Here is a 576,716-nt window from a genome sequence, read left to right on the forward strand (position 1 = left end):
GGGAAATGGAAAAGTATAGGAGCAGGGAAGGGGAAAGATGATGGGTGCATTGGCAGAGGGCGGCACATAGAAAGAGTGTAAAATGAGATTAGGGAGGCGATGATAGGACAGAGGGGCTGGAAACCCTTGGGTGGAGGATGAGGTAACAGTATGCTACCTAAGGTTAATGCCTGGATAATTTCAGGACTGCAAAATGGTTTTAAGGATAACTCCGACCTGTGCAGTTCAGGAAAGGCGGTAGAGGAGGGGAGAATCCAGATGGCTCGAGTAGAGAAACAGGCATTGAAATCAAGCATGCGTGTTGTGCTACAGTGTGGTCTACTTTGCTCTTGGCCATAGTTTTGTGGTGGCTGTTCATCCTGGTGGACTGCTGGTTGGTAGTCATACCAATATAAAAAATCTCTGCAATGATTTCACCAGAGCTGGTATATGACTTGGCTGTTTCCACTTGTGGCCTGGCCTCTGGCGCAGTAGGATAAGCTTGTGACAGGACTGGAATACTAAGTGCTGTGTGGGTTGATTTGGCAGGTCTTGGACCTGGGTCTTCCATAAGGATATGATCCCTGCGGCAAGTGATTGGGATTGGAAGTGGCATAGGGATGGACTAGGATGATGTGGAGGTTGGCTGATGATGGAACACCACTTTAGGAGGCATGGACAGGATATTAGGTAGGATTTCTCTTATTTCAGGGCATGATGATAGATAATCAATGCCCTGATGAATAATGTGGTTCTGTTGTCCCAGTCCAGGGTGGTAATGAGTAATAAAGGAGGTGCTGTTTTGTAGTGCATCTTGTGTGAGGTGGAAAGATTGGGGTTGTGAGGACAAATGGCATGGGAGATCTGTTTGTGGGCTAGGTCTGAAGGATACTGCCTGTCTGTGAAGGCTGTGGTGAGACCTTCAGCATTCTGGGCAAGGGATATCCTCTTGCTACAGACCAGGGACCAGGCTGTATGGGAGAAATTTTTTGGTGTGGGAGGGCTGACAGCTGTCAAAATGCAGGTACTTCATTGGTGGTTGGTGAGTTTAATGTGAACTGAGGTATGGATGAAGCCATCAGGTAGGTGGAGGTCAACATGCAGGGAGGTGGCGTGCTAGGTTGAGGAGGACCAGGTAAAGCAGACAGGAGATAAGGTGTTGAGTTAGTGAAGGAATGAGGATAGCGTGTCTCGGCTCTCAGTTCAGATTGTGAAGATATCATCAGTGAACCTGAGCCATACCACAGGTTTGGGGTTTTGGGAGGCTAGGAAACTTCCTCTAGATGACTCATACACAGTTTGGCTCAGGAGGGTGCCATGTAGGTGCCCATGGCTTTGCCACAGATTTGTTAGTGTACCTTCCCTTCAATGGAGAAGTAGTTGTGAGTTAGGATAAAATCAGTAAGGTGTGTGAGGAATGAGGTAGTGAGTTTGGGGTCTGAAGGACATTGTGAAAGGTCATGTCCAACATCGCCAAGACCATGGGCATGAGACATTTTGGTGTATAGGGAAGTGGTGCCAACAGTGGCAAGTAAGGATCCAGGAGGTAAAGCGATGAGGATGGTGGAGAGGTAGTGAAGGAGGTGGTTGGTGTCTTTGAGATGGAAGGCTAGATTACAGGCAACTTGATGGAGGTGTTGATCAATGAGGGCTGAAATTCTTTCAGTGGAAACACAATAATCAACTACACTGGGGCATCAAGGATTGTTGGGTTTGTGGTTTCTGGGAGCATGTAGAAAGTGGTTGTGCCAGGTGTCATAGGGGTTAGGGGGGAAATGGATTCAGGGGAGAGGTTCTGTGAGGAGTCATATAATTGTCAGAGGGCTTCTGCTAGGTATTCACTGTGATTCATAACAATGATGGTGAAATCTTTGTCTGCAGGTAGGATAATTAGGTCAGGATTTGTTTTGAGGTTGTGTATGGCTGTCCTGTCTTTTGCTGAAAAGTTGGCATTCCAAGAAAGGGACCTAGGGAAACATGATGAGTTTAAGTCACAGCTGTTTCCTCGATGCCCACTTCTGTTTCTTCCTGGGCGCTTCATAACTGTCCGCGCCGCATCGAGTGTTTCGTTCGTGGTCCACACCTACCAGATGCAGCTCCCATGGTGCATTTGGTCACTGGTGTTCCAACCAATGTCCGCAGCTGACTTGGATGCCCTCTAGAGTCATGGTTGTCATCTCAGAAGTTTTAGCGTGAATCTGTAGTGTCTGGTGCTCTGTCTTGTGGCTGTTTTCTTGGTCCAAATCCCTGTTTCTTATGAAATCTCGATGTGTTTTACACTGAGTTTTCAGAAGTTCAATAGCCAGATCCCAGGCCATGCTGAGCTGGTATCCAGTGTCACGGTTGATGAGATTCTCTGTGATATTTATCTCAATGGACTCTTTTATGACACTGTCCCAATATCTAGGGGTCTGGGTGACAATCTTGGTGTCACTGTAGTTCATCGAGTGTCTGAGCTCTAGACAGTGTTCTGCTATGGCTGATTTGGTTGCCTGTCTGAGTCTGGTGTGCCTCTGCTGTTCTTTACACCTGATGTCCACACTCCTGGTGGTCTGGCTGATGTATGACGTCCTACACTCGCACGGTATGTTGTAAATGCCTGACTTCTGTAACCCCAAGTCATCCTTTACATTCTCCAACATTGTCCCAATCTTAGTGGGTGGGCAAAATACTCTCTTGATGTCATGTTTCTTGAGAATTCTGCTGATCTTAGCAGAGTTGCCACCCTCTTCTCATCTTCTTGTTCACAAACACACACACACACACACACACACACACACACACACACACACACGGGAGGCACAGATGAAGAGAGTGCACAGAGAGCAGTGCACTATGTGGGTGAGGGGATGTGAATTGGGAGGAGGTGATAGTACAGAGGTAGCTGAAACTGTTGGGTAGAAGCTGCGGGGACAGTAGGTTACCACAGGCTTAAGCCGGGATAATTTCAAGAGCAGAGAATTTGTTGTAATGATAACTCCCATCTGCACGGTTTGGAAAAGCTTCTGGAGGAGGGGAGATTACAAATGGCCTGGGTTGTGAAGCAGCAATTGGAATCAAGCACGTTATGTTCATCTGCATGTTGTGCTATAGGGTGGTCAACCACGCTCTTGGTCAGAGTTTGGTGGTGGCTGTTCATTCTGGTGGACTGTTTTTTGGTAGTCATACCAACATAAAAACCTATGCAATGATTGCAGCAGGGCTGTATATGGCATGGGTCCTTTCACGGGTGGCCTGACCTCTGATGCAACAGTGTAAACCTGTGGCAGGCCTGGAAGAGGCAGTGCTGGGCCCTGGATTGGGCAGGTTTTGGACCTGGGTCTTCTACAGGGATATGATCCCTGTGGCAAGGAGCTGGGGTTGGCAGTGGCATAGGGATGGATTAGGATGTTGTGGAAGTTGGATGGGCAGTGGAACACCACTTTATGAGTGGAAAGGATATTGATTTCAGGGCATGAAGATAGGAATTAAAGCCCTGACAAAGGATGTGGTTCTGTTGTTCCAGTCTGGGATAGGATAGGGAGACAAAGGGGACATTCGTTTGAAGCTGGTTCTTGGGAATGGTAGAAAGATTGGGGTTGTGTAGGGAAAAGGCATGGGATATCTGTTTGCAGCTTAGGTCTGGAGGCTAGTACCTGCCTGTGAAGGCCTTTGTGAGACCTTTGGAATACTGGGCAAGGGAGTTATTGCCAATGCAGATAAGCCATCCCTGGGTAGCCAGGCTGTATGGGAGGGATTTTTTGGTGTAGAAAGATGGCAACTGTAGAAGTGCAGGCTGTTTGATGCTTGATGGGTGTCCAAAGTGACTATAAAAAGACCAGAACTAACATTTAAACCAAACGATAACATCTTGAACTGCTAACGTGACTGCCAAATATGACAGCAGTGTATTTGCATGATCTCTTTCCCAAGGAAATCTTCCAGTGTTGTGACTGGTTAAGAATCTAACACCATAGAAATTCTAAATCTTTTATTCAATGTTTTCTGGCTGAGTTTGTTTGAAAATAAGAATTTTATTTATTGCTCTGGCATCTAGAACAAGTCTCATACTTCTGTCAGGTTTAGAAACTGTGAGTAACAAACTGCAATATGGGATCAATTATGGTTCCAAAATTTCTGAAGATGGCATCTTCCTGATCTCTGGCTATGGCCCAGGGGACATTATAGGAAGCATACAAGTGCCAGTGACACTCATCACTACGAATGAAATTGGTAATAATGTCATCACAGCATTTTCTCAAATGGTGTTTGTCAGCACAGAGGTTGATCCTAGAATCCCCCTGATCTATTAGATTCATCCCTACCAAATATTTGATTATCAAACTATTGACTACAAAAAATGAGTACTCTAACTTCATTTCCTCTACTTCAGTTCATAACAGGGCCTGCCACTTCATTGGTTTGGACCTGAGACTAACCACTCCCAGATCCAGCATCCATTTACAGGCATTTTGGTACATTTGTATGCCCACAAATCATTCTAAAGATACCCATCAACAAGGCACTTAATTGAGCACCTGTGAACAGGATTAGGTTATTATCAATTTGGCAACCATTGAGCTAACTTCTTTAAACAAGACATCATATACTTGCTACACCGCAACCCAACCCAGTTGATAATTAGTGGTGATTTCAACTGTGTGATCCACAGGAAAGACCAATCGCCAAACTTTAATTACTGTAGGGAACTACATAAAGCCGTATCATCCTTTTGCTACAAATTTTGGATCATATTGTTCACTATCTCACCAATACATCTAACAAAGTCTTCTTGTAAGAGGTGAATTTGCCACCTGTGTCCTCAAGGATTTTAGATTCTTTTTCAGTAGCACACTGCTACACAGTTTTGGTTAAAAAAAAACTGTATGAAAATATTTGTTGAGTGATGAGTTGTGGCTAATCATCTAGTAAAAGTTTAATTAATTCTTTTAGATAGCTCCTTACGAGAAGCTATCTGTGCTTTTGATATTTGATCTAAAGCAATTTTGGTTTCTTCTCTTAATCTTTTGATTGGATCCTGTGTTCCAGACCGTGCTGCTGAATACATTTAACTGTGGGATGCAGTTTGCTGTAACTGGCAGAAGGCTTCTCTTACAGCAGAATGCAGTTTAGTCTGACAGTTAGAAAGGTTTTCTTGATTTGTAGCAACAGTCACATTAGATTCAGCAATTTGTTGTCTAATTGTTTTAGTTTCATTATGAGATTTTTTGACCTCCTTTATAATGAGCATTTGGTTCTTAACAGATTAGCAGATGCAACATTTTCAGAAGAACCTGAAGCAGGCTGTTCTACCAATATTTTGTACTGTTCAGTTTCGCTATCAGAATGCTAATCATTATTTGCATTGATGCCATTTTCAACTTCAGTGAGCTCTGTGTCCACATCCCTAGCATTTCTTTCTGCATGAGATCAAGTACTAACAGATATTTTTGAGATGATAACAGATTGATCATCATACTCATAAAGATATCAGATAGCAATACACAAATTTATATAAAAGTAAGTTAACAAGTTTCAGATCAGGAAGCAGTCTAAAATAATGAGAGCAGAGCTTGTGCACAACAAACTTGCATCTACTTAGGCCATACAAAGTATCAGCAAAGAATGTGATAATGAACCTAGTAATTTTAATAATTTGGAAATTGAATTGCATAAGCTGAACGATGAGATTTTGAATGAAAAAGCATTTCTATTTTTTACTGTTAAAGATAACAGAAAAACAATAAAGCATTAATTTTACATAGAAATACACAAACACAATATCTGTAAATATATAAGAATGAGTTCCTACAACTAGAAAAATGATGTCTATGGTTCGGTTTCCATTGTTGTATGTCATTTTCCTTACTTACTACAATTGATAGTTGCTTTTATGATGTTAAGTATTTTGCCATGTGCACAGAAATTGGCAAGGACATTGTATCAAGTAAAGGATGTTTAATAGATATTATAATAACAATACTTGGGTATTAAATATTACCTTTTCATTTTTTGCTCTCCCTTAATGAAAATAAAATCTTTATACACAAGCTGCTAATCATGGCCATTTTTACAGTGCCATGTATTACAAAGATTAACACATGTAACCAGAAAGGATGATGTAGACATGTCTGTACTCTGTCATGGTTAAAACAGGAGAGAGAGAGATTACATGAACTCACCGTGCACTGCTGACAGGACAAAATTAGATGAGGATTGGAAACAGTTTAAATTGGGCAGTTATAAAAGACAGTTTGTTTCTGTTCACTTGCGGATTATTAATTATTCTCTTTTGCTGCTAATATACATAGTTCATTCATATCACTTTTTGAGGCAAAGTGGATATTACAGTGTCTAAATCACAGTAGATTTATTTATTTGTTTGTCCTTTGAAACAGTCTTGTACAAGACACACACATGGCGATACACAAAAAATACATTTGAAATTTGGGATTCTACCTATCGGTTTTCTGCTGAGTTGTCACATTGTAACCAGTAGTCCCATACAAGCAAATCAGTAATGTCTTCATGTGACGTTCTCATAATGTAGGTGGTTGAGCTGTGCGTGGCTCTGATAAAAAAGAATAGTTTGATGTAGTTTTAGGTTCGAGCTGCACATGTCTGCTTTCAAGCCCTGTAGTCAACTCGCTGCAAATAATAACCTGTAGCTGTGATCCTGCAGTGAAATAGTCTATGCATTGGCTATAACTGTGAATTAATAAACAACACAGGAATATAATAAATAATTTAATAAAAGTGTTCTATTCTAACAGATGACAGAGAATGACTTTGAACAACATTTATTCAAGAAAGTGAAGCTCAGATAAATGGAAAGTGGTCCTATGATAACAAGATAAAATACAGGCAGAAAATAACCTTCTCAAATGCACTAAAGTTGCATTTCAAGCATTACAAGAATGGTAGCAGAATCCCCAAGCTAAATAGTCATCCTGCAGTGAAATAGTCTATGCATTGGCTATAACTGTGAATTAATAAACAACACAGGAATATAATAAATAATTTAATAAAAGTGTTCTATTCTAACAGATGACAGAGAATGACTTTGAACAACATTTATTCAAGAAAGTGAAGCTCAGATAAATGGAAAGTGGTCCTATGATAACAAGATAAAATACAGGCAGAAAATAACCTTCTCAAATGCACTAAAGTTGCATTTCAAGCATTACAAGAATGGTAGCAGAATCCCCAAGCTAAATAGTCATCCAAGATGGGCAAAAGCTAAGTCCATTTCATGAGCACAGTTTAGAAAATATTTACCAGCTCAAAACAGTTCAGAGTTCAACATGATCATTTACAAATTAACACACATGAGGTGACAATTGGAAACTCATACAGTGTCTGTGCTTAATTCTGTAATACAAGTGGAAAAAGTTAGAATAAGGTAGTGGCTGTTCACTGCCCAGAGGCTGTCACTGAATGACCAAATATTGCATGTTACCTTAGGGAGATCCGCCTTCTGTCAAGTCCCAACATAAAGTGTCTTGAAAGTTAAAATCTTGTAGCAGCCATACACCACAAAGAACAAATCACCTATATGGCCAAAAACCTCACAATGCCAAGAGCAGGTCTGCCTCCTTCCACAATGAACATCTAAGTGTCCAGAATCACTCCCTTGACCTCTTCACTTGACAAGTCCCATTCTCCACTTGTTTCCCATAGTGCTCTGCTATTCTTCAATTTTCTATTGGCTGAAGGCTGTCCCCACCTAAATATATTATTTCTATGTTCTACAGACATGATTTGTCTTAACTTGACGTTCCAAGACGAAAATAGTGTATTAGAACAATATTTAAATAAAGAAATGTTATAAGCATTTGGTTACACTCAGACCATGCCCAATATATATAAATAAAGATTTGTTCATAAGTATATAAGCCAGTATTATTATGCAAATACACTTACATTTACTGATAACAGGTTTTTGCTAAATATTGTTTAAACAATTATTTATGCCTGCCTGACAGAAGTGTCTTATGGCACTCTTTACAGTAGTGATGTGTCAGCTAACACAAACGACTGACCATAAATAAATACACAAGTATCACAAAATGTGAGGTATTCTCATTGCATTCATTTGCTGTGATGTTGGGGAGAATACAATGTTCTGACAAACATTTCCGTAATAAGAAAAGGTAAAAAATATGTCATAAATCAATAAATAAAACAGATACAGATATGTTGCTTTCAGGGGTGATAGCTCCTGTGCAATGCTATCATCTGAGATTCTGTTTGTTGAAATCGCATGAAGCAGTTAGAAGTTGAGGTGACCATTTCCAAATGGTTCCTTGTCCACTAATTTGACAATTTGATGTTTTGGTTGCAATGGCTTCATCTGTGTGCTCTGTACAAAATGTTTTATGTCTTAAACTTCCAAAATGCTCCAAAACCCACCTAAATCGCATTGAAATACTGCATGCTGTTCCGAAGTGTCCCTTGTCCAATGTCACGAATCCAATATGGTGATTGTAATAAGGTACAGCAACAAATGGTTCCTTGTCCCATTGCAAGGATAAGCACAATACAATATTGAGTTTCAAAGTGACCCTTGTCCATCAAGGGCAATATCTTTAATCTCACAGGTGAATTCTATACTTTCAAGCCTTTTAGAATATGAATTATTGTACAATTTTTGCAGTTCTGCTATTTTTAAGGTGCTATCCAAATACTGATAATTTGTCTGGGTATTAAGGCAGTAATGGGATTCTATAGGTACCAGTTTCAAAATGCATCTGGCACACTCTTTGAACTCTCTTCTTTGACATGTTCAAAATGCTCAGAAAAATGCCTTCTGACAGATTTGGTATTGTTTTGTTTCACCATGTTTTGTTACAGGAATATAATATTTATGCCAGGTTCTTGTTACTTGTTTATGTTCTCCTCTAACTTGTTGACACTTAGGAGAATTGGTTAATGTATATTTCAAAATGATATTATCCTGCTCTATTTTTATTGAACTATTATCCATTTTTCTCAGATAAAACATGTTGTGGAATTACGAACATCTTGAAGAGTGACCTTCGAACAGCGGAGATCCTTCCGATCCTTGTGCTACCAGTCTGGTAGTTTTGGGAGGCTTTTGGAGGTAAAAAGAGTTTTTTTCTGCGCATTTTTCTTCCAAAACGCTGGATTTCATTGTTTTTTTTCTGGCCTTTCTTTTAACACTTGGTGTCACGGTTCCTTCTTGCCTAACCTCAGTTTCACTGCATGTTGCTTCTTGCATGATGACCTGTAAGTATTAGTGTATATTCTAAATCACAAAAACTAAATGTTAAAGTAAACTAAATCACCATGCAAAACTGCTATGATTACTAACCTGCCTCGAGCCACGGCCCTGCCTGAGCCAATAATTCACATTAAGTATTATGAGCTTCCTGAGTGTTGGAATTCCAATGTTTCGGTTGTAAATGTTTGTGAAAGCAATGCTACCAACAGGACAATATGTATTACTCCATTGCAATAAACCAAAGAGTATAGAATTCACCTGTGAGATTAAAGATATTGCCCTTGATGGACAAGGGTCACTTTGAAACTCAATATTGTATTGTGCTTATCCTTGCAATGGGACAAGGAACCATTTGTTGCTGTACCTTATTACAATCACCATATTAATATTTCAGGAATATTTTCATAAAGGAGTATAAAATAAGTTTTCAGTCACCTGCTGCAGTGTCTGCAATATGAGGAAAGGTGCAAATCTGATGAAAGACCAAAGAACTTGAAATTGAGTTTGAATGTCATAACAGGTGTGCTAATGCATTTTCTGAGTTTTTTGGAAAGAGAGGAAGAGAATACCGTAACGTTTTCCATGCCAAAAGAACTTGGTACTTCCTAAAATACCAGATCAAGCTACTTATTATTCATGACTATTGTCCTTGTACAATTTTACAGTTTGTGAGGGCACATCAAATGCACCCCAGACTTTGGAAAACACATGTTTATCTATATCTGGACAGAAGCAGGTAGCCATAAAGCTTCATGCGAAATAGCCTCAGCTGTTTATCACAAACTAACTAATACAGAATTAGAAGGCATTGAAGTAATATGCCTGTTCGCTGATGGTTGCGGCAGGAAAAATAAAAACACAATTATGATTTGTATGCTGATGAAACTGTTGCACGACACTCCTACCAACATTTGTGAAATACAACTCATTTTCCCTGTTCCTGGACATTTGTTCATTCCACTGGACTGAGTCTCTGGGCACATCGAAAAGGAAATTAAGAAAATGAGTATGATAACCAGCCCAGAACAGTACCACAAAATTTTTGAGAAGTATGGGACTGTCGAATGATAGGTGGGGACTTCCATGTGTGCAATTGGAAAGCAGCAACGAGAGAAATTCTGAGGAAACCTAACAACTGGCACTTTCAGGTCTCCATAAGCAAGAGATTTATTATCACACAAGGAAAAACACCGAGTGCAGACATTCTTGCTCATGGAGAGCCTGGATAGAATACAGATGTGGGCATTACAAGAAAGGTTCTCAAACCAAAGAGGAAGGTAGCAGAGATTAATCCAGAGCAGATGGCAGTTGGTATTCCCGTGAAGCAGACAAAAAGCGATGACATCAAGAAATTACTGCGACTTAATTATGGTGAAGATTGGCAGACCTTACCTGCCTTGCTGTTCTACAAAAATATCATCTTTGCAGATTGTGAAAAAGATAATGAAGATGCATCAGAGGACAAAAACAAGGGTGGTCCAATGTGAGATGTTGATGATTCATGTGTGTAATGGCAGATATATTTGTTCCTAAACATTAATGTAAAACTTTGTTCAGTTTTCTATGAATAAATCAATTGATATGACATCAAAACAGTGGTTTTATTAGGCCTTAAAATTTCCTTTGTACCTTACAGAACCAAAGCCTCCCTTGATCATTTCATTGTGTTCCAAAATGCCCCTAGCCCACAATGCAGTTCTCAACGGCACCTTGTCCAAGTTATTTTGTTTATTTTGCAAATATCCTTTGGGGTCCATGAGCTGTAATTCCACCCAAAGACTTTAAGAGTTAATACTAATCAGTGTACAAAATATTATTTGCACACAACAGATGGATTGTGAGCAGAATGTTTTTTGTGTTTCCCCAAAATTTTCACATCTTGGACAAGGAACCTTTTGGAAATGGATGCCTCAGTTGTTAATTAAGAGGTTCATTGTGCAAATGTTTATTCACTGTGAAATATTAACTTCTGTAGTTTTAAAGATATCAAAATATTGTTCTGTTATTCAATGCACCTAATTTTTCTGAGATTGCCAATGTATTCAGATTTTCTTTGTGGCGTCGATTGTTCATATCGACCATGAAACTTAATATCTGTGAACTCCAAGTGCTCTGTTGAACCTCCATCTTTACTTTAGTCAGTTCTTTGTTATACTTCATTCTGTATGGATGAAGTGTCAAGTGTAAATATATGTGAGCTACGACATATACTGGAATTAAGTTTTCTATATCCTGATTACCGATCCTGTTCCCATAGCGGTGACCCCACAGTTTGTTCATGTTTCGCGTCTTCTGTGCTGGTGTTTATGCAACAGGTTAAATGCACTACGCAATGACCACGCCAAACAATGACTTTTTCAGAGATGTGGAAGCACAATTCCACTCACTGAGTTTCGTCGTTTCTTCGCCAACGGCATATTCATCACTTACACACAGTGATTCGTGTTCTCAACCAACGCCGTGTGCTAACCTCATTAATTTTCAATGGTCGACAACTACACTGTTAGAGCAAACAATGGACTCAGGCTTCACATCACCGGATTATACCCATCCGGCAGTGAAGTGTGAACTGAACAAATTTTGAATTGTGTCTCTTCAAATTGAGTGTTTCAAGAACAAAGTGATCTCATTCGAACATGTGATTAGCCACCCACCGGCATGCTACATCAGTTACTGTCGCGACGTGTGCAATGCCGACATTACTACAAACCGCACCGGATCCGTTCCGCGCTCGTGGTGTTCCAGTTGTGTCTAATTTACATGCACACTTCAGTGTTTCGCGTAACATGGACCCCTTACCTCGCCTCAATGGCCTGCCACATGCACTACAGGCATGTTATGCAGCATATAGTTCCATGTGGGTTGCGTTCTCAACCCCCCCTCCCCGCCTCACTTGCGGGGGTCCCCATTTCCGGTCGATCAACTGCCTGCTGCTCCCACAGCACTGCCTGTCTGCTGCGCCAGTCTCTCGCCCTGTTCCAGAAGTGGGTCGCTTCCATCCAGCACTAGTTACTCATGGTCCGGTTTCCGGGCCCCCCTCGTGTGCTGTCCATCTGCCCATTTTCACAGTACCGTCCATGCCTGCTGTACCGTGTTTTCATGACACAGTCAACTATGCCAGCTGCCGCTATTATGGATTCGCTCACCTGGTTTAAATCCAGGCCTTAACCTCAGTTCAGCCACTACCCCAGGAGACACCAAAGCCGCCGTCATCGCGCTCATCGAGCATCTGTTTGAGTTATGGTACATCATGTGTCTGATGACAACTCAAAGTTTCTCTGCCTCATCACACACCTCCACGACCACCCAGATTTGTTTTGTGACCTTGTAACGCCAGAAATGCATATCCTCCTATTTCCATCTATTGAACTATAAATTTTTTTCCTTATTTTGTTACCTGAAGATATGACATTTCTGTGTCTTTATATCTTGTAATTGTTTTACTATTTGTATATATATATTTATGCATTTATGTTGGTTTGTTTTGTAAATACTATTTGTATTTTTACGCTGGGTCTTGCCTAGGGAAAACTATGCTATCGAACGAATACATCGATAGGTCGTGTGGAGAACCAAAGTGTTTAGGATCTTTGGTAGTGTTAACTCTGCCGCATGGAGTGCGGGCAGGGGGAATCTGGCTGGAGTAGTGCGGTTGAGCAAGTGTGTTGTGTGACGCTCCCGCGAGTTGCCACACTTTCAGGATTTGGCCGGCCGAAGTGGCCGTGTGGTTAAAGGCGCTGCAGTCTGGAACCGCAAAACCGCTACGGTCGCAGGTTCGAATCCTGCTTCGGGCATGGATGTTTGTGATGTCCTTAGGTTAGTTAGGTTTAACTAGTTCTAAGTTCTAGGGGACTGATGACCTCAGCAGTTGAGTCCCATAGTGCTCAGAGCCATTTGAACCATTTCAGGATTTGGCAGCATGTAATTGCGCTCGAGTTCCTATGATAGTTTCTGACACGGTGTCGTGGATGGGAAGCATTAGCTGGCGCACATCAAGAGCCTGTTTCGGCTGAGACCGTGTCGAGAAGAAGGCGCGCCAACATCCAGCTTCTACAACAGTGACGGACGACAATGAGTGACTGTCGCCACCTCCTCGATCGATGACTTCATACCTTCAATTAACCAACAAGGAAGACTGATAGCACGTAAAGTTTTAGAACTGTATGGCAGACCTCAGTTTTTCAAACTGCAATTGCATCCCTTCCTTTTCTGGAATGAACCCGAGTGTCATTGAAATTCAAACGCCAGCATTAAAATAATATCATTCGATTTCACTGCTTTAATTTCAAAGTTCAGTTAAGGTATTCATAGCTGGCTACAATATTTAGATTACACAAGCACAAATTAAGAGTGCAAGTTTTGTTACCGTATTTTAGCTTACCTGTGACTGCAGCTCAGCTTGCTACGTACTAAATTTTACTATTGTTAATTGTTCAGAATCATTTAATTCAATTTCAAAGTTAAATCTCTTATTTCTAAATTGCGTAGATTCAAGTAGCTTTTGAAATGATTGTTGAGGTACCCCAAGACTAACCATATTTTACTGAATTTCGATGTGCTTCAAAAACAAAGCTCACTATTAATTTCAGTCACTAAATTAACTTTCAATTTTCCGGTTTTATTAATTCTTTTGTTAAATTAAGTCAGACTGTAGCGAAATTTATTACTTCTGACAAACATTCAGTTTTCACACTACATGTGTCAATCTTCAGTTGCCACGCTTTTAGTGCTAATTATGTGTGCATTAATCTTTCATTTTCAGTTACTATAGTAATTGTCCATAGGACTGGCGACCGTAATTTTCCCCAAATCTCAAATATCTAATTAAGGCCAATTAATTGTTAATGTAATGGTCGCACATTTACTTTCTTTATTAACTTTACCCCTTTTCAAAATTAATTTCCACCAGTTTCATTTGCATTTTTCCTTTCATTTGGATGTAACCCTTTCCTCCCTCTTTACCGACAGATTAACTTCGGTGATGATTCCTTTTCCCAAATTTCCATTAGATACACATGGTTTAATTTTTCACTGTCATTAAGGTCGATAAGTGAGGGGGAAGTTACAACCTGCTCCTTTCACTGCCGCCTGCACCAAAATACAAGTTTGCAAAGAAGACTATAATGGAACGACTTGCCTGCTCACCACAAAAGTTAATAATCAATCAGAATTCTCTACAAGGAGCATCTGGAGGAATGCACCCCTTCACAACTCTGGCGCTGCCTTTTATTGCTTGTGAACGAGTATACCATGACTGATGCCACGCTATGGGCTGTATGCTCTGCCAAACAACCTACCGATCTACAGATCCATCTGTTACCATACTCATTTTAGTCTATCGGCTCCCGCCTATGCATCGCTGACCAGTTGTACTCGTTGCTGCAGCAACATCAGCCGGTTCATTCCACACTGTTCATTGGCACAGCCACCCCTGCCTACCAACCTTTGGCCAACAGAGGCAGGGCTCGCTCTGCCGTCACCTCGTCTACTTCTCCCGGCAGCGTCAGCTAACTCTCTCCGCTGTCCGAGCACTCCAGGATCGCCCACGCACCTTACGTACTGGTGTATTTACCGGAATAAATCAATGAGGACAAGCAGCCCCTGCTGTCCCATTCTCCACCTCCTCCTCACCCGGCTCTCCCTTTCTGCTGGAACTGCAAAGTGTTCGGCGACGACACTAAGAAGTGCAGGTTGCCATGCCAACAGCCAAATGCCGACCACAGGAACTAAGAGATGCTGAGTCCTGCGGGGAACCTAACAGGCGTCACCTAACATTACACTCCGTTCACTCATCCGCCTGGCCGAGTGGTCGTCTCTACGTGACTGACATTGCGTCAGGTCTAGCTTTTCTGGTCAACACTGGTACTGACGTGTCGATCATACCTACTTCGATGGATCCACCTGCTTCTTCACAGACGAAGTCACTTCTATGAGCTGTCAACGCATTGGCATTACCTACCTCAGGCTCAGTAAAGGTTACTGTGACCCGATCTCCATCTCTACATTTTCCGTGGACGTTCTACATTGCCGACATCGATGAACCGATCCTTGGTATGGACTTTTTGTTCCATTACGAACTATCTCTGAACGTCATACAGGGTTCAGTGCTACATCATCCTACGAACACTCACATACCGTGCACCCACACCTATTTCCAACGCTCTGTTTCCGCCACAACATACGACATCATACACAAGGGCTCCACCCTTGCGGGCAACTTTGTGACCTGTGTTACCGACCTACTGTCAGAATATGACTCGGCTACACAACTCAGCCAGGACAACGAGAAGCTGAAACAATGCATTGCATCCACTTACAGTGAGCTCGTCACAGCTCGTACCTCGCTTCTGCAACTGCAGTCCACAGTGCTGCCACCTAAACAAGATTGCTCGGCCAAGCCTAGCTCGAACTCTCAGCAGGTGAGTCCACAAACTTTATTTATGTGTGACGTTCCAACCCCACATCGGGCACGCCTCATCCAGTGCCGTGTGTTTCAAACAGTGTTGCTAATGACAGTCGTGCATGCATTGCGACCACGCCCACCTCTCAGACAGCTACAGCGCATGTTGATAAACATTCCCTCACTCACCGGCCACATGACCCAGCGGCCATTGTGGCCCCACATGTGATGCCAGCACTGCTCTCGCCCGTGCCGGTTGTCCAGTGCAGGGTTAATAGCAGACAGTCGCCGCCCATTCCCCTTCGCTCGGTGTTATGTGCACACCCACTCTCTCCACACAAGTGCACTCCATGCTGCCGTAAGAGACATGTGACTTTCGTGCTACGTTTCCCCACTCGCACTAATGGCTATGCCTCGTCACGCCCTGCTCATCCGAAGACTTGGCACCAGGACGTTAACCAATCTCGTGCAGTTATCAGTTTCTTCTGTCACTGATGTAACGACACACAAGTTAGTTACCACTACCGGCCCTCCTATTAGGCATAAGGTCCGACACCTCAAACCTATCAAGTTGCGCGCAGCCCGGCAGCAGATAAATCAACTTTCGGCGGCAAGTGTTCTGCAACCTTCAGACAGCAATTGGTCTTCACCAATCCACCTCATCCCCAAACATGACGGATCTTTTCGAATATGTGGTGATTACAGACGCTTAAACGCTCGTACTGTCATGGACAATTACCCAGTGCTGAACATCAATGACTTCACTCATATGTTATTGGGCGCCACAATTTTCAGTGATATTGCTTGTAAATGCGTCTACCACCAGATTCCTGTGGTGCCAGAAGAAATTCCTAAGACGGCTATTATCACGCCACTCGGTTTATTCCAATGCTGTTTGGCCTAAAGAATGTGGCACAAACGTGGCAACGTTTCATTGACTCTATCTTGTGTCAGTTCGAGTTTTGCTTGGCTTATCTGGACGACATTCTCGTTTTCAGCAGCTCAGCGGAGGAACATGAAAACATCTGCCTATGGTCCTGCACACCTTGAACTCCTATGGTGTCGAGGTCAACAAAGACAAGTTTCAATTGCGCCTGGTGTCAGTTTCCTTCCTAGGTTACACCATCTCTGTTGATGGAATACAGCCTCCCAAATCTCGTGTGCATGGTATCACGTATCTGTCGCCATTGGCTACTTACAAAGAGCTACGCCATTTCCTTGGCAGCATCAATTACTATTGTCGCTATCTGTCTTCTGCCGCTGCTGTTCAGGCACCCCTGATGGACGTGCTATCAGGGAAACAAACTTCCGGTAACAAACCTGTCTCTTGGACTGCTCCAATGCTACAGGCCTTCAAAATTCTGAAGACTTCTTTAGCTCACGCTATGACACTCGCCCACCCTGACCCCTCGGCCGAGTTATTGATCACTACTGATGCCAGCGACATTGCGGTGTGGGCAGTGTTGCAGCAACGCAAAGGTGACATGGTTTCTCCGCTTCATTTTTTCTCCAAGAAACTATCTATGGCTCAGAGAAAATATTCTGCATTCGATAGAGAGCTCCTTGCTGTTTAGGAGGCAATCAAACATTTCCGCCCTGACGTTGAGTGACATTCGTTTTCCATCCTCACCAATCACAAACCATTGGCTGCAACCCACCCGAGGACCTACCCCTTCGACGTTACTGCCACTTTGAACTGGTATCTCAATTCACAGTGGACATCGTTACATCAAGGGTGCAGATAACATCGCTGTGGATTTTTCTCGTGGATCAGTACTGTTTCCCGCATCGTTGATCTTTCCGATCTGGCAAGTTCGACATTCCCCCAGGACGATTCCGTCCCCTACCTATTGATCAGATCGGGCATTGATAGTTTGTATCGACCATGAAACTTAATATCTGTGAACTCTTAAGTGTTCTGTCAAGCTTCCATCTTAACTTTATTTTAGTCAGTTCTTTGTTATACTTCATTCGGTACGGACGCAGTGTCAAGTGTAAATATATACGAGCTATGACATATATGGCAATTAAGTTTTCTATACCCGATAACTGATCCCGTTCCCATAGCTTTAATACTGGACTGTGAATTATTATAGATGCTCTAAGAGTTGTAACTTAGTCATCTTTGAGCTTGTGTTGCTCTCCACCATTTATGGTGCATCTCCTGCACAAAGGCTATGTGAGCAACAGCTGTCAGAATTCCCCATACTGGGATTTATCCGCATCCAGTCATGCTACTCATCTTTGTACCCAGCTCTCCTAGGCAGACCGGCCGCGACATGCCTTTGGCCCTCGGACTGCATAGCTAGTCCTCATTCACATAAGCATATTCAGTTCCCCTCATACCAAATACAAGCAGCCTAATTGCTCACCTACAACTGCATAACATTACATCGTGTTGGACAATATGGTGGTACGGGTTGATAAGATGAAGTAATGTGATGAAAAAATATCCCTGAAGCACATTTACAAGGATCTCTCTCTCTCTCTCTCTCTCTCTCTGTCTCTCTCTCTCTCTCTGTCTCTCTCTCTCTCACACACACACACACACATACACACACCTGAGACTATGGATCTAAAATTTAGATACTGTGTAAAAGCAATGGTCAAGCAAGAAGGGTTTTGGATTCTCATTGAACAAAGTCAGAAACTTATTGTCTTTTTTTATTTCTGATGGCAGCCTGTTGTACAGTTGAATGTGTTTGTTAAATGGTGAGTTTTTAATAGCAGAGGTAAGCATTTTTGGAACATGGAGTTTCATTTTCTGTCTTGTATCATGATCATGGACATTCAGATTTTTGCTGAATTTTGCAATATTACTTTTTTGTAAACTTACACATTTCCAATATGTGGAGATCACCAAAAAGTGGAATGAGTGACTTTTGGAAGAGAGGTCTGTAGCTGTCAGTTGGCTTCGCCCTGTTCATTACTCTCACAGCTCTCTTCTGTGTGAGAAAAAATGTCTGAGCTATGTATGGAGTCTCCCTAGAAGATGATACTGTACTGCATTACACTATGAAATTGTGCATAGTAAGCAGTGTGAACAGTCTCTGAGTTTGTGCAGTATGCGAGGAAGCTAAGGAGTAACACACTTTGTTTAGCTTATTATTATTTTTGATGATGTGAGTTTGTCATTTTAAGCTGTCCTAGATCCTCCAGCCCAAAAATCTTGTTTCTAATGTGGGGGATATTTCAGAGCCATGTAATTTCATATCAGACATAAATTTCTTGGTTCTCAGGTGGAAATTCAGGAGGGTCATTTTCTGTTAAATCAGTCAGCAAGTTCATCTGTATTTTCATAGTCATTCCTGATGTAATGAGGATAATAATATAATTTGCAAACAATGTAGTGGTAATGGTACTTCAATGGTAAGCCATTTATGCAGAGAAGGAACAGAATTGGTTGAAGTATTGAACCTTGGGGGCAGTATCACCCTAGTCAGAGTAGTATGTTTGGATATGTCCTTGATCATTGTGTTTTATTGTTATTTTTGTTCCCTGCTAGTCAGACATGAGCTGAACCAGCTGAGAGGGGTGCCTCTGAAGCCATACAACTACTGCAGTGTGTCTAGTAGAATTTTGTGGTCAATGACATCAAATGCCTTTGACAAATCTAGAAAGATCCCAACTGCCTTTTATTTTTTTATTTTATTTTTTTTTATCATAGAGCATCTAGAGTGGAGTGTATGTACTTACATATAGCAGTTGTTGGGGGTTTGTTTTTCCCGAAACCATGCTGAGCATCAAAGAGAATTTGGTTCCTTTCCAGAATATTAACTAGTCTTTGCTTGATTAATCTCACCAGAAGTTTACCAAACACAGGTAACAATGATATGGGCCTAGAATATTCCAATTCTTTTTTTATGTTTCTTAATGATTGGTATAACTTTCGCCACTTTTCAGACAGTTAGGATTTGTACCTATCATCAGTGATGAATGGTACACATTACAGAGTGGGGCAGCTATTTTACTTATGCAGTTCTTAATGATAAAAAGTGGACTGGCATCAATTCCAGATGAGAGTTTTTTTAGGCTCTTTGCACTTAATATAATTTCATCAGCAGTAGTTTCCCAAATGAATGTATTGTCTACAGCAGTTTTTATTTTGTTTTATCTTTTTCATGTTGGTTTGTTGAAGCTTTGTAACATTTTCTTTACAATACTTCCATAATAATTGTTGAATATATTTGCAGCTCTTTGTGGATTAATGACTAGAGTTGCTGTGGAGCAGAGTAGTGTTTTCATAATGTAGTTGATTTGTTTCATTTCTTATGATGCTCCATGCTGCCTTTTCTATGTTCGAGGATGCTGTCATTTGCTGTTCACTTGACTTGTGCTATAACTTTCTTAAGGATTTTGACATATTGCTTAATATCTCTCTCTTGAGAGGGGGTAAGATTGTTATTTTTTAAGTACTCCAATGTATCTCTCTTCCTTTTGCAGGAAATCTTTGACATCCTTTAGGGTTCCTTTGATTTAATGGGTTTCAATTTGAGAGGAAAAGCAATACTGAAGTAATATATGAATGTACTGAAGGAGGTGTCCATTATTTGTCCACATCATCCACTTCATATTCTTCATTCCGTATTTCTGCTGCTAAGGAGTTCATTGAAAGTTTTCATATTTACACTACTGTAATTTCTTAATTTAGTTGTGCATTTTTGTTACAGCCTGAAGGGAGGACATTTGTGATATAGAGAGCTTGGACACAGTGACCACTGTAGCCTTTATGCAAAGGTTTTACAGCCTGGTAGAGACAGTTTATAAATATCTGGCCGAGGGTGGTTTTGGTATGATTTTTGCATCCTGTACGGAACATTACTGTAGCTTTCAGACTGAAAGATCTTGAGAGATTCAATGGAGGTTCTCCCACATCCCCTGGACACTGAAAATCAACACTGAAGTCACAACAGAAAATTAGTACCTTTCTGTTTTTGTGAAGTTTGTTAGCAGTATTTCAAGATTTTTGAGCAAGATATATACTCATACATTGCCTGTTGGGGAATGGTAAAAACATACAATAATATATTTGTTTCTAAAATTTTGATTGCAGCTAGCTCAAAATCCTTACCTTTATTTAAATAACCAAACTGGTCAAAACTTTATATTTTATGTATGCTAATTGAGCAAATTTGGTCTTATGGAAACACTGCTTCATGAAGGAACATCACTGGTGGTCAAATTGGCTCCAGTGCAAGAGACTCTTTGAGATTAGTTGGTCTGAGGACTCCACTATGTTTGGATACTGTATTGTGAATGTTCATTTCATTAATAAAAATAGTATTGCAGAGAATTACTGTTGTGTGTTTAGTCAATGTAACCACCTCCTATAACCCATGCAACTACAGTGGTGACTCCTGATGATCACAATCATGTGCAAACTCAACATTTCAGACTACTGTGCGCCAGAGCTAATGGCTTGCCAACATAGTGCTGTGCAATTTTCTCTTGTTGATAAAGTTTTTTGTGCTATGACATCATACGCAATGGATAACATCATGAATGCACTTTGTGTGAAAAAAGTGACAATGACACTCTTCTGGAGAGTTTTATGCTATTGTATAACACTGCCAGACAGTGGAGTGTAACAAGCAATGTACTCTATGATCAGACACAGGACTCTGCTCCATTTGTAATGCACGCTACACCCAAGCCACAGCAATTCAACCAATTACCTAATCGTTTTTGATGAGACATCAGGCACACCATAATTGAACTCGATTGTTCCAAACCTCACGCAGTGCAGTCTCCCACACATCACACTGTGCCACTTATAGATAATGTGTGGGAGAGATGGCAGTATCCTGAAATGTGCTATGTGTTTTATAAAAAGAATGACTAGGTCTGGCAGATTGGTGGGTGTGACTGTTGAGGCATGAAGTATAAAGTTCACATGATAGGAGTTCACCAAGTAATGCTCCAAGCCAATGTTTGTGCACTGAACAGATTCTGAGAAGAATCCAAGGAAGCGCCTCCAACCAAAGTCCACCATGGCACAAGAGGACCACTTTTAATGTGCAATGCCACCATTTTACTGGTACACTACTTTGTTGATGATATGCAGTGATTCTGAATTGTTTGGTGCCTACCAAATGGCATAGTTCAGAGAAGAGTGCCGACTCAAATGTTTGCCCTGGTCAGTTGGGATTGATGTGGTAGAGAAAATCTTAATATTCATGTTTCAATGAATTCTTTGATGGTGACTTCAGCAGTAATTTCTTTAAGTGGTATTGCCTTGACCCATTGTTCGATAGGCAAGAGTGTGCAGCAGTAGTTGTTGAAAGCTGGCAGTGGGCTGATGAGGTTGATGTGAATGTGTTGGAAGAGTCCTTTAGAAATGTCAAACTGGCCTAATTGTGTGTGTGTGAGATGCGAAACTTTACTTTGTTGATATAGTATGCATGCACGAGCCCAGAGTTTGCAGTCTTTTTTTTAAGACTAGGCTAAAAAATCTGTCCACGACAACACAGATCATAGGACGAATCTTTGGATGTGCCATATTAAGAACTGTTCAGAGATGGCTAACACGAAGTGTTCAGGTACAAGAATGTGTATCCTGTTTTGAGAAGTATCACACAGTATGTGGAGGGTCACATCTGGGATTCAATGAAGTTCAGTTCTAAAATTTGTGTCGGCGAGAGCTTGTAACTGGTGGACATTTTGCTGTGCCTCAGAAAACTGTTCATAATCGATAGTGGAAGATGAGTTGCTGACATGTGGAAAACAATCTGCTATGATGTTCCCTGCATCTATGAGTGGCATACTTCCACTGTAAGTGGAGCTATGTAGGCCAAGTATCGATACCATCAGGGACAAGGATATTTGGGTGGATTCTGGATAGAGTCCATGAGAAGGTTGCGATCAGTGAAAATAATCACGGGGCATTCTTAAACATCCTGCCTGAAATATCATGCAGCCTCGTAGACTGCCATGAGCTTCCTGTCATAAGCCAGCCAGTTGCTTTGGATGGTATGAGTTTATGAGAGAGGAACTGGCATGGCTCTGGTGTGCCTCTTATCTCTTGTTTCAACACTGCACCGAGAGCAGAGTCACTCTCATCTGCTCCTATGACAAGCTGTGCAACTGGGTGCCTGTGTTTGTGACAGTCTTTGATGCACTCTAAAGCTGTCTGCATCTGGTATGTCCATGTGGATTTATGTTTGCCAGTGGTATGTTTGTCGGCCAGGGCTTGTGTTAAGGGCGCTTGCAAATCTGTTGCATGTAGAAGGTGTCTCCTGTAAAAGTTTATCATGCCTATGAATCTGCATACTTCCTGATAGTCTTGTTGTGAAGGTAATTCATGGATGATTTCAATATGTTGTGTTGTGGGTGTGGGCCTGGTTCCCACTGTATTTACAGTGAGAGACAACTTCTTTGCAATTAAGTTGATATCTGTCTTCATTTATTATGAGACCATTGTGAGTGAGGATGTCAAAAACTCGTTTGAGTTGGTTGTCATGTGATTCCTCATCAGAAGAGAAAATTAGAGGTTGAAGAGGAGTCTGTCAGTGAAGCTTTGCCAAATTTGACTTGTGTTTTTAAGTCCATATGGCATGGACATGAATTCGATTATGGCTGCATTTGGAATGTCATCAGAGTGCTTAGGTATTTTACATATGTCATTTTACAATCGATAACAACTAAAAAGGAGGCATTCGCCAAATAGTGGGTGAATTTCTGCATGTGTGGAACACAGTTGGTGTCTACGATGATGCAGGAATTAAGAATTCTATAGTCACCGCATAACCTGACAGAACCATCTTTCTTTGTGACCAATTTTATCGGTGAAACCCAGGAACTGACAGAAGGGAGGACTATAACTCTTTGTAAGAGCTGATGCTTTGGCAACCTTTAGTAGATCAGATGGCAATTGGTATGGTCTGTGACATACCAGGTGGGGGGACCAGTTATTTTTTTTATCTTTTTTTAAGGCTTTTACTGTTTGTAATGGCACACTGTCTTACACACACTTGCAGAGGATCACTCAAAAACTCAGCTGGGAATGAGTGTGTGAGCTGTGCTGCATGAACCTATGAAGTGGTCAGTTGAAGCAATGCTGTGGGCATCTCCATGGGTGGCGATAGGGGTACCGCATCAGCGTGTTTTGTGTGAGGCAAAGAGGAAGAGGCAATGACTGGAGGAAGTTGGCATAGATGGTTGAGGTGTCGCCATGCCACAAGTAATTAATGTTTAAAGTCTTTAATCTTGTCCCTAATGGTGTTGCAGCTGTGACATAATTGAAGATTCACTTCATGCATGGCTGAATAAAGTTGGTGGGTGTGTTGTAGCTGCATGATCCTACTGATGGATGTGTGAAGTGCCTGATCATTGTGAGGAATGTCCTCGGATGGAGAAGGTCTGGATGTGGAGAGGATTTTGCCATTATGTTGAATTGCCAAATGGCTGAGAACACTGTAGATGGAGTGACTACTGTTTGTGTGGATGAGTCTGTCACTGGAGGGGGCTGAAATCAAGTTAAATTGTCATAGAAAATTGGTGCCGATAACAGGTTCTGCTACATCTGTGACAAGAAATATCCAGGTGAATTGTTTGATGTGACTGAGGTCAATCATTTGAACCCATGAGCCATAAACATGGATTGTCGAATTGTTCACTGTGCAGAGATGAACAGGTGTGTGGACAGGTCATGCCCATGGTGGAGACAGCAGCATAGTGCTGACTTCCAAGCCTGCGTTGATGAGGTATAGTCGACAGGTGGTATAATTGCTCACAAGAACCATGAGGGAAACAGCTTGGCAGTCTACTGTTGTAAGTGGTGGCAGCATATGTTGCACAGTACCAGCAGAAGCAGTTCTTCTTGTGTGCAGCATTGTCAACCATGCGTTTCAGCTGTGTGGACTCGACATAGCTGATGGTGTTCTGCGCAGGTTAGGTCAGTGGCATGCAGTGGCTGTGCAAACATGAGGCGGTTGGTAGTGTTCTGTGCAGCTGTGGGCACAGTGTGAAAGGCAGGCAGTGAATAGTTTGTTGGTTTCTGGCCAGGCACAGTGACATCAGAGTTGGTGGGAGTCAAATGGAATTGGCTCAGCTCACGGTTGGCAAGCTGTTGCATGAGATGCCATTGAAACTGCTTTTTATGCCCACTACCATTATTGTGAAGATTATTAATGCAATGTTTAGTCACGATAGACACAATAAACAGATTCACACAATCATAGCTTTTGGTCATTAAAGCCTTTGTCAGCAGTAGACATACACACACACACACACACACACACACACACACACACACACACACACTCACGCAAGCGCAACTTGCACGCACGTCTGTAGTCTTAGAGAGCTCAAACTACACTGCAAGCAGCAGCACCAGTGCATGATGGGAGTCGCAAATAGGTGGGGGTAAGGAGGAGGCTGGGGCAGGGAAGGGATAGTATGGTGGGAGTGGTGGCCAATGAAGTGTTGCAGTTTAGACAGAGAGTAGGAGAGAAGGTGCAGAGGGGGTAGGGGGTAAGTAGCAGAAACGAGAGAAATAAAAATAAAAGAAATTAAAAGACTGGGTATGGTGGTGAAATGACGGCTGTGTAGTGCTGGAATGGGAACAGAGAAAGGGCTGGATGGGTGAGGACAGTGACTAACGAAGGTTGAGGCCAGAAGGGTTGCGGGAACGTAGGATGTATTGCAGGGAAAGCTCCCACCTGCGCAATTCAGAAAAGCTGGAGTTTGTGGGAAGGATCCATATGGCACAGGCTGTGAAACAGTCACTGAGATGAGGGGTATCATGTTTGGCAGTGTGTTCAGCTGCAGGGTGGTCCACTTGTTTTTTGGCCACAGTTTGTCGGTGGCCGTTCATGTGGACAGACAGCTTGTTGGTAGTCATCCCTTCATAGAATACAGCACAGTGGTTGCAGCTTAACTTGTAGATCACATGACTGGTTTCACAGGTAGCCCTGCCTTTGATTGTTTTTGTTGTGGTCTTCAGTCCTGAGACTGGTTTGATGCAGCTCTCCTTGCTACTCTATCCTCTGCAAGCTTCTTCATCCCCCAGTACTTACTGCAACCTATGTCCTTCTGAATCTGCTAAGTGTATTCATCTCTTGGTCTCCCTCTATGATTTTTACCCTCCACACTGCCCTCCAATGCTAAATTTGTGATCCCTTGATGCCTCATAACATGTTCTACTAACTGGTCCCTCCTTCTTGTCAAGTTGTGCCACAAACTCCTCTTCTCCCCAATTCTATTCAGTACCTCCTCATTAGTTATGTGATCTACCCATCTAATCTTCAGCATTCTTCTGTAGCACCACATTTCAAAAGCTTCTATTCTCTTCTTGTCCAAACTATTTATCGTCCATGTTTCACTTCCATACATGGCTACACCCCATACAAATACTTTCAGAAACGACTTCCTGACACTTAAATCTATACTCGATGTTAACAAATTTCTCTTCTTCAGAAACGCTTTCGTTGCCATTGCCAGTCTACATTTTATATCCTCTCTACTTTGACCATCATCAGTTATTTTGCTCCCCAAATAGCAAAACTCCTTTACTACTTTAAGTGTCTCATTTCCTAATCTAATTCTCACAGCATCACCCGATTTAATTCGACTACATTCCATTATCCTCGTTTTGCTTTTGTTGAAGTTCATCTTTTATGCTCCTTTCAAGACACTGGCCATTCTGTTCAGCTCCTCTTCCAGGTCCTTTGCTGTCTCTGACAGAATTACAATGTCATCAGCGAACCTCAAAGTTTTTATTTCTTCTCCATGGATTTTAATTCCTACTCTGAATTTTTCTTTTGTTTCCTTTACTGCTTGCTCAATATACTGATTGAATAACATCGGGGATAGGCTACAACCCTGTCTCACTACCTTCCCAACCGCTGCTTCCCTTTCATGTCCCTCGACTCTTATAACTGCCATCTGGTTTCTGTACAAATTGTAAATAGCCTTTCGCTCCCTGTATTTTACCCCTGCCACCATTAGAATTTGAAAGAGAGTATTCCAGTCAACATTGTCAAAAGCTTTCTCTAAGTCTACAAATGCTAGAAACATAGGTTTGCCTTTCCTTAATCTTTCTTCTAAGATAAGTCATAAGGTCAGTATTGCCTCACATGTTCCAACATTTCTACGGAATCCAAACTGATCTTCCCCAAGGTTGGCTTCTACTAGTTTTTCCATTCGTCTGTAAAGAATTCGCATTAGTATTTTGCAGCTGTGGCTTATTAAACTGATTGTTTGGTAATTTTCACATCTGTCAACACCTGCTTTCTTTGGGATTGGAATTATTATATTCTTCTTGAAGTCTGAGGGTATTTCGCCTGTCTCATACATCTTGCTCACCAGATGGTAGAGTTTTGTCATGACTGGCTCTCCTGAGGCCGTCAGTAGTTCTGATGGAATGTTGTCTACTCCTGGGGCCTTGTTTCAACTCAGATCTTTCAGTGCTCTGTCAAACTCTTCACGCAGTGTTGTATCTCCCATTTCGGCTTCATCTACATTCTCGTCCATTTCCAGAATATTGTCCTCAAGTACGTCACCCTTGTATAGACCCCCTATATACTCCTTCCACCTTTCTGCTTTCCCTTCTTTGCTTAGAACTGGGTTTCCATCTGAGCTCTTGATATTCATACAAGTGGTTCTCTTTTCTCCAAAGGTCTCTTTAATTTTCCTGTAGGCAGTATCTATCTTACCCCTAGTGAGATAAGCCTCCCATCCCTGCTTAGCCATTTTGCCCTTCCTGTCGATCTCATTTTTGAGATGTTTGAATTACTTTTTGCCTGCTTCATTTACTGGATTTTTATATTTTCGCCTTTCACCAATTAAATTCAATATTTCTTCTGTTACCCAAGGATTTCTACTAGCCCTCGTCTCTTTACCTACTTGATCCTCTGCTGCCTTCACTACTTCATCCCTCAGAGCTACCCATTCTTCTTCTACTGTATTTCTTTCCCCCATTTGTGACAATTGTTCCCTTAATCTCTCCCTGAAACTCTGTACAACCTCTGGTTTAATCAGTTTGTCCAGATTCCATCTCCTTAAATCCCCAACTTTTTGCAGTTTCTTCAGTTTTAATCTACAGTTCATAACCAATAGATTGTGGTCAGAGTCCACATCTGCCCCTGGAAATGTCTTACAATTTAATACCTGGTTCCTAAATCTCTGTCTTACCATTATATAATCTATCTGATACCTTCTAGTATTTCCAGGATTCTTCCATGTGTACATTTTCTTTCATGATTCTTGAACCAAGTGTTAGCTATGATTAAGTTATGCTCTGTGCAAAATTCTACCAGATGGCTTCCTCTTTCATTTCTTTCCCCCAATCCATATTCACCTACTATGTTTTCTTCTCTCCATTTTCCTACTCTCGAATTCTGCCTTTGATATGATAGGTAATGTTAGTGACCGGACTGGAGTAGGTGATGGTAGGAGGATGTATGGGACAGGTCTTGCACCTAGGTCTATTACAGGTGTATGAGCCATGAGTTAAGGGATTGGGAGCAGGGGTTGTGTAAGGATGGATGAGTATATTGTGTAGGTTCGGTGGATGGTGGAATACCACGGTAGGAGGGATGGGAAGGATAGTGGGTAAGACATTTCTCAATTCAGGGCACGACAAGAGGGAATCGAAATCCTAGCGGAGAATGTAATTCAGCTGCTCCAGTCCCAGATGTTACTGAGTTAATGGCCTTAATGGCTGAAAGCTATGATTGTGTGAATCTTTTTATTGTGTCTATCGCGACTCAGCATCTCCGCTATGTGGTGAGTGGCAACTTTCCTTCTCTCGTATTGTTACATTCCATCCTGGATTTTCCATTGTTTGATTAATGAAATGTTTGTATTATATGATCTAATGTATTTGATCAACAAGTTTAAGGTGTGGTTCCAAGGGTTCATGTTTGTAGGCCACTATTGCTAATTGCATTTGTGTGGGGAGCTTCACAACTGAGAAAGTTCATAGTGTGAGGTCAGGCATCAGATAAATCTCAGTCTACATGCCACAGTGGTGATGGGTTATCATCACTTAAAACTTCCTTGTAAATGATGTGATGAATTTGCTCCTCTGGGAGTGGGTAAAGTGGTGGAAAAGAGCAGCTTTGTTGCCTGCTGAAGGGGTGAGGATGATGTTATTTATTGTCCATGAGTTATACAAAGTGGATTAATGACGTGACAAATTTGGTGTTGCCGCTGATGATGTCACTCAATATGGCGTACCTCAGCACATGATGGTCTTGACGCTGCAGATGACAATGCACCTGGGAGGCCTACCCACCTCTGCATCATGTCACTGCCTCAGCACCTCTGCAGGCTGCCACGCCTTGCTCTGAACTTGAGGAGGAGAGAAGGGTGGGGTGGGGGGGAAGGGCTCTGTGGAAACACTGCTTCGCAAAGGAACATCGTGTGTGGCTGACTTGGCTCTGGTGCAAGACTCTCTTTGAGATAAATTGTCCACGATGGTAAATGGTCAATGATCTGGTCTGACTCCATTGTGTTTGGATGATGGATTGTGAATGTTTGTTTCGTTAATAAAAACAGTTCTGTGGAGTATCAGGATTGTGTGGTTACTCAACATTGCCATCTCCAATAACCCATGCAACTACAAACTGATTTTAGCCAGTGTTGTGTAATGAATATACATTTACACACACACACACTCATGCAAACACAATTCACAAGCACATGACTACAGTCTCTGGCACCTGAAGCCAGTCTCACTCTGGTTTCATGCCAGAGACTGTGGTCATGTGTGTATGAGTTGCATTTGCGTGTGCGTGTGTGTGTGGGGGGGGGGGGGGGGGGGGTTCAATTTTTGATGAAGGCTGTGTTGGTCAAAAGCTTATTTTGTGACAGACTTTTTGTTGTGCTATCTGAGACTTAGCATCTCTGCCATATGGTGAGTACCAACTATCCTTTTCATAAAATTGTTACATTCCATCCTGGATTTTCCATTGTTTGAATATATATCTACATATTTTAGGTCTCTTGTGAGTAAGAGTTCAATGTCTGCAAGCTTGTTTGTTACTTACTGCATGTTTTCATGGTACACAGAAAAGTTGTTTCTCTTACTGTTGTGGAAGAGGTGGCATACTACATTATTGCCTGTGGTACCTTGGGTATTGGTCGCCTGTTCTGGCTCCACCATGTTTCTTTCTTCTGATGTATGTCTGTAGACACATCGATGTTGATGGCTCTTTACGTTTACTTCTCCTGGGATAAGAGGCTTGGCCATAAAATGTTTTCTAATTTAAATATTCTACACTCATTTTCATTATCCCTATGTTTTACTCCAATTTTTTATTTGGATGCAAGGTTTGCCATATTGATATTCTGTTCTTTAAAACTAAATGTTATTATGTGACTGCTTAGTACTTTTTCTTTCTTCACAGTTTCAAATATGAAGTTAGCAATTTCTCTTCTGTCTAGGCTGTTTAACACATTGACTGCCATGATGAAATTTGGATCATGCGTTGCTATGCCACATTGATATCATGAATATTACTTCTGAAGTGATTTATTTTTTGCTTCAGATGTCTTCTTTTGAATATGTAGAATTAAGTTACTTGATAAAATGTCAATTTATGACTGATCTGGACTGCTAACAGGTGTGAGCTGTTACAGCATGCAGGTACATATGGCTCACGTGGCCCAACAACATTTCAACACAATTATAATCTGTGGCCAAATGAGCCACATGTTGCTCGCGATTTAAAACCACAACAGGTATAAAAATGGATTTTCAAGAAATGATTCAAACACTTAGTTTATTTAATTATATTAGCTACATATAATACCGCATTATTTACAATTTTTTTACTTGTTATGACAATAATGTTCATGAATAAAGATCTTAGAATATTCTACTTCTTCAACACAGCATTGTGAATGTCACTAAAACACTCGTTGCACATAAAACTGTCACATTTGTTGCATTTAGTGCACACCCTCTTTACTTTCTCAGCAACATACTTTCTTTCTTCTGTTCTTTGCAGGCACTTATAACAGCCCAAACATCATCTTTGACTGCTCTTCTTTGGTCCCTCTACTGTCACAATATGATGGTTGTTATCTTTGTGGAATGGTTGTAGTGTTGTTCATGGTTGTGGATCTTTGGCATTCAATACTAGTAGAGTCAAGAGCTCTCTGAAAGGAATTATTTTATGCGAGACTTAGATCCTTTGTTTGCCAAGTTGTACAGCACTTGAGCATTTACAACAGATGTTCGAAAAAGGATTTCAAAAATGATTGTTCTGTACCATTTAACCATATGCCAAAGTGTCATTGAGTACGAGCTCATCTGATCGGATACATCAATAAATGACTTGGTGGCATTGTAGTCCATGATTGCTTTGGGTTTCAAAACTTCCACGCTGTTTTTACATTTTACAGGCACCATATTATCGTTATGTTTATATGTATCTCTGACGGTTGCAGTTAGGAATCACCATGGCTACCAACTGCAAAAATATTGAGTGCTACAAACATGAGAGTGTTCAGTGGAGCCACCACTTTTAAATCCATAGTTGAAATGCATTATCTGTGAGCCCTATGAGGCTCATGAGGCCTCTAAACATAACTCAGGATGTGAGCCAGTTATGGCTCACACATCCCACAGTACAATGTATATGTGAACCAAATATGGAACACATTGCGTGACAACCCATATAACTGTGAGCTAACATTGGCTCACATGGCACTCAGTGTGTTAAGTTAAACTCATTTCATGTGTAATTTTCTGTGCAGAATTTGCTTGCATTAATTGCTGTAACATTTGTTTCTTTGTTTGCACATGACCAGTTTGTAAGTTCATGTCTAAATAGCACATTCACTGAAAGCAGTTTTTTTGATGCAATGCAAGGTGGTTTCTTTCTTAATCTTCTTATTGGCTTTGGGTAAACATTATGTAAACTGTTCAATGTGAGTGCCTTCATTTAGAAATCTAGATACACTGACAAAAAAAGTACAGTAATGAAATTTTTGAAATATGTTTGCCTAGGTAACATATCTGATTAATATTGCTGACTACAGGTTAATGTATGTACAAGAGAAGCCATTGCAAATGTGAACTGCAGGTACCTTATAGTCCAATCCACAAATGATGGTGGTTGGCCCATATCGAAGCACTGTTGACGATTCCAAGCGACAGTAGTGGTACACACATGTGCTTACTTTCCGCTTGAAGAAAGCAAATTCTGTCTCTCACTTGCTTACGCCGAATTTATCACTTATCACCACAATCAATGATTCACTAAACAACTTGCTACAATCATGTTTAATGCTTGCAGCAGCTACAGGATTTGCAGCAGTGCACTTGGAACACTACCAAGTGCTTATTGAACGTTGGAGAATTTGTGACGTAGGTGCGCAGAACAAGCCTAAACTTGACTGCCATCATTTCTGACTCCAACTGAAATAACCCATGTTAACTGCCAGACAGTTGAATGCAAGCATGCATATGTGCGTGCCTTGTGTTGTACAGGTGCTGGATGTCAGATTGTGGGACGGAGTTTCATGCCTATTGTACTTGGTTGGTCAATACAGGGACGGTTAATGCTGTTTGTGGATGCCACTGGAGTTTTTGTCCGATGATGTGCTCTATTGGAGGCAGATCAAGTAATTGAGCTTGCCAAGGCAACATGTCAACACTCAATAGATCATGTTGGGTTACAACAGTGGTATGTGGACAAGTGTTATCCTGTTGGAAAACACACCCTGGAATGCTGTTCTTGAATGGCAGCACAGCAGATCAAATTGCCAGATTGATGTACAAATTGGAAATCATGGTGCATGGGGTAACCACAAGATGCTGTCATACGATATCACACACCAGGTGCAGGTCCAGTGTGTCTAACTTGCAGACAGGCTGGTTGCAGGCCCTCAATTGGTCTCCTCCTAACCAACACACAGCCATCAATGGCACCAAGGCAAAATCAGCTTTCATCAGAAAACACAACAGACCACCACACTGATCACCAGTGAGCCCCTGCTTGACACCACTGAAATCACAAATGGCAGTGGTTTGGGGTCAGTTGAATGCTTACTACACGGCATCTTACTTTGAGCTGTCCTCAAGTAACTGATTTGTAACAGTTTGTTGTGTCACTGCAGTGCGTAATGCTGCCAGACTGCTGCTGCAGATGCAGTACAATGCCCCAGAGCCATATGCCAAACACAGTGGTCTTCCCTCTCGGTAGTGACATGTGACTGTCTGGGTCCTGGGCTTCTTGTGACTGTACATTCTCTTGACCACTGCTGCCAGTACTCATGCTCAGTGGCTACATTCCTGTCAAGTCTTTTTGCAATATCACAGAAGCAACATCAAACTTCTAGTAGCCCTGTTCATTCAAACTCAGTGAGGTGTTGATAATAGCATCTTTGTCAAAAAGGTGTTCTTGACTAACATCAACTTATTGCATCCAAAGGTAACTAACACTGATGACCATTACAACGTGTATTAAAAGCAAACTGGATTTGCATCCTCACACAGCAATACTAGTGCCGCTCTTAAGCAAAAATTGCAAAATTTTAATAGACATAATCTTTCAGATGTAGAAACATGCCTACCAACTTTAGTTTATACCACACAACTCCTTCTTGGTGATGCTATTTTTTTCTGTCAGTGTATACTGAAGCCTTTACTGTAACCCTTGATGATAGCCTGGAACTTTTGTCCACAAGGTTTTTGTTTTCCATGATATTTCATACTTACGTTTGCTTTGTTTTGGAAATTACCGATTGATAATTTTGAGTTTGTATGCTGTGCTAGCACAGTGATCAGGCACATATTCGTTTTAGTTGATGACAGACATGGTTGCACATCACCTGTTGAGCTGCTGGTGCTACGCACATTCTACGTCTATGTCTGCATCTACATCTACATCCACATACATACTCCACAAGCCAACGAATAGTGCATGGTGGAGGGTACACTGTTACCACTACTAGTAATTTCCTTTCCTCTTCCACTGACATATAGAGTGGGAGAAAAATGACTATCTGTGCACTTCCATATAAGCCCTAATTTTTCGTATCTTGTCTTTGTGGTCCTTACGTAAAATGTACATTGGCGGCAGTCAGCTTCAAATGCTTGTTCTATAATTTTTCTCAATAGTGTTCCTCGGAAAGAATATCATCTTTCCTCCAGTGATTCCCATTTGAGTTTCCGAAGCATATTCATAACACTTGTGAGTTGTTCAAACCTACCCGTAACAAATCTAGCAGCCCACTTCTGATTTGCTTCAGTGTCTTCCACTGATCCAGCCTGGTGCAGAGCCCAAACGCTTCAGCAATACTCAAGAATAGGTTGCACCAATGTTCTATATGTGGTCTGCTTTACAGATGAACCACCCTCTTCTAAAATATTCCCAGTGAACTGAAATCATCCATTAAGTTCCCTAGCACAGTTCTCATGTGCTCATTCCATTTCATATCACTTTGCAATGTTAAGCCCAAATATTTAAACGACATAGTTGGGGCAGGCAGGACACTACTAATATTGTGACCAAACATTACCAGTTTGTTTTTCCTACTCATCTGTATTAACTTACATTTTTCTACATTTAGAACTGGCTACCATTCATCACAGCAAGTAGAAATATTGTCTAAGTCATCTTGTATCCTCCTTCAGTCACTCAATGATGACACCTTTCCGTACATCACAGCATTATGAGCAAAGAACCAAAGATTGCTGCCCACCCTGTCTGCCAGACCATTAATGTATATAGAAAATAATAGCGGTTCTATCACACTTCCCTCGGGCACTGCTGATGAGGCCCTTGTCTCTGATGAACACTTGCCATTGAGGACAACATACTGGATTCTATTACTTAAAATGTCTTTGAGCCACTCACATATCTGGGAATCTATTTCATATGCTCATATCTTTGTTAACAGTCTGCAGTGGAGTATGGTGTCATATGCTTTTCAGAAATCTAAAAACATGGAATCTCTCTGTTTTCCTTCATCCATAGTTCACAGTAGTTCATGTGAAAGAAAGAGCAAGCTGAGTTTCACACCAGTGATGCTTTCTAAAACTGTTCTGATTTATAGATGTAATCTTTTTGGTCCCTAGGAAATTAAATGTTAAGGATATTTAGTCTATAATATTGTAGGTCCATTCTTTTACCCATCTTATACAATTAAGCACTCACTTTCTAGACCATTTTGATCAGTCTTTCTGTTTCTTGTTGTGCATCTTTTTTTTTCCAACATGAGCTGTGAACTCAGACAAAAAACAGAATTTCTCCCATTTCTGAATAAATGAAATGAACTATTAGAATATGAGAGAGAAGTCGCACATCACTGAAGTTTCTTTCCTACACTGAGAGATGACGGTTGAGCCATAGATTGGAACTTGTGTCATGTGATCGCACCACATTTGCAGTGATCTATTGCATGCACAGACATTTGTGCAGATATCTGCACAAACAGATCGTTGTGTGTGGATGGGCCTTTACAGTTAAGTACTCAGCAGATAGTTATCGTGTTACTATTTTGTGTTTGTTAAAGAGTTCTTAAAGTTCAGAATGTACTGCAGCTAGATATTCTTTTAATGTATTAGTTTCCTTTTCCTGCAATATATGGGAGTCCTTTAAAGTGTTTTCAACTAAACACTCGACTCATATATGGCATTGCCACTGATCTCCATTGTTTATTAATTTGAGATTAATCATGAGTAATACAATAGGCATGAAATGAAAGTTCCAGAAGCTGGAACCATAGTCTGGTTGTTGTGTCATGTATGGCAAAGGGACAAATTTTCCCCACAGAACAGAAAATGCAATGCAGCTCATTTCTGAATTGTCCACGAGCAGCAAATCACATGAAGTGTTTGGCATTTGTCTGATATTTATTGCTGCTGGTGGAATGGTGGTCACACCCCCCAAATTACCAAATAACTGCCCAGACGAGGTGGTGTGAATAGTAGTTTCCACAAGTTTGATGTGTTTGACATCTGCTGTGGTCTTTATTGGTGTCACTACTTGTGGGAATGTCAATCTACAATAAAGGGAATGCAGTATTAGTTACACACACTTTATTAATTTACTGGAAGAACATATGCAACACACAACAAGGAAACAAGTTACACGGAAACATAAGCCGCATTTGGGGGAAATGACAACACACAGAGTAAATGTGAGTTCAACAACAGAGATATATCACACTTCCATCTTCAGTCTTCATCAGTGACTAATTGTGTTGCCACAAAAACATTAGAAAAATTGCATAAATTCCATGATGTCACATGCAGTATATTTTTGTGGCAGTTTCACATGCAGGCACAAAGTATTTACTGCACAGAAAATGCTGCAAGGTTCTTGTGTCCATCCTGGAACTTCATGAAGGTAGCTGTTTAAAACAAAATGGGCATACTAACAACACCCACACAATATATTTACTTTCTTATGAAGTTTGTTGCAGAGAATTGGGCAGTATGGGAAAACAATAGTATACTATTCATAAATAAAAACAGTATGAATTATCTACAATTTACACTTACTCTTCAACAGAAAGGAGCAAAATACGCAGTCATAAGATATATTTGACCTTCTCCTTTGTGAATTAAAAATTAAATATAAATTTAAATCATCTCTACTTGACAATACCTTCTATTTCGTAGTAGATGAACTCCTGAGTAGATAGTAAGTATGTGGCTGAGTTTACATTCCTCAAATTTTGTTATAGATTAAGATTAAAACAAAAAAAGTTAGTAATGTAAATGACTAGCATATAGCTACATTTTATTTGCAAACCTACGGACACGTTTTACACCATTGCGAGTATTTGTAGGCATGTTAAAAACTAAACAAAACTTAACTCCTCCAAATTTTTATTTATCTTCCATAAACACCATGCTTTGTAGTTGTGCAGCTGCTTCCTTTCAAAATGTATGTTATAACATATCTGTTGCCATAAATTTATCCTACCACGTGGACACCTGAAAGTACACCATTACACAAGCAGCAAGCATTAAATCATTAACACAGCCAACTAAATAGCTGTTACTTTGTTATTCTTTAAAATTGCTATTGCTAAGTACTAAACAGAATGACCCTAGAGCAATTTTTATTTATTTATTTGTCATTGGCCACCATATGTTGAAATAGGCAGTTTTACATCACATTTAATATTCTATCACCTTACTGCTTAGTACAGTCAAATTAATGTGGTGCACCTGGAACTGGTAAGAAACACTGTACACACACTATCCTGTACAAATCTGAGTTTTTTTCACACACTTTAACAGTCTGAGGAATACAAAATATAGAATTTTTACTTCCTTTTTAGCTTAATTATTACAGTAAGTGATGGGTTTGAGCAATACATGGGGGTGAGGAGATTTACTGTGTACATTCAAATTCCTTAACACTGTAAATACACTTTACCAACTAACAATTTATGAAGACGCATCTCAAAAGTATCATTACATGCCATAAATCTCTCATTGATGGTGGTAGCTTGGTATATAGCTTCATTCCTGTGTGTTTAAAAGTACTTTGGGTCTTCCATACTCTTGTAAATTCTCTGTCTAGTTTATTTCTATTTCTAGTTTCATGGGAATGAATTTTTTAATATAGAAGACATGTTTTAATATAAAGGAAAGGTACAGTCAACATGTTTAAGTCTCTAGAATACTTTTGACCTGATTCTCAGCTTGTAATTCCTGTGACTGCTTTTATAGCTTTCTTCTGCCACAGGAGCATTGTGTGAGCAACATGAGAGTTGCCCCATAGTTTTACTGTATATAGCAGATGAGACCGCAAGAAAACACAGTACAAAGATAATAGTTGTTATTTATTAAGTAATGTTTTTAATTTGTTTAACAAAAAGACTGCTCTAGGTTATCTGGCACACAACTGTTCAGTGTGGCTCTTCCAAGTCAGTTTGGGATATAGGTGGTTTCCAAGAAGTCTGGCACCGTCACACTTATTTACTTTTGCATTTAGCTTGTGCAGCAAGACGTACATACTTTCAGTCTTGCTATTGGCTAGGATACACTTGTTATTGTTGAGCACATATGGCAACTTTTAAAGTATTGATTTTTTTTTCAACTCCTCCAATTTCTTACATCCATGGTAATCAGGGTAGTGTCATCATCGGCATATATTATGGGCTTGTCGATCAAGAAAGTAGGCAAGTTATTCATGTACACCAGAAAATGAAAGGGTACAAGCACCGAGCCTTGTGATAAACCTCTAACGACTGGTGGGGCATTTGATTGATGATTATTTACCATAATCACCTGAGTTCTGTTAGTCGAGCATGATCTGATTAGTGCCGGTTTGTTATTCCTAATACTGTAGCGCACTAGCTTATTTATGAGTATTTCATGTGACAAACTGTCAAATGCTGTGCTCAGGTCTAGTAGTAAGGCATAGCTGAAGGAAATTTTCTCAAAACCTTCAAGAATATCAGTAACAAGAGTTCCTACTGCATTTACTGTAGACGAACCTGGTCTAAAACCAAATAGTGAACTGGATTGGGATCCTCAAAATAGTTGCAAATTTATGCTTTAATAAAACAGCAATTACCTCAGATATTATAGGTATGAGCTATATTGGGCAGTAACTTTCAGCTCTGCTTTTAATCCCCTTTCTTACAAATTGGGATAGCAATAGTATCCTTCAGGACATTGGGAAATTTTCCATTCTTAAAAGTATTATTGATCAGAAAGGTAAGAGAGGCAAAATAATGTCAATTGTCTGTTTCAGAATGCTATTTGAGATGCCATACCGATCTGCACTGTAAGAGCTATGTAGGTTTATGACAACTCAGTATACAGTTTGGCAGCTAACCTGCTTCCATTTAAAAGATAATTCATTTGAGTCAAGTATGTTACGGGAAGTACTTCCATAAGTTACATCATCTGGTGTGTAGTTAGTAGGAGTTTTACACCTCGTGCTACTTACAAAGAATTCATTTCCCTGCTATTGTGTTTCTTACCTTCCAGACAGCCTTATATTTGTTGCAGGAATTTACAATGAAAGCATCATTGGTGCTCTGATTTTCTGTCTGTATTTCAGTTCTGTATTTCTTCCTGGCTTCATTGTACCTCTGTTTCAATGCTAGGGTACCAGTTTTAGCATTTTAAGTAGAGCAGTAACGGTGTTTCTCTAGCAGTGAAGTTCAGTTGTAAACCAATTGTTTGCTTATCAAGCTAAAAGCATTCTCATTGTTGTTACAATTATATAGGCCTACTCTATCCAACTCAAGTTCTCATAATTGTTGTCTTAGCGGTGTAATTTTGCCTGTATATCACAGTTTGACCCTCTTAATTGCTGAAGAGGGTAGTTTACACAGGTGACTGTTAGTCATGGTGGTCAGATAACATTTGATCTGTCGCTCCATACTGATATTCATCTTTCATGAAATTGGAGATTCTGTTGTCCAGGCATGCATCTAATCAGGTTGGCTTGTCATTCACATAAGTTGTTGAATCTTACCAGGTTTTTGAAAATGTGTGACAGTGTTTTATGTATGAGGTCCATATTAATATCACCAATGTATGTTATCTTATAGTGACTGTATTTTGACAGCTGATAGATTATATTAGATTAGATTCAGTTTTCGTTCCATAGGCCCAAAAAATGAGATGATTCTCATGGGTGTGGAGCATGTCAAAGTATAACACAAAAACGTTTGAATATAATACTTACTACCCTGATCATTTGCAGGAGATAGTTGAAATAGGTTAAAACAGTGCAGTAAATTGGAACAGCTAATATTTACTGAATTAAAACACTGTCAGAATGAAACACTGTTATGCACTATTAATAAATTTATCTTACACAAAATACATAATCTTGATTGTTGTGACCAACTGTTGTCAAAAACTGAAATCTAACAGATATTTTTACTTAAGCTGACTTAACAGTCTCTGTTAAGATATTCATCTATGGAGTAGAAGGAGTTGCCTATCAAAAAGTCTTTCAAACTCTGTTTAAACCATGCTTTATCTGAAACCAAGTTTTTAATGGTTGCTGGAAATTTATTGAAAGTGTGTGTTCCTGAATAATAGACCACTTTTTGGACCAAGGTAAGTGATTTTAGATCTTAATGTAGATTGTTCTTATTCCAAATATTGATACTATGTACTGAGCTATTGGTTGGAAATAGAGATGTATTACTTGCAACAAATTTCATTAAGGAATAAATATATTGAGAAGCAGTAGTTAGAATACAAAGTTCCTTGAACAAGTTTCTACAAGACGTTCTTGAATGTACACCACAAATGATTCTTATCACATGCTTTTGCACCCTAAAAACATTTGCTCGGTTTGATGAGTTGCCCCAGAATACGATCCCATATGACATAATAGAATGAAAGTATGCAATTTTTTTTACATGTATATCTCCTACATCTGACATCCTTCTCATGGCAAATAGAGACTTATTTATGCACTTAAGCAATTCTGTGGTATGCCCTTCCCAACTGAATTTATTATCGAGTTGAAATCCCAGAAATTTAAAACTGTCAACCTCTTCGATCTGCATGTCTTCATGTGTTATACTCATGCTGGAAGGAAATCTCTTACAGGTTCTGAACTGAATATAGTGTCATCTCAAAGTTTAATGACAGTGAATTAGCTTTAAACCACTTATTAATGTCAGTGAAAATTTGATTAGCAGCTATTTCTAAATCTGTACTTGAGTTGCTATTTATTGCAATGTTTGTATCATCTGCAAACAAAACAAACTTAGTATCTGGCAATGTACCAGATGAGAGGTCATTAATGTACACAAGAAAAAACAATGGACCCAAGATGAAACCTTGAGGAATACCACACATAATTAATTCCCAGTGAGATGAAGGTTGACTGCTTACTGCACAGGTATTTCGCAATGACACCCTTTTTTTCCTGTTAGGTAGATAAGACTCAAACTATTTCACAGCATTGCTGGTGACACCATAATATTCTAATTTACTTAAGAGAATGCTGTGGTTCACACAGTCAAAGGCTTATTTAGAGTCTCCATTTGGTTAATGAAGTGATTTATATTAGAGGTTGTGGTGTGATAAATAGAGATAAGCATTAACTTTGGTTTAGGAAATATTGCTGCAACATTGTTCCTTGCAAAACTGAACAAATTTTTGTGTTACGTATTCAGTGCTGGAGTTTGTGTTTACAAAAATAACAACTCCTCCATGCCACCTTTTGCTTCTACAGTACGAACTTGCTAATTCATATGCTTCTGGGATTTAAATGCAGCACTCTCAGCAGGCATGAGACAGTGTTCATTAACGCAAAAAAGATGGCCTAGCTTTGAGTTCAGGAATACATCTACTTTATTTACTTTGTTTGTGACTGTTTGTACATTGAGATGCATAATTATAATTCTGTTACTAGTAAGGATAGGTAAAGAACTTAATGCATCTGTATTTACAATTTTGGTGGAACCAGCTGGGGCATGATAGTTCAAAAAAATCTTCACTGCAGCTACTTCAATGCTTCTGGTAGATGGACAAGTGGCAGTACTTTCCTTGTTCTCGACTGCTAAAGCATCTGTATCTGCAGTTCTGGCCAGTCCACTGCTATTGCAGTGTGTTGAAGTGGTTGCTGTTGTTGGCTCTGTAGTGGGTTCTACATTTGGTTCATACCACCCCAGTTCTTTGACTGTCCTTTGGAACTTTCTTTTAATTGCATTGGTTTTCAACCTTCCTAACATCCGGTTTCCTTTAGTATTCAAGAGAGATCCATGTCTAGTTAAATATACTCCATCAAGTGAGCTGATGTCTATTAATTTGACGTTACTGAACATCTTAAACATGCTTTTAACTTTTTTTATTTATTCTATGAGTTTCTTTGTTACAGGTGAGCTTTCTGGCAGGTCACACCTGTGGCTGAAGTTTACAAGTATGGCATTTACATTAGCTAGAAGTAATAGGAGTTTCAACAGCTGTGTAAACATGTTCACAGCTCTAAAAAATCATTATGCTATCCTGTTCAGTACAATTGATTTTCAATAACCTGTTTACATCAGAAAACTACAACATAATTAGGATGTCCCATGTTGGAGTCATAGTATCTTAGAAATACACAATCAGAAACTTACCTCTGAAAACATTAGATCCATGTATCTCTTGATTAAACAGGACTTGTTAGAAAACTCTTTAGGCTTTTCGTTTACCGTGGGATCCACAGACTGTGATGCGCATAAGGAAGTTGTATTACTTTATCTGTTATGGCTTCTATGGAAATAAATTCAATAATCTTTACTTTTGTATTTTATGTTAATGCATGACAACAAAGCTTCCCCATTAACATCTGTATTTCTTGTTACAGGAAGGAGACAAATCGGAATCGTTCACAAGTTAATATGTTCAACCATTTCTTTGAAATTCAGTACAATGAATTTGATGCATTATCAGAAGAAATGCTTGGGTTATAAAGAAGATAGGAATGATTAGAAAATGAGTATTCAATTGTCAATTATTACAGTTTCTTTCTGTGTATGGATTCACTTTGAATAAAGTCTATTTACATAAAAGAACAGCATACATGCAGGAAAATCTCCTGATGTGATAGTGGATATTTTTACGTCGATAAACACTCTAAGTGAATTTAATGCTGTTTTCAATGACCTTCTTTGTGCCAAAAGTTGGAATGCCACATGCAAGCGACTTCCTTATGGGGGAGGATTACTGAATTTCCGGAACCATCCGGTGACATGCAACTTCTGAGAAACTGTACTGAGATAATTTAATTTGCGTCACCTTTTTTTATTTCATTTAAGTTAACAGAATGTGAACTGTTATGACTGAACTTCCTGGTGCTTGTTTCACTCAAATGCCAACTTTAAATTCAAATGGTGAAGGCACATTCATAGATGAGACTTGTTAAAGGTGACTTTCAAGTCAATAACTTCCCTAACTGGCCACTTACAGGCTGGAATATTCGTTTAAAGCTATAATAAGAAACAACATTTTGGAGGGAAGAGGTGTTGAGTGGCAGACAGTCACACTTCAAACTAGACTGAGCTGTTGGACAAACACTTTCTTCAGAATTAGAACGAAAACACACACACACACACACACACACACACACACACACACACACACACACACACACAGAGAGAGAGAGAGAGAGAGAGAGAGAGAGAGAGAGAGCCTTTATCATATCTGGACCCTGAGGCCCGACTGTAGTGAGTCGTGAGATCTACTGGAGCAGGTAACATGAGGCAGGGAGGGGGAGGAATAGCTGTAGCAGAGAAGGTTAGGGGACAATGCCGTAGTGCTGTCTGAGGGACTGTGCAGAGATGCAGCAGGGAGAGGATGGTGGGATGGTGGACTGCTAAGGATGCATCAGGAGTCTGTGCTGTGGAGAAAAAGTGGAGTCCTAAAGCAGAGAAGGCAAAGAACAATGTAAGTGCACTGTGAGGATAGAAGAGGGGTGTGTGTGGCTGGAATGAGAGCAGGAAAGGTGACCGAAGGGGGAGGGGGGGGGGGGGACTAAACGTTGAGGCCAGTTTGGTTCTGGATATGCCACAAGGAGAGTTCCCACTCTAATGAAAGTGGTGTTGATGGGGAAAATCAAGACAGCATGGGTTGAGAAGCAGTCATTGAGGACTAGCAAAATCTACATGGCTCATGCCGTGAAGCAGTTGCTGAAGACTAGCAAATCACAATTGCACAGTATGCTCAGCAACTGGGGGATCCCGCTCTCTCCTGCCCACAGTTTGACAGTAGCCTTTCTTGCAGATAGGCAGCTTTTTAGCATTTTTGCCCACTCTGAATGTTACACAGAGGTTGCAGCGAAGTTGGTAGAGCGCATGGCAGTAGCAGGACATATTGAACAGGTCTAGCATCTGGGACTCTTATGGGGATGTGAATCACAGGGTAAGAAGAGGGACAGACAAGGCTTGTTGGGCTGATGAGGACTAATTGAACATGTAATGGCAGTGATCCGATTTTCACAGCCTCTCCTCAGTAGCGCCACTTTTGATCACTGCATAGCTGGAAGTCTAAATGAGTGTAGGATGGTGTTTGCTCAGAGATGAACATGACTCCTTAATTTAGACTGCACACACACACACACACACACACACACACACACACACACACACACACATTTACTCTTCACTGCATTTGGCTATTAAAAACGGTGACTTGTTAATTGCAAAAGATTATTTAACACACTAAACCATTTCAGCATCTACAATTACAGTGGTGAAGTTAACTGTCCTATTGTGGCACAAAACAGTTCAATTTACACGAAAATGTCTCACTTCACACTTACAATCATGTAGGAAGTTAGTATAGTGAATTACACTCCTGTAGTTCAATTAATTCAGTTCCTAATGAGCATCACTGTGTCCAACAATTACTAGTTCCAGTGACAATAACTTCCACATTCTTGCTAATCCCAACACAGTTCAGTTAGAATGTTCCTAAATTTGAGGTACTATTATCATTGGAGAGTCTTTAAATGTTACTGTTAGTGAGTGTCCTGCTAGTTGGAGCATCTCCACGTTAAAAACATGTGATGGGTATAAGAATGAATTGCTGTTTCATAAACTTCATTATGTTTTGAAAATTGACTATGTTGGATTTTAATGTTTTGTATGACATACAAGAACTAATGTGACTTTGACTTATAGAAAATGTTACTAGCCAGAAATTTAGAAAAACATATAGACACTATTATTCTTGGGCAATTTGAAACACCTTGTTTTACATGTATGAGCACTATATTACAGATTATGGCAAATTACATGAAATTATTAATTAGATCAGTAGAGTGCTGTGTATCATTTTGTACAGAAAAATTAAGGAAACAAAAGTATGTAGTCAAAGTTCAAATCTAACAATGGAAACTGGTAGTGGCTCTGAACTTCAAGCTTAATTTTTTTGTAAGATAAATAGGTTTAGGCGATTTAAACTATGTTACTGAAACTTGGAATACTTACCTTTCAGATGATATGTGACATCATATGGAATTCTGCTAATTAGCTCACAGAGTTTTACATGTATCAAACCATAGTGCTAACTTAACTTGCTGTATCTCACATTATCAAGTTTTGCAGCCACACTAATGTTTCTCCTGGAATCATCCTAAGCAAAAGGAATATCTTAACAATAAATTTAAATGAGGGAAAGCTTAATTACACTTTTGGAATATCTACTGATTAATTAATAATTTTAAGAATGATAATTATGATGGAAATTTGCTGGTGCCACACAAGAGGCATTACAATAGTGAATTCGCTCGGGAGTGTGTGCCTAAGCTAATTTACGCACAGGAACACACGCTCCAGACACTTAGGCTTATGATTTTTCATGCATATAAAAAAAATCTGTAATATATAATGTTGGATTATTAGATGATATTTCTTCTAGTCATGAAGTTATTTACCCCCTCTTCTTCTTTGAAGACATTGTTATGGCATTCAGCTTGCTCTGCTTAAATTTCTTGCTTCTCCGAAGTATTACAGATAAATACAGGCATCAAGTGAAGTAAAGAAGTAATACGCGACATTGACTTACTACTATAAGAATTAATGTATTTCACATTATTAGAGAACTAATGAGAAATTTCATGTCCTCTCTATCATGGATGGGAAAACACAGACAGTACAAGATTGATGAAACATTCAGCAGGAGTTTTTACAAAACACAAGAAAATTAATGTTCTGCATTTTTTTCGCTATCTCCACAGGCTTGATTGCTGTGGGCATACCACATTTTAATATTTGCCGCAAACAACTTAGGTGAATTAATGGATAAAAATAAACACAGGAAAATAAAACATATACCCATACAGGTAAAACAGGATAAGTCCCAAACAACTGCCCCCCCCCCCCCCCCCCCCCCAATTGTATACGAGTGTGGTCGATGATTACTGGGGTCCTTTCTACATACAATCATAATATATTATAATATATTTTCAGTCGTAACTTATATTGTGCGTTTGGCCTGACCAGGTTTTAAAAATACCTTTATTGATGCCCAAACTTATTTTAATGTATACCCTAGACATGCCATCTCTCTCTCATTTTATGGTTTTATTTACATTTTCTGGAAGTTTAGTTTTCCAAGTCCATGCCATCACAAAGGGGATGCTTAAAGTTCATGGCTCCATTATTGTGGAGTAACTGCTACACGCCTCTTGCAGGGCTACGCTAACACACATTAAGTAATGTTTGTTGAGTGCGCACATTGTTAAGTCCATTGGTGCAACACAACTAGAGAGTACAGTTTGTTTTCACACGTTTTGGATAATGACTGTGATATGACTTTCAAAATCATGGAGCACAGCAATCAGTCATCCTTTTCTTTCAGGTTCTATTAAGCAAACCTAGATTTCAGCTGGTGTCTAGTGATTATCAATGCACTACTTCATACACGTAAGAGCCAAAGAAACTGGTAGGCATATGAGCATGCAGGAGCGCTGCAACATGACACAGCATGGATGTAGTGCTGGAGGGAATTGCTGACACCACGAATCCCACAGCGCTGTCCATAAATCCATAAGAGCACGAGGGGGGTGGAGATCTCTTCTCAACAGTATGTTGCAAAGCATCACAAATATGCTCAATAATGTTCATGTCTGGGAAGTTTGGTGGCCAGCAGAAGTGTTTAAACTCCAACAAGTATTCTCGGAGCCACTCTGTAACAATTCTGGATGTGTCGGGTGTCACACTGTCCTGCTAGAATTGTTGGAATGCACGATGGACATGAATGGATGCAGTTGATCAGATAGGATGCTTACGTATGTCTCACCTGTCGGAGACATATCAGGGGTACTATATCACTAACTGCACACTCTCCACACCATTACAGAGCCTCCACCAGTTTGAACATTTCCCTGTTGACTTGCAGGATCCATGGATTCATGAGGTTGTCTCCATACCTGTACACGTCCATCTGCTCAATACAATTTGAAACGAGACTCATCTGACCAGACAACATGTTTCCAGTCATCAACAGTCCAATGTCGGTGTTGACGGGCCCAGGCAGGGCGTAAAGCTTTGTGTAGTGAATTCATCAAGGGTATACAAGTGTGCCTTTAGCTTCAAAAGCCTATATCGATGACATTTTGTTGAATGGTTCACACGCTGGCAGTTGTTGTTGGCACAGCATTGAAATCTGCAGCAATCTGTGGAAGGGTTGCACTTCTATTACGTTGAACAATTCTCTTCAGTTGTCGTTAGTACCATACTTGCAGGCTCTTTTTGCAACCACAGCAATGTCGGAGATTTGATTTTTTATTTTATGTATGTGGATTTGTAAATTCATCAACTCCTCTTTAATTCTCAAAACCAATGCTTCTTTTATAAGAGCGCAAATATAATGTTTCAAAATCTTAAACATTGCTGTGAAACATAAGCTGCATAAATCTGAAGAGCTCCAAATAAAGATTTATTAGTCCTTGACCATGGTTTCGATATTTTTACAAACATCAAAACCACAGTCAAGGGCTAATAAACCTTTATTTACAACTGGTTGGCCAATTTTTCACATTTCATACAGAACATGTCCGTTTTTCGACTTACCTTCTTCAGTTCTTCCACATTCATGCTGCGATTATACCTGCAGTTAATAAGTGGTGGTGTACATGGGCACAATTTCATCACCTTGCAATGTGAAATGTGTTTTATTCCTCTCATAACATACAGAATTTCAGAAGAAAAGTCTCATGTACAGGAGACAAGTCAAGGTTACAATTCTCTTATTTGAAATTTAGTCACACTTACAATATTACTTGGTGAAGTATTTACTTACTTAAAATTTGTCAAACTTACAATATTACTTAATGAGAAATTTATATAAGGTTCTTTCTAACGTTGTTTCATAATTTACATCCATTGAAACTAGCATACATTTTTATTCCATAATAGGGATCCAGCTCAGAGAACCACTTCATCCTTCCTGAAATCTTCCACTGAGTAGTGGCATATTTCAATTAGAAAATCATGGAACTTGCTTTTTAAAATATTTAGCTTCATATTTATATGCCACATCCTTTTATTCTGTTGTGAATTTTCATGGTTATGTACTGAAGAGTCTGAGCATACAATTTTAAGTGATGTGAGGTGAGCATAAAGTTTTCTTTATGTCTTCCATTGTACAAGTGTACAAAATGTTTTTCGGTTTTTCTTTAATATATCAGCTCTGCTGTGTAGGAAAAGACTCACTTCTTAATGTGTAAAGAGGGGGCAGTTAATATTTTGAGGTCTTTTGTAGTTTGTTCCAAATGTGACGATACTCCTACAATTATTCTTTGTCTCGTTGTATATAGAAACTTTCCTTACAGTGTATATAACTACCAGATAAATTTGTATATACTGTAAATAGAAGTCTAGTGTGTAGATATGTTTATGTAGTTCATTATTCTTTCTTCTTCTGTAAATTTTCTTTTATTTTAAACCTCCTTATGATATTAGTTTAATCCTTAAACTGTAGACTTCTTCATTTTAGTAGTAATTGACTTATATTACAACTTCCAAAATATAGCTTATTTGGCAGCTAGATGCCAAGTTTGCGTTGCATGCGTGCAAAGCGGCATGATGAGCTGAACTGTGTGTGTTCATGCACTGAGGTTGCTGACCTGCGCGTTAGCTCCTAAAATCTCTGTGCATCCTCTCCCTCTTGTAATGTTACTTCACATGTTCACATCTCAAGTGCATTGCCACAATGTATTTGGGAAATGTACATATTGCAGGACAAATCGGCACCACTGCAATTGTATTTGACTTTCAGGCTTCATAAAGCTTTCTGACATAAAACATAATCTTAAATTACTATAAATTACATTGCTTCCATTTATAAAAATATAGACAAATAAAATGAAAATTTTCTCTTAAAACTAAGAGAACAATTCTTATATACATATTACAAAGAAATATTTCATTTGTTCATGTACCAATATTATGAAAAGGATAGTTGTTACTCACCATATAACAGAAATATTGAGTCGGAGAAAGGCACAAAAAGACTGTCAGAAAGTGAGCTTTCGGCCAATGAGGCCTTCGCTGAAAGTACACACACACACACACACACACACACACACACACACACACACAGTCTCTGGCAGCTGAAGACACGCTGCCTCGTGTTTGTATTGTTAATGTTGTAACACCAAAAATGCACATAAAATACCTTTTGCACAATCCAAAATTTTTCGCCGTTTGATATCTGTTGATAACTTGTACTGTGCTTCTAATTCTGAATCTGTAGGCTTTGTTACACAAACTATACTCAATATGTGATGGATGTGTTAGTGTATTTATTTGTGAATGTATATAATTGATTGTAATTATAATGTAAATTGCTTGGTAATAGCCAAGGGAACTTTATTTTAATATATTGATAGCAATGATGAAATGGCAGTAGCTGTACCATTGTTTATCTTTGTGTATGGGAAGTCTCTGTTGTGGTGCGAGCAGGGAGTGAACAGAGCAGCTTGAGTCATAAAGAGGACGGAAGTGTTTGTTGTGCACTCCTGCAGATGTGGTGTGCAGCTATGGTCAATGATGAGAATTAAGAGCACAGTAGGAGTGGACAGGCAGAGGAAGCTGCAGTTCTAACTATTGCCTGTCCCATAATTATCTGTGGCTCTGGAGACAACTCGTGGTTCTCAACCACCTCCAGCAGCAACAGCGGGAGCTCAGCTCCACATAGCTACAAGATAGTTAGCTACAAGATCGTCACACTGTTAACTAGTGTTGTACAGATTTTACCCAGTGGCATTTCTTTCACAAAGATTAACTTTCTTGAATAATAAACTGCAATAGTTATAACTTGTGGGGTGCCTGTGTTGTCATTCTCCTCAAGACATTATTATCAAGCATGATCCCTTTCCTTTCCAAGCAATCACACACTATCATAAGAATAAGAAAATTGATTAACTATTTACTGCCAGTTTTTGTTTGTTTGCTAATGATCAGTTTCACTGCCTCAGTAACTGTTCATTATTGTATTTCATAACAGAGACTTAACTAATTTTCAATTTTGAATATTAACTTCACTCACTTAAAATAATGTAAAAGTTCACTGACAAAACTGATAATACAGCACAAATTAAAAGTGCAAAATTTCATTTATTGTGTATTCAGCTTAGTGAGTGGCTTCTGCTGGCTTGGTGCGTGTCTCGTTGTTATCATGTTAAAAGAAAATTGCTTGCCTTTTCCAAATTTTGCATTATGTTGCACTTAGGTTACTGAAAGTCAATTTTTTGCATAACAAAGTTTCAGTTACAGTAAATCATTTATTTAACCAGCAACTTCATTTAACTTTGCTTTCAAAATTTAGTATTCAGAATAAATAACTGTAAACTCAGTGGTTTCTGATTCATTTATTTTCTTGTAAACTGTTTTGTTGTGTAAAAACGTGACCACCTTCTGTTGCAACACCAGTGATTATTTGCTTGATTTTCTTTGCCATTACCTTTCTTATGAGTCTGGATATTCGCTGCCCTGATGGTCTGGTGACCTTTTAATTATCCCTTTTTTGCTTAATCAGTATTTTTTTAAATCTAGTTATTATTATTGTTACTAGCCTGTGTGTTTAGTGAGTGATTGCACTATATTCCACCCATTTCAAAATTATTGTCAGTATTTACAGTAGGTTAAGAATAGATTCTTTCTTCAGACAGGTCTGTTGTACACTTTCCCCCTGCTAACAGGTAGTATTTTCCTTCGGTAATGATAGCCCTACTGTAAAAATTGATTAGGCATACACGATCACGGTCAATTATATCGCAATCAAGTAGGCCGATTACGGATGGGGAGGTTAGAATGTACTTTAAGTGAGGTTAGACCGTTGTCCAATTCTTTTAGCGTACAAATTCTTCCAAACCCTTCTGAGGATAGAGTCTCTTGTCCTTTCCACTATTAATGCATAGTCGTGTTCCTCCAGTGTGCATTCCAGAATGATGAGGTAGGAAATGCCACAAAAACATTTCTCAGACCATAACATTCCCTCCTCCAGCCTGGATGCTTCTGATGATCGTTGCTGGGTGTTTGCTTTCACATGTTTCATGCCATACATGCCAATGGCACATGTTTGATAGAGCATAAAATGTGAATGGCCACATGTCACCGCTTAATGGATATCCAGCTACAGTATTGGCATGCAAATTCCAGCCTTCGCTGCCAATGAACAGCAGTCAGCTTGGGTGTATGAACCAGGTCCTGTTGAGGAGGTCCAATGAAGCAACATTCACTAAATTGCATTGAGGGGGCACTGTTAGTAGCCTCTCGGGTCATATGGGCAGTTATCTGCACAAAAGTCGCATGTCTATTCACGCACACATATCTCCGCATCTGTCATTCACCCATTCAGCTATGGTCTGTGTTGTATCACACTTGCCCCAAGGGCAAGATTCTAAGATTCTGTTCTGAGATGTTCGTCTGATCTATTAATTAATAAGAGATCTGTTCACACAATGTTGTAATTGTTACATATGAGCAACAAAATGCACAAGAGTTATTTAAAAAGTGGTTATGTCATTTCACAGCTTGCACAGATTGGAGCTCTCTTAAAGCCCTCAACCCTCTGCAGACAGTGAAAAAGTCAAATATCACAGATCAATGGCACTGTATAGCAGGTCCACTATATCAGGAAACTTCAAGAAAGGTGACAATATGATTATAATTAAGGTTAATACTATCATAGTATCACCAGGGTGACAATTTGTGGAAGTGATACACTGTACATGCTCAGTCCAGCTACAGACAATGGATGTTACATCCCCCTCGTCCCCCTCCACCAACATCAGAGAGAGCTTTTTTTTTTTTATCAGGGGTGAGGAGTAAAGGCACTGCAGGCAGAGGAGGAGGGCAGATGAGAAGGGTAGATGAGGAGGGCACGCACAAAGGAAAACAGAAAGGATGAAAGACAGAAAAAATTAAGCAAATGGAGCTAAAAAAAAAAAGAAAGAAAAAAAAGAAAGAAAGAAAAAAAAGGAAATGAAGAGGCAACGAATTGAAGGAATATGCACTAAAAGGTCAGTTGATCAATATAACAGCACTTTTGTTTAACGTGTGTCTGTATTCTATATTTTATTTCTCCTGTCACTTATGCCTATAGGTGTGTTACTAAGCAACTATCCCCAGCCGCGTTGCCAGTTGCCTACCTAATAGCTTGAAGGCGCAACAAATATTTGACTTCCAATATTCTGTGTGATTATTGACTGAATTAAAAAATTTAATATGCTGTCAAACATACTCAATAAGAGGTACAATGTTATATTAACCGTTTATCACAACAAGACAAGTGCTACAGTTAGAAACTGTGCACATGTCTTGAGGCAGCCTAACTGATGGCACACAAATACCCGGGTTTGGTTTGTCCAGTATTTGAGAGTGAGCGCACTTAGCAACTTCCAACAAACTGTAAACATAATTTCAGACCTTTTCTCACTAACATGCTTAACATCATATATATGACACATTAACTCGTTTATAATCAGCCGTTTGTAGATGTTTTATTCATGGGAGTACAATTCCTTAAAGAATCAAGGGTTTATTGGTTGTTATCTAAAAAGTAATAACTATGTATTTTAACATTTTGTCTTAACTGTTTTACACATGTTTAAATAGGCAGTAGGCACAAAGTCACAGTCAGTCGGTACTCGGTATTCACTGTGTGATGTTCCGTGTCGGTCAGCAGTATCAACTGTTTAATGTCAGAATGTTGCGAGCTGTAGTATGTGAACAAACATCATGTAAAGTTCTCTGTCAGCACTCTATCACTGAATTATGTAGATACAGTCCTCTGTATGGAACAGTCATTGTGTGGAGCAAAAATATTAGTGCCACTTGTATGTTGGTTTAGTGATCTCTTGATCATGATCGTGATTGACAATGTTAGTAAATGTATACAAACTTAAAAATATACTCCAGTGATGTGGTGTAAAATTATTTTAAGGATCACTTAAAGGTCTCTCCAGCTGACAAATGAATTTTAATAAGGAAGCTACAGAGGAACACAATTTTCAGTTCAATAAACTTACAACTTCAGTGCTACTACTTGTCTGAAACACCAAGAAACAAGTTTGGTTTTACAAGGCACTTAATGAGCAATTCAAATTGTCTACCTAAAAGTGAAAATACAAATTTTAAACAGAAATTACAGATTACATACACCATCATCATCTTCACTTTCAGGGATTAGGCATGATGCCTATTCCAGATTACATGTGAGAGGCACTCAATAAGTAATGCAACAAATTTATTTTCAAAGCCAATTTTCGTTTAAAATGAGCAAACTTTGCTGTGGGAAATCACGGAATATTCTTGCTTCAGCACCTATAGTTTCATGAAGTTCTGATAGGTGGCAGTGCTGTACATAGCCTTCAAAATGGCATCTGTAATGAAGGTGCGTTCCAAGCAGAAAGCTGTCATTTAGTTTCAGTGAATAAAGGCATTGTGAGTTGTTGGGTGAGGCATCTGTTATCATAGGAACAAGGTCATGCAAACCTGTCTGACCTACTGGGTGACGGCCAGGCATACACAGCTGTACCTCCTGCAGTGTCGGCCCATGTGAACACACTCATCTGACTGTGATTGACAAATCACAATCAAACACCTCGTCACAGAACTGTACATCTCTTTTGTTAGTGCTGACCGACTCGTCCACCAGTTGGGGTACTCAAAGGTGTGTGCCTGCTTGGTCCCTCACTGCCTAACAGAGGGACAATAAGAGGAACGAAGGACCATCTGTTAAGAGGTTGACTGTGACAATCTTTTGTCAAACATTGTCACAGGTGACAAAACATGGGTTCATCATTATGAACTGGAAACACAATGAAACAACAATCTATCTCCTCCGAAGCAAAAGTTCAAAGCCGCACCCAGTCAGTACAGTCAAGGTAGTGGACTTCTAAGTTATTCTGTTAGATGCCACTCCTCATGGTGCAACAATCGACTCTAAAAGTGTATTGTGCTACCCTCAGGAAATTGAAGAAGTGACTTCAGAGTTTCCATCTCCACAGAAATGCAAAAGAACTCATCATTGGACTGTTCTTCCTCATCCACTCACAGCCTGGATCTCCCAACTTCAGACTTCATATGAAGGATGCACTCCACAGGATGCAGTACAGAAATGATGGGGAGGTTACTGGTGCAGCAAGACGTTGGCTCGGAAGTTGACCAGTAGAGTGGTACCATTCGGGCATACAGGTCCTCCCAGTAAGGTGGCTTAACATTGTCGCATTGAACAGAGATTATGTTGAAAAGTAGGCCTTTCTAGCCAAAAGAGTGGGGAATAATATGGTGTATTGGAATCCTGAATAAAACCAACTTGCTTTCAGAGAAAAAATGTATTGCACTACTTATTGAACGCCCCTCACACATAATATAAAAGTAATTTTATAGTGTTTAATGTCTTGAGAAAGTCTGGATGAAGTGCAAAGATGGGCATAGAAAGAAAATTTCAAATAAAATCAGAAATTGTGCCTAAAGAGCAACACTAATGCTTATAAACTCGTGTTAGGAAGCTGCAGCTGACATCATATCAATTATACATATTGTGAAGTTGTTTATTTCACAGAAATTACACAAAAAATAGAATTTAAAAAATGTTTCCATAAAATACAAAGGAAGAGCAACTGTTAAAACTTCCTGCCTTAATAGCTTTCACAGTTTTTCTTCTACTAGGCAGAACACGGTATGCAACAGAGACACGAAATGGATACTGCCATTAAGCATTAAATCAAATCAGTACAATATCTGTGATTGAAAAGTGAAGCTAAAATATTAATGTAATGAGAAAAACTGTCATGACGATACAAAATATAAAACCTTCACAATTCTCTCTCCAGATAAAAATAACAGTACAAATTATGAATATAGCTGTACTGAGATGTATGGTACAATTATTTACCTTTCTCAGCTCAATTATAAAAGCTATAATCAGGTACAAATATAACAAATATTTGCTGCTCAGAGTATTTTACAAATAACAAATGAATATAACACAGTGAAATATCAAGAGACAACACATTTGATATTAAGAACTTCAACTGCGTGATTAGGAACTCCTATCACTAAAAGACATATGAATGCAATTTTGGAGATATGAAGTGCCTAAAAATATATCACTTGCACCACAACTTTGAAAACTCTAATGAAGCAGGGACCATCAACTCCCATCACATTTACCTTTCTATTAGTTGAGGATTCAATGAAATATTTAAAACTGAATTCTGAGGCAGATGAGGATCTCTAAGGTTATAATACCCTTACTGTTTGTGGGAGACTTCAAGATTATTTAGCACTCCACCTAATAACATATATTTTTTAAATCCTCTCTCAACTGTAACTCCGATATCCACTTCTATCAGGTCTTCAGCCCGTCTGTATTTGCGAAAGCATCCTCGATCTTTCAGCTTTTGTAATGTATTCCACACTTGTTGCCTTAATGGTTCATCTCGAATGTATGTGTAGACAGAACATTCTGAGGAAGAAGAGACAGCACATTGTTAAAAAGGAGCTTTCCTCACAAGGTTATGAATTATAATGCAGAAACCAGCATGCATAGCTGAAGACATTGTTGTGAACTTTGAGGACCTGACCTAATGGCATTTGGTGACACCAACAGGTAAGTAGGACACAGCTCAGTATTCAGTTAACTTTTATGCTTAGCCAACAATCAATACTAACTTGCCAAATTGCCAGATTATTTTCAATGTCCACAACTTCATCTGCACAAGTATCATAAAGGAAAATGTAGTTATTTAAATTTAAGCATACAAAATTATGTTGGACAATAATGAACATAATTAAAAAGCATTTTGGTAAATAATGTTTGATATAGTATCATCACGAACATGAACAAACAGATTGGTCATACAGCTGACAAGGGAGGGAATTGTATTGAGCTGAAAATTAGAGAATTAGTCCTGCATTTTCATAATCAGAGCCCAAAACAGATGATTACTGCTAGCTGTACAAAATTATGATTATACAGGAACTCATTGGGATTTCATACTTGTGCAATATATCCAGTCACTACCTCTGTCTCTACTGAATTTTATTTCTGAGTCGTAAGTTTAATTGGGTTGCCAAACTTCAGTGGGCTTAGAAATTTCAGTGAAGTATATGGTAAAAGCTTTTGAAAATTTATTGTGATATATAAGTCCAAGAATATAAAAATTCAACTGGATAACTGATAAAACTATCTTGGTTTATACCTCTATTAATCCAAACTACAGTCTGTTATCTCATGATGTGTACCAATATGTTTGTGTTAATGGCACCACGGTCATTTTATGCTACTAATAACACTACTCCACAGCACTGAGAGTTATGCTTTTGTTATTTGGAGGATGTCACTGTAGACATTAGACACTATATTTTCACTGACACTGAAGTTGGAGGCATTGCGCCAGTTCATATCAAAGAAATTTTTGTTGCTCATGAGTTGACAATTGAAGCTTTTTGGTTGTTCCATTGTATTTAAGAAATGTCATTGCTTTCCCTTTTAGGAAACTCAGGGCTCCATTGAATGCTTTCAATGCTGAATGTGAATTGAAATATTCTGTTGATCCGCAACTTTTAGACATTCAGGTTTAACAGTGAGCAAGTTGCACTGGTACCCAGAACGAATGTCATTATATTTCTGTAAACAACATTGCAAAGCAGCATGGCACAACCATATTGTTTGAGTGACAACCAGTTTCAGTTAACTAACCATCTGGTTGTCAGTTAATAAATATATCCCTTTCAGCTGTGACCCACATGAATATGCAAGTCAGTTCGTATAATTATTTTCTTGGCTTGTTTTCACTTCTCTGGCTCACACTGGCTCGAGTCAGTATTGTGGGTCTATCCCTGTTGTTACAAATGCATTTCTAGTTCCAATTGTTCATGGCATACTGCTCTACAATGAAAATTCAGTACGCCAGCGACTGTTGTTGCAACAGCAATGTAAGATATTTTCTTAGTCTTCATTATATTGTTTAAATGAATGACAGTATTAAAGTTTTCTTATCAAAAGAAATGTAATAACAACAACTGTACGCTGTTATTTGTGAGTCTCTTCAAATTATGCTTTCTATTGTGGGACACATAATAACTCTCGCTATTATATGGGTTAGTATTGTGTTTAGATTTTATCATTCATCTGCACAGTCATTTGGGTAATAATTCAGAGCCAAGAAATGTTAATTTAAGTTCACTTTTATTTTAAAAGTATTTATTGTAAGAGGGATATTATTGCTTTTGCTTCTGATATCAAATGGTAAATACATTTTACCCGAAAGTGGAATACATAGTATCTTGAATGAAATGACAGACATAAGAGATCTGTCTGAAGTTGACAATGCTCATGCTGATTTCTCATTACAACTTGTAACACTGAAAATGCAGTTAAAATACCTTCTGCACCATCCAAAATTTTTGCCGTTTAATATCCATTGATAACTTGTACTGTACTTCTGATTCTGAATCTGTAAGCTTTCTTACAGAACCTATACTTAATATGTAATCTAATGTAATAGTGTATTTATTTGCTTGATTGTAATTATAATGAAAATACTGTAAATTGCTGGATAATAGCCAAGGGAACTTTATTTAAATGTATCAATAGCAACAATCAAATGGCAGTAGCTGTGCCGCTGTTTATCTTTGCATATGGAGAGTCTCCATCGCGTTGCGAGCAGAGGGGAAGCAGAGCAGCTTGAGTCATGAAAGAGTGAAGAAGTGTTTGTTGAGTGCTCCCACAGACGCAGTGTGCTCTGTGCTCGAGCCAATTTAGACGCGCCTGATTTGTTAACCTGCGAGTATTGAGAATGTGATGTGGTAGGAGTGGACAGGCGGAGGAAGCTGCAATTCCAACTATTGCCTGTCCCATAATTATCCATGGCTCTGGAGACAACTTGAGGTTCTCAACCAGTAGCAGCAGTTCAGCACTGTCGTCGGTTACATTCTTTGTCATCCCCACACCTACAACACCGTAAGACTGTTAAGAAAAAATTATAAATTTATATATGCATTACCCAGACCCAGTTCTTTCACAAGATATGACTAACTTGAATAATAACCTGCAATAGTTGAAACTTGCAGGGCACCTGTGTTGTCACTGTCCTCATACATTGTTACCAAGCAGGGTCTCTTTCCTTTCCAGGCAATCACAGATTGTTGTAAAATTAGGAAAATTGACTAACTATTTATTGACAGATTGGTGTGTTTGCTAATAACCAGTTTTAGACTATATTTTCTGTCTCAGTAACTGTTCATTCTTGTATTGCATAACAGATGCTTAACTAATTTGTATTTTTGAGTATTCACTTCATTCACTTAAAGTAACTAAAAATTTCACTGGCAAAACTAATAACTAAAGATACAGCACAAATTAAGAGTGCACAATTTCATTTACTCTGCATTTAGCTTAGCGAGTGACTTCTACTGGATTCTTATGTATTTTGTTGTTGTTATATTTAAAGTAAAATCAGATGGTCATTTGCTTAAAGGGAATTCAGTTCAATCTTTCAATAATCAAAAGGAAATTTCTTGATTTTTTTTTTCTAAATTTTGCATTATGTTACACTGAGGTTACTGAAAGTTATTATTATTATTTTACACAACAAAGATCAAGTTAAGCCAGTCATTTATTTAACCAGTAATTTCATTTAGCATTAATTTCAAAATTTAGTATTTCTGAATAAGTAACTGCAAACTCAGTGCTTTCTGATTCATTTAAGCAAATAATCACTGGCGTGGCAACAGAACGTTGTCACACCTTTTTAAAATACAACAGTTCATTAAAAAAAAGGTGTGACAACCTTCTGTTGCCATGCCAGTGATTATTTGCTTAAATTTTTTTGCCATTACCTTTTTTAAGATTCTGGAGATTCATTGCCCTAGCAGGCTGGCAATAGTTTAATTGTCTGCGTTTTAGCTAATCACTGTTTTCTTTGTATTATCAGTCAATTCTGTAGAAAATATCATGTGGTACCCTCCCTGCCTCCCCCTCCGTGTGGTTTGAGCGAGACTGCACTATATTCCACCCATTTCGAAATTATGATCAGTATTTAGATTAGGTTTAGAATAGATTCTTCATTCAGAAGAGTCTGTTGTACACTTTCCTCCAACTAACTAGTGTTATTTTCGTTCAGTAACGATAGCATTACCAACTGTAAAATTTCATTAGGCATATGCGATCAGAGTCAGTTACATCACAATCCAGTAGGACGATTAGGAAGGGGAGGTTACAGAATGTCAGTGAGGGACATAAAAGAAACATCTTCAAAAGAAAGCAGTAATCTCACTGCATGTTCACAACACTGCGTGATGTCAAATGAGTCCCATGAAGTGAATCCTCAGCCTTCTAAAGCAAGGATGATGCACCAAATGTGGATATGGAGAGAGATGGATTTTGTTGAGAAGGATTTTCTTTCTCCACATGCTTCCAATACAGAGGTGAAGAACATGTTAGTTTATTTAATGCATTTTTAATATTTAACATTAGCTGAGAAGGAAAGTTGCTACTCACCATATAGCAGAGATGCTGAGTTGCGATAGGCACAACAAAAAGATTCACACAATTAAAGCTTTCGTCCATTAAGGCCTTTGTCAGCAGTAGACACACATCCACATATACACATGCACACACACACATGCACACACACACTTGCAGACATGTCTGCAGTCTCAGAGAGCTGAAATCACACTCTGTGGTGTGAATCTTTTTGTTGTGCCTATCGCGCAGGCAAAAAGGAATACAAATGTCTCAAAAATGAGACCGACAGGAAGTGCAAAATGGCTAAGCAGAGATGACTAGAGGACAAATGTAAGGATGTAGAGGCGCATATCACTAGGGGTAAGATAGATACTGCCTACAGGAAAATTAAAGAGTCCTTTGGAGGTAAGAGAACCACTTGCATGAATATCAAGAGCTCAGATTGAAGCCCAGTTCTAAGCAAAGAAGAGAAAACAGAAAGATGGAAGGAGTATATAGAGGGTCTATACAAGGGTGATGTTCTTGAGGACAATATTATAGAAATGGAAGAGAATGTAGACGAAGATGGTGAGCAAGATGTATGAGACAGGCGAAATACCCTCAGACTTCAAGAAGAATATAATAATCCCAATCCCAAAGAAAGAAGGTGTTGACAGATGTGAAAATTACAGAACTATCAGTTTAATAAGCCACGGCTGCAAAATACTAACTCGAATTCTTTACAGATGAATGGAAAAACTGGTAGAAGCTGACCTCAGGGAATATCAAAAATGTTGGAACACATGAGGCAGTACTGACCCTACAACTTATCTTAGACAACACAGTAAGGAAAGGCAAACCTACATATCTAGCATTTGTAGACTTAGAGAAAGCGTTTGACAACGTTGACTGGAATACTCTCTTTCAAATTCTGAAGGTGCAGGGGTAAAATACATGGAGCGAAAGGCTATTTACAGTTTGTACAGAAACCAGATAGCAGTTATAAGAGTCGAGAGGAATGAAAGGGAAGCAGTGATTGGGAAGGTAGTGAGACAGGGTTGTAGCCTATCCCCGATGTTATTCAGTCAGTATATTGAGCAAGCAGTAAAGGAAACAAAAGAAAAATTCATAGTAGGAATTAAAATCCATGGAGCAGAAATAAAAACTTTGAGGTTCGCTGATGACATTGTAATTCTGTCAGAGACAGCAAAGGACCTGGAAGAGGAGCTGAACAGAATGGACAGTGTCTTGAAAGGAGCATAAAAGATGAACTTCAACAAAAGCAAAACGAGGAAAATGGAATTGGGTGATGCTGCGAGAATTAGATTAGGAAATGAGACCCTTAAAGTAGTAAATGAGTTTTGCTATTTTGGGAGCAAAATAACTGATGATGGTCAAAGGAGAGAGGATATAAAATGTAGACTGGCAATGGCAATGAAAGCGTTTCTGAAGAAGAGTAATTTGTTAACACTGAGTATAGATTTAAGTGTCAGGAAGTCGTTTCTGAAAGTATTTGTATGGAGTGTAGCCATGTATGGAAGTGAAATGTGGACGATAAATAGTTTGGACAAGAAGAGAATAGAAGCTTTCGAAATGTGATACTAAAGAAGAAAGTTGAAGATTAGATGGGTAGATCACATAACTAATGAGGAGGTATTGAATAGAATTGGAGAGAAGAGAAATTTGTGGCACAACTTGAACTAGAAGAGGGGATAGGTTGGTAGGGCATATTCTGAGGCATCAAGGGATCACCAATTTAGTATCGGAGGGCAGCGTGGAGGGTAAAAATCGTAGAGGGAGACCAAGAGATGAATACACTAAAAAGATTCAGAAGGATGTACGTTGCAGTAGGTATGGGGAGATGAAGAAGCTTGCACAGGATAGAGTAACATGGAGAGCTGCATCAATCCAGTCTCTGGACTGAAGACCACAACAACAACATCGCGACTCAGCATCTCTGCTGTATGGTGAGTAGCAACTTTCCTTCTCTGGTATTGTTACATTCCTTCCTAGATTTTCCATTGCTTGATTTTTAATATTTAAGCATACATCCCATATTGGTTACATATATTTTTTAAGGTTCCAGTGGTACTGAAAAACCCTTCACAGTACTGGTCTCGGTATTTCCCTGAAGATTTTTTTTAACTTTTGTACCAGAATTCACAAATAAGTATGTATTATTATTTACAAATCATTTTGATCTTAAGCAGTTTATTGGTTTAAATTTAATAATGGGCATGATTCGATATCCTAGAACTTTAATGTATGGCAGAAAGGATTAAATGTCCCAGTACTATCCACCAAAGAATCTCAAGACAGATTTCTTTCCCTGAGAAATAATTTTCACCTTATAGATGGTAATGCATTGAAGGAAGAAGTAATTAGAAGTGAACAAGGGAAAGTTCAACCATCTATCGATACAGTTGGGAAAGTTTTTATTAATCTACCTAGAAATCGCAAATCATATTACATCAATGAACAGGTTGTAGTGCTTCGAGAATTTCTGCATAAATGCTAGAACCACTCACCCTTCTACCATCTCGAACACATGATGTTTTAAAAATAAGTGTGAGAGAATGTACATACTGCGCGACACATGTTTGTGTGTGCAGGCTAGAAAGGAGTAACGAGCACAAGGTAGATGCAATGGTCGAACAGCATCCACAAGTGTTTACCGCTCGCGCCGTCTTGGAAGAACAAGGAGTGTTTATATATCTTAAGGTGTTTTATATAGTTGACTATTGTAATGAGAAAAAAGAAGAACAGTTGAAACATTGTTAATTATACTTCACGCGTTGGACTTGCTAGAAGCAAGACATGTTCATAAATTATGTGGTTGTAAAAACTACGTTATTGTAAATGTATTTAATCGAGTCTAATGCTAGACGAATCGGTTGACTTGCAAACATTCGAATATTTATGTGAGAAGTGGTGAATTTGTTCTTTGTGGAAGTTGAAATATAATAAGACTAAACTAAAAGTATTCTGCGAGTATCCACTTATTTCATGGGGGGGAGTCTGTTAAATTCCGTTAACCAGCAGTATTCTTTGGAGAAGAAGTTTTTAGGAGATTGACATAGCTGGCTATCCAGAGAAGAAGATCGGCTGTGCATACCATGTAAGTCAGCTGATGTGAGAGAGATGTGAATTTTGGAGGCTATATAACTTCACATCGCTTCTTATTGTCGACATCATTAAACGTGGTGACCAGTGGAAAGGACTTGCAAAAACGGGAATTCTGAGAGTAAATCGAAGCAGAAGATATGATGTGTTGCTGCAGTAACCAGATATAATAAGACAAGAGAACTGTTTCAAGGAAATGGATTCTCTCTAAAAAGTTCAAATGGTGAAAGTTAATAATCACAATAAAAGAGAAGACGTAAGGAAGATATAACATTAAAAGAAGAGAGAGAAGCCTCCGACATATTAGACTAAGAAGAAATATGATGAGAAAAATTCTCACTGGTGATGATTCAACATACGCCCACCAATGCCGATGCTGAAACCAACATTCGATGTCATTGGCACCAGTGCTGTTCACCAGCACTGATTCCGCATCTGCTCACCAATGCAATTAGAACTCTACGCCAGGTGAGCGCAAAACAATAATTATTTGAGTGTAAAGTTAAAAAGAAACTGTTGAATAATTGACTGTTAGTATAGTTATTATACTCAGTGTAGAATTTTTTTTTTTATTTACAATGAGGAGCCAATTCTGGATTATCCAGGCAATTCCCTAAGTTTAAGTCAGATGGGGAAGTACATCTCACCCATTTTTTGAAAAACTTCAACCAAGCCTTGCCCAAGAACTGGGAGGATTCGAAAAAGATTAAGTTTGCTGTGGGGTATCTACTAGGGCAAGCCTCAGAGTGGGGTACAGTAAACATTGAAAACTTTTCCTCTAGGGAAGATTTTCAAAAGAAGTTTAAAGAGAAGTATTGGTCAGCAAGTGCCCAGGAAAATCTGTTATCGGACTTGTGGGACCCGAAGTATTACAGTAATATGTGGGGAACAATGAGTAAGTATTTCGACTGGCATTTAACACAAGCGAAATACTTAGATAAACCAATGGAGGAAGAGAGGTTAGTTCGAATTTTAATAATAAGATTGCCCATTTACGTAAGGAAGGATATATTATGTAGTGGGTGGAAAACGGTTGAAGAATTATTATCCTTTGTGGACACACTGGATGCCTTAAATAAGCAGCGCAATGAGAGCGTACACCAGAACGAAAATCATAATTACAAAAGGATTAGTAATAATAACTTTAAAAGACATGAGGCTAACTTAGCTAGAGTACACCAGTGTAACCAGAATAATAGTAATGATAATTATCAGAAGAAGCATCCACCTTCAAATTTAGGTCCAGTAACTTCACAGGAATTTGTGTCAAGTAATAATAGAGCAAAAAGTGGTAATGTAGTACCCTGGTTTGGTAACCAACCGGTGATTACTAGTAATGAGGAAAACATAGTGTGATCTGGATCCAGGGCTGGGGCGCAGGTCGTAGAGATACACTAGGAGGCCTGGTTTATAAGAAGTATGTTAATTTCATGGACAAAATACTGACAAAAGAATGGTTGTTACTGGAAGAACCAAACTTGACTACCAATAATCCACAAACAATAATAGTAGGAAATGTGGAGACTTTTGAAGTGAACATATTTATAGATTCTGGGAGTGAGGTGTCACTAATTTCTAGTGCGTTCTTTAACTTATTACGAGTTAAACATCACCTACCTCTGTTACTAGTAACTGGAGTTTACATGGTTGTGTAACAGGAACGAAGAGCAAAGTTGTAAAACACGAAACCCAGGTGAATTGCCACATTGGAAATAATTTGTTTCATCATACATTGTTAATAGTAGAAAATATCAATACAGATGTATTATTTGGGTTAGATCGGCTATTAGAATTTAAAGTCATTTTAAATTTTGAGGAAAATCTTCTATGTTTTGCGAAAGGGGACAGTAGATATTGGGTACCGTTTGTGACAAACAGTTACATTGGTAAACAAACAACTTAGAGTCAATGTCTGCGATTAACAGCTACAGCACAACTGTCACCGGAGATCGATAATGTAGACCAATTAGCACATAGAATTGATATACAAAACAAAGTAAAAGAATCCCCAATATTAACCAATGCACAAAAACTAGATTTATATGGAATTCTAATGGAATATGAAGAAGTATTTTCTGATTGTCCTGGTAATATCAGCGATTACATATGCATGATTGAAATCAAAAGATGACACTCCATTTTTCTGTAAGCCATATCCAATACCAGTAAGTTTGAAAGAAGCAATTAAGGAGGAAATTGACAAAATGATTGACAACAATATAATAGAACACAGTTCTAGTGTCATGAATAACCCTTTAGTAGTAGTAAAAAAGGTTACAGGAGGTGTGCGATTAATGCTAGATGTGCATACATTGAAGAAGCATATAGAAACAAAACGAAACAGACCAATTAACATCGAAGAACTGTTATCCAAATTTGAGAAAGCAAAGTTTTTTAGCATGATGGACCTGACTGTGGGATATTGGCAAAATAAGTTACATCCTGAATCAAAGAAATAACCATGTTTCTGTATCATTTCAATGTGTTACCATTTGGACTTAATATCTCAGTCTCAGTATTTATACGTGCACTGGACGAGGCATTAGAGAGAGATTTGTTACAGGATTTAATAATATATGCAGATGATATTCTCATAATCTCAGCTACCTGGGAAGAACATTGCCTAACACTGAGTAAGACCGAGAAAAAATTTAAATAAAAAGGTATTACAATGAAATTGTCTAAGTCGCACTTTGCAAGGCAAGAGCTTAAGTTTTTAGAGCATCTTGTAGGGGTACAGGAGATTAGACTGGATCCTGAGTGCATAAAAGCTATTAAGGAATGTCCACCCTCTAAAAACGTGAGACAATTGAAGGAATTTATCGGAATGGCCGCGTACTATAGACGGTACATTAGGGGACAAGAACTAAAAGACACAAGAATTTTGTGTTTGTTAAGAAAGGGAATACTGTGGGTCTGGGATCAAGAGGCAAATAATGTGTTTGAAAACATAAAAAGAGCACTAGTAGAAGCACCCATATTGCATCATCCTAGTATGGGCGAACCATTTAAAATTGCAACCGACACATCTGATTACGGGATCGCGGCAGAACTATTCCAAGGAGAGTGGGGTATAGATAATGTAAATCACAGATCTATAGCCACAGTTTTAATAAACATGAATTAAACTACACAGCTACTGAAAAAGAACTGTAAGCAATAGTATGGAGTATCCAAAAATTCCAAACAGTAGTATGAGTGTCAGAAATCCATATCTACACAGGTCATCAAGCTCTATCTTTTTTGATGAATAGTCGTTTGTTACATAGTAGATTAATGCAATGGATGTTGTTCCTACAAGAATATGACATTCGAATACAGTATGTAAAAGGTTCTCAGAATTTTGTACCAGACACTTTGTCCAAGTTACCTATAGGCATGGAAGAGTTAAAATGGACAGAAGGACCTGGCTTAATTTTTGCAATTAATTTTCTGACAGGAGAGTATCCACATACCAGGGTACAAGAGATGGCACAAAGAGTAACAGATAACATACATCATGATCCCTATTTTACCAAGATACTTGCTATGTGTATTAGGAATTCCTTGCCTCCTAATCAAGCAGGAAAGTAGAAAATTAAGGGTCATAATTTATTTTGGAGAGATAGTATAACATCATAATGGTGGTGTTTATGCATTCCGGAGTTACAGGAAGACAAAATTGTGTGGTATGTTCATACTGGGTATGGACATTTCGGAATAAAGAAATGTATAGCTCATATGAATGAGTTCTATTACTTTAAAGGCTACGACATACAGTAGCATCTTTAATTAGGACTTGTGAAATCTGTCAGAAGGTGAAAGAGAGTAACACTCATGTTAAATACAAAATGTATGCAATCATTCCTAAGTATATATACACTCTCTTACAGCAGTGGATTTCTTTGGACCAATTCCGAAAGGTAAGGGAGGAGTGTCGTACATTTTAGTCCTCATAGGGTGTTGGTCAAAGTATGTTAAGTTGCACCCTATTAAAAAAGCAAATACACCATCAGTGATACACTGTTTGCAACAATATTTTCTGGAGGTAGGGAAACCGAAACGGTTTCTCTCCAATAATGGACCACAGTCTGTTAGTAACGATTTTAAAGAATTTTTGGCATGGGAAGGTATTCGTCAAGTGTTAATATCCAACTATAACCCATCCTCAAATCTATGTGAACGGGTAATGAACGAGATTGGAAAATTATGCCGCACCTACTGCCATGAAAAACATACTTTATGGGCATTGAAGGTCAAAGACTTTTGAACTTATTTTAAATGAACTTCTATATTTATCAACGGGATTAACATCTTTAGAAGTAATAGGCAAACCCTTTGTAGGAGAACCTCTTATTAAATGTTTCATTTGGCCTGAACAGCCTACTGAAGATTATGAACTTAAACAGGAAATGGTTTATAAAAATTTAGTTGAAAAGGCACCACAACGAGTAAGTAGACATAATGAGAAGGCTATCAAACCTCCTATAATGGGATCAGAGAAAGGAAATTAAAACGTAAAAGACATAAAGTTAATACCCCCAGGGACATTAAGATTCTGAGTTAACAGGCGGAGTGACGACCGCCAGATCCCGATTTGTTTTCAATGTTTCTTCCAAGATAGTTTTCCTGCACCGAATTCTCTTCAAATCTTAAACTTTTCTATAATCTATTCCCAAAATCTTAAACTATTGTATAATGTTAGTACGTAGGGAACCGAATATAATAGTCAAGTAGAAAACTTAAGAGAATCACAAATGAATAGTGATCTCTAGACATGAAATAAAACGAACAGAATGTTATATTAGTGAAAAGTATAATATGACAGTACTATTTAAACAGAGTGATGTTGAGACAACATAAAATGACTAGAGGATTTTATGTGTGTATAAAAGATAATATAAAGTGACTAACTGGACAACTATTTTATAGTAGTGTATAATTTTCTATTTGGTATAGAATATTTTACACTTTTTATGAAATGTGATGTAAATGGGAGGGTTTGTATAATTTTTGGAAGGGGTGGATATTGAAGATCAAAACATGATTTACACCAACATATAAATCATGGGTAACACGGAACACACACCACACCCTTCAAACAACCCTTGCAAACAAGTGTGACTGATTCTTCACTATTTGCTGTTGCTAAGATTTTCTTCGGGGACCTCAAGGGTGACAGAACAGCTTCTGTGAAGTCTAGGGAGTAGGAGAGACATCTTGGCAGAAGTTAATTTATGAGAGCGGATCAGGAACCCCACCCAGATAGCTCCGTCAGTAGGAGTACTGCCTGCAAAAGGCAAAGATTCCCAGTTCGCACACAGTTTTTATCAACACCACGTTCATACTGAAAAATAGCTAATTTATGACAAACAATTCACAGAAGATCAACTGTAGGTATCAAAAATTAATGGACAGGGTATTTCATATACTGACTGGACTCCACATAGTGATCACTAGTTATGGAACAACAGACTAGTTTTAACAACCAACTGATGAAAAAAAAATTTTTTTTTCCTTTTGCATTCAGTTTTTCAGTCAATGAAACAACCAAATGAAACTAGTCTCTGTAGCCATGTGTTAGCTATATGAATGTTTTTTCTATAATGTGAGACGACCGATTGACGTAAGTCTCAGATAGTTACATCTGGTATATGAGTATTCTCTTTCAGTCTTTGGGTTTGAGTGACATGATTTCACTTATATATATGTTTCAGTCTTTTTCCATCCGGGAATGGGCAATGTCTATGGGGCAGGGCACACACCACTGCTGCAGGCAGCCTCCTGTGCCACCAGGGCCACAGCAGCACTTGAGGAGGTGGCCTGCGTGCCAGCTGATGGAGCTGTGTGGGGCCCCATGGAGGCAGGACACCTCTTTGCCACTGCTGGGCCTTGGTGGCACGGGAGACGGATGTGGAGGAGGCGGGCTGCCATCCTCTTTCTGAGAGGGGTAGATTTGAATGGTTTTTGATTAATGAACATCATGACACCTTTTCAGTAAAATGGAATGCAAACATTCACTAAAATTTTGCAATGCTCTTTTCTTCTTCACGTCCCCTGGGGGCACTTTTTTGGTCAACTTTGCACCCCAATGATATATCAGCATTATTAGTTATGGGTTAATTGGACCTGGAACAACTTAATCCACAGCAATGTGTCAAAAAATTTTAAATGATGAAATGAAGAATTAGTCTATTCGGTACATAGTTAAATGAATGTGTATAATGTTTACTTTAGCTGAGATGTCTTCACATGCCCCCGAGTGGGGGGCTACCCTCTGAGGGAGTATGTGTATCCCGGTTGTATACTACTGCTTTAGTTCAACTAATGAAAACACAACAGACTGGGTTCACTCAGAGGACTGAACGGATAGCTCAGTCAACTAAGACACCAAAGAGTGGTTTCAGTTGAAAGAAATACATGGTTCAACTGACAGACTGTTTTCATTTTAAAAGAAAGAATGAATAACTCACTCAATATGCTAAACTACAAAGGAGTGCGTTGACAATTTTCATTCGGTTGCTGCCACACTCGAAAGAAATAAATGAATAATAATCCAAACAATACATAAAACAACAACCAAGTGAACTGATTGTTTTCATTTGGTTGCACCCACAGACTGGTTTTTGTTCAAAAGACTGAATGAATAATTCAACTGGTACATAAAACTACAACCGAATTTGTTGACTGTTTTTCAGTAACCAACTGAATTAGTTGTTTTCATTCAGTGATTCCAACACTATAGTCAAGTTGGCATAAAAAATTCTCTGATAGTTGCAGTGGGCTGGGCATGGCATGATTGTGCACATAACTCAACTGTTCGCATACAGTGATTTTGTAAATGCCTCTATGGCAATGCCTCACTGTCATTGCAGCTACATAAACAACTACTGTTTTCGCCTGTAGCTGTTGGCACTATGCAGCTGATAGCTGGCAACAGTGCTGCTAGCTCTCTGGGATCTTCTTAGACTGCCTGTAGTAATCATGTGGGGACAACAACTGTTCACATCCCTGACATTCCTCCTCAAGCCACACATGTCCTCCAGGTGGTGCTACAGAACAGTCTGTTCAAGGCAAATGTCTAAAACTGAGAAGCAGAGGCAGTCAGATAAACTCAATGACATCCTGGATAAAATGAGTTTGTCACAAGACATGGACTCACACAGTTGTTCTCAGAACCCTCCAGCCACAAACTTTGGACCTGTTATCAAGATCTGTCAAATCAGTATCAAAAGCATATTTAAATCAAAGTGCCAAGTGTTACAAAAGATTTTATCAAAATACAACATCAAAGTTGTCACTGTTCAGGAAACCTGTACTGAAAATGATCATTGAAAAACTCCTGGCTCTGACTTACTACTAGCAATGTATCATTGTGCTTACAGAGTGCCAACATATGTACGACTGTCAACCGAGAATGCACATCTATACTCCATATCTGATCTCAATGACTAACAGTAATTAATCTAGAAAAACTTCCAGCTATTTCTTGGCCTCCACCGGTCATCCTGACATTACAACACCTCATCACAGATCTCGAACAAAGGAAAATCCAGGATGAAATAATGACAAATGACAAATAATGCAAAAGACAGACCACTACTCACCATACAGCGGAGATGCTGAGTCAAAGATAGACACTACAAAAAAAGACTGTCAAACAAATAGGCTTTTGGCCATGAAGACCTTCATCAGAATTTGACAACACACACACACACACACACACACACACACACACACACACACAACCATGGTCTCTGCCTGCTGATGGCAGACTACAAGCAGCAGTGCATGATGGGAGAAGCAGTCTGGGTGGTGGGAGTGAGGAAGAGGCTGGGGCAGGGAGGAGGAGAGGTAGCAGGAAAGCTATCCCCCTCCCCCCCCCCTCTTCCCCAGTCTCCTCCTCACCCCCACCCCCACTATCCAGATTGCTTCCCCCATCATGCAGTCTGGCCTCGGCAGACCATGGTCACGTATTTGTGTGTTTTTTGTCTAATTCCAATAAAGGCCGTTTTGGCTGGAAGCTTATTGGTTTACAGTCTTTTTTGTAGTGCCTGTCTGCGACTCATCAGCGCTAGTATATAGTGAGCAGCAGTCTATCCTTTTACATAGTATTGTCGTCGTGTATCTCAGAGATTTCAAGTCACCAGACTTAATGGAAGTAAAAGGGAAATGATGAAAATGGTGAAGTTGTCATAAACTGGGCACAAGAGAGTAACTTATATTTTGTGTTGTTTGATGCAAACGATAAAGGAACATTTGTATCAGCACCAGGGAGACAGAAGTATAATTCCAATCTATGCTTTGTACCAACTAGTGAGATTAAATTACCTCTCAGTGTTGCTGGTTGGTATTACAAGAATTCCCACAAGGCCAACACCATCCAATCTTTATTGAAATTGGAACAAGTATCCCACTGGTATCATCCTTTGCATGACCTATACAGAAATTTATAAAAACGAAGTGGGACATATTTGCTAAAAATCTGAACAAATGTCTTGGTTCGACTCCCACAAAAGCAAAAAACTATGAGAGGCTGTTGGAGCTATGATAAGTGCAGCAAACAAGGCAGTCCCTAGGGGCTACAGCAAGCACTATATTCCAGGTTGGAATTAAACTACTGAGAAAAAAATTGATGAATTTCTACATTTCATAATCTCGATACAGCCAGACTTACTAGGTGGATAGAGACTGCTGAGTTGCACAATTTTTAAACTTCAAGTACAGAAGCATAGTCATTACTAGGGAAGTTGGGTCAAAACAACATATAAGTAAGGGGCAACAATCATACATCAGCATTATAGGATTGTGTCACATTTACTGTTCACATACAGAGCATCAAGTGATAAAGCTCAGACAAGATGCATAAGAAACAGACCTACATTGCTCAAAAAGAACAATCTGAGTTCCCAAGAACTCTCTCTGTATCTGACATTTCTGCTGCTTGTAAAAGTCTACAACCTGGAAGGGCAATGAGAAGTAATAGAATCGACCCCAATAATGGGAATTATGCAAAAAGATGGCTGGCAGATTTCTTCTCTGACATAATGTTATCTGGTTCAGTCCTATATAAAGTAAAGCAATCAAAGATCATAGCAACACGCAAACACAGCATGGCATCAGACCACACAAAGTACAATCACACAATTGGGTACTATTTTGCAAGTTACTTGAAAGAAACCTACACAATCAGTTTAGCTCAGTGATTTTTCAGAACCTCCCTACTGAGCAAGCTGGATTCCGACCAGGATATGGCTGCACTGATCGAGTCTCATGATTAACAATGTTTATTGAAGCAGTGTACCAAATTAAGCAGAAATCATTATTTGATTTCGTTGATCTAAGTGCAGCATATGACATGGTCTGGAGGAATGGGGTGCTTTATAAATTATTACAACTCATTCCACGCAATCAGGCAGCAAAACTGATTGACAACATGATAGATGGAAGGGTATTTACTAAAACTAAAGAAAAATATACTAGCTGCCCAAAAGCATTGAATAATGACTTACCATCCTCACTTTCCTCTTGTTTAATTTATATTCAGGGTGACACAGAAAAAAGGGAACATTTCCACACTCCAATAAAAAATAGAAGTGATGAAGGAAAGAAGTTGCATTTGTAGTAATTTGCCCTTTACAAAACACTGATGGCATTTATCATTTTTTTAAAAATTACGTCCTTTAGACGGCGTCCTCCTGTACGAACAAAAACTAAAATTAAACTCCTCCTGAACAGGCCATGAAGACCCAATGGTGCCCACCAGCCACTGTGTCATCCTCAGTCCATGGGCAAGACTGAATGCGGATATGGAGGGGCATGTGCTCAGCACACCGCTCTCTCCCAGCCGTACGTCAGGTTCCGAGACTGGAGCTGCTACTTTTCAATCAAGTAGCTCCTTGGTTTGCCTCACAAGGGCTGATTCCATCCCGCTCGCCAACACCGCTCACAGACCAGATGGTCACCCATCCAAATGCTAGTCCAGCCTGACAGCGCTTAACTTCAGTGATCTGACGGGAACTGGTGTTACCACTGCGGCACGGCCATTGGCCCTCCTGTATGAATACATTCCTGAAATCTGCTATTGAGATTCCTCATTGACCGCTGCAACGTCTCAGCTGGGATACTGTGAATTGCATCTCGAATTCTCTGTTTTAACTCACCCAGGGCTCTTGGTCGAGTCATGTAGACTTTGCTCTTGAGGTAGTCCCACAAGAAAAAATCATAAATGGATAAATCTGGCACCACGGAATGTTACCGAATCATGAGATTACATAGTTGCCACACAATTCTCGCTCATATGCCATTCATTGCCGTGCAGTGTGTCACTCCATCCTGGTGAAACCAAGCTTCTTGAACGTTTGGAAAGTTGTTCATTGCAAGTGTAACGAAAGTTCGTACCATCTCCATGTGCCAACTGTAAAAATTGTTAGTTCGCCTAAACAGGTCATTCCAAAGGATTTAAATATGCTTAATCTCATGTTAGTAAATTGTTAAAGTGTCTGTAGCAAGATCCCCAAGTTACTCTCTGAAATAAACAGTAGCAATGCCAATTTTGTATCAGGTACCGAAAGCTGGTTGAAACCAGACATAAAAAGCAGTGAAATTTTGAACTTGGGTTGGACAATGTTTAGGAAGGATAGGACTGATTCTATGGGAGGTGGTGTGTTCATTGCAGTTAAAAGCTGTTTAAACCTAGTTGAATCGATACTGGGTCGGACTATGGAATAGTCTGGATAAAGCTGTCAATCAGACAAGGATTACCATTGTATTATGATGTTTTTATAGACTATCAGCATCCGCAACAAACTTTGCAGAACGTTTCATGGAAAGTTGAGTACATAGGAAGTAAATATCCAAATTATCCATTAGTTATAGGTGGAGACTTTAATCTGGCATCCATTGACTGGGAAAATTACATGTTTGTCACAGGGGGCAGAAGCAAAGATTCGTGTGAAGTTATTCTAGCAGCGCTCTCAACATACAACCTTGAACAATTGGTTAGAAAACCAGTTCGAGATGGGAACATATTAGATATCTTGGGAACAAACCGACCTGATCTTTTTGAGGAAGTTAATCTAGAAGAAGGTGTTAGCGACCATAATGTCATTGTGGCTTCTATGTCGTGGGGGGGGGGGGGGGGGGGGGGGGGGGGGGAGGGGGGGGAGGGGGAGGGGGGGGGGGAACAGCGTAGAGTTTTCTTGTTTGGGAAAGCAAACAAAAGTGTCATTAATGAATATCTTCATAGTCAGCTCCAAGCATTCACCACGGGACAGGAAGATATTGAGCATCTTTGGTTGGAATTTAAAGGTATCGTCAACCATGTTTAGAGAAGTATGTGCCTAGCAAAAATTTAGTGGAGGGAAAGGATCCACTTTGGTACAACAAACATATTAGGAAGTTGCTGAGAAAGCAGAGAATTTTGCACAGGCGTTTTAAATGTAGTCACTGCCCCACTGACAAACAGAAATTATGAGAAATGAAAGCAGCTGTCAGAAGGACAATGAGAGACTCTTTTAACGAATTTGAAAGCAATATTTTATCTGCAGATTGTAAAAATAACCCCCAAAAATTCTGGTCATACGTAAAATCTATGAATGCTACCAATAATTAAATACCATCTCTTGCTGACAGTATGGGTAATGTAACTGATGATGACAAACAGAAGGCCGAAATTCTAAACTTAGCTTTCAAAAATTAGTTGATAGTAGAGGACTGCAGCACCAATCCATCTTTCAATTATTGAACAAATGCAAGGATGGCTGACATAGCGTTTAGTGTACCAGGGATTGTAAAATGATTAAGATCCTTAGATGCCAGGAAGGCATCTGGCCCAGACGGTATCCCCATAAGATTTTATGTGACTATGCTACAAATATAGCACCATTCTTATCCATCATCTATCAGAGATCATTAGAACAGCGGAAAGTTCCATGGGACTGGAATAAGGCCCAGGTCATAGCAATCTATAAAAAGGGTAGAAAATTGGATTCACATAATTACCAGCCAATCTCACTGACATCGATCTGCTGTAGAATCATGGAACATATTTTGTGTTCAGACATAATGACTTTTCTAGACTCTGAGAAGCTCATCTGCAGAAACCAGCATGGTTTTAGGAAACAGCGGGCAAGCCAGACACAGCTGGCCCTCTTTGTGCATGATATACAACAGGCTCTAGATACCGGCTCCCAGGTTGATGCCATATTTCTCGACTTTCGAAGGGATTAGACTCAGTTCCACACTGTCGCTTGCTCCAAAAAGTGCATGCTTACGGTCTATCCAATGACATATGCGGTTGGATAGAAAGTTTTCTAACAGACAGGGAGCAGTACGTCGTCCTGAACGGGGTGACTTCAACAGAGACAAGCATAATTTCAGGTGTGCACCAGGGCACCGTAATAAGTCCGCTGCTTTTTACGCTTTACATAAACAATCTGGTTGATGGTATTGACAGCGGCATTAGACTGTTTGCCGATGATGCTGTAGTGTACAGGAAAGTAGTACCACAGGAAAGTTGAGAACAAATCAATGAGGATTTGCAGAAAATAAATGCATGGTTTGATGACTGGCAGTTATCTCTTAATATTAGTAAGTGTAACTTACTGCGCATAACAAGGCAAAAATCCCCATTAATGTACGAGTACAAAATAAATGCGCAGTCTTTGGAAGCGGTATCATCCTTCAAGTATCTGGGTGTGACTATTTGAAATGATCTCTGATGGAATGATCAGATTACACAAGTAACGGGTAAGGCGGGCTCTGTTCATCTGTATGGGACCCTTACCTGTTGGGTCTGATTCAAGAGATTGAGAAGGTCCAAAGAAGAGCAGCAAGATTCGTGACTGGTACATTTAGCCATCTCGAGAGCATCTCATAGAAAGAGAAAGTTTGAATTGGGACACACTTGCAGATAGACGGTGCACTAAATGGAAGGGGCTGCTCACTAAATTCCGAAATACGGTCTTCACCGATGATTTAGAGCATATATTACCACCAACTTTCAAATCGTGCAATGATCACCATTCAAAGATAAGGGAAATTAGAGCTCGTACTGAGGCATTCAGACAGCTGTTTTTCCCTCGCACGATCCACGAGTGGAACAGAGAGGGGGGGGATATGACTTTGGCGCAAATTGTGCCCTCCACCACACACCGCTTGGTGGCTAGCGGAGTATATACGTGGACGAAGATCAGTATTGACAGTTATTGTGTTTCCCTGTTCATTTGTGAAAAAATACAGTCCGATAATCCCATTTGATGAAACACCACACCATACTGTCACTTTACTAGCATGTAAAGGGCACTCATAAACGTCATTAGGATTTGTGTTTGCCCTGTAACGGTAGTTCTGTTTATTTACATAACCTGTGAGATGAAAATAAGCATCATCTGACATCCACAACTTGTTTAGAAATTCATCGTTATTGTTGATTTTTGTTATCATTTGTTGACAGAGTCCTAATTGTAACCGGTAATCGTTGTCCTTACCGGTAATCGTTATCCTTCAATTGTTGCACCATCAGTAGTTTGTACAGATGAAATTTTAAATCAAGGTGAAGAACCCTGTGAACACTCTCCCGGCACATTCCAACCACTGCTGCTCGCTTACGAATTGAACGCCATGGGCTCCATAAGAAATACAGACTGGTATACAATATCAACATTCACTAGAGAACGCACATTTCTTGGTTGTCCTGTTGGTTTCTTCTTGAGGGCAGATCCAGGCTCTTCAATGTCTTTAATACAACATTTTATGGCACGTTTTGGAGGTACGGCATCATGATATTATAAATTGTAAAAACATCGAAACTCCCTCTGCATTGCTACCAAACTATCATTGTTTTTATTAAACATTTTTATAGCTAATGCACGCTGTTGTCCATTCCACTGATCCATGATTACTGAAATGGATAACCGACATGAACCCACAGTGCTGCCACCTGCCCATGGCGGCTGCTACTCATATCAAACATTCCCGTTATTATGTGTCACCCTGTATATCTGATATTCCTACAACACAGTGGAGGATGTTTGGCTATGCGGACAACTGGGTAATAGTTACTCAGCACAAAACTTTTGAAACAAATCACGAAATCATAAATTCTGATCTAGACATCTTAAGCCAACACGTCCATAAATGGAGGCTACAACCAAACTCAAAATATAACAGAAGTTGCCCATTTTCATCTGCCCAATATATTGCCACACAAACCTCTTGATGCCTGTTCTGATGGAGATGATCTTCATCATAACATGCATCCAAAATACCTTGAGATCCCATTAGATAGGTCATTTTCTTTCAAAATCATCTACTAATCTCAAAAGCAGAAACAACATCCTCCATAAACTCTAACTCTAATTGGGGATTGTCAGCAGACACTCTCCGGGTGTCAGCACTTGGACTACTACATTCAACAGCAGACTACTGTGTGCCTGTCTGGCTCAGCATTGCGTATATAAAAAAGGTAGACATACAAGAAATTGAATTCAGTGCCACTGATGAATGGAAATGCTGCTGACAATAAAACTGTCCTCCACGATGCCTGAAACTGCCCTGTGTCCAAAAGAAACCTCTGGATTACATCAGCCTCAAGCTGTTTGGACTACCACATCCCAATGTGCCATGGTGATGTTTTATCAACACGTCCCTCCTGCGTTTACAAGGGTCCTTTCAACAATTTCCTGACAGCAACAAGTGGTGTAATAAATGATATTTGTCTATAGCTACTGTCATTTGTGTTATATTTTATGATGGAGAGCTGTGCTGAAATGTTGACATGTAGTAGTTTGGTTATATTTATATACGTATAGCTATTCTTGTGACTCAAAACATCATAATGTATGCATATCATATATATAAATAATAAATAAATAAGTAGTGGTAACATCTCTTATCAGAGCTCTAGTACCCTCATTCAGTTTCATTAACAAACTTACCTATTACATCTACACCTACACTCTACAAGCCACCTTGCAGAGTGTTGTGGAGGGTACTTCTGGTACCACTACCTGACAACCCTTTCATGTTTCATTTAGGGATGGTGCATGGGAGGAACAACTGACAGCAAAGCTTCGTACAAGCTCTAATTCCTCCGATTTTCTTGCCACGATCATTTTGCGGAATGTATGGGGGAGGAAGTAATGTTTCCCGACTTCTCAGACCACCAGTTCTCGAAATTTCTACAGTATGTGTCTCCAAGATGCATAATGTGTCTCTCGTAGCATCTGCCACTGGAGTTCGATGAGTGTGTCCATATTGTTCTTGCACCAAGTAAACAATTAATTAAATGTATTGCCTGTTCACAGCTTGTTGATTTAGAATAAAGTGTATGCAGTTTGTAATGCAACTGTATACGGAACACCCACATTTCCAAAGAATACCTTCATGAGCAATTATTTGCGAAGTTGGTGATTTTAAATATTTCATTCTGCTGGTGATTGTCAACTGCTGAAAATTATATAAGTTAAGACTGGTCCATATTCATAAATTTAATAGTGTTGAAGACTTTTTATCATAATTGTTAATTTACAACTTGTTTATTCATTTTTATGTTCTGATGCTATATGATACAACATTTTGTAGCACCAGGCTCAAAGCGAAATCATGTATGAAGACATAGAACCGTGACGTGGCAGCTTCTGAAATGCTCTTTCCGAGGAATACTTCTGCCGAGATGAAAAAACTATGCCGAAAATGTGAGAGAATTTCTCTTTGAAGAACAGGATATCAAAATAGACAGTGCAGGGGTAGGCAAGGAAATAGTGTGTACGTTAAACTACATTTTAAAGCATGTTCCATAAAAAACAACAGTTCTCCCATTATTTTTAAAACAGCTCACCAGAAGCTGTAGCTTTTCAAATGCTGGCTCACCAGAGGTGATGCTCGCCATTCTCTCTAAAGTCATATTGCATGGATGGCATAGGAAGACTCCAGTTCAGACACTGCAAATGTTCTTGCAAATGGTGTCCAAGTGTTTTTACAGGAAAACATCATGATCCCTTTCCTGTTCTATACAGTTCTATCCGTCCAGTCACATTAACGTGATCACTGCCTATGTTATATGGTTATATGTCAACGTGCAATAACCACTCACCGATGGCAGGTGGCAGCACTAGTAGTAGAGGGTACATAAAGTGTCTGGAGATGTGGGAAACAGTGCAGTCATTGTTGGACTACAGAAACAGAGTAATTTATCTGATATGCAAAACGGCATGATCATCAGCTTCTGAGCCTGGGGTGGAAGCATTTCTGAATTGGCTGAGTTTCCAAAATGTTCACTTGCCACCTTCATTAAAGTATACCACACACTACAAAATGTCGCTATCCAAAACTGGTGCTGAGCAACTGTAGTCGACCACGGGTCGTTGATGATAGGGTGAATGACAGCTGCACAGTTGTGTTTGGGTGAATAAATGTGCAACTGTTGAGCAACTAACCACCCACATGAACTAAGGGGCTACAAACACTCTCTCCTCAATGATCATTCAGGGAATGTTGCTGTGTATGGGCCTCTGCAGCAGGAATCTGGTTTATGCACCCATGCTGACAGCTGTTCACTGGCGACGAGGGCTAGAATTTGCATGCCAGTGATGTAACTGGATGTCAACCAAGTGGCGATAGGTGACACTTCCATAGGAATCGCATATTATCCTCTGCTGGACTGATGGCCTTTGCTGTGTACAGCCCTGCAGGAATTGTCGGAAGGGTCCAGGACAGAGGAGTGAGCACTGTAGTCTGGGGAATATTTTAGTGGCATTCCACGGGTGATCTCGTCATTCTGGAAGGCACAATCGATCAACATAAGTTTTTAATCAGCACGATGGCATTCACCAGCAGGACAATGCAACATGTCACACAGCTCACACTGTATGTGTGTGGTTCGATGAGCACCAGGATGAGTTTGCCAAGCTCCCTTGGATACTTAAACCCCCTCCCCCCAATCCCGGATCTAAAACCAATCAAGAATCTGTCAGACTACCTCAAACGGGCTGTTCGCGCCACACAGCCTCAACTGTGAAACCTGGTGCAACCATCTGGCCATGGCACCATAATTGGCATGGCTGACCACGGCCCTGCAGTTGGCATGCCTTCACATACCTGTCAGTACCTTCCAGAATCTCAATGACTCTCTTACCGCACATCTGCATTTCATGAGGTCATTACCTAGTTTTTTAACAGATGATCACATTAATATGACTGGAACGTGCATCTTAAGTTACAAGGGCTTGAGGACATCTATGCACTGACAATTAATCTAACAGACAGGTAAAATGACACAACAATCGACTGATCTTCAAGGCAGAACTACAGGTCAAGGAGAGAGTTTGCATACACTATGTGATCAAAAGTATCCCGACATCTGGCTGAAAATGACTTGCAAGCTCATGGCAACATTCATTGATAATGCTGGAATTCAATATGGTGTTTGCCCACCCTTAGCCTTGATGGCAGTTTCCACTCTCACAGGCATACGTTCAATCAGGTGCTGGAAAGTTTCTTAGGCAATGGCAGCCCATTCTTCATGGAGTGATGCACTGACAAGAGGTACTGATGTCGGTCGGTGAGGCCTGGCACGAAGTCGGCGTTCCAAAACACGTCAAAGGTGTTCTATATGATTCAGGTCAGCACTCTGTGCAGGCCAATCCATTACAGGGATGTTATTGTCATGTAACCACTCTGGCATAGGCCATGCATTATGAACAGGTGCTCGATCGTGCTGAAAGAGGCAATTGCCATCCCCGAATCACCCTTCAATAGTGGGAAGCAAGAAGGTGCTTAAAACATCAATACAGGCCTATGCTCTGATAGTGCCATGTGAAACAACAAGGTATGTAAGCCTCCTAAATGAAAAACACAACCACATTATAACATCACTGTCTCCGAATTTTACTGTTGGCACTACACACGCTGGCAGATGACGTTCACCGAGCATTCGCCATACCCACACTCTGACATCGGATCGCCACACTGTGTACTGTGATTCACCACTCCACAAAAAATTTTTTCACTGTTCAGTCATCCAACTTTTATGCTCCTTACACCAAGGGAGGCATCATTTGGCATTTATCGGCGTGATGTGTGGTTTATGAGCAGCCGCTCGACCATGAAATCCAAGTTTTCGCACCTCCCGCCTAACTGTCATAGTACTTGCAGTGGATCCTGATGCAGTTTGGAATTCCTGTGTGATGGTCTGGATAGATGTCTGCCTGTTACACATTACAACCCTCTTCAACCTTCCGTGGTCTCTGTCAGTCAACAGACGAGGTCGGCCTGCATGCCTTTGTGCTGTACATGTCCCTTCACGTTTCCACTTCACTATCGCCTCAGAAAAAGTGGACCTAGGGATGTTTATGAGTGTAGAAATCTCATGTACAGATGTATAACACAAGTGACACCCAATCACCTGACCACGTTCGAAGTCCACGAGTTCCGCGGAGCGCCCCATTCTGCTCTGTCACGATGTCTAATGACTACTGAGGTCGCTGATATGGAATACCTGGGAGTAGGTAACAGCACAATGCACCTAATATGAAAAACATATGTTTTGGGGGGTGCCCAGATACTTCTGATCACGTAGTGTATGTAAACAGTCATTGTACTCTCCTTCACTGTTAAGTCACAAGCAGGTTAGTTCCCTTCTAGAGGGTGCCAACTGTACCACTATTGTATTTTTAATATTCTTTTTCCTATTCTTTATTATATATTACAAGTGGGACTCCTCATGGATTGATAACAGCCATAATGAAAACCATCTTCTCAAGTTTCCTGGAATAAACAGTGTCTTTTGGAGGAAGAAGATGATACTGATAAAAAAGTAAGGCACACGTGTGGCTGACGCTGTGCTCCACATTGTGTTCCCACATTGTAACTTAGATATAACTTTCCAACTCTCCCTTATTAATACCCCCTAAGAGGATGTCTGAGATACAGCATCTGCTTCTTTTATCTCCAAAAATAATTTCTATTTTTTTTATTGAAATTCATCAGAGTTGTAATGTTCAAGTATGACATGAGAGGAACAAAGAATGATCAGAGTTCATCAATTTGATGATTTGAAGCAGAGAGCAGCTGGCCATAGCACTGGAGTTGTCATGGCTCCACATCCCTCCCTGTACCTTGCAGAACCTCAATGACACTCTTCCAGCATGTCGGCATTTCAAAATGTGGTTACTGAGACTTTGGACAGATGGTCACATTAATGTGACTGTTGGACGCGGAAAGTGAACTGAAATGGTTGTGACCTCACTGAATGAATTGTCTGTTCAATTGTTTTGGGAAGCACTTTCAAATCCTAATCAGAAGATCATACGGGTATTTTGACTCCACCAGTCAAAATGGAAATCCAGTGTCTTAACCAGTGCATCAGCTCATTTGGTTCATGTCGTGTGGATTTCCTTGTAAGCTTAGTTACAAAGCAACTGTACAAGTATAGCGGTCTTATTATTTATTACTTTACACCAGATGGAAATGCAGATTCATTTCGCACAAGCACGATGTGGAACTACATGACAGAGAACACTGATTTTAATAATCAGCATTAATTACATAAAAATAAACAAAATACTCACTCAGAAATTTCTCAGCTTCTTCGCCTGTGACTGAAGCTGAAATCTCCCGTTCACAGGCATCCCATAGGACAAGGGTAAACTTAAACTTCAGCTCCAAGAATTTTGGCATACCTGGGAAAAACATAAAATGGCATCATAAATCTTATGTCCACTACTGTTCTTCATAAAAGTAAACAATCTTCTGCCTAATATACAATAAGCAGAATTAGTTCTTTTTGTAGATGACATTAGTATTGTGATCAATCCAAGCATAAATACAAAAACAGAAGAAATGGTAAACAGTGTTCTTAAAACCATCAATAATTGGTTTTTGGCAAATGATCTCACCCTAAATTTTAAAAAGACACAACATAGTCAGGCCTGTACATCTAGGGGTTTACACCAATGATAAGTTTAACGCATGGTTAGGAAAGAATAAACAAAGTGGATACTTCAAAATTCTTAGGGGTCTATATTGATGATAATCTTAATTGGAAAAAACACATTTTGGAACTCCTGAACTGACTCGTGGAGATAACATCTTGGACCTGCTGATAACAAACAGACCCAAACTTTTCGACTCTGTATGTACAGAACAGGGAATCAGTGATCATAAGGCCGTTGCAGCATCCCTGAATATGGAAGTTAGTAGGAATATAAAAAAAGGGAGGAAGGTTTATCTGTTTAGCAAGAAGGCAGATTTCAGACTACCTAACAGATCAAAATGAAAATTTCTGTTCCGACACTGACAATGTTGAGTGTTTATGGAAAAAGTTCAAGGCAATCGTAAAATGCGTTTTAGACAGGTATGTGCCGAGTAAAACCGTGGTTCAACAACAAAGTTAGGAAACTACTGCGAAAGCAAAGAGAGCTTCACTCTAAGTTTAAACGCAGCCTAAACCTCTCAGACAAACAGAAGCTAAACAATGTCAAAGTTAGCGTAAGGAGGGCTATGCGTGAAGCGTTCAGTGAATTCGATAGTAAAATTCTATGTACCGACTTGACAGAAAATCCTAGGAAGTTCTGGTCTTACGTTAAATCAGTAAGTGGCTCGAAACAGCATATCCAGACACTCCGGGATGATGATGGCATTGAAACAGGATAACACGCGTAAAGTTGAAATACTAAACACCTTTTTCCAAAGCTGTTTCACAGAGGAAGACCGCACTGCAGTTCCTTCTCTAAATCCTCGCACAAACGTAAAAATGGCTGACATCGAAATAAGTGTCCAAGGAATAGAAAAGCAACTGGAATCACTCAACAGAGGAAAGTCCACTGGACCTGACGGGATACCAATTCGATTCTACACAGAGTACGCGAAAGAACTTGCCCCCCTTCTAACAGCCGTGTACCGCAAGTCCCTAGAGGAATGGAAGGTTCCAAATGATTGGAAAAGAGCACAGGTAGTCCCAGTCTTCAAGAAGGGTCGTCGAGCAGATGTGCAAAACTATAGACCTGTATCTCTGACGTCGATCTGTTGTAGAATTTTAGAACATGTTTTTTGCTTGAGTATCATGTCATTTTTGGAAACCCAGAATCTACTATGTAGGAATCAACATGGATTCCGGAAACAGCGATCCTGTGAGACCCAACTCGCTTTATTTGTTCATGAGACCCAGAAAATATTAGATACAGGCTCCCAGGTAGATGCTATTTTTCTTGACTTCTGGAAGGCGTTCGATACAGTTCCGCACTGTCCCCTGATAAACAAAGTAAGAGCCTACGGAATATCAGACCAGCTGTGTGGCTGGATTGAAGAGTTTTTAGCAAACAGAACACAGCATGTTGTTATCAATGGAGAGACGTCTACAGACATTAAAGTAACCTCTGGCGTGCCACAGGGGAGTGTTATGGGACCATTGCTTTTCACAAAATATATAAATGACCTAGTAGATAGTGTCGGAAGTCCCATGCGGCTTATCGCGGATGATGCTGTAGCATACAGAGAAGTTGCAGCATTAGAAAATTGTAGCGAAATGCAGGAAGATCTGCAGCGGATAGGCACTTGGTGCAGGGAGTGGCAACTGACCCTTAACATAGACAAATGTAATGTATTGCAAATACATAGAAAGAAGGATCCTTTATTGTATGATTATATGATAGCGGAACAAACACTGGTAGCAGTTACTTCTGTAAAATATCTGGAAGTATGCGTGCGGAACGATTTGAAGTGGAATGATCATATAAAATTAATTGTTGGTAAGGCGGGTACTAGGTTGAGATTCATTGGGAGAGTCCTTAGAAAATGTAGTCCATCAACAAAGGAGGTGGCTTACAAAACACTCGTTCGACCTATACTTGAGTATTGCTCATCAGTGTGGGATCCGTACCAGATCGGGTTGACGGAGGAGATAGAGAAGATCCAAAGAAGAGCGGCGCGTTTCGACACAGGGTTATTTGGTAACCGTGATAGCGTTATGGAGATGTTTAACAAACTCAAGTGGCAGACTCTGCAAGAGAGGCGCTCTGCATTGCGGTGTAGCTTGATCGCCAGGTTTCGAGAGGGTGCGTTTCTGTATGAGGTATAGAATATATTGCTTTATATTGCTTCCCCCTACTTATACCTCCCGAGGAGATCACGAATGTAAAATTAGAGAGATTATAGCGCGCACGGAGGCTTTCAGACAGTTGTTCTTCCCGCGAACCATACGCGACTGGAACAGGAAAGGGAGGTAATGACAGTGGCACATAGAGTGCCCTCCGCCACACACCGTTGGGTGGCTTGCGGAGTATAAATGTAGATGTAGATGTAGATGAAATGACTTAAGAGTGCCACTTTTGCACTAAGAATCATTTCAAATCAGGGGAAGGAGAAATCAGAAAGTTGACATATTCTGCATATTTTAATTTCATAATATCATATGAAATAACATTCTGGGGTAACTCATTTTTAAAAAAGAAAGTTTTCATTGCTCAAAACTTGCTTTAAGAATAATATGAGGAGCTCATCCATGACCATCTTGTAGACATCTGTTTAAGGAACTGGACATTCTGAGTACTGCTTCACAATATATTTCTTCCCTCATGAAGTTTGTTGTAAATAATCCACTACAGTTCCAAAAGAACAGTTACATACATAATTATAATACCAGAAGGAAAAATGACATTCATTACTCCACAATAAGGCTGTCTTCAGCACAAAAAGGTGTGTGTGTGTGTGTGTGTGTGTGTGTGTGTGTGTGTAACTAAACCTGCTAAAACACAGTTTCATATTTAAATAATATGATATTCAGTAATAAGAAACGTGATGTGACATTTTCTGCTTGTATCATACAAATGTCACTGATATAACTGAATCAGCTGAACAGTGCTGTATTTTGGGTGTTTATGAGAGGAAAACCCGGGATGAAATAATAAAAATATTATGAAAAGAACAGTTGCTATTCACCATACAGTGGAGATGCAGTCGCAGATAGGCACAACAAAAAGACTGTCAAACAAAGCTTTCGGCCAAACAGGCCTTCATCAGAATAGACAACAGACACTCGCACAAACACAACTCACATACACATGACCACAGTATCTGGCTGCCAAGGCCAGCCTGTGAGCAGCAGTGCATGATGGGAGAAGGAACTGGATGTTGGGGATAAGGGGACGGCTCGGGGCGGGAAGGGGGTGGGATGGTAAACTGCTGTTTGTGGGAGCATAAAGGCACACGGTAGGGAGAAGGTAGGGCAGCTAGGTGCACTCAGGAAGTTGGAGGGGGGGGGGGGGGCAGGGGAAAAAATAAAGAAGTAAAAAGATTGTTGTTGTATTGGTGGAATAGAGGCTGTGTAGTGGTGGAATGGGAACACAGAAGTGGATAGGTGGATAATGACAATAACTAATGAAGGTTGAGGCAGGATGGTTACGGGAATGTAGGATATATTTTAGGGAGAATTCCAATCTGCGGAGTTCAGAAGAGCTGGTGTTGGTTGGGAAGGATCCACATGGCACAGGCTGTGAAGCAGTCACTGAAAGTAAGAATGTTGTGTATGCAGTGTGCTCAGCAACTGTGTGGTCCAGCTGTTTCTTGGTCAGCTTGATGGTGGCCATTCATGCAGACAAGACACCTTGTTAGAATGCAGTACACTGGTTTAGCTTAGCTTGTAGATCACATGACTTGTTTCACAAGTATCCCTTCCTCTGATGCGATAGGTGATGCTTCTGACCAGACTGGAGTAGGTGGAGGTGGGTGGATGTATGGGACAGGCCTTGCATCTAGGTATATTACAGGGATATGAGCCACAAGGCAAGGGCTTTGGGGGGGGGGGGGGGGGCGGAGTTATGTGGGGATGGACAAGGATACTCTGTAGGTTCCGTGTGCGTGGGATTACTAGCGAGGGAGGGGTGGGAAGGATAGTGGGTAGGACATTCCTCATCTCAGGGCATGGCAAGGGGCAGTCGCAACTATGGCTCAGAATGTGATTCAGTTGCTCCAGTCCTATGTGGTACTGAGTCTACATCTACATCTACATTGATACTCCGCAAGCCACCCAACGGTGTGTGGCGGAGGGCACCTTACGTGCCACTGTCATTACCTCCCTTTCCTGTTCCAGTCGCGTATGGTTCGCGGGAAGAACGACTGTCTGAAAGCCTCCGTGCGCGCTCTAATCTCTCTAATTTTACATTCGTGATCTCCTCGGGAAGTATAAGTAGGGGGAAGCAATATATTCGATACCTCATCCAGAAACGCATCCTCTCGAAACCTGGCGAGCAAGCTACACCGCGATGCAGAGCGCCTCTCTTGCAGAGTCTGCCACTTGAGTTTATTAAACATCTCCGTAACGCTATCACGGTTACCAAATAACCCAGTGACGAAACGCGCCGCTCTTCTTTGGATCTTCTCTATCTCCTCCGTCAACCCGACCTGGTACGGATCCCACACTGATGAGCAATACTCAAGTATAGGTCGAACGAGTGTTTTGTAAGCCACCTCCTTTGTTGATGGACTACATTTTCTAAGCACTCTCCCAATGAATCTCAACCTGGTACCCGCCTTACCAACAATTAGTTTTATATGATCATTCCACTTCAAATCGTTCCGTACGCATACTCCCAGATATTTTACTGAAGTAACTGCTACCAGTGTTTGTTCCGCTATCATATAATCATACAATAAAGGATCCTTCTTTCTATGTATTCGCAATACATTACATTTGTCTATGTTAAGGGTCAGTTGCCACTCCCTGCACCAAGTGCCTATCCGCTGCAGATCTTCCTGTATTTCGCTACAATTTTCTAATGCAGCAACTTCTCTGTATACTACAGCATCATCCGCGAAAAGCCGCATGGAACTTCCGACACTATCTACTAAGTCATTTATATATATTGTGAAAAGCAATGGTCCCATAACACTCCCCTGTGGCACGCCAGAGGTTACTTTAACGTCTGTAGACGTCTCTCCATTGATAACAACATGCTGTGTTCTGTTTGCCAAAAACTCCTCAATCCAGCCACACAGCTGGTCTGATATTCCGTAGGCTCTTACTTTGCTTATCAGGCGACAGTGCGGAACTGTATCGAACGCCTTCCGGAAGTCAAGAAAAATAGCATCTACCTGGGAGCCTGTATCTAATATTTTCTGGGTCTCATGAACAAATAAGGCGAGTTGGGTCTCACACGATCGCTGTTTCCGGAATCCATGTTGATTCCTACATAGTAGATTCTGGGTTTCCAGAAATGACATGATACGCTCCTCTGTGGCCAGACAGTGGGATTTTTTGAGTTGGCAGGGTACTGCAGAGATATGGCACAGGAGATCTGTCTCTCTACAAATTGGGAGGCAGCCTCAGTGAGACCCTAAGTGTATTTTGAGAGGGCTGCTCATCACTGCAGATGTGTGACTAGGCTGTGTGGAAGGGACTCCCTGTTACGGAATGGGAGGCAGATGTCAAAGTGGAGGTATTGCTGGTCGGTGGTACATATGATATGGATGGAGGTACTGATGTAGCCATCTTTGTAGTGGACAGGTGGGTTGTTGGGCTGAGAAGGACCAGGTGAAGGTAATGGATGAGAAGGTGTTGAGGTTCTGGTGGAATGTGGATAGGATATCCTCACCCTCAATCCAGATCACGAAGATAATATCACTGAATCTGAACCAGGTGAGAGGTTTGGATTCTGAGTGGTTATAAAGGCTTCCTCTAGATGGCCCATGACTAGGTCGGCATAGGATGGTGCAATGTGGGTGCGCACAGCCATAGTCCATATTTGTTTGTAGGTATTGCCTTCAAAGGAGAAGTAAGTGTGGGTGACGTTGCAATTGGTCATGGGGATTAGGTTTGAGGTTATAGCTTTGGAATCCATCGGGCACTGGGAAAAGTAGAGTTCAGTAGTGGCAAGGCTATGGGAATTAGATATGTTAGTGTAAAGAAAGTGGTATCAATAGTGATACGCAGGGCACCATGTGGTAAAGGAACAGGAACTATGGAGAGTTGGTGGATGAAATGGTTGATATCTTTTATATAGGGGGAGGGTAGGTTGCGGGTAATAGGCTGAAGGTGTTGGTCTACTAGAGCAGGCTGGAGATCCTGTTGGATTGGCTTCACTGTGGTAGGTGTTTTTTTTCTGTTTCTTTTTTTTTTTTTTCTTTTTGCAAATCACACTTTAAGTGCCTGCCACTCTCAAACAGTGCATGGACAAAACGAACACCTATATCTTTCTGTGCGAGCTCTGATTGTTCTTATTTTATTGTGATGATCATTTCTCTCTGCGTAGCTTTGTGCCAACAAAATATTTTTGCACTTGGAAGAAAAAATGTGTGATTGAAATTTCTTGGGAAGATCCCACAGCACAGAAAAATGCCTTTGTTTTAATGGTGTCTATCCTACATTCTGTGTCATGCCCCTGACACTCTCTCCCCTATTTCATCATAGTACAAAATTTGTTGCACAACTCTCAACTTTCTCAATGTACAGTGTTAATCCTATCTGCAAATGATTCTACACCATGCAGCAGTACACCAAAAGAGAATGGACAAGCACAGTGTAGGCAAACTCTTTAGTAGATCTGTTACATTTTATGAGTGTTCTGCCAATAAAGTGCAGTCTTTGGTTTGTCTTCCCCACAACATTTTCTGTGTGTTCCTTCCAATTTAAATTGTTCATAATGTAATTCGAGGTATTTAGTTGTAACAACAAAAACAATCAATTTCTGACAATTGCATAGATAAAAAAATCTACTCACCAAGCAGCGGCAGAACACACACATGAGAGAAGGTTATGATTAGGCAAGCTTTTGGAGCCATTTGCTCCTTCTTCAGGCAGAAGGTTTGATGGGGAAGGAAGAGGGGTGAAGGAAAAGGACTGGACAGGTCTACGAAAAGGGATAGAACCACAGGTCTGGGGAGACTTTCCAGACAGGATGAGAAGGAAAGACTGATTGTTGGGGACTGCACCTGACAAGATTTGAAAACCTAAGAGCTTTGATGTGGAAGATAGGATAATATGCAATACATAGATTATAGCTTAACATTGTGCACGAGTTAATAAGAGTAAAAAGCTAAGTGCATTGTACATACAGAGATGGGAGGGGGGCAGCAAAAAATACACAGGTAAGAAAATTAAAACCATAGGAAACTAAAACAGAGTGAAGGAAGGAGTAGTTACTGTGAAGAAATGCTCAGATGGAAGACACTAACGTAAATTAAAACCAGGTGGGTGGCGAAAACCAAGGACATGTTGTAGCGATAGTTCCCACCTGCTGAGTTCTAAGAAACTGGTGTCTGGGGGAAGAAACCAGATGGCGTGTGTGATGAAATAGGCACTGAGGTCACGACTGTCATGTAGAGTATGCTCTGCAACATATTTCATGTTGCCAGAATACACAGTCCGCCTATGCGCAATCAGCCCATTGATAAATTGTTGATATTCATGCTGACGTATAAGGCCGAACAGTGTTTACATAACATCTGGGATATAACATGTCGTTTCACAGGTGGCTCTACCTTCGATAGTATATGTTTTGCCACTTACAGGGGCTGGTATAGCTGGTGTTAGGAGGGGATGCATAGGGCAAATCTTGCAATGGGGATGGTCACAGGGGGAGGAGCCATAGGGAAGGGAGATGGGTGTAGAAGGAGTATAGGATCTGACAAAAATAACCCGGAGATTGGGAGGAGGGCAACGGAAAGCTATTCTAGGTGTGGTGGGCAAAATCTCAGACAGAATGTATGTCATTTCAGAGCATGACTGTAGGAAGTCATGGCCTTGTTGAAGTAATGATTAATACACTACAGACCAGGATAATACTAAGTGACCAGTGGTGTGCTCCGAAGTTGTTTTTGGAGGGGTCAGCACTACAAGGATTGGATGTGACGGCCTGGGAAATCTGCTTTCGAACTAGGCAGGTGGTGTAATTAGGTCCAGTGAAGGCTGAGGTAAGAATGGTGGTGTATTGGTATAAAGAGTCTGCATCTGAACAAATACACTCCTGGATATTGAAATAAGAACACCGTGAATTCATTGTCCCAGGAAGGGGAAACTTTATTGACACATTCCTGGGGTCAGATACATCACATGATCACACTGACAGAACCACAGGCACATAGACACAGGCAACAGAGCATGCACAATGTCGGCACTAGTACAGTGTATATCCACCTTTCGCAGCAATGCAGGCTGCTATTCTCCCATGGAGACGATCGTAGAGATGCTGGATGTAGTCCTGTGCAACGGCTTGCCATGCCATTTCCACCTGGCGCCTCAGTTGGACCAGCGTTCGTGCTGGACGTGCAGACCGCGTGAGACGACGCTTCATCCAGTCCCAAACATGCTCAATGGGGGACAGATCCGGAGATCTTGCTGGCCAGGGTAGTTGACTTACACCTTCTAGAGCACGTTGGGTGGCACGGGATACATGCGGACGTGCATTGTCCTGTTGGAACAGCAAGTTTCCTTGCCGGTCTAGGAATGGTAGAACGATGGGTTCAATGACGGTTTGGATGTACCGTGCACTATTCAGTGTCCCCTCGACGATCACCAGTGGTGTACGGCCAGTGTAGGAGATCGCTTCCCACACCATGATGCCGGGTGTTGGCCCTGTGTGCCTCGGTCGTATGCAGTCCTGATTGTGGCGCTCACCTGCACGGCGCCAAACACGCATACGACCATCATTGGCACCAAGGCAGAAGCGACTCTCATCGCTGAAGACGACACGTCTCCATTCGTCCCTCCATTCACGCCTGTCGCGACACCACTGGAGGCGGGCTGCACGATGTTGGGGCGTGAGCGGAAGACGGCCTAACGGTGTGCGGGACCGTAGCCCAGCTTCATGGAGACGGTTGCGAATGGTCCTCGCCGATACCCCAGGAGCAACAGTGTCCCTAATTTGCTGGGAAGTGGCGGTGCGGTCCCCTACGGCACTGCGTAGGATCCTACGGTCTTGGCGTGCATCCGTGCGTCGCTGCGGTCCGGTCCCAGGTCGACGGGCACGTGCACCTTCTGCCGACCACTGGCGACAACATCGATGTACTGTGGAGACCTCAAGCCCCACGTGTTGAGCAATTCGGCGGTACGTCCACCCGGCCTCCCGCATGCCCACTATACGCCCTCGCTCAAAGTCCGTCAACTGCACATACAGTTCACGTCCACGCTGTCGCGGCATGCTACCAGTGTTAAAGACTGCGATGGAGCTCCGTATGCCACGGCAAACTGGCTGACACTGACGGCGGCAGTGCACAAATGCTGCGCAGCTAGCGCCATTCGACGGCCAACACCGCGGTTCCTGGTGTGTCCGCTGTGCCATGCGTGTGATCATTGCTTGTACAGCCCTCTCGCAGTGTCCGGAGCAAGTATGGTGGGTCTGACACACCTGTGTCAATGTGTTCTTTTTTCCATTTCCAGGAGTGTAGCATTGCCTCAAATGCCTAGGCCATATGGGAGGGAATGTATGATATGGGAAGGATGGCAACTGTCAAGAGTATTTAGTTAAATTTACGGCCTTTAGATTAGACTGAGTTATCGTTTAACTGAAGTTTAACGGATTCCTTTTAGCAGTCACGTGACTGACCACAAACTTTTCATTATTTAGGGTCAATTGCCAATTTCTGCACCATTTAGGTATCTTTTCTAAATTGTTTTGCAATTTGTTTTGATTTTCTGATGAGTTTACTAGATGATAAATGACAGCATCATTTGCAAATGACTTAAGACGGTTGCTCAGATTGCCTCCTAAATTGTTTATATACATAAGGAACAGCAGAGGGCTTATGACACTACCTTGGGGAACCCCAGATATCATTCTGTTTTACTCGATGACTTTCTGTCAATTACTAATTTGTAAGTGGGAGTATTAGTCTTTCCAAACACCTTACCTTTTACCCCACTCCAAAATTCAATCATGCTGGACTTCTTAAAGACCTCTCATTCTCGCGATCCCTACAATGGAAACACTTTTTTGTCACCACCCCTACAAGTCAGACTCAATCAAAGACCAATGTACAATCCTGCCTGACTCAGTTCACTCCTTCGCCCAGCCACAATCCACACCCACTGCCTCCAAAATCACTCCCTGTTATCATCACCATCAGTTTTCTGCTATATTAGCAGGTCCTTTGCCTCTCCATTTTCTGCAATCCATTGCTTCCTTCTTAAGGCTGCTGTATGTTTTAGCATCCATCACGTCATCCAGTATCTGAAACCTCTTCCTTCCTTGCTTCCTTTTCCCTTCTACATAACCTCCTAAAACTTTTTTTATCAGTCCGTCATTCTTTCTTAACATATGCCCAATCCAGCTTCTTTTTCTTCTTTTTATTACATCTAGTAGCTGTCTTTTCTCTCCCACTCCTCTCAGTACCCCTTCATTTTTTACTTTGTCCATCCAACTTATTCTTTCCATCCTCCGCGGTGTCCACATCTCAAAAGCCTCCAGCCTTTCTCTGTCTTTCTTCCTCAAAGTCCATGTTTCAGCGACATACAGGAGAACACCCCATACAAGACATTTTATGAGTCTTTTCCTGAGTTCTCTGCCCAGACTGCTGCAGAAAATTCTCCTTTTCTTATAAAATGCCTCTTTTGTCATTGCTATCCTTGTTTTAATTTCTGTGCTGCTCTTCCAATCAGTGTCTACCCTGCTTCCAAGATACTTAAAATTTTGCAACTGTTCTAATATTTCTCCATTTAGCATAAATTTTATTTCTTTATTTCCTCCTAGTGCAAATACTTTTGTTTTCTTTGTGTTAATTTCTATTCCATAATTTTTTCAGTTAGCTTCAATGGTGTCCACTAAATCCTGTAATTCTTTTTCCCCTGTGGCAAGAAGGACCATGTCATCAGCAAACCTCTAACACCCTACTCTAATTCCTCCAATTTCTACTCCTTTGTCATCTAATAAGCATTGGTCAATCATATTTTCCAAGTAGAGGTTGAAAAGGGTAGGTGATAGACAGCATCCCTGTCTTAGTCCGATCCAGTTTGTACTTTATCCTCTCACTTTAACCGAGGCTTTTTGATTAAGATATAAAGGGTTTACAAGTCTTCTGGTTTTCCAGTCCACTCTCTTTTCCCTCATTATAGTCGCCAGCTTGTCCCAAGCCACATTGTCAAATGCTTTTTCTAGATTGATGAAGCACATGCATAGGTCTCTTCATTTTTCAATAAACCTTTCTCCCAAGATTCGTAGGAGCCCTATTGCATCTCTGGTGACCGTATTCCGTCTAAAGCCAAACTGCTCCTCGCGAAGATTCTCCTTCATTACTTTTTCACGTCTCTTATTAATTATTCTAACATCACTTTGGCTGCATGTGAAATGAGACTGATTGTCCTGTGCTCACTACATTTCTTGGTTCCTTGTTTTTTTGGTAATGGAATCATTACTGTTGTCAGAAAGTCCTCAGGCCATTCACCACTGTCTTATATTTTATCACATAACCTCAATATTTTTCTTATTCCACCCTGGTTCAAGCATTTTAATATTTATTCTGGTATCATATCTGTACCTACCACTTTGCCATTTTTCATTGCAGCTATGGCAGACTTTACTTCTTCCATTATGATGGTTGGTCCTTTATCGTCATCGCTTACACTGTTGAGCGATTCAAGTTCCAGAGTTTCTGGTTTGCAATCCGTGTCATATAGCTCTTTCAGATATTCTTCCCATCTCTGGAGGACATCGTCAAGATCTTTGTACCCTACCTCTTTGCCTTTACTCAAAATTTCCATAGTAGCACTTCCTGCTCTGTTTTGATCCCATGTCATAGTCTTTACTCTGTTGTATAGTAAGTCGTATCTTCCCTTCCTGTCCAGTTCTTCCATTGCATCACATATCTCTTTTAGCCATTTTTTTTCTAGCCTGCTCTGTTTCTCTTTGCAGTTCAGTATCTAACCTTCAGTACATCTTCCTTGCATCTTCAGTGTTCTTGTTTTTAAATGTTCTTTTCTCCTCCATCTTGGAAATCATTTCTTGTGTGACCCATGTTTTTTTCTTTTGCTCTTTTCCCTTTTACATATCCTGTATTTTGCTGTCCTGCTTTAATGATTCCTTCTTTCAGCATATTCCAGTACTCGTTGACATTGCCAGGTGGTTCTTTGTCTCATAATGTGTTTAGAAACTCACATGACAGCATTTCTTTAATTTGTTCTTTGTTGGATCCTATCTTCTCTAGATCCCACTTCTTCACCATTGTCGCCTTCTTCAGTTCTCTCATTCTTATTTCTATTTCTGCCATAAATAAGTTGTGGTCACTATTAATATCTGCACCTGGTAATGTGTGCACCTTCTTGATTCCATTCCTGTATCTTTCTTCTACCAGTATAAAATCAATTTGGTTTCTGTATTTATCTCCTGGTGATTTCCAAGTGCAGAGCCTCCTCTTGTGATTCTTGAACCAAGTATTTGCCAATATCAGCTGCCTTTCCCTGCAGAAGTCAATTAGCCAATCACCTCTATCACTTATATATGATCAGAGGTTTTCCCAATGTATGTGTTGTTTCCAGGGCTTTCGGGTGTTCAGCTGGATCCAATCGTTGAAGTCCCACAATATTTCGGCGAATAACCTTTCCGCCATCATCAAGCAACCGTATGTGGGAGAGTGCGAGCACCATATTCGGAACTCAGTGGACTTCGTTCGTCGTCTTAAGGAGCTGATCCTACAAGAAACAGACATCATGGTTAGCTTTGATGTCGTGTCACTCTTTACACAGGTCCCGCACACTACAAGCGGCCGATCAGAAACCTGTGTTTTTTCCAATATGTGGATGACACGTTTGTCATCTGGCCCCATAAGCCTGATCAGCTGCAGACATTTTTAGAACATCTAAATTCAGTCCACGAGAACATACGGTTCACCACTGAAATTGAGAAGGAAGGGAAATTACCCTTTCTTGATGTACTTGTAGAGCGGAGATCTAATGGCACACTGGGTCATATCGCGTACTGCAAGCCTACACATACGGACTTATATTTACATGCCTTGAGTTCCCACCATTCTGCACGACTCAACGGGATACTCAACACACTGGTTCACAGGGCATACCCGATATCGGATGAACACAATCTACACAAAGAACTTAAACATCTAGAAAATGTGTTCCCCAAGAATGGGTACAGCAGCCGACAGATCCAGACAGCCTTCGAAAGATGGAAATGCAGCAGAAACCCAGATAAAGAACAGTCTAAAGATGATGAACCAGGCCTTGCCTTTCTACCGTATGCAGGAACCTGACGTCAAAAATTGGGAGACTGCTAAAACAACACAAAATTGACACGGTCTACCGACCACCATACAAGATATGCACCTTACTGAGGACGGTGAAAGACGGATTTGGCCTCCAGAAAGAGGACGTATATAATGTTCCATGTGGTTGCGGCAAATCCTACATCGGTCAAACAATCCGAACAGTTGAAGACCGCTGCAAAGAACACCAATGGCACACACACCTAGGCAGAACACTGCTTGGAAACTGGACACAATGTGAAATACGCAGAGACCAAGATTCTGGCCCCTACCAGCTTCTACTAGGACAGCATCTTCAAGGTGGCCATTGAAATTTGCATAACGGACAATCTCATAAACCGAGACACAGGTTTTCAACTGAGCAAGGCATGGAAACCCTTACTTAGATCCATCAAGGAGTCACGCCTCAAGTGAACACAAGATCTTTCCACGATGGCCACCAGGGACACTCCACGGGATTTTGCATCTTCAATCAACCGGCGCGACGCCGGGATGGTGTGGACCTGGCTTGGTGCCTGCAAACAGATTGTCGGCGGCCGCAATAGGAGCATCGGCACTCGGAATTGGAATGTCAGCAGCCGCAATTGGACCATCAGTGCAGGGAACCGAAGCCCAACTGACGGACATAAATAACACCGACAATGAGCAGACAGACCATTCCATCAGAACCACCTGATGATGGCGGAAAGGTTATTCACCGAAATATCGTGGGACTTCAACAATAGCATCCAGCTGGACACCTGAGAGCCCTGGAAACAATCTATCATTTCTCTTTCCAAGACCACGACTGCCTACTATGTTTCCCTCTTTCCCTTTTCCCACAATGGCATTCCCGTCTCCCATTACTATTTTGCAGCATTTTTTTATTTTTGTCCATTATTCTCTCTATTAGATAGTACGTTTCCTCTACAATTTGGTCATCATGTTCTGAAGTTGGTATATACACCTGGACAATCAGTATATCTTTTTGTGCTCCTTTCAGCCGTACATCAATAACCTGGTCATTTGCATAGTCCACATCTTCCACACATTTAGCCATTCCTACTCCATTCATTCCTTTTACTTCTCCTTCTGAGGAGTATAATAAATATTCATCTGACTGTAACTCTCCACTCCATACCATCTTACCTCAGCAACTCCTATGAGATCCGTACGATTCTTTTACATCTCTCTTTTAAGGTTTTTAGTTTTCCTGCTAGCAGAAGAGTTCTAACATTCCAGGTACCAATTTTTGTTTTGATATTTTGCCTCCTTTTGAAGTTGTCCCCCCTGGAGATCCTCCAGATACTGATTTAAAATGAGAGGAAGCCAGGGAATCCTCAGGGACTCACACCTAGTGAGTATGTGGCTGGCGACCATGGGGCCCCGAGCTCCACCACTTCTGTTTTGAAGCGCAAGGATACTCTGCCAGCTGTCACATTTATCCACCAACAAACCATGCCAAAGTGATGTTAATCCAGAAATCCAGCAGTACCTCCAGCCTCTCCTCAAATCCTTAGGCCCATCCCAGAACCTCTCTCCAGAGTCCATCTCTCTCCTAACTCCTACCACTCCCCGCACTCCTACCTTCTACATGTTTCCTAAAATCCATAAACCAAACCACTCAGGACGCCCCATTGTCGCTGGTTCCTGTGCCCCACAGAGAGGATATCTGCTCTCGTAGACCAACACCTTCAGCTTATTACCTGCAACCTACCCTCCTATATAAAAGATACCAACCATTTCCTCCGCCAGCTCTCCACAGTTCCTGTTCTTCTACCACACAGTGCCCTGGTTGTCACTAGTGATGCCACCTCCCTTTACACTAACATCCCTAATTCCCATAGCCTTGCCACTACTGAACACTACCTTTCCCAATGCCCGATGGATTCCAAACATACAACCTCCAACCTAGTCGCCATGACCAACTATATCCTCACCCACCCATATTCTCCTTTGAAGGCAACACCTACAAACAGATGCGGTGTATGGCTATCTGCAGCCATTTGGCATCAACTATGTCAACCCATTCATGAGCCATCTAAAGTAATCCTTTGTAACTACCCAGAATCCCAAACCCCTCACCTGGTTCGGATTCACTGATATTATCATGATCTGGATCGAGGCTGAGGATGTCCTATCCACATTTCACCAGAACCTCAACATCTTCACACCCATTTGCTTTACCTGACTAATCTCAACCCAATAAGCCACCTTCCTTGCTGTTGACCTCTACCACAAAGACAACTACATCAGTACCTTTGTCCTTATCAAACTTATCAACCACCAGCACTGTGACAGCTGCTTCTCATTCCGTACCAGGAAGTCCCATCCATACAGCCTAGCCACCATGGCCATGCATCTGTAGTGACTAGCAGTTCCTCTCAGAATAAACCTAATGTCTCACTGAGGCCTTCACAGATCATAATTACCACGCCAATCTTATACAGAGACAGATCTCGTGTGCCATATCTCTCAAGTCACCAGTCAACCCCCAAAATCCCACTTTCCGGCCACAGAGGACCATTCCCATCATGACTCAGCACCACCCAGGATTGGAGTAACTGAATCACATTCTGGACCAGGGTTGTGACTATCTCTCGCTGTGCCCTGAAATGAGGAATGTCCTACTCACTCTACTTCTCACCCCTCCCACAGTGGTATTCCCACACCCACCGAACCTACACTATATCCTTGTGCAACCCTACACAACCCTTGTTCCCAAGCCTTTGCCTCACATCCCTGTAACAGATCTAGATGCAAGACCTGTCCCATACATCCTCCCACCATCACCTACTCCAGTCTGGTCACAAGCATCACCTACCCCATCGAGGCAGGGATACCTGTGAAACTAGTCATGTGATCTACAAGTTAAGCTGCAACCACTGTTCTGCGTTCTACGTGGGCACGACACCCAACAAGCTGCCTGAAACTTCCTGGCAGATTAAAACTGTGTGCCGGAATGAGACTCGAACACGGGACCTTTGCCTTTCGTGGGCAAGTGCTCTACCGACTTAGCTACCCAAGCATGACTCACGTCCGGCCCTCAAAACTTCAATTCTGCCAGTTCCTAGTCTCCTACCTTCCAAACTTCACAGAAGCTCTTCTGCGAACATTGCAGAACTAGCACTCCTGGAAGAAAGAATATTGTGGAAACATGGCTAAGCCACAGCCTGGGGGAGGTTTCCAGAATGAGATGTTCACTCTGCAGCGGAGTGTGCACTGATATGCTGATAGGAGAAGGTCCCAAGTTCGAGTCTTGGTCCGGTACACAGTTTTAATCTGCCAGTAAGTTTCATATCAGCGCACACTCCACTGCAGAGTGAAAATCTCATCCTGGAAACCTCCCCCAGGCTGTGGTTAAGCCATGTTCCCACAATATCCTTTCTTCCAGGAGTGCTAGTTCTGAAAGGTTCGTAAAAGAGCTTCTGTGAAGTTTGGAAGGTAAGAGATGAGGTACTGGCAGAATTGAAGCTGTGAGGGCCAGACGTGAGTCGTGCTTGAGTAGCTCAATTGGTAGAGCACTTACCCATGAAAGGCAAAGGTCCAGTGTTCGAGTCTCGGTCCGGCACAAAGTTTTAATCTGCCAGGAAGTTTCATATCAGCGCACACTCTGCTGCAGAGTGAAAATCTCATTCTGAACAAGCTGTCTGTCCGCATAAATGGCCACTGACAAAATGTGGCCAAGAAACTGCTGAACCAACCAGCTGCTGAGCACACTGCCCAACACGACATCCTTCATTTCAATGATTGCTTCACAGCCTGTGCCATCTAGATCCTTCCCACCAACACCAGCTATTCTGAAATGCGCAGATGGGAACTGTCCCTCAATGTACGAGGGTCATCCACAAAGTAAGTTCCGTTTTTATTTCTATCCGTGACAGCGCTATGGTCGGAGTTCTGAGCATGCGCGACAGTTACTTTGACTCAAGGAGAAGACACGTACATCATTTTCAGATCACTGCTGCCAACATGTGCTTTGTAGTGCTTCCTTAAAATGTAAGCCATAATTGAAAATGCCGCCACATGTGAAATCAGATCTGTGATTCGTTTTCTAAATGCAAAGAAAGTTAAACCAAAAGAAATTCATCGTCAAATCTATGAGGTTTACGGACAAATGCTATGAGTGATTCAATGGTTAGAAGATGGATCAGACTGCTCAATGAAGGACATGATCATGTGCATGATGAAGAACAAAGTGGACGCCTGTTTATGGTTACTGATGAACTGGTTCACACAATTGAAGAGAAGATTAAGCACAACCATAAGTTTACACTTGGTACCCTTGCTATGAAGTTCTGAAAATCTCACAATCACTAATTCATGAAATTGTTACTGAAAAACTGAAATTTTGAAAACTTTGCTCACATTGGGTACCCAAAATTCTTACTGGAAAAAAAAAAAAAAAAAAAAAAAAAAAAACGGATGGGCAGTGCCTTTCAGTTTTTGACACTAAAATGAAGAAGGCGATGGTTTTCTTTCTTGGATAGTCACAGGGGATGAAACTTGGGTATCGTAACACCCCTGAAACAAAACGGCAATCAATGGAATGGAGGCACACTTCATTCCCAATGAAGGTTAAGCCTAAGCAAATCCTGACCCCTCAAAAAGTCATGTGCACCAGTTTTTGGGACAGAAAAGGCAATTTGCTGATTGATTTCTTACCATGAGGCCAAACAATCAACATACATGGTTACTGCGAGACCATTAAGAAATTGTGCCGCGCAATACAGAACAAGCACCGAGGATTACTGTCAAAAGGTGTTGTTTTTTCCATGATAATGCCCAACCTCACACGGCGAATGTGACCAAACCACTCTTACGGGAATTTCACTGGGACACGTTTGATCATCTTCCGTACAGCCTGGACCTCGCTCCTGGCGACTTTCTTCTCTTCTTACACCTAAAATCTGTCCTTGGTGGTCAACACTTCAATGATGATAATGAGCTGAAAGAACATGTTACCACATAGCTGAATACACGGGCGGCAACCTTCTATGAAGAAGGCATACAAAAACTTGTGTACGCTATGACAAGTGCCTACAAAATTTATGAAGCTATGTAGAAAAGTAGTTTAACAGTAATAGATTTTTGTACAATAAATATTTTTTCTGTATCTGTACTCTTTTGTTTTATATAACCAAATGGAACTTACTTTGTGGATGAACCTTGTATCCTACATTCCCATAACCCTCATACCTCAACTTTTGTTAGTTATTGTCCTTATCCAACTATCCCCTTCCCTGTTCCAATTCCACCACTACACGGCCTCTATTCCACCAATGCACCCACAATCTTTTTACTTCTTTATTTTTCCACTGGCCGCCATTCCCAGCACCCTCTTTCTAACCTCCTAAGAGCACCTAGCTGCCCTACCTTCTCCCCACCTCATGCCAGTTTACGATCCCACCCCATCCCTGTCTGAGCCTTCTCCTTATCCTCAACACCCAGCTGCTTCTCCCATCATGCACTGCTGCTCATGATCTGGCCCTGGCAGCCAGAGATTGTGGACAGGTGTGTGTGTGAGTTGCATTTGCATTAGTGTATGTTATCTATTCTGATGAAGGCCTGTTAGGCCAAAAGTTTTGTTTGACAGTCTTTCTGTTGTGCTTATCTGTGACTAGTATCTCTGCTATGTGGTGAGTAGCAACCATTTTCTTCATAAGAAAATACATTATATCTAACTACTTGCTCACAATTAGACAAAAATAGGACATGGGTCAGGAATCAACGGGGTTTTTGAAGAAAAGTGTTTCACTGCTGTAAGGTAATAGAAATCAGGGAGATTAGAATATCAGGAGGTACCACTGCAGCATTAAAGATCTATGGCCTTCTACATCTACCACATAAAAGAATGCTTGTTATTCCTCGAAAACCATAATCCGTACTCCTCACGACAAGGGGGTCCCTCTTAATCTGGTATCTGAGTGACTTGCACCTCCTAACCAACCTTCTAAAAAATCTGTGTGCTTTTTCCAACCAGAAGAAGTAACTAACATTACTGGAAACTGGGAACAGTTCCCTGCACTTTCAAATGTGTGTATCATCTGCGCTGAAATTCTGACAGTCATTCTGTCTTCTTGTAATTTTACATTTTTCGCAAGGGAATTCCCTCTTTGGTAATATCAGCTTCAAACACACATTGAAATCTTTGCCTGACAACTCCTTCTACTCCAAAGAAAGATTTTTCTGTGTGTAATAATATAATGTGTGTGGGAGGGGAGGGGGTTGGGCACGTGCGCACGCACGTGTGTGTGTGTGTGTGTGTGTGTGTGTGTGTGTGTGTGTGTGTGCGCGTGTGGGAGGGAGACTGAACATATGTAGGCACACATCATGGGGGAAAAATTGGGAGAGATTGCAATTGTGTCCATGGAACAAGTAAATAACTAACTGAACAGCATCACACAATTGAAAGAAAAAAAACAACACTCTAGAGTAAAAGTTGAGCTTTTATGTCAGCATATACGAAAAGTTGTAGAATCCACACCAGGATATTTGCAAGGTTTCATTGATGGTATTTATACGATAAATATACAAATTAGATGCAGACACAAACATAAAGTGCATCTAATAAAAATCATGAGCTGATATTAAATTCACAGAGGCAAATAGCGGAGAACTCAACACTTCTAATGCAAACCATTACAAGCTTTCTTGATTTAGCTAGGAAGTAGACATGTTGCACTGGCGTGTATACAACTGTAATATCAAGGAAGCTTTTGCAAAGAGAAACAAAAGACACGAATGCCAAGCTTGAACATAACAAATTACGAAAACAGAGGATGAGGCAACATGGAGTAATCAGGAAACAGTAGAGTACCATAAAATCTACTTCTTTCTTACACATTAGTATCTAATTGGTCACAGTTCACTGATATCTGACACAACAGGATGAACTCTTATAACAGGGGTGTGATTTGATTCGAACATGACTAATTCAGTATGTTCACTATGATTAATTCAGAACATTTACTTAGCCTACTTACCTTGACTAGAACAGGGTAGACATATCTGCTGCTCAGAATGAGGTTGTTGTTTGCTAATTCTTGTATAACTCTGCTCTTTCCTACAGATGTAACACCGTGCTGTTATTAAGTCCAGTGGACAACCTGTTGATGGACATTTCTCTTCACATAATTTCTCACAAAAAAACATACATACTAAGTCCTTATATTTTTAATGAAAACTTCTAAAAGGATTAGTGCAACAAATCAGTCTAAGAGTTACAACATTGTCTTGGGGGATTACTTCAAGCATGTAGATGTTTATAACATGTAAAATATCGTGGAACATGCCATTGTACCTTTATAATGTATTTTAAGTGAGCAGTATTGATAACCTCTTGAGGATCAACTTGTGTGAGTTTGTTATTATTTCTCATTTACAGTTCCCATTAACCTTCCACTATATTATGCAAGATAGCTTTGTGTAATTCCCTATTTAACAAACATTTATTTGCGTAATTGTGGTTCATTCAACTCATGACATACATTTGCAATCCATTTGGTTTTTGTACAGGAGAAAGAAACCAAATACATATTTCATATTTGACTATTTTAAGTATCACTTTGCCAAGAAATAGCAAACATCAATTCTTTAAGCCTTTTCATTCTGGCAACAAAATATGAAAGCACAGGTCTGTTAATGTGTAAAACTGGTGTAGCACTATCCACCCTATTTTTCAAACTACAAACAATAAACAAAACTGACGGCATCAGGCATTAGTACACAGAAATCAAAGAAGGTTCTACTGACATAAAGTATTAATAACTACAATAATAATAATAATAATAAAAAAAAAGAGTCTCTTCACACTGACTAGTCTTGTAGTTCTAATATGAGAATGCATTATCAAAATTAACACAGAAGTTCAAAAAATGGTTCAAATGGCTCTAAGCACTATGGGACTTAACATCTGAGGTCATCAGTCTCCTAGATTTAGAACTACTTAAACCTAACTAACATAAGGACATCACACACATCCTTGCCCGAGGCAGGATTCGAACCTGCAACCGCAGCAGCCAGGAGGTTCTAGACTGAAGCGCCTAGAACCGCTCAGCCACTGCGGCCGGCTCACTGAAGTTCAACTTTCTGCCACTCACTGCTACCTCAGCATTTAACAAACAAAATGGAAAAGTATAATGTCATAGAACATGACAACGAGAATGTTACTATCATTTATAATATGAGGCTAAAATCCAGACTCACATCTTAGGAGCAAGAAATCTGTATATTAAAAAGGATTACGAAAATCTTACAATATAATTTAATAAGAATTCAATGTGACACAGTTTTTAAAATAAGTCCTTCAGATGATGATGTGTGTGAAATCTTATGGGAATTACCTGCTAAGGTCATCAGTCCCTAAGCTTACACACCTAAATTAGCCAAGGACAAACACACACACCCATGCCTGAAGGAGGACTTGAACCTCCACCGGGACCAGCCGCACAGTCCATGACTGCAGCGCCTTAGACCGCTTGGCTAATCCCATGCGGCAATAAGCCCTTCATTTGCACTGAGCTGAGATAGACAAACTACTCAGTAAGACAATGCCCCGAAACAAAATAGTGGAACTTAGGTGCTTCTTTCAAGGTTCACATTACCTGTACAGTACTAGTGTCTCATTACTTTGCAATAGAGCAATTGTTTCCCCATAATGCTTATTTATCACCAGTCAACTGGATTTTAAAAAATGTTAATAGACAACTTTCATTTACATGTTACTGAAGACAGTTATACGAATTCCATAAATTTACTACGTTCAGTTGTCCGCACATTCCACAGACCACAATTGGAACCTCTCCCTCTGATATAGGATGATTATAGTACATGTTCCAGAATTAAGTTTCATCTTTCAGCGGAGTATACACTGATGTCAATCTTCCTGGCAAATTAAAACTGTGTGCCCAACCAGGAATTGAACCTTATAATACACATCCTCAGTGAAAATATGGCAATCTGTTGACCACTTACACGACTTTTTCGCTACCACATGTACCACCTCACATGACCCCTTGGACCTTGTCACAGTGGGGTGGTTTGTGTGCCTCAATGATACAAACATCCATTCCCATAACTATGACCACATCGGAGGGATATCTGCAGAGAGACCAGACAAACGTGATTCTGGATGAGGGGCAGTAGTACTTCCAGTAGTTGCGTGGACAACAGTCAGAACAACCCACTCATCTTGCCTCGTGACACCAGATAAGGTGGCCTTGCTATGTCACTGTTGAAAATGGCTGAGCCTGAGGGGAAACTACAACTGTTATATTTCTCAAAGACTTGTAGCACTACTGTACAACTTAATAATGGTGACTTCGTCTTTGGTAAAATATTCCAGAGTAATATAATTTCACTTTGTGCTCTCTGAGCAAGAACTACTCAGAAGAATGTCATCATCAGGAAAAACAAAATTGGCATGCTACAGATAGGAACATGGAATGTTAGATCACCTGGGGGCTAGACTAGTAAGCTTAAACAGAGAAATGCATAGACTGAAGTCAGATAAAGGGGGAATTAGTGAAATGTAGTGGCAGGAAGAACGTGCCTTCTGATCAATTGAATACAGGGTTATCAACAAAAAACATATATGGATAATAATAATGAATAAGAAAATAAAAGTGTGCATGAGTGGCTATGAACAGTGTAGTGAACACATTATTGTAGACATGGAGGATTTACAGTAAAACCCCGGGCTTACTGTCCTACATTTTACAATCATTTTTATTGATCCCAACAGATGTCCTATTCACTCAATACACTGCTTTCCCATTCTTCCAATTCCATAGTACAACATTTTCCACGTTTTAAGTCTTCTTTGATGTTATTGCGACCTTCAACATTGATTTTCATGCAGATTTCTGCAACATGTGCATCGTATTCCTGCTTGAAGTCAGCCTTGGAACAATGCAGAAAAATCAGCATTAGCACAGTAAGTAAGGTTTCCAGTGTTGGTGTGTTGGGTCACAGCCACCTGTATTAAAGGTTCACAGTGTTTGGAAGGGTGGGTACATATGCCTTAATAATAATCACAATCTGACGATAGCAACTCTAGTAGCAACTTTCCTATTGTTAATTGAATTGCATTGCATTATAACAGTGTTGATTTAATTGCACAGGCATTTATACAAATAAACAGCAGTTTTGAAGACAGTCCTCACTATAATGGGCCTTCACAAACTGCTGTTACTTCCACGTGAAATATGCTAATTTGTACTAGGCCTGCAGCAGTCTTAGGTTGGTACGACCTGATGTCAGACGTATTTCTGTCCTCTTTCTCGCCCAAGACATCCCTGAACCAAGTGACCTCGTTGTTGGCAACAAGCTGTAGATTTCAAGCCTATTGTTCTCTGTTTTAACCAATACTGTGTTACAAGTTGTGTTTACCGTAATTTTATAATGATTATCAATAATAAGTCTCACATTAGAATATAAATATCTTTTTAATGTGGTTTCACAAAAGACTTTTGCTTTTATGTGTTATTTACACCATTGGACATGATCAGAACAGAGGGAAAACTGCACACACTTTCGTTTGTGTCAGTATTCAGCCACTGTCTTCATGATCATTACAAAGACAGGGACTGAGAGCTGACACAAACAAGTGTACGCTTCCTTCTTCATTCAGATCATGTCCAACGGTGTAAATAACACACAGAAGCAAGTCTTTTGTGAAACCACATTAAAAAGATAGTCACGTTCTAACATAAGACTTATAATTGATGATCATTGTCGAATTACGGTAAACAAAACTTGTAACACAACACTGATTAAAACACTAAGGTTGGCAGTCTTCGTAAAGAAAGAAAAAAAGGCAGAATGAACCAAGATCCAAAATAAGGCATAGAACAGAAATATGAGGCAACTAGTCACATATAAAGACCAACTGTGTAGATGGTTTAGTTTATGCACTGGCTGTGATGAAAGGTATAGATCAACCTTTGCTCTTCAAAAATTAATAACTTTTGAATGCCTTACATGAACAAACCAAAGAAAGTGTACACTTACAATCCTCAACACTATCCAAATCAGTACCAGAATTTTTATTTATTAAATACAATTTGAATAATGAAGTGGTATGTTGATTCCAAAGATTAATAATTGTCTGAAGTCAACAAACATTTTGGTGAGGAAGTATAACAGCAGAATGAAAAGAGAAGTCAGTGTAGCATCAGGAGATATATATTTTTTCTTAGGCTAACTAGCTAATTAAGAGAGCATTACTTTTGATCAATTAATCACAACAGCATGCAACTAAATCCCAAACTCAGTGTAGCAATAAGTGTTAATACAGTTTTTATTCATCAAAATGCTCAAGCAAGATGAGCAATAAATCATACCCAAAAATCTGTAAACACTCTAAATGAATTTGGCAGATTGTAACACAAAAGAGGAATCAGTATGTACGTGCCAGTATTGTGATGTATTTATATGCATATTTCATTAACAATAATAATAATGACTGCACTATTGTGAGGGGACAGATGACCATGGATGTTAAGTCCCATAGTGCTCAGAGCCATTTTCACTATTGTGAGTTTGCCAGAAACAGATTGGTGACTGTATAATGGATGTGGCAGTACCATCCAGTTGTATGCACCCAATGAGGTAGGATCTGTGATAGCCAGCAGAAGCTTGCTTACATGTGGCCTGACCGTTGATACTCAAAGTGATTATTCCACAGAATACAACAAGTGGTCAGGAATTTAAATTATGTTTCAAAGAGAAACAGCGATGAATAACTTACTCAACATGTAAGAGATATGCTGAAACACTAGATCAACAATTTATGGACTTGTGAATGCTGAAGCGTCAATAACAAGGAAGCCTATTATCTGTCATTACACTTCCAGTTTGTACAGACATTAAATTGTAAACACACTAGGTTGAAGACAATTTTTCTCCACAAGCCCTTTCCTGCCTGCATTTTTTTTTTTATTTTCCTGAAAGAACAAAACAGTTTTCACACAGCATGACAGAAGCATGGCCACCCCCTATACACATGTGGAGCCATCGAACTATAAATGCTGTTACACACTTTCTTTAGACCAGATCATCAAACAAGAGGAAAGGATGCACAAATTCTACACACTAAACTAATGTCACCTTGCTTTCAGCTGTTAGAATTTTTTTATGATTGAAATTTTGGCATTACGCCATTTTATAGCATAAGATTTTGAATTTAGGTTTTCATTAGGCAGAGACAAGTTGCATGCGGGACTGGAATTTCATTAAAAGAGGCAGAAAAACAGTAGCAGAACAAGGCCTGGGGGAAATGAATGAAAGGGGAAGCAATCTGGTAGAATTTTGCATTGAGTACACTTTAACCACTGCTAACACTCGATTTAGGAATAATGAAAATGATCTTATTTGTGGAATATACTGTATCCCCACAGCACGAAACAATCAATACTGATAATGTCTGTGAGCTACAGCAATCTAGGGTCCATGCCTGATACTCCGAGGAGACACAAGAAGTGAGTGCATCAGCTATGCCCCCTCCTAGAAGTGGGGTATAAAGCCGACTGCATGCCACACCAACAGTCTGTAAGCTCTGTATGATGTTAATCGTTACATTCCACATCCGACATGTTGAATCATTTTGCCTGTTATTTTTGGTTTTCCTTGTTGTTTACTGTTGGAACTCTGTTCTGAGCCTGATGCAGTTTGCCTGGAGAGGTCAGTGCCTATCCTTCCACCGCTCACACTCAGGAATACCAAATTTTCAGTGTGCATTCTAGTGGACTCTTAAAATGGCGATGAGTAACTTACTCACCATGTAAGAGATATGCTGAAACACTAGATCAACATTTTATGGACTTGCGAAGGCACAGTTAACCTTAAAACAGAACCCAAATGTCAAAGTGCCTCCTTACTGTCTTCAAGCAAACACTTACATTGTGTAGTTCGCACAGAGTGACAATTTGTCGAACCTAGTGGTCTTCTGTTTGAAGAATGGTGTGTTCATCTGACCGACTATTTCTCTCATTAAACCCTCAATGGGGGGTTGCAAGACTCAAATTTAATCAACATGCAAAAATGTGTGGTCAGTCTCCCACGGAGTGAACATCAGATTTGCAACCATTCTCAGGACATTAACTTTTTGCAGATCTTGCAAAACATCATATGGCAAGTCACTAATTAGAGATGTACTTGTCAGACTAGTTCCCAAAAAAGAGTGTAGGGCTAAGGCATTGGGATTGGTAGACCCAATCGTTAACTATATTCTTAAAGTTATTCAGGAATTTGAAATAACGTTCTCAGCATAGCGTGTGTTTGACGATGAGCTAGGAGTAGCATAAATGGCAGTAAGTCAGGGTTGTAACCCGTGTGTATCTGACGATACTTTGCTGTCTTGATTTCATGACTCATCACTGCTTGCCAGCACAGCAATGACGAGCAATAAAACAGATCAGTAATGAGAAAAACTGGCCCCCATCATTGATAGACTCTAAGGAAAGTAAACTTAGAGGACAACGTCAGTCTCATTCAACTTATGTGGCAGCAGATAGAAGCCACCCTCCACATTGTTGCTGTCCACTGAAGCCAGTAGTTTAGAGTCCCAGAAATCATGTCCAGATCACCATTGCAGGCATGCTAGATGTCAGTGCACCTATTGTGATGTGGTATGCTGCAACTGCCAGAAATAAGGGCATATATGCAGTGTCAGTGCACACTATCGAGTCACTCGGCTGCAGCCTGGTCCTAGTACCACACTGATATCCACATAAAGTGACAGAACTGCAGCCTTTCGATGATCACCTCAGTCAACAACACCGCAGTTTCAGGTTGACACTGGTGCTGGTGCATATCAACTGGAGACTTACCACCACTCAGGTTCACCACCCCTACACAAGCAACAGCTGCAAGTAATGAACTATAGCCATCAAAATATACCGTTAAAAGGCTTGCTGTCACTGTCACCTAAGAATGAAAATATTGTTTGACATATAAAATTTTTAATAGTTAATTCATTACTGGCTACTAACATATTAGGATTGGATGCGTTTTCTTTGTTTGGATTTTACATGGACAAGTGGGTCAATCTAAAGTCAACCTCCATACAATTTAAGACCTGGATAAGTTATGGTGAGAAATTTTCTGGTTCCTCATTGAGATGAGCTAAGGCTTCTGTATTGCACTATCTCTTAAATTAGGAATGTAACACTATTTTAGTTGTGCCAGTCAAATACCAGAGATGCAATGTGCAGCACAGTTAAACAGCAGCTTGACTGTTTTGTAGTTATCACAGTCATCTTGCCCATTTTTGCTAGCTGATGAGCGATTCCAATGATTTTCATTAAGAAACCAAATGGTTTTTTTTTAAGTATTTTTGGCAATTTTAAGGTAACTATTAATGCCCAATCTAATATATACATCTAAACCATTTTGAAACCAGAAGAACTATTGGCTACATTAGCAGGAAGTCAATTCCTCACTAAAACTGACTCAGCACCATGCGTGGTGCATTAAAGGAATAAAACTGTCAGCCTATGGAGGTTGAAATGGTTCCATCATTTAGACGATAACAGGTTTTCATTTGGTGTAGCTAGCACCTTCGTTATATTTCATTGATACTTAGAGCATCTCATCTTGAGCATACCTTACTGTGGAAACTAGCTAAACAAATTATCGTAGCAGGACCAATGAGGAGGGAACATCTAGCAAACCTGTGAGCCCCATTAGAGATACTGAAATTAAGTGGTCTGCACTGCTAGCTGCACAAATGCACTTTTTCTTCCTACCCACAGTATTCCAAGCAGAAATGGATTGAAACCTACAGGCAAGCATACTGATGCCATACTTCACCTTCCTACCTCTAGAAATCTGAAGGAGCTACAGTCTTCCAGGGGGGAAAATTAACTATTACGCCAAGCTTTCTTGGACCCATTGCACTAAAGGATGGATGGTGTGCAGTGCACAAAGGCTTTGAAGGGTACTGAGAGAGTCTGAGCAGATGACACAATTGAAAACACTGTGTCCCCAGATGTAACCCATGGCCTGATACAGGGCGAAGAGCTCTGCTGTAAATACTGAGCAGTGTGCTGGAAGCCGATACTGAAAAATTTTGGTGCCAACAACAAAGGCACAACACCACCATGGTCAGTCTGAGAGCCATCAGTGTACACAAAGGTACTATTGCGAAATTACATGTCAAGGTGAAACTGAAGGTGATACAGCAAGGCTGGTGTAGGGTCCTTAGGAAGCGAATGAAGGCCAAGGTGAACATGGTCCACCACACGAAGCCAAGGTGGTGAAGGGTTCAAACCCACCAAGAAAACTGCAGAGAGCGTGAAGTTAATCTGCTGGAGCAAGGGCCGAAAGCGAACTCCAGGAGGTAATAGAGAAGAGGGACGCACCACATACTGGCAATCAAAGTAATTATTGAAGAAGGAGCCATAGGATAGTGGCCACACATGGCAGACAAACAGCGTATGTGTCTGTTGAGGAGAAAGTCACGGCAGTATGACAGCAGCAGTTCAGCAGCTTCTGCATACAGACTCTCAACCGGGCTAGTGTAAAAGGTGCCAGTGGCCGAACAGATGCGACAATGGTGGAAGTATTGAGACGGCATATGAGGGACGGACATGCACATGCATGAACAAAACACCCATAGTCTAGTTCCAAGCAGACAAGAGACCAGTACAAATGAAAGAGAGTGGTTCAATCTGCACCCCAGGAAGCACCATTGAGGACACATAGCACATTGAGAGACTGTGAAAAGTGGGCTGCCAGATACGTCATGTGGGAAGACCAAGAGAGTTTGCTATCTAGCAAGAGCCCAACGAATTTCATAGTTTCAGTGAACAGATGAGCAACAGGCCCAAGACGTAAAGATGGTGGGAGAAACCAACTGCACTGCTAGAAATTCATACAAGCAGTTTTGACAGTGGAAATACGAAAGCCATCATCGCTGAAGATGTGGCTCAATGAGACAGGTCCATGAAGAACTGCAACAGATGGCAAATTCGTCCACAAATAGGGAGCCAGAGATGCCTGGCGGGAGATGAGCCATTATAGGGTTAATGGCAATAGCAAAGAGAATGACACTCAGGCGGAACTGTGAGGCACACCATTTCCCTGGATAAAAGAGTCCGACAAGGCAGAACTCATACGTACCTTAAAAACTTGGTCTTTTAAAAATTCCTCAAAGAAATGGAGCAGGGGGCCACAGAAGCCCCATGTGTAGAGAACATGGAGGATACCAGTCATCCAGCAGGTGTTGTAGGCTTTCTCCAAATTGAGAAACAAGGCCATAGTCTGGGATTTCCACAGAAAACCATTCATGACGTGGGTCAACAAAGTAATGAGATGGTCAACTGCAGAACAGCAGACTCAAAATCCACACTGTGCAGTGCTTAGTAAATTGCGAGAATTGGGCCACTGCACCAGCCGGACATGAATCATACATTCCATCACCTTGCAAAAACAGCTTGTGAGAGAGATGGGGCATTAGCTAAAAGGAAGGTGTTTGTCCTTACCAAGCTTAGGTATGGGTATGAATGTGAACAGCGCCTGGCCCTGGGGCAGACGATTGGGATGAAGTGAGAGCATGACTTAGCTCCATCATAATAAAGGTGGCATTGTAATGCTCACAATTCTGGAAGGGAAGGGTATCGCCCGAGCCTCCTCTGCTTGTTTCCCGTGGGGGAAGGCAGGGCGATAGTGGGAGGAGCTCGAAATTTCCACAAAATGGCAGCCCAAGATGTTGGCGATAGCAATAGCGTCCACGATAACATCGTCTGCTACTGTCAGACCGGAAATTGGTGAGTGGATCTTGGTCCCAGAGAGCTGTCAGAGGTTGGCGCGCATGACCGAAGAGGGGATGGAACTGTTAAAATATTAAAAGAACTAGTGAATGAAATCCAGCTACCTTCTTTATCCCAAGAACACGACAACACTGTGCACGCATCTGTTTACAATGAATGCCATGTAGGACGACAGTTAAAAATACAGAAAGCACGTTTACATGTGCAAATTGCGTTGCGTGATGCCTCAGTCCACCAAGGGCACGGGACACAGTGTAGTAAAGAGGAAGTGCGAGGATGGAACATTCTGCAGTGCTAAGGACCTCCAGTCGGCCTTAGTAAACTTCCATTTGGGTGTGCACGCATGTGGGGTAGGGGTCAGTAAACGGACAGCACATGGGATGTAGTTGCTGGAGTAGGTGTCAGAAAGAGCGGACCACTCGAGACAATGGGCAAGACAGGCAGTGCAGAAAGATGGGTCCAAATGGAAATAGGTGTGCGAGGAGTCTGAAAAGAACAGGGGTCATGGGTCCACCTGTTTTAAGGCAGAAGAGGTTAAGTTGATTAAGGTGGTCAGTTAAGAGGACACCTCTCTGACAGATTCTGGGAGAACCCCAAATGGGATGGTGTGCATTAAAGTCATCGAGCAGCAGAAATGAGTGAGGTAGCTGCCCAATAAGCTGGAGGAAGTAAGCCCTGGTGACACTGAATAATGGAGGGAAGTAAATAGTACAAAGGAAAAAGGTCAAGTGAGGAAGGAATAGGCGACCTGCAACAGCTTGAAGACAGGAAGAGGGAAATGGGCTGACTATGAATGTCATCCAGTACAAGCAGCATGATTCCCCCATGAGATGGAATGTCGATCTCGGGTGGAAGGTTACAATGGACAAGGAAGAAATGAGAAAAGTCAAAGCAGTCGCAATTTTGTTTCCTGAAGGCGGAGTACAAGTGGATGCTGTGATTCTAAAGCCAGCCATAAATCCTCTTTGCTGGACCGAAAGTGGCAAATGTTCCACTGGAGGAGAGTGAAGATGAGGAAAAAATGAAGGGGTGTCACCTCGGCAGATGCCGAGTGCCAGCCTGCGAAGACTCGCTGCCACAGGGCACAGAGGCAGGAGGATCCTGCTCCATGAGGTAAACAGAAGTGTTGGCTTTCTTCTGTTGTCGGACTGTGGAGTCCAATGCAGAAAAATGGTTGGTGGTGCACACCGGTGACAAGGAGGTAGGCCGGGTGAAGGTATTACATGGTAACACCATCGAGGAGGATCTTCAAGTCAGCGAAGGAGATGACCATTTTCCTTTGATGGACTTCTTCAAGCCTTTCTGATTAGCAGCAGAAGACTCAAGTGTTGGTTGGCTGGAGGAAGTAGGAAGTCTACACAGGAGTATTCCTTCTGTCATTTCCGGCATGCCAGTTGTGTAGCTGTTGATTTCACCCTGTGAGAGTTTGATGGCTTTTTGCACAGCTGGATGAGGGGAATGCAATGCTACCATGACAATAGACGATTTCACAACCTCAGAGTTGAAACTGAGGTCACTTGTCTGCATAGTCATGTCCTTCATGGAGTGAGATGTAGCCAGAACAGTACTTTAAGTGCCAGACAGAAGAAAACAGGGTTTGCAACTAGCCAATAACTTGCAAAGGACAAGGAGGGAACTTTTTCCTTTACCCGGATCTCCTGGACAGCCTGCTCATTGGCATCGTCACCATTGCAGTCGATACAGCAGGGAGAAGGAGGCAGACAATTGCCCTCGTGCGTATCCCTACCAAAGGTTACACATTTGGCTGGGTGCCAACAAGACATTTGAGCATGGTTGAAAGAAGGCCATTGGTAGCAGTACTTGGGTTCGGAATGTATGGTCGGACTGTGAGAACCTCATGGTTTGCTTTGATTTTGGACGAAATCACCTTTGTATCAAAGGTGAGAACAAGAGTGCATGTGAGCACTAAGAAGGCATCTACCTTTTTCGTCACCAAATGGACAGCAATGACACCCTGATCAGAGAGGTGTGTTTGGATTTCGGCCTCGATCAGACTGTTGAGCTGCCTAGTGTAAATAACACCACAGGAAGAATTTAGAGTTTTAGGGGCCTCGACACGAACAAGTTGTTGGCTTGAGAATCAGAAGTAGTCTCCAAAAGCAAAGTGCCATTCCATAAACGTAAGCAGGATTTCACAGGGCCGGCAACTGCATCAACACCTTTCTGAATAATAAACGGATTTACCATTGTGAAGGACTGGCTGTCATCACTATGTGAACCCCTGAGGAACTGTGGTGCAGCTGGGAGGGTCTTTGAATAGTTAGCCTCATTCCGTTTACATTTTGTACATGCTGATTGTGCAGATGATTGGCCTCATTGTAAGAAAATCCCCCCCCTCCCCCCAATGATTGTCAGTGTCTCCGACGGCATGCTCCTTCCAACTTCCAACTGGAGGCCCACCTCACAAGGAGGCACACCTGCCTTAGTTGATTGCTCACACCTCCGATACACTTGACAGAGGGACCAATTGGCAATTTGAGGAGGTAACAGCTCAGGCAATCACCCATCCCTGGGCCTGGCCTGTACCAGGGGGTACATGCAAACCCTACCTGTAAACACGGGGCCAGTTATGCACCAGACGCGTGGGCCAGCCTTCAGGCGTGCACGGGGAGGAAAAAGAAAAAAGAGAAGCCTCAAACACCGAAGAAGAAGGAGGAGGATAGGAGAAGGTGAATGAAGAAAGCAAAATAAAATGAAAAACAGTTGTGAGACTGTTCTTATGTCAGCTACAGACCAGGTGGAACATTCCCCTAAACACCATAGAAATGTTCCCCAAGGGAGGAGAAAAAGAGTAGCAAGAGGACAGAATGCAGCACTGAAGGGAAAAGATGCTCCAAAGGCTGGGGTCCACGTTAGATTGCTCCCTCGCATCAGTATCTTTTGTAATGAACTGTTTTTAGATAGAGAAAGTGAGCCAAATAGTATATGTGCTTCATTAAGACCATTGTTGTTATTTTATTTCAGTAAAACAAAATACATTTGTGACAAAAATACGCTTTTCCTTGGAGTTGCAAGAACAACTTAAAATACCTTCACTGATTTCAGAAATAACCTCAGAAAAAAGTAGGCTTCTTGAAAGAAGTGTATAAGGCATGTAAGAGCTGTGTAAACCAACACTACAGGTGACCACCAATAAAATGTTAGTTCTACTGTGTTCTTATTGTCAGTTTATTAGTCACTGTGTTATGTCTATTATTTTACAGGTACTGTGTGACTTTTCTTCCAAGAAATATATGAGTACACAGTGTACAAACCGCCAGCGACTACCACAGTTTTCTTCTTCTTATCGTCCACTCTTTCTAATATGTAAATTATTTTCGAAGTGCCAAAATGTACTACACTAAATAAAATGTATAAAACGCTGAACTGTACAATGTACTTGTGGTGAGACAATCTCAATTCCTGAAATTCATCGACAGTGGTCTCTGGCCTGTCGAGGAGCACTGCAGTCCTGGGTCCTTGGATAAACGATGAAAATCCACCGCATTATGCCACACACAAACACTGTAGTGATTTGAGAAATTCTGTGTAAATTCTAGAACCACGCAGTCTTCTACCGTCTCAAACACACAATATTCTAGTTACGAGTGTGCGATGACAAAATCCTACCTACTGCGTGTCACATGTTTGTGTGTGCAGGTTTAAAATCAGTCGCGGGGAGAAAGTAGACGCAGCAGTCGAACGGCACCGACAAGTACCCGTCGTGCAATACATAGAGGTTTTAGTGTGTCTGTAAGGAAGAACCATGGAGTTTTTATGCCACTCTGTGCTTATTGTGTCATTGTCTATTGTTATGTGAAACAAGAACAGTTGAAAAAGTACTCTTGTAGACTCTTGACTCTGCCTTGGTACAGGCAAGACGTGTTTTCTGATTCATTTTAAGAAGGTCATGGTAGTTAAGCCAACTTTCTTTTAACTGTAACTCATTTTGTTTCTAATGTTTGACAGTACGAGGTACTTACAGAAAATTATATATCTATGTTGAAAGTGTGAATTAACTTGTGCATGAAAGTAAAATACATCATTAACTGATGAAAAGGAAAGTTTGTATGTATACTCAATTCATAAGTAGAAAGAGGCTTAAAAGTTCCTGTACCTAGCGTTATTCGATGGAGCAGAAGTCAAGAGATTTTCCAGCAGCCGACTATCCCGTAAACAAGAGGGGCTGCAAAATTCCAAATAAGTCACCTCGTAAAGAAGTGGAATGTGGTTTGGGGAAATAAATCAGTATAACCCACACCCACACCCACACTCACACTTTAAGTCATCAGAACGTTAGAACACACATGGAGTGCGAGCAGACTGGTGAGACTAGATCTTATGGGCAGGGCCTACACATTAATGGGAAATGATGGGCTTCAGATCAGCAGGCGTGATCCACTAGAGATACCCACAGAAATGGTCTGCAGTTTTGGCCTGTTGTGGAAGTCCACTCGTGTGCTGTTTATGTGTCACAGACATCATATTGATTAAATGAGATTGCATTGATCAATCAATGCAACAGATAACTTGTGCAAATACTCTGAGAATCAATACTAATGAGGACAGATAGCAACTCACTGTAGAGACGATTGCTGAGTCACAGACAGGCACATAGAAAAGACAATTTCACTTTCACAACTAAATTTTTGGCCACAGCCTTTGTCAGAAAATAAGAGCATACACATTTACACAGTCCCTCAGACACAACTCATGCAAACATGACATCCATCTCTGGCCACTGCGTCAACAATCTCTGAGAATCAGATCCAAACAATCCGCTCCTCCCGCCTCCCTACCTCTTGTTGGCAGCTGCTAGGCTAGTGGCAAGAAGTGGTGGCACCACTGACTATAAGCTGAGGAGAGTGGTAGGAAGGGGAGAAGCAGTAGGAATGAGGGAGTGGGAAGGGGTACACATACTCAGCTGCGCACAGCCAGTGACGGTACATGACATCTCAGTAAACAAACCATTTCATCTACTGAGACAAAAACAAAGTTTTCCCAGTGATTTTTTTTTTTTTTTTTTTTTTCAAATTCCCTGATATCCCTTGAAAGTCCCTGATATTCCTTGAAATTCACTGATTTCCAGAACTTGTGGCAACCCTGGCTGTTCATGCTGTATATTAATGATCCTGCACACAATACCCTCGGACCTTTAGCCGATGATGCAGTTATCCTTAATGAAGTATTGTCTGAGAAAAGATGCATAAATATTCAGTCATATCTTGGTAAGATTTCAGACTGGTGCAAAGACTGGCAACTCACTTCAAATGTTCAGAAGTGAACATTGTGCACTTCACAAAATGAAGAAACGTAGCATCCTATGACTATAATATGAAGGAGCCACAGTTGAAATTGGCCAACCGATACAAAGCCCTGGTTGTATCACTTTGTAGGGATATGAAATGAATGATCACATACTCAGTCATTGGTAAAGCAGGTAGAAGACTTTGGTTTATTGGTAGAACAATAGAGAAATGCAAAAGAGACTGCATACAAAACACATCCTAGAATATTGCTCAAGTGTGGAACCTGTGCCAGATAGGACTGACAGATAATATTAAATGTATACAGAGAAGAGTAGCATAAATGGTCACAGGCTTGTTTGACCAATGGGCAGTGACACAAAGATGCTGGAAGTGGCAGACTCTTGAAGATAGATTTTGAAAATCCACTCGTAAAGTTTCTAGAGCCAATAACAGTGATGAATTTATGAATATACAACCACCTCCTATGTACTGCTCTGATAGGAATCACAAAGTCAAATTTAGACTAATTACAGCAGCCACACAGGAATTGTAGCTCTCATTCTTGCCATGATCCGTATGTGGATGGGACAGGAGAAAGCCCAAATTACTGGCACAGTGAGATGTACCCTCTGTCATGCATTTCTGACTGGTCTGCAAAGTGTAAATGTAGATAATCATGTTGTTATTCACTTAAACTGAAAAATGAATGCAACATGCTAGAAGTAAACATGTATTTCATAAAGCCATTGGTAACATAGGCATCACAGTGGGACAACATGAATTCAAAACATGAAACGTTGAAATAACTGCATCGGGAGAGAATAAAGGCACAGGAAAATATTTGGAGTAATAATAAACAATACCATACACTGGATTTATATTAAACTTCTCGTTTCATTGCATGCATCTTAGCCTTACTCTAGCTTATTAAGTTATGTTCATTTGTAATTGTAATACCCAGCTTGTATAAAACTGAATGAGCATACATGTGACTGTAAAACTGTCAATATCCTTGAGGTGGTCTAAATTACACGTCATCACAAACTTCAAACAATATTATTATATCTTACTTTTGAAAAATAAGTAGTTCACAAAATAAGCCAGCAACTTTTCTTCTGAACAAACCACTGAGGGATGCTTCTAGGAAGATTGTAGGTGTACAGTTTTCTCATCAGCTTATTAAATTCAGTTTTGCACACTCCCACAGAATTATGATCAGATGAATAAAGGTGGGACACTTGGAACCTCTAGAGCAGATAACTCTACGGTATGGGAACTGAATGCTGTGTGAAGCAGGCAAGGGTATATTCTCATGCTGCCTTGATTACTTTGGCGATGAAAAACACGGAAAAATGCATAAGCAAACACTGCAGTGAAGAGACTTACACTGGGTAAAGAACAAAATAATAAAGCTAATATCAACCAACAACAACAACAACTGCAGCAATTACTACTCCTGCTGCTGCTGCTGCTGCTGCTGCTACTACTACTACTACTACTACTGCTACTACTAAACAATAAGCTAGAATTTTAGGAATTTTAAAGTACTGTACCTGAGAGGGTTGGCAAAACATCCTTAATCCATACATTTACATGATAAATACCAGGGAGGTATTTTAGCCTCCTCAAACCAATCTGTGTCTCTACCACTAGTGGTTCATCATCTGAAAATGAATAGATATGTTTAACAATTTCACAAGCTACCAACAAATATGTAAAGAGAGCCTTGAAGAGCTGAAAAAATCTTACCAACAATCACTCACCAGCACTTTCTGCATCTGTGTCCGGGTCTTGTACAGCACTCCCATTGTTAATTTCTGGCCTAACTTGTTCTTTACTTTGTGTTATTGCAGAGCTTTCACACTGTGTTCTCTCTGTTATGCTGCAATTCCTAGCACAATGGCCTCTCAGCAGCACTGCACAGCCTTCATCCGCATGTTGGTTTACTGGTGGAGAAATGTCACAGCAGGTTTCTCCCACACTGAGATGCCCAGGTTTGTGCTTCTTTGATGGAGGTGCTCTATCTAATGTACTGCTGTCTCTTTGGTTTTCACTTTCTGAGTCACCATCATTGGAGTCTACATCTGCCTGCTCTTCTCTACTTGTTCCTCTCTTCTTTCTTCCAGAAACTTGATGCTGTTTATGTTTGACATGGAAAGACTGCTGAGTTTCCCCAAAAAACTTAGAGTGAGTGCCTGAGCATCTGAGTTTGGCAGGAGGTGCTCTGAGCCTCAGAATACTTTGTGAATCATCATCCATTTTGCCACCACTGGAATTTGCATTCTGCTGAGGGCCTGATGTCAGGATTGTGAATGATTCATTTGAGGAGGAGGGTACTGACAACTGTGATCCGGATTCATCTGCAATGTTATGAGAAACATCTGCAGTATTATTGTGTTGGTTTCTCTTACGGAGAAGGCTGGAAGAAAATAAATGCGATATAAATGTTTTGTACTGATGCACATACAAGTTCTTGTTTGGACTAGAAGAAAATTAATTAGTAATTGAGGATGCTGAGTGAGGGAGGGGGGGGGGGGGGGGGGGGGGGGGAAGGGGTAGATAAATAGATAGGGAGGGAAGGAGAGAGAGAGAGAGAGAGAGAGAGAGAGAGAGAGAGAGAGAGAGAGAGAGCGGGAGGGGGGAGAGAGGGAGATAGAGTGGGAGGAGTGGATATTTTAAAATAGAAGAAATACTTTAAACAGTTTCTACATTGCAGAGAAGAGGAGATGAAAATAACTACACATGTTGTGACAGTTTCTTCAATCACAGGCTGAAACAAATTTGTTGTTGCACACTTAATTTCTTTCAAAAAGTGTTACCTTATGTTGATACAGTATATGTTTGAATACGGAGATATTAAGGCAAGTGGTGTTAAATAACATCATTTATTTTTCCTGCTGTTTTACAGTTAACTCCAACTGAGAAACATGATAAGAGTACTTTGATACACAGAATAATTAGTTTCCAGCAGACTGTATGTGAAAGAAGTGACAGCGCAAATGTAGAAGTTGTCGAAATGTGCAAGAATGAGTTCACACTGAATGAGTTGTTGATGGTGAGCAAATTATGGAAGAAAGGACATGATGCCAAGCAAAGTGAGATTCTAGTGTCTGCCCTGAAGTAGAAGTGAAGTGCATACAATAAATATTCCATTGACAATATGGATAAATGTATTGTTAGGCAGCACTTGCTGCGATATTATGACCGATACAAGGAAACATTTACTTGGCAAAAATAAAAAGTGCCCAAATAAATTAGTCATCATGTGTAAATGACAGGACATAGAAGCTTTGTATGGAAGTGAAACAAGGAGAATAAGCAATTCAGAGAAGAAGAAATTAGGTTTTGAAATGTGTTGCTATAGAAGAAATGCTGAAGATTTAGTGCATAGCTCAAGACTTACTGTGGAGATACTTAACTGAACTGGTGAAAAAGAATTTTATGGCAGAATTTGACTAAAAGAAGGGGTCAGTTGATTGGACAGGTCCTGTGGCATCTAAGAAAAGCCAATATTGCACTGGAATGAGGTGTGTGTATGGGGTGGGGGGGTCAAAAATGGTAGAGGAGGGCCATGGTTTGAGTACAGTAAGTAGCCTGAAATGGATGTAGGTTGCAGCAGTTATATAGAGATAAAGAGATTTGCACAGAATAGACTAGTGTGGAGGGCTGTATATGAAACCAATCTTCGGACTGAAGACCACAACAACAGCTGTAAAGAAGGTTTCCTACATTAAATTTTTACAAAAGCAATAATAATAATAATAATAATAAATATATAAAAACGTGGGGAGCGTATGATGAGGTATTGAGGTATGACACAGTACAAAATGATGATAATGCTTTATTGTGCAAATATTTATACTGTAAAAGGTATGTGTCTGTTCTGATTGGAAGCTAAGAACACACTAAAGTCTGTGGTCAAGTTACAGATATTCCCCTTATCATATGTCACCAGTGTATATTGCAGTGGATGTTCCCAGAAAAACATACCATCACAATGGTTCATTTAGATGAAATGTGGATCCATACACCCTACACTGTGCCGGTCAGTATTTAATTGATGTGGATGCAGGTGATGACATGTTTTATTCTGGGTTCACATCTCATTTAATTCAGAGAGCAAAACTTTTGACAGTCATTCAGAAATGAACAGTGAAATTAAAAAAGACTCAGAGGCTCAGATTATTGATAGTATAGGAACAGCCGAAAGAAAACAATCAACTCATCTGGTTGTTGGTTTTATGTACCAATTGAATTATTCATGCATTCTTTTGAGTGAAACCAGCCTGTGGGAGCAACCGAATTAAACAATGGGCACAGTCTGTAGCAATCACTTCCCAGCAGAAACATGATTTACTAATAATATTGTCTGTGTTTAGATAGGACACTATTCTGGAGTACATCACCTTCTCAAAATATTGCAAAATAATACCAATAATGAAATGGTTCGGTAGTTACTAACATCCCTCCTATCACGTTTCTTATACAAGGGGTTTTACACTGGCATATTTCAATCTCCCCGAAAAATTTTCTGACTTGGTGATACATTACATAATTTCAGAAAATACATCACTTAAATATCACTGAGTGAGGTGGCACAGCGGTTAGCACATTGGACTCACATTAGGGAGGACTACAGTTCAATCCCACGTCCGGCCATCCTGATTTAGGTCTTCCATGATTTCCATAAATTGCTCCGGGCAAATGCCGGGATGGTTCCTTTGAAAGAGCATGATGACTTCCTTCCCCATCCTTCCCTAATCAGATGAGACCAATGACCTCACTGTCTGGTCTCTTCCCCCAAATCAACCAAACCCAACCTAAATATGGGAACAATTCTTTAGTACTCTATTGGAAACAACATGAAATCCAATTGAGTTTCTATTTTTTGGAAGAATATGTAATTTTTCTGATTTAAGGAAGACAAGTGGGTGAAACATCCATGTGATTCAATACTATGTGAGTTGCTTTATCAACATAATGGTTTGACTTCTCTCTTGAACTGCTGTCCCTATTTTTTTCTAATATGGCTGATCATTTATACCCATTTCATTTAAATCAATAGTGATGTAATTCTGTTTTAAAGCCTATTGTACTATCTTGTTTCACTATATTCTAGAGAGACTTCAACCATTTGTCAAAATTACTGTTTTTGGGTAGACTGCGCAAAAATCAGTTCCAGAGTATTGCTGTCAGTCCAGAGCTGAGCTCTGATTAGGAAGATTATTTTTGCCCATATGGATAATCTAACAGAAGTGGGTTTTTTATTTCATCATTATTGCAAACAAATTAATAAGAAAAGAGAATTTTGTGTTGAGATAATGGTATTGAGAAACTGAAGAATTGAGTTGATTTGTGGAAATTGGACTGGCGGTTTTCAACACAGGGCCAGGGCAATGGACAGGTGAATGTATCACAGGAATTCTTTGATTAAAATTGTTTTGCAACTGACATTTCAGCGAGTCGAGCAGTACGGTCAGCTGCCATCCTGTTGTAGTTCTTTCTCGAGTGCACGTACTCGCTGTCAGCTATTCTGTACGTAAGTGCAGCACTTGTGATGTGTGGTTGGCTGCGCACTGACAACACTGCCCCTGCAACTGCAATCTGTCAATCACAAGGTAATTTTAATCTGAGTATAAGTCCACTTTACCACACAGTGAGGTCAAAATACACTACTGAGTGTGATGAACTGGGAAATGCAGTACAGGACTTTGACAGTTCAGGTAGTAAAGAAAATATGCAACCTCCAAAAGGAGGCTCTGAGATGAACATCGACTTAAGCATCAAACATTACCAGAGGTTAATGTCAATCCTAATTGGTGTAATATTACATCCTGGCAAACTGGTCTTTCTCTCAACCAACATCATCCACTTCATTTATATGACTGTAATCTGCCTGTTTTGAAGCAAATTATATTCTCACATCATCTCTCAGTGGTTTTGAGTCTGTGACGATATGGTGCTAGTTATCTTCCAGGTGAATGCTTCACAGGAATAACGTTCAGCTTGATTATAAATTAAGTTGCGATTGATTATGTATAACTACTATGAGGAAGATTCAAAAAGTTTTAATTTCATCCAAGAAATGTAGTTACAAATTTAAATTTGAAATATTGTGCTTGGTGATTAGTTTTAATGAGAGGAAAATTAGTTATCAATTTTTTTTCAAATTTTCCATTTTAATTGTCTTTCATACGATGTATGGTACTGCCTCTTTGGTAAGACAATGGCTGAGCCTGAGCCAGAAGTGTACCAGGTGTTTTGTATAACACCCACGTTCAGTTCACGTGAACGTCGTCAGGCAAAGTGGGGCAAGCTCACTGTTAGATCTGGCTGACACACTTCCTTTGTGGATTGTTGATGCTTTAATTTGATGGATATGAGTCTGTTTGCTTGGTAGTTATCAAATAACCTGGTCAACGGTAGGAAACTACAACACACTGTTTGTGCCCGGATGTGCATATTGTGTGCTCACCACGTGTCAACACATGTGGAGTGCAAAGTCAATGCATTAGGCTGTAGATGACCCCTTTGATGAGTGATCGCACTCTACTGGACCATACCATGCACCTGCCTCAGTCTTCGCTTTGGTGCCCCCCCCCCCCCCCCCCCCCCCCACCCAGTCTGGCACATGGTGCCGATTGTGCCGTGCTGCCACGGGTCCATCATACTGCCTTGCTGCCATACACAGATGCCACTGCTACACTCATCACCTCGATGCCCAGTGGTGCCCTACTGCGGGTACATTGGCACCGCTGCCATCACTGTTGCCTCTGTCGACTTGGAATGTTAATGATAGTGTTGCTGCATTGCGTCTGATTACACTGTGGTATGATTCTTTCTCAAGAATACAATGGTTAGGAAAGGCCTATAGGTTATGCCTCTAAGGAGATGAATTCAGCTGAGATAAATTATAGCACTACTTAAAAAGAGACTTTTGGCCTTATATTTGGCGTTAATTATTTTAAATGCTACTATATGGACACAAAATCATTCTGGTCACTGACTATTGCCACTCTTGAATGGATGTGAATTTTAAAAAGCCCCAGTAGTCACTGAACTAGACGGGCACTGAAGCTAGCAGAGTACGATTACACGGACAGCATGTTGCAAAGTCAAAATCGTTCAAACAGATGATTTTTCAATAGAAGAACTGAAGGAAGCACAAGAGAGAACGGCAGAATGTCACCAGTACGCATCTCAACCAAAGTTTGTCACTGAAGATCGTTTTCTATAAAGCAAGATTCTCTTGGGTAGCAGAGTGATAATACCTCTACAATTACAGCAATGTTTTATGGCACAAAGTCATGACATTTGACAAGCCTGCCACAAGGGGTGACATGCCACAACTGCTAAGATAGTCTCTCCCTTTTGGTGGATGGGCAGACAAACAGATGTATGGATATCTGTTCAAAACCGTTTGCTGTTTGCCTTGTGCAGAGAGTGCAATACTCCCACACCCAAGAATAAAACCCTTTGCAGACCCTCCCAAAAGCTGTTGTTGTTGTTGTGGTCTTCAGTCCTGAGACTGGTTTGATGCAGCTCTCCGTGCTACTCTATCCTGTGCAAGCTTTTTCATCTCCCAGTACCTACTGCAACCTACATCCTTCTGAATCTGCTTAGTGTATTCATCTCTTGGTCTCCCTCTACGATTTTTACCCTCCACGCTGCCCTCCAATACTAAAGCTATGAAACCATATCAAACCACCACCTTAGACATCATTGGCTCCTTTCCACAAAGTACCTAAAGTAGTAAGTACATCTTGTTTATTCTTGATCACATTTCTCACTACTCAGTTCTAGTACCACTCACTGACATTCAAATGGTCGCTTGCACCTTTCTCAGTCACTAGGTTCTCCCATTCAGAGGTTCCAAAACTATATTAACTGACCAAGTTCCCAATTTCATGTCTGCCCTATTTGTACAAGTAAACTGTTAAGAATCAAGAAATGGTTCACAACACCCTTTCATCTGAAGGCTAAGAAAATCACTTGAGTGCTGTCTTACTACACAGGGAAGCCTCACATAGATTGGAATGAATATGTAATTCCAGCATATACTAGCTCTATGCACGAATTAATCGGGTATATGCCTACGAGGCTGTCTATGGAGGGCCCATGAACCCCCATTTGAACTCGATAAAGTCCCAATTGGAGTAGATATGAACAGAGTAAAAGGACTGGCCCACAGTCTTAAATCAATTTGGTAACAGGTTAAGCAGAACAATTACAAAATTACTCACACACAGTAGCAGTATAGTAAGAAAAGGGCTACACTTCCACAGTATAAGCCTGGTGACTTTGTGCTGCTCCAAAACCAGTAGTAAGAAAGGAACGAACTAAAAACTTCACTCCTCAGGATGAGGGGCCTTACCCTGTTTTATGAGAGATTTAGTTGTCTGATTGTTCTGTGATAGTACATTTTGATCACTTAAGCCATACCATGACCCAGCTGCGCCACCACCAGCTGTACCACCTGATGCAACATCAAGGAGGGCATGTGCAACATAAATGAAAGTTGGTAGGCATGTTTCTACATGTGAAAGATGATGTCGATTTAAATTTTCAAGCTATTCGCACACGGCCAGCACTAGTAGTACCACTATGAGGATACAAATCAGATTTGCTTTAAAAACACACACTAACGGTCATGAGCATTTGTTATCTTTGAGACTACATGTGATGAGTTGAACTTTGTCAAGAATTCCTTTAAGGTGACAAAGACACCATTGTCGACATCTCACCGAGTTTGAATGGGGTAATGTAATAGAGCTACGAAAAACTGAAATTTACTTGTGCAATGCTGTAGAAAGACTTGGCAGGAATGTAGCCGCTCTACATGATTGCTGGCAGTAGTGGTCTAGAGAATGTACAGGCACAAGAAGAACAGGCTCCGATCAGTCATGTGGCGCAAATGAGAGGGAAGACCACTGTATTCAGTGTATGGTATCACACTGCATCTGCAGCAGAAATTTAAGCAGCATTTGGCATGACAGTGACACAACAAACTGTTACAAAACTGTAACTTCCAGAAAAGCTCCGAGCCAGACGCCTTGTGGCGTGCACTGCACCGATCCCAAACCATCACTATTTGCGACTTCAGTGGTGTCGAGCGAGAGCTCACTGGAGAGCAGGATGAAAGTCTGTTGTTTATTCTGATAAAAGCTGGTTCTGCCTCAGTGCCAGTGATGGCCATGTGTTGGTTAGGAGGAGGTCAGTTGAACGCTTGCAACCAAACTGCCTGTGGTACAATTTTGTATGACAACGGGAGCACTCTCATGGTTTCCCATGCACCCCGAATGCAAATTTGTATGTCTATCTGGTGATTCGACCTGTTGTGCTACCATTCATGAACATCATTCCAGGGGGAGCTTTTCCACTGGATAATGCTCACCCACATACTGCTGTTGTAACCCAACATGCTCTACAGAGTGTCAATATGTTGCCTTGGCTTGCTTCACCACCTGATCTGACTTCAATTGAGCACATTTTGGACACCATTGGACAACAACTCCAGTGTCATCCACAACCAGCATTGACCAACCCTGTAATGGCCTATCAAGTGCAACAGGCATGGCATTCCATCCCACAAACTGACATTTGGCACCTCTACAACACAATACATGCACATTTGCATGCATACATTCAACGTTCTTACTGTTACACCATTTATTAATTTACCAGCATTTCGCATTTGCAATAGCTTATCTCATCCTTACATTAACCTGTGATCTTGTAATGTTAATCACTCAAATCCGTTGCCTAGACAAATGTATTCTGAAACTTCATTACTCTACACTACTTATTTTTTGTTGCAATTTTTTTTTCTGTCAGTGCATTATAGAGTGATTTTCGTACGCCTACCAATAATTAATTTCACAAAAACATCTACATTCTATATGACCCTTACTCAAGTGTCCATGTACCCACACCAATTATAACGAGTTCTACGCTATCACTTAATACTGGAGTATTGTTGTTGTGGTCTTCAGTCCACAGACTGGTTTGATGCAGCTCTCCATGCTACTCTATCCTGTGCAAGCTTCTTAATCTCCCAGTACCTACTGCAACCTATATCCTTCTGAATCTGTTTAGTGTATTCATCTTTTGGTCTCTCTTTACAATTTTAACCCTCCACACTGCCCTACCTCCGGAATATTTTACCCAAGAGGACGCCATACAGTAAAGCTGCATGCCCTAGGGCAAAATTACGGCTGTAGTTTCCCCTTGCTTTCAGCCGTTCACAGTGCCAGCACAGCAAGGCCGTTTTGGTTAGTGTTACAAGGCCAGATCAGTCAGAACTATAAAATTGTACTATTCCTAAAAAGATACTAAAACCCCCTTGCCCTCATACTGTTGTTACAATACAAGAAGCTTGGTTGTCCCTGTCAGAAACAGTTTGTTGTACCCTGTGGCACGACCAAAGTCAGTCGTCTCACATCTACACGTACATCCACATCTGTATGGATGCTCTGCAAATCACACTTAAGTGCCTGTCAGAGGGTCCATTGAACCTTTCACAATAATTCCCTATTATTCTACTCTCAAAAAGCACATAGTAAAAACAAACACATATCTTTCTGTGTGAGTTCTATTTCCCTTATTTTATAATGATGACCATTTCTCCCTATGTAGGTCTGTGCCAACAAAATATTTTTCCACTGGGAGAAGAAAGTTGGTGATTGAAGTTCCCACCACACCAAAAAACACGTTCATTTTAATGGTTTCCATCTCAAATACTCTATCACATCTGTGACACTCTCTCCCATATTTCTCAAAATACAAAATGTGCTGCTCTTCTTTGAATTTTCTCAATGTACTGCGTCAATCCTGTCTGGTAAGAATCCCACACCATGCACCAGTACTCCAAAAGAGAACTAACAAGCATAGTGTAGACAGTCTCTTTAGTGGATCTGTTGCATCTTCAAATTGTTCTGCCAATAGAATACAGTCTTTGGTTCAGCTTCCCCCACAACATTTTCTGTGTGTTCTTTCCAATTTAAGTTTTTTGTAATTGTACTTCCTAGTTACTGTATTTAGATGAATTTACAGCCTTTAGATTTGATTGATTTATCGTAAAATAAAGTTTGGCGGATTCTTTTCCGCGGTCATGTATACGACCTCACATTTTTCATTATTTGCAAATTTTCGCACCCTGCAGATATCTTTTCTAAATCTTTTTGAAATTGGTTTTGAACTTCTGATGACTTCACTAGATGATACATGACAACATCATCTGGAAACAACGCAAGATGGCTGCTCAGATTTTCTCTTAAATCATTTATAGAGACAAGGAACAGCAGAGGGCGTATGACACTACCTTGAGGAACGCCAGAAATCATTTGTTTTCCTCGATGACTTTCTGTCAGTTACCTTGAAGTGCGACCTCTCTGACAGGAAATCACAATCCAGTTGCATAACTGAGACAATATTCCTTGAGCACACAATCTGCTTACAAGCCCCTTGTGACATACAGTGTCAAAAACCTTATGGAAATCTAGAAATACAGAATAAATTTGAAATCCCTTGTCAACAGCACTCAACACATCGTGTGAGTATAGAGCTATTTGTGTTTCACAAGAATGATGTTTTCTAAATCCGTGTTGACTGTGTGTCAACAGACTTTTTTCTTCAAGGTAATTCGTAATGGTCAAACACATTATACATTCCAAAATTCTGCTGAATATCAATGTTAATGATATTGGGCCTGTAATTTAGTGGATTACTCCTACAGCCTTTCTTGAATATTGGTCTGACCTGTGCAACTTTCCAGTCTTTAGGTACAGATCTTTCGTCAAGCGAGTGGAAGTGTCTCAGACTTATCGGGTCATATAGCTAACAGTGGACTCTGCCCACTGTTAAGCTTTCTGCTCTTTTAATCTATTCCCACAATGCTAGTCTGAACCCTTTATTTTATATCTGCTTGAAGTACCTAATGTGTTACCACACCTAAACAGCTTGCTGGTATTACCCAATAATTCTAAGACTTGACTTTTAGAGTCTGTTAACAAACTATTAGCTAAAGAACATGGATGAATCACTCTTGATTGTGGAACTGTGCATATCATTGAATGGAATGCCAGAGATTGCAAGCACCAAATATTTATTCCTAGTGCTACGTCTGTCCCACCAACTCCAATGCTGGTTTATCTCATTGTATGGATCTTGTATCCCCATGGCTACTGTACATGTTTTAAGGCATGACCTCTGACAATACCTGAGCAACAGCCATTGGGTGAATATCATGGTTAATACCTGGGCACACTTCAGACATGGCTCTCACTTACTTTAAGATGTAGAGATTAGTGATCTGTGTTATTGCATTCATGTTCCCTTTAAATACTCAAATTTTGTATCATGGTGTGGGGTCATACAGGTCACTGTAGTGAATAATAGTGTATCAAGGATTATTTGTATTTGAACATTGAAAGTCCTGCATATCAGACACAAGGATTATTTTGCAACTTTTATTAAAAAACATAGACAGTTACAGATTTTTTTCACACCACAGTCACAGAGATTGTCTAACAATCTTTATTTGCTTTACAAATCCCATCATGTGACATTCACATTAGTAGTAACTGTGCTACAGTTACTTGTAAGGGCCATACACTGAATTCTTCCCTAGGCACCCCATTGATGTGAAACTTGCACTTGTGTATTACAGTTACCTGCAATCTGTGAGGTCTATTGACCGAGCCTGCTGATCACTGTACAGCAGTACCAGCGCTGTTGGTTTCAACCGCAGACCTAAACCATGGTGCCCGAGCCCTGCCGCGTGCCATTCAGCTGCTGCCTCAACTGCGCCCTCGAGCCATCCACCAGCTCTGACTGCAGTTGTCTTCCTGACACCACACTCACTCCGATGGCATCTCATCAGCATGCCTGCATCAAGACCACTTCTCTACAATTTTTCTTAATTTTGTAACAAGGTCTACACTTGACTTGTAACTCATTATTAGGATCCATTTTAATCGTCTTTCATTTGATATATGGTACTGCCTCTTTTATAAGACAGTGGCTGAGCCTGGGATGGCATAGTACAATATTTTACAAAACACCCCTGCCCAGTCCACATGATCATCATCCCACAGTAGCACAGCTAACCAAGGATGCTATGTTTGAGTACTGCTGGTGGAGAGATAGCTACTGCGCACCAATAGGAGGATTGGGGGGCGGTCAGGTGGTGCGTACCTGATGGGTCAGTGAGACTGCATGAGTATTCAGAATTCTCTCTTGCCTGCTAGCTCGCTCCGTGACAGGCTGTGTCCTCCGGTTCCTCCCTTTGGGAACGCAATGCCTCTTAATTTAACTGTGCCAGCATCCTGTTGTCGTAGCGAGTCTGGGTTTAGTGTATCCCTTAGGCATAGGCTTTTGGATAAATAAAAACCTACACTAGAGACTGGAATCACTCTTTTGTTTTGAAGTCCCCCCAACACGACCAGCTGCCCCACGTTCCACTCATTTCCCATCCTGCCCAAGTGTAGGACATACAATATGAAATACACTAAAGTGCAAAAGAAACTGATATAGACATGCATATTCAAATACAGATATATGTAAACAGGCAGAATACAGTGCTGTGGTCGGCACCGCCTATATAAGACTACAAGTGTCTGGTGCAGTTGTTATATTGTTTACCGCTGCTAAAACGGCAGGTTATCAAGATTTAAGTGAGTTTGAACCTGGTGTTATAGTCGGCGCAGTAGCAATCGGACACAGCATCTCCGAGGTAGTGATAAAGTGGGGATTTTCCTGTATGACAATTTCATGAGTGTACCGTGAATATCAGGAATCCGGTAAAACATGAAATCTCCGACTTCACTTCGGGCGGAAAAAGATCTTGCAAGAACGGAAGCAACGACGACTGAAGAGAATTGTTCAGTGTGACAAAAGTGCAACCATTCCGCAAATTGCTGGAGATTTCAATGCTGGGGCATCAACAAGTGCCAGCAAGGAAACCTTTTCATGAAACATCATCGATATGGGCCTTTGGAGCCGAAGGCCCAGTTGTGTAACCTTGATGACTGCACATCACAAAACTCTATGCCTCGCCTGGGCCCGTCAATACTGACATTGGACTGTTGATGACTGGAAACATGTTGCCTGGTTGGACGAGTCTCATTTCAAATTGCATCGAGCGGATGGATGTGTACGGGTGTGGAGACAACCTCATGAATCCGTGGACACTGCATCTCAGCAGGGGACCGTTCAAGCTGGTGGATGCTCTGTAATGGTGTAGGGACTGTGCAGTTGGATTGGTGTGGGACCCCTGATATGTCTAGATATGACTCCAACAGGTGACACGTACCTGCAACCATTCATGTCCATTGCGCATTTGAGCGACTTGGGCAATTCCAGCAGGACAATGCAACACCCCACACATCCAGAATTGGTACAGAGTGGCTCCACAAACACTTTTCTGAGTTTAAACACTTCTGCTGGCCACCAAACTCCCCAGACATTAACATTATTAAGTGTATCTGGGATGCCTTGCCATGTGCTGTCCAGAAGAGCTCTTCACCCCCTCATACTCTTATACATTTTTGGACAGCCCTGCAGGATTCATGGTGTTAGTTCCCTCCAGCACTACTTCAGACAGTAGTCGAGTCCATGCCACGTCATGTTGCGGCACTTCTGCATGCTCGCAGGGGCCCTACATGATATCAGGCAGGTGCAACCAGTTTCTTTGGCTCTTCAGCATAAGGACAGCAGCTGAGCAGAGTACGAGAATGAGCAGTAGCCTTTTAGAGTACCGTATTTACTCGAATCTAAGCTGCACCTGAAAAATGAGACTCGAAATCAAGGAAAAAAAAATTTCCCGAATCTAAGCCACACCTGAAATTTGAGACTCGAAATTCAAGGGGAGAGAAAAGTTTTAGGCCGCACCTACAAATCGAAACAAAGTTGGTCTATTGTAATATGCGACACAATTTAGGTAGAATAAATGACGATACAGCTACAGTAGTTTGGTTCGAGTCGTAAGCTTAGCAGTTAAGCTTTACCAGGTAGCCATTGCTATGCGTCAGGCGTGCTTCGCCTGGTTTGAATGGGTTGCTTATTTTTCTTTGATCTGATAAGTGCCGTTCTCTTTGTTATACGTGTTTACGTCACTCTAGGCTGAAAATGCATTATTGTACTGTGTCATGTATTGAAACTTCCTGGCAGATTAAAACTGTGTGCCCGACCGAGACTCGAACTCGGGACCTTTGCCTATCGCGGGCAAGTGCTCTACCAACTGAGCTACCGAAGCACGACTCACGCCCGGTACTCACAGCTTTACTTCTGCCAGTACCTCGTCTCCTACCTTCCAAACTTTACAGAAGCTCTCCTGCGAACCTTGCAGAACTAGCACTCCTGAAAGAAAGGATATTGCGGAGACATGGCTTAGCCACAGCCTGGGGGATGTTTCCAGAATGAGATTTTCACTCTGCAGCGGAGTGTGCGCTGATATGAAACTTCCTGGCAGATTAAAACTGTGTGCCCGACCGAGACTCGAACTCAAAGGCAAAGGTCCCGAGTTCGAGTCTCGGTCGGGCACACAGTTTTAATCTGCCAGGAAGTTTCATATCAGCGCACACTCCGCTGCAGAGTGAAAATCTTATTGTGTCATGTATTGTTTGTCGCATTCTGATTGTAAGTGTTAACGACCTGTCGCCGCTCGCGGCATGGCTTGCTTACGTGCGCGCTACCGCCGCTTACAATAAAAAAAAATAAAGGAATTGTCTCATTAGCGAAACAATGGCAAGAGACTGCTATTTGTTGTTAATTATACTGCTGCTTTCTTTGATAATGATCAACAAGAACCAAATAATAGACTGCGTATGACAGATGTTCTGAACGACAGTTTAGCTAAAATTTTTCTCAGTTTGAAAATCTTTGCAGATGCCTCTTTTGTACATTACATTCTGCACAGAAATTAGTCATCTTAGATTTAAAAATCTAGTCAATTGCCGTGCTTCATTTCTGATTGTATCACTATTAGGCATCAGAATAATACGAATATAAACATGACATGATATGTATATTCTTCCGCATTTGCTGCTGTCTCACACTAGTTTCGTAGGTTATTACGTAGACAGGATTTAAATGAGATAGCAGCAAACTAGAATACATGGCAAAATGTTTATACCCGTATTATTCTTATGTTGAAGAAAATACTGCATGTGATTCGCAATTCATAAAAGTTCCTATTAGCAACCATCTCTTCTCACAGGTAGGAAAAAATTCAGAACGTAGAGTTGGCCATATTGACAAACATCCCAAATAGTCTTGCCAGTCGGATTTTCGTACTACATTGAAATGCTGCTACATTCGAACATGAACAACACGGAATTTGTATTTACTTCGTTGGATAATGTATGAAAATGCAGTGGTCGAAACTCGGGGCGGAGAAAAAAGCTCGTCTTACACCTTTTTTTAAAAAAAATTTATTTACTGACGCAGAGGTTTTGGCGCCAGTATTTATCTTTGTGCCTGCGAAGTATGCCAGTGTAGCGCTACATATATTCGACAGCAGAAGTTAGTTCTGGCGGCACCTACCAACATTTTTCAGAACTTCCATTTCCTTTGCACTCGATTCTAAGCCACAGGCAGTTTTTTGGATTACAAAAATCGGAAAAAAAGTGCGGCTTGGATTCGAGTAAATACGGTAGGTGCTCTTCTCCAAATAAAATAATCTACAAGTAATTCTAACAATTATCATTGTATGTAAACTAGCAACAGTTATAATTTTTTTGCTAGTACAGTTTACAGAAGCAGCTTGTAGTGCTTGCTTCTGCATTTTAATGTGTAGATGAAGTTGTCCTATATACCCAACAGTTCTCCTTTGTGACTAGATTTATAGAGTACAATGAGATAGAGTGAACAAATGAATGGGCTGCCAATAGTCTCATTGTTCTGTGATTTTATTGGGTCTCTCAACCTACACCTACATCTATACACCATGAGCCTATATATGGTGTATAGCACAGAGTATTTTGTGTTCCAGTCAGTTCAGTGAAAGAATGATTGACGATTGTCGATAAGTCTCTGTATGAATGTAAATTTCTGCTCTTACCATCATAGCCTTTTCACAAGATATATGTAAGAGGAAGCTATAATTTCATTGACTCTGCCAGGAATGTACACTCTCAGAATTTTAACATTGACCCACAGTGTCTCTCACTCTTAGTGCCTGGCACTAGAGTCCGACGAGCATTCCTGTGATGCTTTTGCACTTACTAAATGAACTTATTCTGAAATGTGCTGCTTTTCTTTTGATCTTTTCTATTTCCCCTATCAATCCTACCTGGTGTGGATCACAGACAAGTAGTGGTCAAATGAGGGTTTTGTAAGTCAACCCCTTCACGGCTGGAGTGCACATGCTGGGAATTCTCTAAAAAAAAATGTCTCCGTCTGTTGCCTGCATTACCTGCAATTAGTTTATGTCGCTATTCCATTTTCAACTGCTCTGTATGTGTAGTCCAACATATTTAATGGATGTGGCTACTTCCAGTGACTGTTGTGCAATGGTGTAATAACAGCTCTTTATGTCCATTTCTGCATAATTCGTTTGTTTATGATGAGGGCCAACTGTCAGTCCCTGCACTAAGCATCTGCAGAACTTCCTGAAATTCGCTATACAATTTTCTACTGTTGCAACTTTTCTGAACATAACACAGCCATCCACAAAGAGCCTGATAAACTTCTTATGTTATCCATGAGGTCACATATATATATAATGTGAAAAGTAATGGTTCTGCAACACACCCTCATGGTATGCCTGAATTACTTTTGCATCTAAAGATATCTCTCCATTAAGTGTGACACGCTGTGTTCTTTTTGCTAGGAACTACCCTCCGGTCATCTCGACTAACTTTCCAGCACACACAGACGAGTTTTTAGAGTCTCTCGTACTCTGACTGTAAAAGTATGACAGCGTACTAACACTGGTAGTTAGTAGGCTGCTGCCATAGTTAAACTGATGCAGTTTGAAATCTGACACATTTTTGTCCATCACCAGACATAATTGGCAAGTTCAGATGGAACACAGCACAGTACTTACCACACAAGGCTGCCATTGCACAATCTCAGTCCAAAAATTAGAATGAATAAAGTTGATGGTTACACAGTCAGAACAATACTTATGAAGGAAACAGTGAACAGATGACAAGCATAGTTAGGCGCCTGGGTTGAAAACATGAAACAAAATCGGGATTTAATGTCCCATCAACAAAGAGGCCATTAAAGGCATAGCACAAACTTGAACCTGGGGAAGAAATTGACATGCCATTTTCAAATAAACCATCCTCGTACTTGCCTTAATAAAATTAATTAAACCACATAAAACCCAAAGCTAGATGGCCAGTTGTAGATTTGTATCAGCACCTGCCTAAATGCCACCTGCAATGGGAGTTGTGGTGGCAGAATGCTTCACAGAGAGCTTGCAGAGTATTGTAAATAAATTTCCTGATCACAGTACTTTAATAAGGGGAAAAATAGAGCCTCATGTGATCAAAACAAGTGGCACAGACATGGATTTGTGTGATGTTATTCTGAATGTCTCATCCAAAAATTACGTTGGGCAGAAATACAGAGAACCAACTTCTGAGGGTAATACCCTACAGCTCCTGGTGGCAATTGGACCAGAACTTTTTGAATCAGCTAATACAGCAGAGGGTATCAGTGATCACAGGGCTGTGTTAGTATCAGGCACCAGAGTTCTCACAACGAATGTCAAGAAATGTAGAAAAAAAATATGCTTAATAAGAGTAACAGGACACAAACTGCAGAGAATCTGAGTGGTCAACATCGAATTTTCACTACTGAGGATGAAGATGTGCAATACAAAGGGGTGAAATTCAAAAGTGTTGTTTAATGTGCCTTAGGTTAAGTACATGCTGAGCAAGATTTTAAAGGATGGGGAAGAGAAACTGTGGTTTAGTAACTGCATTGTAAAGCTGCTACGAAAGCAGAGAGAGGTTCAACATACATTTCAACAGTTATAGGCTATGGGACAAAGAAAAACTGAATGAAATGAAAATGAGTGTAAGGAGAGCAACGAAACAAGCATTGAATAACTCTGAAAGTAAAATTTTGCCATCCAATCTGATCAAAAATCCTAAGTAAATTTAGTCTTATATAAAGTCAGTCAGTTTATTATTGTTCAATCACTCAGTGACCATAAGGGCATTGAAACAGAGATGACAGAGCGAAAGCTGAAATACTGAAATTGCTCTTCCAAAAGTGTTTCACTGTGGAAGATTGTAATACAGTGCCTCCTTACAACCATCATACAAATGCTGACAGATGGTATGGTAAGTGATCACAGAACAGAAAATCAACTACACTCACTTAATAATTGAAAGGCATTTGGAACAGATGAGATTCCTGTAAGATTCCACAGATACCATGCTGAAGAACTTGTCACCTTCTATCAGTAATTTGTTGCAGCACTCTGTTGCCAATGAAGGGTACCTAACAACTGGAACAAAGTGGAGATAATTCCCGGTTTCAAGAAAATTACACACAATTATAGGCCGACACTGTGGACATAAACCTGTTGTAGAATATTTTTGGAGAATGAAAATCTCTGATTCTGCAAACAGATATTTTGTGAAACTCACCTCACTCTTTCCATGTACAAGATCCAGAGCACCACAGATATCAGCATCCAGGCTGATGCTACGTTCCTCAACTTCAGGAAGGTGCTTCATACAGTTCTGCACTGTCATTTTGTGAACAAAATGTACGCTAACCCCAAAGTATCAGACCTAATTTGTGAATCAATTCAGGACTCCCTAGCAGAGAGGAGTCAACTCTTCGTTCTAATGGAACAAAATTGACAGAAGGCAATTTCAGGAGTACTCAAAGAAAATGTGATAGGACTGTTACTTTCATAATGTATATATGCATATATATAAATCATCTACTGGATAATGTTATTCACAAATGATGTCATTCTCTACAAGCAGGTAACAATGCCAGAAGACCCATAGAATACTGATCATTGGACTGTGAACGTAACTAAATGTAATGTATTGAATATGAGCAAGTGAAGAAATCCACTATTCTACTATTGTGCTATTGGCAATCACTAGAAACAGTAATTGCCATACAATACTTATGGGAAACTACCTGGAGCATTCTAAAATGGAAAGACCACATAAAAAGAACTTGTAGGAAAAGCAGATGTCAGGCTGGGATTCATTGGAAGAATCGTGTTGTTGTTTTTGTTGCTGTTATTGTTGTTGTGGTCTTCAGTCCAGAGACTGGTTTGATGCAGCTCTCCATGCTACTCTTTATCTCCCAGTACCTACTGCAACTTATATTCTTCTGAATCTGCTTAAGTGTATTCATCTCTTGGTCTCTAGGATTTTTATCCTCCACCCTGCCCTCCAATACTAAACTAGTGATCCCTTGAAGCCTCAGAACATGTCCTACCAACCAATCCCTTCTTCTAATCAAGTTGTGCCACAAATTACTCTTCTCCCCCATTGTATTAAGTACCTCCTCATCAGTTACTTGTTCTATCCACCAAATCTTCAGCATTCTTCTGCAGCACCAAATTTTGAAAGCCTCTCTTGTCTAAAATATTTATCCTCCATGTTTCACTTCCATATATGGCTACACGCCATATAAGTAATTTCAGAAAAGACTTCCTGACAATTAAATGTATACTCAATGTTAACTAATTTCTCTTCTACAGAAATGCTTTTCTTGCCATTGTCAGTTTACATTTTATACCCTCTCTACTTCAATGATCATCAGTTATTTCGCTCCCCAAATACAAAAACTCATCAACTACTTCAAATGTCTCATTTCCTAATCTAATTCCCTCAGCATCCCCTGATTTAATTCGACTACATTCCATTATCCTGGTTTTGCTTTCACTGATATTCATCCTATATCTTCCTTTCAAGACACTGTCCATTCTGTTCAACTCCTCTTCCAGGTCCTTTACTGTCTCTGACGGAATTACAATGTCATCGGCAAACCTCAAAGTTTTTATTCCTTCTCCATGGATCTTAATGAAATGTAATTCAGCCACTAAAGAAGTGGCTTACAAAACACTTGCTCATCGGTCTGGGACCCTTGCTTATTAGACTGGGTTGACAGAAGAGATAGAGAAGATCCAATGAAGAGCAGCTTGCTTCGTCTCAGGGTTGTTTAGTTGGTGCTAAAGCATTACAGAAATGTTCGAGTCTCTCCAATGCTGAGAGCTATTGTGCATTTACTACTGAAATTCTGGGAAGAGTCAGGCAACATATTACTTCCCTGTACATACATCTTGTGGGATTACTACATTGCGAAAATCTTCGAGCTAATACTGACAACCCCTGTTCCCGTACGCAATTTGTGACTGGAACAAAGAAGGGGGATCAGACAGTGGTACCAGAGGCATACTCCATCACACCAGAGTATAGACGTATGGTGCAGTAAATATGCAAAGATTACAATCTATTTTAATATTATGCAAACATGGTTTATGGAAATGATTTTTTTCCTTACTTACCTAGAGATCTTTGCCTTTTCACTGCCAACTACTGATTCGAAACTGAAGATTCTTCCATCAATTTTGAGGATTACACAGTCCTTATATTCTGATAACGGAAGTGAAAATTTTTTTGCTTGTATACCAAACAGCCTTACATATGATCCTTTCTGAAAGAAATTAGTAATAAAAGAGTTAAAATTTATGAACAGTTGTGTACAATACAGGCCTTGTAACAAATAGAAATTGTTTAAGTGAGACCACTGTCAAACAACTGTGAATTTGCTATAAACTTTCATTTCTTACACTGTACATGTTTTGGACATAAGTGCATTTTTGACAGTCACTATGATAATGGTGAGAGTACCTAAATTACATGCAAAATGCAATCGGTTATTTTTAAAATTTGTGAACTGTTCACATGACACCAAGTATTTTTGTTCTTGTTTACACTTCACCTCAACATTATATCGACAGCTGTCCCTTATTCTGTAAGTGTGCTAGACTGATGAATATGGGGTTTCAACTTCCTTGCAGGATGAAATCAAGAAACTCATGTAAGTTCTCATAATTTTATATTAATATGACAATGATTTTAAATGGTCTTTGCTTAAAACGATGTTCTGTGTGAGGAAGAAAAGTTTATATTAAAGTCTCCGTTATCTTCAGATGGTGTTATTTAAGCAGTAGGTTTGCCTCAACAAGATCATCTGTAACAATATCAATTCTATCCCTATATCACACAAACAAAAAACTGTCAAGTGTTCACAAGGATTTTTAATAACTGTCTGCAAAGAAAGAATCTTAAAAGAAATAATAATAATTACTATTGAGCTATTCAGTACAGAATGTACAATATTGAGCCACTATCTTAAAACACAAGGTTACTAAAAGTCTAAAGCATAGTCAACAAATATTTATAAAGTTGCATAATAACAGCAATGTTAACATAATAACTCTGACTGATGAGTGGAGAAGACATTTTGCTAAATCACAATTGAAGGCTGAAGAAAGAAAATGGAATAATGGAAGACAACAGTACAGGAAATGGAAGATGAAAGCAACAGTGGAGAGGAACTTCTCAAAAACAAATCAGAACTTTACAGCTGAAGTAGGTCTACATAAAAATTATAGGATCATGCCTCAACTTGATTTACGCTTTCAGAGCTTGATTCATTTTAATTTATTTCTTGCTTTAGTCTGAGGACCAAAGTTAACCTACAACCATTATGACACCTGTACTCATTAATTTTTTCTTCTATTTAAACCATATTTTTTGGATGTTTTGGTTTTGTGTCGTCTGCTTGGATGCCTGTTTCCTCTGGATTAGTTTTTTGTTATCACCTACCAGAGTATTTTTGTATTCAGCTTCAGGCCCAAGATGTTGAAGGTGCATTTCATCCATTTGGAGTCACTGATTTTTTGGGTGTGGTCATAAAACAAAATTCTGTGTTTGTGGATTCTATTGATTTTTTTGTGTTTTAGAATATTTTTCTTGTTTGATTTGTTTATGTAGTTTCTAATTTATAATCTGGACCCAAACTCTGCTACGTCAGTGCCAAGCCTGCCGCCTCATTAGGAAAGTGATGAGGAAGGAGGAAGGGTAGGAGGGACAACCCCATTTAAAAAAAGAGAGAGAAGAAGGAGAAGAAGAAGAAGAAGAAGAAGAACAGGGCTCACGTGACCCAGTTACAGTGAAGACTTCCAATAGTAGGGAAGGTGGAAAAAATGGAGCTCGGAACAGTGGAACTAGTGGAAAAAGCAACACAGGAAAAAGTCCACAATGCATCTGACTTGCAACAATCAGCGAAATGGTTGCCATCTGTACACCGGAAGTACACCTGGAAACAGATTCCTCAGAGCTAAGAAACCTTGGGTAGCATGTTTACCCTGAGTAGCATGTTTAGGGGACTTGTTCCCATAAATTAACAAATAATCGACAATGGAGATTTACTTTGTAAGAGATTTTACCTCAAGAAGCACTCAATCTCCCATTTCCAAGGAAACGAAAAGTAGACATTCAGATTCTGGGGGCCTACAACATTGTGCAAAGAATGAATCTGAGCATTCTGAAATATGTCTTAAACAACAAATCAAACACAGAATTGGCAAAGAACGTCAGCACAGATCAATAGTAGGAAAATTCCCTGCACTTCAGAGAACCAATGCAAATGGAGAGAGACTCTTAAAACTATGCAGGTAGCATAACATAGTACTAAGACCTACATTCTTCAAAAAACTTCCTAAAAAACAAACCATATGGGTATCCCTAAATAAAATTTCTGTTGAAAAACAATGATTTGTGGTGGAAAAACAATTGAATCATGTTGCTATAAGTAGACAGTCTGTAGTGGAAGTGCTCAATGTAAAAGTTGCCAAGACCACTAGTTTCGATTCAGACCACTAGCTTATACCATTAAATTCAAGGTTAGACCAATATTTAGAAGAAAGAATCAGTACCAATCCAGAAAGTTCATTATACAGAAGTTATATTAAGAAATAAATTACAAAATGCATTTGGAAAAAAGAATACCTAAATGTTGACAACAACTTCAAAAAGACATTATTGAGACTGCAGGAGAAACTATACCTCTTAAAAAGAAATGGTAACATGCTTGGTGGAATGTTGATTGTGATGAGATAATTATAAAGAGAGAACAATAAGAGATCAACTAATTTCAAGTGAGTCACACTTTAAGCAGAACACAAGAATCTTTTACAAAACATTCAAAATAGTTTAAAGAAGTACTACCAAATTTACAGTTTACAGTTTCAAAACAACAGAAGACTGCATGTAATAAAACTGAAAACTGCAGAATACTTGCAGACTACACAACTGCAATTCAACAAAAGAAGAATTTCATTTTGATAATGAAACCCAAATACAACTAGACTCAAAGCCACAAACAATAGAGGAAAGCAGAGAAATCATAACACAACTTAAAAATAACACAGCATCAGGAGAAGACAATAAAGATGCTGAATTGTGCAGATACTCTAGTGACAACATTATTACATGTCTAACGCACTTGCCTTAAGTGATTTAGGGAAATAACGGAAAATGTACATTAGGATGGCCAGACACTGGCTTGAACAGTCGTCCTCCAGAATGCGAGTCCAGTGTGCTAACCACTGCTCTACCCCACTTGGTAAAAAAAACTTTCTTTGTCCTGGAACACAAAACTACAACACTATGAAACAATGGTATGGCTGAAACACTGTATGCAGCAGAATGACTTAAACTAACAAGATTTGGGGAAAGAAGAATTGTAAGAAAAATAATGGGACCTAGAAGTAGTAGCAATGTTGAATACAATCTATGATCAAACAGAGAGCTCTATTAAAGAAGACTACAGTTTTATGGACATATATACCAAATGAATAATAATGAACCTACCACACAGCTCTTCAACTTACTAAACAGCTACAAATCTGAACCTACATGCTTCACCGCAATTGACAGATGTGGAAAACACAGGAATTAGAATGAACATAAAGATTAACAGAATAATTTTTAAAGAAACAACACAAAAGGTGTGATTTCTGGAGAGAAAGAGGTCCGCAAAAAGAAGAAAATGGACTTAGGAAGAAATGGGACAACACTCACGAAGGATGAAGGAATCCTAGGAGCAAAGGAAATTAATAAATCTGGACCCAGTTGATTATGTAACAAGTTTCTCTTTTAATTGCATTTTTATAGTACACATATTTCAGTGATGATAGTATACTCAGTATTTCTTGTGATTTGATTTCTTGTGATTTGAAGAGCCATTTCCATTTTTCAAATTCATGCTTTCAAAGTTTCTTTATCTATCTCATTGGCTGTACACCTTTTGTCCAGGTATTTAAAGCTGTTCACAGGCGTTACTGTTTCATATCTGGTGTTTAAATAGGTTGTCTTGTTCTTTATATTTGACATTACTTTCTTTACCAAAGGGTATTTCCACACCCGTTTGTTTCATTAAATTTTTCAGTACATTAATGTGTTGTGTTGCTGTTTCAATAATACTCCTAATGATCCAACTCCCCAAGACACTAACCAAATTGAACCCTGCCTGGAACAGTTCCGTCCTCCATCACAGCAGGACCCACCTCCTCTTCCTCAGATTCACCCTCTCCAAACCTTCCAGGAATTTCTCACTTCCAGCCTTGCCTCTCAATCCTTCTTGAAAAACCTTAATCCTACTCCCAACATCACCACTGCTGAAGCCCAGGCTATCCGTGATCTGAAGGCTGACCGATCCATTGTCATTCTTCTGGCGGACAAGGGTTCCACGACCGTGATACTTGATCATTGGGAGTATGTGGCTGAGGGACTGCATCAGCTTTCAGACAACACCACATACAAAGTTTGCAAAGGTAGTCCCATTCCTGATGTCCAGGCGGAGCTTCAAGGAATCCTCAGAACCTTAGGCCCCCTACAAAATCTTTCACCTGACTCCATCAACCTCCTGATCCCACCGACACCCCGCACCCCTACCTTCTACCTGCTTCCTGAAGTTCACAAACCCAAACATCCTGGCTGCCCCATTGTAGCTGGTTACCAAGCCCCCACAGAATGTATCTCTGCCTACGTAGATCAACACCTTCAACCCATTACATGCAGTCTCCCATCCTTCATCAAAGACACCAACCACTTTCTCGAACGCCTGGAATCCTTACCCAATCTGTTACCCCCGGAAACCATCCTTGTAACCATTGATGCCACTTCCTTATACACAAATATTCTGCATGTCCAGGGCCTCGCTGCGATGGAGAACTTCCTTTCACGCCGATCACCTGCCACCCTACCTAAAACCTCTTTCCTCATTACCTTAGCCAGCTTCATCCTGACTCACAACTTCTTCACTTTCGAAGGCCAAACATACCAACAATTAAAGGGAACAGCCATGGGTACCAGGATGGCTCGCTCATACGCCAATCTATTTATGGGTTGCTTAGAGGAAGCCTTCTTGGTTACCCAGGTCTGCCAACCCAAAGTTTGGTACAGATTTATTGATGACATCTTCATGATCTGGACTCACAGTGAAGAAGAACTCCAGAATTTCCTCTCCAAGCTCAACTTCTTTGGTTCCATCAGATTCACCTGGTCCTATTCCAAATCCCATGCCACTTTCCTTGATGTTGATCTCCATCTGTCTAATGGCCAGCTTCACACATCTGTCTGCCAACCCAAAGTTTGGTACAGATTTATTGATGACATCTTCATGATCTGGACTCACAGTGAAGAAGAACTCCAGAATTACCTCTCCAAGCTCAACTTCTTTGGTTCCATCAGATTCACCTGGTCCTATTCCAAATCCCATGCCACTTTCCTTGATGTTGATCTCCATCTGTCTAATGGCCAGCTTCACACATCTGTCCACATCAAACCCACCAACAAGCAACAGTACCTCCATTATGACAGCTGCCACCCATTCCTTATCAAACGGTCCCTTCCCCACAGCCTAGGTCTTCGTGGCAAACGAATCTGCTCCAGTCCGGAATCCCTGAACCATTACACCAACAACCTGAAAACAGCTTTCGCATCCCGCAACTACCCTCCCGACCTGGTACAGAAGGAAATAACCAGAGCCACTTCCTCATCCCCTCAAACCCAGAACCTCCCACAGAAGAACCCCAAAAGTGCCCCACTTGTGACAGGATACTTTCCGGAACTGGATCAGACTCTGAATGTGGCTCTCCAGCAGGGATACGACTTCCTCAAATCCTGCCCTGAAATGAGATCCATCCTTCATGAAATCCTCCCCATCCCACCAAGAGTGTCTTTCCGCCGTCCACCTAACCTTCGTAACCTCTTGGTTCATCCCTATGAAATCCCCAGACCGCCTTCCCTACCCTCTGGCTCCTACCCTTGTAACCACCCCCAGTGTAAAACCTGTCCCATGCACCCTCCCACCACCACCTACTCTAGTCCTGTAACCCGGAAGGTGTACACGATCAAAGGCAGAGCCACGTGTGAAAGCACCCACGTGATTTACCAACTGACCTGCCTACACTGTGAAGCTTTCTATGTGGGAATGACCATCAACAAACTGTCCATTCGCATGAATGGACACAGGCAGACAGTGTTTGTTGGTAATGAGGATCACCCTGTGGCTAAACATGCCTTGGTGCACGGCCAGCACGTCTTGGCACAGTGTTACACCGTCCGGGTTATCTGGATACTTCCCACTAACACCAACCTGTCAGAACTCTGGAGATGGGAACTTGCCCTTCAGTATATCCTCTCCTCCCGTTACCCGCCTGGCCTCAACCTCCGCTAATTTCAAGTTGCCGCCGCTCATACCTCACCTGTCATTCAACAACATTTTTGCCTCTGTACTTCCGCTTCGAGTGACATCTCTGCCCAAACTCTTTGCCTTTACAAATGTCTGCTTGTGTCTGTATATGTGTGGATGGATATATATATATATGTGTGTGTGTGTGTGTGTGTGTGTGTGTGTGTTTGTGTGTGTGTGTGTGTGTGTGTGTGTGTGTGTGTGTACACCCGTCCTTTCTTCCCCCTAAGGTAAGTCTTTCCGCTCCCGGGATTGGAATGACTCCTTACGCTCTCCCTTAAAACCCACATTCTTTCGTCTTCCCCTCTCCTTCCCTCTTTCCTGATGAAGCAACCGTGGGTTGCGAAAGCTTGAATTTTGTGTGTGTGTTTGTGTTTGTTTGTGCGTCTATCAACATACCAACGCCTTCGTTTGGTAAGTTACATCATCTTTGTTTTTAGATATACTGTTATTATAGATATATCACATTAAAAAGTAAAACAATCTGTTTCCATACCATTTTTGTTCATCTCAGACCTTAAACATTTATGTTAAGTCCAAGTTTTACTTCCTCACACCATTCTTGTATTACTATGTCAACCCAAATGTAAGCCAATCCTTAACTGAGAGAGAGTTAGTGGAGAAAAATTCGTCACACTACCCATTTACAAAACCTATTCACGATGTGCTCATTCGTAAACACATTTTTTGTGTCACCATGTAAATATATTACACAGAAATGCCAGACTTCTAATGATAGTCTTCAATGATGATTTCACTGTTCACTTGGCTACTGGTATTTGCCTCATCACAGTCACTACTTTCGTCGCTTTACTCCTAAAGTACATTATTCTCACTATTATCCAGGGCACTGGACACACGGCACTTCTTAAACCCTTTGATCACAGGATATGGTGATATTGTGCACAAAGAATGAGGGATTTACTTACACATAATACTGACTGATGGCTTTTTAATCTTCCCAGATGGAATGAGTGGAAGATCCACTACTAAAAGCCAATTGGAATAGTGTTTCTAGAGATGGTTTTTAAATATCTAGTGCACAATGAATCAAGCACCTGTTGTTCTGAAGTCATATCTACAGGTGCAATGACTAGATCTGTCTTCAACTCAGCAACTCTAGTCTTTAGCTGAGGGGTAAGATGACCTCTGAAGGCACCCGACACCAGCACAGCTCTCTTATTGAGTAGCACATCTGTTCTGCAACTCCAGACAGCAGCTGGCTAGTTTGTAGGTAATTCTATCACCATCCAGCCTTTTTCTTAGCAACAAATCACTAATCACTTAGGGAAATTTTCCCCCCGGCAAAGTTTTACATTTCAGAATAAAATAAAAAGATATTTTTTCTTCCTCTGAAGTAATTGTTATCATAATGGTATGTCTTTGTTTTTCAGTTCCAGCTGTTCTTAATGAGATACTTAATGTCTCTTTACCATTCACTCTCGTAGAATCGGGTACATTTCAAAGGATGTCCATCTCGCTAGCAATGCCAACATGGTATAGAAGTTAAGTATGTCGTCACCACATTTGGATTAGATGCCTCTGGAAGTTGATTAGATTCTTGGTAAACTCTTCCGGCAGTTTGTGCCAGTGAAGTACTTTTTCTGGAAAGAGAGGCCACTTCTATGTATAAGCCTGAGTCATCACAAATACGCCCATGGAATTGTCTGTGGCATGTTTACGGCTTCCACAATTTCCAAGGCCTTAAACTGGATTATTAGTTGAGAGACAGTAGCCCAGCTCTCCTTTTATCTTGTAGAAGTTCAGGGTATTTCTCAGCTTTTGGCTCTCTGCAGGATTTCCTTAAAACATGGGGAGTTCACAGGTTATACTCTGATTTGATCCAAACTGACGCACTGGATTTGTCCAAACCATACTTTCTGCCAGTTTCTCTGCTAGATCTACTCTTTGGGTACCAGATAATGGCAATTTTGAAATTTTCATCGTAACAGGTCCATATTCCAATGCTTGTTGATGATTCTTCTTCGATGTTACCACTTGCAAGTCAAGACTAAATTTTATGCTTCAGTGAGGGAGAAACGGTGCCTCTCCTGTTGAGTAAAATAATGGAACTAACAGCACAGTAATGGTCATTACCTAAAGGAAATGTCAACAATTAAAGGCAACTGCATTGTTACATTGTACATGATGATTCATTTCCAGACACTTAATGATAATATTGTTCCATTTGAAACTAATGAATGAGCACTACTGTTAAATTTTCTATGACGCAAAAATAAGTTGGTATTTGTAAGGTCAAACCAACTAGCTGCACTCTAATTCCTAATGCCTCAATTTTGAGGCAAAAGTTTGCCTTATATCCAGGCCAATAAGGCAGCTTTTTTCAATACACAAATGAACAAGACTTTTTGGAGTCCATCACCTTGTCAAACACCTGTTTTGATTTCAAAGGATAGAGAAACATCCTTGAAATTTTAGTTTGGAAATTTTGTTAGTCTAGCTCTGATAATGTCTAGCAGTTTTTCCTCAACTGTCATTTCTTCAGTATGTTAAACAGCATATCATGTGCTTCTATCAGTGCATAACATATTTCTAATTAGACTGGAATCCATATGATCCTGTTGTGCACAGTGATAGTTGAATATAGACAATGGCAAAAAGAAGAGCAATCGATCATGAAATCAGCAGATCCAGATTTCAGCAATTACGTAGTCTTGAACTAACGTTCAAAGTGTCCATAGTAAACAATATTGGTTGATGTATGACATACAGGAGTCTAACATGAACTGAGCAAAGTTAACATTACATTAGACTCCTGTATGCTCTACATCACCTCATGTTGTTTACTATGTGACACTTTGGACTAATGTCACCTGTTGTTATATGTAATGAAGATGACTACGTAATAGCTGAAACCAAGATCTGCTGTAGTAGAATGATGAATTTTTCTATCATTTTCTTTCCTTTTTCCACAGTCTAGTATCACTAAAGTTTTCATTTTCAGTATTGGTTCTACTTTCAAGAATCATCCATATATTTTTACATTAATTTGAACAATTTTGTCCTGGACTGTTTCAACACATGCATGCATTGGTTTCCTTTGGCAAAAAGTTCTTTCTTGATTTACATTCAAGTCTGTCAATTCTGAGTATTTATATTTTTACATTAATTTGAACAATTTTGTCCTTGACTGTTTCAACATATGCATGCATTGGTTTCCTTTGGCAAAAAGTTCTTTCTTGATTTACATTCAAGTCTGTCAATTCTGAGTTCACCTACTACTTGGAGTAGAACATAATCACAGGCAAGGAGAAAAATACGAGGAGAATTCTCAAGACACAACCACACATTGTGAAATTAAGTATAGCATAATGATTTTAGTGCTTTCAATGAACCTCTAGGACAAAAGTTTCTTCCTAGATATAAAATCCTAACTGATGGTCCATTTGCCCAAAATTATATTTTTTCTGTTAGTTGCAGGATTAATTCCTCGATTATTCATAGAATTAACTCAAGACAACAAAGAAATTCACAACAATAATTTTTTTTTTAGCTAAGAAAGTGAAATGAGGCACTGGTTCTTGATCTGAGTGTTGTTGGCTGCTAGAACACAACAATAGGAAAACAAACAATTTTATAGCAGTTTCCCACAAGATCATTTCGAGTTGGAACACAAACTTCGATAAGAAAAGATGGGGAAGGAAATCAACTATGTGCTTTTCAAGGGAACCATTATGCCATAATGGCATACACACTATCTGGTTAGGTCTTGCACATTCTTCTCCTTGCCCTTCACTAAGTTTTACTTCAAGAAGTATGGGAACTCAGAGCTGACAGATATGAATGAATGTATGAAAAACAAGAGCTTGACCCAAATGAAACCAGTGCACACGTCTTAAGATAGTCCAGGGTGAAATTATTAAAATTAACTTAAAAATATAAAATGGGCAGCGATTCTGGGAAATTACAGGCTTTTGAGCCATGGTTGTCTCATTTAAAAGTGGCTTGACCACTGTGTACTCAAGCGTGCTAGTACACAAAAGCTAATATAAGATGGGAATATCCAAAGGCTTTATGCAGCATTTTTAACATGTTGAACTTTGGGGAGGGGGGGTGGATGGTAATATACTCCTAAATATTATTCTTTACATTTTGTGCCTACTATTGAATGATGTGATTATAAAACATGCTTTCTAAATTTGATTTTAAGCTACTTTTCTCTAAAGAGTTTGGGAACGCAGTTTTTTCGAAATTTTCCCGAATTTCTCCACCTTTAACGTGATTTGGCGGCAACACAACCACCTAACCTTTGTGCACATCGTTGTTTACCAACCCAAGTTCACCACAGGATCAACATAGCTCAGCTTTTACCAACACTTTTTTGCCTTTAGCCCAAACTCTTTGCCTTTACAAATGTCTGCTTGTGTCTGTGTATGTGCGGATGGATATGTGAGTGTATGCGAGTGTATACCTGTCCTTTTTTTCCCCCTAAGGTAAGTCTTTCCGCTCCCGGGATTGGAATGACTCCTTACCCTTTACCCTCTCCCTTAAAACCCACATCCTTTCATCTTTCCCTATCCTTCCCTCTTTCCTGATGAAGCAACTGTTGGTTGCGAAAGCTTGAATTTTGTGTGTATGTTTGTGTTTGTTTGTGTGTCTATCAACCTGCCAGCGCTTTCGTTTGGTAAGTCACATCTTCTTTGTGTGTGTGTGTGTGTGTTTGTGTGTGTGTGTGTCTATATATAATAGAGGGAAACATTCCACGTGGGAAAAATATATCTAAAAACAAAGATGATATGACTTACCAAATGAAAGCACTGGCACATCGATAGACACACAAACAAACACAAATATACACACAAAATTCTAGCTTTCGCAACCAACGGTTGCTTCGTCAGGAAAGAGGGAAGGAGAAGGAAAGACGAAAGGATGTGGGTTTTAAAGGAGAGGGTAAGGAGTCATTCCAATCCCGGGAGCGGAAAGACTTACCTTAGGGGGAAAAAAGGATGAGTATACACTCGCGCACACACACATATACAGACACAAGCAGACATATTAAAAGGCCTTTTAATATGTCTGCTTGTGTCTGTATATGTGTGGATGGATATGTGTGTGTGTGCGAGTGTATACCCATCCGTTTTTCCCCCTAAGGTAAGTCTTTCCGCTCCCGGGATTGGCCTTTGATCGTGTACACCTTCCGGGTTACAGGACTGGAGTAGGTGGTGGTGGGAGGGTGCATGGGACAGATTTTACACCGGGGGCGGTTACAAGGGTAGGAGCCAGAGGGTAGGGAAGGTGGTTTGTGTGTCTATCGACCTGCCAGCGCTTTTGTTTGGTAAGTCTCATCATCTTTGGAAATGCAACCATTCACACAAAGTTGATTGTTGATATATACAGAAAGCAGCTGAGACTTAACGATGATGGCTCTGTGTGTGTGTGTGTGGGGGGGGGGGGGGGGGGGGGGGGCGGGGGGGGGGGGGTGATAATCCACACAAAGTAACAGTTGTTTTGGTCTGCTGCAGTGGTGGGCAGGGCTATAGGCACCATATTGGTGTCATAACATTCCTACATCCAGTACGAATCTAGTGGTGGTAGCACATGGTCTATGCTACTTTGCTGTCTGTGATGTGTTAAAATGTGTGCTTTAATAGAAAATCCTGCTACTTGCCAGGTGCACCCTGTGATTAGGTTTTTATTGGGGGGAAGGGGGGACAAAAATAAAAATAAAATAAAATAAATAAATAAAATGTCACAACCTTTGAGATGTGTGAGAAAAAGGAATAATGAGTGAAATCCAAGTGAGACAATAGTCCACTGACTTAAAAATGGCCGTACCAACATTCACATTAAGGAATGCAGTGGTAGGCATAACCCTATTACTGAAAATCAATGAAAAAATTAATGAAAATCGCCATTTCACAATTATGGACTGAAATAAAACAATCCCTTGTGTTCATTCCTTTTTCGATACCCTAATGAAATACTTTCCAAAGAGTGAAATACCAGGTGCCACGAATAAATGAAAGATGAACTTGTTTATATATGTGGATGCAAGAAAAGTGGCGAAAAGTGGTGCTCAACTGTAAGGACCTGCAACATTGCCGATGGACGAAAGATGAGTACTCTGTTTTTCAATTATATAGGTTTGGAACAAATTCAGCATTAATTTCAGTTGTTCGATGGTTCCAAAGTGCTAAGATAAATCTTTAATAGTTGCAGTACAAGGTTTTATACGTGTGATCATTAGTGGGTAGAGAACATTATTTACTGATTTTGAGCATTGTTGCAAGTCTAATACTCTCATTATGAGTGAGAATAATATTCTTCATGACCCTATGGCCATTAGGTCAGGTAGGCACATTTAGGCTTTGACCCTGAACTTAAATTCTGAAACTCATAATCAAGAAAATTCATCATGCAGTTCGTGCTCCCCCGTACACGGCTTTCAACAATCAGGCCAACCTATAAATTTAATTGAACAGTTATCCCAATTGTTGGATACAAAATTGTTAACCATAGCAAGAAAGTTAATCATAACATAAAGAGTTTTAATCAAAACATAAACAGTAACTTTTAGAAAGTCTATTCAAGTTTAAACTCTTTCAAACTGAATTTAGATACAACCAATACAAAACTGGCCAACACTAACATTCATGTCGACCATACTGAAACAAAAGTCGAATGTTTAGGTCAAGTTACCAACTCAGAAGTAAAGGTAATAAATGATAGAATTGATGTCGTTGAGGAATGGGTCAGATTCTCAGAAACAAATGTTACTGATGAGTTGATCAAGAGCAGAACAGCTGAAATTAAAACTATGCAAGAATATGTTACTTTTGAAAGTCAATATGTAGACGATAAACTGAAAAACTCCATATTAGTTGCAGAAGAGGTTAAATTCGTAAATGAAAAAGTTGAGTCAGTAACCCAAGACCTTCAAACAGTCAACTTAAGAGTAAATAATTTAGAAAATAATGTCGTTGCCAATTGTTACATAACAACAATCTGTTTGCCAACTCATGTGACAATGTACTGTTAAAAACTTTCCCTGGTGTCAAGTAGCATCCTGTAGATTTATTATATCAATGCAAAGACAGTTTCACATCTGGTGTGCCAGAACTATTAAAAGCAAAAGTAGCTAAGCGTTTTCTGGATGGTGAAGCTTTATCCTGGGCAAATCAGAATGTAAGCTCTGAAATGACTTTTGATCAGTTTGAAACATTGTTTTTGAATAAGCTCTGGTCAGAAAGCGGAGAAGCTACGATAAAGTCTGAATTTTTGAACAGCAGCAAGTACAGACATGGGAAATTATGCAAGCATGAGCTTTGTAAAATGCAGCTAAGAAAATTGACGCTCCTAGACAATCCTTTAGACAAGTTAATTCAGAATGACATACTGAAACAACATCTACCAAACCGGGTTCAGTTTGGTCTACTTTAAGGGCCAGAATGACTTGATTGAAGAACTTTTGAAGTATGTGGATAGGTTAGACTATGCATGGCAAAGTCATAACAGATCAAGCAATCAAAATAGGGGAGAGTACCAACACCAGAGTGGTGGGTTCTATCAAAATCAAAATTATCACAACAGTAGCAGACAAACTAACTATGGTAACAGAAACAGAGGTCAAAATAGCGACAATTACAGACAAAACACCAACTCAAATCAGAACAGACCGTATAGACAGGAAAACGAATAAGCACCTCACTGGGGGTTTGTCCGTTTAAGGTGAGGAGAAAAACTCATAACCAGGCTAAGAGCAGGAGAAACAGACAGGTCACACCACCAACATCACACAGATAACAATAGGAACTACCACATTAATAATGTAAACAAGCACTATGAATTTTGGAACTATATGTTAAAAGAAATCAGTAATGATGACACAAAGACACAAAATAGTTATAAGCTTAGTGAAGAGGACCTGACAAATTTATTTGACAACAAGTGTGTATCCAAGGATGGTTATAATGATGATTATAGTATAGCTAGTTTGTTTGTTAATGATGATCAACCAGGTTTGTCTGATGTAGTAGTGAGACAAAATGATAACCTTGTACCCAAAAATATTGATGCTTTAGTAGCTGATTCAGATGATGATGTAGCAATAGAGAGATTTGATGTTGTAGCTGAGGTCCATGCTGAAACATGGTGTAGTGTCCCTTAGGTGATTTTTATGGACAGTGCATGTGCAATTCGTATAAAATGCGAATAAATTAAAACATACAAGACTTAAAAGGCATTTGTGAAGAACTGTACAATTAATATTTACAAAAAACTGTAATGTAAATACTCTGATGAGAAAAAGACCTTATCGCTGATAATTAATCTCGCAGTAAAAAATACACTCCTGGAAATGGAAAAAAGAACACATTGACACTGGTGTGTCAGACCCACCATACCTGCTCCGGACACTGCGAGAGGGCTGTACAAGCAATGATCACACGCACGGCACAGCAGACACACCAGGAACCGCGGTGTTGGTCGTCGAATGGCGCTAGCTGCGCAGCATTTGTGCACCGCCGCCGTCAGTGTCAGTCAGTTTGCCGTGGCATACGGAGCTCCATCGAAGTCTTTAACACTGGTAGCATGCCGCGACAGCGTGGACGTGAACCGTATGTGCAGTTGATGGACTTCGAGCGAGGGTGTATAGTGGGCATGCGGGAGGCCGGGTGGACGTACCGCCGAATTGCTCAACACGTGGGGCATGAGGTCTCCACAGTACATCGATGTTGTCACCAGTGGTCGGCGGAAGGTGCACGTGCCCGTCGACCTGGGACCGGACCGCAGCGACGCACGGATGCACGCCAAGACCGTAGGATCCTACGCAGTGCCGTAGGGGACCGCACCGCCACTTCCCAGCAAATTAGGGACACTGTTGCTCCTGGGGTATCGGCGAGGACCATTCGCAACCGTCTCCATGAAGCTGGGATACGGTCCCGCACACCGTTAGGCCGTCTTCCGCTCACGCCCCAACATCGTGCAGCCCGCCTCCAGTGGTGTCGCGACAGGCGTGAATGGAGGGACGAATGGAGACGTGTCGTCTTCAGCGATGAGAGTCGCTTCTGCCTTGGTGCCAATGATGGTCGTATGCGTGTTTGGCGCCGTGCAGGTGAGTGCCACAATCAGGACTGCATACGACTGAGGCACACAGGGCCAACACCCGGCATCATGGTGTGGGGAGCGATCTCCTACACTGGCCGTACACCACTGGTGATCGTCGAGGGGACACTGAATAGTGCACGGTACATCCAAACCGTCATCGAACCCATCGTTCTACCATTCCTAGACCGGCAAGGGAACTTGCTGTTCCAACAGGACAATGCACGTCCGCATGTATCCCGTGCCACCCAACGTGCTCTAGAAGGTGTAAGTCAACTACCATGGCCAGCAAGCTCTCCGGATCTGTCCCCCATTGAGCATGTTTGGGACTGGATGAAGCGTCGTCTCACGCGGTCTGCACGTCCAGCACGAACGCTGGTCCAACTGAGGCGCCAGGTGGAAATGGCATGGCAAGCCGTTCCACAGGACTACATCCAGCATCTCTACGATCGTCTCCATGGGAGAATAGCAGCCTGCATTGCTGCGAAAGGTGGATATACACTGTACTAGTGCCGACATTGTGCATGCTCTGTTGCCTGTGTCTATGTGCCTGTGGTTCTGTCAGTGTGATCATGTGATGTATCTGACCCCAGGAATGTGTCAATAAAGTTTCCCCTTCCTGGGACAATGAATTCACGGTGTTCTTATTTCAATTTCCAGGAGTGTATGATTGAAATAAAATATTTATATCTTTGTGTAACTATATATAAGATGAACAAAACAAATCGATTTTTTTTTTCTGCTTTCTTTGTTATATGGAGATTATGTGTAGCACTTAATGCATGCAGATGTTATTGTTTTCCCTTCTAGACGATGGTAAGGTGTGTATGTGAATTATTGCTTAAAATACATGTATAAAAATAGCTCATGTTATTATTTCAAGATAACGCAAGCACCTAATCTTAATGTTTCACTTGAAGAGAGAGATTAACTAGTATTTTTCAGCTGCTACGACGCCCACAAGCCGCAATCGCTGACCGGAAACAATTGGTCGCAATTACGTGGTAGATTTAAATATTAAGTTATTTTGCAATTTTCATTCATAGCAGAGGCTACAAAATCATTTCAAATCCTTATTTAATTTGAGTTTGAGTGTTTCAGTAATTCAAATTTGCAAGAGGTCAGATATTTTCAGCAATACCATTTGGGGCATATATGTGTATTCTGGCCTGGACTTTATTTAGTGAAATTGTAAACTTGTAGGGAGCATGGCGCTCATCTAAAATGAAATCAAGCATTTATTTGGCCTCCTAAAAAGTATTCAGCGTATAACAGTCTTACATACCCAATGAAAATAATTAATGTTAAATTCTCATCGTATGTAGTTTAAAGTAAGGAATCGTTATAAATGCACGACAAATTTTTATTTCATGTATAAACATTATGAACGTGTGTACCGGAGAAGAACCTTGACAGACCCTGAGAGGATGGAGAAACATATACAAACAGAAAAGTGAAAAGGTAAGGACCACTAGGTATCAAGTTTTGCTGCATAGGCTTGGTATCATCAAAACAGAGGAGAGCAGATGGTAAATGGTGCGTAATGGAGTAGTAAATAGTTTGTATTTGTGAAAACAATTGTTAAGCAAGTGATAGCAATGTGAGTTTAGAAATACGAACCATTCTTTTTTAGAAAGCATAGTATGCTACTGTAGATCAGAACCAGTATTTGTAGTAAGTAGGTATACTGTAAGGCTGTAGCCAGCGCAAGTGTATACTGTTAAAGCGTGTGAAGCAATTTGTGTGAATTTCTTGTTAATATGGGTAAAGTTGGCCGAGTTATGAAGCCACAACAGAATCAGGGTACAAATATGCAGTATTATGTTCTGTTATTAAGCAATATTGATCGTGATACGGAGATGGTAGACGTTACTAGTAACCATAGGAATGATAAGGGTGATAAGCTATTTTTGGGTGAATCACCAAGATCTAGTCATTAAATAGAAGTACCAGAACAGGTAGCCGCTACTAGGGCAAGTAGAAGTATCACAATGAATAGATTAACGATGATGCCCGTATCCTCACCAATACCTGACACATTCACGGAATTCCTCAGGAAGTTAGAAGAAAGGAACAGGTTACGGGAAGAAAAAACGAAAGAAAGGCATAGGATCATGGAGGAATGAAATAACCAGCTAGTTAAACAAACAATGGAACAAGCTGAAGAAAGAGACAAAGCATTAATAGAGCACATGAATGAACAGTTCAAAAAAGTACAGTCGGAGATAAATTAAATGAAGAGGACATACACCGAATTGCTGAACATAGTCAGCAACATGGCACAAGATGTGCAAACGTTGCATATGACACATGCCATTATAAAAGACGGGGTCGAACAACTTACAAACTGTACGGAAACTGTTGACATAGAGCAAAAGGAAACTACAGACCAACATTTAGCCAAACATGCTAAGAAAGTAGAACAGGAGTTCCAAGATTGGCTAACTGAGAAGGGCACTCAGATCTCGGAACAAACAGAAAATAAAGTAAAGACTGCTATGCAGCAAGTAACCAACGGCGTAGCTGTTTGTAAACAGAACGCAACTGAAGGGCATCAACTCGCAGACAAAAAAATGAATCGAGCTACAAATCTCCAGTGCCACAGTGGCAACAAGAGATCACACATCGTATATCCGAACTAGAACGTGCGCGTTCACAGGCGCAGAAATATGACGACGGAGATACACTAAGCCAAAATACTTATGGCAACACAAACAGCATATATGGGTCATATCAGCCCGTACTGAATTCTGATAGATTAGACATAAATTTACAGAGGAGTATGCCAATGCATAATCAAATGGGGGCAAATTCTTCTACTGTAACTACTACTATTGATGAGAGACTAATAAAACACTGTCACTTTCAAGTTTACAACGCAGAAAAGAAATTGGTGCACGCTGTGATATTTATAAAGGGATTTCAGAATATTTTACCCAGTGTGTGGAACGATCGACAGAAGATTCAGTTTATAATAGCGCATATCCAGGGTGAAGCTGCCCTGTGGGCGAATTAAATTGTTGATAACTGTCAGAGCGTTGCACAATTTGAAAAGGCATTCTTAGACTGATATTGGTCAAAGGCAATACAAGAACACCTTAGGACGGTAGTCTGTAGCCGTCAGGTGTTTAATTCAAAACAAGGTACCCTGCAGAAAAATTTTGAAAAGAACATTAATAAGGTGAGATACTGGGATGAGCCCATATCTGCACGAGATGTAATACGTATTTTAAATCTTCACTTACCAGGTCACATCCCTGATAAATTAATCAACGTTGCAGAAGACGATCAGGAGAGATATTTATCGGTGTTAAACTAGATAGACCCATCACAAGACGAATGCCGAACGAGTCGAGACCGAGAAAACGGGAACTTTTCGTCGAGGAATCATGAAAACCGGAATTCAAATCCGACTTCAGGAACAACAACAACAGTAATGGAGAACTACATAATGAACATAATAGGAGAAAAGGAATGGTCAGATGCCGTATAGCAAAAAAATGTAGATGCGAAGAACGATACCATCCAGGATATAACAACAACAACGGGAATCAGAATCAAAAATAACAGTCCGAATAATCACAACTATGCAGTGCAGTGGATGCACAGTTCAATGCAGCAACCACCTACAGTAAGCAGTAGTAATTATCAAGATGACAACCAGAATACAATGCCAAACACAAATGTGATACCACAGCCTTGTACGGGTAGTAATAGCAGTGTGGGGATCATTGAAATGACAGATGAAGGAAGCAATAACATTTCATGACCGTCAAACGAGAATCGACCGCAATAAGCTCCCCAATGTTGGTCGATGGACGGAGCGGGGGCACATCTCAGGACAATTTCCAAAACAATATCCGCATGCTGAGGTACCAAGAAGACAACAGGGATAACAATAGGAACTACCATGTTAATAATGTAAATAAGCACTACGAATTTTTGAACTATATGTTAAAAGAAATGAGTAATGATGAAACAAAGACACAAAATAGTTATAAGCTTAGTGAAGAGGACCTGACAAATTCATTTGACAACAAGTGTGCATCCAAGGATTGTTATAATGATGATTATAGTATTGCTAGTTTGTTTGTTAATGATGATCAACCAGTTTTGTCTGATGTAGTAGTAAGCCAAAATGATAACCTTGTACCCAAAAATATTGATGCTTTAGTAGCTGATTCAGATGATGATGTAGCAGTAGGGGAGTTCTTGTGTTGTAGCTGAGGTCCATGCTGATGCATGTGACTCAGATGATGATGATGATGATGATGATGATGATGATGATGCCACCGCCGCCGCCGATGTTAATGATATTTTGTTTAACGAGGAGCTTGATGGGATGATTTTGCATAAGTATTGGAAGATGAAGTTAATAATAGTCAATTAGTAGGTATAGAAGATTTGATGAGTGATGATACGGTACATGGAAATCAGTGGTCTTCTATTGATGTCAGGGAGATTTTGGCTAAGAGTAATGATAAGACTGAACAAACTAAGCAGATAGGTTACAATGTTTTAGAGGTTTTAAATAAGCAAGAAGTCAGTGAAGTGAAATGTAGCAGTGATGATATTATTTGGAATTTGAGAATAATTAAATCATGGAACACACACAAAGAAACAATGAGATAAGTAATAATTCAGGCAGGGAGCAAGGTTTGCCCTCTTACACGGAAAGCAGTAGTTTGTCAGATCCAGAATAAATTAAGTCTAATGGTGATATGTCTTTGTGTAATTTACAAACAGTTTCAGTGAATAAGCAATTGTCATGCATTATTTAGATTTCAAAGAAATAGAAGGTGATTTATTAATGGAAGAAGTGAAAATTGATAAACAAGAGTTATCTGGTAGTCCATATTTTGAAATAACAGTTGAGAATAGGAAAGGTATGTGTCTAATGGACATGGGTAGTTCTATTTGTTGCATATCTGATAAAGTAAGAGAAAGGTTGAAAAACAGTGCTTCATACATAGAATTTTCTGTAATAGGTGATAAGATTAAGGGAACTACAGGTATGTGCAGCAAATCACTTTCCAAACAGGCTTTGATTTCATTTTTAATTCGGGATTTATTTTTTGAACAAGGATGTTTTGAGGTGGTAGACCTAAATGAAGATATTCTGTTGGGCATGAATTGAATAATAAAAACAAATGCAATTTTTTATTGGGAAAACTTAAAAATATGTTTCACAGAACCAAAATCTGGTAGTTCTGGTAAGGCCAAATTACATTTAAAGTATACATACAATTGCAGTAATCAAATAAGAGAGATTGAATTTTCTGATGACAAGTGCATTGAAGGTTTAGAGAAGGAACAGGAGGACAATTTTGATAGTAACAGTTTTTCACGGTTAGTCAGTGATAAAGTAAGTACTGCAGATAGCCTATCCAATTATGAGAGAAAAGATTTAGATCAGTTTCTGCGGGAATATTGTGACTTTTTTGTAATCAGCCAGGAAGGGTTAAAAATTATGTCTGCAGATTAAAAATGAAACAGCATGATCCATTTTTTATCAAACCATATGGGGTCTTCATTTGCAAAAGAAAATTAGTGGAGAGAGAATTCCAGAAGATGCAAACATGGGGAATAGTGAAAGGAGCAGCAGCCAGTACAATAATCCAATCGGTGTTGTTTCTAAGAAAGATGGAGATGTTAGGCTTGTTTCGGATTCTCGCTATCTGAACAAATTCCTTGGACGGAAAACTGACTATCCTGAATCCCTGGAGGAATTATTGAATAAATTCAGTGACACAAAATATTTTTCCAGTCTAGATTTAACATCAAGGTTTCACCAAATTGTTTAAGAGCCAAATTCAAGACAGTATGCTACATTTTTATACAATGGAAAAAGCTATCAATATTGTATAGTGCCATTTGGACTTAACATTTCAGTTGCTGAATTTGTATGTGTCTTAGGTAGGAAATTATTGTCCAAATTGGTAATCTATGTGGACGATATTTTAGTAACTAGTAACACATGGGAAGAACATATTGAAACTTTAAGGCAAATTGGAAAAAAAGTTTATACAGGGGGGTATGACTTTGAAATAAGAGAAACGTAAATTTGGAGTGACAGAATTAAAATTTTTATGCCACACTATTAGTGAAAAGGGAATTCTGCCTGACAAAGATAAACTCATGGCTATACAGGAATTTCCATTACCCAAAAATAAAAAGCAACTTACGTCATTTTATGGCTTGGCAAACTTTTACCATAAATATGAATGTACGCAGGCACTTAATGCACCATGTCTCAGAGAACTTCTTAAGAAAAATTCAATTTGGGAATGGACGACTAAATGTCAAGAGGCATTCAATGAAATTAAGAAGCAACTTTGCAACAGTAAAATCCTTCATAGGCCTGATTGGGCATTACCATTCTGTCTTATGACTGATGGAAGTGATTATGGGTTTGGGGTACAACTTTTTCAGCAGAAAGAAATCAATGGGGCTATAGAACACTTTTCAATCAGTTTTGCTAGGAGAGGATTGCAGAAACACGAGAGAAATTATACTGTCACAGAAAAAGAACTCTTAGTTATGTCTGGGGATTTAAAAAGCTTAAGAGCTACCTAGCTGGTCATAAAACAATAGTTTTCTCTGACCACAAAGCTTTGAGCTACATACAGGAATGAAAACCTTTTCATGACAGAATTACTAACTGGGCTATTTTCCTTTTCATGACAGAATTACTAACTGGGCTATTTTCCTATAACAATTTAACTACACAATACATTACATAAAAGGAGACCAAAATGTGATAGCAGATGCTCTGTTTAGATTCCCAGTGTGTGTGTGTGTGTGTGTGTGTGTGTGGGGGGGGGGGGGGGGGGGGGGACAAGAAAATGAAAACTTACAGAACAACAATAATTTTCAGATCATGTACATTCAGAGAATAAAAGAGAAGCAGGAAATTGCTAATATCTGTAACCAATTAATGTGTAACCAAAATCAAGATGAAGGATGGAAATTAGTAAAGAGTTATATGGATGAAAAGGGGATGAAAAGTGAAATTATATTATCAGGTTTTTAAAGGGATTCTATTTTGAAGAAGTAGTCCCGACTCGGACAGTTGGAAAGTATGATGGGCCAAACAACATGTAGATACATTAATTAAATACATACACCAGAGTTATGAACACTGTGGCATAATGAAATGTATACAAAAACTGAAGGAAAATGTATATTTCAAAAATATCTCTAGAAGAAATAGGAATTGTCTGTTAACTTGTGACCAATGCCTGAGAGTTAAAGGCTCCAATCAAAAGATCAGTGTGTTATGGAAAGTATGTGCCCAAAAGGTAAGTCTGAACTATTTGTCATTGATTTATTTGGAAAACTACCTTGCTCCAAAGATAGTTATTGTTATATTTTAGTTGCAGTAGCTCTGTTTTCAAAATTTATAAAATTGGTTCCATTGAGGAAAGCAACCAGCAGGGAAATTATTCAGTGTTTTACTAAAGATAATTTCTTGAAAGATAATGGCAGTCAGTTCACTTCAGTCATATGGAAAGGATTTACTAGCTATGAAAAAATAAAACATATTTTAATATCCATTTATTCACTACTGTGCAATCCAACATAGAGGTACATGTGCAAAATAGGTAGGCTTTGCAGGACATACTGTGCAAAAGATCACAAAACCTGATCTTGGTACCTCAATCAATTTGAAGATGTACTGAATAGTTCACAACACACTATCACAGGTTTCACACCATATGAAATACAGTATGACAAAAACCAGAACATATTTTGAATAAATTAGTTGACTATCCAGCTCATACTGAAATCATTGCAAATGACAGAAACAAAATGACACAAGACAAGGAAACCAAAAACATGATAAGAAACTTAAAGTCATTCAATGTAAGGTAGGGGATCTGGTATTAACCAAAAGTTATGAAAAATGTATGGCCATCAATAACGAGGTAAAGAAATTTTTTGGTATTTACATTGGACCACTTGAAATCCCAGAGATACTTCATCCTAATGCTTACCGTTTGATATATCCTAGGTCAAAGAAGTTGTTTGGATTAAGAAATACATGATGTACATAAAGTTTTGGAACACTTTCAATTATTTATTGCACAAGATCCAAACATTTTACAGATGTCATACGTAGTTCACTTTGAAGAGAAACTCTGAAAATATTTTTTTTTGCGAACCATGAGTGACCCGGCAGACATCAATATGGTAATCGAATTTTTGCCATACCTTTCTCAGCATGGCATCATCGACTGTAGCAGTCGGTTCCAGTATATTCTCCTGGAGCTCTGCTACGTCACGTAGTAGAGGCAGTACATACACCAGAACTTTAATGTCTCCCCACAGAAAAAAGTCACACGGAGTGAGATTTGGTGATCAGGGTGGCCATTTCATGAAACAGCTGTCCCCTTCCGTAGCACAGCCAATCCATCAATGCGGCAGCTCCGTGTTCAGGTACCAACAAACTTCTCGATGAAAATGGGGTGGTGCCCTATCCTCCTGAAAGATGAATGGAGAGTCTGACTGCATTTGAGGCATTAGCCATTGCTGCAACATGTATAGGAATATCCAGTGACAGTGCTTTCAGCAAATAAGAATGGCCCGTACAGCTTTCGACGTGGCAAGGCACAAAAAACATCAACCTTTGCAGAATCACGCTCAAATTCAATGCATTCATGTGGATGCTTTGTACCCCATATTAGACAATTATGCCTGTTCACAGCAGTAGCACACATTTTTGTCGAACTCCAACACAGAGAGAGCTCGCTCCACAGCTGAATTCGCCATGTTTGCAACTAGCACTGACTATCGGCAAATTACCCAACTACGCTGTGGCGGTACACTTGAAAAATAACTTTCAGGGTTTCTCTTCAATATGACATATGTATGATATCTGTACAATGTTTGGTTCTTGTGCAATAAATAATTGAAAGTGTTCCTGGACTTTATGCACACCCTGTACTACTCAGCTGAAACCATATTTTCAATAACTGCAAACCCTCAGGGGGGGTACACAAACATACACTTCATGTACCATGCGTGTGGCATACGCAAGGTGCCCCAGCTAATGTGACATTTGCTCAACAGAAACACACCAGTGTTGCATTCTACATACACAGCTTAATTACACATCTATCAATAATTGAAAATAACTATCAATTTTTTTTTTTAACATGAGTATCACATTCTGAATTCTATGTTACATTATATGAATGAGAGCAGATATTTTTTCTCGTTATTTTAAGACATACCTAAGTAATTATGTGAGCACACAAGCTTATTTTAAAATTTTGCTAGATTATTGAATACTACACTTAATTTTCTGTTCTAAACTTTTGTAGTTTAATTTTCAAACAAGTAGAGGATAACACTGATTGTGAGGTGATGGATTTTACAGAATATGCTTTTTGAATGCACCTTACTATACCGCGATGATGAGAATTTGAGGAAATTAATAGTGAGAAAAATACAATCTATCTGTGTCAAACAAGAGCAAAGTGGATATGAAGATTGAAAATTTTGAAGGATAAGCAAAATACAGTTGCCACATTAACAATATTTCACATGAAAGCTGAAGATTTCTGTCAAGAGATGCTGTGCTCTAGAATCAAGATGAAACAATTGTGATCCTGCTATGTTTAATGTCATGACCAAACACTTAATGATTTTGATATACTCAGAGTAAGAATTTTTAAAGGTACATTTGTGTCACACACAATGTAAGATAAAACAGAAAAGTTAGAGAGACAACACATACAGAATGCATTTATGAGGGAGCTATGTACATATCTGTTTCTAGACTTGGGAGCTATGTACGTATTTCTTTCTAGACTTATACACGAAGGTTAGTAGTTGCTTTGTGGACTGAAATAGTGAGGTGAAATTGATTTGGAAGAAACTGAATGAAACGCTTAAAAATATTAGCATTTTAGAATGGTTTTATTTGTATATTGTTGTTTAAGCATATATGACTTTTACACAAATTTTTCCATTAGATACATAAGATTATGACACTTGATGATGAGAGGTTGTTTAAATGTAGCCACATGCAAAGAGAAAACAGTAATACAGAGTTCACGAAGATTTATTTATGGAAGAGAAAGGAAATAAGTTATGAAATATTAGAATATACTGACATAATTTTGTTTCACCAACATGAAACTGCCAGCATTTGCTTCAAAGTTTTTCTACAAGAATAATAATGAAAAATTTACCTAAAGATGGACTTAAATTTGCCTATGTGGTGTCAGTTTTTATACAGCTGTCCAGTTTGTCATTGCGCTAACTCTGTCAGATGTTGTCAGGTTTTATCTTAGTGTTGTCAAAGAGGAAGGGTCTTGATTGTTGTGTGTTACATTAAAAGAGGGTCTGGCACATGACTTACAGTGAAAGTTGTTGTATTGATAAAATGTGTATTGAGAATTAACTGAGACTGTACAAGGTGAAATACTACTGACACTTACTTGAATTTGTAAACAAATATTTTGTCACCATTTTGTCCAAGACAAATATTACACTATATCCCAATGAATATGACTGAGACTCAGGAGATGAGCAATATATGATAAAGAAAATATTCTTACGAATATTGTAAAATAATTTCTTGAAACATTAATCCAATTCTGTAGGTTCTCATATTTTTACAACATATGATCTTTTCTTATGTATATATCTTTTCTTATGTATATATCTTTTCTTATGTACTTCTTCTTCTTCTTCTCCCTTCGTGGACTGCATTTTCCTCTTCTTCCCCCAGGACCTCTTCATTCTCTCTCTTCTTCTCTCCCGCTCCTCTTCCGAGATCTTCAGTTTCCATTTCTCCTGTCGGCTCCACTGGCGACACTCTAAACTTTTCCCGTATTCTTCTCTGTAGTTGACCTACGGCATATTGGTCGGTGTATATTTGTTCCTCCAATTTTCCTTTCCTTCGACCTTGATCCCCAATTCCAACCAGTCCTTCCGAAGTTCAACAACCCACTTGGTTCCTGTCTTTCCCCTTGTCCTCCCTGTTGTTTCCCACACTCTCTTCGTCATTCTGTCCATACTCATCCTAACTACATATCCAGCAAACCTTGCACTTTTGAGTCTGATTTCCCCGGATATTGTTCTCATGTTCCGGTACAATTCTTCCCTAGGTCTTCGCATCCACCTCTTTTGGGACCTAGTATTTTTCTCAGTATTTTTCTCTCTTCTTTCTCTAGTTGTTCTGCCCCATTTCTTCCCAGTGTCATCGTCTCAGCAGCATATAATACTGCATTCCTCACCGTTGCCTTGTAGTGGCGTAACTTTGCCTCTGTGGATATATTCTTTTTACTATATATGTCTCTCGTCATGCAGAAGGCTGACCTCATCTTCTTTATCCTCTCTGTTATTCCCTCCTTGCTCCTGTTCCTTCCTGTTATAAATTCTCCCAGATATTTAAATTTGTCCACCATTTGCACAGTGCCTTCCGGTGTTTACCAGTCTGCAGTGGTATTTAATGTCTTTGTCTTGTTATAGGCGATCCTCAGTCCCACCTTTCTGGCTACGTTACTTCTTATGTACTTGAATTTATGTATCAATATTTTGTGAGCTGATGCAGATTGGAACTTTCAGGTGACTTGTAAAGCGATGCCTGGAACGTGATTGAAGGACTCTTTTTTTGGAACAAAGAGACAATGAAATGCAAGAACCATAAAATGGGTGACGTGAAAGAACACCTGGAAACCAATTCTATGAAGGCTGTAGACAAGAATTAAAAATATATCACTGTATTCACTGTCTTTAAAGAATTATATTAGTTGTAAGGTTTATTCTTTTTGTAGCACTTATGATTACTCTCCATTTGAGAGCATATCTTTTTCTTTCTAAAGAAGAGCTTTGGCTCTTGCAGATACCCACACCTCTTCTGGGGTTATTGTTTTCATTTCTTTTTCAATGCCCTAATGAAATACTCTCCGAAGAGGTAATTCATTCAAAGTTTTGTAATTCCAATGGTATCTATAAGTGATTTCATGTAGTACATTAAATTTCATAAAATTTATTATTTCATTTGTTCACTTGTATGTCATGTTCATCCAATATATGCTAGCATTATTTTGCATTCACTAATTAAGCCATAATTAACAAAACTAGGTTGGCATTGTTGTTTTTCACTATTTTGTACAATGTAATGTATATCTTATGTAAAAATATTTTATATTGTAAATGTTAGTTTGGGCATAAAATGCGAAAAGTTTTGTGTATAGTTATTCATGATAACTTTGAACTTTTAATTGTTAATTTTATAAATTTGCACTATAGTTGTGTTAACTCCTTTGTTAAGAACATATAAACAGGGGAGCAGAAGGCTTAGAAAAGGCAGTTGGAGACAGTTCACAGACGTGACCACTGTGTCGCACATCAACGTAATAATCTAATTGTTGTACTACGGTTTTGTGACTAAGTAGCCTGTTACGTGGATTGGGCTCCCACCAAGAAGAAGTAGTACTGCTTGTCATTAATAAACCACTATAAAACGACTTGGTACCTGGATTATTTCATGGAATTCACATAACTAGATCCAGTTAGTAGAGGAAATGGGTTGGGACGATGACTTCAGCAGCAGCAGGAAACAGATTACTCTGAGTTACACCGAGCCAAGACATGTATAAGCAATGAACTAAGCTTTATATGTCTGTAATGTTTGGAAATGGTTCTAGCAGTAAACATATGTATTTGTCTCAAAGTTATCTTTGAGTGGCTGAGGCCACAGTGATCCACATTCTTGATGTCACTGGAACACAAAAACAACAACAAACTTTTCCAATTCTCTGTTTAATCAAATAATCTTTCAATGTTGTATATTTGCCACAATTCCAGTCTCTCCCCACCATGCCTAACCAAAATTTCATTACAGGACCTTTCGCAAAATTTTCCCCAAATTTTTCAGAGCCTGGAGCATTAGATTGTGGTGGAGAAGCTTGGTTACCACAAATTTTGTGCTCGGTGGGTTCCCTACATCCAAAGAGAAGACCACAAAAAACAGAGAGCAGCTGCAGCACTGACCTTCCTCTAAGATTACAAGAAAAGAAATTTATCAAGCATATCATAACTGAGGATGAGACATGGGTGAAGCATGTCAATTGTGAAACAAAGATGCAGTCAATGGAGTGAGTACAGAGAAATTCTCCCACAAAACCAAGGAAGTGTTTGTAAACACTGTCAGCATGAAAGATCATGCTACTGTGTTTAGCGACTCTAAGGGAATGATTCTCATTGACTTCTGTGAACATGGCATAACAAATTAACTCAGAGACATATCGTCAAACACTGACAAAGTTAAGGCAGGCAATACAAAACAAGCGTCTGGGAAAAATTAGCACAAAATATTTGTTTTTTCATGGCAACGCATGTCCACACACTTCCAGTAGCAACTAAGAGCTCCTGTGTCATTCTGGATGGGTGGCACCCAGATTTGGCGCCAAGTGACTACCATCCCTTCCTAGCAAAAAAGACATGGTTCACTACACAATGGTTTGATACTGATGCCAAACTGCATGCTGGTATAAACCAGGCTGCAATTGCAGAGGCATCTTTCTACAGAGATGGTATTGAAAAACTTGTGCCAAAGTATGACACGTGCCTCAATTTGAATGGCAATTAAATAGAAAAATAGTTTAAGAATGTATCTTTAAAGTGTATATAATAAAATTTGGTTTTCCCATATTGTTATTTTTTATTTCAAAACATCTGTTGCCTTCTGGATGGCCTTTGTATAAAGTAATTGATCTTGGTTCAGTACAAGTACTGAACACAAATAAAGCTGAATTTTTAAATCTGCATTGTATAAAATTTTAATTTCAAACTGTTTAGCATGAACTAGGATCAACTTTGACTAGCAAAGTTTTGCAGATGAAGTCAAGTTAAATTGCAACCTTCAGTTAAGAATCCAGTGAAACTACATAAGCATGGATTTAGTTTTGGACAAATACAAGTTTAAGTGAGAAATAAATACTAAAGGGGCTTTTGTAAACACTTACACATTGTTGAATTATAAATTTCTTTTTTTCCCCGCTACACGAAACATTAAGTTAAGGAGAATGTTGGTGATGTAATGAGTGCAGATAATAACTGCTTACATAAAAATCCTTGGAGATAACTTGTAATTCATTTGAAAAATTTGAAAGGCAATTCATTGTAACAGGGTAAGAAAGTGAAATTAGTATTATTTGCAATGAACAGTAAGTAAAAGGAGTTCTACAGTTGCCAATAATGTTAAACATCTGGCACAAAAACTCTCTACAGACCCAAACAGCGATAACTATACAAATGGTATAAAGTTCTAGATAAGTCAGTAATCATAAGAGGACGATAATTTGACTACCAAATGCTCAAATGTGCTTAAACTGGTCAGTCAGGAAAGTTATCTCTATCGGCCAGTTATTTAACAACATTATGTGTTGGTATTTAAGTGGTTATATGCCAGACCGCTGATCAAAAGATTTGGGACTCAATCCAAATTCAGCCTTTGGGGCTCGATCCAAATCCAGTCTCATGTTTACTGGCTCTGAGCACTACTATGGGACTTAACATCGGAGGTCATCAGTCCCCTAGAACCGCTCGGCCACACCGGCCGGCAGTCTCATGTTTACTCTAGAAGTTTGTATTTTTCTATTTGAGAGTCCCGGTATTGACTATGAAACCTGGGAGACTTTTCACAAAGAGCAAATGTGATTCAAGCACGATACATTTTAACTGAGTATGAACTATAATACACCACATAGAGCACCCCTTAATTAGTACTACTATTGCACACCACATCTTACTAACCACACTCCTCTCTCTTTCATTAGCATAAAAAAAAATACCAACCTTGAGATTTTTCAGAGCCTCTGTCTTCAGTGTTACAATTATATCTACAGACAAATCAGATTCATCCACAGACACAAATTCCACTTCTTTGTCATTGTTTATTGTGAGAAAAGGGCAGCTGCAGACAGAGCCGTCGGCCACACTCACAATGCCCAGGCAAGGAACTATCTCTCTGACATCCAGAACCTGTGGAAAAATGTACATGCACTCTACACACACATGGATGTGTAAAACATAAACATACCTATTGTTGAAATTTTGAAAGGAGAAAACCGATTAGTATGAAGCAGAGGCATGGATACATCATTTAGGTACTTTTTGTTTTACTTCCTATGCCACAGTCCTAATTCCATTTCAAACTGTAGCTTACCCTGTAACTGGCTAGATGAACCAATTCTAAAGTATGCAAGTCATGGCCACATGACCCTTCTGGCTGGATGTAAAGAAGACTGGGGAGACTATTCAAGGAATGTACACCATACTATCCAAGAATATGGTTTAAGGAGAAACAAAGCTAAAATGAATGTGACAAAGAGTATTAAAAAGGAGAGTAATGACTTGCTTGGTGGCTTGGTTTTCTCTTAGCTAAGCAGTAAGGTTATATATGATGGACAAACTGAAGGAGATATAAGAAACTGACTAGTAAACGCAAAGCAAGCCTTCTTCAACAAAACAGTTCTACTGATATAAGATACTGTTATGGAAATGAAGTAGTTCCTAAAAGTATACCTCTGGAGCACAGCACTGCATAGAAGGGAAATGAGGACGATTAGAAGAAACTTGAAAGGATGTGTAATTGAAAAATGTTAATACAATGGACAGATAAAATAGACAATGAATCAGTGATAGAATGTATCAGGAGGGAAGTCCTAATGAGAAGAAGAAACAGGTTAGTGGGACATCTGCTAGGGCATCCAGAAATGGTTAACACTTCCGCCTCATGCAGACAGTTAACAGTCATTATATCCAGATGCCAAATAATCAGAAACACAATCAAAACTATTCTTATTATTTTATATTTTACTGGTCACAATCTTGGTCAAATATTGAGGTCTATATCCGTGGATTTCATTGAAAAAAAGAAAGAAAGAAAGAAAAAAAGAAAAGAAAATGATGAAGAAGAAGGGAAAAAGTAGTACCATCACTGTGAAACAGAAGGAAATCAATAAGATAAAACTACATGTAGTGTGTTCAAAAGTGCACATCTTTACATATCTCTGAAACCAAAATCTGCAAGCGGAACACCGAGTGTGAAAAAAGACAACAGGTTCGAGGGTCCTGTCAAGGCACTGCACAGTCCCCAAATTACCCTCCATAGAAATGAGAGAATCATGTGACATTCGTACATCATACTGGTTCAGAATGTAACTGCCCCACCTATTTGCTGCACCCCTAGGAATGCATGTCTGAGAGATGCACTGGCCCCTGGCCACCTCCACAATCCTGTTGATGAGGAGCCCCTTACACTACTGATCCAGGTTCTGCTCCACTGCCCACCTATTTCGCACACCACAGTACTTGGAAGGGGGTGGTTTGTACCATAGTTCAAATGGATACCTAGAACCCAAATTAAATGTACGAACAGTGGTTTGAAACAACCCTCCCATTCTAGTTCGAATACTACTCAAGGAAGGGATGCACTAGTCTCCTCTATGCGGTCTCCTTTACAGTTGAACCACACTTCCCTATAGTTTCCCAAAAAACCGAAGTCAACATTTGCCTTCCCAGCTACTATCATTACGTGCTTGTTCTATTTGATACAGCTTAGGAATGTTACACCCAGACATTTAATCAACATGACTGTCAAGCAGCACACTACTAACACTGTATTCAAACATTACAGGGTTGTTTTTCGTACTCAAGTGCATTAACTTACAGTTTTCTACATTTAGAGCAAGCTGCCAATCACCACACCACCTAGAAATTGTGTCTAAGTCATCTTCTATCCTCATACATTCAGTCAACAATGACATTATCCCGTGCACCACAGTCATCAGCAAACATCCATAGACTGCTGCTCACCCTATCTGTCACACAACTTATGCATGTAGAGAATAAGAGTGGCCTGGCCCAATCACGCTTCCCTGGGGCACTCCTGACAATACCTTCATCTCTGACGAACACTCACCATCAAGGACAATTTATTGGGTTCTATTATTTAACTAGTCCTTTAGAAATTCACATATTGGGAACCTATTCCATATGCTAGGATCTTTGTTAATAGTCTGTTTTGGGGCACGATGTCAAACACTATCTGAAAATCTAGGAATATGGACTCTGCCTGATGTCCTTCATCCATGGTTTGCAAGATATCATACCAGAAAAGGGCAACTGAGTTTCGTACAAGGATGCTTTTTAAACCTGTGCTGAATTGTGGACAGGAGTTTTTCCATCTCAAGGAAATTTATCAAATATCAGAAACTCCAGGTTGGAACATCAACAATATAAGGATGTTTAATCCTGCTACTAGTGCATATGAGTATGCCAAGTGTGGTGTTGCCACACATGTACGTTTGAATCAGCCAGCAACTGTATCAGAGCGGGCTGCAGCCAGCAACTGTATCAGTGCTGGTCGGCCTCTGGAGGCCAATTGTGGTAGGTGTGCGCGAGGCGCAGTATATGCCGCACCACCTGCCAGCGACTCGTACATATACATATGTGGAGCAGTGTTGACTGAGCTCCTCTATGTTCATCTAGTTGTACCGTTCACACTATTTGTTGTGAGTCTCACTATGTGTGGATTCACGAGAGGCTATTTCTGTTATAATTCAGAAGTTTATGAATAAAGCCATATTTGTGTTACGTGGATTGGTTTCTTTTATTACTTGGTTACTACACAACTGGCGACGAGGGTGGGATGGTATCTGCATGTGCAGTCTTTAAATGCAGTTTTGTCGGATATGCTATTGGCCCTACCTGAACGGCTTACTTTGGCAGTGACCACTTTCGTCAGCATCCATGAACAGACAGGGTACTATTTCACCAGACCATACACCCCCTTTTCCTCCATATGTTGATTTGGCTGAGGATTGGTAAGCTTATGGAAAAAGACTAAGACAGCGTTCTTTGGCTTTCGATGTGACAGTCTTGAATTTGTGCACAGCCTTCTTGCTCTTGTGAATTCCACCTAAAATGTGTTAATTGTTGTGTCAGCTTGCCCCTTTACAAGAACCAGCAGCTCTTACTTTTGATCACACATTCAGTTTATTGTCCACTTACCACTGCAAATGAACGCATGTCGTAGCAACACGAGTTGAATTCTACGGATGCCACAAGAAACCAAATCAGACATCCAGGAGCTGGGCAGCTGAACTTCATGGCCTTAGCCTTAAGTGTCAATCTGTTACTGACGCCCATAATGACTCGTATGTCAACCACATTGGGCACAACACAATTATCTGTTTAGCTCCGGACAATGAAGTGTGTCAGAAGGCTTTACCCTGTGAAAACCCTCCAATGGGAGTAGTTTTGTAAATAGCACAATCTTTCGAAGTTTCTCAAGCAGTGAGTTACCAAATTGGACCGAGGGGCAATGTGGCATTAGTGCCATAAGATGTATCCACTAGGACAACAGATAGCTTGCACAAGGAAGCGCTGTATAGGCCAAGGCCTGCACAAGGAGCTGTGACTGCCTAGAATGCTGGGCACTCTTCTTGTCTCACTATGATTATGACATCCATTTTTGACCTACATCTAAACAGGGCAATGCAGATGCCTTGCCCACCTTCCTGTGGGTCCTGATTCCAACTTTGATCAAGAAGAATTGTTTTGCTTCCATCTTCATGTTGAAATGCAAGATACAGTGGCGGGTTTCCCAATTACGAGCTCACGCACAACAGCTGCCATTGGCGCCGACCCAGTTCTCAGTCAGGTAACGCAGTCTATTCATCAGAGCTGGGCAGATAAACCACCGGGTTGGGCTTTGGACCCCCTGCACACTATTCATCAGAGCTGGGTAGATAAACCACTGGGTTGGGCTTTGGACCCCCTGCACAATTATTTTTCCTTATGGTATCACCTCTCCGTTCCTGATTGTGTTTTGCAGTTGTTCATGGAAGACCTCTCTCTGAGAGTAGTCATTATGGCGCAAGGTTCTACACACTCTCCACCAGGGACACTGGGGAGCTTCACACTCTAAACTGTTAGCTAGGTGACATGTTTTGTGGCCAGGGATTGATGGTAAAATTGTCTGTTTTGTCGTGGCCTGTGAGCAGTGTGCCCAATAACAGGCAGCTCCCAGGGCCTCCCTGTCCCTCTCGTCCCCTTCCCGCCAGCCATGGGAATGTATTCATGCAGACTTTGGAGGCTCCTTCTTCAATTCCTATTGGCTCCTGGTTGCGAATGCATTTTCTGCGTTTACTTACATTCACAGGTGTGCATCGACAATGGCTGAGGTCACAATTTGTATGCTTTTGAGAGTTTTTTAAATTGTGGGGTTGCCTTGTACTTAGTTTTTCCGATACTGGCCCCCAATTCGTTTCTCACACCTTTCAACTGTTTCGTTCCCGTCACGGCATTTGTCATATTATGGCTCTACCATTCAACCCTCAATAAAATGGCAAGGCAGAATGACTAGTGCATATGTTCAAATCCCAAATGCAAAAGTTTGTTGTGGATTCTTCACTGGACGATGCCCTTCTCCATTTTCTGAGCACCTATCACTTCTTGGCTATGATGGAGCAGAGCCCAGCCAAGTTCCTTCACAGTCGGCAGGTATGAATACTCCTCCAACTTCTGTGGCCTGTGCTGCACCTGCAGCAGGCAAGTTAGGTCGGCCGCTTCTTGCTGGGATCACTGTTGTGGGCATGAGTGTTAGGTCACTGGCCAAGTGGATAACAGCCACTGTTGTTTGCCACTGGGGAAGTCACCTTTGTGCCATCCATACTGCTGATGGACTGGTGGCTCACCACTTTGATCATTTGCGGCCCCAATTGCCACCGGTAGCTACCAGTTCATGGGTGTGGCCCCCGTCCCCACAGTCCACCCCCTGCCTGTCGTCACCTGCTGTGTAGGCAGGCCCATTCCATTGGTTGCCTCTTCCATGTGTAGTGCTCTGGGGTTCTAGCTTCTCAGCAATGGGCTCTGGTCTGCCTCTGGCTCAGTCCACTGTCACAGCCTGCTGTACAGTCAGGCCACCTGCACCGGACCCCTCGCCATCATTGCCTTAGCGATCATCACCTGTGGATCGAGTCCCATCTCCTCTACACTGAGACCTGCCTGCTGATGGTGATCGCACCCCGCTCTCCAGCGCTGTCATCAGGTAACGTGTGGGCCCATCGTCCTTGTGCATGCCCGCATCCTCCCGCTTTCTGGTCCTATGCTCCATTGTCTGCCTGGCACATCATCGCGCTCCCTCCAGTGGCACCGGCTGCTGCCACTCTGGAGCCGATGGATGTGTTTCTAATCAGGCCACTGGTGTCTCCTTCGTCGCCTGGATGTTCACTTCACATGACGGTGACTTGTGCTATATCCTGCTACTAGTGTGTGTGTGTGTGTGTGTGTGTGTGTGTCCACGCGAGTGTGAGTATGCCTAGTGTGGTATCCATGCATACATACATTTGAATTGGCCAGCAACTGTATTAGCTCGGGTCAGCTACTAGAGGCTGCCTGTGGGAGGCATGTGCACGGCGAGGTGTCTGCCACACCATCTGCCTGCAACTTGTGCATATACAGGGGGGAGAAAAATTGTGTTATGAAATGTGAACCCTGGATAGCTGATGCCAGTAGGAACTAAAATTACTAATGTTGTTTAGGTCAACAACGCACAATTTTTAAACTATGGAAAGCTGGCACCACGCGCTCCTACTGGCTGCAGGATTGCCCTGTTGCCAGATGCTCTTGACAATGCATGACCACAAATGCTTTGCCTGCCGGAGATCGCCATGTATTCAAGGCGGCCCGCATGCTTGGTGGTAGCATGCCAGCATTACACTCTGGGGGCAAATCTGCCAGGGTCCCAACACATCCAATGTAGTTTCATGATAAGACGTACCAGGAAAAAACCTGTCAACAGCTGTTAGTTCACATACAGAAATCTTTTACCAATTATGTCGGCCCTGAAAAGGGCCTTTTTTGTAACTAGGGAATTGTTTACTTAAAGCAGGTGCTCAAACTGGTGACCCTCTGATGCCACACAAGCTTTGTAATTTTCAGTTCAATAAACTTTACCAACAGCCTTACACTTTAAGATATTTTATTTTATTTTGAAAGCAACCCATTTCTGCAATTCATTTTACTATCTTCTGGCCCCATATGCTTTTTTCCAACCAACAAACTTATTGTATTGCACCATAAAATGATTGGAATTCACAATACCCAGTTTTATGGTGCTATAAAATAAGTTCGCTGCTTTGAAAAAAGTGTATGGAGCCTGAAAATGGTAAAATGAATTGCCGAAACTGGTTGCTTTAAAGCAAAATAACATATATTAAACTGCATGGCTGTTGGTAAAGTTTATTGAATTAAAAAGTACATACCATCCGATGTCCCCTGGCTGTAATGGACCAACAGAGATCAAGCTTGGTAACATCAAACGGTGTTTTGCCAAACTCTTTCAAAGATTCCTGGCGTTGCCCTGATGTGATTGGCAACATGTTGAATGCGATAAATTAATTCCTCTTCGTTTCTAGGTGGTTCGCGCCCAAGTGGGTGAACTAGAACCCTGAATAATCTCCACAGAAAAAAGTCTGGTGGCATGATGTCTGGTGATTGCAGGGGCCATGTGCTAAGAGCACCTCTGCCAATTACCCGGCCATCGAAGAATTCATTTAAATATTTGCGCACGGCACGATTGTTATAAGCGGGCACCCCATCGTGTTGCAACCACATGCATTGCCGTATGTCCAGGGGAACATCTTCCAGCCAGCTGTGCAGAGTTTCTTGCAAAAAGCAAAGGTAATTTGCCCTGGTAAGTCAAGGAGGTAGACCGGCCCAATCAGATAGTCATCTACAATGCCTGCCCAAATGTTGAGCAGAAATCGGTCCTGGTGTCCGTGGACATATGTGACGTGATGATTTCTTCTTGCCCAGTAATAAATGTTTTGAGTGTTGTAAAGGCCTTCCCAATGGAAGGTGCACTCGTCGGTAAACAACACAACGGCGGGGAAGTCGGGATCTCATGCAGCACATCGCAGAAACCACCGGCAAAACCCTAGCCTGTGTTCATAGTCTGCCACAGGATTTAGGTCTTGGACAGTGTGGAAACTAAATGGATGCTGACCGTCATCCCTCGAAACCTCCCAGACCAACCAATGAGTGACCCCCATGTCGTGCCCCACCGCTCGCGTACTTGTCGTAGGTGCTTCCTCAAAGCACTTGAGAAAAGTCTCTTCAAATGCAGCATCCTGTCATGTTCGAGGTCTTATCCTGCTAACGAGCCTGTTTTTCCAAGTCGCCGGTGAATTGCTGTAAATGTTTGCGAGTGTAGGTGATGTGTTGCTGGGTACCGTTCCTCATACAACTGTTGACCTTCAAGCACACTACAGTTGGCTAGTCCACAAACAAAAACAATATCTCTCTGTTCTTCAAACGAATACTGTGCCACCATGCTTACTGTATGACATAATCGCAGGTGACGTGTGTGCTCCGAAGCGAAGTGAAGCTAACGTGTGAATGCCTCTGACGTGAGGTGGTAACAGACAAGACCTATTCAACACGTGTGCGTATCACACTGGGGCAGTGACGGTGTGAGGGATGTTTGTCTGTGTGAACTGACAAACATAGTGCTGCCCATCAACTGACGAACAGCAACAGGGGAATCCACGATCCATCGGAGTGCATGGCGCAAAGTTTCCGTAGTTTAAAAATGGTGTGTTGTCAACCTACGTAACATTCGTAATTTTGGTTACTACTGGCATCAGATGTCCAGGGTTAAAAATTCATGACACAATTTTTCTCCACCGTTATACGCACAGAGCTGCACTCACTGACTTCCTGTATGTTCATCCAGTTGTACCATTCACACCAGTTGTTCTGTGTCTCACGATGTGTCGATTCATGAGAGGCTATATCTGTTATTTTTTGGAGCTTTACGAATATAAAGTCTATTTGTGTTATGTGGATTGGTTTAGTGTAATACACTCCTGGAAATGGAAAAAAGAACACATTGACACCGGTGTGTCAGACCCACCATACTTGCTCCGGACACTGTGAGAGGGCTGTACAAGCAATGATCACACGCACGGCACAGAGGACACACCAGGAACCGCGGTGTTGGCCGTCGAATGGCGCTAGCTGCGCAGCATTTGTGCACCGCCGCCGTCAGTGTCAGCCAGTTTGCCGTGGCATACGGAGCTCCATCGCAGTCTTTAACACTGGTAGCATGCCGCGACAGCGTGGACGTGAACCGTATGTGCAGTTGACGGACTTTGAGCGAGGGCGTATAGTGGGCATGCGGGAAGCCGGGTGGACGTACCGCCGAATTGCTCAACACGTGGGGTGTGAGGTCTCCACAGTACATCAATGTTGTCGCCAGTGGTCGGCGGAAGGTGCATGTGCCCGTCGACCTGGGACCGGACCGCAGCGATGCACGGATGCACGCCAAGACCGTAGGATCCTAAGCAGTGCCGTAGGGGACCGCACCGGCACTTCCCAGCAAATTAGGGACACTGTTGCTCCTGGGGTATCGGCGAGGACCATTCGCAACCGTCTCCATGAAGCTGGGATACGGTCCCGCACACCGTTAGGCCATCTTCCGCTCACGCCCCAACATCGTGCAGCCCGCCTCCAGTGGTGTCGCGACAGGCATGAATGGAGGGACGAATGGAGACGTGTCGTCTTCAGCGATGAGAGTCGCTTCTGCCTTGGTGCCAATGATGGTCGTATGCGTGTTTGGCGCCGTGCAGGTGAGCGCCACAATCAGGACTGCATACGACCGAGGCACACAGGGCCAACACCCGGCATCATGGTGTGGGGAGCGATCTCCTACACTGGCCATACACCACTGGTGATCGTCGAGGGGACACTGAATAGTGCACGGTACATCCAAACCGTCATCGAACCCATCGTTCTACCATTCCTAGACCGGCAAGGGAACTTGCTGTTCCAACAGGACAATGCACGTCCGCATGTATCCCGTGCCACCCAACGTGCTCTAGAAGTAAGTCAACTACCCTGGCCAGCAAGATCTCCGGATCTGTCCCCCATTGAGCATGTTTGGGACTGGATGAAGCGTCGTCTCACGCGGTCTGCACATCCAGCACGAACGCTGGTCCAACTGAGGCGCCAGGTGGAAATGGCATGGCAAGCCGTTCCACAGGACTACATCCAGCATCTCTACAATCGTCTCCAACGGAGAATAGCAGCCTGCATTGCTGCGAAAGGTGGATATACACTGTACTAGTGCCGACATTGTGCATGCTCTGTTGCCTGTGTCTATGTGCCTGTGGTTCTGTCAGTGTGATCATGTGATGTATCTGACCCCAGGAATGTGTCAATAAAGTTTCCCCTTCCTGGGACAATGAATTCACGGTGTTTTTATTTCAATTTCCAGGAGTGTACTTGGTTACTGCAAGGAAAAGAATAAATTGCTGCTCACCTTAAAGATGACACACTGAGTTGCAGACAAGCACACTGAAAAGACTGTTACACACCCAGCTTTTGGCCAAAGCCTTGTTCAGAAAAAGGAAATACACACATTCATTCACATGTGTAAGCACACCTCATGCACACATGACCACCACCTCCAGCAGCTCGGACCACAATACAACTGCCACATGAACGAAAGCAACAACCTGGAGGGGGCAGGGGAGGAAAAGGGACAGCAGGGCACAGGCGGGGTGAGAGAAGAGCACTGTCTGGCAGAGTGTGCAGGGACTAGATGGAGTGGAAAACGAGTGGAGCAGAGAAGGGTAAAGATGGGCGGGTGCATTGGTAGAGGGAGGCATATAATGAAAGAGAGGGAGGATGTAAATATGGAGGAGGTGCTAGGGCAGAAGGGGTGGAAACTTGCATGGAAGGTTATGGGTACAATAGATTACTGAAGGTTGAGGCAGGAATAATTTTGGTAGTGGAAAATGTGATGTAAGGATAACTTCCATCTGTGCAGCTCAGGAAAGCTGATGATGGAGAGGAGGATCAGATGGCTTGAGCAGTTAAGCAGTCACTGGAATCAAGCATCTTATGTTCAGCTGCATGTTGTGCGATACAGTAGCCTACTTTGCTCTTGGCCACAGTTTGACGGTGACCATTCATTCTGGTGGACAGCTGGTTGTTAGTCATACCACTATAAAAAGCTGTGCAATGATAGCAGCAGAGATGGAATAGCTACTTTCACAGGTGGCCCAGCCTCTGATAGGGTAGGATAAGCCTGTGACAGGACTGGAATAAGAAAAGCTGAGTGGGAGGAATGGGCAGGTCTTGCACTTGAGTCTTCCACAAGCATATGATCCCTGAGGCAATGGTTTGGCTTGGAAGTGGCATAGGGATGGACTAGGATGTTGTGCAGGATGTGTAGGTGAGAGCACCACTATATCAGGGGTGGGAAGGATCTTGGGCAGGATGTTCCATTTCAGGGTATGATGATATGTAGTCAAAGCCCTGACGAAGGATGTGGTTTCTTCATTCCAGTTAGGGGTGATATTGAGTGACAAGGGGGCACTCTATTGTAGCTGGTTCTTGGAGGTGGTGGGAGAATTGGGGATGTGTGAGGAAATGGCACAGTACATCTGTTTCCAAACTAGGTCTGGGGGATAGTGCCCGTTTGTGAAAGCCTTGGTGAGACCTTCAACAATCTGGGCAGGTACACCATCCCTGGGTGACCAGGCTGTATGGGAGGGAGTTTTTGGTGTGGAAGGGGTGACAGCTGTCAAAATGTAGGTAGTGTTGGTAGTTGGCAGGTTTAATGTGAGCCGAGCCTGTAGATGGAGGCATCAGAGAGGAGGATGTCGACATCCAGGAAGGTAGCCTACTGGGTTGAGGAGGACCAGGTGAAGCAGTTAGGAGAGGTGTTGAGATTGTGAAGGAATGAGGATAGGATCTCTGTCCAGATCATGAAGATGTTATTAATGAAACTAAGCCAGAGTATGGGTTTGGTGTTTTGGGAGGTTAGGTCTCCTCTATATGGCCCATAAACAGGTTGGCATAGGAGGGTGCCATGCAGATGACCATGGCTGTGCCACAAATTTGTTTGTATACCTTTCCTTCAAAGGAGAAGTTGCTGTGAGATAGGATAAAGTTAGTAAGTGTATGAGGAATGAGGTAATGCCTTTGGAGTCTGAAGGACATTAGGAAAGGTAGTGTTCTATAGCAGCAAGACAATGGGTATTAGGGCTGTTGGTGTATAGGAAAGTGGTGTCAACAGTAATGAGCAGGGATTTAGGAGGAAAAGGGGTGGGGATAGTGGAGAGTCAGCAAAGAAAGTGGTTGGTGTCTTTAACGTGGGAGACTACATAAGGGGAAATAGGTTGGAGGTGTTGGTCATTGAGGGCCGAAACCCTTTCAGTGGGGACACAAGAAGCAGCTACAATGGGGTGGCCAGCATTGCTGGGTGTTTGTGAAGCATGTAGAAGGTCAGTGTGTGGGGTGTCAAAGGGTAAAGATGTAAGTGAATTCAGGGGTGAGGTTCTGGGCAGGGCCTCAGGCTTTAAGTAGGGACTGAAGGTTATGTTGGACTTCTCGGACGTGATAGCTCTGGCAGAGTGTATAGGTGGAGGAGTCACATAATAGTGGCAGTAGGCTTCCACCAGATAGTCAGTGCGAGTCACCACTACAGTGGTGGAATCTTGGTCTGCAGGTAGAATGATTAAGTCAGGATTAGTTCTGAGGTTGTCTATAGATGTCCTTTCTTCTGCTGAAATTCCTTAAATGCTGCCTAATCCATGGAATTCTTCCCAATGGTTCAACCATAAAAAAATCCTCTCTTTGGATCTCGCTCCTCCTTTCGCAATGACCTTCAAATTTTCTGACTCCATCAGTCCCTGGCCCCCATAAACCTGGTACACATCTCCGTAGCACAGAAATCCCAGAACCAGCCTTCTGCTACCATGCAATATCTATCACATACATCACATCTCTGAAACTGAATCCCTTGCTCTCCTCTCCAGCACATGGAAGACCATTGCAGACATCACCTGCATAAGTTATATAACCTGCTGACAGCCTACTGCTGCTGCCTCGTGGCTCCAAAATCCATTCCCCATCCTGTCCACAATGTTCTTCTCCATCAGCCCCTCATAACATCCTGATCCTGCCTAGCTGACTTTTTCAACTTCCCACATCCCCCAAAGCTCCCTACCAACACCCCACCAAATCCACAGCTGAATCATTCCCAGAACACTGTTGTTAATCTTTTCCCCAAAGCCCTCAGCACTATAGAAATTTCAGTCCTATCTAAGTTCTCCCCTTTAGCCCTACACCCAAATTTAACAACGTTGAACTTGTCAAAGACCTATTCTTCTCACCCGATTCATGCAGTTGAAGCACTTATTTGCCATCAATCCCTCCAACCGAAGCCATCCTAATCCCAACACTAAACCCTGCCTCTCCCAGTTCATACCACCATCCAACCGTGATCCTTCTCCCTCCCACCAAATTACCCGCTGGTCACCTACAAGGTACTGCTTACCTCCAACTTGGCCTCACCATCCTTCCCAGGGTCCCTTCCTAAGAACACCAAACTATGAGGAGAAGATGGGACATTCATGCACAGCCTCAAAACTAATCCTGACCAGACATCCAACCTTTAGACAAAGGTTACACCATTGTCATTATGAATCGTAATGATTATGTGGCAGAAGCCCTCTGCCAATTATCTGACTCCTCTACATATAAATTCTGCCAGAGTGATCCAGTTCCTGTTTAAAGCCTTAGGCCCTTCCCATAACCTCTCCTGTTTACCCATTCCCCTGCTTGCTCTATGACACCTTGCACACTCACCTTCTACTTGCTCCCCAAAATCCACAAATCCAACAATTGTGGACAGCCAACTGTAACTGGTTATTGTACCCTAACTGAAAAACTTTTGGTCCTCACTCACCGTCACCTCCTCCTTGTTCCATTCACGTATGGAGCATGGGAAGAATGACTGTCTAAACACCTCTGTGCATGCAGTAATTATTCTAATCTTATCCTCACAAATCCTATGTGAGTGGTACATAGGGGACTGTAGTACATTCCTAGTCATCATTTAAAGATGGTTTTTGAAATTTTTTAACAGACTTTCTCAGGATAATCTACGTTTATCTTCAACAGTCTTCTAGATCAATTCCTTCAGTATCTTTGGAATCCTCTTCCACAACATCAAACAACCGTGTGACCATTCGCACTGACCTTCTCTGTATAAGTTCAATATTCCCTGTTAGTTCTATTTGGTACGGGTTCCACGCACTTGAGAAATAGTCTAGAGCTGGTCGCACGAGTGATTTGTAAGCAATCTCCTTTGTAGATTGACTGCATTTCCCCAGTATTCTACCACTAAAACAAAGCCTACTATCTGCTTCACCCGCAACTGGGCCTATGTGATCATTCCTACAAAGTATTATTTGTATGAGTTGGCTGATTCCAACAGTGGCTCATTGATATTATAGTTACAGAATATTGTGTTTTTTCGTTCTGAGACGTGCACAATTTTACATTACTGAACATTTAAAGCAAGCTGCCACTCTTTGCTCCACTCTGAAATCTTATCAAGATCTGACTGTATATTTATGCAGCTTGTTTCAGATAGTATTTCACTATAGATAACTGCAAAAAGTCTGAGGTTATTATTAATATTGTCTGTAAGGTCATTAATATATAACATGAACAACAAGGGTCCCAACACACTTCTCTGGGGCACACCTGAAGTCACTTCCACAACTGACGATGAGTCTCTATCCAAGATAACATCCTGTGTTCTCCCTATCAAAATGTCGTCAATCCAGTCAGAAATTCACTTGATATCCCACATGATCGTACTTTTGACAATTAGCATATGTATGGTACTGAGTCAAACACTTTTTGGAAATCAAGAAAAACTGCATCTGTCTGACCGCCTTGATCCACAGTTTTCAATATGTCATGTGAGAAAAGCAAGTTGGGTTTCACACGATAGATGTTTTCAGAATCCCTGCTGGCCAGCATTGAGGTGGTCACTCTTGTTAAAGAAACCTCATTATGTTTGAGCTCAGAATATTGTGTAACATTCGACAACAAACTGCTGTCAAAGATGTTGGACAGTAGTTTTGTGGAGCACTTCTACTACGCTTCTTGTTGGTGGGTGTAACCTGTGCTTTTTTCCAAGAACTGGAAAGGTTATTTATTTGAGGGATCTACGACAGATTATAGTCAGAAGTGGGACTAATTCAGCCAAAAATTCAATATTGAATCTGAAAGGGCAATATTGAATCTGAAAGGGATTCCATGGGCCCTGGAGGTTTATTCAGTTTTAACAATTTCAGCAGTTTCTCAATACCACTGACACTAATACTTCATTCATTCATCTTTTCTGTGATACAAGGATTAAATTGGGGAAATTCTCCCTGCTTTCCTTTTGTAAAGGAACATTTGAAAATGAGTTTAAGCATTTCAGCTTTTGCTTTGCTACACTCAATTTCAGTTCTTGTCATTCGCAAGGGACTGGACACTAACTTTGGTGCCACTAAAAGCCTTTACAAATATCCAGAATTTCTTCAGATTTTGTGAAATATCGTTTGACACTATTCTGCTATGTTAGTCATTGAAGGCATAACCCATTGCTCCCTTGACAACCAAACGTTTCTCATTGAGCATCTCTCTATCTATAGCCCTGCGCGTTGTTTTAAATCTAGTATGCAGTAGTCCCTGTTTCTTTACAGTACACCATGGAGGTTCCCTCCCATTATGAACTGTTCTACTGGGTACACATTTATCCAGTGAATGATGACCTGTTCTTTTAAACTTGAGCCACAGTTCCTCTGCATGCTCCTGCCCTGAGCTGAATGTTTGAATTTATTCATTGAAATATGACACTACTGATTTTTTGTCTAGTTTACTGAACATATATATTTTTCTACTTGTTTTAGTTGAACTTTGTACATTGGCAATCACTGTTGCCACAACCACATCACGGTCACTGATACCAGTTTCGGTGTGGACATCCTCAAAGAGGTCATGTGTATCTGTTGCCATTAGAGCCAACACATTTCCATCATGAGTGGGTTTCCTAAGTATCTGTTCTAGTTAGTTTACAGAGAAGGCAATTAGTAATGTTTCACAGAATATCTTACAAGCCCACAAATAACAAAACTAATTTTCCCAATTAATTGTTGGATGATTAAAGTCTCCTCCAATGATTACAGCATGACTGGAGAACTTATATACAAGTGAACTGACGTTTTCTCTAAAGTTTTCAGTTGCATCATGTAATGAGTGTGGTGGATGACAGAGATCCAATTATCATTTTATGCCCACCCTTGATACCGAGTCTCAACCAAACAATCTCATATGCAGCTTCAATTTCTGTCTCAGTGGATTTGAGTTTCTTGTCTGCTGCAACAAATGTATGACCTCCATTTGCCATTTGCCTATCCTTTCAATATATACTTAAATTTTCTCCAAATATCTCAATGCTATCTATTTCATGTTTCAACCAGGTTTTTGTAACTAGTTTTATGTGAGCTTCACTGCTTTGCACAAGTGCTTCAAATTCTGGATTCTGTTACACATACTTTGGCATTTAACCATCGCTTGTGGGAGACATTTCTTTCAGTCTTACACTGATGATACTTCTGGGTTTCCTACAGCTGTCGTTATCTGTATTGGATGGAAAGTCATCTAATCTGAAAAAAAAGCCCTGTGTGCACCCCACACACAGTCAGCTACCTGAGTAGCAGCCTCTGAGATGTAGTGCACAGCTGACCCATTTAGGGGGACCCTACAGTTCTCAACCCTAAGGCACAAGTCCAGGAAGTCACAGCCTAGGTAGTCACAGAACCTTCGAAGCATCCAGTTTGCAAATTGTGCACTTTGCTGAAACTCCAAGCACAATCTTCTCTGCCAGTCACTGGTATGACCCAAGAATGGCCTCAGAGCCCAAACGATAGACATAGGGCATCATTTGTTCCAATGTGCACCACAATTTGTAGTTGGTTGCATCTGGTTCTCTCAATGGCTGCCAGAACATCCTCTTAAACATGCTGAATGAGGCCCCCACGCATACACATTGAGTGCACCTGGCGTCCTTTTGTGTCCTTTGCTGCCGTTTCCCTAGAGGGTACCATCATTCACCATAAGTTTGAACTGTCGAAGATTATTAGACACCTACCCTTTTGTGTTTGCCCCTCTTGGCGCCAGACAAAACAGGTTTCGCCAAAACAGACGAAGCGAGTCCCACTGGCTCAGTTTCAGTGAAAGACAATGCCTTAAACTTGTTGGCTAGGGGGATCAGGTCAACACCCTGAGCCCTCCCTTGCCCCACGTCTACCCTGTACAGGGTGCCCAGATATACCATTGACACACCACTCATAGTCAAGTGGACAATTAATGACAGATCCTGTACTTTCTGCAGATGATACAGGATCCACAGGAGAGGATAGTAGCTGAGGTACCTCTGGTACCAGTATGACTGATAAACAACACTTGCGAGCTCTTCCAACAAACTGATTTGCAGCACCTGTGTGTTACAAGACAATTAACAAATAACTTTAAATTAAGCCCGCTGATTATCTTTTAATCTATTGAGCTAGAAAGTCGCTAATTCCCAAAAGAATTGAAGTAAAAACACAAAACAAAATTTCTATTAATGGAACACAGAAACTCTGTGATAAAAATTACTAGTTTCCTAAAACGTTTTGAGATTAATTACAGTTGTTAACAAACACAAAATCATAGTTAATTTATTATCAATGCAGATAATATATGAGGCTACTCCTCTTTAAGGGTAAACTAGATGTAACACAATATGTTTGTTAGAATATCTGCTGCAGCACTTAGATCACAAATGCTGATTAACTTAAAATTACGTCTCGATTATGCAAAGGACAATGGTAGCTTCCATAAATACTCAAAAACGCACGTGTATTTGTGCTGGTATACAATGACATATAGGAGTGATGTATTATTTGGTAGAGCAGTGAATCACAAATGCTGATTTGGTTCAAAATAAGTTACGTATTCGAAACTCTCCTTCACTGACTCTCCAACACCCCACTCCTTTACACCCTGGATTTCTCTGCACATCCTCAATCCTCCCACCACTCCCAAGAATCAGCTAGTGCCCCATCATAAACCCAATAACAACATGGACTGGAACAACTCAACCACATCCTTCTCCAGCACTTCATGCCCTGAAATGAGGGAGATTGTACCTGAGAATCTTCTCATCTAAAGTAGTGTTCCGTCGTCCACTCTACCTCCACGACATCCTAGTCCATCCAGATGCTACACCCAATCTGCTCCAAATCCCAAGCCCTTGCCACAGAGAGTCCATATCCCTGAGGAAGACCCAGGTGCAAGACCTCCTGAATCCACCCACCCACCCAACACTTCCTATTCCATTCCTGTCACAAGCTTATCCCACTTCATCAGAGGCTGGGCTATATGAATTCTTGGGAGACATTGCAAGAATTATATCAGTTTACTTTGGTTCATACCTACTAGTTGGTTTGCAATGTATTCACGAGCAGATGTGATAACTTGTAATCAGTGCCTCACTGGTACATGAGAGATGTTAGCTTTCACTGCATCAGATTACTGTTTACAGTTTCTTATACCTGCTGCTTACACTATGTTTGCTCGTCCTCTTATAGAGTATAGCTGTACAGTATGGGATCCTCATCACATGGGATATGGAAAAAATTAAAAGACAGGCAATTTGCTTTGTTACCATGAACTAGAGGAGAGAGTTTCATCGATATAATAAGCATTTTGGAAATGCCAATCATTAAAACAAATATATGTTTTATTCCAGTGAAGTCTTTCCATAAAATTTCAGGCAACTTTCTCATCAAAATGACAAACTTCTTTCATTTTTCCCACATACTATTCTAAAATGGAATAAAGCATATATTATGAAAAATGTTGTCTTGCACCCATTACCAAACACTTAGTGTAAATTGCAGGGTAACTATGTTCATGTAGATCTTTATTTATCCCACTGTTTGCTTCAATATTCCTAATGCACATTATTGCTGAGATATACCTTGCACACCAAATTGCAACGACAAATACTTTTCAAACTAGCTTCATTCAGAGTTAGTTCTTTGGATACTGCTGCAACCAGGCCACATCCAATCCATTTTTTAATTTTTTCAATCATCTTGAGGCTTTCTGGAATTGAAACAAATTACCTTATGTTTTAAGAAAATAAAATTTGAATAAATATTTACATACTATGCAATGTAATGAAATTTAAAATTGTGTTTGAGCAATGCAAAATTGTCTGTGGAATCAGTTGGTTACTGTATTGTCTAATGAACAGATGTACACACAAATAAAGCATTTCTGAAAAAGAGAAATTTGTTTATATCTAATTTAAATTTAAGTATTGGGAAGCCTTTTCTGAAGATATTTGTCTGGAGAGTAGGCTTGTATGGAAGTGAAAGATGGGCAATAACCAGCCAGACAAGAACATCATTATGCTGAAGATTACATGGGTAGATCACTCACGAGGGAGTGCTGAATCAAATTGGGGAGAAAAGAAATTTGTGGTACAGCTTGACTGAAAGAAGGGATCATTTGATAAGGCATATCCCCCCCCAATGAACCATGGACCTTGCCGTTGGTGGGGAGGCTTGCGTGCCTCAACAATACAGATAGCCGTACCGTAGGTGCAACCACAACGGAGGGGTATCTATTGAGAGGCCAGACAAATGTGTGGTTCCTGAAGAGGGGCAGCAGCCTTTTCAGTAGTTGCAGGGGCAACAGTCTGGATGATTGACTGATCTGGCCTTGTAACACTAACCAAAATGGCCTTGCTGTTCTCGTACCGCGAACGGCTGAAAGCAAGGGGAAACTACAGCCGTAATTTTTCCCGAGGGCATGCAGCTCTACTGTATGATTAAATGACGATGGCGTCCTCTTGGGTAAAATATTCCGGAGGTAAAATAGTCCCCCATTCGGATCTCCGGGTGGGGAATACTCAAGAGGATGTCGTTATCAGTTTTATATTTCGAGAAAGAAAACTGGCGTTCTACGGATCGGAGCGTGGAGTGTCAGATCCCTTAATCGGGCAGGTAGGTTAGAAAATTTAAAAAGGGAAATGGATAGGTTAAAGTTAGATATAGTGGGAATTAGTGAAGTTCGGTGGAAGGAGGAACAAGACTTTTGGTCAGGTGAATACAGGGTTATAAATACAAAATCAAATAAGGGTAATGCAGGTGTAGCTTTAATAACGAATAAAAAAATAGGAGTACGGGTAAGCTACTACAAACAGCACAGTGAACGCATTATTGTGGCCAAGATAGATACAAAGCCCATGCCTACTACAGTAGTACAAGTTTGTATTCCAACTAGCTCTGCAGATGACGAAGAAATTGATGTATGTATGATGGGATAACAGAAATTATTCAGGTAGTGAAGGGAGACGAAAATTTAATAGTCATGGGTGACTGGAATTCGTCAGTAGGAAAAGGGAGAGAAGGAAACATAGTAGGTGAATATGGATTGGGGCTAAGAAATGAAAGAGGAAGCCTCCTGGTAGAATTTTGCGCAGAGCACAACCTAATCATAGCTAACACTTGGTTTAAGAATCATGAAAGAAGGTTGTATACATGGAAGAACCCTGGAGATACTAAAAGGTATCAGATAGACTATATAATGGTAACACAGAGATTTAGGAACCAGGTTTTAAATTGTAAGAGATTTCCAGGGGCAGATGTGGACTCTGACCACAATCTATTGGTTATGAACTGTAGATTAAAACTGAAGAAACTGCAAAAAGGTGCGAATTTAAGGAGATGGGACCTGGATAAACTGAAAGAACCACAGGTTGTACAGAGTTTCAGGGCGAGCATAAGGGAACAATTGACAGTAACGGGGGAAAGAAATACAGTAGAAGAAGAATGGGTAGCTTTGAGGGATGAAATAGTGAAGGCAGCAGAGGATCAAATAGGTAAAAAGACGAGGGCTAGTAGAAACCCTTGGATAACAGAAGAAATATTGAATTTAAGTGATGAAAGGAGAAAATATAAAAATGCAGTAAATGAAGCAGGCAAAAAGGAATACAAACGTCTCAAAAATGAGATCGACAGGAAGTGCAAAATGGCTAAGCAGGGATGGCTAGAGGACAAATGTAAGGATGTAGAGGCTTATCTCACTAGGGGTAAGATAGATACTGCTTACAGGAAAATTAAAGAGACCTTTAGAGAAAGGAGAACCACTTGCATGAATATCAAGAGCTCAGATGGAAACCCAGTTCTAAGCAAAGAAGGGAAAGCAGAAAGGCGGAAGGAGTATATAGAGGGTCTACACAGGTGCGATGTACTTGAGGACAATATTATGGAAATGGAAGAGGATGTAGATGAAGATGAAATGGGAGATACGATACTGCGTAAAGAGTTTGACAGAGCACTGAAAGACCTGAGTCGAAACAAGGCCCCAGGAGTAGACAACATTCCATTAGAACTACTGACAGCCTTGGGAGAGCCAGTCCTGACAAAACTTTACCATCTGGTGAGCAAGATGTATCAGACAGGCGAAATACCCTCAGACTTCAAGAAGAATATAATAACTCCAATCCCAAAGAAAGCAGGTGTTGATAGATGTGAAAACTACCGAACTATCAGTTTAATAAGTCACAGCTACAAAATACTAACGCGAATTCTTTAGAGACGAATGGAAAAACTGATAGAAGCCGACCTCGAGGAAGATCAGTTTGGATTCCGTAGAAATGTTGGAACACGTGAGGCAATACTGACCCTACGACTTATATTAGAAGAATCATTAAGGAAAGCCAAACCTACATTTCTAGCATTTGTAGACTTAGAGAAAGCTTTTGACAATGTTGATTGGAATACTCTCTTTCAAATTCTGAAGGTGGCAGGGGTAAAATACAGGGAGCAAAAGGCTATTTACAATTCGTACAGAAACCAGATGGCAGTTATAAGAGTCGAGGGGTATGAAAGGGAAGCAGTGGTTGGGAAGGGAGTGAGACAGGGTTATAGCCTATTCTCGATGTTATTCAATCTGTATATTAAGCAAGCAATAAAGGAAACAAAAGAAAAGTTCGGAGTAGGTATTAAAATCTATGGAGAAGAAATAAAAACTTTGAGGTTCGCCGATGACACTGTAATTCTGTCAGAGACAGCAAAGGACTTGGAAGAGCAGCTGAACGGAATGGACAGTGTCTTGAAAGGAGCATAAAAGATGAACTTCAACAAAAGCAAAACGAGGATAATGGAATGTAGTCGAATTAAGTCCGGAGATGCTGAGGGTATTAGATTAGGAAATGAGACACATAAAGTAGTAAAGGAGTTTTGCTATTTGGGGAGCAAAATAACCGACGATGGTCGAAGTAGAGAGGATATAAAATGTAGACTGGCAACGGCAAGGAAAGAGTTTCTGAAGAAGAAAAATTTGTTAACATCGAGTATTGATTTAAATGTCAGGAAGTCGTTTCTGAAAGTATTTGTATGGAGTGTAGCCATGTATGGAAGTGAAACATGGACGATAAATAGTTTGGACAAGAAGAGAATAGAAGCTTTCGAAATGTGGTGCTACAGAAGAATGCTGAAGATTAGATGGGTAGATCACATAACTAATGAGGAGGTATTGAATAGAATTGGGGAGAAGAGGAGCTTGTGGCACAACTTGACTAGAAGAAGGGATCGGTTGGTAGGACATGTTCTGAGACATTGAGAAATCACCAATTTAGTATTGGAGGGCAGCGTGGAGGGTAAAAATCGCAGTGGGAGACCAAGAGATGAATACACTAAGCAGATTCAGAAGGATGTAGGCTGCAGTAGGTACTGGGAGATGAAGAAGCTTGCACAGGATAGAGTAGCATGGAGAGCTGAATCAAACCAGTCTCAGGACTGAAGACCACAACAACAACAACAACAACAACAACAACAACATCCTGAGACATCAAGGAATAATCAATTAGAGGATGTGGGGAAGTGTGGAGGTGGAGGGTAAAAAAATTGTAGAGAGAGAGAGCAAGACTAAACTACAGCATGCAGCTTTATATGGATGTTGGGCACAGTAGTTACGCTGAGACGAAGAGGCAAAGTCAGGACAGACAAGCATGGAAAGCTGCATCAAACCCTTCTTAGGACTGCAGACCACAACAACAAAAACACAGATACAGCTGGTTGTCAAATTGAATGATTATCATGAGCATGGGGAAGACACTTTTACACATGCCACAATTTTATAAACGTGGTAACTTCCAAACTGAAACACCTAGTCCACTGGAAACAAGTTGAGTGACATAAATACCGGTGTCAACAAGCTGGAAACAAAATGGTGTGCAAACAGATAAATATACGAAGTCATTAATTATGTTAAGAAGACAGCCTTATTGATTGTTGTGCAACCTACTGAAAATGTGACAAGTCCTCTAAAGCACTCTGGCAGTGTATAACATCCCATTACCAAAATTTGTGTTGCAGGCACAACTTATGTGTGCAACAACAGCTCTCAGCCCGACGGTTGCCAAACCGGGCATCAGGCTGCAGGACACTGTGGGTTTTTAAAGGTGATAACTTTCCTACCTGCCACAACTAGCCTGTAGTGCCATCTGCCATTCATTGGGGTAACATCATTAACAGGTCTGTTAATAAAAGATGTTGAGAAACAGGTGGTGCCTTCAGAAAAAGAAGGATGAAATTTCAAACAGAAAACACACGTGCCATTCAAGGTAAGGAGAAGCTTGACCAAGGAAGGACAAGAATGACACAGCTTCAAGTAATCGTCAAAGAGAGAGATATGTGCACTTTTCTGGGCAAAGGATGGCAATTGGCATATGAGATCTGTTCTCCAGGATGTTAAATACATCTAGGGAGTTTAAATGAGCAAATGCTTCCTTGTAATCACAGGACCGGAGATGCCACAGCTGCAATTTCATGATATCGGCATTGTCTTCAGCAGATTCAAGCATGCCTTAGTGTGTTTTTAAAATAGAACCACTTGTAACTCAATACTGATGATGCTCACTTGAAACTCAGTCTTATTATTTGACTCATACTCATTAAAATCAGCTCCTCAGTGCTGTGTGCTAACATATTGCATGGTACTTACATAGATGACAAGTTATTTAAACACTATTTCAGACTACATTGCACTGAGAAGTTTGTTGTAATAACAACAATCAGAAGTCAAACATCTGATACAAGGCAGATGTATGGATCCATGGGAAAAAAATCCCTACTGATAAGCTCAAGGAGTCTGAGACTGCTCGAAAGTTCTCTGACCTTCTCCAGGAAGATCTTGCACACATTCCAGAGAGTGAGAGTGTCGAAGAAATATGGTAGAGCTTAAAAGACAAGACTAAATCATGCCATACACAATCGGTGGTTTCATTAAAGAGTGTACACAAGTAACAACATTAAAAAAAAATTACAAGCGAATGCATCAGGTAAACTACAGAAGGTAATATAGAATTGCAAGATGAGGAGAAAAGAGGCTGCCCAAAAAAAGGGAGCATGAAAGGAAAGATCAGGAAGAAATGGAACATCTGAAAGGGATGAATGAAGTAAAAGCTTTTTACCAGAAGCTAAATAATAGCCGAAAGGATTTCCAGCCAAGGATGAATTTGTGTAGAAATACAGATGGCTCATTTTTGAGTAGTGATGGACCAATATGTAGAAGATGGGCTCAACACCTTGAGGGAACTGTCGAATGATGGTACAACAGAGAACCAAGGAATCTTACCCTCTGTAAATACAAGGAACTCAGAAATAGAGGAACCAGTACTATCTGCTGAGGAAGTGAAAGTGGAGGCAGTCATCAAGAAACTGAAGAATAATAAGGCTCCAGGAATGGCTCTAATAAATGAAATAAGCCCTTATGTGTCTTGAAAGAGCTGCTAGAAAGGTGAATCTAGGGGTAAATGAAGGGGAAACTAAGTATATACCTGTAACTAAGGGAGATTATCCAAATGAGGCCCCATTTGTAGAAAATGGTACACATAAATTTCATACCATGAGTAGTTTCACTCACTTTGGATCAGAAGTAAACTGTAAGAACAATGCTAGCTCTGAATCCAAAAATGAATATTGTCCACCAACAACTGCCACCATGGCCTCAGAAAACACCTGAATTCTAAGTTGCTGTTCAGGAAAACTAAAGCTATGATGGATAAAGTTTTACTAAGGCCAGCACTAACATATGGTGCTGAAACATGGACATTAACAAAATTTGATGAAAAACAACTGGGCGTATTTGAAAGAAATATCTTGGGACTAGTTCTTGGGTCAGGGAAAGAAAACGGTGTCTGGAGGAGAAGATTCAACTATGAATTATCTAATTTATATAATGAACCAGACATTGTCAGCTATATTAAAACACTGAAATGGGCAGGACAAATACTGAGAACAAACAATAGAATGATTACGATACGAATATATTCATCGAATTGCTTGAAGGAACCACGAGAGCTGGATGAACATAGAAGATGGGAGGAATGTGTCAGAGAGGACATGGGGAAAATTGGAATTCAGAATTGGAGGAGTCTGGCACTGAACAGGAAAGAATGGGATAATTTTCTATAGAATGCCAAGGATCACAGAGGGCTGTTGCGCGGATGATGATGATGATGATGATGATGATAGTGCACATTTAGGATGATTGCTAAAAGTATGAAACACAACTAAAATAATTTTTGCACACTGTTGAATATGATAAGCATATTACTTACTCATCTTTGGTTTGTTTTTATGGTTAGAGAGATCATACTGACATTTGTGAATATTCTTTTAGATCTACAAGAATGACTTCCTGGAGGTGGCAAAGTTCCATTGCACATGAAGTTCTAACCTAATGTGTAATAAGACACTGGCAAGAAGTTACAGAAGGCCATGAAGAAGATTCAGAATTTGAAGGTGACTCTGATGCAGATGGAGGTAGCCTGCATAATGCAGTCTGAAGTGGACCAGTGAGTGAAACGTCTAATACAGATACAGCAAATAGTGTGAACTGTTTGCCTGTGCTTGAAGAAGTATTTCATGAAAGTCGTAAAACTGAGTGTGATACTGAAGTGGCTGCAAATGGGAATTTTTATGCATGGTATAAAGTTGGTTCTGAATCCCAGTCCTTTGGAAAATGTCTTTCTCCAGAGGGAATACGTTTACTTACAGAAGTTGACATTGCTTATTTTCTGAGGATTTTTCAAACTTTTTCAGATTTTGTGCTCCTCATTCATTGGTGCGAATAGTTACCATCCCATAACTCACGGTGGATTTAGAAATACATAACAACTTGGGCATTTTTATTGATTATTATTTCCAAAGATTATATACTGACATTTATTTAACTGTTACGCTGGATAAGATATTTTGTCATTTAAAGGGTTAACTGCACTGTGTGAACACATTGTGCTGCCATTCAATGTTGTGTCACAGTGCTCAGTGATTTATAATAATTTGTGCCTATTGTTTTTCAGTGTGTTAAGTTGAGTATATTCTTGCTAATGATTAGCCAGTTGATCTCACCTGCAATTAGTTCTATTACACATTTCAACTGAGTTATAAGCCCACTTAAATATGAAACTAGCTATTAAATGTGCTCTGAATTTTAAAACGTGTCAGCTATTGTAAGAATGATGAAGGGGGTTACTTTCAGAGGCATTCACTTGGGGTTCATTTTCCTAGTTCAGTATGGACTTGCCAAGTCCAAATGACTTTTTGATGATTTGATGGCGTGTCGAAATAAGGCCTGAGAAGTAGACAACATTCTGTCAGAACTAGAAAGTCAGCTATGCAAAACTCTTCTGTCTGGTGAGCAAGATGTATGAGACAGGTGATATACCTTTAGATGTCAAGACGAATATAATAATTCCAAATATAATATAATAATTCCAAAGAAAGCAGGTGCTGACAAATGTGGTTATTACCAAAACAGTTTAATTAATAAGTCATGGTTCCAAAATATTACCATGAATTCTTTAAAGAAGAAAGCTGGTAGAAGCTGACCTTGGGGAAGATCAGTTTGGATTCCAGAGAAATGTAGGAACACATGAAGCAATACTGACCCTACGACTTCTTGTAGACCGATTAAGGAAAAACAAACCTAAGTTTATTGTACTTGTAGACTTACGGAAAGTATTTGACACTGTTGACTGGTATGCCCTCTTTCAAATTCTAAAGGTAGCAAGGGTAAAATACAGGGAGCAAAAGGCTATTTACAATCTGTACAGAAAATAGACAGCAGTTATAACAGTCGAGGGGTATGAAAGGGAAGCAGTGGTGCAGAGAGGATTGAGACAAGGTTGTAGACTATCGCCCATGTTATTCAATCCGTACACAGAGCAAGCAATAAAGGAATACAAAGAAGAATTTGGAATAGGAATTTAAGTCCAGGGAGAAGAAATAAAAACTCTGAGGTTTGCCGATGACACTAATTCTGTCACAGACAGCAAATGACTTGGAAGAGCAGTTGAATGGAATGGACAGTGTCTTGAGAGGAGGATATAACATGAACAGCAACAAAAGCTACACAAGGATACTGGAATGAAGTCAAATTAATTCATATGATGCTGAGGGAATCAGACGCTTAAGGTAGTGGATGAGGGCAGCAAAATAACTGATGATGGTCGAAGTAGAGAGGATATAAAATGTAGACTGGCAAGGGCACGAAATGCGTTTCTGAAGAAGAGAAATTTGTTAGCATTGGATATAGATTTAAAATGTCTTTTCTGAAAGTATTTGTATGGAGTGTAGCCATGTATGGAAGTAAAACATGGACAATAAACAGTTTAGATAAGAAAAGAATAGACGCTTTTGAAATGTGGTGCTGCAGGAGGACACTGAAGATTAGACAGGTTGATCATGTAACTATTGAGAAGTTACTAAACAGAACTGGGGAGAAAAGAAATTTGTGGCGCAACCTGAGTAGAAGGAGGGATCAGTTGGTAGGACACATTCTGAGGCATCTAGGGATCATCAATTTAGTACTGGAGGGAAGTGTGAGGGGTAAAAATCAAAAAGGGAGACCAAGATATGAATACAGCAAGTAGACTGAGAAGAATGTAGGTTGCAGTGGTTGTTTGGAGCTGAAGAGGCTTCCACAGCATATATAAGCACAGAGAGCTGCATCAAACCAGTCTTCAGACTGAGGACCATGACGACAACAACAACAACAACAACAACAACAACATGTCACATAGCTCAGGAAATATGACATCACAAACTCTGAGGCACATTAAAAACTAGCTTTTGCTTGAAAAAAGCACAAATTACCCATACTATATTCATCCAGTGTTTCATAATGAGAGCACATAGCAACTTACATTAAATTTTAAGCAAAATTCAAACCTTTAAAAATTTTTTCTCACTTTCATGCTTAACATCAAATATTTAACACACACGTTACCTCATTTGAAGCTGTTTTACACATGGTAGTTTGATGTTTTAAGGAGTCTTGTGTCTACTGGTAAATAAAGAATACAGTGGTAAGCACTGTGTCAGATTCCATTCTGACATGACAGAAGGGTTAGAGAAATAAAGATGAATTAAACTGGAAGTGAAATATAAAGTTTAATTAATAATGCATTTAAAAATATGATGAAATGGAGAAAATAGAGGAAGTAGTCATTAGAGAGAGTGAGAGGAAACAGGGGGGGAGGGGGGGGGGGGGGGGGAAGGGAGATGGAAATATAAAAGTAATTGAATAAATAATGAAATTCTGCCACTGGAAAAATGGGGGATTGTTAACAAATGTTAAGCCAAGAGGGTGGCAGGATGAGATGATGTGTCATAGAGGAATTTCTCCTCTCCAGAGTCCAGAGAAATTACTACTGGGTGTGAGGACTCAGATAGCCAATACAAAGTAGCTGGCACTTGGGTCTCTCAAGTCATAGTGTGGAACATGCTCAGCAAATGGATAAGTGATAGGGGGTGGCAACATGCCACAGGTTTTACATAAGGAATAATTGTTGGGGTAGTGATAATTGCTGGAAATGCCACATAGTTTGTAAAGGCTGTTGTGGGGGCGACAGAAGGTGAGTGTGAATGGTGCATGAAAGATATCAGTGACGGATGACCCCATCTTAGGGTTTGACATGAGAAAGGCGTAACTTTGCGAGAGTCATAATATAATAGAGGTGTTTGAGGTTTACACGGTAATGAGTGATGTTGGGGTGCTACTGGTAATCCCCCCCCCGAAGTAGGTGATACACTGCTCGAGGAGTCAAGAGGAGACTGCCATGGAGATATGTTTGTGGACAATATCTGTGGAGCACTTACATTAAGTGAAAACAATGGTGTGGTTATTGCTACAGTTGTCGAGGGATTTGGTGTTGAAGCAGATACATCTGCTATGCAACAATGGAATCTGGAGCACGTTCTTGACCTGATATCATATACAACAACCATGTTGTTGTGGTGGTCTTCAGTCCTGAGACTGGTTTGATGCAGCTCTCCATGCTACTCTATCCTGTGCAAGCTTCTTCATCTCCCAGTACCTACTGCAACCTACATCCTTCTGAATCTACTTAGTGTATTGATCTCTTGGTCTCCCTCTACGATTTTTACCCTCCACGCTGCCCTCCAATGCTAAATTTGTGATCCCTTGATGCCTCAAAACATGTCCTACCAACCGATTCCTTCTTCTAGTCAAGTTGTGCCACAAACTTCTCTTCTCCCCAATCCTATTCAATACCTCCTCATTAGTTATACGATCTATTCATCTAATCTTCAGCATTCTTCTGTAGCACCACATTTCGAAAGCTTCTATTCTCTTCTTGTCCAAACTGGTAATCGTCCATGTTTCACTTCCATACAAATACTTTCAGAAACGACTTCCTGACCCTTAAATCTATACTCGATATTAACAAATTTCTCTTCTTCAGAAACGATTTCCTTGCCATTGCCAGTCTACATTTTATATCCTCTCTACTTCGACCATCATCAGTTATTTTACTCCCTAAATAGCAAAACTCCTTTACTACTTTAAGTGTCTCATTTCCTAATCTAATCCCCTCAGCATCACCCGATTTGACTACATTCCATTATCCTCGTTTTGCTTTTGTTGATGTTCATCTTATATCCTCCTTTCAAGACACTGTCCATTCCGTTCAACTGCTCTTCCAAGTCCTTTGCTGTCTCTGACACAATTACAATGTCATCGGCGAACCTCAAAGTTTTTACTTCTTCTCCATGAATTTTAATACCTACTCCGAATTTTTCTTTTGTTTCGTTTACTGCTTGCTCAATATACAGATTGAATAACATCGGGGAGAGGCTACAACCCTGTCTCACTCCTTTCCCAACCACTGCTTCCCTTTCATGCACCTCGACTCTTATCGACTCTTATAACTGCCATCTGGTTTCTGTACAAATTGTAAATAGCCTTTCGCTCCCTGTATTTTAACCCTGCCACCTTCAGAATTTGAAAGAGAGTATTCCAGTTAATGTTGTCAAAAGCTTTCTCTAAGTCTACAAATGCTAGAAACGTAGGTTTGCCTTTTCTTAATCTTTCTTCTAAGATAAGTTGTAAGGTTAGTATTGCCTCACGTGTTCCAACATTTCTACGGAATCCAAACTGATCTTCCCCGAGGTCCGCTTCTACCAGTTTTTCCATTCGTCTGTAAAGAATTCGCGTTAGTACTTTGCAGCTGTGACTTATTAAACTGATAGTTCGGTAACTTTCACATCTGTCAACAACTGCTTTCTTTGGGATTGGAATTATTATATTCTTCTTGAAGCCTGTGGGTATTTCGCCTGTCTCATACATCTTGCTCACCAGATGGTAGAGTTTTGTCATGACTGGCTCTCCCAAGGCCATCAGTAGTTCTAATGGAATGTTGTCTACTCCCGGGGCCTTGTTTCGACTACAACAACCATGTGCTTATTGAATACTGATGAACAGTTTGTAGAGGTGAGGATACCGTATTTACTCGTATCTAAGGCGCACTTTTTTTCCGGTTTCTGTAATCCAAAAAACCACCTGCGGCTTAGAATCGAGTGCAAAGTAAGCGGAAGTTCTGAAAAATGTTGGTAGGTACCGCCACAACTAACTTCCGCCATCAAATATATGTAGCGCTACACATGCATGCTTTGCAGACACAAAGATAAATACTGGTGCCAAAACCTCTACATCAGTAAATAAATTTAAAAAAAGGTGGAAGGCGAGATTTTTCTCCGCCCCGAGTTTTGACCAGTGCATTTTCATACATTATCCAACGAAGTAAATACAAATTCCGTATTGTTCATCTTCGAATGTAGCAGCATTTCAATGTACTATGAAAATCCGACTGGCAAGACTGTTTGGGATTTTTGTCAATAGGGCCAACTCTACATTCTGAATTTTTTCCTATCTGTGAGAAGAGATGGTTGTTAATAGGAACTTTTATGAACTGTGAATCACATGCAGTATTCTCTTCACCATAAGAATAATATGAATATAAACATTTTGCCATGTATTCTTTCGTGTTTGCTACTATCTCATTTAAATCCTGCCTGCTAATAAACTACGAAACTAGAGTGAGACAACAGCAAATGTGGAAGAATATACATATCATGTCATGTTTATATTCATATTATTCTTATGCCTAATAGTAATACAGTCAGAAATGAAGCATGGCAATTGACTAGATTTTTAAATCTAAGATGACTATTAATTTCTGTGCAGACTGTAATGTACTAAAGAGGCGTCTGCAAATATTTTCAAACGGAGAAAAATTTTCACTAAACTCTCGTTCAGAACATCTTCTATCATATGCAGTCTATTATTTGGTTCTTGTTGGTCATTATCAAAGAAAGCAGCAGTGTAAATAACAACAAATAGCAGAGACTTGTCATTGTTAAGGTTTTTAATATGGCTATCAATCAGCGACTGTTGTATAAAACAAAATTTTGAATAACACAGCCCTCAGTCGCAAACACAATTTTTTTAAATTATTATTATTATTATTATTATTATTATTTACTAATTGTGTTCATGACTGAGGGTTGTGTTTTTCAAAATTTTGTCTTGTCATTGTTTCACTAATGAGACAATTCCTCTCTTTTTTTTATTGTAAGTGGCGGTAGCGCGCACAAAAGCAAGCCATGCTGCGAGCGGTGACAGGCTGTACACACTCATTATCAGAATGCGACAAACAATGCATGACAGAGTACAATAATGCATTTTCAGCTTAGAGTGACGTAAACACCTATAACAAAGAGAACGGCACTTATCACATCAAAGAAAAATAAGCAATCAATTCAAACCAGACGATGCATGTGAAAAAGGAAGGGTACCCGTATAAATACGGACGGAGCGCCTGACGCATAGCAATGGCTACCTGGTAAAGCTTAACTGCTAAGCTTATGACTCGAACCAAACTACTGTAGCTGTATCGTCATTCATTTTACCTAAATTGTGTCTCATATTACAATGGACCAACTTTGTTTCGATTTGGAGGTGCGGCACGAAACGTTTCTCTCCCCTTGAATTTCAAGTCTCAAATTTCAGGTGCGGCTTAGATTCAGGAAATTCTTTTTTTACTTGATTTCGAGTCTCATTTTTCAGGTGCAGCTTAGATTCAAGTGCGGCTTAGATTCGAGTAAATACGGTAAGCATCACTGATGCAACTGTTTATTGTACTGTTGTCTAAGTTATTAGTTCTGCAGCAGTATGGGTGTTTTTCACCCTGCATGCATTGGTTGATACAAAATTGGTAAACCTTGAATGTGTACCAAGTTAGCCACAAGACCAGCCTCAATTTGTCATCTGATTAGCATACCATGTTTCATTTAAATTACAGGTTGTGTCATTCCTCCACTCTTGGGCAATCAAATAATGTACCTAAGACCACTGTGTTCCTATACATAGGAGACTGGCACTTCAATTAACGGCTCTGCACCTTATACAAAGCTGTTCACCCTGCTGCCAAGAACTATGCTGTGAGTGTTGGTTTGATCCAGCTGGGAAGAGCCGTTGATATAATTTCTTTATCAACTTTCCAGCATATCCTAATTTCAGCCACGAAGAATTTGTGGATATACGTAACATCATTTATGATACAGGAAGATATGCCACTGTTTCGGAGAAGTACACAGTAGCAGTGAGTATCTAGGCTGTACGAAAAGAAACATTTGACATGGGAGGGGGGAGCAGCTGTCGAAGTGGATGTTTCTTATTGGTTGGTGGTCTGATATCTGGGTGTGAATGAACTGGAAAGATGAAAACAATGAGGGTGGCAGATTTAAATTTGCAAAAGGACCAGGTGAATTTGAGCTGGGAATGGTTCCAACAGGAAGTACAGGAGTTGTTGCTCACCACCGAATTCACACCACTAAGATATCATTAGCAAATTTGTAACAAACCAGAGAATACAGCTTCCGGGCATTGTGGCCCATGGAAAGGCAGGCAAAGGGTGCTGTCATCCTGGTTTCCATAGCTGTTTCACTGATTTGTTTGTAGCTCTCAACCTCAAAGGTGAAATGATAATGAGTAAAAATCAATTTACAAATAAATTGGATATTATGACAAAAAATGAAGTTTTTGGGAGACATTCAGGTAAATTTCAGGAGAGGCCAAGGGAATACATGTAGGTTGTTAGTGAAGAGTGAAGCTGCACCAATAGTGAAAATGTAGTTGGCCGTGAAGAAGTGCAGGGAGGAATTTGAAATGTTCCAGGTTGTGATTTTCTATAAGAGGATAAGAAAGATGGTTTAAAGATAGTGGTCCACCAGTACTGTCATGCATTCAGTTGAAACAATGAAGCTACAATGGCATAACCAGGATGGTTATTTCTGTGTATTTTATGTGGTATGTAGACGGTAGGGGTGCATAGGTGAGGACTAAGGAATCCCAAGCAGGCAGTTGCAAGACCTTGCGAGGTGGCTATGGTTTACAGGATTTTCCATAACTCAGTCTGGATGGAAGGACTGGGGTCATTAGGAAGAGAACAGTTTTGTACATTCAGATGTCCAAAAGCCAGAGATGCCAATATGCCACATATACCCCACTGTCTCATACCAATGTAGTGGAGCCTTTGGAATGAGGGATGACGATGATACAGTGGTCCTTCTTTAGGTTACAGATAGCTCAGGGCTCAGATGGAATAATGTTCTAGGTTTCAGTGATAAAGATAGGGAGATGGTACTGGAAGTGAGGAGTTCCTCGAGATTATTGTTTTGGGGAACAGGACTCCTGGAGATTATTGTTTTGGGGAACAGGACAATGATCATTAGAAGTCTCCTATGCAGGGTTTGAAGCTGACACTCCTGGTTGTGATTTGGGACTAGGTGGTACAGTGATATTGGTAATAGACACTTTGGGTGAATGTTACGGAATATTTAATTAGAACAGAGTGATTTAATTTTGTCGTGACAGAAGATCAGGTCTTTTGATACAATGGATGTCTCTGGATGGTAGAGATTTAGGCCTGAAAGGGGGTAGGACTGTGAGATGATCTAGCATGAAAATGGCTATAGATGGGCTTGGGACGGAGATGTGCCAGCACTGGGAGATAAAGTGGGGATGCCAGGATGGGATGGTTTGTTGGCTATGATTTCTTCTTCTTTTTTGCTTGTTTTTGTTTTTGTTTTTTGAGTGGGGGGTGGGGAGGAGATGCTGTGAGTGATAATTGTAAGGGAGGGTAGAAATGATACCACAGAACACTGTAAGCTGCTATCTCTCTCTCTCTCTCTCTCTCTAATTTCCTCTCTCATCCTATTTCTTAACTGCACTATTCTTACCACTTTTCAGTTGTCATCTTTAATCCCTCTTTACTTTCTTGTTCCTAGTCTGTTCCATTTATCACCTCTAAGCTGAGGTTAGCACAGTGCTTATCAATGTACTGCCTTGACACCTTTTCCTCCAACTTTGTCTCCCTTTATTCTCATCACAGGTGGGTCCTGGCAATATAGCATCTGAGTGCCATTCTCACCCTTTGTAACCTCCTCCAATCAATTGATCTTTCCTCCCATAAGAACAAAATGCACATTTACAAACCTAGAGTTATTATTTACTTCACTAAGTGGCAGCACAATGAAAGTCATCTCCTGAAATAAAGTACTGGCCAATCATTCTCTTTTTTCCAACTGTATCATTTTCCATTTGTTATTATCACAAAATTGATACCAGTCAAGTCCTCTGGAAATGGCCATGATCCAGTACTGCCAAATAACTGGAGAGAATGTTTCTAACATTGGAGGCCGATTCATTGAATGTCAATACTGCTACTCACAGTACTCACCATTAGGCAATCTTCTTCCTTTTGTAGGGAATTTAGCAGTTTTTGAAAATATGTCTTCTTTATTAAATCGCCCAAACTGAAACAATATTATCAAATGGTACTGTAGGATTCCAGGACATACATACATACTTTAGAACAAAACATCTGGCAACAATGTGGAAAATGTTACACGTGTATCATTAAAAACACCTAATAGTTTAGGCTGAACAGGCAGGAATGCATAGCTTCCTTTTTTTCCCCCCCAAATCAGTTCTTTTTTTAATCTTAAAAACCAACATGTAAAAGAGCACTGATTGCTGTATTTTAGGTTCTAGTGCTTGTCACATAAGTGTTTCAACTGCTTTTACTTTTAAAGCTGTCTCTGAAACCAGCTTCAGCTAGCCTTATACAGCTGCTGTCATTGTGTGTTGCCAACTGTATTTATTGCACAGCGGCATAATAATTGTGTTCACATGAATTGTTATATGGAAATAAAATATTGTTACCCCTAGATTGTTCCACATGAAACTGTCAAATATGACACTGACCGTCATCTGTAAGCTTCGAATAAACCCACCAAGATCTGGGTACTCTGCCAGAAACAGAGCATCAAGAATCAAATGGTAGCATTTCAAGAAGAATATCACCTCTTAAAGGACCAGTCAAGGAAATTAATACAGCCAAAGTTGAGGCTGTTCTGAAGGAGACAAAGAGAAAGAAAACAAATGATCTTCCAGCAGAGTTACGGTGCTCTCAGTAGTGGAATGCAGTAGGTTGTCTCACAGATCTTATCTATCAGATCATCAGTCGACACTGAGTCTCTACTCGACACTGTGTTGTTTTCAATGCCAAAACTGCATTGGCGACAACATGGAGTCAACTGGAGACTCCCTAATGGAAGCTAGCCCACATGTGCTAGTAACAAGGACTCTACAATAAATGCACCAAGGAAATCTAACAAACTTTTGGTAGCAGTGGGACCTCAAGATGGCAGTAATGTGCTGCCAAACTAGTTGTGTGAGACAAAAAAGATATTCTCAAGTTACAGCTTTAGTGGTACTTCCTCTCATATACACTACTGGCCATTAAAATTGCTACACCAAAAAGAATTGCAGATGATAAACGGGTATTCATTGGACGAATATATTATACTAGAACTGACATGTGACTACATTTTCACGCAATTTGGGTGCATAGATCCTGAGGAATCAGTACCCAGAACAACTACATCTCGCCGTAATAACGGCTTTGACACGCCTATGCATTGAGTCAAACAGAGCTTGGATGGCGTGTACAGGTACAGCTGCCCATGCAGCTTCAACACGATACCACAGTTCATCAAGAGTAGTGACTGGCGTATTGTGACGAGCCAGTTGCTCGGCCACCACTGACCAGACGTTTTCAATTGGTGAGAGATCTGGAGAATGTGCTGGCCAGGGCAGCAGTCGAACATTTTCTGTATCCAGAAAGGCCCGTACAGGACCTGCAACATGCAGTCGTGCATTATCCTGCTGAAATGTAGGGTTTCGCAGGGATCAAATGAAGGGTAGAACCAAGGGTCGTAACACATCTGAAATGTAACGTCCACTGTTCAAAGTGCCATCAATGCGAACAAGAGGTGACCGAAACATGTAACCAATGGCACCCCATACCATCACACCGGGTGATACGCCAGTATGGCAATGACGAATACACGCTTCCAATGTGCATTCACCGCGATGTCGCCAAACACGGATGCAACGATCACGATGCTGTAAACATAACCTGGATTCATCTGAAAAAATGACGTTTTGCAATTCGTGCACCCAATTTCATCGTTGAGTACACCATAGCAGGCGCTCCTGTCTGTGACGCAGCGTCAAGGGTAACCACAGCCATGGTCTCCGAGCTGATGGTCCATGCTGCTGCAAATGTCGTCAAACTGTTCGTGCAGATGGTTGTTTTGCAAACATTCCCATCTGTTGACTCAGGGATCGAGACGTGGCTGCACGATCTGTTACAGCCATGCGAATAAGATGCCTGTCATCTCGACTGCTAGTGATACTAGGCCATTGGGATCCACCACGGCATTCCGTATTACCCTCCTGAACCCACCGATTCCATATTCTGCTAACAGTCATTGGATCTCAACCAACATGAGCAGCAATGTCACGATACGATAAACTGCAATCGCTATAGGCTACAATCTGACCTTTATCAAAGTCGGAAACGTGATGGTACGCATTTCTCCTCCGTACACGAGGCATCATCACAACAACGTTTCACCAGGCAGCACCAGTCAGCTGCTGTCTGGTATGAGAAATCGTTTGGAAACTTTCCTCATGTCAGCACGTTTTAGGTGTCGCCACCGGCGCCAACCTTGTGTGAATGCTCTGAAAAGCTAATCATTTGCATATCACAGAATCTTCTTCCTGTCGGTTAAATTTCGTGTCTGTAGCACGTCATTTTCGTGGTGTAGCAATTTTAATGGCCAGTAGTCTATATCGTCAGCTGAAGACCGTCGGAAACGTGATGGTACGCATTTCTCCTCCTTACACGAGGCATCACAACAATGTTTCACCAGGCATTGAAATGGAGGATGTCATGTGTGGCAGTGGGCTCAGCAACATGGTGGTCCACTTGTTTCTTGGCCACAGTTCGTTGGTGGCCATTCATGTGGACAGACAGCTTGTTGGTTGTCATGCCCACATAGAATGCAACACTGTAGTTACAGTTTAACTTGTAGATGACATGACTGGTTTCACAGGTAGCCCTGGGATAGTTGATGTTTGTGACTGGACTGGAGTCGGTGGTGGTGGTGGTGGTGGTGGTGGTGGTGGTGGGAGGATGTATGTGGTAGGTATTGCATCTAGATCTATTACAGGGGTAAGAGCCATGAGGTAAGGGTTTGGGAGTAGGGGTTGTGACAAATATATTGTGTAGGTTCGGTCGACGGTGAAATTCCACTGTCAGATGGGTGGGAAGGATAGTGGGCAGGACATTTCTCATTTCAGGGCACGACGAGAGGTAATCGAAACCCTGGCAGAGAATGTAATTCAGTTGCTCCGGTCCCCAGTGGTACTGAGTTAAGATGAGAATGCTCCTCTGTGGCCGGATGGTGGGACTTTGGGAGGTGGTGGGAGACTGGAAAGATAAGGTATAGGAGATTTGTTTCTGTACAAGTTTGGGAGGATAATTACGGTCTATGAAGGCTTCAGTGAGACACTCAGTATATTTTGAGAGGGACTGCTTGTTACTGCAGATGCGATGACAACGGATGGTTAGGCTCTATGGAAGGGACTTCTTGGTACGGAATGGTTGTCAGCTGTCGAAGTGGAGGTACTGCTGGTGGTTAATAGGTTTGATAAGGACGGAGGTACTGATGTAGCCATCTTTGAGGTGGAGGTCAATATCTAGGAAGGTGGCTTGTTGGTTTGAGTAGGATGAGGTGAAGCAAATGGGGGAGAAGTTGTTGAGGTTCTGGAGGAATGTGGATAAGGTGTCCTCACCCTTGATCCAGATTGCAAATCTGAACCAGCGATTTAGGATTCTGGGTGTTTAGGAAGGATTCCTCTAGATGGCCCATGAATAAGTTGGAAGGATGGTGCCAAGTGAGCTGTACCCTGGATTTGATTGTAATGCCTTCAAAGGAGAAGTAATTGTGGGTGAAGTTATAGTTGGCCATGGCGACTAGGAAGGAGGTTGTTCATTTGGAATCCATTGGGCATTGGGAAAGGTAGTGTTCAATAGCAGGAAGGCCATGGGCATTAGGGATGTTAGTGTAAAGTGAGGTGGCATCAATAATCATGAGCAGGGCACAGTGTGGTAAAGGGACAGGAACCGTGGAGAGCCAGTGGAGGAAATGGTTGGTATATTTTACGTAGGAGGGTAGGTTCCGCAGAATAGGTTGAAGATGTTGGTCTATGAGAGCAGATATTCTCTCAGTGGGCGCACAGTAACCAGCCACAATGGGGCGTCCTGGGTGGTTAGGTTTATGGACTTTAGGAAGCATGTAGAAGGTAGCAGTGCAGGGAGTGGTAGGGGTGAGCACAGATGGATTCTGGCGAGAGGTTCTGGGATGGGCCTAAGGAATTGAGGAGTGACTGGAGATGCTGCTGGATTTCTGAAATGGGGTCACTGTGGCAAGGTTTGTAGGTGGAATTATCTGACAGCTGACGGAGTCCTTCTGCCAGGTAATCCTTGTGCTTCAAAACAACAGTAGTAGAGCCTTTGTAAGCAGGTAGGATTATAAGGTTGGGATCCCTTTTTAGACATTGGACTGTGGTTCTTTCCACAGATGTAAGGTTAGTTTACATGTTGAGGGATTTCCCATGGCCCGGCAGATTCCAAACCAACAACCTCCTTCCTAGTCGCTGTGTCCAACTATATCCTCCCCCATAAGTACTTCTCCTTTGAAGGCATTAACTACAAAAAAAATCTGAGGTACAGCTGTGGCACCCACATGGCGCCATCCTATGCCAACCTATTCGTGGGCCATCTGGAGGAATCCTTCCTAAACACCCAGAATCCTAAACTCCTCACCTGGTTCAGATTCACTGTTAACATCTTTGCGATGTGGATCGAGGGTGAGGACACCCTATCCACATTCCTCCAGAACCTCAACAACTTCTCCCCCATTTACTTCACCTCGTCCTACTTCACCCAAAGAGCCACCTTCCTAGGTGTTGACCATAACCTCAAAGATGGCTACATCAGCACATCTGTCCAAATCAAACCTACTAACCATCAGCAATAGCTCCTTTTGACAGCTGCCACCCATTCCATACCAAGAAGTTCCTTCCATAGAGCCTAACCATCCATGGTCATCGCATCTGCAGTGACGAGTGTTCCCTCTCAAAATATACTGAGGGTTTCACTGAAGCCTTCATAGACCATAATTATCATTCCAACCTTGTTAAAAAAAAATCTTCCAAGACTTATCTTTCCAGTCTCTGACAACCTCCCAAAGTCCCACCATCCGATCACAGAGGAGCATTTCCCTCTTAACTCAGTACCACTGAGGACTGGAGCAACTGAATTACATTCCCTGCCAGGGTTTCAATTACCACTCATCATGCCCTGAAATGAGAAATGTCCTGCCCACTATCCTTCCCACCCCTCCGACAGTGGACTTCCTCCATCCACCGAACCTACACAATATATTAGTCCTTCCCTACACAACCCCTATTCCCAACCCCTTACCTCATGGCTCTTACTGCTGTAATAGATCTAGATGCAAGACCTGTCCCATACATCCTCCCAGCACCACCACCTACTCCAGTCTGGTCACAAACATCAACTCTCCCAGGGCTACCTGTGAAACCAGTCATGTCATCTACAAGCTAAGCTGCAAGTACAGTGCTGCATTCAATGTAGGCATGACAACCAACAAGCTGTTTGTCTGCATTAATGGCCACCGATGACTTGTGGCCATGAAAGAAGTGGACCACCCTGTTGTTGAGCACACTGCCAAACATGACATCCTTTATTTCAATGACTACTTCACAGCTTGTGCCATAAGGCTCCTAGCCATCAACACCAGCTTTTCTGAATTGCGCAGGTGGGAATTTTCCCTGCAGTATATCCTACACTCCCGTAACCCTCCTGGCCTCAATCTTTGTTAGTCATTGTCCTCATCCAACCAGCCACTTCCCTGTTCTCATACACAGCCCTCATTCCACCATCACACTCAGTCTAGACTTTCTACTTCTCTCCTATCCTGCTATACCCCTTCCCCACCCCACCACTTGCCTGCCCTTGGTCCAACCAGCAGCACTTCAATGTCCACCACCACTACCCCATCATCCTCCACCCTCCCTGCTCCAGCCTCCTCCTTACCCCCACCCAGACGCCATTTCCCATCGTGCGCTGGTGTTGATGCTTGCAGTATAGCCTCAGTTGCTTGAGACTGCACCATCTATTTCTGACAAAGGTCTTATTAGCCAAAAGCTTTATTTGTGACAGTCTTTTTGTTGTGCCTATCTGTGACTTAGCATCTCTGCTATATGGTGAGTGGCAACTTTCCTTTTCATAATCTTGTTACTTTTCATCCTGAATTTTCCACTGTTTAAATTTAGAATCAGATGGGTCAGACAGACTGAGATAGCTGTGAGGATAGTACTATGATGAACATTTTGGAACAACATGAAGTTATAGCATTTTTTGGTTTTAAGGACTCATAGTTTAAAAAAAATCAAACAATGGAACATCCAAGATGGAATATTGACAATATTATGAAAAGGATAGATTGCTACTCACCATACAATGGTGCTGTTGAGTTGCAGGAAGGCACAGCAAAAAGACTATTAAACAAGTAAGCTTTCAGGTAAAAGGGCTTCTTCTGAATTAGACCAACCAAATACAACTCACACACGTCACACCAGTGCCTCTGGCTGGCTAGGTGAGACAGGGGCAATGGTCATGTGTGTGCATGAGATGCTTGAGCATGAATATATATATTCATGCTCATATATATATATATATATATATATATATATATATATATATATATATATATATATATATATATATATATATATATATATATATATATATATATATATAGAAGGAAACATTCCACGTGGGAAAAATTATATATAAAAACAAAGATGAGGTGACTTACCGAACGAAAGCGCTGGCAGGTCGATAGACACATCACCTCATCTTTGTTTTTATATATAATTTTTCCCACGTGGAATGTTTCCTTCTATTATAATGATATATATATATATGTGTGTGTGTGTGTGTTATCTAACACAGAAGAGGGCCTTTTGGCTGAAAGCTTACTTGTTTAAACAGTCTTTTTCGTTGTGCCTAACTGTGACTCAGCATCTCCACTATATGGTGAGTAGTAACCATCCTTTCCATAATACTGTAACGGTTTAAAAAATATGTTTGTCAACATACCACTTGCAGGCACAATATGCACAAACTTCCTAGCATTTAATGATTATGAATTTGTAACCCATGAAGTATGCAGACTATAATGTTGAATACGAAGTGGTACTATCCAGTATTTTACGTAAAAGTACTAAATCTTTGTGTAAGTGACTGAAAGTAGCATGGACGCTGCCACAGAGTATTGTGATAATAGTGCTGGCAGTCAGCCGTACTATGTTGACATGTAGAGCACAATAACAGATGCACAAGTGAGTTGCGAAGCGATGACAGCTGAGAGCAGCATTGAACAGGCCAGCACAGCCAAGAATGATGTAGTAAGCGGGTCGTTGCACCACACTCGAGCGACACACTTTGTTACGGCCAACTTGACTAGACACCAGGTTTTAGAGAAACAAATGCAGAGAATTGGATTATAAATGAGGCTGCATTAGAAGACAAGAGACCTTTCGATTTATAGACTCAGTCATCGTTGAGCAGCTCCACCACCTCCCACCCCAGGGACTCCAACCGCTAATGTACTTCACTGTGGCACTCGAGGGATAAGTTGTTTGGCATTCCCTACAGAATGCACTTGTCACAGCTTCACCATCACAGACACCCTGAAAACTGAACCTAAGAAACCCCTATGAAATGCAATGGAATAGGCAAGTATATTCATGTAAGTCATCATCAACGGTCAGTATGATATCTGTGTCCAGTCTATGCATCGGTCAACACTCGACAGAGTGGTATCACTACCCATGATTAACTCCCATAAAAAATTTCAAACACAAACCCAACCATTCTATTCTTCTTCCTTTATGTTTAAAAAATTACAAAACCAATAACTTGTTACTCTAAATTCCAGTATATTTAGCTTACTATACTCACAGCTTATACAAAGACCTAATGAGTTAAATCATTTGCTTGCGTGTGCCATAGTGCTACAACTTCCTCCAGTTTCCATTACTGCCATATGATAATACAGCTAAAATCGTTCTTATTCCTGGCTTTCCAAGTACTACACATACGTCCTACATCTTCAAAATTTTCCTTAAAATGTTAATTTATAGTTAAGTTTATTAACTAAGCTCTTGGCTATCTTCATAAAATACCGATGCAATTATCGCGAATAAACACTAGGTGGCACATGTGCAGGTGTTGGGTTTGTATTTTTACTTCTATTTCTGGAAGAAGTGGTTGTAGGAGGTACAATATTAATAAAAGATAATAGAATAGTCAAAGAAGATAGAAATTGTCCCCAAGAAAACTACGATAGAAATATGGAAACAATTTAACTCGGACGGCCGGTAGTCATCAATTCACTGAATTTGTAAAGGGCGCAAAATCTCCTGGGCCATTAAATCTTTTTACTCATATCTATACTGTATAACCCTTTATCTTTCCCTATATAAGGGTCTGTTAGATATACCATAATGCTTTTGGACGCAGTATATTCTGAACTTTAAAAGGTCCACTGTAATGTTGAAATATTTGCTCGCTTCCTTCTTTAAATTTGAGCTATGGTGAAAATCAAGTATGAATTTTGGAAGTTACTTTGATAAATTCATATTACTTACCAATTGTAACTCCTCTAATAAACAACTCGATTATACACTGTTATTTACACCTGCCTTCTTATGGATTTCCTGCTTACTACTCCCAATAGCCTACTGCAGGCGCAACAATTCTTTTTTGTGTTCTTCAGCATCTTTCTTAGAAAGAGTGTTAGTATTAAGTGATTCTAATTTTTCTTGTATGGTAGAATTTACAAATTCAGGTAATCATTCCTCCAAATTAGACAGCGTTTCAGGTGTGCTAACTATGTCTTCAAATTCTTTGCATTGTTCTAAAACAGTTACAAACTAATTGCCTCTGAGATTTGCTCTTTTACTTCCTCACAAACTGAATTACATTGGTTACTGATATCGTCCTTCAACTGCTAAGGCAAATGGGTCAAAATAGTTGCAATGTTAGTTAATTTAACTTCTATTTCGTGTCTGATGTGTTCTGTTATCTCTAAGTTTAGTTCTTCTTTTGTATTTTCTACCTTGACAGACAATTCATTACCTTTAGACTCTACTTCATTAGCTAGTTCCTCTCTAGTGCCAGATAACTCATTTCTAGTGTCAGACAGTTTATTATTTGTTGAATCTATTTTGACAGATATTTTCTTAAAACTAGAATTCATTTCATCAGCCATTTGTTGTAATAAACCTTAAACCATTCTGGAGCCACTGCAGTAATTTTTCTAGTAATGACTGGCAAATATTCTCTAGCAAGCACCCTCTATTGGAAATCAAGTACCATGTTTCTTGACAGAGCACAGGGGACTGGGGTAGGAGACCCACACCGCTGTACTAGGCAAGGTCCTAATGGAGGTGGTTTGCCATTGCCTTCCTCTGACCGCAATGGGGATAAATGATGATGATGAAGATGACACAACAACACCCACTCATTTCAGGGCAGGTATAAAACCCTGACTCCACCAGGACACGAACCCGGGACCCCGCACTAGGGAAGCAAGAACACTACCACGAGACCACAAGCAGTGGACTGCATCCTACATTACTCTGATAAATTGTTACTGCACAGTTTTCTTAAATGTGGTAAAACTGAAACATGCTGTCACTGTCTAGAAGATAAGTTTTCAAAGTGGATTTCTGTATTTTCTCAACAGTTTACTCTTTCCAATGAACTGCACTCTCTCGTCGTGTAGCCTGTGCAACCGCATGTACATGGTGATATACTGCAATGATTTGCCCCGCCTGGCGCAACCAATGTACCAAACACAGTGATAGGTGGACTGCACTGTGTTGTATAGCAGCATACCTGCAACATTTCTCAGCTACCCACCGATGTCAGGATTCAAAATCTTCTTATCTGAACCTGCCGAAAAATTCTTCTCTTCCACACCTACTGAGAAACTACTCTGTCATTTTTAAAACATTCTTTTATTCATCTGTCGATGTTGTTTACTTGACATGTAAATTTAATTGAAGTTGCTGCAATACATGTCCCACAATTGTATAAGTTTGGTTTGTCTTCAGGTTTCGTGATTTGTTCAGATATTTCCTTTCGCTCTCTTCTTAACAGATCATTGCTGAGTTTTGACAATATACTTACATCCATTCACCTATAGTTTTTCCTTTTGTTTAAACCCTGTTGCTCTTAGCAACACTATAATTTATCACTTATTGAATTTCAAGATTTCGTACATTTATAGTTCTTTATTTGCTCCCTTTTGCTGTAATGCTCCATGTCCTGTACACTGGAAGCCAAATGAAGTGTTCTTCTTAATGGTTTAGGGTTTTATGTAGCTGCTGACTCCCTCCTTGTAACTGAAGATGAGTCAAAACACTTCATGAGATCTGTCAATTGACGTAGTATCTAGCGTATTTACCTTTTTCTTTTAATCTGGTCACCATAGTCAATTCTCTTGAAGTAGAGGTCCTGCTAATCAGTACCTCTGAGATTCCATATATAGCCAAGGAAAGGCTTGACTACTTCATGTTCTGCAGCTGTTATTGGTCCAAAAGAAGATAACTACTAACATTACAAAAAAGCACACCCACTACTTTCCTTTTACGAACATGCATTTCCTTGGATGAGTGTACAGATCATTAGAGTGACTTGTGAATTAGGGTAGAACACAAATTTTCATATTACACATATCTCAAAGGCTCAATATGACATTCAAGATTACAATATATTTTACTTGTCACAAAACCATCTTCTCTTTCGTTTTCATTCTTGGAGAGTGTGGTTGCACCTTGGTGATCAAGCCACCACCAAGCTATGATGCCAAAACATAAAAGACCCTGCCCACAGCAGGTGAAGTGGTTTATTTGTTGTCACACATTGCTGTTTTCTCATTCTCCACACCCCTCATTTAATGTCTGCACATACAAAAACAAACACTCCCATGCAGTATTTGTTCTGTGACTTACTCCATACTTAATATTACTCTGTCATGATCATCTTTTCTTGTACTAAACAATGAGTGTGAAAGACTATTCGCCTAAACGGCATGTACCACTTGAGGGTAAGCTAGCATGAACAGCATAGTGAATGCATCATCATAGCCAAATACACATGAATCCAACACCCACCATAGTGGAACAACTAGCTCCACAGACGATGAAGAGACTGAAGAAATGTATGATGAAATAAAAGAAATTATTTAGTTAGTTAAGGGAGACAAACATTTAGTAGTTATGGGGGACTGGAGTTAGATAATAGGAAAAGGAAGAGTAGGAAAAATAGTACATGAATATGGACTGGAGGAAATGGAATGGAAGAGGAAACTGTCTGGTAGAATTTTGCACAGAGCATAATTTAATCATAGCTAATACGGTATGAGAATCATGAAAGAAGGTTGTATACATGGAAGAGACCTGGAGACACCAGAAGGTTTCAGACTGATTATGCAATGGTAAGACAGAGATTTCAGAACAAGATTTTAAATTGCAGGACATTTGCAAGGGCAGATGTGGACTCGACCACAATTTATTGATTATGAACTGCAGACTAAAACTGAAAAAATTCCAAAAAGGTGGTAAATTAAGGAGGTGCAACATGGCTAAGTTGAAAGAACCAATGGTTGCTGAGTGTATCAGAGGGAGCATTTAGGCAACAGTTGACTACAACAGGGGAAAGGAATACATTATAAGCCGAATGGGCAGCTTTAAGAGATGACATAGTGAAAGCAGCAGAGCATCAAATAGGTGGAAATTGTTGGATAGCAAAGGAGATATTGAATTTAATTGATAAAAAAAGAAAATATAAAAAGCATCTAATGAAGCATGTGGATGTAACTTAACTCATGAACCAATTGATTTCAGAGATTGCGCATCCACACAGTTCACAGGTCCACTTATAGAGACCACCTGGGATGGCCTCCTGGCATATTCTGGTGAGCTGTCAAAGAACTCGGCAAACATATCGATGGAAGAAATACTCTAACGTATGATTTCCAAGCAGTAAGCTTTCAGAGAACAAGAGCAGGCTCTCAACAGCACTCTCAATCAAGTGCCATTTGCATGTTCGCACTTACTCTCCCGTCAGTGCAACTGTCGCTCTTCCCAACATTAGATGAATCAGCTGAAGACTGGGACTCCCACAAGCCACGGTTACACTATTTCCAGGTTCCTTGTGAGGGGAATGCAATCCACTTCCTGGCTTTTACTGTGCATTTATCAGTTGTTGTGCCAACTTGCGCCTTTGCAAGAACTGTCCAGATTATCATTTGATAAAATATGCAAGCTCCTCTCAACAAATTTTTCTGACAGAACTTACGTCATTGTGACGTGTGTAAAATTTTATCATTGTCAGAAATGCCCAAACCAATCTTACGAATCCTGAGCTGCAGAATTACACGGGTTGAGCCATCATTGTAAATTTGTCACTAGTACTCATCACAAATCCTCCACTGGCCACATGGTGAATTATATTATTCGTCTGACCCAAGATAGGGAAGTCCATGAAAAAGTACTTCAATGTGAGAATCCGATGCTTACAGACTTGCTCAATACAGCACAGTCCTTCGAAGTGTCACGGGTCGCAGGTGATCAGATTGCTGCTTGGGGGGAGGTATCAGAAGTTGCTCGGTCAACCCGTGTCAGGCATGCTTCAAGTGTTCAGGATGACAGGGAAGCCATTGCAGCAACACAATCTTCGACTCAGCAATGCATGGGGCAGCATTGGTTACAGTCACAGCAACAATAGGCCGCATCAAGACAGCGGCTGTGTGCCCCCCCCCCCCCCCCCCCCTTTCCATCTTCCCCAAACTGCTTTGCCTAACAAGAGCTTGTTGCATGCCTTAGGTGTTAGGCTGTGTGTGGTGAAAGAAAGGCCACATTGCATCAGTGCGTAACTCCTCTTCAAACATGGTGGACACGGCAGTATCTCTACAGCAACTGTCTCCCCAAACAGATTGTTTATTGACTTGCGTGTGTTTAATAAACTACCAAAAATTCAAATGGACTTTAGTGACTTTAGTAAATGCACAAACGTATGTGGACTTGGCCTCCCCTTCCCTCACACAGGTTTCACAGAAGTTCATTAGTTATAATAAACAGTACACTCCAATCCTAGGTCAGTTCTCCAATCCTATCTCTCACAAATCTGTTGTTCACCTTCCTTGTTGTGAACCATTCTCATACTGCAGACCTGGGCTAGACGTGTTAAACACTTTCGGATTCTCCATTGCCAATGAGGTAAATTTAGTGTCACATCAAGTTCTGTATCGGCAGCTGGAGTCCCTCTGCTCTGAGTTTTTATCTCTGTTTTCCCCTGGGATCAGTTGTGCTACTGGTTTTCATGCCCACGTTACCATGAGAGTCCGCCTGCCCTCATTTTTTTATTGCCTCTGCAGCGACTTCAGTGTCACAATTGATGCACAGTATGTGATAGACACATACCCTTTGTCCTGCACTGATGTGCTGCTCGCAAAATTATCAGGTGGCTACTACTCTTCCGAGATTGATTTATCAGAAGCATACCTCCAGCTTCCTTTGGATGAAGTCACTAAATGCCTTCTCACTGTCAATACACCATTCAACCTATACCAATATGAAAGCTCACCTTCTGGCATTGCTAGCATGCTCACAATTTTTCAGTGTTTTTTAGAACAGTTGACCAGCCTCTAAGCCCGGATGCAATATTTACCTCAGTGATACTGTTGATTCTGGTTCTTCCACCGATGACCAACTTAGAACCCTTTGATCACGGTTTTCTTTCCTACAGTCTGTGAGTCTCTGGTGCAATCTTGCCAAAACTCAATTTTTTCAGCTATCAATTGACTACTTGGGTTTCAAGGCTTCTCACACAGAGGTCAGGCTGTTGCATCATCATGTTGATGCAATTGCAGCTGTGCCATGGCTGACCTCTGTTAAGGAGCTACAGGCATTTCTAGGTAAAGTTGTGTGCAACTGTAAGTTTTTGCCGGACGCATCCACTGTTGCTCAGTCTCTGCAAGTGCTTTTGTGTAAAAATGTGTCTTTTTTCTGGTCCCCAGCTTGTGACTGGGTGTTCATTCAAATCCAAGTTTCAATCTGCCCCATGTCCGGCCACTTTTCAGCCATGTCAGCATCTCGTGTTGGCTGCAGATGTCTCTCAGCAGGGTCTTGGCACGGTGTTGGTGCACAAACACAAAGACGAGTCTGAGAAATTTCACATCTCCTTGTATGGTTCTAAGACGAGTCTGAGAAATTTCACATCTCCTTGTATGGTTCTAAGTTCCAAGTAATCATGGATCACAAGCCTTCGGTTGCTCTTTTTCACCCTTCAGCTTCCTTGCTGGACAAGGCAGCATATTGTTTACAGCAGTGGGCTCTTTCCTCCTGTTATCAATATCAGATACATTACTGGCTGACAGCTCAATACCCAAACGCCAATGCCTTATCTTGCCTTCCAATCGTACCAGACACGACGTTCGGGAGGACGAGTTGCTTTGTTTCTATTTAGAAACTGAGAATCAGAATAAGGTCAATGGTTTTCCCATCATTGGTGCCATAAGAGCATCAGCTTCCACCGCAGATCCTGTACTTAGTCAGGTCTTCTCTTTTGTGCAACACAATTGGCTGGAAAAACCTCCAGGCTGTGCCTTGAATCCCTTACATAATTACATGTCCCTCCAGCACTGCCTTTCTGAGTTTCACAGGGTTCTTACATTAGCTGCAGAGGACCTGCTCCCTGGGTTGCGTAACGTACTGCGGCTTCTGCATGTCGGTCATTGGGGGTCCTCTCGCACCAAAGCTTCGGCCCATCTATATGTGTATTTGCCGGGCACAGATGGGAACATTACGCATCTTATCGCTGGTTGCACTCGCTGTGTTCAGCAACAGGCGGCCCTGTGGGAGCATCTACGTGTCAATTTTGCTGGGCCCTTCCTAAATCAGTATTGGCTCATTGTAGTGAACATCTATTTCAAGTTTCCATATGTGGCGCATTGTCCATCCATGTCTGCAGCAACCACAATTGCCATCCTGTCTAAGATATTTGCAATTGAGGGCTTCCATATGCCGTGGTTACCAATAACAGCCCACATTTTGTTCTTCGAGAAGTTGCATTTTTTTGTTAGGCTACTGGTGTTCGCCGTCTCCCAGCGTCCCTCTCACCCTCAATATAATGGTGAGGCCGAACGTACGGTTTGAATGTTTAAAACTCAGATGTGGAAGTACTTATCTGGCATGTCCCCTGAAGCTGCTTTAGACCATTGTTTGAGCTCATACCATTTCGCTCTAGTGGGGGACAAGAGCCTGGCAGAGAGACTGTGTGGTGACGGCAACAACGGGAACTCCTTCACCAGCTGCGTCTGACACCGTGTCTGTTCTGTGACGATTCCGGCCAGCTGTGCATGTCTGAGCTCGTGGTTTCAGCTGCCAGCTGAACTGGGTTCCTGCCGTCATCAGTGTTGCCTGGGCCGGCACCTGTGCGCCAACTGTACTCCTGACAGGTGGACGCCCCGTCACTTCAACCAACTGTGGTCACACGTGGCGGGGTCTGTTGTGGAGGGCCCACCACCTACCCGTCCTCACTGTGGCTTATGTCTGTTACCTTGTCACAGGCGGTCTGGTCTGTGCTGCAGCAGGGGTTGCTGCCCGTCAGATCGCAGTCTGGGGTTGCTGCCTCCACCCCTACTTCTTGCCGACTACTGTTGCCGGAGCAGCCTCCACTGCACCTGATGCCACAGCCACCGCCATCTTCATTGCCGGAATGTGTGCAGCCATTATCACCGACACCTCCAGCACTGACCGCTGACCTCGATGGGGGTGTCATTAATGAGTCGTCGTCGCCAGTCCTACCCTGTGGCTTCTCATGAGAAGAAGGATGGCATGCCAACCTGCCAACTCATCATTTCTGTCCCTAATCGCCAGTAATTGCCCACCACACGCTGCAGCAGCCACTGTAGTCAGAGGATGAAATGGACTTCAGCACTGTCACTGGTGTTTCCCGCGACTCGTAATCTCAGTGCCTTGTGAGATCAATGCTTACTTTCACAGTACCAGTGCTTCTTTGGTACCAGTGTTTTTTTTCAGTATGTACCATGCATTTTTCTGTGCCTAGTGCTTTTATGTGTGTGTGCGGTTTTCTCAACCCTAGAAAGGATGAGTCATGTACCTTCACTCACAATGTGCGCGACTTCAGAGATCGCACATCCGTACAGTGCATAGGCCAGCTTATAGAGGCCAACTGGGTCGGCCCCTGGCATGCTCTAGTGAGCCACCAAACAAACAGTATTATTTAAGCGATCACAAGCAAGTGCTTGGCCTATCCTGTAACTCGTATTAGTGATGTCCAGTCAATATGTTCAGTGCTACGCACAACCTGTACTTCATTGGATCTTATGTGCGTTGCTCTATAAAGTACTCTATTCCATAAATCATGTTTGTTCTTGCTTTAGCACAGGTGAAAGGGAATACAAACGTCTAAAAAATGACATTGCAGGACGTGCAAAATAGCTAAGCAGGAATGGCTAGAAGTCAAATATATGGAGCTAGAATCATATGTCAGTACGGGAAAGATAGATATCGCCTACAGAAAAATTACGGAGGCCTTAGGAGAAAAGACAAGGAGCAGTATGAATATCACAAGCTCAAATGGAAAACCAGTCCAAAGCAAAGATGGGGAAGCTGAAAGATGGCAGCAGTATATATAGGGTATATACAAGGGAGATTAACTTGAAGGTTATGTTATAAAAATGGGAGAGGACATAGATGAAGAGGAGATGGGAGATAAGATACTGCGAGAAGAATTTGGCAGAGCACTGGAAGACCTAAGTTGAAACAATGCCCCAGGAGTAGATGACATTGTGTCAGAACTACTGATAGCCTTGGGAGAGCCAAGCCAGGACAAAACACTTCCATCAGATGTGCTAGATGTATGAGACAGATGAAATATCCTCAGACCTCAAGAATAATGTAATAATTCCAATTTCAAAGAAAGCAGATGATTACAGATGTGAAAATTACTGAACTATCATTTTAATACGTCATGGCTGCAAATTATTAACACAAATTCTTTACAGAAGAATGGAAAAGATGGTAGAAGCCAACCTCGGCGAAGATCAGTTTGGATTCCGGAGATATGTAGAAGCATGCAAAACAATACTGACCTTATGACTTTTCTTAGAAGAAAGGTTAAGGAAGGGCAAACCTACATTTATAGCATTTGTAGAGCTAGAGTAAGCAGCTATAAGAATGAGGGACATGAAACAGAAGCAGCAGTGGAGAAGAGAGTGAGACAGGGTTGTAGCCTGTCCTCCATATTATTCAAGCTGTACATTGAGCAAGCAGTAAAGGAAATCAAAGAAAAATTTGGAATAGGAATTGAAGTCCACGGGGAAGAAATAAAAACTCTGAGGTTTGCCAAAGACAATGTAATTCTGTCAGAGACAGCAAAGGACTTGGAAGAGCAGTTGAGCGGAATGGACAGTGTCTTGATGGAGGATATAATACGAACAGCAACAAAAGCCATATAAGGATACTGGAATGACATCTAATTGAATCAGGTAATGCTGAGGGAATTAGACTAGGAAAAGAGACACTTAAGGTAGTAGATGAGTTTTGCTATTTGGACAGCAAAATAACTGATGATGGTCAAAGTAGAGAGGATGTAAAATGTAGACTGACAATGGTAAGGAAGAGAAATTTGTTAGCATTGAATATAGATTTGAGAAGTCTTTTCTGAAAATATTGGAATGGAATGTAGCCATGTATGGAACTGTAACATGGAAGATAAACAGTTGATACAAGAAGAAAATGGAAGCTTTTGAAAGTTGGTGCTACAGGAGAAAGCTGAACATTAGATGGGTACATCATGTAACTGATGAGGAGGTACTGAATAGAAATGGGGGGGGGGGGATTTGTCGCACAATCTGATTAGAAGAAGGGATCAGTTTATAGGACACATTATGAGACATCAAGGGATCACCAATTTGGTACATCAGGGAAGCATGAGGGGTAAAAATTATAGAGAGAGACCAAGAGATGAATACAGTAAGCAAATTCAGAAGGATGTAGGTTGCAGTAGTTACTTAGAGATGATGCGGCTTGCACAGGATAGAGTAGCATGGAGATGGATCAAACCAGTCTTCGGACCAAAGACCAGCAACAATAACAACAACCACCTCACTGGCACAAACAGCAAAAGAAACTAACCTCACTTCGTATAATGACACTGCGAAAGTAACTGTAAACACACGTGAAGATGGAAGCATGCTGATGAAACTCATTGTGCTAGTAAAATATTAGTGTTAGAAAGGTGGCGAAAACATTCAGTCGCTGCAAAATATTAAGTTTCGTATTTTTTAAGCTATTGAAAACATTATTGTTTCATTGGATGCACTTCATTTTTCTGGGATTGCAGATGTATTCAGATTTGCTTTATTAAGGAATTGTGATTCATTATTGAATTTCTATGAGCTGTAAATACCCATGCTTCAGACTGTCTTAAGCTTCATCATTCCTGGTGCTTCTTGTGCACCATAGGCATGTGATGAACCGCAACTCTCATTCACAAAACCAGCTCTAACACATAGTGTTGTCAGCTAATGGTATCTGTCATTTGGTCATTTCGCTATAGTGTACAGTAATAGTAGAATCAAGGTATTTTGGGCAATAACACTTCTCAGGGTTAGAGTACTGAATGAGATACAATGAGTGATCGAAAAGTATCCAACCTTCTTCTTTCCCACATGAACCAGTTATGTGGGAGACTTTCTGCAGTGATGTGGTGGGGGACTGATGTGGACAGTCACAAATTTTTTTCCTACCAGCATTAGTTGCTGGCAGTCGACATATACGTAAGGATGTCGTGAACACTACTCAGATATCAGTAAGCTGTATAATGATGCAAAATACTGAGCAGCAATATTGCATAAAATTATGCCAAATGTTTTGGAAGAAAGTCATATCACAGTATGAGAACTTGTGAAGAATATAGGGGTAAGCATTGGAATGGTACATTCGACCTTGAGGACATTTTGTGAACAAGGAGAGGCCCACAAACTTCGTACCGGAACTGCTGACAACGGAGCTCAAGCAGTGCCATCTGGAAATCACACAGGACATGCTGGACAATGAAAATAGTAACCTCATATTTCTTAATACCATGCTCACAAGTGTTGAGATGAGGGTTTCTGTGTATGATCCAGAAACTGAGATGTAAGAGGGGAGGGGGGAGGGGGGGGAGGGGGAACCTACAGCAATGCAACAACGCCAGACAGTGGAAAAGCAGGTGGATCCTTCCCATCTGTTACATTTTTTTACTCCCATAAATAACCAAACTGTTTAGCCTGATTTCATATTTTTGATACATTTACCTATTGACAAGTAGCATTTACTTGAAATTTTAAATACTTTTTAAGACCAAACTTTGTTCAAATCTATTATTCAGGTTACAATGTAATGAAAAGGAAAGTTGTCACTCACCATATAGTGGAGAGATGCTGAGTAGTCACAAGTAAAGCTTACGGCAGGTAACGCCTTCATCAACAACAGACAACAAACACCACACACACACACACACACACACACACACACACACACACACACACACACACAAATGTCAATTCACACATACATGAATGCAGTATCAGGCAACTGAGACTGCAGTCATGTGTGGGTGAGTTGCATTTGCGTGAGTGTGAGGTGCAGATGTGTGTGTGTGTGTGTGTGTGTGTGTGTGTGTGTGTGTGTTCTATTGTTGACTAAGGCCTTACTGGTCAAAAGCTTTATTAGTGACAGTCTTTTTGTTGTGCCTATCCGCAACTCAGCATCTCCACTATACAGTGAGTGGCAACTTTCCTTTTCATTGTACTGTTACATTCTATCCTGGATTTTCCATTGTTTTATTACTCAGATTATTGTTTCAAGTGTTCTGATTCAATTAGTGTAATTAGTTTTCATTAGGGCATTATTAATTAAAAATTACAGTTAACTGAAGTTAACACTATAGTTCGAGACATATACAACTTTGTGAGCCAAATCAGTAAATTTGTGAAAAGTGGCTAGACCATTAGAAAGGTAAGTATTCCACGATTCCTGTAAAGTATTTTAAATTATCGAAAACTGAAGTTCAGAGCCAAGGCCAAGTTCCATAGCAGATTTCATCGAAACTACTGTTAGATACTGAGCTTCAACTATATACTTTCAGAGCATTAATTTTTCCGTACAATATAACATACAGCATTAATTGATGAACTCACTAATTAAGAACTTCATGTAATGTACTTTGATTGCAATATGGCACTAGCTTTTTCATTTAAAGAAGGGGATTCACAACGCAGAAGAAACAACAGCGTCCATGTATTTTCACAATTTTGTAACCAGCAAAAATTGGTGTGAGTCAAAGCCACTTTAGTTCTTGTACTTCATCAAAAACAGTAATTTCAACCCAGCAATATGTCAAAGCATTACTTTTCAAAATAACAGTTTAGTCTTACGCCCAACTATAAGCAGTCAGATGTCACCCAAAGTAGTCATTCTGCAGTTTGACAGTAGATGAGTATCATCTATGTCAGACGTGCATGTGTTGCTGACTCACACTACAAATGTGAACACTCTATATGAGAAAATATGCACACCAACAACTGTTAAACTCAAGAATTTTAATATGCAATTACTTTCAAGTGATAACTTTTTCAACTGAAGTGTGATGCAATTAGCAAACACTGTGATCTATTATTAAGAATTTTAATATGTAATTGCAATACCTGTAATCTAAAGTAAGGGGCTTTCTTAATTGAACTGTGATGCGATTAGTAAATACCGTTAACTACTGTTATACTCAGTGATTTGTCTGATTAACTGTCTTAAATGAGGCACTGAAGTATAATCACTGTTAACAAAGTGCCACAAGATTGTGCTAAATGTGACTGTGTCATTTTTAGATAAAAGTAAACTAGTGATTGTGAATGCTGGCCTGGATAATTGCATTAATAATTGTTCATAATGTAAAAACTGGTCACCGTACTCAAAAAGTGAACTTTGCAAGGAATAAAATGTGTGTGTTACTGCCATCTAAAATAGTATCATGTACACCAATGAACAAACACTGTCCCACAACCACTCAGATTTCCAGCTTTGCAGTGATCGACACTAGCGCTATCGAGGAGAAGATATGTAATCCAGCTGTCAGTTCCACTGCAAAGCCCACATTGACGGTTTTCTTCTATTCTCATGGGCACACCACTATGTGAAATCATCACAAAAGGAATTCTATACGGAGATCCTTCATTGCCTTTGTAATCTAGTGTGGCATAAACGACCAGATCCATGGGCGCCGAAAACTTTGCAACTCTATTGTGATGATGCACTCACCCATTCTGTGCTTCTGACAGAGTCTTGTTACCATACACAATATTCCTACAGGTAGTCAGGCTCCTTACTCCTCTGCTCTGGTTCTGTGTGACTTTTGGCTATTTCTCAAGCTGAAAATACTACTTAAAGGAACACATTTTGAGTCAAGAGAAGACATCATGTGGAATGCGACAGCCTAACTGATTTTCATTCCAAAAGATGAGTTTCAGAAGTGTTTTAACAATAGCAGGAGGGCTGGGTAAAGTGTGTGCATTAACGTGGAGAATACTTTGAAGGCGATTAGGTTTCTGTACGTCCAAATCAATAAATGTATTTCTGCAGAAGAAAGGTTCGACACTTTTTTAATGCATCTCATATAAAGTAACTGTCAGTTGGTCCGGCTCGTAAGGTCAGGAAGCAGGCAGTCCCCCCTCCTTTCTCCCTCCTGTCTGATCACCCAATTCAATGATGCAAGGATGAAACAGTGATGTAATAAACACCACTCTCAAAACCGGAGATGCTGAGATAAGTAACAGGGGAAGGCACTAAGAGCGTAGACAAGATCAGAAAGACACAGATGATGATGATGATGATAAAACAAGATAGGAGGAAGATTGGTCTCACAGGCAGAGTAGACCATGGTCACAGGTCTCCGTGGGGGTCAGTGTGCAGCAGGCGACACTACTCGAACAACTGTCCCCACCCGAATCCGGGCAATCAGAATATTAAAGTCAGGAATAAAAGCCACTCTCTCAGCGAAAGCATACAACTGCTCACTCATTGTTGGTCAGTATCAACGATAAGTAGACCTAAAGCCTGCATTCGTCAGAGTGCTGTTAGAAGACAGCACTCCACTTAGATATCAGCAGCTGTCAACAGAGCACCACAGTATTACTACACTGATGTAGCAGGGAGGAGGGAGGGTGGGAGGAGTGAGGGGACTTGATACCCAGGATGAAGCCACAGGACAGGTGAGTGTGTCAAAAACAGATCTGCTACAACATCATGGACTCCCTTTGAGACGGATTGAAGAACTGCCACACAGCTGTGAACTCCTTGATGACACATGGCCTGTTGGAGGTAGTGGTAGCCTATTATTTCCTATTCCAACTTCAATAGACTGTCTGTGTCAAAAGTGCATTCATAGGTCAGGGCTCGGTACCCCATTTCCAGAGTTGACTGTGAGATCAACTCCCTGGCTAGGTGATCACCCATCTGATCCTGAGGAAACCCATACAACTCTGGGTCCAGAGTTTTGTCTTAAAATCCATTGGCAGAACTGTAATCTGTAATCTGACATAGTCATCTGGTAAGAAATTGCTTGCCGTTTAAGTCACACAGATAATTCAACTCATTGTTCATAATTGACAATACAAGAGCTCCAATACATTGCACATTTGTTTCAGGATTATATATTACTCGTGCGACACGTGCTACTTCACACTCAGTGTGTCAGCTGAGTGACGTGTACTGCGATTCCTTGCACTTGCTTCACATGACTCCATGCCCACAAGTTGCTGGAATAATATGCTCAATATTTTCCCCAAGTGGAAAGCTACATTCAGAAAGTGATTCAGCATATGTGAGACATTCCTGTTGATTAATGTCATTGGCCAAACTATAGCAGAATATCATGTCTGCCATCACCCAGATAGAATAACAGACCTCCATTTCACTTCGTTCACACTCCATGGAATCAAGAATTTTGTTTAGATGCCAGAAGAACCTCAAATCAATGTGTATAGAATCTCTGTTGGTCCATCACAGCCAGGGGACATGGCTGGTACGTACTTTTCAATGTCAATAAACTTTACCATCAACCGTACGCTTTAGGATATTTTATTTTATTCTAAAAGCGACCAGTTTCAGCAATTCATTTTGCCACCCTCAGGCTCCTGCATAATAAAAGGGTATAAATGTAGTAATATAAGGGTGTACATATCAATCTTACAGGAAGTGATAGGTAATCATAATACCACTTAAGCTTAAAAATGAAAGTATTGGAATTAAATGAAATCCTTGTGTACATCCAGCACAATAGACTAAACATGTGTGCATATTTGTTATGTCATAAAAATAATTTAACATCATAGATTTACAAATGAACATGTAAATTCATTAAAAAGATCAGCACTAGATGGTGTACCATCAAGAGCTCCATTGACATTTTTAGATGAAGAACTGCCTAGCATACATGAGTACCAATCTTCATTTCATGTAAAATGTCACACACTAAGCTATGAAATATAATGGTATGCATATATACAGCCTAGGCAATATCACAAATGGTAAGACAAGTAGTTGTCTCAGCATCAAAAATAACTCTATGCAAAATCCAACGGAAGTTGACATATTAAGAGAAATTAGCATGCATAGTGAACACTAAGAATATTCACAACTATCACATGGCTTAAGTTATACAGTGAATCAGAATAAAAGATATGATTTGGTTTCCTTTATATCACTTAACAGGTCGGCATTACCACAGTGAAACAAATCAGCAAGAATGTCAAATCCTACTTAAGCAAGGTGAGTCCTCTAAGTTCACAGCCGACAACTTCATACAATTTCAATGGGAGTGTTAAGACACTTCCTAACATGACGTATCTATCTAATGGTAGTTTCACTGTCCTTCCACCTCTTTCCTTAGATGCTCACAACAGTAGTCCGTGAACATTTGACCAGCTTTGCCGTTTTCGAGAGATTTGTTCACAGGCTCTGCATAATAATAATCTGCCCTTTGTCAAGGTCACTTAATCTCAATGGATTTCCCCATTTGCAGCTCGTACCCTCGTTAGGGCGATCCCCCATCCTGTCTGCTCCACTTACACACTTCTGCTGCCACATCACGTGCCCACAACGCTACCAGGCTTCATAAAATGTCGCGGTGGACAGTGGTCATTATGTTTTGGCTTATCGGTGTATATCTGACAACAGCATCACAGTCAGAAGAGTAAGTACAAAAGCAAACACAACCAAATGGAAATGAGCAATCGACATCAATATCAATACGAAGACAGCCAACACTACCAAGTACACACCATTTTCAACAAAAGTACACTGATGCATATATCAACAAGTATTTGTTTCCAGACAACCCTTCCCCCCCCCCCCCCCCCCCCACCAGAACTATTCCATGTGAAAATATGAAAAATTCCATGTGAAAATATGAAAAAATATTTTTTCCTTAATGTCCTACTACTATCGAGTGTGTATACACCTTTGAGAAGCTTCTTCTTAAGTTTGATGCTGGACTGTTTACACAGTTCATTATCTGTCTAATAAGTATTCACATTTTTATTAACATTTGGTAATGAACTGAGGGTTTGTAACTGGAGATTGGGGACTACGTTTGTAGCTTCCTACGCAATGAATAAGCACTTTTAAAATTTGTTTTAACTGTTTTTGGAGGTCCAGATAGGAGGGAAGTAAAATGTTAATAATTGACAGCAATATTATCGATCAGTAAAGCAGTCAACTCTTTACTTGTCTTTGGTCACTACTGTCCAGAATTATTAAAATATTTTGTTATTATAGTGATATACACAATGGAACACTTACATCTTCCCGTAAAATGGTGTTCCGTTTATCACTTGTAAACACAAGTTCAAGTGTCCCTTTGTCGTTTTCAGAGATGCAACCTCCTCTGAGAGCAACAACTTCTTCTTCGTGGAACGGGACATCCTTTTGCGGAAAGTCTCCCAGAATAAAAACATTCAGTGGATGACCTTCCTTGCCTTGTGCATCTGGATGCTCTGAAATATTTCACACAACAAATACATAAGGTTAAACACTTACAGTAGAACTAACAAACATCTGTCTAGTGCTCACTGTGCTACAATTCAGAATTTCGTAAAAATTTTGGATTTACTTCGAGTTTTTACTTTATCAAACTTAGGAGGTTAACGTGCCCGCTCATCTCTTATACATTCATCCACACACTGTGTTCCATCCACCCCAAAATGAAGGAGAGTCATCCGGAATGTGGAATGTCTCGAATTACACATCAGCTGGCACAGATAGACTGCTGACTGCTTATGTTTAGTACATCGACAACCACCGAGTCTCTCCAAGTATGGGGTGGTCAATCCTTAAAGCAACCACCTGGCGGGGAATTTGTTACCCTGTCAGCAGCCAGCCAGTGGCGGCACTGGTGGAGAGTACATTTCCCCTTCACTGCAAGGCTTTCATTTATGTAGAAATCTTGCACATATTTGTTAGGCAACAAAACAGAGTACTGAGTGAAAGTGTTTCAAGTGAAATACAAGTATTCTATTCACTAAGAGGGTATTTATGTACAATTCGTACATGCATACAGAATCAGTACGTGCAGTAAGCAGATTATTTCGAGAGGAATTTCCTACTGTTGAAGGTCCTAATAGGAGTGCAGTTCATTGACTGATTTATAAATTTCATGAAACAGGGAGTGTTCTTGACAGGAAATATACACAGTCCCCTACTACACTTACATAATAAATTCTGGATAACATTAAGCATGCTCTGGAAAGGTCTCCTAGAAAATCAGTTTGACATCTTTCTCACGAAACAGGAATTTGGTATGGCTCTGTTCAAATGGCTAAAAAGTTACTAAAGTTACAACACTATAATGTAACTGCAGTGCACTAACTTAAACTACATGACCCTGAAAAAAGGTTGCGGTTTTTTGAATGGACTTTGAATAGGTTGCATGATGAAGAAATCGACCCTCACCTAACTTTTTTTTCTGAAATATTATGGTTCCATCAAAGTGGATACATTAATTCACAAAATAACTGTTACTGGAGTTCTGAAAAGCCTAACGTAATACACAATGAACCCCTGGATGATCAAAAAATAGGAGTGTGGCGCACTATTAGCAGTGAAAGAGTAGTGGACCCTATTTTTTTTTTTCCTCCCAGGAATCAATTGACAGTGAGCAAAATGTGTAAAACATTGTGGAGCATTTTTTTTTCTTTTCTTTTCTTCCTTTTTTTCAATTGACTACCAGAAAATGTGCTTTTGCGAGCTTTCATTAGGACTCTGTGATGGAATACACTGCCAACTTCTTACTACAGGAGATCCATGACATGTTTTAAGATAGAGTTATCATAAAAACATATGGCCTCCTCGCTCTCCCAATTTAATACCTTGTCATTTTTATCTATGGGGGCATTACAGGAAAAAGCGTACAAATCAAATCCACACACTTTAGACGAACTTAAAAGTAATGTTCATTAAAAAATTGCTGCCATTTTCCAGAGGGAATGCAGAGTATAATAAACAACTTCCTAAGCAGGTGTCAGAAATACTTGAACAATGAAGGGAAGCAGTTCCCATCTCCTTGCTTAATATATGTGAGTAATTTCCTTCCCTTTTTTGATTTTTATGTTACGTCTGTTGGAAATAACATATGTAACAAACCACGCTATATTCACTGTCACCCACACTTCGGGCACAGAAGCCGGCACGCCCCTAGCCGGCTGTAAGCTGCAAAAGCAGTGGCGTTAACAATTAATCACTCTCTATAAACAAACAATGGAGTATTGTACACTACGTATAAACCAAAAGAAGAGATGTATTTGTTAAGATACTGGTCCTAGATTCAAGATGGGGGATGAATATCCTGATTTAGGGTTGCCTAAACCATTTCAAGTACGAGGTTCTCGCTACGAGGCTACGATCATCTGTCTGTCACATCCTCATCAAATACATCTGTATAAATTTACCTGTCTGTATACACTTTCCCTTTACACAACAGCTCTACAGCTACATTTTATTGTTTTTATTTTATTTGTTAATATTTCATTATCTGTGACTAGTTTCAGGGTCTGTAAATACTACTTATGTTTCTCCATATATTAAAGTGATCTCAAGAAGAATAAATCACTGCAGGCTTACTACTGATAACTACAGGAATTACTTCTCACCCTTTCATCACTCAACCGATCACTCACCTGCTATATTTTTCCCAACTCTTCAAATTATGCATTTATGCAACTATATGCAGAATACTACCATCTTTCTATATAGTGGTAAAGGTAAAGGCTGTTTAATATGAATATTAGTGTTAACTGGAGCAGAACAGCATGTGTTAGAGGACAAGTGTAGTAAAAATTCCTCAAATACAGTAGAGAATCTGTGGTAATAGTCTAGGATCAAAATATGGATTGGAGAACCAGCAAAATGTAACAGACATAAGGGTAAAGAGCAGAGGAGACTCATTATTCAGAAGGCCACATGAAAAAGTTGTGAACGTTCTCACCTACAAAAGTGCAGGCATATGCCATCCTCTGTCTGAGGCTTCACGATTGCAACACAGTGGACAAGTTAAAAAAGTATTGTGACACAATTTCTCTTTATGTATGTATGAATGGTCTCTGGTGATAAAAATGATGGCTTATTGTAATTTTATCATTACATCGCACACAGCGATATCACTCAAAACTTGAACAAAGCATTGAAGTTGCTGGAGAAATATAGCACAGTATTTTTACTAATGTGTGCATCAATTACCATTAATAATCTACTGCTTTTTGTTGTTTATTTTCCTGCACAAACCTCTAGCTTCTGAGCTTCAAACACTGGCACAATTGCACCACTTAAACTGAATTACGAACCTGTGCATGCCTGCCAAAGTCCCCTGCTGGTTCTACTATCGTCACTTGGAGCAGTCCCCACCAACCGATACACGGTCTGGGTGAAGGCTTTCTCCAGACTGTCCCATTTGTCACAGCCCCCAGCTGTACGCCTTCTACATCTACATCTACATTTATACTCCGCAAGCCACCCAACGGTGTGTGGCGGAGGGCACTTTACGTGCCACTGTCATTACCTCCCTTTCCTGTTCCAGTCGCGTATGGTTCGCGGGAAGAACGACTGTCGGAAAGCCTCCATGCGTGCTCGAATCTCTCTAATTTTACATTCGTGATCTCCTCGGGAGGTATAAGTAGGGGGAAGCAATATATTCAATACCTCATCCAGAAACACACCCTCTCAAAACCTGTACAGCAAGCTACACTGTGATGTAGAGCGCCTCTCTTGCAGAGTCTGCCACTTGAGTTTGCTAAACATCTCCGTAACGCTATCACGCTTACCAAATAACCCTGTGACGAAACGCGCCGCTCTTCTTTGGATCTTCTCTATCTCCTCTGTCAACCCGACCTGGTATGGATCCCACACTGATGAGCAATACTCAAGTATAGGTCGAACGAGTGTTAAGCCACCTCCTTTGTTGATCGACTACATTTTCTAAGGACACTCCCAATGAATCTCAACCTGGCATCCACCTTACCAACAATTAATTTTATATGATCATTCCACTTCAACTCGTTCCGTACGGATACTCCCAGATATTTTACAGAAATAATTGCTACCAGTGTTTGTTCCGCTATCATATAATCATACAATAAAGGATCCTTCTTTCTATGTATTCGCAATACATTACATTTGTCTATGTTAAGGGTCAGTTGCCACTCCTTGCACCAAGAGCCTAGACACTGCAGATCTTCCTGCATTTCGCTGCAATTTTCTAATGCTGCAACTTCTCTGTACACTACAGCATCATCTGCGAAAAGCCGCATGGAACTTCCGACACTATCTACTAGGTCATTTATATATATTGTGAAAAGCGATGGTCCCATAACACTCCCCTGTGGCAGACCAGAGGTTACTTTAACGTTTGTAGACGTCTCTCCATTGAGAACAACATGCTGTGTTCTGTTTGCCAAAAACTCTTCAATCCAGTCACACAGCTGGTCTGATATTCCGTAGGCTCTTACTCTGTTTATCAGGCGACAGGGTGGAACTGTATCGAACGCCTTCCAGAAGTCAAGGAAAATGGCATCTACCTGGATGTCTGTATCTAATATTTTCTGGGTCTCATGAACAAATAAAGAGAGTTGGGTCTCACACGATCGCTATTTCCGGAATCCATGTTGATTCCTACAGAGTAGATTCTGGGTTTCCAGAAATTACATGATACGTGAGCAATAAACATGTTCTAAAATTCTACAACAGATCGATGTCAGAGATACAGATCTATAGTTTTGAGCATCTGCTTGATGACCCTTCTTGAAAACTGGAACTACCTGTGCTGTTTTCCAATCATTTGGAACCTTCCATTCCTCTAGAGACTTGTGGTACACAGCTGTTAGAAGGGGGGCAAGTTCTTTCATGTACTCTGTGTAGAATCGAATTGGTATCCCGTCAGGTCCAGTGGACTTTCCTCTGTTGAGTGATTTCAGTTGCTCCTGTTGCGCCTTCCATTAAGCTGTCATCTCAGTCTTCCCCTGTGACCTAGCCTCTCCTGTCTCAATATCCCACTTACCTACACGTCATTTTCATTGCCATCAGATTAAGTTTCCTCCCTGACCCATTCGTTTGCTTTACTGGCTCTCCCAGTCATTCCCAAAATATGTCTCCCTCAGTTTCAAATAGTGGAAAATCAAGGATGGAATACGGCAACATTATGAAAAGGATAGTAGCGGAGATGGTGAGTCACAGATAGGCACAACAAAAAGACTGTCGTCAGAAAGTAAGCTTTTGACCAACAGGACCTTCATCGGAAATAGACAAAAAACACACGCACACAAACATGACTACGGTCTCTGGATGCTGAGGCCAGATTCAGAGCAATTATCCTTTTCATACTGTTTTCCCTCAGTTTCAAAATCCAAGCCTCATCACAATAAGCCGAAAGTGTCAGTACACACTGGTTGTAGACCTTCTCTTTCAGAAATATAAGAAACTTGGTTTTGAGAACTCTACTTTGTTTACCACACAGCTACAGGTCAATTTTACTCTTACTTATTTTTTTCCTGTTGATTCAGTTGTTATCAAAATAACTACACCCCAAGATGCAAATTTTATATACTTATAAACATAGCATGAGTTTTTCAATATATAGACAACTGATAGCGGTCTACGAAATGTTACATTTACCTTTGTTTGAAGTATTACACAATAACAGTAGCTGAGTAGCACAAGGGGAGCAGTGTTGGACTCTCTTCCCCCCCCCCCCCCCCTCCCCCCTCCACCACCACCCACCACCACCCCAAAAAAGTAGCTGTTTCATTCTAATACCTAAAGCAAAAGCTAAAGCTGTGATCACACTAAGAGCTTGTCTAAACAAACAGAGTGCTTTACTAACTGTGGTCCTACTGGAGTTGGTACTCCATTGCTTTCCTCCAGCCCTTTAACTTCTTCAATCAGCCAATTATGGGCAGACTACAGTGCAACTCAACATTTTGCACATTAACAGTCATTGCTGCAGATGAAAGAAGCAATAATTTACACATATAAATCCTGCGACTGACGAGGATCGCAACCGAGATACATCGACTTGTATAAAGTAATTAAGGAGAATTCCCATATTTCTCAGTTTGTGTAGATGCTCAATAGTCACTATCTGTAGTTAGTGTATTTTTCACAAATGCCTGCAGTGGCTGCTTCTGCCTATTACCATACAACTTGACTTATTTGACATCTCTGAAGGCTTTCTTTTAGAGTGTGATGTGTTACAGAAAGTATGAACAAGTCCATCTGTTCACTGTTGAAGTTAATCTGCACTAGAGACAAACAGTACAGTGTCACCAGCCAAATGAAGGGGAGTTCCCAATAATAAACATTGCTTCTTTGTCTCTCCAGTCCAAGGATCTGAAAACTTCCACAAAGATTTCTGCGAATAGTATTGGTGATACAAAATCTCTTTGCCTGACTGCTTTTCCAATTTGAAATTTCTCACTATCCAGATGAAGTCTAATGGAAGCTGAATAATTATGTACTGTATGTATTATTCTGTACATTCAAAATTCTATTCTTCCAATCCTGTCAAAAGTGATGGAGAAAGTAGCTACAACCCAGATTCAAAATTTTATTGTAAAAAGCAGTCAAGTAATCAATTTAGGTTCTAACAAGAAAAAAAAAAACACACTGGGTGCAGTGAACAGTTTAACTGAAAGGATAAGCAAAATTTTGAATCGGGGTTGTAGCTACTTACTCCAGCACTTTTGACTGATTGGAAGAATAGAATTTTGAATGTGCAGAATAATACACACAGTACATTACACTCCATTGTTTGAAGATAAGCAAAGGATTAGATGAGATCTTACAAAAGCCACTGACTCTTGCTTACCTATAAATTAAACAATGGAAACTCCAGGTTGGAATATCAACAATGATTGGAAAGGATAGATTGCTATTCAACATATAGATGATGCACTGAGCTGCAGACAGCCACAATGAAAAGACTGTTACACATTTAGCATTTGGCCAAAGTCTTCTTCAGAGAAGAAACACACACACACACAGATTAGATTAGATTAGATTAGATTAATACTAGTTCCATGGATCATGAATACGATATTTCGTAATGATGTGGAACGAGTCGAATTTTCCAATACATGACATAATTAGGTTAATTTAACAACATACTTAAGTTAATATAACAACTTTATTTTTTTGTGTTTTTTTGTTTTTCTTTATTTTTTATTTTACTTATTTTTTTATTTTTTTAAATTTTTTTTTCTTAATTTATATCTAAAAATTCCTCTATGGAGTAGAAGGAGTTGTCATTCAGAAATTCTTTTAATTTCTTCTTAAATACTTGTTGGTTATCTGTCAGACTTTTGATACTATTTGGTAAGTGACCAAAGACTTTAGTGCCAGTATAATTCACCCCTTTCTGTGCCAAAGTTAGATTTAATCTTGAATAGTGAAGATCGTCCTTTCTCCTAGTATTGTAGTTATGCACACTGCTATTACTTTTGAATTGGGTTTGGTTGTTAATAACAAATTTCATAAGAGAGTATATATACTGAGAAGCTACTGTGAATATCCCTAGATCCTTAAATAAATGTCTGCAGGATGATCTTGGGTGGACTCCAGCTATTATTCTGATTACACGCTTTTGTGCAATAAATACTTTATTCCTCAGTGATGAATTACCCCAAAATATGATGCCATATGAAAGCAATGAGTGAAAATAGGCGTAGTAAGCTAATTTACTAAGATGTTTATCACCAAAATTTGCAATGACCCTTATTGCATAAGTAGCTGAACTCAAACGTTTCAGCAGATCATCAATGTGTTTCTTCCAATTTAATCTCTCATCAATGGACATACCTAAAAATTTGGAATATTCTACCTTAGCTATATGCTTCTGATTAAGGTCTATATTTATTAATGGCGTCATACCATTCACTGTACAGAACTGTATGTACTGTGTCTTATCAAAATTCAGTGAGAGTCCGTTTACAAGGAACCACTTAGTAATTTTCTGAAAGACAGTATTGACAATTTCATCAGTTAATTCTTGTTTCTCAGGTGTGATTACTATACTTGTATCATCAGCGAAGAGAACTAACTTTGCCTCTTCATGAATATAGAATGGCAAGTCATTAATATACAATAAGAACAACAAAGGACCCAAGACTGACCCTTGTGGAACCCCATTCTTGATAGTTCCCCAGTTTGAGGAATGTGCTGATCTTTGCATGTTACGAGAACTACTTATTTCAACTTTCTGCACTCTTCCAGTTAGGTACGAATTAAACCATTTGTGCACTGTCCCACTCATGCCACAATACTTGAGCTTGTCTAGCAGAATTTCATGATTTACACAATCAAAAGCCTTTGAGAGATCACAAAAAATCCCAATGGGTGATGTTCGGTTATTCAGATCATTCAAAATTTGACTGGTGAAAGCATATATGGCATTTTCTGTTGAAAAACCTTTCTGGAAACCAAACTGACATTTTGTTAGTACTTCATTTTTACAGATATGTGAAGCTACTCTTGAATACATTACTTTCTCAAAAATTTTGGATAAAGCTGTTAGAAGGGAGATTGGACGGTAATTGTTGACATCAGATCTATCCCCCTTTTTATGCAAAGGTATAACAATAGCATATTTCAGTCTATCAGGGAAAATGCCCTGTTCCAGAGAGCTATTACACAGGTGGCTGAGAATCTTACTTATCTGTTGAGAACAAGCTTTTAGTATTTTGCTGGAAATGCCACCAATTCCATGTGAGTTTTTGCTTTTAAGCAAGTTTATTATTTTCCTAATTTCAGAGGGAGAAGTGGGTGAGATTTCAATTGTATCAAATTGCATAGGTATGGCCTCTTCCATTAACAGCCTAGCATCTTCTAATGAACACCTGGATCCTACTATATCCACAACATTTAGAAAATGATTATTAAAAATATTTTCAACTTCTGACTTTTTGTTCGTAAAGTTTTCATTCAATTTGATGGTAATACTGTCTTCCTCTGCTCTTGGTTGGCCTGTTTCTCTTTTAATAATATTCCAAATTGTTTTAATTTTATTATCAGAGTTGCTGATTTCAGACATGATACACATACTCCTGGATTTTTTAATAACTTTTCTTAATATAACACAGTAGTTTTTATAATTTTTGATAGTTTCTGGGTCACTACTCTTTCTTGCTGTCAGATACATTTCCCTTTTCCGGTTACAAGAAATTTTTATACCCTTAGTAAGCCATGGTTTGTTACAAGGTTTCTTACGAGTATATTTAACTATTTTCTCGGGGAAGCAGTTTTCAAATGCATTTACAAAAATGTCATGAAATAAATTATATTTTAAATTAGCATCAGGTTCATGGTACACCTCATCCCAGTCTAACTGCTGTAGGCTTTCCCTGAAATTTGCAATTGTTAAATCGTTGACTGAACGTACTACTTTGGAGGACTGTTTAGTATTGCTGAATGGAGCTATGTCATATATTGTAACTAGCTGTGCACCATGATCAGAAAGACCATTCTCAACAGGCTGAGCATTTATCTGGTCTATAAAGAAGTTATCTATCAGTGAGCTGCTATCCTTTACCACCCGAGTAGGAAAATCAATAACGGGTGTCAAATTGAAAGAACCGAGTAATACTTCAAGGTCATTTTTCCTATTACCCCCTTTCAGAGAATCTACATTGAAGTCCCCACAAATAATAATTTGCTTCCCCCTGTCTGACAGATAGCACAACAAGGAGTCCAAATTCTTCAGAAACAGATGAAAATTTCCTGATGGGGACCTATATACAGTTACAATTATAAATGTGCCTTTATTTAATTTAACCTCACAGGCACATGCTTCTATATGTTTCTCTACACAAAACTTTTTTGTTTCTATACTTTTTGCACAATGATAACTTTTGACATATATGGCAACTCCTCCTTTCTCCATATTTTCTCTCATTACATGTGCAGAGAGCTTATAACCACTTACATTTACCTTATCCATATCAGTAACAATGTGATGCTCAGACAGGCATAGTATATCTATTTCATTCTCAGCTTCTAAATCTTCTAAACAAACCAGAAGCTCACCTACTTTATTCTTTAAACTCCCAATATTTTGATGAAATATACTTACATTATTTTTAATTATACTTTTATGAGAACCTTTCCTTATTCTAACATTTGCAGTACTCTCCTGTCTGAGTTTCTCATTGTGCTTAGGCCTAGTTCCTATACCAGTGGTCATATGGTGTTCAGAGAGGCAGATTATGTCAATTGGGTTGGGTGACTTTAATTCATAAATGCAATTACCTGGGACTGAGATACAACTTGGTGGAGATAAAATTTCTGGTGATTGGTGAAAATTTATAATTGATAGCTGTGATTGGTGATCCAATGTGCTAGAATTGTGCTGTTTAATTTCTTTCCTAAACTGAAGATTTGTTTCAATCCTGACCTCTCGTAGAACTTGACATCTTTCTGTCTTACCTATCCTAAAAAAGGTGCTGCTCCAACACCTGTAACCACTGGTATTTTACCATTCATGGCAGTGCCTCCCCCCCTTAAATTTCCTGCTATTACCCCACCCAGTTTCCCCTTCCCTTTCCTGTTGAGATGACACACACACACACACACACACACACACACACACACCCCTCAGGCAAACACCACACATATAAGACCGCCATCTCTGGCAACTCGGACCAGCAGTCTGGTTTTTCTTTACTGGGGGAGGCTTTGGACGAAAGCTAAATGTGTAACAGTCTTTTCACTGTGGCTGTCTGCAACTCAATGTGTCATCTTTACCATGTTCTATAAATCAGATAAATATAGGATTAAGGACAACTCTATGGCTTATATTATACCTGCAACACAAAAATTAAAGGGTAACTGTCACTTCAAATTCAATAAATTAGGCTATTATTCTTCATGGAATACAGTGTCAAAAGGTGTGCCACAAGGTTCCATTCTATAGCCAATGTTTTTTTCCGTTCTATGTAAATTACTTACTGATACATATAAATTGCCAATTAGTTCTCTTTGAAGACAATACTTTTCTTTTAATAGAAGCTGATAATGCAGAAAATATTCTAAGCTCTACTGTGAGCACACTCAAAACACTAGAAAACTGGTTCCAGTTAAATGTGTTGAAGTTGAGTATTGCAGAAACCAACACAGTACATTTGAAAACCACACATTCAAAATGTGTAGAGCTTAAAATATAGCATAACAATCAGCTTATGGGAAAAATTGATATGATCAGATTCCTTGAATTAAATCTGAACAAGAAGTTAATCTGGACTATATACTTTTACATTCTATCAAATAAATTAAACAGTTTTCAGTTTGCAAATATGATAGTTATTTTGAATCATCATTAATTAGGTATGGTGTTCTGAAGGAGCACAAGAAAACTGTCAGCTACATGTGTACAGCACAATGAAAATAAACTTGTCACTCATTATTTTGAAAAATACAAATCCAAACCATTCCCTCCCTATACATTAGCAAAATTATAATATCATTATACAGGAGACAAAAACTATACGAGAAGAAAGATTTTAGGCACACTTAAACATAAGAAATAAAGAGAATTTTATAGTTTCCACACACCAATAGAAATTGTATGCACTGTCACCATGGCATATGAGGACGAAAATATACAATCAGCTAATAGGAAAAAAACATAACATGAAGCTAGGTCATCTAAAAATAAGGCTCCACAAGATTTTGTAAAGAACGTTTTACTATCTGGTACAAGAATTCATGGAGGGTAAATAGACAATGTGAGCTAGCTGTAACTCAGTAACAATTTTTTTTTTCTATGACAAAACTGCATTATTATTAGGATACTGTTACTAGTAACAGTTCTCCGTTTCAGCTGAAACTTTACTAAAATGTTTGACTTGATTTACATTATTTATGTTCTGGCACTAATAAATTACAATTCACACTTCATATTGGCTGAATAAATGCTCTGTTTCTCTGAGAAAGTTAGTACAGATTTTGCTGAAACAAGCCAAAAGCTATCTCAAAATCTGAAATCTTGAAGTGGTAACTCAGTCATCTCTCCATCTTATAATTTTGTTCAAGACTTACAACAGTTCTACAGGTCCACACTTTAAATCCACCCCTAAAGCTAGCTGTTGATAATGATTTTGATAAACATAGGTACATTACAGAGAGGAGGCTGGCAGGTCTCTACAGTTTCATGCCTTGTCTGTCTCCTTTCTTGCATAGCACAGTAGTTACAGCTATGTTGCAGTTTTGGGGAACTGTCATCCATTGCACACATTCAATGAACAAATTCGAAAGTCCCATTTGTATTACTTTTCCTCCATCATTCACATCGAGGGAAAAAAAAGCCCTCTCCTGGTGCCTTTTCTTTCTTCAAATGCTGAATGGCATTAAACACTTTGTGGAGATCGTCAACTACCCATGACTCTGGAACAAGGAGTACTCTACCTTTAGTCAGTGAGGTTTGGAACCGGTGTGGACTCTTGTTGTTGTTTGTGAATGCTCTGCTATGTTTCGTGTGATCATGCATTAATAAAGGATGTTTGGACTGCAAAAGGTTGGTTACTTCCATGATGTAGAAGTAGCTGTTCAGATTGCCCTCAAGAAGTAGGACGTGAGATCACCTGTTATAGGCAATGGCACTTTAAACCATCACACCTGGCATTTGTCCACTACGCCGCTCGACAATACAGTCTGCCTGACTGCATTCACCGTGACGGCATCAAACACTATGCTGCAGGACAAGTTGAAATGGGACTTGTCCAAAAACACTACATTTAGCCACTCAGCATGCTGGTGTTGTCGTTCACATTCCTATTGCTTTGCTGGGTTCTGTCAATGCAAGCCGATGGAATGGCTTGTATGCCACCAGTCCAGCGCACAGTAGATGGCGTCGAACTGTCGATGAAGACACGCACACCTGTTGCAGTGCTCCAACATTGTGTCAACTCTGAACGAAGCTGTCCTGTCCATTACGGCCAAGCAGACAAGATTGCGGTCATTTTGCACTGTGGTCACATAGTGTCGTCCAGTACCCTGTCAGTGCTGTGTACAGCCCTCTTCTCTTCACTGGTTCCATGAACACCTCACTGTTGAAGTAGTATGCCCTGTATAGCCGCAATGTCAGAGAATGACACATCCGCCTGACAGAAATGAATTCTCCTGCTCCTTTTGAATGCACTAACATAATGATATTCCACCCTGTGATTTCGGTGAGGCATAGTGGCACTCAATTAAATGTTTCCATTTCATACGGCGGCTCCACACTGACTGAGCATTGTGTAACACTGACCTATTTTGTCGCACAGAAGTGGGTGCTGTTGAGCCTAAAAGCACACCACCACTCTGCCATTTAAATGATGTCCTCTTATTGTGGCGTGTTGCAGGCCACTGCATCTGAGTGTTTCACTTTTCACAAACAGGAGTGTATTTTAATGTGACAGGGTGTTGTAGTTGTCCCCTCCATTATTAAACACTACTCTGAGTTCTCCACATAATCTTTAATTCTGCAGAATGCATTACTTATATGTGTGTTTCAACTGCATTTTTATACATACACATCAAGAAAAGTTTTGCATCACCTCGGTTCCGAGACTTCCGGAACCTGTACAGAAAATTGGAATAGAGATCAACATTAACATCATTTCCGCCCTTTTTATTTCTCATGAAAACCACACATTGCATATTGTATCACAACACAGTGAGACCTTCAGAGGTGGTGGTACAAATTGCTGTACACACCAGTACCCCTAATGGCCAATAGCACATCATCTTGCATTGATGCATGCCTGTATTCATCGTGGCATACTATCCACAAGTTCATAAAGGCATTGTTGGTCCAGATTGAACAGCAATTTGGTATAGATTCCTCAGAATGGTTGGTGGGTCAAGTCGTCCATAAAAAGCCCTTTTCAATCTATACCAGGTATGTTCAACGGGTTTCATGTCTGGAGAACATGCTGGCCACTCTAGTTCAGCAATGACTTTATCCTGAAGGAAGTCATTCACAAGATGTGCACGACGGAGGCACGAATTGTCACCCATGAAGACAAATGCCTCGCCATTATGCTGCTGATATGGTTGCACTCTCTGTCGGAGGATGGCATTCGCAAATCATACAGCTGTTACGGTGCCTTTCATGACCACCAGCAGCGTCCATAGGCTCCACATAATGTCACCCCAAAACAGCAGGGAGCCTCCACCTTGCTCCACTCATTGGACAGTGTGTCTAAGGCATTCAGCCTCACCGGTTTGCCTCCAAACATGTCTCTGACGATTGTCTGGTTGGAGGCATATGTGACACTCATCAGTGAAGAGAATGTGATGCTAATCCTGAGTGGTCCATTCGGCATGTTGTTGGGCCCATCTGTACCATGCTACATAGTGTTGTGGTTGTAAAGATGGACCTAGCCATGGACGTTGGGAGTGAAGCTGCACATCATGCAGCCTATTGAACATAGTGTGAGTCGTAACACGAAGTCCTGCGGCTGCACGAAAAGCATTATTCAACATGGTGGTGTTGCTGTCAGGGTTATTCCGAGCCATAATCCGTAGATAGCAGTCATCCTCTGCATGAGTAGCCCTTGGGTGGCCTGAGTAAGGCATGTCGTCGACAGTTCCTACCTCTGTATCTCCTACATGTCTGAAAAACATCGCTTTGGCTCACTCTGAGACGCCCGGACGTTTCTCTTGTTGTGTGCCCTTCCTGGCACAAAGTAACAATTCGGACATGATTGAACTGCAGTACTGACCGTCTAGGCATGGTTGAACTACAGACAACATGAGCCGTGTACCTCCTTTCTGGTGGAATGACTGGAACTGATCAACTGTCGGATCCCCTCTGTCTAATAAATGCTGCTCATGCCTGGTTTTTTACATCTTTGGGAGGGTTTAGTGTCATCTCTGAACACTCAAAAGGGACTGTGTCTGTGATACAATATCCACAGCCAATGTATATCTTCAGGAGTTCTGGGGACTGGGGTGATGCAAAACTTTTTTTGATGGGTGTAGGTCTATTATAGAATTCTTTCCAGATACTTGGGCAATTTATTAGGTAATTTTATTCCCTGACAGAAAATGCTGCTTTCAAGTTTTTGCTTGTTTTTCCATAGTAAATGTAAGTCCAAACTGGCTTTTATTCCACAATTATGTACAGAACTACTACTGAAATATTTAATCATGTTTTCCCTAATATGAACCACAGATTGACAGATGTACTCACTTTGTGCAGTATGGATACCGCTTCTTTAAATAGTTCTTTGCAAATAAGTCCAACTATTACTTCTAATTATTATTCTTATGGTCCTTTTCTGCAGTTTGAAAACTGTATCCCTGTTTTGTGCCTTAGATCCCCAGAAAAAATCCAATTCTCTGGTGCAGCAATGTCAATGATACACATTTCCTTTTTCTCCAAAATTGTGATTTCTGGTGTACTGCAGTGTGTTCCAAAATTTGATCTGTCAGAAGTCTGAATTCCCACAGAAATTTGGTACGTTTGTTTTTGAATAATTTTTACGGATCGCTCCCACCTATTCCTTGGCAGCAGCATATGATAATTTTGGCGTAAGTTCCAGTGGGTGTTTCACGCAACAGCATTATACTCTTCTTGTACTCAATGTGACCAATATTTATGCAACAGTTATTTCCTCAGCTTCTTACTTCTGTCAATTTCACCATCCTGTGCTGATGGCATTAGTACTGATGGGTTGTTCCTGCGCAATAAAAATCTTTCCTTCAGTTTCCTTCTTCAGGGTACCATTGGTCAGCAAAGACCAGGTCTTTTCTCATCTACTTTGCCTTCAATCATGTCCTTAAACTAACCATGTAACACTTTATTGTGTAGGCTGTCAGTCCAACACTAGAGTGCAGCTCCCTGGTATTGATTCTTGGTTTACTGAATTCTGAGAAGTTTTCTGTTGATGTTTTCAGTCTGATCTGATTGTCAACTGTCTTCCACACACTCTGCCAACGCATGCTTTTCTTCTCACACAAGTGAGCAGCCTACAATCTTGCTCCCACTAGAATTGAAATTATTTCTGATAATCTCAATTTATTGAAATAATTTTACATACCATCTACTACAACCAGATGAGCAATATCCTCCTGGTCCTGTGTGTCAGCATGCAGAACTCGAACCTGGAAAATTAAATTACACTATCATTAATGGAATTATTTAATTTCCATCATTAATGAACTTCCAGAGATAAAACACAAGACGAGATTAACAGTTAACAAAGTATTAAGTCTACAATTTTGCTTTGCTTACACAACTCTTTCTCAAAGTTCGATACTTTATTGTGAAAAATTTGCAAGAAATTTACTATTCAAAGTAGTGGCCATCACTGGCCACTGCTTTTGCCCATCTTTCAGGCAGCATACAAATCCTGTGGCAGAAGAAATAGGTGTCTTTTGAGGAAACCCACAAATTGATCAAATTTTGCACTCATTTGTACGATCGGAGATGCTGGTCAGCCAGGTCATGAGCCATTGATCAAATAGGTGGTAGTCAGAGAGAGCAATACCTGGAGAACAGGGTGAGTGGGATAGGACTTCCCATTTCAATGTTTCTAAGTACATTTTGACGGGTTTTGTGACATGAGGATCAAGCATTGATATGTTGCAAAATCACCTTTTCTGGTCTATAGCTCCATTTAGGCTGTTTGTCTTTCAGTGCTTGGCTCACACACAAAAATTGCTTTTGATAATAATCTCCTATAATCGTTTCTGTTGGTTTCAGTAGCTTTGAAAACCTTCTCTCTTCCAGCACTGTGCAGGTCTTCAAAGTCAAAGTCAGTGTTCTTGAAGTGCTGAAACCATTCTGTCACTAACGGGTGCCTCATCATAGCTCTTACCCAGCTTTTGAAGAGTCTCAGCCACAGATTTCTTCAAGCTAAAGCAGAAAACGAAAAACTTCCCACAAATGATGAGAATTTGTGTCATAAGCTGACATCTTCAATCGAGAATAACTATGATGCAATCACAAATCGACTAACATTTTGATGGCATTATGTTTACAAATGTCTAAGCGTATGACACCAAGACCTACCACCTGCACCGCAACTTGCCCCAACTGCCACCTATTGCGAAATGTATGAAACCGGAATTTCCCTATGGATGGAGCTAGCCGTCAATGTAGGGCCCGTGAGACTGCATCTGCAGCACCATCTGCTTTCCATAATGGCTGAAGACTAATGTCAACACACAGTAACCCAAGTTCCACACATTGGTATCGGTTACAAACCTGTAAACATGTCGAGTTTTGTGCCTATAAACAATTTGCGGACAGCACTGTTTTTCATTGGAAGAAAGCTGTTGCCGAGTCACTTTGAATGCTTGTCAAAGCTTTCAGCAAGTATGCTCTTGGGAAAACAGTGTGTTTCAAAAAATTCCAAAGTGGTGATTTTGACATGAGAAATGACGAGCACGGAAAACCACCAAAAAAGTTTGAAGACAGCGAATTGCAGGCCGTATTGGATGAAGATGATAAACTCAACAGGAACTCATGCAACAACTGAATATGATGTAGAAACCCATTTCTCTTCGGCTGAAATCTACAATAAAGGTGCAGAAAATGGGAAAACGGGTTCCACATGAACTGAACGAAAGACTGTAAGCAACTCGAAAGAGCACTTATGAAATGAAATGGTGCTCACCGGATAGAAAAGAAAGTTGTTTCTCCTTCAAATAGTGACAGGTGATGAAAAATGGATCCTTAGCGTCATAAATCATGGATGAATCCAGGCAAACCATCGACATCCACTGCAATACAAAATCACTTTGGAAAGAACACAATTCTCTGTGTTTGGTGTGATCAGAGGGGTGTCAGCTATTATGAGCTGCTAAAACCTGGTGAAACTGTTAACACTGATCGCTAGCACAGCAAATGATCCATTTAAATTGAGCATTATGTGAAAAACGAGTAGAATATATAAAATCGCAACACAAAGCCATATTGTTCCATGGTAAAGCCCAATCACAAACAGAAAAATGGGTCAGGAAAACGAGTTGGAAAATACTAGGGCATGCAGCTTACTCACCAGACTTGGCTCCATCCTATTATCATCTGTTTGCTTCACTGGGAGACACTCTCACTGAACAACGTTTCGATTCCTATGAAAATGTACAAAAATGGCTCACTGATTGGTTCGCTTCAAAAGAAGACCTGTTTTGTTTTTGGCATGGCATTCATAGCCTGCTGTAGAGGTGGGAGAAATGTATAAATAGCAATGGAGATTATTTTGAATAAAATATCGTCTATGAGTTTCAAACAACAGACATGTAATTATTGCAACCAAATTCCAGTTTCAACTTCTACACCTAGTAAAAGTCAAAGGAAAGAATAGTTCAAGCATTCACAGAGCCACATTTTTGACATAAATATCCCAAAATAGGGTAAACAAGTCATCCAGATTTTGTTATAGCTGCAGCAATAGGACTCAGTTTGCACTAAGCGCTTGTTCATTTTACTATGCATTTCTGAGTGGAAGTAAACATATAGGCCTATTAGCTTTCATGTGTGAGCTTCAGTATTTTATTTTTAATTTACTCATTTCTGAGTTCACACGAGGTTCACACCATGATAAATGTCACAGGTGACTGGCTCACTAGCCTTAAAAAAATCTAGCTCAACAATGTCTGGATAATTGTTATATTACTTGCAACCACTCCATCAAAAAGATTTATTAATAATCATAAAAAACTTCTGCAGTATGGGAAACTAGCACCACTCATTCATTCAGCATTCACTACATTTCACAGACTCCATACAGGAGGTGCATACTGAGGGATGTGAACCAAGTCACAATATTCATCAACAACAGACAAGTAAATGACAAAACCTTAATCTGCATATTGTATTAACAATAAACTATTACCATATTGCTTAACAGTATTAACATTTTTGCCACCTAAATTGAATCAAGTAAATCAAAAAGGAAGCTGCTACACTGAAGAAGCTGCTGCCGTCCCGGTCACGTAGCTCAGTGACTATCAGTTTTACAGCTAAATAACTGCAAGTCACTGGATCTACAATTAATTACCAATAGCTGTTGCAATAACAATCCACAGCTGGACATCAGCAACTCTAGGTTCCCGCAGTAAGTGTTATCTGACAGGATATGTACATTAAATCCTCCACAAATAATAATGATTCCCCAGCAAAGTCTGCATAATCTCATTAAAATTGTTTTTAGCCACATTGCGAAGGCTACGACAGTTCCTGCTGGGTCCTGTAACCTGTCAGTATTACACGACGGCATGTTTCTTTATCTACTACTACAGTACAGCATTCAAAAAGCTGTCCATCACAACTTTCATTAAACTTGAGAGCCTCATACTTAATTCCATCTTCCACATATAGAGCCACTCCCTGTTTTTGTTATTGGTTTTATAATTGTATGATACTAGCTTGTATCCATCATGATGGATCTGTTCATTTTCAATGATTTCCACATGTGGTGGTCTCATACAACAAGTCTGCTCTAATTCCATATGCTCTTTCATTTTCCTGTAGGACATGATAATTTCATACTTTTTATATACGGGATTTCAATTACAGCAGCCACGGTTCTCAGTTTCAGAAAAAATTTTACTTTACTTACATTCTTACCTGGTGTCCATTCTTAGATTCGTTCACATGTCTAGTTAGTCCTACCATCAGCAAAACATTTGATGTGGACTTGGGTAGTTGAGTACAGATGCAAAAGTTGTCAGCAGTTCCCAGAAAGCTAAAAGTCCCAATGGCTGAAACACAGGATGTAGGTTGCTGCTCTGTACTGGAGAGAGCCTCAGGAACCTGTCGAATTAACTGTGGCACCTCAGCCGCTTTTGTTATAGCCTGGAACCCTGTCACTGCTGTCCCTTATGCTCAACCTCAGAAGTTGATCTGCTTGAAAGCGAGGACTGTGCAGTGAAGAAGATGTGGATATCTGGACACAGAATTTGTGTAGCGGCTGTGCAGCTGTCCCTCTACACCTCTATAACAGATATATGGCAACACGTCTGTATCACCAGTGTCAGGCAGAATTTGTAAACACATTTTATGTTCATGTACTATGAACTCAGATAATGATAATCTTCTCTACAGGAATCGACATGGATTTCGTAGAGATCTTATGCAACTCGGTTTGCTTTGCTAATATGAGAGATCTGGAAAGCCAAAGATTAAAGCTCGCCAGGTTGATGTCATTTTATTTGAGTTCCAGAAAGCACTGAATTCAGTTATGAGCAAAGTATGACCAAATGGTTTATCAGACCAGTTCTGTGACTGGATTGAGGATTTCCTAGCACATAAAACTCAACACAAGGTTCTTAATGGGGTAAAATCACAAGTAACTTTGTACATACACCAATATGACTGTTACCATTGACTATATACGTAAATGAACTTAACATCATCAAAGGTAAATTCAATCGAGCACACTAGTAACTTTTGACTCAGAATTGCTGGCCAGTACTTGCCTTGAAGCATTGGCGATGGCATATTTTATGTGCGTCTGTCTGCAGTCTGCACACTTTGCTTCTACTTCCTGCAATACATATTGGCAAACAATTTATTTCATAATTAATGACACGCAAATGGTCTGGCGGATAATATACGAAGCTCCATAAGGCTATTGACAGCTTATGCTGTTAAGTGCATGAAAACCTGCAGAGGATCTTAGTTCAGGGACTGGTAGTAGACCTTCAATCTAAATAAATGTAACACATCACATGTAATTGTAATTCCTAGGTATTTAGTCGAATTGACAGCCCTTAGATTTGTGTGACTTATCGTATATCCAAAATTTATCAGATTTCTTTTAGTACCCATGTGGATGACTTCGCACTTTTCTTTGTTTAGTGCTAATTGCCACTTTTCGTACCATACAGAAATTCTCTCTAGACCATTTTGTAATTGGAATTGATCGTCTGATGATTTTACTAGATGCTAAATTACAGCATCATCTGCAAACAATCTAAGGGGGCTGCTCAGATTATCACCTAGATCATTTATGTAAATCAGGAACAGCAGAGGGCCTATGACACTACCTTGCGGAATGCCAGATATCACTTCTGTTCTACTCAATGTTTACTGTCTAGCACTACAAACTGTGACCTCTCTGAGAGGAAATCACGAATTCAGTCACACAACTGAGACGATACTCCATATGCACGCAATTTGATTAATAGTCACTTGTGAGGAACGGTATCAAAAGCCTTCCGGAAATCTAGGAATATGGAATCGATCTGAGATCCCTTGTCGACAGCACTCATTACTTCATGGGAATAAAGAGCTAGCTGTGTTGCACAAGACCAGCATTTTCTGAATCCGTGTTGGTTATGTATCAATAAGTCATTTTCTTCAAGGTGATTCGTAATGTTCGAGTACAGTATATGCTCCAAAATCCTACTGCAAATTGAGGTCAGTGAAATGGGTCTGTAATTCAATGGGCTACTCCTATTTCCTTTCTTGAATATTTGTGTGACTTGCACTACTTTCCAGTCTTTAGGAACAGACCTTTCCTCAAGTGAGCAGTTGTATATGATTGCTAAGTAGGGCACTATTGTGTATGCATACTCTGAAAGGAACCTGATTGGTGTACCAATTGGACCAGAAGACTTGCCTTTCTTAAGTGATTTGAGTTGTTTTGCAACACCTGAGATATCTACTTTTATGTCACTCACACTAACAGCTGTTCTGGTTTTGAATTCTGGAATATTTACTTCATCTTCTTTCATGAAGGAATTACAGAAAACTGTGTTTAGTAACTCCGCTTTAGTGGCACAATCATCGGTAACATTTCCATCGCTATCGCGCAGTGACGGTATTGACTGTTTTTTGCCACTGGTGTACTTTACATACGACCAGAATCTCTTTGGATTTTCTAGTATATTTTGAGACAACGTTTCATTGCAGAAAACATTAATAGCATCTCGCATTGACGTCCGCACCAAACTTCGAGCTTCCGTGAAACTTAGCCAGTATTGGGGATTTTGCATTCTTCTGAATTTTGTGTGCTTTTTTTGTGGCTTCTGCAACAGTGTTCTGACATGTTTTGTGTACCATGGTGGATCAATCCTGTTTCTTATTAACTTATGCGGTATGAATCTATCTATTGCTGTCGATACTGTATCTTTGAATTTGAGCCATATCTGGTCTACACTTACATAATCAGCTTGGAAGGAATGGAGACTCTCTTAGGAAGGCATCAAGCGAATTTTTATCTGCTGTTTGAAATAGATATATTTTGCGTATATTTTTAGTAGTTTTGGTTGATATGGTTTTGAGCCTCGCTACAATGACCTTGTGTTCACTAATCCTGTATCCGTCATGACACTCTCTATTAGATCAGGGTTATTTGTGGCTAAGAGGTCAAGTGTGTTTTCGCAGCCATTTACAATTTGTGTGGGCTCATGAACTAATTGTTCAAAGTAATTCTCAGAGAAAGCATTTTGTACAATTTCGGAAGATGTTTTCTGTCTACCACCGGCTTTGGACGTAAATTTTCACCAACAAATCAAGGGTAGATTGAAGTCTCCACCAATTATAACTGTATGAATGGGGTACTTATTTGTAATGAGATTCAAGTTTCCTCTGAATCTTTCAGTTATTATATCATCTGAGTCAGGGGGTCAGTAGAAGGAGCCAATTATTATTTTGATAGGACTGTTGAGTATAACCTCTACCCATAGTAATTCGCAGGAACTATCTATATCAACTTCACTACAAGATAAACTACTACCAACAGACACAAACATACCACCACCTACTTTATTTATCTATCCTTTCTGAACATGGTTTGCGCCTATGTAAAAATTTCAGCAGAATTTATCTCCGGTTTTAGCCAGCTATCTGTTCCTATAACAATTTCAGCTTCAGTGCTTTCTATCAGTGCTTGAAGTTCTGGTACTTTTCCAACATAGCTACAACAATTTACAACTACAATACTGACTGTTGCTTGGTCGATTCGTATCGTTTCTTTGCCCTGTACCCTTTGAGACTGGGGTCCTTTTTGATCTTTCCTGAGACTGTCTAACCTAAAAAACCGCCTAGTCCATGCCACACAGCCCCTGCTACCCGTGTGTAGCCACCTCCTGTGTGTAGTGGACACCTGACCTATCCAGCGGAACCCGAAACCCCACCACCCTATGGCGCACGTTGAGTAATCTGCAGCCTACACGTTCGCATAACTGTCTGCGCCTCCGATTCAGACCCTCCACTTGGCTCTGTACCACAGGTCTGTAATCAGTCCTGTCGACAATGCTCCAGATGGTGAGCTCTGCCTTCAATTCACTGGCAGTCTTCACCAACTCAGATAGCCACCAGAAACCAGAGAGAATCTCTTCTGATCCATGGCGACACACGTCATTAGTGCCAACATGAGCCACCACCTGCAGTTGGCTGCACCCTGTACCCTTCATGGCATCCGGAAGTACCCTTTTCACATCTTGGATAACTCCCCTCAGTATGCACACAGTGTGCACATTGGCTTTCTTCCCGCCCTTAGCTGCCATATCCCTAAGGGGCTCCATCACCCAACTAACATTGGAGCTCCCGGTGACACGCAATCCCACCCCCTGCGCTTGTCCGGACCTCTCAGGAAGACCAGCCACTGCCGCAACAAGCGAGGCAGCCCTTGCTGGCTCTGAGGTACTTTCAGCAGTGGGCAGTAGCTCAAACCTGTTACGGAGGTGTAAGGGTACAGCCTTGCGGCCAGCACCAACTTTCGCCTTCCGCCCTGGGATTCGCGACCCTGCCACGGTTCGCTAATCACCTTCATGCAAGTGTCAACCGGCAGGGATGACCGAATCCGAGGGCACAGTGGCATCAGGGATCCCAGACAATGCTTCAGATTCCAGAGGCACCAAAGTGCTCGCCTCGGGTGTCCCAGTGTCACTGCAGCACAGGGCAACAGCCTGGTACCTGTCGACCAAGGCCAACACAGCTTCCAGCTGTTTAGGGACGGTGGCCAATTCCCCCTGAATCCGTACACAACAGGCGCAATCCCTATCCATCCCTAACAATTTTTCCCCCTCTCTTTTATCTCACAAGCCTTACAAAACAGATGACTGGCAACTACGCGAATTTACACTATACGGGTACTAAGACACGATGCAACAACTCTACAATATTATAATACACCCGAAATTCGTGAATTACACTCTGCAAGTACCCAAAAACATGCAAAGAAATTAATAATTAAACTATAAAACAAATAAGTGAGCTAAGAGTGCAACTTGCTGCTGGCTGCTGCTTGTCCACTGGCGGCAGGGAGCACTGTGCCAATAAATTTTCAAGGTCTTTACTGCGGCCACTGATTGTGGTTCCACCCCACAAAGTGTTATGGGTGTTGAAGTTACTCAAGATTAGAAAAGGTTGGGGGAGCTGAGAAACCAATGCAAAAAATATGTTCTCCGACGTTTCAACATCAGGATGGAGGTAAACACTGCAGACGGTTATATCCTTAAATGCCCTTACCTTAACAGCCGCAGTCTCCAAAGGGGTATTAAGAGGCACAAGGTCACTATATATTGCGTCTAGAATATATGTGCAAACTCCACCTGACACCCTGTCAAAGGCAGCACAATCCTTATAATATAAATGTTGCTGAAAAACAAGCCTCCTGAAGGGCAATGAAGAAGGCAGGGGATGTGGTCAAAAAATGTTTTAGCTCAGTCAGGTGGTGGAAAAAACAGCTACAATTCCATGGAGAATAATGTTATCGATGTACAGTGAGGCCATGAAGGGAATAGGGAAGCCGGTTATGCCTTAGGGTCACATTCTGCCACAGGTTAAGGGATTATGGCATCAATATACATAGGTTCCAGGTTCCACTGCGTGGTGTGAACTGGGGTCTCAGGAGCCGCCAGACATTCCACCACAGCCACTGGAGTGGAATAGGTGGAATCTGCTGGCATGGGGCCCACAAGGATGTCATTCTTCTTTGAGGGCTTTTTCTTATCTTTCCTCTTCTTAGAGGACTTTGATGACTGCAAGGGCTTCTCTGAACCAGTTTCAGGTAAAGAGGATGATTGAGAGGCCCTGCGAACAGCAGGAAGGTGATTTGTCTATGGCTGGGAGGTGGGTGGCAAGTCATTGATCTGAAAGTAGGTGTGGGGGAGCAGCAAGAGGGGAGCCCCCAAGTATCACAGGTGCAGGCATGGTTGAGTGGCTCTAAGGACTCACTTTAGGAGGTGTTAGAGGTGGGAGCACCATCACCAAAGGGGCGACGCTGTTGTAGCTGTAGCATATGACATTATTTGCAGGCTGGGTGCAGCTGCTCGTACTTCTTCTTGACCTCTTGGTAACCACATTTGTCCAGCATCTTGTATTCTTGAATTTTCTTTTCTCTTTGATAAACAGTGCAATCTGGTGAGCAAGGAGAATGGTGTTTTCTGCAGTTGACAGGGAGCGTTCACATGCAGTGCTCATCCACAATATCTACAGATTGGGCTAGTGCTGCAGCGCGAAGACATTTGCCAAATCTGAAGCACTTGGAGCACCGCATGAGGGAGGGAGACATACTGTTTGACACTGCATTAGTATAACATCACGCTGACCTTTTCATCAGGCAATGAATCACCCTCAAAGACCAAACTGAAGGCACCAGTAGCAAACCTATTGTCCTTTGGTCCCCTACTTGAACGACAGACTAAGTGTATACTCCGTCGTTCCAAGATAGCACATAGCTCATCATCAGATTGTAAGAGCAGGCCTCTATGGAAAATGATGCCCTGAATTAAATTTAGAGCGTTAAGGGGAGTGACAGTCACTGGTATGTCACCCAGCTTGGTACAAGCTAGCACTGCCCATGACTGGGCAGGGGATGCCATTTTCATCAGAACTGACCCACTTTCCATTTTACAGATGGCTGCTACTTCTCCAAATTTGCCTTCTAAGTTCTCCTCAAAGAACAAGGGCTTTGTGGCCAAGAAGGAATCATCATCAGTCCTTGTACAAACCAAGTATTGTGAGGAGTATTGCTCTGCTTGCCACTTAGCCCTATGTTTCTCCCACTGCGTATCTATCTGCACTGAAGGATGAATGTCCTTTCACAGAAACTGCTGGCATCATATGGCCACCAGTGGGAACTTCATCTGCTTAATTTGTGGCTGATCCGCCGTGGTGCCATCCACTTTGAACAGGGGCTCTTCCCATGGGTGCCAACCAGCCTCGGCGAAGGCTATCTGGCCAGTAATCTGTTGCTTAGAGGCCCCGTGGTCAGGGAGCTATCACAGTGCAGGTACTTAACAACACCCCCCCCCCTCCCCCCTGAACAGGATGGCCACTGTGCTGCATTTTGGGTGTATTACTGTATGAAAGGGAAGGTGCATATATGGAAAAGCAAAAGCACATTGGGTGACCTTCCCTGCACAATCTGCACTTCTGGAGAATTTTGAAAATTGGTGGCAGATCAAACCCAAGAATGTGGACCATGCGTTTATTTAACAAAAAGTTGTAGAATATGCCAGATGTGGAAACTCGAAGCCCAATCATAAGCCTGGTCCAAGCAGGGTTGGCACCAAAAAAAACCATCCGTGGAAAGGTAGAGAGAGAAATGGATAATAGAAGTGTAAGCATGCTGCATGGAAAGGAAGTAATGCTGCAAAGGCTGAGGCTCCTTGGTAGCCAAACACTTAACCCGCAAAAGAGTTGTGAGCCCCTTAGGGGGAGGTGGGGGCAGGGGGTGAATAGGTAGTAGAAAAGGAGAGCAGCAGAAAGGGTAAAAGGCAGGTAGCATTGGCAGTGAGCGGAGCACAATGAGGGTGAGAGACGTGAACTGAGGAGAGGTGACAGGCTAGAAGGGGTGGAAACAGTTGGGTCGAGGGTGCGAGTACGGTAGGTTACCTTAGGTTCAGGGTGGAATGATTTCGGAAGTGGAAAACTGTTGTAAGGTTAACTCCCATCTGTACACTTCAGAGAAGCTGGTGGTGGTGAGAAGGATCCAGATGCCCTGGGATGTGTAGCAGCCATTGAAGTCAAGCACATTATGTTCAGCTGCATGGTATGCCACAGGGTGGTTCATTTTGCTCTTGGCCACAGCTTGGCAGTGGCCATTTATTCTGGTGGACAGCTGATTGGTAGTCCTACCAAAACAAAAAAACAGTGCAATGACTGCAGCCAAACTGGAGTATAACATGGGTCTTTCATATATGTGGCCTGGCCTCTGAAGGGGTGGGATAAGCCTGTGACAAGACTGGATTAGGAAGTGCTGGGTTGGTGCACTGGGCAGGTCATGCAATTGGGCCTTCCACAGGGATATGATCCCTATAGCAAAGGGCTAGAATTGGGAATGGCATAGGACTAGAATGTTGTGGAGGTTGGGTGGATGATGGAACATCACTTTAGGAGAGGTGGGAAGGATCTTGGGTAGAATTTCTCTCATTTGAGGACATGAGAATAAATAGTCAAAGTCCTGACGAAGGATGTGGTTCATTGTTCCTGTCCAGGGTGATACTGGGTAACAAAGGTGGCACACCTTTGTAGCTGGTTCTTGGAGATGGTGGGAAGATTTGGGGTGTGTGGGGAAATGGCACAGGAGATCTGTTTGTGTACTAGATCTGGAGGACAGTGCCTATTTTTGAAGACTTTGGTGGGACCCTTGGCATACAGAGCAAGGGAGTTCTCATCATTGCAGATACACCGCCCACAGGTGACCAGGCTGTATGGAATGGAATTTTTGGGGTGAAAGCGATGTCAATCAGCGAAATGCAGTTGGGGCAATACATATGAAGTGGTCCAGTGATGGTAGCTTGACCATTTTTAAATACTGTAATTTTTTTTATTTGTGATTGCCCTATATTTGATAAGTTCAAAACAGTTTTTAAAAAAATTTTACCTTTCACCTTTACTTAATGGCAGCCGTTTTCGTTTGTAAGCTTGTGGCGGTGTTTCAGCTTAGAGATGTTAGCAAAAATATTAATATATCTGCACTGGGTTAAGTTACAACATTCGAATTGACATGATTGTTTTTAGAAAAGTGTCCTCTACAACATTGCCTATTACACAAAATACCCTAATTTCAAAAATAACCAGTCAAAATAACCTCCCAAGTTTGGTATCCAAATTTTCAAAAATCCACTTTTTAGGACCAAAAATAACAAACAAGGAATGATTTATGAGTGTCTATTTTTATCCTATATTTAGATATCATACTCTACTAGCCCCATATAGAGTAAGAACACTTACAAATATTTCCTTAATTTTTTATAAATTTTTGAAATTTGAAAATGTTCATTTTTGTGTGTGTGTGTGTGTGTGTGTGTAAAGTTTGGGGTTCGTTTCTCAGGTGAGACTGAATATAAAAATATGATTTTTGCACAGTTTGTACATCTATATGATAGCAATGTAATGTAAAAATTTCAACATTGCTATCTGACTGCGAACATAGATATGAATTTTTGAAAATTAGGAAATAATTCACATTACTCTAAAACTGATCTTATGGCTGTTACCTATTTAAATGGTTTATTGTTTCATTGTGATAAAATTTAATTGTGACATATATTTAGTTAACACTATCACCCAATTTTCATTCAGTTTATTTATTTTTAATAATGCAATATTAAACAATTGGAGCTTTCGCATTTGTTCTATGGTAATAAAAATGCCCGTTTAGGTTTATTGTCAATAAAGAAGTACATTAATGCTGGATGTGACATTGCAGAAGTACATTATTGCTGGGTTTGGCATTGTTGTAGTCAGTCTGTTCTGAAACCTCTGTTAGAGTGGATGTACATACTTCATCGAGAGTGTAGAATGTGTTATGTGCTTTGTTCTGTGTGTAATTTGTAATTAATTTTGAGAGATTAATTGGAATGCAATAACATGGATGAACAGTGCTCTGTTGGACAGCGAGCAAGAGAAGTGTGTCACAAAACAGTTTACGTTTCAGTTTCAAAAAACTTGAAAAATGTCAAGGCAAACTTTGTTTAAATTTCAAGTAAGTTCTTCTGTAACATCAGTGTGTGACTATCATGAGGAGAAATATATTCTGAAGTACAACCACATTTTTGGAAGAAAGTGCAGCGATCCACTTAAAGTTCATAAAAAGCATTTTACTACAGGTTTGAGGGAAATGAAACTTGAACATTTGTCCCTGTTATGTGAGAGTGAAACAGCTTCCCAAGTGAAACATAATGTGATTCCTGGAAATTTCCTGCGCCCAAATTGTTACTCAAAAATATTTGTTGTCAATCCAGAATCAGAATCATGTAACCTTGTTCATGACATTTATATTCATAATGAGGAAACTGTTACCATATTGGAATTTGCTTGTTCTAAGTTAGACATATCTCCTGCTTTGAAAATAATAAAATTAAGTACCACGTACCACGGACCTTGCCGATAGGGGCGGGGGGGGGGGGGGGGGGGGGGGAGGAGGCTTGTGTGCCTCATCAGCACATCAGCAATACAGTTAGCCATACTGTCGGTGCAACCACAATGGAGGGGTATCTGTTGAGAGGCCAGACAAACGTGTGATTCCTGTAGAGGGGCAGCAGCCGTTTCAGTAGTTGCAGGGGCAACAGTCTGGATGATTGACTGATCTGGCCTTATAACACTAACCAAAATGGCCTGTGCTGGTACTGCAAATGGCTGAAAGCAAGGGGAAACTACAGCCGTAATTTTTCCCGAGGACATGCAGCTTTACTGCATGGTTAAATGATGATGGCTTCCTCTTGGGTAAAATATTCCGAAGGTAAAATAGTCCCCCATTCGGATCTCCGGGCGGGGACTACTCAAGAGGATGTCGTTATCAGGAGAAAGAAAACTGGCCATCTATGGACTGGACTGGAATGTCAGATCCCTTAATCGGGCAGGTAGGCTAGAAAATTTAAAAAGGAAAATGGATAGGTAAAGTTAGATACAGTGGGAATTAGTGAAGTTTGCAGGCAGGAGGAACAAGACTTCTGGTCAGGTGACTACAGGGTTATAAACACAAAATCAAATAGGGGTAATGCAGGAGGTTTAATAATGAATACAAAAATAGGAGTACAGGTAAGCTACTACAAACAGCATAGTGAACGCATTATTGTGGCCAAGATAGATACGAAGCCCACGCCTACCACAGTAGTACCAGTTTATATGCCAACAAGCTCTTCAGATGACGAAGAAATTGAAGAAAAGTATGATGAAATAAAAGAAATTATTCAGATAGTGAAGGGAGACGAAAATTTAACTGTCATGGGTGACTGGAATTCAACAGTAGGAAAAGTGAGAGAAGGAAACGTAGTAGGTGAATATGAATTGGGGCTAAGAAATGAAAGAGGAAGCCGCATGGTAGAATTTTGCGCAGAGCATAACTTAATCATAGCTAACACTTGGTTCAAGAATCATAAAAGAAGGTTGTATACATGGAAGAAGCCCTGGAGATACTTAAAGGTATCAGATAGATTATATAATGATAAGACAGAGATTTAGGAACCAGGTTTTAAACTGTAAGACATTCCCAGAGGCAGATGTGGACTCTGACCACAATCTATTGGTTATGAACTATAGACTAAAACTGAAGAAACTGCAAAAAGGTGGGAATTAAAGGAGATGGGACCTGGATAAACTGAAAGAACCACAGGTTGTACAGAGTTTGAGGGAGAGCATAAGGGAACAACTGGCAGGAATGGGGGAAAGAAATACAATAGAAGAAGAATGGGTAGCTTTGAGGGATGAAGTAGTGAGGGCAGCAGAGGATCAAGTTGGTAAAAAGACGAGGGCTAGTAGAAATCCTTGGGTAACAGAAGAAATATTGAATTTAATTGATGAAAGGAGAAAATATAAAAATGCAGTAAATGAAGCAGGCAAAAAGGAATACAAACGTCTCAAAAATGAGATCGACAGGAAATGCAAAATGGCTAAGCAGGGATGGCTAGAGGACAAATGTAAGGATGTAGAGGGGCATATCACTAGCGGTAAGATAGATACTGCCTACAGGAAAATTAAAAGAGACCTTTGGAGAAAAGAGAACCACTTGTATGAATATCAAGAGCTCAGATGGAAACCCAGTTCTAAGCAAAGAAGGGAAAGCAGAAAGTTGGAAGGAGTATATAGAGGGTCTATACAAGGGTGATGTACTTGAGGACAATATTATGGAAATGGAAGAGGATGTAGATGAAGATGAAATGGGAGATATGGTACTGTGTGAAGAGTTTGACAGAGCACTGAAAGACCTGAGTCGAAACAAGGCCCCAGGAGTACACAACATTCCATTAGAACTACTGACAGCCTTGGGAGAGCCACTCCTAACAAAACTCTTCCATCTGGTGAGCAAGATGTATGAGACAGGTGAAATACCCTCAGACTTCAAGAAGAATATAATAATTCCAATCCCAAAGAAAGCGGGTGTTGACAGATGTGAAAATTACCAAATTATCAGTTTAACAAGTCACAGCTGCAAAATACTAACGTGAATTCTTTACAGACGAATGGAAAAACTGGTAGAAGCTGACCTCGGGGAAGATCAGACTGGATTCCATAGAAATGTTGGAACACGTGAGGCAATACTGACCCTACGACTTATCTTAGAAAATAGATTAAGGATAGGGAAATCTACATTTCTAGCATTTGTAGACTTAGAGAAAGTTTTTGACAATGTTGATTGGATTACTCTCTTTCAAATTCTGAAGGTGGCAGGGGTAAAATACAGGGAGCAAAAGGCTATTTACAATTTGTACAGAAACCAGATGGCAGTTATAAGAGTCAAGGGACATGAAAGGGAAGCAGAGGTTGGGAAGGGAGTGAGATAGGGTTGTAGCCTCTCAAGGATGTTATTCAATCTGTATATTGAGCAAGCAGTAAAGGAAACAAAAGAAAAATTCGGAGTAGGTATTAAAATCCATGGAGAAGAAATAAAAACTTCGAGGTTCACCGATGACATTGTAATTATGTCAAAGACAGCAAAGGACTTGGAAGAGCAGTTGAAAGGAATGGACAGTGTCTTGAAAGGAGGATATAAGATGAACATCAACAACACCAAAACGAGAATAATGGAATGTAGTCTAATTAAATCAGGTGATGCTGCGGGAATTAGATTAGCAAATGAAACACTTAATGTAGTAAATGAATTTTGCTATTTAGGGAGCAAAATAACTGATGATGGTCGAAGTAGTGAGGATACAAAATGTAGACTGGCAATGGCAAGGAAAGAGTTTCTGAAGAAGAGAAATTTGTTAACATCGAGTATAGATTTAAGTGTCAGGAAGTCGTTTCTGAAAGTATTTGTATGGAGTGTAGCCGTGTATGGAACTGAAACATGGACGATAAATAGTTTGGACAAGAAGAGAAAAGAAGCTTTCGAAATATGGTGCTACAGAAGAATGCTCAAAGGGATTGGTTGGTAGGACATGTTCTGAGACATCAAGGGTTCACCAATTTAGTATTGGAGGGCAGCGTGGAGGGTAAAAATCATAGAGGGAGACCAAGAGATGAATACACTAAGCAGATTCGGAAGGATGTAGGTTGTAGTAGGTACTGGGAGATGAAGCAGCTTTCACAGGATAGAGTATCATGGAGAGCTGCATCAAACCACTCTCAGGACTGAAGACCACAACAACAAGTAGCAGGAAAAGAAAAGCAGCTATTGAAAATAAGGTACAAATAATTTCAGACAAAATTAGAAAAGACTTTTTCTAAAGAAGAAGAAAACCTACAACTAGCATCATCTGACACTGAATATTTGAGCTTAGAGAGAAATTAAAAATTAAATGTTCAGTGACATCTAAAGAGGAAAAAGTTAAAATTTTTAGTTTGCTCCCTAACTCATGGTCAAGAGAAAAAATAGTTTATGAATTCAACGTTTCTCATCGTTTGGTTAAAAAAACCTGAAAATTAGTGAAAGAGGAAGGCATTCTTCCAGTTTCAGAAAAGAAAAGAGGAGTAGGTATAAGTGAAGAAACAATTAAAAAGATGCATTAGTTTTTTGAAGATGATGAAAACAGTAGAACGTGCCAAGATAGCAAAGATAGAGAAAGAGTTATTATAAATGGAGTTAAAGTAACATAGCAGAAACAACTAGTGCTGTCAAATTTAAATGTACTTCATGTATCTTTCAAAAATTCTCATCCTGAATGCAAAACTGGAAGGTCAAAACTTTGTGACCTCCACCCTAAGTGGTGTACTTTGGCTGGATCTTCAGGGACACACTCCATATGTGTTTGTTTATATCATCAAAATGTCAAACTGATGATTGCAGGTGCAAAACTCGGTGATCTTAACTACAAAGAGTTACTAGATTTAATGGTCTGTGACACTAACAGTTATGACTGCATGATGAGTTTGTGTAATAAATGCTCTGGAAAGGAAACCATTATTCAATTGTTTCACGAATATGATGAGGAAATGGCAGACAGTGGGTCACAACAGGGCGGAAATGATAACAGTGGTTAAATCTCAGGGAGATACTAGGAATCTTTAATTGATAACTTACAAAAAATCAAAAGTCACCACTACGTTTCTAAACTCCAAAGTACGTTTTTGAAGGACAAGAAAGCACAATTTCATGAAACTGAATGCATAGTGCTAGCTGATTTTGCAGAAAATTTTACATCTGGCAACAATCAGAGCAAAATGCCATGGACCTTTGGAGGTGACGGAGTCCCACCTCTAACTGACAAACCAGGGACTCCAAAGATACGACTTGGCAAACAAATGGTAATGAGATGGGGAGCTATTAATATCAATGGGGGCTACTCTGGGAAGAAGGTAGAGCTGGCAGAGGCTGCAAGTAAGATGGGGCTGGACGTTTTAGCTGTTAGTGACATTCGGGTAAGGGGTGAGAAAGAAGAGGAAGTGGAAGAATACAAGGTCTACCTGTCAGGAGTCAAAGCAGGAATAGCACAATGGGGTGTAGGGCTTTACATCAGGAAAGAAATGGAACCCAGCGTAGTTCCAATAAGGTATGTAAACGAACGACTGATGTGGATAGATTTGACAGTATCTAGCAAGAAAATTAGGATTGTGTCAGTATATTCGCATTGTGAAGGGACAGATCAAGATAATATGGATAGTTTTTATGAGGCACTCAGTGATGTAGTTGTTAGAGTAAAGGACAAGGACAGTGTTCTGCTCATGGGTGATTTTAACGCCAGGATTGGAAATCGAACAGAAGGGTATGAAAAGGTTATGGGTAAATTTGGAGAGGATAAGGAGGCCAACAGGAACGGGAAACAACTCTTGGATTTCTGTGCCAGCATGGGCTTAGTAATCACAAACTCCTTTTTTAAACATAAGAACATTCACCGGTATACTTGGGAAGGCAGGGGAACCAGATCTGTCATTGACTATATAATAACAGATCAGGAATTCAGGAAGGCTGTGAGGGACACACGTGTATTCAGGGGATTCTTTGACGACACTGATCATTATTTAATCTGCAGTGAAATTGGGATTGTGAGGCCGAAAGTGCAGTAGGTCAGGTCCATTTGTAGGAGGATAAGAGTGGAGAAACTTCAGGATAAGGAAATCAGGTGCAAGTACATAACAGCGATCTCAGAAAGGTACCAGTTAGTTGAATGTAGTCAATTACAGTCATTGGAAAAGGAACGGACAAGGTACAGGGACACAGTACTAGAAGTGGCTAAAGAATGTCTTGGAACAGTAGTGTGTAAAGGTAGGATGAAGCAAACAGCTTGGTGGAATGATACAGTCAAGGCAGCCTGTAAAAGGAAAAAGAAGGCGTATCAAAAATGGCTACAAACCAGAACCCAGGTAGACAGAGAAAGTTACATTGAAGAAAGAAACAAAGCCAAACAGATAATTGCAGCATCCAAGAAGAAATCGTGGGAAGACTTTGGAAACAGGTTGGAGACTATGGGTCAAGCTGCTGGAAAACCATTCTGGAGTGTAATTAGCAGTCTTCGAAAGGGAGGTAAGAAGGAAATGACAAGTATTTTGGACAGGTCAGGAAAACTGCTGGTGAATCCTGTGGATGCCTTGGGCAGATGGAGGGAATATTTTGAAGAGTTGCTCAATGTAGGTGAAAAGCGATCAGTAATGTTTCAGATTTCGAGGTAGAATGGGATAGGAATGATGATGGAAATAGGATCACATTTGAGGAAGTGGAAAAAATGGTCAATAGATTGCAGTGCAATAAAGCGGCTGGGGTGGATGAAATTAAGTCGGAACTCATCAAATACAGTGGAATGTCAGGTCTTAAATGGCTATACAGGATAATTGAAATGGCCTGGGAGTCGGGACAGGTTCCATCAGACTGGACAAAAGCAGTAATCACACCAATCTTTAAACATGGAAACAGGAAAGATTGTAACAACTATAGAGGTATCTCTTTAATCAGCGTTGTGGGTAAAATCTTCTCATGTATTGTTGAAAGGAAAGTGCGAGTATTAGTTGAGGACCAATTGGATGAAAATCAGTGTGGGTTTAGGCCTCTTAGAGGTTGTCAGCACCAGATCTTTAGCTTACGGCAAATAATGGAGAAGTGTTATGAGTGGAACAGGGAATTGTATCTATGCTTTATAGATCTAGAAAAGGCATATGACCGGGTTCCTAGGAGGAAGTTATTGTCTGTTCTACAAGATTATGGAATAGGAGGCAAACTTTTGCAAGCAATTAAAGGTCTTTACATGGATAGTCAGGCAGCAGTTAGAGTTGACGGTAAATTGAGTTCATGGTTCAGAGTAGTTTCAGGGATAAGACAAGGCTGTAACCTGTCTCCACTGTTGTTCATACTATTTATGGATCATATGTTGAAAACAATAGACTGGCTGGGTGAGATTAAGATATGTGAACACAAAATAAGCAGTCTTGCATATGCGGATGACTTAGTTGTGATGGCAGATTCGATTGAAAGTTTGCAAAGTAATATTTCAGAGCTAGATCAGAAATGTAAGGACTATGGTATGAAGATTAGCATCTCCAAAACGAAAGTAATGTCAGTGGGAAAGAAATATAAACGGATTGAGTGCCAAATAGGAGGAACAAAGTTAGAACAGGTGGACAGTTTCAAGTACTTAGGATGCATATTCTCACAGGGTTGCAACATAGTAAAAGAACTGGAAGTGAGGTGTAGCAAAGCTAATACAGTGAGTGCTCAGCTACGATCTACTCTCTTCTGCAAGAAGGAAGTCAGTACCAAGACTAAGTTATCTGTGCACCGTTCAATTTTTCGACCAACTTTGTTGTATGGGAGCGAAAGCTGGGTGGATTCAGGTTACCTTATCAACAAGGTTGAGGTTACGGATATGAAAGTAGCTAGGATGATTGCAGGTACTAGTAGATGGGAACAATGGCAGGAGGGTGTCCACAATGAGGAAATCAAAGAAAAACTGGGAATGAACTGTATAGATGTAGCAGTCAGGGCGAACAGGCTTAGATGGTGGGGTCATGTTACACGCATGGGAGAAGCAAGGTTACCCAAGAGACTCATGGATTCAACAGTAGAGGGTAGGAGGAGTCGGGGCAGACCGAGGAGAAGGTACCTGGATTCGGTTAAGAATGATTTTGAAGTAATAGGTTTAACATCAGAAGAGGCACCAATGTTAGCACTGAATAGGGGATCATGGAGGAACTGTATAAGGGGGGCTATGCTCCAGACTGAACGCTGAAAGGCATAATCAGTCTTAAATGATGATGATGATTTTACATTTGGGATTCAGGACGCAATAAAAGGGTACCACTGTGTCAATGACCAGGCAACAGTGCACCCATTTATTCTCTCCTTTAAAAATGAGAAAGATGAATTTTGCAGTTCTTAAATTTGCAGTCTAAGTGACTACTATAGGAAAAAAAATAGACTCATAAATCACTCCTTGTTTGTTATTTTTGGTTTTAAAAAGCGGAGTTTTGAAAATTTGGATACCAAACTTTGAAGGTCATTTTGACTGGTCATTTTTGAATTTAGGGTATTTTGTGTAATATACAATGTTGTAGAGGACACTTTTCTAAAAACAATCATGTCAATTCCAATGTTGTAACTTAACCCAAGGCAAAGATATTTATATTTTTGCTAATGTCTCTAAACTGAAACATCGTCGCGCACTTACAAACGAAAATGGCCACCATTTAGTAAAGGTGAAAGGTAAAATTTTTTTAAAAACTGTTTTGAACTTCTCAATTATAGGGTAATCACATACAAAAAATTAAAATATTGAAAATGGTCAAGCAACCAACTTAATTTTTATTGGTCCTCTTCATTTGGATTGACCCAGGTATTGTTGGTGGTTGCTGAGTTTAATATGGAAAGAGGTGTGGATGGAGCCATCAGAGTAGTGGAGATCAACATCCAGGAATGTGGCATGCTGGGTGGAGGAGGACTAGATGTAGCACATGGGAGACAAGTTGTTGAAGTTGTGAAGGAATGAGGATATGGTGTTTTGACCCTGAGTCCACATCATGAAGGTATTGTCAATGAACCTGAACCAGACGAGGGGTTTGGGATTTCGAGCGGCTAGGCAGGTTTCCTCTACATGGCCCAAAAAAAAGTTGGCAAAGGAGGGTGACATGGCTGTGTCGTGGAACCGTTTGTATACCTTTCTTTCAAAGGAGACATAGTTGTGGATTAGAATAAAGGTTGGTTGCTTTGGGGTGAAAAAGGATCAAACTACAGGGTCATCAGTCCCTTTTTCCTGATGCAAGCAAGGCTCAAGGTACAAAAAAACACCCAAAGTATGTTTGAGAAAGTAAAAGGGGGAAAAGGAATGGGGAACCACACCTAAATAGAAAACAAATGGAATTAACAAAAAACGGGGAAAACATACACCACAAGGAAAAGTAGAAGGAAGTATTAAAACCATAGAGCAGATCATCTGAGCTGGCTAATCACAATAATAAAAGAGGATGAGCCAGCCACTCTGCAACACATTAAAATGTCCACCCCAAAAAGGCAAGGCGAGATGAACACATGTACGGAAAAGACGACTACCAAGACAAACAAATTCAAAGAAAGTGTAACAGAGTTAAAATGGAGGGAGAGTGGTGGCCTCAGAGAGAAGGTTGAATGCCCACCCTTAGATGGTATGCGGAAAAAAAAGAAATTGTCACCCAACACTGAAAGTAGAGTGCTGGAAGGTTAAAAGTCCGCCACAGAGGGGCTAAAAGTGGGCAGTCCAGCAAGATGGGGATGACAGTAATATGTGAGCCACAATGAGGTGGGTCTTCGTGACGGAGGAGGTAGCCATGTGTTAGCCATACATGGTCAATGCGGATCCGGCAGAGAACCACAGAGTCCATGCAAGTGGCCAGCATGGAGGACTTCCGCACATTCGTAGTCTCCTTAATGGCACACAGTTTGTTGTGCATACTGAGATTATGCCATTCCGTCTCCAAAAAGTGAAAAACCTTGTGGCATAATAATGACTGCAGGTCAGTTACGGGGATACCGATCTCCAGAATCAGTTTCTGTGTAGCCTGTTTCGCTAGCCTGACAGCAAGTTCATTTTCTGGGATTCCAACGTGGCCTGGGGTCCACACAAACACTACAGAATGAGTGGACCATTCCAGGGCATAGATGGACTCTTGGATGGTTTCTACCAAAGGTTGGCGGGGGTAACACTAGTCGATAGCTTGTAGGCTGCTCAAAGAGACAGTACACAAAAGAAACGACTCACCAGGGCATGAGCGGATGCACTCAAGAGCACGAGAAATGACCATCAGCTCTGCAGTGAAAACACTGCAGCCATCTGGCAAGGAGTGCTGTTTAATATGTCCTCCATGGACATATGCAAAGCCAACATGACCATCAGTCATCGAGCCGTTGGTGTAAACCATTTCATGGTCCCAGTACATGTTAAGAATTGAGAGGAAGTTACAGTGGAGAGTCACGGGGATAACTGAGTCCTTACGACCCCATGAAAGGTCCAGGCAAAGCTTTGGCCTAGGTGTACACCATGGAGGTGTACGTGAATGGACCATGAGTATAGGTGGTAAAGGCAAGGACTCCACTTCAGACAGAAGAGATCAGATGCGAAACGCAATCGTAAGCCCTGACCTGGACCTCCAGTGGGGGAGATGAACCGCCGTGGATGGGAAAAGGAGATGGTACTTCGGATGCTCAGGAGATCTATGAATGTGTGCAACATAACTGGAAAGCAGTTGAGCATGTAAGATCCACAGTGGAGGAACTCCGGCCTCCACCAGGACACTGTTCACCGGACTCATTCTAAAAGCTCTCACTGCCAGTCGAGCACCGCAGTGGTGCACTGGGTCGAATAAACACAACACTGAGGGCACCGTCAAACCACAGTCAAGGTAGGATTGAACAAGGGCTCTGTAGAGCTGCAGCAGTGTAAAGCAATCTGCACCCAAGTTGATGTTGCTCAGTCAGCGGAGGGCATTGAGGTTCTGCCAGCACTTCCACTTCAGCTGACGAAGATGAGGAAGCCACGTCAATTGGGTGTCGAAAATCAGTCCTATGAATTTATATGTCTCCACTACAGTGAGCGGATCATCATTACGGTAAAGTTCTGCTGCCGGATGAATGGTATGACACCAACAGAAGTGCATGACACACGACTTCACGGCTGAAAACTGCAAGCCGTGGGCTAGGGCCCGTGCCTGCGCCTTGTAGATGACTCCCTGTAGGCGCCACTCAGCAACACCAGTACTGGAAGAGCAGTATGAAATGCAGAAGTCGTCTGCATACAGAGGAGGTGAGACGAACGGCCCGACAGCTGCAGCTACACCATTAATGGCCATTAAAAATAGAGATACACTCAATACAGAGCCCTGTGGGACCTCTATCTCCTGGATATGGGGAGAACTATGGGAGGCACCAACTTGGACACAGAAAGTACGGAGCGATAGGAAGTTGCCAGGTCGTGTCATAAGCTTTTCGTGAATAAAAAAAGACAGCAACCAGGTGTTTGCGCCTGGAAAAGGCTGTTCGGATGGGAGACTCAAGGGAAACTAGATTATCAGTGGTATACGGACCCTAGCGGAACCCCCCTGGCATGGAGCCAGTAGGCCACATGACTCCAGGACCCAACACAACTGTCGACTTACCGTATGTTCTAACAGCTTAGAAAGAATGTTGATGAGGCTGATGGACCGATAGCTATCCACATCAAGCGGGTATTTGCCGGGTTTGAGCACTGGAATGAAGGTGCTCTCTCGCCATTGCGATGGAAATACGACATTGCACCAGATCCGGCTGGAGACGATGAGGAGATGTCGCTTGTAGTCGGACGAGAGATGTTTGATCATCTGATGGTGGATCCGATCTGGCCCAGAAGCTGTGTCGGGACAATGTGCAAGGACAATGAGCTCTGACTCATTATAGGGTTCACCGCGACATTCAGTGAATGAGAGGGCTTTCCTTTCCATCCGCAATTTGAGGGTGCGAAATGCTGGGGGATAATTCTCTGACTCGAAGGCACAAGCACAGTGCTCAGCAATCGTGTTTGGGTCAGTAGATAACACGCCATTGATGTTAATACCAGTGACACCTGTCGGGGCCTGGCACCCATGAACACGTCTGATCTTCATCCAGACTTGGGAAGGTGATGTATGACACCCAATGGTCGAGATGTACCTCTCCCAACATTCCTGTTTCCAACTTTTTATAAGCTGGCAAACGCGGGCACAGAGCCATTTAAAAGCTGTTAGGTGCTCTAGGGAAAGGTGGTGCTTATGTCGCTGTAGAGATCGCCAATGCTCTTTAATGGCCTTAGAGATTTCCGGCGACCACCAATGTACTGACTTTCGCCAGGGACATCATAAAGAACAAGGGTTCAAGTTTTCTGCCGAAAAAAAAACAATAGTTCTATTGATCTGCTCAACTACCACATCAATGGTACCATGTGGGGGAGATTCAAGGATGACAGCAGAGGTGAGAGCTTCCCAGTCTGCCTTGTTTAAAGCCCATCTTGGTAGACATCCAGGGGCATGACACTGGGGGAGTGACTCTCCAGTGGACAGATGGGAGAAGTCCTGGGCTGCAGAGGGATAAATTAATGGCCGAGTAAGTGCTGTGAGTCACGCTGAAATGCTTGGGGGCCCCAGTATTTAAGAGGCAGAGTTCGAGTTGAGACAGGAAAGTTTTGACACCTTGACCTCGGCCAGTAAGCACAGTGCCACCCCACAAGGGGTTATGGGCATTAAAATCTCCCAAAAGTAGGAGAGGTTCAAGGAGTTGATGACTCAGTGCAGTCAATGCGTTCAGGGGTACTGCACCATCTGGAGGAAGATATCCATTGCAAACAGTTATTTCTGTGTTGTCCTTGTCCTGTCAGCCACAGCTTCAAGACGGGTTTGAAGGGGCACAGGTTCACTGCATACTGAGTTCAGGACATAGACACAAACTCCACCTGACACTCTACTATAGTCGCTATGGTTCTTGTAATATCCCCTACAGCTGCACAGGGAAGGGGTCCGCATTGCCAGGAATCAGGTTTCCTGGACGGCAATGCAGAAAGCAGGTGTAAAGCTTAACAGTTGCCATAGTTCAGCCAGGTGGTGGAAAAAACCGCAACAATTCCACTGGAGGATGACGTTATTGTGAAGCTGGGAAGGCATGAAGCACCCATGGAGCCAAGTTACACCTTAGGGTCACCTGCTGCCACCAATTGAGTATTTTTTTAATTCCTATTGTGGATGAGGCATCAATGAGATCCAGGTTCTCAGCGGACACTAAGATCTCCACCTCATCCTCAGGTACAGAACTGGTATGGAGTGGTGGTGTTGTGGCCAACGGAAGGTCCTTTTTCTTAGCAAACTTCTTTGTTTGCTTGCCTCTTGCTTCTCTTCCAGGGCTTCCTGGGAGGTCTTCTCCAAAATAGCTTCAGACATGGAGGAAGACCGTGAAGCTCTTCATCCAGCAGCTTTTGGCTCCTTTAGCCACTGGCGAGTGTCCACTGTGGCATTAGTGGAGACCTTGGAAGAGAGGGTCCCCTTCTGCACTAGAGGAGCCGGACGAGGCTGTTGCTTCTTCGGCTGGGGAGGAAGGGACCAATATCCCCTGCATTTGGGGGGGGGGGGGGGGCTAGCTCCTGAAGTCAGTACTTTGGGAGCAACAGAAGAAGATTTTCACCCTACCACCAAGGGGGCGGATGTATTCTGGAGGCCCGGAGGGCCCTCTGTTCGTGGCACAGAGTGTGGTACGACTGGTGCTTGTGACGGCGGCGGTAATGTAGCTGCAGCATATGTGGACATCAACCTAACGGTAATCATTCAAATTTATGTTTAGCCTCTTGGTAAGTTAACCGGTCCAGTGTCTTGTACTCCATGATTTTCTGCTCCTTTTGGAGTACTATGCAATCTGGCGAGCAGGGAGAGTGCTGCTCTCCATGGTTGATACAAGTGGGAGAAGGTGCACATGGAGTATCTGGATGCAGTGGACATCCGCAGTCTCAACATGTGGTTTTGGAAGTGCAGCGGGAAGACATGTGCTCGAATTTCCAGCACTTAAAATGCACCACATAGGGGGAGGGTCATACGGCTTAATGTCACAGCGGTAAACCATCACCTTGGCCTTTTCAGGCAATGAATCACCCTCAAAGGCCAAAGGCACCGGTAGTAACCCTGTCGTCTTTGGGTCCCCTGTAAATGCGCCAGATGAAATGAACACAATGCCATTCTAGATTGGCGCAGAGCTTGTCATCAGACTGCAAGAGGAGGTCGCAATGGAAAATAATCCCCTGGACCACGTTGAGGCTTTTATGGGGAGTGACGGAAACAGGAATATCACCCAACTGGTCACAAGTGAGTAACGCCCAGGACTGGGCTGGCGATGCTGTCTGAATCAAGTTTGCACCGCTTGTAATCTTGGACAGTACTGTCACTTCACCCAACTTATCCTCAAGATGCTCAAAAAAAAAAAAATTGAGGCTTTGTAGGTAGAAAGAAGTCCCAGTTCATTCTGCTACAGACTAAATACCGAGGCAAATATGGCTCTCTTCTTTCTACAGCCCTCTCATGATATAGCGAGGAAGGGAAATGATTTAGGGTCATATTTGTCAGCATTGTTCTCGATCTTGCCCTTCTTAGAGAGTATGGTCACTAGCAAGAGGTGACTTAGTCCGTTTCATTGCAGATCATGCACCCTGATGCCACCCACTCCGATCAGAGGCTCTCCCCACAGACACCACCCAGCCACAGCAAAGGCCACCTGGCATGATGGCCGTCGCCGGGAGTCCTGATGTCCTAGGAAGACAGGCATCTACTCCTTGGCATATGTGAGGAGTTTACAGCTCGGGCATCAGCAGTGCCATCCCTCTGTTGTCAAGAGGTTACCACCAAATGGGTACATGACGGCCCCACCTCTACAGACTGGCTACCGTGCTGGATATTGGGCACAGAGAAATCCAATATTGTCATGAGGGTGAAAGAGGACAGGAGACAATGGAAGAAAATAACATACCCTGGAAAGTGTCCTCTTCCAAATAGGCTAGTTGAATTGCAGGTGCAGATGCAAAGCCATGACAAGAGGTTCAAGGAGATCGAATCTAAGGGCGTTATGGATAACTCATGCATCACATAAGGCATCCCTCCCCATATGGCCTGCACTTTTGTAGAATTTGAAAAGTGGCAGGTCAAACCATAAAGTGGGACCTGAACTTAGATATAGGGCGGAAAAGTGAGAGACTCCTTTTAGTCACCTCTTACAACAGGCAGGGATACCTTGAGGCTATTCTAACCCCTGGACCCGCAGGGGGTGTGAATTACAATAAAGTTGAGGAATGAGGTAGTAAGTTTGGAGCCTGAATGACATTTGGAAAGGTAGTGTTCAATAATGGCAAGAGGGATGTTGGTAATAGGGAAGGGATGTCAATAGTGATAAGTAGGGATTCAAGGGGCAAACTGTGTGTGTTTAGAGTTCTGGACACTGAAGGGTGAGGTTATCAGTGCCCTTACAAATATAAAAATAAATGAATATGGATAAAAGGGCTAAAAATGTTGCCAGTTACAAAAATATGGATAAGCCAGTCACTCAGATAACATATTCAGAACACCTCCCAACTAACTTGGGAAACAAGTCTGACATATTACATAACATTAAAACTCGAACCACATTTGTTGGACTATCACTTAAAATAAGGGCAGATCTGTCAGCTACCCTCTGATGTGAAACTAAAACACCACCTAGTAAAAAGTGGCACACAGTAACATATATGCCACAAGCACCACAAATTGGAGAGTCTTCTTGCCGGAGCAAGTACTGCTGCCTACGCGAAGACAGGTAACGAGGACCTCATGCCGCCTGCATGGCTGAAAGAAGGTATGCCATGGCTGTGTTGTGGGTTTTACTAGCTGCAGCTTACTGTCTGCCACTTCCAACCATTCTTCTTCCCACTGACGCATGACTTTGTACCTCAACAGCACGGTGATAGCATGCAGGGGGATGACAGACAGAACCAACCGAGGATCAAGACATGCCTCCTTGGCTGCTACAGCCACTCCTTCATTATCCACAACACCCATGTGCCCTGGCACCCCGCACAAAGATACCTCCTTTCCAGGCCTTTGTAAGTGGAGAAGGGTGTCCTGGTTAGCTTGGACTTCACTGGTTGGATACATGGGTTGCACAGACTGAAGGGCACTAAAGGAGTCAGAACAGACGAGAAATTTAGCAGGCGCGGCACATCTCATCTGCAACAGTTTCCTCAAGATCGCTGATAATTTGTCATTAAGACAGTGAAGTCTGGAGGCAACTGAAACTGGAGGAGTTGATCAGGGAAAACAACAGAGCAGCCAACGGAATCTCCTTGTTTAGTTACACCATCTGTGAATACAGCTATGTAGTTGTAGTGCTCATTTAAAATGTCCGAAGATATCGCATTAAAAGCAGAAGCAGGAGTGCAACCTCTCCTGTATTGCATTAAATCTAAAATTACTCTGGGCCTCTACGTTAGCAACTGTTTTTGAAGACTGTCAATGTAAATAAATAGCAAGCTACTTGCATTAAAAGTTGTTTCTTAACGCAACTGATATGGTGTTTCTTTGCATCGGAAATCTTATTATTCGTTTCACACTGCTCGCCTTAACAAAAAATCAAAGGCCAGGCAGCAACCACTGACAGAGACGGGAAGTAAGCAGTCTGACAATGTTGACACCACTCTTTCTGATATCTTGTAACGATTCATCTTCAGAGCTGATGGACCTCGATTCTGGCCTGGGGCACTCATCTCGTCCCATGACTGAACTTCTACCTGCCGTCGGCTCTCCTCACAGTGGAAAGACAGGGTGAAAGTGTAACCTCCATGATAAATGGTTCCCATACTACAGTGGAACTTTAATGGGTTCATGACACAAGTGGAGGAACTACCCAGTATGGCAGTTGGTTAAAACCCCAGATTGGAGCCTGTACATGTCTCACACAAAAGGAATCCAGCACATACTTCATGCAGATCCCAAATGGCTTGGTGAGAATTACAAACAAACACAGTAATTCCTTCCTTCACCCTTTCCCCAGTCAGGTCATCCTTGCAATGGTTGACATGCCCTGTAGTACAGGGGCATCACATAGTTTACAATGCATTTCCTGCAAACACAAGGTCAAGAGCCATTGCTGTGGTAGGAATTTTAGTTCCTCCACTTGTGTGGAGAGAGGATATAAAACGTAGACTGTCAATGGCAAGGAAAGCATTTCTGATGACGAGAAATTCGTTAACACTGATTATAGATTTGTCAGGAAGTCATTTCTGAAAGTATTTGTATGGAGTATGGAAGTGAAACATAAACAATAAATAGGTTAGACAAGAAGAGAATAGAAACTTTCAAAATGCAGTGCTACAGAAGAATGCTGTAGATTAGATGGGTAGATCATTAACTAATGAGGAGGTACTGAATAGAATTGGGGAGGAGAGGAATTTGTGGCACAACCTGACTAGAAGAAGGGATCAGTTGGTAGGACACATTCTGAGGCATCAAGAGATAACCAATTTAGTATTGGAAGGAAGCGTGGACTGTAAAGATCGTAGAGGGGGACCAAGAGATGAATACACTACGCAGATTCAGAATGATGTAGGCTGCAGTAGTTACTTGGGGATGAAAAAGCTTGCACAGGATAGAGTAGCATGGAGAGCTGCATCAAACCAGTCTCTGGGCTCAAGACAACGACAACAACAACAACAACAACAACTGCAGTTCAAAAGAAACAATGATGTACGTAATTCCAACACCAAAAGAAAAAAAAACTACGTTCATTACTCCACGTTAAGATCTTAGCACAAAAAAAAATGGGTGCACAATGCTGCAACTAAAATTTTTGAAAACTTGTGCAGGGATATAAAATTTCGGACAAATAAAGTAAAATTTGAAAACAAGCTAAAAAAGGTTCTCCTTGATAAATCCTTCTATTCCGTGCAAGAATTTCTATTATTGTAATGCGCAGAAGGCGGTAAACAGGAAGTAATGACACACTTCTACATACTTTTTCTTAAAATAATTTAAATGTTCAGAATGTAGCCACATTTACATATTAATTTGTGATGTGTATATAAAATGACGCGTTCCACAGCATTATGATTTATCGTTCAAATGATCCGTGGAACGAACAACCAAATAAAACTAACAGACAGCTCATATATAAATATAAACAACTTAAATAATGGTGTTCTTACTACAATAACATCTTCATCCTCAAACTTTCGCTTTGAGATGACATGTTTAATAGTCCTCAGAGTCCCCTTGCTCTTCACAGTTTCAATAAAAACATATTTGTCACACATACTAAATTTAATAACCGCCACAAACTTCACAACATAGAACATACACTATCTCTGTAATGTTTACAAAACACGCACATTCCAAAGCATTATCTTTGTAATGTTTACAACTGAGCACACGCAGACACGATTATTGAAATCGCCCAGAAAGATGAAAATAACCTCACCTCCATGTGTCAGATACTGTAAGACCTGATGATCGTCGGGTATTAAGCATTTTTTATGTATATTGTAACTGCTTGAAGGTAAATGTATAATTAACAATAAAGATCACTATTTTTTTCCGGTAGTGAGCTACAAGTAATATTCATACTCCTGGCGGAATACGTTGGATTCCTTAATCTTTCTTGTGCCTTCTTAAAGAATAAAATTAATATTTTCAATGTAAACCAAAAAAGCTGTCAAAACGTTGCTTTTGTTTGGATTACACCTCGAAATCTTAGTATGTTAGACTTGCTTCTTTTGCCAGAAAGTCGTGTAATGTTGAAGATTTATGTAATTGCGCATAAATAACCACCAAATCCTTTCATCTTCGATATTATAGGATTTTACATCCTTCGTATTGTTATATGTTGCAATTGTTCGCAACGTTGTTGATGTTTACAACTGTAAACGCGCCAATCATGAGGTAAACATATACTTGCAATAGGTGTTTGTTTCCGCAAGCGTAACCGTACTTTACATTTGAGTAATACTACAATAAAATCTATTTTCCTTTTCAAACCAATATCGTTGCCAGGGTATAATTACTTCAATTTCGTAAGTATAATGTGCAAGGGGGGGGGGGGGGGGGGGGGGGGAAATCACATTATCAACATAAATCACATTATCAACATCCACTCTCTTCATAACACTGTGGAAACTACATGAGTGGACTGTATCTTCTATGGCACTAAATACAGGATTTGTACTCTTTTGATTCTTGTACGGCGTGCGGGCTGTAATTAGTCTTACCTTCGTGGGGGCGGCAATCGTATGTAAGGAGCAGTAATACAAAAATAAACCCCTATTTGTATACGTTCAAAATGCCGCATTGAATCCTATCCAATATTGGATCTCCCTGCTTCAGCAGTTGAAAAGTCAGGAGACCTGTATAGCTTTTTCCCGAAGTTGCAACATTTATATGCCAGAGTTTAGTTTACACGTCAAATTTAATGGAAAATACAGTTAATATCTTCGTTAGATATCCCAGAAGTATAACATTACAAGGGGTTGTTAGTAGGTAGTGTAGCAAACTGATTCACTTTTATAATGATGTCACTGTAATTCCAATAGTTGATTCATTCCACAAAATTCACTGTTGAGTGTATGGAATGTGACTGAATGTCAGTTTCTAAGCTGCTGGTGTTCACCAAACCTGGTTCATCTTGCATTCCATTCCAGCAATCTCCAATGATATAGTTGTAAACCAAATAGGCAGTGATTTACGTAAACATGATGGTCAAATGTAAACAAAATATACTGACCAGTTACATACAAATCACAGGAGGAAAGTAGTGCATCGCTAAATCATCAACACTGACTTGATAACCAGTGTTTAGGTAGGTGTTATTAGAACAACGTTCGAGAGAAATGTATAAAACAGACAGTTTACAAGAAAAATTTAAATTTTCCTTAAACATATTCCCATAGCATCTTTTTCCTCATTAAACAGACAAGAGTAAAATTGAATAGAACCAGTGGCAAGAGATGGATAACTCTTGGGATTAAGATGTTTTGTACTTGGAAAAGAGAGATCTCCCTAATTTAGTAGGACAGCTGTAGTCAGGAGTTGAAAATCAATTACAAATATTATAAAATGCTCCTCTCTTATAAAAAAGGTGAAACATGTACACTATGCTCAACAGATAAAACTTTGCAAGAATAAAGCTAAAACAATTTGGAACATTACTAACAAAAATGTAGTGGTCTAAATAATAATGATCCCCACCACCAGAACCACTGGCAGAAATTTTCTAGTCATTGACCAACAAATCCAGTGATTAACAAGAATATGGTGTACGAATGTTGCTGAAGGTGGGGTAATCCAATGAAGAACACTGATTACACACTGTAACACCTTTAATTCCAGCACGCAATACCAAAATAAAATATGTCACAACATAGATAATGGCACCAAGATAACACTCCACAGTCCTCAAGTTAAAGCTATGTCACTCTGTCTTTAATTTGTCAATCTGTGTTGCTACATCAGACCCTCCTCCTTTCTTCCTTTTAGAACCCAGAGCCCAGGTATACCGGGACACATGATTTCCAATGCAGCCTGATCTTGCAGTCTTTGGAACCAGTTCCCGTGGGGGTGCCACTGGTGGCATTCAATTAAGGTGGGGATCCACTGCGCTCTCTGTCTGGGAGTGGCTGGTAGAGTGGTGGGTGGCACAGGAACAATGTCCTCTGACACCTCCACATCCAAGTGTGTCAGCTTAGATCATTTGACTGTAACCATTTCACATAATCTGCTGCATTGAATTTTAAAAGTGTATGGCCCGCACTGCAGAACCTTGTATAGGACACTTCACAGTGGATGAGAGATGGATGGGCCAAGTCGTCCCACAGCTAGACAAATGGTACACTGTTGAGGACCCAATGTGCGAACATATTACTGTGTCTGTCTAATTGCAGCGCTGTGAGCCCTAGTCAGGCCACAATTTCACGATGGTGTCAATTGATCTTGGTGATGGAGGACGTTGGAGGGAGGTCAGAAGGCTTGTCCCTAATCACTTGCACTATTAGGTGTAGCTCCTTGCCATACACGAGTTGTTCTCATGAATCTTGCATGTTGTTGTTGTTGTGGTCTTCAGTCCTGAGACTGGTTTGATGCAGCTCACCATGCTACTCTATCCTGTGCAAGTTTCTTCATCTCCCAGTACCTACTGCAGCCTACATCCTTCTGAATCTGCTTAGTGTATTCATCTCTTGGTCTCCCTCTACGATTTTTACCCTCCACACTGCCCTCCAATACTAAATTGGTGATCCCTCGATGTCTCAGAACATGTCCTACCAACCGGTCCCTTCTTCTAGTCAAGCTGTGCCACAAGCTCCTCTTCTCCCCAATTCTATTCAGTACCTCCTCATTAGTTATGTGATCTACCCTTCTAATCTTCAGCATTCTTCTACAGCACCACATTTCGAAAGCTTCTATTCTCTTCTTGTCTAAACTATTTATCGTCCACGTTTCACTTCCATACATGGCTACGCTCCATACAAATACTTTCAGAAACGACTTTCTGACATTTAAATCAATACTTGATGTTAACAAATTTCTCCTCTTCAGAAACGCTTTCCTTGCCATTGCCAGTCTACATTTTATATCCTCTCTACTTCGACCATAATCAGTTATTTTGCTCCCCAAATAGCAAAACTCCTTCACTACTTTAAGTGTCCAATTTCCTAATCTAATTCCCTTAGCATCACCCGACTTAATTCGACTACATTCCATTATCCTCATTTTGCTTTTGTTGATGTTCATCTTATACCCTCCTTTCAAGACACTGTCCATTCCGTTCAACTGTTCCTTCAAAGTCCTTTGCTGTCTCTGACAGAATTACAATGTCATCGGCGAACCTCAAAGTTTTTATTTCTTCTCCATGGATTTTAATATCTACTCCGAACTATTCTTTTGTTTCCTTTATTGCTTGATCAATATACAGATTTAATAACATCGGGGATAGGCTACAACCCTGTCTCACTCCCTTCCCAACCACTGCTTCCCTTTCATATGCCACGACTCTTATAACTGCCATCTGGTTTCTGTACAAATTAAAAATAGCCTTTCGCTCCCTGTATTTTACCCCTGCCACCTTCGGAATTTGAAAGAGAGTATTCCAATCAATATTGCCAAAAGCTTTCTCTAAGTCTACAAATGCTAGAAACGTAGGTTTGCCTATCCTTAACCTTTCTTCTAAGATAAGTCGTAGGGTCAGTATTGCCTCACGTGTTCCAACATTTCGATGGAATCCAAACTGATCTTCCCCGAGGTCGGCTTCTATCAGTTTTTCCATTCGCCTGTAAAGAATTCACGTTAGTATTTTGCAGCTGTGACTTATTAAACTGATAGTTCGGTAATTTTCATGTCTGTCAACACCTGCTTTCTTTGGGATTGGATTTATTATATTCTTCTTGAAGTCTGAGGGAATTCCGCCTGTCTCATACATCTTGCTCACCAAATGGTAGAGTTTTGTCAGGACTGGCTCTCCCAAGGCTGTCAGTAGTTCTAATGGAATGTTGTCTACTCCTGGGGCCTTGTTTTGACTCAGGTCTTTCAGTGTTCTGTCAAACTCTTCACACAGTATCATATCTCCCATTTCATCTTCATCTACATCCTCTTCCATTTCCATAATATTGTCCTCAAGTTCATCGCCCTTGTATAGACCCTCTATATACTCCTTCCACCTTTCTGCTTTCCATTCTTAGCTTAGAACTGGGTTTCCATCAAATGTCTTGATATTCATGCAAGTGGTTATTCTTTCTCCAAAGGTCTCTAATTTTCCTGTAGGCAGTATCTATCTTACACCTAGTGAGATAAGACTCTACATCCTTACATATGTCCTCTAGCCATCCCTGCTTAGCCATTTTGCACTGCCTGTCGATATCATTTTGAGATGTTTGTATTCTTTTTGCCTGCTTCATTTACTGCATTTTTGTATTTTCTCCTTTCATCAATTAAATACAATATTTCTTCTGTTATCCAAGGGTTTCTACTAGCCCTAGTCTTTTTACCTATTTGATCCTCTGCTGCCTTCACTGTTTCATTCCTCAAAGCTACCCATTTTTCTTCTAGTGTATTTCTTTCCCACATTCCTGTCAATTGTTCCTTTATGCTCTCCCTGAAACTCTGTACAACCTGTGGTTCTTTCAGTTTATCCAGGTCCCATTTCCTTAAATTCCCACCTTTTTGCAGTTTCTTCAGTTTTAATCTACAGTTCTTAACCAATAGATTTTTGGTCAGAGTCCACATCTGCCCCTGGAAATGTCTTACAATTTAAAACCTGGTTCCTAAATCTCTGTGTTACCATTATATAGTCTATCTGATACCTTTTAGTATCCCCAGGGTTCTTCCATGTGTACAACCTTCTTTCATGATTCTTAAACCAAGTGTTAGCTATGATTAGGTTATGCTCTGCGCAAAATTCTACCAGGAGGCTTCCTCTTTCATTTCTTAGCCCCAATCCATATTCACCTACTATGTTTCCTTCTCTCCCTTTTCCTACTCTTTAATTCCAGTCACCCATGACTATTAAATTTTCATCTCCCTTCACTACCTGAATAATTTCTTTTATCTCATCATACATTTCATCAATTTCTTCGTCATCTGCAGATTGAGTTGGCATATAAACTTGTAATACTGTAGTAGGCGTGGGCTTCGTGTCTATCTTGGCCACAATAATGCGTTCACTATGCTGTTTGAAGTAGCTTACCCATACTCCTATTTTTGTATTCATTATTAAACCTACTCCTGCATTACCCCTATTTGATTTTGTGTTTATAACCCTGTATTCACCTGACCAAAAGTCTTGTTCCTCCTGCCACCGAACTTCACTAATTCCCACTATATCTAACTTTAACCTATCCATTTCCCTTTTTAAATTTTCTAACCTACCTGCCCGATTACCCGATTAAGGGTTCTGACATTCCATGCTCCCATCCGTAGAACGCCAGTTTTCTTTTTCCTGATAACAACGTCCTCTTGAGTAGTCCCCGCCCAGATATCCGAATGGGGGACTATTTTACCTCCGGAATATTTTACCCAAGAGGACGCCATCATCATTTAATCATACAGTAAAGCTACATACCCTCGGGAAAAATTACGGCTGTAGTTTCCCCTTGCTTTCAGCCGAATCTTGCCTATAGTCCTCAATTGCTGATCGCAGGCCCAACAGGACAAGCTGGAGTGCGTACGACCACGGCGACTGGCACATATCAAAGCTGCCTTTGTGCTATGGTAGAACCTTTACAACATACTGTTACTGGCAGTATGACAGCAAGTGGTATGTATGCAAGAACTGCCATATAACCATAGGGTTTCCTGAAGTAAGGACGCCAGGAACTACCGGCCCTTGTCAGTCCTGATGGTGTGTGGCATTCCGAACCTCATGATCCAAGTGCCTAAAATAGGCTTTGCCACTGTATGTGGCATCATTTTGGCCACATGAGTGGCCTCCATCCACTAAATAAAGCATTCCACTAAGGTTACAAGGGAACAGAAGCCATTGGAGTAAGGAAGAGGGCCTACAAGAACCACATGTACATGCCCGAACCTCACTGAAAGTGTGGTGAACAGCCCTTGTGGACGGAGGACATGATAGTCAATTTTGCTCTGCTGACACCTGCCACACTGCTTTACCCACGAGTGGCAATCTCTGTTGATCCTGGGCCACACCAGTTTCGCAGTAGTCCGCATTCCTGTGCGTGAGGTTATGGTAGGCCAGAAAGATAATTCTCTTGAAATCATGTGATATGTAGACAGGCATCCTACCATGTGCCATGTTGCACTGCATAGTTAGACATTATCCTGTGCTGTTTTTGACTCTTTGTAATTGCAGAGTTGAACTCTGTTGCTCCCATAGCATGCATAACTTCTTGTCCAGCACCCATTCATGTGCATTGTAGTCCCACCATCGTTCTGTCCTAATATTGGTGCAGTCGGTGATGATGTACTTGCAGCCACTCACACAGTGTACATCGATGGTAAACTGGGAAATCAACTCCACCTGTCTGATCAACTGAAGTGAACATTTAGGTGACCCATTTCAAAACAATTGGTAATGGAGTCAGGGTCTGTGAAAATCATGACAGTGGTTGACAGCAACAAAGACTGCATGTAACACAAGATCTATAATGCTCCAGTATTAGAAAGGAGAAGAATGCCAGGGGCAGCCACGCACTGTCAGTTTGCTGTTGGAGGGCGGCCCCCACCACCACCTGGCTTGAGTCCTCCATAATAGCTGTTGGCACATTTTGGTGCAGATGATTCAGCAATACAGCTCATGTGGGTCATTCTTTCACCGAATCAAATGCAATTATTGCTTCTCATTCCAAGACACCTTCCTAGTTCCTGCCGTGAATTTGCCTTAAGCAATCTTGGCAGCAGTGCCACCGACACCACCGCATGAGGTGGGTAGCAATGATCGTTGTTGAGCATACCTACAAACTGTCTAAGATCCTTGGATGTCCGTGGCAGTGGAACTTATTGGATCTCTCTGACTTGGTCTCCTAGGGTAAGACACCTGCGGCCAATGCATCAAACCCAGGAACTCAACGCTATCCCATCCAAAAATGCACTTGCTTGTATTCTCCACAACCCCTGCTTGTTGACATAACTTGAAAAGTAGTTGATGGTGTGTAGCTTGCTGTCCTGATGAAAGAGAAAACACGAGTATGTCATCCGTATAATAATATACACCATGTAGATCTCGGTGGATGAAACATTGCCATGTCTGGGCAGTATTTTTAGTCCATATGTATATGAGTTGACTGAAAAGTAATGCCTCCACCTTCATAACTCTTCAACAGTTGGCAGCTTTGGTATGCGGCTGGTACAGGCTTGTTCCATAGCCTCTTCTCTACAGCTCCAGTTGCCGGGAAGCCTTAGCATTGTATGGTTGTGTTGTTACAAAAAAAAATGGTTCAAATGGCTCTGAGCACTATGGGACTCAACTGCTGAAGTCATTAGTCCCCTAGAACTTAGAACTAGTTAAACCTAACTAACCTTAGGACATCACAAACATCCATGCCCGAAGCAGGATTCGAACCTGCGACCGTAGCGGTCTGTGTTGTTACAGTGTAAAGTATGGAACCCTGCGCAGATGGTTGGTCAGTGCGATTTAAGCAACATACAGCCATTGAATTCTTGACAGCAGGTGTCACCCCAAAGGAGATTCATCAGGGAATAAAATCATTTTATGGTGACTGTGTTGATGTGAGTGCTGTACGTCGTCGGGTGAGTAAGTTGAAAGATGTTGAGGTGGGAACATCTGACCTGCGTGATAAACAAAGATTTGGACGTCCTGTGACAGCAACCACTGAGTTTCGCAAGAAAAATGTTGACAGATTGATTCAAGACTCCACACTCTGAGTGATATGACAATCATCTTGAATCAGTCTGTCAACATTTTGCTTGTGAAACTCAGTGGTTGCTGTCACAGAACATCCAACTCTTTGTTTGTCACGCAGGTCAGATGTTCCGCCTCAGCATCTTTAAACTTACTCGCCCAACGATGCACAGTAGTCACATCAACACAGCCACCATAAACTGCTTCCATTCTCTGATGAATCTCTTTTGGGGTGACACCTTCTACTTTCAAGAATTCAATGACTGCACATTGCTTGATTCGAATTGACTGACCGTCAGCGCAGGGTTCCATACTTTACACTGTAACAACACAACCGTTCAATGCTAAGGCTTCCCGCCAACTGGAGCTGTAGAGAAGAGGCTACGAGGCTACAGAACAAGCCAGTAACTGGCACATGCCAATGCTGCCAACTGTTGAAGAGTTACGAAGGTGGAGGCATTACTTTTCAGTCAATCCTCGTGCAAGTACTCCTATGATCCAAAAGGAGTCATCATTGCTGTCTTTGCCGTGTCCCCAGGGGCCGTAGGAATTTGTGAGTATGCTCCTGCGCAGTCAATTACAGTAAACACAGTTGCTCCAACCAACTTGTTATTCATGTACATTATGTTGGGTATGGGATGCCTGTCAGGGATGGTTCTCTTGGTAAGTACCCAATAATCTACACATAGTGTCCACAAACCATATGGTGGAGCGAGGTCCATTTTGCTGTCCAAGGGACATGTGATTCTGTCTGTAATTTCTCTGTTGACATTCGCGGCCAACTTCTGCAGTGTGAGGAGAGGGGTTTCCCTGGGGCTGTATGGATAATGGGCTGAGTCTTTGGTCTTCTTTTATGCCTGTCATCTGACCATGAAGTGAGGCCTGGGAACTATTCCAGAATCTGTGAGCTATCAGTCCCCTCTGGACATCCACAAGTAATTGGAACTGTTATAGGTTGTCTGTCTCAATTATAAGTACCCTGACATCTGCAATTAAGAAATTCCATGTGACTGGCTACAGTAGGTCTGTGTCAACACAAAATCTTTTCTTGTCATATGCCAATGTGGATATGTTATTAGCCACCGTGATGTTGAGGGAAGTGCCCTTGGAGTCTAGTTGAAACAATGCCCTTGGTAAAATGATAATATCAAGCCCCATGACCACTGAAAACTTTGTATGTGATATTTTGTCCATAACAAAGAGTCTTTTTGATATGTTACCTGGAACCAACAAGAAAATGATGTTTGGGTGTGGCTCCGCTTAGTGAGTGGGGATTGCCATAAAATTTCAGTTCTTCAAAGCCAAAGGTTTCACAGCTGGGCGAGGTATATGTAACTGTGGCGCATGTGTATAATATCTGTGGCTGGGACTGGCTGAAAAATGTTGATCTTTTCATTTGCATGGATGCCGTGATGCTGCTCCTGTCCATCGTAAGCCTGAAATTCCATTGCAGAGCATGCGTGGAGAAAAACCACTGTGCCAGGGAACCGAGATGGCAAACCATGCTCAGACGCAAATTTCAGACCAAAATGTGAGCAGAGGACTCCTTAAAAAATGACGCAGTAGTTGCTATTGGTGGAGGGTGGCTCTAATATTGAGCATAACAGATCACTATGCCCTGTAGTCCCTTACGACAGCCACAGAAATGCTCAGGGTCTGGCCATTGCCTTTACGCTAGCTGCCCTATTGCCATGGTTTCAGATTTGTCTGCCAGCACCAGTAGTGAAGCATTTTTATCCACTTATCCGGTGCAAGGATAAGTCTCATGTTCTCTTGAAGCCTGCTGGGCCGTATTATGCAGAGGATCTGCTCTGAAAGTGGGTCAGGTCTTTATAGTAAGCACAGGTCACACAGTAGCTGGGTGGGTGCATGTTTCCTAATCTGTCTGCGGAGCATGTACTCAAGTGACGGGGCGAAGTACTCGATTAGGCCGGCCTTAAGCGCTAAATAACTGTGTGTGGTTATAGTATCCTCTGCAAAGATTGTCTGATATTTGCTTAAGTGGGTGATGATGCATTGGAATTATAATGTCTTACTATACGTTGTGTTGGCAGGAAATGTTGTCAACATGCAGAAAATTGGCCATTTAATGTTTTGTGTGTTCCTACGTTGTGGAGCCATTTTCTGAGACTGCTGGTCTTGAGGAGTATCAGTCACATTACTGCTGGGCGAGTGCAAAGCACTGTCACCAGCCTCCAGTTTTACACCGACTCCATTCCCCAAAAGTACAGTGAGGTGTCCTGTGCGGGGTCACCACTGTAGGGATGTCATTGAAGGTGGATAATCCAATGAAGAACACTGATTACGCACTATAACACCGTTAATTTCAATACTCAATACCAAAACAGATTATGTTACAACGTAGAGAATGGCACCAAGAGAACACTGAGAACACTCCGAAATCCGTAAGCTGGAGCTGTATCATACTGTCTTCCATTTGTCGATCTGTGTAACTACAGTGGAAAGGTTGCTACTCACCACATAGAGAAAGTGTTGAGTCACAGACACGTACAGTAAAAAAGAACTACTTCCTCACAGCAGCAGCATACATTATCCCTATTAATAAAAACCAAATACAGATGTGTTATATTAAGTTAAGCAGACACTCCACCCACTACCAACAGGTATTCATTTCATAAATAAACACCTCAGGAGATTATAACATTTATCAGGTCCCTAAAATGTAATAATTCTGCTGGCTATGGTTTGTTTATAGCAGAATATTAAAATCTTGTGGTGTCTGGATGGAACTACACTTAAGCCATCTTCATAATCAGTCAGTGGCTCAGGACATTTCTTGATATGCTTCAATATGCTGAAGTAACATCCACCTATGAAACTAGAGATAAGAAAACTGCCTCTGATTATAACTCCTTCCAATTTTTCCAAAAAATGTCTGAGAAAGTAGCCTCCGAGAGAATACTGATTCATTAAACTGAGCATAACTTGGAATTTGCCTCTTAGTTTGGCATTTGTATGAGACAGTGTACTTCAAAAAGGTAGTCCTTACAAAGCTAAACAAGAACATTGTTATATTGGTATATTTTGTGACTTTTGGTTGTGGGGATCCTGAGATTGTACTTAGTAACTTAAAGGATTAGTCTATAACATTTATGAAATACCTCCTGCACTTCATATATTGATAACAGAAAGCAGAAGGTCTCATCGCAGGCAGTGTTGCAGGCATTAAATTAACCTCAGAATGGGTGGATGTAACCAGTGGGATCGCACAAGGATTTTCTGGGCTTACTCTTGTTCTTAATCTGTGCAGATAATCTTCGTATTAATTTAAATGGTTTGTTGACCATACTAATCAACCTCAGCAAATAGCCCAGATGATAGCTGAACATGCCCACTACTGGTTCACAGCTAACAGTTTAAGTATTGTTTGAATGTATCACAGGTGTCTCATCAGACAGTGTTGTGTGAACTCGCAATACTTCCATTATGAAACTGCTCATCAAGGGAATATCCCGGCCAGTAAATGCCATATGATCATTTCATTTTTCATCTTCAAATGCTACCAAAGCATTGGTCTGAAAGGCAGATCTGCAGTTCATTTCAGCCAGCATGCAGTAAAACTCAGGAGCAGACAGAAACATTGGAAAAATTGTGGTAAAGTCTTATGGGATCAAACTGCTGAGGTCATCGGTCCCTAAGCCTACACACTACTTAATCTAAATTAAATTAACTTAATGCTAAGGACAACACACACACACACACACACACACACACACACACACACACACACACACATACACATATGTACCTGAAGATGGACTCGAACCTCTGACGGGGGCAGACAAAAAAAAAAAACAGAGAATTTGACAAGGATTTTTTCTACCTTATATTGGTGGAGTCTCTTTGAAGATCAGCAAGCTATTCAACAAATATCAAATAAAGTGTGCCTTCTGTGATTAAAGACGACTGATGTCTCAGGAGACTGGGAATGTATTGTGGGTTTTGGCTGGGTTGTAGCCCAAGGAAAACACACGGAACACTGTAAGACTCGATCTATTTTGCATCGGTAATTACAGGAGTCCACATTACAGCAAGTCATACAGCGAACTGAACAAGGAAGATGAAGCGGGCCATTCGTACTTCTCGATACCACACAGCACCACCCCCCTCCCCCCCCCCTCCCGCAGTGTGCAGCACTGTTTGAGCACAGTGGAAGGAGGGGGGGAGGGGGGTCCGCGGCGATAAAGGAGGTGGCAGTGATGTGATGGGGACGTCCATCTCCGGAGGTTGTTGTGGCAGGGACCACACTAAGGACAATAGACAGCCTCTACATGTACCGCTCATAGCCACCACATGCTCGGCACTCGCAAACCGCAATCTGTGCCCATGCAAACATAACAGACATGGGACTTTTTTGCTGCCATTCCCTCTTGAGCAGACAACTATGCCACTTTCAACCCCCACTAGGTGGGTTACATCAGCTTGGAGCAGGCGGGAGCCGGAGATTGACTAACGAACCGGGTCCCCGGTTGAGTGGGGTGAGTTGTCTTGCAGCAGGATGAAGATATGGTTGTCATCGATGAGGATGGTGACATCCAACACACGTTCGGACAGGACGTCGGTTTGCAGAACCACTAGAGAGGGTAGCAGAGAGGATGTAGAGAGAGAGGGCGAGAACCCAAGGAACAGCGTGGATGGTTATGCAGGCGCATGATCGGGTGAGGGCTGCGGCAGCAGCTCTGAGAGGTCATTGGTTGAGTGCGAGTCCTCAGGGCTGGGAGGCTGCATAACGTATTTAGGTGTGAAAGACGCTGGGTCAACGTGTGCCAGTTTCACATGGTGGAGAGAAACAGTGAATGGTGAACCTTTAACCAGTATGTCCATCGTATTAGCAGTGCGGTTTATGACCTCATGTGGGCCTGAATATGGTGGGGTGAGTGGGACCCTGATGGTGTCATTGCGGAGAAAAACGAACTTGCATGAAAGAATATTGGAGGGCACATAGGAGTGGGGGGAGTATGGCTCGATGGGGGATTCAGGGAAATGTTTGCAAAATGTGTTGTTCGGATCCAGCTTATGAAGTCAGGAAGGAGGGTGGGATTGTCAGAGGAGGTAGATTGTAACAGATCCCCAGGGAGGACAGGGTTTCCACCACACACGAACTCACTCATGGTGCCCTTGATATCTGATTTGTACGACGACCGTAGGCCAAGGAGTCTCCACAGGAGGGCCACAGTCCAAAGACTGTCATGACATCACAGTGCTGTCTTGAAAGTCCAATGCCACTGTTCTACCAGTCTGTTTGCTTGGGGGTGGTAGGCAGTTGTGTGACATTTGTTGATACTACACAGCTGGCAGAGTTGGGCAAGGAGTGTCCTGGTCAATGGTTATGGTAGCAGGGCACCCAGAGGGGGAAATCCAGGAAGAAAAAAAAGCCTTCACCAAGGTTTTGGCAGTTATGTTTGTGAGATGGACAGTCTCTACCCACCGAGATAAATGATCGGTGGAAGAAAGAATATAACGGGGGAAGGGGGGCTGATGAGGTCCAGGTGTATGTGGTAAAAGCAGCCAGATGGAATTTCGAATTTGCGGAGAGTTGGAACAGTGTGCCTGGTGACTTTGTTGCACTAGCAGGTGATGCAGTTCCAGGCCCAGGTATAACAATCGAATTTCATGTCTCGCCACACGAATCGTTCAGACATGAGGCATGTCGATGACTTAATCTCGGGGTGTGCTAGAGAATGTAGTGTGTCAAACACTGAACGGCAGAGGGGAGGGGGGATAAGGGCGTGGAGGGTGCCAATGGAGGTGTCGCACTAGACTTCCTCTTGGGCACCGGAAAATTTTGCTTTGGTGAAAGGCAGCGAAGTGAGTTGCTGTGTATCCTCATCCTGGTTCCGTAGGGACGCGAAGTCAGAAAGATCAACAACCATTGAGATGGTGCCAATGCAGGAAAGGAAGTCTCCAATGATGTTGTTGGCGACTTTAATATGGCATATCTCAGCAAAGAACTGAGAGATGAAATCGAAATGCCAAAAGTGGCATGGGGGAGGGTTGAGATGGGGGTTGCGTACGGCATCTGCTACTGGCTTGGAAGCGGCATAGTTGTCTGCTCAAGGGAGAATGGCAGCGAAAAAGTCCCATGTTTGTTATGTTTGCACGGGTGCAGATTGCAGTTTGCAAGTGCCGAGCGTGTGGTGGCCATGAGCGGTGCGTGTAGAGGCTGTTTATTGTACTTAGTGTGTGAGAGAGGTGCACTCGGCAGTGGCGGCACTGCTGGCACACATGGAGCTCTCGAGCAAGCTGTGCAAGGAGGCACGAGGGGGGGGAATGTTTATCTGGACACTGGGTGAGTGCGCGCATGGTGGTGAGGGGCATGATCGGAGCCAGGACAGCTGGATTGTCATGAAGCACGCGAGTGTCACTTTGTGAACAGGTGAGAGAGACGTTGAGTGAAACACACGTGATGGGGGCGGGAGAGGCAGGGGTAACACTGCGCGGTTGAGACTGGAGTCACATGAGATAGGGGTGGTGTTGCTAACCTGTGTGCTGTTGTCAGCAAAGCTGTCAGGTGTGGCGGATGAAGGCTCGGGTGTTGGTGTTAGTGAGCAGTGTGAATTGATGTGGACGGTGATCGCGGCAAGCGTGTCCTCATGGTGGACAATGCGATATTTCAAAACAGCATTCTCACAGTGGAGGGCACAGGTCTTGACACTTTTCGCCAGGACACGATCCACAGTTGCATAAGTCCTGCTCGCAAGGGCCATGCACTGATGCGCTAAACAGTTAACGGTGTTTACACTTGGAGTAGGTGGCTGAGAAAGGTCACATGAGATGTGAGAGTTAGAGGTGTGGTGAAACAGAGAAGCTCGAACAGTGTTTTGAGACACGTGGTGGTGTGATAAGAAAGTGTTTCCCAGGATCGGTTCTGCGATGTCCGCCACGTGGAAGATCCAGGGGAGGGAGAGGCCATTAGAGAGGCAGGTGTGGAGTGTAGATGAGTTCACAGCTCACAGTAGGCAGCATGTGCATGTGAGAAGGCGTGTGACCATTGACTTAGGTACAATTGAGACGTTAGCGCTGATGTCCAAGAGGAAGTTGTGAATTGAGGAATAGTCTTTGATGTAAAGGCGGCTGTTCAATTTGACAGAGGCATGGATGGAATGTAGTATGGGTTGGCGCTAATCGGACGATTGTCTTTACGGATGCTTGCACGGAGGGCGGCACTTTTTAGTGGCGTCACTGAATACATTGTGGTACCAACAGTGAGGGTACATTGGGAGAGGAGGCGGCTGATCGTCCTCAATGTGATTGGGTTTGTACACTGGGGCGTATGGTGCAGGCATGATATGCAGCAGCTCAGTGAGTGGAGAGCCAGATGGTGCAGCAGTCTGAGGAGGGGAGTGCGGCCAGCAGTTGGGCGAACTACCGCTGCAGGAACTACTTCTTGTGTGAGCATCTGTTGGTAACCCTGGTGTGTGAGTGAATAGACCTCTTCATCCATCTGCAGGTGTGAACCGATGGATTTCAGGGTGTGGGGGAGGAGATGAATGTGGAGATCTGTAGCCAATTTCGATAACCACACTGAACACAGGGTTTTGTCGAGCATCATCTGCTCACTGACCCCCTGAAAGTTTACTTGCAGTGTTGGGAGGGGGGGAGCAGATGTGCACAGAGGAGCACAGTAAAATGTTCCCACTGAGCTGTCAGCATGACGAGCCAGGGCATGTTTGGCGGGGCGGAAACCACAGTTAGATCACTACATGTTACATTGTTCATGTCAAGTGGTGACCCGTAAAGTTCAATGAGGGGCCGAATGGTCACTGGGGGTGGAAACATACCTAGAAATGTTCATGAAACACACTGGGCATTTGTCCTTTCCTCCCCATGACTAGTGTCTCTGCTGCATAGAGTGCTTCTAGTTTAGTTACTGTGTTATAAGGCCTTATTTTGGTGTTCCAAGAGAAGGCTTTCTTATTGTATGTGTTTTCAGTTTTCTGGAAAGCTAGTTCCATTTTGGTCCTTCTTGCTTCCATTGCTTTCCCTACAAGGTTGTTCCATTCAGTCCATTCCCCTAGGTACTTGAAACTCCTAACCACGTCTATTTTTTGTGCTCCTACTTTATTTCTCTTAGGAGTGTCTAGTATATTCATTATTATCTTCGTTTTTTCGTAAGAAATCTTAAGTCCTATCTTCCCTGCCTGCCCTTGTAACTCAGCGATTTGTTGTTTAGCTTCCTCCCATGTTTCCACAAGTAACACTATGTTGTCACTAAATGACAAACACTTAATCATGATTCCTTTGTTTTTTGTTCCAAGTCTTGATTCCCCTCTCGTTCTTGCACTCCATTCCCTCACAACTTTTTTGAGTGCACAGTCAAACAGCAGGGGTGAGACCCTTGCCGGACCCCTGTTCTGATTTCAAAAGTTCACCCATGAATCCGACTTTAGAGGATGTATTCGTGAGCGTCTCCTTGATGATCTTTAGAATTTTCCCAACCAAACTAAACTCCTCCAAAATATTGAACGACAATACTCTGTCTATGGAATTTTAAGCTTTTTGGAAGTCTACAAAAGTCACTATATACGGTTTCTCCCTCTGCTTCTGATATGCTAAAAATATTTCTGAGGTTTAAGATCTGTTCAGGGCAGGATCTTCCTTTCCTAAACCCTGCTCGATACTCCCTAATTTGGCAATCTAACTGAGATTCTGCTCTTTCTAGTAAAGCTCTGGACAATATCCTGTAGGTCACATCCACCAGGTAAATCCTTCTGTTGTTGTTGGGATCAGATTTAGGACCTTTTTTTGTGACGAGGATGTATCAGGGCCATTTTTGATTCCTCTGGAAGATTCCCTTGTTCCATATCTCCTAAAAAAGTTTCTGAAATAAGACAATTGCATTTTTGCTAGCATACTTCCATAATTTGGCTGTTATCTGATTTTCCCCTGATGCCCTGAAATTTTCCATATGATTTGGTATTGCCTGGATCTCACTTACAGATAGGGGTTTAGAGTCTGGGTTGGAGGATGACTTCGGTCCACCATCGAATGCCATCTTTTGGTTTGGTTCCTCACAGTTTAGAAGTTACTTGAAGTATTCTGCTAGTATCTTACAGTTGTCCCTATTACTATATGCCATGTTCCCTTTTTTGTCCTGGAGTTGGGGGGGGGGGGGGGGGGCATATCTCTTTAGCTTCTCCCTGAAGATCCAATAATAGTTTCTCATGTTGTTCTTAGCAAAGTTATCATTTATCTTCCTGAGCAGTTGGTCTTTTTGCGCCTTCTTAACTTTCTTGATCTCCTTGGACACCATCTTTCTAGTTTCCATAAAGAGCTGCCAGTCACTCTCGTCCTTTTTGGTTTGCCAGATGTGCCATGCCTTCTTCCTCAGATCACGTAGTCTATCACAATCGTCGTTCCACCACCTGGTAACAGGACCAAGTTGCTCTACCTTGGCTTAAGACTCTTCTCCATCTGCTTCCAGTCCTGGAATTCTAGATTGCTTGTTAACTTGCCCCATTCCTCCTAATTCTTCTTTACTTTCTCTGGATCATATCTCCTTCATGCAAGTTTTTTCCTATGAAAGCTACTCTTGGTGATGATCTTCAGTTTCACTTTAGATAGGTAGCGGTCAGAGTTGAGGTTGACCCTCTGAGAGGATGACGGTTCAATCCCGTCTCCGGCCATCCTGATTTAGGTTTTCCGTGATTTCCCTAAATCGTTTCAGGCGAATACCGAGATGGTTCCTTTGAAAGGGCACGGCCGATTTCCTTCCCAATCCTTCCCTAACCCGAGCTTGCGCTCCGCCTCTAATGACCTCATTGTCGACGGGACGGTAAACACTAACCACCACCACCACCACCCTCTGAGAACCCTAACATTTTGGATATCCTTATGAAATTTTCACTTTATCGCAACATGATCTAACTGGAATTCTCCCAGGAGAGGGTTAGGTGAAATCCACATCTTCTGTTTTCTTGTCAATTTCTTAAAGCTAGTTGACTTCAGGATCAAACTGTGTGCCTGGCATAATTTGATGAGGCTGATACCATTTCAGTTCGTCCTGTTATGTGCCAGGTATCTCCCCACTATTTGCCTGAACCTTTTCTCTCTCCCCACTTGGGCGTTAAAATCCCCTAGAAGGATGACATTATGTTTTTTGGGGATCTTTTGGATCGTGTCATCTAGTTTTTTGCAGAATAGTTCCATGTTCTCCTTATTCTTTTTGTTGTCAATGTTTATAGGGGTGTGAAAATTTACAACGGTATATAATTTGTTGGTACCTGATCTCTTGCACAGATGATGATTCTATGTTCATTTAATGTGTCTGTTAGAGTCTTAAGTTTCCCCACTTTCAAAAGTGAATTTGCATCTAAAGTTGCTAAGTAGTTTGCTTTCCTCTATTTTACTTTGTTTGAGGTTCTAAGATGCCCCGATTCATCTTTGTGAGACATTGCAGACACCCCAGAATCCGAATGTCTGCTTGCACACTTATGTACAGTGGATTGAGCACCTGGGGTAATTAGTTTCACATCACACTTTTCCATGATTGATAATTCTTTGAGTTCTGAGGGCTACTTTTAGAGCCACCTTTTTTACAGCCGAGATTGTTAACCCCGGAGGATTACTCACAACTGCCCCTTACATGAAGACAGATGCCGACCAAAGGCTGTCCAAGTTGAGAACAGGTGCTTTTGGATTTTGTTTTGCTTTCTAATTCATGGTTAACTCCACTAGGCTCTTCCGCTCTCTCCGCTGTTGGGAATCAGCTCCCGCTTTTTTTAAGAGGTGTTACTCCTCCTCCTACTCCTCCTCCTCCTCCTCTTTCCTCATCACTTGTGAGATGAGGCCCCTGGCTTGGGACCGGCAATGGCTGCGTTTGCAACCCCATTATTAAAGAAGTAGTCAAAATATTTTTAGCTAATGACTTAATTAACAGAGACTCGGGATTTCAAATCATCGAAGTATGGGAACCAGCATTTGTGGCACAAAGGCGTTGTCAGCTACATACAAATGAATGCGATGACTTAACACAGGTGGAGAATCAAAACAAGGACAGTTAAGCTGACCACCAACCCCTTACCTGTGTGTGCACCCTGCGGGTCCCGACTTGCGGCCGCATTTTCCACTCCTTGTGTGTGGAGACCACAGCCACTTCCTCTATCAGGAGGCTCTGTATGTTGACATCTTCTACAATGACATAGCCTCGCCCATTGGTGCCTGCACTTTTCTAGCGAGCCAAAGCATAAATTGGTGAGATGCAACAGCAATGCGTTGGTAGCAACTGAAATGGCAATCAGATGTTTCATGGATATTTTTGGCAATTTACGCAGCACTATTTGCTGTGACACCTGAAAACTATTCAGGCAGTTATTATGTTGAAAAAACGTCAAGTGGCACATCAATTTAAGCCAGACCTTATGAAGAGTAACATTATGCAGTTTCAGAAAAAAAAAAAAAAAAAAACGCTAGTTCCTGATGAGGTAGACATTAACGTTCGTACACTAACTGAAACTTCCTGTGTAAAATGCCTAAGTTCAAAGGAACAACAGTCTGGAATGGGATCAACACAAACACAAGTAATTATGAAGCTTAGTTCAGCATCTTTTGCCTGTAGAAGCATCTCTCATTGTGTCAACATGAAGACAAGAATTTGGTTCACATAGCAAATATTCACTGCTTGTTTTTTAATGGAATTCTCTTCAGAAAATTTATTCAGAAAAAGTGAGATGTTGAGCTGTGGCTTATTAAACTGATAGTTTGGTAATTTTCACATCTGTCAACACCTGCTTTCTTTGGGATTGGAATTATTATATTCTTCTTGAAGTCTGAGGGTATTTCGCCTGTCTCATACATCTTGCTCACCAGATGGTAGAGTTTTGTCAGGACTGGCTCTACCAAGGCCGTCAGTAGTTCCAATGGAATGTTGTCTACTCCTGGGGCCTTGTTTCGACTCAGGTCTTTCAGTGCTCTGTCAAACTCTTCACGCAGTATCATATCTCCCATTTCATCTTCTTCTACATCCTCTTCCATTTTCATAATATTGTCCTCAAGTACATCGCCCTTGTATAGACCCTCTACATACTCCTTCCACCTTTCTGCTTTCCCTTCTTTGCTTAGAACTGGGTTTCCATCTGAGCTCTTGATATTCATACAAGTGGTTCTCTTTTCTCCAAAGGTCTCTTTAATTTTCCTGTAGGCAGTATCTATCGTACCCCTAGTGAGATAAGCCTCTACATCCCTACATTTGTCCTCTAGCCATCCCTGCTTAGCCATTTTGCACTTCCTGTCGATCTCATTTTTTAGACATTTGTATTCCCTTTTGTCTGCTTCATTTTCTGCATTTTTATATTTTCTCCTTTCATCAATTAACTTCAATATTTCTTCTGTTACCCAAGGATTTCCACTAGCCCTCGTCTTTTTACCTACTTGATCCTCTGCTGCTTTCACTACTTCATCCCTCAAAGCTACCCATTCTTCTTCTACTGTATTTCTTTCCCCCATTCCTGTCAATTGTTCCCTTTTGCTCTCCCTGAAACTCTGTACAACCTGTGGTTCTTTCAGTTTATCCAGGTCCCATCTCCTTAAATTCTCACCTTTTTGCAGTTTCTCCAGTTTTAATCTACAGTTCATAACAAATAGATTGTGGTCAGAGTCCACATCTGCCCCTGGAAATGTCTTACAATTTAAAACCTGGTTCCTAAATCTCTGTCTTACCATTATATAATCTATCTGATACCTTCTAGTATCTCCAGGATTCTTCCACGTATACAACCTTCTTTTATGATTCTTGAACCAAGTGTTAGCTATAATTAAGTTATGCTCTGTGCAAAATTCTACCAGACGGCTTCCTCTTTCATTTCTCTCCCCCAATCCATATTCACCCACTATGTTTCCTTCTCTCCCTTTTCCTACTCTCGAATTCTAGTCACCCATGACTATTAAATTTTCATCTCCCTTCACTACCTGAATAATTTCTTTTATCTCATCATACGTTTCATCAATTTCTTCATCATCTGCAGAGCTAGTTGGCATATAAACTTGTACTACTGTAGTAGGCATGGGCTTCGTGTCTATCTTGGCCACAATAATGCGTTCACTATGCTGTTGGTAGTAGCTTACCCGCACTCCAATTTTTTTATTTATTATTAAACCTACTCCTGCATTACCCCTATTTGATTTTGTATTTATAACCCTGTATTCACCTGACCAAAAGTCTTGTTCCTCCTGCCACTGAACTCCACTAATTCCCACTATATCTAACTTCAACCTATCCATTTCCCTTTTTAAATTTTCTAACCTACCTGCCCAATTAAGGGATTTGACATTCCACGCTCCGATCCTTAGAACGCCAGTTTTCTTTCTCCTGATAACAACATCCTCCTGAGTATTCCCCGCCCGGAGATCCGAATGGGGGACTATTTTACCTCCGGAACATTTTACCCAAGAGGATGCCATCATCATTTAACCATACAGTAAAGCTGCATGCCCTCGGGAAAAATTACGGCTGTAGTTTCCCCTTGCTTTCAGCCGTTTGCAGTACCAGCACAGCAAGGCCGTTTTAGTTAGTGTTGCAAGGCCAGATCAGTCAATCATCCAGACTGTTGCCCCTGCAACTACTGAAAAGGCTGCTGCCCCTCTTCAGGAACCACACATTTGTCTGGCCTCTCAACAGATACCCCTCCGTTGTGGTTGCACCACCATCTGTATCGCTGAGGCACACAAGCCTCCCCTCCATGGTTCATGGGGGTAGGACCATCCCATTATTGGGAGCAAAATAAACATTGTTAAAATCCCACTGTTGTTATCGTCATCATCTGCTCAGTCATAACATTTGAGTTAATGATCCAGCTTAGGGCTAAGAATCAGAGAGAGAGAATGATTGGGCACGTTTATGGGCATGAGTTGGTGATGAAAATTAGAGCTGAGGAGATGGTATAAGGAATGAAATATTGGAGCCAAGGCCTAGATTGAGAATATAAAGCAGATAATTGATAAAGTGAATTGTAAAACTTAAGCTGAAATGAGGTGAGCAGTTGGCAAGTGAGAGAAAAGGAGATTGAATCAAACATATTTTAAGAGTTGGTGAGGTATGCAACAACTAAGGGCCATTGCATTTGCTTGTGTATATTGCTGAACTTTCATGTGTTACATAAGCAGATGTGAGAGAGGTGAGGAAAAACAGGCAAGCCAGAAAATAAAATGTACAGATAACTGAAAGGGAGTGTAAAAAAAGGAACACTCATTGAAAAGTAGTGCTAAGACCAAAGAAATTAATGTAAAGTATGGACATGTTGTAACATCAGTTCCCATCACGGAATTCTGAGAAAGGGGTGTCTGGGGGAAGGATCGAGATGACACGTGGAGTGAAACTGGCACTGAACCCTTGGCTGTCATGCAGTATGCCATGCTCCTCAAAAGGATATTGTGAGTTGCCAGTAAATACCCTCTGTCTATCCCCATTCATCCTAACTGATAACTTGGTGGTAGTCATAGCAATGTAGAAGGGCGAACAGTGTTTGTATAACAACTGTTACATGACGTGTGTCTTTTCACAGGTGGCTCTCCCTTTGATAGAATATGTTTTGCCAGTTACGTGGCTGTTACAGGTAGTTGTAGGAGAGTGCATTTTCCACACCTCCTCCTAAACCACTGGATCGAATTCAACCAAATTTGGTGTGGATATCACTTACTGTCTGGAAAGGAGCAAAGGGGGGGGGGGGGGTTAAGAACCATGTAGCTCCCTTATGAGTGGGGTGGGGGTGGGGATGAGGATGGTTGGTACCGCCAGACATCTCAGCTGCCCTGCAGGACGAGTGTGTTGTGTAGCAGGTAGTACTGAAATGCGTACCAGGTGGTAAGTGCATGGAAAGGTACAGCTGAGCAGAGAGGGGGGCGGGGGGAGGGGGGGGGGAGAGATGAGGAGGAGGAGGAGGAGGAGAGTGGGGGAAGAGATGGACAGAGAGAGAGGGTTGGAGGAGGAGATGTACAGTGTGGGGGGAGGAAGAGATGGACAAAGAGTGATGTGCAGTTTGTCTCCTAGTTGTGTTGTTCAGTGTGTCATCTGGCTCACGATCCTGAACTCTACATACAGCGAGCCACTATTTCTGTCAACTTGTTTTGGAAAAAAATATCATGATAAACAGCTGAATATGGCAGATAAATTTAAAATCCCCTCTGGAGTTGAATTGTGTAAAACAGCAGAGAATCAAATATATATATAAACAAAGATGATGTTGGGACTCACCAAACGAAAGCGCTGGCACGTCGATAGACACACAAACAAACACAAACATACACACAAAATTCAAGCTTTCACAACAAACTGTTGCCTCATCAGGAAAGAGGGAAGGAGAGGGAAAGACGAAAGGATGTGGGTTTTAAGGGAGAGGGTAAGGAGTCATTCCAATCCCGGGAGCGGAAAGACTTACCTTAGGGGGAAAAAAGGACAGGTATACACTAGCACACACACTCATATCCATCCGCACATACACAGACACAAGTGTGTGTGTGTGTGTGGGGCATATACGAGTCAGATCCCTAAAGTAAGTTCCCCTTGTGTCGTGCACAGAAAAGAGACACAATTTCATTGAAAAATTTATTTGAACAGATACAAAAAGTGTTGAGTTATTTTTCAACATATTCACAATCAGAATTCAGATTGTTGTCATCATGCTGGACCAAATTTTATATCCTCGTGTCATAGAAGACTGCTGCCAGGGATTGGAACCACTGTGTGACATCCATCTCTGCCTCAGTCTGAAAACTCTGACTTGGACCAGACAGGAATTTCTTGAGGTTCAAAAACAGATGAAAATCACTGGGAGCAGGGTCTTGATCAAACATCCCCCGGGCAAAAATTTGCAGAAGCACTGTTGTCTGTCAAGACGTGTATGGCTGAGTGGTGTTGTGCAGTGAGGCAACACAGGCACTAAACATTCTGTGTCACTTGTTCTGAATGTCTTGTTGCAGTTTCTGCAGTGTTTCATAGTAATGCTCAGCATTCACCGTCTCACCTCCAGTTGTCCTAATCATCATCATTTCATCCTCATCGACGCGCAGGTCGCCGAAGTGGCGTCAAATCGAAAGACCTGCACCAGGCGAACGGTCTACCCGACGGGAGGCCCTAGCCACACGACATTTCCATTTTTACCTCCAGTCGGGAATTTGGTGAGGAGAACTTCCCATCTGTCCCAGAACACAGCATTTTCTGCATTGACATAGTCTGATTGAATTTTGTCTTGCAGGGAGAGCCAGTGTGACGCTATTTATTTTTATTTATTTGCTAGTATATGGAACTAGTCAGTATTATCTCTATATTTACAGTACAGTAAGGCACAAAATGGTTGCTTCATGTTAAAAGTCATAGGAGCTAATGTTTCATCATAATACATGAACAGAAATAATAATATTTATATATACATTATGAGAAATAAATGTTAGGAATAACTTACATTTATGCTTGCATTAAATGGCTCACTCATCTGTATGATAAAAAACTATGCAAATCCTTACTCATTTGCACTAAAAAAAAGTCACTAGTTAAATAGAATGAAGTTTTCTCAGGTACTCCTTCAATTTTCTCTTGACTTTCGATGTTTCAGTGGAACAAGTCAGTATTATCACAGTATTTACAATACAGAAGAGCATAATATGCTTGATTCATGACAAAAATCTTAGCAAATAATATTACATCATAGTACATGAACAGAAATAATAATATTTATACATACATTGTGAGTCATTTATATTATGAATAGTTTACATGTGTGCTTGCATTAAATAGCTCACTAATTAGCACAAAAAAGCTACACAAATACTTGCTTATTTGTACTAAAAAAATTGCTAACTGAATGGAATGAATTTTGTATCAGGTACTCCTTCAGTTTGCTCTTGTTAGCCCACAAGATGATGCTGTATGACAACAGTGTGCAGAATATCCAAAGTAAGCAGCTCTTATGACATCCATGTTTATAGATGATGCACTTATATGTAAAGCAAAAGCTGCAGAACGAACTCTTTTTTTTTTTCCAGATCTAGGATATGCTTAGGCCATTTTTATTTGTTATTATGGTACATATCCAAGAACTTAGCAAAGTCCACTTGCTGTATATGTTGTCCATTACACTTTATATTTACATCCTCTTCTTCTTTCTGCATCACATGAAATTGTATATAATAAGTTTTATTGACATTCAAAAGAGAGTCCATTACAGTTAAACCATTTGAGAATATCATTAAAAGCACAGTCAGCAGAGGATTGTAGGTTTCAAGAGGTATGAAGAGAGTAGTATTACCAGTAAATAGGGCGAACTTGCTCATTGAAATGGTACAGCATGGGAGGCAATTTGTAAATATAAGGAATAGTAAGAGCCTCAGTACTGAGACTTGTGGAGTTCCATTACTATCACTACTGGTAACCCTCTGCTTTCTGTCTGTAAGATAAGATTTAATCCATCTCCTCTTTACTCCATTTAACACAAAGAAGTATGTTTTATTTAACAGTTATTTGTGTTTGATGCCATCAAAAACCTTGGAAAGCTCTCATAGGATTCCAATTGGTGCTAATTTGCGTTAAGAGATTGCAGAATTTGATCAGTGGAGGAGAAAATAGCATCATCAGTTGATAGTCCTTGCTGAAAACCAAACTGATATTGAGAGAAGATGTTATGGATGTTCAGGTGATCAACAATAAATATTAATTTCTTGTAATGTGGCTCTACAGATTCCATTTTTTTAATAACATGTTCTCTTGTATCTGTAATTGTTTTTATTTCACTATTGAAATTTCAGCATTTTTTTTTCCGTTTCCAAGCATAGATTTGATGTTATTTTATGTTATAAATAGGTTAACATAACTTTCTTGTATAATTGTGTTACTCTTGATGGTACTATAATTACTGATTTTTATTAATGAAAAAGTAGATTTACCAGAATTCTGATAGTAAAATAAAAACTGTCACAGCTAAAAGTGAACATGATGTCATTTCAAAGATTCATAAATATAATACTAAAAGGAAAAATGTCATACACTATCCATCAGCCTGCCTTACTGTGACACAGAAAGAAAGGAGTGAGGTGCTTAGCTATAAAAGTCTTTATCACCTACCAAGTGTTGCAAAGAATGTAATGGCCAATAAAATTAACTTCAGATACAAACTGAAATCATACCTACTTTAAAAGTCCTTCTACTCAGTAGAAGAATTGTTGGATGTGTAGTACGCTGTGTGTGTGTGTGTGTGTGTGTGTGTGTTTAGCTGTGAGGAGGTGGTAGTACCCCTGGAACTCCACAAAGAATTTCAGCCAAATGTGGGAAATATTTGATTTATTATTTACTGAAGAAAAAGAAAGAAAACTGCAGTGGTTTCCCACTCCCAGCACCTAGAAGTAGGAAAGGAGTGAAGAAAGAAATAACTTGAAATAGTTGAAAATTACTTATATTATGTGTATCAGCAATTATTTTGACTAAGAGCAGTCTAAAGATTTGCAGAGAATAGATGTAGATGGAAATTTAGATTTCTCTGATATTACATTACTGTCATTTTGCAAAGTAATGTGGTAGGAAGAAGTAACATCTTAAAATTGTCTGCTCTTGAAATTTTAACAGGAAGCTTCTCTATGATACTTAGTGCTTCTTACATCTACCAAATTAACCACTGACAACATAATTTTTGTGAGTTTTCTCTAACTCTTGCTGCTACGGTCACAGGTTCGAATCCTGCCTCGGGCATGGATGTGTGTTATGTCCTTAGATTAGTAAGGTTTAAGTAGTTCTAAATTTAGGGGACTGATGACCTCAGATGTTAAGTCCCATAGTGCTCAGAGCCATTTGAACCATTTTTGATAAGCATCAGTCAGTAGTCAACAGAACAAGAGACTTGTAAGCTACTTCCTTCACAAATGAATTACTTTTCTTTAGGATTCTCCCAATTAATTTGACTGTGGCAGATTTTCAACTAAAGGAAAAAATAATTTAAAATTGAAACGGGACATCATTTAAACAGGCAACCCTGGCTTTGTTCTGTAACTCATCAGTATCATTATTGGTAACCTTGTGGCTGTTTTTGTTGCTCTCAAATTCCTTACATTTTAGATTATCCTAAATCTTCTCAAACAAATGCACATACAATAGTAACAGTGCCATGCATACCTTTTATTTTTGTTTGTTATTACTAGGGGCTAACTACCATGGTTCTTTTTGTTACAGTGCCCTCAAATGAAGAGATTTCGCCTTGTGACATGTTTGTTGCTGGTAGCAGCAGGAAGTGCCCTACTGGAAATGAGAACTAATCCTTCAGAATTCAGTGCTCTTCAGTCAGCAATTATAAATGTTGATCACCAAGATCTGTTTCGTTTCATTTGTCACACTGACACAGTGGAAATGGTTTGTACTTTTGGTGTTGCATCATCATATCACTCAGCACAAAAATTAGACACACTCTCTCTCTCTTTCTTTCTCATTGTGTTCTGTAGATATAATTAGAAGAACCTTCAGGAACGTGGAACAAGTCTATTTACACATTAAAAAAAGACACACAGCTTAACCTCCATACTTTGTTAAGTATGAAATGCAACTATACTGCTTAACGCTATTCCTGCTTGTGCCAGCTAAGTTTCCTCTATTATACTAAACAGCTACTTCTTAACAGCTATTGGTGTGTTAATGTTTATGTTGATTACATTATAGTTACCAATATCAACCATGTGGAAAGGAAAGAGTGCTGCTCACCACATAGAGGAGGAATGAAAAAGGATGCTAGAAATGTTCATCTTTCGGACTACGTCCTTCATCAGAAGTAGAAAGCACACACACATTCATGCAACTGCAACTATCACGCAGCAGATCACTTTCACCTCTGGGCACTGAGGTCTAATTGTCTCTGAGGCAAGGAACAATATAGCTGGATAGTGAGTGGGGCTGCAGAAAGGGTGGAGGGCAGATGGGAGGGCGGGGGTGGGGGGGGGGGGGGCTGTCAACAACCCATCCACCCCATACTCCCACCGTGGACTACCACTGTCGACCACTACTACAGGAGCCTCCATCAAATCTCTCGCACAACTGCTCATAACTGCCAAACCCTGCCTTGCAGACATCATATTACATTTACCACACCCTCATAAACTCACTCTTATTACCCTATAGAATCCTGGGCCTAAACATAGCTGTAATGCAGTCACAAGCCTGTCCTCCAAAAGCCTCAGACATGCAGAAATATCAGTCCTTCAAAAAGCTTTACCTTTTGCTCCACTCTCAAATTCAGTCATGGTGGACTTTAGACGTTCTCTTCTTTTCCTAGTCTCTGTAGTGGAAATACTTTTTTGCCAGTAACCTGACCAGTCGGACTCAATCTAAAACCAATATTGAACCCTGCCTGACTGCAAATAACCCTGCCTTCGAGACATAAATTGTCCCGTTATCTTTCCTAACCTCAAACATTGCCTCACCGCCAAAGTACAAAACCCTCAGCATGGAAACTGACCTTACATCTGCAGAAAGAGCCACAATCCACCATCTGAAAACTGAACCACTGTCTTATAACCCAATCTGCGAACAAAGGCTCCACCATTGTGGTTGTGATCTGCATGGACTACATCTACATCTTTGTGATTACTCTGCTATTCACAATATAGTACCTGGCAGAGGATTCAGTGAACCACCTTCAAGCTGTCTTTCTACCATTCCACTCTCAAACAGTGTGTGGGAAACATGAGCACTTAAATTTTTCTGTGCAAGTCCTGATTTCTCTTATTTTATCATGATGATCATTTCTCCATATGTAAGTGGGTGCCGACAGAATGTTTTCGCAGTTGGAGGAGAAAACTGGTGATTGAAATTTTACGAGAAAATCCCATTGCAACAAAAAACGCCTTTGTTTCAATGACTGCCATGCCAATTCATGTATCATATCTGTGGCACTATCTCTCCTATTTCGCAATAATACAAAATGAGCTGCCCACAACATTATCTATGTGATTGTTCCAATTAAGGTTATTTGTAATTGTAATTCCCAAGTATGTAGTTAAATTTACTGCCTTCAGATTTGTGTTACTTAACGCATAATCAAAATTTAGTGGATTTCTTTTAGTACTCATGTTTCACACTTTTCTTTATTTAGGGTCAATTGCTACTTTTCGCACTATGTATATTGAGCAAGCAGTGAAGGAAACAAAAGAAAAATTCGGAGTAGGTATTAAAATCCATGGAGAAGAAATAAAAACTTTGAAGTTCGCCGATGACATTGTAATTCTGTCAGAGACAGCAAAGGACTTGGAAGAGCAGTTGAACGAAATGGTTAGTGTCTTAAAAGGGGGATATAAGATGAACATCAACAAAAGCAAAATGAGGATAATGGAATGTAGTCGAATTAAGTTGGGTGATGCTGAGGGAATTAGATTAGGAAATGAGACACTTAAAGCAGTAAAGGAGTTTTGCTATTTGGGGAGCAAAATAACTGACGATGGGCGAAGTAGAGAGGATATAAAATATAGACTGGCAATGCCAAGGAAAGCGTTTCTGAAGAAGAAATATTTGTTAACATAAAGTATAGATTTAACTGTCAGGAAGTCGTTTCTGAAAGTATTTGTATGGAGTGTAGCCATGTATGGAAGTGAAACATGGATGATAAATAGTTTGGACAAGAAGAGAATAGAAGCTTTCGAAATGTGGTGCTACAGAAGAATGCTGAAGATTAGATGGGTAGATCACATAACTAATGAGGAGGTAAAATGAAAAACAAACCACCTTCAGTCACAAGTTGCGTTTATTTACTGCACTATGCATTTCGAGCCCTGCAGGCTCATCTTCAGGTGCTTTTTAGCGATTCACATCAGGTTTTTTTAGTTGTTTGCAGTTTAACATTGTATGGTGTCTGCTTCTGTTGTGCAGTTGGTACACGCAATATACATCTTTAATTTTGCAGTACATACTGGGATATATACATAGTCACACACTTTTTCGCACATTGTAGTAGTACAATGTGCGAAAAAGTGTGTGACTATGTATAGATCCCATGTATGACACTATTGAACAGACACTGTCATTGTTTTAACACACGGCCTATTTATGTTACAATAATTCCACTGTTCAATTGACGCATTACTCTAATTGATACAGACTTCCTGACTGAAAATCAGCCATGGACTGACTGTCTCAGGACTAAAAATCGGTCCTTTATATATCCTCACAATAATAGACTATACATTGTTCGATATTTAAGTTACAGAAGTTACAATTAAAACATAACCCATTCAATTAACTGAATATATATATAAAATTCCTTCTTTTTAACTGTTCCTTCTACCCCAAAGGTTAGGCCAAATTATTTGTTTAAATAATGAAATTAACAGATATATTTATGCAAACAATGCTTTTGACAAACAAGGTAATATTTTGGAATTAAATGAGGGCTCACTAGGTAAACATGTTTTTGAATAGAGCCGAATAACTACTTAGTTCTTCTTCCAACTGTTTATAACTAGCACATAATTTATATTTGTTATTAGTCAACAATAGAACCTAAGTCACAAAACAATTATTTATCTCACCCTATAGCAAAAGACATTAACTAGAAATAGTCAAAATAAGTTAGGAAATTAATGACACACAGAAAACTAAGTACAAAATTAGATCTGGTGCTAAATTCTTTAAGACTTGAGTGCCAACCTTTCTCTTTTATGAAAATGCAGATTATACTCGGCAACGACCCATACCAGTGTTGGCTGTTGGATTGGTTCCTGTTGAGGCTATTGATAGGAGGGATTTCACAAGGCATGGCCTACATCTCAATAGGAAAGGGAAGGGTAAACTGGCAGGGTTGTTAGCGAAATCCATAAGGGGGGGACACTAGTCCTCATGGATGTACCTCTTTTTTAGACTAATATCAGTGTCCAATGAGACGTTCAGGCAGGCAGTTGCTAAAGAGGATCAAAACTCACAAAATTCTCACAACAGGAAAGTAAATAATAATGTTACCATGTTTAACCAAAATATTGGTGGATTAATGAAAAAAGTAGATTCTCACAAAAGTAAAGTAAAAAGTAATGTTACCATTTTTCACCAAAATATTCCGGGATTGAAGAATAAAATAGATGAGCTCCTGGTTTTTTTAGATGTCATTGAATCTGATAATGTAATAGTTATACTATGCATGTCTGAGCATCACATTGTATCTGATATGGAAAAGGTAAATATCAGTGGTTATAAACTAGCTGCACATGTGAGTAGAGAGAATAAGGTGGGAGGAGGAGCTGCCATATATGTCAAAAGTTATCACTGTGTAGAAAGCTTACATACAAAAAAGTTTTGTCTAGAGCAACATATAGAAGCATGTGCTTGTCAACTTAAACTGAAGGAGGGCTCTTTTATAATTGTAACAGTATACAGGTCCACTTCAGGAAACTTTCATTTATTCCTGGAAAACTTGGATGCCTTGTTGTGCTATCTGTCAGATAGGGGAAAGCAAATTATTATTTGTGGGGACTTCAATGTTGATTCACTGAAAGAGTGTAATAGGAAAAATGACTGGAAGTCTTGCTCAGTTCTTTCAGTTTGATATCTGTCATTAATTTTCCTACTCGGGTAGTAAAGGACAGCAGCACATTGATAGATAACACTTTTATAGACCAAGATAGGTTTAAAAACATAAATTCTTGTCCTGTTGAGAATGGGCTTTCTGATCATGATGCTCAGCTAGTTACAGTATATGACATAGCTCCATTCAGTAATTCAGAACTACCCTACAAAGTTGTGCGTTCAATTAATGACTCAACAATTAGAAATTTCAGAGAAAATCTTCAGCAGTTAGACTGGGATGAGGTGTACAAGGAACATGATGCTAATTTAATATATAACTTATTTCATGATACACTTGTAAGAGAATTTGAAAACTGTTTCCCCAAGAAAGTAGTTAAATCTAATTATAAGAAACCATGCAAAAAACCTTGGCTTACTAAAGGAATAAAAATATCTTGTAACTCCAAAAGGGAACTGTATCTAACAACAAGAAAGAGTAATGACCCAGAAACAGCCAAATATTATAAAAACTACTGTGCTACATTAAGAAAGGTTATTAAAAAGTCTAGAAGCATGTGCAACATGTCTGAGATTAATACCTCTGATAACAAAATCAAAACAATTTGGAATATTATTACAAGGGAGACAGGACAACCAAGAGTACAGGATGACGGCATCACCATCAAAGTGAATGGAAACTTGCAACAAGACGGAAGCCGAAAACATTTTGAATAATCATTTTTTAAATGTTGTAGAGAAAATAGGATCTAAATGTTCATTAAAAGAAGCAAGGCAGTTAATGGAAGAGGCCTTACCCACACCATTTGATACAATTGAAATTCCACCCACATCTCCTTCTGAAATTAGGAAGATAAAAACTCTCTCAAGAATAAAAGCTCACATGGAATTGATGGCATTTCCAGCAGAATAATAAAAACTTGTTCCCAAGAAATAAGTGGGGTTCTTAGCCACACATGTAATAGCTCTCTGTAGCAGGGTATTTTCCCAGATAGACTGAAGTATGCCATTGTTAAACCACTGCATAAAAAAGAGGATACATCTGATGTCAACAACTACCACCCAATCTCTCTTCTGACAGCCTTATCCAAAATTCTTGAAAAAGTACTGTATTGTAGAGTAGCTTCACACCTTTGTAAAAATAAAGTTTTAACAAAATGTCAGTTTGGTTTCCAGAAGGGTTTTTCAACGGAAAATGCTATATATACTTTCACTAATGAAATATTAAATGCTCTGAGCAACCGGAAGTCACCCGTTGGGATTTTTTGTGATCTATTGTGTAAATCATGGAATACTTCTAGATAAGCTCAAGTACTGTGGTATGAATAGGACAGTGCTGAAATGGTTTAAATCATACCTAACTGGAAGAATGCAGAAAGTTGAAATAAACAGTTCACATAATATGCAAAAAACTAGTGATTTCTCGAACTGGGGAACAATCAAGAATGGGGTGCTGCAAGGTTCGGTCTTGGGTCCTCTGCTGTTCTTAATGTATATTAATGACTTGCCATTCTATATTCACGAAGATGCAAAGCTGGTACTTTTTGCCGATGATACAAGTATAGCTATCACACCCGACAGTACACAGTACACAGTAAATGGAATGACCCCATTAGTAAATTTAGACTTCGATCAGAAATCAGTAGCTAAGGTAGAATATTCAAAATTTCTAGTTGTATGCATTGATGAGGGGTTGAACTGGAAAAAACACACTGAGGATCTGCTGAAACGTTTGAGTTCAGCTGCTTATGCTATTAGGGTCATTGCAAATTTTGGCGATATACATCTGAGTAAATTAGCTTACCACGCCTATTTTCATTCTCTGCTTTCGTATGGCATCATATTCTGGGGTAACTCATCACTGAGTAAAAGTGTGTTCATTGCACAAAAGCATGTAATCAGAATAATTGCTGGAGCTCATCCAAGATCATCCTGCAGACACTTATTTAAAGAGCTAGAAATTTTCACTATAGCCTCACAATATATATATTCACGTATGAAATTTGTTATTAACAATCCGAATGAATTCAAAAGTAATAGCAGTGTACATGGCTACAACACTAGGAGAAAGATGATCTTCACTACTCAAGGTTAAATCTAACTTTGGCTCAGAAGAGGGTAAATTATGCTGCCACAAAAGTCTTTGATCACTTACCTAATAGCATCAAAAGTCTGACAGATAGCCATATAGCATTTAAAAGGAAATTAAAAGAATTTCTTAATGGCAACTTCTACTCATTAGGTGAATTTTTGGATATAGTAAGTGGGTAATTTCCCAACCTCCACAAAAAAATAAATAAATAAATAAAATAAAATAAAAACATATCAAAAAAATAAAAAAAATATTGAGTGTCATGTAATATTTTGTCTAATGTAATATCTTGTGTAGACACCTTTTATTAACCTGACACGTTCCACATCATTACGAAGTGTCGTATTCATGATCTATGGAACAAGTACTAATCTAATCTACTCATGTATGTTAAAGGTAATTATGCAAAAATGAAAAAAATTAATTTAAGGAGGCAGATGGCAAAACAAGAGAGCAAGTAAAAAGCTTCCAACTTCCAGAGTGAGATTATCACTCTGCAGCGGAGTGTGCGCTGATATGAAACTTCCTGGCAGATTAAAACTGTGTGCCCGACCGAGACTCGAACTCGGGACCTTTGCCATTCGCGAGCAAGTGCTCTACCATCTGAGCTACCGAAGCACGACTCATGCCCACTACTCACAACTTTACTTCTGCCAGTACCTCGTCTCCTACCTTCCAAACTTTACAGAAGCTCTCCTGCGAAACTTGCAGAACTAGCACTCCTGAAAGAAAGCATATTGCAGAGACATGGCTTAGCCACAGCCTGGGGGATGTTTCCAGAATGAGATTATCACTCTGCAGCGGAGTGTGCACTGATATGAAACTTCCTGGCAGATTAAAACTGTGTCCCCGACCGAGACTCGAACTCGGGACCTTTGCCTTTCGCAGGCATGTGCTCTACCATCTGAGCTACCGAAGCACGACTCACGCCCGGTACTCACAGCTTTACTTTTGCCAGTACCTCGTCTCCTACCTTCCAAACTTTACAGAAGGTCTCCTGCGAAACTTGCAGAACTAGCACTCCTGAAAGAAACGATATTGCGGAGACATGGCTTAGCCACAGCATGGGGGATGTTTCCAGAATGCGATTATCACTCTGCAGCGGAGTGTGCGCTGATATGAAACTTCCTGGCAGATTAAAACTGTGTGCCCAACCGAGACTCGAAGTCGGGACCTTTGCCTTCTGCGGGCAAGTGCTCTACCATCTGGGCTACCGAAGCACAACTCACGCCCGGTACTCACAGCTTTACTTCTGCCAGTACCTCGTCCCCTACCTTCCAAACTTTACAGAAGCTCTCCTGCGAAACTTGCAGAACTAGCACTCCTGAAATGAAATGAAATGTCGTGTGGCTAGGGCCTGCCGTCGGGTAGACCGTTCGCCTGGTGCAGGTCTTTCGAGTTGACGCCACTTTGGCGACCTGCGTGTCGATGGGGATGAAATGATGATGATTAGGACAACACAACACCCAGTCCCTGAGCGGAGAAAATCTCCGACCCAGCCGGGAATCGAACCCGGGACCTTAGGATTGACAGTCTGTCACGCTGACCACTCAGCTACCGGGGCCGGACAGCACTCCTGAAAGATGGTAGAGCACTTGCTCATGAAAGGCAAAGGTCCCGAGTTCGAGTCTCGGTCGGGCACACAGTTTTAATCTGCCAGGAAGTTTCATATCAGCGTACACTCCGCTGCAGAGTGATAATCTCATTCTGGAAACATCCCCCAGGCTGTGGCTAAGCCATGTCTCCCCAGTATCCTTTCTTTCAGGAGTGCTAGTTCTGCAAGTTTCGCAGGAGAGCTTCTGTTAAGTTTGGAAGGTAGGAGACGAGGTACTGGCAGAAGTAAAGCCGTGAGTACCGGGCGTGAGTCATGCTTCGGTAGCTCAGATTTTAGAGCACTTGCCCGCGAAAGGCAAAGGTCCCGAGTTCGAGTCTCGGTCGGGCACACAGTTTTAATCTGCCAGGAAGTTTCAGCTTCCAGCTTGCTTCATCACAAGCTGCTTCGCTACGTCAAGGATATCTACTTCTATGTTTCTCATCTTGGCAGTTGTCCTTGCTTGGAATTCAGGAATATTTACTTCATGTTCTTTGGTGAGGACTTTCAGAAAAATTTGTTTAATAACTCTGCTTTAGTGGCACTGTGATCAGTGACTTCACCATTGTTATCGGTGGAGGGGCTCTACCGGTTGTCAAATACATCACCTACGAGCCTTGCCACAGTGATGCCATTCCAGAACTACAGCAGGACCTCCAGCACCTCCTCAAATCCTCAAAGCCATTCCATACTCTCTACCCTGAGTCTGTTTGTTTCCTCGCCTCCGCCACTCCCTGCACTCATACCTTGTACATGCTTCCTAAAGTGCGTGAACCCAACTTGGGTTGGACTTGGTGTGACATCACATGTGCTGGACAGCTGTTCAAATTGCTCCCCAATATTTTATGAAGTTTTAGACTTCAGATACATATTTTAAAGATTATTGGTGTTAATATTTGCTGTAAAAGTAGATTATTAGTGGATTTCCATTCATCTCAATCTCTTGATTTGAGAGGTCTGTTATTGATGAGTGCACTTACGTTCTTCATTGAAGTCTCAGCAGTTGTTTACATTTCGCAGCGTGTGGTTGCAACTGCAGCAGTTCTAAAGCAAAGTACTGACAAAGTTGTTTGTGCACTGTATTTGAATATTAAATTTAGTACTCTTCAATAGTTCATACAAATATTAGCAGTGTGTTTACACTTTGTGGCATGCAGTTACAGCTGTAGTGGCCCATAAGTTAAGTGCTGACAAAGTTGTTTGTGCACTGTTATTCAGTTATTAAATTTAGTAGTTTTCAACAGTGTCTCACGCTGTTTCTGGTAAGATAGCAGTTCAGTAAACTTTTGTAGGCTTTCATCCACTGTGTTTTTTAGAGTTGTTTGTGGATTGAATTCATTTATTACATTCCGTACAGTAATTTCCACCTGATGTTTCTTATTGTTTCTAGTGAGATATTGCAGTAAATCTTTTGTTCAGTGTGTTTAAATTTGTTGAGTGTTCCAGAAATCCCTTGAATTTTTGGTTTTATATAAATAATTGTGTGAAGTTCTGCAGTATTCATATTAGTTGTGGTTCAGTAGTATTAACAAAAGAAGCTGCTTTCTTAGTAGAGAGTGAAATTTTGGGTAACTATTGTTATTTCTTTAAATAGTTCTGTTGCAATTGAACTTAGGCAACATACACTTTAGTTTTTTCAGCAACTGTTAAAATTTTACCATGAGTGAAAAGTGTGGGCTTTGTCGTAGGTTTATGAGTAGCAGGCTACAGTGTGAGATTTGTTCAAAATATTTTTATTTGGGGGAAATGCAGAGGGGAAGCCACTGGGCATTCTAGTGAGATCATCTCCTGGAAATGCAGAATTTGTAGCAGAAATAAGTTGATAGAGGAGCAGGATGTAAGATCTGTGCCCTTCAGGTGTAGTTACAAGATGCGAAGGGGGAACTAGATAGCTTGAGGAGGGTAAAGTGCACTGGGGAATGGAAGCTGGCAGTTGGTAAGAAGGCAACTAGGAGGAGGAGGAGATATTCAGACAATTGTACTGTGTATATAACCAATAGATTTGACCAACTGTTGGAGTTGAGTGGAGGGCAGCCTCTTGTAGCTGTAGAAGTAGGAAACATGCAGCAGTCCTCAGCAGTTAGGGAGCCTAAGTCAGTTGCAAATTCTAACAGAAAGAAGGAGATTCTGCTGCTAGGCAGTTTGCATTGCAGAGGTGTAGGCCAGCAGTTGCAGGAAGTGTTGGGGAGTACCAGCTCACCAGCATTGTGAAGCCTTGTGCAGGATGGCTCAGGTGACTGTTAACATAGAGGAGTTATGTAGGAATTTTATGAAGGTATTGATAGTGGGTGGAGCTGGGAATAGTGTTAATAGGGACGGGGAGTATGATGTAGGTGGTGACTTGGTAGAGATAGCAACTCAAACTGGTGGCACTAATATGCACTTCATGCAACCGTTTCAGTGTCTTGATCGGCATCATCTTAATGCTGCTGTTAGGCGTGTTAACATGGGGCTGGAGAAGGTGCTGATAGCAGAGGGCATGGCTCACATTGCAATGGTGCCAGTTAAGTCTATTAACAGATTGGGTTTCACTAGGCATGGGTGCACCTCAGCAGATATGGGAAGGGAAGGCTGGCAAAGCTTATAGGCGACAGTGTAGTGGGTGGTGGTGGGATCACTGATGGAAAAAATCCTGTATTAGTTGGTGTTAGAGCTGCACCATTTTTTAGACTGAAGTCAGCTGATAAGTATCCCTTCTTAAAGGAAGTCCCTCTAACAAAGGGATCACCTTCTGAGGAAGTCAGGTATCCAAGTAGTAGAGGAATTAGCATATTTCATCAAAATATAAGACGTGTTATGGATAATGTTTGTAAACTGCTTATACGTGTTGACACTGATGTTATAGGTATATTGGAGCACCACTTAAATGATTTGACAGTTCAGGGCATTCCTTTTACAGGATACGGATTATCTGGCTGTTTTTCAAGGAGTTCTTTGCAGAGTGAGGGAGTGGCCATGTGTGTAAAAAACAGTATTCCATTTGAGTCCATAGATGTATCATGGCATTGCACTGACTTCAGAGCATTTATGCTCAAGCAAGAGAGGGTTCTTGGTTCACTTGATAGGAAGTACCAAAAATTATTTATATGTGGTGAATTCAGTATTAATTTTGTATGTGATAGTGAAAGAAAAAGGATGTTGAAAGAACTCCTAAATTCATATTATCTGATGCAGAAAGTGTTTCTTCCAACCAGGGTGCAGAGGAACAGTAGCCCAGCCATAGATAATATTTTTACTCATTCTTCATTACTAGATGGGCATTCTGTTAGTGAAAGGGTGAATGGCCTTTCAGACCATGGTGCACAAATTGTAACATTAAAAGGCTTTTGGACATAAACAAATGTTATACATATTTACAAACTACATAGAAAAACTGATCCAGTGGCAGTAGAGAGTTTTTTAAAACTTGTTAAGGAACAAGAGTGGCAGAATGTTGATAATGCTGATAACATATATGACAAATATAATGCTTTCCTTAGCACATTTCTCATGGTCTTTGAAAGTTGCTTGCCATTAGAGTGTTCTAAACAGGGTACTAGCAGTAAATGGCAGACTAGTTGGCTGACTAGTAGGATGTTCATGTAGAACGAAGTGGGAATTACATCTACATTTACTTTGATACTCTGCAAATCACATTTAAGTGCCTGGCAGAGAGTTCATCGAACCACCTTCACGTTTCTATATTATTCCAATCTCGTATAGCACGTGGAAAGAACGAACACCTATATCTATCCGTACGAGCTATCATTTCCCTTATTTTATCATGGTGATTTCTTCTCCCTGTGTAGGTCGGTGTCAACAAAATATTTTCGCATTTGGAGAAGAAAGTTGGTAATTGTAATTTCGTGAGAACATTCCATCACAATGAAAAACACCTTTGTTTTAATTATGTCCAGCCCAAATCCTGTATCATTTCAGTGACACTCTCTCCCATATTTCGTGGTAATACAAAATGTGCTGCCCTTCTTTGAACTTTTTGATGTACTCCATCAATTCTATCTGGTAAGAATCCCACACTGCGCAGCAGTATTCTAAAAGAGGACAAACAGGTGTAGTGTTGGCAGTCTCCTTAGTAGATCTGTTACATTTTCTAAGTGTCCTGCCAGTAAGATGCATTCTTTAGCTAGCCTTCCCCACAACATTTTCTGTGCGTTCCTTCCAATTTAAGTTGTTCGTAATTGTAATTCCAAGGTATTTAATTGAATTTATGGCCTTTAGGTTTGACTGATTTATCGCGTAACCGAAGTTTAACAGATTCTGTTTGACACTCATGTGAATGACCTCACACTTTTTGTTATTTAGAGTCAACTGCCAATTTTCGCACCATTCAGATATCTTTTCTAAATAATTTTCCAATTTGTTTTGATCTTTTGATGACTTTGTTAGTCGATAAACAACAGCATCATCTGCAAACAACCTAAGACGGCTGCTCAGATTGTCTCCCAAATCGTTTATACAGATAAGGAATAGCAAAGGGCCTATAACACTACCTTGGGGAATGCCAGAAATCACTTCTATTTTACTCGATGACTTTCCAATAATTACTACGAACTGTGACCTCTCTGACAGGAAATCACAAATCCAGTCACATAACTGAGACAATATTCCATAAGCACGCAATTTCACTACAAGCCACTTGTGTGGAACAGTGTCAAAAGCCTTCCAGAAATACAGAATCAATATGAAATCCCTTGTCAATAGCACTCAACACTTCATGCGAATAAAGAGCTAGTTGTAACAATACCAGAGAAGGAAAGTTGCTACTCACCATGTAGCGGATATGCTGAGTCGCGATAGTTTCTATTGCGACTCAGCATCTCCGCTATATGGTGAGTAGCAACTTTCCTTCTCTGGTATTGTTACATTCCATCCTGGACTTCCCATTGTTTGATTAAAGAGGTAGTTGTGTTTCACAAGAATGATGTTTTCTAAATCCATGTTGACTGTGTGTCAATAGACTGTTTTCTTCAAGGTAATGCATAATGTTCGAACATAATATATGTTTCAAAATCCTTTTGCACATCGGAGTTAATGATATGAGCCTGTAGTTTAGTGGATTACTCCTACTACCTTTCTTGAACATTGGTGTGACCTGTACAACTTTCCCATCTTTGGGTACAAATCTTTCGTTGAGTGAACAGTTATATATTATTGTTAAGTATGGAGCTAATGCATCAGTGTACTCAGAAAAGAACCTAATTGGTATACAGTCTGAACCAGAAGACTTGCTTTTATTAAGTGATTTAAGTTGCTTCTCTACTTCGAGGGTATTTACTTCTACGTTATTCATGTTGGCAGCTGTTCTTGATTTGAATTCTGGAATATGTACTTTGTCGTCTTTTGTGAAGGCATTTTGGAAGGCTGTGCTTGGGCAGCACTGTCTTTGATAGTATCTCCATTGCTATCACACAGAGAAGGCATTGATTGTGTCATGCCGCTAACATACTTCACATACGACCAGAATCTCTTTGGATTGTGTCAAAATGTTAGAAATAGTCACAATCAAGCTACAGTAGCCCATTACAAACAGTGTTGTAAGGTGCTTAAGAATGATATTAGGAAGGCAAAGAGTATGTAGTATGCAAATAGAATAGCTAATTCACAGAATAAAATTAAAACCATATGGTCAGCTGTGAAGGAAGTGCCTGGTCAGCAGCACAAGGTCGATGATATACATACATACATACATTAATCCTTGTTCCATAGAGCATGAATATGACATTTCGTAATGATGTGGAATGTGTCACTTTAACATAAGTTTTCTTTACACAAAATAATTATTTAATTAATTAATTTTTTTACAGTTACTACTTCATTTGTAAAAATTCATCTATTGAGTAGAAGGAGTTGTCTTTCAGAAATTCTTTTAATTTGCTTTTAAACGTTGGTTGGCTGTCTGTCAGACTTTTGATACTGTTTGGCAAATGACCAAAGATTTTTGTGGCAGCATAATTCACCCCTTTCTGTACCAAAGAGACATTTAATCCAGAATAGTGAATATCATCCTTTCTTCTCGTGTTGTAGCTATGCACTTCATTGTTATTTTAGAATTGGGATGGGTTATTAATGACAAATTTCATAATTGAATATATGTATTGTGAAGGTACTGTGAATATGCCAAGTTCCCTAAATAAATGTCTGCGAGGTGATCGTGGGTGGGCTGCAGCTATTATTCTGATTACACACTTTTGTGCAATGAATACTTTCCCTCTTAATGACGAATTGCCCCAAAATATGATGCCATATGAAAGCAATGAATAAAAATAGACATAGTAGGCTAATTTACTGATATGTTTATCACCAAAACTTGCAATAATCCTAATAGCATAAGTAGCTGAACCTAACCGTTTCAGCAGATCATCGGTGTGTTTCTTCCAGTTCTATTTCACATCAATGCGCACACCCAGAAATTTTGAGTATTCTACCTTAGCAACAGATTTCCATTCATAGTCTATATTTATCCATGGTGTTATGCCACTTACAGTACAGAATTGTATAAACTGTGTTTTCTCAAAATTTAGTGAGAGTCCATTTGCAGAGAACCACTTATTAATTTTCTGAAAGACATTATTTGCAATTTCCTCAGCTTATTCTTGCTTCTTGAGTGTAATTACTATACTTGTATTATCAGCAAAAAGAACAAACTTTGCATCTTCATGAGTATAGAGTGGCAAGTCATTAATATATACTAAGAACAATAAGGGACCCAAGACTGAACCCCGTGGGACACCATTCTTGATACCTACCCAGTTGGAGGACTCTGCTGGTTTTGTAGACTATCTGTACTGTTAATTTCAACCTTCTGCTTTCTTCCAGTTAAGTATGAATTTAACCATTTGTGCACTGTCCCACTCATACCACAATACTTAAGCTTATCTAGAGGAATTTCATGATTCACACAATCAAAAGCCTTTGAGAGATCACAAAATATCCCAATGGGTGATGTTTGGTTATTCATTGCATTTAATATTTGATCAGTAAAAGCATATATAGCATTTTCTGTTGAAAAGCCTTTCTGAAAACCAAATTAACATTTTGTTAGTACTGCATTTTTACAAATATGTGATGCTACTCTTGAATACATTACTTTTTCAAGAATTTTGGCTAAAGCTGTCAGAAGTGAGATTGGACAGTAGTTGTTAGCATCAGATCTATCCCCTTTTTTATGCAATGGTTTAACAATAGCATATTTCAGTCTATGTGGAAAAATTCCCTGTTTCAGTGAGCTACTACATATGTGGCTGAGGATCCTATAAAGTCAGTTCATAGTAAAAATATTTCTGTTGCTGATAAGCCAGAAATATATGTACAGTATTTAACAATCACTTTCTAAGCATTTCTGGTGAATTAAATAAAAATTTAGTTTCTACAGGGAATCATATAACTCTCATGGAAAATGCCTTTCCATAATTGATGTCTGATATACTCCTATGACAAGGAGGAGATTGAGTTGATAATTAAATCACTGAAGACTAAGGACTCTCATGGCTATGATGGAGTGCCTAATGGAATATTAAAGTACCATGCTGCACATGTTAGCTGTGTACTGAGCCATATTTGTAATATTTCCTTCAAGAATGGTCAATTTCTATGCCATCAGTGTTTGCTCAAGTTATTGAAAATGCTGTGTATGTAAGAATAAGTCATCATTTTATTTCACATAATTTGCTGTCAAATGTACTGTAAAGTTTTAGAAATGGTTTAATGATTGAAAATGCTATTATTCTCTTTTCTCTGTGAGGTACTGGATGGATTAAACAAAAGGTTTCAAATGCTAGCTATCTTTTTTGGTTGAACTTAAGCATTTGATTGTGTTGATCATAAAATATTGCTCCAGTAGTTGGGCCATTATGGAAAATGGGGAGTAGCTCACATTTGGTGCACCTCTTACTTTAACAGCAGCCAGCAAAATGTCATTATTCACAGTGTTGAAAATGGCTATGATGTGGAGCCTGAGTAGGGCACTATCAAATGACAGGTGCCCCAGGGATCAGTGCTGGGGTCACTCCTGTTGCTTATTTATATAATTGATATGCCCTCTAGTATTACAGGTGATTCTAAAATATTTCTGTTAGCTGATGGCACTAGCTTGGTAGTAAAGGATGTTGTGTGTAACATTGGCTCTGTTTCAAATATCGCAGCTAATGATATAAGTTCATGGCTTGTAGAAAATAAACTAACACTAAATCACAGTAAGACTCAGTTTCTAACACACAATTCAACAAAACCCGACATGAATTGGCATATGATTAGTGAAACTGAACAGTTCAGATTTCTAGATGTTTAGATAGATAGTAAATTGTCATGCAAAATCCACATTCAGGAGCTTATTCAGAGACTTAATGCCACCATTTTTACTATTCCAATGGTATCTGAAGTAAGTGACTGTTCGACTTAAAAAGTAGTCTGCTTTTATTTTCATTCACTTATTTCATATGGTACTATATTTTAGGGTAACTCTTCCCATTCTCAAATGATATTTTTGGCTCAGAAACGGGCAGTTTGGGCAATAAGTGTTGTAAGTTCGTGAAACTCTTGTCAACCCCTGTTCATCAGTCTGGGTATTCTGACATTGACCTCTCAATATAGACTCTTTGCTGTCATTTCTTCTTAACAGTATCAGGTTATTCCTAAGAATTAGCAGCCTTCACTCAGTTAATGATGATGATGATGATGATGATGATGAGGTCCTGTACTTCGAGGAGTGTAGGGGATGATGCAGAAGACCCACACTGCCGTACTAGGCGAGGTCCTAGCGGAGGTGGTTTGCCATTGCCTTCCTCCAACCATAATGGGGATGAATGATGATGATTAAGATGGCACAACAACAGCCAGTCATCTCGAGGCAGGAAAAATCCCTGACCCCACCGGGAATTGAACCCAGGACCCTGTGCGTCGGAAGTGAGAATGCTACTGCAAAACCATGAGCTTAGTTAATAGTAGGCAGAAATCCAGTCTGCATTTGGATCGCACTCCCTTGACTTTTGTGCAGAAATCTGTGCAGTAAAGTGTTGCATCCATTTTCAATGAGCTACCACAAGAATTAAAAAATCTTAGCAGTAATCCACGCATTTTCAAGTTGCAACTGAAGAGTTTCTTCATGGGTCACTCCTTCTACTCTATCAAAGAGTTTCTTGAAAAATTAAGATGATTCCTATGGTATATTGTTGTTTGTGATTACACAAACTTATGGCTTGTATTTTTTTGGGTTCAAAACATTTTATCTTTTATTACTTTTATGTTGTAATTTCATGTGCTGACACGTTCCATGACCTTGGAGATTTGCTCCTCAATTTGGTCCTGTGAAACTGGACGTGTAAAATAAAAAATAAATAGTTTTCAGCAGTAACTCATGTCTAAACAGGGGCCCAATCATTCTACCTCTTTGATTCATGGCCCTAAGCTGAATCTTTAAAATCATGTGTTATGACTGTGCAGATGCTAATAATAATGGGACATTAACAATGTTTATTTTACATTGTGATTAATGGGCTGGTAATGGAGAAGACGAACCCATGGCTTATTGTTAGGAGCCTTTGTGACATTTTTGGTCAATGTTTTTGGAAAATCAAGACAGGAAAAATTAGGATGACTGGAATTGGTAACACAAGTTATATGAGTACCAGCCCTATAGACCACTCTCGTGGGACATCATAATCGAGCACTCTGCAATAAAATAATATCACCTATGTGAGTAAATTATGGTACATGGCGCTTTTATCATCATCTTCTCCAAATCTCTCTATTATGAATTGTACACAATTTTCTTGGAAAACTTACTCACTTTTGCTGCTGCAAATATTTCACTGTCAACTGTTCTAGAATTACTTTACTCTTCCTTGTTTAAAGTGCTTGATTGCTCTTACACTGCACAACTTTCTTTTTGTTATTATTGTCATTATTACTTGACTCATTAAAGTACCCCTTTTGTCTGTGTCCTTGTGCTCTTTAAACATATCTTATTGAAAGTAAACTGATCATATGCATTCATTGTATCCCTATGTCCAACACAGCTCATCAGCTCCAGTCCTAAAAGATGTGGGCCCTCTACAAGACACAGTATGCTTTACTGTTAATCAGTATATATAGACTATTGTGATGTTTATTGATAATGTGTTTCAGTGGTTTGAGGGGCTGTCACACTTCCGTTCGGCAGACATGAAACCATTAGGTGTCGGGAAGCTGTACCAAGCAATCTATAAAGTCCCATTTCTAGGTAAGTGGTTGCCAGCAATGATCACTAAGTCAACTGTGCTTGGCACAGAGGTTGGTATGAAAGCTGCAGTGCTTTACTGAGCACAGTCCTGTTGGAGGAGGAATGCCCTGCCTTCTTCCAACATCTGAGCTGACTTACCCAGCAACTTAAAGGGGATCTAAAAGTTACGGAGGGCTATGATTCATATTGCAACTCAGCATTTTTCACTTACATAAACCATTGTTAGTTATTAAAGAGCAGGACCTTAGAATTTGTAGTCAGTTTAAATAACAATGTGCACCTACTTTCGTACAGAACTCTGCGATTCTTGAAGTTTCGTTATATCTATTACATTTTGCTTCTGAGTGTTAAACAGTGTCATTTGTATTTTTGTGGCTGTATTTCTGTCGTGTAAAATATTCAGTTTTTGTAACTGGCTGTTGATTAATTCTGTGACTGATGAAAACACTGAGAGAAAGAATTTGGCTGACTACAAACAAAGGAATGGATAAAGAGAACCACTTACCAGGCACACACACCAAAGCTACAGTCTACTCAGCAATGTAAGGAAAAGATAGCTTGCTACTTACTGTAAAGCTGACATGTTAACTTACAGACAGGCACAACTGAAAGGCACTTAAACATTAGCTGTAGGCCACAGCCTTCCTCAGAAAAGGAAACAAACACACATTCATTCATGCCTCGTGCACACGTCACTGCCATTTCTGGCAGCTTGTGCTGGAGTCTTTTAGTTGTTCCTGACTGTAACTGAACATGTCATATTCATGTAAACAGCAATCTTTCTTTTCCTTACATTGTTGATATTCCAATGTGGAGTTTCCATTATGGCTATGACGGTTTTTTGCAATGGAACCTTGCATAAAAATTTCTTGGTTTATTCCCCACATCAGATTCAGATAAAATTCCAAACTTTTGTTGATATCCACCATCATCTTCATCAGGTACTAAAACTGACTGTTGTGAACTGGGAAGGTTGCATGTTTTATACCCACAGAACAGCATCCAATTGGCTGGGTTATGTCATGACGACACATCAGAGGTGGTTCGCTCTATGTTCATGGATTTTGTTGCACTCTCTACCTAGCATTTCAGCGCCATCCATCACATCAGGTGAATCACTGCAAGAATTATTCCTCTGTGTTCTGTCCTTGTTAACTGCACGCTTCCATGCATTGCTAAGTGCATAGCTGGTGTCTCTGGTGGAGTTGTTTTCACAAAGTCTTAATTTCAGCAGGTTCTCTGATAATAAGTCCCCATAGTTCAAAGCTATTGTTCCCATTTGTTCAAACTATCTTGTGCAACTCTAATTTATCCAAATGCCCATATTTAAGGTGACACTGATGCTTGATCGGCAACCATCCATATACATTGGCCCGCGTAACTCTTGCCACACTCACAAGGAATGTTATAGATTCCCGCCACTCTCAGGCCAAGATTATCTTTAATAGGTTGTAACGTTTCTTTAATTTTTCTGATGACTGGAAGACTGGTCTGATATTCATTGTCTTCTACACTCACAAGGAATGTTATAGATTCCCAGCACTCTCAGGCCAATATTATCTTTAATAGGTTGTAACATTTCTTTAATTTTTCTGGGTGACTGAAAGACTGGTCTGATTCCTTGCCTGCTTAGGACTCTACCTATCTTGCTAGCTGTTGCACCACAGAATGGAAGCCACATTATGTGTTGATCCTCCTGGCTTGGTTCTCTGAACAGCATTGATCTAATGTCCCAGACAGAACACCCGTACCTTCTGAACACTGTCTCCAGATGTTTAATCCTGGAACCAAGGTAGTCCATGTCCGAAATAGTTCTGGCTCTGTGTACTAAGATGTTCAGCACAGCTCTTTTCTGAACTGGATGGTGAAATCTATACATGTTAAAACACAGATCTGTATGTGCCAGTTTTCTGTACACATAATGGCCAAGTCATTCATCCGATTTCTGTTCAACAAACACATCTGAGAAATTCTTCACAAGTTCATCAGAGAAGCCAGAATTCTTAGGTAGCTCACATGCCTTCCTGCAAAGTGCCAGCGTGGGATCCTGTTTGAGACTTCGGTATTTACTATCTTCCAATAAGAAACCCATTCTTATGATAATCCATAGCGTTGAAGATAACTTTAGCGTTCTCATTGTCAGTTGGTAAGACAATTAACTCTTCGTCCTTCTCCAACGATTTCAGTCCCTGTTTTTTCACTGTGCTAATATTGGAGTTAGTGGGCTTGACTGTCCTAAAATCCAGCTAGTAGCGAGCCTTACCCCATGTGCCACTTCCTCAGGAAGATGCTGAACCACTTGTTCTATTCCACTGATAATCTCAGGCACTGGTTGCTTTTGTGGAGCTGGAGCAAAGTTCAGCCCTTTACTGAGAACTGAGTTGATGGATGACAGTGTGGTAAAAGCCACTGGCCCCACCAGTTCCTTGTACATGGTTAAGCCACTCGAATTTATCTGTCTGTTTCACAGTTGTCTTGCTTAAATTAGCTCATTAATGTGCAGCCAAAGTCAAGTCTACCCATTCCAAGGCTGATGGTGAGAGAACTGCAGATAGCAACTTATAAGGACTGAGTGTTGGCAGCAGAATTCTGGCTTCTCTGATGAACTTGTGAAGAATTTAAGGCCATGAGCAGTGCAGCCAGCCAGGTTGTACCGTCTGCCTAAAATACACAAAGACAGTGTCCCAGTAAGCCCAATTATTAGTGCTGTCAGCTCACCTACATACAGCCTGACAAAGCATCTGATTAAACTATCAGCACCTATAGTTAATAGACATCATATTAAAAGCTCACAAAATTCTGTTGATATCATAAAGCAGATTAGGATAGGCCTGAAGAAGTCGTGGTTAGCTTTGATGTGGTCTCCCTGTTTATGAAGGTACCAGTGGAAGACACATTGAAACTGTTGGCCAGTCACTTCTCCCTGGAAATTTTGAAATTATTTCGGCACTCTTTGACTTACACATACTTCTTTTACGGTGGAAATTATTATGAAATGACAGATGGAACAGCCATTGGTTTGCCACTGTCACCAGCCGTAGCTAACTTTTTCATGGAATATTTTGAAGAATGAGCATTGAACAGTCCTCCCTTGTGGCCATTGCTTCTTCAGATATGCTGATGATACATTTTTAATCTGGCAACATGGCAGTGAGGCACTGCAGCAGTTCATTGATCATTTGAATGGTACACATCCCAACGTAAGATTTACAGTGGAGGTGGAGGAGGACTTGAAGCGACCTTTCTTAGATGTGTTTGTCAAATGGAGATCAGATGAACAACTCGGCCATTCTGTATGGAGAAAACCAGCACTTACAGACCTGTTTTCAATGGGAGTAAATTTCACCATCCAGTTGTAATCTTGCCAAAGGCCTTGCCGCAGTGGTAATACCAGTTCCCGTCAGATCACCAAAGTTAAGCGCTGTCGGGCTGGGCTAGCACTTGGATGGATGACCATCCGGTCTGCCGAGCACTGTTGGCACGCGGGGTGCACTCAGCCCTTGTGAGGCAAACAGAGGAGCTACTTGATTGAGAAGTAGCGGCTCCGGTCTCGGAAACTGACATACGGCCGGGAGAGCGGTGTGCTGACCACATGCCCCTCCATATCTGCCTGTGGCCTGAGGATGACACGGCGGTTGGTCGGTACCTTTGGGCCTTCATGGCCTGTGCAGGAGGAGTTTGGTTTGGTTTTTAGTTGTAATCTTACTCTCCCACACATCACTATTAAATTTTTCTAGTGTCTTCATTAGTTTCAAAGGCTTTGAGAGGCATAAGATATGCAAAAGAAAAACTTTTTACTTATCTTCATTTTCTCTTCTTGATGTGGGCTCGAAGTCTTGCTTCTAGGTGTACATTCTTGCAGCTGAAATTGACATAACATTGTGGATTCCTGATGACTAAATAACTGATGAAGATTTAGTGTTGTTATGATTTTCTTTTATTTTATCCCATTCCTCTATATCACACTCACTTCACAATCTACATTTTCATACAACCGTCATTGTTGTAGAAAAAAAAAGAAACTTGCATTTCCATCAGAGGTGTGGCCACTACTACTTACATTCTGCGGTACTCATAATATTGCAAAGAGTTTACAAAGGAAAAGAGTTTGTTTACAAACTTTATTGACAAAAAAAGAATCATCACCAAGATATAACATTATTTTATAAATGAATCCAGAAATAAATTTAATAATTAGTGTTAGATTGTGCAGTTAATAATATGAATTTTAAGTATACCAGAAATTTCATAATTTCAAATATTTTTGAAAAAGAATAATTTTAACTGTACGTACAGATTGCTAACAAATTAATTTCTTTGTATACATTTTAGCCAGAAATATAATACATTGTATACAAAATCAAATGAAATTCTTTCAGTGAAACAGCTGAGAATGTTCACCTATACCAATTTCGGGATTAATCCTGGTAACGATTACTTCTACAAGAAAGAAAGGTTACATTAGAAAAGGATGTCCCATTACACAGTTCAGAAGAGAGCTATGCTGAACATCATAGTACACAGAGCCAGAACTATTTCGAACATGAACCATGCAGTTCCAGGATTAAGCATCTGAAGACGGTGTTCAGAAGGCACAGATATTCTGTCTGTGACATAGATCAACACTATTCAGAAAACCAAGCCAAGAGGATCAACACATAATGTGGCTTCTATTCTGCAATGCAACATCTAGCAAGATAGGTAAAGTCCTAAACAGGAAAGGAATCAGACCAGTTTTCCAGCCACCCAGAAAAATTAAAGAAACATTACAGTCTATTAAGAATAATCTTGGCCTGAGAGTGCTGGGAATCTATAACATTCCTTGTGAGTGTGGCAAGACTTACACAGGCAAGAGTATACAGATAGTTGCTGATCGTTGTGTTGAGCATCAGTGTCACCTTAAATAAGGGCATCTGGATAAATCAGAGGTGGCCTTTTAAATAAGCAGAAGATTTTGTTTGAACAAATGAGAACCTGCTCATGACAAGGATAAAACACAGAGGAATAATTCTCGCAGTGAACTGCCTGATGTGATGGATGTTGCTGAATGCTAGATACTGCGTGCCAGCAAAATCTATAGTCGCAGAGCACACCATCTCTGTACATGTTGTCATAATATAACCCAGCCAGTCGGATGCTATTCTGTGGGTATAAAAGAGAGAACCTGGCCAGTTCATGACAGTCAGTTTATTGGTGGTGGATATCACTGATAGCTCAAAATTTTATCCGAATTTGATGCAGCAAGTAAACTGAGAAATTTTCGTGAATGAATTTTCCATTGTTTGAGTCTGTCTCCACTCATTTGCATGTTTGTGTATCATCTGTGTTTTCCAGTACCATATCAATTAGAGTACAGCGTCATTTTCAGATGTTGTTGCTGAAATAAAACCTCAGTATTTTTCTTTATTTTTATTTCTTTCTTTACTCTACCAATCCACTTATTCTGCACTTGGCACTCTCTGACATAAGCTCTCCCTGCTCTCAAAATCCCATATGCCATGACCGAGCGAGGTGGCGCAGTGGTTAGACACTGGACTCGCATTCGGGAGGACGACGGTTCAATCCCGCGTCCGGCCATCCTGATTTAGGTTTTCCGTGGTTTCCCTAAATCACTCCAGGCAAATGCCGGGATGGTTCCTCTGAAAGGGCACGGCCGACTTCCTTCCCCATCCTTCCCTAATCCGATGAGACCGATGACCACGCTGTCTGGTCTCCTTCCCCAAACCAACCAACCAACCCATATGCCATGATGTCACATTTCCGTTGTTTGCAGTTCCTCTCACCCTTGCATTTTGTGGGCTTGCCTAACTGAAGTATGGTGTTCCTACTCTCATATGTCTTCAGTTAATGTACAGCATTGGAAGGATTTCTCAGTTTTAGGAACTTATGTGTCCGTCTTTATTTCTGAGAATATCTATCGTTATTATTGTAGTTACATAGACACATTTTGTATTACAATAATTAAAATTCAAGGATGTAAATAATGCAGAAAAAAGTGTATAGGCAACCACTCATCTACAGAAGCATCATGAGTGTTCTCCTGGCCCCTTTTCAAGTATTGGATAACATATGGCTTCACACACACACACACACACACACACACACAATATCGCAAGCAAGGCAGCTCAGCTAGCTAAGCTACTCATTACAAATATCCAAAGGCCAGTTACAGACAGCATATTAAAAACAGTATACATGTACAAGTGGTTGGTGTCTGTGTCCTCAATGGATGAGCCTTCTTAACATGGTGAAGGATTCCACCAGGTTCGCACACTAGGTGCACATTGTGGTTATTCTCAACCATTATTCCTTCCTATTGTTTCAGTAAGCCCTAAAGTTGGTCTGATGCACTTATCCATTCCTGTCATTTGACAGCTGTTCTCTTTATTTCAACATAAATGATGCATCTTACGTAATTGTATATATCTTACATAATTATATATGTACAAGGCATATTTGAACAGTGAGGGCAGTTTGGAAATTGACCCCTGTTTCAATTCTGTATCGGTATAGAATATCCACATCTTGTTGCCTGTAACAATACGGGAAAACAAAATCATGTCCATTTCATCAGTATCAAATAATGGAACATCTGGGCCAGAATAATAACAATATGAGGTAGGAGTGATTGCTACCTATGGCAATTTACATCAAACTCCACAAGCTGCCTAATGGTGTGTGGCTGAGGGTACATACATTACCACTAACTGATCTCCTCTTCCCTGTTCCACTCACAAATGGTGCATGGGAAAAATGATTGTAGGTAAGCCTCTATATTATCTCTAATTTCATGAATTTTCTTGCCATAATCATTTTTGTGAGATGCAATTCATGCCGCCAATGGTGTGGCCTAGAGTTGCGGACGTCAGCCACCACAGCTTCGACACTTTGTGGCGTAGCTGGATGGTTTTTTAGATGTGAATTGCTATCCTCAACTTGTTCATCAAGTCACCCTTTACGACCCCTCATAGTTTTTCATTATCATTTTGTTATATCCTGTATGTATAAGGCTATATTTGATGTGGACCGAATACATGTTTCGTGCAGCAACTTTTACAAAGTCACTGTCCTTATAAAATGAAAATTTCTCCTACAACATTGACTTAAAGTACTGTATACATATTTATTTTCAGGAGATTATGTGATATTGCTGCGTACGACAGAGTATGTGCCTGACATGAGAATAGTGTTGGAAAGTGAATCTTTTTTGAAGCCAAGAATAGAAATTAGTGCTTTTCCTGTCAGCAGCAGAGGAACAAGATTGACATTCAGGCTAACATTCCAGAGGAAATCATTGCTATTTCAGGTGAGTACTTCTCTTGTGAAAATATCAACAATGAATTGACTAATGAGAGCCACACATTACATATTCAGATTGTAGAGCAAAACACTGAAGTGACTAATGGGAGCCACTCATTACATATTCAGATGGTATAGCAGAACACTGAAGTTCAGCTTGCAAACTTGAATTCTTCTTTAGAGCTCACAGATAACAAATGTACACACACCGGTCTCCTGGTGCTGCTGCTTTTTTTCATCACACACACACACACACACACACACACACACACACACGACACCACACCACACACAACCACCGTTCTCTTGGTGCTGCTTCTGTACTGGATTTAGGTTTTAAGGCTGAACTACAATATTCAACTTCTTGTTCATGCACATATCCACTTATTAACACTGCCTCCATGTAACAAGTGGTTATTTTTCTTGTAACTTTTAACAGTATTAAGTTACAGGTGTACATTTGATACTAGGTAATTTTAGAAACTTGTTAAAATGATTTGTATTTGTAGCCATAATCTAAAGTATAACAGAACACCTTTTACATTAATGGCAATGCATGAGCCTCCTGGGCTGCACTTTGTGGTGAGAATTTTGTTGTCTCTCTATTTTATAGCACTGGATGTATTTTGTATGTCAAATTATATAGAAGTTCAAATTTTTATTTCTGCATCTGAAGATGATTGTTTGAGACTTGTCTGTGGCTGCTCTGAAAATAAAAATTTATGCTAAAATGTAGCAATTACAGTTATCTCCAAATCACACAAAAAAGAAAAATGAATTCAAACAATTTTAGTAATTTTTTTGAAAAGCAAGATATAGGAAGCACACTTTTTATGAAATTTTACTCATCATAATCATATTCTGTTCTTTAAAAATAGGTATTAAAAGTCTGTTTTGTAAGTCTTTAAATCTGTGGAGACTGAAAACTAGAGATGATGTATAAAATGGAAGGAACTTGATTTCTGAAGTCGAAGACTTTGTTTTTTAACTATAGGCATTAGAAAATTCTTAAGGTATGATGGACAGTCAAAAAATTTGTATGGAAAAAAATGACACAGGAGTTTGTTAACTTGATAGTGATCTTCATAATTGACTGTTAAACTATTCAGTATAATGCTGCCTTCCACTTGTTCTGTGAATTTGATGTGTACCATATTGCACAAGAGAAGAGACAATGACAATATGGCACATAATCTCATTAGTGCTTCATGCCTGGTACGCACTCCAAGTTTTTGAAACTGACTTAAGCACTGAAACTGTCATTCAAATTGAAGTGACAGTCAGTGTGGAATGATGGAATCTCTGAAGCCATTTGCATCACTGAGAGGTTACAAGTCTTGTAAAAGTCTTCAGACTACGCTGATGCAACAGCCATACTCAGACTCCTATGCCTTTACTATTTTTAATATGATACCAAGTATTAAGTTCCTGTAGTTCACCTCCAGTGCAAATATGATGTATTGAATGATTTGTGTACTAGATATTGATGACTATAGGCAGTTGTGAAACATTATCTTTCTTCATAATTCTTACACACACACACACACACACACACACACACACACACACACACACACACACAATGTCCAAGAATAAACAATGCAGCTCAAAAATTTGATGTATGTACATCATACAACACAAGTCTTTCATGTTCTGACAGTCACTTATGCCATTGTTCTGGATAATATTGCATGTGACTCTGTGGTAGTTTTCTCAGTAGCAAACAAAACTGCCTAAGAAAGGTGTGGACACCAAGTGTCAGACACTTGCTGCGAGAGACTGGCAGTTGACAGTCAACGTAAATAAATTTAATATATTGTACATACAGTCAATTCAACAAGAAAGTGTGCGCCGTTATCTGTATGATTAAAAGACACTATTATAAATATATGTGTACATGAAAATATGTGTTTTTACTAACTGCACAATTAACTAATAATTAATCCAATCGCCGCCATTATCGATTATAGCTTGGCAGCTTAGCCCTCTCTCCAATAAGTCATCCACATTTACAACCTCTAAATATTGTTCGACCCAATTCACAACAAATGTCTTTGACTTCCTAAGAATTTTAGCAGCAGATGCATATGAAAGCTTTGGTCTCTTTGGTTGATTTTCAGGGAACACTGCCTCGTGATGCTACAGATATTTTGCACTCATTTTAAACTGCAACTGACAAAACAAAAAATTCAACTCTCACACTGTTTATCTATGCACTGTGCAAAAATGCATTGATTACAGATTTGAAATCATTACCAGAAGCCGGCTAGAGTGGCCGAGCAGTTCTAGGCGCTGCAGTCTGGAACCGCGTGACCGCTACAGTTGCAGATTTGAATCCTGCCTCGGGCATGAATGTGTGTGATGTCCTTAGGTTGGTTGGGTTTAAGTGGTTCTAAGTTCCAGGGGACTGATGACCTCAGAAGTTAAGTCCCATAATGCTCAGAGCCATTTGTAACATTCTGAATCATTACCGGAGATGTCACTAAGGATGCTATGCTTAAAATTGTGGCATACACTTTCTTGTGGAACTGACTGTAACTAGATGGGAAAACCTATTGTTAATCAGTTATTTGAAATAGTGACAACCATATTGTATCTAGGCATATGTATTCCGAATGTTTTAAGATCGAATGACCCAATGCAGATAGTTATAGAAAACACAGATGTCACATGGAGATTAATTTGAAAGAATCCTATGGAATTGAAATTCATCCTTTAAGGCGGTAGTTTAGCAAAATGTTCTTATGAGGGATTATTAAATATTACTCATCACAGTGAGGCTTTTACCATGCAAGATTAATGGAGAAGATTAAACAAAGATATGAGGTTTATTTAACCAGCTTTAGCGTGTTATGGAATGTTTATCCAACTCCAGTGACAGACACTACAAGAAATCTGTTGTGATCATGAAGGAGCTTACTGTTAAAATTCTGAGAGTGCATGTGCCAGAAAGAATAAAGCAACACATTATTCCCCCCTCCCCAACCCACCCCATTATATCAGACCAAATGTGCATTATGTAAAATTATATAAATTCAAGCTCATACATAAGCTTACTAATAATTTTTCTTCTAATACACAAGTGGAACAGAAATGGGGGAAAAGATAGTGGTGCATTATGTAAGTACACTCTGTCACACACAATAAAGTGGACTGCATAAGAGCAAACATAGACATTGATTTTGCAGTGGAGTAAATTTGTTGACATTTGTTGTAGAGATTAACCCACAATAATAAGTCTTCCTTATCACTATTTAGAGACTAACATGTTTGTCTGACTGCTCTTAGTGCTAATGACTTGAGTGTAAATGGCGAAAGTGCAGTGAGTTCATGTGAAACTGATGATGAATGCATGGAAAAGAAATGAAGGAAAGAAAGGAAGGAGTGACAAAGGAAGAATGCTAAGCTTTAGCAAGTGAGCTTGGAATACAAAAATGGATTTAGATTAGCAATATTGTGAAAAGGAAAGTTGCTATTCACCATGTACCAGAGATGCTGAGTCACAGATAGGCACAACAAAAAGACTGTCACAAATGTAGCTTTCAGCTTGTAAGGCCTTTATCAAAATTACATGACAAACACATACATACACAGTCACGCAAACGCAACTCCCACACACATGAATCCAGCCTTAGGCAACTGAGGCCACACTGCAAGCAGCGGCACCAGTGCATGATGGGAGCGATGACTGGATGGGTGTAAGGAGGAGGCTGTGATGGGTAGGGGTGGCGGACAGTGGCATGCTGTTGGGGAGCATGCAGGGATGAGATGGAAAGAGGGTGGGTCAGCTATGTGCAGTCGGGAGGTTAGACAGGTGGTAGTGGGGAGGGGGGGGGGGGGTGGTAGCGAAAAAGGAGAGAAGTAAAAAGACTGGGTGTGATGAAGGAATGAGGGCCATGTAGTGCTGGAATGGGAACAGTGAAGGGGCTGGATGGGAGAGGACAGTGACTAACGAAGACTGAGGCCAGGAGGGTTGCGAGAACGTAGAATATATTGCTGTGGCGTTCGCTGTGTTATTCAGTGGTTTGGTATTTAACTAATTTGTAAATGAAAATGATAATCTTATTTTATTACATTGAGTAATTACTAAATAAATTTTCTCCTGGCTAAAGAATTGGTCAAGTTGCTAAAGAACTCCAAGTTAATGTCTTGTTCAAGTGTTGTCTGTAAGTTGTGTGTCACTAAATCACAGTTCATACAACGGATTCTATACAACTATGGATTATGATGGAAACAGTTATCTTCAGCAAAATGATCATTGAAACCACTGAATATCAGCCGCGCACAACACTGACGTATGTTACCTGAAACAATATTCTTCGCAACTCGTACGTAATTAATTTCGGCTCCATACTTCAGCTAGAAAAGTTTGTTATAACGATCGTGCTATGAGCACTGTTTTTAAAGAACCAATCTGTTTTGAATTATTTTCATTAACACTTTCAACACTGCCCTCTTTACACCCAGCACTTGGCTGTGAACTGGCATATTTAATGGATGTTTGAAATTAGATTGCAAAGAACAGAAAAATGATAGGAATATGGTTCTTGCATCATTTAAAAGGAAAAAGTAAGAACTTTACATGAATGTGAGTTTATTTTACAATGTAAAATACAAATTGGTGTTATAATTAAAAAAAGAAAACACAAAAATATCGTGGATAAAAAAGTTTTACATGATCTCTCTCTTGAGTAATGCCATTATTACTGTATCTAAATTTAAAACAAAATATCACTGGACTGTCTAACTGCAGGTACCTGTAAACTAGAGTATTTTAATAGTTTAGATGTAGTTAGCCTTTGTGTGAAAATCCTGGAAACTCTGTGGGATGCAAAGGCCAACGCCACAGTCCTTGCATCACCATATACTTTCCTTCCTGATGCACTTACCCGTCTCTTTCTTCCCCCTGTCTGAACATACTTTGCAATACCTAGTAGTATTCAACTTGTTTGCAGTGGGTGGGACCTTCTCTGGAAAGTGCCTTGCAAATGTCCTCTCAATTTGTGAGGATGAAGCGGCTTATTGCTGAAAGATATTTCCGCCCTTCTCAGCCTATTTCTTCCTCACTCTGTGAATAAATTCTACTTTGGAATACATTCTTCTTAGTCTTCTCTTTATATATAATGAAACTGTTGACAGTTCACACGATAAACAAGTGGAAAAACAGCTTTTACCATCACTTCAAAGTTTTTCGGGCAAACGGATAACAGCTGTAGAACTAATCTGCTCTGTCAACCCCAGCTTTATTCTTATTGTAATCAATAATAACGTCTGGCTTTACGATTTCTGCTATTCCACCTGTGGCCATCACTTGAATACTAGTGCTGGTAGACTTATGCTTTGTGGAAAGACAAAAAATATCTCATTTTGACTTCCACTTCACGGCCAGGAGATGGTGTTTCCTTTGAAAAACTATCTTTTTTCTTTAGTTTTAGTGTTCTGAATATTCTTCGCAAACCTTTCCTGTTTTTCATTACAGTTCCCACTCCAAGAACTCTATTTTCCCACAACATGTCCAAAAGAGATGGACTGGTGTAGTACCTATCCACATAAATGCAATGTCCTTTGCCAATGCACTGTGAACACAACCTTTTTACAAGGCCCTGGATACTACTGTCAATACTGCCTGCAGAACCTGTATATACATCACAGTTTAGCATATAACCAGTTGATGAATCGCAGAGAGCATAGAATTTTATTCCATATTTATTGGATTTGTTTTTCATGTATACTCTGAAGCTTGTTCTACCATGAAAGGGACACATTGCCTCATCTATTGTCAGATTCGTGCCTGGACGAAAACTAATTTTGCTTTTATTTACAAAGAAACCAAAGAAAGGCCTCACTTTGTGAAGTGGGTCCTGCTTTTCTTCGCCTCTGCTAATGAACGTAGTATTGTCATTCAAGTGTAACATCGACAATGTAGCGCAAAATTGTGACTCAACAATTTACTCGCAAATCCTGTCTGCGGAAACGGGTCTGTCGACCAATAATCACTGATTTTCGGCAATTTCACGACACACATATGCAAAATAATACTGACAGACCAGTAAATCTCTTGCAATTTTACTGCAGATCACTTATGCCAAACAGAGTTTATTTTCAGGCTACCTTTGCGTTTCATTGCCGTAATAACGTTACCAGCGTACCGATTCGTTTCACTTTTGATAAGCCAAATAAGGTCGTCATCAAAGAAATAACTAAAATATTGAAGCTCCTCAGTGGCATCTGAAAAATGCGGTGCTACGCCGACTACTTCCTGGAAATTCAGCAGTGCTGGCTGATCGTCTAGTTCCGACCATTCTTGCTCTTTGTGCTCAGTGAGGCACACACAACCAGGTACCACAGATGGTGTGACTGATGGTTTGTACCATTGTCTGCATAGAAAAAAAAATAATGCTAAGATTGGTACTACAAGGTACTAAATGCAAGTGAAGTAATGAACATTACTCACAATACAAAATGCGGTAATGAACTCTTCACTTTATGAACAATTGAGACATATACATACCTGAATCATCACTTGTACTTTCATCTGGAGAGTACGAATCCTCTTTGTCAGAATCGTCAATTTCAGATCCCGCATCTCCATAAAGAATATCTAAGATCTCTGCCTGCGTCAACTCGCTGCGCGATATTTTCACGATCGTAAACACCTGTGAATGAACTGCAGGTAACTTCGTCTTTGCAGTGCTCACAGCCACTCCCAGGATGAGATAGCCAATAAGTACTTGCCTCTTGCGGAAGAAGAATGAAATACCTCCACATTAGTTGACGAAACTGCTTCGGAGACGCGCAAAACGCGCTTACGGAGCCAAATAAAGGCTCGCCCGTACGGTATACAGGCGCCGTCGCCAACGTCAGGGCAGCCGCGCCCGTATGGCATACGGGCACCATGCTGTAAGTGTTAAAATGAGTTCGGGACCACCGGTGCACATTTGTTTTTACACATTTGTATTACGTTCGGCACTTATGTCTGCAGAGTTGCATAATTTGAATTTGCCGCTGAGATAATTGTTAAGATGGCGGCAGACAATTGATAGAGACTTTCTATTGTTAGACCAAATAAGTAAGTATTTGAAATGCTTATTAAACTCTATAAACTCTACTTTCGTATTGTGCACTATTTAGACTTCATCAAGCAAACATTTGATTTGTTTCTAAGGAAAACACAGACAAAAACGCGATAGAAATTGCCATCATCAATGGCTGCGCTCCTTGCAGCGGAAAGAAATAATTAACACAGATAATGCTTACTGAGAGAGGAATTAAAGTTACAAATAATTATTCACTCATATTTATAATAATAATGAACTCTATGCTCAAGTAATAATTAACAAATAATTACAATTTCTTAACAGACCTCAGTTTGATATGCGTCCGCAACCTACAAAAGCCAACCAACAAAAGGTAAAAACAAAGTAAGACAAACGCAGATCATAAAAGGAATTTACAATTATCATTGTCTTTGTATGATACGTATCGATATGTCGAATTACATCATAGAATATTATATAAATAATTAATATTTATCATTGTTTTCACTATTTTTTTCATATGTTGAATATGTAATGTTTATAACTGTTACAGGTATAATTTCCTCTCATCGCACTGTAGCTAAAATTTATGTTGTGGATGTTACACCACCTGCACAATTCAGAAAAGCTGGTGTTGGTGGGAAGGATCCATATGGCACAGGCTATGAAGCAGTCATTGAAATGAAGAATGTCATGTTTGGCAGCATACTCAGCGACAGGGTGGTTCACTTGTTTCTTGACCACAGTTTGTCAGTAGCCATTCATGCAGACAGCTTGTTGCTTGTCATGTCCACATAGAATGCAGCACAGTGGTTGCAGCATAGCTAGTGGATCACATGACTTGTTTCACAGATAGCCCTGCCTTTGATGGGATAGGTGATGTTTGTGACTGGACTGGAGTAGGTGGTGGTGGTGGTGGTGGTGGGAGGATGTATGGGACAGGTCTTGCATCTAGGTCTGTTACGGAGGAAAGAGCCATGAGGTAAGGGGTTGGGACTAGGGGTTGTGTAGGGAAGGACGAGTATACTGTGTAGCTTTGGTGAACTGTGGAATACTACTGTGAGAAGGGTGTCTAAGTGCCAGCAAAAACTTAAATTCACTCTAATGGACAGCAATGATAGAAAAAAGCCACAAAAAAACATAGGAGTCACCACCACTTTAACCCATACAAACATTATGATCAAAGCTGTCACCCTCTTCAGGTGTTGACATCATGCATCCCACTAGAGTACTTAGGTTAAATGGTCACTCAATACAATTAACAATAAGTGATAGCTTTGCTGTACATTTGCCTTTTTATAATGCTCCTTCAATATTTGTGCCCTATGTTTAACAATATCAGGGCAGAGCTTTACTAAATCAGGGCAAATCCTCACTGTACGAAGAAGATGAACTTCTCTGTACACATACTAGGGTCCATAACAATAAATAAAACACTCTTCAGTTACCTCACTCAAGGCCAAAATCTATCAATCCATGATCAATGAACAGCCAAAACTCTATCCTGTAATAGTGTGCCACAAAATACCCATATTTCAAGCACATTCTCTGGGCATGCCGTGTTGCAAACTCTGCCTGTGATGATCAAATAACGTTAGACAGAGCGAATATCTATCACATAGTCACAAACTTCTTCACCTGTAAGGTGGGATTTTAATCATCTGAGTGTGCTCACTGGACCTCTAGATTTATGCCACAGAAGTGTATGGATCCCAGTCCTCTATCATCAAACAAAACTTGCAACCACAAACACCAAGTCCTGTTCCTTGCAGCTAATTAAAATACTTCCCCACCAATAAATGGCTGCAAGCCCAGCAAACTATAACTTGCAATCAGATGTCTCCCAGCATAACATAGACTGTTAACCACGAAACTAGTGAACCAGAGTCTGCCAAAATTTATCAAAGCATGAAACTCAAAAATACGTATATACTGGTGGCGACTTTACCTTACAACTATCCACATATATTGGTTCGCTCCCAACAACTAGTGCACCCAAGACTTTTCCTTTCCGGACACAAATTGACTTCTCATTTGTTCGAAATGGTACTGCCTATCCATTACATATAACAGGATGGGAACCATTAAATTTTAATGAATGTATAGCACCACTCTCCCTTTTAACAGTTTAAAGGTTGTTTGTGAAAGCCGTCGGCTGCCCTCCATGTGGCCAGCTGCGGCAGTGGGCTGTGACCTGTGCAGGCTGCGAGATTACGGATTCTAGCACACCACAGTGACTTGTGGACATGCATATAATGCATCTTGACATTATGACATCAACATAGTTACAAAACATGTAGCAGCCAATTTTACAAACATTCATTTTAATATTTCCTTGGTATTAACATGTTTGTAGATGCTAATTTCAACGAGGAAGGTGATAAAAAGCTAATGTATGTTTTACAAAATGACACAGTGCAACGTCCTACCCATTGTCCTCCCCGTCCCTCCCACAGTGGTATTCGGCCAACCAACAAACCTACGCACTATCCTTGTCCTCCCTATCCCACTCCAGCTCCCAAGCCCTTGCCTCACTGCTAGTATACCTGCAATAGACCTAGATGAAAGACCTGTCCCACATATCTTTCCACCACCACCATTCTGGTCACAGGCACCTCCTATCCTATCAAAGGTACGGCCATGTGGGAAAGCAGCTCTTTAATCTACCAACTTAATTGCAGCCACTGTGGGACAAGCTGTCTTCCCACATGAATGGCCACTGACAAACTGTGGCAAAGAAACAGCTTTACCACCCAGTTGCTGATCATGCTGCCCAACATACTGTCCTTCACTTCAATGACTGCTTCACAGCCTGCACCATCTGGACCCCTCCTACCCACACCAGCTTTTCTGAATCGCACAAGTGGGAACTCTTCTGACAACATATCCTTGATTCCCATAACCCTACTGCCTGCAGTCATTGCTAGTCCCTGTCCTCATCCTATCTATCCCCCATCCTGCGACCCTGCTCCCCCACTCCAGCACAACACAGACTTCTAGTTCAGCAGTGCACCCACTGGTATTTTTTTCCTTTCCCTCCTCCTCTGCCCCAACTGCACCTAGCACCCCTACCCTGCCCCTCCCCCCCCCCCCCAATGTATCTGCACAGTTTCACAATGAGCACTACACCATCCCCCATACAGTGCTGCTAGCCTCTCCCCCCCACCCCACCCCTTGCAGCTATCCTTACCCCTAACACACACACACACACACACACACCAGAGTATTTAGCCACAGCAGCCTGAGACTGTGTGTGTGTGTGTGTGTGTGTGTGTGTGTGTGTGTGTGAACTGTGGTTCTGTCAATATGTGTGTGTTTTCTACTTCAGAAAAAGGCCTTTTGGCCGAAAGCTAAAGTAAACAGCCGTCTTTTTATTGTGCCTGTCTGTGACTCAACATCTACTTCATATGGATAGTAGTAATCTAACCTTTTTATAACATTGTTGATTTCAACATGTCTGTTTCTGTTTCCAAATGCCCTAACCTCCCAGCGCAATTAAGGGAAATAACACTTATTACCTTGCTCTGTAGAATACCTGATTTTTTTGGCTGATTCTAATGATTTATGCTGAAAAGTCCCTGTCCTTGAACTGAATGTGAACATTTCTACATCTGGTATATCTGGAATATTTTATCCAAGACGATGCTATAATCATTACACAGTATAGTACCTGCATGGGCTGGAAATTTAACTGTTGTTTCCCCTTGCTTTTTGCCAAAGTACCAACATATTAACACCCTGTTGGATAATATTGCAAGGAAGAATTAGGCAGATGTCCATATTGTTTCCTATGTAATGACTGAAAAGCTCCTGGTCCTTTAGAGCAACCATATGTTAGTCCTCCCTCTCGACAGATACCACTTTGCTGTGGTCGCACCTACCGTTAGAGATCTAGCGATAGTTTGTTTTCAGTGTCATTAATACAAGCCCCCACTAATAATGTGGGATTCTAAACTGCCAACTCCTGCTGGATATACTTATCTTGTTGTCGTTGGTTGTTCAGGGTTGCAGGTCCACATTCCCATCTGTGTTTTATTTGATCTTAACTTTATAAATAACAAACAAAAACCCTGGGTAATGTGTTTTTATTATTGCTCAGTTCAGAAACAGTAACATGCTTGTGAAACATGGAAATATCTTCGTGCCTCAGTCTTGCCACCTTCACACTAGGCAAATACAATACAGCACCATCTTAATAACATAGTCACATCTGCAACCATCAGAGCGTCTGCTGGCTACACTCGATGACAAGTGTGCCAAGGCCACCCCCACAGCCATCACCGCTGCCCAACTGCCTGCCTTCAGTTGGCGCAGCTGCTTTTGTCCTGGCAGCTCATGGCAATGACCCAGCAGTGTTAGGCAAGTCTTATGTCAGAATTGTGATGTGTTTTGTAAATCAAATAAAGTTTAAAGTAATTTTAAGCTATACTGATGGCCCATTGTACAGATAGCCCAGTGCATCCAAGTGACATTGGAATCCCTTACAAATTGCCATTGCTATTCACATGCAATCTGGGTATTAACTGAACCAAGCCGAAAGCAAATGGAAGGATTAAATGAATGTAGAAGCAAATATCAGTTAAAAAAAAAAAAAAAAAAATCCAAAATCATTGAGCAGAAAGTTATTGCGGTGCATATGAAATGATTCCATTTAGTCAAAGGATTATGGAAATGAAGTGAGTTTTTTAGAAGAATTATTGTTGTGTGTTTATCAGCATTTTAATTAATTTATACTAATCAAAACCTCTTTTAATTGAAACTAGTTACCACAGTCAAGGTATTTCGGCCTCGTGCTCCAAAACACTTTTTCAAAAAGTGTCTGAATTCAGACGACATGTCATCTCGAAGCAGGTTCTGCGTGAATAGATGATGGAAGCCGTCTCCCACAGAATCTTTTCTGTTACTGCAAGTAGAAACTAGTTCTCACATTAGTGAAGCTGGGTACAATTTGTGAAAGAGAAATAAAATACAAAAATATTAACCAAACAAATAAAGCTGATAAAGTGCTGTATGTCTAAAAAGATTGCTATGGAAGGGTATGGATAATTTCAAGTAATTTTATGTAGAGGCAGAATGTGTCTGTTATGTTAGATCAAAACCAACCTTTATTGTATAGAATTTAGTTTAGGATGAACACTGCAGTTTTCATCTGAAGCAATTGATTTGAAATAGATTGAGTTGTCACTGTCAATCTCAGAATTATGAAGAGAAAATGATTACATCAAGAGTTCACCTAAATGCATTATTGAGGCACGGAAAGATCCACAGTTCATCATGTACCTTCATATGTGCCGAAAGACAGTCACTTCAAAATACAGATTCATAGACATCTACATATATGCTCTGCACCCCGCCATGAGGTACATGGCAGAGAGTAAATCCCATTCTACCAGTCATTACAGTTTTTTCCTGTTCCATTCAGGTATGGAGTGCGGGAAGAATGATTGTTGGAATGCCTCTGTACATGCAGTAATTATTCTAAGCTTATCCTCACGATCCCTACGTAAGCGATACTTAGGGGGTTGAAGTAATAATTGAAAGCCAGTTCTTGAAACTTGGTTAACAGTTTATATCTGTCTGCAAGAGTCTGCCAGTTCAGTTCCTTCAGTATCTCACTGATTCTCTCCCATGGATTAAACGAACCAGTGACCATTCATGCTGGTCTTCTCTCTATGTGTTCAATATCCCTTGTTAGTTCTGTCTGGTAAGGGTCCCACACACTTGAGCAGTATTCTAGAACTGGTCAGATGAGTGATTTGTAAGCAATCTATTTTGCAGACTGATTACACTTCCCCAGTATTCTACCAATAAACCAAAGTCTACCACTTGCTTTACCCACAACTGAACCTATGTGATCATTTCATTTCAGACCACTACAAAGTGTTGCACCCAGGTATTTGTGGGAGTTGGCTGATTCCAACTGTGACTCATTGCATTTGTATGGGGGTTTGAACTTAAATATGGCAACTATTTATTCACAACCGATTTTATTTATTTATTCGTTCGGCATATACAAGGCAAATATTACAGTGTCATTACAGTCCACCAGGAAATTACAACACTACACAATGCTACTTATAGTTTTGAGCCAATCCATGGCTAGGTCAGGCAGGTAATGTATGTCCTTCAGTCCACCACTATATCCTACCACTTCACACACCAGTAGGTGGTCCATTGTCTGGATTTTGCCACATTCACACACGGGACTCTCCGCAAGTCCCCACTTATTCATTAGATGTTTGCATCTTCCCATGCTTGTTCTAAGGCGATTTAAGGCAACCCAGAGCTTCCGAGGGAGATCAAAACCATTTATCTTCTTGCTGGGGTCATCGATAAGCTTTTGGTTCTTGTGTGTCCCTTTGAGCCATGATTCCCCCCAGGCTAGCTTTGGGTCGAAGTCCTGTAATTCCCTGCCAATCTTCCAAAAGAGGGACCTAGATTTTAGCCTGTTGATGGGTGATAAGTCTTGGTGTATAGGGAGTTCTGGATTGTGTATGATCTTCCTGTATATTCTTGAGATCGCCATGGAGCGCCTTATATCAGGGGGTTCTGTGTTGGCATGGACTGGGAGCCAGTCACATGGGGTAGCCCTAAGTGTGCCTGAGATAATTCTCATCGTCTCTTTCAATTGGGTGTCTACTTTATTTACATGCGCACTTTTCGCCCAGACTGGTGAACAATATTCAGCCACGCTGTACACGAGGGCTAATGCTGACGTCCTTAGTGTATTAGCTCCACACCCCCATGATGTTCCGGCCAGTTTAGACATAATGGCATTTCGAGATTTTAATTTCTGTTTGGTGTCTTCCAGATGGGAGCTAAATGTTAGTGTGCGGTCTAATTTTACTCCCAGATATTTGGGCTTATCTTCATGTCTGATATGCCGGTCATTCAGGGAAAGCTGTAGTTTCCTGCTTGAAGCTCTATTATTAAGGTGCATTATGGTACTGGTCGTTTTATTGGGGTTGCGATGCAAATGCCACTTAAGGTAGTAGGTATTCAGCACTTCAAGGTCCGCATTCAATGTTTTTTCAAGATCTTTGAAATTTTTGCTTTGGTATGCGATGGCCAGATCATCCGCATATGCAAATTTACGCGACCTGGTGCTCGGCATATCAGATATGTATAAATTAAAAAGGGTCGGCACCAGGGCTTTCCCCTGCGGCAGGCCATTGTTTATGACCATGCTTTTGCTGCTCTTTCCATCGAGATAGACCTTGATCTTCCTGCCTGTCAGCATATTTTTTAGTAATGTGTACATCTGATTGCATTTGATAATTCGAGTAAGCTTGAGCAGTAGTCCTTTGGTCCAGACAGTGTCATAGGCTGATGTAAGATCTATTAATACCAGGCCCGTTTTCAGCTTGTTCTGATAGCCTTTCTCTATATATGTTGTAAGGGACAAAACTTGTTCACAGCAGTTCCTTCCCACATGGAACCCTGCTTGATAGTCTGGGAGGTTTGCCTCAATGTATGGTGATAGTCTGGCCAGAAATATTCTCTCAAATAGTTTGTAAGAGGTACAAAGCAGTGAGATCGGTCTATAGCTCTTTGGATTATCTCCATCCTTCCCTGGTTTCAGTACTGCTATTACCTTAGCTTCTTTCCATAACTTCGGGAGTGCACCTGATTTAATGTATCCCATGTAGAGCTTGGCCATCCATTTCCTCCCAATGGGTCCCAGCTCCCTCAGAAATTCTGGGAGGATTTCGTCGGGTCCGGCTGCTTTCCCTGTTTTCATTAGTGTTAGGGCCTGGGTAATCTCCTCGACGTCTACTGCTTTGACAATATCTAGATTAGTTGGATTATTGGCTAATTCCTTGGTTAGCTTCCTGGAGATCCTTTTCTTCTCCTCAGTCTTCAGGCGTATTTTGGAGGTCTGTTTCATGGCAGTCGCTATTTCGGATGGGCCCACACCCGCGGCTAATCTTCGTGGTGTTGTGGCTCCACCCAGTTTCCATAGTAGACCCCAGCTCTTCCTGCTAGAATGGGTAAAGTCCAGATTCTCCATTGCCATCTTCCACCTGTTCCTACATTCCTCGTTCATATTGTTAATCAGTCGTTCTCCAGTCTCGTCCTCCCCACTCCTCTCATACTGCTCTAACAATGACTTGCACTCCTCTGACCAGCAAGGAATGTATTCCCTCCGGGCCCCTCGGGGGATAGCCTTTAGGGCCCCTTTAAATATCAGGTTTACAAACCTTTGGTAGTTCTCTGGACTTGGTGGTATTTGATTTATTGTCTTGTCAATAAAAGATTTATATTTCCCCCAGTCTGCTTTTCTCAGATTCCACCGTGGAATCGGGGGGCTCTTTATGATGGGGATGGAAAGGCCAATCTCCACAATAATCGAGAGGTGTTGGCTCCGTGGGAAAGCTTCGAGGACTCTTCTTGTAGCTTGCATTGGTACGCACGTTGTGCCACATGTGACAAAGGTCAGGTCAGGTGTTGTCTTTGTGCCCCATACTTTTGAATTGAAGGACGCTCTGTCCTTGGGATCAAACAGGAGGTGTAGGTCCCGGTTCTCAGCCCAGTCATTTAGTCCAACGCCTTCCGGAGTGGATCTCTGATATCCCCATCTGGTGTGCTGGGAATTAAAGTCGCCGGCATAGATTGTTGGATGATTAGCCTGTGGTAAGATTCCTATAGGCCATTGCTGCGAAGGTGGTTTGTAGACATTGTAGATTGTCGTCTCTCTCAGTTTAATGCCTATTGCCTTAAAGAATAAATAAGTTAATATTTATACCTAAAAAATTAAATAAAAACAATTAACTTCAAAAAATTAAATTTTTTCTTAAGAAACTAGATATCTTGGGAAATGATTAACATCTCATTTCTATAAATAATTTAATAATAATTATGATACATTAACTATAAATTATTTATAAATCAACCCGTGTGGAACCGATTCCACATTTTTCTCGAGGTTTCCTAGAAGCTCATTTTTCACCAAGGTCGCCATACCATGTTTGTCGTGTCCTGAGTATCCCACATTGGTGAATCCTGGTATGCATAATCGTTCGATGTTTTCATCCGTCAGGTGTGTCTCCTGCAAGAGTCCGACACTTACTCTTTCTCTTGTTACAATTTTTTCAAGGATTTTTCGTTTCGTCCTTGTGTAGCCTTCTATATTGAAGTGGCACACTCTCACCATCTTCATGGAGTAATTCCACTTCTGAATCGTTTGCCTTCTTGTGGACTGGGAGGCATTTGAGCGTCCGGTCGCCGGAATTGGGTAGACTTTTTGCTGTTGCATTTTACTGCAGCGTTGCCCGGGGAGCACCATCCGATACAAAAGAGTTACATGTTTGAAACTGTTACTGTCCTTCAAATTAGTCACTCGCGTTGTGTAGAACCCGTTGCCAGCAATGTGGAAGGCATTGTATACCATTAGCAGAGCGTCTTCTGTTGATAGTGTGAATGGAGCGGTCTAAACTTATGGTGATTCTCGTGTACTGCCTGTCAAATCTCTGGAACAGTTCTGAAGTGAATGCCACAAAGTGGTTCCTTCCAGTGATTTCCAGTCCCATCGACCGAACAGAGCAGCCACAGCTTGTGCTGCATGCACCCGCACATTGTCATGCAAAATGATGGGTGGGTTGCGCAGAAAGTGTCGCTGCTTCTTTCGTGAAGCTGGTCGCAGGTGATGCTCCAAAAATGAACAGTAACACAGTGCATTGACAGTCTGCCGTGGAGGAATGTAATGCATTAGGATAACACCATCACAATTGTACACGAGAATCACCATAAGTTTAGACCGCTCCATTCGCACCATCAACAGAACAGGTTCTGCTAATGGTATACTGCGCCTGCCACATTGCTGGCAAAGGGTTCTACACAATGCTGGTGACTACTCTGAAGGATAGTAACAGGTCAAACATGTAACTCTTTTGTATTGGTTGTGAATAAATAGTTGCCACTATTTAAGTTCCAATCCTCGTAGTTATCGGATACTATGTATGTTTGTTTAGTAAAGTGGACAATTTTACATTTCTGAACATTTAAAGCAAACTGGCAGTCTCTGCACCACATTGAAATCTTATCAAAATCTGACTGACCACCTTTGCAGCTTCTCTCAGGTAGTACTGAAGAGCCAAAGAAACTGGTTCACCTGACTGATATCTTGCAGGGCCCTCATGAGCATGCAAAAGTATGCAACATGACATGGCATGGACTCAACTAATGTCTGAAGCACTGTTGGAAGGAATTAACACCATGAATCCTGCAGGGCTGCCAATAAATACAGAAGGGTATGAGGCAGTGGAATCTCTTCTGAACAACACGTTGCAAGGCATCCTGGATATGCTCAATAATATTCACATCTGGGGTGTTTGGTGGCCAGCAGAAATGTTTAAACTCAGAAGGTGTTCCTGGAGCCACTCTGTAGCAATTCTGGATGTCTGGAGTGTCTCATTGTCCTGCTGGAAATGTCTAAGCCCGTTGGAATGCACAATGGATATGAATGGATGCATATGAACATCCATATGACATCTCCGAAAGAACAGATACCATCTTCATATAGATAAGGCTTACCGAAAGAACAGGTACCTTCTTCATATAGATAGGGCTTACTGGCCAGTGATCTTCTTCAGTGCGGAATCGGTAGATTGACTGCTGCGAGTAATGAATATAGTGCGCAGGGGCACTAAAAATGTAGTGTGTGGACAGTAAGTTGGAAATGTGGGTCTCGTGGGGAGCGTGCCGGAGATAAGTCCCTGCAGTCGCACTATCCTCTGTGTCCTCAAAGGCTCAGTCGGATAGAGCATCTGACGTAAGCAGGAGATCCCGGGTTTGAGTCCCAGTCAGGACACACATTTTCAATTGTCCCCGATGAGCTGTAAGCAGCTAATGCTCTGGATTTCATTGTAATTTTATGAATGGATGCAGGTGATCAGACAGGATGCTTATGCACATTTCATCTGTCAGAGTCGTATCTAGACCTATCAAGGATCCCATATCACTCCAAATGCACATGCCCCACACCATTACAGAGCCTCCACCAGCTTCAACAGTCCCCTGCTGACATGCAGGGTTCATGGATTCAGGAGGTTGTCTCCATACCTGTACACATTCATCTGCTCAATACAATTTGAAATGAGAATCGTCAACCAGGCAACATGTTTCCAGTCATCAACATTCCAAGGTCAGTGTTGACGGGCCCAGGCGAGGCGTAAAGCTGTGTTGTGCAGTCATCAAGGGTAATCAAGTGGGTCTTCAGCTCTGAAAGCCTATATTGATGATGTTTCATTGAATTGTTCACATGCTGACACTTGTTGGTGGCCCAGCATTGAAATCTGAAGCAATTTTCAGAAGTGTTTCACTTCTGGCACATTGAACTATTGTCTTCAGTTGTTGTTGGTCCCATTCTTGCAGGATATTTTCCCAGCTGCAGCGGTATCGAAGATTTGATGTTTTACCAGATTCCTGATATTCACAGTACACTCATGAAATGGTCGTATGGGAAAATCCCCACTTCATTGCTACCTCGGAGATGCTGTGACCCGTCACTCATGTGCCAACTATAACACCACGTTCAGACTCACTTAAATCTTGATAACCTGTCATTGTAGCAGCAGTAACTGATCTAACAACTGTGCCAGGCACTTATTGTCTTACATAGGCATTGCCGACCACAGCGCCATATTCTGCCTATCTGCATACACTATGTGATGAAAAGTATCTGGACACATGGCTGAAAATCAGTTACAAGTTCATGGCACCCTTCATTGGTAATGCTGGAATTCAGTATGGTATTGTCCCACTCTTAGCCTTGATGAAAGCTTCCACTCTTGCAGGCGTATGTTCAGTCAGGTGCTGGAAGGTTTCTTGGGGAATGGCAGCCATTCTTCATGGAGTGCTGTACTAAGGAGAGGTTAGTGAGGCCTGGCTTGAAGTCGCTATTCCAAAACATTCCAGAGGTGCTCTGTAGGATTCAGCTCAGGACTCTATGCAGGCCAGTCCCCATGCATTATGAACAGGTGCTCGATCGTGTTGAAAGATGCAGTCGCCATACCCAAATTGCTCTTCAACAGTGGGAAGCAAGAAGGTGCTTAAAATGTCAGTGTAGGTGTGTGCTGTGATAGTGCCATGCAAAACAACAAGGGGTGTAAGCCCCTTCCATGAAAAACATGACCACACCATAACACCTCTGCCTCCAAAATTTACTGTTGGCACTACACACTCTGGCAGATGACACTCACTGGGCATTCACCATACACACACCCTACCATCGTATCACCACATTGTGTACTGTGATTCATCTCTCCACACAATGTCCAATCATCCAATGTTTACACACCTAGCAAAGCATTGTTTGACATTTACTGATGTGATGTGTGGCTTATGAGCAACTGCCCAACAATGAAATTCAAGTTTCCTCGCCTCCTGCCTAACTGTCATAGTACTTGCAGTGGATCCTGATGCAGTTTGGAATTCCTGTGTGATGGGCTGGATAGATGTCTGCCTATTACACATTATGACCTTCTTCAACTGTTGGAGGTCTCTGTCAGTCAACAGATGAGGTCGGCCTGTACGCTTTTGTGCTGTACGTGTCCCTTCACATTTCCACTTCATTATCACATTGGAAACAGTGAACCTAAGAATGTTTAGGAGTGTTGAAATCTTGTATGACGCAAGTGACACCCAATCACCCGACCACGTTCGAAGTCTTTGAGTGCTGTGGAGTGCCCCATTCCGCTCTTTCATGATGTCTAATGACTACTGATGTCACTGATATGCAGTACCTGGCAATAGATGGCAGCACACTACACCTAACATGAATATAAATACATGTATGTATTTTTTTTTTTTTTTTTTGGGGGGGGGGGGGCTGCAGATACTTTTGATCACATAGTGTATCTCTGTATTTGAATACGCATGCCTATACCAGTTTCTTTGGCACTTCACTGTAGGCAACTGCATCATCTGTGAAAAGCCTGATTTTACTATTAATACTGTCTGCTAAGTCATTAATATACAACATAAACAGCAAGGGTCCCAACAAAGGTTCCTAGGGCACTCGAAGTTACTTCTACATCTGATGATGACTCTCCATCCAAGATAACATGCTATACCCTGCGTACCAAACAGTCCTCAATCCAGTCACAAATTTTATTTGATACCCCATATGATTGTACTTTTGACAATAAGCTTAGTTGTGGTACTAAATCAGATGCTTTTCGGAATCATGAAACACTGTATCTACCTAGTTGCCTTGACCCAAAGCATTCATTATATCATGGGAAAAGTGTGAGGTGGGTTTCACATCATCAGTGGTTTCGAAATCCATGCTGGTTGGCATTGTGGTGGTCATTCTGTTCAAGATACCTCATTATGTTTGAGCTTAGTATATGTTCTAAGATTCTACAACAAATCAATGTCAAGGATGTTGGCTGGTAGTTTTGTGGATCACTTCTGCTACCCTTCTTGTAGTTGGATGTGACCTGTGCCTTTTTTCAAGAACGGGGCATGGGTTTTTGTTTGAGAGATCTACGATAGATTATAGTTAGAAGAGGGGCTAACTTAGCCACAAGTTCAGTATAGAATCTGAAATGGATTCCATCGGGACCTGGAGCTTTGTTCAGTTTTAACAATTTCTGCTGTTTCTCAACACCACTGACACTAATACTTATTTCATTCATCTTTGGGGTGGTAAGGTAATTAAATTGGGGCAATTTTCCTGGATTTTCCTTTGTAGAGGAACATTTGGAAACAGGGTTAAGCATTTCAGCTTTTTCTTTGCTACCCTCAATTTCAGTTCATGGACACTAACTTTGGTGCCACTAACAGCCTTTACATACAACCAGAATTTCTTTGGATTTTGTGAAATGTCATTTGATATTATTCTGCTATGGTAGTCATTGAAGGCATCACACATTGCTCTCTTGACAGCCAAATGTTTTTCATTCAGCATTTCTTTATCTATAGTCCTATGCTTTGTTTTACACCTATTATGCAGTAGTCTCTGTTTCTTTAGAAGTTTCTTCACAGTGATTTATATCATGGAGATTCCCTCACATTATGAACTGTTCTATTGGCTACATATCTACAAGGTGGAATCCAAAATTTTCGGAACTGGTGCTGCCATCTGAAAAGTGGAAGTAGTAGATCTTTACACCACTAGGTGGCGAGAGCTGCATACCTGATGAGTCAGTTTACAGAGTGACATTCAGCTAGGAGGGCATGTTGCGTGTCCACAGTGATTCCCGTAATACTCTGTGTTTGGTGTGTGGTGATTTTACAATGGTTCCACGAACAGAACAGCACATTTGTATCAAATTCTGTGCAAATCTCAGGAAAAGTGCTACGGAGACCCTTGCAATGATTCACTAAGTGTTTGGGGGACAGAGCAGGAGCCGTGTGTGTGTGTTTGAGTGGCATGCTCAGTTCAGGGCTGGCTGTACAGACATTGAAGATGATGCTCACACTAGAAGGCCCGTTAGCCGCGCAATGCCAGACAATGTTGCAAAACTTCAACAATTGGTTCGTACAGATCGACGTCGAACCATTCAAGACCTTGCAGATGAAGTGGGTATTGGTTATGGGACATGAATTGGGCGTGCATCATGTCGCCGCCAAATTTGTGCCAAGGATCTCGACTGCCAATCAGAATGCACAGCATGTTGAAGTGTGCACGGACCTTCATCAGACCACATCTGATGATCCAACCTTCTTGTCACGGGTTATAACCAGCGATGAGAGCTCGATTTACGGTTATGACCCAGAGACAAAGCAGCAATCATCCCAGTGGAAGAGCCTGGGCTCTCCAAGACTCGATAAATCAAGACAGGTGAATAAGCAAAGTGAAAAGTGTGATCATCGTTTTCTTTGATACCAAGGGAATTGTGCACAAAGAATTCATCCCACCCAACCAAACAGTGAATTCCGCTTACTACTGTGACTTTTCGCAACGGCTCCAGGAAAACATGCGGCGATGACAGCCCGAACTTTGGCATCAAGGGAACTGGTCGCTGCATCATGACAATGTGCCCTGTCACCTGTCCTTGCTCACCAGGACCTTTTTGGCTAAAAACAACATGGCTGTTGTACCCCATCCACCGTACTCGCCAGGTTTGGCACCTTGCGACTTTGCGCTCTTCCCAAAACTGAAACTCAAGTTGAAAGGTTGGCAGTCGGACACTCTAGAGAGGATTCAAGAAGAATCGCTGGTGGTGATAAACACCCTCAAAGAACAGGACTCCCATAAAACATTTGACCAGTGGCAGAAACGCTGGGACCGTGTGTAAATGCGGATGGGAACTACTTTGAGGGTGATGGTGACCATTAGTCCAAAGGTAAGGTTTTCAACAGATGGCAGCACCAGTCCTGAAAATTTTGGATAGCATCTTATATCCAGTGCATGGTCAACTGTTCTTTTAAACTTGAGCCATAGTTCCTCCACATGCTTCTGCTGTGTGTTGGAAGTTTCAAGTTCCTTGTTGAGATATGACACTATTGATTTTTTATCTAGTTTACTGAACACATATATCTTTCTTCTTGTTTTAGTTGTCCTTTGTACTTTGGTAATCATTGTTGCCACAACTGCATCATGGTCAGTGATTCCAGTTTCAATGTGGACATCCTCAAAGAGGTCCAGTCTATTTGTTGCCATTAAATCCAATATATTTCCATCATGAGTGGAATTCCTAACTATCTGTTCTAGGCAGGTTTCAGAGAAGCCATTCAGTAATGTTTCATAGGATGTCTTATCACACTCACCACTAACAAAACTGTAATTTTCTCAGTTAATTTTTGGACAATTTAAGTCTCCACCGATGATTACAGAATGATTGGGGACCTTACATGCAAGTGAACTAAGGTTTTAGCTAAAATTTTTGGTTACATCAGAAGGTGAGTCTGTTTGGTTATAGAAGGATCCAATTATCATTTTATGCCCACCCCTGATACAGCAGTCTTGCCCAAACAGTGTGACATGCAGCTTCGATTTCTGTCTCAGTGGATTTTAGTTTCTTGCCTACTGTGACAGATACACCAACTCTGTTTCCCATTTTCCTATCATTTCGATATACACTTAAATTTTCCCCAAAAATCTCACTGCTGTCATTTTCAGGTTTCAGTCAAAAAGGACTTTACAGTACTGGAATTATATAGAAATTTATTGAGATAACTTACAGAATTGATAGATGTGTCATTTTGTAGCAAACAACCTCATGTTTTACATAAAAGTGTCGAGTGCTATTTTGGTTCAGTGTGACCACAGTTTGTGATGTGGCAAACATCCCACCGGTAATCAGTTTCTTCCCACACTCATTGCAGCAAATCAGGCATAACTGTGCAATAGCAAGTTTTCAGGTCTGCTTGGAGGCTCTTTAGAGTATTCAGTGCAAAATTTATACTGAACGTGTATTGCTGCAGAGTTCATTTCATGAAACCAAAACACACATGGAGCACGCTCCGCACCAGTGAAAGTAGCCATTTTAACTGTGCACTATGCTGGCACTCCTGGTGGCGGAATGGGGTACTGATACACGATGTTAATCGAACTTGAGGTTGTTTGCTACAAAATGACACATCGGCCTTTTCTGTAAGTTATCTCAATAAATCTCTATATCATTCCAAAGTTTTAAAGTCCTCTTTGACTCACCCTGTAGAGAAAATGAGGTGAAAACGAGGCTCAGTTACTCCTGCCTATAAGAGGTAGCTACTGACCTGTCGTTTGCTGCCTAACATGAATGGGACTGGACCCTCCACATTTATCTAGGCAACATGAAGATAGATTTTATCTAGTGAATCATTCTCATACAAATAATGCAAGGGTAACTGATAATGATCAGCACTGATTGAAAAGTGTCCTAAAGTCTTTTTTACGTTTAACAAAATGTATTTGCATAGTATATAAGTTTTCAATGTTGAAACTATTCCATAACTAATTTTTTTTTTCCTTTCCTTTTTCAGCATACCTTGGGATCATTGCTACACTATATTGCTCAAAAGTATATTGAGAATTCACTTTCATTTCTCATTCAATTGTGAACGGGATTTGGTGTTACTTATTGCCAATGTCAAATAGGAAGTATTCCTATGAATATTGAGGTGACATCTGAAGATTTGTGAAACCTGAGTTTCTCCTGGCGTATAAAATGTTCAAATAAGAAAATGCATCCATGTGTCGTCATCCACAACTACCAATATTTTGGCGGGTGGACATCTTGTTGTTTTCCAGGTACAAATACAACAATAAATCACTGAAATTTAAAACCTGATTTTGCAGAGCATATCCAGAAAGATGATCACACACACACACACACACACACACACACACAGTAAACACTATCGCCACCACATAATCAAAGATGATGGACGTCAGAGTTAGTGAATATTAATAACCAACGGGTGACATAGCATTAACTCTGTTCCTCTGTTTTAGCAGCAGTCATCATATGGAATATAACAACATGGAGATTTTAGCGTGCACTTACAGCTAATGTCATGATGTTATTAATAGAGCAATTGAAATTATCAAGTAACCTCTTAAGAGTTGGAGATTTCTGCTCAAATTCTGCGTTGAATCCTGCTCTCACCATTGTCAAAAGACAGAGGGACAGAGTCAAAGCTACCTCACCCGTTCATTATTGATGTGCACTATTTATGATCTCTGATGCCTGTCAACTTTCGTTAGGTATTGGGGCTAGCGTTTACAGAGAGAGAGAAAGAGAGAGAGAGAGTGTTTATACTCTATAAACTCATGTTTTAACCCTTTCAGACCTTAATTTTTTCTGGAGGAAGGAAATTTTTTCCTTGTGCTGTAAAGCTCTTGGGTGATTTCTTAATGATTTTGTATGCTAGATTTATACGAAAATATGTACCCGTTTTCAAAATATACTTTGTGCACTTGGCTCCTTTTTATGGATTAAAATAACTAATTTTGAATATTCACTGTTGGAATGAACAAACTGATCATTCAATAATTGCCATGCAAAATAACAATATTAATACTCATTTATACAGTAGAATGTAACTAACCAACCACTTTTGTGTATTCTGGCAATCACAAGCCACTGCACACTACTACTTTGACCTATTGAAATTTTTATACTGAAGCTCAATAGTTGGCAGCACTTGTACATGATAAAAAGATTGAACATTCACAAATATGCATTATGAAGTTTCCACTGTGGAAAAATGTTCCCTTGCAACTAAGAGACAGTAAAATTTAATGAGAACAGTTGTAGCCAGTTGGTCTGAAAGGTTTGAATTCCCTTGCACAGGACTTCCTTGCTGCATGTGTGCCTTGAAAATGACAGGATGTTCACCTGTTGAAATATCAGCAGTTGTCAAAGATGTCACTGGGCTGCATTCCCATAAGTTATTTGAATATCTAAAGATTTAATTGTTAATTCTTTCTCATTAACTTAGTGGATGATTATGCATCACCCTCCCCTTGCCTCCTCCTCCCCTCCTTCTCCCCATGTTTTATAAATAGAGTTATAATTACCACCAGTTTGTGATAGGCCTACATGGTTAACACATCACAACCAGGTACGTTTAAAGATTAAAAGTCTCTAGATGTTTATGGAGGTATTATAATTGATAATTATGATAAAAAGTTAAAATTTGGAATAAGCTTACGAAAGTGCTATTTCATATCCAGCTAGCTGTTGTATCATTGTGTGGTTTGTATTAAGCCCATCTCCAGTTCGCCCATTCTGTCCTAACATAATTTTTCAACTCTTGAAGCAAAACTGCTAGACTATGCTTGGGTCAAATGCTCCAAATACCTCTATAATTTTGAACTGTCTTAATGTCCTCTATCTTTGAGGAAGGATTTTTCACTATCTTTGGGAAATTGGAACATTTTTGAGACAGCACTTGTTTTATTTTGGGTATTATATCATCTTTGATAAGGAAGTATTTGTCTCTTTTAGAGAATTTTTAATTTTTTAAAAAGTTTTTTAATGCACCAAAATTATATATCATACAAACATTCCAGTCTGCAGCTTGTGAAGGAATAGAGAGAAGTAGTGGTTTTAAGATAAATTTTATATGAGTATTCCATACATGAGTAAATATTACACTAAGAAATTTTGTGTTTTGATTATTGTTTTTTTCTGTGTGATTGTAATATCAATTATTAACTTAACCATTGTATATTCTTTGTATTCTATTAAATTATGAGACAGAATTTCTGGCCACACTTACCTTCAGGAAATGAAACAGTTAGGTACCGCTGATAGTCACATATAAAAGTAACAGTACACAACACTGTACTAGCTTTCAGAACTATTAGTTCCTTCCTCTAGGAGGAGAGAGGGATGAGTTTAGCGAAGTTAAGAAGGGCAAGCATGTCACTTAGACCCAACTGCAGGAGAGACCTACTTAGTGTGAAGATGAAGCTGGACAAAGATGAGCAGGGAGTAAGTCACTTTCTTTGTTTGGCCACCTTTTTCCTGTATTGGGTGACATTTTTTCAAGTTTTCTGACTTTTTTTCCTAGCTTGGTTATCTCTTTTCATTGTTTAGTGATCTCTCTCGGTTTGTCTATCATTATTCCTTGTTTTCTTTCCCCCCACATATTCTTTCAGTGGCCAATTTTTCTGTGTTCAGAAACAAGTCACCTTGCTGTCTCATGTTTCCCTTTGCCATTGTCTATGCTTGTCCTCACAACAGGTGGGTGTTTCTCATTGTGGTGTCTAAGTGACCTTCTCTTTCTTCTTAACCTTTTAATCTTCCCCACCCTATCCCTCTCTTCTCTGCGAGGAACGAATCAATAATTCCAAAAGCTAGGATAGTGTCATGCACTTTACTATTATGTGTATCTGTTTCACCTATTGACGTATGTACTAGCCATAAATTCTGTCTCACAATTTAATAGTTTTTGTGATTGAATTATACTTTGTGTTGTCATAGCTTATAACTTCACAGATATATACTGTAAAATGCTGAAGAGACATACTATGTAATTATATTAATCAAGTGATATCTCAGCACTATTGATAACTTTTAGTCTTTTGATCTCAATCAGCAAGTTATCTATGCCTGTATAACTGTAGCTAGGTGAATGTAGATCAAGGTTAGTGTAGTTCTTGAGGCAGAGAGCTCCAAGTGTTTTGTTACCTGAAGCTTATGCTCTCTTAATAAAATATATTGTGGGCTCCAAATTGTATCTTTAGGTGAGTAGTGATTTTTCTTCATGTACAGATGCCTAAGAAAGATGAGAAAAACAGAGACAGTAATGTGGGTCACTAATGTATATGCAACAAGTCACTTTACTTATTAAAATGCAAGAATGTAATTGAATGTATGAGTAGGAGTTGTTGAAAGCCAAGTGCTGATAATAATATTGCTCAGTGCTAGAAGAAGGAAAAATATCCAGCAGCTTCTCAAAGAAGCAGACATTTTGAAGAAATATTATCATGACAGTGTAAAAGAAATTTTGATGCATAGAAAATGCTATCAACTATTTTTTGGTACCGTATTGTTAAACAGAATACATGACTGTCATCCATGAACCTACTAACTTCCAACAAATAAAATAAAAACATCCCTTCCCATAAAATCAGCTGAACATGTGCGACTTCAAAATGTTTACAAATTCTTACACATTAATTTGTGTATTTGATATTGTGTCAAAGATTTATATTTTAACTGTGATTATGGGACCAAGAGCAAATAAATGTATATACATTATAACTTCATCTAAATCTAAATACGTAATCTGCAGAGTCAATGCACATTGTGTGGTGGAGGGTACTTTATACTATTGCTAGTGATTTCCTTTCCTGTTCCTCTCACAAATGGAGCAAGAGAAGAAATTATTTCCTGGACATGTCTGCACTAACCTTAATAGCCCTTATTTTGTTGTTACAATCCTTACATAAGACAGACATGAGAGGCAGTACAATCATTCTGCAGTCTGCCACAAATGCTTGCACTTTAAACTTCATCAGTAGTGTATTGGAAAAACACCATCTTTCTTCAAGGATTCCCATCGAAGCTCACTCATTTCCGTTACATTCTCATACTGATAAAGTTGACTGGTAACAAATCTATCAGTGTTTCTTTGAACTACTTTGATGTTTTCTATTAATCTGACCTGTAGGGGATCCCAAGCCATGGAACAGTACTCAAGAATGGATTTCACAAGGGTTCCCTAAGAAGTCTGCTCTATAGGCGTGCTACACTTTCCCAGAACTCTACCATCCATCTTCCTTACAATTTACCTCATGTGAGTCTTCCATTTCATAATGCTACACAATATTACACATAGATATTTAATCAGTGTGACTGAATTGAGCAACACAGAATTAATACTGTATTTGAACAATAGAAGAATGTTTCTCCTACCCATCCATATTAACTTATATTTTTCCACATATGAGGCAAGTTGCTATTCATCACACCAAATATAAATTTTGTCCAAGTCATCTTGAATCATTCACTAACTCAACAGTAATGCAGTCACTCAACAATGACACTCTCCTATATGTTAATGACAATATTATGAAAAGGATAGATTGCTACTCATAATGTAGAGAAGGCAATGACTCACAGACATGCAGAACAAAAAGACTCCTATTCGTTTTAGCTGTTGGCCAACAGATCTTCTTCTAAAGTATAAAGTATAAAACAGCCACCCAAAAACACACACACACACACACACACACACACGCACACGCACACGCACACACACACGAACAAGTACACGAATGTGCGTCCACTGTCTCTGGCCATTGAAGCCGGACTGTGTACAGCAAGTGCACCTGAGGGAGGGAGGGAGGGAGGAGGAGGCTGCCTCCTTACCCCCACCTGCTTCTCCTATCACTTGCTGTCTGGTCTCAGCGGCCAGAGACAAAGGTCGTGTGTGTGTGTGTGTGTGTGTGTGTGTGTGTGTGTGTGTGTGTGTGTGTGTGTTTTATTCTTTAGAAGAATGCCTTTTGGCCAACAGCTAAAATGGATAGCAGTCTTTTCATTTTGCCTGTCAGCAACTCAGTGTCTCCTCTGTAGAGTGACTAGCAGTCTATCCTTTTCATAAATTACCAGATTTTCCATTGTTTGATTTCTACTGCATATTAACATCTTCAGCAACTGAACTTGCAGCCTTTTAAAACTACTGTGATTTTGTTATTAGTTAAGAAACTACATTGGATATTAGCCATCTTCAGGTTTTGTTTGACATTAGCTAAATTTCAGCATAAGCCCTAGTTGACTATACATTTTCATAACTGATGCAGTTGCCTCTGCCTTTGTGAACGTAGTGTTTATTGCTGGTACCAGATGGAGAAATCAGTGGGCATACACTGTGTGAGGGTGACATGTGAAGTTCCTGGGCACCCAGATGGGTGAGTTCCCGGGCAGCCAGATGGGTGATAGACTGTGGAGGCTGTGGCATGTGGAGAAGCTGTGTGCGCGCGCGCGCGCGCGTGTGTGTGTGTGTGTGTGTGTGTGTGTGTGTGTGTGTGTGTGTGTAAGAAGGCTTCTTGACTGAAAGCTTACTTGTGTAACATCCTTTTGTTGTGCCTGTTCCCAACTCAACATCTCCCCTATATTGTGAGTAGCAATCTATCATTTTCATAATATTGTCATCATTCTGTACTGGATTTTCCATTGTTAGATATTTTATATCCCTAGATAAGTTACCAAACATTTTTGTTGCAGCATTGTGCACCCATTTTTATGCTAAATACAATGTGGGGCAATGAAACAGAAGTAATTTCCATGTAGATTGTGCGTTTGGTACAAAACTCTATAACAGATTTTCAATGGGCTTCTGGCAGGAAACTGAAAACCATACAAATACACTATACAGCAAATAAAATGACACACTATGAAGGAATTATCCAAATGGAACTGAAATCAGTACATACATGTGATATACATGTACAGACAAACAAATGAAGACCTTTAAGACTGGATGATTTATTCAGGAGGAAGAGCTTCAAAAATTGAGCAAATCAATAATGTATTGGTCCACATCTGGTCCTTATAAAAGTAGTTATTCAGCTTGGCATTCATTGACAGAGTTGGTGGATGTCCTCCTGCGGGATACTGTGCCAAATTCTGTCCAATCAGCATGTTAGATCATCAGAATTCCAAGCTGGTTGGTGGGCTCTGCCATTACACTCTAAACATTCTCAATTGGGGAGAGATCCACCAACCTTGTTGGCCTTGGTAAGGTTTGACAAGCATGAAGACAAGCAGTAGAAACTCTTGCTGTGTCTGGGCAGGCATTACCTTGGTGAAATGTAAGCCCAAGATGGCTTGCCATGATGGGCAACAAAACCTCTCATAGAATATTGTTGATGTATCTCTATGCTGTAAGAGAGCTGTGGATGACAGCCAAAGTGGTCCAGCTTTGGAGAGAAGTGACACCCTAAACTATCACTCGTAATTCTCTTGCAGGTTTGTGAGATTGGTATCCCATGCTGTCCTGGGCGTCTCCAGACACATATTTGCCAGTCATCGGGGCTCAGTTCGAAGCGGGAGTCGTCACTGAAGACAATTCCACTTCAGTCTGTGAGATTCCAGGCTGAAGACATGTCCAGAGATGGCCTAGACTATTGTGTCTCACTGTTTAGAGGCACAAAAGGCGTGGGTGTTTCAGCTCGTTACTAAATGCAAATAAGTAGGAGGCCGAGTTGATAGGAGCTGAAGGAGTCCTGGTTGCAATAATATGTGGTACGGCACACTGAAAGAGAGAAGGATTATTATTCAAGAAACACATAGTACAATGAAATTACTTATCTTCAGTAGTTTGTATGACTGCAGCTACAGCTATAACTAATACAACATATTCTGAGGGACTAAGCCTGATGGGCCCTCCTCAGAGAATCAGTGCAAACATTACAGAACTGGCTGAGGGCCAATTATGAAAGTGCGTCTGACTAGGTTGAAATCTAGCTAAGAAGTGAACGAGGCACACTCCAGTTCCGTCAAGCTGTACAGCCCGCTACAGTGCGCTGTGCTCGGCAGACGACAGGCTGCCAACCTTGTGTTGGTGCGGCGTTGTAGTAGTATCTGTGGCAATGATACTACATAGACAGAGGTGGAATATCAGCCTGATTGTCACTCGCCATACTGGTTGTCATCTGCAGCATCCTCAGAGCACTGCGGTATGTTGACAATATTCTACACCCTGTTTTGCTGCCCTTCACGGCAAACCATCTGGGGCTTAGATTTTGCGAAGATAATGCCTGCTCAGACACGGAGAGAGTTGCTATTGCTTACCTTCATGTTTATGAAACCAGGTCCTCCCAACTAGCTCAAGATTTTGCTTATTTAACACGTGAATTGTACAGAATTTGGGATGATACCCTTAAGGGGGATGTCCAACAACACTATCAATCAGTGCCAAGCTGAATAACTACTTGAATAAGGGCCTTGGATGGTAGACCAACAGGTTAATGTCTTGCTCAATTTGTGAAGCTCTTCCTCTTGAGTAAATCATCCCATTTTTCTGGAATTGTAATCATAATTGTCTGTACTTGTACATCACATGTACCGATTTCCGTCCCATTTGGGTAATTCCTTCATGGGACGTTGTTTATTTTCATCTTAAAGTGTATTTAAACACAAAGTAAAAGAATATCTCATTAGAAACTCCCGTAATTGTAGTATATGTATTAGGTTCATCTTAACTTTGCCTGTATTTGGACAGCTGGTAGCAGTTTTGTAAAATTATATAAATGCATTGTTTAAAGTATTTGACGAAAGGAACAGCTGAATACTGTTAGGGGAGGAGCAGTGGAGTTTTTCAGAGTGCTGTTTCAGTCATAACATACACTTACAAAGTAACACAGTTGTAACTACCATAACTATCAGTTTGAGCAGATTAGCCACCAGTGGCTTGGCTACTTCCACCTGTTCACATGTAATCTTCACTTCTTTGCGTCTAATCTGACCCACTCCATGTACCTGAAGGTCCTCCTCCTTCATGGTGAGATTACAGAATATGATCCATGGATGAATGAATGGATGCTGTTTCCATTTCATCCAAGGTTTTGAGTTCCTGCCAACATACTTTTCCTTTTGCCCATTCCCAAATAAAAAAAACCACAGAGCATTGGGTCCAAACTGCAAGCTGGCCGTTTCCATGGGTCACAACTGCCAGCTCATCAACACTGGAAACATTCAAGCAACTATTGGTAAATATAATTTTCAAAATGACATAGCCATATAAAAATGGAAAGAGCTAGTTGCGGAGTGGTACCATTCAACACACTTCACAATGTTCATGTAACACAATAATGCATTTCAAGATTCAGGACTTTCATCATTGGGCTGTCAGTGTCCAAACCATCTAACTAAAACTATAAGATCATACACTGGTGCCATAATAATACAAGTGGGTGCAAATCTTAAGGACTAAAGTAACCGCCTCATGATGTGTCACCAGCAACTAACATAGCTCAATGAAACTTGGGCAGTACATTGAAAGATGTACTACAATATAGTACAGAAGTTGACCAACAGAAATATGCACTGTGACAAATAGAACGACCCTTTTTTTAAGATGATGATAACACTGAAATCACCTCAATTTGTAATGGTCCTCTGGGCATTAGAAAGGAAGTCATCTTTCTTAATAATGTGTGTGATCACAATAGACTGCAGTGCATGCTTTGCAACATGCTCCCATCCTGGCCACAAGGGTTGGTAGGACTTCTGGTGGTAGGATGTTCCACTTTCCCACCATTGTGCTTGACAGTTGCAGGATGGTCATTGATCAATGTGGATCTGCTGCAGTATCTCCCCAAAATGCATCCCACACATGCTTGATGGGATTTAAGTCAGGAGAATGGGCAGGCCAGTCCATTTGCTCAATATCCTCTCATACGAGAGCTTTTCCACCTGTGCTGATCAATGTAGTCATGCATTTCAATATCATTGACTCGTGATTGTACCATGTTCAAAAATTTGGAAGTCAGTACCCCCATTTAGTATTATGTCTCCCCACATGATAACATGTGGACCACAAAAAGGTCATATTATTCAGCGAGAAGTCGTTTTTACTCAGTGCTTCATTAGTGTGTGTCCAGTTTTTCCCAAGAGAACGCTGGTGTACAATATAAATGCTGTGGTTGAAAAAGCAACAGATAAAGAGTTAGCTGTTGTCGTGCACTTCCAGGAGAAACTGATCACGTACTGTAGAAGCAGTGAGTAAGAATTGTCTTCTGCCCACCCAGTGAAATATGGCCATTACTGGGGAACATTGTAGATCACCTCGGTTTTCAGAAGGCAGGGGTATACCAGATTCTATACCACTGTGGAAACACACATCGGACAAACAGTGCACACAACAGAGACTGCTATCAAGAACACCAGTGGCCTCTGTTGTGTTGCAACAAGTCGGTAGTCACAAAGTGCTGTTTCTCTGACTTGCATGCAATGGAATACAAGTGAAGCAGTATTTTAGCACAAATGTCAAAATACTGTAACACTGTTATTAGAGAGGCCATCAGGCCATCAGAATACACACCATGGACAATCTTATCTACTGGGACCGGGACTGCGACTATAGTCTCTGCAAGGCTTGGGAATGCGCACTGTGTCTAATTGAGAAGACTGTCATCACACACTGTGGGCTGCCAGCCAGGGTAGACAGTGTATCAACAACATCCATGCCAATGCAATCATCAGCCACTGACACGTGCCCTCGAGCACAAATGACAGGGGGAGGAGACAGAAGTCAACTGTGCACCCCAGGAGGTCAGTTCACCAACACACCTGACAGTGGTGACTCATCTGGTCATCGAGATATTGTGCCTTCCTCAGAGAAGAGTTACCCCAGAACATGATGCCATGTGGCATTAATGAATGAAAATAGGAAAAGTAAGCTGACCTTTTTTTACATTTTCATCTCCAAAATCTGATATCTGTAGTGAAAAAGCTGTAAGCTGAGATGTTTAAGATGACCTATAACGTGACTGCCAGTTCTGGTTCTTATTAAAACAGCCAAGTCAATGTACAATGACAAAGTAAACATAGGGACAGCAAACAAGTCGAAAGCAATATGGAATATAGTAAAGGAAACAAACAAAAGTGATAAAAAGCAAGATGACATTGTATTAAAAGATGATCATGGTGTGTTACTGAGAAATGGTACTCTCACAAATTACATAAATGACTGTTTCATAAACACTCCAGACAATCTGCGAAAAATTTTGCTAGTAATGTCCAATGTCTGGACTTCAAAAGTGAAGAAGTTGTGAGTCAGGATGAAGCTGGCTAAGGTAATGAGGAAAGAGGTTTTAGGTAGAGTGGAAGGTGATCAGCGTGAAAGGAAGTGCTCCATAGCAGTGAGGCCCTGGACGTGCGGGATATTTGTGTATAGGGAAATGGCATCAATGGTTACGAGGATGGTTTCCGGAGGTAACAGACAAGCCTGCCAACCCAAAGTTTGGTACAGATTTATTGATGACATCTTCATGAGCTGGACTCACAGTGAAGAAGAACTCCAGAATTTCCTCTCCAACCTTAACTCCTTTGGTTCCATCAGATTCACCTGGTCCTACTCAGATCCCATGCCACTTTCCTTGACGTTGACCTCCATCTGTCCAATGGCCAGCTTCACACATCCGTCCACATCAAACCCACCAACAAGCAACAGTACCTCCATTATGACAGCTGCCACCCATTACATATCAAACGGCCCCTTCCCTACAGCCTAGGCCTTCATGGCAAACGAATCTGCTCCAGTCCTGAATCCCTGAACCATTACACCAGCAACCTGAAAACAGCTTTCGCATCCCGCAACTACCCTCCCGACCTGGTACAGAAGCAAATAACCAGAGCCACTTCCTCATCCCCTCAAACCCAGAACCTCTCACAGAACCACCCCAAAAGTGCCCCACTTGTGACAGGATACTTCCCAGGACTGGATCAGACTCAGAATGTGGCTCTCCAGCAGGGATACGGCTTCCTCAAATCCTGCCTCGAAATGAGATCCATCCTTCATGAAATCCTCCCCACTCCACCAAGAGTGTCTTTCTGCCATCCACCTAACCTTCGTAACCTCTTGGTTCATCCCTATGAAATCCCCAAACCACCTTCCCTACCCTCTGGCTCCTACCCTTGTAACTGCCCCTGGTGTAAAACCTGTCCCATGCACCCTCCCATCACCACCTACTCCAGTCCTGTAACCCGGAAGGTGTAACGATCAAAGGCAGAGCCACATGTTAAAGCACCCACGTGATTTACCAACTGACCTGCCTACACTGTGACGCTTTCTATGTGGGAATGACTAGCAACAAACTGTCCATTTGCGTGAATGGACACAGGCAGACAGTGTTTGTTGGTAATGAGGATCACCCTGTGGCTAAACATGCCTTGGTGCACGGCCAGCACATCTTGGCACAGTGTTACACCGTCCGGGTTATCTGGATACCTCCCACTTACACCAACCTATCAGAACTCCGGAGATGGGAACTTGCCCTTCAATATATCCTCTCTTCCTGTTATCCACCAGGCCTCAACCTCTGCTAATTTCAAATTGCCGCCACTCATACCTCACCTGTCATTCAACAACATCTTTGCCTCTGCACTTCCGCCTCGACTGACATCTCTGCCCAAACTCTTTGCCTTTAAATATGTCTGCTTGTGTCTGTATATGTGTCGATGGATATGTGTGTGTGTGTGCAAGTGTGTGTGTGTGTGTGTGTGTGTGTGTGTGGTTTGAGGCGTGTACAAGTGTATACCTGTCCTTTTTCTCCCCTAAGGTAAGTCCTTCCGCTCCCGGGATTGGAATGACTCCTTACCCTCTCGCTTAAAACCCACATCCTTTCGTCTTTCCCTCTCCTTCCCTCCTTCCTGACGAAGCAACCGTTGGTTGCGAAAGCTTGAAATTTTGTGTGGGTTTTTATTGTGTCTATCTACCAGCGCTTTCCCGTTTGGTAAGTCATGGAATCTTTGTTTTTAATATATTTTTCCCATTTGGAATGTTTCTTTCTATTTATATATATATATATATATATATATATATATATATCCATCAGTGGTAAGCACATAACTTCGTTTGCTGATGACACAAATATGTTGTAACAGACATAAATAGGGTATTGCCAACATCTGCAACCAGAGTTTTGGAATACATACAAAACTGGTTTGAACTGAACAGGCTGACCTAAATATTTCAAAAACTAATTACATACATTACAGAAAACAGTCTCATCATAATGTGAACCTCAAAATTCAAAATAAAGAAATTGAAAGGATAGCTGTCACAAAATTCTTTGGTGTGCAAATTGATGAAAATTTAGACTGGGAAGCCCACATTGTCTGCCTCACTAACAAGTTAAGTTCTGCTTGCTTTGCATTATGCATAATTAGTACTGTGTGTAGTAGAGAGTGTAGCAGAACTGTCTACATTGCTTACTTCCATTCTGCTATCACATATGGGGGCTTAATAAGGCAAACATGAAAACCATCTTCACCTTACAAAAGCAAGCTGTTATGATAATTTCAAACAGTACAAGCCTAACACCTTCCAAACAGTTATTTCAACACCTAAATATTCTACCATTACCATGCCTCTATATAAAAAAAAGTTGTTAATATAAAAATGCACGTTGATAATTATAAAACCAACTCAGATCTTCATTCGTATGATACAAGAATGTGCAGTGACATCCACATAAAAAGAGTAAACAAGGGTTTAACTCAAAAACAAACCAACAATCAGTGTACTATTTTGTACAACAAACTTCCAACTCAGCCAAAAGAAATAAAAACATTGCCTACATTCAAGGAAGCAATATTTAAATACTTAATGACCAGCTGGTATTACGGTATAAATGAATATCTGCAACAACCTTGTAGCAAGTAACTACATTTATTTACTGTATGTTAGTAGTACCATAAATCAAATGCTTCCCACAGCTTCAATGTTAATTTTTCTGAACATGTATAAGGCCCCGAACAAAAGTGTTAAATCAATTATTTACTTGTAATGTATTTCATGTAAAATATCCTTCTCATACTTTTATTTTATTACAGTAATCAAAGTTGTATTGCCCAAAAATATTGTGATGGGTTCAATGAACCATTGCGTTATGTAGGAAATGGTACACCCTTCTCTTACTTTTGTTATACTATGTTCTTTGACGAAATCCATACAATGTACATTGTCGCTGGATGAATAAACTACTACTACTATTTATCAATATGATTTCCTGGTGTTCTTTTAACTATTGACCATATAGATTTAATTTTATTATCTAATTGAATTTTCTCATTTTGAGAGTACTGAAAGGCAATCCGTTTTAATTGGTAAGTCCATTATCATGCACAATGGACATGAATGGATGCAAGTGATCAGACAGGATACTTATGTACGTGTCACCTGTCAGAGTCATATCTAGACATATCAGGGATCCCATATCACTCCAACTGCACATGCCCCACACCGTTAAAGAGCCTCCACCAGGTTGAGCAGTCCCCTGCTGACATGCAGGGTCCATGGATTTATAAGGTTGTCTCCATACCCGTACACATCCGTCTCCTCAATACAGTTTAGAATGAGGCTCATCTAACCAGGCAACTTGTTTCCAGTCATCAACAGTCCAATGTCAGTGCTGACAGGCCCAGGTGAGGCAAAATGCTCATGTCGATTATATTTCATTGAATGGTTCACACACTTACACTTGTAGATGGTCCAGCATTGACAACTGCAGCAATTTGCGGAAGAGTTGCACTTCTGTCATGATGAACAATTCTCTTCAGTCATTGTTTGTCCCTTTCTTGCAGGATCTTTTTCCAGTTGCAGTCATGTCAATGGTTGTATGGGAAAATCCCACTTCATCACTACCTCAGAGATGCTTTGTGCCATCACTCCTGCACCAATTATAACACTACGTTCAAGCTCACTTAAATCTTGGTAATCTGCCATTGAAGCAGCAGTAACTGATCTGACAACCGTGCCAGACACTTCTTGTCTCATATAGGCATTGCCGACAGCAGTGCCGTATTCTGCCTGTTTACATATCTGTGTATTTGAATACGCATGCCTATACCAGTTTCTTTGGTGCTTCAGTGTATAATATCTAACATATTTCGTATTGGTTTTACTGCTGACAGATTTGCATTCAGTAACCTGTTGTTTTCAAAATAGTCATATATTTGTTTATATAAACAGCTTTACATTATTTCTGATACAATTGGAACAACTGAGTTTGTTCTATAATTTTAAGGGAGCATCTTTCTCCTTTCTTAAACAATGGGAGGGGAACAGTGATTTTAAGAGCTTCAGTAAAAATACCATCTGCCAGGATTCTGTTGGCTAGATAAAGGAATGACATTTTCATTTCATTTGCTGTGTTCTTTGTGACAAAGTTACTTTTTCCATAATAGAATCTCCAAGCTTGTTAAATGCTTTGCTAATATTGTAAAGAGTAATTTTAGACTACAGGAAGATAGCTATAATTTTTGTTTGTGTTAGAGATGTCTCAGCAACTGAGTTGTTGTTGCAGCTTGGGTGGTGACAGCTTGTGTGGTGTAAAAAGTATTCATTTAATGAATTAGAATCTATGGGAATGGTGTTGTCTATTTTGTGTAGGTTTATTTCACTTTTAATGACATGCCACCTTACAACTATTTTTAGATTTCAAAATGTAGCTATAATTTGCTGCACACTTGGTTAATTTATTTTCAGTTTTGTAGACTTGTTTGAGATTTGCACATATTTTCATAACAGCACCACTTTTAATAGATCTATCTTTAGCTATAAAAATCAGTATTCTTATTTTATTCAGTGTGCCTTAGTTCCAGATGGAGTAAAAATTTCAAATAAACTCAGCAATAATTTCGTAGATGATGTACAACAATTGAAGTGTGAAAGAAATCAGAATGGACTGAAGCATTTTGTAACACATGAGGAACTATTCCTTTCAATGTTCCTGGGACCATTGATAAGAAATGAAATGAAAAACCGTTCAGAGACTAAAGCTCCAGAAGTCTGCAGAAGATGTTGAAATATTAAATTAGCCAATAAAGGAAGTGAATGAGGAAATAACTGAAGGACAGTTGGATGTAACAAACTGTTCATTCAGAGTGGAGTAGTATTAAAAATAAGAAAAAAGGAAAATAAGGATTAGTTGAAATACACACACACCAAAAAAAGTTTTGCATCACCTCGGTTCTGAGTGTTTCAGAACCTGTACAGAAAATTAGAACAGAGATCAACATAAACATCATTTTTGCCCTTTTTATTGCTCATGAAAACCACACATTGCATGTTGTACCACCCTACAGCGAGACCTTCTGAGGTGGTGGTTCAGGTTGCTGTACACACCGGTACCTCTAATACCCAGTAGCATGTCCTCTTGCATTGATGCATGCCTGTATTCATTGTGGCATACTATCCACAAGTTCATCAAGGCACTGTTGGTCCAGATTGTCCCACTCCTCAATGGCGATTCGGCGTAGATCCCTCAGAGTGCTTGGTGGGTCACATCATCCATAAACAGCCCTTTTCAGTCCATCCCAGGCATGTTTGATAGAGTTCATATCTTGAGAACATGCTGGCCATTCTAGTCGAGCGATGTCATTATCCTGAAGGAAGTCATTCAGAAGATGTGCACAATAGGGGCGTGAAGTGTCTTCCATGAAGACGAATTTCTTGCCAATATTCTGCTGATATGGTTGCACTATCAGCTGGAGGATGGCATTTACGTATCGTACAGCCTTTACAATGCCTTCCATGACCACCACCGGTGGGCGTCGGCCCCACGTAATGCCATCCCAAAACATTGGGGAACCTCTACCTTGCTGCACTTGCTGGACAGTGCGTCTAAGGCATTCAGCCCAACTGCGTTGTCTCTAAATGTGTCTCCGACAATTGTCTGGTTGAAGGTAAATGTGACACTCGTCAGTGAAGAGAACGTGATGCCAATCCTGAGCGGTCCATTTGGCATGTTGTTGGGCCCATCTGTACTGTACTGCATGGTGTCGTGGTTGCAAAGATGGACCTTGCCACAGACGTCGGGAGTGAAGTTGCACATCATGCAGCCTATCGAGCACAGTTCGAGTCATAACAAGATGTCCTGTGGCTGCACAGAAAGCATTTTTAAACATGATGGCATTGCTGTCAGGGTTCCTCCAAGCCATAATCTATAGGTAGTGGTCATCCACTGCAGTAGTAGCCCTTGAGAGGCCTGAGTGAGGCATGTCATCGACAGTTCCTCTCCCTCTGTATCTCCTTCATGTACGAACAACATAGCTTTCATTCACTCCAAGATGCCTGGACACTTCCCTTGTTGAGAGCCCTTTCTGGCACAAAGTAACAATGCAGACATGATCAAACCGCGGTATTGCCTGCCCAGGCATGGATGAACTACAGAAAACACAAGCCGTGTACCGCCTTCCTGGTGGAATGACTGGAACTGATAGGCTGTCAGACCCCCTCCGTCTAAGAGGCACTGCTCATTCATGGTTGTTTACATCTTTGGACGGGTTTAGTGACATTTCTGAACAGTCAAAGGGACTGTGTCTGTGATACAATATCCACAGTCAATGTATATCTTCAGGAGTTGTGGGAACCAGGGTGATGCAAAACATTTTTTGAAGTGTGTACAATGTTACAAAAATGACACAGATACAAATAGACTAGAATGTCTAATACCTGGTTTCTCAACAATATTAGAGCTGCTTATGCAAATAGATTGATTAAATTCCTAGAGATGGACAGTACTCTGATTCTGGTAGAAAATGATTTCCAAAATGGAAAATTACAGAAACAAGTGTCTCTGGTTTAACAGAATTTGTTTTAGATATCTTAGACTAAAGAGACTTGACAGCTGCTATGTTTCAGAATTTGTCTAAAGTTATAACAAGTCCCCCGCACACCTCTAATAGGAAAACATGAAACTTACCACATATAAGGACATGCAGTGTAATGAACAAAATCGGGCATATTTTGGAACAAGTATCAGTATGTGACTACAGGGACTGGGTGCAGGCCTGAACGTGGGTCCGTTCAGTGTGATACATGACAGGGATGTGCACTTTGACCACTGAATAACTTTTAATACATTGACTGCTGCAAGTGTGGGACAGTTGTTTCAGCACCAGGCCAGCCGGCGTAGCCTACTATGGTTTAGGCCCCTGCTGTGGCTGCCAGTGGCCACACAGTAGACAGAGACCTAAATATAAGTCTAGAATGTGTGTACTATTAATACTGTGTTTGTAATATGTATGTCATGTTTCAGAAAACCACCTTACGGTATGATAGTAGTTCTCGTACCGCTATCTCTCTATCCCCCCCCCCCCCCCCTCCTTCCCTTTTTCCTCCATGGAGACACTGGATTGAACTGACTTGTCCTATATTACAAGTGGATAATATAATCAAATGGAACCAAATAATTATTGATCAATGAATCAAATCTGTATGGTGTTGGAACAGAAAAAGTTGAGAGAGGAATTTCATGATTTTAAATGAATTTATGTCATCAGTATGGCAGTGTTATTGATTTGATGAGTAGGTTCCAATCTGTGTATAGATTGTGTGAAATAATCATTTGCTAGATTGGCAGCATAGATTTTCCATTTTTGGGTTACAATGAAATTTGTGTGTATTTACTGCACCAAGCCACAATGTTTAATCAATTGTGTTTACAATAGTCAAATTATGACACATTGATGAACTACTGATCATCGTTGGCTATCAAAGTCTTGAAGTTTAATAGTGTTAAAGTAAACGAAGAACCGGGTACCAAATAAATTAGTCTCTGGGTGGTTTTTTAGTTTGGGCTCTAGTGCATCCTTACATTGAAATGTAAACCAGACAGCTGAGAAGGGACACTCTATTATATGCAGTACAATGCAGGATGAGTCTTGTATTCTGGAGTTGAGTGTGCAGTGTTTAGAAACTTCCTGACAGTAAAGCTTTTGCAGGACAGAGACTCAAACCAGGATTCTTGCTTCACATGGGCAATGCCCTTACCGACTGAGCTATCCAAGCCTGACACATGATGCACTATCACTCTGTCTCTGTCTCTTCCCCGCCCTCAGTCACAACTCCAATTGTCCTGCTGGTACCACTCTATTACTTTCCGAACTAGACAGAAGATCTCACACATATGCTGGAGGAAAGGATGCAGAAAAAATGGCTTAGCCACCCAATAGAACATTGCTTCCAGAATGAATATTTCACTCTTTAGTAGAGAGTAGCCTGTAATGAATCTTCCTGGCAGATTAAAACTGTCTGCTAGACCTGGACTCAAACCCAGAACCGTGGCTTTCACAGGCAGTGCCTCACCAACTGAGCTGTCTAGGCAAGTTTCACGACCCACACCCACACACACACAACTTTTGGGATCGAGTGCAGACCCAGCACACAGTTTTAATCTGGCAGTAACTTTATATCTAGAATGAGTAGGTGCAGTTTTAGCTATAATGTAGTAGACAGTGGAGCAAATTTTTTGACACATACACGAGTAATGTTTAAAGTTTATAGCTGCTGAATGGTGACACATACTTTTTTATGGAAATACATAATTTTTTTCTGTGCCATTGGAAGTAGCCTTCGAAGAGGACTTGAATGACATAATGTGTATGGAACTTTATCAAGTAGTAGCAAGATAACAACATTGAAACCCACTCTGTTACTGTCAGGGAAAGAGACTCTACAAAGTCTCCCTTGTTTTACCAGGTGCGATTTTATAGCTTATAGAAACGGGGGGGGGGGGCTGGGCAGGGGGGGGGGGGGGCAGTGGCAAGACCTGAGTATATGGGGCATTTTAATATTTTGTAAGTTACCATAAAAAAAGTTCCAGGTCTCAACCTTTTAAACCATTATCTTGAAAGAAAAAAACCCTGACTATGCTTTATTTTTTTGTTCCCCGAGACCTAGGGATGGGCTGTGAGCCCCCCTTCCCTCCGCATATGGTCATCTATGGTCAGTCTGTGTGTTCATCCTTATGTTTAGGGCCTATCAGACTATCCTGTGTTGTTGTGGTGATCTGACAACTAGTGTACAAAGTTGTTTAGACCTTTGCAGTGTATTTGGTAGTCAATGGACAGTTTTCCTTTATAACGAATGTCGCCAAAGTGAGAGAAATGCAACTAACATGTTAGCAGTGGTAACACGCATGTCCCTTTGAGGCAGCTTGAATATGCAGATGGGATCAGCCAAAGGAGTGTTCTGTGAATACCACATTCCAACACATTTCATTCTTTCCACATTTCACTCCATCAGAAGTTTCATGGCAATGACTTTCAAAATAGCTTACAGGTCTCCAAACAGTATCTACAATAACTGTTAAGTGACGTGGCCTTTCTCTGCAAGATTTGATTTGCAAATGAACCATAATTTACAGAGCACAGGCAAAACAATCTTTCCAAGATATACCACCAATCAAATGGAAATGCGTGCTGGCTGGGAGAAGCAGATAAACAATGAGCTTTCTTTTCAGCATGTGATGTGTGAGGGCTTTTCAAGATTCATATCATGGGATTCTAAATATCCCACAGAATCTACCGTTCCTAACATATACACCATTGCAATTACTGGAAGACATGCCACTGCACATTAGCCAATCAATGTTGTACTAACATGATGAATATACCTCCCATTCTGCTCAGATAATTACAGTACTTATTAGAACACTTGGAGACTGTGGAATCAGTCATTCTGGAAACAGAAAAATGCAACACCTCAGAACTTTTAGCTGTGTGGAAAATTAAAACGAGAACTATGAGGAAACACCTGTAACTCCCAAGTCATGAAATGACAGTGTGATAACGAATGACAAAAAAAATTGTACGATATAATTAGATATTAACAATTTTAGGATATTTTCCTTTAGTCATAGTGTGAAACCTTGGTTCTTGGCAAACTTCATGATTCTAGGTCAACGGGAAGTACGCTGGAGGTTTTGATGTATGAGCCACAAGTATCAAAATATATGACATAAATTGGCCGTTTCTTTTGACTGCATTGATTTTGGAGGTTCACTTTTTTTAAATTGCCAAGGTATTGTAGTCCTTCACGTTTGTCATAGATTTTTCAGTTTGATACGTTTACCTGTTCCTGAGAGAAAAGGCTTAGAACGGATGGGCAGATAGGCAAACAGTCACATGGACAGGAGAGTGCCCTTATAAGGGTCTGTTTTCACAGATTGATCCTACCTAAGCATCCGTGCTGTTAAAGGGATGGAATGACGTTGGTGCGCAAAAGACTCTCATAGCATTTACTAGTGACGGTACAGGTAACAGGACTCATCTCCTTGAAAAAAAAAAAAAAGAGGGGCCCTATGATAAATGATGCTACTAACCAGCACCACACAGTCACCTTTGCAGACTGAAGCGGTACCTGTTGATGTGCATGCGGATGTTCCGTTGCCCACATTCCGCAATTCTGGCTATTGACATCTTCTTGGAGATGGTAATACGCTTTGCAGAATGTTCCATGGCCTTTCATTGTCCACTTCCATGTGAGCAAGAAATTCCAGAACGTATGTTTTGTCTGGTCCGCAGGAAGCAATTCCTAAACACTGGTAATTTTGTATGGATAGCAATGCAGGATGCTTTGTAGGATTTTATGAACTGTGCTCAAAGGCAAGTCCAACGCTCGTGCACTGCATGTTCGCACACCACCGCTCGACCGCTCCTGCAGTGCTGTGGCCACATCTTCGACAGACGTCATATGCACTGCTTTCCTCCCTCTGGCACACTGTACTTCAAAAGATCCTGTCTCTTCGAATTTCGTAATCATTTTCTCCAGGCCTTTAGCAGGCATCGGACCAATGACTTTCTTCATACGCTTGAGTGCTCCACAGGTCTACTGGTGCAAAATCACCGTTCTTGTAAAATGACTCTACCAGCCGCGCGCGATCCTTCACGGATACCGTCAAGTTTGGCATCTCGGACACGAACTAAGGAACAGCAGTTAGCTTTGCATCTGTTAGTATCCACATTCTGGCGCTTACAGCGCCATCTGTTGGTTACGTTTTCGTTAAAGTTACGTTTATTCCGTGACGTTTCCCCTGCCTCAATAACATGCTGTTTAAATTTGACGCCATTGTGAACAGTGGTTTTCTTTCCACAGCGTTTGGAAACTGGAACTTAAATTGTAATCACCCTGTATCTGTGCTCAAGGCCAACATGTGGACCGTTTTTTCAGTGAGTTACTGCGGATTCTGAAGACCTTTGTTCAAAGACAACTGCGCTCCATATACTGTATTAGACAGGAATCTTAACGATAAAACTCGAGGGGTGGGGAGGGTGGGGGTGAAAGTATCTGTTATTAGAAAGAGATAGAGAGTGTGGAAAATTAATGTCAGTACGAACCACGCAATTACCTGCAAGGAATTTAGCGCCTAAGAATTTCTTCTTCTGAATGGAGAATATTGCCCAAAAGAGAATAACAGAATGAAGTCGACATTGCGAAAAATCTTATCTTGTTTAACCGGTGACATAGTAAACACAGGGACTATGCATCAAACTATGGACCAACTTACCGACTAACGTCACAGCTGTAGGCATGTTTTGAGTTTCGAAATACAGGATGTTCACACGAAAACTCCCTGATTTCCAAATACAATTTAAAAAAAAAACTGTGAGAGTTTGCAGTATCATATAAAGTACTTCAAGTTTTGTACCAAAAAAAATTGCACTTCTACACGGTCATTCATAACCTGAAAAATATCTAGACAGTTATCTATTCTTATATGAAGTCTTCACGGGTTGTAAGCCGAGTAGCATCGTCGTCTCGTAGCAACGTTTCGATGGAATGCGTCTCCATCGTCTTCAGGCGAAGTGTCGGGATATCGTCGGTCGCGGGCTTATATCTCTGCTGGACCGCTTCCCGCGGCCGGCCAGTGACGCGGCCGCGGAATCACCCGAAGCGCCTGGACCGGCCGGTGGCAGGAGGGACGCGTGCGCGGGGTTCGAGTCCCGGCGTCCGTCTCTGTCTGCTCCGTCCGCGGCCCTTGGTGGAACGGAACGTTCTTCTCTGATTTTCCTAATAGCAGGCTCCCAGGCTGTGCTGAGATGGTAGCCACTGTCGCGGTTGATTAGGTTGTCGTGTAACCGTGTTTCTATGGACTCTTTGATTACTGAGTCCCAAAATCCGTTTGTACTGCATATTTTCTTTGTGTCCTCGAAATCGAAGGTGTGCTTCTCGTCAATACTATGTTCCGCCACAGCAGATTTGTTGGTCTGACCCAAGCGTACATGCCTAATGTGTTCACTGCGGCGCTGTGAGATGCGATGCTGCGTCTGTCCTATATATTGCATCCCACATTCACATCCGATCTTGTACACCCCTGGTGCCGTCAGACCTAGTGGATCCTTGGTTGAACCAAGAAGGACTTTGATTTTTCCTGCTGCGCGGAAAACGGTCTTCACTTTATGTTTCTTGAGAATTCTCGCGATCTTGGACGTCGGGGGACCCGCGTATGGTAAGAACGCACAGCCCATTGCTTTGTCTTCATCCGGTCCCCTTTCTCTCTTCTTGTGGTCGGTCTTCAGAGCTCTCCTTATTTGTGTCTCACTGTATCCATTTTTCTTGAAGGTGTCCTTTAGGTGTTGCAATTCTCCTGGCAAACTTTCCTTATCGCAGATGGACCTGGCTAGACTAAGGAAGGACCCAACCACAACAGTGACCCGCAAGACCGTTGAGATGCTCAACAACTCGGGACTAGAGAAGGATATCATCAGGAAGCTGTACCTGAGGGCACCGGCACCACCACGTCTCTATAGCCTCCCAAAGGTCCACAAAGAAGGTGTCCCATTACGACCTATTTTAAACACTATTAACTCGCCGACATATAGTGTTGCTAAGCATTTACCACAGATGCTAAAACCCTTGGTGGGCTATGGTCCATAACACGTGAAAAACTCGGCCGAGTTTGTGAAAGTACTACAGGGAATGCGGCCGGAAAATGAAGACCTACTAGTCAGCTTCGATGTAACATCCTTATTCACACGAGTACCACTAGAAGACTCCCTGGTTTTACTCGAAGAACACTTTGAGGAGGATATTATCAAGCTCTTTCGCCATATTCTAACCACCACCTATTTCAAGTGTGGTGGGAAGTTCTACGAACAGATAGATGGTGTAGCTATGGGCTCCCCCCCTAGCACCAAGCATAGCCGACCTATACATGGAGCACTTCGAAAAGCTAGCACTGGACACTGCTAAACACAAACCAAAAGCCTTCTACAGGTACGTTGACGATACCTTTGTAGTTTGGTCACATGGCAGGGACAAATTGCTGGAGTTCCATCAACACCTCAACAGCATACATGGAAACATCAAATTTACCATGGAGATAGAAGAGAACAGAAGCTTACCCTTTCTGGATATCCTGATCACAAGAAACATGGACAGCATGCTGGGACATGCTGTGTATAGAAAGAAAACACACACGGACCTCTATCTTAACGCCAATAGCTGCCACCACCCTGTGCAACGCAATGCTGTACTCAACACCTTAGTGCACAGGGCCAGGTCCATCTGCGATAAGGAAAGTTTGCCAGGAGAATTGCAACACTTAAAGGACACCGTCAAGAAAAGACCGATGATATCCCAACACTTCGCCTGAAGATGATGGAGACGCATTCCATCGAAACGTTGCTACGAGACGACGATGCTACTCGGCTGACAACCCGTGAAGACTTCATATATGAAATTCGCCGAGAAAGCCTGCACTCGCATATAGTTATCTATTCTGTCTCAATCCGTATGCGCACAGGCATGTCTGGGGTAATGGAGGCTATTGCAGTCACAATACTTCTGTGGAGACCATCGAGGTTAGGTACAAGTGAGGCATACACAGTGTCTTTCACATAACCCCAAATGAAAAAAGTCGAGACAGATTATGTCTGGAGATCACGTGACCACTTGCTTTGTCCATCGCATACTATCACGAACATATGAACTCCAGTGCGGTGGTGCACCGTCATGTTTGAAGATCACATTCTGATGGGAGGAGGGGGGGTGGTTACCTATCCAGATAAACTGTGCCCGTAACTGTTCGCTCGGCGGAGAAAAATGGCCCAACAACCATGTATATCGTGACCGCACACCACACATTCAGCTTTTCAGTGTTTCTGACATGTTCCCAAAAGTTGTGGGCGTTTTCCGAACTCCAGACGCTATTGTTGTGCCGGTTAACCATCCCACGTGTATCAAAGGCTGCTACGTCACCGAAAACAATATTTCGTAGACAGTGGGGAGTTTTTCCCGATCCAGACCAACATCTCGAAAGCAAAGTCTTGGTGAAGCTTAAAGTCGATTCGCTTCAGTGCTTGCACAATTTGAACCGTGCATTAGTAACTGTGCAAACGAAATCGTTTATGCAGCAACTTGTGAGCTGATGAATGAGGCGAACTGACTTTACTGGGCTTCTTCAAGAGGTCCGATCTCCTCCGCCGTTTCATCAGAACCTGTCTGTCTATATTCCCAGCGGCAGGAACTTGTCATATCAGGCTTTAAGGGCTTAACTTGCGATGGCTCCCTTTGATATTCACATCAGTAATTTCTTTGGACGACAAAGGATGATCCAGTTTCCGCTTACCACATCATGCATTGCTCTCTCTCTTGAAATGTAGTCATTTCTGGTGAGTATTGAGCACCCGAAAGGAAACGAAATAAATCGTTTAGAAAGTCACGTCGTTTTTATTTATTTTCTTAATTGCATTTGGAAAGCAAGGAGGTTTCATGTGGACCCCTGGACTGATTCGCGACTACGCGGGATGATGGGGTTTTGTAAAGGAGAGTTTTTAGAATAAATTATAAAGTATACGTAATTATCACATAATTCACTACGACACTGTACAATCCAGCTGTAGGCACAATTGCGACAATTTGTGGTTTTCAGTTTGGAACATTTCTGTTGTGAAATACAAACAAGTACAAAAATCTGCAAATAAAACAGTTTTGATTACGAGAATTTTATGCTTTAATTCAAGTGTATTTCTCGGACTGTTTTACGATAAAATTAACAAGCCTTACGTCAAAATACATTCGTCTTTTCAAGAACGTTAGAATGCCAGTGAAACAACACATTGGTGTGCAACAAAAAAGTATAAAAAAAGTTAAAGAATTCGCAGGAGTGTCTCCCTTTTTAGAAGCGCTACGAGTATTTACCATGTAACGAAACTACGCGTTCGTCTGCGTAGTGTCGTGTGCTCAGGGTTTCTTCGTTTCGTTATATTAAAGTGCTCACCATCTGCAGCATCGTTGACAGAACCGACTGCGGACCTTTGGTGCAGAGCCGGGTGGAGGGTCTGAATCAGAGGCTCAGACGGTTTTGCGACCGTGTTGGCTGCAGATTCCTTGACTTGCGCCATAGGGTGGTGGGGTTTCGGGTTCCGCTGAATAGGTCAGGAGTTCACTACACTCAGCTGGCGGCTACACGGGTGGCGGAGGCTGTGTGGTGTGGACTGGGCGGGTTTTTAGGTTAGAAGGCCTCGGGAAAGTACGGGGTGGGCTGCAATCTCAAAGGGTGCATGGCAAATACAGGACGTGCTTGGATCAAGGAACAGTCGGAATTGTAGTTGTAAATTGTTGTAGTTGTGTTGGGAAAGTCCCTGAGCTTCAAGCGCTAATAGAAAGCATAGAAGCTGAAATCGTTATAGGTACAGAAAGCTGGCTAAAGCCTGAAATAAGTCCTGCAGAAATTATTACGAAGTCTCAGACGGTGTTCAGGAAAGATGGATTTGGCAGAATTGGTGGTGGAGTGTTTGTGTCTGTCAGTAGTGGTTTATCTTGTAGTGAAGTCGAAGTACATACTCCGTGCGAACTGGTATGGGTGGAGGTTATACTCAACAGCCGAACTAAGTTAATAATTGGCTCCTTCTACCGACCCCCAGATTCCGATGATATAGTTGCTGAACAGTTCAGAGAAAATTTGAGTCGTAACAAATAAATACCCCACTCATACGGTTATAGTTGGTGGGGACTTCAACCTTCCCTCGATATGTTGGCAAAAATACTTGTTCAAAACCGGTGGTAGGCAGAAAACATCTTCCGAGATTGTCCTAAATGCTTTTTCCGAAAATTATTTCGAGCAGTTAGTCAACGAACCCACGCGAATTGTAAATGGTTGCGAAAACACACTTGACCTCTTAGCCACAAACAATCCAGAGCTAATAGAGAGCATCATGACTGATACAGGGATTAGTGATCACAAGGTCGTTGTAGCTAGGCTCAATACCGTTTCTTCCAAATCCACCAGAAACAAACGCAAAATAATTTTATTTAAAAAAGCGGATAAAGTGTCACTAGAAGCTTTCCTAAGAGAGAATCTCCATTCCCTCCGAACTGACTATGCAAATGTAGACGAGATGTGGCTCAAATTCAAAGATATAGTAGCAACAGCAATTGAGAGATTCATACCTCATAAATTGGTAAGAGATGGAACTGATCCCCCATGGTACACAAAACAGGTCCGAACGCTGTTGCAGAGGCAACGGAAAAAGCATGCGAAGTTCAGAAGAACGCGAAATCCCGAAGATTGGCTAAAATTTACAGACGCGCGAAATTTGGCACGGACTTCAATGCGAGATGCCTTTAATAGGTTCCACAACGAAACATTGTCTCGAAATTTGGTAGAAAATCCGAAGAAATTCTGGTCGTATGTGAAGTACACAAGCGGCAAGACGCAGTCAATACCTTCGCTGCGCAGTGCCGATGGTACTGTTACCGACGATTGTGCCGCTAAAGCGGAGTTATTGAACGCAGTTTTCCGAAATTCCTTCACCAGGGAAGACGAATGGAATATTCCAGAATTTGAAACACGAACAGCTGCTAGCATGAGTTTCTTAGAAGTAGATACCTTAGGGGTTGCGAAGCAACTCAAATCGCTTGATACCGGCAAGTCTTCAGGTCCAGATTGTATACCGATTAGTTTCTTTCAGATTACGCTGATACAATAGCTCCCTACTTAGCAATCATACACAACCCCTCGCTCACCGATAGATCTGTACCTACAGATTGGAAAATTGCGCAGGTCGCACCAATGTTTAAGAAGGGTAGTAGGAGTAATCCGTCGAACTACAGACCTATATCATTGACGTCGGTTTGCAGTAGGGTTTTGGTGCATATACTGTATTCAAACATTATGAGTCACTTCGAGGGGAACAATCTATTGATACGTAATCAGCATGGTTTCAGGAAACATCGTTCTTGTGCAACGCAGCTAGCTCTGTATTCGCACGAAGTAAAGGCCGCTATCGACAGGGGATCTCAAGTTGATTCCTATTTCTAGATTTCCGGAAAGCTTTTGACACCGTTCCTCACAAGCGCCTTCTAATCAAGCTGCGGGCCTATGGGGTATCGTCTCAGTTGTGCAACTGGATTCGTGATTTCCTGTCAGGAAGGTCGCAGTTCGTAGTAATAGACGGCAAGTCATCGAGTAAAACTGAAGTGATATCAGGTGTTCCCCAGGGAAGCGTCCTGGAACCTCTGCTGTTCCTGATCTATATAAATGACCTGGATGACAAACTGAGCAGTTCTCTTAGGTTATTCGCAGATGATGCTGTAATTTACCGTCTAGTAAGGTCATCCGAAGACCAGTATCAGTTGCAAAGCGATTTAGAAAAGATTGCTGTATGGTGTGGCAGGTGGCAGTTGACGCTAAATAACGATAAGTGTGAGGTGATCCACATGAGTTCCAAAAGAAATCCGTTGGAATTCGATTACTCGATAAATAGTACAATTCTCAAGGCTGTCAATTCAACTACCTGGGTGTAAAAATTACGAACAACTTCAACTGGAAAGACCACATAGATAATATTGTGGGGAAGGCGAGCCAAAGGTTGCGTTTCATTGGCAGGACACTTGGAAGATGCAACAAGTCCACTAAAGAGACAGCTTACACTACACTACACTCGTTCGTCCTCTGTTAGAATATTGCTGCGCGGTGTGGGATCCTTACCAGGTGGGATTGACCGAGGACATCGAATGGGTGCAAAAAAGGGCAGCTCGTTTTGTATTATCGCGTAACAGGGGAGAGAGTGTGGCAGATATGATACGCGAGTTGGGATGGAAGTCATTAAAGCTAAGACGTTTTTCGTCGCGGCGAGATCTATTTACAAAATTTCAGTCACCAACTTTCTCTTCCGAATGCGAAAATATTTTATTGAGCCCAACCTACATAGGTAGGAATGATCATCAAAATAAAATAAGAGAAATCAGAGCTCGAACAGACAGGTTTAGGTGTTCGTATTTCCCGCGCGCTGTTCGGGAGTGGAGTGGTAGGGAGATAGTATGATTGTGATTCGATGAACACTCTGCCAAGCACTTAAATGTGAATTGCAGAGTAATCATGTAGATGTAGATGTACACTAATTGAAGGGGAAGTTATATCTACACTACTGGCCATTTAAATTGCTACACCAAATAGAAATGCAGATGATAAACGGGTATTCATTGGACAAATATATTATACTAGAACTGACATGTGATAACATTTTCACGCAATTTGAGTGCATATATCTTGAGAAATCAATATCCAGAACAACCACCCCTGGCCGTAATAAAGCCCTTGATACGCCTGGGCATTGAGTCAAACAGAGCTTGGATGGCGTGTACAGGTACAGCTGCCCATGCAGCTTCAACACGATTCCACAGTTCATCAAGAGTAGTGACGCGTATTGTGATGAGCCAGTTGCTCTGCCACCATTGGCCACACGTTTTCAATTGGTGAGAGATCTGGAGAATGTGCTGGGCAGGGCAGCAGTCGAACATTTTCTGTATCCAGAAAGGCCCGTACAGGGCCTGCAGCATGCGGTCGTGCATTATCCTGCTGAAATGTAGGGTTTTCGCAGGGATCGAATGAAGGGTAGAGCCACGGGTCGTAACACATCTGAAATGTAACGTCCACTGTTCAAAGTGCCGTCAATGCGAACAAGAGGTGACCGAGACGTGTAACTAATGGCAACTCATACCATCACGCCGAGTGATACGCCAGTATGGCGATGACGGATACACGCTTCCAATGTGCGTTCACCGCGATGTCGCCAAACACGGATGCGACCATCATGATGATGTAAACAGAACCTGGATTCATCCGAAAAAAATGACATTTTGCCATTCGTGCACCCAGGTTCGTCGTTGAGTACACCATCGCAGGCGCTCCTGTCTGTGATGCAGCGTCAAGGGTAACCGCAGCCATGGTCTCCGAGCTGATAGTCCATGCTGCTGCAAACGTCGTCGAACTGTTCGTGCAGATGGTTGTTGTCGTGCAAACGTTCCCATCTGTTGACTCGGGGATCGAGACATGGCTGCACGATCCGTTACAGCCATGCGAATAAGATGCCTGTCATTTCGACTGCTTGTGATACGAGGCCGTTGGGATCCAGCACGGCGTTCCGTATTACCCTCCTGAACCCACCGATTCCATATTCTGCTAACAGTCATTGGATCTCGACCAACGCGAACAGCAATGTCGCGATACGATAAACCACAATGGCGATAGGTTAGAATCCGACCTTTATCAAACTCGGAAACGTGATGGTACGCATTTCTCCTCCTTACACGAGGCATCACAACAACGTTTCACCAGGCAACGCCGGTCAACTACTGTTTGTGTATGAGAAATCGATTGTAAACTTTCCTCGTGTCAGCACGTTGTAGGTGTCGCCTCCGACGCCAACCTTGTGTGAATGCTCTGAAAAGCTAATCATTTGCATATCACAGCATCTTCTTCCTGTCGGTTAAATTTCACGTCTGTAGCATGTCATCTTCGTGGTGTAGCAATTTTAATGGCCAGTAGTGTACTTCAACTCGCCCTGTAGGCCCCGTAGCAACTACTATACAGAGTCACACGTTAGGCTCTAACAATTAAAAAAACTATGTAACGAAAGAACAGTCAAATCGAGTATTCTAAAAAAGAGCAGTACAGCTCGACTCGATGCGATCTTGAAGAGTTCAAAAAAATTTAATGAATTCCAAGCGTGTGTGGCAAGATAAGCAATATAGCTCAAATGGAAACTACGACGATCAGCTGCAATATGTCCATGTTTGATGGGTAAATCGACACGTGGATCCCAAAAGTGGAGTTAAATAGTTATATGCCTCGAGTGCTGACGACGATGCACTGTGCGAATTAAGTACACCGAAAGAAGTTGATGCGATTATCTGAAAATAAACTTGACCTGTATAGTTGGAGACCGATGCTACTCTATCCTGTGCAAGTCTCTTCATCTCCGAATAACTGCTGCATGCTACGTCCTGGAGTCAGGCCTTGATATTATTCCATGATGCCCCAGGATGTGCCCTATCAACTGATCCTTTTTTTAGTTAAGTTATGCCATGACGTTCTTTTCTCCCCAGTTCGATTCATTATCTCTTCACTAGTTATCTGATCTACACACTTCTCCTGCAGCATTACATTTCAGAATCTTCCATTCTCTACTGTCTGAATTGCTTAGTGTCCACGTTTCACTGCCACAGCAGGCTACACTCCAGACAAATTCGTCCAGAAAAGATTTCCTAACACATAAATTTAAATTGGACGTTAGCAAATTTGCCTTTGTCAGAAACAGGGGCGGTGGAAGGGGGGGGGGGCTATGGTGGCTATAGCCCCCGCCCCCTCAATGGTGTACCATTTTACACCGGATAAAATGACTTCAGAAATCAGCGAATATATTACTTCGACAGCTACAATCACTTTTTTATAATTTTGTAGCAATATTGGTTGCAATGTATTTCAAACACATTTTAACAAAATAATAAGAGCGGCAAACAGCTTACGATCTAAACCAATAAATATTTATTAACCTACACTGGATGTACATTAAAGTACCACTTACAATAATCAAGAAAGCTACATATGTCGGGTATGCCTACCAACGCTTAAATTGCTAACGCGAGACAAAAACTTCGAAATCGCCGGGCAACTGGGTCAAATCGTATTATTTTCCCGGGCACTTACATTCTGTAGACGTGTTGCATTGCTGGCAACGCTAGCGGGCGCGCGCCACCTACTGACCAGTAGATATAAACTACACACGAGGCTTACAGGAATTTGTGAAAGCGCAGTATAGAGACGTTCATGTTCAAACGTAGTACGCGTTTGTAGTAAGGAATATGAACGTAAATTAAGTCCGTTTCAATACAGCTCAATGAAGGCAAATGATATTTAAACTATTCAGTTGTCTGGCGAGCGGGGCGACGTCGTGGTGTATACGATCACCGATTGTTGGCGGCTTCTCATTATATCAACACAGAAGCAAGGAAAATTCAGGGTGTTCCAAAACGATCTTTACAACTTTGATCATAGATATTTCAGAAACGTGTTAAAAGGTGATGGTTCATTTGTATATGCATAAATTTACAGCGCAGCATCTGATATTAAACTTTAAAAACCAGCCAAAAATTGATATGATAACCGAAACGTCTGAAAGAGAATATAAATAAAATAACTCAAACCCAGAAACTGAGTGTAAAATTCTTATAACGAACGGCTGCAACCCAGTGAAGAAAGCGACTGGACGAAAAAACAATCGATTGTTTAAAACAGTCTGTTGTCCTTCCAACTCTTCCACGTGCTGTCAGCGAACACTTGTTTTCCAGTTACGATTACTGATATTACTGAAGTGTGTAACTGAGTAGTGTGACCGAATCATGCGTCGTGAAGTGCCAATTTTTTCTGAAATAATAGTGCATTAGAGATTGGAGTGAGTGATTAAAGACGTTGCTGCAATGAATCGCAAGCTAACGGATTATTTTGGAAAACCTGAGCGTAGGGCCAAAAACTCTCGTACGGAATCTGAATCTTGCGCTACAGAATTGGAACAGTCACAGGCTTGTGCATCTAGAGTCTACAATTTCGACAACACAATACGGTTGGTAAGGGTCATATCTTCTTAATTTTAAATAATACTTCCTTCATGTTATTGAGATTTTTTACTAGTAATTATTAGTTTAATTAAGTAAGATTAGCGCTATTATGTTTAATCAATAACTAATGAGAAGAATATGACTGGTTGAAAACATAAAAAGTGAGGTCATTTTTTAAAGACGCCATTCGTCTATAAGGATGTAAAATATTTTCCGCACAAACCAGCATTATTTAATTAATTTCTAGTGAAAAATAACACTTTATTCTTGTATTTTTTTTACTAAAGCTGGCCATACCTATTTTTGATAATAATATCGACAAAATTTTTAATATGTGAGATGGTGGTTGCTTATTCTATGACTGCGGACACAACTGTGTATGCTGTAATGACATTTGTTTAATGTTGCAAACTTTTGACAGATACACACGCTTTTACACAGTTTAAAATGTGACAATGTTAAGACAGTTGTCAAAATGACACATCTTGTCCTCTGAAATTTAACTCATCCTAAACACAACAATATTAAATTTTAACTATAAGTTTCTTTACAAAAGTATTCTTATGATTATATTATGATATTGGTTAATACTACAATAAATCATCCGATTACGGTTCAAAGTTTGGTGCTATTTAGGATGAAAATCAAGTCTACAGAGGATGGTTAAGTTTTGTGACAAGTTGAGCGAAAGATTATCCAAGGTAGCTCGAATTTTCAGTGGACGCAAGCCGGGGAGGGGGGGGGGGGGGGAGGGGGCACTCAGGCGTAAACGCTTGCTATTGGGTGGAGGGCCATGATGTCACGACGAGGACCCTAGCGCAGCGCAGCTGTATGCTCACACGGCAAATGCGCCACACCACAGACTCAGTGCCTTGTTACTCGTTCATTTTACTTTCGCTTTCGTTCGATACGCATCTGTATAAGTCAAAACAAGGGGCATGACAGGTTTGGTACACATTAAGAGTAAATAAATGATAATTAAGATGAAAAATAACTCACTCGTTTGACGAAGAAGCAAATGTTAATGTAGTCTGTTTCTACTGTCGTTTACCAGACAACGATGCAATCCATAACTGCTTCCTCTTTGCGGCACATTTCTTCATTGCTTCCAGCTTTGCTTCTTGATAGAGATGCCTAACCCTTATAAATGTTCTCGTTTTTACGTAAAGAGTAATAACTGCTTCGTGAACCTCAGGAAACTTTTGTTTTAAAATAGAGCACAGAGACTACACGACAGTTTTTTGTTTACACACTCCATTTCCGTGAAAAACAGCAAATTCTTCTTCAAACTGCAACACTCTGTTTTCCCATACTGGCGTTGGAGTGTAAAGACCACCACAAGGTAGAATTGATATCCAGTCTGCAGCATGATCTCCTTCACTTTTTGCTGCTGGAAAGCCTAGTGATTTATCAATGTTGTGGCATTTAAATGCAATATAGCCTGCAATGTATTTTACCGCATCTGGAAGAACATCTGAGATTACAGAGTCATCCCCCATTGTTACCACATCTGTCAGTAAATTTTCTTCCACATTCACAGTTTCTGGGATCTCTCGTAGCGGCGCTTCGTCAACAACATTTACACAGAGCTCACTGGTAATGAAACTTTGGGATGCAGAATCCGGGTCGACATCACATTGGGAAGACTCTGTGTTTAATTAGGGTTACCAGATTTTGGAATGCCAAAAAGAGGACTTTTCCATATTTTAGGATGAAAAAAGAGGACACTTTCTATTTCTTAAATTTATTACATAAGAAAAAAATAAAAAGATTACACACATCTCACACACCTACTTATTTTTCATTTGACTGCATCTTTTTTAAAAGCTCCTTTTCTTGACACAAATATTTAAAAAAGTTCTTGCAATTCAAATTTTTAAAGTTAAATTTCACCATTGCAAACCCCTTTACAATGTCAATAGTGAGTCTATTTCTCTCCTTTGTCCACTGTGCCTCTATTAAGGAGAACAACCTCTCCACACAAGCATTATGGACTGGCAACGCGAAGAAGAATTGTGCAATTTTAATTAACTCGCTAAACTGTTCCTCACAGCTACACGACTCAACATACTTGCACCAGTTCTTATGGTCAGTTTCTGATTTTCCATTATATGTGGCTATGAATTTTTTTAAACTGGAAAACTGATAAAGGCAATTTTTATCGTCAATTTTAATATGAAAATATCCACGGGTGTACTGCCGGTCTACAGTGTCCAACGGGCACAATATTTCGGCGATCATACATGTCGCCATCATCAGGTGAACTGACGGACTGAGCTCCTGTGAACGTGCCGGCACGGAGATCCGTACGCTATGGCTGCTCAGAGGGAAATGGGTTCGGTCGCGGCGGCGGCCGATTTAAATAGCCTCCGCCCGCGACGCGCTCCCTCCGCTGTCCGCGCCCCGCGCCACGGTCGCACGGTGGAGCAGATTGCGACGGCGTCTGAGATGACGTCGGTGTGATCCGTGCCGGCACGTTCACAGGAGCTCAGTCCGTCAGTTCACCTGATGATGGCGACATGTATGATCGCCGAAATATTGTGCCCGTTGGACACTGTAGACCGGCAGTACACCCGTGGATATTTTGATTAGCAAATACGCCGGGAGAAACTCAAAGAATCACAATTTTAATATATTTGTTCAACAAAAATTTGATCGATTCTTCCACGTAAGACCACGGTATATCTGAAAAATCGAGCCACTTAAAACAAGAAATTTCACAAAATGGTTCCATCCACTTATTCAGGTACTCCAAACATCCTTCATAGAGGGTACCAACATGGCACTTAAAATCCTTCACCTTTAAAAGCATAACCATCATTTTCCATTTGAAACAATCTTTCTTTCACACTCAAAGAGATAAAATTTTCATCTTTTCTGTGCTGAAGAACACCACGAAGGGAATACAGTACATTCTTGACATCGATAAGGGAGTTTTCTTCCTTTTCTAAGATACTAATATAATTATGAAAAATGCCAACTAAAGATTGGATATGCCGTAGATATATCTCATTGATTGAGTCCATAAAAAATTCTTTAGGACTGTTGGAGATTTGTTCTGTGACAGAAAGAAGGATTTCAGAGCGCGAAACATCTGTGTAAGTCTCTGAATGGCTGGAAATAGTGACAGCCTTCGAGTCTTGCTATGGCTGAGAAGTTGTTTGTACTCTATTTCGACAAAATCACAAAAGTTCTTTAGTGACTCTACACGGACACTGTATATCGAAAAATGATTATATATTTTCATTATTAATCCTTGTAAGTCAATTTCAAGGAGGTCAGTTCCGTGCCCAATGCAGTTATTAAGAACATGAGCAGGACATCACACTCGAACCAATACTTTGTTAAGTACGCTCTTTAGATTAGCAAATACATTATTTCCATCACCTCTTTTAATGCCACCAAACGTTGTGTTGCAATTATCAGCACAAAACGCCACACATTTGTCCTTAATTTTAAACTTGTTAAGCGTATCACTGATATATGTTGAAATAATTTCTGCAGTTTCATTTGGTCTACTTTCTATATTTAGAAGTTTAATTTGCAGTCCTCCATTCCTGTGATCAAAGTAATGAACTATAATGGGGATCATTTTAATATTCCCATGGTTGCTAGCATCTGTCAAGACACCAACAATAGGAATGCACTCCAGATCTTTCATGATGCATTCTAGTGAATGAGGTGCTAGAACTGAATTCACTATTGCTTTAGTTTTGGTACGTCCACAAGGGATTTTTGATGATGTGGACGAGTCATGGAAAATTTCTCTCAACAGTCCGCTGGTACAGTCCATAGATTTGTAACTGCTGTGATGAAACACAGTATGGTAAGCAAGAGTTCCTTCAGCAGCACTTACTTTGGTGTTCATTTCAGCACAGGATTTTGTAAAAAAATTACTCACTTTACCTGACGAACTTGCACCTCTAACACACTTCATATGTTTTTATGTTTTCATGTGCACTTCCAGGTCGCTGGTGCCGTGATTTGATACAGATACATGGGTCCCTGGGCAACAAACCGTACACTCTGCTTCCCATTGAACTCTTCCAGGACGAAAGCTCGGATATTTTTCTCGGAGTTTATCCGTAAATGCACACTTCCTCTTTGGTATGATGAGAAATTATCTTAAACAAAAGTTAAACAAAGAATGATCAAAACGTATTATTCAGCTAAGCCATGAAAAAGTCTTCACTTACAAAACTTAACTATAATTCTGTGCCATAAGCTATATTTTGAAATTCACGAAACTTACCCAATAAGATGAATACGGAAAGTAAAAATGCAGCTGGATGAACAACAAGTTCGCTAAAAACACGTGTGTCACACAAAAACAAACAGCGCGTAGACAATCACAGCTATGCTTTGACCATAGATACTACCTATAGTCGAAGCAGCTATCTCGAAGGTAAAAGATACATATTTTGTATGCAATACAAATCGATATTTTCGATTTTGTGAGTGTAACAGATCGAATTTAAGCTAATAACAAATGATGCAATTCAATGACCGTAGTAAAAAGTACATAAATTGTTGACGATACGACATGAAAACAAAAATCAAAAGATCTTCATTCCCAAAACCAAAAAATGCGGACGTTAACAGAAATCGCAAAAATGTATGCGGACGCTACATTTCACGTCAAAAATGAGGACATGTCCGCGTAAATGCGGACGTCTGGTAACCCTAGGTTTATGTAATTTATAAAATCTCCCGTGTGAAAATAAGTTTCTTTTGCCTTGAACTCCAAAACAGTTACCAACAACTACTTTAAGCAACACCAAATTTTACCAATTTGTCGGTGGAGAACCCCAACTCTCCTTTCGTTAAGCGATATTCCATTCCCCCAATCCCCCTTCCACCAATTAGCCCACCCCCCACCCCACCCTTGGCAGACTTCTACAACCGCCCCTGGTCAGAAACGATTTCGTTGCTATAGCCAGTCTCCATTATTTATCCTCTCCACTTGGGCCATCGTCAGCAATCTCTCCACAGACACAGTAAAATGCTGCTACAGCTTTTCGTGTCTGATTTCCTATTGTAGCTGCCTCAGCATCACCTCACTATATTTTACTGTAGTCTACATCACCGTTCTTTGCACTTTTAGTGAAAACATACTAGATATTTTAAATGCGTCTGTCATTGCATTTTTCACGGTTGTGTCGGAAACATTCCTCACACACAAAGAAAGAAAATATGTTATGTGGATATGTGTCCGGAAACGCTTACTTTCCACGTTAGAGCTCATTTTATTACTTCTCTTCAGATCACTTTAATCATGGAATGGAAACACACAGCAACAGAACGTACCACCGTGACTTCAAACACTTTGTTACAGGAAATGTTCAAAATGTCCTCTGTTAGCGAGGATACATGCATCCACCCTCCGTCGCATGGAATCCCTGATGCGTTGATGCAGCCCTGGAGAATGGCGTATTGTACTGCAGCCGTCCACAATACGAGAACGAAGAGTCTCTACATTTGATACCGGGGTTGCGTAGACAAGAGCTTTCAAATGCCTCCATAAATGAAAGTCAAGAGGGTTGAGGTCAGGAGAGCGTGGAGGCCATGGAATTGGTCCGCCTCTACCAATCCATCGGTCACCGAATCTGTTGTTGAGAAGCGTACGAACACTTCGACTGAAATGTGCAGGAGCTCCATCGTACATGAACCACATGTTGTGTCGTACTTGTAAAGGCACATGTTCTAGCAGCACCGGTAGAGTATCCCGTATGAAATCATGATAACGTGCTCCATTGAGCGTAGGTGGAAGAACATGGGGCCCAATCAAGACATCACCAACAATGCCTGCCCAAACGTTCACAGAAAATCTGTGTTGATGACGTGATTGCACAATTGCGTGCGGATTCACATCAGCCCACACATGTTGATTGTGAAAATTTACAATTTGATCACGTTGGAATGATGCCTCATCCGTAAAGACAACATTTGCACTGAAATGAGGATTGAGACATTGTTGGATGAACCATTCGCAGAAGTGTACCCTCGGAGGCCAATCAGCTGCTGATAGTGCCTGCACACGCTGTACATGGTACGGAAACAACTGGCTCTCCCGTAGCACTCTCCATACAGTGACGTGGTCAACGTTACCTTGTACAGGAGCTACATCTCTGACGCTGACATTTGGGTTATCGTCAACTGCACGAAGAATTGCCTCGTCCATTGCAGGTGTCCTCGTCGTTCTAGGTCTTCCCCAGTCGCGAGTCATAGGCTGGAATGTTCCGTGCTCCCTAAGACGCCGATCAATTGCTTCGAACGTCTTCCTGTCGGGACACCTTCGTTCTGGAAATCTGTCTCGATACAGACGTACCGCGCCACGGCTATTGCCCCGTGCTAATCCATACATCAAATGGGCATCTGCCAACTCCGCATCTGTAAACATTGCACTGACTGCAAAACCACGTTCGTGATGAACACTAACCTGTTGATGCTACGTACTGATGTGCTTGATGTAAGTACTGTAGAGCAATGAGTCACATGTCAACACAAGCACCGAAGTCAACATTACCTTCATTCAATTGGGCGAACTGGCAGTGAATCGAGGAAGTACAGTGCATACTGACGAAACTAAAATGAGCTCTAACATGGAAATTAAGCGTATCCGGACACATGTCCACATAACATCTTTTCTTTGTCTGTGTGTGAGGAATGTTTCCTGAAAGTTTGGCCGTACCTCTTTGTAACACCCTGTATAGTAAGGTACGACGAACAGACGCTGGCAAGGAACTTCCCGAACACCATTGTTTCCGACAATGAACGCGGGCGGCACTTCGTTGCCTGGCGATTGCCACTCGGGCATGGGACTGAGACGACAGAAAATTCAGAATCTGTTGCCGAAACTCTTTGGCAATTGACGTTTCATTACCGCCAACGCGCGCTCAAAATTTCCGTGCCGCCGTGCAGACACCATGGCAGAACCGGACGACCCGAAGGAGGAGTTGGAGTTCTACTTCAAGCTGGCAAACCCGCTGGCGCTGAGCCTGCCCGATGCCGATGGTGAGTTTCCGTGAACTTCCGACATAAACGGCGAGCTGCTCGCCTTTTGTGTGTCAGCTACTGATGGTAACAATCTTCCGCGCTGCGGTCAGGAAACTGTCGTGTTTTCTCAGGAAGGTGCTGAAGATGCTTTCAGTGCCTGCGTCCGTTGTGCCGGCTCGTGACACCCACGTCTGCGTCTGTACTCAGTGAGCTCTCGTGCGGTGTGTGGCGGAGGGTGCCAATGAAACCCCTTGTCTCCGTTTCCTGTTCAGTTCGCGTGTGGTACTCGGGAAGAAATACAGTCTGTACCCGTTCTTATGAGCCGGAATCTCTCTGTGATCATTACGCCGGATGTACGTTGGGGGAGAAAGTATGTTTCGTAATTCGTTTTGGAACGTAGGCTCTCTGAATTCCATCAAATAACCCTCTCCGTGATGCACAGCGTCTTTTTTGTAACGTCGGAAATTTCCAAGAATGATTGCCTATCGAAGTCGCGGGGTCCAACGATACATAACGAACTTGTGATTGTAAAACGATTATGCGACTCTGGTAGCGGGCGTTATGAGTGTGTTTACAGTGGTCACTACAGCAAAGCCGGCCGCTGTGGCCGAGCGGTTTAGGCGCTTCAGTCTGGAACCGCGCTGCTGCTACGGTTGCAGGTTCGAATCCTGCCTCGGGCATGGATGTGTGTGCTGTCCTTACGTTAGTTAGGCTTAAGTAGTTCTAAGTCTAGGGGACCGATGACCTTAGATATTAAGTAACATAGTGCTTAGAACCATTTGAACCATTTGAACCACTACAGCAACAACAAAAGAAGAGCGTTACAAAAGTACTTGTAATTACAAAGGAGACGACTTACCTTACTCGTCGTCGGTGTAGTCGTTATGTGAAAGTCCATGTGATGTGTACGCTATAGGGACAGTTCTCTTTTTGCCATATCCAGGGTAAACTCTGCCAATATCACGCAAGAATATCGGCAGAGTGTCACATGCGTTAACTTTTCCCTGCAAACGCAAGTTTTGAAAATAGAGGTACTGAAACAAGTACAGTTCGTCTCTTTGTCCTGGACGCCCTTCTCTTTTGATGGAAGACTTCACAGGTTTCCATAGCTGCTCGATGTTCTGCGTGTGCACACTGGGGTCATCCGAAGACAGGAACTCTACAGAGTGGTTCACGAATTCGTGGTCGAATCCTTCAGCTTTCAGAGTCTTGTAGGACTGAAACCCGTCTGTAATGACTTTAGCACCAGGCAGTATGAAGTGCTTTATCAGACCCACTAAATTGACCTTGTCTCTGGTAATTTCCAAGAATGATTGCCTATCGAAGTCGCGGGCTCTAAACGATACATATCGAACGTGCGATTGTAAATCGTTCATGAGACTCTGGTGGCGGGCGTTAGGATCAATTATTTGTGATCATCATTTTTATCAGTTTTCCGTCGTTCCTTTAGATGCTCTAAATTACATACGTCGGTGAATTATTTGTGGTTTGCCTGCGACACCCGGACGATTCCTGTCGATAGTGAGCGTAATGTCTGGTGTTCTTGACGTTTCTTCGGCGTATTCTCTCACATGGAAAAATCTAATTCCATGCTTATCCAGCGTAGACAATTGTTTGACTTTTTGTCGAGTATATAGAGCACTACCGGAGGAGGAAAGGAGGGACTGTGTAGACTGTGGTGTTGCGAAGTGTGTAAAACTTCGTAAGAGGAGTTTCGAAGCTGAAATACCGGTACAATTTCATTGCAGACAGATTGTAAATCGATTATGCGACTCTGGTGGCGGGCGTTATGAGTGTGTTTGCAGTGGTCAATACAGCAACAACAAAAGAAGAGTGTTACAAAAGTACTTGTAATTACAAAGGAGACGATTTACCTTACTCGTCGTCGGTGTAGTCGTTATGTGAAAGTCCATATGATGTGTACGCTACAGGGACAGTTCTCTTTTTGCCATATCCAGGGTAAACTCTGCCAATATCACGCAAGAATATCGGCAGAGTGTCACATGCGTTAACTTTTCCCTGCAAACGCAAGTTTTGGAAATAGAGGTACTGAAACAAGTACAGTTCGTCTCTTTGTCCTGGACACCCTTCTCTTTTAATGGAAGACTTCACAGGTTTCCATAGCTGCTCGATGTTCTGCGTGTGCACACTGGGGTCATCCGAAGACAGGAACTCTACAGAATGGTTCACGAACTCGTGGTCGAATCCTTCAGCTTTCAGAGTCTTGTAGGACTGAAACCCGTCTGTAATGACTTCAGTACCAGGCAATATGAAGTGCTTTACCAGACCCACTAAAGCAACCTTGTCTCTGGACAATACTCTCACAATGAAACACTTCCGGGACTCTCTTTCTATTCCACCGAAGACCTTAATATGATCGACTTCACTCTTTGAAGGTCATCCTCTCTGGTTCTTCCTTCTAGCTACAAGGTGTGGCTAGAAAAAAGCCGGACTAGTACTGGTCAAACAATAAAACGAATGCAATAAGGCTGAAAGTCGCGGGGCCTGTCACGTGTCTCTCGCTCCGCCTACTGCTCGAGTTTCATCTGCCTCCTGCACTCAGTCTGCCCGTGGCGTCTGTTTTAAGTAGTTGACGTTTTGTCTGTGCGTCGGAAAATGTTGAGTGTACAGAAAGAACAGCGTGTTAACATCAAATTTTGTTTCAAACTAGGAAAATCTGTAAGTGAAACGTTTGTAATGTTACAACAAGTGTACGGCGATGATTGTTTATCGCGAACACAAGTATTTGAGTGGTTTAAACGATATAAAGATGGCCGCGAAGACACCAGTGATGACACTCGCACTGGCAGACCATTGTCAGCAAAAACTGATGCAAACATTGAAAAAATCGGTAAACTTGTTCGACAAGATCGCCGTTTAACAATCAGAGCAGTGTCTGAGTTAACAGGAGTTGACAAGGAAAGTGTTAGGCAGATTCTTCATGAAAGTTTCAACATGAACAAAGTGTGTTCAAAAATGGTTCCAAAGTGTCTCACAATTGAACAGAAGGAACGCCGAAGAATGATTTGTTCTGACATCCTGGAAAACATTGAAAGTGATCCCACCTTCTTACAAAATGTTATTACTTGCGATGAATCTTGGTTTTTTACTTACGATCCCGAAACTAAACGCCAATCGATGCATTGGAAAACTCCTGGTTCTCTACGACAAAAAAAAGCACGAATGTCAAAATCGAAATTCAAGGCAATGATGATTGTTTTTTTTTTTGACATCAAAGGGATTGTGCACATTGATTGGGTACCAGAGGGACAAACAGTGAATCAGCATTACTACATTAGCGTCCTGGCTACCCTACGTGAGCGAGTACGGAGAAAACGGAACGATTTGTGGAGAAAAATGTCATGGATCCTTCACCAAGACAATGCCCCAGCTCACAGTGCGTTGTCAGTGAAGACGTTTTTGGCAAAACACAACATTCCCATCTTAGATCATCCACCCTACTCACCTGATTTGGCCCCCTGTGACTTTTTTCTTTTCCCTAAAGTCAAGTCAGCTTTGAAAGGAACTAGATTTGAGACTGTTGAAGCAGTAAAAGAAAAAGCGACGGAAGTAATGTATGGACTTACCGAAAATGATCTGCAGCATTGCTATGAACAATGGAAAATTCGTATGGAGCGGTGTAGAGACCGAGGAGGAGAGTACATTGAAGGAGATAACATGAAATTGTAAATAATTGTAAATAAATGTTTTTTCCAGCATCAGTCCGGTTTTTTTCTAGCCGCACCTCGTATATGAGATTCGTCCACCTCCACAACTTTACTCGGTCCACCAATTGGTACGCTGTCATTTGTCACTACCACATAACACACTTCTCTGAAAAACCCGAAATAGTCACACACAGTAATAGCAGATAAGTCAGTTTCCGATGCTGTTGCTTGCAAGGTGTAGTCTCGAGTCCAGCAAGATAGAAGAATTACGCTGGTCTGGATAGATAATTTGGAAGAGTCGAACCACGTATTCTTCCTGATACTCGTTCGTTTTCCGCACTGTCTGCAATGAAATTGTACCGGTATTTCAGCTTCGAAACTCCTCTTACGAAGTTTTACACACTTCGCAACATCACAGTCTACACAGTCCCTCCTTTCCTCCTCCGGTAGTACTCTATATACTCGACAAAAAGTCAAACAATTGTCTACGCTGGATAAGCATGGAATTAGATTTTTCCATGTGAGAGAATACGCCGAAGAAACGTCAAGAACACCAGACATTACGCTCACTATCGACAGGAATCGTCCGGGTTTCGCAAGCAAACCACAAATAATTCACCGACGTACGTAATTTAGAGCATCTAAAGGAACGACGGAAAACTGATAAAAATGATGATCACAAATAATTGATCATAACGCCCACCACCAGAGTCTCATGAACGATTTACAATCGCACATTCGATATGTATCATTTAGAGCCCGCGACTTCGATAGGCAATCATTCTTGGAAATTACCACTGAAATGTGTTGAGCGTGTCTGTGGATCTTCCGTGCTGACTAAAACAGCCAGGGAAGAATCATGTTATAAGGTCTGTTTAAGAACCAAAAGGAACTATTAATTTCCCTTGTTGTGTTAGATTCACGCGATTTTTTTCGTCGTCGTGTCGGTAAAGTTGTCTGGAAGGTGCCTGTAGAGCGTAACCCGTATCGCCCATTTAGTCTGTTGTTAGCTGTCAAAAGGTTACATGCGTCTCGGTAGTATCGGCAATTGATTGTGCCCTTGGTGAGTCAATATGAGTGGGACAAGGTGTCGCGGGGCTATAAGTGTTTCGTTAAAGGCCCCGAAGACGCTGCAGATGACGTCTGTCCTGGACGTCCCAGCACATCGTCAAACAATAAAATCGTGGGAAAAGTGAAAGAAATAATCATGAACTATCGCCGAAACACAATCGGGGAAGTCGCTGATGATGTTCGGGTACGAAAGGTGTGACAGCAAAATCTGTCCCAAAAATGAAGAATTTCCAGCAAAATCAGCGGCGAATGCAAGTTGCTCAGGGTTGATCAACGATGCAGAACTACTATGACGTGTGAGAAACAGATGAGGAATGATGGATTTACTAATACGCATCGATACTAAGACTGAGTCGTCTCGCAAGTTTTCTTGCGATACTGGATCTGATTTCTTTACTGTAAATAAGTTTCTTTCCTTTTTTTAGATCGTGCTGTGTATCGTCGTGTCTACTCCACCGGCAGAGCATCTTTTTCACGATATTCGATTCGTTTTCTTTGTGATAAATATTTCTGTTATTGATCAGTGAATGAACGTCATAGTTGTAACTAAAGGTTTTTTCCTGACGCACAGAATCTTGTAATGACAGCTATTTATTTCATTTATGGTTCAACATATAGTCAAATATATGCTATTATAGCGCCCATATAAGTTACGCAGTCAGATGCGTAAACGGCATATTCATTACGTCACTCGTTAAACGAGAGTGCTTGTGACATCGCAACCTCTAATTCTTCGTCTTAGCTTATCAAAGACAACGATCTGGACGGTATTTTCACTGCCGTTGGGCTTGCTGATGGCAGATCCTCTTGCATTGTGAATCTCTGAGGCCGGAAAACGGTGGACAGGTGTTGTCAATAGTGTAAAAATACGGATATAGCCGGGAGGGGGGTGGGGGGGGGGGGGGGTGTGTGGAGGGGGCGGTACAGTACAATATGGAGGATGTGTAAGGCCTCGCCAACATTCGGTAGCAGGGTAATTCCCGCCCAAACGTTGCCAAGGGTGCTTCGTCTACGCCGCGGAAGTTTTGCTGGGAAGCCGCTATACATCCTCCATAGAGTCCGATCTCTCCCCGCGCAATTTCCGTAAGTCCTGAAGAATGACATTGCTGGCCATAGGCCGTCATGTGTCCATAGGCAATCGCAAACATTTTTCTGCATTAATTTACTTCCTGGCGTGCATTCTGATTTCAAAATATTAACACTTGTGGCGATTACTTTTGAAGTAATGAACAATGTACTTACTTTTTTCCATCCGTCTCGTTTTCATTTGACTGCCTTTTCGGGTCCCAGACCGACGAACAGCAGCCGCGTTAAGAACTGTTTAAACAAGGGTTTTGTAACCGGATGACTCTTTACGATTCTTCCAATAAATCTGTCTCTGCCGAACACACAGTGAACTGCGAGAGCGCTTCATTGTGGAAAAAAGTCAGCTTCAAATTGTAGTTTTTTCTTTAAAATCACTTTACACAAAATAATACGGCAGCTTTTTTTCCTTTATATTTCTTTTGGTTCCTAATGACGAACAGAAAGCAGCTCTTTGTGCCTACTCTGAACTTCAATAATAGCAATTTGGGATCGAGAGGAACAATATGCGGTACCAACCATCGGCTTTGACTACTGTCGTAGCAGTAACGGCCGCTGTGAAGTCACCTACTTCCTGGCGTGCATTCTGATGTCTGTTGTTCGGTTTATATTTTCGCGTGTACTGTGAATCGTTCTCTCTTCTTTTTCACTGTGTCATGGCCTCCACTACAGCTGTAGAGGTTCTTTTCGATACGTCATTGTATTCTTCCCTATAAATAGTTAAGGTAAATTTACGATACGGTAATCGCTTCCATTTTCATGATTCGTACATATTTCACCAACTGTGTATCGCTTTCTGCACTGAAGATGTACGAGCGCAAGTTTTCTTGCGATACTAGATCTGATTTCTATAAATACGTTTCTTTCCTTTTTTTAGATCGTGCTGTGCATCGTCGTGTCTACTCCACCGGCAGAGCATCTTTTTCACGATATTCGATTCGTTTTCTTTGTGATAAATATTTCTGTTATTGATCAGTGAATGAACGTCATAGTTGTAACTAAAGGTTTTTTCCTGACGCACAGAATCTTGTAATGACAGCTATTTATTTCATTTATGGTTCAACATATAGTCAAATATATGCCATTATAGTGCCCATATAAGTTACGTAGTCAGATGAGTAGACGGCACATTCATTACGTCACTAGTTAAACGAGAAAGCTCGTGACATCGCAACCTCTAGTTCTTCTTCTTAGCATATCGAAGACAACGATCTGGACGGCAATTGCCCTGCCGTTGGGCTTGCTGATGGCAGATCCTCTTTCATCATGATAGCTGAGGACTAATGCCTCTGTACCTTACAGACTAATAGGTGACTGGAAAATTTATTGCAGTATGTCAACACAAGAAACGTTACACTTTCTGCGGAGCTATGAACAGAGTTTATTCTGTAATTTTCCAAAGAGTTACAGCACAGAGAATTTTTGAAATGGATCAACAGTTGTTTTTATCGTGCACTGGAATCATTTAAATCAACTGCGTACAAATCAGTTTAAATCAAACTCCTTCACGTACCGTTTGTCAGCTACCCCCCTCTCCCCCCTCCCAACAACATTCGTATTAGAAACTTTTCATCGGCATTTCCGTGATGTAGAATTTCTTTAATAATAATTTTCACAGAAGGAAAATCCAGTTACATACTGTTTCAGTGACTATTGCATACAAATGAGACTCACTGTTGGCAAATCCAGGAACACTTTAATTCTACCTTGTTTACTGACTTCAGTGAAAGTTTCTTCGACACATATACTCACACAAATTGAACTTATCTTGCTTTCATAATTGCAAAATCTTCTATTACCCGTCTAGTATCCAAACTGTTCTACTGAAATAATAGCCAAATTTGTAAGTCTGTTGATGGATTGTTGAGCTTAGAAAATTTTTTTATAATTTTTAATTTCGGAAATGATCTTTCAACGGGTGCAACTGTGACTAGCGCTATTACTGTGCTGGGAAAAGTTTCTGTTAAATCATTTTTGAAAAGATATTGAAGAATCGTATGTGGATCACAAGACTGATTTTCTAGAAAATGTAACCTTAATGCGTAAATTTCATTGTACAAATTAGTATTGTCAGAGTCGGTTTCATTCCTTGAACGACGTTTTAAGTATCATATACAGATATTTACAACGTTTCATCAGTTCTTCTTTAGGGTAACTAAATAATGTACTACTGAAAAAAAACAAAAACATCTTCTAAACTTTTTAACTCTTCACTGTTAAGAAAATGTCTGGTCTAGAATCCGGAAAAAAACTCTACTTTGAAATTTAATTTGGGGATCTAACAAAACTTCGTCACGATGTTCATATTGAAACTGAGTCGATTTTCTTCTTGGGCGAAGTATACAGGGTGTTTCAAAATGAATATACGGGTTTTAAGGCTTTGCAGCATTTATTATATTTATCTTACGATTGTATATATTACATCAAATGAAAGAGAAACTATAACACTTTTTCCTAAAAGTGTTCAATGTGAGCACCATTGTCACACATCGTGTCAATAGGCGAATTTTTCCAAACCCTTGATCACTATGTCTATAGCAATTGTTGCAACAGTGCTGTTTCTGAAGTCGGATAGATCACCTGGTAGCGGAGACGCATGCACGTCATCCTTTATGAACCCTCAAAGGCAAAAATCGCATGGGATCAGATCGTGTGTGAACATGAAGATAATATAAAACTAGCTCTTGCGGCCAATTCAGCGGTCGGGTACAACTTCGTTTAACCAGTCGCGTGCTGAGTTATGCCTGTGAGATGGCGCACCATTTTGCTGCTGAGAAACACAAGTTCCAGTTGCTTCACCGAAAAAGTCCGGTGGCGTCTCGTTGCAACTGTATCATCTTGTGGGGATTTGCTAACCCCCCAGATACACACATTACGTGTGTTCACATTTCCATTTAGGTGAAATGTCGATTCACCACTGAAGACGACACGATCCAGAAAATCTTCATCGCATGCAGCAAAATTTCATTTGCGAAGCTGGCACGTACACCGTAGGCTTTAGAGCTTGTAACAAGTGCGAACGACAAGGACGAACTGATTTCTTGGGACTACGTGTGATAAGACTCTAACTCGTTCAAGATGTTTTTCATTTGTTCTTGGTCGTTCCATACTCTTCCCTTTTCGCACGGGCATACAAACAAATCTGTTTAAGTTGCTCATTCATTTGATGTATTATTTATAATTATAAGTAAAATGTAATAAACGCTAGGAAGCCTTAAAACCCGTATATTCATTTTGAAACACCCTGTATTTACTGGAGGGAAACTTGCTTAAGGTTTCGTTTATTTGCCATGTTGGTAGCTTCCTTTAAAACTGTTTCAAAGTTTTCATCTGTGCGATCTGTGTGAATTTGTCAAACAAGCTCATCGCTTTGAGAGTGATGGTACAATCCCAAGTAGAAGCAGCTTCTGATGTTTCCAACAAAGCTTCAAATACGTTTTCTGTGTAGGACCGTAAGGGCTTGATTGCTTCAATCCTGCTAGACCATATCGTAGCACTTAAAGCTTCAGACTGGTAAATGTTTGCAAATGATTAATCGCCCAATGTTGATGATAAAAATAAGACGTAAATTTTTTGAATTGCATCGAAAAAAAATGATGGTCTCGTGAGAAATATTTGCTGCATCATTTACCACTAAGTTTAAGCTCTGAGCTGAGCATGGGATGTAAAATGTACACTTATTGATATCCAAAATTCTTTTCTGCAGTCCGTTCTGTTTTCTACGCGTGTTAGAGCCTTTACCATAACCTTGTACGCGCAAATTTTGAATGTCCACTTTCAATTCAGAAAATAAATTCAAAACGAAATTTAACAAACCCTCCCCAGTTGAACTAATAATCGCACAGAAACGAATGAAATGTTCACATACCTCTACTTTCTTGTCTGTGTGATGTAGATAAACATGCCTAAGTACTACTGCTATTTTTTTTCTGTATGGCTTGCAACCGGATGTGCGGCCTAATAAGATGGAAAAATATTTAGATTCTCTTACTTTCTTCAAAATATGTTTTTTTTTTTATCATTGCGCTTATTAAATCAATACTTTCATTTTGAATGTGATCTCCTAAGTAGTGAACCATCCCATCCGACTTGAGAATCAGATTTTGATTCAATTCTGCGAATAACTGGATCAAAAGATGCCAGCATCTCTACTGCTTTTCAAAAAATTTCAATTATCATGTTCATATAGTTTTTTGGAAGGACCGCGAAAAGCCAGACATTGTCGCGACAAAAACTTAATAACAGCAATAATAAATGGTTCAAATGGCTCTAAGCACTATGGGACTTAACATCTGAAATCATTAGTCCCCTAGACTTAGAACTACTTAAACCTAACTAACCTAAGGACATCACAGACATCCATTCCCGAGGCAGGATTCGAACCTGCGACCGTCGCAGCAGCGCGGTTCCAGACTGAAGCGTCTAGAACCGCTCGGCTACTCCGGCCGGCTAACAGCAATGATACTTTCTAGTACATCACACCGGTGCTTTTTTTCCTTCTCTGTTAGTCTCAGTTGCATCTGATTTGCAGTGTTCTTTGTTTGTAACGTATTATGCAGTTCTATCCATGACTTCACATTTTCATTGTGGGAATAGCTTGTTTCGTGTCTTTTCGGAGTTAATGATAAATGCTGCCAATCCGAAAATCCGTTCATATCAGACGGAACTACTTACACTTTTGCAAAAACATTTTACAACAGAAAGGATACACTGAATCCTTTCATAAAGAGTAAAGAAGCGAGGTCCTTTTGACTTTTTCGCCATTAGAAAGATTTCTGTAATAGTAAGTGTCAGCAAACTTTCTTCCCTCATCGTTAATGGGATAACTATGATTATGTACCTGAACAAGACCACGTTAAACTAAAATATTAACAAGATCGCTATTAATATTAAGAGGCCACAGCCCTTGGTCTTCGCTAATTATCAAACTCTGTAAACAGCCACTGTAATGCTTGAAGATTCTTCAGCAGCAACATAACGTGTGTCAATGCTTTCGTTGAGACCACCAGATGGAGTAGGAGCGTAACGTGTCTTCGCTTGTTTCCATAGTTTGAGATCCAGACGTCGAGCACGTGGCAGAGGCAAGAGTTTCGTGGCCGTCGTTTGTAGAGTTGGTCAAAAATTTCGTAATAGAGCCTGCACCTTCTGGTGTAGGTATCGGGCGATAATGTTACGTCGGTCCGTCCGTAGAAACATCGCCTGGTACCAGGTAGGCTGGCTTCAGCCACTCCAAAGATGCAATCGTCCGCTTACCATTTAGCAGCATCTCCAATGTGTGCTCATCGCACACCAAGCTTTGGTAAGGGCCAGCGTAAGGGGTTTGTAAATGCGCCCTGGCTCCATCCATATCTACATAATATAACGTGAGAACACGTGCGTAGATCTCTAATTACACTGGTGTCCAAAATTAAAGCAACAAACGGAAATTTTGAAAGGTTGTGTTTATTTTGCCACAAAACAGTATAAACAGGTGACATTAAAGTAGAATCAATGTAGAGAATATAGAACATAATGAACTGCAATATGCATAATGGTAGACAAAAATGTTCGTTTTCTTTTTCATCTTAACGGATTTGTACACACAGTCTGACTAGTGGTTAATGTGCTCAGTATGGGGTGTGATCATCTCTGGCATCATTATAGGCCTGATAACGACGGGATAGCAGTGAACGGTGACATCAATCTCATGTTGGGGCAATAACGCCCATTCTTCATGCAGAGCTGTCCACAAGTCTTGGAGAGTGGTTGATGGATGCTGACATGATGTAACTCGTCTCCCTAGTGCATCCCAGACGTGCTCTATCGGGATAGTGTGCAGACCACACCATGCGTTCAGTATCTTCTGTTTCCAAAAAAAAAACATCTATGCGGCTAGCATTATCTTACAACAATATGAAATCTGGGCCTACAGCACCTCGCAACAACTGCGTATGAGATCTAAAGACCTCCTCACGTTCGTGACACCAGTTAAATCTTGCTGGTTCACTCGTAAAATTTCATGAAGAGGTGTTCGAATGGTCAACATAATCCCTGCCCACACCATTATGGACCCTTCTCAACGTCTTCTCTGACATCGATCTGTTGTAGAATTTTAGAACATGTTTTTTGCTCGCGTATCATGACCCAGAATCTACTCTGTAGGAATCATCATGGATTCCGAAAATAGCGATCGTGTGAGACCCAACTCGCTTTATTTGTTCATGAGACCCAGAAAATATTAGATACACGCTCCCAGGTAGATGCCATTTTCCCTGACTTCCGGAAGGCGTTCGATATAGTTCCGCACTGTCGCCTGATAAACAAAGTAAGAGCCTACGGAATATCAGACCAGCTGTGTGGCTGGACTGAAGAGTTTTTAGCAAACAGAACACAGCATGTTGTTCTCAATGGAGAGACGTCTACAGACGTTAAAGTAACATCTGGCGTGCCACAGAGGAGTGTTATGGGACCATTGCTTTTGACAATATATATAAATGACGTAGTAGATAGTGTCGGAAGTTCCATGCGGCTTTTCGCGGATGATGCTGTAGTATACAGAGAAGTTGCAGCATTAGAAAATTGCAGCGAAATGCAGGAAGATCTGCAGTGGATAGGCACTTGGTGCAGGGAGTGGCAACTGACCCTTAACATAGACAAATGTAATTGTATTGCAAATACATAGAAAGAAGGATCCTTTATTGTATGATTATATGATAGCGAAACAAACACTGGTAGCAGTTACTTCTGTAAAATATCTGGGAGTATGCGTGCGGAACGCTTTGAGGTGGAATGATCACATAAAATTAATTGTTGGTAAGGAGGCTGCCAAGTTGAGATTCATTGGGAGAGTCCTTAGAAAATGTAGTCCATCAACAAAGGAGGCGGCTTACAAAACACTCGTTCGATCTATACTTGAGTATTGCTCATCAGTGTGGGATTCGTACCAGGTCGGGTTGACAGAGGAGATAGAGAAGATCCAAGGAAGAGTGGCGCGTTTCGTCACAGGGTTATTTGGTAAGCGTGATAGCGTTACGGAGATGTTTAACAAACTCAAGTGGCAGACTCTGCAAGAGAGGCGCTCTGCATCACGGTGTAGCTTGCTGTCCAGGTTTCTAGAGGGTGCGTTTCTGGATGAGGTATCGAATATATTGCTTCCCCCTACTTATACCTCCCGAGGAGATCACGAATGTAAAATTAGAGAGATTCGAGCGCGCACGGAGGCTTTCCGGCAGTCGAACTTCCCGCGAACCATACGCGACTGGAACAGGAAAGAGAGGTAATGACAGTGGCACGTAAGGAGCCCTCCGCTTGCGGAATATAAATGTAGATGTAGATGTAGAATTTCGGTCTCTCTGCGCGATGTCTGGGTCCCAAAATCGTACTCCACGTGTCCTCCAAATGCGAATCCGTCGATAATCACTCTTCAGACCAAATCGGGACTCATCTTTGAAAAGAACATTGGCCCACCGTTCGACCGTCCAGCTGACACTTTGACGGTTCCACTCTAGACGTTCCCTTCTGTGAAGACATGTCAGAGGTAAACAGACAGCAGGTCCCCGACAATAAAGGCCACTCTGCTAAAACCTTCTGTACACCGTTTATCTCGTTACAACACGTACAGGTGATGCTGCAAGGTCAGATCCCAGTTGCAGTGCAGTACTAAGACGGTACGCGCTTACATCTAAATAATGGTCCACTCTTTCTGATGTCACACGTGGTCGGCCCTATCGTGGTCTTCGGGATACAGTTCTAGTCTCTATAAACTGTCACCTCATCCCAGAAACAACAGAATAATTCGCGTTAAGCCATCGGGCCACATCATTTTGTGACTCTCCTCCTTCCATTCTTCGTATGGCCCTACACAGTAGAGAGTCTGTAGACGTCTTCTCTGCGCCGCACAGCACCGTCTGTGACCGTGTACACAGCGATTGTGGATGTAGGACTACCTTGCAAACACTACCCCACTTCCAGAATGAGATTTTCACTCTGCAGCGAAGTGTGCGCTGATATGAAACTTCCTGGCAGATTAAAACTGTGTGCCCGACCGAGACTCGAACTCGGGACCGTTGCCTCTCGCGGGCAAGTGCTCTACCAACTGAGCTACCGAAGCACGACTCACGCCCGGTACTCACAGCTTTACTTCTGCCAGTACCTCGTCTCCTACCTTCCAAACTTTACAGAAGCTCTCCTGCGAACCTTGCAGAACTAGCACTCCTGAAAGAAAGGATATTGCGGAGACATGGCTTAGCCACAGCCTGGGGAATGTTTCCAGAATGAGACTTTCACTCTGCAGCGGAGTGTGCGCTGATATGAAACTTCCTGGCAGATTAAAACTGTGTGCCCGACCGAGACTCGAACTCGGGACCTTTGCCTTTCGCGGGCAAGTGCTCTACCAACTGAGCTACCGAAGCACGACTCACGGCCGATACTCACAGCTTTACTTCTGCCAGTACCTCGTCTCCTACCTTCCAAACTTTACAGAAGCCCTCCTGCGAACCTTGCAGAACTAGCACTCCTGAAAGAAAGGATATTGCGGAGACATGGCTTAGCCACAGCCTGGGGGATGTTTCCAGAATGAGATTTTCACTCTGCAGTGGAGTGTGCGCTGATATGAAACTTCCTGGCAGATTAAAACTGTGTGCCTGACCGAGACTCGAACTCGGGACCTTTGCCTTTCGCGGGCAAGTGCTCTACCAACTGAGCTACCGAAGCACGACTCACGCCCGGTACTCACAGCTTTACTTCTGCCAGTACCTCGTCTCCTACCTTCCAAACTTTACAGAAGCTCTCCTGCGAACCTTTCAGAAGTAGCACTCCTGAAAGAAAGGATATTGCGGAGACATGGCTTAGCCACAGCCTGGGGGATGTTTCCAGAATGAGATTTTCACTCTGCAGCGGAGTGTGCGCTGATATGAAACTTCCTGGCAGATTAAAACTGTGTGCCCGACCGAGACTCGAACTCGGGACCTTTGCCTTTCGCGGGCAAGTGCTCTACCAACTGAGCTACCGAAGCACGACTCACGGCCGGTACTCACAGCTTTACTTCTGCCAGGAGTGCTAGTTCTGCAAGGTTCGCAGGAGAGCTTCTGTAAAGTTTGGAAGGTAGGAGACGAGGTACTGGCAGAAGTAAAGCTGTGAGTACCGGGCGTGAGTCGTGCTTCGGTAGCTAAGTTGGTAGAGCACTTGCCCGCGAAAGGCAAAGGTCCCGAGTTCGAGTCTCGGTCGGGCACACAGTTTTATCTGCCAGGAAGTTTCACTACCCCACTTGTTAGGTGCGCTGACGTCATTGTTGGCGTGGTTGTCCACTGATAGTGCAGAACACGATCGTAACGGCGTCTGTTGACAGTTTGTATGATTATATCGTGAATTAGACACAGGACGGGGAAACAGCAGTTTGTTGCTTTAATTTTGAACACAAGTGTATATGAAAACATTCATCTCCATACGCCAAGGGAGTGAGACAGGGTTGTAGCCTCTCCCCAATGCTATTCAATCTCTATATTGAGAAAGCAGTAAAGGAAACAAAAGAAAAATTCGGAGTAGCTATTAAAATCCATGGAGAAGAAATAAAAACTTTGAGGTTCGCCGATGACATTGTAATTCTGTCAAAGACAGCAAAGTACTTAGAAGAGCAATTGAACGGAATGGACAGTGTCTTGAAAGGAGGATATAACATGAACATCAACAAAAGCAAAACGAGGATAATGTAATGTAGTCGAATTAAGTCGGGTGATGCTGAGGGACTTAGATTAGGAAATGAGACACTTAAAGTAGTAAAGGAGTTTTGATATTTGGGAAGCAAAATAACTGATGATGGTCGAAGTTGAGAGTATATAAAATGTAGACTGGCAATGGCAAGGAAAGCGTTTCTGAAGAACAGGAATTTGTTAACATCGAGTATTGATTTAAATGTCAGGAAGTCGTTTCTGAAAGTATTTGTATGGAGTGTAGCCATGTATGGAAGTGAAACATGGACGACAAATAGTTTGGACAAGAAGAGAATAGAAGCTTTCGAAATGTGGTGCTACAGAAGAATGCTGAAGATTAGATGGGTAGATCACATAACTAATGAGGACGTATTGAATAGAATTGGGGAGAAGATGAGTTTGTGGCACAACTTGACTAGAAGATGGGATCGGTTGGTAGGACATGTTCTGAGGCATCAAGGGATCACCAATTTAGTAGTGGAGGGCAGCATGGAGGGTAAAAATCGTAGAGGGAGACCAAGAGATGAATACACTGAGCAGATTCAGAAGGATGTAGTCTGCAGTAGGTACTAGGAGATGAAGAGGCTTGCACAAGATAGAGTAGCATGGAGAGCTCCATCAAACCGGTCTCAGGACTGAAGACCACAACAACAACATGCCAAGACGCGACAACAGGAGAAATGTACAGGTAGAAGTTTTTACATGTTGAAGGATAAAAGACGGTTCACATAGAGGGCACCCTTGTTATTGCTCCAAGAGCTCTGCTATAAGTCAGAGGTTTCACTGTAAACGAATTCTGCAGCAGACACCCCAGCGTCAGGTTTAATGGCGGCTTGCAGCACATACAGCACTAGAGATAGAGCAGATTTCCACGAAGTGCCGTGACTCCTCAATGAAGATTTCAGAATATGATAACACAATTGAAGCATCTCACTACTGGCTTGACGATAGCTGGCAGTACGGTGGGGTTTGAAGCCACAGAGGTTGGAGAGTTTGCGGAATGGAACTGATTCAGTCAGACTCCTGTCCTCGAGTCCTCGATGAATAGCAACATTGGTATGGAGGTGCTCCTTCTCAGAGCTGTCGGCCGCTGTTGCCATTTGTGACACGCCACAGGGAGGCGCACTTCCCTGCCTGCTGCCCACAGTGTACGGTACCAACCCCAAGTCTGTGATTGCTTGTCGACACTTCTACGTGTGTCCCGGCAGTCGTAGCTCCTTCAGATGTTGTAAGACATTATTGTGGGGTGAACTTCCTCAATTTGCTGTAGGGGTGTCACTATGTCTCGTTTCACTGTGCAGAACTGCTCTGATAGTGGAAGCTGCTGCCTTCTTGTAGCTTCTGGTGAACCTATTGCGAAGTTGCCTGTACATGTTTGCGATGCCGTGCCTATACTGCCATTTTGTAAGAATACTGTGCCCTTAATGAGATTTTCACTCTGCAGCGGAGTGTGTGCTGATATGAAACTTCCTGGCAGATTAAAACTGTGTGCTGGACCGAGACTCGAACTCGGGACCTTTTGCCTTGCCCGCGAAAGGCAAAGGTCCCGAGTTCGAGTCTCGGTTCGGCACACAGTTTTAATCTGCCAGGAAGTTTCATACTGTCCCTTGATCAGCATCGTTGAACTGTGAAGGCGTATCGGCACGGTTTTGAAAAATGACTGCGCTATTAATGTCCAAAGGTGAAGCCACAACTCAGAATATGATTCGTGACCGACAACACCAGTGTTTAGGATGTATTTTATGGGTAGGCCTCTCAATTTATATTACAAGTTGAGAGCATGTGGTCCTTGCGGTGTCGGTATCTACAAGTGGCGAGTGTGGACGAATAGTGTCTGACAATAAGAGCAGAGTTTGAACTTCGAATGCAAGTTTGAAACACAGGCCTGGCTATAGCGGCACAGACAGCAGAGTCATGTGTTCACTACATGTCACGTATGGCACGACGCAGTCGACAGGCAAAATGGTAGTGGGCTGTACTGAACTCTGTGTTTCCGCGAAATTCCATCAGTCGCAACTGAGAGTGAAGATTGGCTCTCCCGCTGTTCGGTTCACTCACTGACTGTTCCAGTGAAAAGACGTGCATTCTAACTTGCGCCTCTCATACCTCTCGTTATTCGTAGTTGCAGAGGCTTATCACGCGTGCAAACACTATCCGTAACAAAAATAGCACGCAATTGATACAGGTGAAGAATTACGATTTATTCACTTCTGGCCATTAAAATTGCTTCACCACGAAGAGGACGTGCTACAGACGCGAAATTTAAGCGACAGGAAGAAGATGCTGTGATATCCAAATGATTAGCTTTTCAGAGCATTCACACAAGGTTGGCGCCAGTGGCGACACCTACAACGTGCTGACATGAGGAAAGTTTCCAACCGATTTCTCATACACAAACAGCATTGACCGGCGTTGCCTGGTGAAACGTTGTTGTGATGCCTCGTGTAAGGAGGAGAAATGCGTATCACGTTTCCGAATTTGATAAAGATCGGATTGTAGCCTATCGTGATTGCGGTTTATCGTATCGCGACATTGCTGCTCGCGTAGGTCGAGATTCAATGACTGTTAGCAGAATATGGATACGGTAGGTTCAGGAGGGTAATACGGATCGCCGTCCTGGATCCCAACGGCCTCGTATCACTAGCAGTCGAAATGACAGGCATCTTATCCGTATGGCTGTAACGGATCGTGCAGCCACATCTCGATCTCTGAGTCAACAGATGGGGACGTTTGCAATACAACCATCTGCACGAACAGTTCGACGACGTTTGCAGCAGCATGGACTATCAGCTCGGAGACCATGGCTGCGGTTACCCTTGATGCTGCATCACAGACAGGAACGCCTGCGGTGGTGTACTCAACGACGAACCTGGGTGCACGAATGGCAAAATGTCATTTTTTTCGGATGAATCCAGGTTCTGTTTACATCATCATGATGGTCGCATCCGTGTTTGGCGACATCGCGGTGAACGCACATTGGAAGCGTGTATTTGTCATCGCCATACTGGCGTATCACCTGGCGTGATAGTATGGGGTGCCATTGGTTACACGTCTCGGCCACCTCTTGTTCGCATTGACGACACTTTAAACAGTGGACATTAAATTTCAGATGTGTTACGACCCGTGGCTCTACCCTTCATTCGATCCCTGCGAAATCCTACATTTCAGCAGGATAATGCACGACCGCATGTTGCAGGTCCTGTACGGGCCTTTCTGGTTACAGAAAATCTTCGACTGCTGCCCTGGCCAGCACATTCTCCAGATCTCTCACCAATTGAAAACGTCTGGTCAATGGTGGCCGAGCAACTGGCTCGTCACAATACGCCAGTCACTACTCTTGATGAACTGTGGTGTCGTGTTGAAGCTGTATGGGCAGCTGTACCTGTACACGCCATCCAAGCTCTGTTTGACTCAATGCCCAGGCATATCAAGGCCATTATCACAGCCTGGGCACTAATTTTTAAGGATCTATGCACCCAAATTCCGTGAAAATGTAATCACATGTCAGTTCTAGTATAATATATTTGTCCAATGAATACCCGTTTATCATCTGCATTTCTTCTTGGTGTAGCAATTTTAATGGCCAGTAGTGTTTTTGCACTCTTGCAACAGCCTACAAAAATATGAGAACAATACTATGCACCGACCACATGGAAGGGAATGAAGAGGGTGAACAAAGAACAGCAGAACAGAAGATATCACACACTATTCGCGTTCAGGGATTATCCGTGAAACGCGTATGTATTTAGCACAGCGATGGCGAGGCATGATAGAATCTCTGACCAGAGAGTTATTTATCGTTGCTAGTCTGCGCTTGACCGCGCGAGAGTGCAGTTGCATGTAGGGAGTCGGCAGCTGCAGTTGCGGTCGAGTTGCGGGAGAGTTCAGTTGTACGTAGCGAGTCGCGAGAGCATGTAGTAGCGCCCGAGAGACAGTCGGAGTTGTGTGAGGAGTCGGCGGGCGTCGACATGGCCCTCTGGTCAAGATTCAGGACGAGGTATATTTTTTAAATAAGGTAATGAAGCAGCATTGCGCTCATCTGATAATGTAATGAATCTTAAGTGTAATTAATTTGTTCAAGAATCGCCCCAATAATAATTTTGTTTTCAAACCAAGCATTTTAACAAAACAAACATTTTATTGAAAGAAAATTTCTCATGCATTTCCTTAAAAAAATATTTACTTAAGTTCAAAGAATTTTTGCGATGCATTTCCTCCAAGCTATCGCGAAAAATAGGAGCAGATGCAATTTTACTGAGGTAAGAATTTGAGTTTAATTAGGGCCTAAGATCGACATTTCGGTCGATTTGCGTTTTCATTGTCACAGAGATTTTATTATCATTGAATTGTCTTACATTTTTGTGGGGAGCTTACACATGGGTCAGATTGCTAGTTCTCATTTAATTGTCATTGTCAATGAATTATTTTATTTGCTGGGAGGTTACATTAGGTTATTTTCTCATTAACATTTTTTGTGGGGAGGTTACATCCGTAGTTTCTGATTAATTGTGTCGCCACGTAGTTGTTAGTTCTCGCTATTCTGTGTTACTAGCTTTGTACAGACTAGATCGAGACTGACGGCACGCACTTATAATACGTGATTTATTCGAAACACGGACGAATGAGAGTGTGACTCATAGACCGCGTGTGGCGCCGTGTGCAGAGAAGGCGCGCGCCGCGGCGTGGCTGCGCCGGCTGGGCGAGGAGGAGGCGGGCCCGCTGCGCATGCGCGCCGACTACCTGCGCCTGCTGGTGTTCGCGCTGCAGCGGCGCCGGCTGGTGGGCGTGTTCGCGGCGCCGCCCGACGCCTCGCAGCCGCTGCAGCCCTTCCAGGACGGCGCCTCGGTGAGTGAGCGAGCGGCGGCAGCGGACTGCTGGCCGCGCCCCCTCCTCGTAGTGAACTGCGTTGCCAGCTGAGGGGGCACAGGCGGGGGAGGGCGAGTTACTTGCTTGTCTCAGTGATACCGATCTGCACATAGCTGCACCGTAGGTGTAACCACTCTGAGGGGGTATCTGTGGATAAGCCACACTGACATATGGTTCCTGAAGAAAGCCAGCAGCCTTCTCAGTAGTTGGAGGGGAAATATTTTGGACTATTTGGCCCTGTAACATAGGCACCATTGTCGATTACATCTACATCTACACCTGTGCTCTGCCAACCACTGTGAAGAAATAGGCAGAGGGTAGTTCACCTTGTACCAGTTACTTGGCTTCTTCCTGTTACATTCACGTGTGGAGGATGGCAATAATGACTGTTTAAATGCCTCTGTGTGCACTGCAATTAATTTAATCTTGTCACATCACGGTCCCTAAGGGAATGATACGTAGGGGTTGTAGCGTATTCTTACTTACCCCCTTTACAACTTCGCATTCGGGAGGACGACGGTTCAATCCCGCGCCCGGCCATCCTGATTTAGGTTTTCTGTGATTTCCCTAAATCGCTCCAGGCAAATGCCGGGATGGTTTCTTTGAAAGGGCACGGCCGACTTCCTTCCCCATCCTTCCCTCATCCAATGAGACCGATGACCTCGCTGTTTGGTCTATTCCCCCAAACAACCCAACCCCCTTTACAACTGGTTCTTAAAAGTTCGTAAGGAGTATTTCTTGGTACTGTTTGTGTATGTATTCAAGCATCTGCCAGTTCAGTTCTTTCATCAAGTTGAACATGCCCTTTCAGTCCTATTTGGTACAGGCCCCACGCACTTGAGTCATATAATAGAAGGGTCATATGAATGTTTGTAAGCAACCTTCTTTACAAGCTTATTGCTTTTGCCTAGTATTCTACAGTTGGACACAAAACCAAATAAGACAGTGATAATCCAAGGGTACAAAAAAATGCTTCAAATGGCTCTGAGCACTATGGGACTCAACTGCTGAGGTCATACACCCCTAGAACTTAGAACTAGTTAAGCCTAACTAACCTAAGGACATCACAAACATCCATGCCCGAGGCAGGATTCGAACCTGCGACCGTAGCGGTCGCGCGGTTCCAGACTGCAGCGCCCTTAACCGCACGGCCACTTGGGCCGGCCCAAGGGTACATGCCGACATCAACCTATCAAACAAGAAATGGAAAAGAGTGAACAGTGAGATAAAAGGTGCTGAAAACTAGGTGAAAGGACAAGGCAAACCTATCATTATGTGAGACTGGAAAGCATCAATGGCACAAGGAAGAGATGGCACCATAGTGCGACCTTTTGGGCTTGGAGAAAGAAATGAAGGGGGAGACAGATTAGTAGAATTCTGCACAGAACGTCAACTAGAAATACCTAACGTGGTTTCAACATCATCCACGGAGAAGGTGTATGTGGAAAACCACTGGAGATATGAAGAGATATATCGACTTCATTCTAGTCTGACAAACGTTCAGGAATCAAATACGAGACTGAAGAAACTACCCAGGCACAGACATTGATAGTGACTGTAACAGAATTCAGAAACCTGAAGAAAAGAACTTGTGAGAAATGGACCTGAAGAGACTAAAGAATACTATGGTTAGGTCGACATATGAGCAACAGACAAACACGGCTATAGTTAACAATTAACGACCGCAGAAATGTTGAAGAAAGACGGGAGTCCTTGAAAAACAATATCCTAAGAGCAGCAAACGAAGCAATATGGAGACAGGAGGCAATGCATGAAAAAGAAAGGCTTACAGAAAACATAGTAAAAGAAAGAAATTTAAGACATAATCTAAAGCGAGATAACGCCGAGGAAGGTCAAAGGCAATGCAGAGCACTAAGGAATGAAATCAGCTGACAGTCAACAAAGGCTAAACAATAATTCTTGGAAGATGAATGCAATGAAGTGAATGAACTAATGAAGGTAGTAAAGCTGGAATCTGCCTATAAATCAGTTGAACAGCCCTTTGGAAACAGACAAACAAAATGCAGAGGAGTCCAAAATGAAATTGGAATAGTATTATAAGAGGAGGAAGAGATATTAGAAAAGTGGAAACAACATCTCGAAAAGCTGTATACGGGAAATAATGAAGATCTGGAACTGGAGAACGCTGAGTAAATCGATTCGGAAGAAGAGGGCGACTATATCGCGCACGATGAGTTCGACCTTGCAGTCAGGCAGCTGAAACCTGGGGAAGCCACTGGAGTTGATGATATACCATCAGAACTCCTGGGGAACAGGTACATGAGGAACTGTTCCATCTCATACAAGTTACATACGAAACTGAGGCTCCCAACAGAGTTTTAAAAATGTTTCACAGTGCAGATACCGACGAAAACATCTGCGCACTGATGTGAGCAATGTAGGACCCTGAGCCTGGTAACATATGCCTCAAAGATACCAACCTCTATCACTCTAAAGTGGATAGAAGGCAGTATAGATGCAATGTTCACAGATGACCAGTTTGGCTTTAGAGGAGATGTAGGCACACGAGAAGCAGTGCTTGGCTTACGTTTAGTGCTTGAGAAAAGACTAGAGAGGGGTCAGGACGCATACACTGCCTTCATCGACTTAGAAAAAGCAATTGACAGGGTAGACTGGTGAGAGCTTTTTAAGATGATGAGAAAGATTGCTAAATTTTAAGTATAAGGGCAGAAAAGAGAAGCAGGGACTGTACAGAGAAGAGGGTGCTGTGATAACATGTGGAGAACGCCAAGAAGAAGTTAGCATTAGGCAGACTGTACGACAGGGTTGCCCATTCTCTCCTGTCTTGTTGAATGGTTACATTCAGACGGCAGTAGATGTGAAACTTCCTGGCACATTAAAACTGTGTGCCGGACCAAGACTCGAACTCGGGACCTTTGCCTTTCGCGGGCAAGTGCTCTACCATCTGAGCCACCCAAGCACGACTCACGACCCGTTCTCGCAGCATTACTTCTGCCAGTACCTCGTCTCCTACCTTCCAAACTTTACAGAAGCTCTCCTGCGAACCTTGCAGAACTAGCACTCCTGAAAGAAAGGATATTGCGGAGACATGGCTTAGCCACAGCCTGGGGGATGTTTCTAGAATGAAATTTTCACTCTACAGCGGAGTGTGCGCTGATATGAAACTTCCTGGCAGATTAAAACTGTGTGCCGGACCGAGACTCGAACTCGGGCAGAAGTAAAGGTGTGAGGACGGGGCGTGAGTCGTGCTTGGGTAGCTCAGTTGGTAGAGCACTTGCCCACGAAAGGGAAAGGTCCCGAGTTCGAGTCTCGGTCGGGCACACAGTTTTAATCTGCCAGGAAGTTTCATATCAGCGCTCACTCCGCTGTAGAGTGAAAATTTCATTCTAGAAACATCCCCCAGGCTGTGGCTAAGCCATGTCTCCGCAGTATCCTTTCTTTCAGGAGTGCTAGTTCTGCAAGGTTCGCAGGAGAGCTTCTGTAAAGTTTGGAAGGTAGGAGACGAGGTACTGGCAGAAGTAAAGCTGTGAGGACGGGGCGTGAGTCGTGCTTGGGTAGCTAAGTTGGTAGAGCACTTGCCCGCGAAAGGCAAAGGTCCCGAGTTCGAGTCTCGGTCCGGCACACAGTTTTAATCTGCCAGGAAGTTTCATATCAGCGCACACTCCGCTGTAAAGTGAAAATTTCATTCTAGACAGTAGATGTGTTGAGTTCTTTAACTCACTTGCCACTGCAAGTGTCATCTAGTGGCGTTTTGGGAACTGGACAAGTCAGTCTGTCCAGTAATATCTGCTCCCTGTCGGGAAATATTGTGACTTTGTGTGTACCAGAACTAGACTTTCCAAGTACTTTGCTGAAGCATGTATTGCTGTTGATATGTTGAGAGTTGATGCCCCAGGTTGCCTGGAGACACTGCAGCGAGCAGACGTACATCTCGATCAGCCGAGGGCCACAATTTGCGGGCACCTTGTAAAGTATTACCGAATATCACCTTGCACACTTGTGAGATAATGCAAGGCCGGCCGTTGTGGCCGAGCGGTTCTAGGCGCTTCAGTCCAGAACCACGCAGCTGCTACGGTCGCTGGTTCTAATCCTACCTCGGGCATGGATGTGTGTGGTGTCCTTAGGTTAGTTAGGTTTAAGTAGTTCTAAGTCTAGGAGACTGATGACCTTGTGGTAATGCAGAATAAAATATTTTGATGTGGAGTGGAAATCCGGGAGGGCACACTCCAGACTTAAGTGTACCGGTGCAGGATCTGAGGCCTGAAAGTGAATTGCAGACAAGGTGAAGGTAGAGAGAAACTAGAAGCTGTATGAAGAATGAAGATTCATGGTAAGAAAATAGACAGGCTGAGATTTGCTGATGATGTCTCAGTGTTGAGTAAATATGCAAAACATTTAGAAGCAGTGCTGGCCCGAGGAGAAAGCACCCCAACTGTTCCACTAATATGAAGATTAATAAATGTAAAACGGAAATCTTAGTGGTTAGCAGACAGAACACCACTGTGCAATGCTCACTTAACACTGAGTGACTGGAGGCTGTCGAATCCTTTGCCTACGTAGAGAGGCAGAAGGTTCTAACAATATCACCACTTGCAAAGTACGTTAGAAATCAGATTAATAATGTTTCTCACGCAGCATATGTTCGCTTTATCGAGCAACAACAAAGTTATTGACTGTGGATGTTATCGTGAGAATGGAAATAATGAAGTCATTGTAAAAAAGTCATTAATTTTGCTACTTATCTTGAATGGATTCCCACGTAGATTTCGTCGAAGTTGTTATGGCTCATGGCTCATCTTGTTGATCCAAAGGTGATTCCACTGTGACTGCTAGAAGGTACAGGTCTGTATTTTAGCAGTATTTGAAGACTAACAAATGTGTTTTTCAGGAAATTCTTAATGATCAAACAAACCCAGATCAGAACAATGGTATGGTAGAAATAATTTTTGACTTAGTGATCACGATCCACATTTTTATTAAACTTCTTGTAAATTCACATATACTTCTTCTTAATTGTCACATCATCAAGAAAACAGTTTTGTATCAATCTTCATATATTTAATTTCCACTTTAACCAAACACAAGACTTGACTGTTCTTTTACAAAGCGAAATAACAACTTAACTTCTGCAAAGTAAAACAAAGACTGCTCTGTGCGCATTCGCTCCAAAACGGTTACAAGTAAGTCAAAGATTATGACAGTCTCACAGAAATGAATACACACAAGAACCATATCACTGTAATATATCGATACATCGGAGTACCTATACATTAATAAAACCATATGTGAATATTGTCACAAAAATATGTTTGTTACTTCGCAGAAAAGTAGTAGATATTACTGGTATCGAGAACTGGCGTTGGAGTGCCGTAATGGTCACGTAAATAAAGAACCATTACAAGGTCAAGGAAAGACATTGCAAGCCGAGTCCACCAGGCAAAAGCTGCTTTTAACAAGAGAAGAAACCTCTTCACATCCGACAGCATAGATATAGGTCTCAGGAAAAACCTCATAGAGACATTTGTTTGGCGTGTGCCACTGTATGGAAGTGAAATGCAGACGCTGGGAGAAGCAGAGATGTGGTGCTACCGCAGAATGCTCGAGACTTCCCACTCTGCCCCCCCCCCCACTCTGCCGCCCCTCCCGCACTCTGCCGCCCCCCCCCCCCCACTGTGCCGCTCCCCCCCCCCCCCACTGTGGAGAAAGAGAAGTCTCATCTCCCGAATTTGATCGAATGCGGAAGGGACAAGTGGCTTCGGCTGTCTACTGAGAGGTGACAGCATAGTTAGAAGTAGAATTGAAGTGGCAGTAGGAGGGGAAAATGCGAGAGGCAGACTGAGACTAGAATACGTCAAAGAGATAATGGAGGATGCCGACTGCAGCACCTGTATCGCTCTCGAGAGGAAGGCTGAGGACAGAAAAGTGTGGCAGACTGCTGCTAACTGACATAATGGGGGAAGACCTAAAAAGGAAAGATAAAGTGAGGGCTGCCACCCGCTTCCCGCTTTACCTACGACTGAGTCTATTGTGTGTGATCGCTTCACTTCGTCTTCCTACAGAGTGGTACATCCAGGTATTTTATACGAGTTGAATGATTCCAGCTGTGACTGGTCGATACTTTCTGAATATAGCAGGTGAACTAAATAGAAACCTCGTCCCAACAGGGAAACATATAGCGCGCTTAGAAAAAAGTGTTCCGAGACTGTTACTTGAAATGCTCCTCCATGATACTGACATGAGGGAGATTGAGTTAATAATTAAATCACTATAGACCAAGAACTCTCATGGATAATGCAGGGTATCTAGCAGAATACTGAAGTATTGTTCTATGTATGTTAGCCCAGTACTTAGCCATATCTGTAACTTTTCCTTTAGGAGTGGTCGGTTTCCTGACCGATTAAAGTACTCATTAGTGAAGCCACTTTATAAAAAGGGAGACAGGGATAATGTTGACAATTATAGACCTATTTCTATGCCATCGGTGTTTGCTAAAGTTATCGAGAAGGTTGTATATACAAGGTTACTGGAGCCTTTAAATTCACATAAGCCGGCCGGAGTGGCCGTGCGGTTCTAGTCGCTACAGTCTGGAGCCGGGCGACCGCTATGGTCGCAGGTTCGAATCCTGCCTCGGGCATGGATGTGTGTGATGTCCTTAGGTTAGTTAGGTTTAATTAGTTCTAAGTTCTAGGCGACTGATGACCTCAGAAGTTAAGTCGCATAGTGCTCAGAACCATTTGAACCATTTGAAATTCACATAATTTACTGTCTGCTGTACAGTTTGGTTTTAGAAATGGTTTAACAACTGAAAATGCTATATTCTCTTTTCTCTGTGAGGTTTTGGATGGATTAAATAAAAGGTTGAACGCTAGGTGTTTTCTTTGATTTAATGAAGGCTTTTGACTGTGTTGACCACAAAATATTACAGCAGAAGTTGGACCATTATGGAGTAAGGGGAGTAGCTTATAATTGGTTCGCCTCTTACTTTAAGAACAGAAAGCAGAAGGTAATTCTCCACAATAATGAGAGTGGTAGTGATGTTCAGTCCCAATCGGCACTGTTAAGTGGGGCGTTCCCCAAGGGTCGGTGCTGGGGCCACTGCTGTTTCTTATTTATATAAATGATATGCCTTCTCGTATTACAGGTGATTCAAAAATATTTCTGTTTGCTGATGACACCAGCTTGGTAGTGAAGGATCTTGTGTGTAATATTGAAACAGTATCAAATAATGTAGTTCATGAAATAAGTTCGTAGCTTGTGGAAGATAATTTGTTGCTAAATCACAGTAAGACTCAGTTTTTACAGTTTCTAACTCACAATTCAACAAGAACCGATATTTTGATCAGACAGAATGGGCATATTATAAGCGAGACAGAACAGTTCAAGTTCCTAGGCGTTCGGATAGATAGTAAGCTGTTGTGGAAAGCCCATGTCCAGGATCTTGTTCAGAAACTAAATGCTGCTTTATTTATCATGAGAACAATATCTGAAATAAGTGACAGTTCAACACGAAAAGTAGTCTACTTTGCATATTTTCATACGCTTATGTTGTATGGTATTATTTTTTGGGGTAATTCTTCTGGTTCAAAAAGGGTATTTTTGGTTAAAAACGGGCTACTCGAGCTATATGTGGTGTAAGTTCGAGAACCTCTTGTCGATCCATATTCACTAGTCTGGGAATTCTGACATTGCCCTCACTGTATATATTTTCTCTAATGCCGTTTTTTGTTGCCAACATTAGCCTATTCTCAAGAGTTAGCAGCTTTCACTCAGTTAATACTAGGCAGAAATCAAATCTGCATGTGGAATGCACTTCCTTGACTCTTTTGCAGAAAGAAGTGCAGTATTCTGCTGCATCCATTTTCAATAAGCCACCACAAGAACTCAAAAATCTTAGCAGTAGCCCAAACTCTTTTAAGTCTAAACTGAAGAGATTCCTCATGGCTCACTCCTTCTATTCTGTCGAGAAGCTCCTGGAAGAACTGAAAAATTAAGCAAATTCCAGTGTTACATTGTTGATTTTATTTATTTAAACTTACGAATTGTCGCCTGAATAAGTTACTTATATTTCATTTTATCTGTTTCCACTATCATGTTATAATTTCATGTACTGACTCGTTCCACGGCCATGGAGACTTCTCCTTAATTTGGTCCCACGGAACAATTAATAAATAAATAAATAAAATGAATAAAAAATAGTCGTGCGGTACTACTTTCTTTTGTTTTGTGGAGTGGACAATTTTACATTGCTGAACACTTGAAGCAAGTCGGCAGTCTTTGCACCATTGAGATGCGACTGAACGTTCTTTTTTTTTTTTCGGGCAGTACCTCACTGTAAGCACTCTGCCGTGACCGCCTTATGCGCAGCTGACGGAGATGATGCGGCGCCTGGGCACGGAGGCGGCGGCGGAGCGCGGCGCGGGCGACCGGCCCGGCGTCTCGTCGATGCTGGCGCACGACCTCAAGCACTTCCTGGCCGTGCAGCCGCTGCCGCACGACCGCGGCGCCCACTGCTACATGGCGCTCAGCCCAGACCCCTACCCCAGCTGGGCCACCAAGGCGAGTACCGCAGCGAGCGTAGCAGAGATGGGACCCCTCCACGCCCGCACCAACGTGGTGACCAAACCGAAAGTTCTACTGTCACCTCCGTCAACATGTTAGTTATCTAGTAAGTGGATCACCGGATGCTGGGCTGTGATGTTATCCGTGCGTCTGGGTAAGACTACGCATTAACACGGTCCATCAGGTGGTAGATAGTGGACGAAACGCGAGTGAGGGTAGCGATTTGAAGAGCAGAGGGAAAAAAGTGCCAAGGCTCGTGCCGTGCGAAAAAAACCGCTGCGACAGTGGAATGGGTAGTAAGAGCAGTAGTGGCTTACTAGCTGCGATAGTTCGTGCAAGATTGGATTTGTTAGTATGGGTATCCTACATCATTACTGTGGCAAGCGATGGCGATGTATCCCAGATGCTGAAGCCGCTACATTCCTGGAACAGTCGAGATCGTTGTATAGTAGTGGGAGATCGGTCATAGATCATCTCACTGTGTGGGGCATGTGTGGAGCTTGTCTGCATGCAGTGTATGGTACGGCTTCCCTGCGTGGTGCCAGTTATTCGGCAGTGTATTCCAGCTGGATATCCAGTAATGGCATATATATGAAGACAGTAACTGTTCTCGAAAGAACAGAATACTGTTGATGACCCTGCAGCTTTTCCCTGGAATAAATGATGACTAACTGAAACCCTCAGCTGCCGACAGGTGTTGTTGATATACCTCGATGTGGACAGCTGAAAATGTGTGCCCCGACCGGGACTCGAACCCGGGATCTCCTGCTTACATGGCAGATGCTCTATCCGTCTGTGCGAATGCGCACACGTTGCCCAAATTCTTACGGCAATCGCCAAAGCGTGCGCGAGTAATGACTGGATGGGCAAATGTCTATAAGATACATTACATATGTATAATTGTGAACAGTTGGGAATGTGAGTCTCACGGGAAGCGTGCAAGGGATAAGTTCCTGCAGTCGCACTATTCACGTGTGTCCTCGGTGGCTCAGATGGATAGAGCGTCTGCCATGTAAGCAGGAGATCCCGGGTTCGAGTCCCGGTCGGGGCACACATTTTTCAGACGTCCACATCGAGGTATATCAACAACACCTGTCGGCAGCTGAGGGTTTCAGTTAGTCATCATTTATCCAGTAATGGCGTCTGTTTAACAGGGGCTCACCTGTACCGTTGTGTTTGCGTGTGCTTGGCCATAGATGTTAGGTCCTTACAAGTATGTCTTTTGGTCTTCTATGTTTCCATCTATGGTTGTGGTCGTAGTTCCCCAGATTCAGAATAAACGGGTTCTGCGAATGTCTGGAGTTTCTGTATAGTCTTGTGGTGAGTTTGTGGATTACCTCTGTGACAGTCTCAAATCAGTATTCCCAGCGAAGGTCCGCGATGCGTGTGTATCGTGGAGCATTGCTTATGATTTTGAGTACTTTGTTTGATATGAGCTGCAGATGGCGCAGGCGAGCAGGCGCAGCATATCCCCAGACAGGAGCTGCATAAAGCCCCGAGCTGCAGCAGCTAGTTATAGTGCGCGTCATTTACGACGGCTGCCAAGTTTAGGTTCGTTCTGCGCATCTGACGTCACAAAACACAGTGAGCCAATGAACAGTGAACGACGTTGCCAGATCTCGAATGCAGTGCAGAGCACGGACGAGTGTCTTCAGTTTTAGAAACGATCAGTGATAAATAAAGTAATTGAACAAAAGCAATGTCTTGATAGCAGACTTTCTTTTATAGAAAGTTTAGTTTGTAAAAAGCATTCTTTATACCAGTTGCTTCATATTCTATTAATTAATTAAACCAAACAAGCAATAAGCCTCCTAATTCAGGCGATAGCAAGGAAAGGTGTTTGTATCATTCTCACGAACTGCTTTTTTGCAGCAAAGAACAGCGATAATTGTTTACTTCCTATTGTATCTCGACGAAACGTCAGTAATTCATAGCCCTATTAACAGTGTTTGTCGGTATTTTGTGTGATGCTTTATTAGATTAGATTAGATTAGTACTTGTTCCATAGATCATGAATACGACACTTCGTAATGATGTGGAACGTGTCAGGTTAATAAAAGGTGTCTATACAAGATATTACATTAGACAAAATATTACATGACACTTAATAGTTTTTTTTTTTTTTTGAGGTTGGGAAATTACCCACTTACTATATCCAAAACTTCATCTAATGAGTAGAAGGAGTTGCCATTAAGAAATTCGTTTAATTTCCTTTTAAATGCTATATGGCTATCTGTCAGACTTTTGATGCTATTAAGTAAGTGACCAAAGACTTTTGTGGCAGCATAATTTACCCCCTTCTGAGCCAAAGTTAGATTTAACCTTCAGTAGTGAAGATCATCTTTTCTCCTAGTGTTGTATACACTGCTATTACTTTTGGATTCGTTTGGATTGTTAATAACAAATTTCATAAGAGAATATATGTATTGTGAGGCTACAGTGAAGATTTCTAGCTCTTTAAATAAGTGTCTGCAGGATGATCTTGGATAAGCTCCAGCAATTATTCTGATTACACTCTTTTACTCAATGATGAGTTACCCCAGAATATGATGCCATACGAAAGCAGAGAATGAAAATAGGCGTGGTAAGCTAATTTACTCAGATGTATATCGCCAAAATTTGCAATGACCCTAATAGCATAAGTAGCTGAACTCAACCGTTTCAGCAGATCCTCAGTGTGTTTTTTCCAGTTCAACCCCTCATCAATGCATACACCTAGAAATTTTGAATATTCTATCTTAGCTACCGATTTCTGATCGAAGTCTATATTTATTAATGGGGTCATTCCATTTACTGTGTGGAACTGTATATGCTGTATTTTGTTAAAGTTTAATGAGAGCCCATTTGCAGAGAACCACTTAATGATTTTCTGAGAAACATCGTTTACAATTTCACCAGTTAATTCTCGTCTGTCGGGTGTGATAGCTATACTTGTATCATCCTCCAGGAATTCGGTTGAACGACGAGCTGCACTAGCGTAATGGTTAGGGTGTTTGGCTGCTTAGTGCAAGGGTCAGAGTTCAAACGTTGTTTGGTGCTTAATTTTTTCTTTATTTAAAAACAATATCGAAGTATCTTACGTCATGAATTTTATTCGTTTGAATGTAATTTTTTGAAATTTCTAGTGCTTTGTCTCTTCATTATAATCATAATAAGTTTTCGGTTTTTCTAATTTTGTCCTCCAATATTTCTTTTCACAGCAATTAAAAACAATGAAAAGCACACATACAATATTCATGTTATCTGTTTTGTTTGTATATCTTCTCTTCCGCAGTCGCTGTTTTACTATTCATATTGAGATATATTCTTTTGCGACAGTATTCAAAGTATTATTTAGAGCAGAATTGCGGTTCGTACGTTGCCGAGCTACTTGATTGTCTGACGCAATTCTTTGCTTCGCTGCTTTGGCAACATCATATTCAATGTTTTCGTCTAGCTATGTTTCGGCGAGTATTTGCTGCCCGTTGTGACAAACACAAATTGTTTGTGCACTGCGCCTCACTGACAATATATTTTAGTTTCTGTGTTTTATTACGTCCACAATTCAGTTTTGTGTACTTCGTCAAGTTTGTTTTAATCAGAACGTTTTAGAAAAAAGCGAAATGACTCTGGTATAAATAAAGTTTTATTACAGTCGCGAAAGACGGAATATTTCTCAATATTACATACGACACCTATCTGGTACTTAAATTAAATGAGATATTGTTGTACAGTAAATTTTATATGAAACTTATGTATCTTCTCCACTTTTCATTCTCCACATTGTGGCAACTAAAATCGACTATACGGAAAGTAGACGCTATGGACTTTTACCTCTGCAAACTATTCAAAATTTCGTGCAATGGTTTACTACATTTAATGCATTTATGGGGGGAAGGTATCAATCAAGAAGATGTGTAACAATCAATTTTTGGGCCAAATAATTTTTGTGAAATCGAATGATAAGTGTGTCAAAGCAGTCGGAACACCATGTGTCTGCACAGGCGAGCAGTGCAGTGATGACAAAATCGCGCACAGCGCGGAATGCGGGGAGCACGTCTCTGTAGCAGCGAAAGGGTTAATGCAGTCGTGATAGCTTTACTTCATAAACTGCGCGTAAATTTGCGAACTATACTATACTATGGCGCTGCTTCTCTTGGCGCGTGCCTCGTTTGAAACTGGCAACGCAGCAATCTCCCGCGTCTGGGCGTGCGTGCACGAGCCGCCAAGATAAAAGAATTGAACTGTAGTAGCTCTGCATCTCTGCGCCTGTGTCTGCGGGCACCGCTAACTCTCCCATCGACAGTTTGCGCGCTAAAAATATTGTCACTTCCGCTCCCCAAGCCTCACTTGCTGCATTTGATTTTCATCGTCATGGTAAGGTGTTCTGCCTGTTGACAGTTTCCTGACACCATTGCCCTCTGCATCTGATCCTGTTACGGAACAATTACTTCGTAGTCCACTACCACCCACTTCTCACTTTGTGCGCCAGTTTTATTTCTGCTCCATGTTTTTTTCGTTTTCCCACTGTACCTCTCATACCTGTTGTTGGAATCGTTGCCCCACCCAGTCTGCTCTCCTGCCCTTAAGCAGATTTAGGGGAGTTCTCAGTTCCTTTATCTTCTCCATTGCTTCAGTGGTCTTTACTTTATCCACACCGATTTTCTTTCTGTATTCTCCTCCAAACCCATACCTCGAACACTTCAGCTTTTTCTCTTTCTCTCCCTTTCAGTGTACAGCCTTTGCAGCTGCACAGAAAAACATTCCACACAAAGCATTTAATCAATCTTTTCCTTAACTCCAACCACATTTTTCTGCATAATAATTGTTCCTCTTGCAGGAAAGGAATTTTTTCCCTGCGGTTCTTGATCATATTTCTTTTTCACTCGTCAACTTATCAGTTAGTACACTCCCCAAATACCTGTACTGAGCAATCTGTTCAGATTCACCACCAAACCTTCTTTGTATGTACTCTCATCAACTTTTTCTCTGTGCCGATTTTCGTACCACACTCTTCCAAACCTTCTAAAAGTCCAAACAGGTAATCTTTGAAGAGAGATTGTTCAGTCTCCAAGCAGTGCCATGTCATCAACAGATCTGACGCAGCTCCTCTTCCACGCTCCTTTCTTCTCTCTGTATAGCGTGTTTATTATCGAGTCTGCAGTCGTTAGCACACTGGGCCCGCATTTGGGAGGAAGACAGTTCAAATCCGCATCCAGCCATCCTGATTTAGGTTTCTCATCATTTCGCTAAATCACTTCGGGCAGACACTGGGATTGTTCCAATGACCTCGCTGTTTCGTTCATCCCCCGTATCAGCCAGCCATTATCGCGTCTCTCCTATGTACGGTAAACAGAGCTGGTAAAAGACAACAACCTTTTCATACACCTCTTTCAACTTCAAACCTGTCTGTCATAACACTTCTTGGCATCATGGTTGCTTTCTACCTTCCACTCCTTCACTTCTCCTCGCTCAGTTTTAGTTTGTTCCACTTCATTCATTCAGTCAAAATATCAAAGTCTCTTCCCTCCCTTGCCCGCCCCCCTCCTCACGCCATAGGCAACATGAAAATCAATTCTATCTTCTACGCACACTTTGGAGCAAACGCAGTGGAGAGACACGGCGGCATGACACTATATGCTGGAGCGCCACATGGTAACACTGTGAGTAGCCCCGCTGCCCACCTTGTTACACGAACAGCGCTCGAGCAGAGCGCAGCTAAACACACGCTGCATGTTTACAATAGTTCACTGACATTGGCTTACTAAAGTTAATTAAATGTACTGACATGAAATGAACGAATCGATCGGGATGAAATCGATGAAGTAGTAACGACGTGAAATCATATCAGCTATACAAAACCTGCAATTTAATGCATAACTTAGGTGCCTGGTGACAGGGAAACATAAGGTCGTTCACCAGTTCCATTCCGACTGTTGTGCTGTTCCCATATAACAGGTGCGAGGACCTCTGGCTGCAGTGTTTGCGCCTCAAATCAGTGTCGGTGTGAGTTTGTCATGACCATGGCCACGTGCTGAGACTCGGTAGTGCTCAGTATGGCTGCTCACGATAAGCACTGAAGTCCAAGTTTGACTGACGGTCTGGCATAAATGTGCAGTTGTCACACATATTATGCTAGCGAACATGGTAGTGCTTCGTAATTGCTAAATATGTTTGGGTACTCGATGCACGTCATAGTCTGCGGTATCTCTGGTACTTAAGTCAGGATGTAAAATTCTGCTCCTCAAACGACTATGCCTACTTTGAAGGCATGGAACTCGAAAGTATAGTAAATGTTATGGAATGTAAATCTACATCTACATCTACATCCATACTCCGCAAGCCACCTGACGGTGTGTGGCGGAGGGTACCCTGAGTAGCTCTATCGGTTCTCCCTTCTATTCCAGTCTCGTATTGTTCGTGGAAAGAAAGATTGTCGGTATGCTTCTGTGTGGGCTCTAATCTCTCTGATTATATCCTCATGGTCTCTTCGCGAGATATACGTAGGAGGGAGCAATATACTGCTTGACTCTTCGGTGAAGGTATGTTCTCGAAACTTTAACAAAAGCCCGTACCAAACTACTGAGCGTCTCTCCTGCAGAGTCTTCCACTGGAGTTTATCTATCATCTCCGTAACGCTTTCGCGATTACTAAATGATCCTGTAACGAAGCGCGCTGCTCTCCGTTGGATCTTCTCTATCTGTTCTATCAACCCTATCCGTTACGGATCCCACACTGGTGAGGAGTATTCAAGCAGTGGGCGAACAAGCGTACTGTACCCTACTTCCTTTGTTTTCGGATTGCATTTCCTTAGGAATCTTCCAATGAATCTCAGTCTGGCATCTGCTTTACCGACGATCAACTTTATATGATCATTCCATTTTAAATCACTCCTAATGCGTACTCCCAGATAATTTATGGAATTAACTGCTTCCAGTTGCTGACCTGCTATTTTGTAGCTAAATGATACGGGATCTATCTTTCTATGTATTTGCAGCACATTTCACTTGTCTACATTGAGATTCAATTGCCATTCCCTGCATCATGCGTCAATTCGCTGCACATCCTCCTGCATTTCAGTACAATTTTCCATTGTTACAACCTCTCGATACACCACAGCATCATCTGCAAAAAGCCTCAGTGAACTTCCGATGTCATCCACAAGGTCATTTATGTATATTGTGAATAGCAACGGTCCTATGACACTCCCCTGTGGCACACCTGAAATCACTCTTACTTCGGAAGACTTCTCTCCATTGAGAATGACATGCTGCGTTCTGTTATCTAGGAACTCCTCAATCCAATCACACAATTGGTCTGACAGTCCATATGATCTTACTTTGTTCATTAAACGACTGTGGGGAACTGTATCGAACGCCTTGTGGAAGTCAAGTACCACGACATCTACCTGGGAATCCGTGTCTATGGCCCTCTGAGTCTCGTGGACGAATAGCGCGAGCTGGGTTTCACACGACCGTCTTTTTCGAAACCGTGTCTATGGCCCTCTGAGTCTCGTGGACGAATAGCGCGAGCTGGGTTTCACACGACCGTCTTTTTCGAAACCCATGCTGATTCCTGCAGAGTAGATTTCTAGTCTCCAGAAAAGTCATTATATTCGAACATAATACGTGTTCCAAAGTTCTACAACTGATTGACGTTAGAGATATAGGTCTGTAGTTCTGCACATCTGTTCGACGTCCCTTCTTGAAAACGGGGATGACCTGTGCCCTTTTCCAATCCTTTGGAACGCTACGCTCTTCTAGAGACCTACGGTACACCGCTGCAAGAAGGGGGCCAAGTTCCTTCGCGCACTCTGTGTAAAATCGAACTGGTATCCCATCAGGTCCAGCGGCCTTTCCTCTTTTGAGCGATTTTAATTGTATCTCTATCACTCTGTCGTCTATTTCATATCTACCATTTTGTCATCTGTACGACAATCTAGAGAAGGAACTACAGTGCGGTCTTCCTCTGTGAAACAGCTTTGGAAAAAGACATTTAGTATTTCGGCCTTTAGTTTGTCATCCTCTGTTTCAGTACCATTTTGGTCACAGAGTGTCTGGACATTTTGTTTTGTTCTACCTACTGCTTTGACATAAGACCAAAATTTCTTAGGATTTTCTGCCAAGTCAGTACATAGAACTTTACTTTCGAATTCACTGAACGCCTCTCGCATAGCCCTCCTCACACTACATTTCGCTTCGCGTAGTTTTTGTTTATCTGCAAGGCTTTGGCTCTGTTTATGTTTGCTGTGAAGTTCCCTTTGCTTCTGCAGCAGTTTTCTAACTCGGTTGTTGTACCACGGTGGCTCTTTTCCATCTCTTACGATCTTGCTTGGCACATACTCATCTAACACATATTGTACGATGGTTTTGAACTTTGTCCACTGATCCTCAACACTATCTGTACTTGAGACAAAACTTTTGCTAAACAGAAAAATCTTCCTACCTTTTTTAATATTTCTAATGAAGAAGACTCCTTTGTTTTCGTTTACGGTTTTTATTTTATTTAATGGTTGTTTATTTTTCTTGCGCACAATACAATTACAAAACTGCAGAATATACAAAAATTTTTATGATTTGGATACTGTGTTGTAAGAGAGTGAACTGGTTTTCTCAACTACGAGGAGGGGTCCACAAACGCCCTGATCCTAAGTCGATTCCAACGTATTTCTGTGTTTGACCTTGAACCTTCTTTGAGAAACCCTGATTCGCTCACGTTGAGTGTGTAAATCAGGTGTGATCGTTCGTGTATGTGGCACGACACAGACCTCTGCAGCTGCTGGATTTGTAAAGACAGAATTTTCAGTGACATTAGTTTGCGTACATGTGAACTGGTAGCATTACAAAGTTACGGAAGATTCAGATTTTATAAGCCAGTAAGCCATGAATACCGACGTCCTAAAAGACCTGTACAGGTTTTCTGTTAAAACTGATTGCGAGGCATAAAACAAAACAGCACATTATTGTTGAAAAATTTGTACATGGAGAGAAAATATATAGGGCTGAAACAATTTGTGCAATGGTTTTGTGGCATTACAATGAAATGAACACCCTTAGCTGCTTACAGGTGTTGACATACGTCAACGGGGACAGACATGTCCGACAGAACAGATACCATCTTAGTAAATATATAGTTAATGCTCACCGGCCACTTGACCATCTTCTTCTTCTGTGCGAATGCACAAACAGTGCCCGAACTCTTACGGGAATCGGTAACGCGCCGCGAGTAATGAGTATAATGGGCGGGGGCACTACGAATGTAGTGCGGGACAATACGTTGAGAATGTGGGTTTCGCGGGAGGCGTCCCAGAGATAAATCCCTGCAGTCGCGCTATCCTCTGTGTACTCAGTGGCTCAGATGGATAGAGCGTCTGCCATGTAAGCAGGAGATTCTGGGTTCGAGTCCCGGTCGGGGCGCACATTTTCATGTGTCCCCGTTAACGTATGTCAACGCCTGTAAGCAGCTAAGGGTGTTCATTTCATTGTAATTTCATTCTAACGAGCTGCTTGGTCACCGATGGTATCTGTTCTTTCGGACATGTCCATCTTAGTAAATATATGGTTTGATGGCGACACAGTCATAGGTAATACCGAATGCGAGAAAGGAAACGAAACAATACATTTTTCACTGCACAGCACATCATTTTCCTTCTCGCAGTCAGTTTTAACAGAACACCTTCACACAGCTTAAAAATTTACGTCTGTCTGTCCGAATTTTTGTTAGAGTATCACGTAAAAATTTGAAGTAAATGGGTCAAGAACGTTTGGAGATTTGTGGAGCCAGCGTTTCCCTTATCTATTAAAAACGTCCAAAAACGGATTTAACTGTTACAATGGGATGGATTAGGAAAAGTATTATATCATAAGAGAAACACTTCTCCAAGACAAATAGTACTGGAGATTACAGCAACACCACTCCACTTCTCCCACCCAGTTTTCCTGATTCTTCAAGTTGTCGAATAGAGTTAGTACTAAGGAAATAGTAAATTAAAATGTCATACTTGATGTTAAAGATTTATTGCATGAAGAACGAACGTTAAGTAAGCGATAGACTGTGTTCCTTTCATTACTTTGAACGAGAATAAGTTTAGGAGAGGTTTGAAATTATGTTTAAAGTTGGCTGGAAGTCACTAAGAGCTTTCATTATCAAACACTGGATAAGTATAGTCTGGGTGATTTGCACTCACCTTCTCTTCTTTTTTTTTTTTTTAATGGTAGGTTTTCACTGATCTCGTTGTTTATGGCGTCTAACTTCTGAACATTGTGTTGTAAAATGAAACGATTTTGCGCAAACACTCATTGGTATATGTGGTTACTGTCTGCAAAATGTGTTGCGAATCGACTTGAGGGTAAAGAAGTAGTAAATTAAAACATCACACTTGATGCTGAGGTTTTACTGCGTGAAAGGCGAAGATGTAGTAAGTGACAAACTTTTTTCCTTTAATTGTTTTGACTGTGCGTGTGTCTATGTGCGGGGGGAGGGAGGTGGGACTTTCAGCGTTGAGTGAGGACTATTTCGAAACTCGAATGGAGGTATGGAGATGCACTGCGCATACTGTGAGGTGAAATATTGGGAGAGAAGGGAAACGGAGGGTCAGTGTGGGGTGCCTTGTGATTAGGAAAGACCTAGAGGACGGCGTGGCGACATCGAGAAAGAGGCGTGACTTAGACGCGAAAAGCTCAAAATCACTATGTATGGAGGAGTCTGGAAGAATCCTGTACCCGGCAGTGGATGAGAAATAGCTGAAGACGAAGATGATGATGGTGACGATGTAAAGAAATTTGTTTTAATTTCAAAAGTATTTTTTTAATGACATGTCTATCGAAAACAGGTTATAAGATGAACGCCAGCAGAAGGAAAACAGGGGTAATAGAAACTGCAAGGCAGACTGAAACCGTGTGCCAAACTGGGACTCGGAACTGGGGAGCTTTATCTTTCAAAAGCAACGCTCTGCCAACTCAACAGCCCACAGATGATTCACGATCCGTCTGTACAGCTGTACCTCCACAAATACCTCGTCTCCTACAGTACCTTCCATACTTCATACAAGTTCTGCTGCCATACCTCGCAGGACTAGTGCTCCTGGAAGAAATCAGTTAAAGCTAATGAGATGTAGCTGAATGAAATCACGTGGTGATGATGGAATTAGATTCAGAAACGAGACACTCGACGTAGTAGATGGGTTTTGCTATTTAAGCAGCTTAATAAGTGGCTATGAAGAAAGTCTGCCACTAGGGGTAAGATAGATACTGCCTACAGGAAAATTAAAGAGGCCTTTGGAGAAAAGAGAACCACTTGTATGAATATCAAGAGCTCAGATGGAAACCCATTTCTAAGCAAAGAAGAGAAAGCAGAAAGGTGGAAGGAGTATGTAGAGGCTCTATACAAGGGCGATGTACCAGAGGGCAATATTATGGAAAGTGAATAGTTTGACAGAGCACTGAAAGACCTGAGTTGAAACAAGGCCCCGGGAGAAGACAACATTCCATTGGAACTACTGACGGCCTTGGGAGAGCCAGTCCTGACAAAACTCTACCATCTCGTGAGCAAGATGTATGAGACAGGCGAAATACCCTCAGACTTCAAGAAGAATATAATAATTCCAATCCCAAAGAAATGAGCTGCTGACAGACGTGAAAATTGTCGAACTATCAGTTTAATAAGTCACGGCTGCAAAATACTAACGCGAATTCTTTACAGACGAATGGAAAAACTGGTAGAAGCCGACCTCGGGGAAGATCAGCTTGGATTCCGTAGAAATGTTAGAACACGTGAGGCAATACTGACCCTACGGCTTATCTTAGAAGCTAGATTAAGAAAAGGCAAACCGATGTTTCTAGTATCTGTAGACTTAGAGAAAGCTCTTGATAATGTTAACTGGAATACTCTCTTTCAAATTCTGAAGGTGGCAGGGATAAAATACAGGGAGCGAAAGGCTATTTACAATTTGTACAGAAACCACATGGCAGTTATAAGAGTCGAGCGACATGAAAGGGAAGCAATGGTTGGGAAGGGAGTGAGACAAGGTTGTAGCCTCTCCCCAATGCTATTCAATCTGTATATTGAGAAAGCAGTAAAGGAAACAAAAGAAAAATTCGGAGTACCTATTAAAATCCATGGAGAAGAAATAAAAACTTTGAGGTTCGCCGATGACATTGTAATTCTGTCAGAGACAGCAAAGGACTTAAAAGAGCAGTTGAACGGAATGGATAGTGTCTTGAAAGGAGAATATAATATGAACATCAACAAAAGCAAAACGAGGGTAATGGAATGTAGTCAAATTAAGTCGGGTGATGCTGAGGGAATTAGATTAGGAAATGAGATACTTAAAGTAGTAAAGGAATTTTGCTATTTGGGGAGCAAAATAACTGATGGTGGTCGAAAAATGGTTCAAATGGTTCTGAGCACTATGGGACTTAACATCTATGCTCATCAGTCCCCTAGAACTTAGAACTACTTAAACCTAACTAACCTAAGGACAGCACACAAACCCAGTCATCACGAGGCAGAGAAAATCCCTGAACCCGCTGGGAATCGAACCCGGGAACCCGAGCGTGGGAAGCGAGAACGCTTCCGCACGACCACGAGCTGCGGACGATGGTGGTCGAAGTAGAGAAGATATAAAATGTAGACTGGCAATGGCAAGGAAAGCGTTTCTGAAGAAGAGAAATTTGTTAACATCGAGTATAGATTTAAGTGTCAGGAAGTCGTTTCTGAAAGTATTTGTGTGGAGTGTAGCCATGTATGGAAGTGAAACATGGACGACAAATATTTTGCACAAGAATAGAATAGAAGCTTTTGAAATGTGGTCCTCCTGAAGAATGCTGAAGATTAGATGGGTAGATCACATAACTAATGAGGAGGTATTGAATAGAATTGGGGAGAAGAGGAATTTGTGGCACAACTTGACTAGAAGAAGGGATCGGTTGGTAGGACATATTCTGAGGCATCAAGGGATCACCAATTTAGTATTGGAGGGTAGCGTGGAGGGTAAAAATCTTAGAGGGAGACCAAGAGATGAATACACTAAGCAGATTCAGAAGGATGTAGCGTGCAGTACTTACTGGGAGATGAAGCAAGTTGCACAGGATAGAGTATCATGGAGAGCTGCATCAAACCAGTCTCAGGACTGAAGACCACAGCAACAACAACAGGAAGAAAGAATATAAAAAAGTGACTGTCAATAGGAAGAAAAACATTTACCAGAAATAAAAAAAAATCTGTAACATTGAGAATATATGTATGTGTTTGGAAGTTTTACCTGAAGGAATTTGTAGAGTAGCCCTGTTCAGATGTGAAACATGGACGATACAAAGCCGAAACAACAGGAGAACAGAAGCTTTTGAAATATGGTGCTGCAGAAGAACAGTGAACAATAGGTAGGTCCATTGAATAACTAATGAAGGGGTAATGAATCGAACTGGGGAGAAAACAGATTTATGGCAGATCTTGACTAAGAGAAGGGGTCAGGTTGATAGGGCACATCCTGAAGTGTCAGGGAACTGAGGGAAGTGTGGGGAGTGGAGGCGGTGAAGGGAAGGGGCGCTCAGCTGGAGGTGGGTTCAGCTGGAGGCGGGTTCAGCTGGTGGCAGTCGGGCGGGGGGATGGAGGGAGAGGCTCGGTGTGCAGAGCTGTGTCAGAGGAGTCTGCTGCCTGGAGACCTCAGCAACAGCAACAACAGGAGCTAAATTTAAAAAAGCATTATCCACCTTTAAAAATGATATCCCAAAGGCTAGAAAATTACTTACGTAATGTGCAGGCCAAGAATTGGGTTTTGCGGCCGCATTCAAAGAGTGCCCGACTCTAGGTGGATGGGATGGGAGAGACAACTGTATCTCGATATATGAACATTAAGAAGGATATTTGTAAAATGAACATACACCCATAACAAGTACAATCTTCAGAATATCTATTACGCTACTAGAGACGTTTGGGACTTTTCGAAATGACTAATGGAAAACTCGTGCGAAATTTGTAAGATAAACTTCGGGGCAAGTAAGGCTAGCAACCTGCTTCCCTGGTACTTTAAATATGATGCTGGCAACAATCAGAGCAAAATGCCTCGGACCTTTGGAGGTGACGGAGCCCCACAAACCAGGGACTCTTAAGATACGACTCGGCAAACGAATGGTAACGAGATGGGGAGCTATTAATATCAATGGGGGCTACTCTGGAAGAAGGTAGAGTTGGCAGAGGCTGCAAGTAAGATGGGGTTGGACGTTTTAGCGGTTAGTGACATTCGGGTAAGGGGTGAGAAAGAAGAGGAAGTGGCAGAATATAAGGCTTACCTGTCAGGAGTCAAAGCAGGAATAGCGCAATGGGGTGTAGGGCTTTACATCAGGAAAGAAATGGAATCCAGCGTAGTTGCAGTAAGATACGTAAACGAACGACTGATGTGGATAGATTTGACAGTGTCTAACAAGAAAATTAGGATTGTGTCAGTATATTCGCATTGTGAAGGGACAGATCAAGATAAGATGGATAGTTTTTATGACGCACTCAGTGACATAGTTGTTAGAGTAAAGGACAAGGACAGTGTTCTGCTCATGGGTGATTTTAATGCCAGGATTGGAAATCGAACAGAAGGGTATGAAAAGGTTATGGGTAAATTTGGAGAGGATATGGAGGCCAACAGGAACGGGAAACAACTCTTGGATTTCTGTGCCAGTATGGGCTTAGTAATCACAAACTCCTTTTTTAAACATAAGAACATTCACCGGTATACTTGGGAAGGCAGGGGAACCAGATCTGTCATTGACTGTATAATAACAGATCAGGAATTCAGGAAGGCTGTGAGGGACTCACGTGTATTCAGGGGATTCTTTGATAACACTGATCACTATTTAATCTGCAGTGAAATTGGTATTGTGAGGCCGAAAGTGCAGCAGGTCAGGTCCATATGTAGGAGGATAAGAGTGGAGAAACTTCAGGATAAGGAAATCAGGCACAAGTAAATAACAGTGATCTCAGAAAGGTACCAGTTAGTTGAATGTAGGCAATTACAGTCATTGGAAAAGGAATGGACAAGGTACAGGGACACAGTACTAGAAGTGGCTGAAGAGTGTCTTGGAACAGCAGTGTGTAAAGGTAGTATGAAGCAAACAGCTTGGTGGAATGACACAGTCAAGGCAGCCTGTAAAAGGAAAAAGATGGCGTATCAAAAATGGCTACATACTAGAACTCAGGTAGACAGAGAAAGGTATGTTGAAGAAAGTAACAAAGCCAAACAGATCATTGCAGCATCCAAGAAGAAATCTTGGGAAGACTTTGGAAACAGGTTGGAGACTTTGGGTCAAGCTGCTGGAAAACCATTCTTGAGTGTAATTAGCAGTCTTCGAAAGGGAGGTAAGAAGGAAATGACAAGTTTTATGGACAGGTCAGGAAAACTGCTGGTGAATCCTGTTGATGCCTTGGGCAGATGGAGGGAATATTTTGAAGAGTTACTCAATGTAGGTGAAAATACGATGAGTAATGTTTCAGTTTTCGATGTACAATGGGATAGGAATGATGATGAAAATAGGATCACATTTGAGGAAGTGGAGAAAATGGTCAATATATTGCAGTGCAATAAAGCGGCTGGAGTGGATGAAATTAAGTCGGAACTCATCAATTACAGTGGAATGTCAGGTCTTAAATGGCAGGATAATTGAAATGGCGTGGGAGTCGGGACAGGTTCCATCAGACTGGACGAAAGCAGTAATCACACCAATCTTTAAACATGGAAACAGAAAAGATTGTAACAACTACAGAGGTATCTCTTTAATCAGCGTTGTGGGTAGAATCTTCTCAGGTATTGTTGAAAGGAAAGTGCGAGTATTAGTTGAAGACAAATTGGATGAAAATCAGTGTGGGTTTAGGCCTCTTAGAGGTTGTCAGGACCAGATCTTTAGCTTACGGCAAATAATGGAGAAGTGTTACGAGTGGAACAGGGAATTGTATCTATGCTTTATAGATCTAGAAAAGGCATATGACCGGGTTCCTAGAAGGAAGTTATTGTCTGTTCTACGTGATTATGGAATAGGAGGCAAACTTTTGCAAGCAATTAAAGGTCTTTACATAGATAGTCAGGCAGCAGTTAGAGTTGACGGTAAATTGAGTTCATGGTTCAGAGTAGTTTCAGGGGTAAGACAAGGCTGCAACCTGTCTCCACTGTTGTTCATATTATTTATGGATCATATGTTGAAAACAATAAACTGGCTGGGTGAGATATGTGAACACAAAATAAGCAGTCTCGCATATGCAGATGACTTAGTTGTAATGGCAGATTCGATTGAAAGTTTGCAAAGTAATATTTCAGAGCTAGATCTGAAATGTAAGGACTATGGTATGAAGATTAACATCTCCAAAACGAAAGTAATGGCAGTGGGAAAGAGATATAAACGGATTGAGCGCCAAATAGGAGGAACAAAGTTAGAACAGGTGGACGGTTTCAAGTATTTAGGATGCATATTCTCACAGGATGGCAACATAGTGAAAGAACTGGAAGCGAGGTGTAGCAAAGCTAATGCAGTGAGCGCTCAGCTACGATCTACTCTCTTCAGCAAGAAGGGAGTCAGTACCAAGACTAAGTTATCTGTGCACCGTTCAATCTTTCGACCAACTTTGTTGTATGGGAGCGAAAGCTGGGTGGATTCAGGTTACCTTATCAATAAGGTTGAGGTTACGGATATGAAAGTAGCTAGGATGATTGCAGGTACTAGTAGATGGGAACAATGGCAGGAGGGTCTCCACAATGAGGAAATCAAAGAAAAATTGGGAATGAACTCTATAGATGTAGCAGTCAGGGCGAACAGGCTTAGATGGTGGGGTCATGTTACACGCATGGGAGACGCAAGGCTACCCAAGAGACTCATGGGTTCAGCAGTCCAGGGTAGGAGGAGTCGCCGGCCGGTGTGGCCGTGCGGTTCTAGGCGCTTCAGTCTGGAACCGCGTGACCGCTACGGTCCCAGGTTCGAATCCTGACTCGGGCATGGATGTGTGTGCTGTCCTTAGGTTAGTTACGTTTAAGTAGTTCTAAGTTCTAGGGGACTGATGACCACAGATGTTAAGTCCCATAGTGCTCAGAGCCATTTGAACCATTTTAGGAGGAGTCGGGGTAGACCAAGGAGAAGATACCTGGATTCGGTTAAGAATGATTTTGAAGTAATAGGCTTAACATCAGAAGAGGCATCAATGTTAGCACTGAATAGGGGATCATGGAGGAATTTTATAAGGGGGACTATGCTCCAGACTGAAAGCTGAAAGGAATAATCAGTCTTAAATGATGATGATGATGATGATGATGAAACATCGGTAGCCAAAGTGAATTGGTGAAAAATCTGGCTTAAACGATTAAACAACAAATGAGAATGCGTAAAGCTTAACGTGGTCTATGGACAGCCAACTAGTTAAATATAATAACATGAATAATAATAATAATAATGCATCCACGATTCTCATGCACTAAGTTCAAATAACGTGTATTTTTAATTTCAGGCATGCATCCGCTCAAATAAAATTTCTTCCATTAATGTTTGGTCCACGTAGAGCCATCCTCAGACAGAGTCGCATGACCAACGCAAAATTGCCAAGTGTGGCGTAATATGCTCCATCGCGGTGGTACATGCCTACGAGTTACAGACGCTGGTTGACAACAAAGAGATATACTTACACACGCGCCGTCTGTGGCGAAGGTGTACAGACGTTTGATTCACTTACCGATGTATGTTTTGGCGGCGATGACACCATGACGACTTCTCTGCAGTTTAATTACCCCAAGAGCCAGATACCTTCTTTGTCCAAATTAAAACCAGTATCTCTACTTATTAAATTATTAGTTACTCTAATCTTTACAGCTTTCTTGAAGACAGAATCCCAAAAGGAGGAGGTGGCTGTCAGAATCTTCACATCACTGTAGTTCATGGAATGCCCTGTATCAATACAATGTTCGGCCACAGCTGACTTGTCTGGTTGTGGTAAGTGTGTGTATCTTCAATGTTCCACACATCTCTCATGAACGGTATGTGTTGTTTGACCTATGAGCTATGACTTCTCACAATTTCCGCAAGGAATCTGATACTCACCAGCCTTACGAATCAATAAATAGTCCTTTACAAAGCAGAGTAATGCTGCAATCTTCGTCGGAGGCAGGAAGATCACTTTAACACCATGTTTCTCGAGAATACGGCCTACTTTCGAGGAAAGAGCACCAACATAGGGCAAAAGCGCACGTGATTTTGTGAAGAAAACGGTTACTGGAGATTTACTACGACTGTGAATTTGCAGTCAGAATATGTTCAAAGAAAAATTGCATACAGTAAATTAATATTGTATAAATGCCAAAAACCCATTTTACTTCCAGAAACTTCAAAAGCAAACCTCTATTGAGAATTTTCCCAATCCTGTTAAAATTCCGGTAATAAAGTCCTTTGATAGTGAAAACAGTAAACCACTCTGAAGTTAATTTGATGAATAAGGACACAGTATACCGTAATTTTGTCTACCAGTAACAGTTAAACTCAAGAAACTTGCATCTAAACATGAATGAATGGAAATATGACATTAAGTGGCATGTAAAAAAAGATCACGTACTTTGATAGCTGTTAGATTCATAGTTCCCTCTAATACGACAACTTGAACCAATGGCGAATAAGCTACTTCTTTGTAATTGGTCAATGTAAATAATTTGAAAGGTGGATGCCTCAACTTAGATGTCTGGGCACATTTCACAGTATAACGCATAAATTCTCCTGTCTAAACTACTGTATATACACATCGAAGCACACCCTTCCAAAAGACACATACTACACATGCAACGACTAGTACAAATATACTGAAAAGCAAAAGCAAATAAATGATGGCAATAAATGCTGGTGGTGGTGGGGTCAACGATCACTGAAGGTGAAAAGTCTTTACAATACACTACTTTTATTTACGGAGAGAAACATTAAGAAATAGTCTATTACAAAGCAAAAAGAAATTAAATTGTTTACAATTGTGAATTTCTTGAAGAGAGGAATGGTTTTCAGTCTTATCTGTCCTGGGTCTGTGTGATGTGGCGAGAGCGGTAGAAGCAGTTTGAAGTTGCTAATATGAATCCTGTAAGTTCATCCAGTCATGACCTTGGCATTAATATATCCTGTTTCGGCTGGCAGTAATACACTCCTGGAAATGGAAAAAAGAACACATTGACACCGGTGTGTCAGACCCACCATACTTGCTCCGGACACTGCGAGAGGGCTGTACAAGCAATGATCACACGCACGGCACAGCGGACACACCAGGAACCGCGGTGTTGGCCGTCGAATGGCGCTAGCTGCGCAGCATTTGTGCACCGCCGCCGTCAGTGTCAGCCAGTTTGCCGTGGCATACGGAGCTCCATCGCAGTCTTTAACACTGGTAGCATGCCGCGACAGTGTGGACGTGAACTGTATGTGCAGTTGACGGACTTTGAGCGAGGGCGTATAGTGGGCATGCTGGAGGCCGGGTGGACGTACCGCCGAATTGCTCAACACGTGGGGCGTGAGGTCTCCACAGTACATCTATGTTGTCGCCAGTGGTCGGCGGAAGGTGCACGTGCCCGTCGACCTGGGACCGGACCGCAGCGACGCACGGATGCACGCCAAGACCGTAGGATCCTACGCAGTGCCGTAGGGGACCGCACCGCCACTTCCCAGCAAATTAGGGACACTGTTGCTCCTGGGGTATCGGCGAGGACCATTCGCAACCGTCTCCATGAAGCTGGGCTACGGTCCCGCACACCGTTAGGCCGTCTTCCGCTCACGCCCCAACATCGTGCAGCCCGCCTCCAGTGGTGTCGCGACAGGCGTGAATGGAGGGACGAATGGAGACGTGTCGTCTTCAGCGATGAGAGTCGCTTCTGCCTTGGTGCCAATGATGGTCGTATGCGTGTTTGGCGCCGTGCAGGTGAGCGCCACAATCAGGACTGCATACGACCGAGGCACACAGGGCCAACACCCGGCATCATGGTGTGGGGAGCGATCTCCTACACTGGCCGTACACCACTGGTGATCGTCGAGGGGACACTGAATAGTGCACGGTACATCCAAACCGTCATCGAACCCATCGTTCTACCATTCCTAGACCGGCAAGGGAACTTGCTGTTCCAACAGGACAATGCACGTCCGCATGTATCCCGTGCCACCCAACGTGCTCTAGAAGGTGTAAGTCAACTACCCTGGCCAGCAAGATCTCCGGATCTGTCCCCCATTGAGCATGTTTGGGACTGGATGAAGCGTCTTCTCACGCGGTCTGCACGTCCAGCACGAACGCTGGTCCAACTGAGGCGCCAGGTGGAAATGGCATGGCAAGCCGTTCCACAGGACTACATCCAGCATCTCTACGATCGTCTCCATGGGGGAATAGCAGCCTGCATTGCTGCGAAAGGTGGATATACACTGTACTAGTGCCGACATTGTGCATGCTCTGTTGCCTGTGTCTATGTGCCTGTGGTTCTGTCAGTGTGATCATGTGATTTATCTGACCCCAGGAATGTGTCAATAAAGTTTCCCCTTCCTGGGACAATGAATTCACGGTGTTCTCATTTCAATTTCCAGGAGTGTAAGTTGCATAGCAACCATTTGTCGTAGGCTGGAACAAAGTAACTATTTATGCACCAATCGAAGGTCGTATTAGTTAACTGCAACTTTCACACACGTTAGTTTAGCACAGTCCATACATCGTGTATAAATTAACATTCCATTTGCTATAATTTGCCAATTGCGAAGTTAGACAGTCCATCTACTGTTAATATTCGTGGTCACAATAACACTGTTCCCGCGAAAACGGTCACATAGCAACACAGTTCACAGTTTCCACATTGGAGGTTAGGTTTTAGCATATGTCATATATCATAGTAAAGAAAATGAGCAACATTTCACTGCTGAAAAAGTTGTTACCGTTTGACAGATGGAGCGATCCAGAATGAGATTTCACTCTGCAGCGGAGTGTGCGCTGATATGAAACTTCCTGGCAGATCAAAACTGTGTGCCGGGCCGAGACTCGAACTCGGGACCTTTGCCTTTCGCGGGCAAGTGCTCTACCAACTGAGCCACCCAAGCACGACTCATGCCCCGTCCTCACAGCTTTACTTCTGCCAGTACCTCGTCTCCTACCTTCCAAACTTTACAGAAGCTCTCCTGCGAACCTTGCAGAACTAGCACTCCTGAAAGAAAGGATATTGCGGAGACATGGCTTAGCCACAGCCTGGGGGATGTTTCTAGAATGAAATTTTCACTCTACAGCGGAGTGTGCGCTGATATGAAACTTCCTGGCAGATTAAAAAAAAAATGGCTCTGAGCTCTATGGGACTTGACATCTGTGGTCATCAGTCCCCTAGAACTTAGAACTACTTAAACCTAACTAACCTAAGGACATCACACACATCCATGCCCGAGGCAGGATTCGAACCTGCGACCGTAGCAGCCGCGCGGCAGATTAAAACTTACATAAGTAAGTCGTATAGAAAACAGCAAAGAAAACATAGTCACACTCACTTCATGTTCTACACTATATAACCAAACGAAAAATATTCTACGTAATTAGAAGTATATCTGTGAAGTACAAGGTAGTAAAAGAAAGGAAAAAAAATTATATCTCGTTATTAGTCGTGGCATCACAATCTGAAGGAATTACTATCTTCTTCCCCATCACATACCTACAGGTTTTACATTGAATGTTCTACGATTTTTTTGAGGAGAAAATCTATTCGCTTTAAAAATGCTCTTGGGGTATATGAGCTCTTCTTGCAAATTATCAGATATACAGGGCGCCCTACGCACTAAAGCCTTAAGGACACCTGTGGTCTGCGAAGGGTGATGGCAGCTACTGGTATGTAGGTATAGATAGATAACATGTTTCAAGCTGTTTCATACACAGGAGTAGGATTCTATAAAATATTGGTAGTGTGCTGGTGTTGGAGGAGGTTATTGGCAGCTGCCGCCACGTGCAGACTCTGCCGCCTGACCGCCCCCGCCCCGGCCTTTGTGCGCAGCCGGCCCCCAAGGAGCGCAGCCGGCGGCGGTCGGCCCCCGGCCAGCTGCAGCCGTGCCCCTGCTCGCCCGACTCGCCGCCCCCGCGCTCGCCGCTGGCCAGCTCCACGCCCTGCGACTGCCGCCCGCCGGCGCCGCCGCCGGTGCGCGTCGCGTGCCCGGCCGCCTCCGTCTCCGCCCCCGCGGCGAACCCGTGCGAGTGCCCGCCGTCGCCGGCGCCGGCGCCGGCGCAGCCGTGCCGCTGCTCGCCGCCCATCATCACGCCGTGCCCGGGCGCCTACGAGTCCTCGTGAGTACCCGGCCGCCCCGCCTCTCTCCCTCAACTTTCAGTGTGGGGCGCTACCAGACGGTTTGAATGTTGCGCCCTAAAACTATCCGCACCTTAAAAGTTGGCGTTTGGATACATGGCAAGGTGAGTGGGATGTAAGTGATAATGGATGTAAACTGCGCGACTTCCTCCCTGACATAAGGGAGCGGTTGAGAATGAGACATATCGATCCCAGCCGCGGTATGGTACATTTCTTAACCGGGCACGGACCTTATCCCACGCACTGAGACAGACACCTACATGCATATGCGGGGAAGAAGGTTCCCCAGAACACATGGTCTTTTTCTGCGGGCAATACGCGAACAATAGACATACACTAAACTTAGATTACACAGATACAGACATAGATATATACACAGCAATAAGAGACGGTGAACAATGGGCACAATTAAACGCACTGACAAACAGTATTTCAAAAACAACACTTGAAGAGTACATGCGGACACGACATTACAAACATGCCTATGTGCAGCGTAACAGCAATCTCCAGAGGATGGACAGCGATACCCACAATGACAACGAAAATAGTGACAATGAGGAGGAACAGGAGGAGGAAGCTGAGATGTGATAGTAAATAAGCAAAAGTGCTGGCAATCAAGCCAAGAAAACACCAAATGCTGTACACGGATGGGCACCTAAAGTAGTTAATACATAGGATTAGTAATAAATAGGATAAGCAACATTATTTCTCTACTTACAACCATTTGTGTGTGCGTGTGCGTGTGTGTGTGTGTGTGTGTGTGTGTGTGTGACTGGCGGTCAACGGCTCGAAGAAACGATTCCGAGGTATTCACCGTCAGTCATATTCGGTGATGGTACTAACAAATTTCTCATCTATCCTAACTTCTTTTTATGTTCTTCTTAAAAAAACAACAAAATTTTATTTATATTTCAAACTTAAATTATTGTTATTTTGAAAAGTATCATTCATTGTAAATGTTGTAGATAAAACAAAAGGAAAGAAAACTGTAAACAGATGAAAAACGAAAATTGTAAGATGTACGACCGGTTTTAAACATCAGGTAACAGGTCTATAATTTGGCAATAAATAAATAAATAAACACCTAAAAGCCCGTGTGAATATCGAGCTGTACCACTTCTGTGACGTCACTACTGTTATCCCACATCGAGGACGCCTTGCCGCGCGTGGCACACGAAGTAAGTTCTGCGATCTTTCGGCAGTGTGTCACCTAAAGTAGAACCGATAAGAACCATGAACGCTTTCTATGTCACCAGCAAAACTAGTGAGACGCCATTTTACATTTCGTCGTTTTCAGCTGAAACCCATGTCCTGTGAATATACAGGGTGTTACAAAAAGGTACGATCAAACTTTCAGGAAACATTCCTCACACACAAAGAAAGAAAATATGCAATGTGGACATGTGTCCGGAAACACTTACTTTCCATGTTAGAGCTCATTTTATTACTTCTCTTCAAATCACATTAATCATGGAATGGAAACACACAGCAACAGAACGTACCACCGTGACTTCAAACACTTTGTTACAGGAAATGTTCAAAATGTCCTCCGTTAGCGAGGATACATGCATCCACCCTCCGCCGCATGGAATTCCTGATGCGTTGATGCAGCCCTGGAGAATGGCGTACTGTATCACAGCCGTCCTCAATACGAGCACGAAGAGTCCCTAGATGTGGTACCGGAGTTGCGTAGACGAGAGCTTTCAAATGCCCCCATAAATGAAAGTCAAGAGGGCTGAGGTCAGGAGAGCGTGGAGGCCATGGAATTGGTCCGCCTCTACCAATCCATCGGTCACCGAATCTGTTGTTGAGAAGCGTACGAACACATCGACTGAAATGTGCAGGAGCTACATCGTCCATGAACCACATGTTGTGTCGTACTTGTAAAGGTACATGTTCTAGCAGCACAGGTAGAGTATCCCGGATGAAATCATAATAACGTGCTCCATTGAGCGTAGGTGGAAGAACATGGGGCCCAATCAAGACATCACCAACAATGCCTGCCCAAACGTTCACAGAAAATCTGTGTTGATGACGTGATTGCACAATTGCGTGCGGATTCACGTCAGCCCACACATGTTAATTGTGAAACTTTACAATTTGATCACGTTGGAATGAAGCCTCATCCGTAAAGAGAATATTTGCACTGAAATGAGGATTGACACATTGTTGGATGAACCATTCGCAGAAGTGTACCCGTGGAGGCCAATCAGCTGCTGATATGCTACGGTCGCAGTTTCGAATCCTGCCTGGGGCATGGATGTGTGTGACGTCCTTAGGTTGGTTAGGTTTATTTAGTTCTAAGTTCTAGGGGACTGATGACCATAGATGTTAAGTCCCACAGTGCTCAGGGCCAGCTGCTGATAGTGCCTGCACACGCTGTACGTGGTACGGAAACAACTGGTTCTCCCGTAGCACTGTCCATACAGTGACGTGGTCAACGTTACCTTGTACAGCAGCAACTTCTCTGACGCTGACATTAGGGTTATCGTCAACTGCACGAAGAATTGCCTCGTCCATTGCAGGTGTCCTCGTCGTCCTAGGTCTTCCCCAGTCGCGAGTCATAGGCTGGAATGTTCCGTGCTCCCTAAGACGCCGATCAATTGCTTCGAACGTCTTCCTGTCGGGACACCTTCGTTCTGGAAATCTGTCTCGATACAAACGTACGGCGCCTCGGCTATTGCCCTGTGCTAATCCATACATCAAATGGGCATCTGCCAACTCCACATTTGTAAACATTGCACTGACTGCAAAACCACGTTCGCGGTGAACACTAACCTGTTGATGCTACGTACTGATGTGCTTGATGCTAGTAATGTAGAGTAATGAGGCGCATGTCTACACATGCACCGAAGTCAACATTACCTTCCTTCAATTGAGCCAACTGGCGGTGAATCGAGGAAGTACAGTACATACTGACGAAACTAAAATGAGCTCTAACATGGAAATTAAGCGTTTTCGGACACATGTCCACATAACATCTTTTCTTTATTTGTGTGTGAGGAATGTTTCCTGAAAGTTTGATCGTACCTTTTTGTAACACCCTGTGTTATGCCAAAATCAAAAAATGACACTCCAGGAACTGTGGCGCACCACCCATACATGCAGTTCGTGTTTCCTCATGACAGTGACATCTACCAGCAAGGCAATGCAACATGTCACACAGCTCGCAGTGTACATGTGTAGTTCGAAGAGCAACAAGATGAGTCTAATGTACTCTCCTGGCCACCTACCTCCACAGATTTAAATCGAATGAAAAATCTGTGGGACCACCTTGATTGGGCTGGTCGCGACACGGATCCTCAACCGAGAAACCTAACACAGCTGGCCAGGTAATGAAGTCGGCGTGCCTCCACATCCCTGTTGGTACATCCCAAAACCTCTCTGACTCTCTTCGTACACGTCTCGCAGCGGTCGATGCTGCAAAAGGTGGCCGCTCGGGCTTTTGATAGGTGGTCACATCAATGCGAGTGGACAAGGAACTTTCCTTTTTGCCTTACAAGATGTTCGTGGCTATTGAGGTTTTTATTTATGTATGCTGCAGACAGAACAACGTAGCCAGCATATGGATGAGGGAAGAAATATGAGATTTAATAGAGGTAACGTGGGGATTTTGCCCCTGTCCATTTCTAGCACGTCTCATATAACGCGGGTGCTGCGTCACATGTGGTTGGCTTTAGCATCAGCTGCGTCAGCAGACTCATCGCGTTTGAGGACGCCTTAACGATCAGTAGTGCAGAATTCTACTACCAGGCGCTGCTAATTCCGTATTTCAACCTTCAGTCTGCCACGTGGCGTCACTCATTGCACCCGTATGAACATTTTTGCCAGGTTCCTTACGCCATGTTCTACTGTGTGAAAATGGCTGATTTTAAGTTTTGTTTTGAACACCGCAAACAGGTGGCTGAAATCTACTGCATGCTAAGGGAAGCTTTTGGTGAGCAAGGGTCGAGCTGGGCGAGAACATCCGGGCGGTCTGAGCTATACAAGGTGGCCGTGAGCCTGTGGAGAATGATCCAGAAAGTGCTTGAAGTGATCCACAAGTACAGGGCTATTACAAATGATTGAAGCGATTTCATAAATTCACTGTAGCTCCATTCATTGACATATGGTCACGACACACTACAGATGCGTAGAAAATCTCATCAAGTTTTGTTCGGCTGAAGCCGCACTTCAGGTTTCTGCCGCCAGAGCGCTCGAGAGCGCAGTGAGACAAAATGGCGACAGGAGCCGAGAAAGCGTATGTCGTGCTTGAAATGCACTCACATCAGTCAGTCATAACAGTGCAACGACACTTCAGGACGAAGTTCAACAAAGATCCACCAACTGCTAACTCCATTCGGCGATGGTATGCGCAGTTTAAAGCTTCTGGATGCCTCTGTAAGGGGAAATCAACGGGTCGGCCTGCTGTGAGTGAAGAAACGGTTGAACGCGTGCGGGCAAGTTTCACGCGTAGCCCGCGGAAGTCGACGAATAAAGCAAGCAGGGAGCTAAACGTACCACAGCCGACGGTTTGGAAAATCTTACGGAAAAGGCTAAAGCAGAAGCCTTACCGTTTACAATTGTTACAAGCTCTGACACCCGATGACAAAGTCAAACGCTTTGAATTTTCGGCGCGGTTGCAACAGCTCATGGAAGAGGATGCGTTCAGTGCGAAACTTCTTTTCAGTGATGAAGCAACATTTTTTCTTAATGGTGAAGTGAACAGACACAGTGTGCGAATCTGGGCGGTAGAGAATCCTTGCGCATTCGTGCAGCAAATTCGCAATTCACCAAAAGTTAATGTGTTTTGTGCAATCTCACGGTTTAAGGTTTACGGCCCCTTTTTCTTCTGCGAAAAAAACATTACAGGACACGTGTATCTGGACATGCTGGAAAATTGGCTCATGCCACAACTGGAGACCGACAGCGCCGACTTCATCTTTTAACAGGATGGTGCTCCACTAAACTTCCATCATGATGTTCGGCATTTCTTAAACAGGTGATTGGAAGACCGATGGATCGGTCGTGGTGGAGATCATGATCAGCAATTCATGTCATGGCCTCCACGCTCTCCCGACTTAACCCCATGGGATTTATTTCTGTGGGGTTATGTGAAAGATTCAGTGTTTAAACCTCCTCTACCAAGAAACGTGCCAGAACTGCGACCTCGCATCGACGATGCTTTCAAACTCATTGATGGGGACATGCTGCGCCAAGTGTGGGAGGAACTTGATTATCGGCTTGATGTCTGTCGAATCACTAAAGGGGCACATATCGAACATTTGTGAATGCCTAAAAAAACTTTTTGAGTTTTTGTATGTGTGTGCAAAGCATTGTGAAAATATCTCAAATAATAAAGTTATTGTAGAGCTGTGAAATCGCTTCAATCATTTGTAATAACCCTGTACAGCAGTCAATCTGTCATGTTTGTGAAGTCACTGCAATTTCATGTGGGATGTATCAACACATTATAGCTGATGAACTGAACTCGACACCAATTGTAGCGAAAGTTCGTTCCTCGTATTCTGAATCCCGACTGACGAGACTGTCAGTTTCAGGTGTGCGCTGAACTGCAAATAAGAGTTGTAAATATTCCAATTTACCCGTCCTGGGTCGTAACTGTCGACGAATGCATGTACGATTGTCGTTCGCAAACGAAACACCAGTTTTCGCAGTGGAAGACTCTGACCTTTTCGCAGCCGAAAAAAGTGCATCAAATTTGCTACTACATCAGATCAATACTTTATTTATTGTCATTTATTAATATTGAGGGACATCTCGTTTATTGAATAGTAAAGTTTTAATTTAAGCAACGGCCTTGCCGCAGTGGATACACCGGTTCCCGTGAAATCACCGAAGTTATGCACTGTCGGGCGTGGCCGGCACTTGGATCGGTGACCATTCAGTCGCGATGCGCTGTTGCCATTTTTCGGCGTGCACTCAGCCTCGTGATGCCAATTGAGGAACTACTTGACCGAATAGTAGCGGCTCCGGTCAAAGAAAACCATCATAACGACCGGGAGAGCGGTGTGCTGACCACACGCCCCTCCTATCCGCATCCTCAACTGAGGATGACTCGGCGGTCGTATGGACCCGATGGGCCAACTTATGGCCTGAAGAGGGAGTGCTTTTTTTTAAAAAAATGTTTTAATTTCCCAGACCCACGTTTTAGCTCCGTTACTCATCGACGTTTCTGCAAAGATTGTTATCTTTCAGGAGAGTAGCTGACATGTCAGCAGCAGGATAGCAGATCAGATGGTTCAAATGGCTCTGAGCACTATTGGACTTAACATCTGAGGTACGTAGTCCCCTAGAACTTAGAACTACTTAAACGTAACTAACCTAAGGACATCACACACACATCCATGCCCGAAGCAGGATTCGAACCTGCGACCAGAGCGGTGCATCACAGGCCGCGTTGATTACTGCCGGATCTATTTAGGTCCACCAAACAAGCAGTGGACGAAGTAATGAGTGCTGTCGACAAGAGATCTCAGATCGATTCCATATTCCAGAAGGCTTTTGATACCGTTCCTCACAAGCAATTGTTAATCAAATTGCATGCATATGGAGTATCGTCTCAGTTGTGTGACAGGATTTGTGATTTCCTTTCAGAGAGGTCACAGTTCGTAGTGACAGATGGTAAATCATCGAGTAGATCAGAAGTGATATCAGGCGTTCCGCAAGGTAGTGTCATAGGCTCTCTGCTGTTTCTGGCTTACATAAATGATCTTGGTGATAATCTGAGCAGCCCACTTAAGTTGTTTGCAGACGACGCTGTAATTTACCGTCTAGTAAAATCATCAGATGATTAATTCCAATTACAAAATGATCTAGAGAGAATTTCTATATGGTGCGAAAAGTGGCAATTGGCACTAAACAAAGAAAAGTGCGAGGTCATCCACATGGGTTCTAAAAGAAATCCGATACATTTTTCGTTTACGATAAATCACACAAATCTAAGGGCTGTCAATTCGACTAAATACCTAGGATTTACAATTACGAGCAATTTAAATTGGGAAGACCTCACAGATAATATTGTGGGGAAGGCGAAACAAAGACTGCGCTTTGTTGGCAGAACACTTAGAAGATGTGACAAACCCACTAAAGAGACAGCATACATTACACGTGTCCGTCCTCTGCTGGAATATTGCTGCACGGTATGGGATCCTTACCATGTGGGATTGACGGAGGACATCGAAAAAGTGCAAAGAAGGCCAGCTCGTTTCGCGTTATCGCACAATAGGGGTGAGAATGTCACTCATATGATACGCGAGTAGGGAGAAATGATCATCATAATAAAATAAGAGAAATCAGAGATCGAACGGAAAGATTTAGGTGTTCCCTTTTCCCACGCGCCATTCGAGAATGGAATGGTTGAGAAGTAGTATGAAAATGGTTCGATGAACCCTCTGCCAGGCACTTAAGTGTGAATTGCAGAGTAACCATGTAGATGTAGATGCAGAACTCTTATAAGCTGGGATGGTTCGCGCCCCCTTCTGATAGTTTGCCCCTGTGATTCCCCTTCCTCACTCTCCCGCCACCCCCCCCCCCCAAAAAAAAAAAACAACAAACGGATCTCACAGGTAGCGCTTGATTACAGAATCCGTAAATGTTTGTATCATTATGTACAACTACCGAGTACCACACTCCTGGACTTCACTCATTAGTCCGCAGCTCGTGGTCGTGCGGTAGCGTTCTTGCTTCCCACGCCCGGGTTCCCAGGTTCGATTCCCGGCAGGGTCAGGGATTTTCTCTGCCTCGTGATGACTGGGTGTTGTGTGATGTCCTTAGGTTAGTTAGGTTTAAGTAGTTCTAAGTTCTAGGGGACTGATGACCGTAGATGTTAAGTCCCATAGTGCTCAGAGCCATTGTTTTTTCACTCATTATTTAGCGAACGCCTCCGTTTTACGTGTCATTGATTGTGAAATGGCATACCTACAAATACCTACTTATATCTGTCCAGAAGACGTTCACAAAACAGCCTTTGTCACACTTTTCGATTTTTCGAGTTTATGTTCATGGTGTACAGACTTACGAACGCAGCAGAAACATGGTAACGCATTATTGATGGCTTACTATTCAAGTTCCCATTATGTTATGCTTATCTTGATAATATCTTAATTTTCTCACTGGACGATGCCTCCCACAACACGCACCTAAAGTTCTCGATACCCTCTCTCGCAATGGACTCATGATCGCCGAAGGAAAAATACCAACCTGGACTCAAAGAAATCATCTTCCTTGGACACGCGGTAAATACTGCGGGTATCAGTCCCTCACTGCAACATACACAGTCTACTCAACAGCTACCACCACCACCACCACGAGACTACATGAACTGAGCCAGTTCTTAGGCGTAACAAATTTCTACAGAAGACACCTTCCACCGACAGACTCCCTGCAATCACCACTAACGCAAGCCCTCATCGGTAAACAGAAACTCACACGGACGATCAAAATGCGGTCCACTTTTAAACGCGTTAAATTCTTACACACGGCATTACCTTGGCGCACACCCTCCCTGACGCACAGCTGATCATAACAGATGATATGACTGACTCAGCCACTTCCACTTTGCTGCAAAAATAGTTGGAGGGCGTGCAGCAGCCATTTCATTTTTTCTCGTGCTAGCTCACGCCACCAGAATACGAGTGGTCTGCATACGACAGGGAACTACACTACTGGCAATTAAAATTGCTACACCAAGAAGAAATGCAGATAATAAGTGGGTATTCATTGGACAAATATATTATACTAGAACTGACGTGTGATTACATTTTCTCGCAATTTGAGTTCATAGATTCTGAGAAATCAGTACCCAGAACAACCACCTCTGGCCGTAATAACGGCCTTGATACACCTGGGCATTGAGTCAAACAGAGCTTGGATGGCGTGTACAGGTACAGCTTCCCATGCAGCTTCAACACGATACCACAGTTCATCAAGAGTAGTGACTGGCGTATTGTGACGGGCCTGTTGCTCGGCCACCATTGATCAGACATATTCAATTGGTGAGAAATCTGGAGAATGTGCTGGTCAGGGCAGCAGTCGAACATATTCTGTATCCAGAAAGGCCCATACAGAACCTGCAACATGCGGTCGTGCATTATCCTGCTGAAATGTAGGATTTCGCAGGGAGCGAATGAAGGGTGGAGCCACGGTTCGTAACACATCTGAAATGTAACGTCCACTGTTCAAAGTGCCGTCAATGCGAACAAGAGGTGACCGGGACGTGTAACCAATGGCACCCCATACCATCACGCCGGGTGATACGCCAGTATGGCGATGACGAATACACGCTTCCAATGTGCGTTCACCGCGATGTCACCAAACACGGATGCGACCATCATGATGCTGTAAACAGAACCTGGATTCATCCGAAAAAATGACGTTTTGCCATTCGTGCAACCAGGTTCGTCGTTGAGTACACCATTGCAGGCGCTCCTGTCTGTGATGCAGCGTCAAGGGTAACCGCAGCCATGGTCTCCGAGCTGATAGTCCATGCTGCGGCAAACGTCGTCGAACTGTTCGTTCAGATGTTTGTTGTCTTGCAAACGTCCCCATCTGTTGACTCAGGGATCGAGACGAGGCTGCACGATCCGTTACAGCCATGCAGATAAGGTGTCTGTCATCTCGACTGCTTGTGATACGAGGCCGTTGGGATCCAGCACGGCGTTTCGTATAACCCTCCTGAACCCACCGATTCCATATTCTGCTAACAGTCATTGTATCTCGACCAACGCGAACAGCAATATCGTGAAACGATAAACCGCAATCGCGATAGGCTACAATCCGACCTTTATCAAAGTCGGAAACGTGATGGTACGCATTTCTCCTCCTTACACGAGGCATCACAACGACGTTTCACCAGGCAACGCCGGTCAACTGCTGTTTGTGTATGAAAAATCGGTTAGAAACTTTCCTCATGTCAGCACGTTATAGGTGTCGCCACCGGTGCCAACCTTGTGTGAATGCTCTGAAAAGGTAATCATTTGCATATCACAGCATCTTCTTCCTGTCGCTTAAATTTCTCGTCTGTAGCAAGTCATCTTGGTGGTGCAGCAATTTTAATGGACAGTAGTGTATAAGCACTCTAAGAAGTAGTGAATTACTTCAGTCAATGCGTTCAAGGCCACTCCCTGATTATTTGGACTGGTCATGATCCATTCTCCTACTCTATTCGGAACCCAGCCAAGGACCCTTACCCCTGACAGTTTCGGCATTTGGACTACACCGCTCAGTTCGCTGTGGGTGTCCTCCATCGGGAAGCTTGGAAAACGTAGTGGCAGGCTATTTCTCCGTCATCAGCGCCTTGTCATCTCGCCTGGATTACAAACAGTTTTCTGAGGCACAACAGCAAGATCAGCAGCCGCAAGCCCTCACGTGTGGCCCGTTCACAACTCTACAGTCGGAACTTCAACCCATCCTGACCGCGACCGCCGGGCACCCTGATGTTTCACAAAATCGGACAGGTCCACCCGTACCTGTGTAATGCTGTCGAGTCGTCTTCGAGCAGGTCCACGATTTGGCACACCCTGGCAGTCGCCCAACCACTTGGCTGGTGCTGAACCAATTCGTATGGGTTAGCATGAAGAAAGGCTGTAAACTTTGGGCTTTGCGTGTGTCTCATGTCAAAAAAGCAACGATGCAAGTCATTTGGAACTGCCCCTATGATGCTTCGAAATCTCACAATACTGAAAACGTGTTTGCTGAAACGCTATTTCTGGTGGCGGACTTTGTGCTCCAAGAACCATCAATTACGCCCCCACACCTCCCCACCTGGTCTACCACATCAAGCGACACACTGCGCACCTCCGCATCTTCTTCACTCAGTGCCTTAAGTCTTTCTCCATAAAGCAGCTGAAGACTGACTTGCCGGCCGGGGTGGCCGTGCAGTTCTAGGCGCTTCAGTCTGGAACCGCGAGACCGCTACGGTTGCGGGTTCGAATCCTGCCTCAGGCATGGGTGTGTGTGATGTCCTTAGGTTAGGTAGGTTTAAGTAGTTCTAAGTTCTAGGGGACTGATGACCTCAGAAGTTGAGTCCCTAGTGCTCAGAGCCATTTGAACCATTTTGAAGACTGACTTCATAATGTTGCGAGATGACAGAGTACCGCCTGCCCTACTCCCCCTGTAGTTGGGCGCCGACAAGGGGCTTCGAAGAGACAAGTGTATCTTCCACATATTATTAAACTGCAAACCTACAACAGTGTGGACACTATAAGATAGCTCGCCGGATGACGACACTTGCCAAGCTCTCCCCTCTGCTAAACATGTTGCTCCTCCCACAGCCAGCGCCTTACCGTCAGCCTTCGAATTCCGACTAGACACCGAACAGACACACAGTAACCTCCCCGTCAAGGTGAGCACACAGACCACTGCAGACGGCTCTGCCACGTGTCACTTCCACGAGATTGTCAAATTACCACGCGACGTTGATACTGCTGCTCTCACCCCCTCTTTTTCCGCCATTCGTGTCCGCACAACCACAGCCCCACACGGCCTCTGAACGATCTCATACCATCACTGGCACCGTCTGTGCCTGACAACGCACGCACCACTCGTGCAACTTCGGACGCCACCACACACTCAGGCTATGGCATACGGCGCCCCCCCCCCCCCCCTCGCACCACCTACCCCCACCGCATGCTGGGCTGGCTCCACAACTACGACCCGTATGCTGTCGAGCATACGTCGCCTCCCAACGAATACTCTGCTACAGGCGACGCGCCCGTTGGACCACTCCATCTCCGCGAAATCTCGCTGTGCCCACACGTCACGCAGCGTCCCTCACGGTGCTGTTCACTATTGTGGGTGAGGGGGGGGGGGGGGGGGGGAAGCTCTGTGAGAAAATGCGTCATCAAACATCATAGCTGACAACTGACAGGGATATCGCACGAAGCTCTCTGACTGTTAGCCTGCCATACGACTTTGTTGAGTTCGGATGCTTCTGACATGTACACTCCTTTTGTGAATAAAAGAGTGTTAAGCCGTCGGCACACGGACCGTGCTGTCGAACGTTAACGTTGAGCGTACCAAGTTCAACGTGCTGCTGAACGCTCAGGAACGATGCGACTTGTGCATACGGTACGTGGGCCCCAACGTGGTATACGCGATCGCAACGCACTCCAGCGGCAGTTGAGGGATGTTTCTAGTTCGTAAATCACACTGTTTACTCAACGGGCGAGCGTAAAATCACCACGTTAGCTCTATTAAAACACATTTCCTCCATCGTCCACGAAAAGGGAAGTACCATGTCCAATCAATAAGGACACAGGCTTATAAAAGTTCCATTACAAACAGTGCGGTACAATTTTGGAACACTTCCCCACATAAGATAAATATTATTTCATCATTCCCACATTTTAGTAAAACCCAAAGGTCAGTCTTACTTGATCACTGTTCCTACCCAGTAGCAGAATCTTTGCAACATGTGAATTACAAAGCGTAAAAGAAAAAGGAGCAAAATATCTTTATACAAGTAGCGCAAGCTGTCCTGTAGATTAAGCCAATCTAACAAATTCACCCCTCAAAAAAAGGTGAACTTATATTTACATAACATCAAATATTATAGCACATACTTATATTAAACTGAAACTTCCTGGCAGATTAAAACTGTGTGCCCGACCGAGACTCGAACTCGTTCCCTTTGCCTTTCGCGGGCAAGTGCTCTACCGTTTTTTTTTTTTTTTTTTTTTTTTTTATTTTGTCCGCGTTTGTTCGTTGTATCTGCTCGGGGCGGACGTCTTAAGACATCCGATGAAATTCGTTGATGATCGGTTAACTCAGTTTTTTTCTTACAGAGGGTACGTAACCCTCTGTCCGAACACGCTGAGCTACCGTGCCGGCTGCCATCTGAGGTACCGAAGTACGACTCACGACCCGACCTCACAGCTTCAATTCTGCCAGTACCTCGTCTCCTACCCAGATCAAAACTGTGTGCCGGACCGAGACTCGAACTAATAATAAAGTATCAGAACCTAATAAAAACGCGAATGTTAGGAGAAAAATTTGGAAGTGTTAACACCCAAACCACTGCCTCAACAAAAACTAATGGGTAGACAGAGACGCTACTCATTTCACTAAACCAACAATATGCTGCTTTTACTTAATCATATTGTCTTGCCCCTTACTGTTAACGTTAAACGTAGATAATTATGTTACTAATTGAAATTTAATTACAACAAGCTGTACCAAGAACAATGCGTTTTGGGTGGCCCTTCAGTGTGTCGCTGCCTTCAAATAGCATACTCTCATAAAACGCAAGTTACAATAATTCTTTTGCCATGAATATGATGTTTCTGATTATTTTATTGGAACGAATCACACAACTAACAACGGGTTTTCCAGTGATTCTCAATTTGCTGGTGCTCAGAGACAGCATATGTACATAAAGGCTTGAAATGAATGCCAATATGGCGCCTCTCAACTCTGTACTGAAGGGAGAATGCATGCGGTGTGACGTAGGTGGCGTTGTGCCATCTCATTGGTCAACGCTCAGACGCACGCTCAGAATATCTGACATGCCAGATATTGCTCTGTACGTTCGGAAAGACTCCCGAGCGTGCTATTCCACGCTATGACGTCAGAAACTCGGCACGCTCAACGCTCAACGTTCGGATGCACGGTCCGTGTGCCGACGGCTTTATAGTTAGTCTGTGTTGTTTGCTTATTCACAGTCATCATTGCTATACACCGCGGTGCTACATTGGTGATGCGTGTCGCGAGCGATCGTGGGAAATTAAGATGGCGGAGCAGCTGATTTGTAAGAGCCGTGTGACTGACTGGCCACTGGGTGTTGTCGCACAGGTCCTACGAGCTGGACGACGAGGACACGGACCAGATGGTCTTCTCCTGGATGGACAAGCCGGCCGTCAGCGCCGCTGCCCAGGACGCGGCTCTGCGCGCTCTCTCCGACGCGTGCGACGACTCCAGCGTCCGGTGAGTACTAGAGATGGGCAGACTCGTTCATCCTTGGGAGGTAGTTCACTGCTAATCGTTCTTTTTTGGGAACCGTTCATTTTTACTCGTTCACCGTTCATTTGTGCTTGGTATATGGTTCTTATGAAAAACTGAAAACTAGTAGTGTAGGTGACTGAAGGATGGAGGGCACCAAGAGGGGGCACTTGCCTCCCCCCTGGAGTATAGTGTTTTTATTCATTACAGAATTCTTACACATTTTTAGAAGTAATTTCTGTGATTCTGCAGAACCTGTCGTTTAGCCAACCGTAGCCTTGTGTGGCTGATCGCGGGGAAATAATATAGGGTGGCGCACGGAAAACCGGCCCCGAGTACAGACTGCTTGCCAATTACGGACGATGTGTTGCCCGTTACGAGAAGATACAGCAAACAGACAAACACGTAATAATCAGGCAGTGAAGAAATAACAAGCTAATGCAAGCAACAATTGCGAAACAATCGATGACGATGTGTAGAGAGCTGGAGAAGAGAACAGGAAAATCTCACGCGACGTGCATGGGCTATAGCACATATAGTCTTGTAAACCTGTTGGTGGCTGTTTCCCAACTTAATAGACTACAAGTGTCTTGTATAAAATTCTTCGTTTCGACTTCTGCTACATAGCTATGCTACGTTGTAAACAATAATCGTTTACACCCTATATGTACTTCACGTTGTCTCTGAGTTCGTAGGCGAAGTAGAGCGAAGCATAAAATAAAATGTGGTTTACTCATACTTGCGTCACACGCTTGGCAAAAATTAGGTTTTTATGTTGCATTATTAACGTTAATGCAGCAATAATAATAATAATAATTAAGTTCGCAGTAATAAAGTTTTTGGTTTGAAAGCTCCTTCTGAACAAATGTTTTCGAGATAATAAGTAAATATGATTTTATGGCAATCTATGTCTTTTCAAATGGAGAGGCAGCGCTTTTCCTACTGAGCCAAAATGACCCACAACCCACTTTTTTTCCCAGAGAAACCAAGCTAGTAGGTAATGCAAATTGGAAACAACCAAACTTAAGAATAATTATAGCCTTCCTAAATGTAGTGTTTAGTATATGAAAGATACCCGAAAATCGTTTTATATGAATTTTCTTACACTAAAAATTAAGTAAATTATTGAAAGTTAGCTGCTAAATCAAGTCGATGAAACCAAAAAATATATGGATAACAGAAAAAACTTGCCTTGTTATAAGTATGTCTTCTGCTGTTCATCGATGTAATGAAGTGAGCTGATATGCCCTTTTGTTACCTGAAAAGATGTACCTATTACATACAACGTAATTTTCATGTAATTTACGTAACTATAAAATACTTTTTGATTACCAGTCGTGGACCCTGAATAGCCAGAACCAAGTGCAAGAACAGTTTGGAACACATGTAAAATAGGCGAGCGCAGTAAACGAAACAAACAACGGGATACTGAACTAACTAGGAGTAGTCGGCAGTGGAACTGAGACAGGTGGTCATGCGAAGAACGACGAGTGCGGCCGAGGGAGACCGAGACTGAGACGAACACGGGACCGAGGCTGGACCGAGAACTGCCGAAGTGACTTCCGCTACAGAAGTGAACTAGTGAACTATGAACCGATCGTTCCTCATTCCCGGGAACTATAAGTAGACTGCCGCGACCGAAGTGAACTATGAACCGATCGTTTCTCGTTCCCGGGAACTATAAGTAGACCGCCGTGACCGAAGCGAACTATGAACCAATCGTTCCTCGTTCCCGGGAGCTATAAGTAGACCGCCGCGACCGAAGTGAACTATGGACCGATCGTTCCTCCTTCCCGGGAACTATAAGTAGACCGCCGTGACCGAAGTGAACTATGAACCGATCGTTCCTGGGAATTCGTTCCTCGGTCCTTTCGTTCATCTTGGTGAACCGTTCCTTTGCACCTGTTCGTTCGCGAACTACCCATCTCTAGTGAGTACCAGCCAGCCTCCAGCCACCGGCTAGTGGCAAGCCACCGCCTGCCCCTGCCAGTCCACAGAGTCCAGCCCGCCCTAGGTGGCAGCACACACATACATTACTAGATTGGCAAAGATGCTTCTTTTACTGAAGCCTCACGTGTCGCGAGGTAAGATGGCGGTGTCAGCAAGTTTGTGCACGGAACTGCTATGACTTTCTGAAACCAAATGACGCTGTAGCCTTTACGAGGTGGTCTAATCAAGTTCTGCTGCTGAGCAAATATCTGCGTACCAGTTGAAGTTAATACATACATTGTCGAATCGTGTTGTGAGAAGAAAATCCAGTTAACAAACTGCCTGTTGGCTTCTGTCTCGGGTTCTTCGGCCGACGTTCATCTAGTGATTTTACTGACGTTTTGCGAGCACGAGTGGCTGGCATTGTCAAAGCTTCACCCTCCATTGCCGGTGGTGAACTGGTGCCGAGCTCGCGGTCGCAGACTACATGTACCTGGCGCGCCCACGTCCGAGGGCTTCTCCTCGGTCATTTCCAGTGCGGTTCTCCTCTTGCTACCTGCGACGGTCGTTCGCTGCAGTACGGGAAGCCAGGATCCGTTTACCTTAAGGCTTTCCTCTTTCTCGTTGAAACTGTTGGCGTGTTTTTGTATTTCTACAGCTTCTCTGAACAAGCGCGTGCGATAGTGCTTCTCTACAGCCAGAACTTCCGTGTCTGCGAATTTTATTACGTGGTCGGTCTCACTCAGCCTTTCGCTCCCTGTATTTTACCCCTGCCACCTTCAGAATTAGAAAGAGAGTATTCCAGTCAACATTGTGAAAAGCTTTCTCTAAGTCTACAAATGCTAGAAACGTAGGTTTGCTTTTCCTTAATCTAGCTTCTAAGCTAAGTCGTAGGGTCAGTATTGCCTCACGTGTTCCAACATTTCTACAGAATCCAAACTGATCTTCCCCGAGGTCGGCTTCTACCAGTTTTTCCATTCGTCTGTAAAGAATTCGCGGTAGTATTTTGCAGCCGTGACTTATTAAACTGATAGTTCGGCAATTTTCACATCTGTCAGCACTTGCTTTCTTTGGGATTGGAATTATTATATTCTTCTTGAAATCTGAGGGTATTTCGCCTGTCTCATACATCTTGCTCACCAGTTTTGTCAGGACTGGCTCTCCCAAGGCCGTCAGTAGTTCTAACGGAATGTTGTCTACTCCCGGGGCCTTGTTTCGACTCAGGTCTTCAGTGCTCTGTCAAACTCTTCACGCAGTATCGTATCTCCCATTTCATCTTCATCTACATCCTCTTCCATTTCCATAATTTTATCCTCAAGTACATCGCCCTTGTATAGACCCTCTATATACTCCTTCCACCTTTCTGCTTTCCCTTCTTTGCTTAGAACTGGGTTTCCATCTGAGCTCTTGATATTCATGCAAGTGGTTCTCTTTTTCTCCAAAGGTATCTTTAATTTTCCTGTAGGCAGTATCTATCTTACCTCTAGTGAGATAAGCCTCTGCATCCTTACATTTGTCCTCTAGCCATCCCTGCTTAGCCATTTTGCACTTCCTGTCGATCTCATTTTTGAGACGTTTGTATTCCTTTTTGCCTGCTTCATTTACTGCATTTTTATATTTTCTCCTTTCATCAATTAAATTCAATATTTCTTCTGTTATCCAAGGATTTCTACTAGCCCTCGTCTTTTTACGTACTTGATCCTCCGCTGCCTTCACTACTTCATCTCTCAGAGCTACCCATTCTTCTTCTACCGTATTTCTTTCCCCCATTCCTGTCAATTGTTCCCCTATGCTCTCTCTGAAACTCTGTACAACCTCTGGTTTAGCCAGTTTATTCAGGTCCCATCTCCTTAAATTACCACCTTTTTGCAGTTTCTTCAGTTTTAATCTACAGTTCATAACCAATAGATTGTGGTCAGAGTCCACATCTGCCCCTGGAAATGTGTTACAATTTAAAACCTGGTTCCTAAATCTCTGTCTTACCATTATATAATCTATCTGAAACCTGTAAGTGTGTCCAGGCTTTTTCCATGTATACGACCTTCTTTTATGATTCTTGAACCAAGTGTTCGCTATTATTAAGTTGTGCTCTGTGCAAAATTGTACCAGGCGGCTTCCTCTTTCGTTTCTTAGCCCCAATCCATATTCACCTACTATGTTTCCTTCTCTCCCTTTTCCTACTGCCGAATTCCAGTCACCCATGACTATTAAATTTTCGTCTCCCTTCACTATCTGAATAATTTCTTTTATTTCATCATACATTTCTTCAATTTGTTCGCCATCTGCACAGGTAGTTGGCATATAAACTTGTACTACTGTAGTAGGCGTGGGCTTCGTGTCTATCTTGGCCACAATAATGCGTTCAGTATGCTGTTTGTAGTAGCTTACCCGCACTCCTATTTTTTATTCATAATTAAACCGACTACTGCATTACCCCTATTTGATTTTGTATTTATAACCCTGTATTCGCCTGACCAAAAGTCTTGTTCCTCCTGCCAGCGAACTTCACTAATTCCTACTATATCTAACTTTAACCTGTCCATTTCCCTTTTTAAATTTTCTAACCTACCTGCTCGATTAAGGGATCTGACATTCCACGCTCCGATCCGTAGAACGCCAGATTTCTTTCTCCTGATAACGACGTCCTCCTGAGTAGTCCCCGCCCGGAAATCCGAATTGGGGACTATTTTACCTCCGGAATATTTTACCCAAGAGAACGCCATCATCATTTAATCAGCTGCATTCCCTCGGGAAAAAATACAGCTGTAGTTTCCCCTTGCTTTCGGCCGTTCGCAGTACCAGCACAGCAAGGCCGTTTTGGTCAGTGTTACAAGGCCAGATCATTCAATCATCCAGACTGTTGCCCCTACAACTACTGAAAAGGCTGGTGCCCCTCTTCAGGAACCACACGTCTGTCTGGCCTCTCAACAGATACCCCTCCGTTGTGGTTGCACCTACGGTACGGCCATCTGTATCGCTGAGGCACGCAAGTCTCCCCACCAACGGCAAGGTCCATGGTTGTTGTTGGCGGGGGGGGGGGGATGTTGTACAAATAACTATGATGATTACAAAACATCCAACATTCCACATAACACCTTCACTTTTGTTTTTTTCCCTTCTTTTTTCCTTTCTAGAAATACTTACTCCCCCAGCTATGCATAACACAATACCTCTTCCTCTTTCTGAGCTCAACATCTCACTCATTATGGAAGGATGCTGACTCAGTTTTTCAGGATAACAAATGGAACGTTGCGGTACAGAAAATGGCCCAGAGATCACCCGTGTGTGTGTGTGTGTGTGTGTGTGTGTGTGTGTGTGTGTGTGTGTGTGTGTGTGTGTCTGCGTGCGTGTGTGTTGTAGTGAGTGATACTTTGACATGTCGTATATCTTGTAAGAAGAGATATACGGTTGAATAAAGCTGCTGCTGCTGCTACTACTACTACTACTACTACTACTACTACTACTACAAAGGCAAAACTACGAAAAATGTTTCTAGTTGTTCTTGGACTGTGACACGTTCCTTTCTCGTATCTTCCGTCTGCTGTACGAAAGATTGGAGCCAAACACGAAGCATGTACTAACCATTTCGTCAAAATTCGAAAGGTAACGTAGTTATGCCAGTTAATCACCACATCTTACGACTGTTTTATCAGTAAATAAACAGCTATTTACAATTTGTACAGAAAACAGATGGCAGTTATAAGAGTCAAGGGACATGAAAGGGAAGCAGTGGTTGGGAAGGGAGTGAGACATGGTTGTAGCCTATCCCCGATGTCATTCAATCTGTATATTGAGCAAGCAGTAAAGGAAACAAAAGAAAAATTCGGAATAGGTGTTAAAATTCATGGAGAAGAAATAAAAACTTTGAGGTTCGCCGATGACATTGTAATTCTGTCAGAGACAGCAAAGGGCTTGGAAGAGCAGTTGAACGTAATGGATAGTGTCTTGAAAGGAGGATATAAGATGAACATCAACAAAAGCAAAATGAGGATAATGGAATGTAGTCAAATTAAGTCGGGTGATGCTGAAGGAATTAGATTAGGAAATGAGACACTTAAAGTACTAAAGGAGTTTTGCTATTTGGGGAGCAAAATAACTGATGATGGTCGAAGTAGAGAGGACATAAAATGTTGACTAGCAATGACAAGAAAAGCGTTTCTGAAGAAGAAAAATTTGTTAACATCGAGCATAGATTTAAGTGTCAGGAAGTCGTTTCTGAAAGTATTTGTATGGAGTGTAGCCATCTATGAAAGTGAAACATGGACGATAAATAGTTTGGACAGGAAGAGAATAGCTGCTTTCGAAATGTGGTGTTACAGGAGAATGTTGAAGATTAGGTGGGTAGATCACATAACTAATGAGGAGGTATTGAATAGGATTGGGGAGAAGAGAAGTTTGTGGCACAATTTGACTAGAAGAAGGGATCGGTTGGTAGGATATGTTCTGAGGCATCAAGGGATCGCCAATTTAGTATTGGAGGGCAGCGTGGAGGGTAAAAATCGTTGAGGGAGACCAAGAGATGAATACACTAAGCAGATTCAGAAGGATGTAGGTTGCAGTAAGTACTGGAAGATGAAGAAGCTTGCACAGGATAGAATAGCGTGGAGAGCTGCATCAAACCAGTCTCAGGGCTGAAGACCACAACAACAACAAACAGCTGTTTATACGTCCTTTGGAGTTGCCGCCATATTGCTACGCTAAACTGCTGGCTTCAGTAACACCGATTGTACTGTATACGGTATTGTCAGTCTAGTAATGTATGTCTGTGCGCAGCAGTAGGTGCCCGGTGGACACGCCGGCGCGTTCCGCACCTTAGTGGTGTGGCAGCAACCAGATGGAAACGGTCAATTCATTCGCTTGTTGGAAACAGTCGTCTCGTTCAGTTGTGCTAAAAGGGAACTGGTACTTGGCAAATCATGTGGAGAAAAAGCTGTCCTAGCAGGATTAGTTAAATGAAAGACTCCTATGGTGGTGTGGTGCTTGTCAGTCCGAACATTGGTTTGATGCAGCTCTCAGAGCTACCGTGTCCTGTACAATCCTCTCCGTCTCCGCATAACCACTACACACAATGTCGTGCGCCTAGGGCCTCCCGTCGGGTACACCGTTCGCCGGGTGCAAGTCTTTCGATTTGGCACCACCTCGGCGATTTTCGCGTCGATGGGGATGAAAGGATGATGATGAGGACAACACAACACCCAGTCCCTGAGCGGAGAAAATCTCCGACCCAGCCGGGAATCGAACCTGGGCTCTTACAAGGGAACCTCCCCATCGCACCCCCCTCAGATTTAGTTATAAGTTGGCACAGTGGATAGGCCTTGAAAAACTGAACACAGATAAATCAAGAAAACAGGAAGAAGTTGTGTGGAACTATGAAAAAAATTAGCAAAATGTACAAACTGAGTGGTCCATGCGCAAGTTAGGCAACATCAAGAAGAATGTGAGCTCAGGAGCGCCGTGGTCCTGTGGTTAGCGTGAGCAGCTGCAGAACGAGAGGTCCTTGGTTCAGGTCTTCCCTCGAGTGAAAAGTTTAATTTTTTATTTTCAGTCAATTATTATCTGTCCGTTCGATGCGAGGTAACTGACGGTCTACACACGGAAAAATTTGAAAACGCTAAAAACATATGTTTTGACAGAGCACAGGGAAAACTGTGCGACTGTGAAACTGTTGCATACATTTGTTGCAGTTTATGTGACAAACTCTTATGTATTCATCACTTTTTTGGGAGTGATTATCACATCCACAAGAAAACCTAAAAAAATGGTTCAAATGGCTCTGAGCACTATGGGACTTAACATCTATGGTCATCAGTCCCCTAGAACTTAGAACTACTTAAACCTAACTAACCTAAGGACATCACACAACACCCAGTCATCACGAGGCAGAGAAAATCCCTGACCCCGCCGGGAATCGAACCCGGGAATCCGTGCGCGGGAAGCGAGAACGCTACCGCACGACCACGAGCTGCGGACAGAAAATCTAAATCGGGCAAGGTAGAAGAATCTTTTTACCCATTCACCAAGTGTACAAGTTAGGTGGGTCGATAACATATTCCTGTCATGTGACGCACATGCTGTCACCAGTGTCGTATAGAATATATCAGACGTATTTTCCTGTGGAGGAATCGGTTGACCTATGACCTTGCTATCAAATGTTTTCGGTTCCCATTCGAGAGGCACGTCCTTTCGTCTACTAATCGCACAGTTTTGCGGTGCGGTCGCAAAACACAGACACTAAACTTATTACAGTGAACAGAGACGTCAATGAACGAACGGACAGACCATAGCTTTGCGAAGATAAAGAAAGTAAACTTTTCGCCCGAGGGAAGACTTCAACCAAGGACCTCTCGTTCCGCAGCTGCTCACGCTAACCACGGGACCACGGCGCTCCTGATCTCACACTATCCTTGATGTTTCTTATCTTGCGCATGGACTACTCAGTTTGTATATTTTGCTTATTTTTTCCACAGTTCCACACAACTTCTTCCTGTTTTCTCGTTGATCTGTGTTCAATTTTTTAAGGCCTATCCACTGTGCCAACTTATAACTAAATCTGAGGGGGGTGCGATGGGGAGGTTCCCTTGTTAGGATTGACATTCTCTCGCGCTGACCACTCAGCTACTGAGAGCGGACCGCACAACCACTGTGACCTGCTTACCGTACTCGACTCTTGGTCTGACTGTGCACTTTTTACACCCACCCCTATCCCTATCAACCAATCTCTTCTTTCAGTCAAGTTGTGCCACAAATTTCTTTTCTCCCCAATTCCGCTTAGTACCTCTTCATTGTTTGCAAGATGTACCCACCTTATTGTCAGCATTTTTCTACAGCACGACATTTCGAAAGCTTCTATTCTCCTCTTGACTAAACTGGCTATCGTCCGCGTTTCACTTCCATACGAGGCTATATCTTCAGAAAAGACTTCCTAACAATTAAATTTATATACTGAATGTCAACAAATTTCTCTTCTACAGAAACACTTTCATTGCCATTGCCAGTGAACATTTTATATCCTATCCACCTCGTCCATCATCAGTCATTTTGCTGCCCAAATAGCAAAACTCATCTACTACTGCAGTGTCTCGCTTCCTAATCTGATTCCCTCAGCATCGCCTGATTTCATTCGACATTACCCTTGTTTTGCTTTCGTTGATGTTCATCTTCTATCCTTCTTTCAACACACTGTCCACTCCGTTCAACTTCTTTTCCACCTCCTTTGCTGTCTCTGACAGACTCCTAGTCCATCCGAATCTCACCTAAGCTCGGCAGAGAACTGTATAGAACACTGCTACCCCCCGCCTTTCTTAGATGGGTCGCCGGGTAAAAGATCCTCATTATAAAGATATAAGAAGCTGTTACCTTAATTTATTCACCTCTATCTCTTTAATAATTGATCTATTGGGTCATTTGTTGCTTGCTTCAGGCAGCTGCTTTAAAAATGCAACGGACTGCTATCTTCATCGGGGAGACAGAATATCACTTCTACATGCATTACAATGGATTTCACATTATTCCTCCAAAATTGCGTTACGGACGATGCGTGTGACTCCAATACCGAAGTCACGATTCACTGTTGAACATACGGTCTGAAAAATTAATTCAACACTTAGTTAAACCTGGACCAAGCACAGACAGTAAAAACGCCATTTGAGAATATAATGCATCGATACGCGTTGTACTTCACGCGAAAGGTAAATGATATTTATCATTGCACTAGACTGAGTAATGACAGGGTGTAGCTGGGATAACGGAAGGATGAGACATTTAGGAAACCGATGTGTTCGATTGCAGTCTTTCTTGGCGTAGTCCACTTCGCCAGAAGATGATGGGTACGAAACTCATCGAAACGTTGCGACAAGACGATGCCACCACCCGGTTGATAACCTGAGAAGAATTCAACAAAGGAAACCGATGTTCTATTCGCACTCTCGTTCATACTGCAAGAAATCGAAGTAGACGCCGCATTATCATCACCAATACCACCAAGAAGCACATTTCCCACTCAGAAGCGGGAATCTTTACCACAATGAAACACCACATTACAGCCTTTATAAAAGTTCACAGACATTTAGCGACGTGCGCGAATGATGCACGAACGCTGAACATCTATCAAGGAGAGGCCACGACGTTGGGATGACGGATTTGCTTCAAACTTTGTATGTATTTAGTAGGCCATTAGAACAATATAATGTGAAAGTAGAAAGGTCCACTACTCTCGCAATTCCGAGAAAATTGAAAGAGGAGTTTTACGCTTCTATCATGTAAATAATGTATTCGTGCAAAGGGCCTAGCCGTAAAACTTCGCTATGGTCATGTGGTTAGAGTTTGCTCATGATAGGAAGCTAATGGAGGCGGCGCTAGTTCGAATCCCGCTTACAGTTACTCTTTTGGTCCATATTTTTTTCATCATTGGTCTAATTATTTTATTTAGTTGACACTTGAGAGGCAATATAATGAAGAAAAACCACACGTCCATTTGCGTGAAGTTTCAATTTATGTTTTCCATGTATATATGATAAATAGCATCCTCATGTCGAGAGCACATCCGACAAGTAATTCTATGTTACTCTTTTGGTCTGGCACACTGTGACTTAATATATTACTGATTGTGAATAACATTCGCATCATTATTTATCGAGGTCTGACAGGGCTTTCCAAGCCTGTCCCTCGTCCTTGAAAATTTAATTACAAATAGCAAATAGTCAAATGACATACGAAATTCACTACAACTTCTTGAAAATGCATGTGGTTTGTTTTCGTTGTATTGCCCCTCAAATGTCGTATAAATAAAATAATGAGACCAGTGATGAAGAAAATATAGATTAAAAAACAAGTGCTAGCGGGATTCGACCTTCTTGCCATGCACGAACGCTAATCACATGACGACAATGAATTATGTGGCCAGCTGATTTGTACTGATACATGATTTGCATAATGTACGCTTAAAATTTCTCTTGCGATTTTCTCGGAATTGCCACAGTAGTACACCTTACTGCTTTCACCTTAAGTTGTTTTAATAGTCTACTAAAGGTGTACAAAGTTTGAAGTGAATCCGTGACCTCTACGTCGTGGTCTACCCTTGTATCTATAAGAGCAGATCAAAAACTTTCCTTTGAGGAAGTTGTTACACATTATAGGCAAAGCAACGCAACTCCGCTGCGGGTATATAAGCACAGACATATCGGTAAGGGATTAGTGTAACATTCGTGTCTCTCCGACGTGCGTGAGGCAAATGTGGATACGTGAACTACGGCGACGTTATTACCAAATGCATCCAAACAGGCCTAGCATGCTGGTAATCTGTTCTTCGCTGCCAAAGGACACTCACCGGTGCAGTCAGAGAACGAAGAATGTGTATAAGGGTCCATGTCTGTCGAAAACCACGTTCGGGAAATCCCCATATCACAGATGTAACGCAGAGGATTCTTCAACTCACGTGGATGACACTCTAGCGCTAGCCCTACACTCCTGGTCTCTCCCGGCGCAATTATCACGCCTTCGGTTCCGCAGATTTCTGCAGATTTGAATGCCGAGCCATCAACAAGCGTCAGCGTGCGAACCATTTGACGAAACATCATCCTTGTGGGCTTTCGGAGCTGAAGGCAGACTTGTGTACCCTTGATGACAGCACGACACAAAGCTGTACGCCTCTCCTGGGGCCGTCAATACCGACATTGGGCTGTTGATGACTGGAAACATGTCGCCTGGTGGGATGAGTCTCGTTTCAGATTGTATCGAATGGATGGACGTATACGGGTATGGAGACAACCTCATGATTCCATGGACCCTGTATGTCAGCAGGGGACTGTTCAAGCTGGTGGAGGCTCTGTAATGGTATGGAACGTGTGCAGTGGGAGTGATATGGGACACCTGATAGTCTAGATACGACTCTGACAAGTGACATGTACGTAAGAATCCTGTCTGATCACCTGCACCCATCCATGTCCACTGAAAATTCCGACAGCCTTTGGCAATTCCAGTAGGACAATGCGACACCCCAAACACCCAGAATTTGCTACAGATGGTTCCAGGAACACTCTTCTGAGTTTAAACGTTTCCACTGGCCACGAAACTCCCCAGACATGAACATTATTGAGCATAAATTTCCTTTAATTTACGTCTATTGTTACAAACGTTTTGTTCACAGATTACCGGTTTCGGTCTATAGTGACCATCTTCAGATCTGTGTTTTATAAAAACAGTGTCCTAATGTACTGTTTTTATAAAACACAGATCTGAAAATTGTCATTATAGACCGAAACCGGTAATCTGTGAACAAAAAGTTTGTTCAAATGAATCTGAACGCTATGGGACCATAGACGTAAATTAAAGGAAATTTATTATATATAAGGGTCACTGTCTAATTCGCGACAATATCGCAGCTTGTGAAATTATTGAGCATATCTGGGATTCCTTGTAACGTGCTGTTTAGAAGAGATCTCCACCCCCTCGTACTCTTACGGATTTATGGACAGCTCTGCAGGATTCATGGTGTCAATTCCCTCCAGCACTACTTCAGACATTAGTTAAGTCCATGCCATATCGCGTTCAGAAGATCCAGTACGGATAAATTAACATATAAATGTAAGTACTAGGAAGTCTTTTCTGAAGGCACTTCTCTGGAGTGTAGCCTTGTATGAGAGTGAAACGTGGACGAGGGTCGGACAAGAAGAGAGTGGAAGATTTTGAAGTGTAATGCTACAGAGAAATTCTGAAAATTAAATGGGTAGATAGCTTAATTAAAGAGGAGATACTGAACAGAATTGGGTAGAAAAGTAATTTGTGGCATTACTTAACTAAAACAAGGGATCGATTGGTGGGCCACATCCTGGACAAAAGTCATCACTTTGATATTGGTGGGAAATGTAAAGGGGGAGGGCGGGAAAATGGTAAAGGCGACCAAATATCGACTTGGTGTAGCCAGCTCCAACGAATGGATGATAATGCATGGCCGAAAAGAATTTGTGAATGGACGGCAGCTGAGCGAAGAAGGGAACGTGGAAGGGCAGCGAGAAGATGGATGAAAGACGTTAATGATAAGAAGAATTCAAGGTGCGTTCAGGGGGAAGATAGTACTGATAGGAAACTATGGAAGTTGAGAAGCTGAAGACGACGACTGTCGCAAAAAAGCCGTGATCACACACACACACACACACACACACACACACACACACACACACACACACACACACGCAATATTGTGCAAAGCGGAACCAACTTTCGCAGTAAGTGTTACTGCCAAGAACAAAGCTCTATGAAACTTGGAGCATACAGAGAAAGAGCTGCTACTGTATATTACAGTAAGTAACTGGAAGAAATAAGGAATGAGAATGACTGAAATGACACTTTTATTCAAAGACAATGAAAAGTCTCTGTTCGATTCCTTTCATGTTAATTTCTTAAATCTGTTGTCATTTACGGCATAAATTCCTCTTCTAAATTTACTGTGGTGTTTCTGACGCTATTTGGGAGGAGACTGAGCAGTGGAACATGTTACTTTTACACATAAACAAGAACGATCTGTCACACTACTAAACTTTAAAACACTGTTTATACGTAATTCGTGTCATACAATTTTATACGGAACCTACACCCGCTTTCTTTTATATACTGTATATGATAAGATACTGTCATCCCCCTTCCCTTCTGTGTGAAAGGATGAATGAGCAAATGTATTTCTAGTTGCATGCTTGATGGTAGCAGACAAGCCTGTCTGCTAGAGAACAGTAGGACCAACGTCGGAACAGGTAGCTACGCTTTCTAAATGCAAAGAGGTTTCTATCCTTAGTATGACCCTGTCTGTCCCTTGTCATGTTGATATAGGAAGCTGCCTCTCTGGTCACTTCCATTTTGTATTTGGAAGCACCCTCGGTAGGGGCCCACGGCAGTCTATCCGTGGCCAGCGTCTGAAGTGGTAAGATCTCCAGCTAAACACGTCTCTGCTAAGTCCGTAGGACAATGGATTTCTTAAGTTCAGCCTAATTGAAAATTTAATCACCTTTATTTCAGGTTTAGATCTAAAATATCTAATGTTATCTTAAATTGCAACGCAGTGTAATTCGAGTGTGAAGTTCAGAATATCTTCCAGTATTTGCTTTGTCACTACTTTGTGAGTAAAGTGGAACCATATGTGGATGATCTGTAACTCTAACTAAGATCATCAATCTTAAATGCGAATGTGCGTGAGATTATAACGTCTCGTCTAGACAATATTTTTCAATATAGCAACTTTTCTTTATGTTCAACCCACGTGGGGTGTACTTTGTGATACCAGTACCACGTGCTTATACAATTGTTTGGCACATCAGGTTAATAGTAAGACCATAGTAACCAATTCGAGGTTTTTCTTTTGTAATTTGTGTTTCGATGTAATTTATTTTAATTATCAAAATTATTGTGGAGTTACACTCTTTGTGTAAACCAAGTTGACCACGTGAAGCATGTAGTGTAATTATCAAAGTAGCCCTCAGCTATTCTTTTCGGGACGATTTCACAGAGAGTTAGTATGAATTTAGTATACCAGTGTGTGGTAATTTCATGACGGACAGGATTGCGCTACGAACATAACTTCTTTGGGTGAAAATTGAATCGGTTGGTTGTGGTTAATTTTCTCTTGCATATGTTTCAACGTTCTTCGTGTGTTATTTTATGAATGCAGTGTTGTATGCAGTCTCCCAATCTTGGCTGCATATTTGATGTGTTCCGTAAGATTACAAACTCACATTTTCACAATATCAAGTTTAATATGCTGAAATTTTAACGGAACATTGATTAATGTTAAAATAAATGTCCAAATATAAACTGATTTATTTCTTTTTATTTAAGTTGTCTTATATATATATATATATATATATATATATATATATATATATATATATCACCGGTTATCGTAAGCTGGCTACTAAAAGATTATAATTAATGTTAGTCTGGTTGGGAATTTGGTAAGCTAGACTGGATACCTGGTGAAACAGTTGCTCAGTAATGCAAGGTTAACTTCCCCAGATAGCTCACAGCTTTTAACCTCCTTTTGTTGTCTTGAATATCAGCACCGCTTTCAGAACAAATTAATGCATCAACAGTACAACAATAGCCGGCCGAAGTGGCCGTGCGGTTAAAGGCGCTGCAGTCTGGAACCGCAAGACCGCTACGGTCGCAGGTTCGAATCCTGCCTCGGGCATGGATGTTTGTGACGTCCTTAGGTTAGTTAGGTTTAAGTAGTTCTAAGTTCTAGGGGACTAATGACCTCAGCAGTTGAGTCCCATAGTGCTCAGAGCCATTTGAGCCAAGTACAACAATAAACCCACTGCAGCCTGGTGGTCATTACGTTACTTAATATGGTGTGCGATCGCCACGGACGGCAAAGCATTCTCTGCACTGTGCTCCCATGCTGGTAAGGCGTAGGTAGGGCGTTCCATTCCTCTAGCGGCGCGGTTGCCTAATCTCATGCCACGCGTGCGTCGTGGGACTTGAGTCGGAAGAAGGGACGGGCCGGTCCATTCGCCGAGTGTCATCTCCTTCCGCGAAATCCGCCAGCAGCGATGATCGGTGCGGTCGCGCGTTGTCATCCGCAAAAGTGAAGTAAGGGCCGAGTACACGGGTGCAGAGAAGCACGTGAAGAAGGAGCGCAGTGTCACGGTAACGTCTACTGGTGAGAAGTGGAGGCCAGTACGCCCGTGCAACGTGATACATCCTCGCGTTGTAACACCTGGACAACCAAAACGGTCGCGTTAGACAATGTTCCTGGATGCATTACGTTTTCTCACCCTCGCCATATGAGGGTACAGTGTTTCCAGTTACCTTCTGTACTACACTGTGGTAGTCCTTTCTACTAATGGTTCAAGTTTCGTCGATGTATGTGTCGGCTGGTACTGTCACATCGTGCGCAAGTTTTGCACACCTGTGTACAATTTCGTTCGTGAATTGCAAACGGTCCACTTGCAAACGGTCTTTATTTACATGAAGTGCTGCGTGCTATTGACAAGGGATTTCAGATCGATTCCGTATTCCCGGATTTCCGGAAGGCTTTTGACACTGTACCACACAAGCGGCTCGTAGTAAAAATGCGTGCTTATGGAATATCGTCTCAGTTATGTGGCTGGATTTGTGATTTCCTTTCAGAGTGGTCACAGTTCGTAGTAATTGACGGAACGTCATCGAGTAAAACAGAAGTGATTTCTGGCGCTCCCCAAGGTAGTGTTATAGGCCCTTTGCTGTTCCTTATCTATATAAACGATTTGGGAGACAATCTGAGCAGCCGTCTTCGGTTGTTTGCAGATGACGCTGTCGTTTATAGACTAATAAAGTCATTAGAAGAACAAAACAAACTACAAAACGATGGCCGGCCGTGTGGCCTAGCGGTTCTAGGCGCTTCAGTCTGGAACCGCGCGACCGCTACGGTCGCAGGTTCGAATCCTGCCTCCGGCATGGATGTATGTGATGTTCTTAGGTTAGTTAGGTTTAAGTAGTTCTACGTTCTAGGGGACTGATGACCTCAGATGTTAAGTCCCATAGTGCTCAGAGCCATTTGAACTTTTTTTTTTTTTTTTTTTTTTTTTGCAAAGCGATTTAGAAAAAATATCTGAATGGTGCGAAAAGTAGCAGTTGATCCTAAATAACGAAAATTGTGAGGTCATCCACATGGGTACTAAAAGGACTCGTTAAACTTCGGTTACACGATAAATCAGTCTAATCTAAAAGCTGTAAACTCAGCTAAATACCTGGGTATTACAATTACGAACAACTTAAATTGGAAAGAACACATAGAAAATGTTGTGGGGAAGGCTAAGCAAAGGCTGCGTTTTATTGGCAGGACACTTAGGAAATGTAACAGACCTACTAAGGAGACTGCCTACACTACGCTTGTCCGTCCTCTTTTAGAATACTGCTGCGCGGTGTGGGATCCTTGCTGGAAATCATTAAAAGAAAGGCGTTTTTCGTTGCGACGGAAACTTCTCACGAAATTCCAATCACCAACTTTCTCCTCCGAATGCGAAAATATTTTGTTGACACCGACCTACATAGGGCGGAACGATCACCACGATAAAATAAGGGAAATCAGAGCTCGTACGGAAATATATGTGTGTTCATTCTTTCCGCGCGCTATACGAGATTGGAATAATAGATGATTGTGATGGTGGTTCGATGAACCCTCTGCCATGCACTTAAATGTGATTTGCAGAGTATCCATGTAAATGTATATGTAGATCTATATCCACTTGTAGAGCGAGTTTGTTCCTTTGCCTGACGAGAACCTCTTTTCGTGCTCATTTCGCAGTTTTGCGCCGCTGTGGAAGTCAGAAGAGTCCGGCTTCGAGCCCATGGAGTGGGACTCGTACCACAGGGCTCATTTCCGGCCGAACAGGGCCGCCGAGTACCGAGGTGAGCAGGCGTGTACCACCTATTTTCGACTTATTTTGTATCTGTATCGAGATTTATGTGTCAATTTGTAGTATTGCCTATGTTTAATGTTGTATCTGCCACGGAAATTCTTTGACTATGTATACATGTTTCAGCGATGCTGTTTAAATTATACTTGTGAATTTAAATAATTACTAAAACGATTGTTATGTTGTTGTTGTTGTTGTTGTTGTTGTGGTCTTCAGTACTGAGACTGGTTTGATGCAGCTCTCCATGCTACTCTATCCTGTGCAAGCTTCTTCATCTCCCAGTACTTACTGCAACCTACATCCTTCTGAATCTGTTTAGTGTATTCCTCTCTTGGTCTCCCTCAACGATTTTTACCCTCCACGCTGCCCTACAATGCTAAATTTGTGATCCCTTGATGCCTCAGAACATGTCCTACCAACCGATCCCTTCCTCTTGTCAAGTCGTGCCACAAACTCCTCTTCTCCCCTATTCTATTCAATACCTCCTCATTAGTTACGTGATCTGCCCATCTAATCTTCAGCATTCTTCTATAGCACCACATTTCGAAAGCTTCTATGCTCTTCTTGTCCAAACTATTTATTGTCCATATTTCACTTCCATACATGACTACACTCCATACAAATACTTTCAGAAACGACTTCCTGACGCTTAAATCTATACTCGATGTTAAAAAATTCCTCTTCTTCAGAAACGCTTTTCTTGCCATTGCCAGTTTACATTTTATATCCTCTCTACTTCGACCATCATCAGTTATTTTGCTCCCCAAATAGCAAAACTCCTTTAGTACTTTAAGTGTCTCATTTCCTAATCTAATTCCCTCAGCATATCCCGACTTAATTCGACTACATTCCATGATCCTCTTGTTATGTAATGTACTGTAAATGACTTCGTCCATACTTAGGGAACATAGGGTTGAATGGAAAAGACGTGGGGAAGCCACACAGCTACGGAAGTGGTCTGCCAGAGTGAAAAGATGTGGCTGGCGCAAAACTGACAACTTGTCCTTTGTGACGGATAAGGAGTCTGGCTTGAGCATCGCTGTGGTTAACACCTCGCAAACAGTAGCGGATCATTATGGCTCATATTCTTGGAGTTTTTGGGTCAGAAGAGCTTGTTGTTGTTGTTGTGGTCTTCAGTCCTGAGACTAGTTTGATGCAGCTCTCCATGCTACTCTATCCTGTGCAAGCTTTTTCATCTCCCAGTACCTACTGCAACCTACATCCTTCTGAATCTGCTTAGTGTATTCATCTCTTGGTCTCCCTCTACGATTTTTACCCTCCACGCTGCCCTCCAATACTAAATTGGTGATCCCTTGATGCCTCAGAACATGTCCTACCAACCGATCCCTTCTTCTGGTCAAGTTGTGCCACAAACTTCTCTTCTCCCCAATCCTATTCAATACTTCCTCATTAGTTATGTGATCTACCCATCTAATCTTCTGCATTCTTCTGTAGCACCACATTTCGAAAGCTTCTATTCTCTTCTTGTCCAAACTATTTATCGTCCATGTTTCATTTCCATACATGGCTACACTCCATACAAATACTTTCAGAAATGACTTCCTGACACTTAAATCAATACTGGATGTTAACAAATTTCTCTTCTTCAGAAACGCTTTCCTTGCCATTGCCAGCCTACATTTTATATCCTCTCTACTTCGACCATCATCAGTTATTTTGCTCCCCAAATAGCAAAACTCCTTTACTACTTTAAGTGCCTCATTTCCTAATCTAATTCCCTCAGCATCACCCGACTTAATTAGACTACATTCCATTATCCTTGTTTTGCTTTTGTTGATGTTCATCTTATATCCTCCTTTCAAGACACTGTCCATTCCATTCAACTGCTCTTCCAAGTCCTTTGCTGTCTCGGTCCTTTGCTTTTAAGGGACTCGGATGCTCCATTTGGTGATAACATTATCATGGCATGGTTTTTGGCCCTATAAAAATATAATTCCGACGCCAAGAAGATCTGTAACAGGGCGAGGCCAACAGTCCTACCATGACTGCATGGCCGCCATGTTAACAGCCACTGCAAATTACGCCATAAGTACCACCAGCCTTCCACTAAATTGTTTCTATTTGGCACTCTGTAAATGGGCCAGGTATTTGTGAAATTTGGGTGATTTTATAATAATAACATTAGACTGGCAATGGCAAGGAAAACGTTTCTGAAGAAGAGAAATTTGTTAACATCGAGCATAGATTTTAGTATCAGGAAGTCGTTTCTGAAAGTATTTGTTTGGAGTGTAGCCATGTATGGAAGTGAAACATGGACGATAAATAGTTTGGACAAGAAGAGAATAGAAGCTTTCGAAATGTGGTGCTACAGAAGAATGCTGAACATTAGATGGGTAGATCACATAACTAATGAGGAGGTATTAAATAGAATTGGGGAGGAGTTTGTGGCACAACTCGACTAGAAGAAGGGATCGGTTGGTAGGACATGTTCTGAGGTATCAAGGAGAGTTCCACAGGGGAGTTCTGTAGATGAAAGCAGAGCAGCAACATTTTCCGCAATTTGTCCTTTTGTACATACGAAACACGACGTGTTCGAGGCACTAAACATGTATGTTCTTTTCATTGCACTCGATAGTCACACACAGATCGGAAAGAGTAGTGTTTCCACTGTTAAACAGGTCTCGTATCGCTGTCCACCATGCTGCACTGTGTAGTACAAGTACTGCCCTCTCTTCGTCAACAGCGAGAACTAATTCAATCTCCCAATAACTCTAAAATAGAGTGTCCTCCATTAATTTTTGTATACAGTACATGTTGTACGTAGTTAGAACAGTTTACGAACAAAACTTTTTACTGCTTATTGTAGATCAGAAGATGTGATCAATCGAAGCCACTCACCTTTGTTTAAATTTGCGATCAAGAAAAAATAAATTTTACATTAATATGTATTTAAGATATGATCTTCCATGTTTTCTCGGCTTTATTGACTAACAGTGTGCTCTTCGATGTTCATCCTAGTCGTTAGCTCTGTTTTCTGCAGAAAAGTTGAATTAAAAATCCAGTTGCGCACCGAGAAGCAAACCGTTATTCACTGCGCCACGCCATTAACGGTCAGTGGAACTCCACTGCGGCTGCGCTGTGTGCCGAGGCAATGCCCGGTCTGTTGACGGGTACAGACCGAACAGACTCATCTTTAGACTCAAGTATTCACAGGGTCTGCGAGTTAGGAGATGTGGGGACTAAGTTGGTGCTCTCTGGAAGTCACGTCACTGCCCACGTCGCTAGAATCCCAGTACCCAGTTACCCATGCGACGTTAAACTTAAAACTGTCTATTGTCGCCGCCAACATAGCATTAAAAGCTCACAGCTGTTCCGAACACGTCACCGGGACTCGAACTCGAGTGCCTCGTATTTCGTAGGCAGTCGCGTTGTGTAGGAGTAACAGTAGGTACACATCAGGGCCCACAGCGAGATTCACAGCCTGACTGTAGAGGCGGCTGCTCGCGATGTGCAGAGAGTTCGACAGTGTCACAGAAAATGTCATCAGTCCAATGGAGTTCAGCACCTAGGAGCGTTTGTTCTCTGGCTAATCTCCCGCCATTGCGTCGTCGTCGATTTCATCGCGATTGCCTCAGTGCTTTTTATGACAGCGAATACAGACCTCACATGTCGATCGATAATTTGAGCTAATCAGAGTCGGACTAACGACATTATGTGCAGCCTGAATGTGACGTTCCTGTCTAAAAAATTTGTTGTCAGAGATTCGTTAAATCCATTGGCGATCACTCTCCGCCTGGGAATGTAAAGTTGTTTCGTCACACGTTGAACGCACGCACCTTTTCTACGGCGAAAAGTTACGTGAAATGACTGACGAAATGGCCACGGGTTGTCCACTGCCCCTGAAAGAGGCTCAGCTGTTCGCTGAGGAACGCGTCTTAACCTCCTCTTTGCGTGTCTTCACACTGCAGGCTGTTTCACAGTTGCTGCCATAGGCTTCCGAGGGCATCAGATGGGATTGGTAAATTCCTGTTCTGATACGGAAGCAGTGTCTGGAAAGGGACCTTTTGATTATCAAATAAGTCCGAAGATACGATCGCTTTCAGGCCTCCCGCACCCAGCGGGGACCCTGAGCTACGGCCTACAGGACGCCACAGCACGGTCAGTGTCGCCGGGTTCTCTTCTAACAAGGAAACCTCCCCATTGCACCCCCGTCAGATTTAGTTATAAGTTGGCACAGTGGATAGGCCTTGAAAAACTGAACACAGATCAATCGAGAAAACAGGAAGAAGTTGTGTGGAACTATGAAAAAAATAAGCAAAATATACAAACTGAGTAGTCCATGCGCAAGATAGGCAACACCAAGGATAAGCTGAGCTCAGGAGCGCGGTGGACCCGTGGTTAGTGTGAGCAACTGCGGAACGAGAGGTCCCTGGTTCAAGTCTTCCCTCGAGTGGAAAGTTGACTTTCTTAATTTTCGCAAAGTTATGATCTCTCCGTTCGTCTCTGTTCACTGTAATAAGTGTAGTGTCTGTGTTTTGCGACCGCACCGCAAAACCGTGCAATTAGTAGACGAAAGGACGTGCGTCTCCAATGGGAACCGAAAACATTTGATCGCAAGGTCATAGATCAACCGATTTCTCCACAGGAAAACACGTCTGATATATTCAATAGGACAATGGTGACGGCATGTGCGTCACATGACAGGATTATGTTGTTCAAATGGCTCTGAGCACTATGGGACTTAACATCTATGGTCATCAGTCCCCTAGAACTTAGAACTACTTAAACCTAACTAACCTAAGGACAGCACACAACACCCAGCCATCACGAGGCAGAGAAAATCCCTGACCCCGCCGGGAATCGAACCCGGGAACCCGGGCGTGGGAAGCGAGAACGATACCGCACGACCACGAGATGCGGGCGATTATGTTGTCGACCCACCTAACTTGTACACTTGGCGAATGGGTAAAAAGATTCTTCTACCTTGCCCGACGTAGGGTTTCTTGTGGATGTGATAATCACTCCCAAAAAAGTGATGAATACCTAAGAGTTTGTCACATAAACTGCAACAAATGAATGCAACAGTTTCACAGTCGCACAGTTTTCCCTGTGCTCTGCCAAAACACATGTTTTTAACGTTTTCAAATTTTTCCATGTGTAGACCGTCAAATCCTGCATATGGCCAAGCAAATCCGAACATGTCCTGGAATTTTGGAGAGCGAAGTTGATTATGAATGAGTGCCTGAACTTTCATAATATTGTCTGAAAATAAAGAATTAAACTTTTCACAGGAGGAAAGACTTGAACCAAGGACCTCTCGTTCCGCAACTGCTCACGCTAACCACGGGACCACGGCGCTCCTGAGCTCACACTATCCTTGATGTTTCCTATGTTGCGCATGGACTACTCAGTTTGTATATTTTGCTTATTTTTTTCATAGTTCCACACAACTTCTTCCTGTTTTCTCGATTGATCTGTGTTCAGTTTTTCCAGGCCTATCCACTGTGCCAACTTATGACTAAATCTGAGGGAGGTGCGATGGGGAGGTTCCCTTGTTAGGAGCGTTTGTTCTCCAGTTAATCTTCCGCCATTGCATCGTCGTCGATTTCATCGCGATTACCTCCGTGTTTTTTATGACAGCAAATACAGACCTCACATGTCGGTCGACAATTGGAGCGTATCAGAGTCGGACTAACGACATTATGTACAGCCTGAATGTGTCGTCCCTGTTTATAAAATTAGTTGTCAGAGACTCTTTAAATCTATGGGAGCGGGATACGATTATCGGTTAAATGCAATAACTATCCCCATGAAATTCCACATAGAGACATATTTCGCAGTAAGTTATATATGTGCGCACAGCTTGCGATACAGAACAGAACTAAAAACTAACGTGGATGCTCGGCAGAGCAATCAGGGTCCAAAGATATTGTTAATCATGGTCGATACGACCTATCGACGTCACAAATCTATTGGCCGATCAATTTCCGCCGGGGAGTGTAAAGTTGTTTCGTCACACGTTGAGCGCAAGCGACTGTTGTGTGGCGAAACATTACGTGAAATGACTGACAAACTGGCCACGGGTTGTCCACTGCCCCTGAAAGTGGCTCAGCTGTATGCCGAGGAACGCGTCTTTAGCATTCTCTTCGCGTGTCTTCACACTGCAGGCGGCTTCACAGCTACTGCCACAGGCTTTCGAGGGCATCAGATGGGCCTGGTAAATTCCTGTTCTGATACGGAAGCAGTGTCTGGAAAGGGACCTTTTGGATATCAAATAAGTCCGAAGATACGATCGCTTCAGAGCTATAATTGCATCTATCTGATACATACCGATTCAGAGTTCTTTTTCCTCGTTTGACAAATATCGAATTGCACAAATTGCAGTATCACTTTATCATAAATAAGAGTGTGAAAACAGACTACATAGTGGAATACTGAAGCTAATGTCTTAGCACAAAACGTTTACCACAGCGTCATACCCACATCACGTCCCTATTTGGCAGCATGCGCAGTACCCTATGCTCACTCCACAGATTTTCCTACACTATGTTATCGACAAAATCTCTGGCAGCATGGCAACAGACGACAGTCAGTTGTTCCTAGTGAGAAAGATGGAGGCAATCATCGAGCTCGAGTTTTCAATGCAATTTGTCGCTGCAGCAATATCGAGAATACGTTATAATTACGGGTAAGGACTGATTTTTTTAAAATTTATAGTTCATTTGAGTTTTTTACGACACGGTTTAGCCACTTGCCCGGGGTGTGTTGTTTACATAGCCTGTCCTCACATGCGGTGATTAAGTGATCTAATACAATTTTAAACAGTTTTGTATGCTTATTCAGACTCGACGACATTCACGAGAGTCCAGATAGCTAATTAGTGATAGTATATAACTAGCAGGTTTGACTGAAACTGTGGAAATGTCATTATTTGGTAGTATTGTCCGTCCTCATACAAACGGTGGTAATTTCCAAGAATGATTGCCTATCGAAGTTGGAGCGCTGCAAACGATACATATCGAAGTTTCGATAGCAAATCGATCATGGAAGTCTCGTGGCGCGCGTTAGGAGTATGTTTGAAGGTGTCAATAGAGAACGACAAAAGAAAAGCAGTAGAGAAGCACTGGTAAATTGAAAGGAGACGACTTACATTACTCCTCGTCGGTGTTGTCGTCTTGTGACAGTCCGCGCAATGTATAAGCTGCAGGGACAAGTCCTTTTTTGCCATACCCGGGGTAAACTCTGCCAGTACCGCGTAGGAATATCGGCAGAGTGTCGCATGCGTCGACATTCCCCTGCAGACGCAAGTTGTGAAAGTATAGGTACTGGGACAAATAGAGTTCGTCCCTCTGTCGTGGACGGCCTTCCCTTTTTACGGTTGACTTGATAGACTTCCACAGGCGTTCTCTGTTCTGGGTATGGACACTGGCGTCATCTGAAGAGACAAGCTCGACAGAGTGGTTCACAAATTCGTGCTTGAACCCTTCAGCTTTGAGACTCTGGTATGACAGAAGCCCGTCGGTGATGACTTTTGTTCCTGGCAGTATGAAATGCTTTATAAGACCCACTAGAGTCACCTTGTCTCGCGACAATACCCTGACAACAAAACACTTGCGTGACTCCCTTTCTATGCCACCAAAAACCCAAATATGATCTACTTCAGTTTTAGTAGGCCTCCCTCTCTTGATTCTTTCGCCTAGCAATGTGAGACTCGTCTACTTCCACTATTTTCTTCGGTCCACCAATTGGCACACTGTCGTTTGTCACTATGACGTAGCACACTTCTCAGCAAAACCCGAAGTAATCACAGACGGTATTCGCCGATATCTCAGTTTCTGATGCTGTGGCTTGCCGAGTGTAATCACGAATCCAGCACGACACAAGAATTATGCTCGTATCAATCGATAATTTAGAGGACTCGAACCACGTATTTTTCTTGATGCTGGTTCGCTTTCCACAAAGTCCGCAATGAAATTGCAATGGAATATCAGCGTCCGCACTCCTCTTACGCAGTTTCACAGACTTCGCAGCACCACAGTCAATACAGTCTCTCGTGTTGTCGACGTGCAGAAGTCCATATTTCCGAGAAAAAGTCAAACATTTGTCTACACTGCATATGCATGGAATGAGAGTTCAAAAATGGCTCTGAGCACTATGGGACTTAACATCTATGGTCATCAGTCCCCTAGAACTACTTAAACCTAACTAACCTAAGGACAGCACACAACACCCAGCCATCACGAGGCAGAGAAAACCCTTGACCCCGCCGGGAATCGAACCCGGGAACCCGGGCGTAGGAAGCGAGAACGCTACCACACGATCACGAGATGCGGGCAGGAATGAGATTAGATTAGATTAGATTAATACTAGTTCCATGGATCATGAATACGATATTTCGTAATGATGTGGAACGAGTCAAATTTTCCAATACATGACATAATTAGGTTAATTTAACAACATACTTAAGTTAATATAACAACTTTATTTTTTGTGTTTTTTTATTTTTTTTTATTTTTTTAATATTTTTTTTTCTTAATTTATATCTAAAAGTTCCTCTATGGAGTAGAAGGAATTGTCATTCAGAAATTCTTTTAATTTCTTCTTAAATACTTGTTGGTTATCTGTCAGACTTTTGATACTATTTGGTAAGTGACCAAAGACTTTAGTGCCAGTATAATTCACACCTTTCTGTGCCAAAGTTAGATTTAATCTTGAATAGTGAAGATCGTCCTTTCTCCTAGTATTGTAGTTATGCACACTGCTATTACTTTTGAATTGGGTTTGGTTGTTAATAACAAATTTCATAAGAGAGTATATATACTGAGAAGCTACTGTGAATATCCCTAGATCCTTAAATAAATGTCTGCAGGATGATCTTGGGTGGACTCCAGCTATTATTCTGATTACACGCTTCTGTGCAATAAATACTTTATTCCTCAGTGATGAATTACCCCAAAATATGATGCCATATGAAAGCAATGAGTGAAAATAGGCGTAGTAAGCTAATTTACTAAGATGTTTATCACCAAAATTTGCAATGACCCTTATTGCATAAGTAGCTGAACTCAAACGTTTCTGCAGATCATCAATGTGTTTCTTCCAATTTAATCTCTCATCAATGGACATACCTAAAAATTTGGAATATTCTACCTTAGCTATATGCTTCTGATTAAGGTCTATATTTATTAATGGCGTCATACCATTCACTGTATGGAACTGTATGTACTGTGTCTTATCAAAATTCAGTGAGAGTCCGTTTACTTAGTAATTTTCTGAAAGACAGTATTGACAATTTCATCAGTTAATTCTTGTTTGTCAGGTGTGATTACTATGCTTGTATCATCAGCAAAGAGAACTAACTTTGCCTCTTCATGAATATAGAATGGCAAGTCATTAATATATAATAAGAACAACAAAGGACCCAAGACTGACCCTTGTGGAACCCCATTCTTGATAGTTCCCCAGTTTGAGGAAAGTGCTGATCTTTGCATGTTACGAGAACTACTTATTTCAACTTTCTGCACTCTTCCAGTTAGGTACGAATTAAACCATTTGTGCACTGTCCCACTCATGCCACAATACTTGAGCTTGTCTAGCAGAATTTCGTGATTTACACAATCAAAAGCCTTTGAGAGATCACAAATAATCCCAATGGGAGGTGTTCGGTTATTCAGATCATTCAAAATTTGACTGGTGAAAGCGTTTATGGCATTTTCTGTTGAAAAACCTTTCTGGAAACCAAACTGACATTTTGTTAGTACTTCATTTTTACAGATATGTGAAGCTACTCTTGAATACATTACTTTCTCAAAAATTTTGGATAAAGCTGTTAGACGGGAGATTGGATGGAGAGTTCTCCATGTGAAGCAATCCACAGACGAAACTTGAGAAGCAGCACTCATTACACTCGCTATGAAGGGAAAATGTCACAAACAATTATGGCCGGAACGTAATGTACTGAAAGTGAAGAAACAACGCAAAACTGATACAAATGACGATCACAAGTAATTTATCATAACGCGCGCCACGAGACCTCCATAATCGATTTACTATCGCAACTTCGATATGTATCGTTTGCTGCGCTCCAACTTCGATAGGCAATCATTCTTGGAAATTACCCAAACGGTTTGGTGCTGGATATCTGCTTATTCAGAAATCACGCCAGGATGACGCAATCGGTCGGGCGGATCTACCAAGCGTTGTCGCAGTAGTTGCGGCGGAAGTATTCGTTGCCGTATCAATTACGTCCCGCTAATTTATGAAGGAAATTGCACTTATAAATAATATCGTTCTTTTTTCAGTTGGGAATTTGATCACAAGTAAGTGTAGAAGTTGATGTTGACGCTCGTGACTACTCGTAGAATTCTTCCGTTAAACCAGTAGTGAATTTTCGGAAAGCTGGTTTTCTTGAAAAGATATGCGTCTGCCCTCAGCTATTACCTTTTCACATTGTTCCAAAATTCTTTGACGCTCTCTCACGGGTTAAACCAACAATCAAGTCATTGTCTTCTGTAGTCCCACACAGTATGAATTTTACGGACAGGAACAGTTTTCCGGCACGTGTCATACAATCATCTCATAAGTTATCGGGTTCGTACACCGCTTCGAAGGATTTTAGCACCAATGATCCTAACCACTGCAACTACTTTACCTTCGACGAAATCTTTGTGATCAATCAATTTCACATTCCCGTACGTTGGCTATTTGTTAAATGTGAATGTGTTTACTTGATGAAGTGATCCAGGGGATATCAGCGAATTAGCAGCGTCATCTTGCAGCAATGTTTCAACGACTTTCTTATCACCAACTTCGCCAGAGAAAAAAAAAAAAAAACATAAATCATTTGCTTTTAGTTTTGGATTTAATTGAGTTGGAAATTATCGACCTTTACAGGGAAAGGGCTCGGTAAAAATAGCGAGAGATAATCGGCCGCTGACGTGTTACAAGGGCAACTGTTGTTGTGGTCTTCGTCCAAAGACTGGTTTGATGCAGCTCTCCATTCTACTCTATCCTGTGCAAGTTTCTTCATCTCCCAGTACCTACTGCAACCTACATCCTTCTGTATCTGCTTAGTGTATTCACCTCTTGCTCCCCCTCTACGATTTTTACCCTCTGCGCTGCCCTCCAGTACTAAATTGGTAATCCCTTGATGCCTCAGAATATGTCCGACTAACCGATCCCTTCTTCTAGTCAAGCTGTGCCACAAATTTCTATTCTCCCCAGTTCTAGTCAATACCTCCTCATTAGTTATGTGATCTACCCATCTAATCTTCAGCATTCTTCCGTAGCACCACATTTCGAAAGCTTCTATTCATTTTTTGTCTAAACTATTTATCGTCCTCGTTTCACTTCCATACGTGGCTACACGCCATACAAATACTTTCAGAAACGACTTCCAGACACTTAAATCTATACTCGATGTTAACGAATTTCTCTTCTTCAGAATCGCTTTCCTTGCCATTGCCAGACTACAGGTTATATCCTCTCTACTTCGACCATCATCAGTTATTTTGCTCCTCAAATAGCAAAACTCATTTACTACTTTAAGCGTCTTATTTCCTAAACTGATTCCCTCAGCATCACCCGATTTAATTCGACTACATTCCGTTATCCTCGTTTTGCTTTTGTTGATGTTCATCTTATATCCTCCTTTCAAGACACTGTCCATTTCGTTCAGCTGCTCTTCCAGGTCATCGGCAAACCTCAAAGTTTTTATTTCTCCTCCATGGATTTTAATTCCTACTCCGAATTTTTCTTTTGTTTTCTTTACTGCTTGCTCAATATACAGATTGACTAACATCTGGGATAGGCTACAACACTGTCTTACTCCCTTCCCAACCACTGCTTCCCTTTCATGGCCCTCTACTCTTATAACTGTCATCTGGTTTCTGTACAAATTGTAAATAGCCTTTCGCTCCCTGTATTTTACCCCTGCCACCTTCAGAATTTGAAAGAGATATTCCAGTCAACATTGTCAAAAGCTTTCTCTAAGTCTACAAGTGCTAGAAACGTAGGTTTGCCTTTCCTTAATCTATTTTCTAAGATAAGTCGTAGGGTCAGTATTGCCTCACGTGTCCCAACATTTCTACGGAATCCAAACTGATCTTCCCCGAGGTCGGCGTCTACCAGTTTTTCCATTCGTCTGTAAAGAATTCGTGTTAATATTTTGCAGCCGTGGCTTATTAAACTGATAGTTTAGTAATTTTCACATCTGTCAAAACCGGCTTTCTTTGGGATTGGAATTATTATACTCTTCTTGAAGTCTGAGGGTACTTTTCCTGTCTCATACATCTTGCTCACCAGATGGTAGAGCTTTGTCAGGGCTGGCTCTCCCAAGGCTATCAGTACTTCTAGTGGAATTTTGTGTGCTCCCGGAGCAGCTATGGAAAAATATTTCAGAGGGGGCCGACCGGTGGTGCTGGAACCGGCCTCATCCTCCGGCAATAAAACATGGGCCACGTGCACGACCGTGTATTACAAACGAAACTATTTGTTCTGTTTATGAAGAGATACTACCGGCTACAAAAATCACCCAGCTATGCGCGGATAATGGCACTCGGATAACCGGGAATTTGCTGTCGTAGGCTTCTGGAAAAGTATTACCTGGCTGTGTAACCTATAACTCCCTAGACCACAGTAGTATTGGCCCCAAGAAGGAAACTTTGGATTCACACGAGCGAGGAACAGACGCGCCTGGTCGCAGCGTAAAAAGTCGTCTGGTACACACACGACCACATCGCGCAGGAGGGTGGCTGCAGGATTGTTTGTTTGTGTTTAAGATCTTCCATGGATCACTTTGCACGATAGATCGCAGTGACGGGGAACGAGTCATTATACATTCACGTCGCAAATTAATTTGTACATACGGTTGCATTCTGAACATTTATATTTTTTTAAGATATGCAGATATGAATAGGTAATTCCTATCCGCTACCTTTTACACGTTCTATTCCTAAGGAATAGAACGAATTGTCAAGGAGAAATTTTCTGAGATTGATATCAAATTTTACTTTGCTGTCTGTCGGAAATTTATATCACTGGGCAAATGGTTAAAAATTTTTGGTGCAGCATTGTGCAACCCTTTTTGTGCTAAAGACAAACTTAATGTGGAGTAATGAACGTCATTTATCCTTCTGGTGTTGTAATTGTGTACCTCATTGTTCCTCTTGAACTATAGTGGATTATGCCGGCCTGGGTGGCCGAGCGGTTCTAGGCGCTACAGTCTGGAATCGCGCGACCGCTACGGTAGCAGGTTCGAATCTGCCTCGGGCATGGATGCGTGTGATGCCTTTAGGTTAGTTAGGTTTAAGTAGTTCTAAGTTCTCAGGGGACTGATGACTTCAGAAGTTAAGTCCCATAATGCTCAGAGCCATTTTGTAGTGGATTATTTGCAACATACTTCGTGAGGGAATAAATAAATATACTGTGAAGCAGTAGTCAGAATGCCCAAGTCCTCCAACAGATGTCTACAAGACGATCGTTTGTGAGCAGCACATATTATTCTCACAGCACGTTTTTGCTCAATGAAGACTTTCTTTCTTAAAGATGAGCTACCCCAGAACATCATTCCATATGACGTTATTGAATAAAAATATGCAAAATATGTGAACGTACGGAGTTCTCTCTTCCCATGATTTGCAATATTGTAAGTGAAAATGTTATCAGAGTTCCAAAATGTCTTTTTTCCAAAAAAAATGGTTCAAATGGCTCTGAACATCATGGGACTTCACATCTGAGGTCATCAGTCCCCTAGTACTTAGAACTACTTGAACCTAACTAACCTAAGGACATCACACACATCCATGCCCGAGGCAGGATTCGAACCTGCGACCGTAGCGGTCGCGCGGTTCCAGACTGAAGCGCCCAGAACCGCTCGGCCACACCGGCCGGCCTTCGTTTTGTTCCTCGTGTTGCTTATCGTTGATTCGTTGAGGTTATGTTGCTCGAGATGCTGCTTAGTATAACAAACACGGGTAAACTTGGATCTGTCTCGACTCCTTTAGGACTGAGAAGGCCTGTAAAGGCGAGAGAAAGCTGGGGGGAAACGAATGGGTTCTTCGAAGTAACAAACCCACCCGTGCTTCGTTACTGAAGGAGCTGGGATCCTTTGATTTCCGAAATTGCTTAGGAATGGATGAGAATTGTTTCCCTGAGCTGCTGAAGCTCGTCAAGCCATATTCGAATAAAAGAATACTGTGATGAGAGGAGCTGTTAGCTGTGAGGAGATGCTCGTAGCTGTAAGGTTTCTAGCTAATGGCAGAACTCATCGCGGGCTCTAACTCACAACAGGCAACGTAAATAACAGGCGCTTGAAGAAACAGAGCAGAGTAAACACATGATTTTCGTATAAACGCTATGTATTTACTTATGGATGAAGCGTAGAAGATGTTATCTACAAGTTTAAGACACTCATTTCATATTAGAAGTAGAAAGAGTAAAAATTGTGAAATGCTGGTGGCTCACATCGTGTAATAAATAAAGCAATAGATACATAAGAAATAAGGCATTTAGCAGCTGTTAGAAATGGAACAAAATACTACACTTGATTTCCCATAGGCTGGATTTTTTAAGCTCTAGCTACAATGAAGCACTGACTGTATTTGGGTTCTATTATGTGTCTGAAAGTAATTCGGCCTCATTTCGCTTTATACATTTAATTTTTGATGAGCACCGGAAATGAAACCTGAAGACAGAAGTACTCATAGTCGACGGAATCTTATTTATGAAACATATATCTTTTACTAAGTTAACATCAAAGTCTTCTGATGATGGCATTGTGTCGCACTGTGGATAATTATGACTAATGAAACCAACATTTCGTCCACGGTTACAGCGAGCTTCTTCTGGGTCTACTGGTCTAATACATTATACGATGAGTGCTCTACTGAACATTTCATTACGTCACAATTAAAAAAACGTTCATATTATTGATCTCTTGTGGCGGAGGGACTGGGAACCTTTATTGTAATTGCTTCCAGTGGCTGAGGGAGTGCAGATCTGTTGTCATCTGTTGCCTCTTTCAGTGTGTGCCATGATCAGTAGTCATCGGTGAACGGCATGTGGACCCTTGGTTTCCTTGTGCCGGATATGGGCCACACAAGACCGAAACGTCAGTGCGACTAGTGATAGTTATTTACAGTATGACGTGGTATCGTACCCAAAAAACTCTCGTGTAGCTGACTCTGGCCACGGAAGTTCACGCAGTTATATACATTTTACTGTCTCTTGTGTGGCACATGGAACCATTACGAAATCGCTAAAAAAACAAAAAAATGGTGCGAGTGCTTCATTTCCTGCATCTCTGTCGCTCTACTGCTCATGCGCCGTGTCTCACAAACAACTACGTGTACAATCTTTACGGTTATCCAGAAGCTCAGTCACCAAAGTTACAGCCACACGCTCTCTAGCCTGTTAATCGTACATCAGACAGCGTTTACTCCCGCGCACAGTGACAGAAGACGAATTTGTGTCAGGCAGTTGGTACGACAGAGCAACAGTGATTGGGAAGGGGGGGGGGGGGGGGTAGCTCAGAGCGCTGTAGGGGAAGCGCCGAGAGCTCAAGTGCCGTTCTAAACTCAAGCCTACACTCACATTTTTGGGAAATACCAAGTGGGGCCCCTCCACGCCCACACTTGCATGGTGACCATTCAAAAACGTCTGTCACCTCTTCTTTGGTTAGTACTTGAAAAGAATTCCGCCGAAAATGCAGAAATGTATTTCCGCCTGGTTTGTTAATAAATTGTAACTTTAAGAGAAGAGTCACAGGTGGTGAATATTGAGTAAAACCTACACATTTCTCTTTTTGCCATATTAAAATTGGCTTCTTTTTCTAACACTCAGCGGAGTTTATACAGTCTCACTTCACTAACATGTTGTGAAGACACAGTTGCAAGAGAATTCTGAAACAGTGATTTATCAAGTTTATTAAATGAGGAACTGAGGAAAAGTAAGGTCAGCATCTTATGAAGAAGCACATCCTCAGTACAAAGTAAACGTATAACGACTTCACACACGTTTTCCAAAACCCATAGCTTTTCTTGTTTCACCAGCTATCGATCGCCCTTAAAAATTACATTCTTTCATCAGAAACGTCTGTAGTTAGTGGAATAACTCGGTAGATAGTGAAATTTTGCATAATAATCATATGGCAAAATATTCTCCTCTTTCTGTGCTATCATTTGCCAAAATCTCATTTCAGTGTCTAAAACCATTTATGAAATGTAAGGAATGTTTTGGATATTTCATTCTGGCTTTATCGCTGGCGTGGAGCGATCGCAAATTACGATGTTACGTCAGATCAGATTTCTCGAGATTGGTGACAGATATAGACCTCCAACCAAGTCTGAAGAAAAATTCAAAATAAATTTCATTCACAGCAACATACTATGTAATAAGCACCAGACGCAAAATGATAGCTACCCCTTTTTCATTGCAAACTTTTTCGAATTTCGCAGTGTCATACTTCCACGTAAATATCCCAATAACTAAGATCATTAACCGTGATGGGCATATCATGGTGAACCTGACATATAAAGCTACAATTAAACCAAAAATGAATTTTTTACCGAACAGTTGATGTAAAATCGTTTGAGAAAGATTGCAGGGCGTGCGGGTCGATTCTGTCATCGCCGACCGGCGGAAAGGTGGCAAACGCTTATCAGCCTTCCCTTTTAAACAAACGAATGAACTCGCCCAGCTCTTTGGACGGAATCTGCTCACTGCGCATCGGCCCCGTATCATGGCGTGACCTATACACTCGGGACGGTTTGTTGGACGAAGTGGTTTGGGAGGCGGAGGTCTTGTTCGGTGGACATACCCAACCAACTGCCCGACAAGGAAAATCTGTCGGCAGACAAGTGTACACACGTGCCACCTGTTGGTAGCTCGGCCGATAAATTCGTTCAAATGGTTCAAATGGCTCTGAGCACTATGGGACTTAACAACTGAGGTCATCAGTCCCCTAGAACTTAGAACTACTTAAACCTAACTAACCTAAGGACATCACATACATCCATGCCCGAGGCAGGATTCTAACCTGCGATCCTAGCGGTCGTGTGGTGATAAATTTGTACGTTTGTAGGGCCCCTAACACTTTTCACTATTGCCCGTTCACAATACGTTCTCGCAAACACAGTTCTTTGGACGGTGCCTGTATATCATACATTGCCTTTTTCCCTGGACTTTTTAATTCACCCAAACGTACATTGTACAGGGTGTTTCAAAAATGACCGGTATATTTGAAACGGCAATAAAAACTAAACGAGCAGCGATAGAAATACACCGTTTGTTGCAATATGCTTGGGACAACAGTACATTTTCAGGCAGACAAACTTTCGAAATTACAGTAGTTACAATTTTCAACAACAGATGGCGCTGCGGTCTGGGAAACTCTATAGTACGATATTTTCCACACATCCACCATGCGTAGCAATAATATGGCGTAGTCTCTGAATGAAATTACCCGAAACCTTTGACAACGTGTCTGGCGGAATGGCTTCACATGCAGATGAGATGTACTGCTTCAGCTGTTCAATTGTTTCTGGATTCTGGCGGTACACCTGGTCTTTCAAGTGTCCCCACAGAAAGAAGTCACAGGGGTTCATGTCTGGCGAATAGGGAGGCCAATCCACGCCGCCTCCTGTATGTTTCGGATAGCCCAAAGCAATCACACGATCATCGAAATATTCATTCAGGAAATTAAAGACGTCGGCCGTGCGATGTGGCCGGGCACCATCTTGCATAAACCACGAGGTGTTCGCAGTGTCGTCTAAGGCAGTTTGCACCGCCACAAATTCACGAAGAATGTCCAGATAGCGTGATGCAGTAATCGTTTCGGATCTGAAAAATGGGCCAATGATTCCTTTGGAAGAAATGGCGGCCCAGACCAGTACTTTTTGAGGATGCAGGGACGATGGGACTGCAACATGGGGCTTTTCGGTTCCCCATATGCGCCAGTTCTGTTCATTGACGAAGCCGTCCGGGTAAAAATAAGCTTCATCAGTAAACCAAATGCTGCCCACATGCATATCGCCGTCATCAATCCTGTGCACTATATCGTTAGCGAATGTCCCTCGTGCAGCAATGGTAGCGGCGCTGAGGGGTTGCCTCGTTTGAATTTTGTATGGATAGAGGTGTAAACTCTGGCGCATGAGACGATACGTGGACGTTGGCGTCATTTGGACCGCAGCTGCAACACGGCGAACGGAAACCCGAGGCCGCTGTTGGATCACCTGCTGCACTAGCTGCGCGTTGCCCTCTGTGGTTGCCGTACGCGGTCGCCCTACCTTTCCAGCACGTTCATCCGTCACGTTCCCAGACCGTTGAAATTTTTCAAACAGATCCTTTATTGTATCGCTTTTCGGTCCTTTGAATACATTAAACCTCCGTTGAAAACTTCGTCTTGTTGCAACAACACTGTGTTCTAGGCGGTGGAATTCCAACACCAGAAAAATCCTCTGTTCTAAGGAATAAACCATGTTGTCTACAGCACACTTGCACGTTGTGAACAGCACACGCTTACAGCAGAAAGACGACGTACAGAATGGCGCACCCACAGACTGCGTTGTCTTCTATATCTTTCACATCACTTGCAGCGCCATCTGTTGTTGAAAATTGTAACTACTGTAATTTCAAAAGTTTGTCCGCCTGAAAATGTACTGTTGTCCCAAGCATGTTGCAACAAACGGTGTATTTCTATCGCTGCTCGTTTAGTTTTTATTGCCGTTTCAAATATACCGGTCATTTTTGAAACACCCTGTACATTTCTTCATGCAAACTGGTGGCAAGCGTAGTTTATGTACTTTCCAGCAGATCTCACTGCGAGTGTGCGGCTTGAGTATAGACAACACACAATCGATTTGTGTGACCGTGGTAGCCTAATCTCTGATATGGTCTCAGTTCACTTCGTGGTTCACTTTGCGGGTCTGTGTTATGTTAGGAGCACGGATATTTTTGATGATTCTTCCGGATCAGCCGGCCGCTGTGGCCGTGCGGTTCTAGGCGCTACAGTCTGGAACCGAGCGACCGCCACGGCCGCAGGTTCGAATCCTGCCTCGGGCATGGATGTATGTGATGTCCTTAGGATAGTTAGGTTTAATTAGTTCTAAGTTCTAGGCGACTGATGACTTCAGAAGTTAAGTCGCGTAGTGGTCAGAGCCATTTGAACCATCTTCCGGATCTAAGGAGGAAAACAATGATATGGATACTGACTACAAATCTTGAGATGGTTTTTCTGAAAGTTCCAACAGTTAAGGTAACTAATAAGAATTTTTGCTATCGAAAAATTTCATTACGAATATGTATATTACTATAAAAACAAACATTTTCTCAAAATATTTTATACTGTTGTTTTAGCTGTTTACACTGATGAGCCAAAATATTGTGACCACCGCCCACGGCGACTTTGGGTACCGCATAGTGACGTTGCGGGCATGTGACACAGTATCAAAAGCAAGCACGGATGGGTGATGACCCTGGCGAAGATATGGGCTGAAAATGAGGAAATCTATTGAGATAAGTCACTTTGACACAGGGCAGATTATTATGACGCTGAGCCTGTGAACAAGTATCTCAAAAACGGTGAAGCTGGTCGAATGTTCGTGTACTACTGTCCTTAGCATCTATGGAAAGAGATAGGACAGCAGAACTACCGCTAGGCGCTAAGTGGTTGGACGTGCACGACTCTTCACAGAACATGGGGTTCAGAGGTTTGTCTGCTCTGTAAAGTATGATAGATGATGACCTGTGGCACCTCTGCCAAAAGAGCACAATGCGATTGCACGGGACCTTCAGGAGTCGACCGTCGATCAATGGAAACGTGTCGGCTGTTCGGGAGAATCATGCCGTCTCCACAATCGCCGTCATCGATGTGGACGGCGCCTCGACACGTGCAGCGTTCCATGGACGCAGGCTAGTGGGAGTGGGAGCAGTATTATGCCAAGGAGGACGTTCTCCTGCGCTTGCATGGGACTTGTCCTAGTAATCTAAGACACGCTGAGAGCTGCAAACCACCTGCATCCCTTCATGCTTGATGTCTTCCCCTTCTTTCAGCATATAATTGTCCTTGTCTCACAAGGGAACCTCCCCATCGCAACCCCCTCAGATTTAGTTATAAGTTGGCACAGTGGATAGGCCTTGAAAAACTGAACACAGGTCAATCGAGAAAACAGGAAGAAGTTGTGTGGAACTATGAAAAGAATAAGCAAAATATACAAACTGAGTAGACCATGCGCAAGATAGGCAACATCAAGGAGAGGGTGAGCTCAGGAGCGCCTTGGACCCGTTGTTAACGTGAACAGCTGCGGAACGAGAGGTCCCTGGTTCAAGTCCGTTCGTTCATTGATGTCCCTGTTCACCGTAATAAGTTAAGTGTCTGTGTTTTGCGACCGCACCGCAAAACCGTGCGATTAGTAGACGAAAGGACGTGCCTCTCCAATGGGAACCGAAAACATTTGATCGCAAGGTCATAGGTCAACCGATTCCTCCACAGGAAAACGCGTCTGGTATATTGTATACGACAATGGTGACGGCATGTGCGTCACATGACAGGAATATGTTGTCGACCCACCTAACTTGTACACTTGGCAAATGGGTAAAAAGATTCTTCTACCTTGCCCGCTTTAGGTTTTCTTGTGGATGTGATAATCACTCCCAAAAAAGTGATGAAAACATAAGAGTTTGTCACCTAAACTGCAACAAATGAATGCAACAGTTTCACAGTCGCACAGTTTTCCCTGTGCTCTGTTAAAACATATGTTTTTAACGTTTTCAAATATTTCCGTGCGTAGACAGTCAAATCCTGCATATGTCCAAGCAAATCTGAACATGTCCTGGAATTTTGGAGAGCAAAGTTGATTATATAAAAAATTAAACTTCTCACTCGAGTGAAGATTTGAACCAAGGACACCTCGCGCCGCAGCTGCTCACGCTAACCACATGACCACGGCGCTCCTAAGCCCAGGGTACCCTCGATGTTGCTTATGTTCGCATCGGCTCAGTTTGTATATTTTGCTTATTTTTTTCATAGTTCCACACAACTTCTTCTTGTTTTCTCGATTGATCTGTGTTCAGTTTTTCAAGGCCTATCGACTGTGCCAACTTATAACTAAATCTGAGGGGGGTGTGATGGGGAGGTTCCCTTGTTTGTAATCTAAGACACGCTGACAGCTGCAAACCACCTGCATCCCTTCATGCTTGATGTCATCCCCTTCTTTCAGCATATAATTGTCCTTGTCTCAGAGCCAGAACCGTGCTACAGTGGTTTGAGGAGCATTGTAGTCAATTCACATTGATGTCTCGGCGACCAAATTCGCCTGATGTAAATCCTACGGAGCCCATGTGGGTCGCTATCGGGCGCCATCACCGCGTACACGAATCAGCGGCCCATTATATACGCGAATTACGTGACCTGTGCTTAGATACCTAATGCCACATACCACTAAAAACCTACCAGCAACCTATCGGATCCCTGATACGCAGAATCAGCGATGTATTTCGTTCGAACGAGCTATTAAGCAGGTGGTCATCATGTTGTGGCTCATCAGTGTATATGCCTGTTTATTTATTCATGGACCGATGGAAGTGTGAGTTCTAGCACTGGTGCTTGTCCTGATACATCACAAAACGTGATTACTGATGTGTGCAACTGGTCCTGAGTTGACAACCAGCCTGATTTGCTAGTAATCCATAGTAATAGTGGTGTACCTTTGCATATGGGTGAAAACTGTACTGAATTTCAATGTGTCTCAGAATTTTTCTATACTGAGATGATAAAACCAATAATAGTTGAAGCAAACAAGTGTGAAGGACGAAAAATTCACGAAATTATTAAGAAGATGTCTATGAAGAGAAATTCTATATGGCATCGATGGTCAATTGTAAAGATACATGAAATTTACTTGTTTTTCTCTATTATTTTGCATATAAGTGTAGGGAAGTTGCCAAAAGTAAGTGACTATTGATCAAAGGATGCATTGCTGAATATTTGATGGGCAAGCAGGCAATGAGTACAGACGGATCCCCTTCAATTTTATGTTGCACTTGAATGACAGCAAGAAATTCACAAAAGGTGAGCCAGGACATTATCCGCTATACAAAATTAGACCTTTCTTCATTTCTTTTCTCGCAGAGTGTAAGAACAACATCGAAGCACAGATGCATCTTACAATTGATCAAGGATGTGCCCCTTCGGAGGCAGAATAGGATTTAGAGTTTGTATGAAAAACCAAATAAATACCGTATCGAACTTTGTTTGCTGTGTAGCTCAACAACAGGTTATGCTTTGAATTGTGAAACTTACACAGGCAAAGCAAAGAATGTAGATAACTGTGTACTGAGTTGTGTGGAGATTATTTTGGAAAAAGCACACTGCATTTACATGGAGAGTCTCTACAGAGGCCCTACTGTGTTGGACTGCTTGTGGAGAATTAAATCTCTGGTGTAGGCATTGCAATGAAACACAGGAAAGCTCTACTTGATGAAATGAATAATGTGAAGCTTAGGAAGGGAGGAATCATGCCTTGTAGGAAGGTACGTTCGCTTGATGTAAAATGGAAGTGAGTCAGAGATGTGTTGTCTTTCAACCAGACATCGAGGAAATTCAACTGTAACTAATACCAGAAGCAAAGGAGGGCAAGCAGGCAGACGTAAAGCAGATGTAACCGACTATAACGAGGGTGAAATTGGAATAGACAGGGTTGACCTGCTACCGAGCTGTAGCGCTATCTGTCAGAAGACACTGAAACGGTGGAAGGAGGCTCTCTTTCACTTTTTTCTTTTACCAGGAGTAAATAGTTGGGTTGCGTACCAACAAATACCAAAAAAGACAACATCTCTGGTGTGCTTCATCGAGGCTTTCGGTAAACAGCTAACTAGTCAAGGTGGTGTGGAGAGGCTTCACGATTGAAGTAGTGGTCCATCACCAAGGGCAGACTCAGTGTTTTGCCGACACTTCACAGAAAATATCCCAGCTGCAGCGTGTAAACAAAATGCAACGAGGTGTTGTTAAGTTTGTGCAGATAAAGGGGAAAAAGAAACTGGGAAAGGAGTAGGAAAAGAAACAGGATGATGGTGTAAGAAGTGTGTTGTGAGTCTCTCCATACAAGACTGTTTCAGAGAGTACCGTACTCAAGTGAATTATACAGGGCGAGTCAAAAGTCCTTGGACACCTTCATAAGTTGGAAGATTAAAGAGAAAATAGAAATGTGATGATGGAAACATAGGTTTGATGTGGGGCCGCAACTTTTGGAGTGAATGTTATTCAAGGCAGCCATCTTGAAATCCGCCATTTTGGATTCAAGTTTTTTTTTTTTTTTTTTTTTTTTTTTTTTTTTTAATGGGAAGGGAGGTGTATACACATCAAATAACAATCGCTTCAGCTCTGGAATTTAGTGGTGTAATTTGTTTTTGTCTATCTTGTACAGTTTAGAGGTTATTAATGTTCAAAGTTGGGAAATTACCTTCATACTGACTGCTACAACACATGTTCTACGTGTTGTCCATCCCGTGCAATGCACAACTGTAGTCAGTATCAAGGTAACTTTGAACATTAATAACCTCTAAACTGTACAGGATAGACAAAAACAAATTACACTACTCAATTCCAGAGCTCAAGAGAGTGTTATTTGAAATGTCATACACCCCCCTTCCCATTAAAAAAAAAAAAGACTTGAATCCTAAAAATTTCAAGATGGCGGCCATGAATAACATTCACTCCAAAAGTTGCGGCCCCACGTCAAACCTATGTTCCCATCATCACATTTCAATTTTCCCATTAATCTTCCAACTTATGAAGGTGTCCAAGGACCTTTGAATCGCCCTGTACTTTTTCAAACACAACACTCCCATAGTGAATTTATTAGGCATGTATTTTTTTCAATAAAATATGTTCTTTTGGACATGCTTCTCTCTCCCAGGCATTCAAAAGAATGAGTTACCCACCAGGTTAGCCGAGAGCACTAATGCGCTTCTTCCCGGACTCGGGTAGGTGCTCCGGCCCCAGATCGGTCCGCCCGGCGGATTGACGGCGAGGGCCGGTGTGCCGGCCAGCCCGGATGTGGCTTTTAGGCGGTTTTCCACATCCCCCTAGGTGAATACCAGACTGGTCCCCACGTCCCGCCTCAGTTACACGATTCGCAGGCGTTTGAAACACGCTCGCACAATTTGACGATTTACACTAGATGCAGACAACAGGGGTACACTGATTCCGTCACAGGACTTCGTGACTTCTTTAGGAATTTGGTCGAACAGTGTCAGTCGGCAGGGACAAAAGCCGCGTGTGTCGGCAGGTGGCCCCGTGTACACGACGGCGAGCCGCATGGCGGTGCGGCGGTCGGCGGAGCGGCTGGCCGACGGCTCGGTGGTGGCGACGGAGGAGCGCACGACGGCGGGCGCCGCGGCGCGCGTCTCGCCGCCCCCGGCCGGCTCGTGCCCCGCCGTGACGCCGCCGCGCAGCACCGGCGCCGCCGTCGGCACCGCGACGCGCCGCGTCACGTGGACGCCGCCGCCCGCCACCTCCACGCCGTGCGAGTGCGCGCCCGCCTCCCGCCGCCTCGCGCTGCCCTACTCGCCGCCCTCGCCCGTCGGCGCCGGCTCGCCCTGCCGCCGCATCAGGTAACTCACTTTTTGTCAGACTGGGGTTCGAAACCGGGTCTCCTGCTGACCAGGCAGATACGCTGATTAGACACAGTCGTCACCAAAACCACACCGACTACCCTAGCACGCAGCCCGTCAGTCCCAAATTCGCAACGTATACTGTAATCTCCTCCTTCCTCATTGGCCTACTGGATTGCGATATAAATGTCGTGCACGCATAATATGGCTAATGAAATTTTACGGTGAGTAAGGCTCTCGTTACTGATAGGAAAGGGCTCTGAGCACTATGGGACTTATGATCTGTGGTCATCAGTCCCCTAGAACTTAGAACTACTTAAACCTAACTAACCTAAGGACATCACACACATCCATGCCCGAGGCAGGATTCGAACCTGCGACCGGAGCGGTCACGCGGTTCCAGACTGAAGCGCCTAGAACCGCACGGCCACAACGGCCGGCTACTGATAGAAAGCCGGCCGGGGTGGCCGAGCCGTTCTAGGCGCTACAGTCTGGAACCGCGCGACCGCTACGGTCGCAGGTTCGAGTCTTGCCTCGGGCATGGATGTGGCGTGCACATGGGGTTTTTTTTTAGGCTAGGCAGTAGTGATGTATGGAACCTTATACAAAATGTTATCTTGTCCTGTATTCCTTGTTGTATTAGTACTGGTCATCAGTAAGGCCATTTAGTGAAAAACCGGGTGCTTGAATGCCAATGTCAGTTGTTTGTGTAAATTCACCGAGAGATGTTGCAGGTGTGTCAATGGCGGACCTGTAGAATGGTGCTGACGACAGCTGCGAGGACGAATGACTTTCATTATAATCCACAGTCGGTGAACTAGAATCGCATTCATGGTGTTGGTTGAACACTTCAATCTATGTGACGATCCGCAAAACTCTAATCTCGGTCTGCGTAAGGGGATCGGGCCAAAATTGTTTCACTATCGCAACCATGGTTTTGAAGAACAGGTGGGTTTTTTAGGTTAGAAAATTCCCTCCCTAGGCCCAACAAGATGCCTCCTGAGACGCGGCAAGGTAGGAGTAGGCAAATTGCAACAGGGAATAACAATATTAATGTGCTAATAGTAAACTGCAGGAGCGTCTATAGAAAGGTCCCAGAACTGCTCTCATTAATAAACGGTCACAATGCCCATATAGTACTAGGGACAGAAAGTTAGCTGAAATCAGACGTAAACAGTAATGAAATCCTAAACTCAGATTGGAATGTATACCGCAGAGACAGGCTGGACAGTGAAGGGGGAGCCGTGTTTATAGCGATAAGAAGTGCAGTAGTATCCAAGGAAATTGACGGAGATCCGAAATGTGAAATGATTTGGGTGAAGGTCACGGTTAAAGCAGGCTCAGACATGGTAATTGGATGTCTCTATAGGCCCCCTGGCTCAGCAGCTGTTGTGGCTGAGCACCTGAAGGATAATTTGGAAAATATTTCGAGTAGATTTCCCCACCATGTTATAGTTCTGGGTGGAGATTTTAGTTTGCCGGATATAGACTGGGAGACTCAAACGTTCATAACGGGTGGCAGGGACAAAGAATCCAGTGAAATTTTTTTAAGTGCTTCATCTGAAATCTACCTTGAGCAGTTAAACAGAGAACCGACTAGTGGCGATAACATATTAGACCTTCTGGTGACAAACACCCCTGAACTATTTGAAACAGTTAACGCAGAACAAAGAATCAGTGATCATAAAGTGGTTACTGCATCGATGATTTCAGCTGTAAATAGAAATATTAAAAAAGGTAGGAAGATTTTTCTGTTTAGCAGAAGTGACAAAAAGCAGATTTCAGAGTACCTGACGGCTCAACACAAAAGTTTTGTCTTAAGTACAGATAGTGTTGAGGATCAGTGGACAAAGTTCAAAACCATCGTACAATAAGCGTTAGATGAGTGTGTGCCAAGCAAGATCGTAAGAGATGGAAAAGAGCCACCGTGGTACAACAACCGAGTTATAAAACTGCTGCGGAAGAAAAGGGAACTTCACAGCAAACATAAATATCTCCAAAGCCTTGCAGACAAACAAAATTACGCGAAGCGCAATGTAGTGCGAGGAGGGCTATGCGAGAGGCGGTCAATGAATTCGAAAGTAAATTTCTATGTACTGACTTGGCAGAAAATCCAAAGAAATTTTGGTCTTATGTCAAAGCGGTAGGTGGAACAAAACAAAATGTCCAGACACTCTGTGACCAAAATGGTACTGAAACAGAGGATGACAGACTAAAGGCCGAAATACTAAATGTCTTTTCCAAAGCTGTTTCACAGAGGAAGACTGCACTGTAGTTCCTTCTCTAGATTGTCGCACAGATGGCAAAATGGTACATATCGAAATAGACGACAGAGGGATAGAGAAACAATTAAAATCGCTCAAAAGAGGAAAGGCCGCTGAACCTGATGGGATACCAGTTCGATTTTACACAGAGTATCCGAAGGAACTTGCCCCCCCCCCCCCCCTTCTTGCAGCGGTGTACCGTAGGTCTCTAGAAGAGCGTAGCGTTCCAAAGGATTGGAAAAGGGCACATGTCATCCACGTTTTCAAGAAGGGACGTCGAACAGATGTGCAGAACTATAGACCTATATCTCTAACGTCGATCAGTTGTAGAATTTTGGAACACGTATTATGTTCGAGTATAATGACTTTTCTGGAGACTAGAAATCTACTCTCTAGGAATCAGCATGGGTTTCGAAAAAGACGGTCGTGTGAAACCCAGCTCGCGCTATTCGTCCACGAGACTCAGAGGGCCATAGACACGGATTCCCAGGTAGATGCCGTGTTTCTTGACTTGCGCAAGGCGTTCGATACAGTTCCCCACAGTCGTTTAATGAACAAAGTAAGAGCATATGGACTATCAGACTAATTGTGTGATTGGATTGAAGAGTTCCTAGATAGCAGAACGCAGAATGTCATTCTTAATGGAGAGAAGTCTTCCGAAGTAAGAGTGATTTCAGGTGAGCCGCAGGGGAGTGTCGTAGGAGCGTTGCTATCCACAATATACAAAAATGACCTTGTGGATGACATCGGAAGTTCACTGAGGCTTTTTGCGAATGATTATCTGGGAGTACGCATTAGGAGTGATTTAAAATGGAATGATCATGTAATGTTGATCGTCGGTAAAGCACATGCCAGGCTGAGATTCATTGGAAGAATCCTAAGAAAATGCAGTCCGAAAACAAAGGAAGTAGGTTACAATACACTTGTTCGCCCACTGCTTGAATACTGCTCAGCAGTGTGGGATCCGTACTAGATAGGGTTGATAGAAGAGATATAGAAGATCCAACGGTGAGCAGCGCGCTTCGTTACAGGATCATTTAGTAATCGCGAAAGCGTTACGGAGATGATAGATAAACTCCAGTGGAAGACTCTGCAGGAGAGACGCTCAGTAACTCGGTACGGGCTTTTGTTGAAGTTTCGAGAACATACCTTCACCGAGGAGTCAAGCAGTATGTTGTTCCCTCCTACGTATATCTCGCGAAGAGACCATGAGGATAAAATCAGAGAGATCAGAACCCACACAGAGGCAATCCGACAATCCTTCTTTCCACGAACAATACGAGACTGGAATAGAAGGGAGAACAGATAGAGGTACTCAAGGTACCCTCCGCCACACACCGTCAGGTGGCTTGCGGAGTATGGATGTAGATGTAGATGTAGAGTACTCTACTGCATTGACTCCTTACTTAGCTTGCATTTATCGCGAATCTCTTGCCCAATGTAAAGTCCCGAGCGACAGGAGAAAAGCGCAGGTGACGCCTGTATATAACAAGGGTAGAAGGACGGATCCTCAAAATTACATCGGTTTGTTCCAGGATTCTCGAACATATTATCACTTCGAATGTAATGAATTTCCTTGAGACAGATAAGTTGCTGTTCTTGCCTCAGCACGGCTTTAGAAAGCATCGCTCCTGCGAAACGCAACTCGTCATTTTTTCACATGATATCTTGCGAACCATGGATGAACGGTACGGGCGGATGCCATATTCCTCGACTTCCGGAAAGCGTTTGACTCGGTGCCCCACTGCAGACTCCTAACTAAGGTACGAGGATATGGGATTGGTTCCAAAATATGTGAATGGCTCGAAGACTTCGTAAGTAATAGAACCAAGTACGTTGTCCTCGATGGTGTGTGTTCATCGGAGGTGAGGGTATCATCTGGAGTGCCCCAGGGAAGTGTGGTAGGTCCGCTGTTGTTTTCTATCTACATTAATGAGATTTTGGATAGGGTGGATAGCAATGTGCGGCTGTTTGCTGATGATGCTGTGGTGTACGGGAAGGTGTCACCGTTGAGTGACTGTAGGAGGATACAAGATGACTTGGTCGGGATTTGTGATTGGTGTAAAGAATGGCAGCTAACTCTAAATATAGATAAATGTAAATTAATGCAGATGAATAGGAAAAAGAATCCTGTTCTGTTTTAATACACAGTCACGTCGATTAAATATTTGGGCGTAACATTGCAGAGCGATATGGAGTGGGACAAGCATGTAATGGCAGTTGTGGGGAAGGCGGATAGTCGTCTTCGGTTCATTGGTAGAATTTTGGGAAGATGTGGTTCATCTGTGAAGGAGACCGCTTATAAAACACTAATACGACCTATTCTTGAGTACTGCTCGAGCGTTTGGGATCCCTATCTCGTCGGACTGAGGGAGGACATAGAAGCAATTCAGGGGCGGGCTGCTAGATTTGTTACTGGTAGATTTGATCATCACGCGAGTGTTGCGGAAATGCTTCAGGAACTCGGGTGGGAGTCTCTGGAGGAAAGGAGACGTTCTTTTCGTGAATCGCTACTGATTAAATTTAGAGAACCATCATTTGAAGCTGACTGCAGTACAATTTTACTGCCGCCAACTTATTTCGCGGAAAGACCACAAAGATAAGATAAGAGAGATTAGGGCTCGTACAGAGGCATACATGCAGTCATTTTTCCCTCGTTCTGTTTGGAAGTGGAACAGGCAGAGAAGATGCTAGTTGTGGTACGAGGTACCCTCCGCCACGCACCGTATGGTGGATTGTGGAGTATGTATGTAGATGTAGAAGAAACATAATGAGTAAACCGTTGAAACAAATTTCCGCGTGAGACGGTAATACTTTTACGTTCCATTGTTATGGCCACCTGCATCCGTGACAACCCACAACTGCACTAAAAATTCAGTTTTTGTTCGCATTACTTTTCGAACGGTGGACCGTAGAACGTTCAGCTGTCGTGACAGCTCGTACCGTGCCCGAAAATCGCACATGGCGCCTGGCAGTCTCGTCAGTGGCAACAGTGGCTTCTTCAACGATTCGTGGCGCAATTGGCCGTCAGCCTCTCTCAGAAGCGTTCTCCAAATCGCCAGTTACTTCGAAATTCCGAGTCATGTTCTTCAGTTCAGCTGTGGGCCTCTCCATGTTACTCTAATGCATCGATACTCGTGAGGGGCAGCAGCAGCAGCACAATCGCTTTTGTTTCGATAACGCAGCTTTATGGCTAAATTCCAGCCCGTCTTGTCGGGACTCACGTTCACTGCCTGCACCTGCTATGCTCTCTGATGCTTGTTTCAAACCTATGTCGCCATACCAGTATGGGCGCCTAACGGCAAGTCGTGACACTAACACTACTAATAACGCAAATCCTGCAGCACGCAGTCTGCACATCATCCCTGTAAACTTGCATACCCATACAGTAAATAGTTTTCCATCTATGCTGGCTCTAGTAGCGAACGTTTTATTATAACTACCCTGCACATTCATATTATATTAGGTCGGTGCACAACAGTAGTATTGATGTCAAATTGATATAAAATTGAAACTTCCTGGCAGATTAAAACTGTGTGCCCGACCGAGACTCGAACTCGGGACCTTTGCCTTTCGCGGGCAAGTGCTCTACCAACTGAGCACTTGCCCGCGAAAGGCAAAGGTCCCGAGTTCGAGTCTCGGTCGGGCACACAGTTTTAATCTGCCAGGAAGTTTCATATCAGCGCACACTCCGCTGCAGAGTGAAAATCTCATTCTGGAAACATCCCCCAGGCTGTGACTAAGCCATGTCTCTGCAATATCCTTTCTTTCAGGAGTGCTAGTTCTGCAAGGTTCGCAGGAGAGCTTCTGTAAAGTTTGGAAGGTAGGAGACGAGGTACTGGCAGAAGTAAAGCTGTGGGTACGGGGCGTGAGTCGTGCTTCGGTAGCTCAGTTGGTAGGGCACTTGCCCGCGAAAGGCAAAGGTCCCGAGTTCGAGTCTCGGTCGGGCAGACAGTTTTAATCTGCCAGGAAGTTTTATATCAGCGCAGAGTGAAAATCTCATTCTGGAAACATCCCCCAGGCTGTGCCTAAGCCATGTCTCCGCAATATCCTTTCTTTCAGGAGTGCTAGTTCTGCAAGGTTCGCAGGAGAGCTTCTGTAAAGTTTGGAAGGTAGGAGACGAGGTACTGGCAGAAGTAAAGCTGTGGGTACCGGGCGTGGGTCGTGCTTCGGTAGCTCAGTTGGTAGAGCACTTGCCCGCGAAAGGCAAAGGTCCCGAGTTCGAGTCTCGGTCGGGCAGACAGTTTTAATCTGCCAGGAAGTTTTATATCAGCGGATACTCCGCTGCAGAGTGAAAATCTCATTCTGGAAACATCCCCCAGGCTGTGCCTAAGCCATGTCTCCGCAATATCCTTTCTTTCAGGAGTGCTAGTTCTGCAAGGTTCGCAGGAGAGCTTCTGTAAAGTTTGGAAGGTAGGAGACGAGGTACTGGCAGAAGTAAAGCTGTGGGTACCGGGCGTGAGTCGTGCTTCGGTAGCTCAGTTGGTAGAGCACTTGCCCGCGAAAGGCAAAGGTCCCGAGTTCGAGTCTCGGTCGGGCACACAGTTTTAATCTGCCAGGAAGTTTCATATCAGCGCACACTCTGCTGCAGAGTGAAAATCTCATTCTGATATAAAATTAATTGACTTATTAATTAAATTGCTCAATTAATCTCCTCCCTCTACACATGCCCCACCCTCTGACAAATCCCCTTCCCTGTGGCAAATCCCCTCCTCCCAGTCCATACCTTCCTTCCCCTCTCATCCCCTCTCATCCCCTCCCCTCCCCATATTGGTGCCTAGTTCAAATTTCTGTGATAAATTCAAATGTCAGTTACATTGCAGTGGATATAATCTCCTCCCTCTACACATGCCCCACCCTCTGACAAATCCCCTTCCCTGTGGCAAATCCCCCCCTCCCAGTCCATACCTCCCTTCCCCTCTCATCCCCTCCCCTCTACTTTTTGGCACCTAATTCAAATTTCTGTGATAAATTCAAATGGCAATTGCATTGCAATGGATATAATAATAATAATAATAATAACGCAGATTGATGGGAAATTCTATTTTTAGTGGGAAATTCAAATCGCCTTCACCTGCTCCCCTGTTGGCGGGAAATTCAGATTTTTGCGGTAAATTTAAATTTTCACAGTAAATTGAAATGTCAATTACATTGCAAAAGATATAATAATTTAATAATAATAATAATAATAACAGAAATTGATAGGAACTTCAAATTTTAGTGGGAAATTCAAGCCCTGCACATGTGTGTGCTTGCAATATTACCATCAGGGGGCGCCCTGGGAAAAGCTCAGTCGCTCATTGGCCTCAGTGGTGTGCATAATCCGTTCAATTGATCAGAAGCTGGTGTCTGACAGAGAGGACTTTAATAACTGTATTACCTGTAAGCATTCAGCCGAGGACTGCATTCGTAGTTTCCTACATGAGGATTGGTAAGAAATGGTAATGGAGGAGTGGAAGAAGGAGAATACTTTTTGGCAAATAATGGTGATATAGCGAGATGGTTTGGAGATGCGTTTCGCCACTGATACAGACGGTTGCTTGTGCTGGAAGTGCCTATTTTTTTTTAAATGACTAGTCATTCTGTCTCAGAGGCGATTGCCACTGACCAGACTGAGTGATACCTGCCAACCCTGCATCTGTTCATATGATTGTGACATCAGGGATATAAGGCGTGCGTGGCAGCTCACCAAGCTCAGTCGGTGGAAGGATTGTGAAGCATCAACAGCAGCAGCAGCAACCAAGATCGTCCAGCATCCCCCAGCAGAATGAGAAGAAGCAGAAGAGTAATTACCTCCTGCTTAATAATAATAATAATATTAGAGTACATGTCTGTCACATCTACATCTGTTGCTGTCATTATTATTATCACATGTAATGCATCCTCTCCTTCTTTGTACAGCAGCAGCATAACAACCCAGCCTGTCAGGACCTGCAGCAGTGGTGGTGACTTCTGACTTGTTGGGCCCCACCCATTGTAGTGGAACTAATGGTTCAAATGGCTCTGAGCACTATGGGACTTAACATCTATGGTCATCAGTCCCCTAGAACTTAGAACTACTTAAACGTAACTAACCTACGGACATCACACAACACCCAGCCATCACGAGGCAGAGAAAATCCCTGACCCCGCCGGGAATCGAACCCGGGAACCCGGGCGTGGGAAGCGAGAACGCTACCGCACGACCACGAGATGCGGGCTGTAGTGGAACTGGTCACCATGTTGGTACAGAACAAGGAGCTGATATTACCTGTGCCATTCATCAGTTTGTGTGTCAAAGATACACAATGGCAACACCAGAGTGTGGATATACTATCCATGACTCATAGAAGTGCACTGGGCATGGCAAAGACCAATATTGGACTACAACATACGCGCCATCCATTGAACTGGGAAAAATTCTGGTGATACTACAAGGACAGAGGGTGTATGTAGTGGATGAAAAGATACCAATTGCTCCCACTGCGCTAGTACTATTCGTTTCTGCATATAATTTAACTGCTAGTGGATCAAAGCATCTGAATATAGGCATGGAAGCAGACCGTGAATGGCGTTTGGTGATGGAGATCGAGAGTGTGATGAAGGGAGTTAAACTGCCGTGTACTCAGTCATAATGTGGGGGGGTATGTTTTGGAGTGTCATAAATCAGTGCTCAGATGACTGCAGAGTATAAGCCATCTCTGTCTGTTTCAGACATTTACTATAGTCGTGTGACACTATCTGTCACATCAGTGTACGATGATGCTGCATTCGTGGTGAAGTATGGGAACTTACCAATTTATTTACAGCACTGTACTGTTACAAACTTATCTGAACTAAGGATGGATCTATGTCTTGAGTCAGAGAGACTGGACTGCTGACTACCATCCACTGAAGCTTCATACAATGATGTTGTGAATTATCTTTGTGTGCATAGTATACAAGTGAACGATTTAGACCAGTGTTTCGGATCATGTATCAGTGCAGTGCCAAAGGCAGCTTCTATTGCTCCAATAGACGTGGAGTCCATCAATCTCAAATTTTCAGTTCAAATATCTGAGTTTTATGATTCTCTTATCAGATTGGGGAAAATATGAACAGAATATTGAGGAAAATGTGAACAGAATTTAGTGCTTACAAGGAACAGTTATTCAGGAAATACTGTACTTCTGTGTAAAATGAACCAGTGGATTTTGCTAATATACTGCAATATATGTAATGCTTTTGCTGAACTCTAAGTAAATAAATAATAAATTACTTTAACTCTTTCGTTTTTCTTGCTTCATAGCCCTCTCATTATAATGTGCAGATGTGTAGCCATTGAAGCTCTTCCGGTAAGTTACTAGTTACTGATTCCACTACAGTGGCTACACATACACTGCTGGAAATTGAAATAAGAACACCGTGAATTCATTGTCCCAGGAAGGGGAAACTTTATTGACACATTCCTGGGGTCAGATACATCACATGATCACACTGACAGACCCACAGGCACACAGACACAGGCAACAGAGCATGCACAATGTCGGCACTAGTACAGTGTATATCCACCTTTCGCAGCAATGCAGGCTGCTATTCTCCCATGGAGACGATCGTAGAGATGCTGGATGTAGTCCTGTGGAACGGCTTGCCATGCCATTTCCACCTGGCGCCTCAGTTGGACCAGCGTTCGTGCTGGACGTGCAGACCGCGTGAGACGACACTTCATCCAGTCCCAAACATGCTCAATGGGGGACAGATCCGGAGATCTTGCTGGCCAGGGTAGTTGACTTACACCTTCTAGAGCACGTTGGGTGGCACGGGATACATGCGGACGTGCATTGTCCTGTTGGAACAGCAAGTTCCCTTGCCGGTCTAGGAATGGTAGAACGATGGGCTCGATGACGGTTTGGATGTACCGTGCACTATTCAGTGTCCCCTCGACGATCACCAGTGGTGTACGGCCAGTGTAGGAGATCGCTCCCCACACCATGATGCCGGGTGTTGGCCCTGTGTGCCTCGGTCGTATGCAGTCCTGGTTGTGGCGCTCACCTGCACGGCGCCAAACACGCATACGACCATCATTGGCACCAAGGCAGAAGCGACTCTCATCGCTGAAGACGACACGTCTCCATTCGTCCCTCCATTCACGCCTGTCGCGACACCACTGGAGGCGGGCTGCACGATGTTGGGGCGTGAGCGGAAGACGGCCTAACGGTGTGCGAGACCGTAGCCCAGCTTCATGGAGACGGTTGCGAATGGTCCTCGCCCAGGAGCAACAGTGTTCCTAATTTGCTGGGAAGTGGCGGTGCGATCCCCTACGGCACTGCGTAGGATCCTACGGTCTTGGCGTGCATCCGTGCGTCGCTGCGGCCCGGTCCCAGGTCGACGGGCACGTGCACCTTCCGCCGACCACTGGCGACAACATCGATGTACTGTGGAGACCTCACGCCCCACGTGTTGAGCAATTCGGCGGTACGTCCACCCGGCCTCCCGCATGCCCACTATACACCCTCGCTCAAAGTCCGTCAACTGCACATACGGTTCACGTCCACGCTGTCGCGGCATGCTACCAGTGTTAAAGACTGCGATGGAGCTCCGTATGCCACGGCAAACTGGCTGACACTGACGGCGGCGGTGCACAAATGCTGCGCAGCTAGCGCCATTCGACGGCCAACACCGCGGTTTCTGGTGTGTCCGCTGTGCCGTGCGTGTGATCATTGCTTGTACAGCCCTCTCGCAGTGTCCGGAGCAAGTATGGTGGGTCTGACACACCGGTGTCAATGTGTTGTTTCTTCCATTTCCAGGAGTGTATTATCATTATAAGTATTTTTTTCTGTGAAAGCCCACTGCATCCCAATACCCAATTTAGTGGGTATCATGACAGGTGGTGAAGCATCCTCATCACAAGAACTTTGTTGCAAGCGACTGGGCTTGTGATGGCATAGAACACCAGAAGAAGAAGAAGATGATGAAGAAGAAGAATGGAATACTCCTTTCTGATAATAATTAAGTGATAACTGTGGGTGCATCAAACAGTCGGAAGACAAATGTTCCAATTTCACTGCTAACACATCTGGATGAAGTCCGCTTAGAGCATGTGTGTATATTTTCAAAATCACTGTCTCAGTCCAGATACCAACTATTACAGGATATATTGCAAGGTGTAGATGATGTGACATCACAACATTCAGTGAAAGCAGTGATATCCCTCTACTGGAAAAAGTAATACCAAACACTGCATTTATATTTGATGATATTGGTGTGGAAAACTGGGGTCAAATTCGAAGGTATTTCTGTTTTGGACACCATATTGGTGTTCATATATTTTATTTGAGTCTGACATATTCCAGAATCCCAAAACAGTGGCTGTGCAAACCTCATTATAGCCTTCAAACAAGGCAAACTGAATTTAAAGCACATTTACTATGTGCATGTAGGAAGTGATATGTCATTCAATTAATTTGTAAAGATATTTGGAGATTGCTAGAATGACACACAGCATGGGTTTCTCATTGTCGATAAAACAAGAAAACTGAATGATGGCAGATACAAACGAAACTACCAGGAGTTTCTATGTGTATTGATATGCAAAGTGCTGGGTACATCAATATACATTACACCATGGACAAATTCCTATGCATGTTGTGAACTGAATAAGCTGGGATGGGTGTACATAGACAGAATATTTGCTTGTACATGGATGCAAAAATTCAAATTCTTGAACATAAAGTGTGTGCAAGGAGCTAGAGATGTATTATATATTTCTTCTGAGCTCGATAAACACATTACATGGGGGAGTTAATACTTACTGAGAAGAAAGTAAACAAGTTAACTGTAAATGCTGATATTACTGAAAAAGAGATGCTGAAGAATAAGTATAAGGTGTACCTTTTACAGAACTCTGTTAAGTGTATAATGCGATGTCGCCCAAGTATAAAGTCATCCAAGCACGGAAGGCTGTTCAAGAGAAGGTCAGTGCATTTGGAGTGGGAACAAACACTAAAATTTTAAGTTGTTTTCATTACTGAACCTCTCAGGCAACCTGGGCAAGATTACGCAATAACATTGATGGCACTGCCAATTTCATTAACTGTCACAGTGATGCTAGGATAGATAAAATATTCAGCATCAACATGGGAACACCATACATGCTAGGCACGCAGCCTGTAAGTTTAACCAAGAACACAGTACAGATTGGTGATAGTTCTTCAGCTGATGATCTGGGTATTTATCATGAAATACTGTGTTTGACTGATGTACATAAGAAAATAAATGGAGTACCAAAAGGCCATAGCAGTGTCAAATACAAATCCATTATAAGACTTATAATAGATGGTGAAAACAGTATCAATGATAGCGTAAAAGACTGAACAATCATCCCTACAGCACACACATTATGACAACCGCAAAAAGCTAAGATATCAGCTATCACTGCTGATGGCATCAGCTTCCACTGGTAATGCAACTCATTTGAATAAGGTTCTTTCAATAATTTCTGAGCTTAGAGGGAGAGGAGTGTGGAAACAGTAGTTTGAGAACTACACAAACCAGTACGAAAAACATATCCTCATAGACATGTCATAATAAAAGGTTTGGATGACATGGCAGGCTGATCTTGTAGATTATAGTGCAATATTCATGTGTAAATAAAGGTTTCAAAAATATTTTAATCGTTGTTGATACATATTATAAATTTGCCTCTCCATTACCTGTTGTTTGTTGTTGTGGTCTTCAGTCCTGAGACTGGTTTGATGCAGCTCTCCGTGCTACTCTATCCTGTGCAAGCTTTTTCATCTCCCAGTACCTACTGCAACCTACATCCTTCTGAATCTGCTTAGTGTATACATCTCTTGGTCTCTCCCTACGACTTTTACCCTCCACGCTGCCCTCCAATACTAAATTGGTGATCCCTTGATGTCTCAGAACATGTCCTACCAACCGATCCCTTCTTCTGGTCAAGTTGTGCCACAAACTTCTCTTCTCCCCAATCCTATTCAATACTTCCTCATTAGTTATGTGATCTACCCATCTAATCTTCAGCATTATTCTGTAGCACCACATTTCGGAAGCTTCTATTCTCTTCTTGTCCAGACTATTTATCGTCCATGTTTCACTTCCATACATGGCTACACTCCATACAAATACTTTCAGAAATGACTTCCTGACACTTAAATCTATACTCGATGTTAACAAATTTCTCTTCTTCAGAAACGCTTTCCTTGCCATTGCCAGTCTACATTTTATATCCTCTCTACTTCGACCATCATCAGTTATTTTGCTCCCCAAATAGCAAAACTCCTTTACTACTTTAAGTGTCTCATTTCCTAATATAATTCCCTCAACATCACCCGACTTAATTCGACTACATTCCATTATCCTCGTTTTGCTTTTGTTGATGTTCATCTTATATCCTCCCTTCAAGACACCATCCATTCCGTTCAACTGCTCTTTCAAGTCCTTTGCTGTCTCTGACAGAATTACAATGTCATCGGCGAACCTCAACATTTTTATTTCTTCTCCATGGATTTTAATACCTACTCCGAATTTTTCTTTTGTTTCCTTTACTGCTTGCTCAATATACAGATTGAATAACATTGGGGAGAGGCTACAACCCTGTCTCACTCCTTTCCCAACCACTGCTTCCCTTTCATGCCCCTCGACTCTTATAACTGCCATCTGGTTTCTGTACAAATTGTAAATAGCCTTTCGCTCCCTGTATTTTACCCCTGCCACCTTTAGAATTTGAAAGAGAGTATTCCAGTCAACATTGTCAAAAGCTTTCTCTAAGTCTACAAATGCTAGAAACGTAGGTTTGCCTTTCCTTAATCTTTCTTCTAAGATAAGTCGTAAGGTCAGTATTGCCTCACGTGTTCCAATATTTCTACGGAATCCAAACTGATCTTCCCCAAGGTCAGCTTCTACTAGTTTTTCCATTCGTCTGTAAAGAATTCGAGTTAGTATTTTGCAGCTGTGACTTATTAAACTGATTGTTCGGTAATTTTCACATCTGTCAACACCTGCTTTCTTTGGGATTGGAATTATTATATTCTTCTTGAAGTCTGAGAGAATTTCGCCTGTTTCATACATCTTGCTCACCAGATGGTAGAGTTTTGTCAGGACTGGCTCTCCCAAGGCCGTCAGTAGTTCCAATGGAATGTTGTCTACTCCGGGGGCCTTGTTTCGACCCAGGTCTTTCAGTGCTCTGTCAAACTCTTCACGCAGTATCGTATCTCCCATTTCATCTTCATCTACATCCTCTTCCATTTCCATAATATTGTCCTCAAGTACATCGCCCTTGTATAGACCCTCTATATACTCCTTCCACCTTTCTGCTTTCCCTTCTTTGCTTAGAACTGGGTTTCCATCTGAGCTCTTGATGTTCATACAAGTGGTTCTCTTATCTCCAAAGGTCTCTTTAATTTTCCTGCAGGCAGTATCTATCTTACCCCTAGTGAGAAAAGCCTCTACATCCTTACATTTGTCCTCTAGCCATCGCTGTTTAGCCATTTTGCACTTCCTGTCGATCTCATTTTTGAGACGTTTGTACTCCTTTTTGCCTGCTTCATTTACTGCATTTTTATATTTTCTCCTTTCATCAATTAAATTCAATATTTCTTCTGTTACCCAAGGATTTCTACTAGCCCTCGTCTTTTTATACCTACTTGATCCTCTGCTGCCTTCACTACTTCATCCCTCAAAGCTACCCATTCTTCTTCTACTGTATTTCTTTCCCCCATTCCTGCCAATTGTTCCCTTATGCTCTCCCTGAAACTCTGTACAACCTCTGGTTCTTTCAGTTTATCCAGGTCCCATCTCCTTAAATTCCCACCTTTTTGCAGTTTCTTCAGTTTTAATCTACAGGTCATAACCAATAGATTGTGGTCAGAGTCCACATCTGCCCCTGGAAATGTCTTACAATTTAAAACCTTGTTCCTAAATCTCTGTCTTACCATTATATAATCTATCTGATACCTTTTAGTATCTCCAGGGTTCTTCCACGTATACAACCTTCTATCATGATTCTTAAACCAAGTGTTAACTATGATTAAGTTGTGCTCTGTGCAAAATTCTACCAGGTGGCTTCCTCTTTCATTTCTTAGCCCCAATCCATATTCACCTACCACGTTTCCTTCTCTCCCTTTTCCTACACTCGAATTCCAGTCACCCATGACTATTAAATTTTCGTCTCCCTTCACTATCTGAATAATTTCTTTTATTTCATCATACATTTCTTCAATTTCTTCGTCATCTGCAGAGCTAGTTGGCATATAAACTTGTACTACTGTAGTAGGCATGGGCTTCGTGTCTATCTTGGCCACAATAATGCGTTCACTGTGCTGTTTGTAGTAGCTTACCCGCATTCCTATTTTCCTATTCATTATTAAACCTACTCCTGCATTACCCCTATTTGACTTTGTGTTGATAACCCTGTACTCACCTGACCAGAAGTCTTGTTCCTCCTGCCACCGAACTTCACTAATTCCCACTATATCTAACTTTAACCTGTCCATTTCCCTTTTTAAATTTTCTAACCTACCTGCCCGATTAAGGGATCTGACATTCCACGTTCCGATCCATAGAACGCCAGTTTTCTTTCTCCTGATAACGACATCCTCTTGAGTAGTCCCCGCCCGGAGATCCGAATGGAGGACTATTTTACCTCCGGAATATTTTACCCAAGAGGACGCCATCATCATTTAATCATACAGTAAAAGCTGCATGCCCTCGGGAAAAATTACGGCCGTAGTTTCCCCTTGCTTTCAGCCATTCGCAGTACCAGCACAGCAAGGCCGTTTTGGTTATTGTTACAAGGCCAGATCAGTCAATCATACAGACTGTTGCCCTTGCAACTACTGAAAAGGCTGCTGCCCCTCTTCAGGAACCACACGTTTGTCTGGCCTCTCAACAGATACCCCTCCGTTGTGGTTGTACCTTTGGTACAGCTATCTGTATCGCTGAGGCACGCAAGCCTCCCCACCAACGGCAAGGTCCATGGTTCCTATAAAAACAAAAACAGCGAGAGATATTGCACAGATGTTTGACCAATTGATGCAGATGGGGACAAACCAATCTCTGGACAACCTTCAAACAGATCATGTTGGAGAGTTTCACAATAGATATTTCAAGACTGTGATGGAGCAGTGTGAAATATACCACTACACAGCATTCACCCATCTAAAGGAAAGTACCGTTGGATGTTTGAATAGAACAGTAAAACGTCAAATGTGGATGCATTTTAATCTTTGTGGTTCATACAAACAGAGTGATATCATCCCTGAAATACTTGTGCACTATAACGAAACAAAACGTCACGAGATAAAAATGAGAGCTATTGATGTTCATGATTCTGGACTGCTACATTCAGGACACAATTATATTAAAATGATGGATCCGTGGAAACAGGAATTTAATGTGGGCAGCTTAGTACATATTTCAAAGTACCTCTGAGAAATCATACCTGGCCAAATCCGTCAAACTGTGATAGTTACCATTTCCAATGTGCAAGGAACGAATCCTAGAACTTATAACTTAAAGGACAGCAAAGGAGAAGAAATTGCTTGAAGTTTTCACACAGTAGAGTTACAGAAAAGTTGAGAACTGGATGTACTTTTCATAGAGAGGGTCAGAAGACATTTAGGGAATAGAGTGCTAGTTAAATGGCTTGGTTTTCCTGCAACACAAACAGTTGGATTGACGTTGATGATTTGCTATATAATGGAGTGGAAAGATCATAACCACCACAGTCGCATTACATGCATGGCAGGAGACACATTAGAAGAGGTGGTGGTATTCTTGACAAACTACTGGTTGAATGACACATTCCCAGATATAACTTCCGTGGACCTGGAACAAAGCTTAAAAACGGTTGGCACATGGCCATAAGGGATTGATTTGCACAACAAAGTGTGTATGGAACACAACACCACATATGCAGCAAATAAGGATAACCCAGGACGTCACACTGCAGATCGAAATTTTAGCTGATAAAGCTAAGGCAATATGTGCAGGAGAGGATATTGGTATAAGTCAATGCATTACAGCATTTGTAGTTGAGAAAATCATGCATGGTAAAATTAAGCTGGGTTTGGGGGCTAATTTCAGCCAAGATTTGAAAGCTCCACATCATTATAGTAGAAGAAGATGATGATGAAGAAAAACAAGGAGGTTGTTTAAAAAACTGTATCCTGGCAGTGATGTATGCAACTAAAAGCACTCTGAACTAGAAAGGTGTGAGAAGACTGATTAAAGCACCTAGGATTGCACTGATACCCAAGACATCCTGTACACAGACCACACTAAGTGCTCAATGTTATTCATGTGAATAATAGACCACTCACCTTGTCAGGTGTCCATTGCGAGTACGTACGGTTTTTTTATGGTACTCAGTGGGCTGCGGGGAATCCCACAGGCCAATAAGCTGCCCACAGCTGTGCAGGCCTCGCAAGATCGCGTCTGCTAGCATGCAGGCCTCAGTTGACTCAGTAGCCACTGGATGTCTCAGGCACGCATTCTAAGGTGGGCCACCGTGGTGAGGGACGACCATGTGGAGTGCTAGTGGCACACGCATTCCCTGCACAGCACTGCAACGTCTTTAAGCTGCTGGCTATGGCGGCAAGTGCATGGGATGGCTGTGCACTCTGCTCCGCTTTCTCCCATGGAAGGTGCAGTTATTATTATCATGTGTAATCTTTAGAATTCCTTTCTGGTATGTGGGAGTGTGTAAGGAATGTTTTGTATGATTGATAGTTGTTTTTTGCAACATGTGTATTACTGTGTATTGTATCTGTAGCTGTGCATATAGACATACGATTTTTTAAAATGTGTTATCTCGGTGATGCATGGAGAGCTGCATCAAACCAGTCTCAGGACTGAAGACCACAACAACAACAACAACAACATCTTGGTGGTGATCTGTGCAGGTTATTTACGTAGTTAGGCATGTAGTTGTTCAACCTCCAGCAGAGTAATACTTGAAACTTCCAAAAATTGTGAAATAAAGGGAGTACCCCACATCCTTTAACTTCAATACCATATCTAAATTGAATTTTTATAAACAGAGAATTTATTATTATTATATCCCTTGGAGTGTAATTGACATTTGAATTTACAATGAAATTTCAATTTACTGCGAAAATTTGAATTTCCCTCCAAAATTTTAATTTCTGGCCAATAGGGGGAGAGTAGTGGATCGTGGGTGGAGGAGAGGGTGAGGGGTGGGAGGGGAGGGGTTTTCCCACTGTTCAATCGTCCAATGTTTACGCTCATTACACCAACCGGGGCGTCGCTTGGAATTTACAATCCAAGTTTTCTAACCTCCCGCCTAAGTGTCATAGTACTTGCAGAGGATCCTGATGCAGTTTGGAATTCCTGTGTTATGTTTGCCTATTACACATTATGACCCTCTTCAACAGTCGGCGGTCTCTGTCAGTCAGCAGACGATGTCGGTCTGTACGCTTTTGTGCTGTACGTGTCCCTTTAGTGCCACATTGGAAACAGTGGATATAGGGATGTTTAGGAGTGCTGGAATCTCGCTTACAGACGTATCACACAAATGAGACCCAATCACCTGACCACGTTCGAAGTCCGTGAGTTCCGCGTAGTGCCCCATTCTGCTCTCTCACGATGTCTAATGCCTACTGAGGTCGCTGATGTGGATTACCTGGCAGTAGGTGGCAGCAAAATGCACCTAATATGAAAAACGTATGTTTTTCGGGGTGTATGGATACTTTTGATTATAGTGTATGTGAATTAGTATTCCTACCCACTACCTTTAGAAATACAGATTCTTCTAAGGAACAGAAACAGTTATCAAGGAGATACTTTTTCAGTTTATTTTCAGTTTTAACTTTGCTGTCCTTCAGACATTTTATATCCCTCGGAAGTGATCAAAAATTTTAGTGGCAGCATTGTGATCCCAATTTTTGCTAAAGACAACCTTAACGGGTTGTAGTGAATGTCTTTTTTTTATTCTGGTATTGCAATGAAATAGGGCAGTCAAATGAAAACGAGACAGTTTGAAAAAACTAACTAAATTCATTATCGTTTCAAAACTAACGACCATAACTGTTAATACATATATACCACTATGAGACAAGACAATCGATGCATTCACGGAAAAATGTTTGCGATTGCCTACGGAAGATGATTTGCCCAGGCGTGCACCTGCTTGTCTGAAGCAAATCACGGCCACGAATGTCTGTCTACAGGGCTCCAAAAATATGTAAATCGGAACTTAACTAAGGATGTGTAAGATCCTCCGCAGCGTTGTCGAAACAACCTCTGCAGGGTGATGGCAGGCACTATCATACAGCAGAATGACTCCGTCCATTAACATTCGTGGGCGTTTGGACTTGATGGCGTGTTTAGCTTTTACAAAGCGTCCACGTATCTTTGTGTTTAATTGTGGCACCGTGTTCTAGAAAGTCAATGAGCAACAGCCCCCTGCAGTCAAAGAAAAAGGTCATCATGACTTTTACGGACATGGCGCGCTTGTTGTTTCCGCTACACTGCAGAAGTTTGGCTGGGAAGCCCTTATACGTTCTTCGTACAGTCCCCATCTCTCGCCATGTGATTTCCATATGTTTAGAGCCCTGAAGAAATACGCTACTGGCCATTAAAATTGCTACAACAAGAAGAAATGCAGATGATAAACGAGTATTCATTGGACAAATATATTATACTACAACTGACATGTGATTACATTTGCACGCAATTTGGGTGCATAGATCCAGAGAAAACAGTACCCAGAACAACCACCTCTGGCGGTAATAACGGCCTTGATGCGCCTGGGCATTGAGTCAAACAGAGCTTGTATGACGTGTACAGGTACAGCTACCCATGCAGCTTCAACACGATACCACAGTTCATCAAGAGTAGTGACTGTCGTATTGTGACGAGCCAGTTGCTCGACCACCATTGACCAGACGTTTTCAATTGGTGAGAGATCTGGAGAATGTGCTGGCCAGGGCAGCAGTCGAACATTTTCTGTATCCAGAAAGGCCGGTACAGGACCTCCAACATACGGTCGTGCATTATCCTGCTGAAATGTAGGGTTTCGCAGAGATCGAACGAAGGGTAGAGCCACGGGTCGTAACACATCTGAAATGTAACGTCCACTGTTCAAAGTGCCGTCGATGCGAACAAGAGGTGACCGAGACGTGTAACCAATGGCACCCCATACCGTCACGCTGTGGGATACGCCAGTATGGCGATGACGAATACACGCTTACAATGTGCGTTCACCAGGATGTCGCCAAACACAGATGCGACCATCGTGGTGCTGTAAACAGAACCTGGATTCATCCGAAAAAATGACGTTTTGCCATTCGTGCACCCAGGTTCGTCGTTGAGTATACCATCGCAGGCGCTCCTGTCTGTGATGCAGCGTCAAGGGTAACCGCAGACATCGTCTCCGAGCTGATAGTCCATGCTGCTGCAAACGTCGCCGAACTGTTCGTACAGATGGTTGTTGTCTTGCAAACGTCCCCATCTGTTGACTCAGGGATCGAGACGTGGCTGCACGATCCGTTACGGTCATGCGGATAAGATGCCTGTCATCCCAACTCCTAGTGATACGAGGCCATTGGGATCCAGCATGTCGTTCCGTATTACACTTCTGAACCCACCGATTCTATATTCTGCTAACCGTCATTTGATCTCGACCAATGCGAGCAGCAATGTCGCGATACGATAAACCGCAATCGCGATAGGCTACAATCCGACCTTTACCAAAGTCGGAAACGTGATGGTACGCATTTCTCCTCCTTACACGAGGCATCACAACAACGTTTCACCAGGCAACGCCGGTCAACTGCTGTTTGTGTATGAGAAATCGGTTAGAAACTTTCCTCATGTCAGCACGATGTAGGTGTCGCCACCGGCGCCAACCTTGTGTGAATGCTCTGAAAAGCTAATCATTTGCATATCACAGCATCTTCTTTCTGTCGGTTAAATTTTGCGTCAGTTGCACGTCATCTTCGTGGTGTAGCAATTTTAATGGCCAGTAGTGTACATTTGTGGTCGTCGATTTGCTTCAGATAAAGAGGTTCATGCCTGGCCATGATCACGGTTCTGTAGGCAACAGTACAATTTTTTTTCCATGAAGGCATCCACTGTTTTGTTCCACAGTTGAATAACTGTATTAACAGGCATGGCGATTACTTTTGAAATAACAGTTTACTTAATTTTCTTGCATCTGCATCGTTTTCATTTTAGTGCCCCTTATATATACATAATTGTACCTTTTGTACTATAGTGCACTATTTATAACAAACTTCATTGAGGGTTTAAGTATGTTGCGAAACGATAATCCAGTGACTAGTTTCTTAAACAGTTCTCTACAAGATGAAAGTGGGTGAGCATCACATATCATTCCTAGAACACGTTTTTTATTAATGAAGACTGTCTCAGACGTGAGTTACTCCAGAACATTATTCTGTATGTCATTGTTGAATGGAAATAAGCGGAATATGTTATCTTAATGACTTGTTTCTATCGAAGGTTTCCATTCACGTGCAGTGCAAATGTGGCTGATATAAGTTGTTCCAAGAGTTCAAGAATGTGTGTTTTTTTTTTAACTCTCGTCTCTCATCAATGGGGACGGTTAAAACTCTGAGGTATCGAACTTAGTTATTATGTCCTTGCCATATGTTACACTTATCATTGGTGTAGTAGCTCTAGATGTGTCTAACTGAATGTGCTGTGCCTTTCTGAAACTGAGAGTGAGATGTGTGCAAGAAAACACTGAGTGATACTTTTATGACCACTATTTACCGTCTCTGCTTTTGATGTGCGTATGTTTTGATTGCTTGCAATGCTAGTGTCCTTTGCAAAAGGAACTATTTCTGCTTGTTGTGTAACCGACAGAAGGTCGTTTGCATACGATAGTGGACCTGCTTACACTGGTTGAATTACTGAGGATGGTCGTGGTACAGGATACGCCTTTATTGTGGGCGAAGAGGTGCCTGGTTTTTACTGCAAAACTGTTCTTCCTGTATCTTATCAGCTTGTAAGTCCGGCGACACGGTAGCTCCAAATCCATCGTCTGCAACGCCTCTGTGTGACGTATCGATACCACCTTTGAGTACAACGGATCCTTCACTCGCTTGCCGGTGCTGGCACCGACTCCTGGAGGTGCATCTCAGGGAATGAGGCTGCTGTTAGTCCTGCCGAGGCTGCAGCTCAGCTTCCCAGGCATTTTTAGCAGCGCTGCCCCCTCCGACTTTTTGACTTCGTATCACTGTGGTTCGAACACTGGTCGCCTCTCTGTGGGACGAGCTCACAGAATTTAAAGCCCTCCCTACAGCCCTGGCGAATTCCTCTCGTCCACTTCATCGCAAGGAGATAATTTTAACTGGGCTGCATTCTTTCTTTTACGTCGTCGCCATCTGTTACATGACAACCCCACACAACTTTCTCCCCATCGCAACAGACTACTAATGGTGCGCCACTTTCTAACCCAGTGTCAGTTTATAACTACTTGCGTTTTAATGTGTGTGTCTCGTTTGAGCTACCCGCGGTCTTAGCAGAAACAGTACAGGCTGTAGACCACGTTCTGCTTTCTACCCGCTATAGCAAAGTGGCAAGAGAGATTTAATTTGAACAATTCTCGGGTATCTGACCGGGTAGCGTCGTAATTTCCCACAATATTTCGGCAGATGTACGCGCTGCCATCTTCAGGTGGTTCCTGACGAATGCTGTGCTGTTCCTCTCGGCGCCCTATATATGCTAGCCGCTACCCCCTCCACCGTTCCTCTCCTGGTGTCTTCAGTGCGGCCGGCGCGGCGGCTACTGGAGATGGTGGGGGAAGCGGCGCCTGGGTCTGAACTGGGGTCTGCAGTCTCCCTGCTGCCGCCGTCGGGGGCGGTCCTCGGTCTCTGGGACCGCATCTTTCACTCCAGGTTGAGTGCAGGGTTCCAAACCTGACTAAGTTGAAGGCCGCTGTCTTTATTAATTAGATCGTTTTGTAGTCGGATTTCGATGGCCTCTTTAGTAACGCAGTCCCAGAAGTAGGAGGATTGACAGAATATTTTTGGTTTTTCATACTCCATAGTATGGCCAGTCTTCATACATTGGTCAGCCACGGCTGATTTAGTGGCCTGGTGTAATTTGGTATGGCGCTTGTGTTCGCGGCACCTCTCTTCTACAGTGGAGACTGTCTCCCCAATGTATGATTTTCCGCACTGACAGGGAATTTTTATAAACGCCTGGTTTTCGAAGGCCTAGGTCATCTTTCACTGAACCCAGTAGAGTCAAGGTTTTTGCAGGGGGGCGGAATAAAGAGGCCATCGAAATCCGAACACAGGACGATCTAATTAATAAAGAAAGCGGCCTTCAACTTTGTCAGGCTTGGAACCCAACACTCAGCCTGGAGAGAAAGATGCGGTCCGAGAGATCGAGGACCGCCCCCGACGGCGGCAGCAGGGAGACTGCAGACCCCAGTTCAGATCCAGGCGCCGCTTCCCCCACCACCTCCAGTAGCCGCCGCGCCGGCCGCACCGAAGACTCTAGGAGAGGAACGGTGCAGGGGGTAACGGCTAGTATATATAGGGCGCCGGGAGGAACAGCACAGCATTCGTCAGGAACCACCTGAAGATGGCAGCGTGTACGTCTGCCGAAATATTGTGGAGAAATTACGACGGATACCCGAGAACTGTTCAAATTAGAAATACGCCAGGAAAACTTAAGATCGCATAAGAGAGATTTAATTTCCCAAAGTGTCCTAGAAAAGGACAGTCGTCGTAATTGTCCATTTTACCATTCCACTGTGTCTGTTGCTTTTCAACTGGCGTTCCACTTTAACCATCATTATTAATCACACTTTTACACATCTGTTAACGCCGTTTAGGCTCCTGTGTGTGCCAGCTTCGAGAAGCGTGGAGTTCTTGGCATAGAAAGATTCCATTTTAGCTCAAAATTTGGGCGCTTATGACCTCAGCTGTTTTGCACCCTAAAGCAAACACGCGAAAACTGGGCTTGAGTGGTAGCAGATTCACAGATACCATCAATTTGGAGACGACAAGTTGCGACTGGTGTGTCATTGATTTGAGAATTGTCTGCCTCGCTGAACTCAGATGCGACGCTAGGAAAGAAAGAGCAGGGAGTGAGGCGACGTGTGCACCTCCCGCCCACAGGACTAGGAGCCCGACGTGCAGCATGACGCCGGACAGCCTGGAGACTTCGCGCGCCCTCCGCAGCGCGTCGCTGCGGTCGCCGCGCCGCAGCCTCTCCGCCGAGAGCATTGTGCCGTGCCCCGCCAGTATGTACAATTATCTCTGACTACGACGACTTTCCGCGTCAGCCATTTCCACAGTCTAACATAACAGTGGCGACACTTCGCCTCGATTTTGTTGCCTACCGCGCCAGCAGCGCCCCAAGCGGCCAATAGGTTAAACCGTGAGTTCGGCGCGATTGTGAAAGCGAATAGTGGTTGTTTATTTTGATTTCTACAATGGTTTTTACAAGCTGGAGCGTTTGCAGCGCAATAAATTCCAGCAACAACAGGAAGAAGACACCACAGCTGTCTTCTTTACGTTTCCTAAGGATTCTGAGAGGTATATACCATCATGTTACAAAAGTGTATCGTCAGGATTCACTTGCAAACTACATGTGTATTAATGATTAATGTTTCGTTTTAGGAGCAGGACATGGTTAGTTAGTAGCAGACGAGAAGACCTTACGAAAAAACACCCAGTTTACGTTTATAATAATATTAGGTTTTGTTCGCTACATTTCGAACAAAACCAGTTTATGAACGCAGACAATAATAAACTCGTGTAGAATGCAGTACCCACACTGTTTGACATCCCAAATAAGCCACCTCAACTGACGATGAAGAGGAAACTGCCACAAAGATTCGACAATCCATCTAAAGCTGTAAAGCAGTCCTATGACACAGAAGCAGCCAGTTCAACTCTCCATGTATCAGTGGCAAATTCGTGTGAATCATCAACACACACATGCTTTGACGATGAAGTGGTTAGATTAAGTGGAGTTATTCGTGTCTTACAAAAACGTTTGGTATGTATTTCATTCACTTATGTTGTTAGTCACTTAATTTTCCTTGCTTCCTTCGTGCGATGACGTTATTTTGTTAGCACCTTGTTCACTACTGACAGATTGTTTGAAAATTACTCAAATATTTGGTTTTGCGTGAAATGTAATCAGCTCATTATAATGTTTTCAACATATTTCTCCCACTATTTGGCAGTTGCTTGTCCCACTTAGAATAATATAAAGATGAAGGTCGTACTTGTGGCAACAGGCGACAACAATGACAAACACAGTAGGCCTACAGAACGATAAATGAGCTGTCGACCGCTTTTGCATGTAGAGGTACATGTCTGCGCTTCTTACGTGTGGATCTGTGTATTTATATTCTTTTGATATCAACGTGGTAAACTGCAGTTCTATCCAATGTCACAAGTGTTTCTTCAAGAATGTGTTGTAGCTTGCCTCTCGATTCACCGTTTTTGTCCACACTTGCGCTTATTTTAGAATCATTTTTAGAAACATATATGCCTTCTGATACTACACAAACGCTTAAAGGAAAGAAATTAACTCAAATATTTCGTAAATTACGTAGGAAATGGATGCAAAACAAACATTATGCTTACGACACGTCTGACGTTCATCTTACTCCCCGCTTGGAGCGCTAGTGTCGCTCCATTTGTCAAACGGAAACAACTTTTACAGCAGTGAGTGTCGCGACTGTTATGTTAGACTGTGGCCATTTCTGTGAACGCTGTTGTTTTGGTAACTGCAACTTTTAGTTCCAATTTGTCACATTCTAAAAAATCGCAGCTTACGAATTCACAAATTGTATCCCTCTTTAAACACCTCCGATTAAATTTGCGATGCTCAGTGATCGAATAACGTTGCAAGCTTACCTTTTATTTTTATGACTCTGACCTAATGGATAAGACATTATCAGTTTTGACTGCAACGGCAGTTGTTTCGGTCGGATTTTGGCTGCTTGGTAATACTATATTCCAGGAATACAGATTTTGCAGTAAGGAAGGCCACATAGTTTTGCACTGAGTGGAGCCATATACAGGGTGATTTACGAAGAAATGCAAATATTTTAGTATGCTACAAGTAAAACTAAATAAAAAAGTTCGTATAAACATAGGTCTGCAAATGTTTAGTTACAGAGTTACGGCTAATAAAATGTTTTGCCTGAAATTTAGCTCAAATGGTTCAAATGGCTCTGAGTACTATGGGACTTAACATCTGAGGTGATCAGTCCCTTAGAACTTAGAACTACTTATACCTAGCTAACCTAAGGACATCACACACATCCATACCCGAGGCAGGATTCGAACCTGCGATTGTAGCAGTCGCACGGTTCCAGACTGAAGCGCCTAGAACCGCTCGGGCACAACGGCCATCTGAAATTTAGCAACTTCACTAATATGCAGCCATCGCAATACTTTACAAGGTTAAAGTAAAGCACAATTTCCATGTATTTTGTTGTTATTGGTCTGGAGAATCTAATAAAACATGTCCCAGATGTGTATCTGCAGTAGTTTTCCAGAACATGCAGAGATGCAAGATACAAGTAAATTTGTTTACTTTCCATTAAGAATGTAGAAACGTTTATGTCATTGAGTTGTTTCAGTCGTTTGCTAACCTTGGAATGTGTTAGTTTTCTGTACTGTTCAGTGAAAAATCATAACAACAACATTGAGGCATTACTTGCTAACATTGTGAATGCAATAGAAGAAATTATGAACAAGCAACAAAATCTGTTCATACACTTGCAGCTAAATGAATTGAACTCGGTGAAGGCATTTTTGAACATTTACTGTGAATGTATTGTGAAATTGTATGTACATTGTACAACTTCCTTAACACTGAGCTTTGTTTTTTCTAGTTTAACCTGAATTCATGTGTGCCTATGGTATTAATAAAAGCAGATGATCTGACACATTCATACAATTTCAGTTAACGTTGTTACCATCATTTTTCCAAAATTAAATTCACTATAATTTCTGAAGATAACTTTGGGCAATTGCATGGAATTTAGAAAAACAAATTGGGCCAAGTAGTTAATAAATTAAAATATTTATGAAATTACATCTTTCTATTTCTGAATTTTCTGGAAAACTACTGCAGATACACGTCTGGGACATGTTTTATTAGATTTACCAGATCAATAACAACAAAATAAATGGAAATCGTGCATTACTTTAACTTTGTACAGTTTTGCGATGCCTTTACATTAGCGAAGTTGCTAAATTTCAGGGAAAATCTTTTATTAGTTGTAACTCTGTAACTAAACATTTGTGCACCTAAGTTTATGTGACCTTTTTCTTTAGTTTTACTTGTCGAACAACATACTAAAATATTTGCATATCTTCGTGTATCACCCTGCATTCTTGGTAAACACTATAGGAGACAGTAACTATGTTCAGCATGTGCATCTATTCATGCCTGATACCAACACAATTAAAACACATTGACAAATCGTTACACACTGTTACAATAATCTGCACACAATATGCTCACTGCAGTCCATTTGCCCGCATGGCAGACGTGTATGTGTAACTTTGGCACTCTCTAACTTGATGATCACTTTTTCGCAAAACAGATACTTTTTGTTACCGTCCAGCATAATTCTTACTGTTCACTGAGGATCAAGCCATGGCAACTGAGGACCCACCCAACCAGTATGATATTCCTTAATATGTGAAGGAAAGGTGGACCAATTATCATGGGCTGTGGGAAAATTGGGAAAGAAGAGACAAATGTCAGATAATGATTCTGAAAATAAATGCACTGATAAGAAAAAGAATGTGGAAATCATTTGCAAAATTATACATGTTGTTGTTGTTGTTGTTGTGGTATTCAGTCCTGAGACTGGTTTGATGAAGCTCTCCATGCTACTCTATCCTGTGTAACCTTCTTCACCTCCCAGTACCTACTGCAACCTACATCTTTCTGAATCTGGTCAGTGTATTCATCTCTTGGTCTCCCTCTACGATGTTTGGCCTCCAGGCTGCCCTCCAATACTACATTGGTGATCCCTTGATGCCTCAGAATATGTCCTACCAACCGATCCCTTCTTCTAGTCAAGTTGTGCCACATACTCCTCTTCTCCCCAATTCTATTCAGTACCTCCTCATTAGTTATGTGAGCTACTCATATAATCTTCAGCATTCTTCTGTAGCACCACATTTCGAAAGCTTCTATTCTCTTCTTGTCCAAACTGTTTATCGTCCATGTTTCACTTCCATACATGGCTACACTCCATACAAATACTTTCAGAAACGACTTCCTGACACTTAAACCTATACTCGATGTTAACAAATTTCTCTTCTACAGAAACGCTTTCCTTGCCATTGCCAGTCTACATTTTATATCATCTCTACTTCGACCATCATCAGTTATTTTGCTCCCCAAATAGCAAAAATCCTTTACTACTTTAAGTGTCTCATTTCCTAATCTAATTCCCGCAGCATCAACCGACTTAATTCGACTACATTCCATTATCCTCGTTTTACTTTTGTTGATGTTCATCTAATACCCTTGTTTCAAGACACTGTCCATTCCGTTCAACTGCTCTTCCAAGTCCTTTGCTGTCTCTGACAGAATTACAATGTCATCGGCTAACCTCAAAGTTTTTATTTCTTGTCCATGGATTTTAATACCTACTTCGAACTTTTCTTTTGTTTCCTTTACTGCTTGTTCAATATACAGTTTGTATAGCATCGAGGAGAGGCTACAACCCTGTCTCACTCCCTTCCGAACCACTGCTTCCCTTTCATGTCCCTCGACTCTTATAACTGCTATCTGGTTTCTGTACAAATTGTAAATAGCCTTTCGCTCCCTGTGTGCTACCCCTCCCACCTTCAGAATTTGAAAGAGAGTATTCCAGTCAACATTGTCAAAAGCTTTCTCTAAGTCTACAAATGCTAGAAATGTAGGTTTGTCTTTCCTTAACCTATCTTCTAAGATAAGGAGTAGGGTCAGTATCGCCTCACGTGTTCCAATATTTCTACGGAATCCAAACTGATCTTCCCTGAGGTCGGCTTCTACCAATTTTTCCTTTCGTCTGTAAAGAATTTGCGTTAGTATTTTGCAGCCGTGACTTATTAAACTGATAGTTCGGTAATTTTCACATCTGTCAACACCTGCTTTCTTTGGGATTGGAATTATTAATTTCTTCTTGAAGTTTGAGGGTATTTCGCCTGTCTCATACATCTTGCTCAACAGATGGTAGAGGTTTGTCAGGACTGGCTCTCCCAAGGCTGTCAGTAGTTCTAATGGAATGTTGTCGACTTAGGTCTTTCAGTGCTCTGTCAACCTCTTCCCTCAGTATCATATCTCCCATTTCATCTTCATCTACATCCTCTTCCATTTCCATAATATTGTCCTCAAGTACATCGCCATTGTATAGACCCACTATATACTCCTTCCACCTTTCTACCTTCCCTTCTTTGCTTGGAACTGGATTTCCATCTGAGCTCTTGATATTCATGCAAGTCGTTCTCTTTTCTCCAAATGTCTCTTTAATTTTCCTGTAGGCAGTGTCTACCTTACCCCTTACCTCTACATCCTTACATTTGTCCTCTAGCCATCCCTGCTTAGCCATTTTCCACTTCCTGTCTATCTCATTTTTGAGACGTTTGTATTCCTTTCTACCTGCTTCATTTACTGCATTTTTATATTTCCTCCTTAAATATACATGAATGCATGAAATTATAGATGAAGTTAAGATAGGATAGACCCATGTAACATGTATAACTGAATTGCCTCGACGGGCAATGGTTCCACGGCCGTCAGTACAGATGCACAATCACGTTCGACCTCGTGCAGGAGTCTCAAAGTAGCGAGCATGGAGGACAAGGAAAGGGAGTGCGGATAGGGGGCGCTAGGTGGACGCGTAGGTCGGCCGGGAGACGTGCCGTGACAGTCTCCAACACTGTGTCCGGGTGGCGCAGTGGTTAACGAAACTGCCTAGCAAGCAGGAGATCACAGGTTCGTGTCCTGTTTGGGCAAACATTTTCACTCATCGCCACTGATTCGGCATAAAGTCCGATGAAAGTGACATCAATAGTCCTTTCCCTTTCTTTTCCTTTCCCCTCCGTCCACTTCAATCTACTAAATACCCACAAAATTGATTGCGAAAGAAATATGTAGAAAATACTAAATAGAATATGGGTCGTTATGTTATGACATGTTAAGATGTTAAAAAAAAGAAACTTCCAGAATAGAAGAAGTTTCACTGCCCAAATCGCAGTTGATGTTATTCTCATTACTAGTTGCAGAAAAGTTATATTGCCATTTTCAGATGTGTAAGTGCTCTGCATATGTTACAATGTTTATAATTATGATACATAATTTCGAAAAAAAAACAGTAATTCGGTTTACACCACAACACGCGTGAATTATAAAGCCACTACATGTGGCACGTTGCCCCCTGGCCATTGAAGCCGAGGAGGTAAACTGCGAAATCAAAATTATTACGTAAAAAAAGAGGTAAAAATTTTTTATGTGACTCCAATGTCATAGACTAATATAATGTTTACCTCACAGAAAATATACTCCCATCCAACAGTAAGACACTAAAATAAACGCCAGGTACAACAAATAGAGCACATACACTTCTGTAAGATGTGTGTCTGTTGGCAACCGGCTCTGTACTACCACAAAGTTGTCAAAAGAGTTACATAATACTACAAAGCCCCACCAGGTGGCTGCAATCTCGATGAACTGTGTGTAATGTATCAACAATATTAAGCCTTATATGAAGTATGTCAGTTTGCTTACAACACCAAGTTTACAAAATTGTTGCTACATTATATAGTATGCAGTAATTTTTGCGATCATAGTGATGGAAAAATATTTACAGAAAATAATTTACATTTCCGTTAAGTTTTAAAATATGTTCCAGCATCAAAATCAATACAATTTGAAGATAAAATAAAGTGATAGCAATACATATGTATACACTTTTTTTACAGTTTTATAGATACAATAAAAATAAAGCATGGTAAAATACATGACGTCATACAATTACAAAATCTTGTAAATGGGAGCAGGACAGTGGGAGGCATATAACTGTGTGTTACAAAATTGGCAGTATGCATAGAGGCTACATTAGACCGATGATTATCAGTACTCAACATTTTATACTAGATGCAGCAAGATAGTAATAGTGATGACAAACGAACATTAGAGGACGTGAAAAGATTGTTAACAAATTATTAAGACTGTTTACATAGCCGGCCGGAGTGGCCGAGCGGTTCTAGGCGAGACTGCTACGGTCGCAGGATCGAATCCTGCCTCGAGCATGGATGTGTGTGGTGTCCTTAGGTTAGTTAGGTTTAAGTAGTTCTAAGTTGTTAGGGGACTGATGACCTCAGAAGTTAAGTCCCATAGTGCTCTGAGCCATTTGAACCATTTTTGAACTGTTAACATATAATTGTAACGTAAACAGTGGTAAAGCTGAATGCATCTAATAAAAGCCTTAACCAGGCTATGCTAATGTGCGAATTTACCTAAAATGCTGAGAATAAAACGATTATTACACTTTATAAAGTTTATGTAAAATTTGTAGGTATTATATTGTATACCCATTTCTTAGGCTTAATATAATACGTCACAAAATACATGGACGGGAAACAGCAGCCAATCCAGGTCATCTTAAACATCGTCACATTACAGTATGGAACCACAGAATATGTAAGTGTGGTCTACGTCAGGATAGTAACGTAAATGCATCCTAACAGCATGGTACAATCTCCAAACCTACTCCAATACAACATATTAACAATATGTAACCTGATAGGTTCTCATGTTTATAACATACAGAAATAGAACAACACCATTTTTACGTTGTACATGAAACTGACTAAAATTATTGACATAAAGTATGCAAAAGTTTGGTTCTCGAGGGCTGCAAAAGCTCAAGCATAAAATGTATTTGTATGACACGTTGGAGTCACCAAGAAAAAATTTTAGCGCTTTCTTGTACGTAATACTTTTAATTTCGCTGTTTTCCTCAATGGTTTCAATGGCCAGATGGCAAGGTAGGATAGGATGGGGCTAGTTGAGCAATTTTGCACTTCATTGGTTGTAGCTCCTCAACGACAAGTCTTTATGGATATTATGCATACTGATGGGTAAGTAAATTATCCCTTTGCAAAAGTGTCCATAGTAATTTATTTCTAACAAGTCACTTTTAAGGGGTAGAGCTGTTTAAATGCGAACGGTCAAGTACGCTCAACGTACCCCATAGATGAGGCAAGTTGAGCAAGGGTATGGGGCGAAATGAGTTCTTAGAAATCTAGTCAAACCATAGGTTCATTGTTAGCTAGACATCTATCAACTTTTTATTTATAATCTTTTAATGGTGTAACACTAAAACGAAAAGTAATTTTCTTTTAATAATAAAAAATAGAATCAACAAAATATTGACGTATCTTAAGATTAACTTTTGGATTAGACTCAGTATTTATATTCAAAATCAGACTTGAATATTTACGTAATTATCAGTATAGCTTAATATTAAAAAATAAAATATTTATAAGATCTTGGAAATGTAATCGTCGTAGTCGCTGTGGCAATTAACACAAATGAAAGTAAGACCAGCATCTGACGCACATTTTATATGTGCCCATTGGATCCAAGTTTCCTCGGTAAACTTCCAGAATAGCCTTAATAACAAACCAGACAGAAAGAGTCATCATAGTTGCTTTCCTCACTTGACTGAAGTATTTTTTTAGAAACACTCTTCTTTTCTTTTTATCAATGTTCTACCTTGTCCTTTTTATTTTTGTAGTGGTTTTATTTTGTTCCTCTTGCAATGCGTTCTTTTCGGGAGTGTCTTTTAGAGCAGGAGCTTTCCTCTTTCTTCTGTTAGTTTTGGTTGTTTTTCTAGGACCTTCTTTTGGATATGGTCGAACAGTTTCTGGAGAAAATGTATTCGTTAGATCGCACAGCTCATTTTCTTTATTGCTTGTACAAGGTTCAGGTCCAGTTTGGCTGGTGGACGTAGGACTGGGATTAGGTTCAGTGTCGGACATTAGTCCTACAGGTTGCTCTGGACGATCTTTTTTCAGCTCGACAGTTTCTGGATCTGGACGGTCGGTTACAAATGATGATGAAAACTCATCCTTACTAAAAATGTTCGCATTACACGGGAAGATGCTAGTCTTTCGGAAAGTGTGGACAATACTTATACTTGTCTGGCAACGAATCAGCAACAGTATTTGGTACATCGTAAATAGGGAGGGTCTTGCCCGGGCTATTTCGTAGGTACGTAATGAGCAGCAGCGCAGTACTTTTTGATTGGTCCAAAGACTGAGACATCCAATGGCTGCAGCTTGTGGCTTCAATGCGGCGGAAAGGACAACATTGCAACTCCGTTCTCTTTGGCCAAATTTTGTGTAATCACGTTCAAGTGAGAGGAGTGTGTGGTATCGATAGCTACGATGCCACGGCGTAGGCACAAGTTCTTAGGTTGGCACGACGACACCGACACCGACGACAGCGCCCTCTAGCCGGCGCTGTGCAGATCTACGAGCGCCGCTCCAGATTCAGCCCATTTGATTCCGAGTAGACGACCAAGCATCATTGTTTATATTTCATAGGGGGCGAACCACTACAGATTTTGCCTTTGTAACTTGATGTACAGCTTCGTACATACGTGCTCATCTCAGCCAAAGTTAAGTAAAACCACTTTTAATTGTAGTACCAAGTGTTCTACCCCACCTGCTCCTCCTAGATTCCTACATCCGGCCTACCCTTCAGTTTTCAGGAGCAGACCCACGCGCCGCCTATCCAGGCAGGATACAAAAGAGTGATTATCTAATACTAACAAAACACGGTGCTCCATAGACGGTTATACATGTTTTATAAAATATTGCATAAACTGATGGAATTCTTCGTCTGTAACCCATCCACTGGTATTGCCTACTCCTGTACAATCAGAGGGACCACAATTAAGAAAGTGTCTCTTCACATTTTTTCTGGGAAACACAAAGATAGGAGGCACTGTGTTTCCATAAGCAGATACAGCAGTACTACTGTAACGTTGGTCCCTCGCTCTCCAGAAGCGATGGCACCGACGTTACGCTTACCCTTGGCAGCTGCAATTTTATTTGGCATCACCACAGTGGACACTCCTGTTTCATCTACATTCCATATGTCTGACGCACTGAATCCATGTTTATCCATTACTTCAGCTAATTTGTAAAAAGAAAAACTTTTAAATTCTCGGCATTAAATGACGTTACCCTATCAAGGCTGGTGGATTCGGGATTTCGAATGGATGGCGCCGGATTTCGTTTTAAAAAAATCGGAAGCTATTCTTTTCCGGCCATCTTATTTACAGTCCAGGAGGATAGAATTTTAATGCCAAATTTAGCAGCACACTCGTAGGCAAAGCGACGAACGTCTTATGGGGAATATCCATAGAAGATTGATGCTATTTGTGACAAGCATTTTTTAAAGAGTCCTCGGGGTTGCATTTTTCACCAAAAATCTTGTCAAAGTTGTACGTTTGATGCCGAATTCTTTGGCGGCGGTATTCACACTTTCTCCCTCATCAACTACAGCCTTGGCAGCATCATTTAAGTCTTCAGTAGTGTAAGAACCTCTTGTAGTCTTTCTTTTATAAGGCCACATCCTAAAACAAAATAAGCATAAGCTATAGATCCTGATTTAGGTTTTCCGTGATTTCCCTAAATCACTCCAGGCAAATGCTGGGATGGTTCCTCTGAAAGGGCACGGCCGACTTCCTTCCCCATCCTTCCCTAATCCGATGAGACCGATGACCACGCTGTCTGGTCTCCTTCCCCAAAACAACCAACAACCATAAACTATAGAAGTTCACGAAAGCGGAGTCGAGACAAGACAGAAGAGCATGCTTTTTTTTTTCTTTATTGTCATTTTGATACCTTACAAACAAGGTAGGCCGGCAGCGGCCTATTTATGCCGCTCTTCGGCCCAAGAAAAGACATACCGTACAACAGGAATACAGAAAAACAAACATACATGGAGGGCAAAAACGGAAGACAAACATAATAAAATAAACGAAGTCGTTCACTGACGCACTGCTCGGATAAAAAAAAAAAATCAACAGTGCACACAACGGAGAATACAGAATGTCATGCGTGAATCGAGGAGCTCAGACGGAGAGACACTGACGGGACAATAAACATGAGCACTGTGGCGACGATATCCGGTGCACGAAAAACGCACTGTTACACACAAAAAATCCAGGGGCCTGCCAGAGGGTAGAGGTGAGGGTAGGAGGTAGAGGGGGAGGGGGTTGATACCAGTGGGAGAGGAGAAGGGAGGGGAAGGGGAGAGGGTAGGGGGTCTGTGGGAGCCCGGGGAGTGGGGGAGGGGAGGGAGGTAGGAAGAGAGGAGGGAGAGAAGGGAAAGAGGGTGCCTTGGAGGAAAAACACAGGGGGCAGAAGGAAAGGATCAAAGTTGGTAGGAGGGGTAGATGGAGGGGATGAGGGCATCATCAGGGAGGAGGAGTTGGCGGAAGCCACCATGGGCAAGGGTATGGAGTGTGGAGAGATGGAGAGTGGGTGGGATGTGGGAGTACAGGCACAGCAACGGACAGCGGTGGGAAAGGATGGGAGAGACAAGTGGGTGAGGGGGATCAAGTTTGCGGGAGGTGTCAAGGATCCGTATCCGTTCGAGCAAAAGGAGGAGGTGTGGGAGCGGAATTAAGTCGTAGAGGATCCGCGTGGGGGATGGGAGGCGGATGCGATAGGTGACGCGGAGCGCATGGCGTTTCAGGATTTGAAGGAATCTGTAGAAGGTAGGAGGAGCGGCGGTACAGGTGTGATGGGCATAACAGAGGAAAAGAGCGTGCTGTGGCCCCGCGGCTTATAAGACGCGGCCGCTGCGGCGCGGCGGGCGTGCGTCCGTACGCAGCGCTGTGGCGGCGACGGCGGCGCTCGCGGGTTTGGCAGGTGCCTTCCAGGGGCCGTCATCCAAGTCCGTGCCTTCCGGCGGGCTTTGCGAACCGTCGGACCGGAATACCAGATTACTTTCGTTACCAGTCATGGGGTTAGTTGAGCAACTATTGCTCAACCCAAAAATTTAAAGCAAAAGTGAGGTTATGAACAATGGTTAGAATTATATCCAGAACTTTAATACATATCAAAAATATACTAAATTTATGTAAGTTTAACACTTACCTGATTGAGAACAGATAACATTTGACGGGTACAGAAGAAATATTGGGGTTTACGATTATTTTACTTTTTGATCACAAAATAAACAATGCACGCGTGAACTGGTACTTCATTCGATGCACAAGCCGCCACTAGCGGTCGCGCGATGGGTTCCCCTCCCACGACCGCTTCTTTCCGCTGTTTGATGTACTAGCGTGTGGTGAACAGTTTCCAACATATTTCGATTGCCCAACTATCCCCTATGCTCAACTAGCCTCGCCCTACCCAACCACATGTAGTCGCTTTATATTCACCTAAGCCATTGTATGTAAAACTCAATTACTGCTTTCTTCGAAATTGTATGTGATAACTGTAAACGTTGTAACATACAAATGGTTCAAATGACCCTGAGCACTATGGGGCTTAACTTCTAAGGTCATCAGTCCCCTAGAACTTAGAACTACTTAAATCTGACTAACCTAAGGACATCACACACATCCATGCCCGACGCAGGATTCGAACCTGCGACTGTAGCGGTCGCGCGGTTCCAGACTGTAGTGCCTAGAACCGCTCGGCCACCCCGGCCGGCTGTTGTAACATACAGGTTGTATATAAATGAATATCGGGGTTTTAACGCTTTATACACTACTGGCCATTAAAATTGCTACACCAAGCAAATGATGTGCTACAGACGCGAAATTTAACCGACAGGAAGAAGATACTGTGATATGCAAATGATTAGCTTTTCAGAGCATTTCCACGAGGTTGGCGCCGGTGGTGACACCTACAGCGTGATGACATGAGGAAAGTTTCCAACCGATTTCTCGTACACAAACAGCAGTTGACCGGCGTTGCCTGGTGAAACGTTCTTGTGATGCCCCGTGTGTGCAGGAGAAATGCGTACCATCACGTTTCCGCCTTGATAAAGGTCGGATTGTAGCCTATGGCGATTGCGGTTTATCGTATCGCGACATTGCTGCTCGCTTTGGTCGAGATCCAATGACGGTTAGCAGAATATGGAATCGGTGGGTTCAGGACTATCAGCTCAGAGACCATGGCTGTAGTTACACTTGATACTGCATCACAGACAGGAGGGCCTGTGATGGTGTATTCAACGACGAACCTGGGTGCACGAATGACAAAACGTCATTTTTTCGGATGAATCCAGGTTCTCTTTACAGCATCATGTTGGTCGCATCCGTGTTTGGTGACATCGCGGTGAACGCACATTGGAAGCGTGTGTTCGTCTTAGCCATACTGGCGTATCACCCGGCGTGATGGTATGGGGTGCCATTGGTTACACGTCTCGGTCACCTCTTGTTCGCATTGACGACACTTTGAACAGTGGACGTTACATTTCAGATGTGTTACGACCCGTGGCTCTACCCTTCATTCGATCCCTGCGAAACCCTACATTTCAGCAGGATAATGCACGACCGCATATTGCAGATCCTGTCCGGGCCTTTCTGGATACAGAAAATGTTCGACTGCTGCCCTGGCCAGCACATTCTCCAGATCTCTCACCAACTGAAGGCGTCTGGTCACTGGTGGCCGAGCAACTGGCTCGTCACAATACGCCTGTCACTACTCTTGTTGAACTGTGGTATCGTGTTGAAGCTGCATGGGCAGCTGTACCTGTACACGCCATCCAAGCTCTGTTTGACTCAATGCCCAGGTGTATCAAGGCCGTTATTACGGCCAGAGGTGATTGTTCTGGGTACTGATTTCTCAGGATCTATGCACCCAAATTGCGTGAAAATGTAATCACATGTCAGTTCTAGTATAATATATTTGTCCAATGAATACCCATATATCATCTGCATTTCTTCTTTGTGTAGCAATTTTAGTGGCCAGTAGTGTAATATTTATTATATTAAACTTACAGTTATAAATGATATGTCAAATGAAAGAGCAACTCAATCAGTTGTGTTTGGCACCAGTGCGCATGCACAGTGCGCAATGGTCCCGTCGCAGTCCGTTAGACAGCAGTAGTAGCGAAGATGGCGACTAGTGAACAGAAAGCATGTGTTTTGCAGTTTGCAAAGACCGAATCTGTAGTTACTGTGCAATGTGCGTTCCGGCTGAAGTTCGGTTGTGATCCTCCAAGTGATTATAACATTCGTAGATGGTATCATCAATTTGAAAATACTGACTGCCTTTGTAAAGGGAAGAGCACAGGACGACCAAGAGTTACTGAAGAGGCTGTTGAGCGAGTGAGAGAGTCGTTCACGCGTAGCCCAAAGAAATCAGTCCGGAAGGCTAGTCATGAATTACAAGTTCCTGTGTCGACTTCTTGGAAAGTTTTAAGAAAACGTGTACAACTACGTCCTTACCATTCACAGTTATTACAGGCTCTAAAGCTGGCAGACCATGGATTACGTGCCAACTTTGCAAACGAAATGTTGTTTCATGACGATGAAGATTTTCTGGATCATGTTGTCTTCAGTGATGAATCGACCTTTCACCTTAGTGGATATGTTAACACTCGCAATGTGCGCATCTGGGGCTCAGAAAATCTTCACGAGGTGGTACAAATGCAACGAGATTCCCCTAAAGTAACTGCTTTTTGTGCTGTATCCTGGCGGAAAGTTTATGGGCCTTTACTTTTTTTGGTGAACCTACTGTAACTGGCTCGTGTTATCTTGATACACTAGAGCAATGGCTCTTCCCTCAGTTGGAGGAAGATGAGCCAGAGAACTTCATTTTTCAGCAAGATGGTGTACCACCTCACTGGCATAGCGAAGTACGTGATTGGTTGAACTTCACTGTACTCAAGCGCTGGATAGGCCGCAAAGGGCCCCTTGACAGGGCTTGCTTTGAATAGCCTCTACATTCACCCGACCTAACGTGATGCGATTTTTTCCTTTGGGGATTCATCAAGGATCATGTGTACATGCGTCCGCTACCAGCAAGCCTCCCTGAATTAAGAAACTGGATTGAAGCAGCTGTTGCTAAAATCACTGAAGACACATTTAATAACGTTTGGGAAAAACTTGACTATAGACTTGATGTGTGCCATGTAACAAATGGTGCTCACATTGAACATTTATAAAAAAAAGCACTCTGTCTTCAGGCCACAAGTGGCCCATCGGGACCATCCGACCGCCGTGTCATCCTCAGTTGAGAATGCGGATAGGAGGGGCGTGTGGTCATCACCGCTCTCCCGGTCGTTATGATGGTTTTCTTTGACCGGAGCCGATATTATTCGGTCGAGTAGCTCCTCAATTGGCATCACGAGGCTGAGTGCAACCCGAAAAATGGCAACAGCGCATGGCAACCCGGATGGTCACCCATCCAAGTGCCGGCCACGCCTGACAACGCTTGACTTCGGTAATCTCACGGGAACCAGTGTATCCACTGCAGCAAGGCATTTGCCTCGAACATTTGTAAGGTTCTTGGTAAAACTGTTTGAGTTGCTCTTTCATTTGACATGTCATTTATAACTGTAAGTCTAACATAATATAATAATTATTATAAAGTGTTAAAACCCCAATATTCATTTATAAACACCCTGTATTTGTAGCACTTACAGATCTGAAGATGGCAATATAACTTTGCGGAAACTAGTAATCATGATATGAATCAACAGAGATCTCGCAGTAAAACTTCTATTTTGGAAGCTTTGTTACGCAAAAAGTTTCCGTTCCAATGCCTTACAGTCCAGAATTGGTGTGCCAATCAGGCAGAATCGCCATGAGCGTTGAGGCAACCATCCCACTGACGCACCTAGTTGACGACAGCCGTCTGGTAAAACACGATGTGCCGGTGCTGTGTGGAGGAGATTTGCATGCTACACATCCTCGTCCGATAGGAATCGTCGATCCTTGACGACCTTTCTTAAGAGACCAAAGCCGTGATGAAAGCATGGGGAGAGATCAGGATCATAGAGTGGGTGTCTCCCATTTGAGTGACGAGATCTGTGATGTGGAGACGTGCGCTATCATCGAGCAGCGGCACTCTTTCTGGGACCACTCGACAATGGTGCTACTCGACAAAAATGCTGAACCCACTCACATTCTTCATTCTCCGATGGATGTCTACTCGAGCTAGTTCTTCTGCAGCCAAGAAAAGAATAACAGCACGTCGGTCCTGTATGAAAGTATTTGATTATAATGTCTCCATAGTTCAGGTCTCCACGTTTACCACTCGCACGTTGGAAAGACACGGATGCCACGCTAGTCCCTTGCCTGCCCTACTTGTTGACGCGTATGTACCCACACTGATGTCGTACTACGTTGCATGTACGCTACAACAACACTCTCAAAACACGGGTCATTTCTGAAACTTTAAGTGTCAGAATGCACCTCTTCATACAACACCCCGCCCCAGCCATAAAAATAACAACTTTCGATTTTGGTAAATTTGTGGCAAAAGTCACAATGAGAAATAATTATTTTACAAAAGGTAGCAAGGTCTGTTCATGTAGTCATGTCGCTGTGCATCGCACTTCTCCTCGATACATACCGGCACAAGTCAGCAGTCTTCGTGATTGTGACGTCAGTGTTCAGGGTGCAAGGTTCAAACAGTTGAGTCGTAGCTACTCGGTAAGCCTGTGTGTCCAGTATTGTTAAATAGAGTATGACATGGCCCCGCAGGCGTTAGCCGGGACAGATACCGGGAAAACATCAGACAACACCCGAAGGCTAATGCTTTGAATACATGGAAGTTGTGGGGAGAACGAGCAGGCACAGTTTCTCTAATAAAAGCCTTTCTTTTATCTTCAAAATTTAAAAACTTTCTAAGATTGATTTTAAAATAGTAAGCGAACATTCATCATCATGAACGACAAGATCATCAATATAGTTTGTTAATGAAGGTTCCTGAACTGCACTACTGGCCATTAAAATTGCTACACCAAGAAGAAATGCAGATGATAAACGGGTATTCATTGGACAAATATATTATACTAGAACTGACACGTGATTACATTTTCACGCAATTTGGGTGCACAGATCCTGAGAAATCAGTACGCAGAACAACCACCTCTGGCCGTAATAACGGCCTTGATACCCATGGGCATTGAGTCAAACAGAGCTTTGATGGCGTGTACAGGTACAGCTGCTCATGCAGCTTCAACATGATACCACAGTTCATCAAGAGTAGTGACTGGCGTATTGTGACGAGCCAGTTGCTCGGCCACCATTGACCAGACGTTTTCGATTGGTGACAGGTCTGGAGAATGTGCTGGCCAGGGCAGCAGTCGAACATTTTCTGTATCCAGAAAGGCCCGTACAGAACCTCCAACATACGTTCGTGCATTATCCTGCTGAAATGTAGGGTTTCGTAGGGATCGAACGAAGGGTAGAGCCACGGGTCGTAACACATCTGAAATGTAACGTCCACTGTTCAAAGTGCTGTCAAAGCGAACAAGAGGTGACCGAGACGTGTAAACAATGGCACCCCATACCATCACGCCGGGTGATACGCCAGTATGGCGATGACGAATACACGCTTCCAATGTGCGTTCACTGGAATGTTGCCAAGCACGGATGCGACCATCACGATACTGTAAACAGAACCTGGATTCATCCGAAAAAATGACGTTTTGCCATTTTTGCACCCAGGTTCGTCGTTGAGTACACCATCGCAGGCGCTCCTGTTTGTGACGCATCGTCAAGGGTAACCGCAGCCATGGTCTCCGAGCTGATAGTCCATGCTGCTGCAAACGTCGTAGAACTATTCGTGCAGACGATTGTTGTCTTGCAAACGTTCCCATCCGTTGAGTCAGGGATCGAGACGTGGCTGCACGATTCGTTACAGCCATGCGGATAAGATGCCTGTCATCTCGACTGCTAGTGATACGAGGCCGTAGGGATCCAGCACGGCGTTCCGTATTACCTTTCTGAACCCACCGATTCCATATTCTGCTAATGCTAACAGTCATTGGATCTCGACCAACGCGAGCAGCAATGTCGCGATACGATAAACCGCAATCGCAATAGGCTACAAAAATGGTTCAAATAGCTCTGAGCACTATGGGACTTAACATCTGAGGTCATCAGTCCCCTAGAACTTAGAACTACTTAAACCTAACTAACCTAAGGACGTCACACACATCCATGCCCGAGGCAGGATTCGAACCTGCGACCGTAGTGGTCCCGCGCTTCCAGACTGAAGCGCCTAGAACCGCTCGGCCACACCGGCCGGCGCAATAGGCTACAATCCGGCCTTTATCAAAGTCGGAAAATTGATAGTACGCATTTCTCCTCCTTACACGAGGCATCAATATGTTTCATCAGGCAACGCCGGTCAACTGCTGTTTGTGTATGAGAAATCGGTTGGAAACTTTCCTCATGTCAGCATGTTGTATGTGTCACCACCGGCGCCAACCTTATGTGAATGCTTTGGAAAGCTAATCATTTGCATATCACAGCATCTTCTTCCTGTCGGTTAAATTTCGCGTTTGTAGGACGTCATCTTCGTGGTGTAGCAATTTTAATGGCCAGTAGTGTACTCGGGCTATTCGGAAAGTAACTTCCGATTGATGGTGAAATGGAAACCACTTTGAAAATCAGAAATATTTTATTTGCAACAGTTAGCTACAGCTTCCAGTCACTTCTCTACATAGTCACCACTCCGACTTAGACATTTGTCGTAGCGTTGTACCGAATTGCCAATACCCTCGTCATAGAAGGCAGCCTCCTGTGCTTCCCGCCAATTCTGTACGCTCATCTATAGCTCGTTGTCTGTGCGGAAACTTTGTCTTCATAGCCAGTAGTTAATGCGAGCATAGATGAAACACAGAGGGAGCCAGTTACGGGCTACAGTGCGGGTGACCAAACACTTCCCATCGAAAACACTGCAAGGGCATTTTCATTGCCCCTGCAGGTTGCGACCGAGAATTGTCACAAAGTAGGAACCGTATGACAGTTTTGTAATGTGGGCTGCGTAACATCAGGTGAAATCTATCACCAAGACTTCATACTTGGCGGGAGACATTATTTTCTATGCATCTTAATGTGCTCACCATGCGCTCAGAACGGAAAAGAGCGAAGTGAAGTATCCGACAGGCACTGTCGAACACATATGTGCAAAGTTTTATTAGATTTTCACGGTAGTTGCCACTTCTTGACCGATCGGAACTTACTTTCCGAATATCCTTCGTATTATTTTAACAGATCAAAGAACAGCCCTCAGAATCAATTTATAATGACTAAAACTCAAAATCCCTTTTCAAACAAAGAAAAAAAACTACAAATTGCATAATGCAAGGTTAAATAAAAGATTATAACGTCACATGGGAATACCAAAATTTTCGAAGATATCACATGTGATCTCTAAAGGCAATAAAATATTAATCACAAAATTTTTAATTAAAACAACTTAAATGCAATGTAATCTGACTTCCATCAACGCACATACAAACGCCGTAGCCTCTACAATGCGCACCGTATCACAAAATATTTTCCTTTCTTTTAAACACTTTACACCATAAACCTCCCTACATGTGATGCGTACTACATCCAACGGATTATGATAAATAATAGAGCATAGATGTTATAATTAAGCAGGTATGTAATCTTTTCCTTTCAAAATAAATAAAAAAACACAAATCAACTCTTAATCTCAGTGATTACACTCGTTAAAAATATGTACAATACATACGTTGTGATTTCGTCGTGGTCATTCGCTGTTGTGCAGAGTGCTCTCCTTCAGGATCGCATGCGGCACGGGAAAGATTTTCTACGATGTGCGAAACGTTAACAGGGTGCAACCAACTTACACAAATTGTATACTGGGATTATACGTCGATGTGCGTGCGGCTCGCAAATCTTAAAAGGGGCGAGCGAGTAGATGCGGTACTACTGAACACCTCGACCATACCGCACCGCACCAAACAGCAGTACGGTGGGATAGACAAGAGACAAATCAACAACTGTTGCAATCCAACCTCAGCAAGGCAGTAAGAAAATACACTACTGGCCATTAAAATTGCTACACCACGAAGATGACGTGCTACAGACGAGAAATTTAACCAACAGGAAGAAGATGCTGTGATATGCAAATGATTAGCTTTTCAGAGCATTCACACAAGGTTGGCGCCGGTGGCAACACCTACAACGTGCTGACATGAGGGAAGTTTCCAATCGATTTCTCATACACAAACAGCAGTTGACCAGCGTTGCCTGGTGAAACGTTGTTGTGATGCCTCGTGTAAGGAGGGGAAATGCGTACCATCACGTTTCCGACTTTGAAAAAGGTCGGATTGTAGCCTATGGCGATTGCGGTTTATCGTATCGCGACATTGCTGCTCGCGTTAGTCGAGATCCAATGACTGTTAGCAGAATATGGAATCGGTGAGTTTAGGAGGGTAATGCGGAACGACGTGCTGGATCTCAACGGCCTCGTGCCACTAGCAGTCGAGATGACAGGCATTTTATCCGCATGGCTGTAACGGATCGTGCAGTCACGTCTCGATCCCTGTCTCAACAGATGGGGACGTTTGCACGACAACAACCATCAGTACGAACAATATGACGACGTTTGCAGCAGCATGGACTATCAGCTCGGAGACCATGACTGCGGTTACCCTTGACGCTGCATCACAGATAGGAGCGCCTGCGATGGTGTACTCAACGACGAACCTGGGTGCACAAATGGCAAAACGTCATTTTTCGGATGAATCCAGGTTCTGTTTATATCATCATGATGGTCGCATCCGTGTCTGCCGACATCGCGGTGAACGCACATTGGAAGCGTGTATTCGTCATCGCCATACTGGCGTATCACCCGGCGTGATGGTATGGTGTGCCACTGGTTACACGTCTCGGCCACCTCTTATGGGGTGCCATTGGTTACACGTCTCGGTCACCTCTTGTTCACACTGACGGCAGTTTGAACAGTGGACGTTACATTTCAGATGTGTTACGACCCGTGGCTCTACCCTTCATTCGATCCCTGCGAAACCCTACATTTCAGCAGGATAATGCACGACCGCATGTTACAGGTCCTGTACGGGCCTTTCTCGATACAGACAATGTTCGACTGCTGCCCTGTCCAGCACATTCTCCAGGTCTCTCACCAGTTGAAAACGTCTGTCAATGATGGCCGAGCAACTGGCTCGTCACTGTACGCAATCACTACTCTTGATGAACTGTGTTATTGTGTTGAAGCTGCATGGGCAGCTGTACCTGTACACGCCATCCAAGCTCTGTTTGACTCAATGACCAGGTGTATCAAGGCCGTTACTACGGTCAGAGGTGGTTGTTCTGGGTACTGATTTCTCAGGATCTATGCACCCAAATTGCGTGAAAATGTAATCACATGACATATCTAGTATAATATATTTCTCAAATGAATACCTGTATATCATCTGCATTTCTTCTTGGTGTAGCAATTTTAATGGCCAGTAGTGTAGTCGTAAGCAATAGTTAACGTCAACCAAAACACTAGTGTTGACGTGGACCGCTATTTTTATCGTTGCTGGCGCTGTCTGTAGATCACGTACACATGTAACTTGTCCACGTTTTGCAGTGGCGGGGTGGGGTGTGAGGGTGGGGCGAATACCCAGCAGTTGACAAGACGCGGCTGAGGGATGTAGGTTGACGGGAGTTGTGCCTCAGCGGTTGTGCGGCTGCTGTATGTGGCCCGTGCTGTGCTGTGTCGGCAGGTGGGCGGCAGTTGGACAGCGTGTCGCCGCCCTCGGCTCTGCGCTTCAGCGGCAGCGCCGGCCTCTCCAGGAGCCCGCGAGGTGAGTACCGCGCCCGCACCTTCCACTTCAAACGTTCAAATGTGTGTGAAATCTTATGGGACTTAACTGCTAAGGTCATCAGTCCCTAAGCTTACACACTACTTAACCTAAATTATCCTAAGGACCTAGAGACAGACCCATGCCAGAGGGAGGATTCGAACCTCCGCCGGGACCAGCCGCACAGTCCATGACTGCAGCGCCCTAGACCGCTCGGCTAATCCCACGCGGACTTCCATTTCACTGTGCCGGCTCTCCACTCGTCACGCACCGGTTCGAACCCCAGCGGTGGACGAAGTTTTCGCATTTCCCCAGATGACATGTAATGCTAGTTCCTCTCGCGTCGCCTGGCGCCCCGATCATCGAATCCGTTCGAATTTTCAACATCGACACTTTCTTCGATTTACAGCCGGTCGCTGTGGCCGAGCCGTTCTAGGCGCTTCAGTTCGGAACCGCTCTGCTGCTGCGGTCGCAGGTTCGAATCCTGCCTCGGGCATGGCTGTGAGTGATGTCCTTAGGTTACTCTGGTTTAAGTAGTTCTAAGTCTAGGGGACTCATGACCTCAGAGTTAAGTCCCATAGTGCTTAGAGCAATTTGCTGCTCCAGCAACCTACGATAAACTGCTGCTAGAAGGAAGAAAGTTCTTTCACATAATCTTTATAGAATCGAACACATCTCTCATCTGGTTCTGACGCCTTTCCAGTACAAAGTGATAGTAGTTGCTTTTCCGTTCCACGATCGGTTATCTCAATATCTGCCATCTCGGCGTTCGTACAGTGATTGGAAGAACAGACCGTCTTGCGATTTTCCACTTTGAAACAGTTTTGGAAGACTGAATACGGTATTTTGACCTCGTCTCTGTTATCTTCCGTTTCGGAGCCATCATGGTCACTGAATGACTGAATAGATGATTTCGATCAGCTCACTGATTTTACATATGACCAAACCCTCTAAGAGTTGTTAGTCACACCGTGTTGACAAAATTTTATTTTCAAAGTCATTGAACGCCTCTCTCATTGCTGTCCTTAGGCTCATTTCCGCTTCTTTCAGCTTTTGTTTGTCAGCTAGCTCTTGACTTGTATTAAATCTGTGACGTTCTCTTTGTTCACGTATCAGTTTTCTAACACGGCTATTAATGCACGGTGGGTCTTTCCCATCCCTTATAACCTTGTTCGGGACGTACTCCCACATCTTCGTCCTCAGCACTGAATATTTTAAACTGTCTATTCATACACTCTGCGATTCGTATCCTGTCAGTCTTGCTAAGCCAAAATGGTTCACTACCTTTGTTAACTTTCCTTGTAATAACCGTACTCACAGGTGGTGTCACGGCCTTATGATCACTAATATCCTCCTCTTCGTTAACGGATTCGAAAAGTTCAGGTGTGTTGGTAGCTATTAGGTCTGAGACGTTACATTCAGGGGTTGTTTCTCTATCTGGTGGAAATAATTTTCGAGAAGACATTCACAAACATGTCAGGCGAATCCCTGTCTATCGCATCCGTTTTGATGGGATGACTCTCCCAATACGTGCCCGCCAAACTGACGTCACCCCTTAATTACAAGCGCATCATTAGGAAAGCTGTAAACAATATTCTGCAAGTTCTCTCTGAAGCGCTCTACCGCTACAGCTGCTGGACCAGACAGTCTATAAAAATATCTGATTATCATTTTTGACCGACCTTCGATGTTTTAAGTTCACCCATATCAATTCACATTTGGAATGCGACGAAGCCTCACTAGATACTATTGAATTCTTTGCTGCAGTAAATACGCCGCCACCTCTGGCGTCTAATGTAGCCTTTAGATAAATATTCCCATCCGAATTTAGGATTTCGTTGCTACTCGTTTCCGGTTTCAACCAACTTTCTGTTCCTAATACTATCAGGGCATTATGCCTTCAATAAGCGATACTAATTCTGGTTCTTTACCATGGGTGGTGCTGCAGTTCACTACTGTCATATAAATATTTTCTATTTTCGACCTGCGAGGGCAAGCATTCTGTGAGAATAGCGTGACTGGTGTATTTTCCAGCGGACAGTTCACTTCTCAACCCAAAGCCGAGTGTGGGGTTCCTCTAACCTAAAGAAAGCCCTATGTGCATGCCACACGTAGTCCACTACCCTAGTAGCCTCTTACTGTGTGTAGTGCACGCCTCACCTATTGAGAGGCACCTACAGTTCTCCACCCGACAGCGGAGATCGAGAAATCCTCATCCGACACCATCACAGAACCATCTCAGCCTATTGTTTAGACCTTCCACTCTGTTCCAAACCAAAGGTCTGCAGTCGACTCTGGGTACTATGCTGCAAATAGTGAGCTTTGCCTGCACCCCACGTGCGATGCTGGGTGCTGTCTTGAAATGATCCATCAGCCGAAAGGAACCAATGATAACCTTAGAACACAAGAGGCAGGAGTCGAGTCACGATTTACAGCCGGTTGCACCCAGTGCACTCGGTAGCGATCGGCGGAGCAACCTCCACACTCCCCCCCCCCCTATTCCCCCTTTCCCTGGCAAACATACCGGGTGCACACTGGCATTGTTTGGCGGCCGGCTTGCTGTTTCACTTGTTGGTGTTGTGGTCTTCAGTCCTGAGACTGGTTTGATGCAGCTCTCCATGCTACTCTATCCTGTGCAAGCTTCTTCATCTGCCAGTACCTACTGCAGCCTACATCCTTCTGAATCTACTTAGTGTATTCATCTCTTGGTCTCCCTCTACGATTTTACCCTCCAATACTCAATTGGTGATCCATTGATGCCTCAGAACATGTCCTACCAAACGATCCCTTCTTCTAGTCAAGTTGTGCCAGAAACTTCTCTTCTCCCCAATCCTATTCAATACCTCCTCATTAGTTATATGAGCTATTCATCTAATCTTCAGCATTCTTCTGTAGCACCACATTTCGAAAGTTTCTATTCTCTTCTTCTCCAAACTATTTATCGTCCATGTTTCACTTCCATACATGGCTACACTCCATACAGATACTTTCAGAAACGACTTCCTGACACTTGAACCTATATTCGATGTTAACAAATTTCTCTTCTTCAGAAACGCTTTCCTTGCCATTGCCATTGCCTTGCCATTTATATCCTCTCTACTTCGACCATCATCAGTTATTTTACTCCCCAAATAGCAAAACTCGTTTACTAGTTTAAGTGTCTCATTTCCTAATCTAATTCCCTCAGCATCACTCGACTTAATTCGACTATATTCCATTACCCTCGTTTTGCTTTTGTTGATGTTTGTTCATCTTATATTCTCCTTTCAAGACACTGTCCTCGTTTTGCTTTTGTTGATGTTTGTTCATCTCATATTCTCCTTTCAAGACACTGTCCATTCCGTTCAACTGCTCTTCCAAGTCCTTCGCTGTCTCTGTCACAATTACAATGTCATCAGTGAGCCTCAAAGTTTTTATTTCTTCTTCATGGATTTTAATACCTACTCCAAGTTTACTTTTGTTTCCTTTACTGCTTGCTCAATATAGAGATTGAATAACATCGGAGATAGGCTACAACCCTGTCTCACTCCCTTCCCAACCACTGCTTCCCTTTCATGGCCCTCGATTCTTATAACTGCCATCTGGTTTCTGTACAAATTGTAAATAGCCTTTCGCTCCCTGTATTTTACCCCTGCCACCTTCAGAATTGGAAAGAGAGTATTCCAGTTAACATTGTCAAAAGCTTTATGTAAGTCTACCAATGCGAGAACGTAGGTTTGCCTTTCCTTAATCTTTCTTTTAAGACAAGTCGTAAGGTCAGTATTGCCTCACATGTTCCAATATTTCTACGGAATCCAAACTGATTCCCCGAGGTCGGCTTCTACCAGTTTTTCCATTTGTCTGTAAAGAATTTGCGTTAGTATTTTGCAGCCGTGACTTATTAAACTGATAGTTCGGTAATTTTCACATGTGTCAACACCTGCTTTCTTTGGGATTGGAATTATTATAGTTTTCTTGAAGTCTGAGGGTATTTCGCCTGTCTCATACATCTTGCTGACCAGATGGTAGAGTTTTGTCAGGACTGGCTGTTTCACTCAGGGGCTGCATTACGAGCGTAACGTTGGAGCTCACAGTGAGTGACGTCCCACCCTTTGCATTTGTTCGGACTGGGCAGAACAATCGGTCGCTGGTCCCACAGGAGAGGCGTCCCGCGCCTGTGCAAATGTGCTACCAGCACTGGGTAACACGTCGTGCCTGATGCTAATGCGTGAGGAGCCAGCTGTGCGTGCTGTTCCCACTCTCGCCTTCGGGCCAGTGACACGCAAACCGATCGTTGTCCGCCACCCACTCTGCAATGAAGAGGAACCGGTCAGATGGTGTGAGTCTGAGGTCGCAGCGACAAGCGCGTCACTCAGGCGTTCCGTCGCCGAGTTCGCCACTGTTGCCTGTCGTCGCCTGCAGCTTTGAGCTGCAGCGCGAAGCCCGTCCAACGCGGTCAGTGCAGATTCCAGCCGTTTGCGGGCTCTGACCAACTCTCCTTGAGTCCGCTTATGGCAAGCACAGTCCCTACCCATATCATACTGTCCAAAAATACTGTATAAAATCTCAAAAATACCAAAAATTCGGTCAACAGTATTCGAGAAAGAACAAAGAGACCGTTGTAGGAGAGAAAATTAACGGGCTCCGGCGCTACCGAAGGTGCGACGTACACTAAATAAAGGGTGACCCTCTCAAACCTCCCTTATTTCTAGCCGGCCTGGGTGGCCGAGCGGTTCTAGGCGCTACAGTCTGAAACCACGCGACCGCTACGGTCGCAGGTTCGAATCCTGCCTCGGGCATGGGTGTGTGTGATGTCCTTAGGTTAGTTAGGTTTAAGTAGTTCTAAGGTCTGTGGGACTGATGACCTCAGATGTTAAGTCCCATAATGCTCAGAGCCATTTGAACTCTTATTTCAAAGACCCTGGAAAACAAACCACAGTAGATACGACAGTGAAAAATGGACCACGTCGTAGAGCATCTCAAACAATTTATTTATTTATCATCAATACACCTCTACATGTGAACCGGCTGGCCGGGGTGGCCGAGCGGTTCTAGGCGCTACAGTCTTTCACCGCGCGACCGTTACAGTCACAGGTTCGAATCCTGCCTCGGGCATGGCTGTGTGTGATGTCCTTAGGTTAGTTATGTTTACGTAGTTCTAAGTTCTAGGGGACTGATGACCTCAGCAATTAGGACCATAGTGCTCAGAGCCATTTGAACCATTTTGAAAATGTGAACCATTTGTAGCACGAGGAATACCGAGTCTATATTCAATTTCTTGCCAAGTTGTTATTAACATTTCCTCTGTTATTGTTGCAACCGCATTAGTGATACGATGTCGCAACGTAGGAATGTTTTCCACTTTGGTCGCATACACACAGTCCTTCACGATTCCCCCCACATGAAGATATCAAGTGGCGTAATGTCAGGTGAACGTTGTGGCCAGGCAATGGGTCCTCTGCGTCCAATCCAACGACTGGGAAATTTTTTATCCAGGAACTTGCGAACAGCCGTTGCCCAATGCGGCGGAGCTCCATCTTGTTGGAAAGTGATGTTGGGTTGCAACTCTTGTATCTGAGGGTACACAAACTGTTCCAACATGTCCAAGTACACTGACTCATTCACTGTTTGTTCCGCAAAGATGAACGGTCCAACAATCCTGTCGTGCGTTAGCCCGCAACAGACGTCTAGTTTAGGGCTATCACGAACATGTTCAGTGACAACATGCGGATTTTGCGAACCCCAAATCCGAACATTACGCCTATTAACTCTTCCTGATAGATGCCTCATTTGAGAATAAACATCTTTCCAGGAAGCTGGCATCCGTACCAATACGTTGCAGCATATCTGCTGCAAATAGTTGTCGGCACGGTTTGTCGTTCGGTGTCAGATGTTGCAGAATTTGCACTTTGTAAGCACACGTACGAAGACGCTGGTGAACCACACGATGCAATGTTGATTGAGGTACATCAGGGTGCCTAGCTGCTTGACGAATTGAGTTGCATGGGCTTCTGTGAAACGATTGTCTGATATCCTCCGCTTTCTCTTCTGAAACTCCACAACAAGCACCGCCAGAATGTTTCAGAACACTTCCTGTTGCGAGAAACTTCCTATACCATTCCTTAATTGTTTTCACATCATGTAGATCACAATCATACATACGACGATAATTTCTTTGCACAGTAATTGGCGATTTTGTTTCTACAAACCACACTAGTGCTTGCGTGCGCTGCTTTGGAGTCGCCATTTTCACTTCGTGCGACCATGCTGCACTCTGGCGTCGATACTTGGCACTTCTGACATGGGAATATAAATTCTTTGAATGCTCTAGAATGTGGTGCATTTTTCGTTGTCGTATCTACTGTGGTTTTTCTCTCCCGGATCCTTGAAATCAGGGAGGTTTGAGTGGGGTACCTGTATGAAGGAACAGAATACTGAAATCTGTTCTGCAGAGTTCTGATTAACCAGTGACATCGCGATGCCTACATGCTCTTTAAAACAGAAATAAATTTCACTACTGAAAACGGATATATCAGCAATTACTTTTCACTAGACGCTCAGTATACAGAACAGTTAAAGCAGGAAATAAATACCGGGAAATGAGATAGAAAAACAGGTAATGTTCACTCCGGGACAGAAGTTCGTGAACAGCTGGTTCTGAATTAAACTAATCGCTGTGTACTGCTGGGTAGCAGCCAGCCCCACCGCTCGGCGGGTCGGCCTCTACGTAGTCAGGGGTCTGACGGTGTATCGGGAACCGGCTAGAACTGGCAGCGAGAGAAGCGTCGGCGGTTCGCGTGGCGACGCTCGGCGTACTCTCCTCATCCGTGGATTGACGCCGTCTGACGGACACAGGGACGCAGTACTCGACTACGAGCGTCTGGCAGCAGAAAAGCAGCAAACAGACGAACTCTAGAAAGTGTCGTAGGCAGAACTGTTGTCGACGATGCTTCGTCGGTAATCGAGAATCAGTTAGGCTTCCCCTCAACTCGAACATCGTCACAGTGTGGAAGAAGTCGTCTCCAACTCCAGGCACCAGGTTCAGCGGAAGCATTACAGGCAGATGCGTGGCAGCTGCCCCGTCAACGGAGCGGGTCTTGTCACACGGAATCCACGTTGGTGAGCAGGGCCATTCAGATATACGTCTTCCAGCATTGCTGTAAGGCGCTTGGCACGAATGCTGGCGTGGTTCATATGAAAGGGACAGAGGGGTTGGAAACTGTTGGGTGGAGGGTGTGGGGACAGTCCCTCCACCAGCACCTTTTCTAAACTGCACAGATGGGAGTTACCCTTACAATACATTCTCTGCTCCCGTAATTAACCCAGTCTCAACCTACAGGAACGTACTGTCCCCACACACTCCATCCAACAACTTCCTCCCCCTGTGTCCTGTCATCTCCTCCCCATTCTCGTCTCCCACTCTGCTTATTTTCAGGCCTCTGCCAATACATCCGACCGTGTTTCCCAGCTCCTCTGCTTTTTCACTCCTTTTTTCCCCACTTCCCACAACGTCCTGACGTTGCAAAAATGGTTCAAATGGCTCTGAGCACTATGGGACTTAACATCTATGGTCATCAGTCCCCTAGAACTTAGAACTACTTAAACCTAACTAACCTAAGGACATCACACAACACCCAGTCATCACGAGGCAGAGAAAATCCCTGACCCCTCCGGGAATCGAACCCGGGAACCCGGGCGCGGGAAGCGAGAACGCTACCGCACGACCACGAGCTGCGGACCTGACGTGGCACCTGTCGGCAGGGTAGTCCCTGCACACTCCACCAGACAGCGTTCTTCTCTCTCCCCACTCGTCTTTCTCCCCACCCGTACGCTACTATCTCTTCCCCTTCCCCACCCCCCTCCAGAATGCTGCTTGCATTCCGCGTGATGTTGCATTCAAGCCCGAGATGCTGGAATTGGCGGTCGTGTGTGCGTGAGGTGTGCTTGCTTGTGTGTGTGCATGAATGGCGCACGTGTGTGTATATGTCTCTTTTACTGACAAAGGCTGTGGCCGAAAGCTATATGTCAGTGTCTTTTAATCGTGCCTATCTGCAACTTGACGTGTCTTTTTACTGTTAAGTGCGAGGATGAGTCAATTATTATCCACAATTTAGTTATATTTTTGTTTATTTTGGTAGTACTGTCGTTTTACGTTGATGAGGCATGCTTTATTAGTTGTTGTTGTATCTTTGCAATTTTCCAGCTGCTAGGTTAGTTTCGTTATCAGTGCCGCACTGTTAATCATGGCTGCTCTGCTGTCTATTTGCACCAAAGAAGAGCAAAGTTCAGTGATCCGTTTTTTGTGGTCGGAAGGCGTATCAGGGGCCAAAATTCATCGAAGACTTTCAGTACAGTACAGGAACAGTGTTTTGCCACAACGGAGTGTCTACGAATGGATTGAAAAATTCCGAAGTGGTTGCACAAGTGTTACGCACGACGAAGGAGCCGGACGACCATTTAGCGCCACAAATGAAGAAAACATTGAGTGTTCACGTGAAACGATTCTCTTAGACAGACGATTAACTATTGACGAAGTGGCGCACCGTCTGCAATTAGTGACGGTTCTGTCTACGAAATCATCCACAACAGACTTGGGTTTCATACAGTTTGTGCAAGATGGGTCCCAAAACAACTCACACAGTTGATATGAACAAACACGCTTGGACATCTGCAAAAAACATTTGGATCGCTATGATAAGGAAGGGGACAACTTCTTAGCCGTGATCACTACTGGTGACGAAACGTGGATCCATCATTACGAGCCGGAGAGTAAACGGCGGAGTATGGAATGGAAACATCCAAATTCGCCGTGCAAGAAAAAGTTCAAGACCCAACAGTCCGCAGGAAAACTGATGCTTACAGCTTTTTGGGACGCACAACGTCTAGTACTGGAACATTATGGGGAATGTGGCACATCAATAAACAGTGTACGTTACAGTGAGATGCTTATTGCCAGGTTAAAGCCTGCAGTCTGAAGCAAACGCCGAGGATTGCTGTCAAAAGGTGTTGTGTTGTTACGCGACAATGCCCATCCACATACTGCTGCCCGCACTGCTGAAACGCTCCAGAAACTCAAATTTGAAGTACTGGATCATCCTCCATATAGTCCCGATCTCGCCCCCTTCTGACTATCACTTGTTTGGTCCACTCAAAGAGGCATTAAGGGGCCGTCGATTTGCCTCGGACGAAGCAGTGAAAGGAGAGGTGCATTCCTGGCCCGCGGCTCAACAGAGAACCTTCTTTTACGAGGGCATCGGGAAGCTTGTACAACGATGGACCAAGTGCATTGAAACGCAAGGGGACTGTGTTGAAAAATGATGTTCTTATAAGTTTCCTATTTGATTACAATAAAATTTTATAACTACTCTGCGGATAATAATTGACTTCCTTGTAGCAATACGTCTTTTCCTACGTTGCCGATAGTCCTACCTGGAGTCTCCATTGTTTGGAATGTGTTAATCTGATAGACCAAATTATTTACGTTAATCGATCTTGTAAGGCGGCAAATACCGCCACCTTATAAGCGTATTCTCATGTTTTCGTCTTTCTTGACGGCAATGAGACAGACGAAAAAAGTACCGAATGTGGTGTGGTCACATATTATACAGGGTGGTCGGAAATTCCCGTTACAGACTTTTAGGGCTTGTAGAGGGGAGTGAGTACATCGTATTTTGAACAGGAACCCATGTCCGGAACCGTCACCCAACGAGAATACAGAGCATCACGGAATCACCCCATGTATACATACATTTACAGACGCCCGCTCCTATAACTTTGACGCTCTTTAGTCTCGTTCGGTGACGTTTCAAAAATGTTCAAATGTGTGTGAAATCTTATGGGACTTAACTGGTAAGGTCATCAGTCCCTAAGCTTACACACTACTTAACCTAAATTATCCTAAGGAAAAACACATACACCCATGCCCGAGGGATGACTCGAACCTCCGTCGGGACCAGCCGCACAGTCCATGACTGCAGCGCCTAAGACCGTGGGTGACGTTTCCTTACATTGGTACCTATTGAAAATACGATTTACTCACTCCCCTCTACAAGCCCTAATGGGAATTTCTGACCACCCTATATTTGTCTCGAGCAGTACCGAGGGAAAGGCGGAGCTATACCTCACAAACTGCCCGACGAGTAACTACTGTGAACAGTGCCACATATCGTGACACTGTCAGACACCGTACGCTGCGACGCCGGTGCTGATTAGAGTCTCGGTGACCCTTCCGGCGTGTGTTACTGGCGTCGTCAGCGCCTCCCTCCCCTCTGTTGCAGCAGGCCGCACGCTGTCGCCGTGCCCGGCGTCGCGACGCCGCACGCCGTCGCCACTCGCCGTGTGCCCGGCGGCCCGTGAGTACCGCAGACAAGCTGCTGGGGGAGGGGCGAGGCGCCCACACGGTGTCAACACGCGGGCTCCACTAGTTCCCAGCTCGCACAACGCGGCTGCGCCACCGTCTACAACACACTAAACGTGGATGTCGTATGCGAGGGTGGTCAGAAACAGTCTGAAGAGCTTGTCAAGTGTACTGCAGCGTAGACTGTGATCAGATATAATTGTTAAGGAAAAAATTCGTTGCGTTGCCTCGTTACTGACTTAATTAGCATTAAACTTAGCCAAGCAGGCTGTCGCATCTTCAAATTCGAGCGGCCCGCCAGATACCATCAGTTGTTATAGCGTGCATGACACCCCACGATATTGCTCAGCTACTGCCTCGGGTTCCATCCTTAAGCCGTCGGCACACGGGCCGTGCATCCGAACGTTGAGCGTTGAGCGTGCCGAGTTTCTGACGTCATAGCGTGGAATAAAACGTTTGGGAGTCTTTCCGAACGTGCAGAGCAATATCTGGCATGTCAGATATTCTGAGTGTGCGTCTGAGCATTGACCAATGAGATGGTACAACACCACCTACGTCACATGCACGCGTCTCCGTTCACTACAGAGTTATAAGGCGCCATATCGGCATTCATTTCAAGCCTATATGTATATATGCTGTCTCTGAGCACCAGCAAATTGAGAATCACTGGAAAACCCGTTGTTAGTTGTGTGATTCGTTCCAATAAAATAATCAGAAACATCATATTCGTGGCAAAAGAATTATTGTAACTTGTGTATTATGAGAGTAGGCTATTTGAAGGCAGCGACACACTGAAGATCCACCCAAAACGCATTGTTCTTGGTACAATTTGTTATAATTAAATTTCAATTAGTAACATAATTATGTATGATTAACGTTTTTAGCAAGACGTAACACAGTGTGACTAAGTACAAGTAGCATGTTGATGGTTTAGTGCCGACACGGTAGCTCAGCGTGTTCGGTCAGAGGGTTAGCTGCCCTCTGTAATAAAAAAAACCTGACTGAATGGATCAATACCGAACTTCAAAGGGCGTCTGGGGACGTCTGCCATGAACAATTGCAACGAACTATAACGAACAAAATGAGGTTACAAAAAAAAAAAAAAAAGTGTAATGAGTAGCGTCTCTGTCCAGGAAAGAGTTTTTGTTGAAGCGGTAGTTCATGTCTCAACACTTCCAAATTTTTTTTCCTAACATTCGCGTTTTTATTAGTTTCTGATACTTTATTATTAGTTTAATATCAGTATATGCTATAATATTTGATGTTATGTAAATATAAGTTCACTTTTTTTTTTTTTTGAGGGATGGCTTTGTTCGATTGGCTTAAGCTACAGGACAGCTTGCGCTACTTGTATAAAGATATCTTGCTCCTTTTTCTTTTACGCTTCATAATTCATATGTCACAAGGATTATGCTACTCGGTAGGAACAGTGATCGAGGAAGACAGACCTTGGGGTTTTACTAACATGTGGGAATGATGAAATAATGTTTATCTTATGCGGATAAGTATTCCAAATTTGTACCGCACTGTTTGTAATGGAACTTTTATAAGCCTGTGTCCTTACTTATTGGCCATGGTACTTCCCTTTTCGTGGACGATGGAGGAAATGTGCGTTTTAATAGAGCTAACATGTGAGTTTTACGCGCGCCCGTTGAGTGAACAGTGTGATTTACGAACTAGAAACATCCCTCAAACTGCCGCTGGAGTGTGCTGCGATATCATATACCACGTTGGGGCCCACGTACCTTATGCACAAGTCGCATCTTTCCTGAGCGTTCAGCAGCACATTGAACTTGGCACTCTCAACGTTAACGCTCGACAGCATGGTCCGTGTGCCAACGGCTTAAAGCCATCGGCACACGGGTCGAGTCACAAACCGCTGCCCAAATTTGAAACTACATACAGATCAGTGACGCTACTCACTCAGCTAAACCAACAACATTCTTTGAACCGTAAATCATAGCATGTTAGCACTTGCTGAAAACCTTAATCGTAGATGTGTTACTAATTGAAATTTAATTATAACAAATTGTACCTAGAACAATGCGTTTTGGGTGGATCTACAGTGTGTTGCTGCCTTCACATAGCATACTCTCATAATACGCAAGTTAACAATAATTCTTTTGCCACGAATATGATGTTTCTCATTATTTTATTGGAACGAATCACACAGTTAACAATGGGTTTTCCAGTGATTCTCAATTTGCTGGTGCCCAGAAACGACATATATACGTATAGGCTTGAAATGAATGCCAATATGGCGCCTCACAACTCTGTACTGAAGGAAGACGGCGTGCATGTGACGTAGGTGGCGTTGTACCATCTCATTGGTCAACGCTCAGACGCACACTCAGAATATCTGACATGCTAGATATTACTCTGCACGTTCGGAAAGACTCCCGAACGTGCTATTCCACGCTATGACGTCAGAAACTTGGCACACTCAACGCTCAACGTTCGGTTGCACGGTCCGTGTGCCGACGGCTTTCTATCGTCCCGTCTCCAATTTTCTTATCGTTTTCTTGTTCTGTTTTAAGAGACTTACAGAGGACACGTTTGACGACAACATTTCTGGCGGGCCACTCGAATTTGCGCGCGACGGCCCGACTGGCCAACCTCAATGCTAGTTAACTCGGTAATGGCGCAACGTATCGAATTTTTTTCTTCGCAATTGTTTTGCAACCGAACCTACCCTGCAACAATCTTACTAGCTTTTCAGACTGTTTCCCAACACACTTTTTTCCATGCCTTGTAGTGACGAAATGACACCGTCCTTCCGACTTGCAATATTCCTTCCCTGATCAGCTACACAAATCGTAATAATCCAGGACAAGGAAACCGTACTGTAATGTACCTATTCCAAAATAGTGATAAGCGTGAAATTAAACATTATTTCATGCGAGTGCACTTTTGGGTAAATCTAAAATCAATGTTGCGCTACATAATTATAACTTGAGGGAAATTATGACAAACACTAAGAGATTTTACTTCTCTTTCTGGCTCTCTTGCAGATCATTAGCAGCTCGCTTACATATTGTCGTCTACAGCGACGAATTTGTTATCGATCGCAATATTTTTCTCCACAGTCTTTCTTGACATTTACTTTTTCCCAAAAAATACTTTTCAAAAAAGAATATGGTGAAAATAGACAACACAAAAAATGTCGGATCTCATCTTAATAACTCAAGGATCTCCATGTCGAAGTACTGAGGACAAGAGATTGACTGAACTACAAAACTTGGCAGCTGCCACACTTCGTTTCTGGTTGTAACCTGCCTCTTCTAACCAGAACCTTCCCCTAAATTACACTCTTTCAATTACTATAATTTTCTAATTAGAACCTGAATTTTAATAAAAATACATATATATTTTCAGAAATACAGTTTTTGTAAGAAAAGTGTGCTATTTGCTTTTTAAATTTATTTCAAATTTGTAACTGAAGTTGACGGAATTCCAAAGTTTGTACTGTAGACAATATTTTTAATACAAATATTTCTCGATGAAAATAGGTTATTTTTTCGTCAGTAGAAACACAACGTTTCCATTAACGTTTGGCATACTTAAACCAAATAACTTTCGTCCGTGTAGAAATTAATCTCTGTTTTATTTTACTTATATTTTCTGATTTTCTCTTTAAATAACATGTTTCCTTGAAGTCAATTACATTCTTCTCGTTTACAATATTGGTCACTAAATGCTAAATAATAAGTTTCAATACAAAATATTTCGAAATTTATATGTCACCCATTACGAACTGAGTATATTGTAGGCCTACAGTAGACAAGTACAGAAACACAGAGCTTCTGAATGAAATCATTTTAAAGCACTAAAACAACTAAATTCCCGACTTGCTGCGCTCCCCTTCATTGTATTCGTCTTTTATTCAAAATGACACTCCCCTTAGAAGCCTACGAACTTACATAAACCTCCCTTCTTTATTTGTAAGTACCCCCTCTATTCCAAAATAAATGATGAGATGAGGAACTTGTATCCTACATGTTATACGTACGTATTCTGCTCGACGATAACATCGCAAAAAATGTTACAACCATACTGAAGCAAATGATTGCTTTCATGTGGTCGGCTCTATGGTGTCACACATTCAGAAGTTCGTATTGTACAATAGACCAGAAATTTGTATTGTCTATTTCGTTACAGGAATTTTTCCTCTCCTGGAGATATATTTTAGGCTCAACTGTGATTTACTTATTTTTTACTTCAAAGTTAGGATATGTTTCGGAGGTACCATCCATTTTCAACTGACTCGACTGTAGAAATGAAGATCTGATTCTTCACCTACGCAGGTGTCCGAATATATATTTGATTCTGTCTACCTGTATTTCGTGATGCATAAAACAAAAAAATGTATTATTAAATGATATTTTCTATGAAATAAGGTAATCGAACAACTGCCCTTGCAACTCAGAGTCGTTTGGCATGAGTAGAAGACTTATTGTATGTTAAGTATTATATGTGTTCCCTTGAAAGCAGGGCCAATATACAGTATGTGTAACGGAAAAACTTCGAGGAACTGTTGTTGGTGTCTTGAAGAAACAATTGGGAATGTCCAGGAACGTCTTCTAACGATACTACATAGTGTGGAATTTATACCGGCGAACGTCCATTGCTTTGCCACGTCTTTGGCAGCACACTTTAGTCTGTATACTAACGGTCCGCAATTGGAACTTTCGTGATAGCTTAGACAATATTCAGGTCGTTATATGGCGCCGAGCATATCCACGTCAGCCAAAACAACGTATCTGCTTGTTGGGCCCCATAGTTTGGACTCTCCCTAGCATCGTCTGTTGACACTTCCAGACCTGGTTTCATGTAATCGGTTTGTCTGGTAGCTGCATGTTCAGCATGGCGGATGTTTAAGTGAAGGGGCCCTGCTTGGATTTCCGGCTGGGTCAGAGATTTTCTCCACTCGTGGACTAACTGTCATCTTGTCCTTACATTCGTATGGTCATAACTGACATTCTACTACTGAGGTGGCTGAATGGGCACATCCCAAAAGCCAATGAATCCAAAAGAAAGAACACCCCCTAGCACTCACAGAAGTTTGTCAATATCGTTCTGTTACTATCTGTGTATAGACCCTAACACAAAAATGTTACTCTAGCTTGAAGCCATTAGCCTTGATGGGAAACAATAGCTCTGACCTCATCGTGTTGACAAGTAACGGCGTCAGCCTTGCTGAGGTAATAATTGTGTTACTTAGTAGCATCAGCTGCTTGGCACTTGGATGCGCTGGCGCACATAATCAGTTACACAGGCAGTGGGCGACACCAGACAGACCCCGTCTTAACTTCTCGTTTGTGTGGTCTCCCGTCTTCTGTAAGTGCTGGTGCATCAACTTCGCATTACTTCTGCACTACTGTGTCAGGGGTTCTCACTCAGTGCTCAGGTCCTTTTCATCGCGGTTTCCTTTTGCCTCCCTACATGGTGAGGTTTCGCCCGCGTATCTAATGAGGATAGGCGCTCTTCAGTTTTTTTCATACTTTCAGGTTTTGAAAATTAGTTTCTGGACATCAGTTTCCTAAAGCAGTAAGAAACAATTCCCAGACGAACACGAAAAAAGTCACCCTCAAATATTTGAAGATTATGTAGCACTGTTAAGTTGAAAACATTTCGAGTATTTTAACAGAGCCACTGTTAGCCAAGTTCGTAGCATAAAAGTCATGTTATCGCGAAACTTGGGGTTCGATTCACGCTAACAGCGACATTTTTTACACTTTTATTTGAATTCTATATTTTTATTTTCAAAGTAAATCTTAATAAATACTGACTCACAATTTTTAATGAATATAACATTTTTATTTTCACATACTAATAGCATGAAAATAAATTAAAATTTGCTCGTGAAGTACAAAATGCAGTCTACATCTACTTTCCGCAAACCACTGTGAACTGCACGGCAGGGGGTACGTCGTACTGTGCCGGTTATTATGGTTTCTTCTCGTTCCATTCACGTATGTAGCATTGGAAGAATGATTGTTTAAATAATTCCATCCATGCTGTAATACATCTAATCTTGTCTTCGCGACCCATATTCAAGCAGTATCAAGGAGGGTAGTACATTCCCAGTTTCATCAGTTAAAGCTCATTGTAGAAACTTCGATCGTAGACTTTCTCGGGATCGTTGCATCCATCTTCAAGTGTCTTCCAATTCAGTTTCTTCAGCGTCTCTGTGACACTCTCTGCTGGGTCAAACAAACCTGTGACCATTCGTGCTGCTTTTCTCTGTATGCGTTCAATATGCCCAGGTAGTCCTACTTGGTAAGAGTCCCACACACTTGAGCAATATTCCATAATTGGCACCACGAGTGTTTTGAATACAGTCTCCTTTGTAGACTGACTACATTTCTGTAGTATTTTACCAATGAACTGAAGTCTGCCATCTGCTTTCCTTACGACTGAGCGTACATGAACGTTCTACTTCATACCCCTACAAACTGTAACAGCTAGGTATTTGTACGATTTGACCGATTCCACTGCACTGATATTGCAGTCATACCATGCTATGTTTTTGTTTTCTTCTTTTTTCTTTTTTTCCTTTTTTTCTTTTGTGAAGTGTACAGTTTTGCATCCATGAGTGTTTAAAATGAAGTTGCCAATCTTTTCACCAGTTTGAAATCCTATAAAGATCTGAATGGATATTTGTGCAGCTTTTCTCAGATAGTACTTCATTATGAATGACTGTATCATAGGCTAAAAGTCTGACGTTACTATTAATCTCGTCTCAAAGATAATTAATATACAGCATGAACAGCGATGGTCCCAACACCCTTCTCTGGGGCACACCTGAAAATAACAAGCGTATGTCAAGAACACTATTCAGTCTCGACAAATAGAAAAGTATTTTATTTTCTGTTTGATGTGTTGCAATTTTGTGCCAGATTTCAATCTTTTCTAAATACTAGGTTTTTTATTCGATTAGTAACTAACATATAGAAAGGTGTTATCTGTACTACAAATGGTAATCAGTATTAGTTAATCAACATATCCATTTCAAAATAGGTCAGTAATGAATTCAAACAAGAGAAAAAAGTGGCTACACCAGAGATTATAAAACTTCTATGCTACGACCTAGGCTAATGGCAGGTCTTTGAAAATCCTCGAGGTAGTTTTTAGTTAAGTGCTCCAAATTTTGAAATCATGAAATTTGATGTTTTTCGAGTTTGTATAAAAATTGCTTCGTACAGCTTTAGGAAATTGCTGTCTGTGCACTGAGGTTCAGCTCGTACAAGTACAGAGAAAGTCGAAGAGAGTGGGGTCATAAGGTCCCCTTATAAGAAAAACCAGCCCAGGCAGATTCCGTCGCTTCCCTGGCACCACACATCTTCCCGTACAGCGAACATAGTCTGCGTCCAGACACGCTTTCAGCAGGGACTGCGTAAATCGGCTGAGACAGTAGGCGCGGTGTCACTTGCGACCCACAGCGTCTCATTGTCCTCATGTCAGCTCACGTTCAGCTCAGTTTTAAGAGGATTTGCACATTGTGTATGTTATGTGTTGGTGTTCTTATTAGTTCATATTAATTTCAATACAGTCTTGTGGGAGGAACTAGGTGGCTTAGTCGAGACATTTCGACCTCTGTCTTTGATGTTTATCTAGTTTAGTTAGTACAGGAAGCTTCTTCCGGAAAAACGTTCAAAAGTAATTAGTGCAGGCCTTTCACATCCTCAGTTTCGTGCAGTAAGCTCACGGAATCTGCCCCTCACAAGATGTATTACATGTACAATAAGGGACATGTACAATAAGGGACCCAAGGCTGAACCCTATGGGATGCCATTCTTGATACCTCCCCAGTTAGAGGACTCTGCTGATTTTGGCAGACTATCTGTACTGTACTGCAGATGTAGCAACAATAGGCATAATACCTCAAAAGGAAAGCAAAAGCAAAAACTTGAATTTTATGATAACAACTGACTGAGTCGATGAATGATTGGTATGAAGAAAAGATTGAAATTTCAAGCAGTCTTAAGTTTTAACAAAAAAATGTATGTTATGTTACATTGGAATGAAGATTTAATATGTGGAGTTCTACTTGAAGAATGGTAGACAGAAGCAATCAGTTAGATACCTAAACACTTTGGCCTAACGTCTTAGTAACCAGTGTATAATATTTCTGGAGTTTGAGGAAGCTTCTTTCCAAAAGTGTTGGTCACGCGAAAAACACAGAAATATTAAAAGAAAGATTGTTTTCGCAGAACAGCCGTCAGAGAAATGAAGTATAGGAAGTTTCTTATCAAAAATACTGCGACAAAAATACCTTACTGAACAAACCTCTAAATGAAGATACCTTGATCATTGTGTTAACCACAACTTTCCGTGGAATGTGTGCAAGAACTTGGCGGCGCAAGTGGTTGATGAAGTTTGCTTGTTGTACATACATACATAAATACTTGTTCTGAAGATCACCAATATGACATTTCGTAATGATGCCGAATGTGTCACTTTAACATAAGTTTTCTTTACACAAAATAATTAATTAACTTTTTTCTTTTTTTTTACAGTGACACCTTCATATCTAAAAATTCATTTACTGAGTGGAAAGCGTTGCCATTCAGAAATTCTTTTAATTTGCTTTTGAATGTTGGTTGGCTATCTGTCAGACTTTTTATGCTATATGGAAAATGACCAAAGACTGTTGTGGCAGCATAATTCACCCATTTCTGTGCCAAAGTGAGATTTAACCCAGGATAGTGAAGATGATAGTGAAGATCATCCATTCCTCTAATGTTGTAGCTGTGCACTTCGCAATTAATTTTTGAATTGAGATGGGTTATTAATAACAAATTTCATAAGTTAATATACGTATTTCGAAAGTACTGTGAATATCTTGAGTTCCTTAAATACATGTCTGCAAGGTGATCTTGGGGGGACTCGAGCTATTATTGTGATAATACGCCTTTGTCCAATGAATACTTTTTCCCTTAATGATAAATTACCTCAAAATATAATGCCATATGAAAGCAGTGAATGAAAATAGGCATGGTAAGCTAATTACTGATGTGTTTATCACCAAAATTTGCAATAACGCTAACATTGTAAGTGGCTGCACCTAAATACTTCAGCAGATCATCAATGTGTTTCTTATAATTCAATTTCTCATCAGTGCTTACACTCATAAATTTTGAATATTCTGCATTAGCAACAGATTTCTGTTCATTGTCTATATTCATCAATGATTTTATGCCATTTACTGCACAGAATTGTATAAACTGTCTTTTCTCAATATTTAGTGCAAGTCCATTTGCAGAGAACCACTTAATAATTTTCTGAAAGACATTTACAATTTCCTCAGCTGATTCTTGTTTTTTGAGTGTGATTACTGTACTTGTACCATCAGCAAAAAGTACTAGCCTTGCATCTTCATGAATACAGATTGCCAAGTCATTGATATATATTAAGAACAATAAGGACCCAAGACTGAACCCTGTGGGACACCATTCTGGAGACCTCCCCAGTTAGAGAAATCTGCTGAATTTTGCAGACTATCTGTACTGTTAATTTCAACCTTCTACATTCTTCCAGTTAGATATGAATTTAACCACTTGTGCACTGTCCCACTCATACTACAATAATTAAACTTATCTAGAAGAATTTCATAATCAAACAATCAAAAGCCTTTGAGAGATCACAAAATATCCCAATGGGTGATGTTCAGTTATTCAATGTATTTGATATATGATCAGTAAAAGCATATATAGCATTTTCTGTTGAAAAGCCTTTCTAAAAATCAAATTGACATTTTGTTAGTACTTCAGTTTTACAAATATGTGATGCTGCTCTAGAATACATTACTTTTTCAAGAATTTTGGATAAAGCTGTCAAAAGTGAGATTGGGTGGTAGTTGTTAGCAGCAGACCTATCCTCTTTTTTATACAGTGGTTTAAGAGTAGGGTATTTTAGCCTATCTGAAAAAATACCCTGTTTCAGTGAGCTACTACATATGTGGCTGAGAATCCTACTTATTTGTTGGGAACAAGCTTTTAGTACTCTGTTGGAAATGCCATCAGTTCCATGTGAGCTTTTACTTTTGAGTGAATTTATTATTTTCCTAATTTCAGTAGGAGTGGTGGGTTGAATTTCAGTTTTATTAAATGGCATAGGTACTGCCTCTTCCAGATACTGCCTTGCATTTTCTAATGAATAGCTGGATCCTATTATCTCTACAACACTTAAAAATGATTATTAAAAATGTTTTCTACTTCTGAGTTCTTGTTAGCAAATTTTTCATTGTGTTTGTTAGAAATACAGTCTTCCTGTTCTCTCAGTTGCCCTGTTTCCCTTTTAACAATATACCAAATTGTTTTAATTTTACTATCAGATGTGTTAATCTCAGACATTAATGCACATACTTTTGAACTTTTTAATACCTTTTCTTAATAAGTGCAGTAGTTTTTGCAATGTTTCACTGTTTGTGGATCATTACTCCTTCTAGCTGTGAGATACATTTCACATTTCTGTTTACAAAATATTTTTATCCCTATAGTTAGTGATGGCTTTTTAGATGGTTTCTCACAATTACATTTCACTGTTTTCTTAGGGAAATTGTTTTTAAATATACTCACAGAGGCATCTTGAAATAGGTTAAATTTTAAATTAGCGTCAGGTTCCCTGTATGCCTCATCTCATTCTAACTGGTGCAAGCTTTCCTTAAAATTTCAATTGTTAAATCGTTAATAGAACACATTGTTTTGGAGGATTGTTTTCCATTACTTTTTGGACCTATGTCATATACTGTAACTTGCTGTGCATCAAGATCAGAGAGGCAATTCTTAACAGGAAAAGTTTTTATGTGATTAATCTTGGTTTATGAAAACATTATCCATCAGTGTGCTGCTTTCCTATTCCACCCAAGTAGGAAAAATCAGTAACTGATGTCAAATTGAAAGAGCCAAGTAATGCTTCAAGGTCAAGCTTTCTATCGGACTCTTTCAGAAAATCTACATTGAAATCCCCAGAAACAATAATTTGCTTCCTTCTGTTTCACAGGTAGCACAATAAAGAATCCATATTTTTCAAAAATAGTTGAAAATTGCCGAGTGGGGACCTACAATTATAAAGGTACAATTATAAAGGTGTCATTATTTAGTTTAAGCTACACTATTTTTTTAGTGTCTAAATTTTTCAAACTATTACAGATTTTAACATATATGGCAACTCCCCCTCTCTCCATAGTGTCTCTATTTACATGTGCTGATAGCTTATATCCACCTATATTTACCATTTCCGTACCTGTGACTATATGATGTTCAGAGAGGCATAGTACATCTTTCCACCCAGTTTCTATGTCTTCTAAACAAACAGCAAGCTCATCTACTTTGTTTTTTAATCCCCTTATATTCTGATGCAATATACAGGTTGGGGCAGGGGAATGGGAAATTTTGAACCTTACAGTTGGCAGCACTGTAGCACCGGCAGATGTTCGAAACTTTGCACAATTGATGTCATAGACGTATACCTCCATGACTGATGTGAACGCATTGCCATTTGGTAATCATAGAGAATTGGACTGGTGCGGAATGTGCAGTAGCTGTGAGAGCGTTTTAGAAAGATGGTGATAGTGCGACTGCTGCGCAGAGAACATTTCGACAGCATTACCAGCTTGGACGTCATGGACGTGTCCCATCTGCACATGCGATTACAATGTGGGTGCGTAATTTTGAAGAAACAGGATCTGCTGTGAAAAAGAAACCTCCAGGTGGCACTCCAACGGTACGTACCCCAGAGAACATTGCAGCTGCTAGAGCTGCAATCGAGAGAAGTCCTCGCCGCTCCGTTCCACAGCATGCATCTTCGCTAGGGATTAAGCGATGAAGCTTACAAAGAATACCGCACGAATTAGACTTCCATCCCTATAAGTTGCAGATTGTGCAACACTTACATGAACGAGACCCAGCGTCACGTATGGAGTTTAGTAGCCAGATATTGGCTAAAATCAACGAGGACGCGAATTTCCTTGGTAACTTATGGATATCAGACGAAGCCCATTTCCACCTGAACGGATTCGTGAACAAACAGAATTTTCGTTATTGGGCACAGGACAATCCTTGTGAGTTTCACGAGCGACCACTACATAGCGCCAAGGTCACAATATGGTGTACTGTATCATGTCATGGTGTTATCGGCCCTTATTTTTTTGAAATTGAGGATGATAGTGCAGTGACAGTAACATCCGCTCGATATGTTGAAATGCTTCAAACATTCTTTACACCGGGACTGTGCGAGCTTAATCTTAACGTCGAAAACATGTGGTTTCAGCAGCACGGAGCCACGTCACACACTGCTCGACAATCGATGGCAGCAGTTCGTCAGTTGTTTGGAAGACGCATTATTTCACGTAACGGTGACATTGCATGGCCTGCGAGATCCCCTGATCTTAGTGTGTGCGACTTATTCCCGTGGGGATATCTTAAAGGCAAGGTGTACCGTACACGTCCTGCAACATTCCATGAACTGAAGGAGAACACTGAAAACGAAATCACTGCCATTCCCCAAGAATTGCTACATCGCACATTCCAGAGTTTTCAATACAGGCTGTTAGAGTGTGAACGCCGAATGGGAGCACATTTTTCCGATGTCATCTTTAAAAAGTAAAGAGACACTTTTGGACATTTTGATTGTAAAGACATACTGAATAATGACATACGGAATACATTCACTTTCGTTAATAAATTACTAGTTTTATGAATTTATTCATGGAAATGCCGTTATTTCGAAATTTCCCGTTTCCCTGCGCCACCCTGTACTACCATTATTTTTCACTGTGCTTTTATGAGAATCTTCGAACGTACTAAAATTATTTTACACTGTACTGTTATGACGATCTCATGATATTTTAACATCTCTAGTACCTACCTGTCTGAGCTTTTCATTAAACTTAATTTCAGTCTATATTGAATGATTAGACACTGATCTTAGCCTAAAAAAGAAGTACTCTCATGAGTTTCAGTGCCCCTTCCCCCTAAGTACTCTCATGAGTTTCAGCGCCCCTTCCCCCTAAAGCTTTTGCTATCATCCCAGCCAGTTTACCCTTCCCTTTCCTATTGAGATGCAGGCCATTTCTTGTGAAGTCCCATCTAACAATACCACAAACAGGAACAAAACCTATGCCAGAAGTAGCCACCTGAAGTAGCTGGTCTAGCTCCGTATTGACCCTTCTGACAGAGCTGTTGAATTGGGGCCGATCAAACCGCATAAAAGTAGGAACCGAGCCAACATTTGTACGGTTCGATGCGGATGATACTTTTACCAGGTCACACACAATATTGTAGCCCTGATCCCCATCAATACTGTTTCCCGCTCCAGCCATTACCACAACATGATCCTGCTTTGTAAAACCCTTGCACAATGATCCTACACCCTCTATCACTTGACGAAGACATGCATTGGGCTTGAAAATACTTGTGACCTGGTACCTGTCATCTAATTTTTCCTGCAAGATCTGGCTGCACATCTTCCATGGCTACTACCTGACAACCGAACTTTCCTCCTACTTCTACTTTTTTTGAGACACTTGGTTTCCTAGTGAAAGTCTGTTGAGAGCTAACTACACTTACATCTACACCTTCTGGATAAGCAGAACAACACACGCCACAGGCAGAAGAGGAATATAGTATTAGGAAGAAAGGAAAAAAAACAGAAGAGGAGTAAAGGAAATAGTAGAAGAGAGGTAGAGAAGAAAAAAAGGAAATTTGGTTGATATAACGATAAATAAGATTCACAAAAGCAGTTTGTGTTTTGAAGTAATTTTTCTTACATATGTTTACAGGTCGAGATAACTATCTGTGGTAATGTTAGGAGGTGTGTGTGATGACTCAGTCATAGATTTGGAGAAACTCACTTATGTACCAGTAAATATTTTGTGTGATGTGTGAACATTATCACACACTGTAGTAATCAGTGATCTCGTGCACCACATGTGTGGTTCTGTTTATTATTATTATATCGTTCCTGGTCGGAGACATCGACGTAGCACATTATTTATCAAAATATGAAGTTCGATCATTTCTAGTGTGTGCTTTTTATTAGACAAACTGCGTGCCACCGGCCTTTCTTCCTGTTATGACATTGCCAAGAGTTTATTTTTCTCTTTCAATAAACCCAGTAAGGAAGGAAGGAAAGTTAGTAACCAACACCCTGTCGACATCGAGTTCGTTAGAGATGGCCGTACCCTATTCAAAAGAACCGTCTCGCACGCCGCTCGGTCAAAGCGACGCCTGGGTCCTAAACGGCAACACTCAGTTCACAAGACTTCATGCACACGTGATGTCATTGGTTTACTACACGTAAGGCGAACATGCCCTTCAAAACATTAACATTCGCCTCACTCAGAGAGCTGGAGGTTCCGCTTTTTTTTTTTTTTTTTTTTTTTTTTTTTTAATTGCGGAGTACGTTAAGCCCAAGGTTACGTTGTCTAAATTTGTCAATTTCTGCATTCATTTGAGCTAGGTGTTTGCGAGAATTAATTCTGAAATTTATTGAAAGAGTTGTACTAACTGTTTTTCCTAATACACCTTCATCATCCTGAAAGTGATACGTCTGCTGATTTACAAGCAGCGAACAGCCTCAAGCCACCCAGCACTGAATCTAATAATGAATACATTCAGCAGTGTTCATTGAGCTGTCTCAACAACGTAAGTTTGTATTTTGAAACTATGAAAACTAGTTTCAGGATTTGGACTGCCATTAAAAAGGGTGGACAGCTATCTAGCAGACCAAGTAAAACGGCGGCTCATTTAACTTAATTCTATGAATAAATGCTGTTCCAGAACAATATTTTGAGGCTCTCGAGAAAACCTTCGCTATTGGTAGAAGATCTCACGACAGCTTTAACTGCCGATATGCCATTAATTGATATTTAATTATAACAAATCGAGCCAAGAACAACGTGTTTCTGTAAGGTTTCTATATGCCATTCCTTGAAACTGTATTCTCCCATAATACACAATTTATGATACGAAAACTGTTAACTACGAAATCTAATACGGAGACTCCCAAGCACCCTGCATCGAACACTAAGGCCAGTATTACACCATCAAATTTCTTTGTCAAAGTTGATATGTTAAATATTTTTGTCAAAGAAGTTTGATGGTGTAATAGGGCACTTTGTCAAATCTCGTCTGTCGTCACATAAATTTGATCAAATCTAGGTCCTCGCTGTAGATTTGATCATAAAAGTCGTTTGTCTACTGTTCACTGCAATGTGACATGTTAACCATGTGGAGCACTGCAGCGTTCTGTCATCTGTAGTGTGTTTATAAACATTGCCAGTAAATACAATTGGTGTATACTGACAACTACAAAATTAATACACATGTATGAAGCTGATGAGGCGCTTTACGATGTGAGGCACCATGAATACAAAAATAGATTAAGAAGATTGGAGACCTAACCTAACCTGACCTAACCTAACCTAACTCTCTCCTGTAGCAAGAATCGGAGTGTTACAGTAAGCCTGTCTGCTGCAGGTATAAGTGAGTATTGTTCTTTGTGATATGAGGATATACTTCACTGAGCAAATACTGAACTGTATGCTCATCCACTCTTAAGTAATTTATGCACAACTTGACGTCCTCCACTACAAGTTAACGTAACAAGTTTTGTTGAATGATTTTATTGACTCATCATAAAACCCACAGCTTCACCCAGGTACGTTTCCTTTTTCTTCCCCGCTTCTCTTCCACATGTGCACATTGTGCAATTGTGGTACATGCTACAGTGAATAACAAGTTGTAGTAGTTAGCTATCTTGAACTTTGATGACAGTGTAATACCCCTTTTTAGTGCCACATCACAGATCTTTGTCAAATAAATTTGACGAATATTTCATCATATCTTTGATCAAATCTTTGACAAAGAAATTTGATAGTGTAATACTGGCCTAACAGAAGTCAGTACCTGTTCCTGCTTTCTTCGATACTGCATGTGATTTCAAAATGAGGTATGATGTGAATGAAATCCTGGAAACTGAGTGTTACCCAAGTGTAAACGAATGAAAAGTGGAGTAGGTTGCATACGCCACGTTTGCACTCAGCAGATTCGTGGGAGGTATATAATGTGTCGAGTCACATGACCTACCCACGCAACGGTCTGGCACGCTGGGATTTGTGTTTACTACGGCGTTGCCAACTTAACGCTCAGTCAGTAGTCGCACTGTCACCCATTGTGTGACGTATTCACCATTGTTTTCGACTGCTGCCGCATGCAAGTGAGTGCGCTGTAAGCGCTGGCCTCTTAGATAGCCTGTATAGGGAAAGAGTGCCCATAGGTGAAGTTGCCCTTGATTGGTTGATTAGCTTTGGCGCCATTTTTCTGCCAAACGCCTCTCGCGCTTCCTATGTTCGCCGTGCTTTTGAGTTGAATTGAAGTTCAAAGGACTTTGGGAAATGATTAAAAGGTATTTGAATTATTGAGAGACTTGTTATGCGTTGTGCATGCATGTTCGATTTAGTTGTATAACGTTTTTAGTACGTAATTAGCGTTTGCGATCTTAAATACGAGTTGACATAATGAAGCGTTTTGTGATGAAGTCGGTAGGTCTACATGTTTGAAGTAAACACGTTAGTAATTGTACAGTATTATTTTTGACATCTGTAATTCGTTCTGCAGACGTTCGTAAACGATGCCAGGTTGTGCTGCATTTGGTTGTTCCAATAGAGGTGAAGGTGGATTTTGCATGTTAGCATTTCCACGCAATGAAGAAAGACGAAAGAAGTGGGCAGTCACAGTCAACGGAGTTGACATAAATGCGAAACAAAACAAATGCTATACACTATATTTTTTTATTTACGTTACTTTCATTGCAATATGTCTAGTAAACGAACTTTAAAGGAGATAAATGCAAGTAACGAATGATTTTTAAAGCCAATGTATCAAATTTTCCTGTGCTGTACGTAGTAGGCTACTATTAGTATATTATAGCTGTAAAGAAAGGCATTTAACGAATGATTTCGCCATATTGTCTTGTGCTTTTGATTCGGTGAGTGTGTACTGCACTACTCCACTACTGGCCATTCTAAAGTCTCGCCCGCAGTTTGGCAGAAAAACGGTCGCCGTATCGTCCGGTTGGCCACTCTCTCCCTATACAGGCTCTCTATGGCCTCTGATCCGCTACTCGGCCTTTCGTTGACATGCGCTGTTTGAAGAATGAGATGGGTTTTAATCTTGAGTGATAGTAATATTTGTGAAACAAACATTAGCAGACACTATTTGATGCTCATTGTGTAGTCCAATCCCCTCCTCTTTTCTTAATAATATTCATCCTTTATGTGTGTTATAATGTTGTCAGTGACTTTGAAAGATACATAATCTTGCAATTCCCGAATGCACCACTTGTGCTGTCACAAACGATTTGGGAGTAGGGATCGTTTGCGTTGTGAATTTTGAAGTCCATAATGCATCTGTCTGTAAATGTTTTGGTCTTACATTACGATTCCGTAATCTGTTTAAATCTTTTTAACTTATTATGCTTATCCATTACAGATATTTTAGAACCGTGACTGTATATTGAATGTAAATAAGTTATACACAACTGCAACCAGTCACTTTTTTGAATAATAATGCTTTATTCCATGAACCGGTTTTCGAACCTTTTCAGGTTCATCTTCAGATGATTCGGGAGGATCCGGGAAGTTATATTATTACTGGTAGTAGCATAATGCTGGGTGCTGGTTCTATGGCAGAAAGATGGGTTACACTTTAATGTATCGCCATGACTATAGCTTATCTGTCGATATGGATGTAAATTTAGTTTTTACTTACTGTGACAGTATAGGTAGCTTTTTTCGGATCTGTCAGCCTCCATTTTGATGTCCAGAACACTTTCACACAAACTATATTAGTTTACTCTTTGACAGTGACACTTTTCCAGCATAGTTTGTGCGAAAGTGTCCTGGACATCAAAATGGAGGCAGACAGATCCGAAAAAAGCCGCCTATACTGTCGCAATAAGTAAAAACTAAATTTATACCCATATCGACAGATAAGCTATAGTCATGGCGATACATTAAGGTGTAACCCATCTTTCTGCCATAGAACCAGCACCCAGCATTATGCTACTACCAGTAATGATGTAACTTTCCGGATCCTCCCGAAACCATCTGAAGATGAACCTGAAAAGGTTCGAAAACCGGTTCATGGAATAAAGCATTATTATTCAAAAAAGTGACTAGTTGCAGTTGTGTATAACTTATTTACATTTTTAAGTCATTCTCACAATGTTGTCTATGTGCCTCGTGGTTGACAGCAGTTTCATTTCAGTATCCTCACACACTGAGGTGTGGGGGTTTTAATGTAATGTTTTTATGTTATAAATTTGATTACTAACATCTCTCGTGATTGGTGTGTCATAACTGGCAGATGTTTTGCCTGACAGTGTAGTGTGGGTGACAATGTTGCCAGCAGCTGGCAGTGGAGTTGTAGTGACTTGCAGTTCAGTCTTCTATGGCAATCACCTTTGTGGTGAATAAATTCAGAGTGCATCATGTGTAAACTCGACTTTATATTTTACAAAATCGTGCTAATTTCCGATCCTAATTAACAAAAGTTGTAATAATGATTAGCAGACTGAATCACTTGTGTAAGCTGTGAAAGGGAAGGAATTAACATAGCGCTATTCAACTGGTAGTGTAGAGGCAGGTAGCATTGTAGTAGAAGCAGTAGCTGCGCAGCCGTCGTACTGGGTTTGCTTACGCTGTGCTCGTTTCTCCCCAGGCGGCATCGACAGCATGAGCCCGCCCTCTGCGCTGCGATTCTCTGGCAGCGGCGGCCTGTCCCGCGAGATACCCTGCCCCTCCTACAGTAAGTCTGTGCTCTGTTTAGCATGTGTATGTACTCCGTTATACAAAGAAAATACATAAATGCATGTTTACTGAAATAAGAGGACCAGCTGTCGCAAGTATTCCCCGGTAAATTTTTAACAATTGGCACAATAAGCATTTACACACTTTTGTGTTATCACTTCACAGTACTTCTTAAGTTTAAACAGAAGTTATACAAAGAAATGAAAATATGAATACCATTAAGAACCACAGAATTTTCTCTGTACTGTTATGGAAATTAACAATCACATTCATAGGCAAGTATCCTTAGTAGACAATACATGAGAAGGTGTCTAACCAGGAAAGTACTTGGGCTCGAACAAACACAAATACACCAAAATAGTGTGAGAAGTAATGTAAAGGTCTCTTATTGCACTAGTGATACTCCCGCATCTGCAAAACTCTGCAGTCGTCCGTTACAGGCCGGCCGCGGTGGTCTAGCGGTTCTAGGCGCGCAGTCCGGAACCGCGCGGCTGCTACGGTCGCAGGTTCGAATCCTGCCTCGGGCATGGATGTGTGTGATGTCCTTAGGTTCGTTAGGTTTAAGTAGTTCTAAGTTCTAGGGGACTGATGACAACAGTAGTTAAGTCCCATAGTGCTCAGAGCCATTTTTTTCGTTCGTTAATGGTATCTGCGTATGCCATGCCGCATTGCACACTGACCTGCCGGTACACCAGTCGGGACCAGTAGGGACGGTGCAGTGTGCCTCTGAAGTTGCGTTTTGTGACATTATTTGTGTATTGAAGCGTCAGATGGCTCGGCGATTGGTAATCAATCCTGCTAATGTATTGCGATTGGTTGAGATGAAGTTACGAAGAACCCTTCTTCGTGAAGATGGCATTGGTGTAGAAGACGAATCATTCGCATGTTTTCTGGTATCTATTATAGTGCAGAAATATGAGCATAAGTTAGAAACAGATACTGTTGTAACACTAACACATAATGATGATGATAGGGATGATAATGGCGAACAATTCATTGCAAACGGTAGTGCTACGGCAAATGCGGGAAGAGGCGATGGAAGCAGTGACAGTGAATACCAACCGTCTCCCCAGAAGAAGGTTAAAGTTGCAAGTATCATGACCGCGTTTGATGACAACACACTGGAGAACATGTACGATGATTATTACGTAAGAGGTTTCGACACATACGACAAGCTTCTGAAAAGATACCCTAAACTGAAGTCTAAAAGCAATATTAAAAACATACTGGATTACGTGGCAAAGAAAAGAAAAGGAAATACAGTTTTCAAAGGAAATCGTACACTGGTGTTCAAGACCATCAAGGAGCTTGTAATGGCGAAATTCGATGAAGCGCGAGAATGCGGTTCCGCCGTTCATTATTGGCATTTACAACATTGGGCATTGGACGTAGCCAGAAATCTCGGGTGTACAAATTTTACATCTTCACTAGGATTTATTACCAATTTGAAAAAGGAGTTTAGGATAATATCACGCCGTATCACTATGCTCCAAGCACGAAAAGATAAGGATGACGAAGAAGAGCTGATTGAAAGAGCTCAAACGTTTGTTGCTGACGTCAACGAGCATATCACGAGAGAAAACATCGATATTAGTTCTGTATGGAACTGTGATCAGAGTCTGTTCAACTATGAACTTTCTTGTGACAGAATACTATCCATGAAAGGGGAGAGAAACACTGTCGCGATGTTGCAATCAGTTAACTGTGCAACACATAGTTACACGATCGATGGATCGATGTTGCCATATCAATGTACAGACGATTGGAAACAAACTCTCTATTTGCTTCCAAGAATCCAGTGGAAAGTTTGGACCCCGCGTGTCAAGGGAAATAGAAACGCGGTGCCCTCCAAATGTCGTCGTCGATGCAAGTGTGAGTGGGAAGATGACGAAACAACATCTAAAGACGTTTTTTCTGTCAGTTTTGAATCCACATTTGTCGAGAAAGTCATTAGTACTTTGTGACTCCTGGTATGGACATAAGGATGAACGAGTACTACTGGAAGCATCTGGCGGAAAACATGTAGATTTAAAAATCATTCCGCCTAAAACTACAAAATATGCACAACCTCTGGATGTGTATTTCTTTGGGCAATATAAAATATATGCCAAGAGAATAACAGACTTCATTAAACTACGTTCCAGTAATATGCAGCCGAAATTGTACGACAGATTCTTTATCATGAATATGCATTCTGTCATTTACAATCAGTTATCTGCGGGAGTATATAGACCAATGCTTCGTTACACGTGGCAGAACGCTGGCTACGATATTGGTGAACCAGTGAACAACTTTAAAAGTGTCATTGACGTGGCGTTCAACACGGATATTATAGAATGCGCAAATACGCCATGCGATCAACTTGCATTTCTTGACTGTGCGTTTTGCAGTCATTCGTATTGCTCGGAGCATTTTATTGACATTCCGCATTTACATTTATAGTTAAGATTGCTGCATTGCGCATGGCGTCTACAATTACATCTACAGTGATATCTAGAGCATGACTGCAGAGTTTTGCAGAAAAACGACACCCACCAGCACATTCAGAGGTACATAATGGTCCTGTAACCAAACGTTCATAGATCTGTTTGTTCGAGCCCAAGTACTTCCCTGATAAGAGAGATTGTACCCTGTATTTACCAATGTATTCAAAAATACTGGTCCTTCACAGTCAAATTTGGGACACAAAAACAAGATATACCTTACATCAGATTTTGCCTTCAAAACACATTTACACATGGGCAAACAGTAAATGCTGATTCTGTGTAGATGTAAAGGAACAAGAGAATAATTAAAGTGGATTCAACTGATGGTGCAAATCGTTAATCGGTCCTTATAGACCATGACACTGTAAAAATTTGAGGTAGAGTGTAATGTGGCTGGTAGATGTGCAATCAGCAGGGCACACGTGGGGACAGCGGAAGTGGAGGCGGTTGTGGGTAGGTGCTGTGCTAGCGATGGGGTTACCTGCAGGCGCTGTAAGGGGAAGTGTCGTTCTAAACCGAAGCCTATACTCGCAGCCGGCCAGTGTGGCCGTGCGGTTCTAGGCGCTACAGCCTGGAACCGCGTGACCGCTGCGGTCGCAGGTTCGAATCCTGCCTCGGGCATGGATGTGTGTGATGTCATTAAGTTAGTTCGGTTTAAGTAGTTCTAAGTTCTAGGGGACTGATGACCATAGATGTTAAGTCCCATAGTGCTCAGAGCCATTTGAGCCTATACTCACATTTTTTTGTGAATACATATTAAGTGGAGCCCTTCAACAACCACATTCCCATGGTGACCATTCGAAAAGGTCTACTGTTACCTCTGCTTTGGTAAGTATCTAAAAATAATTCCACTGAAAATGCAGCAAAACCAGCGATTTATTTTCGCCTGGCTTGTTAAACATCTGTAACTTCAAGAGAAGCATCATGAATGGCTAATTTTTAGTAAAACCTATATGTCTCTTGTTGCCATGTTCAAATTTGCTTTATTTGCCAAAACATAGCAGTGTTTACATGTCACCTCTCTAATATGTAGCGCAGATACAACTGCGAGAGAATTTTGAAACAGTGGTTTATTAAGCATACAGGGTGTCCGAAAAGTCTTTCCCTGATTACATAAATCGATAACTCAGGCTAGAAGTAAGATACAAATATGAAAGTAGTGTCTAATTGTTTACAAACTATCAAAGTTTTTTTCACACATCAGTAAACTTCCACATGAGCACGTAGCACATCTAGGCGATATTCAATTTCCGTCCACACATTAGCCAACATCACTGGAGGGATCGATTCAACGACTGTGGTTATCCGTTGCCGCAGGGTTTCAAGATCTGGTACACGTGTTCGGTAGACCTCGTCCTTGACATAACCCCATAAATAGAGGTCTAAAGGGGTTATGTCAGGAAAACGTGGAGGCCAAACCGTTGGCCCATCACGACCAATCCATCGCCCAGGAAAGGTCGTATTGAGATAGGCACGGGCGTCCAAACTCCAATGAGGCGGTGCACCGTCTTGCTGAAACAAGACATCGGGGTGATACTAGGGCAGCTGAGGAACAGCATACAGTTCCAACATGTCCAAATACACTGCAGATGTGATGGTAGCCTCAGGGAAGAAGAATGGCCCGATAATTCGATCGTGCAATAGCGTGCACTAAACATTCATCTTTGGACTGCCTTTGGTGCACTGCACCTCATCCACTACTTACGTACTGCGAACCTAAAACAGAAAAAAAAACTTTAATAGTTGTAAACAATTCGACACAAGTTTCATATTTGTATCTTACTTCTAGCCTGAGTTATCAATTTATGTAATCAGGGAAAGACTTTTCGGACACCCTGTATTAAATGAAGAACTGAGGGAAAGTAAGGTCAATAGATTATGAAAAGGTCATCCCCGGTACAAAAATAAAAGTGTAATGTCTTCCTAAACTGGTAGTATTTCTAGTTTTACCAGCTATCTATGGCCCTTAAAAATTACATTCTTTCGTTGAAAACATCTGTAATTAGTGGAACACAACAGATAATGAAGTTTTGCGTGACAACCATATGGAAAAACAATCTCTTCTTTGCATGCTACCATTTGCCATAATCTCATTTCAATACCTCAGACCATTTATGAAATACGAGGAATGTTGCGGATATTTCATTCTGGCCTTATCGCTGGAGCACACAATCGCAAATGAGTGTGCAACATAAGATCGATTTTCTCAAGATTGTGACAGACAGAAACGTCAATCCAAGTTTAAAGAAAAATTCAATAAGTTAGCTAAATTTCATACACAGAAATGTATTATCTAACACACACACACACCAAACACAATATCAGAGCGGCTCCTGTTTCTTATTGCAAACTTTTTTGAATTTTGCACAGTGTCCTACTTAAATGCAATTAC

General features: G+C 41.8%; 2 protein-coding genes and 3 non-coding genes across 9 annotated transcripts; 3 read left to right on the plus strand and 2 right to left on the minus strand.

The window, feature by feature from the left end:
• Positions 1–53,891: 53,891 nt before the first annotated feature.
• On the minus strand, positions 53,892–274,199 carry LOC126417601 (uncharacterized). 2 transcript variants are annotated; one of them, XM_050085131.1, is made up of 12 exons: positions 274,004–274,199; positions 243,589–243,652; positions 227,828–228,021; positions 203,127–203,202; positions 186,984–187,111; positions 168,890–169,075; positions 138,750–138,898; positions 119,017–119,672; positions 118,807–118,917; positions 102,216–102,338; positions 81,621–81,731; positions 53,893–54,963 (listed from the first exon to the last, which is right to left on the minus strand). In XM_050085131.1, the coding sequence occupies exons 1-12, from the start codon at positions 274,151–274,153 to the stop codon at positions 54,749–54,751; spliced, it is 2,163 nt and encodes a 720-aa protein (XP_049941088.1). In that variant the 5' UTR covers positions 274,154–274,199; the 3' UTR covers positions 53,893–54,748. The 2 variants fall into 2 exon arrangements, with proteins under 2 accessions (XP_049941089.1, XP_049941088.1); XM_050085132.1 differs by lacking the exon at positions 227,828–228,021 and having other exon boundaries at positions 53,892–54,963; positions 274,004–274,153.
• On the plus strand, positions 274,200–354,140 carry LOC126417627 (uncharacterized). Of its 4 annotated transcripts, none has more exons than XM_050085134.1 (5): positions 274,201–274,353; positions 301,328–301,504; positions 319,456–319,549; positions 326,683–326,855; positions 350,800–354,140. In XM_050085134.1, the coding sequence occupies exons 2-5, from the start codon at positions 301,337–301,339 to the stop codon at positions 350,875–350,877; spliced, it is 513 nt and encodes a 170-aa protein (XP_049941091.1). In that variant the 5' UTR covers positions 274,201–274,353; positions 301,328–301,336; the 3' UTR covers positions 350,878–354,140. The 4 variants fall into 4 exon arrangements, 3 of the variants coding, with proteins under 3 accessions (XP_049941091.1, XP_049941092.1, XP_049941093.1); XM_050085135.1 differs by having other exon boundaries at positions 274,218–274,314; XM_050085136.1 differs by having other exon boundaries at positions 274,218–274,293.
• A 65,374-nt stretch (positions 354,141–419,514) lies between these two features.
• Positions 419,515–419,588, plus strand: Trnat-ugu (transfer RNA threonine (anticodon UGU)). The gene has a single exon. It is a non-coding gene; the product is annotated as a tRNA-Thr (tRNA).
• Positions 419,589–439,501: 19,913 nt separating this feature from the next.
• On the minus strand, positions 439,502–439,576 carry Trnas-cga (transfer RNA serine (anticodon CGA)). Its single transcript has one exon. It is a non-coding gene; the product is annotated as a tRNA-Ser (tRNA).
• Positions 439,577–503,062: 63,486 nt separating this feature from the next.
• Trnas-cga (transfer RNA serine (anticodon CGA)) lies at positions 503,063–503,137 on the plus strand. Its single transcript has one exon. It is a non-coding gene; the product is annotated as a tRNA-Ser (tRNA).
• Positions 503,138–576,716: the final 73,579 nt, after the last annotated feature.

The sequence above is a fragment of the Schistocerca serialis genome, chromosome 1 (genome assembly GCF_023864345.2).
Source record: "Schistocerca serialis cubense isolate TAMUIC-IGC-003099 chromosome 1, iqSchSeri2.2, whole genome shotgun sequence".
Taxonomy (NCBI): domain Eukaryota; kingdom Metazoa; phylum Arthropoda; class Insecta; order Orthoptera; family Acrididae; genus Schistocerca; species Schistocerca serialis.

Coding starts and splice junctions, on each gene's coding strand:
- LOC126417601 (XM_050085131.1), bottom strand. CDS start 274,153: ATGTTCTATGTTGTGAAGTTTGTGGCGGTTATTAAATTTAGTATGTGT. Junction 203,203..227,827: donor ACACCATTTTACGGGAAGAT/GTAAGTGTTCCA, acceptor ATATTGTTTCAG/TTTGGGCGATTTAATAAAGA. Junction 187,112..203,126: donor AGGAAGAAGATTGCCTAATG/GTGAGTACTGTG, acceptor TTTCAATTCCAG/AAAGCCTCAAGATGATTGAA.
- LOC126417627 (XM_050085134.1), top strand. CDS start 301,337: ATGAAGAGATTTCGCCTTGTGACATGTTTGTTGCTGGTAGCAGCAGGA. Junction 301,505..319,455: donor ACACTGACACAGTGGAAATG/GTTTGTACTTTT, acceptor AATGTGTTTCAG/TGGTTTGAGGGGCTGTCACA. Junction 326,856..350,799: donor GGAAATCATTGCTATTTCAG/GTGAGTACTTCT, acceptor TTCCTTTTTCAG/CATACCTTGGGATCATTGCT.